Source organism: Eublepharis macularius, chromosome 4 (genome assembly GCF_028583425.1).
Source record: "Eublepharis macularius isolate TG4126 chromosome 4, MPM_Emac_v1.0, whole genome shotgun sequence".
Lineage (NCBI taxonomy): Eukaryota > Metazoa > Chordata > Lepidosauria > Squamata > Eublepharidae > Eublepharis > Eublepharis macularius.
This window is the reverse complement of record NC_072793.1, coordinates 41,452,511-42,021,881: the sequence shown is the minus strand read 5'-3', so window position 1 is coordinate 42,021,881 and position 569,371 is coordinate 41,452,511. Positions and strand designations below refer to the sequence as shown.

The 569,371-nt window shown below is 42.6% G+C and overlaps 5 protein-coding genes across 8 annotated transcripts; 3 read left to right on the top strand and 2 right to left on the bottom strand.

Annotated features, from left to right (window-relative positions):
* Positions 1–19,278: 19,278 nt before the first annotated feature.
* PIK3R5 (phosphoinositide-3-kinase regulatory subunit 5) lies at positions 19,279–114,089 on the bottom strand. 2 transcript variants are annotated; one of them, XM_054978821.1, is made up of 20 exons: positions 113,952–114,089; positions 84,119–84,229; positions 59,522–59,634; positions 49,916–50,016; positions 46,292–46,360; positions 45,497–45,635; positions 40,527–40,596; positions 38,712–38,886; positions 36,744–36,900; positions 36,569–36,652; positions 35,559–36,294; positions 35,046–35,196; positions 33,809–33,934; positions 31,370–31,498; positions 30,634–30,727; positions 28,847–28,923; positions 28,508–28,601; positions 24,769–24,851; positions 24,538–24,650; positions 19,279–21,821 (listed from the first exon to the last, which is right to left on the bottom strand). In XM_054978821.1, exons 3-20 carry the CDS (start codon positions 59,619–59,621, stop codon positions 21,674–21,676), a joined length of 2,646 nt encoding a protein of 881 aa, XP_054834796.1. In that variant the 5' UTR covers positions 59,622–59,634; positions 84,119–84,229; positions 113,952–114,089; the 3' UTR covers positions 19,279–21,673. The 2 variants fall into 2 exon arrangements, with proteins under 2 accessions (XP_054834796.1, XP_054834797.1); XM_054978822.1 differs by lacking the exon at positions 84,119–84,229.
* Positions 114,090–162,410: 48,321 nt separating this feature from the next.
* On the top strand, positions 162,411–357,924 carry NTN1 (netrin 1). Of its 2 annotated transcripts, XM_054977332.1 has the most exons (7): positions 162,411–162,469; positions 164,797–165,858; positions 277,809–277,997; positions 304,651–304,800; positions 308,285–308,338; positions 326,631–326,705; positions 351,438–357,924. In XM_054977332.1, the coding sequence occupies exons 2-7, from the start codon at positions 164,838–164,840 to the stop codon at positions 351,764–351,766; spliced, it is 1,818 nt and encodes a 605-aa protein (XP_054833307.1). In that variant the 5' UTR covers positions 162,411–162,469; positions 164,797–164,837; the 3' UTR covers positions 351,767–357,924. The 2 variants fall into 2 exon arrangements, with proteins under 2 accessions (XP_054833307.1, XP_054833308.1); XM_054977333.1 differs by lacking the exon at positions 304,651–304,800.
* A 2,436-nt stretch (positions 357,925–360,360) lies between these two features.
* On the bottom strand, positions 360,361–472,252 carry STX8 (syntaxin 8). The gene is made up of 8 exons (XM_054975318.1): positions 472,135–472,252; positions 467,684–467,783; positions 460,893–460,987; positions 460,071–460,181; positions 450,821–450,945; positions 448,834–448,926; positions 402,984–403,085; positions 360,361–360,768 (listed from the first exon to the last, which is right to left on the bottom strand). The coding sequence occupies exons 1-8, from the start codon at positions 472,149–472,151 to the stop codon at positions 360,701–360,703; spliced, it is 711 nt and encodes a 236-aa protein (XP_054831293.1). The 5' UTR covers positions 472,152–472,252; the 3' UTR covers positions 360,361–360,700.
* Positions 472,253–485,471: 13,219 nt separating this feature from the next.
* LOC129328341 (TBC1 domain family member 24-like) lies at positions 485,472–501,963 on the top strand. 2 transcript variants are annotated; one of them, XM_054977342.1, is made up of 7 exons: positions 485,472–485,610; positions 491,408–492,437; positions 494,935–495,093; positions 496,390–496,453; positions 497,316–497,411; positions 499,453–499,714; positions 501,511–501,963. In XM_054977342.1, the coding sequence occupies exons 1-7, from the start codon at positions 485,478–485,480 to the stop codon at positions 501,654–501,656; spliced, it is 1,890 nt and encodes a 629-aa protein (XP_054833317.1). In that variant the 5' UTR covers positions 485,472–485,477; the 3' UTR covers positions 501,657–501,963. The 2 variants fall into 2 exon arrangements, with proteins under 2 accessions (XP_054833317.1, XP_054833316.1); XM_054977341.1 differs by having other exon boundaries at positions 485,472–485,652.
* A 7,962-nt stretch (positions 501,964–509,925) lies between these two features.
* CFAP52 (cilia and flagella associated protein 52) lies at positions 509,926–551,825 on the top strand. The gene is made up of 14 exons (XM_054977189.1): positions 509,926–510,019; positions 512,001–512,200; positions 512,923–513,059; positions 514,293–514,421; positions 515,245–515,344; positions 515,616–515,732; positions 524,959–525,059; positions 527,543–527,713; positions 542,380–542,528; positions 542,955–543,100; positions 548,857–549,008; positions 549,815–549,917; positions 550,090–550,201; positions 551,348–551,825. The coding sequence occupies exons 1-14, from the start codon at positions 509,944–509,946 to the stop codon at positions 551,521–551,523; spliced, it is 1,869 nt and encodes a 622-aa protein (XP_054833164.1). The 5' UTR covers positions 509,926–509,943; the 3' UTR covers positions 551,524–551,825.
* The last annotated feature ends 17,546 nt before the right edge of the window (positions 551,826–569,371 follow it).

The window sequence follows — 569,371 nt, the reverse complement described above, 5'->3', positions numbered from 1 at the left end:
GTGATGTTAAGGGCTGCTGAATGCTGATCTGCTTGGATCAGCCACATTTTCATGCAAAGATAGATTCACACAGACCTGATTCAAACATGTTTGAGATATCTGGTGCTGAACCAAACAGATTCAGTAATTGGCTCATATCTGATTGTTACAGGTGAACAGAGGTTTGACTGTCAAAAACGTTCATTTCATAGAATGGAGTACCATTATCCAAAATGTGGGTTCATCTGAACATAAGAGTAAAGTACTTTCTATGTTTCTAGGCAGGTTCAGTCTGGTCATTATTAAGTCTCTGGGAAGCAGAAGGGGTGCAGAAGTCAGCCAGCTTCTGCTCTACAGGACTAATCCTGGGGCTTTGTATATTTTATTGCAGCACTAAAGTGATATCATGGAACCTGCCATACGGAGATGCGATGGAAGCACCAAGCAAGAATCTCAAGATTAAGGAGATGAAGCAAGAATCTCAAGATTAAGTATCCAAGAAGAAACCAGGAGATGATGAAATGCCCAGGAAAGATTGAAGGAAGGGTTTGCCTTAAGCCTTAAAGGACAAAGGATCCTCTAGCTAATGGTGCAATTTGCACAATTTGCACAATTGCCTTTCCCAGTATGAGCCTGCCTGGACACTTAGGGCAACTGCTGAGGCCCTTCTTAGTGTGCTGTGCCTGGTTATGCTAGGCAGGGTTGGTCTCAGTCTTGTGGAACCCACCACAAATGGCTGCCATGAGGAGCTTGGGCCACATGGTATGTATGTCCCAACTAACTCTACCCGGTTATGTGGTCCTTCACCAACCTGACTCTGGAGGCTGGAGAGGAAGCGTTGCAGTCATCCCCTGAGAGTCCCACAACTTCTGCAGACTTCTTGTAGAAACCGTAGCTGGCTTTGACTGAAGGCTCCTTATGTTGGGGAGCTAAGAATAGATTAGACATTCTGTTTGTTTACTGGCTACTTAGTTCCCCAGTGGGCATCCTCTCTGAGTTGGCAGAGGTGCTGGAGTTGGATGTGGTGCTGGAGATACCCAGACTGATTGTTCTGGCTGACTTCAACATTCATGCTCCTCCGCAGAGTCCCGTCGCTCTTAACCACTATACCACACTGGCTCTCAACAAATAACAGTAAGGGTTGCCACTGGTCTTTTTTCGTAGCAGAGTTCTTGCATATTTAATAGTTTCACGACAGAAGGAAACTGAGGTGAACTTCTTCCCCTCCGTGCTGAATCCTTGTTTGCTACCCATCTGATAGGATACATGTGTCTTCTTTGCCAAGAAGAAGTCAAGTTGTCTGTATGACATCTGAGCAAGTCTGATAATCTTAGCTCTGTGGATCAGGTTTCCAGTTGCAGGTAAGTAAACCTGAGACGGCCACTGGTTAGGGAGAGAAGTTCCTTCCTTGAAAGATAATATAAGGATTCCTACCAGGCTCAGATGAAAAGTAACATGAGGAAGGTCGTTTGCTCTGCCCAGGTTAGTTAAAGAAGGGGGAAACCCAAGGAGGAAGAAATTAACTGCTGAACTCCTTGGGAAAGCACCAAGAAGCTTTTAAACACCAAGTTCCAAATCTCAGACTACTACAATACAGGCAGATGGATATAATAGAGCCTTTGATAAATCCATGACTTGCTATGATTAAAGACCTACAAAATGCAGAAGAGCAATTCTACAGTGGCAAGAAGCAGAGCTAGGCAGAAATCTGAACTGGGCTTCTGAAAATGGTTTTAAAAGGGAAAAAACAGAAGCAAAACCTTGTAGTATTCTTTAACATGCACACATGCCAAGTATTAATTTAAAGTATTTTTATCCCAGAATTCTGCTAATACTGGCATCCAAAGCAGCTTACAATGTTATTCCAAGTTTAAAACTAGAAAATCACAATTTAAAATAGTTTCAGCTAGGTAACTGTGTTGGTTTGCAGAAGACAAGTAAGATTTGGGTCCAGGAACACCTTAAAGACCAACTAAATTTCCACAGTATAAGCTTTAGAGACTCAAAGGTCTCTTCATCAGATACAAGGGGAAAAGGTAGAGTCTTTATAATCCAGGTAGAGAATGGAAGGGAAATTACAATTTAGAGTATCAGGAAGCTAGCTATAATAGATGTTGTAATTCGTTTTATAGAGCAGAGGTGTGAAGTGCAGAAAATTAGCATCTGTAGTGCGAGAAAAATGTGATGTCCTGATTCAACCCTCAGGTGGTCCATCATTCTGAATTTGCAAATAAACTCGATTTCAGCAATCTTATGTTGCAATTTCCCTTTGAAGTTTCTGTTCTTGAGAACTGCTATTCTTAAATCAGTGATGGAATGTCCTAGGAGATTAAAATATTCTCCCACTTGTTTTTGAATGTTGTGATTTTTTGATATCAGATTTATGTCCATGCAATAATAGTAGTAACAACAACAGTGTGCTTATATACCACCCTTCTGGACAGATTAGTGCCACACTCAGAGCTTCCCACAATACAGCTGGGGAGTTGGGGCTGAGAGGAGTAGCTTGCCAAGGCCAACTGCAGAATTCATGGCAGAAGTGGGAGTCACACTAGCAGAGTGCTGATTTGCAGCCCAGCTACTTAACTGCAGGAGCTCTCACATAAAAATACATTTTATTTGTTCTCATGACATCTTTTCAATATGAAAGCTTTAAAACAAAAATAGATGAAAAATGAGTGACGAAAAGAAAGCATACAAAGAGGCAAAAAAAAATAGAGATTGAAAAAATGAAGAACAAGTGACTGAGCCTGAGATGGTAGAGCTGGTGTTGTTAGGTCTGGTGATTGTGTTTTTGGAGTGAATTATGGGAGCCAAGTTGGCATCTTGGTTTATTGCAGACCCTTTTCCCAGAGTTTGTGTCCCTGTTGGGAAATTCACTGTTGTGTGAGTTGTTTATGGTTGGGGAGCTGTTCGTGGGCAAGAAAAGTCTTGCTTCTCAATGCCTGTGAGAGAACAGTATCCATGTGTTGAACTTGTTTGAGCTGGGAACTATATGTGACTAACAGCGGTGTTCTGTTGTTCTGTTTGGGCTTGTCTTACAGCAGTTCATCCCTTAGGAACATTCTGGCTTTGTTGATAGTTTGGTGTGTTTGGGATGATGATTGGGAGGCATGTAGATATGTTTGGTAATCAGTAGGTTTTTGGTATAAGGTGCTCCCACCATGTATTTGTACGGTGGTGTCTAGAAAATATACTTCTTGTGTGGATTGATTCATGGTCAGGTTGATGGTAGGGTGGAAGTTGCTGAATGCCTGGTGAGCTTTCCCTGTGCTTCTTTCCTGTGTGTCCAGATGATAAAAATGTCCTCAATGAATCTCAGATACAAGAGGGGTGTTAGCAGGGGGGAACTGAGGAACCATTGTTCCAAGTCAGTCATGAAAATCTGAAGTAGTGAGTGAGGACACACCGACAGACCTCGGTAGCAAGGTCAGCTGTGGTGTTGTCCCATACTACTCTCCATAATTTTTTTTTTAAAATTTATTGGGTTTTTATAATATATAGGGAGGGGTTACAGCAGGCCATAAGCATTTATAAGATTCACATACAAGACACATAATCATCCATCTAGATATAAAAAGCCATTATATATGTAATTAGTGCCCCATATACCTTCAAGATTCCCTTTTATTAATTTCTATATGTTTTAATCCACCTACTCTGTAGCTTATATTTCTAGTAATTTTTTCTTTTGTGCATATTACAGATAGATCACATTTCACCTCTTTTACCTTTTACTCAGGGATCTTAGATCCATAATCGTTCTAGGAGTGGGAGGTGAATGTAGCAAAATATACAATATCAGCAGGACAGTAATATACATCAACATAAAGATAAGAGCAATTTTTATATTAATTTCCTCTCTTTTTTATATCTGTTCTGGCCATGCCTTCCAAACTTGTCTGCTTGTATGTTCATAATAGTAAGGGTATAGAGGCCAAATCAATATTTAGTTTGAAAACAATTTTATATTCTATTTTTTAAAAAAGTGTATGTGTGTGTGTGTGTGTGTATGTATGTGTATATATATATATATATATATATATATATATATATATATATATATATATATATATATATATATATATATATATATATATATATATATCTTTCATCTATTTGGTTCTAGCCAAAACTATTTGCTTGGATTTTTATATTGATAAGACTAGAGTGATCACATAACTATATAGTTAAAACTCAATTTTACCTTTTAAAGATAGTAACTCCTTCATCTATTTTATTTTACCATCTGGACTTATTTACTTGGATTTTCATACTCTTAAGGTTAATAAGAGCAGGTGGTCATTTAGCTTGGCCAGTTTATATTTTGAGAAGGAGTACAGTCTAAGTACTTTTAATAAACTCCAAAGACCCATTAACAAACTATACTGTGCTATATCAAAAAGAGAAAAGAAGGAAAGAAGGGAAAAACTGTTCAGGTAAGAGGTTGAGTCTGCAGTTAATAAGTCCTGATATGCCCCAAGATTCTGATCGTTGTTTTTTCTTCTCTCTTCATGAAAAGTGGTACATCCAGTCCTTAATCCCTTTTTCCTCTTTCAGTATTGGCATGCTTGATTCTTTCCATGCAGATCTGCTTTCTTCTTCTTCTTTCTTCATGAGACATAATACATCCAATCCCTAATTGATCTGGGCCACCAAAGGTAGATTCCCTTGTCTTCCAGCCATTTCTGAAGGAGATCAGTATGGATGTAGTTTCTCCTCCTCTTGTTTTTCTGTTTTTAAGATCCGCTGCATTCTTTTCTCCCCTTTCTGTGTTGGGATGTCTGTTTCTCTCCGTGCAGGTCTGATTCGTGGCCCCGCCTTTTCTTTACTACAGTTTTGTGTCTTGAAGGGGATGTCCTGGTAAGATCATCCATTTTCCAAAGTGTGTCGCAGATTGATTTTCCCCTCAATTGGCTCGATTTTCCTTTCAGTTAAGTCTATCCCTCCAGAAATTTTTTTGTGGATTGTGATCTCTTGTAATCCCTTTATCCTTTTCCAAATATCGCATCAGCTTTAATTAGTAACTCCGTCATTATTTTAGACATTTCTTGCAAACAAGCAAGTATCTCTTCTTGCCAAGAAGCCATTTCAGAAAGTGGTAAAAAGCTTTATTTTGGTTGATTATTCAAAGATCTATAGTATTCCAGCAGTTGCTGAGAGAGTCATTCCTCCCCTCCCCCCTCACCCCCCCCCTGCCGTCTCTGACCCTCCCAGCTTGCTCCAGCAGCCGTGCATAGATGGGCTAAATTGCCCCGTAAAACCATAAATCTGTCCACTTACTTGATGGAAGGCTGTGGGGTCAATTAAGCTGTGTTAGAATTGTTTCTTTTTATCTGTCTTGTTAAGAATCTGCTTGATTTGCTGTAGTTTTATTTTCTGCCTGTTGGACTCCCGGGTTCACAGTTAAGTAGCCATGATGGCTCCTTCTTTGGTCCTCTCTTCGGAACTGGTATCTGGGCTTCAGGAGGCTTGTCAGTCCCCCTAAGCTCTTCCACCTCATTCCAGCCTGCCTCCCCTCTCTGGGGGGAGGGCTTGGGGGTCCGATCTCTCGGCTCCCAAGGAACCAGGAAGGTCACGACAGGGAGCTCATAAAACTCCCCTCTTGTGCTTTCACTGTCTCATTCCGGAAGTCCACTACTCTCCATAATTTTTGCAGTGTTGCCAGAGGAGCTTGGGGGAGAAAGCTGGCCAAAATCCTCACTCAGCTGGCTTGCTGTGCACCTGAGAGATAGAGCCTCTTCCCCAGAAGTGGCAACCGCACCAATGGTTGTCAATTGTCATGGTGGTGGTGGCTTTTCTTTCAGCCTCATTTGTTCTTCTGGACAGCATAGGGAGAAAGAGAGCTGGCAAAAGTCCTCTCCCCAATTTGCAGATTGTCCTTCTGCTACAAAATGCTCTCTCTCTCACACTCGCTCACACACTCACACACGCAGAGACTGATAAAACAACAAAACTTCACAGCCTCAGAGTCCACATTTCAGGTACAAGATGCAAAGGATAATGTTCATGTACCATTTTAAGAACATTTTAGAAGGCTTGTCTTGTGGCTAGGTTAGACAAGACATCCAAATGCACAAAGTCTAATGATCCAGGGTTTTTCATTTGGTAACGAACAAGGATTTCAAAGTGGGGGTTTTAGCTGGTTCATGAACTACATTTGGGGTCTACTGTGATAGCTTGCTGAATAGCACCACTCAGCTGCCTGGCCACAGAGATGGCAGTACAGGGAAGATACTCTCCATTCTTGGAGGCAGAAGAGAAGCAATACCAAGATTTATGCACAGACTAGGATTTGTTACTTACATCTGGTAGACTAACCAGTTTATTGCACGAACCACACAGACAACCATGGTTTATCATGATGTCTGAGGGCATCCTCATGCAACAGTGAGAAAAACTCTTGCCTGTTGAAATCAAAAAGAGTCCAGTAGCACCTTTAAGACTAACCAATTTTATTATAGCATAAGCTTTCGAGAATCAAGTTCTCTTCGTCAGATGCCTGATCAGGCATCTGACGAAGAGAACTTGATTCTCGAAAGCTTATGCTATAATAAAATTGGTTAGTCTTAAAGGTGCTACTGGACTCTTTTTGATTTTGCTACTACAGACTAACACGGCTAACTCCTCTGGATCTATTGCCTGTTGAAGTCATCAGTTCCCCCCACAACTTTAAGGCAAGCTTGCATCCAAGCAACTCATTTTAGAAAGCAAGGACAGTGTTAAATTCTTCATCCCCAAAGACCATCAGCCTACGAATACATAATTGAGATCAAAGAGAATGGAATAAGACCCTCCATGGACCTCCATGTTGACTACTTGAGTGAAAAGCTGTTCCGTTTCCCAAATGCCTCACTCCCAGTCAGCTCAACATTCTGTTCCTGAACTTAGAAAGCGAACACAGCTCTCAAGGACGGACCTTTGCCCACATCTGCCATTGAACTCCTCAGGGGCCTATTTCATTCCAGGCTCTGGTCCAAGAGAGGCTTCAGGTCAGCTATTTCCAGATCAGATCCCCAGCACTGTCTTGATCGAGTGGAAAATGTTTCAGTCATAGTGCAAAATGCAGGAACAACAGAACCCTTATCCAGGATAAGAAAGCGTCGCGGGCTTAGATGTTTACCAGAGGCACTTTCCTGCAGACTCAAGGCAGGAAATCTTTCAAGATTCCCCTTCTAGCGGCATGAGGTTGATTTGCCTTATCTGATCCTTAAAGCTAAGCAAAGATTAAACAGATAATTTAACCGGAAGACTGTCTGGCTACAATGCAAGATGCTGCCTCACGTAGAAGAGCATACAGGGACCATACAGGATCTCATCACATTGATGTGTGTGCACACAACCTATTCATGCCATGGATCTGACCACTATTTTCTAGAGGCATCCCTTGAAGGTTTCTATCCTATGAACTACCAGAGGTTTTCAAAGAAATGGACACAATCCAGCAAAGTCACAGTTAGAACTCTTGAAAATCAACGGGTTTAAGCATATCTACTTTTTCATGGCATTGTGCTGTGAGTTCAGTCATAGCTACATGTCCACTGTATGAGAAGAAGGATATTTGGGCAATGATATCTTGCGCTTTACTTTTTTAGATTCTGACAAGAGATTCATGATAAGAAAGCACATGATTTTCTTGCCTCCTTCCTCACCCATTTATGGCTCTATCAGTCAGGAACATATCCATATCTTTTAAAGAACCAAAATGTAATGTTTGTTTATCACCACATGCCAGCTGAGACTCCCCAGGAAGTAAAGGTGAGGTTGATAACCTACTTGCATTGCTGGGATCACCAGAGGTGAGTAAATGGAAGCTAATTTCTCTAATTTTTGAGAGAAACAGGGTGGTCTGATACATTAGCTGCTGCTGTACAATTCCCCCTTCAACTCATCCACATTTTAAAAGCAGTTGTGGGGAGGGCTGTTTGGCTATGTATTAGTTTGGATCAAGTGCCTATTAAAATTAAATGTTTTAATGTTGTTATCTGCCCTGAGCCTGCTTGCGGGGAGGGCGGAATATAAATATGATAAAATAAATAAAATAAAATAAATAAAACCCCTCTCCTGTCAATGCTTGCTCTTTTTTACTTAATGGAGGCAATTGGGAGCTCTTTGGGTTAGCTAATAGAAGACAAAGTTATAAGGGGAAAAAAGCAAGGATCGTGGCCTTTTGTTTTAACCACCATCTTAAAAAGCACTTATTTTAAAAAGATCGTTAAAATTTTGTCTGATGGCAACGCCTCTTTCATTTTTATGTTAAGGCAGCAAGCTGACCTTATGAGAACCTTTCATCAGAAGACATTCTGTGGGTGGGTGGGGGGACTCCTCTACCCCTGTATTGGTAGACCCCAAAATTGAAGGAAGACACAAAAGAAACACTGGGAAGTTGAGGAATATCAAAGCCTAAACATTTGGCAGTTTGGAGGCAGTAAATCATGGCTGTCCGGAATGCCCTCATATCCTGCTGATACTTGCTAAATTAAAAATTTTAACAAGGCCAGCCTGAACTAGGTAAAGGCAAAGTCGAAGGGAGGAAAGCAGCTCCCTACTTAGTTTATATACTGCCTTTCTCCACAAAACAGCTTACATCATTCTCCTCGCCCCTATATTATCCTCACAACAACCCTGAGAGACAGGTTAGGCTGAGAGTTGTGACTGGATGAAAGTCACCTAGTGAGCTTAATAATAATAATAACATTTGATTTATATACCGCCCTTCAAGACAACTTGATGCCCACTCAGAGCAGTTTACAAAGTATGTCATTATCTCCACAACAATAATTACCCTGTGAGCTGGGTGGGGCTGAGAGAGCTCCTAGAAGCTGTGACTGACCCAAGGTCACTCAGCTGGCTTCCAGTGGAGGAGTGGGGAATCAAACCCGGTTCTCCAGATTAGAGTCCCATGCTCTAACCACTACACCAAACTGGCTCTCACCAAACTGGATTCCACAGCAGACTGATGATTTGAAGCTGGATCTCCCAGATCCTACTCTGATAAACCACGATACCACATTGGCTTTTTTTGAGGGGAGGGGACTGCTGTTGAACAGTAGTAAGCAGCCAGGCTTGAGTGAGACATGCAAGTCATTTACTATCAAGTTACCTGGTGGTCACTGCCTGGCCTGGCCCTAATGAGTTCCCTCTCAAAAGCCAAAACAGCCCTGGAAAGTGCCTTGCCCCCTCCTCTTGTCTTTTACTGACAGAAACCAAGCCTGGAATACTGGCTGAACTCTTATGGTTGTCTAGTAACAGAACACTGAGTGAATCTAGTTAAAACTACAGGCACTCTTTTTATCATTTTGATTTTTTTAAAACCTTCAATGTGTTTTTTTTTAGATTTCAGATTTTTCCGCAAACCTGGTGTATTTTTCAGGTGTGTAAGAAGATCTGTCTAGTCTGTTCATGGCTCCGATCTCCAGATGTAAGTATCCTCTAAAGATGGGCACGAAACGAACCATGAACCAAAATTTTTGACGGAACAGCTGGTTCGTAGGCAAAGAAACACGCGGTTTGTGAGGTCGCATTTTTACGAACCAAACAACTTTTTCCTACTGTTCCTGGGCTGGTTCGGGAAGCTAGGCACTTTGGTGCCATTCAATACATTTCCTAGGCAATGGTGGCCGGTCTTTTGGTTGCCCCCAATCTGAGGCCTCCACGCTTGATTGGCAGCTGTCCCTGCCAACTAGAGAGCTCCTGTTCTGGCCCATCCAGCCAGGAAAAGAGGGGGAGGGTTAGAATCCCTAAGGTGAGGAGATGGGCTTACAGTAGCCATGGCAACACCAATCTCTTCTCCCCAAACCATGTTAGGCAGGTCTTTCTGCCAACCAGAGTGCTCCTGTTTTGCTCAATGTGGGCATTTTATATAAAAGGGAAAGCTCTGTGCCTCATGGTTTCAGTTTCAGCAGAGACGGAGAGGGAGAGGAGGGCTTGCTGGAACTTGGTTTTTGAGAGAGATTGCTTGGTGGGATCTTTGGCCTGCACTTGTTGCTGAAAAAGGGACTGAAAAGTTTGGGCTCTCTGATCGTGAAGGGGCCCGTTCTGGGCTCTGACAAACCACGAACCGGTTTGCAAATGGGGTCAAGTTCAGCAAAGTTCAGTGTTCAGGGTTCGTGAAACTGGACGAACCACGAACCACGTGGTTCATTTTTTCCCCGTTTCATGCCCATGTCTATCCTCAGATCTTTGCCACTTGGCTATTAGTATATAAGATGCAGGCATGCTGTATGGACTCCTGGAATTAGGTTTGCTGTGGCAATCATCCCCAAAGTTCCATCTATCTTTCAGCTTGTGATACAAGCCTTATGCAAATCCAAGTGATTGCCAGTTTATAACCTCTGGAGAGTGAAGTTGAGAGCAGTTCTACATTCCATACTGATTATTCCACACGAAACCTTTAAATTCCACCTGCGTCTGGTCTGTTGAGACAAGATAGTCATGGAAAGGGGTTTTACATTTATCTTACAATTAAGTGCCATATTATTCTTTTAGGGTAGAAAATAAGAATCCTTTAGGTAACATAAAGCTCACACCCTACCAACAAGTTAAATAAAGTGTGTCTCCCCTTTTTACTGATTATGGGTAGCTGAGAGGGGTTTAAACAAATAAAAGGGGAAGCCAGAATGTGGGATTTGGACAGCCATAAGTCCAGAAGGCAGTTACCTCAGAAGTCTCCCTCATTTTTCTCTTCTTCCCCATTCCATATATGCTGCATCACAAATGAAAGTGGTGATAGTGCAGCTGCCACAGTCACCATCCTTTAGGTATGGCCTGGAGTTGTCCCAGAATTACAAGTGATTGGAGATCAGTTCTCCTACGGACTAAAGAGATCAGTTCCCCTGGAGAAAATGGCAGCTTTGGATGGTGGTCCCTGTATTATCACAGCCCTGCTGAGCTTCCTCCCTGCAGGATTGTTTTTCACCAGTTGGACTTTTTGATATTGTAGGTTTCTTTATGAGGAAATTCCATACATTTATTGAATGTAACTTATTGTATTGTATTTATTGTGATATTTATTAATTGGTATGAAATAACTTGGAGCTGTAGTAGATAGTGGATTTTAGGATTATTGTGATGCATTATATACCTTTAATTCTGAGTTTAGCACTTTAGCACATTGCACTTTCTCGATAAAATATATTTAAATTATTTATAAATGTGTGGATACATGTGTTCCACCTCTGACTAATGGTTTTGTTGTTCGGGAACTCTTTTGCACCCGGAGAAGCCCCTTTGGAATTTTTGTGTAACGTCCCCCTGGAGAAAATGGATGGTGGTCCATTTGGACGGTGGTCTCTATATTATCACAGCCTTGCTGAGCTCCCTCCCCAAACATTGCCCTCCCCAGGCTCTCCCTGTAAATCCCCAGGAATTTCCCAATCGACACTTGGCCAATTTATCTGCAATACCGTGGGCAGGGTTGTTGAGAAGAAAGATCACCCAGGGGACCACAGAATCAGGGAAGTCATGCAGTTTGTTTTCATATGATGATTGGGTTGACTCTGGATGGCGTGAAAGGGGAGCCAAAGGTATCTTTATCTGGGGTCTCATATAGCCTAGACTGTGGGCTTCTAAAAATTATACAGACATCAACATGCTACTACCATGAGTATAAAATGGCAGGCTTCTGGGCACGTTTCTGTTCTGCAGGCCTTGTGTTTGATTAAAGTCTCTGTGGTTCTTGGGGCTTGAGCTGGTCATGTGTCAAGATAGTTGCTCCTTTTGTTACACAACGGAAGGAAACTAAATTCCGTTATAGGATAAATCAGATTTCTATAGAAACAAAACAGCTTGTGATGGCATTAAGAAGTCGTGCATGCCTTTCCAATAAACCCTGCTTCATAGTCAGTGGGAAGGTATATTTGTTTACAAGGAACTGATTAGGTGCTCGGCAGGGGATAGTTTGAACAAGCCAATAGGTTTGCTTTCCACCACACACACCACATCTTTTTAAAAAGCTTTCCTTTGAGAATGTCAACAGCAGGGAGGATTTAAAGATTAGACAAGGAACTTTAAATCATTTCCTTAAAGAAAAATAATAACACAGAGATTACTGTATTGGCTCAGCTACAGGAAGAACAGGTCTTCCTGGACATGAGGAAGCATCAGCTGCTAATTAAAGATACTTCAAGATAGATTTTTGTTTTAAAGGCCCCCAAACAAGTGAATCATTTGAAATGGTTGTAGTAACAATATTACAACACGGTAACCCACATGGCCCAAGAAATTTTAGTGACGGAGGCAGAAAATCTAAATGGTGCAACAACAACAAAACAGGTTAAATAACTGCTAGTTTGCTCTCCGTTCATGGCGTCACTGAAACTACCTTGTGAGACAGGTCAGCTAATTCCACCTGAGAGTTCCGGGCCTTGTTTCCTCCACTTCACTATCATTGTCTTGACTTCCTTTTTCCTGTTTTTCAGTTGTACAAGGGCACGTCAGGCAGAAAGCCTGCTTCACCACCCTGTTGCAAGTTAGGCCAGTGTGCAACACCTTTGTCCTCTTGATGAGGTAATATCTGCAATGATGACATCTTTTTTCTTCCAGTTGTTGTATAAATAGCCAGGATAATGTAGTGGAATTTTGGAATGGGAAATTTAACTGTAACTATTTGACCAAAATGGGCACTTAACATCTAGAGGGGGAAGAGGGAGGGAAAGTATGGCAGCAACTTTTAACTGACTAATCAGTCCAGAACGAATGTGCTGTAGTGGTTAGAAGGTTATCCCCAGGTTTGTGGTGGATCAGGTTCAATTCTCTACCCTTCTAAGATGTTCAGTGAGGAAGTCTTGGGCCAATCACTCTCAGCCTAATCTACCTTACAGGGTTGTTGTAGAGATAAAATGGAGGAGAGAGCCTAATAAACTCAGAGCCTCCTTGAAAGACAAGAAACAAACAAAAAACGATTAAAGCATTTTTTACTAAGAAAAAGATGCTCCCCCAATTAGTCATACTTAAAACAGAAGCATTGATAACATGACAGATAACATGAACCATGTTTTAAAAAGACTTGGGTTGGGCATTTGTTTGGTCAAAAATGATTTTGTTAATTCATTGGTCAAATATAGTCAAATGACCAGATATTTCTAAAGCATTCCATTTAGAAAAACAACAACAAATAAAGACACCCAGATCATCTTCAGCAGGTTAGATAACTGCTATTGTGAAATTTTTTTAAAAAAGAAAAAATAAGTAATGAATTCACCCATGCAGTCCTAGGCAGTGAGTGACCTTTGCCTCCAATAACTACTTATATTTTGGTTTGGAGATGCCTACAGTTATAAGTAGGATTAGCTTTGCTGTGCTCCTAGGTTTGCTCTGGAGGTCTTTTGGAGTAGGAGGCCTGCATTCCTCATTCCTGATCTTGCTCATACCCTAGCCAAAGGTTCAAATAAGGTAAGCTGTTGCCCCACTCTTGCTTTGGGATTATAATTGACTGGTGGGTTTGAACAGCCTGAGGCATCCCTGAGAGTCCATTCTTTTTCCTGTATCACAAGAAGGCCTGTTCTAAAATGCTGTCGTCATCATGACACACCTTGTATAATCTCAAAGAAATGTGTACTTCTTGCTTCAGAACTAATGTTGTTGGACATAGTAAGCTAAAACATATGCAATTAATCAGCTAAGATTTCTGTAAAGTCAGGTAACCCCCCTCCTCCCCGATTACACAGAAGACCCCCAAATTCAGGACTTGTACACCTCAGGAAACGTGTTTTTGTCACAATCATAGGCAGCTGCGACTGATCACTTGGAGCTACTCCCAGGGCCGGCGCCAGAGGTTTCAGCGCCTGCGGCGGCGGGCGCGCACGCGCCCCACGGGAGGCGTGATGACGTCATCGCAGACGTCATCACGCACCACAGGGGGGCTGGGCTGCGCGCGGACCGCCGAGCACAGAAGCTGCGGGCTGCTGCTGGAGCAGCGCGTGGAGGCTGATCCGTGCCCTGCCCCAGCAGCAGCTCACAGCTTCTGCGTTCGGCTGGGGCGGAGGAGCGCGCAGCTGAGCTGGCGTGGCTGGCTGCAGCAGTAGCTGTAGCCAGCCAGGCAGCCCCGTGCCGCCGCCGCCACATGCCCCAGCCGAGTGCAGAAGCTGCGGGCTGCTGCTGTAGCGGCGCGCGGAGGCTGCTCCGTGCACCGCCCCAGCAGCAGCTCACGGCTTCTGCGCCCGGCTGGGGCGGAGGAGCGCGCAGCTGAACTGGCGTGGCTGGCTACAGCTGCTGCTGCAGCCAGCCAGCTCCGTGCTGCCGCCGCCGCGCGCCCCAGCTGGGCGCAGAAGCCGCGAGCTGCTGCTCGAACGGCACACAGAGGCTGCGCCCAGCTGAGGTGTGTGGCGGCGGCGGCGGCAGCAAGGGGCTGGCTGGCTGGCTGGCTGGCTGCAGCAGTAGCTACAGGCGGCCCTGCCCCCAACACCCCCTCCAGCGCCCCTCCAGTGCCCGCGCGCCCGAGGCCACCGCCTACCTGGCCTCCATGGGCGCGCCGGCCCTGGCTACTCCAAATACAGCATATTGAGACAACAGAAATGGCAATGAGCCTCTCACAGTGTGCGACTGTAGCTAAGGGAATAAGCAGCAAACAAGCCACACTTTTGAATCCTGCTTCAGCCATCAAGTTATGAGGTGACCTTTCCAGGGAAGAAACATCCCATTGTTGACATATTATCAAGTAGTGACTAAACTTAAAGAACAACTATCCAAAGATGGAGGGCGATTCAGAGAGAAAACAGTGTTTGAACAACTAATCTGTGGAGAGCCAAAACACCTGTTAGGAAAAGTATATAAAATTTTGTTGCAACATGAAACAAAATTATACGATTAAATGGATTCAGAACTTTGGTGAAAATATTTCAGCGAGTCAATGGGAAATTTTATGGACTAAAGAAATTAAATTTACAGATTGCCAAATGTTAAGTGAAAATTGGTATAAAATGTTTTTTAGATGGTATATTACTCCAAAGGATATTGCAAAAACCAGTAAGGATTATAGCGGAAAGTGTTGGAAATGTCAATGTATGATTGCAACTTTCTATCATATATGGTGGACATGTAAGAGAAAGCAAGAAGATATTGATTAAAAATATATGAGGAGATGCAAATGATAAAGGGAGCATAGCAAACTTTTAAATATGTGGTGAAAAGTGAAAATAGTATATGCAACAAAATGGAAGGCAGAATCTTGTCCAGATACAACCGATTGGATGAATAAATTGTATGAATATGCATCAATGGCAAAATTAACTTCTTATATACACAATAGACCAAACCAAGAATTTCAGAAAAAATTGAAAGCTTTTTTTTAAATATGCAGCTGTAAACTAAGGAGAAATAAGTATAATTAATATTAAAATAGATCAATTGCTAAGTTAAATAGTTAAATTAGTAAGCCAATATACTGAACATAATAAGGTTGAATATAATGTTGAATATAAAATGTAAAATATAAACTGTTGAATGTAAAGTATTTTAATTATGTACAGGATAGAGAGGAGAAATATTATGTAATTCCACTACTCTGATTTAAATTTTGTTTTTATCTCTTATGTATTGTTCACTGTCTGTTTAAATAAAAAATATATAACTAAAAAAAAGAGGTCATAACATAAGCATTAAAAACAAAGTTATGAGGTGACCATCACCAAACCACAACTTTTCAGCCTCAGCTTTTCATCTAGAACACAGGCTTATATCCCCAACATCTTTACAGGGTTGTTGTAAGAGTTATGAAGGATAGTACGAGACACTACATTTTTTAAAAAATTGAGGCAAAGTTGCCTTATTTGTTTAAGATTTAGTGCCCAGGAATGAGCTGGAGCGACATTACACAAAAACATTGTTTAAATAAATTATAGTTAGCACAGTTGCTTGAATGCAGGTCACTCCAATAACTATAGCCAAACCACAATCTGAAACCAGTTAATTAACAACTTAGCTGTGGTTTCAAATGGTGTATGAATGCAGACATCTTGGTTTGTTCCCCAGCAATGCCCTCCCAGGCTTTAGAGAAAAAGTAACAAAACTAACATTTGTCAAGGCAAACCAGGATTTGTGCAGTTATCTCTGAGATGAATTCTGGTTTCACAGACTAACCATTGTTTTAAAAAATCCATAGTTTTGTGTGATGTCTGAAGCCGACGTGGTAGTTTCATTAACCATGGTTTTGCACTAAAACTGAACCAAGGCAATATTATTCTACAAGCTTTTTGGCAATAAATGTTCAGCCTTATTTTCTTTTTAATCCCCTCCCCCCTCAACTTAAGTCGCGTGACAAAGTAGCATCATCTTGATTACTGAAGAGGCCTTACAAGAGCATGAGGCCTTACCAGAGTTTAAGGCAAACTTAATCATTACTGAATGCAGCAGACATACAAATAATTTACAAGTCTGCTGAATTTGCAGCAGCGATGTCCAAAGTTCATCCTAATTTTGTATAGAGAAGAAGAGTCTGCCTTGGACACGGGTGGCCGAGGAAGAGAACTCTTCAGCGGTGCCGAATATTAGGTTATTTTCTGCTTTAAAATTTGCACTGTAGTTATTATTGCTTTGGTATATTAATTAGTATTGAAGTATAAACTTATTCAAGGCCAGAAATATGCCAACAATCTTCTTTCCACTTATCTCATTCTCTTCTTGTTAAAAATATTTTGGATCCAACAATGCTAAAGGAAAGAATAACAGGATATACTTTGTCAGCAGAAACTGCAGATTGCTGTGTTAATCCACCGGTGAAAAATCCAACATAGTTGCTAATATCATATTAGGAGTAGACATGGGCACGAACCCAAAAAATGTTACAAACCTGCGGTTTGTGGTTCAGCGCTGCTGCCGAACCCAAACTAATGAACTGAAACGAACATTTCTCACGGATGAACCAGTTCAAGGTTCATGGGTGTCAGAACAGCCCCCGTTGGACTTAGAGAGCCCATATTCCCAGGGGGCGTTTAGCAGGCTCTCCTCCAGCCAGCACCCAAGTTTGTTCAAGATTGCAATGGGGATCTTGGAGATATACCCTCTCCAATCCGAGGCCCCCAGGAAACTCCCATTCGATACAATTAGAGCCACCAGTTGACGTTGGCCCAGTGTACAAGGGGTTGGCCTTCAGAACTGCCTATCAGGGTTTGCAGGGATGAGATTGGAGTGCCCATTGCTACCGAACACCCCCCTCCCCCTCCCTCCCCCCGGGTGTCTTCTCCCATGTAACCAATTAAAAATTGGTTACATTAAAGAACTTAAATATGAAATTGTTGATCTATTAATAAGTATATGTAACTTGTTGCTAAAACCAGCTTCTGTGCAGGATGGCTGGAAAATAGTAACATCACCCCTATTTTAAAAAAGAGATCCAGGGAGTATCCAGGAAATTACAGGCCAGTTAGCCAAACTAGGAGTGTGCAGGGCCAGGTTGCTTCAGGTTTCCCGCTTCAGGTTTACCCAAAGCAGGAAAAGAATCCAGAAATACCTTAATTAAGGTATTATTATCATTATACCTATAATTAAGGTATTTTACTCGCTTCGGTATGCTCCGTAAATATTCGGAGCATACTGAAGTGAGGGGGGGAAACTCCCCCACCCCCACGACCCACCCCCCTGGAGAAACCCCTCCACCCCCACCCACTTACCTAATTACCCAAATTGGGTAATTTACCCAAATTGGAAACCCAAAGCGCACACCCCTAAGCCAAACATCTATTCCCAGTCAATTAGTAGAAACATATTAGAGAGAGGGCATTATTAAGCACATCAAGGAACAATCTGAGGGCAACCAGAATGAGCAGAGAGCTAAAGAACTTCTCCTATGAGGAAAGGCTAGAGAGCCTGGGACTCTTCACTCTAGAAAAAAACATGGCTAAGGGGAGTCATAAGAGAGGCTTGTAAAATTATGCATGGGGTGGGAAAACGGGGCAGAGTGAACTTTTTCTGCCTCTTATGTAATAGCAGAACTTGGGGGCACCCAATGAAATTGTTGGGAAAGTTTCAGATCAGACAGAAGGAAATACTTCTTTACTTAATGAATAATTCAACTGTCGAATTCACTGCCAAGAGAGGTAGTGAAGGCCACAAGCAGAGATATCTTTAAAAAGAGGTTCGATTCCAGGAGGAGAGATCCATTAATGGCTAAGAGACATGGTGACTGAAGGGAGTCTCCATACCCAGAGGCAGCAAAGCTCTGAATACCTGTGCTGGGAGGAGGCAGCAGAGAAGGACCTCAACTTCTATATCCTGTTTGCTCCCCGGGTAACTATTGGCTGCTCTGTGAAGCAGGATGCTGGACTAGATAGACCACTGCTTTGATCCAGCAGGCTGTTCTTACATTCTTATGAAGGGTGGTGGTGAACTGTTCAACACTTAACCCAACTAAAAGCGGCTCCTCTGGACTTCTCTAAGCCCCAGTATTGGGGCTTAGACAACAGAATTGGTATCTGTATTATACCTATCCCCACTCCCCAATTAGGGCTTATAGCAGTTTAGGGAAGAGAGGATATTTTCATTCAAAAAAATAGTCCGAGGGACAGAGTAGAATTAAAACTGCCCACCATCTCTAGCCTTGCAGCTACAATCCATCTCTCCTCCTTCCTGCCTCCACAGGTGTTTTTAGAGACAAACATAGGGAGGGTTCATTCACAGAACTCCAACAGCATATGCAGCTTAGGTTTAAACATGAAAGATTCAGAAGGCTGAGAAGAAAATACAGTCAAGGAAATCACAGCATATTAATCAAGCCATCCCTGGAGTATAGGGAATCTGGGCGACATGCTTCAGGGAGCCCCCCATGTCCCCAAAGTTGCCATTCTTTGGTGCCCACTAGTCCAGTATTGTGGTGACATGGGACTTGAATCACTTGGCTGGTGGGGAGGGGGTGTTTGTGTGGGATGTGCAAGTAGAATAGCCAATCTTTAGGTGGTGCCTGGAGATATCCCATAAGTATGACTGATCTCCAGTTTCTCATAATCTCCAGATATCCCATAAGTACGACTGATCTAGAGGCCAGTTTCCTTGGAGAAAATGATTATTTGGAGGGTGGACTGTATGGCATTATACCTGGCTGAGCTCCTTTCCTTCCACAAATCCCTCCCTCTCCAGGCTCTTTCCCCAATCTCCAGGAATTCCTCAACCCAGAGTTGGCAGCCCTACCTGCAAGTCTTGCAAGAAGTGGAAGTATCACAAGGCTGGGGGAAGAGAAGACGTTTGTCTCAGGCCCCACAAGGATGGCCCTGCGTACGAAGGCATTATGTGTTTTTAAATACGAGTAGGCACATTGTATGAAAATGCCACTTTATTTCAAAAGTTTTACAGTTAATTAAAATATTTCAATATTTTACAAAATTAAGACGCAGGCATTTATACAGTTGCTTATGTACAACTTAATTCTGCCAGGCAGCTTTTGCATTTGGTGAGAGAGGCTCAAGACACACAAAATTTCTCAGTTACAATCAGAACCTTTTTGCATGGAGTTAGATGTGCAAAATAAAGAGAGTGTGCTCTCTCTTTCCCCTTTCAAAAGACAATGGCTATTTAAAATCACAGTGGCTCCTATGCAAAGTAGGGTGTATCAGGTCCAAAGGGAATCTTGAGATAGTAAAGTATTAGATTTTTGACTCTAACCAGAGGCAAACAGTTCTTTTTGCCAAGTAACAAAGTCTGCAGGATTTTTTTCTGCATAGAAAATTCAACACTGTTGTATCACTTACGGTGCCTGTGGTATGAAATTCAAGCCTCCGAGGCAATTTTCCAAGAAGAATTTAAGACTTATCATTGTTCCCTAGTTCCTGATGCCACAGTTTCCTGATAACTGAGCTGAGTAATCTTTGTAGTAACTTGCACTGCTTCCAACTTCCCCCTTCCTGCCCTAGATCTTCCTAAAACTTTTGAAATTTCCCTTTGCCTTTCAAGAGGAACCGATTTTACTACCTGAGTAAAAAGGACGTATGCGCTTTCTCACCAAGTTAACCACCTGCAGAATAAGACATGAAGTGAAAAGACGGACACATTCTGTAAACTAGAAAGTTTTGGTATGGTGGGACTTTCCTTCACTGGGCACAGACACTCCCCAGCCACCAAACATATACATACACATTCAACACAGTCTTGAAGTCACCCCCAATTTCCCTGAGATGCTTGTTCCCTCTTTTTAAAAAGAAATAAAAGTACAGTATAGTTTACTAGGAATAACATACACTTGAAACGCCTTTATTCAGATACAGTGGCTATCTTTAAAAGGCCTCAGTGCTACTTGGCATTTTTCAATTGGGTATAATTTATGTTATTCCAGAAAAACATAAATGATATAGCCTTCCCACCTCCCCTGAAAAACTAAATACAGCTTGTTGGGAGGAGGACTGTTTTCATCAGGGGACCAGAGTAGGAAGAAAGAGTTACAAACTCCTCCCCCTTCACATCGCTTTCCTAATTTTTTTAAAAAAGGAATTTTAAAAAAGGTCTCATTTGTCCGGAACTATGGAGCTAGAGGAACTATAAAGACAGTCTTTATGCAGTTCTGCATCATACCCGCGGCTGCTGTTCCTTCCCAGACTTTGATTGTCTTGTTATGGATCTCTCTACGCTGTTCTGTCCGGCAGCCACAAGTGCCTGCAACACACCAGATTCCCCAGTGCTAACATCGCCCCAGTGACACACGAGTGTTGGTATGAACCCAGCATAAGCAAATACAACCACAGAAAGAGAGTGCCATAACTGAATCGTAATCAGTCCTGTGGCTGCTGAATTTGTCCAGGATTTGCCCCTTTCCACCGGATGTGGGGCTTGTTCGTCATCTGGAGGCTACTACTCAGAAGCAGTGGCAAGGATGAGAGACTGCGTTTAGGTCCAGCTTACACCTATGTAATGGAGGGAGCTGCAAAGGTTGTTTGTTTATATATTTAATCCACAAAGCAAAGTGCTAGATTTGCCTTGACCAGATCCATGCCAAAGCATTCTGTCTTAGACATCCTCTAGCCATGACAACCTAACAAAGCAGTGTAAACTGTGCAATGAAAGCACCTGCCGCCAAGAATCAATCACATTCAACACATACCGTGAAATCCAGATGCATAGAATGTGCTACGTACTGTGTTTGTATAGGGACCCCCTTGCCAGAGGGACAGAGCACCCTGCAACCTGAGTGGGCTCGTGGCAATAGTGTTTTCCATTCCTGTCTTTTCTATCCTGAGAAACATTTTGGCTTGTTTTTGACATATAAATGCCATTTCATTGAGTGCCTTTAGATAAGTTTTCATTCCTCACTCCCAATCTGTCCTTTAGTCCAATTCAGTGCATTTCAGCAGGTAACTGGTAAGAAGCTTGTGGCCACACATTCTGCTTCTCAACTCCAGTTCCCAAAACTTGGCCATCAAGTGATTTTACTTGAGTCAGTCAGGATGCAAAAGGCACTGGCAATTGCACGTTGCAGAACAACCATAGGCACAAAATTCCTATTCAGCTCTTACTTTCTTAAAATGAGACCCCATTATTGTTTCTACAGAAGTACTCCAGTCCCAGGAACAAAAAGTGCTTTCCCCCTCAGATCTCAGGAGAGTCAGCCTGCCATGGGCCGGCTGCAGCTGAATCTTCTAGCCCTGGAAATGGCACCATATTTTCGCCTTGCACAGAAAGGCTGGCAACTTCTGCTTGCTCACAGGGTGCCTGGCAGCAATGCCAAACAGCATTGGGAGATGAAAGCAGGTCATTCAGTTCACCCTTGCTGCCTCCCCTAGGGTTGCGCCCCACTAAAAGTGGCAATAGGCAAGCATAGAAGAGAGCAGAAATCAGAGGATTCTTCGGTAGGAAGAAGAGAAGCGGGCTTTCCTCTAAAGCACAGCTCACTGGCCTTGGGTTTGTAGCATGCGGAGATTTCACACCTGCAAAAAAAATACCAAAACAGAGATCACACCAATGACACTGGTTGATTTGAAGAGGAGAGCATTTTGGTCATCTCTCGCACAAAAAGCTAATAAGGACCCTACAGATTTTCACAGGTTTGTCCTGGGAGAAAGAGTGACTAGCTTTCCCGGAGGTATTTCCAATTATGCACTGTAGCGTCATATCATGAATGCAGGAAGTCAAGCAGTTAGGGTTGCCAACTTCCTGGTGGAGCCTGGAGATCTGGCATGACAACTAATCTCCAGCCAGCAGAGATCAGTTCCCCTGGAGGAAATGGCAGTTTCGGAGGCTGGTCTCTGTGGCATTATACTCCACTGAGGTCCCCTCCTCCCAGGTTCCACCCCCAATCTCCAGGAATTTCCCAGCACAGGCTTGGCAACCCTACCCCACCCCTTGCAGGCTTCATTCAGCCACCAGGATACACCTCTCTGGACTCATTCAAATTGCTGCCAAAGAGAGGCTCGTGCTATACATGAGCTTGTGTAGGTTGTATTCAATGTTCCCTCTAAGCTTTGCAGTGTTGTGAGCTAAAAATCTACTTTGTGAGCTGAAACAACAACTTTCATTAAAGTTTTGAGTGCACCTCCTTTTAAAAAAAAATTACAATCAAATTGTTTTGATTACAATCAAAACAATTTAACAATAAAAGCCATTAGGTGAAAGGGCCACAAAAATCAGAGTATACTTCTGTATGAAAATGGATATGTCCACGCTGATTACAAAGGGGTAGTTGTATTAGTCTGTTGCTGCAAAATAAAGCAGACATGCAATGGCACCTTAAGACTAGCACGTTTATTTCAAGATGAGCTTATATGAGTCAATGCTTACTTCTTCAGCCTCCTTCTGCACCAAGGCCAAGTTAAATGATGCCTTCACCATGGTGGTGGCTGAGACGCTACCTCCTCTCCTCCGCTCTCTGGGGCTGAGGGGATCCTAGCAATTTCAGGCTGCATGGGTCAGGCCAGACCCGATCACTCAGCTCTGCTCTGTTCCCCAGCTAGAGAGCCAGCAGCGGCTGGAGGCGCTCTCTGGCACCCCCCTGGGGGCCAAATCAGCCACAGCCAGGAAGGGAGGAGAGAAGTGGGATGAGGCTCCATCCCTGCTCCTTCCCTATAGGGCCCACCTGCAGATGCTGGCTGAGTGGGAGGGCGGGGCCTCCTGAGGGTTAGTATCTGTGAGCTACATCTGAGAAGCTGTGAGCGGAGGAGTCAGAATCTGTGAGCGATTGCTCACGTGCTCACATTAGCGGGAACACTGGTTGTATTGTCGAAGGCTTTCACGGCCGGAGAACGATGGTTGTTGTGGGTTTTCCGGGCTGTATTGCCATGGTCTTGGCATTGTAGTTCCTGACGTTTCACCAGCAGCTGTGGCTGGCATCTTCAGAGGTATAGCACCAAAAGACAGAGATCTCTCAGTGTCACAGTCACACTGAGAGATCTCGGTCTTTTGGTGCTACACCTCTGAAGATGCCAGCCACAGCTGCTGGCGAAACGTCAGGAACTACAATGCCAAGACCACGGCAATACAGCCCGGAAAACCCACAACAACCATCTTGTGTAGGTTCTTTGACAGGCTGGCCCACCTGCTTTGGAAATGCGTTTACTTACTAACTTCATTTATATGCCGCCTTTCTCCACAGTGGGGACCCAAAATAACCTCCATGTTTCTCCTCTCCTCCATTTAATCCTCACAACAAACCTGTGAGGTAGGTTATGCTGAGTGTGTGTGACTGGCCCAAGGTCACCCAGAAAGGTTCCACGGCAGTGTGGGTCTTCCAAATCCTAGTCAGATACTCTAACCATTACACCATATTGGCTCTTACCATCACACAGCCAAAACTACGACTAGACCTAAGGGGGCTTGAGTCACCCGAATATCAGTAATTTAGGAATACACAAAAGGATTCCCAATCCAGTTGTAACCCCTCGAGAAACGGGTTGGGAATTAAGAACGTGCTGTAGCCCTAGTACTATTCCCTTGACCTGTCTAAAAGTTTCAGCAGAGCTCCAAGACTTTGTAATATCTTATGTAAGTGGCTTTCAAGAGACAGATCAAGATGGGTAGCCGTGTTAGTCTATCTGTAGCAGTGGAAAAGAGCAAGAGTCCAGTAGCACCTATAAGATTAACAAAATTAGTGATAGGCTATGAGCTTTTGTGAGTCACAGCTCACTTCTTCAGATACCGAAGAAGTGAGCTGTGACTCACAGAAGCTTATACCCTACCACAAACTTCGTTAGTCTTATAGGTGCTACTGGACTCTTGCTCTTTTCCACTGTTTCAAGAGACAGCGGGCGTAGACAGCAACGGTAACTTCAAAACACTTTTCCTGCCTGGCTTAGAGCCCCAAATATATTCAGGCTGCCTATTCCCAAAATCCCTTGTTTGGGCCACCATGCTGAGGACAAATGGTCACCATTTGGCCCAGCTCCCTAGAAGTCTAGCTAGTGTCTTGGCCTCCATCAGATCATCCTTAATCCCTGCTTGGACCTAGAGGTAGATCCTACTTACCTTGAAGAAGGGAGGTTTGACTCTTGAAAGCTTATACCCTGAAAATCTTGTTGGTCTCTAAGGTGCCCTGGATTCAAATCCTGCTGTTCCACTCCAGACCAGCAGGGCTGCCTACCTGAAGCTACTACCGACCCTGTCAAAGAGTCTGATGACAGTTGCAGGAGAGGTTACTCTCTCTTGTCCTACCTGGTGACACTCTGCAGAATTTTCCGCTCATCCTGGTCCAGGCACACAGCAAAGGAACAGTTGACCCCCGTGATCTGGGTCTTGTCCACTTTTATCTGAGACACACTGATTTGCTGCAAGAAAAAAATACCACATCACAGATTGGTGGTGGTAGTAAGGGAAATGCATGGGCACAACAACCTCCCCTCCCAGCAAGAGACTGGGATAAATTCAAAGACCAAAACTGGGTACCTGATTGAAGCTCTTCTTGGACTTGGAGCTTTGCCTCTTGATTACTTCTGTCGCAGTGAGTGTCAAGCATTCTGTTTTCGAATCTGGAACACAAACGCAAAAGGATCATAACATGTGAAACCTCTAGAGGAAGAACACACTGCACTAGGTCCTGGCATCTGTGGAGAGCTGGTGTTGAATTAGGATTCAGGAGATCTGGGTTCAAATCCCTCCCCCCAACCATGAATCTCACTGGGTAACTTTGGACAAGTCATCACGGCCTCTTAGGGTTATTCTTAGAATAAAATATGCTGCCCTCTGCGGTCCTGAGCTCTTTGGAGGAAGAGCACAATTAAAATTGCAGACACAGACAATATACAATCTGCACTGTGTTACCCTATTGTTCCCATGGCTGTTTGCGAAAGTTTGAAACATGCAAGGTGGAAGGTTCAACAGTCACTTCCCAAAGCTGCAGTTTCTACCCTGCCTTGGCACTGTTCTCTCCTAGCCTTCCCTGCTCTGCATTACCACCTTCACCAGCCAAGCTACTGCATTCTTACTAAAACACTCCCATTGTGTCTGTCTCCTGAATTCCAAAACTTATCCTGAACACAGAATTTGGGTTAAATCGTATATGCCAAATGCAGCAATTCCTGCCTCGTCCTCACTTTATCAGATGGTCTAGGAACATATAGGGCCGTAGGTATGCAATCTGCCCATTAACTCAGGCCTGGTCACTTATGCAGAATCTTGAGACTTAAAATTTTCATTAAAAAGTAGGGGAGGGGGAAAGGAAGATGGGCAACAAGCTTCTAGTTTTCATGACAGGGAAAGAATTTGGAAGACATGTTTGTAGATTCAGACAGGGCACGTGTGGGAGACTAACAAGGAGATGGGTGTAGCTCTCAGTGGTGAAGAAAACAAATGGGGTTTCTTCACTCAGCATAGTCTTTAGTTATTGCTTCCCATCCTACCCATCCTTCCATCTAATTTTTCTCATGTTCCTTAGCTTTTCTTTCCAACATACTTGTTGCTGTGCTGGACAATAAACAAACTTTTCCACACTGTGACACTGAGAGATCTCTGTCTTTTGGTGCTACACCTCTGAAGATGCCAGCCACAGCTGCTGGCAAAACGTCAGGAACTACAATGCCAAGACCACGGCAATACAGCTCGGAAAACCCACAACAACCATCAATAAACAAACTCATTTTCATTTTTTATATAAGAACCAGCTGTTTCCAAAACACAATCTAGGTTACAGAGCTACCGTCCGCTGAAAAGGGCAATTTAAAAAAAACTAAATAAAAAGCATAATGCTTTAGGATGGTGAAAACAGAATTTCCTTAAGGAATTGGACCAGAGCCAATTCTGAGCCTTGAACAGTGTATGTAAGAGTGGACAGCGTCCCTGGAACTATAAAAGTTCAGGAGCTTGCAACAGTACCACCTAGTGGTCAGCAGTATTATTGCAAGTATCTGGAAAGCCACTCCCAAGCCTGACAAAGGGTGAGGGGATGATTTTACAAAATGAAACATATGGGACTCAAATAATGCAGTTTCTGGTGATGCCTTTGTGTAGCCCTTGCATGGAACAGATATTTGGGCCTGGGTGCCTGGCACAGATATAGCAACTCATTTGCCTGGGGTGGGAAATATTCCTCCTCCCCAACTTGTCGTCTGTTTTGCACATTCTTCCTTAACTGAAATGCAATCAGAATTAGCTGGTCTCTGAGGTCTTTCTACATAGAAAGTAGAATGCCCACCTGCATTTTTATCTTTGATGCACAAGATTCTCAAGCGTTGGGCCAGCCCCAATTTGTTTAGCACATTTCTTTCCCAACTTTCCTTAAGGTGTTCAGGGCTGCATACATAGTTCTCCCCTCCTTCATTTTATCTTCACAGCAACCCCAAGGGGTAGGTCACACTGAGAGAGAATAACTGCCCCAAGGCTACACAGTGAATTGTAATCACAACCCCCCCCTCCAAATCCCCAGGGAAAGAAGCTGTTTTATAGGAATGCTTATGAAATTTTCCCTTTGATGTTCCAAATTTCCCTTTGACGTTCCAAATTTGATGTTCCAAATTTCTAGAATTTTTTAATGGTGCAGCAGCACTAACTCAGAATTCAACACCTCTTCCAGATTTGTGCTTCTGGAGGGTCTGTAAGCATGAATCAATGGATACAGGCAGGAAGGGAGATGCACAAGGCATCCAGCAAATCCTGGGCTTCTGCAGAAAGGGACAAAATATTCAAAAGGAAAACATGGTTTTTGTTCTGCAGAAGTAGGGACTTCATTGTTATTATTTGCTATGTGCTAATGCAGAAAAGCAAAATAAGGAGAAATAGCTGCCTGGGAAATTAGGACTTTTATTCACATTCTGTGTGTTTACTTCAATGCAGGAACACTGAAGCACTCCTGCAGAAACACCATTTTAAAAAAAATTCAATAGGACACATGATGTGATGAGCAATGCGCATGCACAAAGTCCATGATCAATATTCCAACGGTCTTTCCTCGTGCTGGAAAACAACCCAAGTAGAGCGCAAGGCATAATGGGACCACAGTATTATGGGAGAGATTTAGTCATCCATAATGTTTCCCAGTTTTAAAAAGAAAAGAAAAAGATAGACAGAATGCCACAAAGGAGTAGGACAGAGCACATGAGTGCCAAAAAGAATAAAAGAAAAATATCATCATGAAACTCAGAGCCGACCTGCACGTTACACAGGTGATGCATGACCAACATTTCAGACACATGTTTTACTCTTGAATTGCAGGAGGGAGAAATTTGAATCCGGACATGGCATGGGGGGAAATTCAACCAGAGTTCCTTATAGAAATTACTTCCCTTTTCCCATCAGATCTAAAAGCAGCTCAGGGAGAGGAAATAGACCCGTATCGTATCCGTCTTTTTATCAAGAAAATAACACAGGGACAGTCCCAATCCCAGTCAGACCCCCCAGTGGTTTCTTTTTAGAGGATGTACATGAATAATTGGAAAAGCTGATCCTGGATGTCTCTTAACATGGCATTTATTTTGACCCTAAAAGGTCCAGAAAATGGCAGGGCAGGGCTGCCATTTTTATGAGTGTTATAAGCTGAGCAAAGAGGCACACACCCCAGCCAAATGGCGTTATGTAGATAAAAAGGAAAGGTCTCTGAACAGCAGGACATCAGTGTGAGAGGAAGGGGGGGAGAGAAATAATAGCCCCTCTGCTCTTTAGGCATTGTCAGAGTACATAGCAAGTGAAAAGGTTAAATAAGGTTATACATTAAACAGAGATTCACAACATGGCATAAACACAGAGACGGTCATGCTGTCACTTGTGTCCCTGTCTCACTCTTCTATGTGCACTGGTGAAGGATGGGACCAGCAGATCATCTGGTTGCAACTCTTGGGTGCATCTGTCTTCTATTGTTTAGCTAGTGGGGCTAGAAGCTGAGACTGAAGGCACAACCCTTGCACACAACATATGGGGGAGCAACTTGGCATTTCCTTGTGTGTCAGCAGGGTCTATGTGCTTCAGGTGTGCTAGGAACTATCTATCAGTGTACACATGCAAGACAGCAGCTTGTACACACCTTGCACAGCAGAAGTTAAATGAAAAAGCCATATGCCCCTTTTATTTTACATGGATGAGGCCTCTTTATCTTCTTTCCCAGTCTGCTCCATTCACTCCACAAGCAAAAGTAGGATCCTTCTCTTCCCCTGATTTCTCTTTGTATAGAGAAAGCAAAATTGCTGCCTGCACTTACCAAGCTCTTCTTGCCTGTTACAAGCCTTGCTGAGGTTGATGGACGTGCAGACTTTCTCCATGTCGTTCCAGTGGTTCCTTCCACTGACTGTTCTCTAATGGGACCAGAAATGGGTTACTCTCCAGGTAATGATGGGATATGTGCGTGTTTTCATTCCCCTTTCTGAACGAGAGCTTGGAGCATCAGCTCTGCACCAATGCTGCTATAACCCCAAATATCCAAAAGGGCCCCCAAAGCAAGAGAGCTCAACTCTCTAATCACTTTTTCACTCTCTTAAAGAGAATCTCCCTTCCCAGCACAGCAAAACCCTTGGACCCAGGCACTGCACGCTTTGGTTACCTTGCTGTAGGCGATCTGTAGTGTTAGTGGGATTGCTTCTCGGTCTCCATCAATGCCTAGCCGCTTGCTACCTGGACCTGCACGAAAAGAAGGAGGAGGAGGAGATGCCTATTGGCTGCTCAGTTCATGTTTCAAGTCCCTACAAAGTGCAGCCTTATGGGATCTTCCAGGGTAAGAGCATCGGGACCAAAAGAAACTCCGCAAAGAACAGATGGATCTCCATTCATCTGCAAAAAGTAAACTGATCTGCATCAGGGCCAGGCAAGGAAGAGACGGAGAATTTAACCTTTCAGCCCCCACTCAGTTTGCTGGTCATGTCTTTTTTTCCTTTGAAGTGTTAACAAAGTGGGGATGTCAGTGGTTTTGATTAGTGAAACCAAGAAGGGTGAGACTCCCCCTCCATTCTTTGCATAGCCCCAATATGAACACTTGCAGTTTGCCTTTTAAAGACCGATGGAGATCTATGCTCTTCGTGAAATCTATTTTGGCCTCTAAGGTAGAGACAAATGTACCGTGACACATCAAGTGCCTCAGCAATGGAGCCGGCACAGCTTCACAACTGAACTGACATATGCACACCCACGAATCAAACACTGCCCATGCCGGGTCTTTCAGTTCTTCCATCCCACCCCAAGAGTGATGCTTTTCCTGGAATCACCCATCCCATCCACTAACATTACTTCCTGTCTAGCAGAGCCATAGTGAGCCCATTTGCCTATGTTGGTTTAAGTTTCTAAGTTCTTACAGTTCTTACATTTTTTGAACAGCAAGGAGCCATCCTTTCGTAAGATTGCCAGCCAATCAGAGGCACCTTGTAGTCAGCGTTGCTAGGCTGAGAAGGTGTACGTGCAGAGCCCAAACTCCCTTCTCTCTCAAGGACACCCTTCCTAGGCACTAGCTCCAGGTGCAATTAATTACTGAGCTGCACACTCCACTCCTAGGGTGTCAGGCCAAACTGGGCCTGTAAGAACTTAGAAACTTAAACCAATATAGGCAAATGGGCTAACTATGGCTCTGCTAGACACTTCCATTGCCTCTTCCTCTGCCAGCAGGAAAAGCTAACCATGTACTCCACAGTAATGCAGACTATGCACACCCAAGACAAGAAGCCTCCCCCCTGCCTGCAACACTGAGCGAAGGGCGTAAGCCGTGTGTGTCACACATATACCCCATTCCTTCAGTCAGTTGCACGTGGTGGAGGAGGGGATGATCCCCTCATTTCTGCCACTGCAGGGGGCTTTGTTAACTTTCCCCATCTTGAAGAAGTGACGGCAGTTGTAGAAGTGGCAAGGGTGTGCAGGAAAGGAAGTACTTCTGCAGTGGGAGTTGGAGGCAAGACTAACATTTGATTTGCTGGTATAACTGCCAGTCTAGTTGCAAAGCAGAAGCGGCTCTGAGACCACAGTTTATATTGTGTCTCCCTTCACTGTGAGAGTTTCTAAAGTGCCAAATCCCAGCAGTGTATTCATATCATAAATATTAATTCCAAACAGGTCACAGTGCTGTCTTAGACTTGAGATACCTCAATTGCAACTATCCACACTGGAAAGCCTGAAGCTTCAATTGTATTTTAAAATTTTGAAAATCTCCACAGATGAAGTCTGAAAAAAGATGGCACAACAACAAAGAAAATGGTGGAAAGCAAAAGAATGCTAATGATATTACCTGGATTCTCAACTAAAACTGGGTGAACGAGTGATGGCCATACAAGTGAGAATGCATTCCATTAACAGTATGAGAATAAAATGAGAACAGAGAATCTCCTTCACCATGGATCAGGCACCTACCTGAAGCCTTGATGGCCCTTGTGGCTGCTGAGTGACCCATCTCTAGAGAGTGGATAAAGATCTCAGTCCTTGTCTCTCCGCCAATGAACGTGAGCTGTGAGGTTCAGGAAGAAAGTGGTCATTATAGCAACTCCCTGGAATCTGAGACATGCAAAATCTTATGAAGAGCAATATTTCTTAAGAAACCAGTAGTTTCAGGCCCCCCAAAAATGGGGAAATGTGACAGAGAAGTAAAGCTCAGTACTTTAAGGACACAAACTCTTTTCAAGGATTTCTAGTTACAAATAGTATGGCCCGAATTTAGACACAGGGAAGGAAGCCAGCTGCCATTTTGTGTAGGAGTAGCATTTTCTTTCCTTGAACAGGAACCCTGAAGAGAATATTGTACTACCAGGCATCTACACAAAGCCTCAAGTGCCAGTACACATGGGCAAAGGACCACAAGAAATGGCGCAATGATGTGGTAGAGTGTCCTGACAAAAATCTAGGAAACCTAGATTTGAATCCTGAGTCTGTCATGGATGCTTGCTGGATGACCTTGAGCCATTCGCTTTCTTTCAGCCTAACTTACCTCAGAAGGTGAGGATAAAACAAGGAAGGGAGAAACATGTTAGCCACTCTGAACTCCTTGGAGAAAGGGCAGGATATAACATGGTGGTAGATAAAAGAGAGTCCCAGCCCTTTAAGCTGCTAGGCCAGTCCTATGAAGTTCATGACAGGAAGTCACAGATCTTACCTCTGCCTGGTAGACCTGTAGCAGCACAGGGTAGGTGGCAAAGCGACAGTAGTAAAGTATCATGTCTGCAAGGATGGGGAGCTGTTCTGCTGCTTCCTCTAGGAGTTCACTCTCGGGCTTGATGGACTGCTACAGAAAGAGCAAAACGTAAACAGTAATATCAACCCATTTAACACATCAGTAGCACAAAACAGGCAGCCACTGCTGTGGAGTCACAGGCCTGGGTACTCAACTAACCCCAAGCCAGAAACCCTTCTCATCCCCAGCCCCAAAGAGCATTCTCTAAGAGCAAGAGAGTCCCCCTCCCCCAATATCTACTGGTAGTCCCTGGTCCCAGAGAGGCTTGACTGGCCTCAAAAAGGCCAGGGCTTTTTTGGTCCTGGCCCCAACCTGGTGGAACACTCTGTAGATACTTGGACCTGCCAAGATCTTTTAATCCTTCCAGCAGGCCTGCAAGACTGAGGGCCAAGCTACACATGACGAATGACACTTGAACAGCAAGTGTATTTCTCCCTGTTCACTTGCCCTCCACTCAATCCACTTGCCGTTCAAGTGTCATTCGTCATGTGTAGCTTAGCCCTGAGATGTTCTGCAAGGCATACGGTTGAGGCCAGTCTCATATCCATCTGCTAGCCTCCCTACCAGTCTCCTGTTAAGGGGGGAGGCTTGTATAGTTATCTTAACCCCCCCTCCATGAGCAGTCACTGAGTGACCAGAAGAGCTAAAAAAAACCCTCTCCTGTACTGTTCTAGCAGGGGTGAATAGAATGAGCCGCAATTTTGGGAAACTATCGTTTACGTTGGATGATGATGTAGTTTTTATTGTTTTAAATGTATTTATACCCATTGTTTTATGCTTGTTGTGACCTGCCCTGAGCCCGCTTGCAGGGAAGGTGGGCTAAAAGTCAAATCAAATAAATAAATAAATAAATGAATGAATGAATGAATAAATAAATAAATTACACGCCTGTCTGCCCCATGCAAGGCATTCCACATGAAAGCAGAGAATCACAGAACTGCCTTATACGGAATCAAGATTATTGGTATATCAGGTTCAGCCTTGTCTACTTAGACTAGCAGCGATTTGCCCGGGTCTCAGGCAGAGATCCTTCACATCACCAACCCCCTGGCCCTTTTAGCTGGAGATGCCAGGGACTGAATCTTTGCATGCTAAGCAGATGCTCTGCCACTGAGCCATACTCCCCCCCCCCCTCCATTTTATTTATTATTTATTATTTATTTATAGGATTTTTACCCTGCCTTTCTGCCCTCACAAGGCCACCAAGGAGGCAAACAAATTCAAAAGAATAAATTAAACTCTCATCATAAAAGCCATTAAAACTAACACATAAATACATCATTAAAACAATTTAAAACTAGAACTTAAAATATATACAAAAGTAAAAAACAACCGTTAAAACATCGGGGAGGGAGGAGGGATCACTGAGGGAATGCCAAGCAAAACAGAGGTCTTCACCTGCTGGTGGAAGAAACAACAGAAGGGGACAGGTAAATCTCCTTCTGGAGAGAGTTCCAGTATTTTGGTGCACTACTTTGGAAAGCCAGTTTGGTGTAGTGGTTAAGAGCGACGGGATTGTAATCTGGAGAACCGAGTTTGATTCCCCACTCCTCCACTGGAGGCCAGCTGGGTAACCTTGGGTCAGTCACAGCTGTGGAGCCCTCTCAGCCCCACCCACCTCACAGGGTGATTATTGTGGGGATAATAATAACATACTTTGTAAACCACTCTGAATGGGTATTAAGTTGTCCTGAAGGGCGGTATATAAATCAAATATTATTATTATTATTACTAAGAAGGCAGTCTCCAGAGTTGCCACCGACCTAATCTGGGAAGGCAGAGGTACCTGAAGAAGGACCTCCGAAGATGACTGCAGTGGTCAAGCTCATAAGGGAGTAGGTGGTCCTTCAGGTATGTTGGTCCCAAGCCATACAGGACTTTAAAAGTTGGCACCAGCACCTTGAACTGTGCCCAGAAACAGACTGGGAGCCGGTGCAGATGAACCAAGATTGGAATGATATGGACCCTACAACCCACAGCAGCCAACATCCTGGCTGCAGCATTCTGCACCAATTGAGATTTCCAAGCACTTTTCAAGGGCACTCCCACAAACAGCCCATTGTAGTAATGTAACCTAGATGTGGCCAGGGCACGTGCTACAGTGGCCAGCTCTTTCCTACTCAGGAAAGGCTGCAGCTGGCTGATCAGTTGTAGGTGGTAAAAAGCATTTCTGGCCAGAGTTGCCACCTGCTATCCTTGATGTGCCCTTTGGTCTTCATGCACACTATAGCAGTGTTTCATTGTTTAATAATCCACTGGCTATGGAAGACAGGGAGTGAAAATTGTCTCCATGCAGGCACATTGGACCAGGAGGCCTAGTCCTCACCATAGAAAATAGGCAGTACAGAATTAAAGATGTACCTGGCACAGGACATCTGTGGGGAGGTTCATTAGCCCAAGAACATTGCGTTCGTACCATGGATCCAGCATTCCTATATATTGGGAGATATTGTTTGTGCTGCTGTCCATTGCTGCCAAGCCAGGATCCTGAAATTAAAAGAAAGACTCACCATTAATAGCAGATTTGCTGCTGTTGAAGATGCTTAGGCCTAACTGTGTTCTAAACAGTGTAGTAAAACAATATACAAAGCTGTATTTGGAGGTAGAGTCGGGGAAAGAGAATCAGCAAGAGGTATAGCAAAATGGCCATTAAAGTTATCACTTAGTGCCTATGGACCTATTATATTCCAAGTATGCAGTTCAGTTTTCTTCATAATAGGCTGAAATCAGTTGTTTGGAGGATCTGCCTAAACTCCATTAGATGCAAGAAGGAAGGTGACCCAATTGCTCTGGTCCCATTTGCTCTGGTCCCGCCATGCTGTGACAATGCCAGCCTTTTTCTCAAAGTTGAAACACATATCACCTAGGTGCCTGGTACATTTATGCAGGTCTGGCGGTGGGTTTGGGCCGCTGATCGCATGGTCGAGTCCCACACGCAGAGCAAATGGCTCATAATGAGACAGGAGCAGCTGTATAAACCAAGTAGCTGCCAAGCACCCAAAGTTTTCTCAAATATTGCCACTCAGTTTCAATTCTCTAACTATAAAACAAGAATATTAATAACCCAGGAACTTGTGAAACTTACTGAACCCTGCAAATTTGTAATGCATCTTGCATGTATAAAAAAGATGTTACGGAACTCATTTAATTAAATGAACATATGCAGAGCTGCTTTTTGTTTCTTTAGATCACTCTGCCTTTTGAAATATGCCCCCCCGCCCCGCAACCTTCATCCCAAAGTTGTGGGTTCAAAGAAATTGGCTTGGCTGGGACAGGTTTCAGCACGGCTTTCTGCCACATCCATGCTGTTCCTCTTACTTGTGATTTGCAGCCATGAGGCATGAGCAAACAAACTCCATTATTCAAATGCTTATCTACATATGTTGTATTTTGTCTCCATAAGCACCAAGGCTGCTTCCTTACCATATAAAATACCGCAACAGCCATCCATGGCATATACACAAAGAGCACCGCCCATGATTCAAGCAAGAAGGGTCGCCCCACCTGGTCTCAGAAAGCAGGCTCAGCTAGCAGAGCCTGTGCCCCTTGGAAAAGCAAATCATGCCTCTTAGCAGCCCGTCTTGCCCAACATGCATACCACAGATCCTGCAGTGCGGCACTGAGGGTATCCTGGAGAGGGAGGAGGGCAAGTCAGTGAGGATGAGGTAGGTCCGCTCCTCTTTACAGGGACATAGAAAAACTGCAGTTTGAAGTGCCGAGTCAGCCATGGGCAGCTTCTTTCTTGAGATCTGCATTGAAGGAGTAAGAAGGGATAGGTAAGGCAATGGTCAATGGAGCCCAGGCTGCTGCAATGTGCTATCAACAAAGCAAGGGGTATAAAAAGGGATGCAAAAAGGGGTGTAAAAAGGGCTGCAGCACTCCATTTCAGAGACTTCTTGTTGCACATTGCCAGGAAAGGGTAACTGAACATTAGAGAAAGGGAAGCAGGATACGGCATAAGTCCCAGAGTGAACCTCATCATTCACCGTCTAGTCCAAAGTAAAGCAACAGAGAGTCTATGTAGCCTATAGAAACCCTGTATTTCAGCTGTGTAAGGACTCTGGGAAAGAGGGGAGGAATATCAGGGGCAAATGGACATTCTTCCACTCACTTAAGGTTGCTATAAGCCCGAGCTACTTTCCCTGAGATGCGGTCAGAGCCAAACACAACAACACGCAGCGTTGAGATTTTAGCATCCTCATCGCAGCTCAGAAAGGGCCTACGTTGGACACAGACATTTTCTGGGACACGGTGTTGTAAAAGGGCTGAGCTCAGTACATGTTGGGGCAGTGACTGTGCCCTCCGGGAGCGCATAGGAATATGGTGCTTGGCCACAGGGTTGCAGAGGCTCTCTGCTCGGCGAAGTGGCAGTGACAATGAAGCCACCTCAGAAACGTCTCTCAGCTCTTTGCCCAGGAACTGTTGGCTTTTGGTCTTGATCAACTTGTATATCCTGTTGGTTAACCGGTGTCTCCGCCTGGGTGATGCCTTCTCCTCCTTTGGATCCAAACGCCCCATGGATTCAAGAGAACTCTCATCACTGTCCTCCACATAACCACTGTCCATGCAGTCCTTCAAGCTGGAGACAAAAGATTTCAAGGACTTTGTAGAGGCCAATGAGAGCTCAGAGTTGGCATCCTTGGAAATAGCAGAGATAGACACTTGCGAGTCCCGTGAACCATCCCCGGACAAGACTGAATACACAGACTCTTTGGAGATTGATATCAGGGGAGACAACAAAGAACCATTTTGGGAAAAACAGCCATCAATTTCCTCTTCTTCATCATCTTCCAGAACTGTTGGCTTGGGGTAGTCACACTCCTTGTCTAGCACCTCATTCAAGATGTCTGCAACAGGGGTAGAAACACAAGATAGAAAATGAAGGGTACAACAGAAACCCTTACTTAGCGTAAGACACCATCACATTTGAGACTACTTTTACGTGCTGTACTCCACAGCGCTGGACTATTGCAAGTTTCAGGTCTGAAGAAGCAGGACTCTCTAGACCACAATCAAAATTATCAGGACACCCTCCAAAAAAGTTAATGAGTGGTAACCTCATGGCATGAGGACTGCGAAATTTCTCTTAGATTCAAGCTTGTTTACATGTTTTCAGCTTACCAAAATTATCCTGATCCCAAGTGTAGGTATAACAGCGAGAGGCAGGGAGAGGAATAAGGTGGAGCTTATGTGTCTGGGCATCTCCTGGGGAGATAAAATATTCAAGTTCCATTCGAGTTCTATAGAGTAGGCAGCATCAGAGCAAGAATACTAGAAACTGCCTGAGCTTTCCTACCTAGGATTCCAGACATCCCTGCAGCCTTTGCAATCTCCTGCAGAGCAGATTCCAGCTGCTCCCTGGCTGCGGCAGGGTCATCACTGCACACAGCCGCCAACTCCTGGGCTTCCGTGGTGCTGGCAAATATCTCCATGAGTTCTTCCTCAGGCTTTAGCTAAAGAGAGAACACGATCAGCAAAAGAGATGGTTGGCTTTGCAGGACACAATTCCTCCCTCACAGTTTGGCTAGAATGGTACACGACAGAACAAAACTTTTAAAATCACTGTTACTACAATGGCATGATTTCACTTTTTCCAGGAAACCTGGAAATGACATCCTGTCACTCTAAGAATCACCAGACATTTTGTGGTTTTACCATGGAGTTTATGGTCATTCCTAGAATAGGGCTGTCACTTCTGGGTTTTTGCCAGAAGTGTTGTCACACCATCATGTTAACGAAACCCTGCTCCATGTCCACAACTCCTGAGAGGTGCAGGTCATTGGCTGGAAACCCTACTACTTGGATGAAGCATAAAGGATCATATCATTACGAAACAAGTGCCTCAAATGTGGCCACCAATACTATCTTAAGTTTCTCAATGGAAACTTAGAAGTTCAATGAAATAATGACCTGGTGCTGCAAGAAAACAAATGGAGCTCTGGTCATGGGAGCCTTTTGGAGCTAAATACTTAAGGGATGTGTGGAAATCAACCCCAAAGTTCTGCCTATTTCTCCAGGGTTCCAAATCAAACCCGAGAATTCTGCCCCCAAGCAAGCTCTAGAGAATCACCAGCCAATCAGAGTCCCAGGAGCTCCACTGCATGGAAAGGGGAGTAAGACACTTCAGATTAAATAGAGAGAAGTGATGCATTTTTCTTTGGATAGGACTTTAGGTGGCTGTGGGTAACAGCGCAAGATTAGTCCTTGATATTGACTGTACTAATCTCACACTGTGTAATCCGCCTTGAGTCTCAGTGAGAAAGGCGGATTATACATGACATAAACAAACAAACAAACATTTTGGGTTTTGAGATTTTGGGTCAGGGCAGTAGATTAGCTACTTAGTTTTAAAGAAGTAAACAAGCACACTGTGAAGGGCCTGTCCAAAACCTAACTTTCCTGATACTGTTTCTGAAGCCAGCTTCTTTGGAAGTTTAAAACAGTGGCCTAGTACATAAAATAGAACCCTGTCAGCTATGGTAAAGATTCAAATGACCTTTGAATGCTCAGGAGATGTCTCAAGAAAATGCAATATTTTTTCCTCTCAGCATCTGTATTGTAAATTTAGGCTCAGGTTCAACCTAGCGGGCAAAAAGCATCATCTCTTGGGAGTGAAATTATGAGTCAGTTGTACATTGTTGTTCTGTTCCATCTGTGTGCTGTCTGCCCAGTCAAAATAGCTGTGGAAAAGGAGTTTCTAATCACCTCACTGTCAAGTACCACATCATAGGGTCACAAATAAAAGCCCTTTAGGAAACACAAAGCTATTTGCTACCATCCAATTAATAAAAGCTTGTGTCTCCCTTCCTTATCTGTATTGCGGCAGCTAACAGAAGGAAAGGAGGAGTCAGAGTACGGGGCTGGTAGGATAGCATTCAGTCCAAGGAGCCTTTACCTCAGAGTTCTCCTCCTCGGGTCTCCCTCCTTCTCCTTCCCCCATCACATCAGGGCTACATCCCAAATCAGCAGCAGCCCAAGCCAAGCAGTCACAATATACAACAAAACTGGTGATAATCAGATGCTAACCGTGACAGATGTCAATTCTCATTTATAATTTCCCAGAAAATTAATTATTTGGTGATGTTCATTTTCAAACCTTCTGATTAAAGCATCCTCTGGCCACACCAACATCACTTCATTTGCCATAGAAATGGCAGACACTTTGTGTAAGAAAACAGCTGCATCTCAAACAGTCACACAGAGCTATGCATGTTTGCAGCAGAGGCACGACCATAGTCTTATGTGTTGCAAGGGCTCTCCTCACCTTCAGAATTTGATGGAGTCTCCCCAAATCACACTTGGCCCCAAAGTTAGCTTGGTAGATGTGCTCAAGGAGAGTAACCAGTAGCCTGTGCTGGGAGTGCTCTGCGGCGCTAAGCCTTTCAGCAACTGACAGAAACTCGCCATGAACTTCAGAAGGGTTCAGTAACAGGACTGTTCTGGGGGGAAAAATAAAACAAGACAGCAAACAGTGAACAGCCTGGTTGTTGTGGATTTTCCAGGCTGTATAGCCGTGGTCTTGGCATTGTAGTTCCTGATGTTTCGCCAGCAGCTGTGACTGGCATCTTCAGAGGTATAACACCAAAAGGCAGAGATCTCTCAGTATCACAGTGAACAGCCTGATTCAGAAACAGAGGGAGACTATTTGCTGTATATCTGGCATGGGGGTTGTCCAGGATTGCCAACCTCCAGGTGGTGGCTGGAGATCTGGATTTACAACTGATCTCCAGGCCCTGGAGAAAATGGCTGCTTTGGAGGGTGGACTCTATGCATCATACTCCACTGCGGTCCCTCCCCTCTCAAACCTCTGCCCATGCCCCACCCCCAAAATCTCTGCGAATTTCTCCACTTGGAACTGGCAACCCTAGGGTTGTCACTGACAAATGTCATGATCTCGGGGCTACTAACAAAGCAAGCTTTAGATCTTAGAGAAAAATGGAGTTCAATGGCTTAGATTGAAAAATACCACCAGATGGCACTGTCCTTCCACTTTGCTGAGGTCCTTGCTTATTTGGCTTTCCAAGCTTTGAAAGTAACATCAACACTATACAGGCACTGTTCTAATGTGCTGGGTAATCAGAAAAGTGGTGAGAAATGCCACCATCAGCTCCCATAAGACACTACATCACCCTCTCTCCCTGCTGTCAACAGTTAACAGATTTCTTTCAGTGGACTGGTTACAGTCCAAGATTTGGGGGGGGGGCAGGATTTAATGGGTCCAAAACACCAGATTTGTTTAAGTTCAGGCCCATTTCTCTGTGTGAATCACTCCAGATCTCCATCATGGGCTTCCATTGGACCTTAGATGCTCACCTGAGCATGTGTCAGTATCTAGAGCTGTCCCCATTTGATGAAGTTAGGTAGATCAGGTGGGGCCTTTTCTGTGGTCTACCCCAATGGGGCATGCCCTCCCTCAGAAATATACTCACCTTGTACCTGCTCTAGCAGCATTGAGACACTGGATTAAGACATTTTTATTTTCCCAAGCCTTTAGCAATTGATCTGTTTCATGCCTCTCCCTGCTTGGTTTCGTGCTGATGTACTCAAACTCCTTTTCTCTTTACTCACCCCTCCCCCCAATTTTGTTACAGTTATTGGGTTTATTTTATTGTTTCTTGATTTTATAATCAATTTCATCTGTAAGATGTCTTGGGAATTCTGTGACCTGTCAAGCAAGGCTTTTTAAAAAAAGTACACATATGCACACACACACACAAACACACACAAATAAGTGAAATAAATCATCACCGCCATACCCAAGAGAGTGTGTTATTGCTGATTACAGGATGGCAAAACATCAGCACTATTTACATTTGGGGGGGAAGAAGAAAAAGATTGAGGTTCAAGCCTTCCCAGAAACAGCACTCTCTGGTCTGGTGGGGAATCTGCTTTGACTCAGTGTTAAAAGACATATAAGCTGCATCTGCTCAGAGGCCCTTCAAGTTCTCGGGTTGAGCCCTGATGCAAACTACACCTCCCTCCCAAGTAGCGGGGCCTATTGGAAAATTCACAGAACATCCCATAATGCTCCTTTTTAGTGGAAATTAATGGAAGGCAAGTACTGATGTGTGATACTTACACAATAGAGCTCTCTGAGCTCTTTGCAGACAAACCATGCTCCGCCCTCACCAGCCTTTGATAGGAAATCCCTGTAAGGAAATCACATCAGTGGAGCCTTACAACACTGGACAGTTGATTAAATATTTTGTCCTACTTTTTGACATATGTTCCCCAAACAGTTAGTTATAGCGTAATAATTTTTAAAGTGAGGAAAAATCATAAAAGTAAGAAACAGTGCATTCAAAGAAACAAACACCAGGTAACCCAAAACTATACAAAGAAAGTGACAAGAGTAACATCACCCAGCCTAGGTATCGCTCCTCAAGATACTAAAAAAAAGAGAGGCCGCCCTGGAACAAGCCAATGACTAGAAGGGGGTCCCCCCACCCAGAATAGTAATGGCACATTACTGTTCTTACAGCCATTATCAGGGCTCATTTGGAGGCAGAATGCGCCGGAACGGCATTCCGGTAGCTCTGAAAAGCGGTCACGTGGGTTTTGGCCCCGCCCACGTGATTCCTTTTCCTCCTGGCTGTCCTCGTCTTTAGCAACAGGCTCTGCTGCTTTATTTTCATTTATGATTCATGGGAGAGAGGGAGAGAAAATGAGTAAATGAGTGCAAGCCGAGTGGGGCTGGGCTCCAAAGGAAGGTAAGCTGCTTTGAATTCATTATGCTCTGCTTTCTTTATTTTCATTTGTGATTTGTGAGAGAGAGTGCGTGCGTGCATGCATGCAAGCAGGGCTGAATCCACATTACCTCAGCGCGTCCCAGTGTTACACTAAATGTTCGCTAAACACCCGGAAGTATAGCGTCTTTCAAGCGCGATTTCTGAATTGCGCTTGAAAGATGCTATACTTCTGGGTGTTTAGAGAACATTTAGTGCAACACTGGGACGTGTGGAGGTAATGTGGATTCAGCCCAGGGCTGGCTCTGCAAAGAAGGGTAAGCTGCTTTGAGTTCATTCTGCTTTAAGGAAATACTTGGAGATTTTTGGGGAAAGGGGCCTGAGGGGTGGATGGTGCCTTCTGACACACTTCTGGTGATGTCAGGGGGTGTGGCATATGCTAATGAGATATGCTAATGAGTTCCTGCAGTTCTCTTTCTAGGAAATTACCCCTGGCCATTATGAATGTATTCTTATTACATTTATTGAAATGACGTTTTAAAAATATTTATTATGAGAATCTTGTAATGTGATTTGGAATGTCTGTTCATAGGAATGTGTGGGAGCACTTTGAGCACTTTGCACTTTAAATACCATAAAAATCTATAAAAAATCTTTATAAATTTCTAATTGGTTTGAGATATTAGCTTTGATTGTGGTTTAACTATGCAGTAGCCCTGGCTGGGGGTGGGGCTTCTGTTTCTAGGTATCACTCCTCAACAAGCCAACTTTAAGTAAACTCAAATACTTCACAGATGAAAAAGTTCCTTACTACCCCTATAAAGCCAGAAGGGAAAATCCCAGCCATTCCTTATGGAGGAAGCATCCCACAGTCTCAACACCACTATCAATAAGGCCCTCTCACATATCACCCAAAGTTGAACGGTTGTAGCATACAAAGCAAGGCTTCCTCTAGTGATCTCAGCAAGCTGAAAGGCTCAAATTGGGGGTGTGGCAAGTGACTGGTCTGTATGGAAAAGGCAAGAGAGGGACTTCAGCTTGACCGCCACAATGGTCTTTCCTAACAGCAGGACCAGGTGCTAAGGAAGGCCTTCCCACACCCAAGGCCCTGAGGAACTACTGCTGTTCAGAGCAGGTAACACTGAGCTACACAGGCCAATAGTCTGAATTGATAAAGGCTGTTTTCACACGCCTGTAAACCCTCCAGAAAATTGCACAAAACTCATGGCACAATGGCGTCTTCATAGCGCGATTTCCCATCATGATCCCATTTAATGGCATGATTTCTGACGTCATTGCGCCATTAAACAGGATCATGATGGGAAATCGCACTATGAAGATGCCGTCGTGCCATGAGTTTTGTGCAATTTTCTGGAGGGTTTACAGGTGTGTGAAAACAACCATGGAGCAGTTTTGCGTGTTCCTCACTCCCTGGTGATTCTCTTGGAATCCCAGATAATGTTTAAATAGAAACGCTTTAGTATCCAGCCCTTTTCACCAACAGATGTCCACAATCATTCAGAATGTCACAGAAAAAGAACATGCAGTTAACAGGAGGGAGATGGCACAAATCTGCCTCACAAAGCTGTAGAACCAGCCTTGGAGAAGGATGAATTTGTTATTCAAAGCACAGATCTATATAGCGGCAAAGCTTTGCTCTTTCCAGTCACTGAAGTACTTCTCTGTTTATGTACTTAAAAAAAAAAAGACACCATGGTTGATAGTTGAACTTCAACAATGCATGACCAGTGCTCAGGTTCCAGTTAATCTCCACCCCCTTCAAAGTACTCTTTCAGGCTTCACAACCTCTGTCTACAGCAAGATCTTATTTTAATCCCTGTCTTAGAGTTAAAAAGGTATACCATATTTGTGCACGTTCCTTACACTTTACAAGTTCTAATGTAGCTCAAGATAGCATTCATTATTAATTCAACAGCTGACCTTTGTGGCCACACATATGAAATTTGATGGGATAAAACATTTTGCAATGCTCAGGAACCACTATGATTTTCTAGGAGCCAGACTAGAGAAAGGGATCTCATTGGCATATTGGGGTCTGTTTCCTGCTCCTTGTCAACCTTTCTTTCAGGCAGTATTTAGCAGAGAGGGATCAAGGCTCACATCTACCTATACACTTATAACCTCTGACTTGAAAGATCACCCTCACTGGTGAGGGAAAGGCATCATCCTGTGTATGCTCATAAGTGCTCTCCTTATCACTCCTGCCATCAGGAATGCCTCTGCTGGGATCCAAGAGATCTAGGAAAGACCAAAGATGTGGTGGAAGAGGCCAGGCCGCTCAGCCAGAAGCCAAGCTAGTCCAAGTGAGGGAGCTGGGGGAAGAATGAAAAGCAGCCCATGGAAGAAGGAGAAACCTGCTTCCTGCCTTCTTCAGCCACCTGAGTACTAGTTACCAGGCCCAATTTTCCATCCTTTGTTCGCATCCTCAGATACTCACCTTTGCCATTGCTAATAAAAGAAGTAATCCATCTTAAATTTGGTGTATTGTTTTTTAAATTGGATTCAAGCTCAGATAGCAGAATCCAAAGTCAGCAACTTGACCAAGAAACCGGAAAAGCCACACTACGTTTCTTCTCTAATGGTGCAAATGGCTCTTTTTCCAAGGTGGACATGAAATTAAATCTGTTCCTAGGCAACCTGGCACTTGAAGAAAGCTTCTTCATTTAATTAGGGGAACTAATTAATGAGAAGCAACAGAAGGGTGCCTGCCAGCACAGCCTAATTAAGAAGATTCTTCCCCATAAAACAGAAGAAATCTCAGGAGTGGTGCTCATCTATGGTAACCCACCCCAAACTCATTAAGCTGAGAATGCAATACGGTTCACAAGATGAGACTACACGTTCCAATGTATCATAAGGAAATGATCTGACATAGTGACTTAATTCAAAGACCAAAGCCATTTTAATGGATCTGAGTGGATTCTGTTGCATCATTCATCCCCTCTGGCAAAAGGTGAGAATGGGAGAGCAACAGAGAACAATCATATCCACTTTGTCAGGCAAATGGACTTTACGCAACAAAATGTTCTACCCTGGAATGGAAAATCATTAGCCTGCAAAAACAATGCAGTGTAGTGGCTAGGAGTGTCCGCTCTCGATTCTCTGATTCAAATATAGCCTCAGTCGTGAATTCTCTAGGTGGCCTTAGAAAAGCCAGTTTTCTCTCCGCTCCATACTTACACCCCACCTAAAGTATGGAGATAACACTATCCTACCTTACATGTCTATTATAAGGAGTACTGACACTGTGTGTGCCAAGTGCTTTGTACAAAAAGCCAAAGACTTGTAACCAGGGATTTTTTTCTGGGAAAAGAGGTGGTGGAACTCAGTGGGTTGCCTTCGGAGAAAATGGTCACATGGCTGGTGGCCCCGCCCCCTGATCTCCAGACAGAGGGGAGCTTAGATTGTCCTCCGCGCCGCTCGGCAATCTAAACTCCCCTCTGTCTGGAGATCAGGGGGCGGGGCCACCAGCCATGTGACCATTTTCAAGAGGTTCCGGAACTCCGTTCCACCACGTTCCAGCTGAAAAAAAGCCCTGCTTGTAACACCTTAAATATCATAGTGCAAAAATGGAGGCCATCAGAAAGCTCCTCTGGGGCCAGGACTCTGCACAGTGGATGTGACATTTAGAAAATTCTAGCCCATATGCTTGCAGTGTCTGCCCACCTGTGGGATTGCACAGAGGCAGCATGCAGTTTTATATAGGCTTTACACGAGGCATCTTTTAAATATTATGCCTGCCACAAGGTGACACAAGCAAGTTCTTTTTTGGCAGCTTCCACATGCATAGAATAATGTCTGAATCAGCTATCAATGTGAATGTCTGACAATTATTACATTTCTGGCAACATCCTTTGCATGACATATGCAGGCTGCTAGGTTCCATAAATGTACCATGAACATCATTACTGAGCTCACAATTCATAAATATATTGGTGCAGTTTTAGGCATCCCTGTCATCTCTCACCAGGGAGAAAGGTTAGAAGCATTTTTGAGCCAGTTGAACAAGATCTGGGCTGAGATTCTTTTCCTCTTCTATTTAGTCTAACTGGAGTAAGAGACTCCAAGATTTTGGTGCCAGTTGAAGGACAAGAGCCAAAGGATTCATGGTTCTGAGTGAATCCAGAACCAGTCCAGGAGTTGAATTTGTACTGAATATAGTTGGTTTAATCTAAATTGGATGGGTGGGGGATTATAATGTACTTTGATTCCTCAACAGCATAAAAAGTAGGACAAAAATAAATATCAGCACCAAATATCTCTAATTAAAAAGTCAAGTAACTTTCAGTCAGCATTGCAAAGATCAGGGGCTCCATCTGCAACACAGAACTTGGCTTCCTACCTGGAGCTTTGATTTCACTGTCGATAAAGGTCAGTAATTCCCGGCAAATATCACAGTATGGCACAGGCCAAGTAAGGAAACCACGATAGGTTTTCCTGGCTCTCCAAAGCAGGTCGGAATTGGAAGGGAAATGTGAAGTCTGTCAAGAGAACAGAAATGGTCTAAAAATCATACCTGGCCATATTCACAAGAGATTCCTCTGTATGTTCTTTCAAATGTGGAGATTCATAGGGTACAGCCATATACTCCACCTGGCAGCTTGACACCATTGAGACCAAATAGGTTAGGCTTGAACATCGTGAAGGAACCACTGAAGACAAGCAGGAGGGATGAATGCTGATACTACATGAGACAATACCGGACGCACTGAAGGAAACCAGCAGTGAGGACTGGGGCCAGAAGAACAGGACAAGTTAGTGGTTTGCAGCAAGGGGGGCACTAATAGAATCTTGGGCAAGAGTTCCCCTAAGCCTGGAGCCTGTATTGGACCCACTTTACCCCTCCCCATGTACTTCCCTTGGATACAAGAAATGTTTAAGATAGAGCCACGGCATACAGAATTTCCCATCCTCATTTCAGAATTTCTCTGCAAGCTGCAACCATTGAATGGGTTGATGTTCCATAATGTATTTTTAACCCAAATGTTAGTAGGGGACGTTGGGGAGGCACATAAGCTGGTGACAGCCAAGCACCACCCATAACAGATAATGATGCCCCAAGCGCCACTGATTTGGGTTAAACAAAGGAAGTGTCTGCCTGGAGGCTGGACATACCAAATGCAGCATCAGAACTTACACACAGGACAGCTGAACTGAAGAGCAGGGCCAGCGGAGTGAGCAGGTCATAGTCGCATTTCTCTTGGACCTGCAGAAAGGCACAGAAGGGAAATGAGGATTGGTAAGCAGAGAGAGACTTCCACAGCCACAGGGATCCAGAAGTTCTAGAAGATAATAGGGATGGGACTTAGCAGGTCAGCCACTCACTCGTAATAATAACCCCTCGTTCTACCGTACGTGAATGATAAGGGACAGAAGAACTGTAATGGGGTGAACTGGAAGAAGGAAAAGGGAATATACAGTTGGGGAAGAATGAGAGAAAAATAGTATGGGAGTAGGAAATAGAAGAATGGGGAGAAAGCAACAATTTTGTTCCAGTATTAGTAAATAAATGTGTTAAGAGCCTGAGAATTCTTAGCTGTTTAATAGGGATTTTTGGCATGATATAGAAACATAGAAATATCTAACAGTGTCTCTGCCTCTTTCACATATATAAGACAATTTTGGACCATGCAACCTCTGACCCTCCCGCATCTCTTCTGCTTTACACATTTCCTTGACCCAGTGGCACTCCTACTTGATGACTTTTTGAACCAAGCCATACCATCTTGAGTTGTTTGCCCACTTAATCCCCCCCAAGCACGTGGAATGATCCTGAAGTCCCCTGACAGCAAAGACATTCTCCCCAGAGCAAGTTATAATACTGCTAGATAAGAAGAGTCATGACAGAGAGTCACAAGCCTGCCATAGCAATAAAGTAATGACAGGCAGCCTGACCCTGAATTCCAACAATAACTTGCTTTCAGGTCAATTGCACAGGAAACTTTGATTAGAAGTGAAGTGCTCATCCTACTCCATATTTCCCAGCTATAGGATGACACGTCTACTTAATGCCACGATAACTGAACCTATTCTCTTGAAACAGTGGAAAAGAGCAGGAGTTCAGTAGCACCTATAAGACTAACAAAATTAGTGGTAGGGTATGAGCTTTCGTGAGCCACAGCTCACTTCTTCAGATACAGCTCACTTCTTCAGATACAGCTAGAATGTGAGTCCATCTGTCCTTATATCTTGGAGAGTGGAGTGATTACAGAAGCTGAATTATAATAGCCGGTGAATGACAAAGGCAGGTGTGATTGAATAGGGTGGGGTATGCAGGGGGTAGTGAGTGTGGATAAATTAGCATTGGTAATGAGACAGGAAATCTTTTGTCTTGATTCAGTCCAGGTGGATGCATTGTCTTGAGCTTTGTTATCACGCTGCTCTCCAAGATATAAGGACAGATGGACTCACGTTCTAGCTGTATTTGAAGAAGCGAGCTGTGGTTCACAAAAGCTCATACCCTACCACTAATTTTGTTAGTCTTACAGTTGCTACTAGACTCTTGCTCTTTTCCACTGCTATAGACAGACCAACACGGCTACCCATCTTGATTATTCTCTTGAAAACATTGATCCTCCAAACTCAACTAAGTGAATACTTGACTGTTAAGGGGCAGCAGATAACCAGTCTGGCCCCAGGGAAAGAGTTTGGCTGAGAGAATCATAAGGGACAGTACATTATTTGCATCTGGACATTTATTATTCACATTATTAGCAACCATCCAAATGAAAGATGCTGGACCTAAGTTCATCAATTAAAATGGCCCTTATTCAAACAATATTTAGGAGAACAAAGAGGATCTGAAAAGAAAAAGGATGTTGCTATATTGTGTTCCATCTGGTAAAAAAAAGTTTTCAGGAACAAGAACAAGTTCCAGATCAGCAAGTTAAATCAAATGTTTAGAGCCCATGGTAGAATGCACACTGGGTGATCTAGGGGAGAAAGAGGGAAAGGCCCTCACACAATTCCTCTTCGTTAGCATTTGCATTTTTAGTTAGTAGAACCATACACATGGCAAATACACTAGAAGCAGTTTACCGCACGTCCTTCTCATAGGAAATTGTTCTTCCTTTAACCATTGCTAAGGAACAAGCCGACTAATGGTACAGAATCAGCTACTAATAAAATACAACACTAGACTTTTTAATTATTATATGGCACTTTCTGTAGAATGAAGAGCACAGGTTAGTCCCTTGGGGAGGATAGAATCACTGCATACCATTTAAGAACGGGTATGATTTCCCTGCTCTTGAAAGACCCCATAAGACCACAACGCACATTGGCTCTGCAACAGGTGACTCTGTTCTCTTCTCCAAGCAGACTGTCACCTGCTGCTTGCTGCAGATATCTGCACTTTCCAAGCCACAGTTCTATTTTTAGGACACAAAAGATCAGAATAGGCAGGGTAAATAGCAGGAAGTCATACTGCCTGACAGGAATTTAAAAAAAGGAAAACAGGGTCTATCTACCAGGTTCACAGGAAGAGCAGCTCTATTAATCCCCCCACAGCAGCCTGGCTATGACCCCATTTCAGACAGAAGCACAACCAGCTTTCTCAAGTCACAAAGCTGGGGTCTCCCTTCCTGAGTCTCCTCATCACATCACAATAGCTAGCAAACAATGGAGGTAGTGGCCAGATCTGCTGAGCTGCAGCCAGTATATGATGGGAGACAATTGCTCAATAGCAGGGAGGCTTGTGTTTAAGTCAGGAAGTCGGAAACCTCTACTTGACTATCGGGTTGCTAACCCAGGTGCCAAGAACTCAGAGCCAAGCTACAAGTGACACCTGACACAGGTTGGACACTTGTCAGCTTCCCTCAAGTTTTGATGGGAAATGTAGGCGTCCTGGTCTTGCAGCTGTAATGGAGAGCCAAGCTGTAAAACCAGGACGCCTACATTTCCCATCAAAACTTGAGGGAAGCTGACAAGTGTCCAACCTGTGTCAGGTGTCACTTGTAGCTTGGCTCTCACTGTCTTCCTTCACTGCTCTGCTTTCCAACCTGCAGCTCCAATATTGCAGAGCAGGAGCCAGCTGATGCTGAAATGCTCTACTACAGCAAGCTCTTGCCCACCATCCGTGTTGCTAAGCAAGGAACAAAAACTGTTCTGGGATGTTTCGGCACCTTGCAGGGTGGGTGGGGAATCCAAGTGGTGCCTCTTTCGACAGTCAACGCACCACAACACTAATCAAACCAAGTAACTGGCAGTTTCATGTCCTTTAATGATGCTCAAAATCTACTGTCAAAGCCAGGTGATGCTTTCTAAAAGGCAAAGCCAGCTCCAAATAGGACTCAACCCCCCAAGAGGACATGTTAGTTGGGTAAAGGCATTCAAATGGAAAACAGATTTCCTTGCATGTTGGATTCACAGCGTACAGAATGGAATATGGTTCAAACAAACAAATCTGTCTCTCTTTCTTTCTTTTGTTTGCACACTGTTATGAGCCTCAGGGGCCTGAAAATTGGTGGTTTCCTCCATACCATAGTGGGCAGCATTCAGGGGGGAAATCAACTTGATGTAACAACTGTGTTTCCACTCCATTATCGAAGAGAACTGGAGAAGCTGAAGCAAGAACACCTTAAACGGCAAAGATCTGAATAAAATACAAAGCTGAAAATGAGCAAGGGTTTTTCTTTTGGAATGAGGCACAATGCCATCAGCCGCTCTTCTCATTCATATGAAAGATATTCCAGGTTTGAAATGTGCTATGAGAAGGACCATCACGCATGTACTCCTTGCCCCATCTCTACTCTTAATTTACCTCTTGGGTCTTTTGCAGGATTTTCTCCAGAAGGATGAGGTAGTTCCCTGCATCACGGCTAACCAGCTCCTGGAGGCTCCAGCAATTCAGACAAAGCCCAGCTAACAAAGAGAGCAAATAAACAGGGTCAACAAATTACACAGCTGGCATATGTTCAAAAGGGGTCACAGACCTTACCGCCCAAGAGGCCAAGTGTCTGCATCAGAGAGTAAAAAATGATTGCCAAATATACTGCACGTACACTTACACTGTGCCTACCCAGAACATGGGGGCTGTTAATATAGTCCCTTGTTGTTTGGAGGCGGCTGAGTGAGGCTGATCCACAGGGTGATAATCTGTCAAGGTACTGGGAAAGGCAGGAAGAGGCGCCTGTATTTCTATATGCAGCAGAAAGAGCAGTAAGACTGCATGGGGGATTAGGGAGATGCTACTGGTGGTTCATTCTTGTTGCCTACACCTAACTTGTGGGAAAACATCTTCGAAGGGAAAGCAGGCTCTCACTTGCCAGTCAATGGAGGAAATAATTTCTGCTTATCTTCAGCATTTAATCATGTATAACACCTTCACAGTGATCTCTTTGTGTGCAATTGTACCATAGTGTGTAGCTGATTGTTTCCATGATGCACCACCCTTCAGCCAAGCAACTAGAGCTGACATGCCAAGTGAGCAAAACTGCTCTGAAGGTACCCTCCTTTCCCTCTCCCATATCAACCACACATGACTGTGCACAGATGCTTTGCATGCTTAAGGTCACATCGCCCCACAGGTACCAGTGCTAGAAAAGATCATATAAGGCCATGTAGATATTACTGGCTAGATGGACTAGGGTTCTTCTGACCCAGTATATGGCATCTTCACATACTCATTGCCTACTTATACACTGGCCTGATCCAGAAATGGGGTGCATAAGGCTCATGGGTAGTGCTAAAACCGTTAAAGTTTCCCTGCAGTTAAAGTTTCCCTTCAGAAGTTGTTGATTGTAAACTAGGAGCTGCCTTTATTTTAGAGAAGAATTGAGAAAGGAAATGCTAACCATAGAAACTGGCTTAAGGAGGCAGCACCCACTGTAGCAGCAAGCAGTTCTTTGTAAAGGATGAAATGTGATTCTGAGAAAAACACCCAGAACCACATCTGTACAAAGTTGTTTGCGACAATATGGGCCATTGCCACTCAGATGTAAGTGTGATGCTGCTGTGTTTGTTGACATTCTAAGGCTGCATCCAGGCAACAAACTTCCTCTACAGCTGATTCAGTACCATAGTGCAAAACTGAGGCATGGGCAAATGTACCTTAAGGGACAGGTGCCAGGCAGACAGGGGCTCAAGGCTACGGTCCCTTTACCACCCATGCTGATCCTGCTAGTCTACTGTAGGAAACCCTACTATAGGTAACAACTGTAGATAACCCTACAGTAGATACCCAGCATGAAGACATGTGCTTCATAGCAACTGGATTCATCACAAGTAATCACACACACATACTTTTTTTTTTTTTAACAACTCAAACTATTTTCAAAGATTGCAATGACAGCTTCCGGTTTGGGATTCATGGAGGTCTGAAGCAGCTCCATTTGCGGAGCTGACCGGACTGCCGATTTAAGCGGCCGGTGGGGGAAATTTAGCCCGCGGCCGACTGCTCTCAGGCGGAGAGCAGGCAAAGAACGCTCAAGACCCTAGGGTGTGCTAGATCTCGGACGAGGGGGAGCTCTATGCAACGGGTCCCCTCCCGATCCTTGAGGTCCCACCCTGCGACAGGTCGGCTACGATCTCTGCGGCAGTTCTGGGGCCAATTCGTCTGGCATAAGACCTACATACCCAAGCTTCGATTGGGGAAAGAAGTGGAGAGGAGAAGTCAAAATCGAAACAGCGATTACAACCCGAGAAAAGTGAATGAGAAGGTAAAGATCACTATCTTCTGATACGGGACAGATTGGTAAAAGCAGAGAGGAAGAAAAGTAGATTTTCAAACTGCAACAGGCTAATAATAAGGAGGGGAAGACTCGGCAAGAGTTGTATTTGAAAAGAGATTAAGTTTAAAGAAGTTATTAAAGAAATTGGACTATTGTTTTGAATACTTGCGGTTATGGAGCTGTGAGAAAAAGATACCATCGCAAGACCTACTGTGGGAAGTCGGGAGACAGGAAGTACGTAATAACAATAGAGTTGCTGGAGAGAAGCGGCCCTTGCCGGAGGGCAGGAAGAAGGGAATTGCCATCTTTGAAAGGGGAAGGGTCGCGGCTTCAGCGGAAAAGGAAGTAAGCCATCTTGGATTACAAAATCATAGAGGAACCATAGAGAAAAGACGCCCGACATTTTGGACTCTTTAAAAATTAATTTTTGCAAGAAGACCGGGACATTTGAAATAAAAAGACATTTAAATTTTACGCCACGGAGTTAAGGAAGAGAGCGGACTCGTGGGAGCGAGCCAAAGCAAGCCCCACGATGTCGAAAAAAGAGTGGCAATCGGCAATAGAAAACCTGGACAAAAAACTTTTAGATGTGATTAAAGAACTTAAGGACACGAAATTGGAGCTGATAAAAGAGGTTAAAGAGGTCAAACAGACAGTAAAATCGGAGCTGTCAGAAGTTAAAAAGGGTATGGAAACAATACAAAGTGAACTACAAGGAACGCAGCAGAGAGTTAAAACAGTAGAAGACGCGATGGAGAACTTAGCAGACACGCAACAAACAGAGATGAGACTGATGAGGGGAAGAATGGCGGTTGCAGAAACTAAACACATGGAGAAGCAGCTACGGTTTCGTGGTTTGCCAGAAGTGGAAGGAAAGTCCAAATTTCAAAGTCCGCTCTGCTGGAAAGAGTGTGGAAATATAGTAACGTTTAAACATTGCTGGTGGGAATGCCCCCGAATAGAACCTTTTTGGAATGATATATTATGTTATATAAAAGAAATAACGGGCTACAAAATCCCCCTTGATCCAAAGATCATATTCTTGAATGTATGGGATACTTTCGAAATTCCACAAATAAGAAAAGATCTAATTAGCAACCTTTTGGTTGTAGCTAAGAACTTGCTAGCTTTACATTGGAAATCAAAGACGGTTCCCACAGCAGAAAAATGGTTAGAAAAAATATGGGACCACTATATACAAGAAAAAATATATGACGAATTATACCAGAGTGAACACTATTTGAAAGAAACTGATTTTATTGCAAAATGGTTACCATTCATTGAATTCATTTCCAATACAAATCACTCTCCACCTAAGCATTTACTTTTTGTTACTCAGATTTGAAGCAACGACTATCAAATAATTGAAAAAAAAATGCTAGTTGTCTTTGTTTTAACTATATTGGCATGACGTTTATTGTATATAGTTCACTAAGACTTTGTTGTTGTTCTATTTTACTTCTGTACATTGTTTTTGTTTGTTTGTTTGGTTTAAAAAAAAAAAGAAGTGGAAGGAAAGTCAGCGCAAGAACAGATGACTGAGGTGTTAGCTGAATACCTGGGGAAGGAGGAGGAGGAAGTTGTGGCTATCCTAGATGTGGCATACCGTGTAAATTCGAGAATTGCAACCCAGAGGAAACTACCAAGAGACGTGATTGTGCAGTTTACGACACGAAATATGAAAGAGAAGATCGTGACAAAACAGTTTCAAGATCCATTGGAGATTGATGGCAAGACGATTATCATAATGAAGGAATTACCCAGGTCAGTGTTATTAGATCGGAAAAAATATAAAGTGCTAATTCAGATCTTGAAGGACATGAAAATCAGGTACAGATGGGAGTTACCAGAAGGTGTGTCCTTTGAGTTTGGAGGGGCCAAAAAGCGTATCAGATCTGAGCGAGAGATGGAGCGATTTATAAGGGACAATGAAAAGGACTTACCAACAAGATTATGAGTATGGAGTGTAAAGTTTTATCTTGGAATGTAAATGGACTAAACTCACCAAACAAGAGAAAAAGTATTTTCCACTGGCTATTAAAACAAAAATGTGATATTGTTTGCTTGCAAGAAACCCATATTCGAAAGCAGGATGCAAAATATTTAAAAATGGGGAAATTGGGCAATGAATTTGTAGCGGCCTCTAATAAGAAAAAAAGAGGAGTGGTGTTGTACATAAAAGAGGAGCTACAGCCAAAATATGTAATAAAAGATGTGGAAGCCAGATTTATAGCAGTGGAATGTACATGGAACTTAAAAAAAGTGTTGGTAGTCGGAATTTATGCACCTAACGGTGCAAAAGAGAGCTTCTTTGAGGATTTGAGGAAGCAATTAGATGATCTTTCATACGACCAGATAATTCTTGCTGGAGACTTCAATGGAGTGACTAACTTGGAACTAGATAAAAAGACATCAACTGTACAAAAGAAAAGAGGATTGCTACCAAAGCTTTTCTTTGAGCTGATAAAACAGGAGACTTTAGAAGATGTATGGAGAAGAGAAAATCCTAAAAGTAGACAATTTACCTTTTACTCTACAAGGCATTGTACACTATCAAGAATTGATATGATCTTGGCCTCAAAAGACTTAGCGTTATGGACTAAGGAGGTAGAAATAATGCCGAGGGTAGGCTCAGATCATAATCCAATCATGTGGAAATTAGGGAGGAGGAGAAAAAGGAAAGCATGGAGAATAAATGAGGACTTGTTACAGGAAGGAGAGAACATGGAGATGTTGAGAAGAGAGACAAAGTTTTTCATACAATATAACATGAATAAAGAAGTACCAACTGACAAAGTTTGGGATGCCTATAAGGCGGTAATAAGGGGCATACTAATGGACTTAAATGGCAGAGTGAGAAAAAAGAAAGAGGAGAAGAGACAAGAGATTGAGGAGAAAATAAAAGCCAAAGAAATACAGTTAAAAAAGAGACCAGGGAAAAAGAAACTGTACCAGGAAATTAAAATACTTCAAGAACAGCTGACAGCAATGAATAATAAAGAATGGGAGTGGAACCTTAAAAGACTGAATCAGAAAGTGTTTGAAGGAGCAAATAAACCTGGGAAGTATTTGGCATGGCAATTAAAAAAGAGAAGGGAAAAGAAAATAATAAACAAAATATGTGAGGACAATAAAACGTATTTGGAACAGACTACCATTAGTAGAGCCTTTTACAAATTTTACGCTAAGTTATACAATAAGAAAGAGGTGAATAAAGAATCAATAGCGACATATTTGGAGAAAATGAAACTCCCAGTAATTTCGGAAGCTTGGAGGAATAGACTGAATAATGAAGTAACGGATGAGGAAATAAGTAAGGCAATACAATCTGCAAATCTAGGAAAGGCGCCAGGGCCAGACGGACTTACAGCTAAATTCTACAAGACAATGGCCAATGAACTGGCACCATTCCTAAAAGAGGTGATTAATGGAGTTTTAAAGGACCAACGGATTCCAGGTACCTGGAATGAAGCGAATATATCACTGATACCTAAAGAAGGCCAAGACTTGACAAACGTGAAAAATTACAGACCTATATCGTGACTCAATAATGACTATAAAATCTTTGCGAAGATATTGGCGGAGAGACTGAAGGGGTGGCTTTCGGAAGTTATTGAGGAGGAACAAGCAGGCTTTTTGCCAGACAGACAAATCAGAGACAATTTGAGGACAGTGATAAATGCTATTGAATATTATGATAAGCGTTGTGATAAAGAGGTTGGTTTCTTCTTTGTTGATGCTGAAAAGGCGTTTGATAATTTAAACTGGGACTTTATGTTTGCCACTATGGAAAAGCTACAAATGGGAGAAAGATTCATTAGAGCAATTAAGGAAATTTATAGAGACCAGAATGCAGCAATTGTGGTAAATGATGAAGTGACTAAGAAATTAGCTATAAGTAAAGGAACAAGACAAGGTTGCCCGTTGTCTCCGCTGTTGTTCATTTTGGTATTGGAGATCCTGATGATACAAATACGACAAGATGAAGAAATTCGTGGAATAAAAATAAAGGACTATTCTTATAAGGTCAGAGCATTTGCGGACGACATAATGCTAATTGTAGAAGACCCAATGGAGAACATGCCAAAAGTGATAGATAAGATTAAGGAGTTTGGAGATTTGGCAGGTTTTTATATCAATAAAAAGAAATCAAAGGTATTATGCAAAAACATGACTAAGCAAAAACAACAATTGTTAATGGAAATAACGGAATGTGAAGTAACAAATAAGGTGAAATATTTGGGAATTGAACTGACTGCAAAGAACATAGACTTATTTAAAAACAACTATGAAAAATTATGGATTCAGATAGAGAGAGATCTGATCAAATGGAATAGACTGAATTTGTCATGGTTGGGAAGGATTGCAGCAGTTAAGATGAATGTGTTACCAAGAGTAATGTTTTTGCTACAGACAATACCAATCATCAGAGACTCTAAGCAATTCGAAAAATGGCAGAGGAAAATATCAGATTTTGTATGGGCAGGCAAGAAGCCTCGAGTGAAAATGAAAGTTTTACAAGATGCAAAAGAAAGAGGCGGAATGCAACTGCCCAATCTAAGACTTTACCATGACGCAATCTGCCTAGTGTGGTTGAAAGAGTGGATGACGTTAAAGAACAAGAAACTACTAGCCCTAGAGGGATACAAAAAAATATTTGGATGGCACGCATACCTACGGCATGATAAAGTAAAGGCGGACTCGATGTTTCTGCATCACTATATATGGAGAAGTTTATATACAATCTGGAAGAAGTACAGAATCTACTTACAAGAAGGAACCCCTTTGTGGGTAGTTCCATATGAGGTGATAGATCCGAGAGCTGTTGATAATGAGCAACAATGCTTAACTTATAAAGAAATAACTAGAATTGAAGCATCTAAACTCAGAATAAAGACTCAGGAGGAACTATTACCTTACTATGATTGGTTCCAGTATAGACAGATCAGAGATTTATATAACTCGGACTCTGTAAAGGGAGGTATACGAACAGAGAATTCGGAACTAGAGCAGACCCTTCTTAAAGAGGACAAGAAAAGAATATCCAAGGTATACCAAGTACTGTTGAAATGGTATACTGAGGATGAAATAGTTAAAGTACAAATGGTGAAATGGGCCATAAACTTCAACAAAGAAATAACAATGGAGGCATGGGAATACTTGTGGAAGATTACAATGAAGACAACGACATGCACCAGCATTAAAGAGAACATTTACAAAATGATTTATCGTTGGTACATGACACCAAAGAAGATTGCGCTAGGGAATTTGAACACTTCTAATAAATGCTGGAAATGCAGGAAGCATGAGGGCTCCCTCTACCATATTTGGTGGACGTGTGAGGTAGCCAGGCAGTACTGGGGGGAAATAATAAGAGAAATGAGTGAGATTTTACAATTTCAAGTAAATAAGAACCCAGAACTCCTGCTACTAAACTTGGGAATGGAGGGAATTCCAGCCCATCATAGGACGTTGATATTTTACATGACGGTAGCAGCTAGACTTTTGTACGCGCAAAAATGGAAAGTACAAGAAGTGCCAACTATCGAAGATTGTATTTACAAATTGCTGTATATGGCAGAAATGGATAAAATGACAAGAAAACTGAGAAATCTGGACTCAGGACAGTTTAACACAGACTGGGAGAAGCTGAAACAATATTTGGAGAAGAAATGGGAGGTGGGAGGAGAACTGTGGCAGTTTGAGAACTATTGAAGTACATTAAAACGCAGAGGGGGGTGATCTTGCCGGGGGGGAGAAGAGGTATAAGTAAATATCTAAGCAGTTATGTTACTAGATTGATATATATAGAATAATAAATAGAATATTGAGAGAAAACAACTAATCATAAGGGTTAAATATAGGGATTGATTAACTAATATTTTCTTTCTGATTCTGTACAATGTACCAAACTGAATATGTTTATTTGAAGGTATATATGAGTCAAATTGATTGATACCATATATAGATTTATGATTGAAGGAAATAGAAATATTAATGTAAACAAATATAACTAAAACAGAAAGAAGAAGATAGAATGAATAATATATAGAGTATAAGTTAAGCAGGTTGATTTATATGAATGTAGGGTTTACATAGTTTACGTTATACAGAAATATTTGAAAATGGAATTATGGGATAAATTGTTTATCCATTATGGAAAAAGGGACTCATAGTTAGGGTACAGAGTATTAAAAATAGTTAAAGAAGTATTGCTTAGAATAAAGGGAGAATATATATTTGTTAGATAGAGGAATAAATAAAGAGTAAGGGAAAAGGGACAAAGGGTTGGAAAACTGTTGGAAGTCAACAAAAAGGGGGGGGAAAGGGAGGGGGTTAGAAACTGAGAAATGGGAAAATTGACTGTAATGTGTAAATATATGATCCTAACCCAATAAAAAAATTTTCAAAAAAAAAAAAGATTGCAATGACAGGGCTGTGATGGCAGTTTTATGCAAAGGAAGCTTTCCTTACTTTGTGAAAGGAGACAACAGACCACAACAATAAAGAATGCCAAATGCAGAGATTTAAGTGGAAAGGTTAAAAAAAAAGTCAGTCAGTCACTGTAAGATTATATAAAGAAGCTCGATGTAGCCGGTGGCACTGCCACCCCCCCCCCCACCTTCAAGCCCCTCGGGTAGGAATCAGTGAAGTGCACCAAGGAGTACCTACTTCTGGGGTCTGCAAAACGGAATACCTTTGTCCATTCTGGTTGAACCTTAGAAGAGCTTTAGATTGGAGAACTGTGCTCCCTGCAAATTTGGTACCATTGTCTTTTTAAAAAGCTGCACCAGACCCTCAAATTGATTCACACCTCTGGAAATAATGGCCCCAAATTCTAGAAACCTCCCCCCCCCAAACCCACAGATTTGTATCCCAAACCACTACTGCCCTACACAAAAATCAGTAGCAAACGTGCCCTCCTCCAATCCCATATCCAGAATTATAACAAACCTTTTCTCAGAGCACATCCCTAATGTACTATGCTGTACTAATCTGGACAGAATAGAAGTTCCTCATTTAGCAAAAAAGTCAAGAAGTGTGGAGTGGCTGCATTCTCTGAGAGAAAGATGAGGAGAATTAGATACATTTGGAGTTTCTACTCTGATCTCCATATAAGCATTCTTGATTCTTTCCCCTTCAGAACTTTGAAGCTTTGGGATGAGGATTCCAAAATGATGACAAAATGATGAAAGCCACAGTGTGGCACAGCTCAGGCTCCCAGCTCTCTTCTTCAGTTTCTACTTAATGTGTCCCCTTACTGCTATTCGAATTGGGCTTGCCTCCTCCAACCCCTTCTTCCTGTTTTATCCTTTGGAACTGGCCAGTGTTTGATAGATTCAGAGATTCTGAAGCTGATATTTTAGAACATCTGCAATTAAAACTAAACGGCTATGACATCCCCTATGCTCCCTAAGCTCTTGATGAGACACTGCTGCTAGCTGATGATTGGTTGGGCTTCCAAGTGCTTTTACTAGAAAGAAAAATGAGAGCATTTAAGAAAAGCTTGTTGATTAACTATGGATTCCCCCTCCTTCATTTATAGTTTGCACATGTACAAATGCCATTAGTACTAAAAATCCAGGGGTGTGTAGAAATGCCAGGAAAAATAATCCACACGTGTGCCTATTATAGAGCGGGGGGGGGGGGGGGGAAGAGATCATTCCTGCCTAGTCATTGTGGAGATAGTTGCTTACCTGTCCAAGTATTAGCAGAGGTGGTATTTTTGCTGAGGCCATGGAGGCACCTTTCCAATGCGTGGTGGATCCTGTCCTCAGTGCACGTCGTGTGCTGCATCTTAGATCATCTCCTGGACAGAAAAAGTTTAAAAGAGAAACCGTGGAATTAGCCACAGCTGAATGGGAAACCTAAAACAAACCCAGATGAGGAGCTAATCCCCATTTGTGTGTGTGTGCATATACTAGATGCTTTTCTGTGACTTTCTGGGTTTGATCATCTGTCATATAAGAATCCCAGAACTGAACCAATAGGGAAATGGTCACTTTCTTCAGTCTTATTCCTCATATGCCCTGACTTGGATAGCCCAGGTGAGCCTGATCTCATCAGATCTCAGATGCTAAGCAGGGTCAGCCTTGGTTAGTAATTGGATGGGAGCAGGGCCAGTGCCACCATTGAGGCGGGCGCCATGGGCACTGGGGCGCTGGAGGGGGTGCCAGGGGTGGAGGCACATGCCACGGAGCTGGCGTGGCTGGCCCGCAGCTGCTGCAGCCGCCCAGCCCCACACTGCCACCACCGCTACTCACCCCCGGCTGGGCACAGCAGCCGCAGGCCAGGCACAGCAGATGGTGGTGTGTGGAGCACGGGCAGCCTCCGCACGCTGCCCCAGCCACCCAACAGCCAATGGCCCCGGCTTTGCTGAGTGATGTCATCACATGGTGATGTCATCATGCAGTCCGGGGCCGCGCGTGTGCACATGGGAGGTGGCTGCGGGTGCCAGAAACCCTGGCACCAGCGGTGGATGGGAGACCTCCAATGAAGACCAGGGCTGCAGAGGCAGGTAACAGCAAACCACCTCTGTTAGTCTCTTGCAATGAAAACCCCACCAGGAGTTGCCATAAGTCAGCTATGATTTGAGGGCATTCTCTATTACCACCATTCCTCATATAACCTAGAACAAGGTGGCAGGAACAAGAAACTGACCAAGGATCACTTGAAAAAGTGTTGAAAGGAGGAGGATCTGTAGCCAAGCTTCTTCCTTCTGTCCTTTATGATCATCAATGCACCCCTAGTCCTTTCAGCAATAAGGGAGGTATCTTGGTTAAGGCAGCAAGGACTTGGGAAAGTGCCAGTTTGGTGTAGTGGTTAAGAGCGGCAGGACTCTAATCTGGAAAACCAGGTTTGATTCCCCACTCCTCCCCTTGAAGCCATCTTGGGTCAGTCATAGCTCTCCAGAGCTCTCTCAACCCCACCTACCTCACAGGGTGATTGTTGTGGGGATAACAACATACTTTGTAAACCACTTGAGGGGTGTTAAGTTGTCCTGAAGGGTGGTATATAAATCAATTGTTGTTGTTGTTATATGAAAATTCAGACCCATCAGGACATTTTTTAAAAAGTTACAACAGTATTGTAAAATACCCATTTCCTTCCAGCATCTTGCTTGTTCACACCATTCAATATTGAAATAATATAATAATATCAATAGACAAAGTTATTTATTCTCCCCCCCTTCCAATTTAGTGGCATCCCTTTTAAAAAAAACCCAACACTTCTCCATAAACTTATTCTCCATTGGTCTTCCCTGTTTAGAACTAACCTATTGTAACATTTTGCTGATAATTATAAGGTCCCAAACTTACCAAACTCAATCATATTCAAATAAGGGTTCTAGATTCTACCATTGTTGTGTAATGACAAAGCAACTGACATTTTATGAAAATGTGCTGCATCTTCTTCATGCAACTATCCACCTCTTGAGGCTTCCCAATATACTCTGAGTTAGAATGACTAGTTCTGGCATCTTGTCATCAGATAGAATTTATGGAATCAAACTGCAAGGGATTGCATGGTTACCTGCTGAAAGTTCATTCCTCCATTTGATAGCAGGTCCTACCACACCAACACTATTTTTGCCAGCTTGTGATAGGCAAAGACCACTTTCACAGGAGGTTTAGCAAGAGACACACCAAGATGGCTCAGAAGGCTACAAACATACAACAGGGCCACCACCTTTCTGTAAACAAGGCTACCACTCTATGATAGGGATAACACAGGTGAGGTGATATATAGCCAAGGATGGAATCAATAAAAAAATCTTTGCTCAACCGCACCCCATCCCAGGACCTCTTACATTGCAATCCTAAGAAGAGTTTCTCCAGCCTAGGCCCATTGAAATCAATGGGCTTAGACAGGCGTAACTCTGCTTAGGATTTCACCGTTAGTGTCTTAAGCCAAAATTTCTTGGGCAAGTGTCACAAGGAAAGTGGTGACTGAACATGGGGCATGATTCATACCCTCAACGTGGCCCAGAAATAGTCCTCTCTTATGTCAGCTCATCACAGGACGCCACAAACTTTGGTCAGCGGAAAAGGGAGGTTTTCCTTCCCCAATTGGCTTGTGCAGGCAGGAAGTCTGACCCTTACAAATCTTAATTTTGTAATCAAGAGCTGACAGCAGACTTAGAGGAGGAAAGCCATTCCCGTAACTTATAGAAAACCACAGGGTACAGATTTTGCTTGTGTTATCATTTCCTAATAGGACACTGGAGCACACAAAAGACTGCCTTATTACCAGAACTGCTTTTTTTATTATAAGGGGGAAATTAGCTTTAGCAGTCTGTAACTAAAATTAGCGCGGATCTTAACCTATGTTTACGGAGGTCCTGATTCCAGACACTCTAGTGAAAAAGAGGCAGACTACAAATAGTTTCCAAACACGTGTATTTCACTAATAGTGTGGCGTAAGCCTGAACTTGCACATACACACAAGAAAGCATACAAGATCTAGGAGGTACAGAGTATGAAGTATAGAGACTTTCGCATTAGCTGGTTCCCAACGATGGTGGGGAATACTCACAATCCTGGAGCGAAGCAGAGACACAACAGCGAGGTGGCCCAATGCCAGCAATGGGACCACAGACGGACAGCGAGGGGTTCTGGATAGGATGGCACGCGCACCATGCGGTCTGGGAGACCGGCTTAAATACCCCAAAACGTACCCTGGGGCTGGTGCTATACTTGGTGGTTCTCACAGATTAAAACAAAGGTTCTAATGGGTTACTGAATGGCTTGGATGGGCCACTTTGGTAATCTGATTGTGATAAGTGACACCTCAGGAAGAGGGGACAAAAGAGGGAGGGGGAAATCCGAGTGGGCTGAAAGGATGTTCCAGCGGACAGGGCTTGTCCTGATGTCATCAGCTCTGGAATGCGGAGGTTTCTTTGAGATGCATTCTCTAAGTGCTTGGGATGGTCAGCACTTAGTTCCTTCTCCGGGGCGGCTCCTAAGATATGCAGAGCGGGGCGAGGTGCTCTCGCTGCGGATGTGGTGTGCCCGCTTCGCTGAAATGGCTTCTCAAAGCAGTCTTCTTCCCTGGGTCTTCTGGCTGTCTGAGAACATGGATGCCGGCTGGGCATAGCTGGGGCTGGTTTGCAGGCTGCCCGGTAGCGAGGGCAAGCTCGGGGATCGACCTGCGGGAGGCTCCAGGCGGGAACTGACCAGGGAGCGCCTAGCCAGGCTCGCTGGAGGTTTCCCCGGCCGTCTCCCGGCTGCTAACAGCGGCTTGGGCCCATATGAGGCAGGCTTCCATGGAGGCAGGGGTAACAGCACTTAAAACACAGTCCAAAGCAGGGAACAGGCACGGTCCGTGGCAGATGGCAATGCAGGCACGGGGCACACTTGTAACACAGTCCAAACACACACTGGGAAGTCCAGATACAGGTCAGGGCAGGGTTGCCCAGGAAAAGAGTCCTTTGTGCAGTTATCCAAACATGGAGTCAGGGAACTGCACAGTCTATTGCAGCAGCAAGGTAATTAACACGCAGGCAGGAAACTGACACGTGTACTAGAGCACACACGTGCAGGGCAGTCTTTGGTGCAGCAGTAAAACAGCAACACAGGAAACTTTAACACAGTTCATGGCAGGCCTTAAAGCAGGAGAGGGGGCCTACTTGGCATCAGCCTTTACACATACGGAATACAGTTTGTTTAAGTCCATTAGCTGCGTGCTACATACTGAACCTATAAAAATCACCCCTAGCCCTTCTCCACTGTAAACAGTATCAGTCCTGGATCAGATGCCATGCCGACTAAGTATAGGAATGATTGGGACACGGCATCCTTGCAAGGGAGGGGTTCTCTTACACCATTCCTGTTTTTTGTTTTTGTTTTTAAATAACCATTAGCTGGGACTACTTATAATTATTTCAGGAGGAAAAACAGAAATATCACCAGTGGTCAGTACAGGAAGGGCTGGTTCTTATTACCCATGTAGTATGAGTACCATTTACAGCTTGGCTCTCCATTACAGCTGCAAGACCAGGATGCCTACATTTCCCATCAAAACTTGAGGGAAGCTGACAAGTGTCCAACCTGTGTCAGGCGTCACTTGTAGCTTGGCTCTTAGTCACATCTTGCACTTTTCTAGACATTATACAGCAGAAAAGAGCAAGAGTCCAGTAGCACCTATAAGACTAACAACGTTTGTGGTAGGGTATGAGCTTTCATGTATCACAGCATACCTCTTCAGATACCAGCTCAGACAAAGCATGCTTCATACAGAAAGAGTTTATGTATCCCTGGAATGAATGTGGAATAACCTTCTCATCAGAAAAAAAAATGTATTAGCATAGGATATCACCATGTGCAATCTATAGCCACATCACTTGGGTACCTGCAGGCTACACTGTGCCAGCACGGAGCCAATGAGGCATGGTGTCATCATGTCATACTGACACAGGATCTTAAATATTTCACATGACACTGCATCAAAAGATGGCTTTCAGAACCATAGAAGTGTTGGCGGTTGCACAGCAATTGGGTATAAGTTTGCAGATTTGCAGAGTGTGATAATAGCGCGATGGAAATGAGTAGACAGACTTCTGTGATTCTAGCTCTATAAAAATACTTTACTACATAATAGGGTAAAAAGGGTACATTTGGCAGGAAAAACAACAAACAGTTTCTGACTACATCTTTTTTTTTTTAATTTTTATTGGATTAGAAACATATAATAACAATTATAATCACATTCTTTAATTTCTTCTAATTCTAACCCCCTCCCTTTCCCCCCCTATTTGTTGACTTCCAACAGTTTTCCAACCCCCTATCCACTTTCCCTCTACTCCTTTCATACTTATTTTATTTATTTATTATAATATACTTTCAGATTCTTCTAAGCACTATTTCCACTTCCTTTCACATATAGATTGTCATATAAGTTGTCATATAAATAAAAACCTCTTAATCTATCTTCTTCATTAAAACTACTAATAATATTCATTTTGATAACCTGTGTTTTATCTTACTCCTTCTATTCTCTTCAATATGGGACAAACAATTTGCCCCCCTTTATACATCAATTCCAATACTGCTATACACATACTTATACACACTTATTGTCATTTGCTTAGGCTTCTATTCTATATATTGTTCTTTATCTATACATATACCATAAGTCTAACAATTAGACCTATCTTTAAATTTACGTATGTATGTATATATTCACTCTATGTTATACGGTTATCTTTCCAGAAAAATATAGATTAGTCAATTTCTATCCCAATAATTCTCATAGTATCAACACTACTTAATATAATACTTAAAAATCATATAAAGTTGCTTAGAATTTTTCCATTAACTCTCCACCCCCTCGGTATAGTCACTTCTCTCCTCCTATGTACCTCAATAGTTTTCAAACTGCCACAGTTCTCCTCCCACCTCCCATTTTTTCACCAGATATTGTTTCAGCTTTCCCCAGTCCGTGTTAAACTGCCCTGGATCAAGGTCTCTCAGTTTTCTTGTCATTTTGTCCATCTCCGCCATGTACAGCAATTTGTAAATCCAGACCTCAATAGTTGGCACTTCTTGTACTTTCCACTTCTGCGCATACAAAAGTCTGGCTGCTGCCGTCATATAAAATATCAATGTCCTATATTGTGCTGGAATGTCTTCCATTCCCAAGTTCAGTAGCAGGAGTTCTGGGTTCTTATTAACTTGAAATTGTAAAATCTCACTCATTGCTCTTATTATTTCCCCCCAGTACTGCCTAGCTACCTCGCAAGTCCACCACATGTGATACATTGATCCCTCATGTTTTTTACATTTCCAGCATTTATTAGACATATTCGAGTTCCCTAGCGCAATCTTCTTTGGCGTCAGATACCAACGGTAGATCATTTTGTAAATATTCTCTTTAATATTGGTACATGTCGTGATTTTCAATGTATGTTTCCACAAGTATTCCCACGCCTCCATTGTTATTTCTTTGTTAAAGTTTATAGCCCACTTCACCATTTGCACTTTGACTATCTCATCTTCAGTATACCATTTTAACAACACTTTGTAAACCTTGGAAATTTCCTTTTGGTCTTCTTGTAAAATTACTTTCTCTAATTCTGAGTCCTCCATCCTTATCCCTCCCTTCGCACAGTCTGAGTAATAAAGATCTCTAACTTGTCTATATTGAAACCAGTCGTAATTTGGAGACAACTCTTGTTGCGTTCTTATTCTTATTTTAGAAGATTCTATTTGAGTTATCTCCTTGTACGTTAAACACTGTTGTTCATTGTCGACCGTTCTTGGATCTATTACTTCATATGGAACCACCCAGGAGGGAATTCCTTCTTGTAGGTATTCTTTATACTTCTTCCAAATTGTAAAGAGGCTTCTCCGAATGTAGTGATGCAGAAACATAGAATCTGCTTTTACTTTGTCATACCATAGGTATGCATGCCATCCAAATAATTTTTTGTATCCCTCTAAGGCCAGCAGTTTGCGATTTTTCAACGTGATCCAATCCTTCAACCATACCAGACAGTTTGCATCATAATAAAGTCTCAAGTTGGGCAGTTGCATTCCCCCTCTTTCTTTTGCATCCTGTAACACTTTCATTTTCACTCGAGGCTTCCTGCCTGCCCACACAAACTCTGATATTTTCCTCTGCCATTTATCAAATTGCTTGGAGTCCCTAATGATTGGTATCGTCTGTAACAGAAACATAACTCTTGGTAACACGTTCATCTTAATTACTGCAATTCTTCCCAGCCATGACAAGTTCAGTCTATTCCATTTAATCAAATCATGCTCTATTTGAGTCCATAATTTCTCATAATTATTCTTGAATAGATCTATATTTTTTGCAGTCAATTCAATTCCCAAGTACTTCACCTTACTTGTTACCTCACAATCTGTTATTTCCGTTAATAACTGTTGTTTTTGTTTGGTCATATTCTTACATAAAATCTTTGATTTCTTTTTGTTTACATAGAAACCTGCCAAGTCTCCAAACTCTTTAATTTTTTCTATTACCTTAGGCATGTTTTCAATTGGATCTTCCACAATTAACATTATATCATCTGCAAATGCTCTGACCTTATAGGAAAAGTCTTTTATCTTTATACCACGGATTGCATTGTCTTCTCGAATCTGCATCATCAAAATTTCAAGAACCAAAATAAACAACAATGGGGATAGCGGGCAACCTTGTCTTGTACCCTTTCCAATAATCAGTTTTTTAGTCAGCTCGTCATTCACCACAATTGCTGCACTCTGGTCTCTATAAATTTCTCTCACTGCTCTTATGAACCTTTCCCCCATTTGTAGCTGTTCCATGGTGGCAAACATAAAGTCCCAGTTCAAATTGTCAAATGCTTTTTCAGCGTCTACAAAGAAGAAACCAACCTCCTTATCACATCGCCTGTCATAATATTCTATAGCGTTTATAACTGTCCTTAGGTTGTCTCTAATTTGTCTATTTGGTAAAAAGCCTGCTTGTTCTTCTCCAATAACTTCAGCTAGCCATCCCTTTATTCTCTCCGCCAAGATCTTTGCAAAAATCTTATAGTCATTATTGAGTAAAGAGATAGGTCTATAGTTTTTGACATTGGTCAAGTCCTGTCCTTCTTTGGGGATCAATGATATATTTGCTTCACTCCAGGTATCTGGGATCCTTTGGTCCCTCAAAACACCATTGATCACCTCTTTTAAAAACAGTAACAGTTCATTGGCCATTGCCTTGTAAAACTTAGCTGTAAGTCCATCAGGCCCTGGCGCTTTTCCTAAGTTTGTTGACTGTATTGCCTTCCTTATCTCTTCTTCTGTTACTTCGCTGTTTAGTTTAACTCTCCACTTCTCGGAAATTACTGGAAGCTTCATTTTCTCCAAATATGCGGCTAGCGCATCTTTATTCACTTCTTTCTTATCATACAATTTAGCGTAGAATTTATAAAAGGCTCTGCTAATAGCAACCTGTTCCAAGTGTACTTTATTGTCATCACATATTTTATTTATTATCTTTTTCTCCTTTCTTTTCTTCAATTGCCATGCCAAAAATTTCCCAGGTTTATTCGCCCCTTCAAACGACTTTTGATTCAGTCTTTTAAGATTCCATTCCAGTTCTTTATTGTTCATAGCTGTCAACTGCTCCTGAAGGATTTTAATATCCTGATATATTTTCTTTTTCCCTGGTCTTTTCTTCAGCTGTATTTCTTTGGCTTTTATTTTTTCCATAATCTCCTGTCTCTTCTCCTCTTTTTTCCTTCGAAGTCTTCCATTTAAGTCCATTAATACACCTCTGATTACTGCTTTATACGTGTCCCATACCTTATTGGTTGGTACTTCTTGATTCATGTTGTACTGTATGAAGAATTTAGTCTCCCTTCTCAACATTTCCATATTTTCTCCCTCTTGCAACAAATCCTCATTTATTCTCCATCCTTTTCTCTTAATTCTTTTTCCAAACTTCCACATAATTGGGTTATGATCTGAGCCTACCATGGGCATTATTTCTGCTTCCTTAGTCCAAAGTACTAGGTCCTTTGAGGCCCAGATCATATCAATACGCGATAAGGTAGAATGTCTTGCAGAGAAAAAGGTATATTGTCTGCTTATGGGATTCTGCGTTCTCCACACATCTTCCAACGCTTCCTGTTGCATTAATCCAAAAAAAGTCTTTGGTAATAGTCCTCTTTTCTTTTGTGTAGTGGCTGATTTCTTATCCTGTTCCAAATTCGTAACTCCATTAAAGTCTCCTGCAAGTATTATCTGATCATATGAAAGTTCATCTAGTTGCTTCTTTAAATCCTCAAAAAAGCACTCTTTAGCTCCATTAGGTGCATATATTCCAATCACCAACACTTTCTTTAAATTCCAAATACATTCCACTGCTATAAATCTGGCTTCCCCATCTCTAATTATCACCTTTGGCTGCAGCTCTTCTTTTATATATAATACCACTCCCCTTTTTTTCTTTTTTTCAATGCCCAATTTACTTACTTTAAGGTATTTTACGTCCTGATTTCTAATATGAGTCTCTTGTAAGCAAACTATATCACATTTCTGTTTTAATAGCCAGTGGAAAATACTTTTTCGCTTATTAGGTGAGTTGAGTCCATTTACATTCCACGATAAAACTTTGCACTCCATATTCAAAGCCTTGTTGTTGGTAAGTCTTTTTCATTGTCCGTCATGAACCTTTCCATTTCCAATTCAGATCTGATGCGCTTTCTTACTCCTCCAAATTCAAAAGATATCCCTTCCGGTAATTCCCATCTATATCTTACTTTCATGTCTTTCAAAGTCTGGACTAACACTTTGTATTTTTTCTGGTCCAAGAGCACCGATCTGGGTAACTCCTTCATAATGATAATTGTCTTGCCATCAACTATCAGTGGATCTTGAAATTGCTTGGTCACTATCATTTCCCTTACATTCCTTGTCGTAAATTGCACTATCACATCCCTTGGTACCTTTCTCTGGGTCGCAAATCTGGAATTTATTCGGTACACCACATCCAGGAAAGCCACAACCTCCTCCTCCTCCTTTTCCAGGTATTCAGCTAACACTTCAGTCACCTGTTCTTGTGCTGTCTTTCCTTCTACTTCCGGCAAACCTCGAAACCTCAGCTGCTTCTCCATATATTTACTCTCCGCAACTGCCATTCTTCCCCTCATTACTCTCATATCCGTTCGCTGCGTCTCTGTAAGATTGTCCATCGCCTTCTCCACATCGTTAACTTTTTGCTGCGCTGCCTGCAAGTCGGTTTGTATCGTCTCCATTCCCTTTTTAACTTCTGCCAGCTCATTTTTAACTGTCTCTTTGACATCTTTGACTTCTTTCACCAACTCCAATTTTGTTTCTTTAAGCTCCTTTAGCATTTCACAGAATTTTTTGTCCAAGTTCTCTATGGCTGCTTGCCACTCTTTCTTCGACATCGTGGGGCTTGATTTACCTCGCTCCCACGAGTCTGCACGTTTTCTTAGCTCCGTGGCGTCCAAATTGATAATCCTTTCAACTAATTTAAAAGTCCCGGTCCTTTAAATAAACAAAAATCGCTCCGAAAATCCAAAATGTCGGGCGTCTTTTCTCTATGGTTTCTCTGTACCCTTTTGCAATCCAAGATGTCCTACTTCCGCCCTTACTGAAGCCAAAGCCCTTCCCTGTTCAAAAATGGCGATGCCCTTCTTCCTGTCTTCCAGTAGGGGCCGTCTCCTTCTGACGACTCTATCACTATTACGTACTTCCTGTTTCCCGACTCTCCGCTGCAGCTCTCGCGATGGTAGAAATTTTCCCACAGCCTGCTATCGATTCTCAACCACAGGTATGATAAACAAATGTCCCTTTTCTTAAATTACTTCTTTTTACTTAGTCCTTTTTCCAATCTATTTCTTGCCGGGTTTCCCCCTCCTTATAATAAGTCTGTTGCAGTTTAAAAAGTCCTTTTAAAACTTCGTTACTCTTAACAGTCCATCCCAATTCAGGAGATAGTGATTTTTACCTTTTCAAACGTCTTTCTGGGTTGTAATCACTGCTTCAATCTTAAGTTCTCTTTCCGTTTGTTTTCCCCCTGTTGAAGCTTGGGCACAAAGGTCTTATGCCAGCCGCACTGGCCCCGGGTCTGCCGCAGAGATCTATGCTGACCTGTCGAAGGGTGGGACCTCAAGGGTCGAGAGAGAGTCCTTAGCGCAGAACCCCCCCTCGCCCGAGATCGACGCGCCCTGAGGTCTTTGAGCGTTCTTTGCCTGTTCTCCGCCTGAGAGCAGGTGGCCGGGGGCTGTTTGTGCCCCTCCGGCCGCTGAAACGGCAGCCCGGTCAGCTCTGCACTTAGAGCTGCGTTAGACCTCCATGGATCCCAAACCGGAAGTATCCAGTTTCTGACTACATCTTGATAGTCTCAACTAGGTACTAGAGAGAGAAAAACTTAGACTGCATGGTCTAGTGAAGTAGTAGAAGTGTAGTAGCAGACAACTGAACAAAGAGCAATAAAACCTTAGTATATGTTGCTAGCTAATTGCCCCCCAGTAAACTGGCTCATCCAATAGACAATCCTGGATTCCCTCATTAAGACTAAAGACACCCACTTTCTCTGGCGGGAACTTCTCTCGAAGCCTAATTGGTCCTATGCTAACTAGCTATCTGACTAAATAAACAAAATAACAATTTAACTCTTTCATGACTGAGTGTAGGACACTTGCAAAAATTCCAACAAGAAAACATGGTCCAGTTTTGGACATTCCTGCCATCAGCAGAGCAGCAGTTCTGTTGCTGGATTTTAGCTAATTCAGAATTTGCCAGAATCCAACTGCAATTAATGACTTAACATGCTCATCTCACCTATAACCCACCCAGGGGTGATGGAACACCCAAAGAGAAAAGGCCAACAAGCTACCGAACTGGTGCAAAATGGAGAGAAACTGTTACCACTCCATTCTTTCCTAACCCCTAGGGAAGCTCGACGTTTTAAGGACAAGACAGTCATATCTATTCAGATATTCATAACTGATATAAGTCTGCACTCACCTTAATTATTAAAGTCAGGTCACTGAGAATTTACATTTTCCTCTCTGTAATTTTTTAGTAACGTCCTCAAAACTTTTGACAACAACACAATCATAATAAATTAACTACTTTTTCCTTTGCTTCAAGTTTTTCTAAGCAGAAGATTCATTTAGGATAAAGCAGAATATAAATTTAAGAATGTAAGGCAAGTAAGCCACGGAATGGCTTAATGTTGTTTCAAAGGTAGATTTGCTAATTTTCACTCCCCTATGCCTGTGACATTAAGAACTTGCATGTGTCAAAATACCAAATGCCTCAGGCATTTAATTGAAGAGTGCTCTGTCTGAGTTGATATGAAATCTCATCAAGAGAGGAGATCAAATGAGAGCTCAAATAGTATACTTGTTGTTAGCATGCATGACTAAGATCTCAGAAAAAACTTTGGTTCACCCACTACTGTGCCACAAAGCAACTTGGGACCAGTCTTTCAGGACAATCTACCTCATGGTTACTGTGAAGTTAGGAAGGGGAGAGAACCATGTGTGTTACTGTGAACTTCTTGAAGGGCATGATTTTAAAAACCTCAAATATATAGTGAGAGATGTGTAAATCAGCATGAAGTAGAGATGGAACATTTTTTATAAAGACAGTGAAATATACGGCTATAGCTTCAAAACAAACCACAGAGCAGGATCTTGGAGATAAGGGATCTATTTACGGCTCACATATGTATGTTGTTCATAGATGAACAAAAAGACCAGGAAGGTATGAGACCGACTGCAAACCTCAGAAAAGAGTTTATCAGCAGATCCAAAACGACACCAAATTCGACAAACATCCTTTGGCAGTGTGCTCACATGAGACTAACCAATATGACAACACTTTCAGTTGTGAAGATATCCATTAAGAAGACAGGAAGTGACAGGACCAGGCTGCCTGTTTCTTGGAAGCTTTATGCAGTTGGAAGCAATTTCATAAAGCTGCTACCACATACACAAGCAGGAACAAGTTGTCCTACTCAGGTTGCCAGGTCTCTTGCTTCTCAGCAGCCTGATTTGTTGCCCACTAGTGCCCTGAAGCACTGGAAGGAGGCAATAGGGTGGAAATGGGGGCTCTATGGTTTTACCATAGAGTTTTTGCAGATCCTAGAGTGTCCCATGAAGTCACTTCTGGTGTGCCAGTGTGCCACAGCCGCACCAGTCCGTGACCCCTAAATGCTCCCAGGTCACTGAAGTGGACAAAGGTCTAATATTTGTGTAGGCTGGAAGTAGGGTTACAAATTCTCACTTAGGAAATTCCTGAAGACTCGGGGTAGCACAAGGGAGGGTAGAGTTTAGGGAAGAAATGGAGCAGGGATATGATGCCACAGAGCAGCAGAGGACTGGCCATTAAGTTCATTGGGACAATTCCTAGTGGATCTTTGCTCTAAAGGGCTGGTGGCAAGTTTAAAGGGGCCATTGGTCATGACAGCCAACAGAGGCATCTGCAAAGAAACAGAGTGCAAGGAGACAAAAAAAGGCCAACCAAGGCTGGGGGAGGTGGTCCTGCCCTGGATCCTCTTCCACAGTAGATTCCTCCACTGTTTCTCTGGTAACTGAGAGCAGAACCACAAGTGACAAAAGGCACAGATTGGACACTTGTCAGCTTCCCTCAAGTTTTGATGGGAAATGTAGGCAGCTTGGCGGAATGTTGGACGTGACAGTTGAAAAGTCCATTGGACAGCAGTCAGAGAGCCAAGCTGCAAGACTAGGATGCCTACATTTCCCATCAAAACTTGAGGGAAGCTGACAAGTGTCCAATCTGTGCCTTTGTCACTTGTGGTTCTGCTCTCAGCCTAGCCCAGGTTTCTTGGGCAGAAGATTTTTAAGGCAGTTCTAGAGCTGCTATTTCTCTAGTGAGTATGCTGCAGCCAGCACTTGATACATGTTTACTTGGAAGTAGCGCCCACTGAAGTCAATGGACTTTACTTTCTGGTAAGCATACGTAAAATCATCAGAACTACTTTACTTGGGGTGGGGGGAGAAGGCTGAAAGCACATGTTGCACAATGCTGGTTTTAGAGACTATGGTATTATTGCTCAGCTGCAGCATTTGAAATCCTATCTTCCAGTTAGAGATATAATTGGAAGAAGCCAGGAACTGACAAAGGCTTTGTACTTACTCCTGTTGCTGGAAATAAATATTTAACAGCTATGTGGCAGAGAACGTTTCTTGTTCTAAGGGTCAAAACACACGATACTCATGGACAAGTGTTGGATCCCATAATGATCCATTGGAATTGTAGTTTAAAAAACCATCCGCTCAACGTGGTTCTCAGCTGGGGAGGGAGAGGGTAGTTTCAGACACACTCTCTCTCTTTCAAAAATCCTCTGAGAACTTGGGATGGGGTTGGGGTGGGGAAATGATTTAACAAGAGACAGGAAAAAAGCCGAGATGTTTTGCGAGTGAGAGAGAAATCCATCTGAGAGAACTCCGTCCCTCCCATTCTCCTTTCCCAACAGGGTATCACAGCGCAGAGTCCCCCCACCCCACCACGGTCTCTGAGCTGAAGCAAAACCAGCTGATTGGATTTTTGAAAGAGAACCAGTCTCTCTTTGAGAGAATCTCTTTGAAAGACTCTCTCTTCAGTGGAGTGGCTGTTCTTTGCAAGAAAATCCACTTTGCTCAGAGGGAGAGGAGGGGGTGTTAGACTACCATTCCCAGCAGAGATTGTGGGACCAATCAAGTGCCCTTCACATGAAGTTTATCTTGTGTGTTAAGTCCCATAGCATAGAACTTTTAAATCTGTGCATGGATAATGCACTCTAACCTTCCCCCACTCCAAGGGAGGGCAATTAGTTCATTTAAAAGAATCAAAGGGAAACACGATGGGAAGCTAAGAGTCATAATCACATAAATTCAGCTTGAAAAAACTTAAACGGATTCTATACTGTAGATTCACATAATGTTTGCAATCATATACTTGTGAATTTGTACCAATGCAGCGCATAGATATTGTTGACCTGTGAAGCAGCAAACATGCTACATTTTCCTCTGTATTTTAAAGAGCCTGCGTTAATCATTCTGCATGTCTTTGGCCAATAACTGCCAAAGGGAATCTCAACAGCTTGGTAAGAGAAAAATAAAATCAACAAACCAACATCAATGTAACTAAAAGAGCTACATGCTTTGAAAAGAAGATCAGCAACATGTCTGTTGGGTGAACAGTGTAGGAAGACTCTTTTTTTATTTCAGAAAGAGCCCCTCAAGATGGATTTGTAGACCAAAGCCACTGAATAGCAATAAAGTATGAGAAACTAGCTCTATGAAAATGTACACATACTCTCTGCTGACTCTCATCTACACTGGAAAAAATCAATCTAATAATGATTTAATCATACTTGAGAAAAAAACAAAACTATGGTTTATAAGAAGAATAACTACTCAGTTTCTCTTGAGTTGATGTCAATCTTATTGTAGGAAAAAAGGCCAAGAAGGTCTTTTAGCCAACGTTGGATGTCTCAGAAAATAAACAGTTGGCATGAACTTATGCCCATTATATAGAAAGCATTCAGCCTGGAATTTTAATATTCAGGAACATGACTCTTTCTCCTCTCTTAATTCGTAGGCTATATTAATCATTTGGCTGTAACACACCATCTCTCCTGCCCTCACCTAGCAAGGTGTGTTCAGATTTAGCCATGCTGTTGTGGACACATTAGAACATATTAGCACATTAGGAGAGTTGGTCTTTATCCTCAAAAAGACCCATTGAACTGAGCAGACTGATAGAAACAAGGCTTTTGTATTGCCTTGAGAGTGCACTCTCTGTTCTGTTCTTAAATACAAAGAAATGTGTTCATGGTTTCATACCAGTGGTTTATTATCAGAATTACAGTTAAATGTGTACATAGGGAAGACACTTCCCCTCTTGTTGGTCTTCAACTTATGCACTTATTGGGAAGACTCCCATAATTTACAAGACACATTTTGGCTTTGTTGGTAGCAGAGCTATCACCATCTGTTTGTTCCAGTAGTGTGGATTCATTGAATTGGGCCAAGGATAAACAGACTCCTCCTGACACTGTATGTGTCATGGGTTCTGATTCCTCTGAGGATGAAGACTTCGTGGAGGACGACAGGGGACAGAGTAATCCAAACTCCTCAGGAGTCAGGCACGTGGAGGACCAGCAGGGAGTGGGACAGCAGGAACCCTTGCCAGAGCAGGCTGAGGAATCCAGGGCAGAATCAGAGACAGAAGCTGTTCCCTTGCCTGCGCCAGAAGTTGAGACCAGGGCAACATCCCCACCCAGCTCCCCTGAAGCTGATAAGCAGCGTAGGGTGCGACAGCATCTTGTTATACAAAACAGGAGACGAAGTGCGAGGCTTCAGGCACTGAAACAGCGGCGTAGTGACCTTGAGTGCTAGTAGGATGCCGCACTGCCTTGGAGGTGATTGCTTTTAAGCCAAGACGCCCTTTCCCTTGTTGCAGAAGCACCTGTGCAAAGACCTGCCCGGCTCTACTGTGACCCAGCTTGCTGCTCTACCTGTTCTCCCAGCTCTGACCCTTGGTGTTCTGGACTATGTTTTCTTCCTTGTTCCCTGGACAGCTTTGGTATACTTCAGACTCTAGTTAGGTTTGTGTCTGTTTCCTGCCTGTATTCAGCACAGAATGCAAATCAGTCCCAGGATCCAGTTTGAAAGGGGCTTTTTTGAAAACTAGAATAAGCCATGTTAGAGACTGCAGCTGCTTTGGCAAAGATTTGTAGCTGGAAGTTACCATCAGCAAGACTTGTGTTTCATTCATGTACCCTGCACCTTGGATTGTACCCTCTGACTGGCAGGCAGGCAGGCAGGCAAAGGCTTATTCAGTAGAACAAGACAACGAAGACACCAACACTACCTCTTTCAAGATGAAAGTTTAGAATGTGTGCCCCAGACCACACTACCAAAAGCTGGTAGTGTGTACACAGAATTCTCAAAATGTAGGTGTGTCTCACTGATACAGGCTGTGCAGCCTTTGGCAGTGTACGACAGTGTGTGCCTTTGTTGTTGTCAGAGGCAGAACAAGAAGGCTTCCTTTCCAGGGTTCAGAAGGAGCAGTAAAGTCAATCAATTGGCTTGAACTAGCAGCCCACTCTGATAAATTCAACTGGGAGGGGCTTACTTAACTTCTTCATGGCTCTGATATTTGTGGTTTCTACCAAAATCTGAGACTGGATGCCTTGGTTATTTTGGGAGCAGAAGTGGCAACTGTGTTCTGGGCCACAGATTGGCTGACTAAATGCATTTTAAGTACATTTGAATTAAATTGCATTTAAGTTGATAATATATTTCCCAGAATGTCCTGAAAGATCAGCAGCAATTATTCAACAACCTTCTGTGGCTAATTATTGGAAGCAATTGGAAGAGAGCCAGTTTGATGTAGTGGTTAAGAGCATGGGGCTCTAATCTGGAGAGCCGGGTTTGATTCCCTACTCCTCCATTTGAAGCCAGTTGAGTGGCCTTGGGCTAGTCACAGTTCTCTGGAGCTCTCTCAGCCCCTCCCACCTCACAGGGTGTTTTGTTGTGGGGATAATAACGACATACTTTGTAAACCGCTCTGAGCAGGCATTAAGTTGTCCCAAAGGGCGGTGTATCGAATGTTGTTGTTGTTGTTGTTGTTGTTATTGCTGAATCTAGTTTCCGCTTGGAGTATTTCATGGCTTATCAGCCTTATGCTGCAAAGAACAAATCTCATACAAAGGCCTGTGATGTACTCAGGAAAGTCCTACTCTTCACTTGTCGCAACCGTTATGCTCTTTGTTGTTCTGATTTAACTTAATCAGCAGCCTTTGACACTGTGGACCATACCATCTTGTTGAGATGTTTGGACTGGAGATAGATTTAGTTATCAAAAGATGTCTGGACAGATTTAAATAATTGCTTATGGGTCAGACTAATAGGATTGGCATTGAAGAAGACCAGGGTTGATTCCACATGGAGTTTTTTCCCCTCCATTTCAGCAAATGCAGTTATGCATACACCTCTTTTTGTTTCTGCATATCATCCTCCATTCCTACACAAACTGTGACCAGACCATTTTTTTCCACTTAACATTCTGCTATTTTTTAAAACCTGAAAAAAGAACCTGTTCTTTCCCAGAATGGTAATTGTTGGGATGATCATGTATCATCCCATATATCAGGAAGGTGTGCCTTGTGTTTGAATGAATGGAAATGCCCCTTTCCTCTGCATTTTCTCCTCTGGTGGAATTGCTGACACCAAGAAAATTGAGATTTTTTTTTTTAAATTGACAATATAAGCAACAAGGTTTTTTCCCCCTCTACCCTCTCAAATTAGCATTTGAAAAGTACCTGCATTGCTCTCTTCTCATCCCCTAAGCTGTAGGGGGAAATTAGTCCTTTCAATGTAGATAAAAACAACAACAGTGTGTTTATATACTGCTCTTCTAAACAGATTAGTGCCCGCTCAATGGGATACCCAGTACTTTCCAGCAATTAGCATTACCAAGCAATTCAAGTACTGCATTATTCTGGAGCAGCACTATTAAATGCGTGGGGTTTTTTTTAAGGTGTAGTAATGCACTGTTCTTGAGGAGTGCTACGCAAGGATCAAAAAGTGAAAAAGTGGTTAGAGAATTATGATGTTGGCATGACAACAATGGTTGGTGCAATTTGCATCTTGCATAAAGGGGAAACCACAACTAACAAGGGTGAAAAACTGGATTACCCTGTGCCATGCTGAATCTCTTGCAAGGAATCTGCCCACTTACTAGTGGGGTGCCTGTCCTGTCCATGTGGTTCACACGGCTCAGTCCTTTCTCCCATGCTATTCAATCTCTATAGAAACCCCTTAGGAAAAAGTATTTGTGGTTTTGTAGTTGCCTGTAATCAATACACCAACTACACTCAACTTTTTTTTCATTTGATGGGATTCAGCTGACCCTCACTGACTTGGTTATGAGCCTAATGGTTATATTGGGCCTAGTACTATTGCTGGAGGAACAAGTTAATGAAGCGTCAAAATGTTTTCTTCCACCTTCATTTACCCTGGAAGTTGACTTCCTATCTTGACTTGACTTACCTGACATGGTGACTGCAAGGCTAGTCTACTGTAAAATCACTCAGCGTGGATCTACCTGTTAAGACAACTTGGAAACTCCAGTTGGTACAGAACACTGCAGCTCAGCTACTACCAGGAGCTAGGCAGAATTATGCATATTACATCCATTCAGAAGTTACCCATAAGTTACTGGGTTCAGTTTAAGGCACTAGTTACCAGCAAAACCCTTCATGGCCTTGGACCAGCACTATTTGCAGGACCACCTTTCCTGCTACACTCCACTGTGAAAGCTTCACTCATCTGAGCAAAGCCTTCTGAAGATGCTACACTACAGAGGGGTAAGATGAACTGTCCATACATGTGTATTTTGTGTTGTGCCTTCCACCTTGTGAAAGGTAAATTTTGAGGTCAGAAAGGTTTCCATGTTTCTAACATTCCACAGACGATGTAAAACAGAATTGTTCAAGGAAGGCATTTTTACGAAGTAAATAGGGTTGCAGTATAATGGAATGGGGTGAGACCATGGCTCAGTGGTAGGACATCTGCTTGGCATGCAGAAAATCCCAGGTTCAGAGTTGAACTACACGATACAAATGACACGCAGACAGACTGACATTTGTTTCCCTGTTGCTTTCCTGTACACTCGCCAGTGTGGCCAGACTGTGCTTGATCCCATGTCCATACCGGTACGGGTTTCTTCTGTGCTCCTCCAAGATGCAGGAATGGTAACCCATCATGCACCGCCAATTTGCGCATGCTTAAACCATCCCCTGTAACTGCTCCCTGTCCCCTATTATCTTTCTGTGCAGGAAGAGGGAAGCGGAAGCAAAAGAGAATCACCACTCTGCAACCGTGACTCGATGATATGGTCCGCAGACACTCATCAATGTAAACCGCTTTTTTGCTGACATGTGCACAGAGCAGAGCCATGGACACGAGTTCATTGAGCGAAGGTGAGGAAAAAAACCTGAATCTGGCCACACGCATAGACTCATGTAATTTGTCTCATCTAGTTCGGCTCTCAGTCTCCAGATACTAGGATAGTCACTAATGTGAAAGACCTCCACCCGAGATCCAGCTGCCAGTCAAAGCAGACAATACTGACTTCAAAGGACCAAGGTCTGATTCAGTATAAGGCAGTTTCATATGTTCATGAATGGTTCAGGAGAGCACTTTTATAAAATGAACCGTTTTATTGTTTATCACATTCCATTTTCAATAGGGAGAATGGGATTGTGGGTTAAACTACTAATAAGTGTTAATTGTTGCTGTGTGTTTTTGTCTTGCTGGAATACCATTTCTTATATAGTTTAACATGTCATGTTTAATACTTGCTTCAAATTTCTGCAGCCCTAGTCCTGTTACATTTTTTATTAGATGTCTCATCCTGTTGTTTGTACTGATTTACATAATGTCATCCACCCTTGTCTCAATGAAAAAGGTGGACTATAAATAACATAAATAAAATCTTACTTTTACTACATTTCTGCTGCTTTTGTAATTCCATTTCCTGATCTGCTTAAATGTCTTATACCTTTTTTTCCTGCTCTGTTTAAATGTTTTATACCTTTTTTTTTGTTACATTGCTTTCTAATTTTCTAAGCCTATCCTATTGCATTGTTTACTGGATATCTTAGGCTGTCTGATTGCACTGTTTTATATTTTGTAAACTGTCTAGAGTCTCAGCAAAAACATCAGACTATAAATAAATACATAAATAAAATACTAGTTCTATATGGGCATGAATTTTAGCCTTGTTCATTGGAAATTTTTCAACGAAGACTGCCTTTTAATAGATTTCAGTTAATGCCACTGGAAGCTGTTTCCAGATAACAGAAAAAAATATTCTCTTTAATTTTCCTTTTTGAATGGGTGGTAATGGCAATACAGGTGGTATCTGCCACCACACATTTCTATGTCCTGGTTTTAGAAAATCCAAGACACAGATTCATTTTACAGCTTCTGGATGAGTGCACATATTGATCCATTAAATAAATATTTCCAAGATTTTGTTGTCAGATAGTAACAGTCATGCTAATTGCAGCACATTTTGTTTTACCATCTGTCAAAACTGCACAAGTTTTTTCAGCGACCGGCACAATAAATTACAAATTTTATACTGTGGCTATTTTACATTCTGTTATGTAGTTTTATGGAAATGTCAATTGTTTTCCTTTTTTGTGAACGTATGATTCAGTATATATGTATATGTGCACATGTATAATTATATAGCAACCATTGTTCTGAATGTATTTTATGATCCAGATTTTTGCTATGGCTTATTATGGATTTACTTTACCAAGATATATCATGAGCACATATGAAACTGAGAAGGGCGGTGCAAACAATGTTGTGGCTAGCTTAGGAAGGATGAGGGTTGGGAGGGTTTTTCTCAGAAATGTGCTATGCTGAGGCCTACATAGTTCTGATTCTTTCATTTCCTTTGCTCTCTCTTTTGAAGAAAAAGGCTTCTAGCCTTATTATTTCAAGAAAATCTCACTTCAGTCATGGGTATCAATCAAGAAAGGACTGCTGGAAAATTAGTTGGAAATAGGGTTGCCAAATCCAAACTGGGAAATTCCTGGAGATTTGGGGGCTGAGGCTGGGGAGGGGAAGAACCTCAGTTGAGTATACTGCCATAGTGTTCACCCTCCAAATAGCCATTTTCTCCAGGGGAACAGATGTCTGTAGTGCGGAGATCAGTTGTAGCTTCAGATCTCCAAGCTCCACCAGGAGGTTGGTAACCCAAGTTAAGAGGCAGATATTGTAAATAGTTTGGGTACTGGGAGATAAGTCACCCCAAACTCAGAGCTGTCCTAGTTTTCTTCCTCAAATTTACTTTGGTCATCCATTTGGTTTAAAGAGAGTCCTCTAGTTTGTGAACAGTTTATAAAATAGGGTTGCCAGCTCTGGGTTGTGAAATTCCTGGAGATTTTGAGGGTGGTGCCTGGGGAAGAGGCCTTGACAGTTTATATTTCTGTACAGTCCACACCTCCCCACAAAGGACCCATTCTCTACAGGGGAACTGAGATGTGTTATCTAGAGATCAACTGTAATTCTGGGAGATCTCCAGCCACCACCTCAAGGTTGGTAACTCTAAAATCCAACTAGCCTTTGAGCCATAACACAAAACCGAGAGCCCCTTCCTGTCCTTTACATACAATCCAAAATTTCCTTAAATAATTCTGTTCTATTGATACATTCAATCAATATCTTCTATCTTATTTTAGACCTGGCTCCCATCTGTATATCAGTACAATGAAGCCAGTTGCAGACAGAAGAGACCATTTTACAAATCTAGGGACTTTCAAGTTTGCAGAAAAATCCAAAAATTGTTTTAAAAAAAATAGGGAATGTTGACTGAGATGATGGAGGGCATTCTGGAGCTGAGAAGGAAGAAAAAGTAGCACAGGTGCAGGGAAAAGGAGAACAAACAGCAAGTGGAGGTGAAACTAGAGCCAGAGGGAACAGGTAACATTTCCTTTCTGTGTGACTCTTATGGGTCCCCAATTGTAATTCCTGAACTTCACCCGAAGTAGTCTTGAAAAAGGTTGCAGTACCTAAAATTAGATGATTTATTGCCACACCCATTGATATTTCTCCATTTGAGTATACAGATCCTAAGGTCTGAGATAAAGTAACTAAGGAGCTTCAAACGGTCTACTGCTGTCCCCATTTTGTTCCATCTTTCACACATGAATTGCTTTGGAAGGTAGCCTAAGAGTTCTGTTGGCAGGTGATCTCTTATATGATATTCATGGATATACAGGTAAACCCTTCCAAGCAGAACTAATGTTACCTTCTCTGACAATAATATTACCAAACATCAAAAAGAGTCCAGTAGCACCTTTAAGACTAACCAATTTTATTGTAGCATAAGCTTTCGAGAATCAAGTTCTCTTCGTCAGACAAAGAGAACTTGATTCTCGAAAGCTTATGCTACAATAAAATTGGTTAGTCTTAAAGGTGCTACTGGACTCTTTTTGATTTTGCTACTACAGACTAACACGGCTAACTCCTCTGGATCTATTACCAAACATGTAATTGATACCACCACCTCTCCGATGGCAGGTCAAACTAGACAGTCCTTGTGTAAGCAAATCGATAAGAACAAATTCTTTCTAGTCAGGAGATTGTAGTGATAGTATGCAAAATTTCTTCATCTTAACTTTCTTCCCTCAGATAGGAAAGACTCGGTTCCTTCCTTCAAAAACATATTACACTCCAACATGATGTATATTTGGTGGCTGTTTAGTGGCATGACTGTCACTTCTGGGTCACAGACTGTCCATCACTATCCATCCCCTATCAGCAATAAAATATCATAATATTGACCTACTGCATAGGACTGATAAGGAAAGAAGGAATTCAGGTTTGCTGAGGGGGTTCACACTGGACATGGGCATGAACTAAAAAAATTTAATGAACCAGCAATTTGTGGTTCAGTGCTGACAACGAACCTGAACCAGCGGACCGCAATGAACATTTACCACTGACGAACCAGTTCAAGGTTTGTGGGTGTCAGAACGGCCCCCGTTGGACTTAAAGGGCCCATATTCCTAGGGAGTGTTTAGCAGGCTCTCCTCCAGCCAGCACCCAAGTGTGGTCAAGATTGCAATAGGGATCTTGGAGTTATACCCTCTCCAATCCAAGGCCCCCAGGAAACTCCGATTCAATACAATTAGAGCCACCAGTTGACGTTGGCCCAGTGTACAAGGGGTTGGCTGTCAGAGCTGCCTATCAGAGTTTGCAGGGATGAGATTGGAGTGCCCATGGCTACAGAACACCCCCCTTCCCCCTTCCTCCCCCTGGGTGTCTTCTCCCATGTAACCAATTGTAACCAATTTGCAGCTCCATGGTTGGAAGGAAGACCTGCTGATCAAGGTAAGCTGGGCTTTGATTCAGGTTTCCAGGGCGACAGAAGGAGTGCAGACAGAGTTCAGGCATTCCCCCAGCTCCGTTTCCAAGGGAATTGATTGATAGTGCCTGACTGTCTGGCTTCATGAACCGCGGGCGAACGCAACGAACTGGACTTCCAACGAACACTGGTTCCTTGGCCATGGACCCTCACGAACCGCCAGTTCATGAACAGACAATCAGGCGGTTCGTGGGTTTTTTTGGTTCGTAATGCGGTTCGTGCCCATGTCTAGTTCACACACTTAGTATGTTATATGGAAACCAAAATGATCACTGAACATACCTGGATGAAAAGGAAGCTGTGAAAAGACTTGGAAAGAGGAAAATTAAACCATGAGACATTTACAGTGAAATCCTAAACAGAGTTACTCGAATCTAAGCCCATTGATTTCAATGAGCATAGACTGAAGTAATTCTGCTTAGGATTTTACTGTTTGTGGGGTATACTTTTTAATGACTCAGTTCTTCAGCTTTAAACAAGGATAGGAAATCAACTGAGATGGTGTGAAGCTGAGACGAGGATTCAGAGCAATGTGTAGACAAAATAGCACAGGAGATTTCAAATCTGAAGAGTGGGCAGGAAGAAAAAATGAGAAAGATACCAGTAAACTATTTTGTTGAGGTTATATTTAACCCACAAGAGCCACCAGCTGTGGCCAGAACATCCTGCCATTGGTACCTCAGGAGTAATATGTAGACAGGTAGCAAATCATGAAGCTACTAAGTAGGATAAACCAACAGCATAAGCCTACAGGAAGGCAGAGGGGGAAAAAAGATACTTCTGAAACTCTATGCTTAAACGTTTCTAGAGCGTTCACCCTTTTTTTTTTTTTAAGGAAATGACCAAAATAGTTTCTCAGAAAACAGGATGAAAACTTACCTTGACTAAGTGGGGGACTTCTATCTCCTCCCTGGTGTTTTGTTAAAAGGATCCAAGCATCATACTCTCTATTTTGTTTTCAGCCATAAAAAGTAAATTCTGCTCCAGTTTCTGGCAGAAAGGGAACAGAAAGCAGGAGCGGATCACTGCAGCTTAGTGTTTTTATCAGCTTATTTCTTATATAAACATGCCAGGAAAATGGGTTAAGATCATAGCAGTGGAATTGGGCTATAATAATCACCACTGGAAGCTGTTCAATTGTGGGCCAAGAACTTGTGACCCAACAGCCATGCAGATAGCTTTTCTACCAGTTGCAAATTTGTGTTAGATGAAAATGTTTGAGGACTATGAAATATGCATCAGAAAACTGCAGTTCAAAGACGGTTGGAAGTTTTGAGAACACACATCAAATTTTCATGTCATGTGTCACGTATCTCATGTCATGAATGCCAGCATGATGTAGTTGTTAGAGTATCAGGCTAGGATCTGGGAGACCCAGTTCAGCTCCAGCCTCCCCCTCTACCTATCCTCAAAATTCCAAAAGTGCCCCATACTTAATGAGATTGGGGGTCCCTGTCCTAGGGGTTATTAATAGACAAGAGAAGACAGATTTATCACTACCATCCAAGTTAAACAAATTACACAGTCTGGCAGTGCAATTGCCCAAAAAGTTAGACCTTTCTAAGTCCACAGAAAGATTCAACACGGCTCACTGCAACTCTCCATTTTGTCCCACATGAGAGCCAAAGTAGATCATTTACACTAGGACAGGATCTATGCTATTGCTAAGAAATTCATTTCCCTCTTGCATTTCAAGTAGAAGTGGGCATGAACCAGGAAAATCCTGAACCGTGCGGTTCGTGGTTCGTTGCATTTCATAAACCACGAAGTTTCACAAACTTGCCCTGATTCGCGAACCAGTTAGTTTGATTTGTGAAAATGTCACTTCTGGGTCAGCAGAAGGTCTGCAGAGAGCCCATAACACCTCCCCCCCCATTGCCTGGGAAATTGATTGATCAGCACCAGGCCGTCTGCAGTGATGAACCAAAATATGAACCAAACAAACCAGGCTAAAATTCATCACAGTTCGTGTGAGACATGAGCTCCCATGAACTGCTGGTTCACGAACCACGAACCAGCCTGGTTCATGATAAACTTTGGTTCACAATTTGGTTCATGCCCATCTTTAATTTCAAGTATTTCACCAATAGCTCCTTGCATGTAGTAGAAGAGTGACCAAACTGGCAGTGCAACAGCAGAACCATGAGGTATTCTATTCTCAGAACCAAGGCTGCTGTATTGAAAACCATCACACCACTATAGCACGACTCTAGGAGCTGAACTGAACTTCTCCACAATATAATCGCTAGTCCACCCACTTCCCTTTTTTATGTTGCTCTCCTGGCTGCAGCTGTGAAAGCAGATGTTGCTTCTTTTTGGCTTCTGAGTTTAGTCTTTGTCCTCAGCAATCTCTCTTAATTTTTAAGATGCCTGTTATTAACAAATGGTGGTATTAGCTATGGGGCAACTATGGCAGGTGCTCCAGGCCCTATGCTGGGGGATAGTATGTGATGGGTCCTCTGACTGCCAATGCAGCTACCCTGGTTGCCACTGCCCTCTCTGCCTTGACTGTAGAGGGCAACAGCAATGGATGAAGTTGGGGGGAGGTCTCAGTTCCCCCAACTGCCATAAAGCTCTGCCTTGGCTGCCCTTGCCTTTTCTTCAAGTCCCACATATGCACAGCCAGCCACCCGATGCCTGCATGTGCAGGAAGATGGTATATGCATCACATGTGTCATTATTCTCACTCCCACCATGCCCCCAATCTGCGCACCATGGATGGAACCAAGAAGTTAGGAAGGTGGGTAGCCAAAAACTGCTGAGGTGGAGGCAGGAGAGTCTGGAAACTGTGCACGGTAACAACTCACCTCAAGGCATTTTCCAAAAGGGTTATCTATCTGGCATGCCTGAGGACACCAGGCACCCCCATTCTGGCTGAAGCTTTGGGGGCTTTGCTACTGTCTGGGCAGGATACCAGCTGAGGCAAGTCCTTTTCTTTCTTCCATAAACTGGGGGGGGGGGCAGGCAGCCAGAGCTATGCCCTCTGTGCCATTAGGATGTAAGTATCACAGCCAAAAACATAATTCATAAGCTAAATAATTAGCTACATTCTGTTATTTAACAGTCCTCCCAAATCTGCTGCTTGCCACCCCCAAATTAACATTTTGGCTAGCCTAGGCTACATTCTACTCAGTAACCTGCTTTGCCCAGTCTCTGACATTCCATACCATTTGAACAGCCTAGCCCACCACAACCATGCACACAGAAACACACCTGTGACAGATCTGCATCTCTAATGCCAAGTATTAAATGGAGGTACGGCTCTGTGCCTGCCAACATACTATATAATCCTCATGATGTCTATACTGGATGCAGCCCAGGGAAGCACCACCATTCACAAAAAAATTCTTGTTCTACTGTTATTTTATTGTCTATCTTGTATAATTATTACATAGCATTTCAACAATATTTCCCTCTGTTTCTCATGGTAAACATACAGTATTTCAACTTCATTCTGAGTTAAATAGGCTTCTATGAGCTAACCTGGGAACCTAACTACCACCAGTTATATACACCTGTTTGGGAAAATGTGTTCAACATTCCAAACACCTGACGTATAAACTTCTGGGATACAACTCATTTGTAAGTTGAGGGCTTCCAGTATTCTTGAGCAGGGTGGGAATAGGGTAGGGTGGGAATAAAGGGAGTGAACAGGTATCCTTGACTTTTGCCCAGGGCCCTAGAATCTGCTTCACCTGGAAGCTCTAGGAACGTAAACCCAATACACTGGCCTCAGAGACTGCAGCACAAATGTTTCATTAACAGTGCAATCCTTAGCAGAGTTACACCAGTCTAAGCCCATTGAAATCAATGCGCTTAGATTGGAGTAACTTTGCTTAGGATTGCACTGTTAATCACAATGTAGAAGAGAATGCAAATCTACATTCATTCAGCATATGCATTTGCTTCCCTCTATCTCTGGAGATGTAGTGGCAATTTTTCTGAATACGCATAGAGCATGCCACATTTGTCAAATCTTGAGATTTGTTTGGTTGACTCAGGTCAGGCCTGATTCAGATATAGGTGTGCGCACTTTAAAAGCCCTAAGCGTCTGCAAAAATGGCAAAGCAAAACGAACGATATATGAACAATGTAGGTTGCATATGTAACAGATACTAAAAACTCAAATTAAAAAAGAAAAGAAAAGCCCTAAGCGTCTAATTAGCTTTCCTATATCAGATCATTTTAACTCCCAGCAGGTTCACTTCAGTAACATTTTTAGGTTCATTACTGGGTATAGTACACAAGTAAATACTATTACAGAATCTCTGCTTCCATTTGAAGCATTTATTAAAACATAATTGTTCATCAGAGCTGCTTTAGCACAGTGGTTAAGTGGTTTAGCTGTAAATCAGCACTCTACTGGTTCAAATCCCACTACTGTCATGAGCTTAGTAGGTGGCCTTGGGTAAGCCACTGCTCTCAGTCCAGCTCTCCAGCTGTATTGTGGGGATAATAATAACATTAATTTCTTCACCGCTCTGGATGGGGCACTAATCTGTCTAGAAGAGCAGTACATAAGTGCAGTTGTTGTTGTTATAATCAGGGCTTTTTTCTGGTAAAAGAGGTGGTGGAACCCAGTGGTAGAACTCAAGACCACACGATGATATCACTTTGGGTCAGCTGGAACAAGGGGTGGGTTTTTTAAAGTTTAAAGTGCCCTCGGCGAAAATGGTCACATGGGTGATAGCTCTGCCCCCTGGTCTCCAGACAGAGGGGAGTTTAGATTGCCCTCCGTGCTGCTGAGCAGCGCGGAGGGCAATCTAAACTCCCCTCTGTCTGGAGATCAGGGGCGGGGCCACCACCCATGTGACCATTTTTAAGAGGTGCCAGAACTCCATTCCACCGCGTTCCCACTGAAAAACGCCCTGATAATAATAATTATTATTATTAACATTCTCAGCACTAGCTAAATCAACAGAAAATCTTATCATCTATCATAACTACATGGAGCAATTCTATGAGTTCAAGAAAGTATCTTACCAAAACAAGCTGGTCACAGGAAAGGAGCCTTTTCTAAAAAGAATCTCCCAATCAATTCTACTTATCTATGCTTGAAACATCTTATAAAAATATGAAAATTGTTTGATCATTCTTGCTACTTTTTATCTTAACAAAGTCTATGGCCATTTTCACACATCTTTCCTTGCAGAAAATCATGCAAAACTTACAGAATGATGGCAGCTTCATGGCACGATTTCCCATCATGGCTCCATTTTGTGGTGTGATTTATGATGTCAGCATGCCAGGAATGGAGTCATGATGGGAAATCGCACCATGAAGAGACCGTCGTTCCATAAGTTTTGGGTGATTTTCCACAAGAGGGAAAGACATGTGGAAACGGCCTTTGTTAAATTAGTGATTATTAGTTTCTCCTACATATAAATATCTTTTGGCCCTCAACCAGCACACCCATCTTTGAATCATATCTTCCTTTTGTGAAATTAGACATATCTGTCATTCTCAGATGCTTTCTGGACCTGAGCCTTTGATATGAGTTAGATGGCTCTTCTAGTCTCCACAAGGCCATGCAATTGAGTTACTTCTTTGTTTCATGGTCCTCTCCAAGGTTGTTCCGTTCTGGGATTCTAGGCTCCCTTTGTGGCATGTTTAACTGTTGGGCCAGGCTAACCCTGATTATGTATGTAGAAACACTTTCTATGATCTTCTTGCTCAAATCCAGCAACAGTTCCCCTATATTTCTGACTGTATCTGTGAACAGACTGCAGAAAAGTAAAGAATCCAGTAGCACCTTTAAGACTAACCAACTTTATTGTAGCATAAGCTTTCGAGAACCACAGCTCTCTTTGTCAGGTGCTACTGGACCCTTTACAATTTTGCAACTACAGACTAACAGGGCTAACTTCTCTGGATCTAAGACTGCAGAAAGTATCTAGTGAAGGCAGGGTTCCTTTCAAAAGACATGAAGATTTCTTTCTGTTCCTAGATACAGAATGTATTAGATCTCCCATTGTGTGGAATAGATTTGTACAGGGCTTTTTTTCAGGAGGAACGCGGGGGAACAGAGTTCCGGAACCTCTTGAAAATGGTCACATGGCTGGTGGCCCCGCCCCCTGATCTCCAGACAGAGGGGAATTTAGATTGCCCTCCGCACCGCTTGGCACAGAGGGCAATCTAAACTCCCCTCTGTCTGGAGATCAGGGGGCGGGGCCACCAGCCATGTGACCATTCTCTCTGAGGGCAACCCACTGAGTTCCACCACCTCTTTTCCCAGAAAAAAAGCCCTGGATTTGTATATATTTTACAGGCCAGCCTGTTATAGAAAGTAGACATGCATGGGCATAATATTACGTGAATGAGCTATTTGCGTGTACTCAAGACTGTAAATATGAACAGCAGACATTCTTCGCTAAGAAAGGCATAGGCTTCCCAGGTGCCCTCTGGTGCCAGGCAAACTCCCACCGGCCATCAGCAGGACATTGCAAGCCACTCAGCGATCACCTGCCACTGGCAAGCAACCCAGGCAAGCATGCAGCAGGTGCTCTCCCAGCAGAGTGCAATGACATCACTTCCTGAAGAGCCATCATCATGCTTCATGTGGGAGTGCTCCCAAACTTCACAGGGACCGAATAAAACTAGCAGAATAGGCAGAATTTACACAACTACAATTAATACAATTAAATCTGAGTTGATGCCATTGGTAGACAACATATCATGTAGCTGAAAATTAAGAACAATTATCAGTGAAATAGATTCATTATCAAATTTGTAATTAAAATGTTGGATATAAATATATCTTAACATAAGTAAGAATCTCATACAAAGTGTCTTAAGAAATTTAATGAAGGGGATGGTGGGGAGAAATACTTTGTGTTTTATATATTTTGTCATATATAACTATCTCTGATTTACACAACTGTTATACAATCCCTTTTTTTCTTTCGGTATCCCCTCTTACTTTTATTTTGTTTTTCAAAATAAAAATACATTATTTTGCAAAAAAAAAAAAAGTATCATGGAATGTATTTGCTGATGAACATTTTCGATGGTGCCCAGTTATTATTACTTATCTTGGAATATTGATTCCTATTAAGTATATGATTATGCTAAACTTTAACAAGTCGATTCCTGGTATGTCTTTGGATTTGGACAGATTGGCAACTCTAAACTTCATTCATTATGAGGTAAAGCAAATACACTCAACGTGAATATTATACCTAGAATTATAAATGTTTTGTGTGCAGTTCCTTTTCATATATCTGGTCGATATATTAATAAAATTAATACTTTGTTTTGGACATTTATGAGTGGTTCATCACTGCCTCGGATTTCTTTAAAGAGGACACAGCTTTCAGTTTCCTGATTTTAGTTTATATCATCAGATACATTTGTTAGAATTATTTAGCTTGGGCTCTCTTGGAGGCTTCTTGTTTGGAACCACTGATTAAATGGAATACATTAGGGTCTACTTATATTAAAATGGATCCTGTTTCTCCTTCAATTTCTGCAGTTAGAGAAATATGGAACATAATATTATGACAATATCAATTTGACTCATTCTCAGTATGGGCCAAGCCAGATTTAAAAATTGGAAGGAAATCTTTTTTTATATGGAAGGCTTAAACAGAAGGGGGTACTTTTACTTTGGATCAATTGATAGGCTGGGATGACGAGTTTATGTCATTTTCTCAACTGAAGTCTAGATATGATTTGCCAAATTTTGCTGAATGGCAGTATTTACAATTGCAACATTTGCTGGTATTTGAATATAGACTTGCAGCTTTGAGTGTTTCAGAATCTCTCCCACTTCTGGAAACTCTTACTGAATCAACACAAAAAAATGAAACCTACAATATTTGTTTACAAATACTTGATGTTGGTTAATGAATATGATATGTAGAGTCTCAGATATGAATGGAATAGTGAACTAGACCGTCCAATTTTGCCAAAGCAATGGGGCATGGCTTTAAGCCTTACTATACCTGTTGCTTCTATGGATCTTAAGCTGCAACTTCTTCAGCAAAATATTATGTTTAGGTTATATTGGATATCGCAGCACCTTTTTAGTAAAGGATAAGTATAGTGTCCAATTATTAGTTTTGTAACTTACAAGATGTGTCTCTTAAGTATATGCTTTGGACACGTCCAGTTATTTGGTCCTGCTGGATGGAAGTCATTACTCATATTAATTTTGTATTACAATACTCATTTATTTGCCCTTACAGTTGCTAAAAGACTTATGCTACAATATTGGAAAGACAATAGCTGACTTCCTGTAATTCATTGGATTGAGGACCTAATAACCTTATGAAGAGAATGTATTGCATATACAGGACAATTGCACATGGACTTATTTTTAGATATTTGGAGATCTTTTATAGAAGCCTGTGTATAGATCTGCAATAGTTTTGTTTTTCCTTCTTTTTGCTTTGCATAAATAAATAAAAAACATTTTAAAAAAGAAATCTGAGCAAGCCTGGATAGGATCAGGCACTATAGGTTTTGCTTTGTATTTGAAAATATATTTAAAACTCAGACTGCAGAGATGGGCAAAGTTTGTTCATCCACATAAATCTGAAACTGGGAGCAATAGATCGAGATCCAATAGTAATTGGCAAAACGTTGAGGACTCTAACAGAGATTCTCCAAGTTCACTGGGAAATATTCTACCCCACTGTGACTGTACATTTTTTGTATCAGCCTACCAAACATTTGAGGCCATACTGCCTGGGAGAAGAACAAGGCCTCCTCCAAGCCCTTCAATGCCCTTCCAGGCAAAAACTTTTATTTTCTAAATTTATTTCAGCCTAATTACCCTACCCTCCCACCTCATGTTTTTTTCTGGTACAACTTGCAGACACATTGTTATGGTATATGGCCAAAACAAATAGAAAACACCACAGAAACACAATTCATGGCCATTTGGGTGGGCAAGAGTATTGAAGGCAAGAGGGGGATTCAGGTAGCACTTTTTTGTAAAAAAAACACAAACCACCAGGTCCCTTCCAAATCTAGAACGAGAACAGCAACCGTGTCTCTCCCGGGAGGGGTGGTGGTGGAGAGAACAGGGTCAGAACAACATCAACCAAATGATAGTAGATTAAACATTTTACACACCAAGTTCCTCTTTGGGTCTGTACTTCTGTTTTTCACTTCCAGTGCACTCACGCAGAGTGTGTTGACAGCAAAGTTCTCTTTCTCAATTGGTTTCCAAAACATTTCCCATTCATAACTAAAGGCTGCAAGAGTCCCAGATTGAGACGTAGATGTACTAGTTGTATACTAGTTGTGCGGCAAATTTGATCTCTTGCCAGTCTGTGATTTCATTTTTCTTTTTTGGATCCCCTCCCACCACCACCACTCAATCTGCAGAGGGGGATTATTATGACTACTAGCTGTCATTCTGGGCCAGAACGAAGAGGCTGGTTGAGAAAATCTCTGGACTTGGGGGAGGGGGAGAGAAGAGAGGAGTCTGAAGAAGCAAGCTTAATTGTAATTAATCTGAAGATTGCTAGATGGGACTACTACACAAATAACCACAAACCACAACATGCATAGCCAAATCCACCACATACTTCAGCAAAACATTCTCAGAGTACTGCAGACTGAAGGACTTGTTTAATTGCTACTTATCACACCACACTTCAGAAGAATGTAGCTCAAGGCTTGTGTTACAGATGGATCTGACTATTTACTTCCAAACATTGCCGACACGTAAAGCAATGCATCACATGCCAAAGAGTGCTGCAATCAAGCTTTTGGAAACTACATCATATAAAGGTCAAAATCCCATGTGTCAACTGTCTGTATTTACTACTAGTTCCTAGATTTGTATCTGTCGCTAGGGAAACACTGTTTCTATTTTGCTGAGATCCTTGGAATACTTTTCTAAGAGAGTGAAGGTGACTCTGGCAAGACCTGTACCTTCTAATACGGTTGCCAAACTGCACGAAGGAGGTGGTGCACTGAACCATTTTTCTACCATCACATCCTTGAGAAATGTGCTGGTTGTTTGCAGCAATCAGTTCTAAAATGCTAGCACCAAAGAGTTCTGATAACAGTGGAAGTAATTTATGAACAGTCATTTGTCTGCCAGCATAATCCCAAGAAACAGAACACTAACACTTAAATTGACAAACCCGTATTGAGACTTCACAGTTCATAAAAGTATCACTTGCAAGCACTATGTGACAGATGAACTTCTCAGATCTGGATTCCGTACAGATAACTTTTCTGCATAGGCTTTTGATAAGGGACCTAGAACTTTGATTTATTAGACTTAATTTACGTATGATAAGACATGGAAAGAAATTTTAAAAGACATGTTAAGATACGATAAATTACGGTTGTCCTTGTGGGGGAGGGTATCGGTGATTAAGATGAATGTTTTACCTCAGATGCTGTTTTTGTTCCAGACAATACCTGGAACAAACTTCAGAGGCACCATTCAAACAGTGGCAAAAAGATATCTCAAAATTATATGGAAAGGGGGAAAAAAGAGTCATATATATGCAAAGGAGAGAGGTGGCCTAGGTTTACCACATTTGAAGTTGTACTTTGCTGCCTCTTGTCTAATGTGGATGAAGGAATGACTGCTTCTGAGAAATGAAAGGCTTTTGACTTTGGAAGGACATGGCCTGAGATTTGGATGGCATGCTTATTTATGGTATAGTATGTAATAAATATAAATCCTGACTATCTCAGAAGACACCGCTTTAGATTTCAACACAGGAAACATTTTATAGAGGTGAAATGACAGCTAAACAGGGATAGTTGACTTACAGAGATTTATTAGAATTCTCACAAGGAAATTGTAAATTGAAGACAAGGGAAGATCTAATAGCTAAAGGTTACAAATGTCAATTTTTTTATGCACAATTATTAGAAAGGTTTAAATCAGATAAAAAATTATGGGGCTTTGACCACAAAAAGACAGAGTTTGAAAAAGAGCTTTGTACAAATGATGAATATGTTATTTCTAAAATGTATAAACTTCGATATGCATACGATACAGAAGAAGAATGTGTTAAAGACTGTATGATAAAATGGGCTAAAATTTTTGGGTATAATATACACATGGACCAGTGGGAAAATATGTGGGTAAAAGGGCTCAAATTTACTTTGAGTTCCACACTCAAAGAAAACTTTTATCAAATGATGTATCAGTATATGTCTCCAGATAAATTAGCAAAAATGGGTAAACGTATTTAAAATAAATGCTAGAAATGTGAGCAGCCTGAAGGAACATTTTATCATCATTGGTAGACTTGTCAGAAAGCAAAAAAAAATTGGCCACAAATTCATATGATAATACAGAAAATTTTGAAGATCAATATAGCATTTAAAGCAGAAGCCTTTTAGATGGGCCTAATGGGCAACAGTTGAGTGCTTCCTGCAAACACTGTAATTCTATATATGACAATGGCGGCAAGGCTTTTATATGCACACAAATGGAAAAGTACAGCACTGCCTTCAACAGATGACTGGATTGTGAAAACGATGGTGTTAGCTGAGATGGCTAAACTTACAGCTCTGATCAGAAATAAAACTTTGTCTACATTCATAACAAATTGGAAACCCCTTATTGACTTTCTGCATGAAACGGGAAAAGATGAACTGATGATTTGTGGATTTGATTTTTAAGAAGATAAAATTGAAGGAAATTAAATAAAAGGGGGATAATATAGAAAAGGTAAATTTTTGAGGTATTAGGACTACAAGTATAATGTTTGTAAGGATATTATAGGTGTTGCAGAGAAAATTGAAAATGATTTCGTATATATGTATCATTTTTCTCTAGTTTCTGTTCTCTTTTTAATTTTTTTCTTTGTTTTTTCTTTCTTTTTCCTTCCTTTTCCCTTTTTAATGGGATTTTAAATGTATTAATAAAATAAAAATAGCTTTTAAAAAGACTTAATTTAGGTAAAATAGGTATGTCATGTTTTCACATGTAATTTTAATCGTTTTACATATGCCCGTGTTATTTGTGTATATATAATATTCTTGTATCTTATATTCTCATTTTTGTTATTTTAAATAAAGTTGTTAACTAAAACAATGAGAAACTATTGGCTGGGAAAACAAGATTTTCACATTAGGTCTGAAATAACTAAATTCCTGATTTTTCTCTTTGCAGCCAGAAACCTGTGTCCTGTAAGCACTGAATGCCAGAGGGAGCATTCTCACAACACATAGTACTGTGACTTAGTGGTTTGGGTGTGGCTAAAATTCAACCAAAGAGACTTATTACATTTCCATGTGGTTGTTTTGGGAATATCCCCTTACTACTATTCTCCAAGATTAATTGTAAGACAAAATGTTTATTAAACTTCCTTAAATTATTAAATGTTTATGGTCAAGTTTCTTTGCACAGGCTTCAAAAGTAGGGTGTGCTGAGTAAACAGATACAAATTTTAGTATACATAATATAAAGATGATGGGTGTATGTGTGATGTGCGACCTTTGTCACGCAAAGGTGGGGTTTTACCATTACACAGGAGTTTCCTATTTTCATCTGTGAAGTTGTGGAGGATGAAATTTCAGAAATCCATAATTACACAACACATACAAAAACCTGACACATACATTAGGTCTGAGGAAATTAGTCTTGACTGGAATATGAAATGGGCAATAGCAAAATTTATTTAGTACATTTTTATCCTGCTCTTTCTCAAGGCAGTGTGCACTGTTTTCCACTCTATTTATTTTCTCCATACAACAACCATCCTGTGAGGTAAGCTAGGCTGGATAAAGAGAAACTGCCCAAAGTCACCCTGTGAGTTTCACAGTGGAATGGTAATTTGAACCTGGGCTTTCCAGTGCATATTCTAGCACTCTAACCACTATGTGACACTGGCTCACATGGGTGGGGGAAGCAGACATCACATAACTTCTATGATCATAGCTAGGTATAAACTATAGTGAAAAAAATAAAATCAACACTACATTAGGTAGCTCCAACTCTATGCCAAGTAAAAGTGAATTTGTCAACCTGCACAAATCATGCAAATTAAGCAGATCTGCATAATGTACTCCACTTCTGTTAGGCTTAGGCACAAGGAATAACAACAGCTTTTGCTGGGCAATGAGGTCCTACTCCTTTGTCTGTTGGAAAATCTAGCGCTCATATTCACCCACACGTTCATACACTTCTAAAACTCCACTAGGCATTATTGCTTGCCAAATTCCAGGCCTCACTTTACATCTTGACAGCCTCAGGATGCAGTTACCCATTCTGTGCTTATATGGTACAATCATAGAAAATGATTGTACCATAGTGCAAAAGCTTTCAAAGTGCAAACAAGTAGTTTGCCCCAAATGGTTTGCATCCACCAGAGCATTGCCGTGGATGGAAGAGTTTTCGACCCACAGAACAATTTTCTCCCACCCCTCTCCCACTGCAGCTCAAAATGCTCCCTTGAAATGCTGCTTCAGGGGCATTTTGGGCTGCAGTGGGAGAGGGAGGCAAGACAATTGTGCTTTGTGCCTGGAAATCATTCCATCTGCAGGAACAGTCCAATGGGTGAAAGCCAATCCCTATTATTTCAAAGGGTCCAGATGATACTTCTCCAGAAGCGCTGTCATTGCATGGGCTTTTCGTTACGATGCAGCTTTCCTGAAGTGCATCAATAAAGATGCGCACGGGAAAAAATGGCTGCCCCAAATCTGAATTCCCCCCTCGCCCAAAGCAGCCATTACTGCTACCTATCCCAAAACATTGGAGCAAAGCAGGTTTGAGAAAGATTGGAGAAAAGCCAGGGAAGCCCCTGGATGTGCACAAATGCAGCACGATGCTGTGAGGAAACAGGGGCTCAAGCCCTCTTCCTAAAAGTGGCAGATAACTCATGGCAGATAACTCATGTAGAAGACAGCCATGATACGAAATTCCAAAGTTTCAGCTCATACTGAAAAGTTGGTGTTAAATGAGCAGAAGTTGATAGAGCAAGCGCTGGCCTGGCTCTGAAGAGGAAAGAAATAAAACAGAGAGTGAAGTGCTGCTAAAGAGGACTCCAAGTGTAGTCTTGCTATGCTCCGCTCCCTCCACAAACAGGTGCACATACCATATTCCAAAAGGGGAGTATTCCATTAAGACCTGACACTTGTGCATAGGATTGCCAGCTCTGCATTGAGAAATTCCTGGAGATTTGTGGGTAGAACCTGGGAGGGTGGGATTTGGGAAAGCAAAGGACCTCTGATGAATATAAAGCCAGAACGGCCTTTTTTTCCAGGACAACTGATCTCTGTAGTCTAGAGATCTGTTTAACTCCAGGACATTTGCAGGTCCCACTTAAAGGGCTTGTGTGGCTTTAACTTGACTACAGTGGTCCAAGCAATGGTCACCTCTAGGTTGGACTACTGTAACACACTCTACTCTGGGCTTCCCCTAAACCTGTTCTGGCGGTTACAGCTGGTACAGAATGCAGCAGCACAGGTCATCGCTAGAACACCGGTATGGGGGCATATTACACCGGTATTGCACCAGCTGCACTGGTTGCCAGTGGAGTACAGAATCAGGTTCAAGGTTTTGGTACTAACTTATAAAGCCCTATGCAGACTGGGACCGACATATCTGCGGGATCGTCTCTCCCCATATGAGCCCCAGAAGACTCTTCGATCATGTAATAAACATCTATTAAAGATCCCTGGCCCTAGGGAGGCCCGCCTGGCGTTGACCAGGGCCAGAGGTTTTTCGGTCCTGGCCCCAGCCTGGTGGAACATTCTGTCTTATGAGACCAGGGCCCAGCAAGACTTGCTAGTATTTCACTGGGCCTGTAAGATGGAGCTGTTCCGCCAGGCATATGGTTGACGCTAGGTGGTGCCCCCCTAGTCGGGAGGGGGGGGAATAAACCTTATGCCCTCCCATCCAATGTCACCCTCCATCTTTCACATGCTGTTCTGGGAAAAACTGCTTTATAGATCGTCTAAATTGTGTGCTGCTATGTCTCCCTGTTTTGTGTGTGTGTGTGTGTGTATTTATATAGATGTAATTTTAATGATAGTATGTAGTATTTTATAATTTCAATGATAGTTGAAGCATGTAATGTGTTTTGAGTTGTATTGTGATCCGCCCTGAGCCCGCTGTTGTGGGGAGGGTGGAGTATAAATCCAATAAATTAAATTAAATTAAATTAAATTAAATGTATTACTAAGACAAATGGTTCAACACTTGGATTTTCATGAGATTTTACTAACTTTTAAAAGGAGAGGGTGCTTGAAATAACCAATGACAGGGGCCCTTTGTTCCCTGAAAATGCTGACTGCCTATTTTTTGAAAAGCAAGGAAATTTAAAACATCAGCAACAGAATACCATTAAATGTATGATGAAAAAATAGTTACACTCTCTCCCCTGTGATAGAAATCAGGTTCCCAATCTTATTGAAACTATGGGCAGTTTCGAGAATAGGTGGTACATGCCCCAATAAAACAGTTGCCATGGATGTATGTGGGTGTGGCCAATCCTCAGTTGTCTGTCTTGGAGTCCAAACAGGCCCAATCACAAAAGAATGAGATTCTGCACAGAATTAGGATGTTCAAAGCCAACCATCTTCCTACAGTGAAGGCAGTCATTTCCAAATGGATGCTTCCTGCAAACACAGTCTCTTGGGTACCTCACACTTCAATAACTGGAGGAAAGCCAGAATTGGTTCTTGGCTTTGGCGAAGAAGCAGATGGGCACCATGGCACTCGTAGGCATCTTGTTGAGGATCACTGCTCTGATGATATGTGTGTGCGTGTGTGCACATGTGCAAGCAATGTTGTACGTCTTATTGGTAAGTCACAGCACAGAGTACTCAATGAAGGACTGCCTCCCCCTGTACAAATCCCCATGCATGCTCAGGCCCTCAGGTCAGGTTTTCTTATTTTTGTCTTCTACTTTATGGGCCTGGGCATCTTCAGCTCCTTTGAGAGTGTCTTTTGACAGAGCTCTGGTCCAGGCTGTTCTGTTAAATCTCTCTGCTTTTTTTCAGGAGGCAATGCAAGCCTGCCCTTTCCCAAAAGGCTTTTGTTTGTACGATGTAATAATATTTCAACAATTCATGGCTTGAAAGAAGATACGGCTGAGATTATCTGATTTTATCAGGATGTATTTTAATCTTGAAATGTTTGTTAGCTACTTCAAACATACATAGAGTGGGATATAATTTTTTTAAAATCAAAACAAAATGACTGTCAGTTCAATACAATCACTGGAAAGAAGGGATAGTTTAAGTCGAACAGCCAGGTGAAGTTGCATGGTTCCCAACCTCCAGGTGGTAGTTGGAGATCTTCTGGGATTATGACTGATCTCCAGGTGACAGAGATTGGTTCCCCTGGAGAAAAAGGCTGTCTTGGAAGGTGGATTCTATGACATAATACCCAGAGGAGGTGTCTCTTCTCTCCACACCTGCCCTCCCTGGGCTCCACCCTGTGAAATTCCCAGGATTTCCCATCCCGGAGCTGGCAACCCTATGAAGTTGGCACTGTTGGGTTGACAGAGGTGAAAGAAGAGTCCCAGTGGTACAAATAGCTCGTGGCCATGTGTCTCAGTGGCAAAGTTTAGCAGGAGGAGCTTGGCAGGCATTAGTAGGCAGAATCCCAATTTTTGCATGTTACCAAAAAGCAGAGTGAGTCTTTGTTTGAGGCTCGCTGCTAGGACTTTTTGAGCCCATGACTGAGATTTCATATCTGGCTTCTAAACAAGACTTCTTTATCCCCACAGGAATCAGAAAGTGTGTCACTGTTCAAACATCATTGCACAGTTCACGAGGCAGTTGCTTTGCCTTTTTATTACGGACAGGACAAATCCCACAATAATGGTTTACAAGCAGCATCAGATATCTTTAAGTGACAGCTTCAAAAATCTGTCAAATAACCTATCTTGTTGTATGCTTGACTGGCTCGGTGAAGCCTCTTCAGCAGCATTCCCTACTGCTTGCTTTAAAAGCAGGCTTATATTTCTATATTATCTTCATGACCATGGATTCACAGGGTTCAGTGTTTTGAAGTAGCTGGGAATTTCCCTGCCCCCAGACCACTGGAAGAAGTAAGTAATTTCTCTCTCATCCTGCTTAAAATACATTTCAGAGTTTGCCCCAAACAGCAACTCATGTGCCAGGCCAAAATCCCCAGCTCCTGCTTTGCATGGAACATCCTGACTGCATAATCATTTCCCAAAGGGGGAAAAAACTTAACTGAAAGATCTGCATGCAGTGCCTCAATCACATATGCACACTAGCGCTGTACTCAAGATATTGGCTGTGATCTGCAGGGAAAACCCAAAGCGTCCTCTAGCACCTTAAAGATTAATGCCAAAAGTCACACGTGCACTGAAATGCAGCCTTCTGGCATCACCCATCCACCAATTCAGAATTTGGGTGCCAGTGGATTAAAATGGCCTATTTTTTTTAACATGTGTGTATTAACTATAGGAAAGTGGCAGGAAACAGCACTTTGTGACATATATGAACTCAGCCTAATAGATCTGCAGCCCAGTCCCAGCAAGTTTCCTCTAAAATAAGTCCCATGAGTTCGATGGGCCTTAGTTTCAGGAAAGTGTGCATAGGATGTAGTGGAATTGCGGCATAAAGCAACACAGACTAGAACCCATCTCATCAGATATGAACACTGTGTCTGTTGCTGCTAGCAACAACAGAATGCGGTGATGAATCAACCTCAAAAGCAATAAAAGAAGGGCCTGAAACATGGAAACCCAAAACTTGGCAATGGGAAATATTTCAGAAAGCCACAAACAGAGGAAATGTGCAAGTAGCCCAAATATTTGTTGAGAACATTTAGAGGCCCGCCTTACTCCCATGCAAATGGGACAAAGAAATCAAACCGTTTAAAAACATCAAGCAATTTAAAGACAGATGGCCGGCTTTAAAAGACCTTTACTCCTAAGAACCTGCCAAATTATAGTAGAATTGACCCCCACACACTCTCTGAAAATGTTCTTGCTTGCAACCTTCATGAAAGTCTAGCTAAGTTGAAGTCTGTCTTAATTCAAATGGGAGAATCTTCCATGGTGCTAGGCAGCCTCAGAGAAAGCCTGCAAGTCAATAACCCAGTAAACATATGTAGGGACCAAGGGTTAGTAGCCACGTGGGGAAAGGCTATTCTTCTTGTCATATTAAAAAAAAAACCATGAAACTGAAGGTGCTGTTATTCAAGAATGTCTAATTGGTACCAACAACTGTCAAATACATGTATAACAAAGACCACAGCTAAATGAACACGTATAGCAAAACCAAAAGATAAATTAGAAACAATAGGAGGTGGAATAGGAGGCTGCTCCATCTTATCCAGTATGAAGTCTCTTGCCAGATACAATGAGGGTGGCAAAGTCATTTGTGGCCAGGTAGGCATGAATTACACTAATTCATCATTTCCGAGAGTCATCCATTCTACAAGTATAGCCCTCAATCAGTTCTGGAAAGGAACAGTCATGGATAAAAATTACCCAGAGCTGGAGGAGAAGTTCAAGAAGTGTCACGACACAGTCAGATCAGTCTCTGGTCTCTAACATCAAGGATGGTCATCATATAGAACTCATGACCATATGAAGCTGCCTTATAGCAAGTCACACCAGTGGTCCATCTAACTGAATTATCAGTCACAGATTTCTGTTCATGGTAAAGTGAACGTACATACAGTCATTGTATAATGTGCACTTTATTTTTCTTTATATGTGTGTCAAGCAGTTCTCATGTTACACTCAATGTACATACACCTGAATGTTCCACATTTATCCTGATGCTGGTTCCCGTTTTTGTTTGTAACATGGACACGTTGGCTCTTCTTTGCAGTACAATCTCCTGAAGTCATCAGGCTTAGAACGGTGACACTCTGAGTCTACACAAGACTTCTGAGACGTGTTCTTCATGTTTCAAGAGAAGCAATGTTAGCTGGAAAGCATAGTTTTAAATGACAGAGCCGGCAGAGATCACACCAGAGGGGACAGATTCTCTCACAGTTCTCCGCTGCTTCTGCTATGCTAGACAGTCTCCCTTCTGGAGCATTTGCCCTGCCACCCTTGCTACTTAAAACTCTGAATTAACCGAGCCTCGGCAGGGCGAAGGCTCTGGAAGGGGAGACAGTTTGACACATCAGAGGCGGGGGAGGGCTGTAAGAGAATCCATCCCCTCCAGAGTGATCTCCACCGGCTCTGTCATTTAAAACTATGCTTCCTGGCTAGCATTGCATCTCCTGACACATGAAGAACATGAGTCAGAAGTCTTATGTGGACAGACTCTCTTTTTAGATTGCATTGTTAGTTATTTAGGATGCATGGGGATGGAGCACTGGTTGTTACCTTAGTTGTTACCTGTGTTCTTCATATTTTATGGAGTGCTTCCTTCCATGTGACCTTCCTATTTCTGTAGGAGGCAGTGCCCAGCATCCTAGACTTTACAAGCTTGCAAGGGCCATCTTCATTACAGCACATTTAGAACATGGTTTCCTAAATCCAGGTTGGAAATTCCTGAAAATTTGGAAGCGGAGCCTGGGGAAAGTGAGTTATGGGGAGGGGAGGAACTTCTGCAGGGTATGCAATGGGGTTTACCCCACCCCAGCAGTCATTTTCCCTAGAGAAGCTGCTCTCTGAAATCTGGAGATCAGCTGTAATTCCAGGAGATCTCCAGGCCCCATCTGAAGGTTGTCAGTTTATTAAAAGGCGGCTATTCAGAATGGTGTTTTGTACTGAATGAGGACATTTGAAATTTGTTTTTTCCCCCCTAATATTATTTTCCACTTCTTTTTATGTTTTTAGTGACTGTGCTTTAATGTAGTGGAATATAAGTTTAGCTGTGGGGGCAGCCTAGTAGGCATACGCAGCAAAAAAACCAAAGGTATTATTTGAATCAAGGTATCTGGAATATCATAAGTATTCAGTATTCCCGATATTCAGGTCCAAAAACACGGGTATAGTATTTGGAATTCCAAATATATTTGGCTCCACTAATCCCTATGGAGAAATCTTCTGCATTAGTCCCTAGGGGAAGTCTGTCCAGGGGGCTGGAGGGGCCATTTTTCAAGCAAACTACACCAAAATTGCAGGGAACCAGTCCACTAAGGATCCCCCTCCAAATTTTAAGTGAATTGGACCAAAGGGTCCAATTCTACAGGCCCCAAAACAAGCTGCCATCAGCCATTCTTCATTGTTTCCTGTGGAGTTTTCTCCAGGACAAAGGAAGCCTTGCCCAACACACAACATCAACCAGTGACCGAAAGGCTCCTGATGCAAACAGAATCAACAAAGTTCAACAGAACCAACGTCAAACCAGAGAAATCCCACCAGAACCAAATTGAAACAAAGGACACTGTTACAAGCCCAAGAAAGCCAGTGTCACTTAAAGATGCCTGGCAGAACCCGGGGCCAATGCAAGCACAACAGAACCTACATCAAACCAGAGAATTCCACCAGAACCAATGTCAACCAGAGACATTCCAGCATCCAATTTAGCAAGCCAGTAATACTAAGGCAGCAGCTAGACCTGGCAATGTCATATCCAATCAAGCGACACCAACACGAATACACTCACAGTAATGCTGCCCCCCCTTACTCCTGTTGCCTGGGAAGCCTGCAATGGAGGGGAACAAGATGCAGCTATCTTTAAGATGTGATTCCTCCTGGGTATTCCTGAATATATCCAAATAATTTGGTAATGTAAATACCGGTTTATCGGAATACACCAGATATATCCGGATATACCCAAATAATTCCAAATAGTTATTTTTAGGTACTCCTGAGAAAAATCACACACCCCTATTGCTTACTTGACCTTTACCACTTCCAAGTTTTTGGGCCCTTGGCAAGAGACTTGCAGTAACACCACTTCTCCAGACACAATTCTCTTTCCAAACCACCTAAACGCAGTGCTCCTGCTGGTTGAAGAACCTGCCATTAAAATGCATGTACAATCTTTAAAAATCTACAACCTTAAAAATATTGAATCACATCCATCCGTTCTGAATGAAAAGTGAGTGATGAAAAGAGGAAGGCCTGCCACTTGAGTAAGGTGACTGGCTGCTTCCTGACTTGACAGTCGGCCTCTCTCAACCACACTATATATATCACTTTCATTCTCATACCTTAGCAATTATCAGAGTACAGGGCACACACCCTACCATAGTATATGTCTGGTCAAAGGTTTGGGCATTCTACATATCGTGCCCTACCTGTTGCTGCTGTATGACATACCCAGGTGACCATGCTTTACTCTTATAGTCCGCAACCAGACTTCTTGGCTCTTGATCACTGCAGAAGCTCTTAGACTGAACCCAAACAAACTAGTAACTCGTCTTCTGACTCAAGCCTGCTTGCTGGACTGTATCACGTTGAACAGTATTTTCTGAAAAATATGGTGAAACATGAAGTCAATCTACTGATAATGGTTTGATAAAGTTGCCTTTCAGAGAACAAAAACTGACATGAGAGCTAGTTTTGTGTCAGGCTTGATAACAGATTAAAGGTTATCGCTTTGCCCAGTCCTGAAATACACTTTACCACAACTTTGATATCAACTTTTGAGAAAGATTTTAATCTCAACAAGGTCACAGTAATGATTACCAAACATTTTAGTATCTTGTTAGCCTTTCCCATGTGAAATGTCACCCTTATAGAGGACTCCCTGCAATTTCCAACCACAACAAAAACAGATCCCCTTCCTATCATGCTCTAGCTTCCCTTTTTGGCTCCAAATAAGATACAGTCGTCTGCTGTTTTTTTCTGTGATCCACCTATAACACTCTTGTAATCCATGAATTACGATTCTCTGAAATGGAAGAATCTTTTAAGAACAAGGTACTGAACAACTACTGGTCAACTGTGAAGTAATTTCCTGCTCAAGATTTTCCTTACTTAATGCAAACCAAAGCAAATTAAGATAGTGGATGAATGACTGGGCTCTTTGTACCCTTTTCCTTAAAGAATGAAGATCGGTCTTTGCTGGAGCATTGGAGCACTGATCTCACACTGTAGGGGTTGTTCACAAGCCTGTTCAGAAGACTATACAGCCGGCTCTAGGTTGCTTCTGCAGTAAATACATCACCTTCTAAAACCTACCAGAAGTACATATCTTTAAAAGTCACCCAACCCTCTAAAATCACGCTCAGCACAACACAAGCACAAAGCCAGAGCCAGACAGTATATATTATTACATCAAGATGTTAGCATCTTAACAATCTCACTAAATACAAAAGCACTTGGAGACAGTGACATGACCATGGCAGAAAAAGGGGGCCAAGACACTTACATGGCATAATTGCATTTGTTTGTGTCTGCTAGCAAGAGATTTCGAATGTAAAAACAGCAGCTCACTTGAACCATGTATCTGGTCAGGATGGTGTAAAGCATTAAAGCTAATTACAGCCTCTGTCAGTCCAAGAACTGCTACTTAGGGCCATGCTAGAAGTGACGAATTACATTTGAATGGCAAGTGAACAGACTCACATGTATTCCTCCCTGTTCACTTGCGATCGAGTGGAGTGCAAGTGGAGCGCAAGTGAACAGGGAAGAATACATGTGAGTCTGTTCACTTGCCATTCAAGTATAATTCATCACTTCTTGCTTGGCCCTTACTTACATGGATGAATCTCAATTCCCGCCCCACCCCTCACAACAGACATAGGAGTGCATAGAAAGATATTGTGTGGGGTGGGCGGGAGAACTTAAGAAAACAGCCACAAAGTTTCATGACTCCAGATGGCTAAACACAATTGAGGGTGGGGGGGAGGAAATGCCACCTGGAAGGATGACAGCTTGTTTGTGTAAAAGGTTCCAGATCCAGGGTGCAATCTGAGTAGATATAATGCTTATCACTTAGGTGACTTACTCCAAGGAGAAGTATTGTCACAGCAAGTCAGTCAATACTAACCAAAAAGAAAAACATGCCTTTGGTCGAAGACCTTTTTAACAAGTTTAACACATCCAAATTTGAAAAGTAACAAGGGACACAGGATTCTCAAATCCACTAACAGTGAAGTGCTCATGTTTAGTGTTTCTTAATTTATAGTTGCATCTGACGAAGAGAGCTGTGGTTCTCGAAAGCTTTTGCTTCAGTAAAGTTGGTTAGTCTTAAAGGTGCTACTGGACTCTTTGCTATTCTGCTACTGCAGACTAACACAGCTAACTCCTCTGGATCTTAATCTATAGCGTTACTGAGCAACAAGCTCTTGGCAACTTCACACACTGGACAGGAGGAGGCCCAGATTTTCCATTGGTTTGCCTTCCAGGGCTTCCTTTCCCAACTTACCTCAACCTCCCTTTCCTCTCCTGTCCTATCTGTAAGAGAACTGAGACCAACTTTTCAGTTTCAAACTGAACCACCCAATCAGACCGATGGTGATTCAAGGTGTTTGAAATAACCCAGGGGGATTTCTTTTCTTACCCCACAAACTGCTTTTGAAACCCCCTTGGTGATAGAGATGGCTGGCTGAAGAAAAACAAATAGAAGTCTAAAGTCCTCTTGGACTTGTGGAACTAGTTTTATGGCCCTTTGGATCTTGACCCATTACTCTTCAACAAAATCTTGGAAGAGGTTAACAAGAATCAAAATGATATTACAGGATTTCAAGAGGTGTCTCCTTTGGGAGAGCTCAATTCCTTCACAAGCACTAGCTGAAAAGATTTGCAGCAGCCTTTACAGAAAAACACAAATACACACAAACACACACACACCCTCCATGCATGTGTTAATGAGCAGCAAAGCTGCCCCAGGGGGATCAAGGAGGAGGTGTAACCAGTTCCTGATCAGCTGGAGACCGCCTGCTGCGTCAGCCTTCACAGGCTGCATTTTTACAAGTACATATAAAAACAACTGTATACAGTCAACAAATGCAGATTTTAAACCCCTTACACCACACAGAGAGATACATCGAGGAGAGCAAGACTGGCTAGGCTCCTTGCTCTGATGTACTGATCATTCTACAAATCCGCCCTCAGCCATTAAATACACACACACAAGGCCGAACTCTCTTGACAAAGCAGGGACCTTGAATCCCATCAAGGTCTACGAGAAAAGCAAAAGACACAGAACACCCATTAGGCGTCAGTCAGTGAGACTTCTACAAGAACCTGGAAAGGAAGGGGATGTCTGTGCTCAGCAGCAGGGGACTGTTCCGATGAGAAGACACAACCTGGCTTGGATTCACTGCAGCACAAACAGGGACCCCTGGAGCAGCATTTGGGGCACCGACAGAGGAAGAAGGCAAGGAACTTGTGCTCCATGGGCGAAAATCATTCCCTCTGCAGAAATGCTCCAGTGAATCCAAGCCACAGCTTCAGTCATTCTTAAGAAGTCGCTGTTTTCTATTGAAGAAAAAAATGAACAGTCCTGTGGCACCTTAGGGATCATCATCCCCCCCCCACCCCCTAAGCTTCTGTGGACTTGATATAGAAGATATGGGAGAGGGGAGCATAAGTAGTGAGGTCAACGAGCCTGGAAAGGCAGGAAGTGCTGGGCAGAATGTTCTCTTGGAAGATTCCAATCTAATCAAGAAAAGTACAGAGGCAATTCGCTAGTTTTGCTAAGCTACTTAACACCTGTAATAGATGGGATCCCCAGACTTTGTTAAGATAGTTAACACCTAGGAGTGAGCAAGAAATAGACTCTCTCACTATAGAATAATAAGACTCTCTCACTATAGTCGTTTTGTAGCAGAACACTCTGTGTGTATCTTCAAACACAGCAGCTTTGTAATTGTTTCCACATCCTTAAAGACCACGTTTTGGGGGAAAGCTAGAAAAGAAAGTTAACCATAGGACTTAGAGATCCTTCCTATTCTAACAGCAAGAGAGGTACCATGTTTCTCTCCAGGGTTTTTTTTTCTGGGAAAAGAGGTAGCGGAACTCTCAAGAGGGAAAGGAGGAAGAAACACACGGGTTTCTTTGAAATAATATTATTTTCAAGCACTATTGTCAAGTATTTTCAAGAGGTGCTGGAACTCCGTTCCACCACGTTCCCCCTGAGAAAAAGCCCTGTTTCTCTCTCACTTGCCCAACTTCTGGGGGGGGGGGTGGGGGGCTAAACTTGCTTCTGAGAAGATGTTGCACTACTATTTTGCTAGTGGTGTTTGGGGGCGGGGGGAAATGCAGGTGTCTAAAATGTGTGTCTACTTACAACATAAGGAAATAAACACCACTCTTAAATTCGGCCTGCCTGGCTATGCCAACGACACTTTTATTTTACTAACCAAAAACAAAGACAGGGAAGTAATGAAAATCCAACTGCAGGCAGAAACGTAAAGTGTCATCCAGTTATCCATACAAGCACCTTGAAGGGATAAAAGGGACAGGCCGCAGTTACGTGCCCAGGGTATCATACTGCTCTAGAGACTTCAGATTTGTTTGTTTTAGATTTTTATATATAGGGCCAGTGTGCAGGGAGAAGAATGTTTTGAGAGTCACAGTCCTCCTCAAACCTCCTGCACCGATAACAGTGCAATCCTAAACAGGGTTCCATCCTTTTAAACCCACTGACTTCAATGGATTTCGAAGGATGTAACTCTGTTTAGGATTGCTCTGTATGTCATGCAACCCAAGCCAATGCATGTTTGCTCATAAATAAAGCCCCTTTGTCAGATAGGGCTTGCTCCCTTGTAAGGATGTCAAATTCTGCAGCTCAGGGAAAGGCATTAGAAGAGCCAGCAAGCAATGCTAGGAGAGAACTAAATGGGTGGGAAGAACGGGACATGTGCAATCTATGTTATGGCATGGAATAACAACTTCTGCAAAGTTTTTGAGAGGCAAAGTGGTTGAGACAGGGTATCAGTGGGGAAGACAGGTGCCACATAACTCTACAGAACAGGGACATCTGTGATTGGGTCAGGGAAAGAGAGAGTGGCTGCTAGGATCTGGGAATAATCCAAAGAGAACCGAGTTTGATCAATGAAAGCTGCAGGATTTTAAGATTCTCTCACTTAAAACTAACCTTCATACTGCTGCTTTTCAGCATGATATATAAAACTTTAAAGAAAGTGCTGACACTCATTTAAGCTGCATGTCTTATGAAAGCAGCAAGTGCATTTTATTTCTGTTTAACTATTTTTAATGTAATCCATCCTGAGCTGCAAAGCATCCAGCCAAAAAGTTTATTCCAAACACTTGCTCCTGAGATCCTTATACTGGAGATACCTAAGATAGAACCCAGGACCTTCTGCATGAGAAACATATACTCTACCAGTAAGCCAGAGGCCTTCCCTAAGGGTAGGATAGAAAACTAAATGACACCCATACAATACCTTTCATAAATTTATCCAGGTCAGCTCCAAAATGAATGAGGCTTTTGTTCCCGTGACTGTTCCAGGAAGGATATTTGTTAATTTGATTCCCTCAAGAGTTAAGCCTCCTTCTGACCTCAAACTACTTTCATTTAGAGATAGCTGATTATATATATTTATACCCTTGTAGCCCATTCTTTGTCTTACAGGAAAATGTCTATCCTTTCCAAGAGTAAAAAGTATTAAATTCCTGTTTGCATTAAACATGATCTTAAAAGAAATACACAGAATTCACCTATTGATAAACTTCAGTAGTATTCTGGGCATTCCCTATTAGCCGAACAGGAAATAGACAGTAAGAAAATAACATGTTTATCAAGCTTTCAAAAGTGCATTAGAACAACATGGAGGCAAAAATACAGAATTAATGCTTGAAAGGAGCAGTTGGCAGCTGGGGTCTTCCTTTCCATACTGACAGTCTAGAAACACTCTCATTATGAAAGTTGTGCTGCAGAGAGAGGGCCCTCAGAGTTCTCATTTCTTAATGAAAGCTCCTCTTTTAGCCATAACAGAAACTCACGACACCTTCTATAGTACCAAGTTTACCGACATCCCTGCAGTAATTGAAACTAAGGCAGAAATGACAAAAAAATTATCAAAGATTGAATCCGAACACTTCTAATGCACACAGTTTTAGCTTCACAGTCCTGGAGCCTGTGGCAAAACTCTGGTTTTCTAGATGAAATCCCGGATTATGGAATTCAAGTTTTCTTGCAAAACACTCAAACTCAAAAGCTAAAGCTTTTTTCCCGTTAGCGTGAACTTTTGCACTGTACCACTTGAACCGATCACATGTGCTTGTTTAACTTCTAATTACCATATCCAAAGATGCTAAAGAACATGCCATGGATATCATGCTCTCATATTATTAATGAGTTGCAAAGACCAAGTAGACCAGAATAAAGCATGTCCATATGAAGTCAGTTTGAAAGATGTGAACTTGTACCCATCAAAAAAACCGACCTGGTCCTCTGCATATTTACTTAGAACCAAGGCCCACAGAGTTCTCTGCAAATAGCTTCCAAGTCAACTTGTATAGCAGGGCCCCCCAACATGGTGCCCATGGGCACATTTGTACCCAATGACACCTTTTCTGGGGCCCACCAAGTGTTTTTAGAAAGTGGGTGGGGCCAGGCGGGGCTTTTGCAAAAACTGCCTTCTGATTGGCCACTGGAGTATTGATTGGCTGTGCAAATTTTTAAAAACATTGCTTTGGCAGAAACTGCTTTCACAGCACAAGGATCTTCACTGTGTGACTGAAGGTAAGTTGCAGCAGCCATTTTGTGGCTGGCTCTGTCTCCTGTGGCATACGTTTTGTGGCAGCCATATTGTTGCTGCTCCCACCGCACTGTGTCAGAATTCCAAATGTCCCTGCAGGCTCAGAAAGGTTGGGGACCCCAATGTATAGGATTAAACAAGATTTTTGCAGCATCTTAAAACCTTTTTTAAAAAAATTAAAATTATTCCAGCACAAAATTTGGTGGACTAAAACCCAGGGAAGCGATGTAGACCATGAAAAGTCATGATGGAATAAATTTTTTTCACAAGACTCATGTTTATTTTTGCTGCACCAGACCAACACAGTTACCCTGCTAGAATGCATAGGATAGTAGCCTAAGTCAGATTTTGGCATAGTTAAGCAAGCTTCTCTGTCTCATGGTGGATTTCCACACAGATAGCAAGACAGAAGAAGACAGAGGATTGTTTTTTATGGGGAAAGAACCCCGGGGATTTAAGTCTTCATTACATCAAGAGCCTATGCATTTTGGAGCCAGTCAAAATGCAGTTAGGTATACTTCAAAAGAGACCACATTTGAGCCATGGGATGGTGGCAGAAGGAACTGATTCTCATTTATCTCCAAAAGTCTACAGGGAACAGTCGGAGATAATGACTGTAGATCTATGCAAAACACTTGTGAGCAGGGAAAAAGAATGGCCTATGTAGGACTTCACCAACCTCTTACATAAAAGCAAACGCAGCTAGCACTAGCAAAACAGATGGGCCAATGAAAACAAATCAAGGATATTTCTGTTTCTTTATCTGAATGGGGACATTAACAAGGCTGAGTTGCACATGTACCTTTGTTTCACAAGCAAGTTGTCTCAAAGAAAAAAGCTTGCCGTATCTCAGAAGTTCTCCATAAAGATGTATCTATGCATAGTCAAGCAGCCAAAGAGTACGCTAAGATTAAATGCTGTCAAATTAGCTGTGTTGTTTATGCACCATCCTTCTAAAGCTTACATTACATGCTACTTTCTACACCATCACTGAGGTGCCAAAGACCACCATCACCCCCAGCTAGGTAAACAGACAGTTCCAGATTCAGTTTCCAGCCCTCTCGCAAAAAGAATTCTAGATGGCGAGTGATGAAAAAGACCTCTCTCTGCCCAAGACATGGCAGCTCAGAGGAGACCAGACTGAGCTAGACGAACCAATGGCTTGACATGCTATAAGACAGCTTTGTATGTTGGACAGAGATCCAGAGGAGTTAGCCATGTTAGTCTGTAGTAGCAAAATCAAAAAGAGTCCAGTAGCACCTTTAAGACTAACCAATTTTATTATAGCATAAGCTTTCGAGAATCAAGTTCTCTTCGTCAGATGCCTGATCAAAACTGGGCACAGATACAAACAGACATCATCTTTCTTTCTAAATGCAAAAGACTGGAGATGTTTACATTTCCAAGCAAAGGAATGTTTTGATTGCCTCTATGCTAATTGCATTCTGCCTTCTTGTGATTTATGCTCCCCTCCTTCCCTCTCTTTCCCCCTCCTCTTCTGTATCTGCCCAGTTTTGATCAGGCATCTGACGAAGAGAACTTGATTCTCGAAAGCTTATGCTATAATAAAATTGGTTAGTCTTAAAGGTGCTACTGGACTCTTTTTGATTATGTTGGACAGAGTGACTCATCTCTATGGGAGGAAACAGTGGAGCCCTAAATGGCTACGCAACTGGGGCTGGGGAAGGATGGTCTCAACCACTATGGACACCACATGGATCACCTGCCTGACACGTGCAGTGGAAGGGGGAAAAAAAACCCAAAACAGAGTAAGGTTGAGCACGGGGAGGGAAGCGAGATGGCATAGACACCTTTCCCCTGAACCAAGATGTGTCAGAATGTATTTTTTAAAATTTCATTTATGACCCGCCTTCTTCCCCAATGGGGACCCAAAGTGGTTTATGTCATTCTCCCTTCCTTCATTTTTCCCTCACAACAACCTTGTGAGGTAGGTTAGGCTAAGAGTGCCCAAGGACACCAAGAAAGCTTCCATGGCAGAGCGTCACTCTCGCCACTACACCACACCAGCTCTGCATTCCCCACACAGCCTGTGGAACTGCTTGGCAAAACCCTAAACTGAAAGACCGCGGTCACGTGTTCACATTTTAGTATCTGTGCCTATATTTACATGGTTGTTGTGGGTTTTCCGGGCTGTATTGCCGTGGTCTTGGCATTGTAGTTCCTGACGTTTCGCCAGCAGCTGTGGCTGGCATCTTCAGAGGTGTGGCACCAAAAGACAGAGGTCTCTCAGTATCAGCCCACACTGAGAGATCTCGGTCTTTTGGTGCTACACCTCTGAAGATGCCAGCCACAGCTGCTGGCGAAACGTCAGGAACTACAATGCCAAGACCACGGCGATACAGCCCGGAAAACCCCCAACAACCATCATTCTCCGGCCGTGAAAGCCTTCGACAATATATTTACATGCTTTTTGGAAATACACTCCAGGCTGATTTTGCAACACACAAGAATGCTGGAAGAGGAATATAGTAAACACCCTGCAGGGGCTGCAAACTCAATCAGAGGCAAGAGTACAGAATGTGGTAGGAGACGCAAAATTCGACTTGCCCAGAATCTCACTTTACTTTTTGTTTATTTGTTTTTAAGAGCAGGTTTCTAGTCTTCATGGCTATAGCTATACTTAACGGCTCTCCTTAAAAGTTTGTGGGCAACACCAGCTGAAAGCAGAAGCCTCAGAAGCAATTGAGTAAGATCTGCAGGAGCCGCGGGCGGGGCTCCGGGCTCCTCCTGCTGATTAGCAACACGGGATGAAATGAGACGAAATCGTCAGTCGCGCTTAATTGGGCAAAGCGAGGACCATCTGGAAAGCCGATCACTACGCAATACGCATTCGAGGCGCGGGAGCCCGCTTTGCAGAATAGTGCAAATAGCGTTCGATCGCGGCGACTGCCCAGCCCCGATTCTTAGCTCTTATCACTGCCTTCCTCCTTACTGGCAACTTCCCTCCGCCACAGGTCGCCGAGAAAGCAAGCGGGTTCAAAGACAACCGGAGGCGGTTAGAAGCCTGATCAAGTGAGCCGAAACAACTGGGGCTTTAACTGATGCCTCCTTCCTACTAAAGCATCGGCCTGATTCAAGAAATCGCACGTCTTGCCAGGGGCTTGCCCCTGAAGATCCCCGAGTCCAACGCCGTAGCAGCCCACCCCATGCTCCTTTGCCCCCAGCCCTGGAAGGCTCGGCTGTCCGTCGACCTACCTGTCCGGCACCTTCTCCCTGAGTCCCGCACTCCCGGCCCATCCTCGGCAGCGCGGAACCAGCTCAGCAGCCCGCCCGCAACTCCGGTCCGAAATCCGGGCACTCCGATTCGGAACAGGCACAGCCGACAGATTCCATCGCCCCGTCGGCGCTCGGCAGGAGCCAAGCGCTTCGCCAGCTGGGGCAGGGCGGGCCAAAGGGGAGGAGGGGCGGGGCGCAAGCCGCTCCAGGCCACGCCCACCGGCAAGGCTGCGAGTCTGGCGCCCGGCTGCGCCTGAAGCTCCGCGAGTTCGCTGCGTGTTGGGAGCGGAGGGGAGGGAAGGCGTGGAAGACAGGCGCCTGACACCTAGCCATCCGTCCTCCCGCTTCCTTCCAGTGATTGATGCCGGATTTCAGAAACGCAGGGGATGTGCGCTGTAATCGCTTCTTCTCGACAAACCCCGATGATGCAAATAAAAACAGTTGGAACCTGCCGGTGTGTGTTAAGCCAATGCAGGGGACGTTCCTGCCTTGGATCGTCAAATTATGCTCAGAAGTCCAAGGCAGTGGTAAATCATTCTAATAGGGCATTAGAGACGCCTTAAAAAAAATCTTGTGAGTCTTCAAGGTGTCACTGTTGCCTAAAAGCAGTTGAAGATGCTTTTCTTCCCCCTTCCAGGGGAATAGGGACAGCTGCCTCCAAGGCTATTCTAATAACAAATTCCTAAGACTAGCCAAGAGAGCGGGTGATACTTCCTCCAGCAAACTTCCTGGAGTCTCACACACTGCTGTGTAGGTGCCAGTTTCCCATGGTACATAGCCACATATTTTTACTGTATGCTTCAATGTCTCCAAGTCATGGGTGCATGTCTTGCCTCCATGGGTAAGCAGAGATGGAACTTTCTCAGTGGTGGCACCTCACCTTTGCAATGGCCTGCCTCTTAAGGCTCTATCTGGCACATATCCTTACTTTATTTTAGACAACTGGCCATTTTTTTAAGTCAAGCTTTTAACTAAGGGGGTGTCCCATCTTTTAAAGCAGTACTTGTTATCTGCTTTTGCTATGAGAACTGTGTTATTCATATCATTTTAGCCAGCTAAGTGGGGTTTTATGATTTTCTTGTACTGTTTTTACCTTTCAGCTACCATAAGCAGGTCTCTGGAGAGGCAGTATATGCATTATCTACATAAATAAAAATCTGAAGAAATATAAATCCTTTCCCTGAAAGGTTTTAAGATTGCAATGTGTATAGATGCCTTGTCATCTAATATTTAATCACATCTGCAGTGTTTTCTTGTATTATGAGTGACAGCAGAGAAATTCTCCCCTCTCCTTGAAATTTCTCTGCTGGCACTAACCATACAATCCTGCTGCAGTTTTTAACTCCTGGGAAGTTACATGCATGACGAAGCCTTGGAGTGCATGCACAGCATGCTAGCTGCAGCTTTGCATGCTCTGTTCACTATAACTCACAAGTCCTCTCAAGGGAATTACTTTTAGGCAGGTTGCCAGCTCAAGGGGATTACCGAACATGGCCATCAGCTCTAGGGGCTCATGCTGGGAGGAAGGAAGTGTAGAACAAGGAGGAAGGTGGTTTTCCGGGCCACGTGCACTGGCAGGGAGCCTGCAACAATTGTCAGAGACAAGAGTTGTAAACAAGGTGCCATCTATCCTTCAGCTATACTATAGCATCATATCATGTGGATTATATATGCATTTTCCTGGAGAAAGAATAGCTCAGTGACCAAAACAAGACCCATACAAGCATTATTCAAAACAGGCAGAGTAAGTCTGGTAATCTGTCTTCAATCTAGTACTCCCCAGTATCTTTTACTGTTTCTTCAGGTTTCTTCAAATTATCATTTTAGACTTTTTTAAAAAAAGATTTTTCCTTAGTGTCCGGCGCAGCCAGACTCGGCCCCGGGGGCGGGGGTGCCACCCTCCAGCCGGGAGGAGCACCCTCCTCCAGGGCCCCCCGACACCCACCCCCCTACCTGGCCGCCGAAGGCCGGCGGCACGACACCCGCGGCGGTGGCGGCTGGCCGGAGGGCCGTGACGAGGATGCCGGCCGCGAAGAGGGGGCTGGCCGCGGCAACGGAGGAGGCCGCAGCAAAGACGCCGTCTGCGGCAAAGACACCGGCCGCAGCTGTGGGGCGGGCCGCGGCGGCGAGGGGAGCCGCGGCGGCAACGACCGCAGAAGGGAGACCAGTCGCGGCGCGGAAGCCAGCCGCCGCGAAGGGACTGGCTGCGGCGGTGGAGGGGACCGCGGCGAAGACGCTGGCCGCAGCGAGGGAGCCAGCACCGGGGCGGCCGGCACAAATGGCTGCACCTGAGCCCGAGCGGGGGCGGGAACCGGCAGGCGGGGAACTGTTTGAAAGGGTGGGCATGGACTTTGTGGGACCCTTACCCCGCACCGCCCGAGGACCCTGGTATCTGCTGGTCCTCCTCGACTATGCCACCCGATACCCTGAAGCCATCCCGATGCGCGACATGAAGGCCCCGGGGGTAGCAAGAGCGTTGATCCGGTTCTTCGCCCAAGTGGGGTTGCCCCGGGAAATCCTCACCGACTGCGGGAAGCCCTTCACGGCTAAGCTCACGAGTCAGCTGTGTCGTACGCTGCGCATGCGTCACATATTCACCAGCGTGTACCACCCCCAGACGGATGGCTTGGTGGAACGCTTCAACCAAACGTTGAAGGCCATGCTGAAGAGGGTGGCCCATGAGAAGCCCACGCAGTGGGACCTGTTCGTGGACCCCCTGTTATTCGCCATCCGCGATACCCCCCAGGCCTCCCTGGGCTTTTCCCCGTTCGAGCTCCTCTATGGACGGAAGCCGCGGGGGATCCTGGAGCTGGTGGAGGAACAATGGGGCTCCCGGACCCCCACCGAACCACTCCCTGTGCCAGCCTACGTCCGAGACCTCCGGGAGCGGCTGGAGAAGGCCCGCGACAAAGCAGGCTGGAACCTGGAGGCCGCCCAGACTGCCCAGAAGGCTTACTACGACCGGGGCACCCGCCTCCGGACTTTCCAAGAAGGGGACTGGGTCCTCGTGAACCACTGGGTGATGGGGCCCGGCCCTGGTGACCCTGGCAGGGGCCTTTCACAGTGACGCGGACCCTTGGACCCCTGTCGTACGAGGTGCAGTGCAGGTCCCTACGCCATCACCGCAAGCGACTTCATGTGAATGACCTGAAGGCCTGGCACGAGGGCCCGAACACCAGTGGCTGTGCGCTTTCCGAGGAGCTGTTGGAGCTCCCCGAAGGGGAGCTGCCCTGGTGCCTAGAGGGGGAGGCCGCGCCGCTACCCCTGCTGGATGCCGAACTCACGGAACAACAGCGCCAGCAGGTCCTTCAGGTGATCGGGCAACACCCTGGCGTCTTCTCCCAAGGACCCGGGCGCACGGCCGTGCTCACGCACCGAATCGACACCCCGCCAGGAGCCGTGGCCCGGGCCCCCTGGCGGCCCCTGCCCCAAAAGCGCTGGGAGGTAGTGGCCAAGGAAGTTCAGGACATGCTCCAGCTCGGCGTCATCGAGCCCTCCCGGAGTGCCTGGCGCAGCCCCATCGTCCTCGTGCCCAAGCCTGATGGGTCTGTCAGGTTCTGCATAGACTACCGCCAGGTGAATGCCCTGGCCAAGTTTGACGCCTACCCGATGCCCAGGGAGGACCTCTTGATAGACCAGCTGGGCGAGGCCCGCTTTATCTCGGCGCTCGACCTCATGAAGGGCTATTGGCAGGTCCCCATGACCCGGGAGGACAAGGAGAAGACGGCCTTCGCAACCCCCCAAGGGCTCTACCAGTTCCGGGTCATGCCATTCGGCCTGCACGGGGCGGCTGCTACCTTCCAACGACTGGTCGACCAAGCCCTGACCCACTGCCAGCCGTTCACCCGGGCTTACATCGACGACATTATCATCTTCAGCGCCGACTGGCCCTCCCACCTCGACCACCTGGACCAGGTTCTCCGGGCACTGTCCGACGCCGGGCTGAAAGCCAACCCAAAGAAAAGCCGCCTGGGTTTCCACGAGCTCACCTACCTAGGGTACCGGGTGAGGCGGGGAGTGCTCCGGCCCGTGCCTGACAAGGTGACCACCCTGGAACAGACCCCTCGGCCCCGGACCAAGCAGCAGATGAGACGGTTCCTAGGTCTGGTGGGCTACTACGGTAAATTCATCCCCCACTTCGCCACACGAGCCGGCCCGCTCTCTGACTGCTTGAAGAAAGACCAGCCCTCGCAGATCCGATGGACGCCCGAACGGGAGGAGGCCTTCGGGACGCTACGGGAGGCCCTATCCCGGGGCCCCGTGCTCCACAACCCGGACTTCTCACAACCCTTCATAGTCCACACGGACACATCAGCCGTAGGGCTCGGTGCCGTGCTGTCTCAGGAAACGGGGGGACAAGAGCGGCCGGTCCTCTTTATCAGCCGTAAGCTGCAGCCCGCCGAGACCCGGTACGCCACCGTGGAAAAGGAGGCCCTGGCTGTCAAGTGGGCCGTCGGGGCCCTACAGTTCTACCTGGCGCACAACCCCTTCACCCTTGTCACAGACCACGCCCCCCTCCTGTGGATGGCCCGGACGAAGGAGCACAATCCCCGCATCTTACGATGGTATCTCTCACTCCTTCCTTTCAGCTTCACCCTCCGTCACCGACCTGGCCGCCTCCACGGGAATGCGGACTACATGTCCCGAGTGTTCGAGGACCTACCGGCCGACCCGCCGCCAACTTCCTGGGGGGGGGGTGTCTGGCGCAGCCGGACTTGGCCCCGGGGGCGGGGGTGCCACCCTCCAGCCGGGAGGAGCACCCTCCTCCTCCTCCAGGGCCCCCAACCCCCACCCCCTTACCTGGCCGCCGAAGGCCGGCGGCACGACACCCACAGTGGCAGCGGCTGGCTGGAGGGCCGTGACGAGGATGCCGGCCGCGAAGAGGGGGCTGGCCGCGGCAACGGAAGAGGCCGCAGCAAAGACGCCGTCCGCGGCAAAGGCAACGGCCACGGCTGCAGGGCGGGCCGCGGCGGCGAGGGGAGCCGCGGCGGCAGCGACCGCAGCGGGGAGACCAGTCGCGGTGGGGAAGCCAGCCGCCACGAAGGGACTGGCTGCGGCGGTGGAGGGGACCGCGGCGAAGATGCTGGCAGCAGCGAGGGAGCCAGCACTGGGGCGGCCAGCACAAACGGCTGCACCTGAGCCCGAGCGGGGGCAGGAACCGGCAGGCGGGGAGACCCAACGGGATTGGCCCCAGGGGGTGGCAGGCAGGGGGGAGGACGAACCAGGGCTGCTAGGGGGAGCACGGAGGGGTGGGGGATGGCAGGATTGGTGGAGGTGGTGGGGAGGAAGCTACAAGAGGGCAGCTCCCAAGGACGCCGGGGAGGAAGTGGCTTGGGCGACTGGTAGCAAGCAGAGAGAGAGAGAGGGCGAACGTACAAGCCAGAGCTCAGCAGGGAGAGACGGTGGAAGCCGGGTGCCTTAAACCCCCACCGCTCACCCATATCTGAGGCCGAGGGAGCCGCCCTCTACGGGGTAGCTACGGTGGAAGGCGGGAGCGGCGCGGGGACCGGAGAGGGCGCTCACACTTAGTACCAAAGTCATTCTAGGTCTGGGTTTTGCTTTTCCAGTACATCTTTGCATTTGCAAACATAAGCAACACCAGTCCTTCCTATTTCCGAATGAAGGCGGCTAAAATAATGAATTATTAAATTAAACAGCCACAGTCCAGTGTCTGAAGAAGGGAGTTCTAACTCTTGCAAGTTTACATTCTGAAAATCTTGTTGGCCGCTAAGGTGCCACTGGATTCAAATCCTGCTGTTCTACTGTAGACCAACACTGCTACCCACCTAAACCGTCCAGCTAAAGTTAGTCATACCTGAGTCCAGTTGAAATTTTCACACAAATGCTTTTAAAAGGATTTAGTTATGACTAATTTCGGCTTGATGGGGGCCTATAGAGATAAGCCTGGAGTATGGGTTTCAAGCTTTTTGCGTGTAGTTGACCTGACTAGAAAATGGCTTGCTTGAAATGAAAGCTGAAATGTTTGCTCTTGTTACTCTATTCTCTGACTCTTTAAAAACCCTCAGGTATCTTTGAGGGATGTTGCTGCCATTTCATTCAATGTCTGAAGCCAGAGGCACACTATAATAGACCCTGCCCAACTCCAATTATTTGCCAGGAATCAAATAATGTGGACTGTTGATTTCTTCCAGTGATCTCATTCTGCTTTGCACAACAGCCTCTCCCAAACCCTGGAAAGCATTTTTCTGTAGAAATATATTTGCATAACATATCATACTTTTCTAAGCAAATCAGTTCAGGGAAATATGCAAAGGAGACAGCCACATGACAGGCAGAACAAAGGAGCTACAAGCAGTTCTCTGGAAGTGCTATTGAAACTACCTGGATCAAGCAACTGGCAAGCATTAGAGACAATCCTGACATCCAACTGCGTGGCTATTATCTATGCTTTATGTATGACTGTACCACTTCAAAGGACTGTAGAACTTTGCTTGAAAGTGTTCCACATCCAAATCTCCCTGGCAGGGAAAGCATACATTGAGCTTTGGCTCAAATTTCACTTGAGTTTGACCATACATTCAGAACATGGCCTTAATTGACTCTCTGCCTTCTTTGTAATATGATGGTAATCATGCTGCTTGAATTGTATAGTTTTCAGAGATTGCCTCTTTGCCTAAATCTGCTGATGATGTAACCAGGTCAAATGCTGACCTGGCCTTCCCTGTAACCAGGTCAAACACTGAAGGTGGCTGCCCACCACCTTGCAGCCAAACTCCTCCCAAACAAAGCCCAAACCTAAGTATTATCCAGCAGCAATGCAAGATCTCTAAACTCTCTTGTAGGTCATCTATGTATATTGGTGATGATCCCCAAAAGTCATGGAGCCTTCAGTGTACCCCTGTTAATGATGGTTAATTGTATGAGGTCTGGCATTCATTCTTCCATTGCTATGGTAGATGATAGAGAAGACTAACAGTGCAGTCCTAAGCAGTGTTACGCCCTTCTAAGTTCATTGATGTTGTGCCCTGTGTATCTCGTAACCAGCTCAACTCTCTCCCAAGGCCTGTATCATAAACACTGTAAACCAAAAGGAGGAAGCTGATTTCATAACTAAGCGTTCTGTATATTTCCATTAGAGCTTAGATTGGTCTTTCTGCACTTGTTTTTTTTCCCCCCTGTGTGCTGTGTGCATAAGAAATTGTGGAAATAAACCAGAGTCTGCTTGAGCCAGGTTTATTAGGATAAACACAGGGCAGGGGATCCGGACCATCCCGCCAAACTGAAATAGTGTGCAAATTTGAATGTGCTGGCACTTCAGTGAGACAGATCTCACAAATATGCCATAGGCCACATTTACATTACAAGTGACCTAAGGATGTATTTTTATCTTCTGCTTTTGTGAATTTGAGAACATGGCTATTGCAGTTAGGAAACAGCCATTTCAGATTAAAATGGCATAACTGAGATGTGGCTGGATAAAGAAGACAGCTCTGACAATTATGTACTAGTAAGTCCTCAGTATAAAACTAGTCCAGTTTGAATTGTGTTAAATTTTACATAATCTGTCACAATACCATTCCCCTTGCTAGGTTCCCCGTTTGACATAGGATCCACTTTGAGCTCTGAACCTAGTGTTGAGATCTTAGGACAGATTATGGATGTGGTTGAGTACCATCTGCTCCACTACTCATCTTAAATGAATGGAAAAGATCCATAATCTCTGTAATGTGTACTTGAACCTTGGCTAATATGTGAGCTGTATCTCTTCTTGAAGAGGGATGGCTTGGACACAATTGTTCATTCGGTATATAGTAAGCAGGGCTCATTTCGAGGGGGAACATGCAGGAACACAGTTCCAGAAGTTCCCCAAAGAGGTCACATGTCAGGTGGCCATTTTGGGCCCGTTTTGTCCTGGATTGGGGCCAAAACGGCCCAGATCGGGCCTCTGACGGGTAGTGGATCACTCTCCTGTTCAACAGCGGCCCAATCCTGACCTTTTTGGGCCCCTTTTCGGCCATTTTCAGCCCCTTTTTGCCATTTTGGGCCCAATTTTGGTCCTGAATGGCCAGGATTGGGTCCAAAGCAGCCGGGATAGGTGATGTTAGGGGGTGTGGCAAATCAGTTATACTGACACATTTCCTGTGATGTCAAGGGGTGTGGCATATGCTAATGAGTTCCTCCAGCTCTTTTTCTATGAAACGATCCCTGATAGTAAGGTAATGTGTTGTACATGGGGAGACCATTAAACATGTTCAGAAATATCCTGGTGCAAATTGTGGCAGCCAGGTTCTTAAATAATACTGTCAGAAATGAATGAGTCAGCACAGTATTAAAAAAATCTGGTGGCTTCCAGTTAATTTATGCGTCCGATTGAAAGTCCTAAACAGCCTGAGATCTGGACATCTAAAAAATTGCCTGCTCCCACGTAAGCCTGCTGCCACCACTTAAATAAGATCTTCAGGTGAGATCTTTCCTCACATACCCCTGCCTTTTAAAGTGAGCCGGGTCAGGTTGTTGCCAAATAGAGAACCTTCTCTGTGGTAGCATTCAGCCTCAGGAACTCTCTCCCTAGACATGTGCTTCTGGTACCAACTCTGTTAACATTTGGGTACAAGATAAAGTCTGTCCTCTTATTTGTTGTTGTTCTTGCTGAATTTTCAAAATTTGTATCCCGCCTTTCTGCCCGACCAACGTCATCAAGGCAGTTAACTGCTAAAACAAGCATTATAACCACAAATTCTAAAAACAATTGAAACTCATATACACATTTTTTTTAAAAAACCCAGAAAATATGAATTTAAACATAAGCAGGAAAGAGAGACCATTAAGGAAATGCCAAATGAATCAAAAAGATATATACCCACTGGCGGAAGACAAAAACAGAAGTGGACAGACAACCCTGAAGAGAGAGTTGCAGAGTTTTGCTGTCTCCCCTGCAAAGGCCCCCTCGCAGATTGCCACCTGCCTAATCTCAGAAGAAGGATCTTTGAAGGTTATATGGGAGCTTAGTATGGGAGTATGTGGCCCTGCAGGTAAAGCCATGTAGGGCTTTAAAGGTCAACACCAGCACCTTGAACTGGGCCAAGAAATAAACAGAGAGCCAATGTAGATGGCTCAAGGCTGGAGAGATAGGTGCTGTTTTCACACCGCTTACCGGCCGTGGAACATTGTGCTGAGCGCCAGGAAGACGCTGTCATTCCGGGAGCTCAGCACAATGTTCCATGGCTGGTAAGCAGTGTGAAAACAGCCCTGGTCCCTGAAAGCCAATCAACATCTTAGCTGCAGTATTCTGCACCCTGTTAAGTTTCTGAACACTTTTCAAGGACAGCCACACACAAAGCACATCATAGTAATGTAATCTAGATCATACCAGGGCACACATCACAGTGGCCAGATCTTTCCTGCCCGGGAAAGGCCACCGTTGGCTAACCAGTTGAAACTGGTAAAGGCTACAGCTGCCACCTGCTTATCCAACAGTACAACTCCTAAGCTACAGACCTGTGCTTTCAAGGGAAGTGCAACCTCATCCTGAACAGGTGTCAAATACTGAACCAGAACTTCCACCTACTAGTTGCACTTCCATCTGGTCAGAATTAAGCTTTGGTTTATTAAGCCACATCTACCCCAAAACTGCTTCCAGGGTTTGTACTGCCTCTCTGGGATCCATCTCTGGGATCTCTTCCATTGCCCATTGGCACCTCAAAGGTCTGCTGGAGAAAAGTCAGGTGAAAATAAGGAGTGCTGGCACATGACATCAGTTCAGTGAAAACTGGAAGGGACCTCATGACATCAGGGGAAAATCTCTAAGGTTTACCAAAAGTAATATCGTTTAACCATAGAACGTCACCCTGATATCATGACATCACTTCCAGTTTTTCACTAGAAGTGTGTGATGCTGATATGCCTGTTCCTGTCCCGAAATCTTCTTGGGGTGCCAGGCAGTAACCGGGCATCCTTAGATCCAGTAGATGGGCAAGACAGAGTTGAGTATCATCTGCATATTGGTGACAATCTAATCCAAATCTAGGGTTGTGCATGATTTTTTTTTTAGTATTATTTGGATTAGGATATCCAGAATACCATATATATTCAGTATTCCTGATACTGGGTCCAAAAATAACAATTTAGTATTTGGATCCAGGTTTTATTCGGCAATCCAAATATATTCAATTCCATCATTCCCTATGGGAATAGGGCACTTTTTTGTGCAAATGCTACCAAAATCTCAGGGAACCTAGTCTTTCCTGTCCACTGCAGACCTCCCCGCCAAGTATCAAGAAGATTGAGTCCCTGAAGAAGGTGCACCAAGCACAACCCAGTCTCCTTTGTTTCCTATGGGGGGGAGGGGGATTACAAGGCTTTCCAGGGCAAAGAAAACTTAACCAAACACACAGGGGCAACCCCTGGCCAAAAGCCAGTCCCAATGCAAGCTGAACCAAAAAATCCCAAGAGAACCCATGCCAAACCAGAGAATACCAACAAAACAATTATCAAACCAGAGAAAATGAGCAGGACCAAAAATGAAGCAAGGAGCACTGTTGCATACCCAACAGACCCAGTGTAACTCACAGCAGCCAGCAGAATCCAGGGACAGTGAGGTAACACAACAGAACAGAACAGAAGTACCAACACATCAACCACACAGCAGCAGAAACACCAACAAGGTACAAGCAAAGTCCACTAGCAGCAAAACCAATAAACAACAACTGTTAGTGATCCTTTAATACAGGCAATCTCCCCCCAACAGCAATTCTTTTTTTTTTAACACTACACAAGACTATCACAAGGAAAGGAAAAGGATGAAGAGAAAGGGAAGGGGCGGGGAAAAGGGGACATAAAGGGAAGGATAAACTACATTCAACACTACACTTCAATGTTTTCCCTTCATACTGCCATAATAGAAAAAAATAGCTCAATAAAATGATGATGGGGTGGTTAATCATACAGATTACACATTTCAAATTCTAATTAAACTTTCCTCCCCCTTCTGGGTCCCGGACGCAATTCTCTCTGTGCAACCGCAGCTGCAGTGCTCTCCTCCCCCCCCCCCTCAGGCTTCTCCTTTTCTTCATTCTTGGTACACTGGAATTCCGGGTTTTTATCCTCAAAATCCTTTAGTTGATCTTCTGATAGTATCTTATAGGCTTGATCTTTATGTCTAAACCATATTCCTTCCGGAAGTAACCATTTATACTTTATTCCATGGTCCCTCAGAAGAGCTGCGAACTTTTTGTACTTAAAACGTCTTTTCCAGACTAGAAATGGAACGTCCTTTAAAATCTTGACTTTAAGACCCATAAAGTCCAAATCCGCATTGTATGAGTTATATAGGATAGTGTCCCGAATCTTTTTAAATGAAAAGTCAATAATGATCTCGCGAGGCAACTGTTGCTTTGTTGCATATTTTGAAGAAGCCCGACGGACCTCCAAAATGGCGCTTTAAACCTCTTCTTTAGTTGTCCTCGCGGGTGTCTCCAGTAGTTCCGAGACCAAATCCCACAGATCCTCATTTTCCTCCTCTTTCACATTTTGGAGACGCAAAGTTGTCTGCATTCGTTCCACCTGTAGCCCGATCAGCTGGTTCTCCACCAACTTCAGCTCTTTTTTCGTAGCCTTCACAAGTGACGCACTTTCCAGAGCAGACTTCTCTGCCCCCCCCGCTACTTCCTTAATGGTTTTCACTTCGCTTTCAATTGAGCCCACCCTTTGATCAGTTTCGTTCAGCTTGTCAACAAAGGGTTTTATGGCTTCCACCACCGCCCTGCGCACCAACTCTTCGAGCGACTCTCCCTTCTGTAAGGTAGCCGAGATTGACTTACCGAGAGCGGGACTTTGCTTCTTTGCTGCCATTTTGGGGGGGGGCGCCAGCCAGATCCTGGAACTCACCGAAGGGGAAGAGCGAGCCTTCTTCAGATCAACCTCTCCTTCACAAACACTTGTAGAACAGAAGGGATTCGCTTGTTTACAGGCTTCCGCCCGTTTCTTTTATTTGCCGTTTCTCGTTGCCCGGCGGCACTCAAGGCGCCGCGCACGTCTGCCGGCCTCCATAGGGACAAACAGGCAATTCCCCCCCCCCCCCGCATTGATTCCGGGAGGTTCTTCCCGCAGCGTCCCGGACCCTGCCTCCCTAACTGGGAGTCCTGGGGGCTAATCCTTGCAGATCAGCCACCCGGTCAGGGTGCCCGGTCGTTTCCTCCCGGACCTGCCGAGAGGAGCGTCCGGCATGGCTGAGAAAGCGAAACCGAATCCCCCCAACAGCAATTCTTAATATATTAACAACACTCTTTAAATATTTAGGAGAAACATCAAAGAAGCATGGCCTTTGCCTACATTCAGATGGAGGTCACCCACGAAAGCCACCAGAGCTGTCATCATACCATAGCCCTGCCTGAAACCAGACTGAATAGGGTCCAGAGCACAAGAGTCATTTAAGAAGACCAGGAGTTGGTCAGCAACTGCCCACTCAATAAGTTTGCCCAAGGAGGAAGGCATGAATGCCTCTTCGAGTGGACAAGGGAAGGTGTCCTGAGATAGTGACTGATTAATGATAGACATCAATGGCTCATTTATGTGGTCTTGACAAGATTTTAACAGCCAGGATGGGCAAGCATCCAGTGCACAAGTAAGATCCTGGTCTAATAGCACCTTAAAGAACAACTAGATTTCCAAGGAATGAGCTTTCAAGAGTCAAAGCTCCCTTCATCAAATAATGCCACAGATGCCAGGATCTTGTCAACATTCATCACCATAACTGGGTCAAAATGGTTTAGAAGCAGACCAGATGATGTACTCAGCAAGTCAGCATTTCTTCTTCCTCACCTATATTACTGCTATCCTCCAACTCAGAGTATATTCATACTATTCTATCAGCAACCCCACCCCACCCCCACAAAACCTGCAAAGGTGTCACAGCTATTTGTCTGTTCTTGAGCCAGTAAAGATTTAGATTTAGGAGTCAGAAGATGTTGAGATACTAAACAGCATCAAGTGGAGAGGAGACTGCATAATGAAGGCTGCCATCTGCAGGTCCTGGGACATATTTACAACACATTTTTAGAGGATCCTCAAGCCCTTGGGCCAGCCACTCACTCTCAGCATAGCCTGCCTCACAGGTTCTATTGCTATGAGGATAAAAGGGAGGAAGGGAAAGTGATGTTATAAGCTGCTTTGGGTTCATCACCACTTGGGAGAAAAGCAGGATATAAATAAATAAACACATGTCTAACTGAACACTACTAGCAAAGAAGGGTGGTATATAAATTGAATGTTGTTGCTGCTGCTATTAAAACATCTACATGCCAGTTTGGTGTAGTGGTTAAGAGCATGGGACTCTAATCTGGAGAGTCGGGTTTGATTCCCCACTCCTCCACAAAGCCAACTGGGTGACCTTGGGCAAGTCACAGTTCTCTGGAGCTCTCTCAGCCCCACCCATCTCACAGGGTGATTGTTGTGAGGTAATAATAACACTTTGTAAACCGCTCTGAGTGGGCATTAAGTTGTCCTGAAGGGCGGTATATAAATCGAATGTTGTTGTTGTTGTTGTTGTTGTTGTTATTTATAAGTGGGGATTCATAGCTGCGTCTTCCAGATTGTGGCCTGACAATCTTACCACTACATCATATATGAAGGGGAGGGGGGCCCTGCCAATTATGATATCTGCTTTCTGCATCAGTCGCAGCCTGAACACTTCGTGCTTTCTTCATGCTTTCTGCAATGATTGGCTCTCACTGCGTTTTGATAGGGGTGTATATGTTGTATGCCATCAAGTCGCCTCCAACCTAAAGCAACCCTATGAATGAAAGACCTCCAAAACATCCTATCATTAACAGACTTGCTCAGATCCTGCAAACTGGAGGACATGGCTTCTTTTATTAAGCCATCTCGTTTTAGATCTTCCTCTTTTCCTACTGCCTTCCACTTTTCCTAGCATTATTGACTTTTTCAGAGAATGTTGTCTTTTGATGTGACCAAAGTATGATGGCCTCAGTTTTGCCATTTTAGCTTCTAGGGAGAATTCAGGCTTGATTTGATCTTGTACCCACTTATTTGTCTTTTTGGCTGTCCATGGTATCCGCAAAACTTTCCTCCAGCACCACATTTCAAATGAAAATTTTCTTCCTGTCCATGGGGGTGGGGGGGTGGGGGGCGCATTATTTCTATTTTCTATTTTCAACTTTTATTTTCTCCTGTTTCTCAGATGGCAAAAACTAACATATATGTGGCTAGGTAGCATAAGGCCAAAGCAATCTGCATCTCTCATTCTCTCTCTAGTATTGGATATATTTGCCATTTTCTTCAAACTAAACTAAGGCATTTATACTGGTAAATTTTATAAATATTTATTGAAAATATTTCTGTCCTAGTACTCAAATATGCCAATCTGTGTGATTATATATGCAAACAAAGTTTCAATGTTACTAAAGCAATAAAATAAGTTTGTTTGGTAAAATCTTACATAGATTTTAATTTCAGCATAAATTTCCCTCGCTGTCGATTTTTTTCCATACATGAAAAAATTCCCCCGTGGCTTCAAAATTTCTGGAAAATCTACAGCTCCAATTCCACTGTGCCACAGCTAGACACATGAGGCCTTATATCTCCTGAATCCATAGAGTCAGAATGAGAATCCCTCATAAACATTTCTGAGGGAGTAGACTCAGCGTGGAAGGGGTACCTCAGACCTTTTCAAAGAGGAGTCTGGATCAATCTTCCAGCTTCTGTTTTCATAGCTCCGGCTGGGAAAGGCAAATAGAACTATGATGGGATGTTTTCTGTCTGAAAAAAAATCCCTATAAATCTAGAAAGGCTATATATTACATTGTGACCAAACAGGGGTGTGCACAGAAATTTTATTTGGGGTTAGTTTGTTTTATTTTTGTTCCTTGTTTTATTCATTTTTATTTGAATAAACATTTATTATGCTTGTTGTGCTTATGTACCTTATTTTAATTCATTTTTATTTTAATAAACATTTATTATGCTTTATTTATTTCCATTAATGAGAAACACATTTATATTTGTGATGTTCTTGGTTTCCACCCAACTGTGCAGAAGTGCTTAGGGATTGCACTCCTCATGATACTCCATGATACATTTCAGGAAGACAGGAAAACATTCCTCCATTTCAGAGACACATTTCCAGCTGTAACTTTTTTATGTCCCAACCCCTTACCAAAAGAACCTCCCTGGTAAATTTTAGACAGAAAGATAAACATCCCACCTTTTCAGAGGGAATTAAATTTCTTACTCGTATTAAATTTCTCACAGAAAAACTTGAATGGTTGTGTGAGTTTTCTTTCCTGTCCTAGGATTCTCAAGGAGAGGAGTTCTGACTAATCCTTGTCTATCTCCGCCACCATCTTACCTTGTTGAATTCAGCTGATTCCAGAATTTGTTTCCCAGCCTGCTAGCCAGAAGTCAAGCACTGGAGTAAGGCACAAGATTTTGTTCATCTGGCCCCTGCACTCTTTTTGAGAAAACAAATACCACCCCCCCACACACACACACACACACTCACATACACACTTTATGCTCTATCTTTTCCCCATACTGGAGCTAAGAGGAGCTGAGGAGAATTTGTATCAAGTGCAGCTGCTTACTTCTTTTACATCAGTATCACAAGCAGTTATCTTATATACAGCTCGGCCTTCCTCAGCTCTGATCTCTTGTGTTCTGTCTGGTATGGTGTGTGTGTGTGTGCACTTATTAGGGGCATAAAGCATAAGCCTCTGCCTCCATTCCCCTCCCCAAGTGTCTTTGTCCTCACCTGCCTGTTAGTAAGAGCAAAGCACTTGCCTTTGTTGTCTCCTGCACAGACTGCCCATCACTAGCATATGGGAGTATCACAGGTCTTTGCCTCTCAGGTTTCCAGAATCTGTCCTGCCCCATTTGCAAGCAAAGTATCACTGCACACCCATGCCTAGCTACAGCCCCAGATGATGGAGTAGCCCATATTTGTACAGATTCAGAAATATCTCCAAGATGGTGCAATGCTTGATGGAAAGTGGAAATGCGGTGCGCAGAAATGCCAGTTAGGCAATGCTGTTCAGCAAGAACATCATCAGCCTCCTCTGGCTGGAAGATGGCCCTGTCAGGCACGTATCTGCTGAATCATTCTTTCCTCTCTTGCTCAGTTTCTTACGTGGTTTAAATAGAACAGCATCAGCAAGGTACCAGCAAATGATCAGAGTACTAACTACCTTCTCTCATTATTTCTGAATGGTTTTAATTTTCCTCTTCAGATTATAAAAACTGTATTAACAAACTGCTCACATCATATTTGAATTAGATGTTGCCTCAGTATCTAATATATCACCAACAGAAGCTATTCGAATCATAGGTAAATATATCATTGAATAAACTGTCCTTGTACTGTCTGTTTAGGGAGGGGCTGGGGCTCAGTGGAAGAGGCTCTGCTTTGCACGCAGAAGGTCTTCATTCAGTCTCTGCCATCTCCATTTTTAAAAAGACCGGGCAGTATGTGGTGTGAAAGACTTCAGTCTGAGGCCCTGGAGAGCCACGGCCAGTCTGAGTAGTCAATACTGACCTTGATGGATGGATGATCTGATTTCGGATAAGGCAGCTTCCTGTCTGTTCCCGTGTGAGATGCTTCTTGGCAATGAAGAACAGGGGAGCCTCAAAGGTGCTGTCCAGAGTGCTAAAGATTCAGGGCTCCAGTCCACAGAGCAAAGATCTGAGGTAGTTGAATGGCCTTGGGGAACAAAACAGGTTTTATCTCCCAGAGTGAGATACACAGAGAGCAAGGATCCGCTGCAGTCACTGCACCACCAGCCCTCTGTTTTTCCAACTAATGATGTGTTCATACAAGCACTTGGCGTTTAATGCAATGCTTGAAATTGCCATGGCTTCTCATCCATGGCCCGCTAGTCATGTGCTGGTAGTGTTGTGAAGGGAAATAAACTTTCACTTCCACACCTGCCTTCTGCTCAGGGAGCCAATGCACCCGACAATTTGAAGCTTCCATCATGGACCTATTGGCCCTGCATTTTGGCACTAATTCCATTTCCTTGAATCCTCATGAGCTAAGCTAAATAACTTCTCAGTAGTTTCCTGAAGTCAAAGATATGGCATTCGATTCAAGTCAGTGCTTAAACTGACACAGACAGTTATTCTTGGGCTTGTATGGGTATCAGTTTCACACATTGATCTGAAATTGATTTGAATCAATTTCACATTGATTATTAGGCTTCTGGTAAACTGTTTTCCTTTTCTGCTGCTGTCCCACAATCCCTTGTGAACATCATCTCATTGCTCATGTGTCTGTTTCTCTGCAAGAGTGAAGCAAGGAAAAAACAGGACTGTTTAGTAGACAGACATGAGCACATTATCTTTTTTTTGAAAAATTTTTATTGGGTTAGAATCCATTATTTCCACATTTACATTCAATTTTCCCCAATTTTTTCATCTCTAACCCCCTCCCTTTCCCCCCCCCTTTTTGTTGACTTCCAACAGCTTTCCAACCCTTTGTCCCCTTTCCCTTACTTTTATTAGCTTCCTCTATCTAAAACAAATATATATTCTCCATTATTCTAAGCAGTACATCCTTAACTATTTTTAACATTATATGCCCAAACTGTAAGCCTTTGTTTCCATCTTAGATAAACAATTTATCCCAATTTTTCAATTTCAGGTATTTCTATATATCATAAACCATATAGATCATACATTCGTTTATATCAAACAATTTGACTTATTCTCTATATATATTACTCATTCTATCTTTTTATAATAGTTCTATATATCTCTCCTCACGTAGTCAATCAATTTGACCCATCTATATCTTCAGACATTCAGTTTGGTACAAAACTTGTCAGAAAAAAAAGAAAATATTGTTAGTTAATCGCTCCTTATATTTAGTCCTTATAATTAATTATTTTCTCTATGTTCTGTTTGTTAACCTATATATATCTATATATATGTCAATCTATTAATCTGACTGCTTATTAATTCACATTTATCTCTTCTCCCCCCGGTAAAGTCTCCCCCCTCTACTTCAATACTTCAGTAGTTCTCAAACTGCCACAGTTTTCCTCCCACCTCCCATTTCTTCTCCAGGTATTGTTTCAGCTTCTCCCAGTCTGTGTTGAACTGCCCTGAGTCCAGATCTCTCAATTTTCTTGTCATCTTGTCCATTTCAGCCATATACAGCAATTTGTAAGTCCAATCTTCAATAGTTGGCACTTCTTGTACTTTCCATTTTTGCGCATACAAAAGTCTAGCTGCTGCTGTCATGTAAAATATCAACGTCCTGTGTTGGGCTGGAATTCCCTCCATTCCCAAGTTCAGTAGCAGGAGTTCTGGGTTCTTATTAATTTGAAATTGTAAAATTTCACTCATTTCTCTTATTATTTCCCCCCAGTACTGCCTGGCTACCTCACACGACCACCACATATGATAGAGGGAGCCCTCATGCTTCTTACATTTCCAGCATTTATTAGAAGTATTCAAATTCCCTAGCGCAATCTTCTTTGGTGTCATGTACCAACGATAGATCATTTTATAAATGTTCTCTTTGATATTAATACATGTCGTTGTCTTCATTGTAGTTTTCCACAAGTATTCCCATGCCTCCATTGTTATTTCTTTATTAAAGTTTATAGCCCATTTCACCATTTGTGTTTTAACTATCTCATCCTCGGTATACCACTTCAACAGTATACCTTGGATATTCTTTTCTTATCTTCTTTAAGAAGGGTCTGCTCTAGTTCCGAATTCTCTATTCGTATACCTCCCTTTACAGAGTCCGAATTATATAAGTCTCTGATCTGTCTATACTGGAACCAATCGTAGTTAGGTGATAGTTCCTCTTGTGTCTTTATTCTAAGTTTGGATGCTTCAGTTTTAGTTATTTCTTTATACGTTAAACATTGTTGTTCATTATCAACAGCTCTCGGGTCTATCACCTCATATGGAACCACCCACAAAGGGGTTCCTTCTTGTAGATAAATTCTGTACTTCTTCCAGATTATGTATAGACTTCTCCGAACAAAGTGATGCAGGAACATCGAGTTGACCTTTACTTTGTCATGCCATAAATATGCGTGCCATCCAAATATTTTTTTATATCCCTCTAGGGCTAATAGTTTCTTGTTCTTTAATGTCATCCATTCTTTCAACCAAACTAGGCAGATTGCATCATGATAAAGTCTCAGATTGGGCAGTTGCATTCCGCCTCTTTCCTTTGCATCTTGTAAAACTTTCACTTTCACTCGAGGCTTCTTGCCTGCCCAAACAAAATCTGATATTTTCCTCTGCCATTTTTCAAATTGTTTGGAGTCTCTGATGATTGGTATTGTCTGTAGCAAAAACATTACTCTTGGTAACACATTCATCTTAACTGCTGCAATCCTGCCCAACCATGACAAATTCAATCTATTCCATTTAATCAAGTCTCTCTCTATCTGAGTCCATAGTTTTTCATAATTGTTTTTGAATAGATCTATGTTCTTTGCAGTTAATTCGACTCCCAAATATTTCACTTTACTTGTTACTTCACAATCCGTTGTTTCCATTAACAATTGTTGTTTCTGCTTAGTCATATTTTTGCATAATATCTTTGACTTCTTTTTGTTAATGAAGAAACCTGCCAAGTCTCCAAACTCCTTGATCTTATCTATCACTCTTGGCATGTTCTCCAATGGGTCCTCTACAATTAACATTATGTCATCCGCAAATGCTCTGACCTTGTATGAATAGTCCTTTATTTTTAATCCACGAATTTCATCATCTTGACGTATTTGTATCATCAGAATCTCCAATACTAAAATGAACAACAATGGAGATAACGGGCAACCTTGTCTTGTTCCTTTACTTATCGTCAATTTCTTGGTCAATTCATCATTCACCACAATTGCTGCAGTCTGGTCTCTATAAATTTCCTTAATTGCTCTGATGAATCTTTCTCCCAATTGTAGCTTTTCCATAGTGGCAAACATAAAGTCCCAGTTTAAATTGTCAAACGCTTTTTCAGCGTCAACAAAGAAGAAACCAACCTCTTTGTCACAACGCTTGTCATAATATTCAATAGCATTGATCACTGTCCTTAAGTTGTCTCTTATTTGTCTGTCTGGCAAAAAGCCTGCTTGTTCCTCCTCTATGACTTCCGAGAGCCACCCCTTCAATCTCTCCGCCAATATCTTCGCAAAAATTTTATAGTCATTGTTGAGTAGCGATATAGGTCTATAATTTTTCACATTAGTCAGGTCTTGGCCCTCTTTTGGGATCAATGATATATTCGCTTCACTCCAAGTTTCTGGAATCCTTTGATCCCTTAAAACCCCATTCATCACCTCTTTTAGGAATGGTGCCAGTTCATTAGCCATTGTCTTATAGAATTTAGCCGTAAGTCCATCTGGCCCTGGCGCCTTTCCTAGATTTGCAGATTGTATTGCCTTACTTACATGAGCACATTATCAAAAGGAGGAGGATGTGACATCATTAAGGGTGAACATATAAGAGATGTTATCCTTGGAAGGAGATTTTTATGCATAAGAGCTTTTTTTAAAGGAATAAAGTTATAAGTATACTAGTGACAATGTTATACACATCTCATTCTATACCCCACATGACCTATCACTCGTCTGTGGTGACTAAAAACTTGCTGCACTGCTATTTTATAAACTTCCACTAGATGTCAATGTAACCTTAGAATAAAGGGAATGAAAAGCTAGCTGCCCAGATCCCGGCAAGCAAGGACTCAAAACAGTCCCACTGATGGCTGTTTCTGTGGGAGATGGGAGAGGTTAAACAAGCACAAGAACACAAAATATCTTTTGCCTTGAAACAGTAAATGCTGAGATTTATGGTATTCACTCTAATTCCTTCCCTCTCTCCATACTTGGATCTCTTTTATCCAGTTTAAAGTGGCCACGTTTTGGCCATAGTGACTGATTTTTCCACTATATTATGCTTCTTATTTCCTGTAATCTTGTAATGCTAAAAGGATTATATAACTGATATGCTAAAAATATTATATAACTGATAGATATGCATGGTCAGGATTCTACAACCCACCCTACTCGTGACAATAAAGACTGCATTGGCAGGTTTCTCACATTTGTACACTAGTTGTCTGTCCTTGGCTTGTTGGTGGTGCCTGTTGCTTCAACTATCTCTGAGCAGGTGCTCTGTTTGTTACAATGGAAGCAGTGTTACATCTTTCTATAAGCAACCTAAAACAGAGTAAAGGCTTGCCCTTTTCTGTTTTACTTATATTTATTGATTACCTTGATACCCTCCCTTTTGTCCGCCATGGGATTCAAGGCAGCACACACAGGATTCCCCAGGAGATTTCCCGTCTAGGCACCAACCAGGGTGCAGTCTGCTCCTCTCCCAAATGCCCATTGCTGAAGGCTGTGCTCTGCTTGCTTATATGGCATTGTCCTGCATAGCTTTCAAAGTTAAGATTGTGGTTACTCTTTTGGATAAATATACTTGCCTTACAACATGCTATCAACTGTTTTAAAAAGCAGCTGTGACGTGCAAGAGGATAGGCAATGGCATTGCATAGCACTTCAGTGTTCATGTGCACACATTAGACACAAGACACATTTATTTTCCCAGGAGCTAAATGCCTGAAGAATAATAACAAAATTTTAACAAGCCTGAAGAATAATAACAAAATTTTAACAAGCATCCCTCAAAGTAAAAATAGGGGCAATGGTTTAGCAGGAAGAGGAGCCAGGAAACAGGCGCTGTCTCTGGAAAATGGTACATTTTGGAGCATGTTTAAAACCATTGCAGGAGACCTCTGGGACATAAAGGCTTACTCTGATAGCGAATTGCTTGCATTTCAAAGAGTCTGAGGACAAAGCATTAATTCTCAGGAGACAGCAAGTGGAAGCTCACTAACACTGGCTTGCTCTATAGGACCACTTATGGACCTGAAGAACTGGAGGAAGACGTAGTTTTTCAAGTTCCTTCCTTGCTTATTCTCAGCCCAGAACTAGCTTAGGGTCTCAGATCACCCTGGTGTACTGAATTCAAAGGGCAAATTGAGTATTTTGCTGGTGTGCCTTCCCCTGGCTTACCAGTAAAGTCCCTGTCTGAGCTGCTGGAGGTGGTCTTGGGCTTACAGTTGGAGAGTCCCGGAGAGATTGTCCTGGAGTACTTCAGCATCCATGTGGAGGCCCCTTTTTGCATGATGCTCATAACTTTATGGATACCGTTGCTACCATGGATCTGTTCTAGTTTGTTTTGGGGCCAGCATGAAAAAGAATGCTTTTGTACTGAGCAAGTTATTAATGGTCTGAATATTCACAACCCATGCTATGGTCACACCATTATCTGCTGAGTGTATGAGTGAGCATGACTCCCCCTTCCTACAGGGACAGCAGACTAGTTAGTATTGTCTGCCCCTAGAAACACAGGATGCTCTGTGGGAGTTCAGAGCCCAAACCGTAACTCTGTTGAGGCCTCTTTAGTAGCCTGGAATGACAGATTCTTGAAGGCAATAGGCAGGGTTTTCCTTCAGTCTCTCCCATTATCCCAAAGGCTCCCACCACCGTGGTTAATAGTGGACTGAAGAGAGTGGAAACACAGCTAGTGCGCCATTGGCATAAAACTTGGGCCATGTATGACAAAGCATTTAAAGGCCCATGAGGCAGCAATGATAGTAGCAACAAAGGTATCTTCTCCACCCCCCATTACATTGGCAGAATCACATCCAGCACAATTATAGGGTGTTTAAGTATTTGATGACTCCAATGAGAGAGTCCCAAAAGGAGAAGAAATTGGCTAGTAGCTGTGGCGGGTAAAATCTTGATGGGATAGGGTGAAGAAGTCACTCATGAAGATCAAGAATTCTTCTTAGTCCAAGGGGGGCTTTCCAAGGTCTTCAAAGTAGGCTGTCATCTATCCTTTATTAAAGAAGTCCTCTTTAGACAAGAAAGTAGAGGCCATCTGTAGGCCAGCCTAATACTTCCCTTTTTTAAAGGAAAACTGATTAAGAGGGTGGCAGCAGAGCAACTCCAGAGATCTCTGGAAGACACATCTACTCATGACCCTTTTTACTCTTGCTTCAGATCTGGCTTTGAGTCAGAGATCTCTCTGGTTGCTCTGGTCAATAATCTCAATTTACCAGTTTACAAAAGTTATTTGTATTAACACTGCTGGATCTCTCAGAATCCTTCAATAAATTTATTCACTAGATGTTATTGAAGTGCCTAGAAATAGGAATAAGATTAGGGGTAAAATGTTTGAGTGGTTTATTTATTTTCTAGCCGACAGGGTTCAGAGGTTTGTGGTTGATAAGACTGAATCTGCATCATGAGTATTATCTTGCCAAGTTCCATATGGTCCCGTGTTCTTCTCACCCATGCTTTTTTAATCTATCTGAAATCTTAACATGAGATCACTTTATCTAAGCCTCTTTTGGGCTAGTGCTTATCGGCTGTGGTCAAGTTTCTAAGAGGCAAAAGACTGAAGAGAAGATGGAGGTGATGCTGGTTGGCAAAGCCAATGCCCTTGAGGGTACTATGTGTCCAATCTATGATGTGTTTAATTTATCTCAGTTAGACTGTTAAGATTCTTGGGAGATTGTTGGACTCTGCTCTCTTTCTCTTGAGAAACAGCTGGATACTATAGCAAAAAATGTTTGTTTCCAACTGTATCTAGCCTATGCATTAACTTTCTTTTGGTCTTGGCCAACCAAGCCACACTGATCCAAGCTAAATTACTCCCAGGGTTAGACTACTGTAACATGGTCCACAATGGGCTGCCTTTGAAGACAACTCAGAAATTTGGTACAAAATATGACAGCTCATATATTATCCAGAGCAAGGAACTTAACACATATCACACCAGTTTTAAGATCCTTACATTTGTTGCCCACAGGGCTAAAAATTAAAAATTGTCAAGGACCAGTGTTGAAAAGGTGGCTAAAATGGCATCTCCCATCTTCTACTTTATTTAAGTTACTTTCATCCTTAGTTGCCCACTAGCTTCCATGTTCAACTCAAGGTGCGTCTTCTTATCATTTAAGTGCTTAATGCCCTAAGATCCATAAATGCAGGACTGCCTTTCTCCGTATGTCCCCATGCAACACCTCTGCTGAAAATCTACTTTGCATGCCTTCCTGCAGATAAGTTCAGATCATTACTGCTCACAACCAAGGCTTTTTTGTGATGATGCTCACATTAAAGAATACCCTTCATAAGTATGTCATGATTGGTTAAATTTTAGGAAATTATGCAAGGCAGAATCATTTAGAAGAGCTTTTTAACAAATGGCTTTACTTGTGGGAATAGTCTAAATTGTTCTGATGCTGATACTGGTAACATAACTGTGAAGTAAGTATTTATGATTATAATGTATGTTTTTAATTTTGCAGAAAAAGTCGAGATAGAAATGATTAAAATGAATACAAATAAAGTATATACACTAGTGTTTTACGATGTTTTAATTGTAAGTAATGTGTTTAAAATGTTCTTGTAAAAATTTCAAAAACCAAATACAAGATAGAAATTGATAAAAGTAATATAACAATGCCTATATATAGAATAAATAGGGAACAAAATCCTTGCCAAGAAAGAAAGAATTGGGACAACAGCTATAAATTATGGACCACTGATGATCTATAAGGCAGCATAGTCAGCTCTTTGCATTGTGAAAACAAACCTTAACTGAGAAATAAATCTCACAAGCAACATAAATACAAAACAGTAAGTGTATATATCAGGCTTTAACTGATCTATCTTCCCGGCATGCTCAGTGAAGGGCACCAGGTAAATAGAAAGGTATCTGATTTAATTCTTCCCCAGGGACCTTAATTTGGTGTATAATCTTTGCAGCAATTTTTAAAAAACACACATTATCAATCCACTGAAGAATGAAAGGAGGATGGGAGAAATGTCACTTTTTCATCAACTCTAACTTAGCTGCCAGCACTACATATGAAATGAGCATCTTATGTCTTGGGTATCCTACCACAGACATCAAAACATACATTGAATCTGGAGGAATAATGCCTTTCATATGAATGTTCAAATCCAATGTACTATTTCTTATTCCTACCAGATATGGGAAAGAGTACCCTTTTGCTTAGTTAGATGGTTATGTACCATCTGGACAGGATTTTGCAAGACATTTCTTTTACACTGGCACATACTGAAAGAATGTGTAAGGTCTCCTAGATTTTATGCTTTCTACCTTCAAATCCATTTGCCCAGTTCTAACATGGTACACTGTCAGTACAATCCTAAGAAGAGTTACTCCAGTCTAAGCCCATTGAAATCAATGGGTTTAAACTGGAGTAACTATGTTTAGGATTGTGCTGTATGTCCCTTCTATCAGAATGTACTACATATCTGATAGCAATCCCTTGGCTCATGCTAATTTATTCATTGATAAGAATTATTTATATTATTTGTATCCTGTCTTTGTATTTTAAAAAGATCATTCAGAGTGACTTACAAAATAAGAGATAAATCAAAAAATAAAAATACCCATCAATTACACCATAAATCCACAAGATAATGAAAACAAAAAAAGATAAACAGCAGCAGTTAGAATATATCCTGACTGAAGCTCATCCAAATTATTTTAATACACTAATATACTAAACGTATTTTCCTGGTTATCAAGTGATCGGTATTGGTGCCATTTATTTTTGTTGTAGCAATGTTGATTTATTTTTGCAGTTTTACACTTGTATTTTATCACTTTAGAAGGATTTTAATGTCATGCTGTAAGCTGCTTTGTGAAAATATATTTAGTGTGAAAGCAACGAATGCAACCATATTAACAAAAACTGTGCAAGCAGAAAGTACCAGATTGGACGCCCCACCTGAATGTTCCCACAGTTTCAAGAGTACAGTGTGTACACTGTGTCAAAAAGCACTCTGACAAGGGGGTGATTAAGGGTTCTTTGTGTGTTTTCATTTTTTTTTTTGAGGTACAAACAGAAAATGCTTCACTGGAACTGGGAAACAGGTCTCTCCCAATCTCAGACCATTCTGGTCTCCTTATTAGAACAAGTAAATTTTCTGCAAGTAGTTTCTTTCAGTATTCTGATAGCTTGGACTGAACCAAACTTGCCTCACAAGGGAGCATTCCTAAATTCTTCATGCAAGAGGGAAAATGTTCACCAAGGGAGGGATATTGAGGGGGCTACCTTGGAATTTTACTTAGCAAATAGCGCCTCTTTCAGATTACTTTGTTGCTGCGAAGAAGATGGATCAGAGAGGATCTGGTGGTGTCCACCAACATGTAACAAGATGGCAAAGCTGCCGTGTTTATGTATGAGCACTTGGGAAGTGAATAAGGATTATCAAGCAAAGACAAGAATGGAGCTGCCCTTTCCTGGAGCACACACCTAGCACTTTTCCAGGACAAATATGAAGCCTTTGTTCCTACTGCTTGCACAGATCATTTGCTATTGCCCAACCTCTTGATAGTAAGGATTGGCAAAGCTTCCATCACAATAGGAATTAATAAAGCTGATAAAGAGAGGAAGTCCGCCCCTAGATAAGGTTTTTGTTCATTCAAAGATGCTGTCAGGATCAATGGCAGACGGGTGTTAGCAACCCAAATATACAATCAAGTTCACATAGAAAGCTCAACTGCATTTGTCAATTTTGTTCTTCGAAACAGGAAAGTCAGGAGTGGCAGCCTCCTCAAACTGAAGCCACCATCTAACTTCCCTAAGACAAAGTTAAGCCAGGTAATTGTTGCTTGCATACTGAATGGCTCCCAGCATACTTGCTGGACCATGGCTGCGGATCAAGCAATGTTTCTGAGATTCCCTTTTTGCACTCCCTAGCAAGTGAACAGGGCTGGGCTAACCATTGTGCTAAGTATGCTGAAGGGTTCTAAACAGGGCTTTTTTTCAGCTGGAACACGGTGGAATGGAGTTCCGGAACCTCTTGAAAATGGTCACATGGCTGGTGGCCCCACCCCCTGATCTCCAGACAGAGGGGAGTTGAGGGGGCTGAGTGGCGTGGAGGGCAATCTAAACTCCCCTCTGTCCGGAGATCAGGGGGCAGGGCCACCCGCCATGTGACCGTTTTCTCTGCGAGAAACCCACTGAGTTCCACCACCTCTTTTCCCAGAAAAAAAGCCCTGGTTCTAAACAAACTAGGACATCCTAAGCGGAGTTAAAGCCTTCTAAGACCGTTGACTTCAATCAAATCCAACAATTATTTTGTGATGATCGTAAGTCCTTTAGAACCTCCCACAAATCAGGAAGAGAGGACTTCCCTCCATAGTCGTGTGGGAACTGAAAACAATAATGGGCTGCAATGCATAAAGAATGTGCAAATTAGCCAGGAAGGGGGAAGACTTTTTTAAAAAAATGTATATCCCACCTTTTGAAAACAAGACCTTCAAGGTTGGTTTCTTGAATGAGTATAAGAATTAAATTCCCATCAAACAAGTGAGTGCCCCCGAAAGCTATGTTTTATTTTCTATTCTTGAGAGATTGATCCTTTTTAAAAAAACATACCATGTTTTTATACTCATGTCTGTAAACTTCACTATTGTTCTTCTTTGGTATTATTTGTGTAACTGATATGAACCGTAATAATAATAAATGGATACTCCCTTTATCATTTATTATTTTGTTTGTTTGTTTATTGAAAGTATTTGTTAGTCACCTTTCCTCCAAAGGTGCTCAAAGCAGCTTATGTGGTAAAATATAAACATAAACATATCAACAAACAACAGTTGAAACATAGTTAAAAATAGAATTAAAACCAACAGTTAAAACAGAGTTAAAATCCAGCCCGCATTAAAGAAGCTGTCCTAAATAAAACAGTCTTCATCTGCCTCCTGAAGCTGGAGATTGAGAGGGCCACCCACACCTTCCTGGGGAGATGGTTCCACAATCATGGGACTGCCCCCCCAAAAGACCCTCTTCCATGTACCCACCAACTGAGCTTCGTTGCTTGATGGGACAATCAAGAGTGCCTCTCTCTTTGATCTCAACTCCTGGGCAGGATCATATGGGAGAAGACAATTCTTCATATACTGTGGTCCCAAGCCATGTAGGATAGGAGCAACATCTTGAGTTGGGCTTGGAAGTGGATCTATAGTCAACGTAGTTGCTGTAATATCAAGGACACATGTTCCAGAGAGCTGACCCCAACCTGCAGTCTAGCCATAGCATTCTACATTGGCTGCAGCTTCCAAACCATCTTCAAGTGCAGCCCCAAGTAGAGTGCAGTAGAGATGTGGCTAAGGCATAGATCACCGTGACTAGATCTGACTGAACCAGTAATAGATACAGCTGAGCAAATGCACTCTGAACACAGCAGCTTTCTAAGGTGACTACTGGGTCAAGCAGCAGGACTCCTAAGCCGCCAACCTGACTTTTCAGGCAGAGTGTAACCCCATCCAAGGCAAGCGAGATCTCACATTGCTGGTCTGTCTTTCCACTAACCCTAAGAATCTCTGCCTCGTCAGGATTCAGTTCCAGCTTGTTCCCCCTCATCCAACTCATTACTGACTCCAAGCACTGGTTCATTCCTGGAAACCAGTACATATTATTATTGGGCATTATTCTTCTAATTCCAATTGCAGTTTCACTTCTCACCTGCTGGATCTTCAGCCACCGCTGCACAGAGCTGAGAGATTCACTCAGGATCAAGCTCCAGTAGCTTTAATAGTGGCGCAGAAGAAACATCTCAGTAGCAGCAGCTTTTCCTAGGACTGGGACAATATGAATGTGGAGTCTTCCCCCTTCCTCCATTGCTTCTTTGAGCAGATATTTAAAACCTGGGAGCCTTACCCTGCGTTGAATCAGACATCCTTCACAGTCTCCAAACAGCATCTTAAAATAGCAAGTAAATTATATTAAAACCAATAGGACTTACATCCAACTGGGACCAGGTCGTTGAAGCTAGTGAAACTGGCCAACATAGTACATCTAAGCCCTCTTGTTTATATTTGTTCCTTCTATGCTCCTTTCCCAGGAATGCATAACTGCCATTTAAATTATTGGTGCTCTTGTACTAAAAGCTTGCATTTTCCACATTTCAGAGCAGCCCCAAGGCTGGTCAAAGAACAACAGGTTCCCAAGAGCTCATGCAAAATTCACAAGACTCATATATTCTTTTCTACACAGGCCAGCATATTCAGTTGACAGCCTGTGTTCAAAACAGAGGACATCCCTTTGTGTTGCTGTGGACACTGAATGAAACTGCAGCAACTTGGATGCAAAGCTCAGTTTCATATTGATAGCTCTGTTTTATGTAATTTGATTTATACACACTTTTGATCAATGTACACAAGCTGTCCATTTTTCATTTTCTCATCTACATAGGTCTGTATGTTTGGCTTTAAGTCCTTTATCGGCCCCTACCATTTTAGATGAAGGTTATGCAAAACCAGTTCCCAGTCTTACAAATCACTGCACTGTGGTTTCATGTGCCTGCAGTATGAAATCTGCCTTCTCGCACACCACACTTTGCTGCAACCTTGATACCAGTGCTGAAGGCCTTGAATGGTATGGCTGCACTGAACCAATGGTGCCTGCTGCAGTGGCAGAAGGGCATATTTGGATGGCATCCTATGGACTGTTTTTATCTGTACAAGTTGCAGGAGGCAGCACAGAGACACTGTGAGCATCTGCATGTTGAAAAGCCACCTTCCAGCATTCCATCACATTCTAATACAAAAAAGAAAGAAAATCTCAGTTTGTTTTAAAACATGTTTCTATTCCAGCTTTATAAACAAAATCTGGTTTCCCCATGAGAATCCACCTCATTTCTCAAATATGTGTGTGTAGTATGTTAATGAAGCCTACTACTCCGCCTGCCATTGGATGAGCTGCCCTGATTTCACTACGAATCAGCCCCTCTGCTGACATCAGAGCAACTCATCCAATGGCAAGCAGGGTAGGAGGCTTCTTCATTAAACAGAGAAGTTGAGGGAAGGAGGAGTGGGGCAGCAGGCAGGAGGTTCCCATGGGTAGAAGAGATAAATTTGTAGTGACTGAAAGAACAGACAAAAATGGGAGGGGGTGGAGGGAATGGGGCAGATGTTGAAACTCAGAGCATTAAAAGGAATATAAAGGGGTTATGTAGGAAATGAGGAATGAGTGATGGCAGACTGAAACTGAGGCAGAAGAAGCTGGCCTTGAGCACAGAGAGGACATGGCTATAAAGAGGCAGATGATGCCAGAGGAGATTGAGGAAGATAATAGGCAAAGAAGAAATATGCACTTGAATAGCATGTGGAGAGGTAAGGAGCACAAAGGTTCTCATGTCTGTTCAATGTCTCCGGCCTGATCTTCAGTTTAAACACCCCTAATTTAAGTGTATATATCCCATACTGTCTCTGAGGCTCAAGGTAGGAAACTGTATTTTTTTTATTTCAGGCACTTTCATGGCAACTCTGCAGGGCTAGCCGTTATCATCCCCCCTTTAGACCGGGCAATGCAGCAGACAGCCAAGATATAGGCTAATTTTTCCACTACCAGATTTCGTCGCTCAGGAAAAATCGTCCCGTGGAGACCGTCTTAGTTTTCTATGGCCTTCAGAATTTCGTTTTCTTCAGGTGCTGCTGATCTCCGAGGCCTCTTTATCCGGGAGCCAGTCCTGCTGAGTTCGGTGTTGCCGACTCGCCATTGGGAGTTTCGGGTTGCTGTTTAGCAGGTGTCTAAAATAATAAATAGGCAAAGCAAGTGATGTGGCAGTTTGGAGAGTTCTAGTTCCTTTTATTTTTTGATGTGTCTGATAAGAGGATATTTGCCTGAGGGTGATCGGTCCAAGCCACGATACAGTTGGCTTTGATTCACCACTCCACAAGCTGGATGGTCCCCGTTCTGTTCTGGAATGCTTCCTAACCCGAACGGATCCTTCCCACCTGCGCCTTCCTGATCCCAAAGGGCTTCCAGTTCCGCAAAGCGCTGCGCAGTTTGGATCTCATTTGCCTTCTCCGGCGCTCCACCGTGAAGAGGGGGGGATGTGACGAAACCACCTATTGAGCCATGGGGCTGGGCCAGGCAGGATTTGAACTCAGGATTTGCCAGGGTGACAGTTGCTGGAAATTGTTAAGGGGGCAGGCTCCAGATGCCCCACTGCTTGCAAACCCGGGGCGCTTGAGGCTGCTGTCCCCCGAGACTTTCGCCCTCTCCGCCGCCTTCCTTGGCAGGGCCGTCCAGCCGCTCCGGGAAGCTAACATGGAGGCTGGGAGCCTCCCCCTCCCCCTCTAGCCTCTCCAAGGGGAAGGGGAGCGACTGGATCGATGACCCCCCTCGAGGCCCCCTTTTCCCGCGGAGCCATTGCTAAACCCCGCCAGAAGCAGCGCGCCCCGCGCACCTCCAGCGGCCCAGGTAGCGCCGTCCGGGGTGGGATCCGAGAGCCCCGCAGGAAGTTCGACTGGATCGGCGCCACAGGGCGTCCGGCCTGAGGCAGAGCTTCGCAGGGGAGACCTCCCCACCGCCCTGCCTGGGAAAGTAAGTGCTTACGCTCCGCCGGGCTGTGGATGGGAGCGGGCAAGTGCGGGGCCAGCACCGGTTCCTCCGGCACGGCCGGGTGGGCATTGCTTTGGGCTTAGCCCGCTTACCTGGAGCCGCGGGCTACTGGGGCGCTGTGGGGTGGCAGGCAGGGGGTGGGAGAGCGCAGCGGGCGGGCAAAGGCAGAGCCGGCCAAGAATCCTCCCCCTGCCCCAAGACATACGCCCGGTTCTTTATTTCTTGGCAGGACCGAGGAGGGCTGCCCCACTTCCCCGAAGCAGTCCCGCCGGCGCGCTCATTGCGCTTCCGAAGGCTGCGGCGGGCTTGGCTAGCCAGGCCGGCCCAGATGCGGCTCCCTTGCCCTTGAGGCGGCCTTCGGGGCGAATCGGGAGGCAACCGCCGCGGAGCGCGCTTCTGGCCCGCAAAGGGCCCCCTTCCCCTTCCCTTTCTCCCTCTCCCGTCCCCTCCGCCCAGCCGCGCGCCTTCCAGCTCTTCCTCGCCTTGCTCCGGTCCCCGTTGCCTTGATTCAGGCCTTGGTAATTAATTTGGCATTTCAGAAAAGCTCCTGCTTGGGATAAAGCCGCCATTCATCCCCCCAGCCTAATCTGAACACAATCTGGAAGAAAAGCTTTCAGAGAGACAGAAAACGCCTTTCGCTTCCCGTTCAAAAGAGCTGTCACTCCGTCGGAATAAATCGCTTCTGATTATTTCGAACCGGGGCTCCTGCCTCGCCCTTGCGCCACGAACTTTTTACAGTCCTTTGGCAAGAATTGTTTCTTTTCTCGTTCTGTTTCTCTTTCTCTCTTGTCCCCCCACCCCTTAAAGGAAACTTTCAAATCATATTTCATGAGACAATGACGCTTGACTTAGTAGGGGAGGGAAAAGATGTCTTGTTTTCGTGCCGCGAGAGGACCAAAGCGACCGGCGTTTGCAGACCGATCTTGAAAATAAGTGTATTGTTTCAGAAAGAAAGACGTGAAAGATGAAAAGAAAAGCGCAGAGCAATAAGAAGGAATCCCAGTCCCAAATCTGGAGTCCCAACGCACACCACTCGGCTTTAAAGTAGCTTTTAAAACAAATTAAGTTGTGGTTGTGCAGTAGTCAATATAATTCTTTCCCAGTATCGTTTTTAAGCAATAACAAAATCGCTGGGGTTAAATACCAACCCACCCGACGTCTTTGCTTTTAAATGTCCAGCGTATGAGTAATTTCTGCAAAAGGCGACCCTGATTACTGTTTTGCGAGGAAAGGCAGAAAGCCAAAAAAGCCCCATTAGATTCTTGCTCATCCCACTCGGGGGGCACGATCCATGGAAACTGAAGCACCTGCTTACACCTCTCTCGCTGAAACCAATGGTGCTCAAATGTGCCGGATTATGCCCATAGCAGTCTTTTGGTTTTGTTCTGTGCCCCCTCCCCAAATGCCGAGGCTTTTGCCGATAGGAATCCCGCAAGGAGAAGGGAGCTCGGCCTGTCCAACTGACTCCTGCCGTTGACAGTAGCACCTAATGGTGCGATCCCGTTGCACTCTGCAAAGGATTTGGAAGGGCGCGACGTCATTTAGCATTGCGCCGTGAACGCGGGCCGGTTATCCCATTCAGCCTGCTGCCCGCATCCTGCTAAAGGGAGGTCTGATTTCCCCTCCCTTCCATCCGCTGTAGCAAAACCCGAGGAGGCCCGCAGGAGGCCTGACCCGAGATAAGCGTAATCGGAGGAGAAATTGACTGAGCCGGATGAGTGCGCGGGGCTGGCGGGCTGGCTGGCCGATGGGACGGTGGGCGACACACCCGAGTCAAAAGCTGGAGGGTGAATCCCCCAATGAGGCCATCCATAGGTGTGGGTTTCTCTCTCCGCCGGCCCGGATCCCCCCGCCCCAAAGCGCCGCACACGACCAAAGCTGCCCCGTCGCACCTTCGGAATGCGTCCCCTTCCCAAAAGAGAGAGACCAAAAGAAACGACAGAACCCGAAAGGCGACAGCCTGACCCTCGCTCCATTCCTGGAGTCGCCTCCCGCAGTAGAGAGAGCGCGAAACTCCCGGCAAAGTCCGTCCTTCCGAAGTGCTGGGACAGAGCAGACCTCAGTCCGGGAGGGCCAGCAAGTCCACCGGCTCTGGGCGGGAAGTGGCGGGCGGGTCTCTCGGGGGAAACGGGCAACCGGACAAAGAGACGAGCTGGGCCGGGTGTGGGGGAGCTCTGGGTGTTCTGGGAGTCCACTGATATTAAAGAAGGCGCGTGTGTATCGTGAGAAGGCATGCGAAGTGCTAGAGGCAATCCCTGGCCATGCTGCGAATGGCATGAGTGAATATTAACCGAATATTAATTCACGTTCATGAACAATATTGGCAATAGGCATTACGGCGTTGGGCATGTTTGTACGCACTCAGCTGGCACTTCCCTTGGGGATAAAGCCTTCCCTTTTCCCTTGATCGTTCGCAAACGCCAGCAACGAGCCAAGCGAGACGGTCCCACCCCGTTGCCCGCCATCTGCAGCGGGTCTCGGCCTCAGCCAAGCGCCCTTCTTTCGGAGCTGATCCCAGAGAGAGAGTGTGGCAGAATGGGGCGGGGGGGGTGCAGTTAAGGCTAGGTGCGATCTCAGCACCACACATGTATGAAGAAGGGAGACTGGGGTCGATAAATGCACTTGTCTCACCACCATCTTCCTAACATCACAACGCAGGCACACCCTCAGAATTTATAGTCAGCGTCAAAGTTCCATTCTTTAGGATTGCAGGATGGCACCTGCTACTCCAAGCCTTCCAGGTAGCCCCCGCTGGGAGGGTACCGGACCCTGCATTGATCAGTTGAAAGGGGACTTGGGATTTGTATCTCGCTGTCAGGGTGAGCTATCTTAGCAAAAGCTGGGACTCCCTATCCCTGACAGGTGTTATAACTCGCCACAGCTAGTGAATGGTCTTCGCAGTTGTCTTGATTTTAATCCTACGCATATACATTTCACCCTCTTCTTCCTGCCTCTTATGGTCCCTTGACCCTGTTGTTTGTTTCATAATACATACTACATGCCATTATAGGGTAGTGAGGATCTGCACAGTGCATCTGAAGAAGGGGGCTTCAGGGCACAAAAAATTATGCTGAATTTTGTTTTTGTTATTCTTTAAGAAGCCACAAGAGTCCAGTTTATTTTTGCATTTATTACATGACAGCAGATCTGTTTGTGGTGCATGGCCTGTGCTGGTTACCCAGTGATCAAAACAGACATGCATAAGCTCAGTCTAAATATTTTTTTGTCCCAATGTGTGTTTGCTGCTTCCACTAGATTTGGTGGTATAGTTTAAAACGTTTTATTCTAGGTAATCATCTTGATCCTTAACTTCATTGTTTCATGCTTTTGCTTGTTTGGACATTCTTCCTTGATTGTTCCATAGAGGAAAAGAACCTGTATCCAGGCAGCAGTAATAAATCTTGAATTAAGAGTCAGATATGTGGGTAAAGGATTTTGATCCTAAAAGTCCTTGAAATTTCTTTTCTGGTAGAGCTCTGAAATTCAAGCAAAACTGAAATTTCCAGATATTTTCCAAAGCCCTCCATAAATTGATTTTAGACTGGTAACTTCAAGAATAATAAAATCACCAATATTGTTCTTAGCAAGAAAACAGGAACATTAAAAATAACTTGGCTGGATCAGAACAACTGGAACTTAATTTAATTATTCAAAATGTCTTCTTTTCCATCCCCACATTGGGGATGCCCAAAGCAGTGTTAAAAATAAATCAAGAAAAGTAAGTTAAATCAGTAACAGTAAAATAATAAAACAGCAAGAGCTAAACAAAACATAAGAAGCATATAAATGTAAACAATGCATCATATAGATGTAAAACGGCAATCTATTACAGCATTCCATTTCTAGCAGTAGCCAGCCACATGCCTTTATGTATTCAACAAGCAGGCCATGGCAGTGACAGCCATCCACTGGTTTTTTTCTTCCCCACACCTGACAATCAGAGATAGTCTGTATCTGGAAGCTCTATTTAGCTATCATGGCTAATAGTTGTTCAAAAGATGAATTCCCCATTAATTAGTTTCGTTCTTTTAAAAAGTCTCCTGATATAGTAGCCATGCTAAACATGTTCCCCAAGTAGCTCATTTCCATGAAAGGAAAGGAAAGGGTAGGGCCCCATTTTTCCTTCTTCCTAGTCACAGCTGTGTCCTAAACTTTCCAGGTTGTGTTTTAATCTACAATTATATCAGATGATGCCTGCAATAGAAACCATCTACATTGTTTGGAAAACTTCTTTCTAAACTTTCCACAGGCAAATATGTATTTATGTAATCTCTATGTTCCCTTCCAATAACAGAAGAATGTTGTCAAAGAGCCTTTAAAATAGAATCTTTAAACAATACGGACCATAGCATAGAAGCTTCCAAGAATACAGAAAATCATCAAGGCAATCGAAGCCAAGCTGAGGCAGAATCAAAAGCAAAATTGAGGCATCAAAAGAATCATTTCCTTACTGGCATTACTTAAGTGTATGCTCACTCTGCTTTGGAAAGTTAGTGCAGCCCATTCTGCTGAAAAAAACAAAACTAGAAATATGAGACTTCACTGCTTTGGTTCTTTGTCTGTTGTTATATGATGTTCGGTTCCTAGTCTAGAAAAAATTTTTCAGTAGCTTTTACATGAGGATTACAAATGGCAGATCAGGTGCACCCAACATTCCAGGTGTATCTAATACTCCCTTACTATCTCATACATTCCTTGGTGACCTGGGCTTCCTGCCTTCTGCTTTAGGCTGTGCTGTGGTTTCATTTCACCAGAGACTCTAGTCATCTGTTGCAAGAAAGTCAAGATGGGAGAGGTATCTTGTGTCACTGGAAATCGTTGGTGTAGAGGTTGTTCCTTTGTGGTTGTTTCCATCTTAGTTTTCGATGAACTCCAACAGCTGGTCTGAGACAATCTTATGCTACAGCATTCTGGAAGCTAATCAGGTATTGGCTTGATCAGCACCTAGGTTAGGAGACCACTGGGAGCCCCAGCTTGGCGTTTTCTGAAGAATAGGTAAGGATAAAAAGCAATCTCTGTTCCTACAGATCCCACAGTTCAGGGGCAGCTGCCAAAAAGCTTTCACCCAGGTCCCTGAACAAAGCGCCTTTGACAACGCATGACGGCTCCCATAGCAGAGTCTGCTTGGATTGTTTCCAGATACCGGCAGGAATATATGGGTAGAGGAGCTCCTCCAGGTATTTTGTACCAAAGCTGTTAGGACCAATGTTGCGTTTTTTTAAAAAAAAAAACAGCATGTGGGCCTGGAAACATACTGGTACAATGTTAGTTTAATATGCTCTTTGGATAAGCCTCACCCAACATTCTGGCTGCCACATTTTGAACCAATTGAATTTCTGCATGGTTACTGAATCAGCTTTACACAGAATCCACCGAACTTCCCTTTTATCTGGATTAAGTTCCAGTTTGTTCCCCCTCTTCCACTCCTTCACCACCTCCAGACACTAGTTTAGCACACTGATCTGACAAGAATATACTCTTCCATAGGTCCTTAACGCCTTCAAATTTTCACAAGAAACAATTGTATAATAATCTCTCTCACACACACACGTGCACACACACGGAGAGCTAATGAGTTATATGTTTGAGTTATATGATGGAATAATTTAGCATATTTATTCATCCATTTATTTATTTAAATACTTGTATTTATTTATGCATTTATTTATTTAAATACTTGTATACTGCCTTTCTTCACACCTAAGGTGGTTTACATTGATAAATACATCTTAAAACCTCATCTTAAAAAAAATTAGCCATCAGCCTATCAAGTAATCCTAACAAGTCAACTGATTAATTTAAATCAAAAGCTCTTAAATGCTCTTAAAGCTTTACAAATTTTTTTTAAAAAAACAAAGGAATGGTGTGATCCAGACTTCTAAAGCAAAGGCCTTACATCTTTCTTGCTCTTACTGGACTTATCTACAACCTCTGATACAGGAGACGTGCCATTTTAGGCATTTGGAGATGGAAGCAGGTATCAGGGGATATGCTAACTCATTCCTCAGAGCCTGAACTCAAAGCATTGCATCAGAGACCGATTGTTATTAATGTGAGACCTGTCCTGTGTGGTTCCACAGGTGCAGTCCTATCCTCCATTCTATTCAACTTATATGTAAACCTCTTGGGTCAAATCATTCATCATTTAGGTGTTTCTATCATCAATAAACTAACAACTCCCAGCTCTATATCTCCTTAATCAAATCTGCTGGTGGTGAGATAGATCCTGACTCACTGCCCATCTGCTGTAGTTAAATGGCTAAGAGGGAACAAATAGAAATTTAATCCAGACAAGACAGAGGTAATGTTGGATGTGAAGATCTTGAAGAACATTGTGTTTCATACCTTCAATGGATTCATCTGACCTTTACTGACTAAGTCAAGAGCTTAGGGGTTATACTGGATCCAGCATCACTGCTGGAGAAGCAAATTAAATGCCACTGCCAAAAAAAAAAAAGCTTTCTACCAAATTAGTTTAACCTGGAAGACAGCCCTCTATCTTGACTTGGCCAATCTAACCAAGGTAACATCAAGACTAGAGTGTTGCAATGCACTCTAAGTAAGTCTCCCCTCAAAGTCAACTTGGAGACTTCATTGCCGTGGTCTTGGCATCGTAGTTCCTGACGTTTCGCCAGCAGCTGTGGCTGGCATCTTCAGAGGTGTAGCACCAAAAGACAGAGATCTCTCAGTGTCACTGTGACACTGAGAGATCTCTGTCTTTTGGTGCTACACCTCTGAAGATGCCAGCCACAGCTGCTGGCAAAACATCAGGAACTACAATGCCAAGACCATGGCAATACAGCCGGGAAAACCCACAACAACCATCGTTCTCCGGCCGTGAAAGCCTTCGACAATACATTGGAGACTTCAGTTGGTACAGAATGCTGAAGCTCAGTTATTATCTGACTAAGGGAGCTCTGACTCTTGAAAACACACTCCCTGGAAATCTAGTCGGTCTTTAAGGTGCTACTGGACCCTAATCTTGCTCTTCTATTACAGACCAACACCTGAAATTATCAGCAGAGAAGTAGACCATGCATATTACTCCCACATTGCAGTCACTCCATTGACTGTCCATCAGTTACTGGGTTCAATTCAAAGTATTGGCTATCACCTGCAAAGCCCTTCATTGCCTTGGACCCTCATATCTGTGGAACTGCATCTATCCCTATGCTCTTTCATTATAGCTTCACTCATCTGACCTGGGCTTTCTGCAGATGCCACCGAGCAAATGGACAAGATCAACTGCTTGTACATACACATTCTCTGTTGTGTCCCCCACCTTATGGAGTGGCCTGCCTGAAGAAGTCAAGAAGGCTGCCAGTCTCTTGCCTTACCACAAACTATGCAAAACTGAATTATTCAGGAGGGCATTTTTGCAAAAGCAATAGTGTTTATTATAACTGAATTATAGAAGGGACTGTGGGTCAGTGGAAGAGCCTCTGCTTCTCAAGCAGAAGGTCCCTAGTTCAATCCCTGGTCTGAGTAGACAAATATGGACCATGATGGACTGATGGTCTGATTCTGTATAAGACAGCTTTATGCATGTGCTTGTGTGATTAGGGAAGAATGCTTTAATAAAAGGAAAGACTGTGGACTATACTACTGTGATAGTAGGTATGATCTGTTCCTGCATGTATTATTCTATTAAGTAATTTCTGCATGTGCAGTGTTAATACTTATGCTTCATTTACCTGTGTTCCAGATTTTTACTTGGTTTTAATTCCTGCATCCCAATCCTATAACATTACTTATTGGATGCCCCATCTTCTTAACTGTGTTGACTTACACTGTGTGATCTGTCTTGAGTCTCAGCGAGAAGGGCAGACTATAAATAACATAAAATAATAGATTAGCAAATAAATAAACTCTGGGGCAATCACTGAGAATGACCTGGAACAGATGGTTACTGTGCCCTCCTATAGGAAGAGACAGAAAGGTGAGGAGACATAGGCTTTAAAGGGTAAAACCAGCACTTTAAACTACGCCTGGAAACAAATAAGTAGCCAGCGCAAATGCTCCAGAATGGGTGTGATATGCTGGCAGGATTTAGATGACAGGCTGAAGAGTTCTTACCCAGCTATAGTTTCTGGATTGTGTTTAAGGGTAGCCTCATGTACAGTGCACTGCAGTGATCCAGGCTTGAGGGGGCAACAGCATTGGTCAGCATGGCAAGACTAGCTGAGTCTAGATAGGGAGTCAATTTGCGTACCAGATATAAATGAATTAAGGCACTTAATGTCCAAGGCAGGCGTCAGAGAATATCATCTTTTCTACACCAGCCTATGTCTCCGATAAAAGAGCTAAGTCCAACAGAACTGCCAAACTTTTTACCCAGTCCTTAGTCATCTGACCACAAGATCCAGGCAATGGCTTAAAGTAAAAACAGCAGCTCCTGTACATGTGTACATGCATGCACAAGTGTGCATGCGCTTGACATATACATGAAAATTTATTTCTGTAAGAATTTAACAGTGAATTTTGAATCCAAGCACATCGAATTCAAAATTATGAATGGTTGAAAGAGAAGGAAACCAAGAATGCATCTTTATGAATATGTTCCCCATCAGCATCTGTGAAACATATTTCTTCTCTGCTGGACTGAATCCTATTGGTTACAACTTAGAATGAGATCAGTCATACTAGCTGATCTTTGAAGTACGCTCTCAAAGGAGCGCTGCTGTCCCTTGGAAAGAGAGCTCTGAATCTTCTTCAGTGAAAACTCACATTGTTCAGGTGCAGACATGAAGACACTTAAGATGCTTGTTTAAAAGCCGAGTTAAAAGCTTTGACATTAAAATGGGAGGGGGGATGTAGATGGAGTCAAGAAACTCTACTTCATATTGGGATATAAAAGAATTAGATTTCACTGATTTATTTTGGATACTATCTAAGACACTGCAGCAACAGTAAACATTAATTCAGACTGAATAAGAGCAAGATTCAGGTCCAGTAGCACCAACTAGATTTCCAGGGTATGAGCTTTTGAGAGTCAAAACTCCCTTTGTCAATCTTGTAATTATAAAGATGAAAATTGAAAAGTAGGTGACTGGAAAAATCATTTTTCTTTCTTTCTTTCTTTCTTTCTTTCTTTCTTTCTTTCTTTCTTTCTTTCTTTCTTTCTTTCTTGATGGGAAAACTGAGCTGGTGGGAGTGAGAAATTGCTTTTTTTTGTTTACCTCTGTGGCTTGCCTTTCCTCTAAGCTGAGAATCTCAGAGCAGTAGTTTAAATTCAGTAACCATGCAAGTCAGGTTATGCTAAAGTGATCTACCAAAGGCCATCTATTGAGTTTCATCACTGATCAGAGGTTTTAGACCGGCTGTTCTAATATGACTGCAGCATTCAGTCCACTTCTAAGTCCATTGACTCACTAGGGTATAGGACATGCACACAGAGAAAGACACTTCATCAAGTGGAAGAAAGTGCATGTGGACTGGAAAGACAGTCAGGGAGAATCACATGCCTACTTAGACACAGCTCACCTGCGCATCCTAGAACAATGTTGCTTACTTGTATAACTGCTGCCTATGCACCAGTGACTGCACTATAGGCATGGACTGCACAGCTCTATATGTTATAATTAGAAAAATGTAGATTAAGAAGATGATATCATAAAACAAGGACATACATTTGATGGGGGCTGGTTTGCATTCTTCGACATTTTAATTTTCTTTCAACTATGAGTGTAATTCATTTGGATCTATCTGGTTGCATCACATTGCACACAGCCCAGGTCATTCTGAATGTCAGTCCAGTCCTGTCTGCTGTACACATGCAAGTGTCCCTTCTAAAGCACAGCCCTTACTTGAAAGCAGACCCCATTGATTTCAGTGGAAGCGATTTCCATGTCATGCATTTAGCAACAGGGTCGTTCAGATGGTAGCATCTGTTTTAAAAGGAATGCACACATATCTAGTGGGTGGCCTCTGCCCCATGTTTTCAGTCACCAGCCCTTGCCTGATGGTCCAAACCATTATACTTTCTTCCTTCACCTCTGTGCACCCCTGCCACTGCAAGCATTTCAGAGGGTTATTTTTCTTTTTTCCTTTGAAAGGGTAAAATATAGCAAACCATTTGTTATATTGTATCTGTTGACTGCCAGGCTGTTGGGGAAGCATAAGGAAATTCATGGTGTTTTGACAAGACAAACATTGTTTCCTCCCTAAACAAACCTCTCCGGAGGTCAGCCTGGTTCATCCCAGCACTGCAGCCAAAAAGCACGAAGTGTCCAAAAGATGTGAAAATCAGAGCCTTGTAAGGGGGGGAAGAAAAGAAAAACCATCCCCCACTCATGTAAGCAGGCAGGCAGATGGGAAAGCGCGAAGAGGCCTCCCAGTCCTGATGCACCCTTCCCCTATTGTCTCATTCATGACAGCCTGTCTCAGGAATTTAAAGAAATGAATTCCCTTCTTTCCTTAAAGAGATCCAGGTGCTCAGATGGGCGAGAATCAGGGAAATCAGTAGCAGAAGAAACGTTAGCTAAACTGAGTGAGGTGCAGCTGTGCCTGGCTTTTTATGGCATTTGGAGAAATATGGGTGTTTCACACCCTGTCGTTTTTCCTGGGCTTCCCATATGTGACTCTATCACCCCCAAACAATAAGAGCCCTCAGTTCAGTTCAGTGTGCTCACGGCTGCATTAAAATATTTTTCTTTGAATCAGAGAGCAAGGATGGGTGTTCAGAATGCTTCACACAGAGAGCCAGTCTAAGCAGGTCTACCAGGAGCAAGTGCCATTTTATTCAATGGGGCTTACTTTGAAAAGTGATCTTCATATTTCAGACCCCAGATGCACTTAGGCAGTAAGGTCCTTGGTTTCTGTAGTGTCCCAGATGATAGTTCATTCATCCATGATGACAAGCACGGAAGAGAAGGACTTTGCTCTTGAAGAAAGTTACTGCTGAGAGCAACTTGGCAGTTTGAGGCAGTATGGAAGTGATGTCCTTTATGGCTGATGCAAAAAAATGTATCAGAGCATAGGTGCTTAGAACATGGGTGGGGGGAGTCAGTATTGTTCTCATCCCAAATTTTATCAAAGAGGGTGAGGTGGAAAGAAGGTGGCTGCCCTAAAGACATCCACTCTGTTAAATATGCCTTTAACAGAGGTGAGATTTGAACCAGGAAATTCCTGGCTTACAGCTCAGTCCTCTTAGGCACCACAGCACATGAGTTCTCTTTAAAGCCTATATTCTCTTGCCAGCTAGTGTTCAGCATCTGAAGAGAACAAAACTGTCTATATTTCACTCAGTATTTGGTCTGGCAGAAGAATATTTGCATTTAACTAGTTTGAAAAGGGGTTGATGATAGATGGTGGGGCCTCTTTATTCATCTTAGCCTGCATAGCCTTTTGGCACCCAAGTCCAGATAGTTCTTGTTGATTCTTGTTGATTCTGAAAGTGGCAGCATGGACAATTTTGTCTATTGTGGGCACAGAGATGCTGCTTCATTGCTTAGTAGGTTTGATGGGTTTTGTTTGTTTGTCTTAAGATGCTTCACACATGTGTATAACCCATAGCCATGCCTGCCTCAAACCCAGAACTCTTTGTGATGCCCAAGCAGAAGTAGAGTAACATAACACCTCTGTAGATGGTGGATGAAAGGAAATGAGATTTTTTTTGCCTTTAACAATATTTACATCCCCTCCCCCAATATCCCAATTCTAAAAACAATAAGCCATAGAACCATGTCCCATCTAGGAATTCATGGTACCTCTCAGTAAGAAGGGGCAAAGTGGGAGTGAAGGAGATAGGTTCAGCTGGTCTGATGCTGAGGGGTGAGTTGTAGTCCCAAGAAAGTGTCTGAAGAAAGGGGTCCTGAGCTGCTACAATGCATTAACAAAGTCAGGGAAACTGATTCATACAAGGCCTCAAATTGTACTTCTCTCTTCCTGTTATATAACTATGCCATGCTTCAGATTTCCTTTTCCTTTAGGACAGTTTGATGCAGTGCACATTGTTCAGAAATGAACCACACAGTTCATTAAGACTTACAGCATAGGACTGCAGACTTCACTTACGGCTCTTACAGACCCATTGTGATGTGTAGGTCAAAAGTGTGGGATTAGGGCCAGGGAGATCCAGATTCAAATCTCCACTCCACCATCAAAGTGATCCTGAAAGTGACCTCAGGCCAGTCATATTTTATCTTGTTCTGATTTGAGCATGAGAGGTGGGGGGGAAATATGTGTGCCGCCTTCACCTCCTTAGCTCAAGGCCAGTGTGTGCGTGCGCGCGCAATGACAAAATTCCCAGACATATAAATGTTCCTTATTTGCAGATAACTGAAGATATCCTGTTCACAGCACCTCATTGGTGCTAAATGTTGATTGCTGCCACTATAAGCAAGGCAGGCATCAGAGAATATCATCTTTTCTACACCAATATATGTAGATGAATGATGTTGGCAAGAATAAGAAGATTCTTCTTCCTTTTTGCGGCATTGCTGAAATGATCTGTTCAAGATTTTATAGCACACAAGAAGGGGATGGGAAGTTATAGAGGCCCAAAGATCCAGGCAGCATTTGGCCCTTTGGAGGGGGGCAGCCTGCATTAAGAAGGTTGTCCGTTTTGTTGAAAAGTGGATAAAAGTGGTTTTTAAAACATGCTTTTCTTACCTTTTAAAAAGTATGTGCATGTTCAGAATAGCCTATATATTTACACTGCAGTCATAAATAAATAGACTGTAGGTTATTTCTATTGATTTAATCTAGTTTAAAATTAGACAATTTGTAGTTTAAAATTGCACAGTGGGCACACACACACCCTCCAAAGTACAATATGACTCTGATTCCAAACAGGATTATATTATATTTGGTGAACTTGACTTCTAAAAAGACTTTTTTACTATCGGAGTGTCACCAATATCTGGACATCAATATCTGGACGTACAAAATCAGTCCCGAAAATCTGGCAGTGAAGATCTTCTGTAAATTCTAGGCTTCAGTGGTACTGGGACGAAATGAGCATATCTTATAGCGCAATCCAATGCAGGTTTACTCAGAAGTAAATCCCATTTTATTCGGTGGCGTTACTCTGATATACGTGTGCACAGGATTGCACAATTGGTGGAGGGCAGGCCTTCTAATTTCGAGGACGTCCAATTAATTCTACAAGGTCTCAAAGAAAATGATACTTCGAGGATAAGTTACAAAGACAGTGGCTGCTTTCAAGTAATTGCCAGTATTGTAGAAATCCTGGCATTGCCTGAATCAAGAGAGGTACCTCCGATGCACACAGCAATACAGCCGATGTCCTTTTAAAGGGGGCTAATTCAACCCTTCGAAGTCCCGCGGATTCCTGGGGGAGAGAGTTAAACTGTGTACTTCGAAGGAAGTCTGAGAGCTCCCACACAAACAGACATAGAATCGCACACTTCTGTCTTGGTAAATAAATTTAGGCTGCGTTGCAATTTCTCCAAAGACTTCAATAGGATTTCCCGGTACTTTGATTGGATCGAGGCCGCCCTTTCTGCATCTAAGACTAATCCTTCGTAAATTGCAGCGATAAAGGGTTGCCAATAGAGAGGCAGAGAGGATCTCGCATCTGTTGAGCATTAAGACAACCGAGAATCTGTAGGGGGAAACTGTGCTGTAAGGCTTCTTGGATAAAATTTAAAAAACACGAGTCAGGAACTGGGAAACTGTCTAGAAAAGCGACTAGGATCTCCTCGCTGTGGCATCCACTGTATACCCATATGACAAATACTCCTCGGTTGGGTTAGTTCGTTTTAACAAGTGCCTGGGAAGCTCTGGGCTTCCCAGAATATCTGGGCTTCTCTTGAGAAAGTTTCAGATAGAAGTTTGCATTGTAGTTTGTTCTGGTCAATAAAAGCAACCGATTTTAGCCATGGATTTAAAAAAACCCTGCAGCCCCATCGCCGGCGCATTTACTCAAAAAGAAGTCTCCAGAGTTCAATATAACTTGCTCTTTAATAAGCTGGCTCGGCCGTTTAGCAGATCTGCTTTCAAACATGCTGAATAATGGTCTTTCAATCAGTTTTCAGTGCAGTTTGCAACTGCGTTTCACTGTGTGAAATGGGAGAATCCATTTGCAAACGATCGCTAAAGTGGACTGAAACTGCATTATTCAGCGTGTGTGGGAAAAAGGGCTGCTACACTTTTTTTAAAAAAAAAATCGCATTTTTAAATTGGAGGCTCCACCCGCCTGGCCCTCTTGGACTACCGCGAGGACCTCGGACTGGACGGGGAGGCCAGAGCGTCTCTGAGTTTGACCCAGCTCACCCTGACTTTCAGAGGTAGTCGGATCTCGCAGACAAGCAGAGAACCCTCTCACCTTCAGGATGAGCTGAGCCCAGGCCACTGGGGGCTGATTCGGCTGAGCCCGGCGGGTGAGCTGTTCTGAGAGAAGAGGGCAGAGGGCAGCGGAGTTACTGACTCCTTTGGTGTCAACTGCATGTTGTCCGTTTCAAAGGCCTGCGGTCTTTGAGATGACTGTGGAAAACGTATTTTGGTGAATCCCTGCCTTTTCCCCAAGAAAGGAAAACTATACATTCATAAAAGTGGCAGCACGTGAACGGCTAAGCGGTTGAGAAAGCGGTTGACCATTCCTGCACCTGCCCACCCTCACCCTTTAACCCTGCCCATTTAGCAGTCTGAGCCCCTTCTTTGAAGACGCAGGTATGAAGAGTCCATAGGTGAAGAAAGAAGAGAGTGCCTTTCCCCGTGCCACTAAAGAATCTGTCTCTTACACTGTGGAATAAGAAACCAGGCTCCTTTCTTCCCAGGCCCGAAGTCAGAGCTCCCAGGGCTCGCATCTGCTCCCGAGCACTACCCTCCACAGTATTCTGAGAACACAGTCCTAAAGTATAAAGCTCATGGTGTCGTTCCCCTTCTTACTTAGTAACTGGCTGCCGTTCTCCCAGAGCCATTCTGTAATCCGCCCCCCCTGCGCCTCGTGTGTCTGTGTGATGCGTGTGAGAACCCGGAAAGCAGCGAAGCCCCTAAGGCGATCCATTCTGGGACCTCGGTCGGGAGTCGGGTTTCAGCCGGGAGGCGTCCCTGGAGGAACTGGACAGAGACAAGCTCTGAGGTTTCAACAACTTGTTTTGGAACTCTTCAAAAAGCCTCGCCAATTTCTCAATTTCTAAACCGGCAGTTTGTGAATTGAACCCCTCCTCCCCTGCAGGAGGAGATGATCGCTTCATCCAGATCCAGGTTTATCTGAAGAATCTGGGATTCGGTAGGATGATCATGGGGTCTCTGCCTTTGCATGCCTGAGCGCTAAGCCTTCGGTTGACCAATCACTTGTGTCTTTTGAAAGAGATCCCAAACAAGGCGCTGCTGCTGGTGTCCCACTTGTGAACTTCCAATTTTCTGGCAGCCGGTGCAAAATACACCCCCTGGTGGGAAGACGTCTTAGTCCGAGATAGAAGAGCAAGATTCGGGTCCAGGATATGAGCTTTTGACAGTCAAAGCTCATACCTTGGAAATCTAGTTGGTCTTTAAGGTGCTACTGAACCCAGATCTTGCTCTTATGAATGTTGTGTGTCGCGTGAGGCTGAGAAGGACTGGCTGGGCCTCTTTAGGTGAAAATTTGAGATCTTGCCAAGGAAATAGGGGCAGGCTCCTTCTTCAAAGATTTTTAACGGGCACGCAATTGTATGCGTGAGGACACAAAATTATGCACAGCTGGATCTCTTATGTAAAAACTAGATGAACAACCACAGCAACCAGAGAGGTTCCTTTGAGAGCGCATATAACCTGTTGTCAAGATTTGACACCCAGCAGCAAACCAAGAGAACTAGAAAGCGGTTTTAACTATAGAAAGAATAAAGAGAAGGAAAGAAGAGACGGGGAAAAAGAAGGTTCTCTGACAAAAATCTAGATCACGCAGATAAAGCTTTTAATACCCAAGCCTTCGGGTATTTGAACATCTTGCACGAATTTGCACGGTTAATGTTAAGATAAGCAAATGAATATCCCTCCTTTCATTTTAATGTTTAATACGTTTGGGAGGAAGTGAGGGGGGCAGAATGCTCGTGGCCTTGCGGAGTGACTGCGTGTTTTCGTCCGGTCAAGTATTGCAACAAGTAGAGGCAGAAGCGCGCGGGTAAGTCTGTGTGCGAGAACTTGTATGCGAGCAACTACGACCCTACGAGCTTTAGAAAGCTGTTTCGAGGGAGGAATTGGGAAGGGGAAATCTTACTTAACCTGGATTTTTTTTCTGGAGCGGCAGAGACCTGCGTGCCTTAGAGACACTGGAGCACATATATCTTGCCAGATTAGGAAAAGACCCCCGCCCACCCACTTTCTCCCTCCCCGAGTCACACCTTGAATCGGGTCAGCAATCCTTTCGGTCCCCATGAACCGGGTCAGCATCCCCAACAGCCCAGGCTTTCGTTCTGTGGGACACCACAATGACTTCCCTGGGGAGAGGGGGATCTCCCCAGGCCTCCAAAGCCTTTTATTATAGACTGCGCCATCCTGTCGAGGGGCTGCTGCTCTCCTCTTACGTCAAAACTCGGGCCACAATCCTCCCTTCCAGAGCAGATGCAGAAAAGCTCCTCTCTATAGGATCAGCTCGGATCTGACCGACCCTCTGTTCCCCCCTTTTCTTTCTTGCAAGGAAGCGGGCATCGGCAGCTTTCATTGCTCTCCCCAGGCTGACCTTGCCTGCACAGCTTCCAGACCCTCCGCCCTGCGGCGAAGACCCCCAAAGGGTCCGGATCCTGCCGGGTTTGATTCCACCTCCCTCTTGCTGCTGCTGCTGCTGCTCTCCCCGCTGTGGCTCCGCCCTCTCCCGCGAGGAGGCTCTGCAAGTGCTTCGTAGCCGAGCCACCCCTTCTCCTCTCTCCCCCCTGCCCCGCCCACGCCGTGTGTCCTGCTTTCCCGCTAGTGGATGCCGTCGCTGTTTCTTCCCCCGCGCGAGCCCACGGGGTGTCACTCCTCCGGGATGACCTCAACCTCGGCCCGAGCCTGGCGCCTCACTCGCTTCGGGCATCCACGGAGCCCTGCTGCTCGCTGGGGCCGGACGATGGCCACGGACCGGGACCCCTGAGCGATCGCAGCCGCCTGGAGCTGTCCGCGGCGCGGCGAAGGAACCATCCAAGCCACTTCCCTCCCTCCAGCTACTGCCAAGCCAACCAAGGTAGCGCCCGCGGCTCGGGAGGGACAAGGGGGGAAGTTTCCCGGCCAGCACAGCAGCCTCGGGGAAGTGAGGGGAAAGCCAGCGCGGCGCTGCGGCCACCCCAGGAGTGCTGGACGCTTCTGCTCCTGGTGCAAGGGCGGGAGAACTTGGGATGGTGCCCCTCAACGGGAAACTCCTTGGAGGCTGCACGATTTTGCCTGGAGGAGGAGGTCGAAAGGCTCCTCCAAAGGACCTCTCTGAGCCAGGCATGTGGCTCGATCTGGATGTCTCTTGCTGTGCGTTCAGCCTCTGGAGTCCTCCAAGAGGGTTTGTTCGCTCGATTACAGAGACAATCGGACGGGAGCCCAACTTGGTTTTCCGTGCCGGTGGAGGCAGGGAGCTTTTCTTCCCGGGGAAAATTCTGTGCATCTCCAAAGCTTACCTTGGATAATAGGATTGGTCCAATAAACAAACCCTCGTTCTGAACCGTTCGGGATTCCATCACCTGCTCAGTGCTGGTTAGGCGCCATCTCACGCGCTCTCTCGTTTGGTAGCTTACACATATCTGGTCGATTTGGTTCCATGGTGGGTTGCAGGGAGGATGCCATTCGACTTAAATCCCAATCACTTGGAGGAACCTGGCTGTGGATAGGGCTGAGACTCGCACCTGGCCAGCCCTTCCTTTCATTTCCCGCTGGGAGCCAGAAGCATAAACCAGGTAATCCCTTGGGAAAGACTGGAGGCTAATGCTGCACTTCTGTAACGCTTACTCTGGAGTAATCCATTGAAAGCGTGGAAGCATACACAGGTTCAGTTCTGCAGAACTCAAGTTGCAATCCTATGCACACTTCCATGGAACTAAATACGACTGCATTCAGCGGGATTTACCTCCTAATAGGATCGGACTGCCAGTCGCTTACACCGACAGAAGAGAATTTTACTGAAATCAGTTACAGAAAAATATGCAATATGTATTCTAATCTAACTATGGCTGCCTGCGTGCAAGGTAAGAAAGGTGCTTTTTACATCCGGAGATCTCTGGAAATTGTGACTCTGATCCAATCCTCATCATCAGCTCCGACTCTCCCCTCCCCCCTCCCCTTTAGCAAGAAGATTTGGTTTTAAGATTTGGCAAACCTCTTCAGTGCTAGCAACTGTATTTGCGTCGAGGCTCTGGGTTCTCTGATGCCTTTAGGAGTTTAAATACTAGGAAAAGCCTAGCTGATGTCTGTGGAATTTATTTCCAAGCGCTTTAGTGGAAGGTGGGTGGGTTGTGGCTGTCACTCCGAAGTGTTTGCTAGTTCCCAGTTCCTTCCCCACCAGATCAGCCAGTCTCTTCCCGCTGGGCAGCTCAATCGCGAAGGCAGGGCTATTGGATTTCGGACGGTTCAGTCCCATGGAAATCAGAGCCTTCTCCTAAACGCATCGCTGGGAAGTCGGCTCCGCAGAATTCCATGGAACTGACTTGCACGCAGCCGATGGGATCTCAATGGACTTTTATCTCCAGCTCACCTGTTTAAAACGCGGGCACCTGTAGCACTTCCGAAGCCCAGCAAGCCGGGTTTCAGGAACTGCCAGTCTCCAGAGGCGCCCTCTACCTCTTTCCAGGATGCAGTCTTAAACTCCCTCGTAAGAAATGCCATTGAACTTAATTCGAATAAAGCCGTTCGGGTGGAGCCGGCTGGGGCGTCCTCTCGCCCAGCTCAAGCCAAGTTCTGTACAAAGAGACTCCCGCCTCGTTCGTGAGGCCTGCCGCCTTGAGGAGACTCGGCCGCAGCTCAGAAACGCTCTCCTCTTGCTTATCCCCGTGGCAAGAGGGCAGAGGCGGCCACCGAGGCCCGTTGGCGCTGAAGGGCATTCAGTGCGCGGTTTCCCTCCCTCGCCCCAGTTTTCTGAAGGGACCTGGCCCGAGAGCGCCCCGGCGCCCCAAGGTCAGGCAGTCAGCGCTGGAGTTGGAGCGGCGGGCTGCCCTTGGCGCGCAGTTGCTGCCGCTCTCCGCCTCGCTCTGCCCCGCGGGATCCCTGCCCGCGCGCCAAGCGCCGTCCCCCCCTCCGCCCCAGCCTGCTCAGGCCACTTCCCCCTCAGGCAGGCACCGGCTTCTTCCGAGAGCCCCGGCGAGTCGCCTACTACTATTGGAGTAGTAGGCCGGCTGCTTTTGGCGCCCAGGCGCCGGCGCGCTCTGCCTCTCTCTCCCTCACAGGATCCCTTCCCGCGCGCGCCAAGTGCCATTTGCTTCCCCCTCAGGCAGGCACCGCGAGCCAGGGCGAGCCCTACCTCCCCGCCCCGACCCTGGGCTAGCAGGCGGGCCGAGCTCACGCGCGCTTTCTCTCTCTCTCTCTCCTCCACAGGTTGCCCTTCCCGCCCTCCTCGCAGCGCCCCGGCCGCCAGGATGTGGCCGTCGGCTTGGGAGGCGCTGGTGGCGCTGGCGGCGGTGGCGTGCCTGGCGGAGGGCGTGCGCGGCGGCTACGGCCTGAGCATGTTCGCCGTGCAGACGGCGCCGCAGCCGGACCCCTGCTACGACGAGAACGGGCAGCCGCGCCGCTGCATCCCGGACTTCGTCAACGCCGCCTTCGGCAAGGAGGTGAAGGTGTCGAGCACGTGCGGGCGGCCGCAGTCGCGCTACTGCGTGCTGGCCGAGAAGGGCGAGGAGCGCAGCCGCACCTGCCACCTGTGCGACGCCGCCGACCCCAAGCGGGCGCGCCCGGCCGCCTACCTGACCGACCTCAACAACCCGCACAACCTGACGTGCTGGCAGTCGGAGAGCTTCGTGCAGCACCCGCAGAACGTGACGCTGGCGCTGGCGCTGGGCAAGAAGTTCGAGGTGACCTACGTCAGCCTGCAGTTCTGCTCGCCGCGCCCGGAGTCCATGGCCATCTACAAGTCCATGGACGGCGGCAAGGCCTGGGTGCCCTTCCAGTTCTACTCCACGCAGTGCCGCAAGATGTACAACAAGCCCAGCCGCGCCGCCATCACCAAGCAGAACGAGCAGGAGGCCATCTGCACCGACTCGCACACCGACATGCGGCCCCTGGCCGGCGGCCTCATCGCCTTCAGCACCCTCGACGGCCGGCCCTCGGCCCACGACTTCGACAACTCGCCCGTGCTGCAGGACTGGGTCACGGCCACCGACATCAAGGTGGTCTTCAGCCGCCTCCACACCTTCGGCGACGAGAACGAGGACGACTCCGAGCTGGCCCGCGACTCCTACTACTACGCCGTCTCCGACCTGCAGGTGGGCGGCCGCTGCAAGTGCAACGGGCACGCCTCCCGCTGCGTCCGCGACCGCGACGACAACCTGGTCTGCGACTGCAAGCACAACACGGCCGGCCCCGAGTGCGACCGCTGCAAGCCCTTCCACTACGACCGGCCCTGGCAGAGGGCCACCGCTCGCGAGGCCAACGAGTGCGTCGGTGAGTCGGCCGGCGCTGCACACGGGAGGGTGGGAGGGGGCCGGGTTCACACGTGCAGAAGCGTGACGGGGCAGAAGAGAGCGCTGCGCCTCACATTCCTTCAGGTGGCCGGTCATATTTTGGGGGGGAAAGACCCCTTGCAAACAGCATAGCAACAGAAGAAGTAGCACCTTTCTTCCTGTTGTGTGCGCATGGGAGGTGCGTCGTGTGTGAGAGAGTGCTTGTAATGCCACTTGTGCTCTCCTCTGCATTAGAGCTTCTGTTGACGCCTTATTCTCCTGCACCTGCAACATCAGTCTGTTCTAGGCCTGCAACAGAATGAGGACAATACCACTCCAGACACTTTTAAATGTTCCCCTCTATTGAAATCTCCTGGTAAATAGAAATCTAGCACTATGGAAAATGCAATGGGCTTCTCTCCCCTCTTAGGCTCCTTTTCTACTTCTTGGGAAAGCATTCATAAGTCCGTTCTACTATTTCAGCATTTTAACACCAGGGGCACATCAGTCTTAAGTTAACCATATAGACAGGCATTGCTTCCTATCACCACAAGCACAGTGCTTTTCCATGGAGTCAGTTCATACATCAGGGGGCAGTCCAAGAATTCCTACAACCACAGATAGATGGGAGGTACTTATATATTGATTTGGGGTACTTTGCGCGTGCTCAGAGGCATCCTGTCTTTCAGTTGAACACCCATGCCCTGATTTTGAACTTTAGCATTAAAAATAGTGCTGTGCTGGCTTACTCAAATTAATTTGAGTCATTCCCTAAATTTTTTTGCTGATGTCCTGTGACCTGCACTTTAAATACCCATAAGTGTTTTGGGGAAATGAAACACTCCAGCGCTTAGTTGTTTTCAAAATTAAAATTTATTTAGCACCTCAGACAGATGGGGGTTAGCTAAGTTGATGTATTGAGGAAGAAACTGTTCTTTGTATGTGTTCAGAATTACTGTGTTGTCAATCTATCTGTTTGTCTGAGCACTTCATGCTGACTTCCTGTTAAAAAGTATCCTTGCACAGGGGCCAAATACCAGGCTGTCTTGTGACCTGGTTGGAGGAATTGTCTCCTACAGTAAGAGAGGAGAACCACAGTGATGTAAGTTAAGTTGTTAGACGAAGACCCAGCTTCAAATCCTCATACAGGCAGGAAGGTCACGGGGTGAATTTGGGCTCCTTAACTCTCTCCAACAATATAATTGGGAGTGTGGGGGGAGATACTGCCTTGCGCTCCTTGAAGTCAGAACAGGATAAAAATGCTAGCGAGAGGGGAGCTGGCTGTGCCGACTCACTCAGCACATATTCCGGGAGTACTTTTCTGTCTTTCTTCATGTGTGCCAGACTTCCAGTATGAGACCCGGCTGAAACCGAGTCATGAAATAGTCGTAATCATTGTTCCTGTATCTCAAAGAGCGTCTTAAGAGGCAGGCGTTCTTAGATGTCATTTTGCTTAGCATGGAGGACCAGGTTACCTCTCCATCAGTCACGCAGTTTTAGAGGGGGCAGAAGCCTAGCCACTGAAAGGAAGAAAAGGGCCTGCGCCTTGACCCTTGGGGCTAGCTCGAAGATGATGGCCGGGGAGAGACCCGCTTCTCTCGCAGGCTTCTAAGACAGCGATAAAACTGGGAAGCAGGAAAGATGTCGGGGGTTCTTCCCACTATGCAGTTCATTTGTGTCCTTGTTCTCAGCCCACTTGGCCTCAAATAGGCTTCAATCCAAGTATTTCGGCTACTTACATTAAGCCTGGCAGGAAATTAATTTCCCGTCCTTTCCTCCCAAGTTAATGCCCCCCTTCTTCCCTACCCCAATTCAGTGCAGCCCTTTATTTCGAGGAACTAGGGGAGGGAAAACAGGTGAAAGGGGGGGGGTCGGGTTGAGTCTCCTGGATGGATAAAGCGTCCCTCGAGAGGTAGAATGAGCCAGAAGTGGCTTTCCCCTCCCAGCTCTGTTTTACCAGCTCGCTATTATCCCTGCAGTGACTTCCAAGGGCAGGTGGCGGATTGGGGAGCTGCGAAGCAGGCAGCAGGAAGGCTCTTCTTTTCTGAGGACGAGAACTTGCAGAGGATGTCTAGGAAGCGGTGAGGGCTTGGTTGGAGAAATGTAATAATAATAACTCTGCCTGGGTGCTCCACCAGAGATTCCTGCCTTTCCAAAGGGTCACATCCTCTTGTGCTGCTGCGGGCCCTTCAGGCCTCCCGAGACCAATTCCCCAGCTGCTCAGATCAGTAGCCAATCCCCTGGCATTTTTGCCGTCGGCCTGGCCAGATGCTTGTACTGGATTCAGCTGAACCAAGAAGAGACGCCGTCTGCCACTTCCAATGCGTTCTTTTGGCCTGGCAGATTGACACAAGGCTGAGACGGAATTGCAGCGCTTTGCTGCCGGGCGAGAACAAGAATGGGGGGAGAGGGGCAGCGAAAGAGACAGGGAGGGTTGGTGTATTGGAAAGTGTGGGGTGGGGAGCGGGTATGGTGTCTCAGAAGGGATCCCAGGCTAGCGAGACTGCCAAGTTAGATCGGATTTATCCCAGCTGCTGTGCCAGATGTGTAATATGGCCAAACTGTTTTTTAAAAATCATAAACTGCACCTAAAATCACTCAGAAGTGTTCAAGGGAAATGAAACACTCTAGTGGTTACTTGTTTTCAAAACTTAACTTTATTTACTTCTTTAGCACCTCAGTCCTCCTAAACATATCAATTTAAAAGTAGCTTCAGCTGAAACAAAGGCATTCTGTTCTGGACTAGATCCACTAATTTTGGAGGAATTGCTCTTGAACTGCCCCCTCTTAGTCAAACTGGAAGTGTACCTGCATACATTCAAGCTGAGTTTTGAAAATGTACTCCCTAGAAAACATATTTAACACTGCCATTTAACCTCATTTAGCTGGAAGTAAGTACCTCTGAATGCAACATTATGCCGTATGAATGAACGTGGTTGGTACTGGTCTGAAAGAATTATAAATGTATTTAGGTATATCTTGATGATCAGATTACCACTAAAATAATTATGAAGCTAATATTTCTTCACTTTTCATGCAAAAAAATGTTTTGTAAAAAAGTTCTGAAATTGGGAGCTGCAGTTACCTGCAAAGGAACTGGCTTTCTTGGGAAACAGTGTATTCTTAGAAATTACAGCCTAACCCCCCACCCTTTCTTAATAATAATAATTGTTCTCTCAAAGAGGGGGAGGGACAAAGATCATAATACTGCTTTAAATCATTTCTATTTCTCCAAAACAAACAAAAAGGTGTCTCCACCACCTCCTCCCCCCCTACAAAGTTCTAGAATTCTTTTTCCCCAAGTTCTCACATCTTTATACAGCTGGTTGCAAAGAGGTTGTTTCTGTGCTACATGTCCTTGCACCTTGAAATACTGGAGGAGGAGCAGTCTAGTCAGGAGCTGTAAGTAATTATAAGAGATTCACAGATGGAAAAAACTCATTTGCTTCCTCTGCCCACCCCTTCAAACATCATGGAACATACCACCCAGTCCTAAGCTTTGGGCCAACTTCCACCCCATCCTGCAGTAGTTCAGTGTGTGGCACAGCCAGGATCCACTAAACCCCCCCCCCACACACACACACACTTTTCTAGTTTTATCATCGCTGTGTGCCTTGCCCATATGCTTTCACCCCTCTGTGAATAACCAGACAGGCTCTGTCCTTGTTTCCTTCTTCAACATATTTCCCTGCTTCCCACACCTCATTTGAGTTTGTTGAACCACCAAGAGTCATTTAATTTTTTTTCTCTTAATAAAACTCAGCCATGGTTACCTCACAATAAACTCAGATTTCACAGTAGAATTTTGATTAAGAGAATTTATATCCTAATATCCTTTCTCTGCCCAGGCTTTTCACTTGGAGGAGCCTGGCTTAACATTTTAAAAAGTCATTCATGGCAGCTGCCTAAATTCTTTCTTTGGCAGTGTTTCCAAACTCCAAATCATGGACTGTGTCTTTGGGGAAAGAAGATACTCTCACCTGTCTCAGCACTCCAATCTGATGGCAGTAGGAGGTTTAGCATGGTGTTTCCCCCACTGGAAACCTAGCAAGCCTAGAAGCAGGTGTGTTTAAATGCTAGAAAGGTACATCTTAATATCGAATGACTGAAAATACACTAATGAAATTCTTGGTGGAAAGGAAGCAATGAATATAATTGATTGATAACTGACACAGATTTTTAAAAATGGCAGGGATTGTACACTTGAATTCTCATTTCTTGCTGCTGAAACCAAGAAAGATGCAGACCAAGGCAGGAAAGATTAAGGTTGCTCATGAAATAAAATTCTTTTAAAATCAATTTTCTTACCTGAAGGTACTACTTCCATGGCCTGAGCCTCCTCCTCATTAGACAAAATTGTTTTCTACCCACTTGGATTAGTTAATTGCTCTGGAGTGAGATGGGTGAATTCACAAGTCTTTCCCCCCTTAACTGAGTAGATTATTCTTACACTAACAAGTACCTACGGTTCTGTTTATTCCATGGATTTGAGGCATTCCTGCTATGATACATCCTCCTCTGCCCCACTGTCTGTTATAACAGGCAATCTGGTTATTGTGGTGTTATTGTAGTGTTGGAGATAATAATTGCTTTGGGTTCCATGCATCTTGCTTCATGGTAGAAGGCTGCAGGAGATCATCTGTGAAGAATCTCTAAACCTACATTAAGTTGTCAGTTTCTGCAGAAAATTCCAGACTGTGGTCAGCTTGGTCCTGTTATGAGGTTGAATACAGGAAGTACACCAGGCACCAGATTTGGGGAACACAACATGGTTAGTTATTTAATATTTTATTTATCCTGGGATTGAAACTTCTTGGACTTTCCAGCTTTGGAACTGAAATATTTTGGATGGCCCTGAAGATTCAGGAGTCCCTACTGATCCTATTTTGGCTGCTCATCCATGACCTTGGTGAATTTCTTTCCAATTAATACCAGTATGGAAAAGGTCAGAATATGATTTCTTCTCTTCTAAATAAGGCTCATTTACACATATCATATTATTTTGTTTAAGAGACAGTGGGTATTGTTTGCCTTGGCTTTCATTTGTAAGCTAAAGCAGCAGCAGAAATAAAACAGCACATGCAGTTTTATTTGTTCCATTAAATCATAATCAGATGTGACTTTAAAGGGCTTTTTAATTTCTTTGCTCTTGAAAACTAAGAATAATAACAAAGCCAAAGACTGGCAGCACATAGCAGTTGTTTGGGTCACTGTCTTCCTTTAGAAAATGAAAACAGCTAAATATGCTGTGATTTATTCCGAATACAAACATGGACTTTGCAAAATGTTTGCTACATTCTTATTCTGCCAGGATACCAATTCTCACATTGGTCTTTAAGGTACTATAGTTGGTCTTTAAGGTACTACTGGACCTGAATCTTGCTCTTCTATTATACACCATCATGCTCTTCTGTTACACACACAAACATAAAACTGCTTTACATAATCAGTCAGCTTACCTGCATGAATATGTTTTTGTATGAAAAATACAGATTTTAATTGGTGTTTTTAAGTAAATTAAGTGGCATCATTTATTCTTGATATTTCACATAGTATTTAGCTTTTGAATTTACAGATAATAGAGTATAACTTCAGAGGGATTCCTCACTACAACTTCTTTGCATTTTTCAAAGATTCCTTTTCTTTATTCAACTGCAAAGATAATTGAAATGGGAGCTCCACACAGTACTTAAGAGAGTGCTATATTTCTCATAAAAATCCATCCCAATGATTAAGGTCCACGTCTTCTTGAAAGTAAAAAGTCCTTTAGCAATCTTCTCCCTGCAATCCCTTTTTTTGGTCATTGTTTTCAGACTAATTAATTACTTCTGGTTTTCTCTTTCCCCCAGGCACTGATGAATCAAAGGTTAATTATCAGATTTTGTTCAGTTGTTGTGTGCAGTGCCAACGCTGTGCTAATAGTCTGTCTTTCTCACTGAAACTTAAGGTGGATGACTGCAATAATGCAATGATGAAATCATATGTTAAAAGGGCAAACCAGAAAAGAGTGTTGACAATTTCAATGTGCAAAGCAGGCAGTTAATAACATCCCTCCATCAACTCTGATCATTTACACTGGATTCGTGAATGCTAGAGAACAAGAAAGTGATTAATTTAGCTGGAAAGACAAGGAAGGACTGGAAATTTAAAGGGACAGTAGCCCTGAGACGATTCAGTTCCACTTTGACCATCCATATGGGACAGCCTGGTATTGCAACTGTGTTTCAAGGTTTTTTTTAAAATCACAGGTCAGAGCTGAAAGAGACAGAAAGACAGCACAAAAATACTGGTCTGCGGTGGGTTGACTTCAGTGGGATGAAAGGGTGACACCCCCCTGCCACACCCTGCCACGCCATGGTGGGAGCTGTAGGCCCACATGGTGGGGGGGGGCGGATTGCCCCCTTCCCTCTGTGAATATCCTCAGTGGAATCCACTCAGTAACTTTGCAGCTTAATAGCTCTCAGTAATAATTTAATTCAGCTGATATTAGATTTACTGTGCTGCTTGTCAAATGGCATATTCATATCAAGGCCTGTTTGCACATTTGGTTTGTGCATTCTGTTATTGTAGACAAGGTGAAAATGAATAGCAGCAGGGCTTTTTTTTCAGGGGGAACGCGGGGGAACGGAGTTCTGGAACCTCTTAAAAATGGTCACATGGCTGGTGGCCCCGCCCCCTGATCTCCAGACAGAGGGGAGTTGAGATTGCCCTCCGCGCTGCTCCAGCGGCGCAGAGGGCAATCTAAATTCCCCTCTGCCTGGAGATCAGGGGGCGGGGTCACCAGCCATGTGACCATTTTCTCTGAAGGCAACCCACTGAGTTCTACCACCTCTTTTCCCAGAAAAAAAGCCCTGAATAGCAGTGTTATAAAGTCTAAAACCCTGTGCATGTAACCCTGTACAAACATCAAATGGGAAAGTTTCCTTTAATCTGTGTCTCAAAAAGTTATCCATAAAGAGTTCTGACTTGGGGAGATCTATTGAAAAATATTTCCAGGGGTTAGGGCGCTTGTTATGCATGAGACGTAAAGTTTGCTGCTGTTTTAATCCACTCCTGATGAAGAATGTTCTACTTGGGCGTTTTCCTGCTGAAAACACTTAAAATATCTTGCGAGACAGATGTTTGCAATGTTTCCCAAGTTTGAAGCGGGGCTCGAATTTAGGAAAACTAATTCAGAAACCACAGCCAAAGATTTGCAAAAGGCATCTTTTCACAGTTAGTGCTGTGAAAACCAACCCCTTGATACCACTTTGTGTCAGTTATCACACAACGGTAATAAAGCAGAGCAAGTATACTATCTCTCTGAGCCTGTACCCTCTCCCCACCAATCCCTGCACCTTAAGATTAAAGTTTAAATCTCCTGAGCGCATGCATTCATATACAAAAATCCTTAATGACAGTCATTTAGAAGACTATGAGCAACATCTAATGAACAAGGAAGAAGGAACAGAATAAGGTGTGGTACTTTATAATGCTTATTGTACTGGGTGGGGTTTGATAAAGGAATCACTGAAGTATAAGCACTGAAGCACATCTCTGTGTACAATGACAGAGCTAGCATTGGGCTTTGGGGGCCCCTGGGCAGAAAAGCAGCAAGCTTCTTTCCTTCCATCTTCCCCCTCACGCTGCTGCTGTAATGGGGGGGATGGGGTGCCATGGCTCTTTCTTGTGAGGAAACTTGGAGAAGGCTGGCACAGAAGGGGCTAAAAGGAGTGAGAAAGTGTCACTTTGTGATCATTTACTGCCTTTTGGTGCTCCTTCCATTGAGAAATTGTGGAGGGAGGGAGTCAGAGACACCTGCAAGGACTTCTGCTGCAATCTCCTCTTTCCCATTTGAAAAGCAACCATGGATCAAGTGCGAATTCAGCTGTCATCCCCCAAAGTCACTGTGTGCATGAAAGCTACATGCTTGTTCTGAAGAAGGTACAAAGCCTGCTCCCAACCACAGCTTGTATAGACAGTGGCAGCAGACTTCTTAGCAGTTAGTCCCTTTCTCATCTGTAGGCATCCAGATGTGTCCGATCACATTTATTACTGATAATACTGGGCTGCATGGAGACATGCCTGTACTACTCTGCAGGATGATGTCAATGATGGCCAAGCCATCCACCCAGTGTTAGGAATAGAGGGAGGATTTTGACCTCCTTATATTGGCTTCTTCGAGTACAGTTCTTTCCTGTTTCTTTTGTACAAATAATGGCAACCATTTATTAGAACAAAATTGAAGGATGTAGTCAGGCACCTCATTTAAATGGGGGCTAAACCCGTGAGCCCAGTGGCGCAGAGTGGTAAGCTGCAGTACTGCAGCCCAAGCTGTGCCCATGACCTGAGTTTGATCCCGGCGGAAGCTGGGTTCAGGTAGCCGGCTCAAGGTTGACTCAGCCTTCCATCCTTCTGAGGTCGGTAAAATGAGTACCCAGTTTCCTGGGGGTAAAGTGTAGATGACTGGGGGAGGCAATGGCAAACCACCCCATTAAAAGTCTGTCAAGAAAACGTCGTGATGTGACATCCCCCCATGGGTCAGTAATGACTCAGTGCTTGCACCTTTACCTTTACCTAGTCAGGCACCTCTTTTAAATGGGGGCTAAACCTCTTCCTTGCCCCTGGTGACCTCAGTAACCACAGCCTTTAATAATCCATTCATCTCCTATCAGCACAGGATGCCTCTATATCTGCTGAGCCCCATTTGCTTCTTGGTTGTGCTGGAGTGTGACAAAACCTTAGCAACAGTAATATTTGAGCCCAGTAACACTTTAAAGACAAACAAGAACGTCAGAGTATAAGCTTTAGAGACTCAAAGCTGCCTTTGTCATATGCAAGTAGGAAGGGAGTATGTCTTTTTATGTAGCATGTGGTTTTTATGCGGAGAGATAATTTCCTATGGCACTTTTTAACACGCAACTCAGAACTTCTTGATACATTATACTTCAGTGTGTTTGTGGATCTCTTTCTCAGTACTTTCTAATGCATTACTATCACAATACATGACTTGATTTGAGTAACTAACTTACAAAAAATGCCAAGAATGTAATGTGAATGGTACAATAAAAACACAACAGTTATCTGGAGATAACAATTGGTGATAATTTCTACTCCAAACATAAATTGTGTGCTGTCAGAGATTGTTTTCATTTCTATCTGCACTATTGTGGTCATTCAGAATGTGACAAATGTTTATGGAAGGAAGGACAAAAGTAAGGTTATAGCCTCCTTTTCCTTTGCTCCATTTCTGTTTTTCTTCATGCAGCCCTCCTGTATTAGTTACCCTTCATCTCCATCCCTTCTTTCATCTATCCCATTTTCTCCCATTCCTTGTCCTTTCCTTGGCTCCCCAGTGGATCTTATCCAACTTTTTTTCTTTGGCCTTTTCATTTCCTAGGCCCATCCAAATACTCTACCCAACTTCTTTTCATTGTTTCCTCCCCTTATTCTATAGGCTAAACTCTTCCTCACATCTTCCTTCTCTTATTTCTGCCTTATCTGACTTTTGCCTCAGTACCTTTCCTTCTTCCTCTCTTTCCTAATGTCCCATTCATAATGAGCTTCTAGATAACTACAGTTAAAGAGATGGGGCTGGTCTACTAACTGTTGATTCTGTAGAGGAACTCAGTCCTGACTGCTCAGGCAATCTTTCTCTGTCTTTCTCCATTAAGATTCTGAGGAGGAAGGGACTTTTCTCTCGAGGAGGTTCTCAAAACACAGTCTATTATTTCTCTTTTAATTATCTGACCAAATCATCCAAACAATATTAGTCATACATTGGCAAACTTGTTCAGGAAAAAAGGTTGGGCAGATGTGTTCAAGTGACCTGACATCAAATAGGTAGAAATGTGGAATTACATGGGGTAAAAAAATAAGTGTTGATTTGTTGTTTGAATATCTTTTGTCCTCCAAGGGGATGAGACATAGGCCGAATCCACACTTCCCTACCTTCTGCTTTTCATACACAATAATTGCGCTGGGGACTTCCTGTTTGGGATCCATGGAGGTCTAACGCAGCTCCACTTGCGGAGCTGACCGGACTGCCGTTTTAACCGGCCGGCGGGGTGAAAATAGCCCGCGGCCGACTGCTCTCAGGTGGGGAGCAGGCAAAGAACGCTCAAGACCCTAGGGTGAGCTAGATCTCGGACGAGGGGGGGCTCTATACAACGAGTCTCCCCCCGATCCTTGAGGTCCCACCTTACGACGGGTCGGCTATAATCTCTGCGGCAGTTTTGGGGCCAATTCGGCTGGCATAAGACCTACATACCCAAGCATCGATTGGGGGAAGAAGCTGAGAGGAGAACTTAAAATCGAAACAGCGATTACAACCCGAGAAAAGTGAAGAGAAGGTAAAGATCATTATCTTCTGAGACGGGACAGATTGATAAAAACAGAGAGGAAAAAAAAGTAGATTTTTAAACTGCAACAGACTAGTGAAAAGGAGGGGAAGACTCGGCAGGAATTGAATTTAAAAAGAGACTAAGTTTAAAGAAGTTATTAAAGAAATGGGACTATTGTTTTGAATACCTGTGGCTTTGGAGCTGTGAGAAAAAGACACCATCGCGAGATCTGCTGTGGGAAGACGGGAGACAGGAAGTGCGTAATAACAATAGAGTGGCTGGAGAGAAGCGGCCCTTGCTGGAGGGCAGGAAGTAGGGAATCGCCATTTTTGAAAAGGGAAGGGTCGCGGCTTCAGCGGAAGAGGAAGTAGGCCATCTTGGATTACAAAATCATAGAGAAACCATAGAGAAAAGACGCCCGACATTTTGGACTCTTTAAAATTTAATTTCTATAAGAAGACCGGGACATTTAAAATAGAAAAACGTTAAATTTTACGCCACGGAGTTAAGGAAGAGAGCGGATTCGTGGGAGCGAGCTAAAGCAAGCCCCACGATGTCAAAAAAAGAGTGGCAATCGGCAATAGAAAACCTGGATAAAAACCTGGACAAAAAACTTTTAGATATGATTAAAGAACTTAAGGACACGAAATTGGAGCTGATAAAAGAGGTTAAAGAGGTTACACAGACAGTAAAATCGGAGCTGTCAGAAGTGAAAAAAGGTATGGAAACAATACGAAGTGAATTACAAGGAACGCAGCAGAGAGTTAAAACAGTAGAAGACGCGATGGAGAATTTAGCAGACACGCAACAAACAGAGATGAGATTGGTGAAGGGGAGAATGTCAGTTGCAGAAACTAAACATATGGAGAAGCAGCTACGTTTTCGTGGCTTGCCAGAAGTGGAAGGAAAGTCAGCGCAAGAACAGATGACTGAGGTGTTGGCTGAGTACCTGGGGAAGGAGGAGGAGGAAGTTGTGGCTATCCTAGATGTGGCATACCGTGTGAATTCGAGAATAGCAACCCAGAGGAAACTACCAAGAGATGTGATTGTGCAGTTTACAACACGAAATATGAAAGAGAGGATTGTGACAAAACAGTTTCAAGATCCATTGGAGATTGATGGCAAGACGATTATTATAATGAAGGAACTGCCCAGATCAGTGTTACTGGACCGGAAAAAATATAAAGTGCTAATTCAGATTTTGAAGGACATGAAAATCAGGTACAGATGGGAGTTACCGGAAGGAGTGTCCTTTGAGTTTGGAGGGGCCAAAAAACGCATCAGATCTGAGCGAGAGATGGAGCGATTTATTAAGGACAATGAAAAAGACTTACCAACAAGATCATGAGTATGGAGTGTAAAGTATTATCTTGGAATGTAAATGGACTAAACTCACCGAATAAGAGGAAAAATACTTTTCACTGGCTACTAAAACAAAAATGTGACATTGTTTGTTTGCAAGAGACCCATATCAGAAAGCAGGATGTAAAATATTTAAAATCTGGAAAATTGGGCAAAGAATATGTAGCGGCCTCCAACAAGAAAAAAAGAGGAGTGGTGTTGTATATAAAAGAGGAGCTACAGCCAAAATTTGTTATGAGAGATGTGGAAGCTAGATTTGTAGCAGTGGAATGTATTTGGAATTTAAAGAGAGTGTTGGTAGTCGGACTTTATGCACCTAACGGTGCAAAAGAAAGCTTCTTTGAGGATTTAAGGAAGCATTTAGACGATCTTGCATACGACCAGATAATTCTTGCTGGAGACTTCAATGGAGTGACAGACTTGGAACTAGACAAAAAGACTACAACGGCACAAAAGAAAAGAGGACTATTACCAAAGCTTTTTTTTGAGTTGATTCAACAAGAGACTCTTGAAGATGTATGGAGGAGAGAATATCCTAAAAGCAGACAGTTTACTTTTTATTCTGCAAGGCATTCTACATTATCAAGAATTGATATGATCTGGGCCTCAAAAGACTTAGCATTATGGACTAAGGAGGTAGAAATAATGCCTATGGTAGGCTCAGATCACAACCCAATTATGTGGAAATTTGGAAAAAAGAGAAAAAGGAAAGCATGGAGAATAAATGAGGACTTGTTACAGGAAAGAGAGAATATGGAAATACTGAGAAGAGAGACAAAGTTTTTTATACAATACAACGTGAATAAAGAAGTACCAACCAATAAAGTTTGGGATGCTTACAAGGCGGTTGTAAGGGGCATACTAATGGACTTAAATGGTAGAGCAAGAAAGAAGAAAGAGGAGAAAAGACAAGAGATTGAGGAGAAAATAAAAGCCAAAGAAATACAGCTAAAAAAGAGACCAGGGAAAAAGAAGGTATACCAGGAAATTAAAATACTTCAAGAACAGCTAACAGCAATGAGCAATAAAGAATTGGAGTGGAATCTCAAAAGACTGAATCAAAAAGCGTTTGAGGGTGCTAATAAACCTGGGAAGTACCTGGCATGGCAATTGAAGAAGAAAAGGGAAAAGAAGATAATAAATAAAATTTGCGAAGATAACAAAACGTATTTGGAGCAGGCTACCATTAGTAGAGCCTTTTATAAATTTTACGCTAAGCTGTATAATAAAAAAGAAGTAAACAAAGAATCAATAGCGTCATATTTGGAGAAAACCAAACTTCCAGAAATCTCGGAAGCTTGGAGAAATAAGTTGAATAGTGAAGTAACTGACGAGGAAATAAGTAAGGCAATACAATCTGCAAATCTAGGAAAGGCGCCAGGGCCAGATGGACTTACGGTTAAATTCTATAAGACAATGGCTAATGAACTGGCACCATTCCTAAAAGAGGTGATGAATGGGGTTTTAAGGGATCAAAGGATTCCAGAAACTTGGAGTGAAGCGAATATATCATTGATCCCAAAAGAGGGCCAAGACCTGACTAATGTGAAAAATTATAGACCTATATCGCTACTCAACAATGACTATAAAATTTTTGCGAAGATATTGGCGGAGAGATTGAAGGGGTGGCTCTCGGAAGTCATAGAGGAGGAACAAGCAGGCTTTTTGCCAGACAGACAAATAAGAGACAACTTAAGGACAGTGATCAATGCTATTGAATATTATGACAAGCGTTGTGACAAAGAGGTTGGTTTCTTCTTTGTTGACGCTGAAAAAGCGTTTGACAATTTAAACTGGGACTTTATGTTTGCCACTATGGAAAAGCTACAATTGGGAGAAAGATTCATCAGAGCAATTAAGGAAATTTATAGAGACCAGACTGCAGCAATTGTGGTGAATGATGAATTGACCAAGAAATTGACGATAAGTAAAGGAACAAGACAAGGTTGCCCGTTATCTCCATTGTTGTTCATTTTAGTATTGGAGATTCTGATGATACAAATACGTCAAGATGATGAAATTCGTGGAATAAAAATAAAGGACTATTCATATAAGGTCAGAGCATTTGCGGATGACATAATGTTAATTGTAGAGGACCCATTGGAGAACATGCCAAGAGTGATAGATAAGATCAAGGAGTTTGGAGACTTGGCAGGTTTCTTCATTAACAAAAAGAAGTCAAAGATATTATGCAAAAATATGACTAAGCAGAAACAACAATTGTTAATGGAAACAACGGATTGTGAAGTAACAAGTAAAGTGAAATATTTGGGAGTCGAATTAACTGCAAAGAACATAGATCTATTCAAAAACAATTATGAAAAACTATGGACTCAGATAGAGAGAGACTTGATTAAATGGAATAGATTGAATTTGTCATGGTTGGGCAGGATTGCAGCAGTTAAGATGAATGTGTTACCAAGAGTAATGTTTTTGCTACAGACAATACCAATCATCAGAGACTCCAAACAATTTGAAAAATGGCAGAGGAAAATATCAGATTTTGTTTGGGCAGGCAAGAAGCCTCGAGTGAAAGTGAAAGTTTTACAAGATGCAAAGGAAAGAGGCGGAATGCAACTGCCCAATCTGAGACTTTATCATGATGCAATCTGCCTAGTTTGGTTGAAAGAATGGATGACATTAAAGAACAAGAAACTATTAGCCCTAGAGGGATATAAAAAAATATTTGGATGGCATGCATATTTATGGCATGACAAAGTAAAGGTCAACTCGATGTTCCTGCATCACTTTGTTCGGAGAAGTCTATACATAATCTGGAAGAAGTACAGAATTTATCTACAAGAAGGAACCCCTTTGTGGGTGGTTCCATATGAGGTGATAGACCCGAGAGCTGTTGATAATGAACAACAATGTTTAACGTATAAAGAAATAACTAAAACTGAAGCATCCAAACTTAGAATAAAGACACAAGAGGAACTATCACCTAACTACGATTGGTTCCAGTATAGACAGATCAGAGACTTATATAATTCGGACTCTGTAAAGGGAGGTATACGAATAGAGAATTCGGAACTAGAGCAGACCCTTCTTAAAGAAGATAAGAAAAGAATATCCAAGGTATACCAAGTACTGTTGAAGTGGTATACCGAGGATGAGATAGTTAAAACACAAATGGTGAAATGGGCTATAAACTTTAATAAAGAAATAACAATGGAGGCATGGGAATACTTGTGGAAAACTACAATGAAGACAACGACATGTATTAATATCAAAGAGAACATTTATAAAATGATCTATCGTTGGTACATGACACCAAAGAAGATTGCGCTAGGGAATTTGCATACTTCTAATAAATGCTGGAAATGTAAGAAGCATGAGGGCTCCCTCTATCATATGTGGTGGTCGTGTGAGGTAGCCAGGCAGTACTGGGGGGAAATAATAAGAGAAATGAGTGAAATTTTACAATTTCAAATTAATAAGAACCCAGAACTCCTGCTACTGAACTTGGGAATGGAGGGAATTCCAGCCCAACACAGGACGTTGATATTTTATATGACAGCAGCAGCTAGACTTTTGTATGCGCAAAAATGGAAAGTACAAGAAGTGCCAACTATTGAAGATTGGACTTACAAATTGCTGTATATGGCTGAAATGGACAAGATGACAAGAAAATTGAGAGATCTGGACTCAGGGCAGTTCAACACAGACTGGGAGAAGCTGAAACAATACCTGGAGAAGAAATGGGAGGTGGGAGGAAAACTGTGGCAGTTTGAGAACTACTGAAGTATTGAAGTAGAGGGGGGAGACTTTACCGGGGGGAGAAGAGATAAATGTGAATTAATAAGCAGTCAGATTACTAGATTGACATATATATAGATATATATAGGTTAACAAACAGAACATAGAGAAAATAATTAATTATAAGGACTAAATATAAGGAGCGATTAACTAACAATATTTTCTTTTTTTTCTGACAAGTTTTGTACCAAACTGAATGTCTGAAGATATAGATGGGTCAAATTGATTGACTACGTGAGGAGAGATATATAGAACTATTATAAAAAGATAGAATGAGTAATATATATAGAGAATAAGTCAAATTGTTTGATATAAACGAACGTATGATCTATATGGTTTATGATATATAGAAATACCTGAAATTGAAAAATTGGGATAAATTGTTTATCTAAGATGGAAACAAAGGCTTACAGTTTGGGCATATAATGTTAAAAATAGTTAAGGATGTACTGCTTAGAATAATGGAGAATATATATTTGTTTTAGATAGAGGAAGCTAATAAAAGTAAGGGAAAGGGGACAAAGGGTTGGAAAGCTGTTGGAAGTCAACAAAAAGGGGGGGGAAAGGGAGGGGGTTAGAGATGAAAAAATTGGGGAAAATTGAATGTAAATGTGGAAATAATGGATTCTAACCCAATAAAAATTTTTCAAAAAAAAAAACAATAATTGCGCTGGATTCTATCCTGCAATGTCCCAGTCTGTGTTCACATCCCCTCTTTTACTGCGCCAGTGTTGCACTATACTCTGTTCACATCCCTGGGAGAATCGTGTGATACGGGGCGGGTTTAGATCTGCCGTCGCTGATGACAACATCACGTAGCCTTTAAAAAAAAAATAATGCTAGATTTTCGCTATATCGATTTTCTGCTCAATTGCAATGGTAGGGCCACACCCCCGTTGATGCCTGCAATTGGTTAATGTTACTGCTCAACTAATTATAGGATAGCGATTTTTCACTATACTGATAATTTTAATATTTTTAAAAAAAACCCGGAAAGAGTCAACCTTTGCAGGCACAGTCCGCTTAACAGAAATTATCTAGGCTGTCCTTCAGCAGTGAAACATTATCTACTGTAAAAAAATGCCCCCCCCTTGATGCCTCCACAGACTTTTTACAATGCCACTTCCCAAACCGCTTGTGGGTGACATTCATGAATGGGATTGTGCAATAGCACTAGGAATGCCCCCTTTTAAAAAAATAATAAACAGGACGGGGATGCGGGCATGCCTTGGACAGAGATGAGACCATAACAATTGCTTGGCAAAGAGGGACGGTGTTCCGGAAAGGCAAGAAACAAGGAAGTGGGGGTGGTTAATAGGGGGTGGTCTCTTTGGGAACTGCTTCTATTTGTTCACATCCATAGTGAGAACTGCGCAAGAGCAGCGTTTGAAAGCATGACAACCTCGTCTGAAGCGCAGCACAACAGATATGATAGAATGGCAGGACTGAGGTAAGAGTATGTGAACAGCCCTCTGAGAAGCGCATAAATGGCGGGAAAATAGCGGCAAACTTGAGCAGTGTGGATTCGGCCATGGTTGAAATAATTTGAGCCTGGCTTTTGAATCACTAGATAGCACATTGTTTCAGGTAAATCAGTCTGGAAGTCAAATTCTTCCTTAGGATAGAAACAAGATAGTTTTACTGGGGAGTCAGTACTGAACCTTGAGGCTTACATTATGTATCTCTCTACTCTGCCAAGTTTGAAATTTTCCTGCAACCCAGAGAAGACTTTCACTAGTGGAACAGCAAGATTCAAGTTCAGTAGCCTCTTAGAGCCAAAACAGACGTGACGAGTTACCTCAATTCAACCTGGATTTCCTTGCCTCAAGGTTTGATGGGAAGTGTAGGCGTCCTTGCAGGTGCATCGCTGCATTTCTCCTTCCCCTGCTTGCATGGCCCGGAGCTACATAGCCGCATGTGCTCTGCCTCCCCCCCTCATCGCACTGAGTGTCACTTCATCTCCCCCCTCCCTCGTCTGGCCCAGTCCCGGCAGTTCTGGGCTGCATGGCTTCTGGTGGGGGCCGGGTGAGTGAGGGGGAGATGCAGCATGTTCCGGGAGCCTTTCCTCCCGCTCTCCCAGTGCAGCCCGGTGTCGCTCTGTGGGGGCTGGGCCAGGCGAGGGGGGTGGAGTTGCCTCCCCCCGTCGCACTGAGTGTCAATTCATCTCCCCCCCTCGCCTGGCCCAGCCCCCATAGAGTGACACCGGGCTGCACTGGGAGAGCGGAAGGAAAGGCTCCCAAAACATGCTGCATCTCCCCCTCACTCGCCCGGCCCCCACCAGAAGCCGTGCAGCCCAGAACTGCGGGGACTGGGCCAGACGAGGGAGGGGGGGAGATGAAGTGACGCTCAGTGTAATGGGGGGGAGGCAGAACACATGCGGCTATGTTGCTCCGGGCCACGCAAGCAGGGGAAGGAGAAATGCAGCGATGCACCTGCAAGGATACCTACACTTCCTGTCAAACCTTGAGGCAAGAAAACCCAGGTTGAATTGAGGTAACTCGTCACGTCTGTTTCGGGTCTTAGAGATCAACTAGATTTCCAGAGTATGAGCTTTCGAGAGTAGGGGTGTGCAATTTGGGTATATGATACCCGAAAAAAACCCAAAACAACATGTTTCGGGTTGTTTCAGGTTTTCCCGAAACGTTTCAGAAAACCCGAAACGTTTCGGGTAATCCGAAACAGCGATTTCCGAAACGTTTCGGGTTGTTTCGGGTTTCTTTTCGATGGGAAAAATCCTCCCCCAGGCTTCCCGGATGCCTGGGGGAGGCATTTTCCCACCGAATCAAGCCAAAATTGGTGGAGACCTTCCTCTAACTCCCCTCTAACAACCCCCCAAGTTTCAGAAAGATTGGAATTTGGGGAGCCATGTTATGGTTCCCCAAAACAGGTCCCCCTATCCTCACCTAAAAGGGAAGGTTTTTGCTTGCTGCTGCTGATCTCTTAGTTTGTGGATGCTGCTGCTGATCTCCATGATTCCTATGGGGGGGAAATGAAGAGGCAGGCTTGTCTTTCTAGGGGGGGCATTTTGCATGCAAAATGCCCCCAACCCTCAGGGGCCCTTCTCCTACCTTTCCTCCCACCCCCCACCAAAGTTCAGCCTGCTCCCATTTGGGGGGGCATTTCATGGCCTCCCAAAGTAGGTGCTCCCCCCCTTTCTGCACTATTTCCAGCTGGGAAATAACAGAGGCTTGTCTTGCTAGGGGTGGCATTTTGCATGCAAAATGCCTCCAACCCTCAGGGGCCCTTCTCCTACCTTTCCTCCCACCCTCCACCAAGGCTCAGCCCCAAGGCTCAGCCTGCTCCCACTTGGGGGGCGGCATTTCATGGCCTCCCAAAGTAGGTGTTCTCAGCCCCCAAAGTCCACCCCCTACAGCCCCACACATACCCAATTATCCCCCAGCTGCCACACACAGATCCAAATCCCCACAGTAGCTCCTCACAGGCCCAAATCCAGCCCCAGCAGCCCCACACAATCCCAGGAACAGGCTGGCCAGCCTTCTCCCTTTGTTTCCTATGCTGTGAACTATAACACTCTGTTTTCCAGAGCAAATGTGCACAGCCCAGGGATGCCACAATGGTGGACACACTTCTGAGTGCCAGCTTGTCCCTGTGAAAGAGCACCTGAACCACAGACACCCTCCCTCAAATTCCCCCACCACCTACAGAGATGGCTGGCCAGCCAGCCCCATTGTTCTCTATGATGGGAACCAACTGGACAACAAAGAATAAAACACGAACAACACAAAGTTTTTAAAAAAACATTTCTCACTTTCAAAGTACAAGTAGGCAAAGCATTATGACACATTACACCAGCAGTCCCCCACACAGAAAAATAATACGACTCACGTAAGATCAGAGAATCACAAAACCACAATTCCTGTCAAAAACACTTTATTTCTTGAACAGCTTTAGGTTACACAGCAGGGGGGCACACCAAAGGGCATGACTGCAGTATCTTACACAACACAACTCACTTCACATTAAAGAATCACCCCAAAAAATTGCTGTCAAAAGCACTTTATTTCTTTAACTGCTTTAGGTTACACAGTAGGAAGGTACAACAGGGCGTAAAAGCAGTCTACTACACAAAAATAACACAACTCACTTCACATAAGAGAATCACTCAAACACAATTGCTGTCAAAAAAGGTGAAGTGGGCTGTATTATTTTGTGTAGTACACTGCTTTCATGCCCTGTTGTGCCCTCCTACTGTATAACCTAAAACAGTTAAAGAAATAAAGTGTTTTTGAAAGCAATTGTGTTTTTGGGTGATTCTTTAATGTGAAGTGAGTTGTGTGCCCCACTGCTGTGTAACCTAAAGCTGTTCAAGAAATAAAGTGTTTTTAACAGGAATTGTGTTTTTGTGATTCTCTGATGTTAAGTGAGTCGTGTTATTTTTCTGTGTGGGGGACTGCTGGTGTAATGTGTCATAATGCTTTGCCTACTTGTACTTTGAAAGTGAGAAAATAATTTTTTTAAAAATTTATTTTGTGTTGTTCGTGTTTTATTCTTTGATGTGCAGTTGGTTCCCATCATAGGAAACAGTACAGCAGGCTGGCCAGGCTTCTCTGTAGGTGGTGGGGGTGTCAGGGGGTGGTTGTCTGTGTGTCAGGTCAGGTGCTCTTTCCCAGGGACAAGTTGGCACTCAGAAGTTTGCCCACCATTGTGGCACCCCTGGGCTGTGCGGAATTGCCCTGGGAAAGAGAGTTTAGAAGTTCTCAGCGTAGGGAACAAAGGGGGAGGGCTGGCCTTTGCCAGCCTGTTCCTGGGGTTATGGGTGTGGGGCTGCTGGGGGTGGATTTGAGTCTGTGAGGGGCTAATGTGGGGAATCGGGATTTGAGTCTGTGTGTGGCTGCTGTGGGGGAATTGGGTTTGTGTGGGGCTGTGGGGGGTGGACTTTGGGGGCTGAGAGCACCTACTTGGGGAGGCCATGAAATGCCCACCCCCCAAGTGGCAGCAGGCTGAGCCTTGGTGGGGAGTGGGAGTAGAGGTGGGAGAAGGGCCCCAGAGGGTTGGGGGGCATTTTGCATGCAAAATGCCACCCCTGGCAAGACAAGCCTCCCCCAGGTGGAATTGGTGGAGAAAAGAGCACCTAGTTGGGGAGGCCATGAAATGGCCCCCCCAAGTGGGAGCAGGCTGAGCCTTGGTGGAGGGTGGGAGGAAAGGTGGGAGAAGGGCCCCTGAGGGTTGGGGGGCATTTTGCATGCAAAATGCCACCCCTGGCAAGACAAGCCTGCCTCTTCATTTTTCCCCATAGGAAATAATGAAGAAGATTAGCAGCAGCAAGCTAAAAAGACGTTCACGTTTCCCTTTTTTAGGCGAGTATAGGGGGACCTGGTTTGGGGGGCCATAACATGGCCCCCCCAAAGTCCAATCGGTCTGAAACCTGGGGGGTTGTTAGAGAGGAGTTAGAGGAAGGTCCCCACTAATTTTGGCTTGATTCGGTGGGAAAATGCCTCCCCCAGGCATCCGGGAAGACGGAGGCATTTTCCCATCGAAAAGAAACCCAAAACAACCCGAAACGATACCCGAACCACTAAACCCGAAATGGCTTGCTGTTTCGGATTTAGCTGTTGCCGAAACAGATTCTCGTTTCGGGTATACCCAAAACGAGAATCCCGAAACAGTGTGCCTTTGCACACCCCTATAGAGTCAAAGCTCTCTTTGTCAGGCAAATGGAATGGAAAAACTAGGAGTCTTTAAAATCCAGGTAGAAGGTGGGTATTGCAAATTAGATCCTCAGGAAGCTAGCTATACTGCACATTGTAATTAAGTTAATAGACTATAGATGTGATGTGCATAAAATTAGCATCCGTATTGTGAAAAAATGTAGTTCGTACCTTTGTTCTATCAACCTAATTACAACATGTATGATAGCTAGCTTCCTGGCAATCTAATCTACAATACCCCTCCCACCCACTACCTGGATTTAAAAGATTTTTCTACTCCATGTGTCTGATTAAGGGAGCTTTGACTCTCGAAAGCTCACACCTTGGAAATCTAGTTGGTCTCTAAGGTACTGTTGGACCTGAATCTTGCTCTTCTACACCAGACCAACATGGCTACCCACCTGAAACAACCAGTGGAACAGGTTCTGGGCTGGAGGAAGGCTTCCAGCTTGGCTGAGCAAAGTGGTAGTATACAAGTCTGTGCCTTGTAGTCATCCCCTTTAAGTAACAGAATGTGCTAGCAGGATGTGTAAGCTGTACTGAACAGGACTAGATGTGGGATCTTGGTGAGGAAGCAGTGCAAGAGTGAGTCTTTTTAGATAAGGATTTGCATTTGGCATTTACAGTATCTGCAAATATCTCTCTGGAGTTTTCAGTATCCATTGCATCCACAGTGAATGGCAGTAGTTTTATCTTCACATCTGAAAACACTGGATACTCCTTTCCCTCCTGAAGTTCCTTTAATGTGTGATGCTTATCCTGTGACATCTCAAATGCCAAAGGACTCACTTTCTCTGGTTCTTAAAGAGTACTAGCATCTGAGGGGTTAACAGGGGTCACATGATTAGTGATATGGTCTTGGTGGGAAAGGGCATTTTTAATCCCTTGTGGGAAGTCAGTTAAGTGCCCTTTAAATGTGTAAACAATCATCTGTTGTAATTTATCCCCTTTAGCTTGTAGCAGCTGCAGGAAGACACTGCTGGGAATCTCATTAACACCTGGGGGGTCAGCATTGCCTGCTACTGCCTTCCTCCAGTACCCTTTGGGACCACTGCAGTGACCACTATATAAGGTTCATTACGAGAAAGGAACTCCTTCCCTACTATATCCTGGAACATCAAAGAGAGCATTTTAGGAGACAAAACTCTCATCATCTTTGTAACCCTCACTCTTTTCAAACAGATCAAAAAGGCAATATGGCACAGAGCCAAGGATGATCTAGCTAAGCCCAACAGATCCAGCATCTTTTTACACAAGAGTCAATGCATTTTACATCAGTCATTTTTCAATGTAGCTGTCATCACTCTACCATATATTTATATCCAGGAAGGCAGAGATGCCTTAAACTCTGTAAGAATGACTTGGAACTCTGTGACTCTTTTATTATTTGAATTTTGAATGTATAATTTTCAAGGCAAGAACAGTGTAACTATTAAGGTATTAATTATTAAGGTATTGCTAATTTCATTGACATAGCTAATGATCACAGGTAAAACCATACATTCAAAACCCATATACTGAAGAATTATAGACAGGATTCAAATTAGGTGTTCGCTTATCGAGGACTCTTTCTTATCTAGGACTTTCTCTTGTTTATCTAAGTTTCTTGAGTGCAATCCTAAAAAGGTTAATTTAGAATTCTAGTCAAGTCTACTCAGTAAGGCTTATTCCCAGGAAAGTGTTCAAAGGAATCTATACCAAAGAATGAAGGTCAGACTACATAATAAGATCAGAGAAGCACAAAAATAGCATAGGTAAAACCTTGATTTAGTAAGAGATGGAAAATGCTCCTAGGACCAAGATATTGTACACTTTGAATCTTAAGCACAATGACTTGAGAGTAAGCCCTATTGAATGAACTTACAAGTATTCAGAATTTCATCTTTAGTTACCGTATTTCAACAGAAAGTTAAACTTCTTTGATAAGTATGCTTTTGTTCCCTTTAGTTACAGAACAAACAAGCCTCGTGTCTCCTATTGGTTACAACAAGCATAATTCCAAGGAATTATCACTCCAAAGAAACACCACACCTTCCTTTGTTAGAAGGAAGGTTTATAACCAATGGTTCTACAAATATTGAGATTGTTGGTGAAATCGAAAGCATTTTGGTTATATATGAACCTGGGTCAAGTAATGCAGCCTAGTCTTATGAATGTTTACCTTGAAGTAGGTCCACTATGTTCAATGGTGCTTGCATACAGGCAAATGAGTGTATGTTTACAGTCCAGAAATATAAAGATGAATCACTGTAAGGACTGATAGGGTACCTAATAGGGACCATGTGAGAGAATTTCTGCTGAACAATAGTTGAATAAATGTAAAACCCATACAGTATATTAATAGGTAGCCGAGTCTGGCAAATTAAAGCTTTATCTTTGGCTCCAGATAACTTGATGTTATATACATGATTAAGGTACAGAATCAAAGTTAATACAAGGAACAGCACATTATACATTTGCCATTGAGTGGAGAAGAAGAAATGCTCAATTTGAGATAGGATTTCAACATGGGAGGGAAAGTAGGGGGAGGAGTTCTGGAAACCAGGCAGGTCATGTGATTTGTTTTTATATGATGTTTGGTCTAAGCCTGGGTAGTGGTAGTAGAACCAAGGAGGAATCATTCAGAGCACATCCAGAAGCCGTATTGAAATTCAGCTCCTGAACTTCAAAATCAACATTTTGAAGTAGGAATTTATTGTACTAAAAACTGCTCTGAAACTTGAGACTTTCAGTGAGAACTTTCCTTTCGTCTTTACCATTGCTCTTTAAAAAAAATAAAGAGCACACCATCACACATTTAAACCATAGCATCTCTTTGTCTCTCTGGAAAGGATGTAAAATCATCAGCTCAACTGATCCTTAGCTGTTGGAAATACCAATGTTTGGTGTACTGCAGCAGCAAGAAGGAAGAAGAGCCTTCTATGCAGGGGGCAGCAAGGATCACTTAGTTAGGACAGTGAGAGTAGCACCTCTCTTGTTTCCTGGGGGTCATTTCCTTATCTTGTCTCCTATTGGGCTAAACGGCAATATCCTGCTTCTTCTCTCTCCTGCTTCACTTCACTCTCTCTAAGGAACCTCTCTCTCTTCTCTTACCTATCAAGTATGTATTTCCTCAAATAAACTTTTAATCAGCACAGCGTAACTTCACTGCACTATTTTGCACTCAGCTAACAATAGCAACAAGCTGTTGGTTATAAAAATACACTGCATAGGAAAAATGCTTATGGGTCTCAAGATCTAAGATCTTCTCAGTGCCTCTTAACAAACAACTGTCTGATCAAAGTTACTCAGCTTCTCTACAAACCAGATTAACTAAACCAGTGGCAGGTAGAAGGATTGGTACAATTCTTCCTACTATGTCATCACAGTAAATTGGCATGCTTCAAATAAAATATCAGTTCCAGATGCCACCCTTAGGCTTTTGATGTGGTTTCAATATATTTTTTGGTGTTGAACGAGGCCCTTCCCCATGTTCCATGGAAATTAATTTGGGGCAATAAATGAATGTGTGTGAGGTTCTTGTTTGTCTTAAATTACTTGCTTGTTTATTTCATTGTATTCCCCCTCCCCAAGTTTTGTATTTTGGAAAAATATTTTAAAACTTCCATCTTCTTGGAGCATTGAAGCTGGAAGAAGTTTATGTTTTGCCTTCTACTGTTACCTTAACAGCAGTTGTAGTATTTTATTTTGCTAATCTTTTCTTCCTACACCTAGTAAAAAAGTTCCAAGTTGGAAACTGCAGTGGAAAGGCAAGGTGAAGAATATTTGCCTTTTTATTGTCACCTAGAGTACCCTTCAAGACAGGGCAAATGTTTCCCTTCATTTTAAAAGGGTTATAATCCCCTTCCTGATTAACTTCTTTCATTCACAACTTCTTGGTATTTGCCACTCAGCTTTCCCTTTAATTTCCCTTACAATAAAGCTATCCCATATAGTTGTTGTGGGTTTTCCGGGCTGTATTGCCATGGTCTTGGCATTGTAGTTCCTGACGTTTCGCCAGCAGCTGTGGCTGGCATCTTCAGAGGTGTAGCACCAAAAGAGAGATCTCTCAGTGTCACTGTGACACTGAGAGATCTCTCTTTTGGTGCTACACCTCTGAAGATGCCAGCCACAGCTGCTAGTGAAACGTCAGGAACTACAATGCCAAGACCATGGCAATACAGCCCGGAAAACCCACAACAACCATCGTTCTCCAGCCGTGAAAGCCTTCGACAATACATCTATCCCATATACTCTCAATATAATTTTTTGCTCTTTATCACTGGTATTCACTCTCCATATGGAGAGCCACATTCACAATTCCTGTCAGCCAAAACAGCCACATGACCACCGATTACTGCACCACCCCAAAACCACACAAATATATAAGCCTTTTAACAGAATGCTTTTAATCATGGCTGAATCCACACTACTGTCGTTCTCGCGGCAGTTTTTTGCTTCTGCAGGGCCATTCCTTCATCTGTTCACACGCATTGTCTCCGAAGCCGTCATTAATTCGGCATGGCGTGGCCACAGCCCATTTCACTTTCGCCGCGGATTATCTTTTGACGAATAACTGCCCTCCGTTGAATTCTGAGCCTCTTTTGACCTGCCTCCCAATTAAGGAGTAATTCTCCGCCTTTGTCCCCACCCCTTTTTTTAAAAAATAAAAGAGTACCATGTCGATATGGCAGCATCTCATCATATTAATCTCATTTTAAAAAAGCGGGCAGACCTCAAATATCAGAGGAACAATTTCATATGTTAATTCAATGTATATATTTTGGGGGGGGGGGCATCCACATGATACTGAAATCATGGCTCATGTTACGCCATGATTTTTTAAAATATATTAATGGTGTCATTGTACCATTGAATCAGGATGCTTACTTGTCGATATAGCGTCAATTTGACTTTTTAAAAAAAAAAAATAAATAAACCGAGGCTGTTCGGGTTTTTCCCACCCCTGGATGTGTGGGAAAGGGGATGTGATCATCTGATTGCGCAGGAGAAATGCTGTTCCAGGGGTAATGTGGACAAATGAACGAAGACTGCGCAATAACTGATGATGCAATCATTGCACGAGAAAAGCGGGAGCTAAGGTAGTGTGGAATCAGCCCATGTACAGTTGTCTCTCCCCACTTAATGTTGAACCTCAGTTAGCACTTGTGTATCTGGAGGGAGGGGAAGGGATTGCAAATCAGAATTATGATATAAAACTGTATGCAAGCATTTGAGTTCTGCAGAACTCTTTATTAGGCTGAATGTTAAAAAATAAATGTTTATGTTAAAAGTTCCCTTCAAAACCTATTGTAGTTATGCAAGAGAAGGGGCAGTTAGAACCTCTGTCTATGCTAATAGATGCAGAGAAGTTAGCCGTGTTAGTCTGTGGTAGTGATATGTTCTGTTCTACCACATTCAGCTGCATATGTTGTTGACCTAGCCTACATCTACAGAACCTTGACAAGCTGTGCGGTGTTTTAAAATAAAGCTGTTAGTTTTATCTTGGGCCCATACTACTAATAATGAAATTATTCCAATTTCTAAAAAAACTGGTTAGTTTCCTGGAACATGGGGCAGGTTGCCACATTGAGGAACAATGATCAGAAGAGCCACAGACAGCATGTCAAAGAGCCACATGTGGTTCCTGAGCCACCGAGTATAATTGTTCTCTGTATTAATAATCTTGCTTTCCTCCTTTGGAGTTACAGTTTCTGAAATGTTTAAGGGTATTTTGTCATAATCTGTTCTCAGTGTCCATTCAGGGCTTTTAATCTTTTGATCATCTAGCCCATTAAAATTTTTACAAGTTAGGAAAAACCAACAATTAACTCATCTGTCCATGTGGTTACAAGGCCTGGAATGGTTCTTGCTCCCATTGTATAGATGGGTAGATAAGCAAGTTGGCTCATAGTCAGAGAATATGCTGAATACCTGCCTCCCTATTCTTCATGACTGCATTAAGGAAATGCATGTGGGCATTTCTTCATAGTGCACAGGGTCTTTACTGATGTGGAAGAAAATAGATCTGTTTAATATATGAGATGATGGATAAAATGAATTTGTTTGATTTACTTCTAGCTCACTTGATTTGAGAATAGTTTCTTAGAAGCAGGGCTTTTTTCTGGGAAAAGAGGTGGTGGAACTCAGTGGTGGAACTCAGGATTGCACAATGGCATCACTTTGGTTCAGCTGGAACAAGGGGGGAGTTTTTTAAAGTTTAAATTGCCCTCAGTAAAAATGGTCACATGGCTGGTGGCCCCGCCCCCTGATCTCCAGACAGAGGGGAGTTGAAAGTGCCCTCCATGCCAGTGGCACAGAAGGCAATCTCAACTCCCCTCTGTCTGGAGATCAAGGGGCGGGGCCACCGGCCATGTGACCATTTTCAAGAGGTGCCGGAACTCCGCTCCACTGTGTTCCAGCTGAAAAAAAGCCCTGCTTAGAAGCGTATTTTACCATTTATATTATTTTGTGCAAGATTACTATAAAAACACAAGTGCAGCCAGGCTAAATCAGACCAATTGTCAGTCTAGCTCACCACCCTGTTTCATATACTGACAATTAGGTGCCCCAAAAGACCTACATGCAAAGATATAGTGGCCAAGGACTTCCCCAGCTGTTGCATCCTAGCCACTGATTTTCATAGAGATGCTGTTTCTGAACATGGAGGCTCAATTTAGTAATCATAGGTAATAGTCATTGCAGGATCTATCCCCCATGAATTTGTCTAATCCTGTTTTAAAGCCATCTAAGTTAGTGATCATCATTACATCTTGTAGTGGTGAAACCCAAAAGGTATTCACTGAGTAAAGAAGTACTTGGTTTGTTACCACATGAGCTCCCTTTCACGTGTTTCATTAGACACTCACCCAGAACTGTCACCAATTGGAGGGAATTACGCTCAGTGTCAGGCGGAAAACTCTTCCTGCTTCCACAGCCTGGCTAGCTTGAAAAGCTGACATATTGCCAATTATGCATCAGGTTCAAAGTGCCTCTAATAGGCTACCAGTAACCAGAAAACAGCCAGATCTTTGCCGAAGCAAGTTTTATAATTTACTGAGAGGAAATATAAGGGTACAGGAGTTGCAAAGGTACTCAAGTATAAGAACAGTGTGATTGTTGTGTTCAGAGGGACATGCATATGAAGAGGAGCGAAAGTAAAAGAAAACTAGGCCTCTGGCTGAGAGAAAAGTCTGCACCTGGGATCGTCCACAAGGAAAAAAGAAAGATTTTAAAAGGAGAAAGTAGAGTTTCCTGAGGAAATAAGTGAGCAGAGGAGTTTACCTATCCTCAGGTTGCTGAGCTGTGTAGAATATGTTGTTTGCTTTGATGGTCCAGGGATAGAGAAGACAACCTCAGGCAGGGTGTCTAAAGGTCCCAAGGAAAAGGTTGGGCATCCTGGGAGCCAGCAGAGGGGATTAGGCTGCCTGCCTTTGCCTAATTAAATAGCAACAGTTATAGGAGCCCACACAACGTCAAAGAAATAATTGTAACATCTGGGAATTCACGGTGAGTCCTGGGTGTGAGTCTGTACATTTCCCGAATTTGAATGAGCTAGGAGTTTCCCAGAAAGGTAACAAAAGGCGATTGCCTCTAAGCAGAGCGTACAAAAAGGGCTGGCAGGGTGGACGCTTTGCCCTTGCCTGTAGTAGGTTAATAGGAGTTATTCAGACCAGGTGTACAAGTAAGCAAGCCCATCTTGCTGCTTGATAGTAATCAGCTTTTGTGCTCAGGAAATCTTGTCCTTGCAGATGAGATTACATTGATAGAGCTAGGTGGGTACAAGGTCATGTGACAATGGGACAATGTTCCATCAGTGGATCAATCTCCTGCCCAAAGTTATGGCTGCTCATTAGCATACCCTGAGGAGAACCTTGTCCTCCTTACCTTATTGCTAACTCCTAAAATGGCTGCCAAAATGAATTTAGTCAAGATGGAGTTGGAGTAGGCAGCACCCATCTGGGAAGCGGGACCCTAGTAACAAGTTCATGGCTTGACATTGGCACTTAAGTGGTGAAAGGAAGAAGTGTTATTTCACACATACCCCATAGCCTTTAGTATGGTTTTTGTTTAAATAATTTCAGTGAACCTAAAACAAATGATCTATCCTACAGGGAATCCTGACTAGGAACATCTTGGCCCAGCTTGCTGTTCACTTGTGATATACTGTAATCTGTATGACATTGGTTAAGAACTATGTTAATTTATTTTTAAATCTCATTTATAGCCCACCTTTCTCCTCAATGGGGACTCAAGGTGGCTTACATAATTCTCCTCTCCTCCATTTTATCCTGGTAAGAACCCTGTGAGGTAGGTTAGGATGAGAGTGAGTGACTGGCCCAAGGCTACACAGAAAGTTTCCATGGCAGAGTGGGGATATCCTGAAGGGCGGTATAAAAACTGCATGTTGTTGTTGTTGTTATATGAACCTGATTCTCCCAAATCCAAATCCAGTACTTTAACCTCTACTTGCTTCATTGGATCTTCATTAGATAACCTTTGTGTACCCCCAAATTCTAAATATATAATCCTTGGTGAAAATTTTCCCTGTGCTGGTCAATCCTTAGAGTTTGTTATTTCCATTTTTAAAAACAGATACTGTACAATCCTATGCAGAATTATCCTTTTTGAATCCATCAAATCCAATGAGTTTAGAATGGTGTAACTCTTCTTAGGATTGCCCTGTGAATTTGCTAATACTACTTTTAAGGTTTCTTTAACTCACATATAATAATGGATAATGTTACATGGGAACCAGCATTCTACCATTCCTTATCCAGAGAAAGCTTTTTCATAGGCTGTGCTTCTCAGGAAGCTTAAGATTAAACTGATCTTGAATAAAAATGTCATAATACAAAGTGCTGTTAGACTAAAACAAAGCCCTTTCTTGGCATTCCAGTTTGGAGGTCTGCCTTCTCTTTAGCTCATCTGCTGTTAGTCCTTCACCTTTCTTTCTCTGGGCCAAAGAGTGCCATCTTGTTCATCCCATTTACACTCTTTTCTTGAACAAGGACCCATTGGACTTAGCCCCAAGCGAAGGTTATATTGGCAGATAGATGGTTAAGAACCAAATTTAATCCTTCATTTAAGAGAAAAGAAGAATGAAGATATTTTTAATTCCTATCTCGATTCTTGAGTGTGTCAGGAGTGTTGTGCAGGGTCATTAGTTTTATCTTACACTTGGCATGTTCTCTGTGCTCAGATGAGATTTTGTTGCTGAATTCACACTGTCTTGGCCTGTTTTTAAGCCAGAGAAAAAGAACATGCTAAAATTTGGGAGAAAACCAATAAATGCTACAAAGACTCCTGAAATGCTTTAAAATTCTTTACGGTTCCTAAGAGCCAAACTTGTCACTTCATAGTAGACATGTTTAACAAATTTTTAATTTTTTAAAAACATTAAATACAGTCATGGGAGACTGTGAGTAAATGGAGGAATTGCAAGGGGAAGGGAGGAAGAGGCTGTTTAACCCTTTCCTCCAGCTGTCTTTGTACTTAAAAACTTCCCCTCCCAAGCTGGCTTTCTGTGAGAGCAGTTTTCTACCAAACTGCATAGATAAAATAGCCCATCGGAATGGTGTCATGAGCATTGCAGAAAAAAGCATGAAATGATGCCAGAAAGGACAAATAGCATTCCAAAATCCAGTAAAGTAAGCAGTGCCACAGCAGCTCTATTTATGTTTCATAGCAGCGAGTGATCTCCAACAAAAACACTTTCCTAGAAGCCAAAGCCAGCACACTCTGTAGCAAGAACTCCATGTTTAATCAGAGATGATGATCAGGACAGGAAATATTATAAAACAAAATTTTAAGATGAAAGGGAATATTAACTGTAGTTATCATGGCTATACTGCTGAACATCCGCCTAGCTCTTTGAACACGGAGTAAATTTACAGCCCTAGTCCTGAGCTAATTTTTATATGATGAATGCTGCAGACATTACAAAGTGCTTGTCTACGCTGCAATTTACTGCAGCCGCAATCTGTATGGGCACTAGTTCACAAGGCTGGCAGTGATTTTTACATCTGGCGATCTGCTTTTGTAACTGCTACTGAATGATATGTGAATGCTCTCTTTACACAGCACTGGGCCACTGTGTGTGTATATATATAAAAGAAGCTGCTTTTCAAAGGTATAGTGTCTTGTGAGCATTGCTGTTCAACCTGCTGTGCATCATCTCTGGGGCCTGCCAAGCCTAGGACCAGACTACTGGCAAGAGCAATGTGGTTTCTGTTCTGACCCAATCATATCATTAGAACCAGCAGAGCAGCTGCTGTGGCTTTGGCTTCTCTTTTGTATTTCCAGTTATCTCCATCAGGTTGTTTACTCTCCCTTTCCTGCTCAATGACAGTAGAGTCAGTTCTGGGTATTGTTTGAGATTGCATCATGAAATTAAAATAGTTTTGCTTCAAAGGAGTAGATGGGAGGAGCTTGGAAGCATTGCTGGCAGGCTGACGATGGATGAGCGGATATTGAAAACAGGCTTTGCACTTTGCACAATTGAGTCCTGACTGTGTGAAGGCAAATACAAACAGTGGCTTATGTTTGCATATAAGGGCTTTGTGGTCCAGTATCCCAGGCCCTACACTTTACACCCTTGGATATGAGCAGAAAGAGTTGCTGATTTGAGTTTGGCTGGAACTGAGGGTGTATGTGCGGAGGCCGGCTCTGGTGAGCATTTTTAAATGAATTGAACTGTGCAAACATTCCTTTGAAAGGCTCTCAGGGTGATGCCTTGGAACAGATACTCAGCCCCTTGTGACACAACTGCTGAAATTTAAATACCAACTTTCACGCTGGAGCAAGCCTAACAAAAGAGGACAAATAAAATAGACCTGAATGGGTTTTTGTTTGTTTGTTTTTGTAGCTCAGCTAATATTTCAGCAATTGTCCTGGCCAGGAATGTGGGGGGTTTGCTTCAGAATTAATTTGAGAGAAACATGAGGAGGCTCAGAGTTCTTATGTTTGAAAGCCGCCCCCTATTTTAACTCCAGTTCCCACCCCCAAATTTGGATGCATAAACTCTTTAGGCTGTGAAATTGTGTTAGGCGCAGGCATTTGTCCAGTACTTCTGAATTTCTGGACTTAAATTAGTTATAAACCAAGAGTAATCTACCACTTGCAGATCCAGAAAATGGACTCAGAACATGTGGTAAAAATAGAACTGTTAATTTGATTACCACATTTAAACACATTTATTGATTAAATTAAAATAATTTGTGTATTCCTAAACTTTCAGTATAGGTGCCTCTGATATATTTAATAACTTGCAAGTTAATAAACAAAACTGCCATTCATTATTAAACCCAACTTTAATATTTCAGTTTCATTCTTTAGTGTTATGTCAAACAGTATAATTAAAATAGCCTCAAAAATAAAAAAGATGATCTTAACTCTCAGCCTTGGTAATTAAGATCGACCCTCTCAATTAATCAATTAAAGCTTTAGTCTATCTACCCATTAGAATTAGCAATCCTTATTTTTTTAAATGACAGGCTAACATCTGGGTTGGGGCAGATAACTGTAGCAGAAATAAAATTATTGGGAGAAATTTTTATAGCTAAGAAGGCTAGGTGTGTGAGAATCCATTAATAACTTTAAGACTCTATCTCATAAATGAATAGAGTCAGTCTCAATGAAACAGGTGAGATTTGTCTCTGAATAAGCTGTAATTTTGTCCATGGAATGCAATTTTACTTAGTAACTAACTGTATTAAAACTACAGACTGAAGTTTTACTTCACATTGAGTTGATAGGGAAGAATTATAGAAGTGAAGTACTTTACTGCAGATGTTATAATAGGAGTCAGTCACTACTGTCTCTGAGTGAGTTTGTAATATAGACAATACAACTGTTAACTGCTTTGAAGTTGGAATAAAGTACTGCTGTATGAGACCATAGGTCTGAATGCGAACATATTCAGTGTTTCACCCAAAAGTTTCATAAGGAAGTACTTTGGTCTATTGGTGGTAGAGCATGCCCTCAAGTCATAGCTGACTTATGGCAAACCCTGGCAGAGGTTTCATAGCAAGAGACTAACAGAGGTAGTTTGCCATTGCCTACCTCTGCAACCCTGGTCTTTGTTGGAAGTCTCCTATCTAATTACTAACCAAGGTCGATCCTGCTTAGCTTCTGAGATCTAATGAGATCAGGCTCACCTGGGCTATCCAGGTCAGGGAATTTTTGGTATATTTGCAGATAATTAAATTAGAGTGGAAGAATCCAGAAACAGTATGTTTGCATTTCATTTTGTATATTATACAGTGAAAGCTTAAAAGAAAAGCTTACCCAAAGTAGAAAGAAGGAAATATAAATAAGGATGAATGGCATGAATGACATGTTGGAGCAAAAAATAAAGATAATGGGATAAGCTAGCAATGAATATTCAAAGTTGCCTTATACTGATTCATACTACTTATTCCTCAGTATTCTCTGTTCTGACCAGCAGTAGCTCTTCACTGTCTGAGGCAGAAGGCTTTCTCCTCACCTGCTACTTTAACTGGTTATGTTGGAGACTGAATGATGAAGTTCTGGCACCCATGTAGGCAAAGTATATGATCTACCACCACTGTGCGATGTCCTCTCTCCATGGATGCAAGAAGAGTTGGACTACATTTTAATGATACATTATAATGATATCCTCATAAAAGGATTGGCTACAGGCCAGGGAAGAGGCACGTAGGAGGCGTCTTCATCTCAACAAAAAGAGAGCCCTTGAAAGTGGGAATCACCACAGATGACAAGGAGGAAGAAGAGAGTTACCTTAATCACCTCCCCTTCTTTCACTTCAGAGGTTTATGAGGCATCTTTGGGGAGGCACTGGAACACAGCCTCCCCACAGTGCCCTCTGACATTTGGTCAGGTTTCTGTAATTCTGTATGTCAGGGGAAATCAGTTGATTTTCATTACCACTTCATTACCACAAGGAGACCCATAGCAGAACTGGTTTTCTAATAGCTTAATTTTGGGTCATAGGCTAGAAGCTTTACAAGGACCCTGTCCCTGGTCTGAGTCATGGAGAGTTTGTAAGTTCACCACTGGGAAAAAGCTCCTTGTTTTATTTACTTTTTTATTTAAACTATGTCTGCTAATGTGAGGATGGATGTGCATGTCCTGATAAAGCCATAACACTTGTGTATTCAGTGAATAATAGCAGAGGACATTAGTCAGATATATACCGCTCTGTCAAATTATGGGAAAGCATGAGACAGACTTGCAGTGAGAAGGAGAGAAGGTGGAGCTCAACAGGCTGGCACCTTCAGAGTTTTAACCTTTATATTTAGAATCAGGTTTTCTAGAGTACACATCACACTGATGGACAAGGAGAGATTAATAGCAAAAAAAATCATTAAGAGAAAAGCAGAAGCCTCTTTTTCTGCTGCAAGTGAAAGATGCAAGCTCTGTGCAGGTGTTCTTCTAGTGGATAATGTCAATGTATGGTAAAGAGATCAAGATCATGAAAGTCGGCCTATCCTCCATGTGTCGATGGCACAGAGCCTCTGTGCACATAAGCTGTTTATGTGTTGACTCTGTACGTAAGATCATACAGAGCCTACATGTATAACCTTTACCCATGGAAGCTCTATGCACATGATTGGATCAGAAATGGAGGTCAGTGTCAGGGGGCAAAAGAGCCCAGGCCCAGTGCAAATGAGCAAAAATGTGATCAGACCTTGTTCAAATCCACAGTGATCCAGCAGCAGGACTTTCTCCCAGAGGTGAAAAGTGGAGACAGAGAAATTCAGGCAGTAAGTTCTTAAATACAGAAGTAATGTTTATGAAGCTCACACCAAGGAAATCCAAAAGCCGCCTCATCATATTCCACACATACACATTCAATCTCAGGCTGACTTTAGATGCAGCTGATCCAATTCCAATTGGAGAATCCCAACAGGAGGTAAAAGATATTCTGCCCCTCCCTTCCCCTTTGCTAATTTTACACTTCTTTGTGTCTGCAAGATTTGCACCCTCTTCCTTTCTAGGACTGGGGTGGGAATGTCAAATTCAGGTGGGTGGTGCCACAGCTTTCTTATGAGAATGATTTTCTGTTTGGGACAGCCTGTTCTCCTTTCCACATACTTTCTCCCTCCACATACTTATCAGAAGTATGTGGAGAGCTCATTCTGGAGATTTGGTGGGGTCTGATCCAGGGGTATGTTCAGTATCTTGGGCAGAGATTACTTAATGTAATGGCCAATATACTGCTGTAGAAAGGGCTGAAGTGGGGAGGCCACAATGTCCCTTTGAGTTCCATGCAAACAGAAAAAAATACCTTCTGCTTGTGTAGCTTTGTGGAAAACAATGGAACAGGCTCTTCTACTAATAACAACATCATCAACAACATTCGATTTATATACCGCCCTTCAGGACAACTTAATGCCCACTCAGAGCAGTTTACAAATTATGCTATTATCATCCCCACAACAATCACCCTGTGAGTTGGGTGGGGCTGAGAGAGCTCCAGAGAGCCGTGACTAGCCCAAGGCCACCCAGCTGGCTCCAAGTGGAGGAGTGAGGAATCAAACCCGGTTCTCCAGATTAGAGAACTGCGCTCTTAACCACTACACCAAACTGGCACTATAGCTTTTCCTCACATGGCCTTCATGGGGACATAGTCATACCCAGCTGCACTCACTCATGCCTCGAGTTCCATAAATCAAAGATCATCTAAGAAATACTAACATTACAAGTTGGTTATAAGAAAACAAAACTAAATCAAGCATGAACAATCCAAAAAGATATGATTTCTGTAATTCATCGGTTCAAATATCTAGTTTCTCAAGTCAGGGTCAGAGCCAGCAGGTCCTATCTAGGTCCACTCCACTTGTGTTGTTCATACCCACTTTAGGAAAGGGAGTGAGGCTTACTTTGGTGCAGCACCTTAAGAACCCTCTTCTGTCATCCCAGCTCTACTGAAAGAAAATGCAGGAAAAGTTATTTTATCCCCCTTCCCCTCCTCAACGTCGACAACTAACCCATGTGACTCCTTCTTCTTGCAGGCCTCATATCCTTGGAAATCAACTTTCCTGGGGTCAAGAGGGCTATTAAGGTGGAGGGGATAAGAAAGCTTCATAACCATCAGCATCTTCCACTAATGGACTGCTGAATCCAAGTCGTACTGTGAACCCAGAAAAAAATACAAAAGTGACAAATCATCCATTCATTAGAACTCATATCATTAGAACAATTTCCTGCACTGTGCAGAAGGTTGGACTAGATGACCCCAGAGTCACCTTCCAGCCCTTTGATTCTCTCATATACAAACTCATATATGTGATTGATTTAAAGCTGTTTAAAGCTGTTTGCACAAAACATTAATTTGGGGAGTTCTATTATACGTTGCATACTGTGTGGCATAAATGCAAACCAGCTCACAGTGTCTTCCTATGCAGAGCTACTCCAGCCTCTAAGTTCATATAGCAGCCTGATTTGATTCAGGGGCATGCTGTGGGTATGTGCAAAGTAGAGGTGGCTACAAAACAGCTCAGAATGCTAGAGGAAGCAGAAAAACCAATGGATATTCTGTACTGCAGAAGTACTTTTAAAAAGCTCAAAGAAAGACCAAAGAAAGACCTAGTATTAGGAAAAGTCCCAAAAATAGTTTCAAAGAAATCAAAGAAGGGAAGTATTGCATGCTCCATGGCATAAATCTCTGTAATAATGTATGGGGGGGGGAATACAGACAGCGTGGCAAATGTAATTGTTTTGCTAATGAATAAGAGAGAGAGAGAGAATCATAAGGAAAGGTACATTTATATTAGCAGAAACATGAAAATCCACACACAATTCCTATGTTAGTACATTGAATTCTACAGTTTTGTAAGATGAGTACTGTGTGGGTATTCTCATGAATGGACACAGAATAGAATTCACAAGGGCACATGCTAATACATCAAGGATTGCAAACTGAACTGCATCAGCATTCAAATATTAGATTACTATCATAGCCTTGGATTCAACAGAGTGTTTCACCAAACAGAATTATTTCCATCCACTTAGTGTGACTTTCTCTTTTCCCTTTCCTGCGGCAGCCCAAAAGGCTGTCCCTTCTGAACCCTCAGGGAAATAATTAGAGGATCAGGGACTGTCTTTGAAGGGGGGAAAGTGAGAAAGTCATGTTCCATGGGTGAAAATTGTTCCATTCACCGAAGCATTCTGTTGGCTTGGTTCCATACTCTTGGAGAAACATGCTTGCACTTAAGTAAATGTAATCTGAATTGCAATATAAAAAATGGTCACTCAGCTGGAATTCCAGGTAATAGATTTTGATGTTCAAGAAGATACATTATTTCTGTGAACGATGGCTCATTTAAAGAGTTAATTTAATAGAAACAGATCCAGGCAATAAATGTAACATAGAACAGTTAGATATCACAGGTACCATCTGCAATTCATGCACTGCAGTAGGTCCAAGTGGCTATAAGGAATAAAGTTCAATAGGCCTGGTTCATGTGGAAAAGCTCAAGGTGACAGAAGAATCTATAGAAAAGATCAGACTAATGGTTGCCATTGATAAGCATGGTAGACACTGGATAAGAATATGTTTAAACCCAAGATATATGAACAAAGCAATTTTAAGAGAACACTTTTGATGGCCTGCTGTAAAACCACTCTCTGTTGTTCTTGATACCATTAATGGATTTCTGGAAAATTGATCTAACGAGAAATTGAGGGAAATAAATTCTAAGCAGGTGTTAAGATGGGAGCTTATATAAAGGGAAATTAACTTTGCAATAGACCAAAGGAGGTCTAAATTAGCTTAAACAGAAGCCATAGCTGAGCTGCCTAATCCAACCAAAGAACAAGGCTGATCTGCAACATTTTCTAGGAAAGGTCACCTACCTAGAAAAGTTTAAGCATGGCAACAGTGATAGAACCATTAAGACAGCTATTGCTTCAAGAGATCGAGTATTTACTGGAAGCTAGTCCATGAAATTGCGTTCAAGCGCTTGTGCTAAATGGGAAAGAAACACAAGTATACTAGGAGATGTCAGTTCTACAGGATTAGGTGCCATATTCTTGCAGAAAGTGTTTCCAGAGCACTAATACCAACTGCCTAACACAATGATGCTCAAATACCAGGGGGAATGGCAATATAGTGGTATGAATAAGAGTCTACCAACTCGTCTATGGTAAAACTGACCACAAATGATAGGAGGCTAATTTAGAATGCTTTTGGTTTGTTCTACATTGGAATTGCCATAATTCATTCAGTCTTTAAAAAAAAACCCAATCTAGATGAAGTAATGATTATCCCACTGCACTCCATTACTTTCAATTATTCTTTCCCATGCTTTTAAAAAGATAACTTTTGACAAAATGCATTTGCATTGCCAGTCTGCTCCATGTGGACAGTCAGCATGTTATTGAGGTCTTCTGGACGTCTGTCCCTTTTAAAAATTCATTTCCTCTTTCTTCCTGTAGCCTATTTAGATAGCTGTGTTTTTTGCTAGCTGGCCATTTGTCTTCTGGTATATATAAATAAATAGTTAATTATCAGTTTTAATTGCTGAGGACTGTTTTTTAAAAACGTTCGTGTCAAGTTACTGATCTTTTCACCCCCTTGTTTATTATAATTGTTTTATTATCATGTGCTGGTGATGATGCAAAATTATTAACCTTGATTTTGGCTCACTGCTAAGTAAAAAAAATGTATTTGATCCCTCCCACATGAGCTGGTAGTTAACCATTTATTCATAATAAATACAAGCCAGGTGAAAAGTGGAAGTAAATTATGCACAAAACAAAGTAAATATATAGTAAATTTTGGTATATCTGAGTAAATATATAGAAATATATAGAAATTTTCCCCCTTGGGGACTGGCATGTTTTAAAGAGGAATATAGCATTATAGTAAGTGTATTCTTTTGCGCCTCAATACCGAAACAACACACAAAGGTCATTGTGTGGGAACCACATGCATCTTCAAGAATCCAACAATGACATCTAATACTATCAACAAGTTATATGAAGACCAGAGAAAGAGTTAACAATTGGTGATGCTCTGTATAGATCATATTAATGGAACAAGGGCAAGGAATAAGTTCTGAGGAAGCTGAAGATGCTATACGCCTTATGAAGTTTTATTTGCCCATCTCAGAAACAGAGAGGATTTTGAATGGATATTCCAAATCAGGTAGTAGATGATGTGAAAGCACTCAGCCTGAGACCCTGAAGAGCCGCTGCCAGTTTGAGTAGACAAAACTGATCTTGATGGACAAAAAAGTATGATTCTTGTGTTCAAATAATAGAGTTTTGCAGATCCTTTAAAACGTACTGTTTTGTGATGATGGTTAGATAGAAGAATGAACGTTCCAGAAAAATGATAGAATTATAGGGCCACAAGTTTCAGGGAAATGCCAAAAACCATATACTGGTGTCAACTGAGCTATGTAAAATAAAAACTCAAGAAGCTGTCTATTGGCCTGGAATGTTTTCTCAAACTGAAGATTTCATAGGCAGCTGCCCCAGCTGATGGAGCAGCTGCCTATAGGAGGAGGAGAAATCGGCACAGCACTAAACATTATGAACTAATGATGGATGTAATAACTGAGAGCACTGGATGTAGCCACAGGCTAAAGAACAATGAACCTGTTGCACTAAGTTCAAGGGAGCTTAAATAAAGTTTTGCGCAGACTGTGAGAGGCAGATTGATAAGAAAACCAATTAGTTGCAAACCGTAATATTTTCTTTAAAATGGGAGATATACTTTTCTTATTACATCAAGATGGGTAGCCATGTTAGTCTGTCTGTAGCAGTAGAAAAGAGCAAGAGTCCAGTAGTACCTACAAGAGCGCCTATGAGCTTTTCATGACTCACATTTGTGACCCCGAAAACTCATACCCTATCACAAATTTTGTTGGTCTTGTAGATGCTACTGGACTCTTGCAATTTTCTTATTATTTGCATTAAAAGACAACCATTTTCTTTAAAATAAGTATACAAAAATATTTCAGTGTTTAGTTTATTTGACTATTGTTCCAAGCTTATCAGAAAGGTAGACTAGGTCAAACTAGACTGGAGGCATTGATAAATTGATTCTATCATTTTAATTAAAACTAATTTTAGTATTAATCCTATTTAGGTTGTTATTTTTTTCTGGCATGCATTTCTCCTTTTAACAACAGCATGGCAGGCATAAATTCAGCAGGGGAAACTTCCCATTCACGGTCTCTCCAAAAAGGAGAAAGCTCAACCTGAATGCCTGCTGGTCATGCCAGGAAAAAAAGTCACCCTACCCCCCCCCCCCCGCCCACAGATGCAACTTTGTTTTCTATTGACAGCTGTGTTGGAGAGGCTATGATAATTTTGTTATCCTTTCAAATTACTGATTGCTGCTTTGTTTAAATGGACATTTACAGAGTATAATTTTCTTATCGGAGTTCCAACTTTGACAATTTTTGTGCATCAGGTGCATTTTATATGTAGACTTGCCATCTTCTATCAGTCACTCAGTACTTCTAACAGCTACACAGCAAGCAGCAACTTCCCATTACTATATTTCTATGCTGGGAACACTGCACATGTTGAAACGTTACCGTTAATGAAACTGACATAGAACTTATCTCAGGAAAAATGTGACAACGCTAATTTCATGTGAGCAAAGGTATTAGTCTGAGGGGTTTAATTAGCTGGATTTTATTGCTGTGCTTTGGTTTAAATGGATTAGAAGACTCAAGAAATCATACTGGCCAAAATGTTGTGCAAGAGGTGAGAAAATGGAGTCTTAACATTCCATGGCCCTTGTTCTGGAAGTGTATTGTGATACGTTATTTGTTTGCCTATCCAAGATGAAGACAGCTTGATACATAATATCTACACCTGTAGATACAGAGAGCCAGTTTGGTGTAGTGAGTAAGAACATGGACTCTAACCTGGAGAACTGGATTTGATTCCTCACTCCTTCACTTAAAGCCAGCTGGGTGACCTTGGGTTAGTCACAGCTCTCTCAGCCCTACCCACCTCACATGGTGATTGTTGTGAAGATAATGACACACTTTGTAAACTGCTCTGAGCGGGTGTTAAGTTGTCCTGAAGGGTGGTATATAAATCAAATATTATTATATTATTTTATTATTGTAAAAATATTGGAGGAATGACGCAAAATCAACAGCTGCCAATATACATTCTCTGTGATAGCCTCCACCCTATGGAATGGCCTGTCTGAGACCAGGAAAGCGCCCACTCTCCTGGCTTTCCACAAACTATGTAAAACTGAATAATTCAGGAGGGCTTTCTACCCAGATTATAGGGCTGTGCCATAAGAAATAGCTCAGAGAGATGCCTTAGTGGGGACAGGGACTATAGACTATGCTATTGGTTACTGTGTGCTGATGTGGATATGCTCCTATTAGGGAGTTTCCATGTTGCTAAACATGCTGTGTTAATTAGTTACACTTTGTTTCAGAGAGATTTCATCTCTGTGCTCAGCTTTATGCTTGTTTTCAATTTTGCTGCTACCATATTGTATCTGTTCACTGAATGTCATAACTGATGTTCATTATTGTATTTTGCTCAGTGACTGCCCTAGCTGTTGATTATATGGTATTCAATTGCGTTGTGAAATCTGCCTTGGGTCTCTGTGAGAAAGGTGTACTATAAATAAATAAGTCACCATCACACTGGCCATTTCAACACAGGTTATCAGACTTGCTTTTGAGAAATGGTGTTTTTTTTTTCTTGCCTCTCCACAGATTATGGTGTATTCTTTCACCTTTGGGGAGGTTCCCCAGTTTTTCTTTAATCTGTCTCAAACCTGCTTTGTGCCAGAGGAGGGTTGCCAGGTCCCCTTACCCTCCTGGTGGAGGGGGGACCCAGCACTTACCATCTGGATGTCTTTGCATGCATGCAAAGCACATGTGTGCTCCCAGCACAGCACAACAATGCCACATCTGGGAGTGACACCATCATGCAGGCCCTGGGAGTGCTCCCGGGCTTCATGCTGGGCTGATTTGGGCACCAAAATGGGCTGAATCAGCCAGTGTGAAAACTGGGAGGACTCCCAGGGTCTGCACAATGACGTCACTCTGGGAGTGACATCATTGCACCATGCCAGAAGTGTGTCCTGGGAGGCCCATTCCCGTGCCTTTCCCCCTGTGGCCAGGTGAGTAGTGACGGGGGGAGGAGGAGGCTGGGAGTGGGGGGAGTCTCCTGCCCTTACCAGGGGAATGGCAACCCTACTCCAGAGTTTTGGGAAAGATCACAGTAAAGCCTGGATGACTGCTGTGAGAGAGAGAACATTTGGATTTTCCAGCCCACATGGCAAGCATTTTTCCTGACCTTATCCCCAGGGCAGACTTTTACTTCCCTTACCACTTGTAGAGCTTTTAATTTTTAAAAAAGTCTACACTAAAATATTATTATATCGATACACTCTTATAAAAATAGGTGTGGCAGGTTCTCTGAATTCTCAGCTTTTAAAAAAAGTAGTAAGTCTCTAGCTCCTTCCCTTGTGAAGATATAAGGGGAAAAGGCATATCTTCATAAGGAAAGGGGTTACAGAGTTACTTTTTTAAAGAAAGAATGAAAACTGGGAATTCAGAAAACCCTGTTACACTTGTTGTAACAATAAAATTGGGGACCTGCAAGTACTTGTGGGGGACATCTTATTTCCCCTTCCCCTACCATGACCTCTTTCCTTTCCCTGTCCCCATAGTCTCTCCCCCTTTTCCTGCTTCCTTTTCTCCTTCTCACCCACATTTGTCTGCCCCGTTATCACCTTTACCCCTTCCCCCTCTCTGGCAGCTTCTTCCCTATTGCCCAATTGCATGGTACTGGATGACCTGGGCCCTCATCTGCCCCTCATCTTCATCTATATTTATTAATTTACTTCATTAATGTATTTCCTCCTTCCAGAATGGGGACCCAAAGCAACTCACAACCTGAGATGTAGGTTAGGCTGAGTGTGTGACTCGATCAAAGCGCCTCCCCTCCCATTGAATTTCCACTGCATTTGTGATTTGAACCTGAGTCTTCCACATCCTACTCTACATATCCACATCCTACTCTACTTTCTTTCATTTCTTTCTCATTTCTTTCATTTAAAAGATCAAGAACCACTATACTACACTGGCTTTTGGGGTGCCACTGTTGAAAAGTAGCAAGCAGCTGGGCCTGAGTGAATCATGCAAGTCATGTGGTATCAAGTTGTTCAGTGGTTGCTTCTCAGCCTGGCTCCAATAACTCCTCCCTCAAAGGCCAAAACATCCCTGGAAAGGGTCTTGCTCCCTCTGCCTGCCTTTTACTGACAGCAACCAAGCTGTCAGTACTGTGGAATACTGGCTAAATTGTTGTGGTTGCCTAGCAACATCCAGTAAGGGCATTTGGTTAATGTTACTAACGCTTCTTTGTCATTTGAGTTTTTTAAAAAATCCTTTTTTTTAATAATTCAAATTTTAGTACAAACATGGGGCATTTTTCAGGTATGTAGGATGATTTGTCTTGTTCTTTCATGGCTCCAGTCTCTGGATTTAAGTATCCGCAGATGAGAGCCACTTGGCTTTTAGTATATATGATTCTAATGCCATGTTTTTTAAATTGCAAAAGCCCTAGTAGACCAGGGATGGGAAGGTGGCCACTTGTGAGGGACAAGGGCAGAGAAACTAAAGGGAAACTTGCCATGTGGAAGCCCCATTGCTGCTGTGCTTTATCTGCAGTTGCGTATATAACAGAAAAGCCACAAAATCCTGTCATCATGGGGAAGCCACCATTATTTCTTTCATTTAAAAGATCAAGAACAAAACATAAAATTATCTTGTGTTTAAAACTGCTCTCCTTAAATTGTAGGAATGTTCCCATCTAATTACACTGCCTTCTCCTCCTCCCCAATTCTCTTTTCATTCCCCGTAATCCTACAGGGTTCTAATTCTATTAGATTCATTAACGCTCCTTTTCCTGATTTTCGTCCATGCAAGTGGTGGATAGCTCCAGACGGCCTGCTGTTGCCATTTGCCCTTGTAGGGTCATTTACATGTTGGAAAGTGGGAGTAAAATTCCTAATCCCTATTTGAATGTTGGAGAAGCCCTGTTTCAAATGACTGAAGTCAATCTCTTTATATTAATGAATGACATTGCTTTTCCTATCGTGGAGGTAACCCTTGGACAGATTTATTTAATTTCCTGCCCTTTGGGATTTCAAACTTTTAAAAACTCTTAACAGTCAGTGTGGATGTTTGTTTTACAACCCTAGCACACTGTGTCTGTCACTAGGAGTTTTGCTTATTATATATAAAAGCATAGAGAGGTAGTAGGTGGAACTGTATGTTTTTCAGGATAAATGCACAATGCGACTTGTATGGATGAATGGCCGTTAGTGCCCCTGGAGCTGACAATGGGGAGAAAACTGCCTGCACAAAATGAACAGGCTTCCAGGCTTCTCAATGCCTGAGCTATTCTCCTCAGAGTTTAATTTTTGGGAAGCTTTAACATCACAACCTTACCCAGCACTGAAAGAAAGAAAGGTCAGCTAATCCCTCACAACATCTGAATGAATTCAGGCCCAAGTGAGATTACGCAGAAGAGACGGGGAGGATGAGGAAAACTACATGGACACAGGAACCCTTCCCATAACCAGACATACTTTCTAAAGAAATGGAGCTTTTATTTAAATTTTCTTTCCCTGGGAAGAGGAGGAGGGGATGGCTAGCTGGATGCATGAAGTAACAGAAGAGTCCAAACCATCATCTTCTCTTTACTACCAGCAACAAGCCCAGAATCTCAAACACAGACCCTAGCAGGGCTGTATAGAAGGGCATCCAGCACCTCAGCAGAGTATGGGGTCAGCCTGAAGCAAGCAAAAGAACAAGTATAATTGGAGTACTGTATATGTATAGACTTTATTTTAAAATGCTTTGATTCAGTCTTCTTTCCTATCCTTTTGAGTTGAACTACTGGTATTTTTATAGCCTGGCCTATAGAGAGCAGTGTGTTCCACATACGGGTATGGAAGTAAGAGAACAACTAGAAGAAAAATTGACAAAAGTCTGGAGCTAAAAAACCCGCCCAGCTTTGTGTGTTTGGGGTGGGGGCAGCTCAAACAGAAGGTTACCTTTAATGGCACTGCATATGAAGGAGAGGCTTGCCCGGGACACAGAAACTACAAGAAACAAGAAAGCCACCCAGGAGCCAGACCAATATATCTCAATTCATCTGTATAATTAAAGTGCTAAAGTGCTCAAAGTGAACAATGGTGGGAACCACCTAAATATCATAGTCAATCTATAAATACCATAAATATATAAATAAATAATGCAACAATATAAATACAAGCAAATAGCAGCAATACAATATTACTCCATCAAGATACACTACAGAAGTCTTCCAGACCAACTGCTAAGTATAAAACAATATGATAATTAAACCACTACTTGGAAATTCAATAAATATAGAATCCAGAGACTGTAGGTAAGTAAGCATTCATTATGCTTCAAGTGTAAACCATTGTCTTCTTGATATTCTTGCAGGAGAAGCCTTCAAAAGAAATGTTCAAAAGGAGTTGCCTTTCATTCAAAGTTCAATGCCTACAGAAGCCTTCAGTGAATGTCTGCCCAATGGGTTCTGCTAGCATGTCATTGGCCCATTGCACTGAACACTTCCTCAAAGGCACAAATTAATATTCACGCCATTTGATACCAGCGTTCCAGTCTCAAAAACCTAGTTGGTTAGGCAATGACGGTCTGTCCTAGTTGGTCATGGCGAAAGTCTCTGAGGTTCCAAGTGGTGGTTTAATTATCATATTGTTTTATACTTACCAATATAAATATTTATGGTATTTATAGACTGACTGTTTGGTATTTGGGCAGTTCCTGCCATTGTTCACTTTGAACACTTTAGCACTTTAATTATATGGATGAATTGAGATATATGTATTGATGGTGATTGGTTTGGCTCCTGGGAGGATTTCCTGTTTCTTGTAGTACCTTTAATGGTAGGCAACCAACAGTTTCAATTTTTATATTTTCAGAGGTTTATCATATGCATACTAATCTTTGGAAGAGGTGAAAACTGTAGTGGTATCAGCTAGGAATTGTGCTGAATGCTTTCTTATCCATTAATGTCTCCTCTACATGCAGTATACCCTTGTTTCTATTTTATAGATACAAAGCTGAAGGAATGGCACCTATGGCCATTCATTACATCCCTGAATGAACTGGAATTTAAACATCATGTCTATCTATTTTTTCAAGGATCTCAGGGCATTTTATTCTCAGAACAACCCTGTGAGGTAGGTTAAGATGAGAAAGAATAACTGCCTCAAATGAATTTCATGGCAGAGTGTGGAGATTTGAACCTGGGCCTGACAAGCTAACCACCACACTGCCTCTCCAAATTCACCAAATTCAACAGCTGAACACTGATTTTGCAACACATTGTCTACACACTGACACAGGTTATCAACAGACGCTATTTTAAAGCACCCTGTTAAATATAGATTGAACACAGTGGAGAGGTGAGTGGGAGGCAGCTAAGGAACCAGGAGAAGCCAAGTTGGTTGGAATGTCTGTATAAGGGGTTATAAATTATATACTTAGCAGGGAAGGCAGATACCATAGCATACACCAAGGAAGGGAAACTCGTTCCCCATGCAATACACTGTATGAACAACATATGGTCAATAGCACCTCTTTCCCTTGGCCAGAGAAGATGATATTGAACAGGGGGAGGGGGTTGAAAGCCAGGAGAATGCCCCAATGCCGTACAGCCATTAGCAGCCACATCTATTATGCTTTACACCCACACTCTATTGTGAATCCTGAGGTGATGATATGACAGCCCCACTGAGGGCTCTTTTCTTCTACAAATCAAATGTCCTTCTCAGTACTGGAAGGGCTGAGTCAAACTGAATACTGGAGAGAGGCACCCCCCGGGGTGTGGATGCCCAGTGGACGAGCCATGGTAACCTGGCTGCAAGTGTGACAACACAGACACCCAGACCTTGGCTATTCCTACCAGAATCTGAGTCCTCCCCAGATTAGGTATTCAGGCTGGAGGGTTTCTCTCCATTGACCCCAGAATACTGTTCTGCATGGGAGAATTCTCTTTCTTATTCTTTCTCTCTCTCCTCCCACCCCTCACTTAAAAAACCCCGGCAGCACCAAATGTTTACAGCTCAGAACATCCTTAATTTAATTCATCCAGGATGTACTTCTCCCCACAAGAAAGCCTTAATCAGGAATTATCATTGCTAGAATATCAGGAAAGGGGAAATTATTTCAGATTCTTTGGAGTACCTCATAGGTATTCAAGAACATGCTGTTTTTAATACCTATGCATAATTTATAGTTAATGCCAGATAGGTAATGGAGCTCTGGCACTAACAGTTTTAAAGATAATGTAACAATTTACATTTCTGTACATTTCTACCTGCATGTGTGTGTTTGAGGGACCTCCTGCCGACAGCTGCTGGTACTGATGTAGTGATGACTTGTTTAAAAGTATGGAGGATCAGCTAGATGGTCTCAGGTTTACAATCCCCACATTGCTTAGACAATCCCCACATTCTGCCCAGACACAGAAGAACCAATTAAAACAAAAACGGGAAGAAAATCTAGTGTAACCCTAGCCATTAAAAGCTATCCCCAAAAAGAAGTTTTGCAAGGCATCTGGAAAATGCTCAGACCTGGATTGGATGAGTCTATGGTATTATCTGGCATTTAAAAATAAGGAATCATCTATAGAAATCAATCAAAGAATCCTGGTATTTTCGATTAAATTCATCTAGTCCAATCTGATGTCCCGCAGCTGTAGTTCTTATAACCTAAAACTTAAGAGAGAGATGTCCCATCCTTAAAATCTCCATTAAAATAGTCCTTACAATATAGGCAGTTTGCTGTATTATTCAATTGTTTTGCTAGCTGGAATATTTTCCTAACACTTTGCCTACATCTACTTTCTTGTAGCCAAAACGCTTTGAAACAATATCTCCTTGTTCTTGTAAGCTGTGATGGCATGAAGACATGCAAAGACAAAAATTGTACTCACCACCAGTTCAGTCTAAAATTATCCATGTGATATTCATCTTTCATGTTAGAAAGATTATCACATGGATAACATTTAAATAAACATCCGTGGTCTTTGTGAATGCCAGCCATACTAACCAGAGCCAGGCTAAAGGATATAGGAAGGGCTGCACTGAAAATCATTCTGGATTTCCACAACTGAAAACATAACCAGTGTTTTTCTGAATCTCTATGAGAACATGACATCTGGCATTCTATCATGTTAAAAATGAATGGCATAGCAAGCTGTGAAATAACAGCAGCATAAGAAAATAATACAAGTCCCGTCCTGGAACATACCAGTGGTCCATCGAGTTTAGCTTCCTGTTCCAGCCAGATGCTTTTAGGAATCCCACAAGGAGGGCATTTATTTATTTATTTGTTTGTTTGTTTGTTTGTTTGTTTATTTATGTCATTTATAGTCCGCCTTTCTCACTAAGACTCAAGGTGGATTACACAGTACGAGCTTAGTACAATCAGTATCAAGTACATTTCCATACAGTATATCAAGTACATTTCCATACAGTTTCAAGGACATTTCCATAAACAATGCCACATGGTAAATATAAACAAGTTTACAAAGACATACCATTAGCAAGGATCCAATACAGGGTAGAAGAAATGCTGAAACAGAACATCATGGATTCTAGGACTGATAATAGACAACCTGAAGCCAAAACAGAACATAATCAATTCTAGGACTAACATCCGACAACATGAAGCACAGTAGTGCATAGGTGTACATATTTAAAGCAGCAGATAGTATGTAAGGCAGCATGGTAAAGTCTATGGTCCCTAACTCATTAGTGAAGCATCTGAGACTTCATCCCTACAATATATGTAGGCAACAGTCTTCCTCTGAAGTTTGCTTCCCTATTTAGTCACTATACTCATAGTTCTTATAATTTAGAGAGATTACCTTATATTTCTAACAGTGTTACAGATCTGACAGTTTGAGCACTGTCTCTAAGACCACATGACCCTGGTTAGTTCAAGAACAAGGCTTGGAAACTGCTGTACAAAGCTGTTTTAGTGGGTCTCCGTATTTAAGTTGTTTTAAGCCATTCCTCATTCTTGTAGTCTTTCTCTGTGGAACTCATAAAAACGATAATGCCTAATAGCTGTTTATAAACCTCCTACCTTTTAAAACCACCTTAATCAATGATCACCATCATATCTCATGTTAGTGAACTTTTATGTGTTGTGTGAAGAAGTACTTTATTTTGTCTGTCTTAACTCTACAGCCAGCCATTTTATTGGTTTATCCAGAGTCCTAGTACTGTAAGAGAGGGGGAAAGGTTATTTTTATATATCAACGTTCTCCAAATCACACTTGATTGTTTAGGCATTTATTATGTCTTTTTTTGGTTATTATTTAAAAATTAAGAAGTTCCAATTAGTTTAGATTTTCATTCTAGAGTAAGTGTATCCCTTCTGAATCAGACCAAAGGGGCATTTAGTCCAACCATGTATTTCTCTCAATGGCCAACTAGTTGTCTTGAGGAACTCTACATATGTGAAGGTAAACCCTTGATCATTTTAGAGCCAAGCTACAAGTGACGCCTTACACAGGTTGAACACTTGTCAGCGTCCCTCAAGTTTTGATGGGAAATGTAGGCATCCTGGTTTTACAGCTTGGATCTCCATTACAGCTGCAAGACCAGGATGCCTACACTTCCCATCAAAACTTGAGGGAAGCTGACAAGTGTCCAACCTGTGTCAGGTATCACTTGTAGCTTGGCTCCTAGTTGCTCTTTCCTGCACCTCGTTCATCTCTTTGATACTTAAACACTAGAACTGAGCCCTAAACTTGGATTTCACACTGTCATATACTTCCCAAAATGGTTCCATGCTAATATCATAAATTAAGCAGGAAACATCCCCTTTTCATGGATATTCAATGTAACAATTGTCCATTATATTTCATTTCCCTTTTTAGCCCTTTGGGCAGAATATTACATAAACTGTTCACTGTCTGTTTCCTATTCTGCATGTTACAGCTATGATCCCATGAAGGCAGCTTTCAAAGCAAGAGGGTAGCTGAGTTTTCCCTGGACTACATAGGAGGACCTTTGTGCAAAGTGAAGAAATCCCTTCCTATATGGTCTACTGTAGCTTATTAAAACAAGTGTTTGGTGAAAGAAAAGTCATTAGTCCAAGCAGCTCTGGTATTTTCTGATGCATCAACAAGCAGAATTATCTGGAGATTTTATTAGTCTATAAAAATGTCATCAGCTCATGAAACAATGTCATAAAAAGCCTAGTAAACTTTATCACCATTTAATTCAAAATGGGAGTATTTTGGCAAGAGATAAATAAATATCATCACTTCCCCTGACACATTCTTACAATAGTTTTGGGGATGGGGAGTGAAGCATCAAAAAGAACACCCAAGCAGACAAGCTATGTTAAGCTGGCAAACTTGCTGGGCTCTGAAGCTGGGGTTGAGCCAAGGGAAGAAGAATGGGGGGATGAGAATATCCAGCAATCAGCTGAAGGAGCAAATTGCCAGTGAACTACAGTGTTCTCCCACTGGTTTCTGGATGTTGCCATTTTTAATGTCAGATTTGTGTCAGCTCTGCCCTTATATCTACCCAGGAAATACAATTACAGGACCCAATGGCGTCAACTACACTGTCTCTGGCTCTTACAACTGCTCATCCTCCAACGTGATGATATATGCCCTCGTGTGCCAACAATGTCCATCTGCTCTGTACATTGGACAAACCAGCCAACCTCTACGCAAAAGAATAAACGGACACAAATCTGACATTAGAAATGGCAACATCCAGAAACCAGTGGGAGAACACTTCAATCTACCAGGACATTCCATCAAGGACTTAAAGGTCACTGTAGTTCAACAGAAACCTTTCAAAAACAAAATCCAATGGGAAGCTGCTGAATTGGAATTCATATGTAAATTTGACTCAGTCAAGCTGGGATTGAATAGAGACTATGAATGGTTATCTCATTATCAGAAGTAACTGACTTCCTTAACAGAAGCAAACTGATCTCCATATCCGAAGCTACTGTTTGCATCTACTCCGCCCTCCCCTCTCCACCTATATATAGCTGACCAGTTTCTTCTTGCCCTCCATGCATCTGACGAAGAGAACTGTGATTCTTGAAAGCTTATGCTACAATAAAGTTGGTTAGTCTTAAAGGTGCTACTGGACTCTTTTTGATCTTGTTTACACAATGTGTGATAGAGTAAACTAACAAAACAGGGCCACTCCAATGGACTTCAGGAAGTTCTTTAAATAAATGATACTACAGATAACCAGTTCCCCATATATGCTTGCCAATATTTACTGCTGGGTAAATGGTTATCTGTATTCAATGATGAAAACCTTTAGATGGTTCCTTTCTGCCCTTGCAGTGGGGTGCTGCAAGAGATGAGAGAAAAAAGATGAGGGGAAAGTCAGGAATTCTCCTATCAAGAAAAGTTCAAAATTTAGTTCTGGGAATCAGTCATGAGGACCAGGCAGACCATGTTGCTACAAAGCAAATACAAAATCTTTACCATCTAGCTTGGTGGCACATTATATCCATTTGCCTTATTATGCAAAATGCTTGGGTTAAATAGGAACAGCACTCTAGACAGATGATAAACCAGAAGACCTTATTTCCATACATTTTGTATGAGTGATATTGGTGTGAAACTTCTGATTTCTCTGGGATGTTCTCAAAATAGTCAGTTTGCTGGGCTCCCTCTGGTGCCAGCTATTCTTCTCTGCTGCAACTTTTAAGTAGCACAATGTATGAATCTTTCTCTCTGGGGAATGAACCTGTGTGTTATATAAACCACTGCTCAAAAAGGAAGTTACTTGCTATTACTGCAATTTCCTTCTGTGCTCTTAAACTGCCCCTACATTCCCAGCCCTTTACTTACCCAAATGAAGTGCTTAGCAGGGAAAAAGGGAAAAGAACAGCTCCCGGGAGCTAACACATCTGCACCTGGGAAATGTCATGCTTTATTTTGAAGTTTAAATCAGACAAAGTAACAACCACAAGGGCATATGTGCCAGAGGAGTGGTGAAGATTTATAGCTACAGGTCATTGCTGGACTGAGCTAAGTATGACTTGAGTTTTATGAATGAGTTTAATGCAAAAGATTAGAAATATGGTCTTCATTACAATAAGAGACTCCAGAGAGCCTGCAGCAACACAAAATCTGGTGGAATAGAGCTATCTTGTTTCTATTATTTTGATATACAGAGGCATGATAGTCAAACTGAGATTTTCATCCAAGCAGGCTTAATGCCTTATGGTTGAGATAAGTGACAAATAGGGTTTTAAGGTTTTAAAAAGCTGCAGCAAGAAATGCACCAGTGGTGGGAGAAAAACAGAAGCAGACATTAAGCTGTGTATCTTGGGTATAAAAGTTCCTGCTTTGGAACAACAGCACATATCAGTCTTGGCACCTTCATGTGGTTTTCCCCCCATGCTTCCATTTAAATAATATCTTGAGGCCCATTAGAGAGGTTCTGTGAGATTTTTGGACAGCTCTGATGCCCTTCACTTCACTGGGATCTGCAGATTTTTTTCTGTTTCCTCATTGAGTTATTAACTGCCTAGGAAATGATCCCAGCTATTCAGTGTCTAGATTTCACCTCTTATGTGATAAGGTAGCCCAGCCAGTCCAGGTAGCTGCCTGCAAAGGGCAAAGAGTATGTAGGTGCTAAGCTTCCAACTAGCAGCGGACTGAGATGTGTTGTTTGGATTTGGGAAGTGAGGTGGGTAATATTGTGGTAGGGCACTGAAGAAGGGAGAAGGCTTTACAATGGAATATTCCAAGAAAAGTGAGGAAGAATAAAAGAAGAATACATGGTGGAGAGAGCAAATAAACAATGCAATCCAACACAGAGTTATTCCAGTCTAAACCATGAGACCAGTGGCCTTAGTCTGGAGTCACTCTTCATATGATTCTAAAACAGAAGTCCCGTGGCAACTTAAAGACTTACCAAGATTATTCCAGCATAAGCTTTTGTCAGTCAGAACTCACTTCATCATCAGATGCATTAAAAGTCAGCTCTGACTTACAAAAGTTTATGCCAGAATAAACGTTTAGCTTTTAAGGTGCCACCAGTGGCAATCCAAACTCCTGTTTTATTTTGTTGCAGTAGACTAACATGGCTATCTCTCTGGAATTATCTTCATAGGATTGCACTGTAAGTCTTGGATAAAATCACATATGGGATAAACTTTCTTGGATATAAGTATTTTGACAGGAATCTAGCATGTAAAGGGATGCTGGCTTCACATTCATTGCACTGCAGGGTGACCATATTGTGCTTATATTGGATGTTATTTTGTTTATTTATCGTGCTTATACCATGACTTTTACCAATACTGGCACCCAAAGGCAACCTCCAAAGGTGCAGAAACAATTTAAAACAAAACAATTACTTTTTTTAAAAAAAAAAAAGATAAAAACAGGGCTGTGATGATGAGCTCAGGCCACTTCTCTCTGTCTTTGTGGTGTTTCTGGAGGCAGGTGGGCAGACAAAGCTGGCAAAAGTCCACGCCCCAGTTCTCAATGTTTGTACTGCTGTCACAGCTGCTGTTTTTCCTGCAAAAATTGTACAATAGGAACCATATTGCTTGGAAATTTTTTCGATAGGCTTCCAAATTCTGAATGCCTGTAGAGCAATCCACTTTACCCAATATAAAATGGTAATACATTTGATGAACAACCTTGGCGGTGACTATTGGGGGAGGGGAGATCCAAAAGGATGTAGATGTTTTAATAGCAGCAGCAGCAGCAACATTCAATTTATATACCGCCCTTCAGGACAATTTAGCACCCACTCAGAGCAGTTTACAATGTTATTATCCCCACAACAATCAGCCTGTGAGGTGGGTGGGGCTGAGAGAGCTCTGGAAGAGCTGTGACTGATCCAAGATCACCCATCTGGCTTCAAGTGGAGGAGCAGAGAATCAAACCTGGTTCTCCATATTAGAGTCCTGCTGCTCTTAACTACTACACCAAACTGTGGTGCATCCTTCCCTCAATTCTTTACTAATTAATAACAAAGTTATTTTGGGGGTTGTAAGAGGATAAAAATAGTGCTGTTGGTTACAGGCTGGGCACTAAAATAAACTGGTCCATGTTGGAAACTGAACCTATGGAGACAGTAATATATATATATTTTCTTATATGGTTTAGAGAGCTGTTGGCTCAGGCAGGAATTGTCACAATTGTTTAGGAAATAGATAGAAAAAGCTCAAGAAGAACTTGCATGCAGATTAAAGTGCCTGGGGCCAGAATCTTCTGGGACTGTGGAGCTTACCCACCTTGATTTATGAAAAGCAACAGGGCCAAGTATAACCTAAGAAGTTCGAAACAGCAGTTGTGTTTTGAGGAAGGTGGGGGTTCAGTGGCATTTCATGTAGAGTTGCAATGCTACTCTTTCCTAGTTATCCAGCTGTTACCATTATGAACAATTAAGCTGAACTCCTGAGAACCAAAGTTTCGTAGTTCCCTCCATCTTTGCTGCACAATGTGGTATTGAGTCAAACTGCTGCTTCCAAGTAGTGAAAAATAGTATCTTATTACATAAATTGCCAAAGGGAGTATTCAGAGATCTGGTTCCAGTTGTAGCATGTAAATTTCGTTCCGCTGAATCAGGTGGTTGTTGTGTAATAAGTGGCACAAGCTAAACCATGCCCATTAAGCAACACATGATAGTCTCCTGAGCCGATGAATGGGTGGATGTCTTTTATACTATATTTTATTTCTATAATACAGTAATAAGTCATTATTGATTCATGATGTGCCAAGAGTATGCTAATGCACGATGGAAACTGTGGTGAGAATTTAAAAGTTTACTCTGATGAGAAAAGAACTGGATCTGAAGATGCAGAAATGTGTTGCTAGGTTCCTCAAATGCAGCCATGCAACAATTCTGTCCTTACGTTTTTTCACAACAAATTACCATCAACTGCTCATGCAATATTTTTTCTTTTGTCTTAAGGTCATTACTAATTAAGGTCCTCATTACAAATATTACATACTGCATGAAAAAACTGAAGGCAGGAAAAAAATATTTAAATCTTTTTAAAAAATGATCTCTAGGCTACGACTTCTTTGTTAGAGAAGAAGGCTTAGTAAGATGGCATTATGTATGGAATTTTGTGATAACTTTTTTTCACTGGAAGTGGCCTACGAGGCATCCACGTTAGGGGTCACCATTGATGAGGAGGTCGATTAATGTGGTGCCATCCTTTTATCTGGCCTTGTATTGTTGGCATATCTTATACAGTTCTGTTGCTTTTATGTTTTGTGATCTGCCTTGAGTCTCAGGCCATTTCCACACAGCCCATCGTTCCTGCCACTTTTCCGCTTTAGGTGTGTGTTTTGCTGAGTCACTCTGACAACTCATCCTCCACACACACTCCCCACAAGTGCTTACCTTGTGCTGTGAGGTTGTAGGACAACCTCCAAACTGTCCCCTAACAAAAGCAGTTTTGGAGGGGAGGTTGAGCACTTTCATCATTGTAGCCTGAAATGGCCCACCTCCCTTTCATTTTGCAAGGAAGCTTCCACAGCTGAGCTGAAAGGGAAAGAGCTTCAGGGGAGGAACTGGGCAAAGAGGATTCTTCGGAGGGCTTTTAGGAGTTCATATGCCAGAGAATGGAAAAAAGCCACTCTGTCAACCCACGGCAGAAGAAAACACTAGAGAAACTGTGTTCCCAGTAAACATACGGAAAAGGTGATAGTAACACAACAGTATGCATATATTTTGCAAATGTAGATGTGAGGAAGCCTGAGGAAAAGCCACCAGAGTTCCATGGGTGGGCCGTGCCTATAAGGACATGCGGAAACGGCCTCAGTGAGAAGATGGTCTATACATAAAGCAAATAAAAATTTTAAGGGGACAGTTGATCCTCCCACTTTAATTTTGGCAGCAAGTTTCACCCCATACAGAGGGATCACTGTTTGCCATCACTCTTCTCAATGATAATATAATTCATTGACCTTTTTTATGCTGCAGGAAACAGGAAAGCAACAAAATACATTTGTGTAATGTTCAGAAAACTGTCACTGTTGGCAAATAAGGAAATGCTAAGACATTACTCTTCAGGCCATTTGCTTTCATGATATGAGTTGTGAAAATTGGTAATAGTACACAAGAGGTGTACAGAAGGAATGTATTAACTATGAGAAGATGAAAGGCAGGAATATTCCTTCTCAAAATCACATATATGTAACTTTTACAAAAACAAATTCCATTTCAGAAATCTATCATGAACTCAAGGACTACTATTTCAGATTGTTTAGTTGCATGTAATTAGTACTATTTGCCTGTAACATTTAGTGCACTGGTAGTTTACAAATTACCATTAGCAAATACATTTTATTTTTTAGTAGTCTTTTCTGAAACTTACATCATTGGACACACACAGAATTTGACTCAGGAAATACTGACATATTAATTTGTGGGGGAAATTCCAGTTAATATGGGCTGTTTTTATTTTAATTACCTCTGTTGTTTCCAATTTTTAGCACTTTTCCACATCATTTAAAATTCAGTTTTAAACGATCAAAGCTAGAAAGGTACTTTTTTTAAAAAAATCTGGAATTGTCAGAGTTCTAGTAAGTGCTTGTGACACATGTAAAATAATCTTGGAGATAAGTTGCCGGCCTAAAATGTGTGAGAAAAAAACCTAAATAACCTGTAGCCGTTCCAAAAGGGAGGGAGAGTTATCTTCATTGGCCTTTTAATTTTATTTATTTAGCAGTTTATATCCCACTTTTCTCTCCAATGGGAACCCAGAGTCGTTTACATCAGTGTCCCCTATTTCATTTTTTCCTTCAGGCAGGGAACAATAAGGAATCTGGGGACAAGTAGTGAAAGCTAAGAGGTGAAAATCATAACACATTTTCATGCTTTAAAGCTAGGTATGGTAGTTCTCCGTGGAGATTTCCATCCACTGGTCTCTTGTAGAGTTTGTTCATTCAGTTTGTGGAGCATTGTTGTGTGTGGGGGGGGGTCTATTGAAAAAAACAGTTCATGAATGCAGCTGAGGGAAGCTGTCTGAGCTCTTCATGTGCTTGCTAACTGCACACACACACACACACATATATATATACTATTAGTATTTTTATACTACTTTCCTATTACTGTGACAAAAGCCCATTAGCTTATTGAGTGCCTTGAATTTTGTCTTGGCAATTAACTGTTGAGATTAAAAACTGATGATTGTCCATATATTATGGTGTTAGGAGAAGAAGCAGGCTGGACCCACATCCTTGCCTGATGTTGGAGGAAAGGGGATAATAAGGAACTAATTCACCCAGGACAGCTATCTTAGAACAGCGACATAATGACAGATTAGGGCAAGTCCCCAGGATACCATTCAGATGCTTAGGCTTTCTGGGACCAGCACATGCAGACCAGTTCATGCATTAAATGGACTCTTTTATGCTCTTCATCTTCCCATCTGATGGCAACCTTGTGAGAAATCCAAGCTCTTCCCTTCTTCACAAACCAGGCATTTGTGCTAGTGGACTTGTGACAGACTGTCCTTTTATTCACAGGATGGGCTCTCCAGGAACTTTTCCTTATAGTATTGTGATGTCAAGCTTTGTGAATAGTGGCCCGGAAAAGGGTGGCTCCTGGGGTGTGGTAAGGTTTGGGGAAGCCAGAGGCCTATTTAGTGGAAGAATACACTAAGCCAGCAGGTGGGACTTGGTTGCAGTTAATTTGAGCCACTTTTCTCACCAGCATTTTTAATTATCTTTGATAAAGCATGGATTAACTGCCAGAGACTGATATTATTCACTTCTTTTGTGCCCTGTACCATGTTTGAATGAGATAGATATCTTAGCTTTCTGTTCTTTTGCTAACCCAAAACCTCTCTTTCAAGTATTTTCATTCAGTTAATGATGACAAGCAGTTCCCTAGCCACCTGCTGCAATTGACCCTGAATGTATGGATGTTCTAAAACCTCCTGCTGTGGTAGGATTGCCAAGGCCCCTCATGTTCCTGGGGAGGGGAGGGACCTGGCACTCACCTTTTTCTTCCTGTTTGGGCATATGCAAAGTGCACAAATGCACTCCCAGGGCAGGGTGATGACAACACTTCCCAGAACTGGGCCTGTTTGGGGCCCAAATTGGCCTGCTGCAAAGCACGGGAGCGCTCCCAGTCCCTTTGCAATGTTGTCCCCCCACCCCAGGTGTGACATTGTTGCACCGCCCAGGGAAGGTGCTTGGAAGGCCTATTCTTGCACACACACCCTCCGCCGGCCAGGTGAGTGGGGGGTGGTGGAAAGTGGGACCTGGCAGCTCTATACTGTTGGTTTAGACACAAACTGGAGCAAAATCTGCATGTGAAAGCAGATCTCACTTTATCAAATTCATTCACTGAATAAATTCATATTATGGTTGTTGTGGGTTTTCCGGGCTGTATTGCCGTGGTCTTGGCATTGTAGTTCCTGACGTTTCGCCAGCAGCTGTGGCTGGCATCTTCAGAGGTGTAGCACCAAAAGACAGAGATCTCTCAGTGTCTCTTTGGACACTGAGAGATCTCTGTCTTTTGGTGCTACACCTCTGAAGATGCCAGCCACAGCTGCTGGCGAAACGTCAGGAACTACAATGCCAAGACCACGGCAATACAGCCCGGAAAACCCACAACAACCATCGTTCTCCGGCCGTGAAAGCCTTCAACAATACATCAAATTCATATTAGCTGAACAAGGGCTGGTGTACTGGAGTTTTAAAAAGTATTTTTAAACAGTTGCCTTCTACTAAATATACACACCAACACACACAAAGATATAACTCACCAGAACTCAACACATCATCTCAGAAGCGTAGCTAATTGGCTCATTGGTTTTGGTCTATCTTCTTTAAAAAGTATATTTTTTCTGGAGGCAGTGGCAAAAGAACTTATATTTTATGTAACTGAGCAAGATTTGGGTCCAGTAACACCTTAAAAGCCAACTAGATTTCCAGGGTATAATATTTGGAGAGTCCGATCTCCCTTCATCTACCTTGGTCTTTAAGGTACTCCTGGACCTGAATCTTGCTCTTCTACTACAGACCAACAGGGCTACCCACCTGAAACTATGTAACTGTTAACCTAAAATATAAAAAGCCATTAGCTGACCAAGGTAAAAAAAGCTTTACTGATAAAAATGGTGGAAAAGGAGTTCAGAGAATTGAGGAGTTCAGAGAATTGAGGAGAGTGGGAGTGGTTACCAGCGGACAGACCAATCAGCTCCTGATTGAAAAGGAGAAGGAAGGGGGGGGCATGAGAAACAGAACGGGAGTTTCTGATTCTGCACGGACATAACACACGCCAGCAGTCACTGGGCAGCAGCTTAAAAAAAATCACGGAATGTGCACATGGGAAAGAAACCACGAAAAGACGAACAAAAAACGTTTCTGCTTCCCATGACTCCCTTCACAATCAAAGCAGATGCATAAATTCAGCTTGAGTGGAATTGCAATCTGGTGGAATTTTACTGTTTGTTTCTTAACCTTCAGAGAAGTGCTACGATCTCGGCACATAAAAAAAAGAAAGGAAACAAAGAAACCTACTAACCTCTGAACTTTTATACCAACTGCACCAGCTTGAAGCCATTTTCATGCTCTATAAATTTTGGGGTGGGGGTGGGGGATCAGATTCTGTTGTTTCTTTTAAAATTATTTTTTGGGGGGGAAAAAAACCTCCCTCTGTAACATACCATGAAGGCCTTGTTAAAGCACAACTGCTCCTTGTGCAGATCAATTCTCCCAAGCAGGGTGACACACACTAATGATATTTCCAGCAGGGACTGTCCCAGAGGCTTTTGTTGCAGCTGCCTGAAGCCCAAGTACCTCTGAAAAAGACAGCATCTTGGATGGCTGAAGGGTTGCTTTTGGCTGTGCTGTTCGTTTGTAGTGGATAAGTGCCTGCAGGAGCTCAGGCAGCCCGTGTCTCTCAAAGCTGCTTTGGAGGGAGGGCATTTGTGCCTCACTTTCCCGGGACATTAGCGATTGTGGTGGGAAGAGCAGAGACTCATCATTTTATTTTTTTTTAGCTCCAGAGGGGCTTTGTGGTATAGAGTGGGGCCCCCATTCTGATAACTGCTTGGGACCTGACCCTCTTTATCAAATAAACAGCTTAAGTTTCTTGAAAGGATTAAAAAAAACCCACTTTGTTTTGTTAATCTAATAAACTGCTATTCAGCCCCTGCCAAGATTCTAATTTTCTTGGAAAACCACCGGCTATCATGGTATCTGTCCAAAAGAACTGTAGTAATGAACTATCCCCCAGACCGCAATCCAATGGCAAAGTTGTGATGGATGGTGGATCCATCTGCACTTCTGTATTCCCAAAAGGTCATGCAGCTACTTGTCTCTAACTGATGTGCCTGGAACTGGTGGCTGAGAACTCTCCTTTTCTTTCTTTCATCACCTTACACTGTTTTCCCAAAGGGTCAGCCTGGAGGGTTTCCTATATAGTGTGTGAATGCAGGCTCATTTTTGCCATGATTGGTAGGAGCACTCCCATCTCCAAGCCTCATATAATAGCCAAAGAATGTGCCTGGGGGAGGTGCCAGCTATGCAGGGAAGCTGGCTTTGGGACAGTACAGGGAATGTTAAACAACCTGTCTGACTGGCATGGAGCCGGGATATTTAGTGAACCCCAAGTGGGAGCAACAGTTACAGGCTGCTTTGAAATGGAGTGTGAGCAGAGGTGCAGGGAGCGAGGGAGGGACCCTCTGGGATTTAGCATTGGCCTGAGTGCTTAGCAAAATATCTAACACTTAATGTAGACAACATTAGCTTAGTCCAGGGAAGTATGAACTCTATGCCACTTGCAAGCCTGAATGAAATGGAGCTGCGCTGTCCTTTGAGGGTCCTAGGTATTGCAGCCAAGAAATATATGGAGTCTAGGGTACAATGAAGGGAACAGGGGGAAAGGAAATTTGTTGAAAGATGGTTTCCACGTCATGTAAAGGGAATTGTATTTAAACTGGCATGGGGTACTTGTTTTCACTTAAGCAAAACTATGAGTAGACGGCTCATAACTGTCTCCTATGTGAGGTCTTGTTCACTTTGGCCAACACAGCTACAATTTGGGAGGTGGGGGAAGCTGCTGACAGTTTCTATGGATGGTATTTGGGTGGGAGGTGGGTGAGAGAAAAATGCTAGAGCTGGAGGCAAATTACATGGTTTTACTTAGGCTAGATGGGCTGCTTAGGCAGCCAGTGTATAGGGACACAATGACAACAATCCCAAGCAGAATCCTGCTCAGATCTATTCAATGAGGCTTATTCCCAGGATAGCTTTTTTTAAAACCATCTCGAAGAGCAAAAAATGGCAAAAACAAGTATAAGAAGGATTCCCTTGCTTAGGCAGCTATTGTGAAGCTCCACTATACCATAGGCTATTTTACATTAACTGAGAAGTTTGCCTTCTGTTATGAGTCAATTAGCAGCCACTCTGTCCTTTCTTTTTGGTTTGGGTGGTGGGAAAAAAACCCTGCTTTTTAAAACATGCTTGTTAAAAAGCCTTCCTCTGAAGCCTTGTTGAAATTTTGGTCAATTTCTGACCAGGTCTACAGTATCTTATAGCCTAATTTAAACTTTTCCAAATCTCTTTTGGGTTTAACATTGCTGGGGGATATTATAATACATATCTGAGAAGCCACTTATTACTGGAGTAATGCTGAAACTGTCATAAAACATTTTTGTGCACTCGGTGCTTTGTGTGAAGTTATATGATGCAGACACTGTAATACTAAAATACGTAGATAAAATGATGTGGTCCTTTCTCAAACACATGACAATTTGAGAAAGAAACCAGATAGTAATGGGTTGAACCCAAAGTTTGTTTTCTGCAACTACCAAGGGGACAAGAGTTTTCACCAACTCTACCTCACACTCTAGATCTCCACTTGACCCGCACACTGTTCTTTCTGGTCCCCTACCTTCCAGGAACAGCCTTTTGTACAGATCAGTTGGCTGCAATAGGGACAATTTCTGTAGATGTATCTTTAGTTAGAAAGCAATCTTTGATCCAGTAATTTTTACTTGGCTCTGTCCTAACTTTTTTTTGCTATGGACAAGCAAGTTACTTAAGGGTTGGGGGATAAGACAAAAATAAATAAATCCTGTAACTTGTGCACATGAGGTTTCTGCTGTCCTACTGGGCACTTACCTGGCCTAGCTGGCTTCCTCAAGAGTTTCTGCCTTCATCCTCAGTTCACCAGGCAACCGCTTCTTGAGAATGGCGAGCGACTATAAAAAATCACAGATAGATCAGTCCTGTTCTGTTCCTTATTTACAATTCTTCAGGAACTTTCAGTCTTACCATTGATCTCCAGCTTATGATGCTGTCCTGTCTTGGCCTTGATCCAGCAAATCAGAGTCCAAAGAGTTTCCATAAAGCCAAGTAAAAATCCCTATCATTTTCTTCTCATCTCCAAATCTGTAAAGGCTTTGTGATAGTGTTGTATAGCTGGCTTCCATCATGCCGTAACACGTGCCTAAAACCCATTGTTTTCACTGGGACTTAGATAAAAATGGATTCTGAGTTGAAACCTATACGTATTCCAAAGCACTTACGAACCATCCCATGGACATCACTAATAGCACTCTTATCATTATAAGGAGTTAGATTTCCATGTTTGGCCATGTAGATCTTTGCAAGTGATCTGCAAAAATACCTTTCCCCAGTATTTAACTGCACAAGCAGGACTCTTCTGTTCTATGATAATCTGATTCTTCCTTTCCTCTTCAACCTTTTTGCTACACTATAGGCTTTTTTTTGTATCCAAGGTTTGGCTATGTTTCTATGATTAATGATGGTTGAGAAAAAAATAAATATACCATATCAAATAGTTCCCTGCTGCAGAAGTGCAGGGCAGGCAGCCCCTAATGAACTCTTGCGTCAGCCAGTATTCCTTGCTCTCTCTTTGAAACCTCAGGCAATTTTGTGGCTCGCTCCTTACAGCCACAGTTTGGCATGGAACTCACCACAGCATTTGTAAAAACTTTGAGGCGGAGGAAAGAAACATAATTTACTGAGTGTTAACAAAGAGTATGCACTGCATTTCCCAGAGGCCCAGATGTTTGTACATGCAACTCTTGTCACATTTCTATCTTGCACAGCTCAAATGCATCTGTATAGCAACTGTAAGACATCATTATACCAGAAAACAAGAGATTAAATTCCAGACATAACTGCTTAACATATAGCTGAACTGGGAACTAGAAAATTTCAGCAGTCTAAAAAAAAAACCCACTCAGTATTGATTCCAAATACGGGACTTCCGGTTTGGGATTCATGGAGGTCTGAAGCAGCTCCATTCGCGGAGCTGACCGGACTGCCGTTTTAAGTGGCCGGCGGGGGGAAATTTAGCCCGCGGCCGACTGCTCTCAGGCGGAGAGCAGGCAAAGAACGCTCAAGACCTCAGGGCACGTTGATCTCAGGCGAGGGGGGGCTCTGCGCAACAGGCCCCCTCCCGACCCTTGAGGTCCCACCCTGCGACAGGTCGGCTAAGATCTCTGCGGCAGATTCGGGGCCAATGCGGTTGGCATAAGACCTACGTACCCAAGCTTCAAAAGGGGAAAGAAGTGGAGAGGAGAAATTAAGATTGAAACAGCGATTACAACCCAAGGAAAGTGAATGAGAAGGTAAAGATCACTATCTTCTGATACGGGATAGATTGTAAAAAGTAAAGAAGAATTAAAGTAGATTTTCAAACTGCAACAGGCTAGTAAAAAGGAGGGGAAGACTTGGCAAGAGTTGCATAAGAAAAGAGACTAAGGTTAAGGAGTTATTAAAGAAATTGGACTATTGTTTTGAATACTTGCGGTTACGGAGCTGTGAGAAAAATTTACCATCGCGAGAGCTACTGTGGGAAGTCGGGAAACAGGAAGTACGTAATAACAATAGAGTGGCTGGAGAGAAGCGGCCCTTGCCGAAGGGCAGGAAGAAGGGAATCGCCATCTTTGAAAGGGGAAGGGTCGCGGCTTCAGCGGAAGAGGAAGTAAGCCATTTTGGATTACAAAAATCATAGAAAAACCATAGAGAAAAGACGCCCGACATTTTGGACTTTTTAAAAGCCTTTTTTTTTTTTTTTGCAAGAAGATCGGGACATTTGAATTTAAAAAGACATTAAATTTTACGCCACGGAGTTAAGGAAGAGAGCGGACTTGTGGGAGCGAGCTAAAGCAAGCCCCACGATGTCGAAAAAAGAGTGGCAATCGGCAATAGAAAACCTGGATAAAAAACTTTTAGAAGTGATTAAAGAACTTAAGGACACGAAACTGGAGCTGATTAAAGAGGTTAAACAGACAGTGAAAACTGAGCTGTCAGAAGTGAAGAAAGGTATGGAAATAATACAAAACGAATTGCAAGGGACACAGCAGAGAGTCAAAGTAGTGGAAGGTGCGGTGGAGAACTTAGCTGACACGCAACAAACAGAGATGAGACTGATGAGGGGAAGAATGGCGGTTGCGGAAAGTAAACACATGGAGAAGCAGCTGAGATTTCGCGGCTTGCCGGAAGTGGAAGGAAAGACAGCACAAGAACAGATGACTGAGGTGTTAGCTGAATACCTGGGGAAAGAGGAGGAGGAAGTTGTGGCTATCCTTGATGTGGTATATCGTGTAAATTCAAGAATTGCGACCCAGAGGAAATTACCAAGAGACGTGATTGTGCAGTTCACGACTCGAAATATGAAAGAGAAGATTGTGACTAAACAGTTTCAAGATCCATTGGAGATTGATGGCAAGACGATTATCATCATGAAGGAACTACCCAGATCGGTGTTACTAGATCGGAAAAAATACAAAGCACTAATTCAGATTCTGAAGGACATGAAAATCAGGTATAGATGGGAATTACCAGAAGGTGTGTCCTTTGAATTTGGAGGGGCCAAAAAGCGTATCAGATCTGAGCGAGAGATGGAGCGATTCTTAAGGGACAATGAAAAAGACTTACCAGCAACAAGACTATGAATATGGAATGTAAAGTTTTATCTTGGAATGTAAATGGACTAAATTCACCAAACAAGAGAATAAGTATTTTCCACTGGCTATTAAAACAAAAATGTGATATTGTATGTTTGCAAGAGACCCATATTAGAAAACAAGATGTAAAATATTTGAAACTGAAAAAATTGGGTAATGATTTTGCAGCAGCCTCTAATAAGAAAAAAGAGGAGTGGTGTTGTATATAAAAGAGGAGCTGCAGCCAAAATTTGTAATGAAAGATGTGGAAGCCAGATTTATAGCAGTGGAATGTATATGGAATCTAAAGAGAGTGCTGGTAGTCGGAGTTTATGCACCTAACGGAGCAAAAGAAAGCTTCTTTGAGGATTTGAGGAGGCAACTAGATGAACTTTCATATGACCAGATAATTCTTGCTGGAGACTTCAATGGAGTGACAAATTTGGAACTAGACAAAAAATTATCAACGGCACAAAAGAAAAGAGGACTGTTACCAAAGCTCTTTTTTGAATTGATACAACAGGAGACTTTAGAAGATGTATGGAGAAGACAAAACCCCAAAAGTAGACAATTTACGTTATTTTCTGCAAGGCATTCTACACTATCGAGAATCGACATGATCTGGGCCTCAAAAGACTTAGCGTTATGGACTAAGGAGGTGGAAATAATGCCGATGGTAGGCTCAGATCATAATCCAATCATGTGGAAATTGGGGAGAAGGAGAAAAAGGAAAGGATGGAGAATAAATGAGGATTTGTTACAAGAGGGAGAGAACTTGGAAATGTTGAGAAGAGAGACAAAATTCTTCATACAATATAACATGAATAAAGAAGTACCAACCAACAAGGTTTGGGATACCTACAAGGCGGTAATTAGGGGCATACTAATGGACTTAAATGGTAGAGCCAGGAAAAAGAAAGAAGAGAAGAGACAGGAGATTGTGGAAAAAATAAAAGTCAAAGAAACACAGTTAAAGAAGAGACCAGGGAAAAAGAAAATTTATCAGGACATCAAAATACTTCAAGAACAGCTGACAGCAATGAATAACAAAGAATTGGAGTGGAATCTTAAAAGACTGAATCAAAAAGCGTTTGAAGGTGCAAATAAACCTGGGAAATACCTGGCATGGCAACTGAAAAAAAGAAAGGAAAAGAAAACTATAAATAAAATATGTGAAGATAATAAAACATATTTGGAACAGACAGCCATTAGTAGAGCCTTCTACAAATTTTATGCTAAATTGTACAACAAGAAAGAGGTGAACAAAGAATTAATAGCGACATACTTGGATAAAATGAAACTCCCAGTAATTTCGGAAGCTTGGAGAGATAGATTGAATAATGAAGTAACGGATGAGGAAATAAGAAAGGCAATACAGTCAACAAATTTGGGAAAGGCGCCAGGGCCAGATGGACTTACAGCTAAATTCTATAAGGTAATGGCCAATGAACTGGCACCATTCCTAAAAGAGGTGATCAATGGAGTTTTAAAGGATCAACGGACTCCAGATACTTGGAACGAAGCTAACATATCATTGATCCCTAAAGAGGGTCAAGATCTGACTAATGTGAAAAACTACCGACCTATATCGTTACTTAATAATGACTATAAAATTTTTGCGAAGATACTGGCGGAGAGAGTGAAGGGATGGCTTTCGGAAGTTATTGAGGAGGAACAAGCAGGCTTTTTGCCAGATAGACAAATTAGAGACAATTTAAGGACAGTGATTAACGCTATTGAATACTACGACAAGCGTTGTGATAAAGAGGTTGGTTTCTTCTTTGTTGATGCTGAAAAAGCGTTTGACAATTTAAACTGGGACTTTATGTTTGCCACTATGGAAAAGCTACAAATGGGAGAAAGATTCATAAGAGCAATTAAGGAAATTTACAGAGACCAGAATGCAGCAATTGTAGTGAATGACGAGACGACTAAGAAACTGACTATAAGCAAAGGAACAAGACAAGGTTGCCCGTTGTCTCCGCTGTTATTCATTTTGGTATTGGAGATCCTGATGATACAAATACGACAAGACGAAGAAATTCGGGGAATAAAAATAAAGGACTTTTCTTACAAGGTCAGAGCATTTGCGGACGATATAATGTTAATTGTAGAGGACCCAATGGAGAATATGCCAAAAGTGATAGACAAGATCAAGGAGTTTGGAGATTTAGCAGGTTTTTATATTAATAAAAAGAAGTCAAAGATATTATGTAAAAATATGACTAAGCAAAAACAACAATTGCTAATGGAAATAACAGATTGCGAAGTAACAAGTAAGGTGAAATATTTGGGAATTGAACTGACGGCTAAGAACATAGATCTATTCAAAAATAACTATGAAAAATTATGGACTCAGATAGAGCGAGATCTGATTAAATGGAATAGATTGAATTTGTCATGGTTGGGAAGGATTGCAGCAGTTAAGATGAATGTGTTACCAAGAGTAATGTTTTTGCTACAGACAATACCAATTATTCGGGACTCTAAGCAGTTTGAAAAATGGCAGAGGAAAATATCAGATTTTGTCTGGGCAGGCAAGAAGCCTCGAGTGAAAATGAAAGTTTTACAAGATGCAAAAGAAAGAGGCGGAATGCAACTGCCCAATTTAAGACTTTACTACGACGCAATCTGCCTAGTGTGGTTGAAAGATTGGATGACGCTGAAGAATAAGAAATTATTGGCCCTAGAGGGATACAAAAAAATATTTGGATGGCATGCATATCTATGGTATGATAAAGTAAAAGCGAATTCGATGTTCTTACATCATTATATACGGAGAAGCCTATATGCAACCTGGAGGAAGTACAGAGACTATTTACAAGAAGGAACCCCCCTGTGGGTGGTTCCATATGAGGTAATAGATCCGAGAGCTGTCGATACTGAGCAACAGTGTTTAACTTACAAGGAGATAACCCGAATAGAATCTTCTAAACTTAAAATAAAGACACAGGACGAGTTATCACCAAATTATGACTGGTTTCAGTACAGACAGATCAGAGATCTCTACAATTCGGACTCTGCAAAGGGAGGCATAAGAACAGAGAATTCGGAACTAGAGCAGACACTTTTAAAAGATGACAAGAAGGAAATTTCTAAGGTATACCAAGTACTGTTGAAATGGTATACTGAAGATGAAACAGTTAAAGTACAAATGGTGAAGTGGGCCATAAATTTCAATAAAGAAATAACAATGGAGGCATGGGAATACTTGTGGAAGACTACAATGAAGACTACGACGTGTACTAATATCAAAGAGAACATTTACAAAATGATTTATCGTTGGTACATGACACCAAAGAAGATTGCGCTAGGGAATTTGAACACCTCTAACAAATGCTGGAAATGTAAAAAACATGAGGGTTCCCTGTATCATATGTGGTGGACGTGTGAGGTAGCTAGGCAGTACTGGGGGGAAATAATAAGAGTAATAAGTGAGATTTTACAATTTCAAATTAATAAGAACCCAGAACTCCTGCTACTGAACTTGGGAATGGAGGGCACTCCAGCTCAACACAGGACACTGTTATTTTACATGACAGCAGCAGCTAGACTTTTGTATGCGCAAAAATGGAAAGTACAAGAAGTGCCAACTATCGAAGACTGGATTTACAAATTGCTGTATATGGCGGAAATGGACAAAATGACAAGAAAATTGAGAAACCTTGACCCAGGACAGTTCAACACAGACTGGGAGAAGCTGAAACAATATTTGGTGAAGAAATGGGAGGTGGGAGGAGAACTGTGGCAGTTTGAGAACTATTGAAATACAATAAAATGCAGAGGGGGGTGACTTTTCCGGGGGGGGAGAAGAGGTGAATGAAAATTTCTAAGCAGTTATGTTATTAGATTATTATATGTAGAATAATATATAGAATATTGATAGAAAATAATTAACCATAAGGATTAATCATAAGGACTGACTAATTAACATTATTTTTGGTAAAATTTGTATAATGTACCAAACTGAATAAGTTTATCTGAAGATATATATGAGTCAAATTGATTGATATTATATGATGATAGTTATATAGATTTATAATTGAAGGGGAACAAAAACAGTAATGTAATTAAATATAACTAAAGCAGAAAGAAGAAGATATGTAGAATGAGTAACACATAGAGCATAAGTTAAATTGGTTGACTTATATGAATGTATGGTTTATATGGTTTATGATCTATAGAAATATTTGAAATTATGAAAAATGGGATAAATTGTTTATCCAACATGGAAAAAGGGACTCAAAGTTAGGGTACAGAGTATCAAAAATAGTTAAAGAATTATTGCTTAGAATAAAGGGAGAATATATATTTGTTAGATAGAGGAATATAAAAGGAGTAAGGGAAAAGGGACAAAGGGTTGGAAAACTGTTGGAAGTCAACAAAACGGGGGGGAAAGGGAGGGGGTTAGAAATTGGGAAATGGGAGAATTGATTGTAATGTGAAAATAATTGATCCTAACCCAATAAAAAAAATTTCAAAAAAAAAAGTATTGATTCCAAATACTAGGAAACCACTAAAGACGAAAGAGTTTTTCACAAAGGTGTTTTCATTAGTTCTGGCCCCATACTGCTTCAGTTTATCCTATGACTTCCACATGCATTTTTTTTTGTTTTCACTTCACTTTCCAGTTCTTTTGAGATCACTTTTACCCCAATCTTTTTCTGGAGGCCAATTTTTAGTTGATTTCCCCCTCGTGCATAATGTTTCTTTTGATTTTGTTTGTCTCACCCACTCCCACCCTCCTCCAATCCACTTTTTGATGATTGGACATCATTGTCGAATCACTTTCCCCCCCTGCCTTTCTTCCCTCCCAGCTTTGTTTTTGATCTTTAAAAAAATCTTATCCTTCATATTGATATAATACCAGTGTTCATTTTTTTTAAAAGTAAGTTTCTTGCCCCTTTCAGTGCGGAGATACTTACATCTCTGAAAGGGCTAGAGGCTTACTTTTCTTAAAAGAATGCTGGGAATTCAGAGATCTTGCTGCACCTATTATTATAGTAGTACGGCAATATATTGATATAAATTGATGGGCTAGTCCAGGGGAAGGGAGGTGGCAACTTCTGAAACCAGAGAAAGCAAGATAATTTGAAAAGCACATACCCACTGCTGCTTTTAGCTCTGTCTTAACAACGATCAGTTTGTCCCCCTCCCCCCAGTTCTGGCCTCTGCCTCCTGGCTCGGGTCAGCTCAGGTAGAGCTCTCCGGTTTGGACCACAGGGGGAGGCTTAGATATGCGTGACTTTTGGCTTCCCTGTGCAAAGACTGGCAATATGTTTATTTCCTATCTTTTTTTTAAAAAAAAATCCAGCCCTTATATCAATATAGCAATATAAGCATGCACAAAAAATAAAAGGATATATGTACCATGACATCATCAATAATGCCATTTATGACAACAACACTCTTGCTTCTGATTATTTAAGGCACTTAAGGAAGAAAATAATCTCCACAACAGTAAAAATGCAAAGGGAGGGCAGGCGTGCACAAGAACTATACATAAAGTGGTCAATGCGTGTGGATTGACTGCTAAAAAAAACCAGGAATAAGTCAAGTGTGCAGAAAAGCCCCAAGGGAACAAGAGGGTAAGGAGGGCGATTTACTGATCCATGCAGGTCGAAGCATGGTTTGAATACTGAAGTTGTGATCCAAGCAGGCATCCACAAAATGTGACCAGGCTTGGTAGCCAGCTGTTACTGTCTAATTGTCAGCTATAAAATTCAGTCCCACCACAATACAACCTGTAACAATATGGTAACTTTTAGAGTGGCTAGAACTTTCATGAACTGTGTTAACAAAAGAGAAAAAGTTCCTTAAGCAAAAATAATGAAACATTCCAGTGCTTACTATCTTCAGCCTTATCTAAATTAATGAACACAGGAATTTTAAAGTACTAATTGTGTAATTTTGATTTGGTTGCTCTTCCATGTTTAATTTTTTTGTCTGCAAAGCTCAAATACTATATAGCATGCACATTTGGGGGTTTATTCTACTTATAATTTATACACTATACACTTGCTGTTAAGGAGGTATTATAATGCTTAGCTTAAATTCCTTTTCTTGCAAAAGTTGTCTGACAAGTTTTCCAGCAACCTTGAGTTCTGTGTCGCCTTAAAGGCTAACACTTTCTGGTGGTAAGAGTTCAGCATAAAGTCCACTTTTTCAGATTGAGTATCTGTTTACATAGAGAAAGCCCACTTCTTAAGACACTGTTTCCCAGACAGAGAGAGCGGCCACAGCATAATCTAGAAAACATGCAGATCTTCAATTACAAATGCTGATACATCCCAGTAAAAGAATCTCTGGTAGCTGGCTGGAATGTAGCCGAGACTCTGGAATCTGCTACATAATGGTAAACTGAATGGCTGTTTGACTTAATGTAAAGCTGTAGCATAGTGGTTAAGTGGCTGGGCTGTGAGTCAGCACTCTGCTGGTTTGCATCTCACTACTGCTAAGAGCTCAGCAGACAGCCTTGGGTAAGCCACTCTTCGCAGCCCCACCTCCCCAGCTGTATTGTGGTGATGATAATAATAATACTATGTTCACTGCTCTAACTAGGCACTAATCTGTCTAGAAGAGTGGTATATAAGCGCACAGTTGTTATTGCTGCTGCTGTTATTACCTTCATATGTTCAAGGCTATGATTATGTGCTCACCTCCTTGGGAAAAAGCCCCAGTAAATGCACTTGCTTCCAAGTAAATATTCATATGATCAGATTGAACTTCACTGAAATTCCCTGGCTAAGTTTGGAAAAGCTTTTTAATAGAAATCAGTAGTGAATCTGCTTTCAGGTTTTTTTTTTTTAAAAAAAAACTCTTGAATCTCACCTGCTAGATAATCAAAGTTAGGAGCATAACCCCCCCTTTTTTTTTGCATTGATGCTGTACTCCTCCTTGCTGTCTCTTTTAACCATCTCTCCTTTTCTAGCCAAGGTAATAACAGCAGGGAAAAGAAAGCAGGGCAGCCAAACAATTCTTTTAAGACACAGAAAAGCTCTGAATAAAAATGAAAGTTAAAAAAATCAGCAACAAAGCTTCCTTGTGTCGGGAAGGTCTTAAAGGTGCGGTGCCATTTTTTTTTTTTTTGCCTTAGAAGGCATTCATTTAAATGAAAAAGCAGCTATGCAACATGTGGTTTGCATACATTGCAAAATTGTAATTTTGGGAAGGATTCTGTCCTTAGTTATAGAACAAGCAGCAGAGTTAAAAGCAGAAGATTATTTTGTTTCCAGAGTTGGGAAGAAGGAAAAGTCTGGGGGACCAGGTATGTATAGGGTTGCCAACACTGGCTTGGGAAATCCCTGGAGATTTGGGGTGGAGCCGGTGGAGCGTGTGGGTTGGGCAGGAGAGGGACTTTAACAGGTTATAATGCAATAAAGCCTACTCACCAAAGCAGCCATTGTCTCCAGGGAAACACTATATGTCGGGCCAATTCTTAAGGAATCAGCCCTGGCACAATGCATAAGTGCAATCTCACTCCTCATGTGATGACATCACTTCCAGAAATGATGTAATTAGAGTAGGGCACAGAAGTTCACATGTCTGCTTGTCCAACATGCCTACTGGTGGCAGACAATTACTGGGCAGCTTGCCATTTCCCACCAATCACCAGCGATCGGGAGCCTTCAAAATATGGGCAGGATCCAGTGATCTCTCCAAATCTGATCTTAAGTGGGAACACAACCTCATCCAAACAGGTACAACACTGCCTCCCGGCCTGTTGATCCACCCAACCAACAGTACTTCTGCCTTGTCTGGACTGATCTTTGTTTTGTTAGATCTCACCCAGTACATTGCCAACTTCAGACAATGGTTCAACGCTTCTCTGGTCTGACCTGGTTTAGATGAAAAAGAAGTGACACTTTACTCCACCCACTATCTGATAGGATGTCATCCAGTAGTTTCATGTAGATGTGGGGGTGGGGGGAATGGAGCCCTGCGGTATCCTATGCTGCAAATGCAGTAGAGTTAGAACAAAGTCCCTCAGCACCATCTTGTGGAACTACTCTGACAGGCAAGACCTGCAACCAAGTAAGTATAACCAATAATAACCAGTCCAGACAGATAATCCAGAAGGATACCGTGAATGATGGTGCTTAAAGCTGCTGAGGATCCCAATTAATAGGAACACACACCCTGTTATTCTGCCATAGGTCATCCATCAGGTCAACCATGTTACTTTCAGCAACAAAACAGGCAGAGAGCCTGATTGAAATAAGTCTAAGCATGCTGTCCTAGGGCTGTCTTTCCCAGCAGAATGCCATTGGAGAAAGTATATCAATTCATCCATTCTCTAAGTATATTGGACTGCACTCCAGAAGGGGCCTATTTTCCTATACAATATCATCTGTTTTGCTCCAAATTACTAAGAAGCTCTTCATTAAGTCTACATAAGACTAAGTTTCCTTGGTTTCTCTTTATATCAAGGGAGTAGACAGTAGGGCTGAAGAGATCTCCTTCCTTGTGTTGCTTAAGAGCAAGGAGAACAGTGTAGGTGGTCTTATGCTGTTTCTCCATCAAGGAGATTCTGTCTGGCTGCTTGTGGCACAGTTCCAACCCATACGGCCCATCAGCGAAATACAGGAAAGAGTGAGACAGATTCTCTCCCACAACTTCCCTGGCAATACTTTGATCCGCACAATTTTTTTTACGTCCAACTTTCAGTCAGATGAACTTCATGAACCGAATCACTTACATGAAATTGCTGCAGAGAAGAGCAAAAACAAATGTTTGCAAACAAAAGAGAGGGGAGAGAATCATATTGTTCCCGGACCCTTAAAGAAGTAGACATGAAATATCACACAGTAAGCATCTCTTGTTCTGCCAGTGCTAGACTTTGTTTTACTTAGTCACTGAATAATGTGAAAGGCAGTAGAGAAACCAGCTTTTGGTTTGGTTAGTTTACAACCACTTCCTGATCACCTTTTTCAGAGTACCAAAATCTAACTAAATGCAATTTTTTAAAAACTACACCTTAAAGTTTGCCTTTTCTCTGATCATAAGAATGCTACAGAGGATTGTAATTTTGTTTTCAATTTATAAACCAAGCCCATGGCTAGGTCCAGTTTTGGAGGCCCTGAATAAGATGCTGTCTACACATTCACCCACAAAGTTATGCTTTCTTCTGTATTTACATGCTCCTGTAAAACTCGCTGGAGAAAGGAACGTAGTATAACTCTTTCAGACTTTGTATGTTGGAACCAGAAAGCCTAAGATGACCTTAAAAGAATCAGTCTTCATTTCTCTCAGATGCCTCTCCTAGCATGATATGGAAGTTTGTGCAGAATATCTTGCAATATCACAGGATCCTCTGGTGTGGTCTCCTATTTTTGATGGGACCAGATGAGCCAAATATCTCTGGCTAGTGATGGTCCTTCTGCTGGCCCCAGACCTTGGCACTGTAGCAAACTTGATGCCAATACTTAAGCCATACAGTACCCACATTACCAGAATCACCCACCTGGCCTTGTACAAAATTTTAGGCATTTATAATCTGAGTAGGGTTGCCAACATTCAGAATTATAACTGATCTCCCAGACTTCAGACCCTGGACTCCCAGATGCACAATGACTTTTTTTTGTTTGTGACCAAAGCAGGCAGGAAGCAGCAGCTGTAGGATTTGGCAAAGGCAGATATAGGCTTTGCTTATCATCTCTTCTTGTGCCACCAATGGCTGGAAGCAATGGCAGACCTACATTTTTGGGACCTTGAAGCTTGAACTGTTATGGGGGCCCCTTCTCAACCAGCAACAATAGGGCAACATCCAACAAGGTCCAAATGGCTTTGCTCTAAGTCATTATATCCCACTTTATGGCATTATGACTCTATGGCATTATATCTCACTGAGGTCCTTCACCTTTCCAAATCCCAACCCCCCAGGCTCCACCTCCAAATCCCCAGAAATTTACCAGCCCAGAACTGGCAACCCAAATCTAGTGAGACCTAATGTGAATCACTGGATCTATATATCAGCTTTACCCTGAATCTACTTTGTGGTTCTGTACACGTCTTTCACTGTCAGCCTTAACTGCATGTTTGTAAACTCTGAATAATAATGAGATTATTTGAAATCTGTACCATTACTATGTATGGATGTGAAAGTTGGACAATGAAGAAATCTGACAAGAAAATTGATTCATCTGAAATGTGGTACTAGAGGTCATCATGAGAAGACAACACTCACTGGAAAAGTCAATAATGCTAGGAAAGGCGGAAGGTAGTAAGAAAAGAGGAAGACCCAAAATGAGATGACATGACTCAATAAAGGAAGTCACCGCCTCCAGTTTGCAAGATGTGAGAAAGGCTGTCAATGATAGGACATTTTGGAGATCTTTCATTCGTAGGGTCGCCATGTCAGAAACAACTTGACAGCATGTAACACAAACACAATTGTTAAAATAAATGCTGGTAGTAGAAAACCTGAAGTGAAAGATTTTTTAAACATTACATGCTGTGTCTTAATTTTGTGAAGAATAGGACATTATATTATTTCTCAGTCAGGGCTGAAAGTGACTTTCAGAGGACTATAGAAATGATGTATATAAGAGCAAAGAGAGCTGGGTGTGGGATCCATGTGTTTCAAGATAGGTAACTGTGAAATCTTCACTAACAGAGGGTCTCAGATAATTCTCTGGATAATCTAGCAGCTTCACAATTGTAAACGTTTTTCTGCCTTATCCATAATGAGTTATAAACAACTGTACAGAGCTTTTGAAAAGAGACAGGGGAGATTAGTGAGACATCTCTCTAGAGAAGGATGGCTTTTCTTACACCTGAATGAACACAGTTTGCAGTAGAGGTATTTGTAGGTTGGGAAATTGGGGGGAGGAGTCAAAGAGGGCAAGATTAGGAACCTATTGCTATTGTTTCCCCTTAAGAAATGTTGTACTTCAAGGAGCTATGTAGATGTTGCCAAATCAGAGGAAAATTGCTACAAGCTGTATAATACTGATTATCACTAGGGATGTGCACAGGAAAAAAATCAGTACATTTGGGTTTGGTAATACTGAACTGGGGGAAAAAATGGTATTCCCTGAATACTGACTGCATTCTCCAGTTTGGTTCGGTAATACAAAGCAAATTTGGTAAAATTCAGCCATTGTTTGCTCTGGGAAACTCAGTTCAGGTGTATCCTGTGGCCTGGGGAGGCAGGGGGGGGGAGTCATTTTTATTGAATCTCACCAAATTCACCAAGAGGACCTAACTATCCTCTAATGACCGCCCAAGTTTCATAAAGATTGAACCCCAGGGGGGCATTTTATGGCCCTCCCGCAAAAGAAGGTGCTTTCAGTGACCTCCAATATACCTTAAAGGGAAAACTATGGGGCTATCTGGGGGGCGGGGCTGGGGAGGCATTTTGCAAGCAAAATCCACAAAATCTGCAAGGGACCTACTACTGACTGTCTTCTAAAGACCCTCCACGTTTCATGGAGATTGGATCCTGGAGGGCCACTTTATGGGCCTCATAAAAGGCACCTCCAGCCACCTCCAATCTCTATTATTCCCTATGGCGAAAACTATCTGGATGCTATCTAGGGGGCTGAGGGTGTCACTTTGCAATCTACCAGTTTTCAGGGGACATACTCCTGAAAGTACATCCAAACACCACAAAGTAATTTAAGTTAAACTGAACCAAGCACCCAAGTAAACATCCCCACCAAAGAAGAACAACCTTGAACCAACAACAATTGAATATCAAACCAAACTTATGGCAACAGAAAACACCAAGCAAAAACCAGTGAACACTATGAAGAAACAGCATCCCAAGCACCAACAACAGGGGAAAACAGCCCCCCCAAAGAACAACCAGCAAAGAAGTGTATTTAATAAAATTAATTGGAACTATAAAACACCCACAACAGGATAAAACAAAAAAGACCCCACCCCCAGAAGAACAAGAACAGAATGAACAGTAAATATAACCAACTCCAAACCAAAGCCCCGTCACACAGATACAAAAACCCAACCAAAGCTCTCCACACACAGCAAAAAAGCAGTTTTTAAAGTAAAAAGAACTCCCTCCCCAAACCCATCCCTCCCAGACACCAGGCCAACTCCCTCCCCTTAAAGAGAGAAAAACCCCAGTGGATCTACAACTTTCAAACCTGGCAGCAGCAGAAGTTCTCCAGGTGCAGAAGTCCTCCAGGTGGAATATGTCTCAGCAGGCAGCAGTAGGAATCCACTCACTGGGGAGCAGGATCCAGTCACAGTCCAAAGCAGGCCAGACCATAGAGAGAGAGCCAGCAGGCAGTATCTCTCAGTCTCAAGGCCAGAACAAAATGGAGGCTGCTCTGAGGCAAGCCTGCCTATTTAACTTTAAAAAGGCACTCGCCTTCTTGAGAATCCTATTGGCCAGAGTAGAGCTCCTGTAAGAATTGGCCACTCACTCCTCTCCTTTCCACTTTCCCCCTCCCTTCTGCCTCTGCCTTACTTCCCCCTCCCTTTTCCTCCCTTTCATCTGGTTAAAAAAGGCAGAAACCAATGTTTCTTTTCTGTCACTTAGAAAAGGAACAGCAAGGACCAGCTCAGCCACAACTTCCGAACTTTACTGAATTTTACCGAATAAATTCTGTAAACTCTGATTTGGTATTCTCTTTTAAGTTCTCTATTGCCGAATTTTACTGAATCAGGTAACATTTGGTATTTTATCTGAATATCGTACTCGAATTACACAACCCTAATTGCCACCCTTGCAGTATGGTTAGGATATAAACATGTAGAGGTGCCTGGTCCATCTAACTCAGTCATGTCTGTTTTAATGGCAGCGACTGTCCAAGGTCCCAAGCAAAGAAAAGTCTTTCTCAACATGTATTCCTAAGAGTCTTTATTTGGAGACACCAGGAATGGAACCTGCTGTCTCTTCCAAAGTGTGTGCTCTACCACTGAGCCACAGCTCTTTCCCAAGTGCATGCCCATTTTAAAAATATTAGATTTGTCGCTGGTTTATTTGTCTATAATTCTAGACTGAGGATATTGCAAACATCAGAGTCATTACATCAGACATATTAGACCTGTAAGGGACATCCTCAGGCAATTTCTAGTCTGTTCTGTCTGTGTTGAGCAGAGCTTAGAATTTTCCCAATTTGAGGGTGTCCTTTTCTTTGCTTGGGAAAATGCTTTTTCTAAACACACTCCACATCTTTCTGAACTGCTTAAGCTGCCCTGAGGGGGAAGCCTAAGTGATGGATCTAATTGCCTGCAATAAACTAATTAAATGACTCTGATATAAATCTTGTTGGCACACTCCAGGGAATTCAATGGCCGTGACATCATTAAGCAAGAAGATCTCCCTCCAATGCATGCTTCTCTCCCCACTCCTCCCCCAGTTTGTCAACACTATTATAAGGCTGTAGACCTGATCTGCTCTTTCCACTGCCTGCCTTTGTCATTCTTTGTTTCTACTCCCAGTACTTGTTTGTTGTTGACAAGTTTATAGACACACAAGAGTAGAAATTTTGGTTTTGTATACTTCACAGTCTTGACAAGAGATCTCTGATTCCTTTAGGATTATGATACCTTCATCTTCCCCCTTCCTGGAGAATGCAGGTTTAATTTTAAGAAGGATGAACACAGATACATTGAACTGCCAAAGGACATACACAGTCTTCAGTGACTGGCATACTGGATTATTCACTTGTACATCATTCTGTCCACTCTTGCTACTGCCAGGGCCGGATCGAGGGGGGGCAGGGGGGTAGTCTGCCCCCGGCGCTGCCAGGGAGGGTGCGCCGGGAGCAGCTGCCAGCTGCTGGAGCGCACAGGGGGACGGCCGCCCCCTGTTCTGCGGGGCAGGCGCATGGCGCGGGCGGCCTCGCACACACACACCCCCGCGCTGCCTTTTGCCTGCCCTGTAGGACAGGGGGTGCGCGGCAAGCTGGCCGCCCCCTGTCCCGTGGGACAGGCGAAAGGCAGTGCGGGGGGCTGCGAGGCCACCCGCGCCATTCGCCTGTGGAGAAGCGAATGGTGCAGGCGGCTTCCCAGCCCCACAAGCTGCCTCCGGCACCCCGTGTGATGATGTCACCAAAATGACATCATCACACCATGCCAGGAGCACGCGCACACGAGGCCGGACTAGGGTTGCCCCAGGCGCCGGCAACCCTTGATCCGGCCCTGGCTACCGCTATGTTTGCATCATCCATGTATTAAAACACATTAATCACATCCCTCTTTCTGTTGTAATTGTACTGTCAGCAGAAGCTAAGAATTCCATGCCAAAGGTATTTTCATTTTAGATGGACAGATAGATTCCTTGAATAAGCAAGCACACATCAGATAAGTGAGTCATAATCATACAAAACAGTAAAGAGTCCAGTTAGATGCAAGAGAGCTGTGGTTCGCGAAAACTTATGCTATAATAAAGTTGGTTAGTCTTAAATGTGCTACTGGACTCTTTACTATTTTGCAGCTACAGACTAACACGGCTAGCTCCTCTGGCTCTATAGTCATACAAGATTGTGCATGTGTGTGTGTGTGCGTGCACTGCTATTATTTACCATGGATCACTGTTAGAGAATAAAATAGGATAGGTAACCTTGTCAGGAGGCTTGTTCTCTATCTTTCTCACCACGAGCTAGCTATCGTGATCCATGCGATGGTCATCTCCAGATTTGCCTATTGTAACTCACTCTCCGCAGGGCTACCCTTGAGACTGATCCAGAAACTGCAACTGGTACAGAATGCAGCAGCATGGGTCTGTATGGGGATCTCATATAGGGCACATGTTCACAAGGTGCTATGCCAACTGCGCTGGTTACTGATTGAATTCCGGATCAAATTCAAGCTTCTTTTTATGACAATTAAAGCACTAAGTGGACTGGGACCAACATATTTTAGGGACTGGCTCCTCCCTTATATTCCCCCGGAGGGTGTTACATTCCTCTGGCCAACATCTGCTGGTGGTCCCCAGCCCAAAGGATGTCCACCTGTCTTTGGCCAACAACCAGAGCCTTCTCGGTTCTGGCACCGGCCTGATGGAACACTCTTTCAGTTGAGATCTGGGCCCTGAGGGATCTGCTGTTCCACCAGGCTTATGGCTGAGACTGGCAGCCCCTTATTTTTTGGTCTCCCTACTCCTGCCTGGGTGATTCTGGCAGTTTACCTGCCGACCTGTACTGTACAGTTGGTTACAGTTGCTGCATTTTAAGCTAATTAGACCCCATGTCGAGATTTTAATTGTATTTTAATTGTACTTTGATGGTATTTATTGTGTATTGTTTGCTCTGGTTGTAACCCGCCCTGGTCCTGCATGTGGGGAAGACAGGCTAAATATCCAATATAGTAAATAAATTGTAGCATAAAGTCAGCTGAATCTAGCTATCATCAAATGTTTCAGAGACTCTATATTTTCCCTGGAAATATGAAAATGAGGGCTAATAAACTGAAGCTTAATCCCAACAAGATAGAGTTGGTACTAGAGATGGGCACGAACAGCAATACGAACAAAAAAAGCCAGGAACAGCCCAATCTGCTGTTCGCAAACAAACTGTTCGTGAAGCCCCATTTTAAACGAACAGGTGGTCGTTGCAAGCCTCGTTCGTTGCTGTTCGTCAAGCCAAACAGTCTGGCACCTGCAATCAATTCCCTTGGCAACTTAGGCAGGGATTGTCTGAACTCTGTCTGAACTCCTGCTGTTGCCCTGGAAACCCCAATTTAAGTCCAATTTAGCTTGATAGGCAGGTCTTCCTTTAAAGTGTGGAGCTCCAAATTTGTTACAAGGGAGCAAAGAGCAGGGGGGAGGGGGGCTCCCAGCTCTGACTTTGCAGACAGTGGAGAGAGAGTTGCTGTGGGCATTTTGATAGAGTGCATTGGTGCTTGAATTTTCTTTGTGTGTGGTGGGATAGGGATCTACCCCTTCAAGTTCCAGGGCTGCTGCCAGGCTCTGGGCCAAGCTATTATTTATTATTGGTACCTTTTACTGCTACCTGCTGAGGTAAGGTTTCTGGGAGAGGTGCGGTAGGGATCTACCCCTTCAAGTTCCAGGGCTGTTGCCAGGCCCTGGGCCAAGCTATTATTTATTATTGGTACCTTTCCTGCTACCTGCTGAGGTAAGGTTTCTGGAAGTGGTGCAGTAGGGATCTTGACTTGGATGATGGCTGGAGAAGAGCCTGCTGGCCCTCATGAACAGCCAACCACGAACATGTTCGTGAACAGGGCCATGTTCATGGTTGTTTGTGAGTCCCTGTTCATGGATGACAATGAACATCATGTTTGTTTGTTTTTCTGTTCATGCCCATCTCTAGTTGATACTAGAGGGTGGAAGAACTGACCTGGATGTTGAGGTGTCTCCTGTTCTTGAAGGCTCTCAAGCTGGCTTGAGCTAAAAGGAAAGATAGGGTATAAATATTTTAATAAATAATGTGCTTGCACACTTCTCCTAAAGGAGCAGGTTCACATCACAGCTCTGAGTGGGGAGAAGTGTACTGCTGGACCCCTGTGGCTAGGAGCACTTTTCACCAGCTTGATCAGGTGAGCCAGCTGCAGGCTTTCCTGGGTAAAAAAACCTCCTGCCAGTCATGCTGGCAACATCTAGATTAAATTACTGCAATGTGCTATACAAGGGTCTGACCTTGAAGAGTGGCTGGAAGCTACAGATGATACAGAATGCTGCAATGAGAATGATAACTGGAGCAGGTGAAGACCTTTTAGTTTTGTTTGGCATTTCTTTCCTGATTCATTTTCCTGCTTATTTTTAATTGTTTTTAAAATTGTTTTTATTTTTTAAAATCTAAAATCTTCCAAAAATGAAAACTCAGAAGTGATGTCAGTCCATTCTAGGAATCGCTATAAACTTTAGAGTTTACCATAGAGTTTCGGACAATTCCTAGAACAGACTGACATCTGGGTTTTCTTCAGAAGTCATATCACATTATTGCTTGATGGCACCCCCATGCTCCCCACAACCTCCAAGTCTTCCTCTCTCAGGGAACAAGGAGCCCGCTTCTGTCATAGGATAAGATAGAGGCAGGGTGACTGGTGTTTTGGTCTCTAATGGTTCTCCCTATGGCTTACCTTTACAGAAACCAACGTTTAGAAGGGTCAGCAATATTGTTGTGGTTGTCTAGTAGACCTGTGCATTTATTCTGTTATTATTTAAAGTAATTACAAAATGGGATGTTTTGTTATTATAGTTACTAATATGAAAAGATTTTCTTTTGTTTTATCTGAGCAACTTTTGTTTCTCTCTGACCTGCTGTGCTTTCCTAATAAGGGCATAAAGTTATATTCTTTAGGGAGAGGAGGGAGAGAGATCCTCAGGGTCTTCTTGATTGATTGCAAACTGTAGCCACTAAGATTACATATATGTGTGAGCAGGGGTCATTTCGTAGAAAAAGAGCTGGAGAAACTCATTAGCATAACTCATTAGCATAACTCATTAGCATATGCCATGCCCTTGCCATCACCAGAAGTGTGTCATTAGTATAACTGATTTGCATATGCCACACCCCCTGACACCACCTGTTCTGGCTGTTTTTGCCCCAATCCTGGCCATTCAGGGCCGAAATTGGGCCCAAAATGGCAAAAAGGGGCTGAAAATGGCTGAAAAGGGGCCCGAAAATGGTCAGGATCAGGCCGCTGATGAATGGGAGAGTGATCCACCACCCATCAGAGGCCCGATCCGGGCCGTTTTGGCCCCAATCCCTGCCAAAGCGGGCCGAAAATGGCTGAGAGTCAGGTGGGCGGGGCCACCTGACATGTGACCTCTTTGGGGAACTGCCGGAACTGCGTTCCTGTGCGTTCCCCCTCAAAATGAGCCCTATGTGTGAGGTATTCCACTCCTGAAGTATATGAGGTGGGATTTTGAATCATATGAGTTTGTTTCACATTCTTGAGAGGGCCTGCTTAATCAACTCAGAGAGAGATCATTGGCAAGTATTCTTGGGCTGAAGGACAGTGTAGCGGTTTATAATATCATTGTTCTTTTCTTATTTTCTTAGCTTTATTTTTCAACATAGTGTATTCTCCTTTTGTGTGTGCTGTTTGTTGTCTTTTTTGCCAAAGCAATCTACTATTTTTATAATAATAATAATATTCGATTTGTATACCGCCCTTCAGGACAACTTAATGGCCACTCAGAGCAGTTTACAAAGTATGTTATTATCATCCCCACAACAAAACACCCTCTGAGGTGGGTGGGGCTGAGAGAGCCCCACTTGTTTCCCCACCCCCAATTCTCTTTCATTATTATTTGCCTTGACTTATCTTGTTTTCTCCTGCCACTCCTGGCTGTTCGGAGGCCAATTTTTTATTTAATCCTCCCTCAGTTTTATTTGCTTCATTAGTTCTTTGTCAGTGTATGATTGGCTGTGTTGCCCAAGTATGCCTGAGCCTTTTTAATTTTTAATTGTGCACCCCCCAAAAAGCTGCTGTGGATCTCCAGGAATTAAAATTAATTGGAATTTTTCTGTCTTGTGTAACTCAGTCTGTATTGTATGTCAGGGTGTCTCAAGTGTAGCCAAATAACACTGTTGGAAACTCTATGGTAAAACCCTAAAAGTTATGGCAATTCCTAGAGTGGACTGACATCACTTCCAGTTTTATTTGTTTGTTTGTTTACTTATTTGTTTATTTAGTTTATCACACACCATCCAGTAATAAAATCACATACATTTCATACACACTGTACAGTATGTTATCTGATATCTGTGTACAAACACCACACACCATGACTGGCAGGGGATCTTCTGGCTGTATTGGGAAGAATATACAGCATGGTGGAGACAGATCTGGAAGAAGGAGAGGGAGAGGTACGGTTGATTTTGAAAAAGCAGCAGCAGCCAACAGTCAAAGCAATCGACCTGGCACTGGAAGTCATCCCTGCAAGCTCAAGGTGGGGAGCCATGTTGTTCTGCAGAAGGATTTGAGTCCAATGGCACCTTAGAGACCAAGAAGAAGCTTTTGAGAGTCAGAGCTCCGTTCTTTGAGTTGGAACTTACACCGTGAAAATCTTGGTCTGCAAGCACAAGCTACTGTTCTTCAAACAAAGGGTCTGTAGTAGGGTTGCCATGTCCCCTTACCCTCCCCGAGGGAGATGGAGGGACCTGGCATTAACCTTTAGAAATTACTCTCATGCACACAAAGCACACACTTCCGGTGCTGACACAATGACCTCACTTCTGGGAGTGACATCATTGCACAGGCAGTGGGATTATTCCTGCACTTTGTGCCAGGCCAATTCTTAATCGTCCTGTTTGGGGCCGAAATCAGCCAGCACAAAGCGTGCCAGCACTCCTGCAGCCTGTGCAATCATGTCACTGCTGGAAGGGATATCGCTGTGCCACACTGGGAGTGTGCCCTGGGAGGTCCATCCCCACACCTTTCCCCCCTCCCCTGCTGGCCAAGGTGAGTGGTGGTGGAGGGTGGAGGCTGGGAGCAGGAGATTCTCCCACCCCCACCAAGCAACCCTAAGGTGTAGTGCCAGTTCCTCACTTACTGTTTCCTATCATTTCTCCCGTAGACTTTAACGTTAAACATGGACCCTTTTTATTGCCTCAAAAAGGGGGGAAAGTCTATTTTCTAGCAACCCCCAAAATGGCCACTGGGTGTTCAAGGGCATTTTTTCCTTAAAGCTACAGCTATTGTTTCTATTATTTGGGGGAGTTTTAATCCTTCATGTTTTTTAAATTTCAGATTTTTTTTTTGCAAACTTTGGATTTCCTTCAGATTTGTAAGACACCCCCCCTCCCTTTCACCAGCCCTAGCTCTATTGATCCACACTCTGTGGCCCTGATCAGAATTAAAGGTATATGATTTTGGTTGACTTTCTTTAGAATAGTATAACAGCACTGAAGCCTTCTGCCTTCACTCTCCTTTTGCCTCAAATTCATCAACAGGATGCAAGTTTATGATGTATTAGTCTTGTTACTTGTAATTTACAAATCTACAGTAAAATAAATACTTTGGGGGTAACAACACAACAAGCAATCAGTAGGCCCTAACAACAGAAATATGGAGCAGTGCCTGTCTATACTGCTCAGAGTCTTGTTTAAAGACTGGCACCCCCAAACATTTATGTGCAAGGCCTTAAACCCCAGCTTGTTCTTATTTCTGCATTTGCTTTTTCAGTCTTTTTTTCTACACTGTAAATAATTTCAAATCTGTAATTTCAACACATTCCACATGCTCAAAATCTAAGAAACAAATTTGTTTTATTTTGGTTTTTGAACTCTCGCTGCATACTTGCCATCCATATTGAAACTTTTAATTCTGAGTTAAATAGTGCATAGTCAGATTATCACAGAATAAGTGCTCCATGAGCACTAGCTAATAAAAAGCATTTCTTTTGTAATGATTCTGGATGACGACACTTCTCCCAAAAAGTGAACCATGGCAACTGCTAATTAGTGTCGGTTGGTTCATTTGCATGGATTAAAATGTAAAAGTTACCTATAGCCTGTATGCAACTGAGGCTAGTATTTTACTAACAGGAAGACACTAAAACCAAACCCCTAATACTAGGTGGTTCGGCACAGGCCAGGTGGCAGTCTAGCCTTGTGCTGAACACATTGCTGGCTCAGGTGGCTACAGTGAAACATCCAAACAGCTGCAAGGTGTTTGCCCTGACCCAGGGCTTGCCCTGACACCTCCTTGCAATGCTTTTTATGTCCTAGGCCAGTTGGTGATCATTCTGACCAGGGTGTCAGTCAAACAATCCACTGAGTCCCCTTCTCCCTCAGATCTCTCCTGATAAAGCCCCTGGGCATAAATGGACTGTGTTTGTCGAAGGGTCAGCCAACCCACTGTTCACAAAAGAGTGGTCTGTCAACAATCCTCAAGGGGCACTCATATATCTGAGCAAACAGAGTCCAAACAAGTTCTTCACACCTGTTTAATGTTTTGAAAGCAAAGCCTCAGCTTGACAGGCTGGATCCAAGGCTGATACCTTTTTGAAGAAAGCAAACAAAAGGAAAGGAAGGGAAAGGAGGGGCTGCTGAATTTAACACCCCATGTTCCAGAGTCTGGTGACTCCAGCTTTCCCCTTGCATCCATCCATGTTGATTTCTATGGTGCTATTCTGGAGTGGGATATTATCCTGTGTCTTGCTGATTGATCTCTGAGTGTGTTTTTCATTCCATATTCTAGTAACATATCACAGCTCTGCTTAATACTAGATGGAGGGATAGGCAGAACTTGGAGCCCCACATTTCTTTTATAACCTGCGACACTTTCATCCATTTATATTTGCTCAGTTACAGAGACAGCAACACAGATGGGCCTGTTTCTTCTTACGAGTTATATTCCATATACAAATTATTGTCTGTTTTGCTTCTTGTACTACATTGACATCCAAAGTTGTGTCTGCATGTGTCTTGCATAGATATGAGCAAAACTATTCTTCTGCAAATGGGTTGGACATATCATATCTTTATTTATGAAGAGTTTAAAGAGTGGGCAGCACAGAAAATAAGTCACCTCTTCAAAATGGGGAACTCATAGGTAATTATACAATGTCCATCACATTTTTATCCTCCAAGGAGCTCAGAATGGAGTACATAGTTCTCTCTTATGGTTGCCAACTGGTTGGAGGAAAAGCCTTTATGGAAATAGGCAGGTGAAGCTCTTTATAGCATGGAGGGATGTAACATCACCTGATAAATAACATACTATTAAGGCTTTATTGAAAGAACAAGACATTTCTCTCTGGGCCTGTTGACACTACCCTTTTCCATATTTCTTTTTTGTTTAATCCTAAATACATATTTATTTTACACAATGATATATAAAATAGATGGTCTACAAAACTGTAAAATAGGAAGCAACCAGTCTGAATGTAAAGAACACAACACCTCAAAACCTTATAACTAAGAAACAAAATCATTCTGTCTGATAAACTAAATGTCAACTGGAATGGTTTATATTCTATTAAGAACCAGATTCCATAGGATTACCATCTCTTTGACATCCCAAGCTTTCTGCAAGGCAGTTAACTTAAATAACAGAAAAAATATTCTTTTATCTGTTTGTTTATTTATTTATTTAATCACATTTCTAGACCGCCCTCTCCGTCAGACAGGCTCAGGGCAGTTTAACAACAGTTTAAAACACTAAAAACATTCCAAAAACATTAAGACATTATATCATAAACAATTAAAATTGGTGGGTATAAAATATTAAAATATAGCATTTTCCTGCATGGGTGATGGAAGGTCTTCAGTGGTATGGTCGGCAAGAGGACAGCCTAGCCCCCACCAAATGCCTGGTGGAACATCTCCATCTTGCAGGCCCAGTGGAAAGATAACCAATCCTGCCAGGCCCTAGTTTCCTCAGACAGAGAGTTCCACCAGGTTGGAGCCAGGACTGAAAAGGCCCTGGCTCTGGTAGAGGCCAGGCGGACCTCCTTGGGGCAATCTTGTTTTGGGGGAGATGTTGCATTTCTGACATTTTCAAAGATTAATCTTCCTATAGTAATTAGAAACAGAGCAATTTTCCAAAACCTTGAAATTTCCATATTTTCCTTACAAAACCCCGTAAGGCAGGTTATGGAAAGCGAGACAGCGACAGAGAGAGAATGACTGACCCAGTGTCATCCAGTGACTGCCATGAATAACTTCTCAGCTCTTGCCAATGCAGAGGCCGAACAGCTGAACAGATAGCAATGAAAATGGGAGCCTGGAATAGTGAGTTTTACTCATCATGACTGGCAGCCAGTTTTCACTAGAAAGGGAGCCCACATTTCTCCGTGCTTCTGTGCAGAAGGAATAGAAGCATAATGTGACCAGATGAATATTTAAAACAAATTGCTGCAGCTGCAATGTAAAAATGAACTAGTAGCATCTAGCATGTAACCATGATGATCTATACTCAAGGTGCTCTTTGCAATGAGATATCTTGCCACTTGCATATGGCAAAAGAAAGAACTCCAGCATTAGATTTACTATTATCATTTCAAACTATTTTAGTGGGATAATTTATTTAGAGTTTCATGCGTTGGCCAGTTACATGGAAACTGTTGTGCGTCTTGCAAATTTTTTCCACGAAATTAATAATTACAAATAGGACAGGTATTTATACCATGACTTGATGAAAATTAATATTTTTATCAAGCATCTTAATCAAAGGGAGTCATTTGCGAAAGGGACTAATGATTCAGGAAGCACTGTAATTATGAATTTCTTGCAAATTTCCTTTGTAGGATCATAGTAATAAATGCAAAATTGAAAGTCTTCTCTACACAACATGCAGCAATGTAGTCATTCAGTACCCCATGTCTTTCTTTAGTGAATAAATAGCACCATATGATGTTTAGCCAAGTGTATTGTAGAATTGCTGAGCACAGTGTGAATTATTTCCTAAGTTCAGTTTGGTGTATGGTTAAGAGCACGGGACTCTAATCTAGAGAGCCGGGTTTGATTCCCCACTCCTCCACTTGAAGCCAGCTGGGTGACCTTGGGCTAGTCCCAGTTCTCTGGAGCTCTCTCAGCCCCACCCACCTCACAGGGTGATTATTGTTGTGGGGATAATAATAACATACTTTGTAAACCACTCTGAGTGGGCATTAAGTTGTCCTGAAGGGCGGTATATAAATCGAATGTTATTATTATTATATCAAATATTTGAAGGCTGATTTTTGGAATATGGATATTGATATGTATACTTGTATGTAAAATGCCAGACCATTTTAGATTGGTGAACTTGAGGGTTTTTTTCTCTTTCAATTTTGACACCCTGCTCATTTCACAGAAACTTCTTTTTGAAATGGTAATGTTTTATTATTTTTATTTTATTAAAGTTATTTATAGTCATTTTTCTCACTGAGATTCAAGGTAGATTACTCAGTGAATTAGGATTGTGAAAAGTGAAACCAAGTATAAATCTGGAACAAAGCTGAAACAAAACGTAAGTATGAACATAGCATGAACATAGCATACCAAATGATACAGAAATTACATAGGATAATACGCATGTACTATACGCAGTAGTATAGTCCACAGTTCCTTTCCCTTTATTGAAGGATCTTCCTGAACCGTTCCTTTGTAATAAAGCCCTATTACCTTTGTAAAAATATCCGCCTGAATAATTTAGTTTTGTATAGTTCGCAAAATGCCAGGACAGTGGGAACTTTTCTGACCTCCTCCGATAGGCAATTCCATAAGATGGGAGGCCACAACAGAGAATGCATGGGTACAGGCAGTTGATGAACTTGTCCATTTGCAGGGTGGCGCCCACAGGAGGCCCTACTCAGATGAGTGAAGCTGACATGACAGAACATAGGGAGAAAGGTAGTCCTGCAGATATGAGGAACTGAGGCCATGAAAGGCTTTTTATCTTGAATTGAAACTGGTAGCTAATGGGAAGGCAACGGAGTAACTACAGAAAGGTATTTATATGCATGCTCCACGTAGCTCCTGCTAATAACCAAACTGCAGAGTTCTGTATCAAATGGAGTATTCCAGTTGACTTTGAGGGGGACACCTATGTGGCCATCAAGTTGCAGCCAGCTTATGGACTTACTGAAGGGTTTAGGCAAGAGACATTCAAAGGTGGTCTGACAAGGCAAGAGACATTCAGAGGCAGTTTACCATTGACTGTCACTGTATAATGCCCCTGGACTTAGTCTCCCATCCAAAAACTAATCGTGGCTGACTCTGCTTAGTTTCCAAAATCTGAAGAGATCAGGCTAGCTGAGCCAAGAAGAATGCATTATAGTAATCTATTCTAGATGTTATTGTGACATGGATCCAGGTGGTGAGATTGGCTGTGTCAAGGCCAATCTTCTAGGCGAAATTAAGTGGATAGAAAGCATTTTTTTACATTAACTTGCTTCTACCTCAATAATATTGCATCCAGTATAACCCCTAAACTGTTGATCAAGACAGTCAGAGTCAGCTGAACTCCCTCAAAGGTGGTAAGCATAATGTCCTTTGAGATCTCTGCCTTCCCAAACAGCATTACCTCTATTTTTTCAGGATTTAGTGTCAATTTGTTCACTCTTATCCATTTAACTATGGTGGATAGGCAGTGATTCTACCCTATCCCCAGGAGGTGTGGATAGGAGGAGGAGAATACCAATTTGACTGAAAATACCACATCCTTAGACCTGCCTTATGCCTCATATTTTGGAAGTTTAGTGGCAAACCTCCAAGAGACACAGCTGGCTGGCTTGAGGCATCTAGTGTGTTTCATTAAACTAATTTTAGACTTGCAGCATCTCTTGGATTTTGGAACCTTGGCTCCATGTGTTTTATGCTACCCATGTCACACAAGCACAGAACAAACTTTACATATTTTTTTAAAAACACAAGTGACTTTTTTCAAATATGTGGGAAGTGAAATTTGTGGATTTTCAGTGAGGTCAATAGGCTTCAGGAGTCATTTGGGACTCTACACTCTCACTATTGAGGAGATCACAGAATCTTATTTCTTACATTGTCGTATATTGTCCAGCCCACTATTTAAGACGTACTTCACAAGTCCTGATCTCCATACCCCCACCTTCAGAGGTGAGGTGAGTAGCAACCAGAGACAGGGCTTTTTTGGTAGTGGCACGTTGCCTATGGAATGCCCCTCCCTTTGAGGCCCACCTGGTACCTACTTATCTTTTAAGTATCAGGTCAAAACTTTTTTCTTTACCTAGGCTTTTAATTAGGGTTTGATTTTTGAACATAATTTTTATAGAACTTTTATAGTACTTTTAGTACATTTTTATAGTATAATATATAGTACTTTTAGTAGATTTTTATAGTACTTCCGTTACATTCAGTTATGCTGCTCAGTGTTTTTATGGTGTGGCTGGGATTTTAATGCTGGATTTTAATTAATAACTGTTAAGGTTTTATGTTGTTACATTTTATTTTATAAGCTGCCTCAGGCAAGTTCTCTTGAGAGGTGACATAACACTTTTCTAAATAAATAGTACATTTTAAATAAGCAGGCAGTGTGGCCACTTCCTGAAACTTTTAAAATCTCTAACTTGATGAAGAGTTCTGGCAGAACTCGAAAGTTTATATTGTGCAGCTACTTGCAACCTCTGTGTTTATTTGTTTGTTTGTTTATATCCTTCTTTTCTCCTCAGATGGGAAGTCAAAGCAGTTTAGAACTCCATTTCCCCCTCTCAGGCCCTATGATAGGGAGGGTCAGCAGGTGCATCGCACCAGGGCCCAGAGGGGGCCCAAAGAGGCCCAAAGGGGGGCCAAGAATTTCCTGCAGTCCCATAAAATGTTTACATATGAAGACTAGCATTTATATCTTATATTGTTGGCCTACAAGGTCTACAATGTCTCAAGAACATCTTGTGGATTTGGCCAGACTATTGAATCAAACATTGCCAGAACAATTAATTCTGATGCTGTCATTAGAAATTTTTCACCAAAAAAAGGCAAGGAAAGCTCATTTTTAAGTAAAGAGACAGCCTATTTTTTTTTACCTTTTTTGAACTTATGCGTAAAACCATTATGGATTAAAAAACTATGGCTAATGGAGCAGGAAAGAGGCCCTGAAATTTTTTTGCACCACCTCATAAAATTCCTCTCAGAGGCCCTGCCCCGTCTCCATTTCCCCACAACAATGACCCTGTGAAGTAGGCTAGGCTGAGCTGAGTGTATGTGACTGGCCCAAGGTCACCCCTCCAGCTTCCATGGTAGAAGTGAGGATTCTCCATCACTGCTTCCAAGTCCAATTGTTGCATGTCTTCAGTTAGGCTGCATATACTGGGCCAACATACCCCTACCAATTTCCTACTGACCTAATAAGTAAATTCATGGGATAAATGTGTTATCTGTCAGATTGCGACATATCCCTTTCACATTCAAAAGATTGATTGTCAGTAAGTAATTGATTTTTATTGGAGGCAGTTTTAGGCTGATCATTTTACTTTCTAACAATGGTTGGTTTAATCAGTACAGCTTAAATATTGTAGTCCTGCTTAGCCCAATAATATATCCTGCATCATATGACAACAACCAGACAATCCCATAACATAACAGCAAGTAGCTCCATATGATAACAGAAGAACTAACAGTTCTGATTTTAAATTGATTGCCTTAACTACAGTTAATGCTTGGAAGAAAATGTATTTTTAAAAGGTCCATGAAGATGGGGTATGAGTTTCACTTTAGAATGACAAATATTATTACTTTAGAGCTTGCTTTCTATGTTCACTCAGAAGATTCCAGACTCTAGTTCTTCTTTTATCTTATCTAATACTTATCTTATACATAGGATCCCAAAGACAGATAGTTTTTTTTACCATGTGGCTAAGAAGGCTCCATATGTGGATGACATACTCAGTGGCATCAACCACCTCTTGATGAGGTGGGAGACAGGAAACCTGTTATAGTGGGCGTATAGAAAAACACAAACGTTAAGCTTACAGGAGTTACCACAGCATAGTAAATGGCTGGCCCTTTTTCTCTGATAATCAAGTACACTGGACGTCTGTGGGGAAGCATGAAACCCAAATAAAAGTTCTCATTGTTCAATATTCTCCTTGGCTCCTGAGCCTCCCGCCCCATGCACACACTTTCACAGCAGGAGAATCAGCCACTGAATGATCCTTATCCTGGGCAAACAAATTGTCTCCCACCCCCTACCCCAAGCCCCACCTTGGAAACTAAGATCAAGCCTCTTTGGCCAAGCTATACTACAGCAGCACAAACACTTGGTTTTGCTCTGTTGGGCAGAAACAAGCAGCTTAACCTGCCAACTGTTCCTGGAGCCAGCTCTGCCTCTGAGGAAAAACCAGCACTTCCCAAGAGCTGCAATCTGTCAACCCTCTGTTAGCATGTCTGGCACATCAAGCAGCTGAGCGGAGGTTTGTAATTCATTGGCATAGGAAGGAGGACCCTGTAAGTGCTCCCAAAGAGCTCGCTCTGTGCTCCATTTCTCTGGCACGAGGCAGGAGACCAGGCAGAGGGAAATTATCGTTTTACAAAACTGGCTGTGTGGAAAAAGTCAGTTGTGGTGTATTAGTGGACATCTTTGAGCTGACATGAGGGACATTTTCCCACACAGACTGCTGGATTTATCTATCAATGAGAAAATAATAAAAGGCAGGTCAAGTCAACCTTTTTCATTTCTTCCTCTTGAGAGCTGGCAAATACTCAGTCATTGGGATACTTAACCTCTCTGCTTGGAGGTGACTTCTACATTTCAAAGGATCTGAAATTCATGTCACAGACACAAGATCTCATCTATGTATTCCCTGCAAGTTGTTGTGGAATAACTGTGCTTACCGTCACCTATGTGGATTAGGATCCTTCCTTGCCTATAAGCACTGATGACAGCTTAGAAGGAATCCATTCTTCGTCAACTTCAGTTATCCTGATTGTGGATATAGTTGGCAAAACAAACTGGGCAAAATAATAAATCCAGTTATGTGATTGACAGCATGAGAACATATGCAGTTTTATCTCCATCAGTTGTAAATGGGCACACCTTCAAATTAGAGCCAGTTTGGTGTAGTGGTTATGATGAGCGCAGGACTCTAATCTGGAGAGCCGGGTTTGATTCCCCACTCCTCCACTTGAAGCTAGCTGGGTGACCTTGGGCTAGTCAAAGTTCTCTGGAGCTCTCTCAGCCTCACCCACCTCACAGGGTGTTTTGTTGTGGGGATAATAATGGCATACTTTGCAAACCACTCTGAGTGGGCATTAAGTTGTCCTGAAGGGCAGTATATAAATGGAATGTTATTGTTGTGGTTGTTATCATCTAATGGCATGGTCCACACTCTCTAGAAATGGGAGATGCTTTCAGCCACTGTAATCATTGGACACCAGCGTGATTTTGCTCTTGTCTGCACTAGCCATCGCACAACAACATACAGTTGCAAAAAGAGTTAGGTGTCAAATAAAACATTGACTTGTTTAGTTACTGTTGTGCTTGTTTTCTGGCAGATCCATCCAGCTTGAATGACTTTCCTTTTCTGCAGGTTGTTGAATACCCTTGGTCCCATTCCCTCCCCCTCCCTGTGCCTCCGCAATGCCACAAGTCACAAGTATAATGGTTCTCTGTAGACCTCTTTGGGGCACATCTCAAAAGTAAAGTGAAAATAGAAAGCAGACAAATTGTGGGCAACTGTTTTGGTAAAACTGGGGTTTTAAATGTTAGGATAAGGAGTACCTTACGTTCATAATAAAACAGAAGGGGAAAATATAAGGGGAGCTATTTAGCTTGGGATAATGCACAGCTTTTCTTGTGAGATGTTGCAGTCAGTTTAGATAGAATAATTGACTCATGGTATTAACCAATAGCCAGGCAATAACTACAGTTCAAGAATGCTGAGCTCTTTCATTTTTGTTTTCATTCTGTGGTCAAATTGCAGCCCTCACTATGGAACCCTGCAGCAGTTGCAACCAGGGCTCATTTTGAGGGGAAACGCGCTGGAACACAGTTCCGGCAGTTCCCCAAAGAGGTCACATGTCAGGTGGCCCTGCCCACCTGACTCTCAGCCATTTTGGACCCATTTCAGCCTGGATTGGGGCCGAAACGGCCTGGATCAGGCCTCTGACAGGTGGTGGATCACTCTCTCACTCAGCAGCGCCCTGATCCTGACCATTTTGGGCCCCTTTTCAGCCATTTTCAGCCCCTTTTTGCCATTTTGGGTCTAATTTCGGCCCTGAATGGCCAGGATTGGGTCCCAAACAGCCAGGATAGGTGATGTCAGGGGGTGTGACATACGCAAATCAGCTATGCCAATGACACACTTCCGGTGATGGCAAGGGGCATGGCATATTCTAATGAGTTATGCTAATGAGTTATGCTAATGAGTTCCTCCAGCTCTTTTTCTGTGAAATGACCCCTGGTTGCAACTATCCTTCATATGATTTTTAGGTTGAAGATGTTAAATAGTTTGAGGTTCTCTAGAAGCTCTGTGATACTCACCAGAAGGACATAATGCCCCAATTTTGAGTTTCCAGAAAAATCCTGATACAGACGACCATCCTAAAAAAAAAAAGTGCTTTTAAGATTGCATGGACAGTACTTTAGATTTGGTTTCATAAATAAACCATCCTTTGATATACAGCTACAATTATTATATGCACAATGGAAGTGTTTTGTGTAATAGCAAGCCTATGGGAGCTTAATTTTTTTTTTAAATCTAGAACATAAATAAAGCCTGCTGGATCAGACCAGTGGTCCATCTAATCCAACGTTTGGTTTCATGCAATAACCAATGAGTTGCCTGAAGGACCAACAAACAAGGGAACTCAGGCTAAGGCCTTCCCCCCGATACTATGAATAGGAATTCACTGTGAATTGTTAGACTGAATTTTCATAGCTTGTGCTTGTGTTTGTGCTTCTGTAACACAGGCAAGGGAAGGAAGAAGTCTTCTATAGGCCACGAATAAATTGTTTGATTAAACAGGATTTGGTGCCTTTGGTGAAAGCCATTAAGAGGAAAGTGTTTTTTAAGGCAGGACTAACTAACAGCTGAATTTGTTTTTTGCCATAGATATGAATGGCTTCTGCAGATTTCTATGGCAGATGGTGTCCTTCATCAAGTACATTAAGGACATCTCAGAAATGGTAGTGCTCCCTTTATTTTTTTCCATGGAACTCAACATGGGCCATTTATATCAAAATGTCAAATGTTAAGAACATGAAGGAACAAGTCCATAGCCAGAAATTTTGTGGTGGTGGAACCTACAAAACAGAGAAAATAACTCTGAATACAAACAATCTAAAAGGCAAACTTTGTGAACAGAACTTTCTAGTGCTTTTCGAAGGGCTCCCAATTTGGAACAAGGGCATGGTGCACAAGGAGAGTGGCTAAGCCTTTCCCCCCATGGTTTTGCCAATTGAGACATAACCCCCTTCCCAATCTGTTGTTAGCCCTAGAAGGTAAAAAGTCTAGTAACTGTATGCTAGGTGGTTTTGTTTGGGGAAATGGTGCTGCTGGAAAGGTTATACATGTTAAAAAAACATATGTATATATCAAAAGCATCAGGAACAGGACTGATCCCTGTAGGACCCCACAGTGTAACTCCTTTTGGGATGAACTCTCATCCCCAATGACCACCTTCATTGAGCATCCTTGAAGGAAAGAGGCAAACCATTGTAAAGTGGTACCTCTTACCCCCAGTGAGGCTAGGCGGTCAACCAGGACCAAATGGTCAACTGTGTCACGTGCTGCTGACAGGTGGCATTTGCTGTGAGGAGGAGGATCTTCCATGTAATCAGATACAATGCTCTGTGAAAGTTCCGGGAAGAAATGAAATCTTGTAGAACAGTGGTCTTCAATCCATGAACTGGGATTCTGAAATGGGTCATAGAGCTCCAGGTGCAAGATCACAAACCTCTGTACAAAACAATACACACACTTGCTGCTTTTTGGAAGGAATTGTTGCCATAGGGAGGACATTGCACCTCCTGCCACTCTTGATCCTACTAGCACATGAAACACAGCTAAACAGTCATACTTATGTGTGCAGGACAATTAAGATGGGTTCATCTTTCCCACACAGAAAGATAGAAGAAGGAAAACAGCAAGGCAAGGTAATTTGGTTGTAGAGAGGATTCCTCCATGGCTCTAACTGTTGTTTGCTCCTCACTACAGTATACCTCCTAGGGCTCAGTTTGTATTTTTTCCTGGCTGTCTTGGTCAGCTGCCCACTATCCTGGCCTTGATACTGGTGAGTTCATAGCTATGGATTCCCTCCCTCCTGTCATGTGACTGTGAGTCACATGTTTGCTGGTTAGTTGTTCCATGCTGCTTCTGGATTACAGATGGGATCCCAGGTCTGGAAGGAGTGAAGACCACTGTTTTAGAAAACTATTATTTTGTAATTCTGTTGGTGTTACTGATCTGTTTTATATATTATAATATATTATATATTATATATAAACAAAATTTAACCAATATTTGACTGATCAGTTGAGCAAGGGTTTTTTTGTCAAATGTTGAATGTGAAAATTAATAAAATAACATACAATACTTTGCAATAATGAGTATGTATGGAAAATCATTCTCATGTAATATCGACTCTATGGACTCTTTTTTTAGGATGAGTATTTCATATGTAACAATGTTTTATCCATATTGTTTATTATTATGTTAAAATATATTTTAACAAAAAGAAGGCAAGAAACCCCTTTTTAAAACACTATATAATATCTTTAAAAGTGTTGGTAGATACACATTACTCAAAAATACTTCTAAAGGCAATGAGAAACTCTGTGTCTTGACAGGTTTGCAAAAAAGATATGTTGTTCATTATTAAATAAACAGATTTTAAAATAGATTCATCTGGCAATCCTCAAAATGCAATTTAATTGCATGACCTATGTGATTAGCAAGGCCAACAATCAATACTTATAGCTCTACAAAATTTAGGAGATGGGGAAGGTTCTGTGTTCTGCTTTCCCTGTGACCAGTGAAAACTGTAACAGAGATCGGCATCAGATAAAAAGGTGTGACTGCACAGCTTTTAAATGGACAAATAGTTCCCAAGTGGATTCCAATTGAACTCTAAACAAACATTTAACAAGCTCTTAGGTATTTTAACTGGACCTGAAAAAAGGTTTCTCGCATTCAACTTGCATCAGTCCTGGCATCTGTGCTGAGAGTCAGAGATTATAGAACAATTATCTTTCTCGAGCATATCATTAACCTCGGCTTTTAAAACAGCACAGGTTAGACTTCTGCTATGTAAATGAGTATACTGCAGTATACAGAAGACAGCTATCAACAATGTATAGGCAATGGTGAACGGATAATAATCTTTCACATGAGAACAAAGATGTTAGATTCACATTGCTTTTTAAATCTATGAAATGCTGGAGTGTACAAAAGGCTCAGTTAGACAAGGACTGAGAAAACACAGGGTCAAATTTCTACTCCACCTTAAGGCTGTCTGGGGAACCACTCCCTTTCAACCTGATCTGCCTCTCAAAGTTGTTGTGAGATATAGGGTTGCCAGGTCACTATAACCTGGTGGGAGGAGGGAGCCTGGCCCATACTGGGAGTCTCTTTCCCGCAGGCACATGAAGTGCGCACCTTCTCCGGGCACCAACATGATGACATCTCTTCTGGGAAGTGATATCATCATGCCAGCAGTAGGCATGCTCTCATGCTTTGTGCGGGACCAATTCAGCCAAGTGGGGGCCAAAATTGGCCTCTGTGAAGCACAGGAGAATGCCCACCTCCAGGCACGATGATGTCACTTCAGGAAGTGATGTCATGCCCACTGAGAGCATGCCTGCAGCATACTTGCATGGGAGGTTTCTTGCCTCCCAGGCCCATTCTCTCACCTTTTCTCCCTGCTGGCCAGGTAAGCGGTGGCGAGGGGCAGAGGTTAGGAATGGGGGATCCTGCGCCCTCACACAGGAGGATGGGATCCCTATGTGAGGATAAAATGCAGGAGACGAGAAGCTCATTCACTATTCTAGGCTTCTTGGAGGAAGGATAGGATTCAAATGTGTTAAATAGATATGAGCTACAGAATAACCAAATCTTGTGTCAATGCATATAAGCAACCAAGTTAGAAATGTGAATTTCCAGAAAGTATTATGAGAATTGATATTTTTGTGAAAAATTGAAATCTATGCAATACTTTTTTCTTATCAAAACAAAACTTTTTTACTGCCTTAATAACATAAAATGCATAATTTATAACTTAGCTTATATAATTATATTAATTGGTATATTCATGAAAAACAAACCTATAAATGCTTTAGCAGAACAGTCCTCAAGGGGGAAAAAAGATACCTCCCCAATCCCAAAAAATTTTTCCTGTCCCCCCGCCCCAGATTTTCACATCTCTACTGGGCCTTTTGAGCTATACTTTTTGGAGCATAGAAACTGTTAAATGGGAAAAGATTAAGCATGCTTGTGTATGCACACACACACACGCACACACAAACAAACAAACACACAATTTCACTTCCAGTTCTCCCTCCCAATGCTGATTTTCTTAACAACACCAACAAAAGGGCCGTCTCTTCCCCTTGCACCAACAGCAGTCTTCAGGTTGCCACCTGCTGGATGTTCCCCTACTGAAGGTGGCCACATCAACCAGAGCCTGTGCCATTTCTACTGTAACTCTCATTTTGAGGAACAGGCTCCCTGTGGAAGGGAGGGGAGTGCAATCGTTAGAAATCTTCAGGAGGCATTGCAAGGCCAGGGCTTTAAATGGGGTATAGAGTTCATTCATTCATTCATTCATTCATTCATTCATTCAATTTTTATACTGCTTCTCTTCAGTTAAGGTCCCTAAGTGGTTCACAACAAATACAACTGCTAAAAATAGTACACAAATATAATATTCAATAAAATCACAATAAAGCAGCCTAATACACATAAATTTTAAAAAACACTCTTCTCCAAACCTCAGCCTATAAAACTTGGTGAATAACATAAAAATTGCAGGTAGATAAAAATGCCCAGCAATTTGCTCTGCCTCACAAAAGAATATTAGATAGTAAAGGGGCACTGGAATAGTTCTCCCTTACAGAATTTCCAAAACATCAACAGGCCCTGCTGAGCATGAGTGCCTTCCAACAGTGCATTCCAAAGAGAGGGTGCCACAAACCTAAAGGTCCTCTTCCTGGTGGAAGAAAGTCATGACACACTGGGACCAGAAACCACCAGCAAGCCCTGTGAAAATGAATGAAGTAGGCAGGAGGGGGATCATAATGGGAGAGGTGGATCCAAAAGTATGAGGATCCCACACCATGAAGGCTTTAAAGGTGAGGACCAGCACCATTAATTGGATCCAGTGGATAATTCGTAACCAGTGCAGCTGCTTCAAAATTGGTATTATATAAGCTGACTATGGTGACTTGGGGTCAGCATCCTAGCAGCGCATTCTGTACCACCTGAAGTCTCCAGAGCATCTTCAAGGGTAGCCCTACATAGAACGAGTTGCAGTAGTCTAAATGAGAGGTGACTGTCACATGAATCAATGCAGCAAGGTCAAATTGAGATAGATATGGGGGAAATTGTCAGGCCTGGAGAAGATGGAAAACTGCTGTTCTAGTCACCATGGACACTTGTTTGTCTGTGGAAGGCTTAGAATCAAGCCAAAGCCCCAAACTCTTCATGGAGTCCTCAGCAGTAATGGAAGTGACAAATTCCTCACAGCTGAAGTCCTTGCCAGCCACAGGATCTTAGTTTTCAATGATACAACTTCAGCCAGCTACCCCTTAACCACTCCACTACAGCATCCAGGCATTGGTCCAAGGAAGAGATATCTGCTTCTAGTTGCTTATCAAGTGGAAGGTAGAGGACATCATCAGCATACTGGTGGCATCCAACCTCAAACCTCCTAACAACATCTGCTGGAGGGCATATCGTGTGTGTGTGTGATGTGTATATATATATTGAGTGTCCCTAGAAGAAAGTAGAAAAACTCTATAAGGTTGTAGCTCTTACCTCCAGTGAGGCTAGGTGGTCAACCAGAACCAAATGGTCAACTGTGTCAAATGCTACCAACAGAGCTAATAAAATCTGGAATGGATCAAGCGCTGATATAACATTCAAAACCCCTGAAGCTAGTTAGTCACCACCCTCTCAATGACCTTATCCAGGAAAGGCAAATATGACACTGGGCAGTAATGTACTATCACCTCTTTATTGAAGGTTGGTTTTTGAACAGAGGTCTCACTACCATCTCCTTAAGGGAGCTAGAAAATTGGCCTGACATGAGAGAACAGTTAATAACTGCTCGCAAAAGACTTCCCGCAACATCACAGCAAGATTTAATTAACCAAGAGGGGCAGGGGTCCAATGAGCAGGTGCTAGGCCTTACAGCTATCAGGGTTCTGTCAACATCTGCTGGGGTAAGTGGACTGAAGGAATCTAAGAATGGATCCAAACAATGCAGACAGAGCCTCTGGTATGCTACTAGCAACTAGCAACAAACTTGGCAGCTAGTTTGGCATGAAGCACAGAGACTTTATCTGTAAAATAAGTCTCAAATAAGTCACAGCTTAAAATTGAATCATCTACCCCTTTAGACTCCATAGCAATAGTTAACTGCCAAATCAATCTAAACAATTGAGCTGGACATTAACTAGTGGATGCGATGGAGGCGGAGAAGTAATTCCTGTCTGCCACCTTCACCGCCACTTCATAGGCCTTCAGCTGAGCCCCTATAATGTGTTCTCATAGTCTTATCACAACTCTGGTGCCATTTATACTCTAGCTGTCCTAATGACTTCATAACTTCTCTTAGTACCTCATTATACCATGGAGCTGCTGAGAGTAAATGGGGTGTCAGGGAGCAACTCTGTTGATGGCCTCCTGAAGACCCTTATCTTAGGACTTGGTAAGCCCATTGAGCGAGCTGCCAGCGGGCCCAGAGAAATCCTGCAAAGCATTCCGGAGTCCATTAGGATCCATAAGTCTCTGTGGGCGAGCATAAATCAGCTCATTGCTCAAGTGAGAGGGAGCAACTAACTTCAATCTCACCTTAACGAGGAAATGATCTGACAATGAAATCAATTAACAGACAGCCGTGAATTCCAGATCAATCCCTGCACAAAAGATCAAATCTAGTGTGTGGCCAGCTTCATGCATAGGAACCGACACAAACTGAGGGGGAGACCCAATGTCGCCATGGAAGCTATAAAGTCTGAAGCTGCCCCTGACAAGAAAGCCTCTGTATGGCTGCTGAAATCCCCCAGGACCAATGACCTAGGGGACCACAGCACCCAATCAGCAACAGCCTGTGACAGCCTCAGCAGGGTGTCAGCTGGTGAGCTGGGCAGTCAGAACACCAGCAGAACCCCCTGCTCTCCCCAGCTTCCCACACCAGGCCTACACATTCAGTGCCAGTAATCATTGGTGCAGGGACCCCTTGGAAGGGAAAGATATCTCAGAGAAGTATCCCTTCCCCACCCCCCAACCTTCTGTTCAAGGCTGATGAAGGACCAAGTGGTGGTGTTAATTGTGTGAGAGAGACCACATCCTCTCCACTCAGCCAGGTTTCGGCCACATAAACCAGGTAACAATTGTCCCTTCTAATAAGCTCCCGGAGGGTATCAATTTTGTTCTTCACTAACGTGATATTACACAACATGAAACTGGAAGAGGAGGAAACACACTGCGCCTGACCATCATCATTCCAAGGGATGAGACAGAGGTTATAAGGGAGCCAAGCATATCCATATCTCGACCCACTTCTTTGAACTCCGTATCTTTGCCCACCACTATACCCTCCCCCAAATTGCTGTGATACTCTGACCCCAGGAGCACATTCCATCCCGCAGGCCTGAGATGTATAAAGCTAGAATTGAAATCTGGCTGACCAGCAAAGTGAGGCTTACAGCAAGTTAGTACCATTCAAAGCATCTGATCTCTCTCAGCATAGACAGGAGTTCTCCCTCTCTCTCTGGCAGCATAGGCCCCTGGAGGCAGGCACTCTTATAGTGCCCCGGGCACAGAGGAGGGAAGGGCTAAGCAGCTAGCTTCTCTCAGCAGAGGCAGGAATTCATTCGTTCTCCTCTCTGTCTCTCTCCCTCTCTGGCAGAGTTGGGGGGGGGGGTGGTCTTTAGGTTTTTTTCTATTGATTTTAAATAGTAATGTTTTAGCTATGACATAAGCTGTCTTGAGCCACAAGAAAAAGCAGGCTATAGCTATTTTAATTAATAAATAGCCCAAAGGCCCTATTAAGTGTGTTTACATGTAATGTGTAAATAGTCTAATAGTGTAGTAAATAATAGTGTAGTAAATAGTAAATAGTGGAGTAAAATGTTGTTTATGAATCAGCCTTGAGACTAGTTTATCACTCACTATTTTTGTAAACTGGCATGACTGTAAGCAAAGAGCCCCGTGGTGCAGAGTGGTAAGCGGCAGTACTGCAGCCTAAGCTCTGCTCACGACCTGAGTTTGATCCTGGCAGAAGCCAGGGTCAGGTAGCCGGCTCAAGGTTAATTCAGCCTTCCATCCTTCCAAGGTCGGTAAAATGAGTACCCAGTTTCCTGCGGGTAAAGTGTAGATGACTGGGGAAGGCTATGGAAAACCACCCTGTAACAAAAAGTTGGCCAAGAAAACTTTGTGATGTGATGTCCCCCCATGGGTCAGTAACGACTCACTGCTTGCACAGGGGACTACCTTTACCTACCTTATGACTGTATGCAAACAACTCAAAGGCCTATGTTCAAGAGATAGGAGGGAAGTAAACCAGAAAACAGATTCTACTTTTGCAGAAAAATAATGGGGGTTCCAGTAGCTACTATTCTTCCTAACGTGAGTAGTAGTACATGAATACTTTCCTCTGAGCTTATAGATTTGATGAATTGAATAGGAGACAAGTACAACAGCCAGGGCAAGGAACTTCTTAACTATTTTTGCTACCTCTTTCAAGGCCAGGGAACTGTGAATTCCCTTTTTGACACATTGCCTTGGTGCCCATTTCTCTTCCCCCTTATTGCTGCTTCAGGGTGAAGAGGGAGAGAGAAAGCTGAACCCAACCAGAGGGGCAAGAGAAGGATCAGGCTCAAAGAACATGTACTCTGAGCTCATTCTCCCCTTGCAGTGAATCAGGTATTGAGCGGAGAAACGAGACTGAACTGTTGCATGATACAAGCAACATTTGGGAAAGATCTATTGGTGCAGTCCTCTTAGTAGAAAAATCTGCGTGTTAAACTTTTGACTGCTAAACATCCCTGTTGGTTTCATATATGTGAAGTCAGTGTCTTCTTGCCATTTGCTCCCTCTGACTGTCCTCCCTCCTTTTGAATTTCTTGAATTCATCCAGTCAGCCAAGTGTCAGAATAACAGCGATCAGAATGTTTTGGAATATTACTGACAGTTGATAGTGTTTGAATTTGGATTAATCATAATAATAATATTCAATAATAAGGTATTTTCAATACAGGTTTTGATTACTTTAATGCTGTAATACAGAGCCCTACTGCCAAAGGCTAGACTCAAGAGGGAAGATAGGATACCAGACAGGTTGGAGAAAGCACTGCCAGAAGTTCAGGAAATCAGCCAACAATGTTTAACAAGTCTTGATGTTAAGGGAGAAGCCTCTCGTGTTGTTTTCTCACAGGACGCTTTGTACAATTATAAACTATTTTTTGAAAGGTATTCCCCATTTTGATTTTATACAATTCCCAAGGCAGCCATCAACAATCTATATAATTAAATAATACCAACTAAAAGCCAAACAAAACTAAATTATGGAAACATAAAAACAGAATAAGACGCAGGAAAGAACTATAAAAAATGGTGAAAGGTAACAGAAAAATGTTTCACTATCAAGGGCTTTCCTGAAAACAAATCTTTATCTGCTACTGGAACAGCAGTAGAGAGGGGGCAATGCAACCTACCCTTGGGAAGAATTTCCAGAGGACATCCTCTACAGCATAGCTATCCATTGTACATACAGGGTGTATGTGAAGAAGAGTCTCCAAGGAAAACCGTGCAGTGTGGGTAGGTTTGTGTAGGGAGAGGAGGTCTTTTGGGTTTTAGAGTTATGCACCGTTTAGGATTTAAAGATTAAAACTAGCATTTTTAGTTGGGCCTGGCCACAGACTGCCAGCCAATAAAATGTCATAGAATTAGTATAGTATGATCCATGTGCAGGGATCCCAGGTGCTCTGGTGTGGAAAGGGATCATTTGCTCCTACCCCCACCATCATTCACCTGGCTGGTAGGGGGGAAAGGAGAGGGAATAGGCCTCCTGGCTGTACTCCCGGGATGGCATGACAACATCACTCCCAGAAGTGATGTCATCACTGAGGGGCTGGGAGTGCCTGCCTCCAGGAGCCTGTGATGTCATCACGCTGCCTTGGGAGTGTGCGCATGTGCAAAGACGTCCAGAACGGCGAGTGCTGGTCCCCTCTCCCACTGGGAGGCTAAGGAGACCTGGCAACCCTATCCATGTGGCCAACTTCCATTAACATTCTGGCCACCATGTTCAGAATTGTTGTAGCTTCCACTCACTCTTTAAAGGCTGCCCCATGTAGAACACATCATAATAGTCACCACCACTACCCACCTACACTTACAAGATCAAAATTATAGGTTTAAGTCAATCAACTTTGCTGAAGTTAAATAAGGCTGGGTCTGATCACTTCCCTGATAGGAGATCTCTCAGTAGCTTGGAGATCAGTATTCCAGAAGATCTCCAGGCCCCTGCTTGGAGGGTAGCAACCCTTGTTTCAAGCTTCTGTGGTTGTTCGGCCCTTGATCAAAATGTCACATACTCTACAGAAACTTATCTGCACAAGTAGTTATTCAGCAGCCACTGCACAGTTTGCTTTCAAGCAGAATGTTTACTGGCCCCTCAAATCCACCTTCTAAGGAGCAAGGTCAATATTGCCCATCCTTCCATGGGAGCAATGGGATGCAACTGTGCTTCTTCTGGGCCTTAGTCACCCTTTACTTTTCAGTTGTTTTCCTTATTAAACTGCTAGCATCATTCTTTCTTTCTTGGATGTTAATGTAAGAGGGAAATAGTAAGAGTATTTCTTAGCAAAGACAATTCTCCCATCGGGCAACATAAAACACAGCAGGCTAACAAGCATAATTGCCAGTGAGTGCTGGCTGGGAGCCAACAGAGCCTAGTGGCAAGATGTTCAGAGGCTGGTCATTCAGGGACTGGGTGGAAGACAATAGTTTCTAATCCATCCTCCTGCTAATGAAATTAGAGCCTTCAAGGACTGCAGTTTCAATAAATAGTATGGTTTGCAGCTCTCATTTTCTGCAAACAGGTGCATGGTGAAGGCAAGGAATAAATAGTTACATGAGTGTCTGCATTTGATCTAAAGTAGTTAGGAGGTGTTGTAATGTGTGATAGGACAATGGTGGCGCAGCCTCAGACACAACAAAACCCCAGTGAGCTGGCACAGAAAAGTAATTTCCAGTGATTACTTTGGTGATATTGAAGCAGAACACTTTATTGTTATGTCGCTACATTCCAAACCTAGTCCAGGATTAGAATAGAGAAGGGAGGGGGAAAGGGTGATACAGACAGTTTAAGTTTTCTGCCCAGCTGGATAATTGACTGTGCATCTATAGTCAGAAAATCTGTTTCAAATTTGTTGTAATAAACAGTTTTGTGTAGTACAATGGCCTAAGTTTTTGTAATTTTAGGAGCAAAGGAGAGCAAAGGGAAGGAGGAGGTGTCAGGGATGAAAGGAATGCAAAAATGAATCACTGGCCAATCAGTGAAGAGGAAAGCTTGTTTGAGCTGGATCTGAAGTTTTGTTGGAGCTAATAATAGTCCACGTATTCACTAGAGAAAGTCTCCTGGGAAAGGCTGTTTGTCTACATGGTACTTTTATATGAGGTATAACTAAGGTCAGGGAGGATGGAAAAGAAGGAGTGGATCACACTAAAGCATATTTTAAAGAATCCATAGATCTAGCTTAGCTGTTCCTTTCTTCTCAAAAGTGGCCAGTTATTAACTACATGATGCATCCCAGAATTGCAGATACTCTACTGTGGAGGTCTGTGTATCTGGTTGAGCAGTTTCTTCCACCCTCACTGACCCATTGTGTACTCAAGGATAACTAGAAACATCTTTGTTTTAAAAAAGTTATGGGTTCATCTTTCGGATTTCTTTTTCTTATATAAATTCCTTCTGTGGAAATTATGCAAGAAAACACTAAACAAAAATATGTGAGACAGAGCAAGGGTCATGGGCTTTCCACCACAGTAAGAGCCATGGAATTGCTCAAAGACTTCCAGTTTTAAAGGGGCAGCCATTGTTTTATTAAATGTTTGTCTCTTATTTCCAAACACTATATGACCAAAGTTAATTTCCCATGCAAGCAAAGTGATGTTCAAAATTCTACAGCAAAGGTTCTTACTGTATATGGAACGAGAAATGCCAGATGTTCAAGTTAGATTCAGAAAAGGAAGAGGCACTAGAGATCATATTGCAAATTTACAGTGGCTAATGGAACTTATCAGGGAATTTCAGAAGAAAATCAGCCTATGTTTTATAGATTACAGAAAGCTTTTGACTGTGTGCATCATTAAAAGCTATGGATTATGCTAAAAGAAATGGGGGTGCCACAACATCTGATTGTTTTGATGCACAACCTGTATTCTGAACAAGAGGCTATTGTTAGGAGTGAACATGGGGAAACAGAATGGTTTCCAATTGGCAAAGGTGTCAGACAACAATGGCCGTCGTCACACGGGCCCTTATTTCGTCAGTTTTGCACTAGAAATCGTTTCTTCTGTTATCGCTATTAGAACGGATTCTCCCATCTTTTGATGACTGCTTGCACTTCCAGTCAGTCACATTAAAAGGGAAAAGCACAATTTGACGGTCAGTCTAAGTGCCTCCGGAAACGGGGCCCTAAAAATCCCACCCCTTTTAAAAAATTTTTTTCACATATTTGCATTATATCACTCTTCTGTTATACCAATGTTGTGCTGGGCCAACCCAAAAGCCAATCGTGATAGGTAGCAGAGGTTTCCCGCCCATGGCAGAATAGCGCTATAGCGCTATAAGGCTGACATTTAAAAAAAATTACTTAGGTGAGACAGATGATCGGGGACAGTGAGCGTTTTAGTGTTGCAAAGCGTTCATAGTCAATCCAGGGCATTCACATGGAAGTGGATAAAGACGACATAAAGAGTCACAAAGCGTGAATTGGGGAGAATGGTGAAATCACAAGAGAGCTGGAATAAGGTGAGCATTCAGTGGGAGATGGCACTAGTTTGGCACTAAATTTATAGCCATGTGATGGCCATAATATGCCAATGCATATTATGCCAATGCATATTATCTCCCTACCTGTTCAATCTTTGTGCAGAGCACATCAGAAAGAAAGCTGGATTAGATCTAGAAGAAGGTGTAGTGAAAATTGGTGGAAGGAACGTTAACAATTTGAGATATGCAAATATGCACATTGCGGGTAGAAAACACTGAAAACTTGAAACTACTACTGATCAAGATTAAAGGAGAAAGTGCCAAAGCAGGATAACAGCTGAACATCAAGAAGACAAAAGTAATGATTACTGAGGAATTACACAGTTTTAAAGTTGACAATGAGGAAATTGACATTGTTCAAGATTTTCTATTCCTTGGCTCAATGATCAACCAACAGAGGGACTGCAATGAAGAAATCAGAAGAAGATTGAGATTTAGAAGAGCAGCTGTGAGGGAGCTAGGAAAGATCCTTAAAGAGAAAGATGTCTCTCAGGCAACCAAAATAAAGATAATCCAAACTATGGTATTCCCCATTACTATGTATGGATGTGAAAGTTGGACAGTGATAAAAGCTGACAGGAAAAGAATTGATTCATTTGAAATGCGGTGCTGGAGGAGAGTTTTGCGGATACCATGGACGCCCAAAAAGACAAATAAGTGAGTACTACATCAATCAAGCCTGAATTCTCCTTAGAAGCTAAAATGACAAAACTGAGGCCATTGTACTTTAGTCACATCATGAGAAGTCCAGATTCTCTGGAAAAGTCACTAACGCTAGAAAAAGTGGAAGGCAGTTGGAAAAGAGGAAGATCCAAAACAAGATGGCTTGACTCAATAAAAGAAGCCTGTCCTCCAGTTTGCAAGATCTGAGCAAGTCTGTTAATGATGGCCTTGGAGGTCATTCATTCCTAGGGTTGCCGTAGGTTGGAGGCGACTTAACAGCACATAACACACAGAGAGAGTCATGGCCAAGTCTCTTGAATATAAGTTTGTGGCAGTTAACTGAAGAAATGGTCCTTTCAGATAGACTTAACCAATAACTGAGTTTAATTGGATCAGAGCTTACAGCTGTACAGCACTGCATAACTCCACAGTATCCCTTGGCAACAATGTTTTGATCTTGAATGCTACCAGCTGCATATGCATTTTCATGCACTGATTGAGTTTAGGAGGCTGTAAAAGCACACTACGCTTACTGCCTTTTTATGCAAGATTGAGATCTTCAGACCAGAAAGTTTGATTGAGCTGATGAGATAGAAGATGCAGTAGCAGGGTTGCTAAGGAGCTGGAGTGGGAAAATAGCACCGTGAGGCATTAGCAATGCATTGTACTCAACTGGGGAGGGGAGTGACTCATATTTACTCTGGGGCTTATAAATCATCTCTACATCTCTGTGCTGTAGAAATATCAATATTTTTATTGGCCCAATTCTTAACACATCCTCCCCTCCTTTTTTTAGTATGATGAAGGATGTGTGCATTATATATTTTCATCCACATTAATGTACTCATTTAAAAAGAAAAAAGAGTGAAAGACAACCCACTTCTCCTCATGAATGCCTTGCCATGTGAAGAACGTTTTCTTATTTTATTAAATCCACTTCGTATGAGCAGAGTACGTTGCTGTCCAGCACATTTTAAAAAAACTTTCCTTACTTTTAAAGAAATTCCTCTTAGCAATAATATATATCAGTAATCTGCTCTAGTCAACTACATTATCCTGTTGATTTGTATAGTATCAGGGAAAGCGGATGGAATTGGATATTAGAAAACTGAGTGAACAGGTGAACTGCAGTGAGCCACTCCCATTACATGTACATAATTCTCATATCATATGTAAACCTATGCTGGCTTACATGTGATCAGATTGACCAAGTAGCAATAAGGGAAAAGGCATTCCTATTACTCTTCAGAAATGATGTACACAGCCTCTAAAGTTCCTTTGTTATGTCTACATCACCTTTTTTGAAGAGAAATAAAGAAATCCAAAAAGTGCCAAATACAGTCTTTTTTAAAAAATTCAGATTCAAAACACGTGCTCACCTTCACCATTAACATTTTCAGACAGAAGCATAGGAATCCAGATTTCTGTAAACAGATCCTCTCAGTCACTTGCTCTCTTTATGGGGCCAGAAAGTGCTCAGTTTTGCAGACAATCCTCAACAAGAACTCTGCAACCGAGATGGCATGGAGATATTTTCAGAATTAGTTTGAACATTTTTTCCCGTCTGGCAATTATTAAGACCTACCTTTGTTAGTGAAACTCTGCCACTCAGAATCGGGTAGTATTTCCTTACCTAAGGAAGCTGTCCTTTACTTCAGTTGTCTGATTTGCTTCTTTGGGATTGCAGGGCATCTGTTCAAGCCCCAGCAGTGGGTATTAGGACATCCGTAGGGAAGAGATTAGCTGTTCACATTAGTGCTGTGACTACTATTTAAAAAAAAGAGCTATAAAGTATTTTTCAGGCTTGAAATGTGATAAGCAAAGATCATGTTTTTGTCTTCTGCAGGAAACTGCGGAATTATAATATTTCTGTTCTAAAGTAAGGTGGCAAAAGCATGAGCTACAGCAACTTTATGATGAGCCAAGATATCCAGATGTGAATTAGTATTATGGGCATGCATTGTGTGGGGACACAAAGCAAGTAAAAACAAGAGAAAAGAAAATATCTGAAATATGTTGCAATGTACAATACTCCCCTCAGGAAACTTTCTTAATGGTTCCTTGACAATTCTGGGGGAGAAAAGGAACAGCTGATGGTTTGCTAAAAGCAACTTTGTGACATTAAATCAGGCTCACGTGTATTTCGGTAAAGAGTGAGCCTCTACTTGGGGAGTTTTTGGTGTGATTTAACCATGTAGAGTAATTCACAAGATCTTCCTTGAGTTAATGGAAGGAATTTGTTATGGGAGGGGACAGTGTGCCAGGGATATATTGCCTCCCCCATCCCAAACTGGTCCATATCTTGGCAAAGCCACAGATATTTGAATAATTAGAAGTCTTTCTCTTAGACTTTAAAATCCCTTACATCTTCATGTAGACAGCTAGACATAGCTATGGTCTTATATAGAAATTGACCTTAGCCAGTATAGAGAAATGAAGAATACTACCTGCTATTTGTGGTATTGTCTTTAGGAGACAGGTTTTCAATTGAATTTCTGTGCAGCCCAGTGGCTTCTTCTTTTATGTCAGTTGTTTGTGATCCATGACAACTGAAGTAACAATACATGATGCATTTTTGGAACTAGGTCTAGATCAACCTAAATTCAGTTTCCCAGCTCAAGCACAATGTGGAGGCATGCATAAACTTTCCTATATGCATAAGTCTACTCATTTGTTAGCATCTTCATTTGAAATCTTCTGAGTTGAAAAGGGTGCCTACTAGGGACAGAACCTTTTCTGTTGTAGTGCCTCTTCTATGATTCCCTCCAGGTATCTACTTGTCCGAATTTTAGGTAGCAGCAGGTGTAGATGTTTCTGTTCTCACAGATTTCCACCACCACCACCACCCTCATGTTACCTGCTCTGTTTTAGTCCTAGCCTGTTGCTGTTGCTTAGTTTTTCTCTCTCTGCTTTTGTTTTTCAGTTAATGTATTTAATTTCATTTCTATGTATATTATTTGAGCCACCTCACAAACCTAACTACAGGTGGAACAGACATGCCATGTATATGTGATAAGATTACAATCTTATCACATTTTGCAAGTTCTACCACCCTGTCGATATATATTTTTATTTAAATTTTCTTTTCCGTATTCAGTGGGATATGCCATGGCAAGAATGTACTCACAAATATTTTATTTATTTGTTTGTTTGTTTACTGTACTTACAGTCCACCTATCTTGCATGCTGAGATTGCAAAGTAGCGTGTATTCATTTAACTGAATTTGGTTCTAATCAAAATCCAGGTGACTTGGATGACAGTCACCAGTATTTTCTGATGGGAAAGAGAAACGGACCATTATGTGGCATAGTGTTTTTGTCAAAAGTTTGTGGTTTAGAAGGGAGCCAAATGCAACTAACATTTCCAGTGAATCTAATATCTTGTGTTTGCTGTATTTCTGAAAAAGTTCATATCCTTCCTGAGTTGCACTACTTTGCACATTACAGTGCTTTGGTGGATCCTGCCAAACCATCTTTTTTCTAATTTTTGCTCTGATTTTTCTTTCTACTCTGCAATGCTGAATAGCATCCTGCTTTTGAGCACAGAGTACGAGAGTGCCTGTTTAGATATTCTCAGGACTGTTCAGTATGTTCCAGTCATGGTGAACCATTTAAGCCAAAGGTAAACCTACTTAATCTATAAGAACTACCAGTCTCTAACAGCAACATTTCTGCTTCTCTCTTTTCTTTTCAGCTTGCAACTGCAACCTGCATGCCAGAAGGTGCCGTTTTAACATGGAGCTCTACAAATTATCTGGCCGCAAGAGTGGAGGTGTTTGTCTTAATTGCCGGCACAACACAGCAGGGCGTCACTGCCATTACTGCAAGGAAGGCTACTATCGGGACATGACCAAACCAATCACTCACAGAAAAGCATGCAAAGGTATGTGTGCCACGGGAACTACTGCCAGGAAATCACTGACTTACTCATCTATTTTGTCCTCTGACTTTTGTGCTGGGAGTTGTTTTTCTTCTCATAGCTAGATCCTATGCAGGCTGTGCAATTCTAACCCTCACTCCTGCGGAGGTGGCCATCCACCCGCGGATCCTCGATTGCACTTGTTCACTCCCTAAGGAATTTTGGGAGCAAGTTATTCTGGTGTTGCATGTTTGGCCAGGTGCCGTGAGGCCCAGCTAGGAAAGAATGCTCCTTATTGGCCTGACAGCCTCGGCAGCATCTACCAATTGCAGAACGGCTTCAGTTGACAGCCCTATGAGTGGCAGGGAAAGACAAAGCCAATCTGTTGGCTGTGATCATCCCTGCTGCCACCTGTCAATGCTACTCAGGGCACAAAGACCCACATGATTGTGGTCACTGTGCCTCAACAGAGGCACCTGCCTTGAGAGGAGCCTTGCCCTGAAGCAAGGGGGGAGATCATTCCCCCGTGTGTGAAAGGGGCAGCCCTATGGGGATGTGAGATATGAGGGTGAAGCGACTGTCATCTACAGGCAAGCAAACAGACTGGGAGAACGTTGTTGTTTGACAGAGATTTTATTGAACTGCCAAACGTTCAGAGGATGTCTGGACAACTCGCCTGGTATAGGAACTGTGTCTGTGTGTGCAGCAGTTGGAGCTGGGGGAGCCATTTCTCATGCTGCTTTCTCGGGAGCAAGGTTGAGTTACAGGCTGACTGGAGAGCTGCAGTCATGAAGGATTGCCAGAGGATGAGACAGCCATGCTCTTCAACATCCCTGATGGGTTGCAACCTGCCTAGAAAGGAAGAAGAGACATGTGAGGCAAGGATGAGGGGCTAGGCCTTGTACAAGCCACAGCCAGGTCTGCCGCGACCTGGCGGAGTGTCCATGCCTGGGGGTGGTGGCTGCTGCTCCATCATTGCAGGTGCTGCCAGCAAACCAATGATGGGCACCCCTCCAGCAAGAAAGTGCTCCTCAGCTGTATCAGGATGGTCTGCTGCTGTCATGGCTGCATAGAGCTTTGATCCTGTGAGGGAAACCAATGAGGGGCTGCACGGTCACCATTGCAAGGGAGTTACAAGAGTGAGCACCCAATCACCCTGACCCACAGCTGTGCACAGCTCTCTCCTCTGGCTGAGAGAGTCAGAAGGGAGCCCTGACATGGGCTGGTAGCACCCCACCCCCACCCAAGACAGCTATGTTGGCATGGCTCCCCGAGCAACTGCATGTTTGGCAAGCATGAGCCATGGGGTCTTGGGGGCACGGGCCACCTCCCCTGGCCACCAGCCAACCTCAGCCACAGAGGCCAGCATGCTGGCCCATGTGCAAGGGAGGAGTGGCGGTGGGTGCGAATGAGCAAACCAGGGCAGCCAGCTCCTCAGCTCCTTCTTACCTGTTGGTGACTCTGCCCCAAGATGGGACTCATGGCATGGGTTCCCTGAAAGAGAACTTGAGTGAGAGTTGTGTGTCAGACATCTGGGACTTAGCTCTCCTCCTGTGTGTGGGTGCAAAGTCCTCCCCAATTTTTGCAAAGTTCTTCCTGTGCACTCTTGCCCTGCCACCATGTGCACTCTCTCCTGCCTCAGGCTCTAATTCCCCACAGCAGAGGGCTCTTGGGCAGATCCTCCATGTCTCTACTTACGTGGGTTCATGGGTGCCCCACCTAGGGGTTAAATAGGGGGGGGGCTGTGATTGGGTGCCAGTGAGGGGGCTCGGCTGCTGCACCATTGCAAATGGGGGTTTCGAAGGCATAGGTGACAGACCCACCATCCTAACTCCTAGTCAGCTTCCTGAGCACTCCCCTGCCCCTTAGGAATGCACTGACAATTATTTAGAAGGAGGAGGTCTGTGTTCCCCCTCCTTTGATTTCTGAGGTCCGCTTACCAGCTTTCCATGGGTTCTGAAGTTGGGTTGTGCCATGTGAGAGCTGCATCAAGAGCCTGTTTTTACTAAAACTGAAGTGTTGATGTTTTAATCTTATATTATTGTTGTTTTTATATTTTATTGTAACTTTTCAATGTTATCTGCTCTGGGCCTGCTTGCGGGGAGAGCAGATAAATCTAATAATATAAATCTAATAATAATAAAAAATAGAAATAAGTTCCCTTGATTTAAATGAAGTTTATGTCCAGGTAAATATGGATAAGTTTGCAGCCTTCACATGTAACATTCCTACCCAAAGTTACAACTTTGTACAAAGTTACAAAATATCCTTGTCGTTAATCCTTTAACTCCCTTATTTGTAATTGTAATTGTTCATCGATATGGGAAAATTAGAATCAGAACATTTCTCCCCCCCGCTCCCAAAAAATAACCTGAAAAAATATTAGACACCTTAAATAGAGTGTGATCTAATTTATCATACATATTTGATTTGTCTTTTATAAAAACAATTTTTTGGTTTTGGCCCACTGCCAAATTGGCCCACTGCAAAACACACGCATGCTTCCAGGCCTGTGCAATGACGTAACTTCCCAGTGATGTAATCGTGCAGGCCTGGGAGCATGCTCATGCAAAGCATATGCACAAAGAGAACAAGTAAGGGGGGGGGTGCCAGGTCCCCCCTCCCACCAGGACGGTAAGAGGACCTGGCTACCCTACTTGCAACCTATGAAGTTAAAACTCTTGTGTAATAACCACACATCTGGGAGGTGTTCTAGACACAAACCAGTATTGTGTAGGTACAAAATGCTGGCCCAGGAGCTGTGTAAAGCAAAACTAAAGCTTTACAGTGGAGAAGTTCATAAAGAAGTTATTTTTTGAGCCCTAATTTTAAGTGACTCCTACCAGTTCTGTTTTTTGCCAACTCATTTCACAGAGAGGAACAGAAATTGGCTCAAATAGTATGATGGATATAAAAGCAGAAACGTTACTGTTGTTAACATCCTGTTTATTTCTTAGATTTTATCCCAAGCTTAATAACCTTCAAAGTGCTGTTTTTCCTTTTAAAGAAAAGAGTAGCACGGCACCCTTTAAAAACTTTAAGTGCTATACCACTTAGCAAATAATTCTTCAAAGACTTTGGGGGTGAAACTGGCATTATTATGGGCACCGATTGAGTTCAGTGATGGGAACCCCTGACCATAGTACATTTTTATCCTCATGAGAGCTGTCCACTGATACGTTCCTTATGTAGGATTCTACTCTTTAGTTCTTGAAGCAGCGGCAAAATCCCCCTTCTTCCATGCTCTCATCTGCGATCTCCTGTTTCCCCCCATTTTTGTTATGAATTTGGTAGATTTGTAGTAAGTGGGGGAAGAATGGAGGATGTAGTTGAGAGCACAGATGTGAGATAAAAGTTGTTGATGTGAGAATACTGTCAGGTTGGTTGGAACTCTACTCCTGAGGGAAACATACCACCCCTAGTTTACTCTAGTTTTCTTCTACAACATACCCACTTGTGGGAGAGCTGAAGCAGCTCATAGAAATGACTTTTGAGTCTATGGAGACTCCATAACCATGTAGCAATTTCCCACTTTTGAATCTGCTCATTGCACATTCATGAGGCTGGGTGAGCTTGTCCTGCATTTGCCATTGAGGAAGAAGTCTGGGCCTTTTAGTTCTGAAAGCTCTACTTGTCTGGACTATGTGCTGTGTCCAGAAAACCATAATGCTTTCTGTATTTTTAAAAGAAAAAGATCAGAAGTATGTTTTGTTCAACTTGTCACAGCTTATCAGCCTCCTTTCCTCTCCACCTCCCTCCCTTCTACACACATAAGCATAAGCACACATACAGAAATGTTGAATGGCTTTGAGCAGCTATTCAGAACACATGTGACTAGACAAGTAAAAACAAAGACATGGAAAAGTGACCTCAGACATAAGAGAAGAAAGACAAAGGTGTGAATGGATCATTGAGGTTATTCAGATCAGTAAATGGGCCTCTGACATCAAAAACAAAAGCTTCCCTTCCCTCCCCTTCTCACAGGTGTGCATACCAGCAAACAGTGGGCTTTATTCAATAGGGCTGGTATCTGGGAGGACAAAGGGCATTTCTTTTACAAATACACACAGACACAGATCTTCTGTACATCCGCGAGCGTGCACACATGCACACACAGAGTAAAAATATATAATCCATATACAAACAGCTTCACTCTCTGGACAAAGTAATAGCAACAAGAGAAAGCTCTCCCCCAGAATCAGCTATAACTTAGAGAGCCAAGGAAAAGCTCATCTCATGATTTACCTTTTAAAAAGATCCTCATTTTTACAGCATGATTTAAATGCCTTTCAAGTAAAGTATTTTATGCAGTGGTGCATGAATGCTGCACCCAGAGAAGCAACATCCTAACTTAATCTATTGGAAGTGGCAAAAATATTTAAATGTTGTGTTCTATGTGTCACTGAAAATGTGCTATCATGTGCATGTTGCCTGAGAAGGAGTTTTGGGTGACTTGAAAATGTGCATATACACAGGGTAAGGATTCAATTCTAAAAATCACATCTTCTTATCTATTACCCTAGCAAGCAGCAGGGCTTCCACATCTTCAGTAGTATTATGATTGTTGTGAGTTTAGAGGTGGCTAAAACATTGAGATCTGCATTAAGATCCTAAATGTGAAGGTTTTCATTAGAGGAATGATTAAAATAGAATGAAGCATTTGTCTTTGGAGGCTATGAAAATATAAATCGGTGACAAGGAAATAAAGAGGCCCCTCATTCAAAAAATGTTCTCTTATTTTGTCATATCACAGTCCCTAATGGTACTCATTTATTTCCAGTTACACAATCTCTTGTGAACTCCCCTTCTTTCCCCTTGTTTTGTAATTGGTGGAGGCATGTGGCCAAATTTGTAGAAACGTTTTCAGGTTAGCGTGGGCCTCCTTCATATTCCCTTCTTTTAAAATTGCTTTATGTAGGTTGTCTAGGTCTTCTTGCCCTTTTCTTGTAATGCTGTCTCAGATTAATCTACTGTCCTATTGTTCATGGTTGCATTCTTTTCACAGTTTATAGCCATCTTCACTCCTCTCAAATCTTATCCAGCATTTCTTTATTAGATTTCCTTTCTTTTCATCTTCCCTTATACATTCATTTACATTTAAAAGCATCATTTAAAAAAGTTTTATCTTTAATCCATACCTCACATCCATATAGAGGCATGTTCCATATGTATATTTTCATTATGTTATTTTGCAGCATGTCAACAGGAGGAATATTGGGCCGATTACAAAAACTTCAAAAAAATTAATGTTTTTAAGCTAATAAATTAAGCCGTATTCGATGTACTATACATGCACTCTGTTCAGTGTCAGCAGAAGTGGTAATATGTTATATAAGACAGTGCCACCCACACTAAAGTTAAGCTATTCTCTATTCTAACTGCTAAATAATGCAGTAATAGAGGGGGGAAAGGAGGGGATACTGGCAGCCAGGGAGTAGGTGAGGTAAAGCATTTGGGAATGTTTTTTCACAGGGAAACTGTGAAAAGAAACACCAAGAACCTTGCCCACTGGAAGTGCCTCTAAGACCCCCTCTAGACTCAGAGCTTTTAACAGATGTTGCTTTCCCTTCTTAAATGTTATATTTGGAACCATAAGGGCTAGGACTGAAAGCTGAGATGCTCAGGAATATAGAAATAGAAGCCAAATTCTGAGATTCATGGAATAATCACAGCCATGCAAGTGACTCTGTTCATGCTCTCAAAACTCTGTCTTTCAGCTTAAGGCAAGGCCTTGGAGTTCAGTATGTCTGTGGGAGGCAGATGTATTGTATGCCCACCTCATTCATTTGGTAGAAAAGAAACATGCCCAACTAATGTGGCCCACTCAGAACAGCCTGCCCCTTTTGAATAAACTCAGACTTCAGCTGTCGAGAGCAAAGGGTGGGGGGTGGAGGGTGAAACAGCCACACCACTGAATGTGGGTACTAAGGGCGGGTGGGGGCTGAAGATCCTTTGACGTCATTGCTTGGCAGTTTTGGAATCCACAAGAACAGTCCGTTCAGAAAGACCAAAGAAATTCAAGTCTGTGGCAAGTGGGAAGCAACTTTGACACAACAGTTTTAATAGTTTTCAAGCTGCTCAGACAGCCTGAGAGAATGGGCTGAATTTTAAACCAAGATGCAAAAGTTGCAACCAATAAATGGAAAACTGAATATGGTCCCATTCCTAATTAAATAGGGAGGAGGGGAGAGAATGATTCTCTTCACTCTCCTAAGAACTTTTAAAATATTTGTTTACAGCCAACTGTGAGAAGTCCCTCCCCCTCCCTGTCCTTGATTTACATGGGATTACAGTGTTGGAATTTATCATAGAGAGCAATCCTAAACAGATTTATCTGGAAGTAATTCTCATGTTATTCAATGGGCTTACTGCCAGGAAAGTGCCCTTAGGATTGTGGCCTCAGTCTGGAAGGATCTCTATGAAACATAGACAAAATCCCTGGGTATTCTAACAACCTCCCCCACCATCTACCTAATTGTATTCTAAGTAAACGTAATGCCTTTTAATCACTTTAAGTGTTCTTTTTTAACCCTCCCTACATCACATAGATGAATTGGTATGACTGTAGTTGAGGCTGGGGAAGTCCTAATACTTACATTTGGCAGCAAGAAGTTGACTTCAAAAAAGTCTGCATCAAGGAATGTGAGTATTCTGGTCATAGCAATATTGGGGAAAGATGGGTGCTCCTAGGTTTAAATGCTATACTCTCTAGAAACAAGAAGTTCAAATGAAAAGGGATATTCCTTTCCTAAGAAGGCACCAAAGGAATCTTGAGGAAGAAATCTGCATTTTCCCACCAAGTTGACTGGCTTCCTGTGATAAAAGGCCTGGAAATATTCAGATTTTCTATAGCATTGTTGCTCAGGTGTTGCATGCATCTATTATTTGTTAAGGTATCACCATCCTGAGAACTTCAGCTTTTTTATAATAATGCAAATGTTAAATTTCTTGCCCGTGCTGATACAGAGAAAAGCTTGAAAACATAATGAGCATTATCTGGGAAAATCTCAGAAGCCGGAGAGTTGCTGAAAACTTTCTGAGGACAGAATTGAAGCTTCAGCGCCTTGCATATTCTCTTGTCTCTCTCACCTTACAGTTATTATCTGATGTTTTCCTTCTATAGCTCACACATACAGTCTCCTTATCCATCCTTCATTCTCCATATTGTCTGCAAAGCTGGCTCTTGGCTGAGTCTCCAGTCTGATGGACATTGTCAGGTTGCATGCTGGAGCTTTGAGCATGGATAGTTTATCTTATTCTCATGACTGAAAAAAAATTACTATCTTTCACATATTTGAGACGAGTCAGAAGACATGACATACATCAAGGGCTATGCCCGGCTATCTCTAATGTTAATGTATAAGGCACAGGTGAAATCTTAATATTTAAAGTACATACAATTGTCCATCATTTGTGTCCACTTTAATGTTTGTTGTGTAGATGGCTGCTTCATTTTTATCTTTCCTTGATCCCATTTCTCATAAATAGCAGCTGGGGTGGAAAACTTGTGTCTGGGCTGTACCACTTCAGGCTACCAATGAATGAATGTTCCTCCAGGCCAAACTATGTCTTGCGTGTAGAAAACTGAATGTCAAGGAGAGAGTTCCCAATCAATATAACAACTAAGTTTTCCCCCTGTAACTTATTTATCAGAACACTAGAAACAACACCCATTGTGTGAAAAAATACAATGGGATCTAGAAAACGGATTCAGCAGGCCCTCTTCCAGCTGCAAGCAGGGGCTTCGTAGCGCCCTCGAGGCCATAGTTGTTAGCAATGTGCTTGCACGAGGATAGAAAGTGAGTCAGTACCAATATGGCTTCCTTTTTATATAGTAGAATGCCATGAATGTGAGATTATTTTTATTAGTATGATAATTTCAACTGATTATTTTTCTTCCAGATGAACTCTACAAAATTCTATTTTTGGAGTAGCATCTACTTGTAAATCTGAATTTCTATGCAGAGGGGCCACCATTATGGAATACAAACTGTACAGCCATGTACTGCTGTGTAACCAATGGCTAAGGCATAGATAGAGCATTGTCACTCAGTGAAAGTCCTTCTGCCCCAAGGCATTTAACTTCTCTCCTTTATATCTGTTGAAATATTTGGAATATTTTGTAAAAAAAAATGCCACCTATCTGCAAAATACCAAAGTAGCCTCGTTATGAATGGTTCAGATTAAGAAGCTCTTAATTTTGGAATGTGAAAGCAACTCTTGGGCAAATGTTTTTTTTTTCTTTCTGTCTAGCCCTATGGCTCATAACCAACACATCCATTAGAGCAAAGAGATGTAAAGAAAATGAACTTTTAGATTACTGGGCCGATTCCAGACGGCCCTCCCCATTCCGAAACGTCGTGCGTTGTCGTGCGGAAAACGCGATATTTCACGTTTTCCGTGCGACGACGCGCGACGTTTCGGAATGGGGAGGGCCGTCTGGAATCGGCCCTGGTTGGTAACACAATATAAAATATAAATTGTGCTTTTGGGATGGTTTCTATAGTTTAATGCAAACTTACGCTAATGCAACATTTTACACTAGGAGGAATTCTTTGGAGGCACATATTTGTTAAAAACTCCTGTCAAGCTGGGCCCCCCATCTTTTGTGTTTGTTATGTTTTGTAGTAAAAAAAAAGATATGTGAAGAACTACCATCTAAAGATCTCAGCCATTTCTCATAGATAACAATATACATTTTCACTTAAGCAGATAATCTGTCACCAGGCTAGGCTTTCCAGAAATATCAAGTGGCCTGAATGCAAATTAAACTAAGAAATTAACCCACTTATTGCATTTCCATCTACCTTACCTGTAACTTATCTTCCATTTTATAGACAAGACAATGTTTCTCCATAAGACTTGATTCTTTCAACCATTTTGCTCTGATTCATTTGCATTTGCATTTAATACATTGAGACAAATTCATCTAATAAAACATCAGTGCTTTAAGAGAGTAAAAGCAAAGCAACTGCCTGTCAAGCAAGCATGCAGCAAAAGTAATCATTCTTGTAACCTCTATGTTGGCTGGTATGAGTCTGTAACCCCTGCCATTCTGTGAAGAATCTGAGTGGGATGTTTGTATATAACAATGCAATTTCATCCATTTATTCTAACAGACATGCTATGCTAAACTGTTTTTCCTCACCCTTGTGCTTCCCATTTGTCACTCTATCATATCTGGGATAGTATTTCTGAATGAGCAACAGATTTAGTGCTAAGGAAACAGAGAAAGTTTGGGTTACTTGAAGGTATGCTATCAAAGAAAACTTGATTTTAAGAAATGTGTGTTGAGGGCTGGGCTAGCCCAAGCAGAGTAGTCCAAGTCCAGTCCATAGTAAGCAGACTAGTTCAAAGCCAGGGGAGAGTTCAGAATCCAAAAGCCCAATCCAGTTCAAAATCAGAGGACAAATGCAACGCCAGGTGTGTCTCCAGAATCCAAAAAGCCAAGTCCAGTCCGACATCAGTTTCCAATAGCATCAAGTCTAGGTGCAGGCAAGGGCAGGGTACAAGGTTCACAGATGCAGCTGCAGACATTCAACACATTGCTTCCACACCTGGCAGTTCCTCAAGACTGGCTTTTATAGCCAGGCGTGGTTTGCAGCCAGCTGCTGGGGCTCACACCTGATGCTACTCATCCTGGCTCTCCAGCAGCTGTTGTCGGCTCAGAAGGCAAGCATTGCACCATCTCTCCTGCAGCTCTAACCTCTGCTTATGTCTGCAGTGCTCTTTACCTGGTGGGGGTGGATGTCCCTGGCTGAGCTTCCCCTGTGGCATTGGGGCTGGAGAGTGCCAGTGGCCCTGTCTCAGCTGCTGGCTGTGAACTCGGATTAGCCAGCAGCTGTGGTTCCCGATCCCTGGCTTCTGCTCAGTCAGGGCTAAGGCTGGCTACACGAAGCTCCCCTTCTCCTGAGGAGTCATGGCTGACTACAAGAGGCTCCTCTCCTCTGGAGGAGTCCCCACTCTCACTGAGCCCAGACTGGGCTACAACAATGTGTTTGATCCTGAAGTTGTATAAAACATTTCATGTATATATCTGCATGAAGAGTTTTTCTTTCCCTTTTATTTTACAGTGGGCTGTCAACTTTTATCTTCTTAAAGCATGTTAATATTGTGGTGGAATTCCTTCTTAAAGCCTCAAGTAATAGAAACATGGGCCTGGATCCTGCTGAAATTTGTTTTTTGATGGAAGGATTTCTGTCAGTGGAGTGTGATTCGTCCATCTTCTGTCTCCTGTTACATCCCAAAATGGAAACCATTAGGAACAGGATGAGGGGGAGCTGGAGGTCTGCTATGCAAGGCGGAAATCAGTGAAAATCCACCCCACACATATACTTGTTGAATGATTGACAGGATCCAACCTATCAACAGTTCAGTTTTGATCTGCATGATTTATAGCCCACCCTCCCAGCAAGTGGGCTCATGTTGAAGTGGCCTTAACAGAAATTACGTTGGCTGCAGCCCATGCCATGGCATTTACAGCCACTGCCCTCAGAGTCAAGTTACATGAGAGAGTGCCACGGTTTTGTCCCTGTGGCCACTGATTCAATTGTACATGGGAATTGTAGGTTTTAAGCTTTGTAAGGCAGAGCCACATAGACTCACTGGGAGATGGGGGAGGGAAGAGATTGCCCCTCAACCCTTCACCTGGCCACTGCCAGCTGCTCAAACAGCTTCTTCTTTCTTCCATCCCTGCACTCTGGGTTGTGGTGTCTGGGAAGAAAGTGAACCTGCTGCCTGCTTTTTCATGGGTCAGCCCATATCAACTCACTCAAGTCCCACTGACAGTGGTTCTCAAAGGTCTTTCGCAACTCTGCTATCACACATCCTTTTCTATTGGAGATGCCCAAGGCTGAATCAAGCCTTTTGGCCATGCTGCCACCAGCTTCCTCCTGCCCTCACTCCCCCCCCCCAATGCTCTGGGTGGCTGCATGCCTGCACCCCCACATGCACAGCCACCACCATGCTGCATCCCAGAAAGCAGAGGGATTGAGTGCAGGAGGAAGGTGGTGGTGGCGGCATGGAGAAAATGCCTCAGACACCTTCAGCAGAAAAGGACTTGTGGTAGCAGAGCTGGGAATGGGAACAAGGGAATGGGCTCCCCCCTAATATAGCTCAGCGGAACAGTCATTCACAGCAGCCAGGCACTGGGTTCAGCCAACAGGGAAATACTACAGAACAGAACCAAGCAGTGCCCAGCCACAAGCAGAAGGCATTTCCTTGCTTCAGTTTGTTTCTGTTGGGCTAAGTTGCAACAGTGTCCCTTGTTTCAGTTTGGTTTGGGTGGAATGGATGTGATTCTCTAATGTGATGTTGGTTCCCTTGCTTCACTTTGGCTGGGGGGGGGGGGGGTTGGATTCCATTACTGTGCTTCAGTTTGCTTCTTTGGGGATTTCTCTGGGAAGAACTCAGGTTGCATTTGAGAGTATGCCTTAGCCATGGCAGCCTTGCCCCAGTGTGTTTCTGCAGTGGGAATCAACTTTGACTTTTTTCTCATAGGAAACAATGGAGTGGTTGGAGGCACCTTGTTCAGGGGCCCATAGAATTGGCCCTGGGGTCTAATCTTCCTGAAACTTGGAGGGCACTTAGAGGATACCCAGTAGTAGGTTCTCTGAAAATTCTGTGGATTTTTCATGAAAAATTCCACCCCCAACCCCCTGGATAGCCTGCAGATATTTCCCGTTGTTTCCCATAGCAAACAATGGCCAAATTTTTCAGATGTTTGTTTTTTTGTTTATGTCATTTATAGTCCACCTTTCTCACTGAGGCTCAAGGTGGATTATATAATGTGAGATTAGTACAATCAGTATCAAGGACACTTCCATAAACAATGCCATAGGGTAAATAAATACAAGTTTACAAAGACATAGCATTAGCAAGAATCCAATACAGAGTTGAAGAAATGCTGAAACAGAAAATAAGCAATTCTAGGACTGATATTAGTAGAATCATACTTGAAGCACAGGTAGTACATAGGAGAACATACTTAAAGGAACAGATAGGACCTAAGGAAATATAGTGGTGAAGTCTCTGGTCCCTAACTCATTAATGAAGCATCTGAGACCCCCTCCCTACAATACTGCCCTCCTATCTGAATAAAAAGCCCTTTTGAATAATTCAGTTTTGCATCATTTGTGGAAAGCCAGGAGAGAGGGGGCCCTCCTGACCTCCTCAGGCACGCCATTCAGCAGGGTAGGGGCCACCACAGAGAATGCATGTGTATGGCAGTTGTTGATTTCAGAACCAAATTAGATAATCAATTTGTAATTCAGGGAATTCTCAATTTTTTCTCAGATTTACTGAATTTTTGTGTGGTGCACATCCCTATTTCCCTTCTACGCATCTTCATGACGTGTAGAAGGGAATTGTATAATACCTAATGTGTATAGTTTTATTTTAAACAGCAGAAGAGCATAATCACAAAATAAACTATATCGGTGAGACATTTTGTGGTGGTGGTAGAGTGTGCCGTCAACTCAGAGTTGACTTATGGCAACCCCTGGTGGGGTTTTCATGGCAAGAGACTAACAGAGGTGGTTCGCCATTGCCTGCCTCTGCAACCCTGGTCTTCGTTGGAGGTCTCCCATCCAATTATCAATCCAGGCCAATCCTGTTTAGCTTCTGAGATCTGACGAGATCAGGCTCATCTGGGCTATCCAGGTCAGGCTGAGACATGATAAACTTTTAAATAAGCTGAGTTTAAATTTTAATAAATGTTAAAAACAGTGTATTTTTCTTAAGAATCCAAAATGGTGCAAGAAAGGAATAAATGATGGGTTTTGGCTATATAAAATTATGCTTCCTTATCATTAAAATTTTGTTCCTGCTAGCTTTTCATAAAGAAAGTTTTTAGCAGTTGAAAAGGATATCTTCCCCCAGTTCTTTACTACATGGTGAACTCAGTACTGAAACGAATGGAAAACTTTTGCTATGCCAACATACATGATGAGCTCTGAACTGTAATTTGGAAACAAGCCACAAAACAAAATAAAGAGATGACAGATTGAGGAGGGATATCACATGAGGTGGTAAGACTGGGATCATGCCAGTGCCTACTGGTGCATAGCCTGGAAGTGCAAAAGGAGCCAAGCTGCTGTATGTTTGTGGGTGGTCAAATGTTGAAGTGAGATGCTAGTGGTTCAAGAAGGTGTCTTGGTGAGAAAAGAGGAATAGAAATCCTGGTCCTATAACTGAATGAAAGAAAAGGGATCTGTTAGGCATTTGGGGAGGTAGTCATCTGGCAAAATGCTCCTCCAGGTTACTTATCCCCATCCTCTTACTCCTTCCCCACTTTCCATGTCCCATTCTGTCCCAAGCACTGCAGCTATTTGTTAGGTGTATCTGAACATTTGCACATTTTTTTCAATTTCAAGTATTTATCCTGCACTATGAATCCCAACCTACTTACCCAGCTGTTATGTTTCACTTTTTTTTGTATTAGCACTCTTGGATGCTATCCCTGCATTCCTTCCTTTATACTTAGCTGATAGGTGTACTGTTCAGCATAGACAATATTGGGCTAGATGGATGTTAGACAGTGTAAAATGGCTTCATATGACCACTTAATAAGAAAATTGATGTAGCATAGTGGCTCAGAGTGTGAGCTAGAAAATTTTTGGTTCTCATTTCTCCTCAGCTATGAACACAGAAGGTAGCCTTAGTGAATTTTTATTTTAGTGTCAGCCTCCTTCTCCCTCTAATGGCATAATAATACTGAACTCCTTACTGTTGGCAGAATGCCTTTGCAGCAGTCAGGACATCAGACTTTTAAGATTAACAAAAGCTTTATTGATGGTTGTTGGGGGTTTTCCGGGCTGTATTGCCGTGGTCTTGGCATTGTAGTTCCTGACGTTTCGCCAGCAGCTGTGGCTGGCATCTTCAGAGGTGTAGCACCAAAAGACAGAGATCTCTCAGTGTCACAGTGTGGAAAAGATGTAGGTCATTTGTATCTACTCAGGAGGGATGGGGTTGAGCTGAGTCATTCTGTAAGAGTTTCCCAGGGTGTGGAATGCTAATGGCGGGAGGCTTCACTGAGTCATTCTGTAAGAGTTTCCCAGGGTGTGGAATGCTAATGGCGGGAGGCTTCACTGTATCCTGAGGAGGTTCTTTTGCATATGGATTGGTGCTTGATGTGCTAATCTTCTCTGCAGGGCTATTGTCGGGTGTGGAGTGTTTTGTTGGCCTGGTGTTTTTCAGAACTGGAGCCCATGCTCTGTTCATTCTTAAGGTTTCTTCTTTCCTGTTGAAGTTTTGCTTATGCTTGTGAATTTCAATGGCTTCCCTGTGCAGTCTGACAAAGTAGTTGGAAGTGTTGTCCAGTATTTTGGTGTCCTGGAATAAGATACTGTGCCCTGTTTGAGTTAGGCTATGTTCAGCCACTGCTGATTTTTCAGGCTGTCCAAGTCTGCAGTGTCTTTCATGTTCTTTTATTCTTGTCTGGATGCTACGCTTTGTGGTCCCGATGTAAACTTGTCCACAGCTGCAGGGTATACGGTATACTCCTGCAGAGGTGAGGGGGTCTCTGCTGTCTTTTGCTGATCGTAGCATCTGTTGTATTTTTCGGGTGGGTCTGAATACTGCTTGAAGGTTATGCTTTTTCATAAGCTTTCCCATCTGATCAGTAATTCCTTTGATATATGGCAAAAACACTTTTCCTGTAGGTGACTGTTTTTCCTTGGTTGTTTGATTCATCCTGGGTTTGATTGCTCTTCGGATTTCATTTCTGGAGTAGCCATTTGAAAAGCTTTATTATTAGAACTGACAGAACAGGATAGGAAAATAGAGAGAGAAGCCTAGTTGCCTCGCTCGTTTGAGAGAGAGTCTTTGAGTGTGGAGAATTCTAGCAGGACAACCTAAGATTAGCATTCTGCAGTCAAACAAGGAGAAAAGGTCCTTAAGAAAGAATGTACTCTCACTATAGTCTTGTCTATCTAGAGCTTGCTGCTCCCTGCAGGATCTTCTCTTTTTCTTTGTATACTAGACGTTGGCCAAATCCACATTACTTCTTTTTTTCCGCGTTTTCCCCGCATTCTCCCCGCAATCCCGAGTGCTGGTCACATTGGCCAAATCCACATTACCCCTTTTTTTCCGCGTTTTCTCCGCATTCTCCCAGCAATCCCGACCCACGGTCACATTACCTCATTAAACAGACGCATTTCATTCGCATTTCTCCCGAATATGTGGTCACAGTTTTTCAACGGGAGTTTCACGGTGGCCGTGAACAGTCCAATGTGCAATTTACACGGTTTTTTTAAAAACCACCCCCCTTCCTGTCTCTCCGGCCATTCCAAGAGTTCCTATTGGCTGATTCAACTTGCAAGTGCTCCGTAGTCTGCAAAAGACTGTTGACTTCATAGCATTGGATTTATTGATTATGCTGTTTCTGAATCAAATCTGGTAGTTTGAAAAATCATTTTGGGGTGAATCCATCCTCAGAACGGACTCGCGAAACTTCCTTTTTAACTGTTTTTTATTTTTTTATTTTATATTACTGTAATATCGAAATTACAGTGAATCAATCATTCAAAATAAAGAAAACAGTCGCTGCCGAGGGCCGCCCCAGCGGCGGGGCTGGAGGCGCTGGGAAGCTGGCAGGCTCATCACTCGCCTCCCCTCCCGCCTGGGTCAAGAAGGTGCCCGGCAGACCGAGTCGAAGCCCGGGCGCAGCCAACAGACTGGCAAGCACGGGGCTCCTCTTCGCTCCTCAGCGCGAGGACGACATTCCCATAGTCTCTGCTGGAGGCTCCCGGCTCAGAGCGGAGAAGGGACTGGCCGAGGCATCCCCGGCTGAGCCGAACGGCGGGGCTTGCGGGGGCTGCCGGGACAGCAAAGGTGGCTTGGCCCGTGGGCTGGCACGTCCGCGGAGGGGGGCTGAAGACGAACAGGGATTTAAAAAACTGCTGCCGAGGGAAGCGAACGGCGGCGGGCCGGGGATGCCGGCTGAGGAGACAGCCACGTCCCTCCAAGCCTCTCTCTACAGTGAACCAGTGCCGCGCTGCCGGGGGGCAAGGATGCGCTGCGCTGCGAGGCGCGCTCTCCACTGCGGGCGCTCTGGCTCAGGCGCTTGCCACGCACAGGACCGGCTCGCGGGGCGCAGGGGCGCCTGCCCCTGCGAGGTCGCCCATCAGCGCGGCGGTCCGCGGGAGGGGAGGGGGCGCAGCCTTCCCCCCTTGGGGTAAACAGCCCTCTGGCCGCCAAGCCGGCTTGACTCCGCAGGCGCTGCCGCTCCAGTCTTGGAGAGGGGGGAAGGGGGAGCGGACGGCTGGGTGGCGTCTCGGCGCGCTCCACTCGCACAGACATGCAACCCGCACCTTTCAAACCAGGCTTTGTACGGCCCCTCTTCATCCAAAGCGACTGACCGGCCTGAACCCGCCCAAAGCTTGGCTTTGTGAAACTTCAGTAAAATTCAAGCACTGAACTGTCCTGCATAGGAAATGCCTACGAAAGCTTCCCACATGCTTCAAAATTTTCAAAAAAGAAACGGAAGAGCCATCAGTGCTGTCAGTGGGGGAAAGAGAGGCATCATTATCTTCAATGATGTTTCTTTATAACACAAGATCGAAATAACGGAAAAGTGAGCTCAAAAAATTTTTTAAAAAATGGGCGGGGAAAAAAGGTCCCGCCCAAAAAAGCAGTTTTCGAGTGGCTGTGTGACTGGAGGGACGCGCAAGAAAGGCGGATTGGAAGCAGGGATGTGAACGAAGAGGAAAAAATCACGGATTGGAGGCAAACGGAAGATATCCGATAAACATGCGGGTAATGGGTGAATGTGGATTCGACCCTACTCTGCAGATGCAAAAATAGCCACAGGACAAGGAAATGAAATGCCACCACAACAGCTACTGAGCTTCAGGGCAGATGGTGGACAGTGGAACAGATTGAAGATTTGGATCATGGTGATCACACAAGTACCAAATACAGTATGTTTGCCTGTCAAACATGTTCACTACAAAATTTGCAGTGTCCCTGTAGCACAGTGTTTAGGTGGTTGGGTTGTGAGTCAGCATTCTGCTGTTTTGAATCCCTCTGCTGCTGCCATGACCTCAGCAAGTGGTCCTCCTGGGTAAGCCACGCCTCCCAATCCTAGATCCCCAGCTGTATTGTGGGGATAATAATAATGCTGACTTTGTTCACCACTCTGAGTAGAGTAGTAATCTGTCTAGGGGCCAAGCTACAAATGACGAATGACACTACGTGATCGAGTGGAGCACAAGTGAACAGGGAGGAATACACGTGAGCCTGTTCACTTGCCGTTCAAGTGTCATTCGTCACTTGTAGCTTGCCCCTAGAAGAGCCGGTATATAAGCACACTGTGGTTGTTATCCCTAAATGTATGTGAAATGCTTTGAATATCCCCATGTAGTATTTGATTCAAAGTATTAGTAATATAAGGACAACATTAGACATACGTTCACACACTTCCTGTGTGTTTAAACTCCTTATAAGATGATGGCTGGCTTGAGGTATTGCCAAATTAAAAAACATTACTTGGTTCTTATTAAGTGCAAACATTACTCAGTGTTCATCACTCGTGGGTGAAGGAGGGACAGTGATGTCAGAGAAGAGGTAAAATTTCATTGCTCCAGCTGGAGCTCCAGGTACACAGAAAATTGCACATCCCTAACTAGAACAAGTCAAAAGCAGGAAAGCAGTTGTTGACCATCAACACTTCTTGTTCATTGAAAGTAGTGTGATGGTAATGTTAATCAAAGTCAACAGCCTTATTCCTCTGTTCTATCTCTTGGGTTTGGAAGACCACACTCACATGAGCCCTTCTTACGGCCAAATATATTTACATTTACAATTGATTCAGGAATAGCTAAACCTTCAAATGCCAGCCTATTCTGCAGATGTGTACTAGGGAGTAGGACCCCAGCAGACGTTCCTATAAAACAATCCCATAAAAAGGCCAAATGTGTGAAAGTTGTCATAAATACAAAGGGATGTTCCAATGAACTGTGCTGTATCAACAGAGATTTTTCCAGCATATATGTTCAAAGGAACATATGTTCAAAGGAAAGGGACTTGTTTTAAAAGGTAGGTAAAAGGTATGGCCTTTTAATAGGATTGTTTCATACAATACTCTGCTGGATTGCAATTCTGGATTTGAATCTTTTGCAAATGTAGCATTCAGTATTTTCAGCCTTCGGGAAGGTACGATATGAAACACGAGACTCCCTGCCTTTGTTTCCCCCTAAATAGAACTCTGCTTTTATTTTCATTTCCCTATTCTTCAATATCCCTCCTGCATCCCCCTTCTGAAAGAATGAGGTTGATAGGGAAGATCCAAATCACCTTTCTATTGTAAACCCATTCTGTCATGTGTGCTTATATGTAAAGGTGGTTCTGTAAGCCTCTTTGATTAATTTCAACCCTGATATTTGCCAGGCTACTGGTACTAATGTAATTCTGTTGAAACAGAACCCCTCTCGGGTTTTATAGTACTGCTGTAAAACTGTTCTGCACTCTGGGGAACGGATTTCCATGCTTTTGATGAAAAAATGATGAATGATATGAACCATGAATGCACTCATACTCCAGTTGCCAAAGTAAATCGAGTGAGGAGCAGTAGAATTTAACATATGGGAAGGCGGCAAGTTGGCTTAATGCAGGCTAAACTTTTAATTAAGAACGCCAATCTTCCTCCTTGATTTCTGCTCCAAAGATTCTCAGCCAAGTTTTAAAGCTTCAGCAAAGGGCCATTGCTCAGTTTGCTCTCCTTGGAATTGGTAGCTGCTGCCGTTCTGACATGCACAGAGATCTGACTCTTCCTTTGTGAAAGGTTAGAGCAAGGAGTCATCCGATTTTCTGCTAAGCACATCAGCATTTTGTTCTGTAGAAAGCTGACCCTTAACTCAACGTGTGGCTCTCAAATAGTCTGTTTATCTCAGTACACCTCTAAATGACAAGGGGATATTTGCACATCCTTTTGGTATTTGCAGCACAAATATCTAATGGTCATATTTGAAGTTTATTGCCAAAACTCAAATGGCCAAAATTATTCTAAAAGTAAAGCCCATATAATATTTAATACTTATCATTTAAAAGAAAATTAACCAAGTACAAAGGACTTGCAATATTATTTTACATCACCATGACAACAAATAACAATCCTGAAATATCCTATCAGAAGACAAATGCATGCAATCAAATGTATTCATGAACTAAGAACAAGTGTTATAGTGACTTCATGACTTGGAAGCAATGCTTTTCAAACTGGGTTAAAATAATTGTAAAATTATTGTGAAATCAATAATATAGATAATTAAAAATTATTTTAGTTAGAAAAGCTTTGCTTCCAAGTCATGTCATTTTACCTGTTCAGCCCGTCAGAACCACAAACAACAAACTACATTTTCATACTTGTAATCTTTGTTAAGTTAAAGCTTTGTTTTCTTTTTCATCAACAATCTAAACTTTTGTGGATTTGGTCGAACAAATGCCCTTCTCTCTCTCTCTCTCTCTCTCTCCCTCTGGTCATTCCATATTCTACATACAGAGCTGCAATAGCATAGTGGTTAAGTGGCTGGGCTCCCAAGTCAGCACTCTGTGGGTTTGATTCCCACGACTGTCATGAGCTCAGCAGGTGGCCTTGGCTAAGCCACTCCTCTCAGCCCCAGCTCCCCAGCTGTATTGTGGGGATAATAAGCTGACATTGTTCACTGCTCTCAGTGTGGCACTAATCTGTCTAGGGTGGTATATAAGCACACTGGTTCCTCCTCCTCCTCCTCCTCCTCCTCCTCCTCCTCATCATCATCTCCTTTTCAGATATACCACTCTTGGGGTTAAATCTTGATTGCTATACATACACAACTAGCTTTCTTGCCAAGAGGGAACGATAAAATGCACACTACTCAGCTTTCAATATTTTTATTAGTTCTAAAACTATAATTTGTCTGCAAAAACTCATTCCCATGTTGTAATTTTTCTATTTAAATAAAAAGATTACTTTCCAGTTTCCCCAGTCCCCTGCTCTTTCAATACCCATAGAACTTTCATCTATGAAATGGTATTGATTTGCTGATATTTTTAGTAGAAAGAAAGAAAACTTCCTGCCTTGAAAAGCATAAAGTAACATTATGAAAATTGAATAGTTTTGTCATTTGTTGTCTGTCAACTGCTGCAGCAGAAGCCTCATTTCCAGCTCCTTGATATTGAGAATATTAATCCAGTAAACTAAAAGTTTGTCTAGTTTAATGACTGAAACCACAATGAAGTCAAACACCAATGCCAAAAGTCCACTCATGCTGCAGATGTCTTAAAGCTCTAGAGAAGCCAGTGGTTTCATACATTTCCACCCAGATTACATCCAGTATAGATCTGCATCCAAGAAAGGATCGCCAGCCTCTTTCCCTTTAGGCCTTTTATGCTTCAGATGGTGATGTTCTGGAACTTCAGTTCTGGCAGGTGGTCTCTTTTCCCACTTCTTTTCACTCTCAGGCTTCTAGCTTTCTGCTTCTGAGATAATACAAGGCAGTGAATTTGCTCCCAAAGCCTAGTATTGTTCTGGAAGTTTGTTTTACTTAAAGCTGCTTTTCCCAGCACTCCACATCAAAGATTCTGGGACATCCTCTCCTGGATTTTGCAGGACCGTCATATTGTGCTGGCATGTCAAACGTAAAACAAAAAGGGCTTCGGGGAAAAAAAAGGATGGGGCCTTTTCATGATTCTTCAGAAAGGCCAAAAAGACATCTGGATGTAAACAGGACAAAGATTTCTTGGAACCATGTCTGACCTCCGGTGTGATTCCCAGAACATTGTGCTGACATGTCCGCTAGACTTCCCCTGTGACACAGCCAAGTTACAAAGTGGCTGATATATTTTCAGGGGTCCCCCGCTTTGTGATCATATCTCAGCACATGTGCGTACAGCTCCTAGAGTTTAGGGGCTCTACACTTGCACAGATGCTCTCATTTGTCATAACATTGGTATTTGGCTTCAGGAAAGAGATTATTTCACAGCAGAAAATGTAAGCAGGGCCCAAATCAGACACTAATAGAAAATAACCATGGTGGAAAGGGAAAGGATACTAGAATTTTTTGCACTGCATAGATGTGCTGAATTTATACCTTTAGATCTTCAGTTCAGTGCCAGTTGTAAGAAATTTTAAGGAACAGATGTGATTTTTACATCACAGATACAGTTTATTTAGGATTCCTAGGTGAGAAGAATCCATGCTCACAAAATTTAATTGATTCAAATCTTTGATTATATGAGTGCCAAAATTATTGCTGTCATATCTCTGCATGGAATAAAATTATCCAATGAAACAGATGAATAACTGAATAAATGAACTGTTGGAATTTTTGCAAGTGTCCTACGCTCAGTCATGAAAGAGTTAAATTGTTATTTTGTTTGATTAGTCAGATAGCTAGTTAGCATAGGGCCACTTAGGCTTAGAGAGAAGTTCCTGCCAGAGAAAGTGGGGGTCTTTAGTCTTAATGAGAGAAACCAGGATTGTCTATTGGATGAGCCAGTTTACTGGGGGGCAATTAGCTAGCAAGCAACATATACTAAGATTTTATTGCTCTTTGTTCAGTCGTCTGCTACTACAGTCCACTTCTACTACTTCACTAGACCATGCAGTCTATGCTTTTCTCTCTCTAGTACCTAGTTGAGACTATCAAACTGTTTGTTGTTTTTCCTACCAAATGTACCCTTTTTACCCTATTATGTAGTAAAGTATTTTTACAGAGCTAGAATCACAGAAGTCTGTCTACTTATTTCCATTGCACTGTTATCAAACTCTGCAAATTTGTATCTAATTGCTATGCAACTGCTGACACCAGCTACCACACAGCCATAAAGATTCCACCTGGTTGATATCAATCCACAGCAAGGCTATACGATGTAACAATGCATAACACCAAGAACACAATCACAGGAGGACAGAGAAAATCAAGAAAAAAATTCTGGAGGCTTCAAATGATAAACTGTAACACTCACCAAATGGGCTAAGTATTGCTCAGCCCTGTATCTCTTAACTCTATAAGAAAAAAAACCAATAGTTACAGCAATTTTGATTCAGCTTCACCTGCAATTGTTGATTTCCCCCACTGTAAAATCAGGACAAGCTTTAGAAATGCATAAATATTGAACCTTGAATGAGGACAAATAATAACAGAGCTGGAACTGAAGAGAGAATAAAGAGGTAAACAATATGCAGAAATGAAATGTTGCTGTTCATACAACAGCACTGATGTGAAATCTTAGAGACCATGGGGGAGGCTTACAGCATCACAGAGAAACACATAGTTTTTCTCTGCACAAAATACAACACAAAACGCAGGCTTTGTGCAGTATTAAAAACATTATTCAGTGGGAAATAGGCTTCTGTGCAGTTTTGCATATAGAATTTCTCAAAAGAAATAGATGAGAAAAACATAGAAATTAAGAATACTGTTTCCTTTCAATCTTTGTAAATTTATATGTTGTGACACTGGTAATTTAAGTAGTCAAAGCCATTTATTGACTCACTAGCAACCAAGCCTGTTGTATGAAAAATACAACGGTTTCTTAAAAAACTGATTTGGTGGGCCCCCTCCTGGCAGCAAGCGGACGCTTTGCAGTGGCCTCAAGGGCAGAGTTGTCGGCAGTGTGCCTGTGTGAGGATAAAAAGTGAGTCATCACCAATATGGCTTGCCTTTTATATAGTAGGATATTGAACTCAGCTTAAAGTAGTGGTTTGCATCCTACCACTCCACTCAGAAAAGTATGGCACCTTCCTCTGACGGAAGCAGCTTTCCCACAAAAGGAACAGCCACTTCAATAGAAGTAAGGATCCTTAGTCTGGAAGAAGGTTTCAGACTTTGCTAAGTGGAAGGCACAATACAAGCCAGCATACAATCATTACACAACAGTGCAACAGAGTACAAAATAAATGGAGAGAAGGAAAACAAAGTTTGGCAAAACATTGTCTCAAGCATCTACTGTTCTCAGCCATTGAAGGGACTTTTTTATGCTCAGCTGTTCAGCTGAACTTAGCTCTGGTAGCACAGTTATGTCTCTCTCTTCCAGTAGAAATGTTGGCAAGCCGCAAGCTCCTTTCAGCTCTTCATGCAGACTCCTTGACCTTCCTTCTCTAAAACTTTTATCATTTTCTTTCAATTATAACAGCAGATGTGTAGGAATATAGCAGAGTTGGTGCAAAGATTGTGCATTGGAATTAATGAGAATAGACACACACTCCAGTGTAGCTCTGTAAGAATACTTTACTAGAGGATAAAAATAGGGTTACATTTGGAGAAAAATAATAAATTGCTAAGCTGACTACATCTTGCTAGAAAAGTAACTAAGAGAGAGTAGAAAAGCAACTGAACACAACGGATAGAGGCTGAGACAAAGAGCAATAAGACTTCGGTATACAGCATCATTTAATTGCTCCCCAATAAACAAGTTGCCCAATAGAAAATCCTAATTCTACTTCATTATGCTTAGAGACTCCCATTTCTATGATGGGAATCCAAATTCGAACCCTAAGTGGTTACATGCAAATAAGTTTACTAATTAAGTAACACAAACAGTTTAACTCTTTCATGACTGAAATGGAAACACTTGCTAAAATCCCAACAAGATGTCACATGGGACAGGTCTATTTCTATGCCATACTACAATTCCCAGGATTTGGGGGTCTTGTTCCTGTTTGCCAGTATTAATTTTGTACTTCAGTTGTTCTGGAGAAAAAAAATACGCTTTAAAAAAGACATATCTTATGACCTGACTTCTGACTTTTCAGGAAGACTCCCAGCTGGATTCAAGACCTCATGTAGCCCCAGGGGTGGTCTTAGTGATTCTGGGCAAAAATCCAGGACAGGGCTCTAGAATCACTGCCACCACCACCGCCCCACCAGCAGCCAGACAAGAGGTGACTCTCACCCCCTGTGAGGTGGGAGGGAGTCATCCCCAGAAATTGACTGCTGTAGCCTCAGATGGAGTGGACACAAATGACAACTGCTGAACCTGTTGCCCAAGTCCCAGATGTGATGGGTGTAAGTGGCAGCAGCAGGATCTTGCTTCCCCCCCCCCCACTCCTCTATCAAAGGGGCAAGGCCATGAGTGGTCAGGCCTCCCCAGCATGGGGCTTGAGGCAGCAATTCTGTTGTCCAATGGCTAAGACCACCCCTACCTGGGCTCAGCTGACTGCAAGGCTTGCAGATTGAACTATGCAGACCAAGAGACACCAGACAAACTGAAGGGCAGTCAAATGTATATTAATATTACTATTAATAATAGTAATATAACATTGGCTGTTGTGGATTTTCCGGGCTGTATGGCTGTGGTCTTGGCATTGTAGTTCATGACGTTTCGCCGGCAGCTGTGACTGGCATCTTCAGAGGTGTAGCACCAAAAGACAGAGATCTCTCACTGTGACACTGTTGTCACTGTGACACTGAGAGATCTCTATCTTTCCCATCAAAACTTGAGAGAAGCTGACAAGTGTCCAACCTGTGTCAGGCGTCACTTGTAGCTTGGCTCTGAGAAAAAATGCAGTTGCTTGAATGGCTGGTTTTTGGGATCTATGGCAGGCATATCCCAACAAGTAATAACATTGTTCATTGATTGATATTGGGGTTTCTCAATGTAAAACTATTATTAGAGCAATTGTATGCAGACTGCATAGGATTACATTTTAAGCCTCTTACTGACAGAGCAAAAAAGAACTTCAACCTAAGATCTCATTTCTGGACATAGAAATACAAGTAGATGTGTAACATCCTCCGTTGAAATGTCAGTTTTTAACTCATATGTTTGGAATATTGTAAATCTGTTTTGAATATTTTAATTGCAAAATAATGAGGAAAGGTGGAAAGGATGACACCAAGAAAGAAAACACAGAGTTAAAATAGAAAAAAAAGTAAGTAATAAAATCTGCATGATATCGTGGACTTCCATTAATTAATTAATTAATTCAAAGATTTGTATGTTGCCTTTTCAGGGAACCTGCTTGAGGCAGCTTACAAAGTAAAACATAGTAAGACATCATCATATATCATTAAAAGTTAAGAAAAGTCAACATTAAAAACCCACTCAGAGCATAAATAAATAAGCATCTTAAAATATATCTCTTAAAATATTTCTAAGGCTAGATATTCAAAAGATAAAAGAACAAAACCTTAACTATCCAAAATATCCATATACCTAACGAAGAGCACTATATCCGTTAACAATACAGTCACAGATCTTTGGCTGACATGGACTAAGTCAATGGAGACCCACTAGGGTGTTACTAAAGAAATTTTATTAATCCAGATGTATAACAAAGATTCAGTATTCATATGTTTCTATATTTTCTAAATTTAAAAGTAATACAAACATAAATAAATGGAAAATAATCCAGATTATGCACATTCTGATTCAATAAAAAGCTAGTTCTGAATTCTGAATACAGACTCTCAAACATTGGGATGAAGTCTTCATGCATAGTCAGGAGGCAGCTTAGTACAAAAAGTGAAATGAAGAAAGACATCTCAAGAAATGCATCAAAACGCCTTCAGCTAGTTCAGAAAAGATGGGTAAGGGCTTCTCAGAAAATAGATGTAAACTCCTCAACATGAAGTTTCTACTCAATTCAATTAATTGCAGTCCATGGAAACATGCTCCACTGAGTATCTACTAAAAACGTGCCAAAAACTGGTTGGTGTTTGATTAAGATGGGTAGCTGTGTTAGTCTGTCTATAGCAGTAGAAAAGAGCAAGAGTCCAGTAGCACCTATAAAACTAACAAAATTTGTGGTAATGTATGAGCTTTATAAGTCACAGCTCACTTCTTCAGATACAGCTAGAATGTGAGTCCATCTGTCCTTATATCTTGGAGAGTGAAGTGATTTCAGATGCTGAATGACAATAGCAAGTGAATTGTAATAGCGGGCATGATTGGATAGAATGGGGTATGCAGAGGGGTAGTGTGAGTGTGGAGAAATCAGCATTGGTAATGAGAGAGGAAGTCTAGGTCTCGATTCAATCCTGCATTTTAAGGAAATTCCCAACCCAGAGTTGGCACGGCAAGCCTAATTATGTTCCCCTTTTTTTATCTGGACTGAAAAGGCCCACACACTCCAGCCTTTCTTTTTAGTTCCAAACTCTGAACAAGGAATATTTTAAGAACATTTTAAAGGCTGATCTATATTGTAGATATAAACCTCAATTCCACTAAAATTTGTTGTGACTAAATGCCATTGAAATCAATGGAACAAGTAAACTACAACTAAATTAATTCCTATTGTCTCCTGTTGGATTTACTCAGAAATAACTTAAGTTGGATCAGATACATAGATTATCCTTTTAGTGATATAGTGAACCAGGGGGTTAGATGGTAAAGATATGACTTGAAACTTTTAAAATTTATCTTTGGCCACAGTTTTATACTTGGCAAGGGTGCTAAGATGATGAGTGTAGTCACAAAAATACTACACTGACAAGCCACCACTTTCCTTTCAGGTTTCATAAGACAGATTGTTGCATTTCTGATGCACTGATATTAGGATGAAATGTCAGCTGCCCTCAAGGGTGAAGACCACCCCAACACTGGCTGTGCTCATCTCATCCCTGAATCTCTGGTGGAACAATCCTGGCTTCCTTTAGATGCTGTTGCCCGTTAATATTGCATATTCTTTTTGAAAAAAACCTTCTTCCTCCCTCCCTCCCACCTCTGATCCTTTTGTTGTGTGTTCCCCCCACAGCATGTGATTGCCATCCCGTGGGTGCAGCTGGGAAAACCTGTAATCAAACCACAGGGCAATGTCCCTGCAAAGATGGCGTGACGGGCATCACTTGCAATCGATGTGCCAAAGGTTACCAGCAAAGCAGATCTCCTATTGCCCCCTGCATAAGTAGGTGGATGCTCTTTCTGAAGTCTATACCGTAACAGAATTAATTCTGAGTTTGGCCTGTTTACTAACAACTGATTGGATACACTCCTTTACTAATTATTTAGGTAGACTGTGAGCTACTTCACACATTATTTTTTAAATGGGTACATGTTATAATCCCATATTGTTATGCCCACTATAAGTGCATTCCTTTTTGAACATATGCACTTTTTAATCCCTAGCTGATTTACGCAGTGGACCCAACAGCAAGGTGAGAAACAAAGAAGTATAGAATGGCTTAAGTGGGTATCCAGTATGGGACTGCAATGTGTAACCATAACCATTCAAAATATAATGTGTGCAGTGGTGCTGCATGATGTTTGTCTGTTTTGCATGTTTGCATGCATTTATGTATATGAATATATGGATGAATTTTGTGCATCTCATTGGCCACTCTGATTAGGCTATGAGTACAGTTAAATGGCCATCTAAATAAGCGGTTACACCTCCTGAACATTTTCCTTAGGAATTTCAGCAATCAGCTGCTACTGCTTTTTAGTCCTGTACTTGGTAGATTTCTATGTACAAAGTTCTTTTCCTCCTCTGGAAGCCTCAGAATGCCGAAGTTCCACCACTGTCATAGCAGTCCTGCACATTGGCTGTTAAAAGATTGGATGTTCACACAGCTAGATAAAATGTGGCATATCTGACTGGTTTTTAGCTGATTTGTTTAATGTTGGTCCCTTGGGTTAAATTTTTTGTAAAACCGCAAGGGCAGCAAACTATAGGTTTCAGTTCCAAAACACTCCGTCTCTGGGCTGATTCTCACATTATGAAACTACCCAAACTTCATTAGCTACTCAAGTGAGTGGTTTATTTGCATGACCAATGTAACATTGGAGGGGGGCTCATCATGACTACTTCTGCAAGGAAAACATGGTGAAAATGCAGATCTCCCCCCTCCATAAGCTGTGTGGATTTCTCTGAAAAGCTTTCTCCAAAGTAACATTACTGTCATTAATATATGACTCACATGAGAATCAGACAATGCAATCCTAAGAACATTTTCCTGGAAGTAAGTCCCACTGAATAGATCTGAGTAGGATGCTGAGAAGACATGCTTAGGATTGCTCTCAATTTTGATTCCATACATGTTGGATAACGCACTTCCAATCCTCTTTATAGATCATTTGAAACGGATTTTTATGTGTACAGAACAAAAAATCCACCTCAAATGATTGATAAAGTTCATTGAAAGTGCATTATCCAACATGTGTGGAATCAAAATATATTTGCAGAAGCATATGAATCAGCCTTCATGGGAACAATGCGGATAGCAATGCTAAATGGAAAACCAACCCCTGCAAATTCATTTGTCCCATTGTACCTCTTGGGAAGGGCTACTTCTGAGGTTTTTACATTTGAAATTTCCAACCTGACTCATGCCTGACCTTTGAAGCTATTTGATATCATTAGCAAATCTGAAATGAGCCACTGAGAATCTAACCTGTTAGTAGGGAGGATCTTACCATATTCTACCCTCTACTGAGCAAAGTTTAAAGCTTTCCTCCAGTTTAAGTGGATCTCCTGCCAATGGAAGAGCCACCTAAGCTAGAAATCTCTTTTGTTCAGTGGAGTGGTAAGATAGCAGTAAGATCCACCCCTTCTATCTGTATAGCTCTACCTGTTCATCAGCAAATCCCCACCCCGTATTCTGGTTTTGGTCATAACTGGAATCTTGGGAACTGGGTTTAAAGGTATATAAATAGATATTGGTTGTTACTACCAATGATGTCTGATGGTTCCAGAGGCCAGCCTTGAGATGTTGAAAAAAATAATTGAAAAAAATCATATTTCATGTTACAATTGTTGAATGTTTCCTGGTTGCTATAGGATCATAATACATAAACAATTCCTATTCACTTTTTCTGTCCCTATTGCTGCCTGTTGTCACTGCTCTGATTATTTTATGCTATTGTAGATACTAAAATGTGTGAAACAGGCCCTATCTCCATCTGCTTTTAAGAAACCTCAAAGTAAAATCCCTAGCAGCCTTAGAAAGCAAAAAAGGCTGCATCTGGAAGCAAAGAACAGCCACTCTCTGCTCATAATTCGGTTCCCTTGGCGCTAATGCAGAAATTGGACGTTATGGTTGAAAGAATCAAGTCTTTGTGCTCCCAAATCATGCACTCATTATGCATTTCAAATAATCTTGAATAAACATCAGCAAATTTGAAAGTACTCTGAAAGTACTTGTGGTCTGAATGCATATAATGCAGCAATGTTCAAGCTATGCTGGTCTCTTCAGTGCCTGGATGTGAGGTCTATGTATGCCACTTTGAGTTCCACACAAGATGGATGGGACACAAAAGTAACATAGAAATAACTATCATTCACCACCATATCTATTATGGTGCAACTTCAAGATTATGTATGAGGGCCAATTAATGCATAATGTGCTTTCATCATCATTTTGTTCACAGGAAATGGAGGCCAAATCATAATGGGGTTGCTTAGTTTTATTATCATGTATGTTCTTTATATACAGATGTAAACAAAAATTCACCTTTCATCAAATTCTGTACTCTGATTGTCTAACCAGTTAACAGCCTTATCCATATGCTTAAGAACTGGGTACAATTAGTGTATGGAGTGGGGATCAGAATTGAAGTGGCAAGGACGTCCCCCTCTCCATGCATTGATTTATTTATTTTTTGGTGCACAGCGCCCACCACATAGAAGGCTGTATTCACATGTTATGCAAACTCTACTCTGTAAAATACTGGATACAGATTTTCATTTAGTTCATACGCATACAGGTTCTGTATTATGGAATGATCAACATGTGGCTATTGGGAGGAAAACCAGTGTATACCGTTATAATAACACACAACGATTGCACTCAGTTTTAGAATGTCTAAATAGGGCTCCACTAAACACTTTTTTAAAGAAAAAAACTATTGATTGGAGCTGGGACCAACTGCTTATAAATATGGTAAATTGATCATGGTAAATGGTAAATTCTGATGGCAATAGTGGTGAATTCTGAACAAAAAATACTCTAGTATGTAGTGATCCACCAGATATTTCTGACAATTTTTAATGACTGTTCAGGGACATTTTATCCACTAATGTCCTACCCCTGTTGAATTTTACTTCCTGATTTACCATTGACTATATTTTAAAAATAATTCCATCTGTTAATTGGCTATATTTAAGATAATTCCATCCCACAAGGAGATGTAAAGTGATACTAGATATTGTTCCAGGAAACACGTGGCTCTTGTTCTGATGATGTCCTGATGCATCAAAATAAATGGAGTCATTGCTGTTTGTAATGGCATCTACATGGCACTAAGTTCATTAGCACATGGTAGGACTTGCTATGAACCATCTTGTCCTGTGTGAATGTCCATCCAGTATGCTTTCTTAACTGGAGAAAATAACTCTTTTTGCCACTGTTTATTTTTCTCTTTCTCTGCCTACTTTTTCTTCTTCCCCACAGAAATTCCTATTGCACCTCCCACTACTGTGGCCAGCAGCACAGAAGAACCTGCAGGTATGTTATTTTGTTTTTAACCTACTCAACTTTCTGCATAAGACATCTCTTCTGTGACAGAAGAGATTTACTGCCAAAATTATAGCCAATATAAAGTAGAAGTAAATGAGGCTGAAAATGATTCAGAGCTTTTTACCATTCAGGGGTAGAGGGCACAGTCGTATTCTGGAGAAATGTATTCTTTAGTTTAGAATAAAATAAGTAGTATTATACGTGAAGAATTGGTCCTCTCTTAGCAAAAGAAAATCATACTTATATGGTATTTCATAAATATAATATATTACAACATATACTGCTTTCCTAGAATATGTCTCTCTAATAACGGTGTGCACTCAACATGTGTAGCCTAACCTAAGGGATCAGCTGATTCCACAAGTCTTCAGCTCTGCCCAGTCAGGGTTAAAGTCCCCAGTTAGGCTAGGGATGAGAGGTCAGATCTATAACTAGGATCACGTTCAGAAATGTTCAGCTGTGTAGTAACGGATCTCAGAACGGGAGCCCATTTAACCTATATATCCTCTAAACTGTGACCTCTTAAACAGCAAAGACTGTTTGGTTGACTTTGCACATTTGGTTGAATATTTTGTTCAAACTTTGCAAATATGTCACCATCCCTTGAAACTATAATAGTTACCAGCAATACCCAGCTTTTGAATGCTAATAGCAAAATGCCTATCAGGATTATATATGTGGTAAATACAGCAGCCTACAGCATGCCAGGGAAAGACAACACTGCCCCAGGGTAAGAAGCAGCAGGGATCTGGACTTAAGTGTAAATCCCTGCTTGGCAACCTACCTTCTATCACAAATATTTCCTGATAGGGGGAGGGAGTTAGCAATATATTTGTGTGTGATTTACAAGCAGTAATGCATTGCTCCCCCTGTCTGTTGGTCATGATGGAGTATGACAGGGATGTCTTCAGCCCAGATTATCTGCCCTGAGTTCAATGCTTTTGGGAAGCATTTTTTTCTTTCTTGCGTTCCGCAGCCGCATCCTCACACCTCTGGGGTTTCCCCCAGTTTTTCTCCCATCTTTCTCAGACTTGCTTTGCTCTAAAGTTTTGGAAAAGATCGTAGCAAAACCTGGATGGCTGCTGTCTGGATGAAAAATTAAGATTTCCTGCAACCTTTTCTTCACCCGCCTTGAGGGATTTTTTAAAAAATTGGCACTGTAATATTATTATATTGATATACCATTTTAATAATAGGTGTAGCAGGTTCTCTGAATCCTCAGCTTTCATTTATATAAAAAGTAAGTCTCTAGCTCCTTCCATTGTAGAGCTAGAAGCTTTTTTTAAAATAATGAAAACTGGGAATTCAGAAAACCTGCTACACCTGTTGTTACAATGGTATATTATTATAATGATATCCATTCCTAGTGCTGATTTTTTTAAAAAAAAATTCAAAAGTCCTGTTGGTCCAGGGGAGGGGGGGTGGCCACTTCCACGGAACGGGGAAACTTTGGGGAAACCTGCCATGTGAAAGCCCAATTGCTGCTGTGCTTTATCTGCAGACACATAATCAGTAGGGAAACCACAAAATCCCATCCCCTCATGGAAGACACCAAAGAGAGGGGGGAAAGCAACTAGCATTTTATGTAAAATTCTGATAATTATGGTGATGTAGAGGTGATGAAGAGACAGTCCATATAGTGCAAGAAAAGCTGGAGAAAGGTGAAATTCCCCTGCAATTCCCCTACATATGGCAATTCCCTTGCAATTCCACCGGGCCTGCAAGACAGAGATGTCCCAGCAGGCATATGGGGGTTGAGGTGAGTAGGCCGAAAAACTGGCCTCCTACTGAAGGGGGAGTGCTTCCCCGCAGATTGTTGTCATCTGGTAGCTGGCCCCCCTGCCCCACGGATGTGTCATAATGCTTAGTGATGTGTAATATGGGTGCGATGGTCCATTTTAGACTTTACTACACTGACTGATATGTTTTAATCTAATTTATGCTATCTTTTTAATTGTATTTATTACCACCTGTGATCCGCTCTGAGCCCACTTGCAGGGAAAGCGGAATATAAATCAAATAAAATAAAATATGTAGCACAAGCAGATTGTAGCACAAGGTACCTTTTCTTTAAAAACACAAGGAAAGTTCATCAAAACTGAGTGATCTGATTGGCAGTGGCTCCCCAAATGTGTGACATATTTTCAGTGTCAATTTTTATTGGCCTTCTTAAGCACTTAGGGAAGATGGTTTGTCTGTATTTTATTTTTTTATGTGACTGACTGGCTGAAGTATAAACAGATGTGGAATGGTGGTTAGAGGTGTGCAAAACAAAACAAATGAGCTAGATATACAACCAGAAATCACTGGTTCAGTTTGTTAATGCTGCTCCAGAATGGTGAAACAAAGCTGTAATTACTCCCCCCTACTGAAAAGTTCGTGTTTTGGTTCAGGTCTTAGTACACAGCAGCACCGCAGGCAGGCAGGCACGTGGCCAACAGCAGCAGAAGGCAGCATTTGTAGCTGTTTTCCTTAATGGCAACCAACCAATCATATCCCAAGAGGAGAGACTGAGCCCTAGTATAGCATGACTCTATTAATGGGAAGGGGACTGTGCGTATTGAACATGAATGCATTTTTCTTTGGCACTTCCCAGGCATTGGAAGTGGCTCATAGGGATCAATCTGCAAAAGGCTTGCTTTGATCCAGGGATGAGGATGAGCAAGAGATGACATGGCACCATCAAAGTCGCCAATCCCTTTCTGTGCACTTTTATGTACAATGCAAGGAAAGGGTGGCAAGCAAGCAAGAGGGCACATGTAGTTTGAAGAGGGAGGATCTCCTCAAGCCTCCAAGTAATAGGGTGCCACAAAGGCTTATATAATGTAGATTAGGATAAAAATTTGAAATAATAAAGAATTATTAAAGGAGAGCTGCATGAAGGAGGACTCAGGCATATGGACTACGTTCAGCAGCCTTCTACTGCTGTTCTTCGCTTAGATGCCACCACTGTGACCAAAGAAGTCCTCCTAAGATAATGAGTTGAGGAGCACCAGGAAGAACTTCAGCCTGCCCAGAAAGACTTCTGACATTTCTGGGGTCTTCTGATTAAAACTGTTAACCCAAAGTTAAATGACAGTAAGTGCTGTGCACAGTTGCACACATACACCCAAGTCTTTCCAGATCGGTGGAAGGACCAATCTGGTCAGATTTTCAGACAACACATCAATGCAGCCACAGTTCCCTTTGCTACCTCCTATTTAATTCAACTTTGGATTGATGATTTTAGTAGGAAAGGGAGATGGGATGACCTGTCCAGTCTCGCACTTTTGCTAGTAAAAAATAGAGAAAGAGGGCCATCCCTCTACTTCCCATGAACAAGATCCCCCACCCATTTCTCCCTTTGAGATCTGACTCCCATTGATGGCACCTGTATGTCAATGGGCTCTATCACATTTAGGGTATGACATGAAATAGAACATTATGACCCTGTCATAAAGTCAAGAGGAGATCGAGGGCCCAGTGCAAAGAATCATGGTATGAAAAATTGTGGTCTCTTCTTTCATCAAAAAATGTGATATTAGAAGAACTCAGTCACAGAGCGCATCAAGTTTAGTGCCAGTCACTTCTTTCTGCAGGTCTGTCTGACTGGTCCAGTGTGACACGTAGTGATAATGATGCAAATAAGGCCTTTGGATGAACTACACTTCACTTTCAATTATATCAAGCCCAGAAAGAGTTCTCCTCTTTCAGGGCTTTTTGGTTGTGAAGTTCCAAGAAAGATCAAAGTTCAGAACTGAGAGGTTGAAGCCGAGTCTGATCCCACTGTCTCCTTCCTCTTCTTCCACTCGTGAATTAACTTAAAAAATAAAACAGAAATGGGATAATCCTCCAGTATGTTGGAAATAGCAATGTCTGGTGTACTGCAGCAGCAAGAAGGAAGAAGAGCCTACCATGCAGGGGGCAGCAAGGATCACTTAGTTAGGACAGTGAGAGCAGCACCTCTCTTGTTTCCTGGTGGTCATTTCCTTGTCTTGTCTCCTATTGGGCTAAACAGGGCAATATCCTGCTTCTTCTCTCTCCTGCCACACTTCTCTCTCTCTGCAAGATGTAGTCAGATAGCAAGGATCTCTCTCTCGCTCTTTCCTATCAAGTATGTAATTTCCTCAAATAAAACTTTTTGCCTCTCTAATCAGCACAGCGTAATTCCGCAGCGTTATTTACACTCACTCTATCACAGTAGGAGTCCAAAGGATCATTTATGCAAATGAAGGGGAATTGTAGCATGAAAATAATATAGGGAAAAGTTTGGTCTGGAAGGTCTCCTTGAGTGAAGATGCAGATTGGCCAAAGAACTACACCACTCCAGCAGCAACACAGCACTGATCTATCTCCCTCACCCCCCTTCAGGACACTTGGACACAATGGACAGCTGGTCACTGTGAAGAAAAAGTTGGTTTAGCATGATTTTTAGGTTGGTTTAGCATGATTTTTAGCATGATTTTTAGTAGCATTATGGATTTTGTACACCAGTACCTTTTGCGGGAAGGGGAGAGAATAGCATATATAAATTTTAAGTACTTTTTTATGGTCAAGAACCAATATTGCCCCAGTTCAAATAGACAGGGATTATGAGATGGGGAATTTATGGCATTTTTGGCTTTTTCTGTAGCTTGTGGTGGGTTGCTTTTGTTGTGCAAGCCATCTTAATTTGGTTGTTGTGTAAGCACTGTTCTGTAGTCCATCTATTCTTTATATCTGTGGCATATTGTATTTAGGATTGAGAAGTATTTCTCTGGGTAGGTGGGTGGATAGTCCCACCTTCCAGCAGTGGATTGTATAGCGCTTTACAGCTCTGTAATGGATTATTTCAGATAAACAGCAGCAGTAAAGTAAATGGATTATTCCATGTGATGAGCCTTGTGTACAAAGCCATGTTATGAATCCAACATGGCCTTCCTCTTTCCTGATATACCTGAATTCCACCTTGCAGGTTTCCCCCGACAGCTACTATTAATGACAAATTCTTTCCTGGTGTGTGAAACTGCTGCTGCTGAAAAGATCTGTCTGCATGTTCTGGTCAGATACCAGAAATGCTAGCTGAAACACTTTGCTATATTGTAGGGCCTGGATTTCCTATAGAGCTTATGGTCCTAACATTTCTCACAAAATTTAGAAGCAGAACGGTGTCAAACATAAGCCATTCTATCTCAGACCACCACTAGGTTTTCATTTGTAACATCTGTGATACAATGCAATTACGCAAATGCCTGGACTGATCAGAGCTAGGCAGGACAACATCCCAGAGGCTAGGCTGTAGGGAACATTCTTTCCCTGTCCTTGGAGATGGATTACATCTGGCCTTTCTATTTTCTAGTTTCATGATTCTATATACGCAATCTGATGGGGCAGGGTGGAGACGGAAAGAATTCTGGTAATTTGCCTGGTAATTAGGAAAAATTCTATGATGGCTGTCTTGATTAACATTGTCACCAACAATATGATACTCTGGAAAACACAAAATCATCTCCCCAACACACTGGTGAGCAGATAGTTTGAGTTCATTTCAGACGCTATGAAATTAGCCAAAATATTAGCCCAATCCTGTGCATGCTTACTTGGAAGTAAGTTCTTTTTTTTAAGTTTCAAAATTTTAATTTTATTAATAAGATTAAAAGCCCAGTAAAAAGGGCAGAGAAATAGAAGAAAAAAGTAAAGAAAAAAGAATACAAAGAGAGAAAAAAGAAGAAAAACTGAAAATAACGAAGAAAAATAATACGTTTCCTTTCCCATTTATCTCTATAACACCCATCATATTTTAACAAACATTATACCTTTAGTTTTAATATCTCAAAAATTTACCTTTTCAGTACTGCCCCCCTTCTATTTATTTTTCCAAATTTATCTTCTTAAAAATCAAAATCACAGATCATCAGTTCAGTTTTCCTTGTCTCATTCAGAAAGTCAATAAGGGGTTACTTGGAAGTAAGTTCTACCCATAGAACTGGGGACCCAGTTTGGTGTAGTGGTTAAGAGCTCGGGACTCTAATCTGGAGAGCCAGGTTTGATTCCTCACTCCTCCACTTGAAGCCAACTGGGTGACCCTTGGGCTAGTCACAGCTCTCTGGAGCTCTCTCAGCCCCACCTACCTTACAGGATGTTTTGTTGTGGGGATAATAATGACATACTTTGTAAACCACTCTGAGTGAGCATTAAGTTGTCCTGAAGGGTGGTATATAAATCGAATGTTGTTGTTGTTGTTGTTATAGAAGACATTTAGTTGTACCACAGGCTTATATAAAAAGGTTATTCCAAGCTCTGAGCTTAATTTCCTATAGGTTATGACTAGACATAGGCACGAACCAAAAATTTTTAACGAATCTGCGGTTCGTGGTTCGGTGCCGATGATGATCCCGAAGTTGCGAACCGCAATGGACATTTCCTGTTGCTGAACCGGTTCGCGGTTCGTGGTGCTCAGAACGGCCCCTGTTGCACTTAGAGAGCCCATATTCACAGGGAGTGTGTAGCAGGCTCTCTTCCAGCCAGTATCCAAGTTTGGTCAAGATTGCAATAGGGATCTTGGAGTTATACCCTCTCCAATCTGAGGCCCCCAGGAAACTCCCACAAAAATCCAAGCTCAATTATACTCTCTCTGTCTCTCCCCAAAGGCTAGCAAGTAGCAAGCAACAGCTCTCACTCTACACTGCTCGCTGAAAGTGAAAGCCAGCCTAGGAGCGCAGTGCTTTTTATAAGCTGAGGTCCCATAGAGCAACGCAGGAGGTCTGTGTTTGGCCGCCAGAGCTGCCTATCAGGGTTTGCAGGGATGAGATTGGAGTGCCCGTGGCTACAGAACACCCCTCCCCCAGGTGTCTTCTCCCAACTTGTAACCACTTTGCAGCTCCATGGTTGGAAGGAATACCTGCCGATCAAGGTAAGCTGGGCTTCGATTTGGGTTTCCAGGGTGACAGAATGAGCACAGAGTTCAGGCATTCCCCTGGCTCCATTTCCAGGGGAACTGATTGATGGCGCCTGACTGTCTGGCTTCCCGAACCGTGGCCAAACACACCGAACCAGGTTTCTTCCGAATGCTGGTTCGTTTGCCGTGACCAATAACAAACCGCTGGATCGCGATCGTGTGATCGCCAATTTCGTGGGTTTTTGAAGTTCGTAATGTGGTTTGTGCCCATGTCTAGTTATGACCTTTGAAGGCAGCATTGCCAAGAAACTCAGGGGATTCTGAGCATGTTTGCAATGGTACATATTCGTGGCTGACGACCTATACCAGATTGCAACTCTGAGGGAGATGAAATAAGAGATTCATGGAGAAGACTGCTGCACCCATCAGATTGCTGAAGTCTGCAAGCACGTGTCATTTTTCTTTTCTGAGATGCAGAGTATCTTGTGATTATCCTGACATGGTGAAGTAACAGTAACGAAAGATGTTTAAACAACCAGAGTGGGTTAACTTTGATATGCTGATGCTTGATAGCTCCTGTCCCATATAGAGAGAAACACAAAATGACCAACAGCTTCTTGCCCCCTGCCTCTTTTTTGATGGGAGAGAGCCCCAAACTGGATTCATCACATTTAACACTGCTTCTCTGCTTTCTACTAGAATATTTCACAATGGAGCCCCCTTACAATGAATGAAGCCAAAGGTCATGCCAGGGGTTAGAAGGCACCCACCAGGGGCTATGACTCGCTGTAAAAAAAAAAAAGCAATGTTGTTTGTATCCTGAACCCCACAGTTTGAGCCTTTTCATTCTGTTTTGGTTTAATGGGTGGGCATGGTTACTTTGCAACAATTGGACATCTTGATAGGAGCTGGAAGGCAAGGAAACAGGTGTGGATGGCCTTGACAGCTGCATTCCATTCTCCTTCAAAACACTTTGCTGTAGTAGGAATTCTGATCTTCTTGTTGGAATGGAAATAGCATGAGGTAGACTCTGTCCTGAACAGCACAAAGGAGACCCCAACATATGGAGGATGAACAAATTTCCCTTATTAAATCCAAATGTTAATTTTCCAGTCTAGATTAGTTACATTATTTCATATATTTAGTTCAGATTGGGATTGCGCATATGAATGTACACCTTGATATGTGTATTGGCCTTACATTTTATTTCTTGGAAATACTAAGCAGGCAAACTTTGCATTTCATTAGCTGGAAAAGGAGTGGGTGATTATTCTGTGAAACTGGAACAGAGGAATGACTGCATGTTGGTGACAACTGCCTCCCTGCAAAAATATGTCTTATAATGAAGCACCTTTGCTCAGCTACAATCCAGCCAAGAGAGGAGGGGTAACTGGAAGGGGATAGAGCTCATCGACAGCCTACAGACACCACCCAGGATCTCTAAGTGCATGGGACTGACCATTGTCCCTCCAAAATGCAACCAATTTTCTGGCCTATTAGCAAAGTTCTTGGAGATCCCTAGCAACCCTTAGAAAAGTCTGACTGGATTTCCTGAGTTCACCAGTGCACCTTGTTTCCTCTTCAGACCACATATTACTTTTATGTCCATCCTTGAGCAAGACAGGAGCTTGGTTATATCTTTTCATAGGTTAACTTCTTGCACAACTAAGACTATCAGGGGGATACTGAATACACCATACTGGGAAATTGCAAGATTATTTAAGTCCATTTGGTAGTAATCTGGACCCCTGGTCAGTTATTGTTTGGAGGTGATGTGGGGAATCCATACTACACTACAGGTTGTCCTGATTGACATCTTTTCCAGCTCCATCACTTTTTTATTCTGAAAGATTCGACTCACTTCTTACTAGACATTTTCAACTTGCTCCTGTTTTTCTTCTACGCATAGGTCATGAACAGTAGGCATAACAGATAATCTTCTGTGTGTTCAAGCAGAGAAAGAAATCTTATCAAAGCTGGTAATTTATAGTGGAATATGTTGCTGTTGTTGAGGACAGATGGTTTCCTATTCATGTATTTAATCAGGCAGATTGGAGTTCTGGACAAGTCTGTATCCTTCAGGGCAGCTGTAACCAAGAACTGTGCAGTATGCCCAGCAGTCTGCTGTTCATCATGAGTACCGTCTCATGAACTGGCATTTGACAATCTGTGAGTAGGAAGGAAACATGAATGTTTATAGTGACGTGGTGGCCAAGAGTGCCTTCTCTTGGGATGTAAGATTACAGGGACAAGGAACGGCCATGGGTGGGTTTATTAATGGCGCCTCAGCTGCCACAGAAGCTTGCCCAAGTCTTGATTTCCATCCTGGCAGCCTCAAGTGAGAGGCTTTAATCTAATTTCATGCTTTATTTGCACCAATTTGTTTTTCAATCAATCTTGCTCAGCATGAAGAAAGGGGGCTCATTTGTTCTGTCTTGTTCCAAGGGTGAGGTTAATAGCAGTTATGGCTGCAGGGGGCTTTTAGAGTTTTACTTGTTCCCTTTAGCTCCCTCTTTGCATTAGGCACTTCGCTCTGTGCCCTAACTTTACATTCAAATCCCTCTGAGCAGCAGGACCCTGGCCTCAGCAGCACCTTTGCTCTAAGACACTTGTCTTGCAATAGCAGAAAGCACTATGAAGCAGCTAAAGCTTGTACAAGGTAGAGGCGTCTCTACACAGATCCTCTAGATATTCTCTAGAAGTGAGGTGTGAGGAGGCACAGCAAGTCCTGCTTTATCTTCATAAATACATTCCCTCTCCATGGAAAGATGTACTCATACTGTGGGAAATATGGCTGGAAATTTAACTCTCTCACTAATTGTGGGTGTATTCAGAAAGCATGGAAAGAGGAAGTGTGAATTTCATGTCTCTCTCCACTTATTTAGAATGTCCATAACGGGTTAAACATTGCTGGTATTGGTGAGTTAAGGATTGTCAGCAGTCAAGGGTTAACCCACCTTAACTTTTAAAAACCCGCATACACATTAGCTGACAATGATAAACATATGAGTGTTGCTGCATAATGGAATTTATTGTGTACATATAACATTGAGCTGGTTCACACATTACAGTGCCCTCATTCCGACCCATTTATTTAAAGCATCCATATCCCACCTTTCTACCCAAGGGGGAGTACAACAGACATTAAAACAATATTTAATATGTATATATAAATATTTAACAATAAAATAAAAACATACAGAAACAACCAGAGAAGAGGGCTGATAAGAGTTTACTTGAAGTATTGATACAGAACCGATACACTAATCGATACAAAAAAAGTCTTCTCCCATGGGTTAAAGATAATGCCTGAGTAAGACAGACAAATCTCCCTGGTGGGGAGCCAACCATATAAACAGATAATCCCCATGCTGTCTGAATAACAGTCAGATCCATCATACTACGGAGGTGGGTCTTCATAATCGATCCCCCACTCCTGCGAAGTCTCTTGGTACCTCTGTAAGTCTAAACCCCAGCAAGTAGTAGTGATCTGTCCATGAGAAGCAGGCCATCTTTAATCCCCCACCTTTAGATCATCTTCATCCAGCCCAGAACAAAGCACCAGATCAAGAGAGTGACCTGCATGGTGCGGGGGGTGGGGGGGCTGTTATTACCTGAGACATTGTTCCTGACCTGGAAGGAGGCTTTCCTCTACCCCTGCAATGATTTCAGCCTTTTCTGTTCTTAAAGAGAGGTGTGAGGAAATGATAAACAGATTCCAGAAGCAGAGAGAAATAAATATTTGGAGCATGCTTAGTGTATCGTCCTGTCTATTAGTGCTGCTTAATACATGTAGGATTATCAGTGATGATTCAGGTAGGTGTTTCCTATGTAACTTTACCTGGATCTTAACTTCTGTGGAGGTAGTCATCTTTTGTAAAGTAGTCATAAGAAGAGCTCTGCTGAATCAGGCCAGTGGTTCTTCTAGTCCAATATCCTCTGCAATATCTAGTCCTGTGCGACAGTCAGCTTTCTGAAATATTCCCCTTTTGTGCTAATGTATGGTTCCAAGGCAGGACCATTGCATAGGAGCCCAAATCCCACCCTTTCTGTTCACCGTCACCTTTAAGGTAGCAAATATGAAAGCAGGGTCAGTCCATAAAGGGCTAAAAGCAGAACATTTGGAGGCAACTGCCATTATTTGGCACAGAAAGCAGACACTGGCTGTGTGAAAATATTTTTACAGTCACCCATGGAACTATTTGCTGCTCTGAAGTTGATCTTGAAGTTATTAAAACTAATAAACTCACTCCAAGGACAGAGTAGCCAGAACATAGAATCATAGGGTTGGTGGGACCAGAATGTCATCAAGTTCAACTGCTTGCATAACAAGGCTGGAATAATCCCTAATGGATTAACCTGTATTATTTAGATTATACTATACCATAAGGAGAGACTGAAAGACTGTCAGTTTAGGGGAAAAAATCTCTGTCTGCCTGCCACATATCTCCCAAGGTAGCTAATAAAGAGATGAACCAGTCATCATAAAAAAAAGATTAGTCCATTAAAACACAAACTAACAGCGATTAAGATGCAACTATACAGTACAGTAAAATTGAGTACCAGCGGTACTGCCCGATGTATGGCTGTGGGAAGGAAATTCTACAATCCAGTTGCTACTGCAACTGAGAAGGCGCTATTTCTGGTAGCCATCCATCTCACATCTGAAGTTGCAGGGAACAGGTATACAAATTGGTCATTGATGAATGCGCTTAACTGATAAAGATGCATTTATGTCTGAGATGGTTCGCGTACTGGCCCCGTTGCAGCTTTCCTCTTCAGCCCTGGGCCTTTTATTTATTTATTTATATTTCAATTTATATACTGCCCATCCCCAGGGGCTCTGGGCGGTGACTTTGGGTTTTGTTTGTTTGTTGTGCTTCTGAAAAATGGCCACTCCTTGTAATTTATTTGGGGCAGGATAAAGCCTGAAGTTGGTTCCTCTGAGTCTTTCTTTAATAGCTCACGGATCTGATCAACTATGGAGAATGGATAATCATTACTTGTTTAATATATCTGTCCCTGTAATCCCCACTTTTCCTTCTCTACAAAGCAGGAGTTATTTCGGTCCCATATGCAACAACACCCTTTCCCTTCCTTGCATTATCCCCCACATTCTTCATGCTGAAGCTGTGGGGTCAAGCACTTTCTAATAAAGGGGTTAATAAAGGGGTTTGGAGACTTGGCTCCACAGCTGGAGAACAAAGCAGATGGAGTATACAGTTCCATGGAGACAGGAACAGGAATAACTTGAAGTGTTGTGTGTCTGTTGAGATGTTTGTCAACTTGATCAATATGGAGCACACTAGCTACCCAAGAGAATTATCCCAAATTTACTGAATGTGGTGACTATTGGCATAGTCCCTTCCTGTCCTTTCCTTCCTGTCCTTTCTCTTCACCTCTTCAACCTTTCCTAGAGATAACTGCTTCCTACACACAGCAAAAGCAGCACTGGTTGGGCAGCAATGGGATCTATATGCTAGCTGTTGCTTAAATAGACTCAGAGTTTTGATTCAGGGGGTTGGTTCTGTCCAGTTGCAGGACTGGAGCCAACTTCAAGATTAAATCTGAAGGCCTTATTAGGTAACTTTTTCTAACATAAAGATTATCTTTAGCTCTTCATGTCCTGCTTTGCATGAACTGAAAGCACATTGCAAGCAGGGATGCTGTGATCCTCACAAAACGTAGTCAAAATTAAGCACACCCTGTTCAAAATGCCCAATTTCTCATGAGTCAAACACACCATATAGGAAGCATTTTGAGTGTATTTGCACTTGAGCAGTTCATAGTATTCATCATCATTTAGGCAGCTGTCCGGTACCTAACAATTGCACATAATTCTAATAACACCATTCGATTTATGTACCGCCCTTCAGGACAACTTATAAAATAATAATAATGATGATGACGATGACAATAACATTAACAACAACAACAACAATTTGATTTATATACTGCCATTCAGGACAACTTAATGTCTACTCAGAGCAGTTTACAAAGTATGTTATCATTATCCCCACAACAAAACACCCTGTGAGGTGGGTGGGGCTGAGAGAGCTCCAGATTGCTGTGACTAGCCCAAAGTCACCCAGCTGGCTTCAAGTGGAGGAGTGAGGAATCAAACCCAGTTCTCCAGATTAGAGCCCAGTGCTCTTAACTTAACTTATGGGCAGGTAGTATTTATTTGCATGTGTGCATACATATTTACATATTTTTGAGTATTCAGTTGGGATTCTCACAAAAATTCATCTAATTTCTGGTCAAGCATAGAGTGTTCACACATCAGTACTTGGAAAAACTGTTGACATCATGCTACTATGCTTAAAATGTTACTAGTTTGAAGACTGATTTTTTTTTTGCATGTAAGCCCCTTCAAACCCGTCAAATTAACCATGGAAAAATATTAGAATTTCAAATCAAAATTTAACATTTGAAAAGACTGAAATTTGCCCTTTTTGCTTGATTGACTGAATTAAATTAATACAAAATTTATAAATTCTGTTGTAAGCCCACTGTCAAATACTGGTGGTTACTGTACATCTGCTGTCAGTTGAGTACTGATTGCTGTATGTCATCTGTCAAAATTGTGTAAAATATTCAGTAATTCTTATACTGCTAATTATTATTACATGTAGATGGTTACATTCTTATCTTATAAAATATTGTTAAATATTGACTGCTACAGCATACCATCTGCCAGATACTCTCTAATGTTGTACAAATTTTTGTATGCAAACTTTAAACTCAGAATTCAAAACATGGAAGATCAAGTTGAGAAAAAAATGCTTCCAAATCCTTTTCTGAGGATTCTTTTCCACAGCTATACAATTCAGAATAAACTTTATAAAACTTATTTGAAGTTTATAGTGGAGGCAGTGTATATCACATTCCTCTCATCCTTGATCAAAGGAATATAATTCTTATTCTTTTGCTGTCCTTAGACAATGTGCTATAATTCTACCTGATCACTCACCACTTTCTCAATATAACTGGCACAAACAAGTTAAAGCATACTCTACTTTTACAGACAGTATGCAATTTTACCTTATATTTAACCTTTTGCAGGTCCCAAAAATGATCTGGTGTAGGAGATACAGCAAAGTGACTTAATAAATATTTCAACTTATTTTTCAGTGTTGTTTCTTCCCATACTCTGAGCTTCTTTTTGTGAGAGGCACATTGTTGGGTTTTGCAAGTGTCAGTCATGAAAGAGTTAAGCTGAAGTTTCTGTGGGCCAATGATAGCAAGTTTAGCATAGAGCCAATTAGTTTGTAGAGTAGGCGTTTCCTTCCAAAAGAGGTGAAGCTTTGGGGGAAACTTCCAGTTTCTTCTTCTTAGAGAGCAGCAGAGACAAAGAGGGAGAAGAAAGAAGCAAGATAGAGTTTAGTTAGGCGGTTGTTTTATTTTCCATGTAACCCTTTCCCTTTATTCTAGAAGTAAACTTTTTTCTTAGAAGCTAAACACACATGTGTCTGAGCTGCATTATTCTGCTGTGCTTTATTCACTCTGCTAAACATTTCCAACACATGCAGTAATTCGTCCTCTAAAGAAAGCTTTAGAAGCATCCCATTCCATAGCACCGTACTAGTTATGCCTTGGCAAGTATTAAACTACTCTGATAATTCAGTCATTACTTGAGTTTTAAAAGTTTCATCATTAAGAAGAGAGGCATTAAATGCCATATACCAGGAGGTCTAACCCAATCTGATAGCAAATTCTGAAGAAGTGTGCTGTGAGTGACTCACAAAAGCTCATACCCTACTACAAATTTTGTTAGTGTTTAGGTGCTGCTGGACTCGCTTTTTTCTAACCCTATCTGGAAACTGAAGGGTTAATGAAATGGGTGTATGATCAAAAAATAACAACATATATGCCACAGACTATAATCTGGGGCATCAAAGAAGATGAGAGAATAAAATAGTCTAATATACCTACAGTACTGTTCGTGTTGTTTAACCTAGAAAGGCATTCTGTGCCCCTCATTTATAACCACTAATACAGCTTAATACAGATAACTGTTCACGTAAAGGGTGGTGGGAGGGGGAAATCACCCTTTTGCTTCTTTGCTAGATCCTTGGAAAATATTAACTTGACTGTTCATAATATTAACAAAGGTTTGCTGTTCTACTATTAAGTATGTTTTAACTTGCCACAACTTGAAAATAAGATTGGGGGACTTGCCTTGCTTCCATGCTGGATTGGTTGATTGGCTTAACAGCATCTCAGGAGAGGCACCCATTTACCTTAGCCTCACCATAGGAAAGCATCTATCCTCTGATGACTTCTGCCTCAGCTTCAATGCCCTTAGGAAGCAGGTTCCCCTCCCCCTTCTTCTCCACAGCATCGTGGTGCATTTCTGCACCTCCCTGGGTTTTGCTGGCTTTTCTTCAGTCTTTCTCAAACCTGCTTTGCTTCAAAGTTTTGGGAGAGTTCACAGTAAAGTGTGGATGGCTTCTGGGTGGGTGAGAAAATTAAGATTTTCCCCACCCATATGACAGCCTTTTGCGCTGAGATTGTTCCCACAGCAGCCATTTCTGCCCCCTGTCACAAGAGGCTTTGAAATTTTTAATTGGCACTAGAATATCATTATACTGGCATAATGTTACAACAGAAAGTGTACCTGGTTCTCTGAATCCCAGATTTCATTTTTTAAAAAGGTGAGTCTCCAGTGCCTTCCATTGTGAAGATATAAGGGGAAAGGCATATAATCTCCATGATGAAAAGGGGCAAAGACTTACTTTTTTCAGAGAACTTGGTACAGATAGGCCCTTGGAATTTTGTTCCCCTGTCCCTCCTGTTGGTAGCCCTATCAGGCTGAAGCAGCCCTAAAACATAGGCCTGTAATGTTTTGATCTTTTCAATTCATACAATTTCATTCTTAGTAGCAAGACAAGATTCCTTCAGACCCTATATAAACTATTATCCAACACTGATTAAATCAAGAAATATATCAAAGGCAGCAATGAAAGCTAAAGAAGGCATATCTTTTAGATCTCATTGTATTGATTAGGACAATTTCTGAAGCACATACAAAAAGAATACACTTAATTTCTTGAAGGATTTTGAAGGACTGAAATCATTGAGAGGGAAAACTCCCCAAACATCCATCTTTAGGACGACTTAATTAAACACTGTGTCGGCATTTAGGTCACTGCTCTCCTTCACCTGTAACAAAAGGAACAGCAGAATGATAAAGTGTGTTCCTGTTTAAATGGAAACTACATAGTGTTGACCATGTTCACAGCTATTTCATAGATATCACACTTAAACCAAAGGGCATCGTAAACAACCAGATGACTGGCGTAGTTCACATTGGATATTCACAGTAGGGCATCTAAAGCAGCTTTAAAGTATAGGAAACCCCAAGATACTGCAGCAGAGCTCTGCTGTGTTGCATTAGGAAATCACTGCAGCAGCTTAGTGCTTCACGCTGCAGTTGCTGTGTGTATGCTGGCTGCTCTACAGTTTAATGTACACAAGTCAGTGCTGGAGTTGGCACATCAATGCAGTGGAACATGCCAACACTCTGGAGGTTTGGTGTCTGTTATGTGAACAGGGTTATGGAGCAGGATCATCCTAAAATGAAGGGCATCAATTGTGTTTTCAAGCTGTGTGGCAAGCTTACATAAAAAGGCAGCAAATAAAAGCAAGAAGAGAGGTGAACACCAGGTAGAAGGCTTAAAGGGGAGGGGGAGAGAAGATTTGATTAACAGATAAAGAAAGCATCCTTTCTCAGTACAAAGGGATGGCACTTAAACGGTCCCATCAGACCCCAAGTAAAATTATTTCTGAAAACTACTTGCATTTACTGTTTATTTAGACCATTTGGGGGGAAATGATAAAGAATAGGCATTTTAATTTTCCTTCTCTTTTCATTAATTAAAGGTACATGAAAAGAATGTGGCTTCCATTTCTTTGGCAGTCACAATTTTTCCATCAGGAGAACCCTTTTGGTCATCTGATCATGAAGACATAATATGTGAATGTATATGTATGAACTTCCCTGCATATTATCAAATCCATTATCCAATAAATGTGGTTCCATCCCTTACTCAGCCCATAGGGATGGCCTCTTGTAATAACTAGGAAGATGCAGAATAGGACCTGAGAAGTGTGAGCATGGGGGTTGTAGAGGGGTGGTGGAACTGAGAGAAGGGCTAGAATTCTCTTCCTCTTTACTGCCAATCAAATTTGGTGAGCCTTTCCCTGGTTGCCCTTATAGTTCTGTTTTAGGGTTCCACACTCTCTATGAACTGGATTACAGTGCCTCTGGTTCTTCTGGAGCATACTGGTTTTTGAGATGGCATAGATATGATCATACCTTGATAGAAAACTACTTTGAGCCCCAATCTAAGGTTGTTGTTGTTATTCTTAACTGTTGGTGCTTAACATTGGTAGAGAAACAAGGTCACACCTTTGACATAGTATGTTTTCCATACTGTAAGATATAACATCTCAGCTGAGCTGATATTGTTGTAGATTCATTCCCTTCCACCAAATCCAGATGGTGACAATGTCAACAGAGCATACCCATGCAGCTCCGCTCATCTCGCCCCTGCCAAATACTAAAGAGAGAGTAGAAATGACAGCAAAGTACAGCTTTTGATGAAGAGAGCACACTGCACATGCAGTCTTCCGAATGACATGAAACAGCTCCGGCACAGCCAAAGCACGAAACAGTGCCAAAGCCGGCATTGCCGGCTGCATCGCATTAGTAACACTAGAACACAAGATGATGTTCAGAAGGAGTAAAACCATCGTATCACAGCAGTAGGGCCCATTAGAAATGGAGCGGTCCCACTGGGGCATTTTATTTGCACACTCCAGTAGAGTGGACGCCAAAGGCTTTGCTAATGCTTCATGGGCTGCTAATTTCCTCTCTGACCCCTTTTGTTGAGGTGTGACCCCAGCCAGAATCTCTCTGCAATGAATGCCAAAGCCTGACACAGGTCTGGGTTAGGGGTGACAAAGAAGCCTCTGTGGGCTTTAATCAGGCTCCAGTTTGCAGTTTAAGAACTGGGGTGGGGGGCTGTGGCACTCTAAAGATCTGGGTGGCACAATAAGGGAGGCCCCAGGGTCTCCCATGGAGGCAGCCCGCAGAAGACAGCTTAAAGAATTCGTCAGGCAGGGAGAGGAGAGGGGGAGGGGAGGGAAAGAGAGAGGAGGATGGCTTCTTTTGTGAAAAGGTTTCTTTAGAAAGGAAGGTTTTTTCACTGAATGCCCCCATTAGATGACCCAATCAGGTCCTGGCAGATGGATATCACAGGCATGTTGCTTATTCATTGCAAACTGCAGCCTTTTCTGCTCTGTCACCCCCACTCCACCCCACCCCACCCCTCCCGTATTCCCTCAAGCCTTTCATTCATTTTAAGGCTAATTTGTTTTGTTAATGTTTTCTTCTTTCTCTTTCTTCTACCCCTGAAGACTGTGATTCGTATTGCAAGGCATCCAAAGGGAAGCTGAAGATCAACATGAAGAAGTATTGCAAGAAAGACTACGGTGAGCTACTGCCTCCCTCCCCAAAATGGTGCTGTATAGTGCGTGTGTATGCAAAGGTTTATGTCTCATTTCTTTTCTGAAGTACAACCAGTATTGTTTTGTTTATACATGACATTCAAGTGTTGACCAAAAAAACCTTATGCTTGTATGGTCTAGATTCCTACAAGGCACAGTGGCTGCAAATAGTGCAAGCAAGGGGAGTCAGTGTGGCAAGGGTGGTTTTGTCCTGTGAAACTCAGGTTCAAATCTCTGCTCAGTATGAAACGTCTTGTGTGTCTTTTGATATTTTACCATCAGTCAGTCTCACTTGATTAGACTGTGAAGTTAGCTCTGTATGTGTGTGTGTGTGCGCACGTGTGTTGGGGCAATACCAGGGAGTGCCAGTGATCTCCTTACTGATGAGAATTCACTGCTCATCAGTGGGTTGCCTAGAGAATAGCAAGGATGCCAGAGAGGGCAGAAGAATCATGAAGATGCTTTTGGATGCGTGTAGGTTGCATGTTTATTTCTCCTGGCACAGCTGAACAAGGGAAAGTGAGAGTTGCTGCTTTTTAGTTATACATACGTGTGTGAGCACACACACACAGAGAAAAAACGCATGCATTTGCCTCATCTTCCTTGACTCCTCCCATGACAAAAGTGGCTTATCTACCGTCATCTGAAAGGGAGAGCAGAAAGAGGAAGCTATCCTTGTGTAGTTCTACTTCCTTCCAAGTGAACAGTGCCTGCACTAGGGAAGGGGAGGGGGTCAGAATTTCTTTTTGGACAAGGATAGAACTCTGCCTGGATTCAGGAATTTCAGCATGATTACTCTTTTCTGCTTAGACTGGTCAAATAACTGGCAAAGATGCACAGAGGAAAATACAGTGTACACTGTACAGCATGCTTATAGTAGCTTCACTGTAGCTGCCCAGAGGGTTAAAGCTCCCTTTGTCAGATACAAGTAGGAATGGAGAACCCTGAGCCTTTATATCCCACTCCAGAGGACAGAGGGGTATAGCAAAGAAAGGAACCAGGATGCAAAGAGTGGTACAATGCAGCTTGACTAGCTCAGAAATTAGCATCTGTAGTGAGATGAAAATCCTGTATCTCTGTTCAGCTGGGGGTGGGGTGCGGCTTGTTCCAAATAGAGACATAGGATTCTTACCTCACTACAGATTTCTGCTCTCATCAAGCTGCATTATACCTTTGCATCCTGACTTCCTGCTTCGCTACACCCCTCCCATCTTCTGACTGGGATATGAAGTCTCGGGGATCTCCATTCCTACTTATATCTGATGAAGGGAACTTTGACTCTTGAAAGCTTATTCTTGGGAAATCTTGTTTGTTTTTAAATCTTGTTTGTCTTGAAAGCTTATACCTGGGAAATCTTGTTTGTCTTGCTACTGGACTCAAATCTGACTTGTCTACTGCAGACCAACACAGTTACCCACATGAAACTATTAACATGGCCTGTTTCTCAGTAACATGAGTTGCTAAGGAGAAGCTGCAGCATCACAAGTGCAGTAATGTAAAGGATAATACTGAATTTGCAGGTTGTAAAGATTACTCAGATTATAAAAATTATGGGTGAGATGAAACAGGGGTGCCTTTTGTGAACATTTTCACCTCTGGAAAACACCCTTTTCCTTCTGTGATCTTTTTGAGGTCAAGGCTAAAGGGAGTCACCAGAAGCATTCACACATTGTGCAAGGGTGTGTGCTGAGCGGGACTGGAGGAAGGAGTGCTTTCCTATTACCAAGGCAACCAGGAAGATGCTATGTGTCTCCTTTTGCTGTGCCATTCTGTACTCCGGCAGTGGGGACAGGCAGTCAGCTCACTGCAGCGCAGCACAGCAAAAAACAACTGTCAGCGATCTTTCTTGGCAAGTGTATTTCTTGCCTTGCCATCCCACTTGCTTTCAAGGATAATGTGGCTTCATTTGCTGTTAGTGACACAGCTACATAGCCAAATCTTATGAACTTTCTGGCTCTATGATTTCACTATGCTCACTAAGGATTGGTGGTGATCACTTGGGGAAACAAAGGAAGGAAAACACCATGTCAAAGGTGCAGCAAAGTAGTGATAAAAGGTAGGATTGATGGTCTTTGGGGAGGGGGGGGGCTCCCAAAGCACCAATTTTACCCTCCAGGTGCTCCTGGCCAAACATTTGCTATTATTCCTTTACAGTAATTTTTGTAAGGACAAAGTTACACAGTACAGCAGGGTTCTGTGAATTTTTGGAATAAGAGGCTGTGTGTATGGCACATCCCCAAATATAATATTACTTGCTTTTGCCACAATTACTCCATTTATTTTATTTAAAGAAAATTTTTCAGTATGTCTTTTCTCCCGAAGCATATGAGCATTTAAAGGTACAGCAACATATTTTGGAATGCGTGAAGCAAATGTTAATGTTGCTGTGGTGATGCACACCCTGCCTGCAGAAATATCATTTTATGGGCACCAGGCCAGCATCCATCTCTGTATTCTCTCTGGAGTTATAATATGGGCTTCAATGAATACGTAGCGCATCCTGTTCTCCACTCTGAAGTGATTTCAGAATCTGCTTCTCAAAAACCTAAGTGGCTAACCAGAGCTCCAGTGCCTTCTGTTTAATGTTAACAGTCTCATAACTGGAGTAGAGAATGTTTGTTAATATTGAAAAGGACAAGCAAAACAGAAAAGTGTGCCACGAGCAAACCCCAACTTTAGAAAACTGAATTTCTTGCTAGGTTGAAAAGATGTTTTGATAGGTTTGAATGATATTATTTTGCAGGTTTCTCCCTAAAGCGATCTCTCAGTATATGACAAAACGAAGACCAGTTATATTATTCCATGAAAGTACTCTGTTCTACTTTAAAAACATAGAATTGACTACTGATAAGTAAACGGAAAATGCTCATTTTGTCATGAGAAGAGATATCCAATCCTGCACAGACTCATAGAAAGGCATTATTGGGGTCTAACAGGATATCCTATACCTAAAACATTTTAACTAGTTGGTGCCTCCATGTTTTCTTGAGATTTTCTAAGGAAGAAGCTCTCACAACTTTCCAATGGTTCTATTGCTGAACCTCAAGTTAGAATTTCCCCTTTCCACGTGATCAGTTTTGTCGTGCAGTAAGGAGCCTTCCTTGCTTGTGCAAGGCAACTTCTTCCACAATTTTGCTTTTGTTTGGGGGATTTCACATGTCATTAACATAATTTTTATAGCAAGGAGATTTTTATACCACTTCCCCCAAATGGCATCATCATTGTTATTGAGCTTGCTGTATGGAATGACGTTGTGCTAATGTCATCATGATTATTGTGATGATGGACGTCTTCCTACTGCCAAAATTATACAGTTATCCAGAACTTAAGTGTTTCGTCATCATTGTTTCTGTGCAGTCCATGTGGGAATACCCATATGCAGGCCAGCTGTGGATGTTCAAAAGCTACTAAAGGTGTGAGATGTTCACCCAACCATTTTCACACACTTCCCCCCCCCCACATGCCCTTATAAAAGTGCCAGGTGAATGGCTCCCTCCTTCAGCTCTTATTTTGCTGTCGCTGAAGAAATGTTCTCTTCTCTCTTTGGATCCATTCCTCCTTTGCTGAATGCACTGGGCGGCCTTCGACTCCATGGCATCGAAGGCACTCTTCAAGTAATGTTCCTGGTGTGGAACAATGATGGCCCAATCCTACGGCCGTTGTTTGGTTTGGGTGAAGAACGTTACACCCTGCAGTGTCCCGTGTGTAAACAATTTATGCTGAAAGCACACCCCATGAAAGGGCATCACAGCTCAAGGCTGCACTTTGGAGTCGGTCCTCAAATATTCCGCTCCAACAGTTCCAACGGCCACTGACAAGGAACCAAAGAGCTCTGAGCATGTCTGTTTTATTCCACCTCTGGCTCCAGTGACAAAGACAGGTTCTAAAGAGGCACCACTCCTTCATTGTCTTCCTTGGATCCATCTCAAAGTCAGTCTGAACCACCAGCCAAAAAGACAAAAATGAAAGCTAAACATCTTGAGAAACCTCTTCCCTTGGCTTCAATGTCATTACTGAGGGCTTTCATCACTGATGCTGTCTGGGAGTGAGAGACAGTGTCCTCAGAAACATAGCAGGAGCCAGCTTTTCTGTTAGAGCCCTTCCAAAGAGACTTCCCCCGGCATGTCTCCATAGTGCTGTCCACTCTAGCCCAGTTAGGCCTCTAGATCAACATGGATAAATCCTCTCTTACAGAGAGTATAACCTTTATAAGCGCAGTTCTAGACTCAAATCAGGGCATAGCCTACCCCACTCAGGACAGGGTTTCAAGACTCCTCCTCTCATTGAACAAGGAATGCAAGTATAGATACCAAAGGGCAAAAGACATTCAAAGACTGCTAGGTTTTATGGCTTCCCTGATTCTGATCATTCCTTTCACCAGGCAGAATCTGGTTTGTCCGGGTTGTCTCTCCCCAACATTACAACCCATACAAGTGGTTGTCAGTACTCAGTTCAATTCTAAAGTCTCTCCAGCGGAGATCAAGCAGAATCTCCTGATGGGCATAACTTTTGGCTCCATACCAGTACACATTTCTCTTCACACCGATGCATCCCTGACAGGATTGCGAGCTTATTGTAGAAGCCCTCAGGTAAAAGACCCCTGCAAGAGTCTTCCCTACACACCAATGTCCTTGAGTTCTGGGCCATTAGGTACTCCTTAAAGGCATGTCTTCCCCTCATTCAGGGCAAGAAAATTCAAATTTGCACAGACAACACTACTGTGGTCCATTATTTGAACAAGCAGGGAGGCACTGTTCCCAGGACACTATGTATAGAATCATCATCCCACATATGGGGATGGGTGATTCTGCATTGTGCGGGTTTATGAAAATAGAAAAGAGTCCAGTAGCACCTTTAAGACCAACCAGCGTTACTGTATTCTCCGTGCATCTGACAAAGAGAACCATAAAGTTCCTTCTCCTGGTCTTCTGAGCCTGGGGATAATGAATAGATCTATTTGCTAATCATTCAAACACAGGGCTGGATCTAGGGTTCCCGGCACCAAGGACAACCCAAGTCTGGCCGTGTGTGCGCACTCCCGGCACTGCGTGATGACATCACTTCGCGACATCATCATGCAGGGCTGGCGTGCTGCCAGCGGAGCAGCGGCGGTACTGGGAGGCCGCCCACACCACTCACCTGCCACACTGAGGGGGCGGCCGGCTTGCTGTGTGCTCCCTGTCCTGCTGGGCAGGCGAATGGTGCAGGCGGCCTCCCAGCCCTCCGTGCCACTCGCTTGACCAGCAGGACAGGGAGTGCGTGGCAAGCTGGCCGCCCCCTCAGAGGGGCAGGCGAATGGTGCAGGCAGCCTCCCAGCCCTCTCTGCCATTCACCTGCCCGGCTGAGGGGGCAGCCAGCTTGCCATGCACTCCCTGTCCTGCTGGGCAGGCAAATGGTGCGGCCAGCCGCTCAGCTGCCCGCACTGCCATCAGCACGCTCCCGGCGGCTGGCAGTTCTGCCTGGTGCCTCCTCTTTGATGGCGCCGGGGGCAGACTACCCTCCCTGCCCCCCCTCGATTCGGCCCTGTTCAAACAAGAGATGTGCATGGTTTTGTTCAAGGACTAGGCAGGAAAGGTCTTCCCTAGGGGATGCATTCCAAATTCCATGGAAAGACTGCCTTTTTTGTGCATTTCCCCCCTTCCCTTGCTCATTTCCACTCTGAGCAAAATGATCAGGGACAGGACCTCAGACATAGTTGTAGCCCCTTACTCGCCAAGACGATCTTGGTTTGCCATGCTTTTTCACATTGCACAGGGCAGGATGATATCTTTCCCCTGAGATCCATCATGGAGACACCCTCCACCATGATTTCCAGTCTCTGAAGCTCACAACTTGCCTGGTCACCCCTCTCAGTTAACATTTTCTTCTCCAGTCCAAAGGATCCTTTTAGAAGACAGTAAACCACCTACAAGAAAATTATATCCATCTAAATGAAATAGGTTCTCATCCTGGTTTTCCTTTCTTCTTCCACTAATATATATTTAATGAGCATATTTGCATGCCACAACCATATGGGAGGAAAACCCTGTTTGTCGCAACCAGAATGTAGTTCTTTCCTTAGGGGGTCTGGCTAATTTAGCTTCCCCATCTGCTTTCTGTTGTGAGGCTCCTTTCTCACCGGCGCCCCCATCTGTCTGTCGGCCATCCTGTCCGATTCCCAAGAAAGGTGTCAGTTCTCAGATGGGCAGGGAAAGGGACTGCACCCCTTTGTTCCTTCTCCTGCCCAGGAAGTGATAGCACACCCCAGCTGCTTCTTGTGCTTCCTCCTTGGCCCTTATCAAGATCATCATAAACTTTATTGCATTAGTTCTTCACCTTAGCAAAAAGCGAAGAGGAAATAATAATAGAGTTTCAATACCAGTTAAAACCCATAAAATGGCCATTAAAATACATGATAATAATTAAAAATAATAGCAAGAGATAGTGACCAGGGGCTTCTGCTTGCCCTGTCCAGGCTGCCAATGACTTCCTGTGAGCCTGGCTGGGGTTTCTCCTGCTGTGCTACTGCAGGAGAAAGGTGGCTGTGTGGCTGGGGGTTGTTGCCCATGGTTGGGCATGGGCATTGGCAGCTGCTGTTCCGATAGGGTAGGTGGCCCAGGGCTCTGTGGAGGAGGCTGCAGCTGAGGCACTGATGGAGGAGATGCTGCAGGGCCTGGGGATGGTGCCTGCTGCTGCAGGGCTGGTGAGAGGAGCGGAAAGAAGGATGGCATTGCAGGACACCTGTCTTGGACATCTTCAAGGTGGCCATGGGGTCAAATCCTACAACATTTATCAAGCATTTATGCAATTGATGTTGACTCCAGTCAAAATGCTGCAGTGGATAGAACCAATCTCAAGACCCTTTTTTTCCTGAAGAGCTTCACACCCTCCTCAGCTTGTTAATCTCCAATGTGGGACTACACAGAAGCCACAATGAAAATAAGGTTGTATGTAAGTGTAACTGTTGTTCATTGAGGAGTCGTCTGTGCAGCCACACATCCCTCCTTCCAATCCCACCGTGAGCTCTTCTAAATTCCTTCTACAGCAGCAATCTCAGAACTGAGGAAGGGAGCCACTCAGCTATCCCTTTTGTAGGTGCGCAGGGGGGAAGCACATGAAAATGGTCAGGTGAACATCTTGCACCTTTGGGAGCTTTTGAATGTCTGCAGCTGGTCTGCTCATGAGCAGTTCCCGTATGTACCTGCACATACCACTTGATGAACAAGAGTTACAGGCAAGTGCAGCCTTGTTTTGTGCATTTCTCCATGATGCTATTCTTGTGTTAGAATGCTCAATCAGTGTTTTTTAAAAAGTAACACAAAGCAGCAATGCTATGCACATTACATGTTTTGCCCTTTAAAATATTTGCCATTTAAAAACTCTTAAGGGATGTTTATAAAAATTAAACATATGAAAGCTTTGTGCTCTCGCTCATTGCATTTTCCACAAATGCTATGGTCATCCCATTTCTTATTATTTATAGAAAGTCCTATGTAGGACTCCCTTGTTTACCTATCTGAGGCTGTTCCGTAGCACTTCATCACTCTGGGTGCTTCCATTTTGCATACACTGTGCCGTTTATCTTAAAGTCAGCTAGTGAATTTTGCTCCAAAGGGTTGGTATGAGATTAATTTTGCTGTTTCTTGAAAAAGGAAAAAAAATATTCTCAGGCAATAGTTTGGGTGGAAACGGTAAGTTGTATCTGTCCTGATGATGCAGGGTGAGAAGGTTTCTTGTCCGTGTGGTGGTCTCTTGTGGGGGTGGATTACTTTAAATAGTCACATGAAGATTAAAACCTCTTTGGCTAAATTAAAGCAATGCATTAACCAATATATCATTGTGCTGACTGATCCCCGAAGGCTCCCTTAAAGCATCCAGGGTTTGCAGGGCACAGCCATCAGACTCAAAGGTAGAAACTGAGGTTTATTTATTTGTTCTGGATTCAAAGTGAAAACCCTGTATTTCCCAGACAACAAACAGTCAATGTATTAATTAAAACTTTTACTGTAAAATAAACGGATAACTCTAAATATGATTACATAAACATTATTAAATAGATACATAGAATACTGGCATACCCCTTTGTCATCAATTTTAGATAAGCTTACCCGTCATTTCTATTCTACCTATATTGATCTTAAGAATAAAAAAAATTCCAATATTCTTATTCAGAACTTTGCCAAAAAGGAGGACAGCAGATTTCACTGAATTCCAGATCTGAGACATTTAGGGGTTGTAACCCCCGGATGTGGCCAGTTCATATAGATCATATTGCATAGGCCAACTCATGACTTAGCTGAAACTTCTGATTTGTGTTCTTTAAAGGCATGATATGATGCTCATCTGAGCATGCCGGATAGACAGTTTTCCCAATGCTTTCTGGGCATTGGACCAACTCAGTGGCATTGTTCTTTGTGCCGACAGCTAGTCTGGCAGGAGATCAACTTTTCATAACTCAAACGAACAATAAACAAAACATCTCCTCAGTCTGGCCTGCTTGTTCAAGGCTGAAGAAAGGAGCTATGAGATTGTAACTTCTACAAGAAACTTGAAAAAATCTAAAAGCCAGATGCAATCAAGCCTTGCATGTCAAACACATTTCATATATTAACTACATAGCATACATGATTAATGCTACATTCCATCACAGCCTCTCCTTTACTTCATGGAACAGATGTCATTATTCTAGTGTTCAGAATCTGCAGACTGTTTCCGCTCTTAGACTGTGGTGCACGTTGCTGCTTTTCTGATTGCTTTGTGTTTAATTTTGATGTTTAAGCAAGAGATGTGAATGGTCAGGTGGCTCTTGCCATTGTTCATCTGCTGAAGGTTAGAAGGTAGTTGGGATTTTTTGCTTTTTGCTTTAGAATTCCATCAAACCTATATTCATAAAATCTATCTACGTTGGGTATGGGACATTCTTCCTTAACAGTGTAGCAGGTCAGGTGACCTTTGGGTCTTTCCTAGCTTCATGGTAACCTGTCCTTCAGGTAGAAAGGTAGGCCTAGCAAATTTTTAAAATTTCATTCATACCCCATTGACATTCTTCACTAGAGCTAATTCACAAACAGCGGAACTATGTCCTTGCCAGATTTACCGAGATGCTCAAGTATCTTGTATAGGAAAGACCTTTATAGACTCCATTATGACTGACATCATTCTTCTTGCATGGTGTCTAGCCAAATGGGGTAGTTTTCTTAGCATTGCATAATCAATAGAAGCAGAGTTGATAGTACATAGGATATTATTCTCAATTATCCCTTCCCCTCGTGATAATTTAATATGGAACTTTTTATCCTTGAAATTCTGTGGAACAGTTGAGTAGCAGGAATATTTTCTACACGTCTCTATGTAAGCACAGTGTGAACATCACCTTAGGATATATAATTCTTGTTGCTCAGAAGCAAGAAACAAAGGAATGAACTAGAACCCAATACTACTAAGGAGCAAGAATGAGTCAGGCAGCAGGTCATGGAGGGAGTAAATGAGAAATCCAGTGGACCCAGGAATGAAACATGAAGCTAAAGCCCAGGCTCACAGGGAAGATAGCTGTAGAAATGGGAGGTGGTGAGAGGGAGATGGTTTAATTGGGCATCAACAGTCTACAGGCTCAGGCAAGATGAAGGCCGTTTCCACACGTCCTTAAAGAGACAGCCCACTCACTGAACGAGCCCACTCACCGAACATGGGCGGCTTTTCCACTTCCAGACGTCTACGTTTTCAAAATGGTTGCAGGCTGTTTGGCTTCTGTTTTTTCAGCAACTTTTCTAGCACTGTGGGAAAGTGCGGTTCCAGAAAAGGCACCAAAAAACCAAAACCCAAACAGCCTGCAACCATTTTGAAAACATAGATGTCTGAAGTGAAACACTTCAAACATGTCTGAAGTGAAGTGGAAAAGCTGCCTGCGTTTGGTGAGTAGGCAGTCCCTTTAAGGATGTGCGGAAACAGCCAAAGACAGGACGCTGGATGAAGCTCCAGAATCTCACTCAAGAAGGGATTTGTCTGCTGAGGGAACCAGAATTCCTCAATTACTTCCTGTATCCACATCAGTGACTAGGCTATAAATGTTATATAACATTCTTTGGATACTACTGCCTTCTACTAAAAACAATGGATGAGCAGTATTAACTGGTTATTTAGTTTCTCACTGGCTGTTAACTCCCGATACAGTAAAGGCATGGAGTCTATACCTCTTTTTAATAACCATTATGTGTATTTGAGAAGTCTGACTCTCTCAGTCTTTATCATCAATGTTTTTCATGCATCTCCAGCTGCATGTGTGAATGAAACATTTGCCCTTAAATTAAGGTTTGCCCATTGACAGTGCTTCTGCCCAGACTGAAAATATCCTGTTTGGATTTTGTATCTTTTTTCACTCATTATTCCTCTAGCTTCTACATCTCTGGTGGCAAAAATCCCTTGGAAAGACAAGAAAGCCAATCCTGGTCAAGTTATGTCCGACGAGAATACAGATTTTAAATTGCTGATATGTCTATAGGCATATGCAATATAATGTCTGCATCAGGCCTAGATGAACTAAACTGATTGCTGGAGGGATGTCAGGGGGCTACCCCAAGGCTGGCTCAGAGTTTCTGGCTTGAAGTTTCCAACACTAGCACCTTCTGTTCATTTGAAAAACAAGACACATCCTGAAAATGTTTGCAAACGCTGAACTAATTTCCAGGTAACACCCCTTTGCAACATCTTCTTTACGCAAGAGAAATCCTGGCAGCAGCTGAAATGGTGCTGTTCAATGAGTGTGCTGATTTCATTTTGTATTTGGACAGCTTATTGAGAATTCATGGGAGCAAGATTGTACAGAAGAAAAGGCAAACAACAAAAAGGCCCCCTCCATGTACACAAATCTCCTCCCACTCCACCATGCCATGGCCACCTGCCCACTCTGGCAAAACAAAATTCCAGCTTGCATTTGTAGAGATAAACCCTGAATACTTTATCACCCTTTTCCCATAGAAGGACAGCATGCAAACTATACATAAGTGTGTGTGTCAGAGTTAGTGAAAAAGTACTGTAGTTAGTTTCCTTGTCAGTCCTCATTATAAGGGTCAAATATAAAAGCTTGCTTTTTAGACGTTGTACAGAAAGGCAAATGTGTCTGCCGTCTTAAATGAGAAATGCTCCTCCTCCCTTTCTTATACAAAAAAAAGCATAACCAGGGCTATATAGAAGATTTGTATATCTGTGAGCAAAAATGAATCGGGGTCTGCTAGCCATCTTGCACAGAAACACCCCTCCAACATACATACCTGAGAGTTCAGTTTTTATCTAGGCTGCAGCAATCTTGTACTTCTTTTCACTTTCCTCTGTAGCATGAAGCTGTCATGTGTGCAGCATGAAGATGTATCTGAATACACTATATCTTAGAGTCCCCCACTACAGTTGAACGAATGCCAGAAACTGTCCCTTAAAACTTCAGGTGTCAGCACATTTTCTTCTATGCAATAGGTGAAAGGTTGAAAAAGCAGTGTTGTTGTAGCCCTAACGAAAGTTCTTTAGGCTGGGGATGGAGGCCATTGTAGACAAGCATGCAACATTCAGTTAAATACAGTTCCATTATTCCCACTTTCCCTTCTCAGTAGGCATGCCCAGGATTACAATTTATTATTTAGAGAATGCAGCCCTCAAATATCTTGCTTGCATATCTACCATACTGAAACTTAAACTATTCACTTGTTCATTTATCATCTTTCTGTCATTTAACTTGATACTGATACTCAAAGGACAAATAGTATAGGGGAATTACTAGAAACTAATTTTTATTCTACCACTAGCAAAATTTGGTTAACCCCCCCCCCCAATCTTACAGAGCTGATTCACCTGCTGTAGCCCCAGGAATTATCACCCTGTGCTGGCTGCCACCTGCCGAGTTGGTTACTGTGTGCCTGCATTGCCACAGCTGAATCAGCTATGAATTTGGTTTCTAGCCTGGCATAGCAAACCATCCTAAATATGGATTAGTGATGGCACATCAAAAGCTGAATCTGGGCAGGACTCCGTTTGTGGCAGGTGGTGCATGCACACGACCAACTCAGCATGGGCTGAAGCAGATGGTCAGCACAGGCAGGTGTTCTTCTGCAGCAATCATACACTGAGATGGTCATGTGAGCTGGCCCTTCACTTCATACACATATGGTCAGGATCACAGCTTTAGGAGGCAATTAGCGGTCCTCCTGACATATTGAAAGCATGGTAAAAGCAGCAGATAAGGTAACCAAGATTAAGTGGCATCTATTCTGAAGGATTACACATTGATGTGTTGTATCCCAAAACATTATACAAAGAGCAGAAATGGGCAGGCATCAAGTAGGATGAGTTTTAGAATCTCGGTCATGTGAAACTATAGCAAGTTAACGAATTTAAAACCAAAACATGAAACCCTACAAGACTTATAGACTTGTCCTCAGATAACGGGTAAGATTTGTTGGCTAGTACCATAGCACTTTCTTGCAACCCTGCCTTTAGATGAGGGCAGTGCAGTGTTCAAAATAGTCCAGCTGGGAGGAAAGTGCAGAGTAGGTTACACAGAAGGACAATAAAGACTTTTTTATGGACTCCTCAGCAGGAAGCCAATTAGACGACTGTTTTCCTCAACTTTACAGGATGATAGCAGCTCAGAATATCCTAAAAGGCCCTAATTAGATTGAGCATGGTTACTTCCCTCGTGAGCTAAATTGGGGTGCTATCATCTGGACAACCAACCTCTATAGAGCTTTTATCACCCTTTTTAATTTGCTGACTCAAAAGGGGAAAAGGTCTTTAAAAAAACCAAAAAAATCTCTCATACTTTATTAATGCCTTTAAAAACAGATTCAAAAGCAAATTATGTTCTGTTCAAATATTTAGAGCTGAAAAATGCCGGTGGGGATATAATTTCAACAACCTTTCTTTTGGCTCTCACCAAAATTCTTTTTTTTACTTTCAGTTAGCTTCTAAGTTGAATTAGTTAATGACTTTGCTTAATTCTAGCAGGGGGAAATGAGCTGGTAGATTTGGAGCGCATATAAGGTGTTCCATGTTCAGAACACCTAAGAGTGGGAACCCACCCCTCACACACCCCTCCACTTTTAGTCTGGTCTCCCACTCTTCCTCTCTGCAGGGACCCAAGCGAAACTCTCAGGAGGGGAATCTTGTACATGCATGCATTCACGCACACAATTTGCTTTCTTGTCCCCTTCCCCACCACTCTGGCCTCCTGCTCACCCCCCTCTGCATCATTGTGCTTTCCCTCCTGCCTGCTCCTCTGCAGTACTGCCTGCCCATCCCATTTCCCACTGCTCTGGCCTCCCAGTTGTCTGCCTCCCTGACAGTCTGCCCATTCTCCACCTTCTCCCAGAACTGTTAATAAGTACCCAGAGATGGGGCAGTGTTAACTATTAAAACATATTGACAAGAGGAGGACCCACATGGACTAGTGGGAGAGGGGGTACCTCATTTTACCTGTATCCTCCCCCACCCCTCCATTCCTGCTCCTGGCAGCTCCCAAGTCCTCCTTTGCCTGCTTCTCAGTTCAGGGGTGGACTGAGAAGCAAAAATAGCCTGGAATGAGCCCTGGCCCCTAACCTGACCCCGAAAATCAGGGAGGGAAAAGGAGCATCAGAAGGTTCTCTCATTCATACACCTTTCTCCACAATGGGGACCCAAAGCAGCTTACATTTATCCTCATCACAACCCTGAGAGGCAGATTAGGCTGAGAACCTGTAACTGGTCCAAATTCACCCAGTGAGTTTCCATGGCAGAATAGAGATTTAAACTTGGGTCTCCCTGATCCTAGTCTGAAACACTAACCATTACACTACACTGCCTTTCATATGGTGGCTGCTGCTGAACAATAGCAAGAAGCCAGTCCTGTGCAAGTCATGTGGTATCAAGTTGCTTCATGCTTCTTGCCAGGCCTGACTATTTCTTTAGGAAGATTCTCTGCAGCTCAGCTATACAAACTAAAGTCAAAAGTATGAGACTACAGAACCTCAAGGTTAAATACAGAGCCCTGATTTCATTCCCTAATGTAGCTAAACTGAATAAAAATATGTATCCTTGCAAAGAATTTAGAAACTGCGCTTATGAGGGAAGCTATTAGATGCAAGCTGACCAGAGAATTTAGACTAAGGGTGCTTAAATTGCTCCCCCACCTGCATTTCTCTCTAGATTTTGGAGTTCTGATGATATTTTGCTACAATTTTTCATTTGTATCTGTTACATGAGGGCATATGTGTACTTAATTAAAATTCTATATAAATTTGAGTAATACACTCACTGCATCTTCATTATCATCTGAATTCATTATCATCTGAATTTTATAAAAACACCTAATGTACAGGTGTATTCTATAGGACAGACTCGAAATCTAAATAATTCCTTTTTTAATAGTGTTTTTTTATCACTTGCATTCATGTCCATCAAAAGCCTGCAAAGGAAAAAAAAAGACATAACTGAAAATTGTGGCAAACTATATGTGCATATTTTATACATTCGCTGAGTCAAACTGGAAGACAGGTGGAGCAAAATGGAACAGAAAATATGTACTTATGACTAGTTTGCTTTTCTTTCTTGTAGTGGGCATATCCAATGTCTGGCTCAGCTTAAGAGAGAGGTGGGCAAATCCATAGTTAGAAGAAAAAGGTAAAAACAGCAGTAACATGATTGGGTTAAGTGTTGAAGAATGTGGCACTCCCAGGAAAGCACTGCTTTCTGGTCCAGTGAGATGTCGTTATGCATCCAAAGGAAAGAAAGGTCACCTACCCCATAGTGTGCTTGTGCAGCACCACACCTGGACTGAGAAAGTCAAGAAAAGGTTTCAATTTCCTGGGCTGTTAATCTCTTAATTCTTATGGTCATGTGTGTTACTTAACTCCACTCCTTCCCCTCCCACTCCCACATTCCTCTTCAGATACAAATTGCACAACAGTACTTCAGGCAAACAGGCAGTTTGAGTCATTTCACTTTCATACCCCTGTAAAAGAAACGCGGTCTTTCCCCAGGATGCCTGATAAATAAACGTCTTTGCTTCAAGTTCTGACCCATGAGTCCTGCTAACAAAATTATTCTGGACTGTTTTTTTTTGAGTTTTGAAAAGAGGCAGCCAAATAGGATTTGCCTTTGACGCTCGGATTGCCAGTGGTATCCTGGCAAGGTAATTGCCTTCTCACCAGTCCCTTCTCATTTTCATTAAGAAACAGGGATTTTGGTGGGGAGGGGGTTGAACCAAGGGGCTCTTATTCCAAAAGGTGAGATCACGCAGCCTTCATCATTGGAAAATTCTTTCTTTCTTGGAGACTATCGTTAGTTATCATCTTCGTTGAAAGGCTCATTGGCTGCCTGAAGCATATAGAAAAATGTTTTTTTTATTAAAAAAGTATTTCTTATAAAAGCCTAAAGCTTCTCAGGATAGATCTGAAGAGGGAAAGAAAAGATATCTGTCTCTAACAGCTAGTCTTCTGAACATATTAATAAGGCAAAATATTTCAGAGCTTTGGGAAAATTTCCTGGGAATGGCAGTAAATAGTTACACAATCCTGGCTATAACTGCATCCATATGTAATAGGTGGGTATGTTATGTGACAAAAGGAGGCTCTGAAGAAATGTGCCCTGCCAAGGTGGCCATAAAACTGGTTGGGGGAAAACGAATTAAACCCTGTAAAAAGGAAAGTGACTGGATGGGTCACACCCTTTGTGAAAAGCCAAGATTAAACCTCATAAATCTTAAATATTAAACTAGAACAAAACAGGTGAACCCAATAAGCCCCCTAGCCCTACATCAAAAATTAGATTTTAATAACAATGACAAACTTCACTCCAGAGAGGGACCTGACCTAGGCTTAGTTTAGGGAAAAAACCCCACAAATATATTTGTTCTGGGCCTGTAAACATCTGGAAAGGATGAGATGGGCGGGAATTCCCAGCAACTGTTTCCAAGGTTCTCATTTGGCTTGATGATAACCTCCTAGAATATTTTGGATTCTTGTAGTTAAAACTTGTGGTTAAACATTTAAGATTACGTAGTTTGCATTCCCACAACGATCTTCCTAAATTTGTAAAGTGTTTTGTTACCTCTTTAAAAATTTTCACAGTGGGTAAAATTTTCACTGGCATGTTAAAATAGGGTATAATTAAGCTCTTTAAAGGATCTATTTAAACTTGCTTAATATGCTGCGTTGTTGAGGAGATGCACCAGATTCAAAATGTAATTCACCTGCCCTCAGATGCTAATCCATGCCACAATTTGTCAGCTGCCTAAAGTACCATATTGCCATCTGGTGGTTGGTTAATATTACACAGAAGATACAGCCTGAGCTTCAGCTTCCATTTTGTTTTCAAAGGACACATAAGCTAACCTTACTCAACAGTTTTGTAGGGAGAATGACAGGAAAGATAATGGTTACCAAATTTTATTTTGCCTATTCTTCAACTGATACAAATCATTCTGTGGAGATCTGTTTCCAACATCATAAACATTCTTGGGTATAATGAGCTTTATTCTCATTCCTCAACTAATCAATGGCCCATTTCCTCAAAGTCAGTGGGCCTGAGGAAGTTAGAGAGGCCACAATTGAAGATGACTATGACAACAACAACAAAACATCTCCTTGAAGGATGACTCCTTGTTTCTAATAAGGGTATAAGAGGAGAGTTTACAAACATTAGGGCTGCTGGTTATTTTAATTGCAGCAGTAAGAACAACAATTGGATGACATTGTGGAGACCCTTGCCCTTTTTTGCTGCAGACTCCAGGCTGTGCATGCTTCAGATATTTTTAGCCAGGAGCTGGACACACGCCACACGATGTCGGAAACTGGTGTCATCTGGGGCCCAGGCAATAACATGCTTAATGTGAAAGCTGTGACTCATTTCACTTTGTTCTCCCCCTCAGGGGGCACATTGCTAGGACTCAGCAGGCCTGCATTGCTGCTTATGGGGCACCTGCTGCTTGCTTCATCCATTTGCCCCCTGGTTACCAATCTGAACAATTTTGCCCATCATGTTTTTCCTGGTGCCAGGGCTCAGGCTAATCCACTTTGCTTGTGATCAGTTGACCGGGAGGGGGGCTTTGTGGCGCACAGCACAAGCTCAGCAATGAATGGACTAGAGATGCTGCTTCTGGTGGAATTTTCCCTTCTTCCCTGCTGTGAGAGGTTACCAACCCTGTTAACCAGCTGGCTTGTCAGTTCTCTCCTCTAGCCAAATGCTGATTTGATCTCTTATTAGTCTGGCAAGCAATGGAAGGATGTGGCAGCAATTGTGGGGTTGTCTTTGTTGCTTCCCCAAGCAGAATAGTAGAGCAGGAACAAAAATACAGTCTTGCTTAGAGAACACTGTATTCTAACAAGAGACAAACTGTCTCTCTCACACTATTTTAAAATTCAGCAGAAAATCCGTGCTCCTAAACATGGCAATAGCAGTCTGCTGTATTTTGTGTGAAATATTTGCTGAGGCATGATTGGTTTGTGTGTGCATGTGTGTGATAGGAGGACAAGAGGCAAAAAAAAAGTTGTTGATGAAATAGTTAAAATGGCTTGCCAGGAGGAGAGAAAGTGGGAAAGGGAATACAGGGGAAAGTGAGGTACCCCTCACAAGTCCTTGTGGGTTCCCCTCCAGTGGCCAGCACCACACAACTGGGCCATAGTTTTCCTGGGTAGAGGTTGCCAGGGGAAGAAAAGGAGGGAAAACTGAAGATGGGAGGAAGGGGGCTGATAAAAGTAGGTTGGTGGGCAGATGGGTTGGCGGATGGGAAAGAGAGAAGGAAGTAGGAAAAGGAAGGAGGCTAGGAGGGCTTTCAGAGAAGAAAAAGAGAAAATAGTAGAGGAGGGGAAAATGAGATGTGGTATGACTGTTGGACTAGGATCTGGGAGAACAAGGTTTGAATCTCACTCTGCCATGGAAGCTCACTCAGTGACCTTGGGCCAGTCACTCCCTCTCAGACTTTACCTCACAGGATTGTTGTGAGGATAAAATGGAGGGGAGGAGAATGATGTAAACCACCTTGGTTCCCCATTAGGGAGAAAGGTGGGATATAAATGAAGTTAATAAACAGACTAATGTAATTTGCTGCTACACATTATTATAGGCAGGGACAATCAATTACTGACCAGAGCACCATTCAAGTTAAAAGACCTGCAAATTGGTCTAATGTAAGAGCATTTAATGGACTCTTGCATGGCTCTCAGATCTTGAAAAATGCTTAACTCGCTAGTCAGATTCATATAGGTCTTGCTGATATTTGCTGGCGGGAGAAGTAGAAGCCTCACTAAATGGGATTTCCCCTCTAATTTCCCTCTTCAATCACTTTGAATAGTGGCATCAGTGGAATAATGAACAAAATTACACTCAGCTTCTGGGCCAGTCAGTTTTATTGCTAAAGAAACAACAGGCCTTAAGCTCAAAAGGCGGGAGAGCCATATTCACCAGTCACTCTATGTCCAGAGCTGTGCCCATCAGTTGTGGGAGGAATGGATCAAGTGGAGGATGGTAAAGGCTGTGGCCCCCTCCCAAGCATTCTCAAATGCATAGTTTACATTATGTAAATTTCCCCTTTATGTTTGAGCCACAAATGATAATTTGATTTCTTCCCCAAAAGCTAGGATTCCTCACTCCACACAAAAATGATCCAGCTTGAGTACTGTTCTCCCTCTACCGATAGGGGGTGGGGTGGGTGGTGAGTAGGGTTGCTAGCCTCCAGGTAGTGGCTGGAGATCTCCCGGAATTACAACTGGTCTCCAGGCCACAGAGATCAGATCACCTGGAGAAAATGGCTACTTTGGGGAGTGGATTCTATGGAATTATGCCATCCCAAGATCCTTTCCCTCCCCAAACCCCACTTTCTCCAGGTTTCTCCAGGTTTCACCCCCCAGATCTCCAGGAATTTCCCAACTTGGAGCTGGCAACGTAGTGGGGAGCATGCTCTTTTTAAAGAAAAATTGAGCAAACAATAAAATCTTCAATGGGACATGTTATTAAGCAACAGGAATGTCATAGTCATTATGCATTCAATGTCTGTGACACATGCATCTGTTGCATCAATGCTGCTGGCGTTGCTCAGAAAAAAATTGCATCTTTTTCTACAAAGTACTTGAAGCACTACAGAAACCTGCAAAGTGATTTGAATGGAGGGTAGAAAAGATGACCATATGTAACAATTACAGGAATAATAGCTTTCCACATCTCCGAAAAGGTATCATCTATAGACTTTAGGTATTAACACTGTTAATATAAACGTTAAGTGTTAAACCACAACATTAAAAATGGTTAATTTTTCCAGGCCCCATAATGGAAAGAGAAATGGAGGCTTCTTTCCATGCTTAATATAGGACTGAAATCCTCATCTGTACATTCATAAGGGAAAAAGAGGGGTTGGGGTGTACTATCTTACCAGTTCTCATGCCGCTAGTTACATAAAATCATGACTAGAAGGGGTTGGATCCAGTGCATCACTTCTGTGGGCAGAAATAATTCCACCTATGGAAGTGGTGCAGTGGCTCCAATCCATTATGGAGGATATTTAGGATCAGATCTCAGATGCCTTTAATTTTATTTAAAAGCAGCAGCAAAGCCCCCCCCCCCCCGTTGTGACTGGGGCTATAAAAATCCTACCTCCTCGAGTTTGCAGTTAGTCCTAGTAAGGGGGGAAATACAGGCAACCCATCTTTTTACCTACCAGTGTTAATTTTAGTTCTAGTGGGTGTGGTGCAATTTCTACTTAGGAAATGTCATGCATGGGGCAAAAGATTAAATCACCACAGTCTTGATCCAAACTGGAGGCCCCTGTAGCTGCTTTTAAATAAAACTAAAGATGCCATAAAACCTCATCACAAACCTTTCACATCTTCCGTTTGCACCCAGCTGTGGGGGCTTCCCTCCCACCTTTCTGATTATGAAGGGATAATCACTAAATTATACTGTCATACTGATGGGAAAATAGTAGAGTCTAGTAGCACCTTTAAGACTAACCAACTTTACTGTAGCATAAGTTTTCAAGAACCACAGCGGGTTTTCAAGAACTGTGGTTCTCGAAAGCTTATGCTACAGTAAAGTTGGTTAGTCTTAAAGGTGCTACTAGACTCTTTACTATTTTGCTGCTACAGACTAACACGGCTAACTCCTCTGGATACTGACTGGAGACAGCCCTGTTGGAGGCACCACTTCTTTACAGAGATGACAATTCCAGAGAAGCAATTATAATGGTAGGTGAAAGGAGGGATTATAAACCTGTCACTAAACACACAGCTGTGCTGATGCCTACTAAATTTCTACCAAAGCTTCCAGTAGTCCTGTTCACAAATTACAGTGAATGCACATACATAGCGTATACTTGATTTTTCTTTATATGTGCGTGGAGTAATTCTCATTATATGTTCAATATATGTACAGCTATCTGAGTGTGTGATTTAAAGTAACCCACACATTCATCCATGTTCTGGTCCCCCGTCCCATTTGTCAAGTGAATGTGTGTTAGCTGTTTCTTACCGACAGGGGTTTGCATGTCACGCAGTGTGTATGTGTGTTCGCTGTAACTTGTGAACAGGACTAGTCTCATTTTACTAATAAATATAAGAGAAGACTTAGGTACTGCACTGTAGCACTGGAGTTAAGTGGTTCAACTGCGAATCAGCACTCTACTGGTTCGAATCCCTCTACTGCCATGAGCTCAGTAGGTGGCCTTGGGTAAGCCACTTCTCTCAGCCCCAGCTCCCCAGCTGCATTGTAGGGATAATAACACTAACTTGTTCACCGCTCTAGGTGGGGCACTAATCTGTCTAGAAGAGCGGTATATAAGTGCAGTTGTTGTTGTTATTATTATCATTAGGTACCACCAACCTGAAGGAATGTGTATTTTATAAACCAAGTGTCCTCTAATTCCCCTCTCCCGTCAGGAGTTTCCATATTGGACTGGAGCAAGTGAAAGGTTTAATGTTTGCTTAGTAAAGGGTTTTATTTCCCAAACCATGAAACTGACTCATCTTCACCTTTACTCTCACATTCATTGGGGAAATATGTGGTCAGAACCCAACTTTTAAAGAAAGCATCTGGTGGTCCTGAAATACTCATATTTGTACATTTCCTTATTTTAAAATATTATTTATGGGGTGCAATATAATAGGTATGTTTTCTTCACACTCACTCCTGTCTTCAATAATGTTACTTATGTTGCCTCAAATGCAAACGTTTTGGACCTGATAAAGCTAACCTCTTCTTCAGTTAATCTGCATTCTGTATCTGGATAAGAGTTCATAAGAGATTCTAACATTTGGTGACCAAGAGGCACTGTGTCTTGGCAGCTTGCAATTTTTCTTAGGCTAGGTAAGTCAGCAAGAAAGTTGGAAAGAATCAGAAAAGGAATAATCAGAACTATTGAAACAGCCACTCAAGGGGTATATCAGCCAAACGATTTCCTTCTTCAGCTTTGTACCTTAGGGTAAAACAAAACTCTCCTTCCTATTATGTGATTAGTATTTGATTAGAATTCCTATTAAGTAATTAGTATTTGATTAGTACGTGATTAGTGATTAGTATTTGTCATGGGGAGACGATCACAGAATCAACTAGGCAGTCATAGTGGACCTTCATACAGGAATTATAAAGCATCTTCTTTCTGAAGTATCTATTGCCTCAGATAGTTTACCATGCAAACAGATGCCATGGCATGAACAGCCTTCATCCTACTATGACTAGCTTTCAGGAATATAGATCAGGCATAGAACCTCTATCTATGATCTCGTAAATCTACGTGATAAACTAATTTGAGCATTCCATATATGTATTTCTCCCAGGAGATACTACTTTTAGCAGCATTCCTGGGAAAAGAATAATGATACACAATTATGTCTATCTATGAATCAGCACTCTGCTGATTCGAATCTCACTACTGCCATAAGCTCAGCAGGTGGCCTTGGGTAAGTCACTCCTCCTGGCCCCAGCTCCCCAGCTGTATTGAGGGGATGATAACAACACTGACTTAGTTCATTTCATTGAGTGGGGCATTAATCTGTCTAGAAGAACAGTATATAAGGGCAGTTATTATCTTCTGGATGATAAAGTCTGCATGTGCTTGAGGCTTCTAGAATTTAAATAATGTAAAAAAAAATCTGACCCATGAGATGAAAGACTCTCAGAATCCCAAGCAATTTATTCATTTGAATTTAATAATTCCTGTTTATCAATATATCTAATTCTTATTGTAGCCAAATCTATGGATATGTAAATCCAGAGACTGGGGCCATGGTCAGACAAAACATTATCTTCCTACAAACCTGAGAAAAGCCCTAGGTTTGCAGAAAAATCTGTAATCTTAAAAAAAAAGGGGTTAAAACTTCCCAAAAATGATGTAAGGAGTGCCTGAAGAAACAAATACCCAGTAGCTGTTGCTAGGCAACTAAAACAGTATTGTGAAACTTTATGCCTTGGTTTCTGTGAGTAAAGGGTAAGGGAGGGAGAAGGATCATTTCTAGGGCTGTTTTGGGTGAGGCCCAGCAGCAACCACAAGGTGAGTTGCTACCATGTGACTTGCATGACTTACCCAGGACTGGCTGATTCTCCGACCCAGGTTCAGATCCTCATTCTGCCATGGTGCTCACGGAGTGACCTTGGGCCCGTCACACATTCTCAGCCTAACCTACCTCTCAAGGTCGTTGTGAGAATAAATAATAAATATAGCTGAAGATGGGGGGGTAGATAAGAGGTTGGTTTGTTGTTGGATGGGAAGGAGGAAAAGAAGCAGGGAAAGGTGAGGATATGGGGGTGCCAAGATGAGAGAAAGAAGAGTTGGGGAGGGAATTCAGGGGAAAGTCAGCCTCCTCAACTCCATGCAGGTTCCCCATTGCAGAACTGGGCTCAGCCTAGCTGGCAGCACCCAACTCAGCCAATTTTTCTGGGGACTGACAAACAAAATTGGCCGTTCCTGTACCAAGCTGTCAAATACAGAGGGAAACCACACCCACAGGAAACAGGTTAACAATTAGTAGAAAATTTGTAATTATTAAGTTCAATTGAAAGTGCAAAGTGCTACTAATTCATAAATACTTCCATAAATCCATTCATAAATACAGGAGACAATAGTACATTCTTAACAGTCATACAAAAAGACCTTATCAAATAACTAATTCCGGGTACCTAGCAGTCTTTATACAAATACCTCCATTCATCAAACCAATTCCAATACATTAATGCAGAAGTCTTCTATTTTTTTCAGTCCTTTTTTCAGTCAAACATGTGCCACTCAATCAAAACATTGGAAAACTCCCGCCTACCTTGTTGCCTTTCTACCTTCATTGTCTTAGCGTCATTGTTTAATCTTGACTATCCTCAGCCACTTTGTCATTGGGGATGTGAAACTTCATCACAGGAGTACCTGCCTGCTCACGTGCTGTCCTTTATATCTTTTAGTGGGATGCTCTTCTCTTCTTCATTTCCACTTTAAAAGACAAGTTTTGTGTTGTACTATTGCCTAGGCACCTATCCTTCTATGATTATGTGTACAGAAGCTGTTTTCAAACATCTAGGTTCCCAAGAGCCTTCAAGGCCACACAAACCGAGGTTCCAGGAGGGGTTCCAGGTAGCCTTGGCCAGGAGGGGTCCTAGCCAAGGCTACATGGAGACCCAAGCTTCAAATCCAGGTAATGGTAAGGGAGTGATAGAGGGAAGCTGAACAAAGGTTATTCAAAGTATGCAGCACAGCAGGGCCTCAAGACCAGCTTTTTAAGCAGAGGACATAAAGCTTACTCAGGGAGATGCAAGAGGACTGCACTACTTTGAGCAGAGTCTTTGCAGCTTCTTCCCAAATGTTCACTGCAGTTCTATGTGAAACTGAGAATATGAAGGGTTTCAACTTGGTACTATTCATGTGGGATGTTAGTCCTTGTTCAGGTTGTTTTTCTTCCAAGAATATCTTCAATCTAACAACATTTTTCTGGGGTGTATTTTTTTTCTAATACAGTGTGTTTTTCTAATACAATGGAGTTCCTCCAAGGAGCTCAAGAAAGCATACACAGTTTCCCTTTCCATTTTATCCTAACAACAATCCTGTGAGGTAAATTAGGCTGCAAGTGAGTGGGAGTGGCCCAAGACCTCCCAGTGAGGGGGTATGGACAACACCCTCCTTTTAAACACACTTTTCAGTGATAAGAAGTAAAGCTTACATTAAAGTGATCTCTGAATTTAGAGCAAGGCCTACTTTTTTCTCTTAAAAGTTAGCTCTATAAGAAGTTCTATATGACAAGCAATCTAGTAGCCTGAATGCAGCTGCAGTTAGCTATTCTCATCTAAGACACCTTGCAGTTTAGGAACTCATTCTTATGTATTAGCAGCTGGTATCATCTGCAAATTAGTTAAGTACATTTTACCCTTTTATCCCAATTTTACCATTTTATTGAAGACTAGATGCCCTCACCTAATACTCTGACAATGACCCATTATCATTGAGCATGATGTTTCAGTAGAAGACTCAATACATAGTACATTAAAATGTTTATCCTATCCAGATAATCTTTATTTTGCTTGATGGTAACAAAAAAGGTAATTTTTGGAACAAGTCTGTTTGTGGATCTTTGCCATAACCTGAGAACCTGGAATCTAAAACCATCACTACCCGGCTAGGTACTACATGTGCACTTCTAACCTATCTTCAGTTAACTACTGATATTTATTCAGGAAGGGTGTAAATTGTACTGTATCACCTTGGGGAGAAAAAGGATTAAAATGATTGTTCCCATCTTGGCTTTCTATTCCCAGCTGTCCAGATCCACATCCTGAAGGCAGACAAGGCAGGAGAATGGTGGAAGTTCACAGTAAATATCATCTCTGTGTACAAGCAAGGGACAAACCGCATCCGGCGTGGTGACCAGATCCTCTGGATACGCTCCAAGGACATTGCCTGCAAGTGCCCCAAAATCAAACCCATGAAGAAATATTTGCTGCTGGGCCACGATGAGGACTCTCCTGACCAGAATGGCATCGTAGCAGACAAAAGCAGCCTTGTGATACAGTGGAGGGACACATGGGCCAGGAGGCTGAGGAAATTCCAGCAACGGGAAAAGAAGGGAAAGTGCAAGAAAGCCTAGAGGGCAAGATAGAGATGTGAAAAGGGACTGCACACGCTGCTTGCGTAGAACTCGGAGCAGGTGGGGTGGGGTTAGGAACATTGGCAAGAAACTCACTTTGCAGTATGTAAGAGACTGGGGTGGGAGGCTGAAGGAGGGATTAACAACTTCTGTGAGACGTGCCAGTTTTGGACTTCATACTCCAGAATCACACATACCCTCGCCGCCCCCCATTATTGGAGAGAGAAAACAAGTTTAGAGAAGGAGGGCTATCTGAAACCGTACTCAACACAGTAGCAAATGTTACGTCAGTTACTAGTTCCCATCATTCCCTTTGATTTTCCTTCTCTCTCCCCCCCTCCCCCTGATCAGAGGAATGACCAACTGCCTTAATTTCGCTAACATCAACTAGTTCCAAAAGCCAGACACAAGAACAACCCAAACTGTCTATGAAACACAACTATAAACAAAAATTATGCTGGAAATACATTTTTCAAGATATTAAATCTGATTGTTATTGCTAGGTAGAATGGTGGATAGGATGGTTGACTTGAAACAGATTACTGGAGATCAGCTTTTCAAGGCAGCCTGAGTTGCTCTTCCATTACCCATCACAAGTGTCTTACAAGCCATAAGAAATGACATCCCACTCTTAACCTAAATGTCAGGTGGTCACTGGAAGGCAACTGAGGAATGCACTTTCCTGGAAATGAAGCCCTCAGCTAAGGTCTCATTGCCTGATTCAAGGAAGGCAATCTGTTAGGAAAGACAGCTGAGTACAACAGAGAGCTGTGAAAAGGGAGAAGGATATGGAGATTATATCTGTGAAGTATATTCACTTACTTCCAGTGTCTGGAAACACTACCCATCTAGTGGGAGACCCACTAGCAGGCCTGCATTTGTGAATATGACCTCTCCTCAAGACCACTGGATATTTTTTTAAACGTATTCACCAATACATGAAGTAACTGCAATGTTAATAGCTGCTCTTCAAACCCCAACTAGACTGGACCTTTTACAATAATCTGCACCTATAAAAAGCAAATGTGATATTGGCGAGATCCTATGGAGACTTTTCACCCAAGACACCATTCAAGAACTCCATCATCCATACCTCAGAGGAATACAGTCTAAACACATCAAGGAAAGATTATCATGGCAGAGAGATGATTTGCCAGTCCTGCATTTTTGTGCAGTGGCTAATATTACTTCAACACAAGAACCACACTCAGTGCTTCCTCCTGCACTGGTAAGATATCAGGATGGAGACATGCTTACATGCTGGTTCTTTCTGGAGTAATTGATGTGTCCAAGAGGTGCATCTTGGCTGCTGCAAAGGGGAAAAGAAATTAGAACAAAAATCTACCAATTCTTACACAGAACAGAGATTTACATCTGCTCATATAAACCCTCTGTTTAACAGCCTGCTGTAGCTTTGGGTTTCATGCTAATAAATGTAGGGATTAATAGTTTACTTCCATGAAGAAGTCACCCCTCCCCTGCAGCAGCACTACCCTTCTTGAAGCCAGATGGTGGGTTCTCAGTTCCATTTTAGATTCATGAGAGGTGAAGGAGATTTTTGTACCTATTCATGCAAATCCCCAACCGGACCAATTGTCTACAAACTAGCAAAGCGGGAAGACTGTCTGGGCAGGCAGTTCACACGTGAGCTCAGGGATGCCTGCCCATCAAAATTCAAACTTCCCAGAGATGTTTCCTGTTAGGAAACTTGGAAACATCTTTTTAATGACATTTTCCAATGGTTTTGACTTGTTTTATAGCAATTGACAATATTTATATAATGACATAAACTATCATAAAACAAACTGCAGCACAAATAGGTGTAAAGTGGCTGAATGCCAGGGAAGTGGATTGGGGGGGGGCGGCGGTTTGAGGAGTTGGGATCCCTGGCTAGGGCCAAGAAGTGCTCTGACTCAACAGCTCTGTGTACTGCAGAGAGTTTCAAGGCTTTCACTTTTTTTTACATACTTAGTTGCTACTGAAAGAAAAATTTTCACAGCATTGCCTAGGCTGAGGAGCAACTAACAACACAGCTGATTTGAAATCTCATATGAGACCTAGTGGCACAGAAGGACCTAGTTCAAGTAATGGAAAGGAGCAAAAAGGGTGAATATGACCATTATTCAGTGCCAAGTAGCATCACAACCGTTTTATTTTGGAGGACTCCCGTGTCAGTCACACAACATGCTGATCCTCATGCAGTACAGAATGAAGTAGAGCAAAATGCAAATATACCCCACTTCAGACTATAGATGGGGATTTCACATAATTGAATATTTCCCTGCATAAAATACTCCCTGTAATTAGACTAATACAGCAGGAAGCTGACCAGGCTACCATCTCTCTCCCCGACATGCTAGGGAACTTGTACTTTTTGTACTTGTAGGGAACCTTTTCACTTGCAGTCTGAAGTGGAATAGTCCATGTACTAAAGATTTTAACATCTTCTTCTGCTGCATGAGTAGTCCAGGCTCTCTTTACTTTGACAGTCTCTCTCCGTGTCAGTGGTTTTCAAGCCTTTTATGTATGGGGAATCAATTTTATAATGATTTGTCTGTTAAAGAATCCTATGATAAGGCATTCTGGAGTCCAGCACAGGATATATAAACTTGATATGGAATGTCAGCCAAGAATGCTGGGTCCACTAGAACATCATTGTACTCTAGAGAAAGACTATCAGTCATTGCTGGTTTTATTTTCAAGGAGCCCCAGAAAGAGAATTACTGTATGAGAATGAAAGTACATTCTTCAAAGTCCTACAACCTTCTTACTACAGCAACACGTGGAGAAATACTGTACGAAAAAAGCTTCAATGTCACTACTTTCAATGTTCACAAAAACAAACCAAAGCTTTAAAAGAACAACTAAAGATAGGATCAGTTTCAATACTGCAAATACAAACCAGACGAAGGATGTGACTGTGGCGTTACGGCCACTACAACAGGCAACAAAATGTCCTAAATTGCTCACATCTTCGTAGAAAACTGCAAACTATGACCAACAACCAAGGGCATTTGAAGTTAGTCCATGAGGTTACACAGGTCACCCTGAGACGAAGGAGAAAAAAAGAAGCTAATAGTTTTACAGAGGCAATAATAACTTCAAGAATCGGTGGTTGTTCTTTGATGGAAACTTGGGTCCAGTTAAAAGCTGTTCCCCCCCGCCCCCTACATTTTGTGACACATCAAGTGTTGTCTGTCGACAGAATATTTTTTTTCATGATTAGCATCAGAAAGCACTATCACCCTTTTCAGATAGCTATTGCCCATGTGAGAAATTCAGTCTAGTCTCTAGCACCTCCACCTCAGTGGCACTGCCCAGAGAAAATTAGGCAAGAAATTAACCTTTTAATTAATCTTTAAGCACCTTAAGAGGGGGAATCTAGCAGAGTTCATTAGCTTGCTCCTAAGCTGCCCCATGCAACCAAACCAGTAAGAACCAATACGGAGGCAGAGGACCTTTGCTCTGTCACAAAGAATAGACATCCTGCTGTTCACGTACAGCTCAGCACTGGGCTATCCATAGGTTGACCTGTGAGCCATTCAGCACAACGCTAATTTCTTCCATGTTGGTAGGAAAGGAGACAAATGAGCAGGACTTAAGAACCGGTTCTCTTCAAGATTTTGCCAAGGGGTAGCTTCATTACAATCCTCATGCTGACCCTGTATTAATCAGAGTCAATGGGACAATTTTCACAATGTCCTAGAAAAGGCTCTCAGAAAGCTCTAGGCTTAAAAGTTGTAAAAGCCTTCTGAAGAAAAGGAAAATTATTCAGGGTTAATATGAATGTATAGAATGTTTCTAAGGAATCAGAGCATCCACACTGACTCCACACTAAGACAGATCATGGGCATAAATGACTTTGGTGAGACAGCTGCTCCCCGATGGAACATTGTGGCCATTGAAGCACCTGGCTGTAAAGTTGAGCCAAAACCATCAGTTCACATTCATTTTCACTACTGACGAACAACTCTTTTTGGGATGTCTGTTCAAAATTTCATCTGTTTTTGTTTTGTTTTGTTTTTAGGGGGGGGGTCCCAAGCCCCCACTAATGATGGTACAAAGAGAGCAAAAGCCACTAAAGGCTAATTTCTAAGGTTTTGCAGCCCTTCAGCAAGGCCACAAGGCTGTTATCAGTCAAATGTGCTACATGAAAGACTTATAAGTATAAAAGAGTGTGCTTAACAGATTGCCGCTAACACAAGCTCAAGGATTGTACAGCTGGCTTGTCCCTAGGGCTTGGGAGCTCCCTTAAACTTTGGTCTAGGTTCAGAGGCTGCATCTCTTTCTGAGTCTTGGAAATAATTCTTTGGGAGCTTTTCTAAAACTAATGCATGAACTGTCACTGGCCTGCAAGCCTTAGATGTCAAATAGAAAAACAGTTCAGACTTTTGTGCAATTTGCTGAACTAAAGGCTTCCCAACCCTTGAGCACTGAAAATTTAATCCAAAAATCAAAATGCATGAACTTCAGCCCTATTTTGTTCTCCTTAACATAAACCTGCTCAGATTTCCCAGTAAGTGGGATGCTTTAGCTACCAAAAGCCTGCTCTGAATCCAAATCCTGGTGCAATATTGCTTTCCCTTGACAGTGCCTTTGCTCTCAAATCCAGTATCCTACCTATGAGCACCACAAAGAGTTGCAGATCTGTGTGAAAATTCAGGAGGCATTTTCTATGTTTGGTTTTTGGACTTAGTATCAATAACCACTATCTAACCACTCGAGCATGTTTACATAACAGATATCCTCATAGTTCCCAATTCCCTTTATGACAGGCAGAAAATGGCCTGTCCATCCATAATGGACTAATATCCTATAAACAGCTGTGAAGTGGGGCAGGACACCAGGCAAGAAATGGAAAATACACTACACAGAAAAAGAAGAACATTGGAAAGTTAATACAGAAGGTAAGGTAGGTTAGAGCTCAGAAACTGTATATTGACCAGAAACATAATATAGATTATTTTAAAACGATCTTTCTCTCTTAGACTAATGAAAACAAACATAACTTTCATTTGCAAACCATTCATCATGGCAGGCTTAATGGCTTGTTTTGCACTTTCCACATCTAACAAATATACCTCCCTAGGTACCTTGCAATGGGTATATGTAAACAGACAATTTCAGCATCTATCAAGAAAGCAGAATGACACAAAATAAAATTATATCATTCCAAGGCTGTTTTATTTCTGACAACGCTTCTCCTTTCTTTCTTAATAACAGAAATGTGCCAAGGCACATTTACCTTACCTACTTCAGGTTGCTTCTTAGAAAAGCTTTGCTATACTAGGAAGTGTACTTAGGATAGCGTGAATGGCCATGTCATTTAAGGATGGGTTTTTAAATCTGAAGACCTGTATTAGTAAGTCAATTGGGAAGGGAAGAAACATCAATATTTTCATGCCCAAAGTACGGGCCTAGAACTGGGCAAGCAAAGGTGATAGGTCAGGCAGCAGGATGGCTGGCTGTTTTTTCTGAGCTTTCCCTAAGAACACCATACCCTTGGAATTTATAGAAAACATCTATTTTTCCAGTTAAGTAAAAAAAAAAAAAGGAGACCACAAATCTGTATTTAATGAATGTCACATGAAATCTGTTCCTTGCAACTGTTCTACAAGTGTCACATAGCGATGGATTGTCAAAACCAGAAGTATAATGCAAAAAGCCTGAAGTCCTCTTTAAAAAAACCCTAACACAGAACTTGTAACAAGGTAAGAGGGCAATACAAAAACAATTACGACTCAAGAGCAGCATTGAAGAAGAGCTCCCCTACCTTCTGCGTTTGTTTTTGCTGGTTGATTGTACGTTCATTCCCCAACCACCTTTGCCTTTTCCTGTTACATAAACCTGTTGGAGAAACCTGGATTTTTATTATTCCTGTTAATATCATGAATTGTAAATGTTGTTTAGTTATGACTATAGCATATAGTTTTGGGACAATGTTTCTTTACAATGCATACTAATATATTATGGTTATTATATATGAATATATTTAATGACGTGAAAAAAGTTGTGGATTTTCTTATTCCCCTTCCCTTCATTTCCTTCTGTTTGTTAGATGGGCTGATAATTGAACCAGGAGGAATGTGTAATTGTGCAGAATCTGCTTGATAGGACTAAATCCAACCGTCTGTTGAATAAACTCTTATAAAGTTCTACTCATCTCATGCAAGCCTTTTCTATTACATCAGGATGAAAAAAAGGGTATTTCAAGCTTGGGGAATAAATGCTCATTCACTGAAAGCATTTAACCACAAAGGTTGTTTTGCGACTGTCTGGCTGGAAAACAAAATAAAAAGATTAAGTAGATGAGAAGTGGAATATTTATTAACTATAACATCAATCTAACCTACATTTAATGTGCAATTTTCTAGTTCCTGGATAACTTCAGTATTAATATAGTTCTTTAGCATTTAGATCCATAGTTCCACTGGGATTCAAGTGTTCCCAATATGTCCCCAACGGACAATACCACACGAGTCCTCTAATCATGACATATCTGTATACAGGATCAATGCATCCCATGCTCACATCAACACTGCCCCTCCTGCATGAGCTTGCTGAAACTGGGCACAATACCTGCACAAGTCTAAATCCTAATTACTATGGCAGTCTAAACTGTTTGGGCATATACACGGGTCTGGTTGAATGCATTTCACCCAGAAAACCTGACAAGCTTAGTTTTTCCTTGTCTTTTCTCCATCTGCTTGTCTCCCTCTCACTAAACTTAGGAGGAGAAAACTTCCATCCATGGCATCAGAGCGCTTTGGTGTCCACATCTCTTGCAGCTCACCAACATGTGTCTTTTTGCATTACTTGAGACCAAGCATAGCATCGTAGCCAAGAGTACAAGCCAAGAATGAGGACTCCCCCAGTTCAAATTTCAACTCAGCTGAATTCTCTTAGCAAGTCACTGAGATCAGCAATTTAGATACAGAACTACTAACCAAATTGTAAAGATTAATAAGATCATGAAAGCGAGATTGGAATGGTGCTATATCAAGATCATTATGTAAAATAATGAATCTAGCACATTAGCAATAAGGTTCACTAATTCTTTTCAATGTATCAGGGTAAGTCAGCAGAGATGGAAGGCTTTGAAAATGTCTTCAGTGAGCAGGTCCGCATTCCTTAGGAAAAAAATATTTTAACTGAAGTGTATGGGAAACCTGTTTATTTAGTACTAAGTTTTAATTAGGTGTTACTGAGTATTTTCAGATGCCCATTACACTGGTGAAAATTTGTGACCGCCCCAGCTGCCTTCTGAACAAACAGCAATCAGGACCCATAAGGTCTCCTAGAGAGAGGGCATTTTTATCAACCACCACTACATACTACAGAGATCCTGTTTCCTCAGCTGCTCCTGAAGGGAAAAGGCCAATGAGCCACACGTTAGAATAGTTTCAGCCTATCCTCCAGCAACAAGGTGCAAATCTTTGAAGGAAGGGTGAAGATCTTCTGAGAAACATTCCGAAGGAAATGAAGCTGCCTTTGACAACTGAAGCAGATAGCTCCCAATCCTCCCAGTACTACCACATAAGCTTGTGCACTCATTGACTTGTTATGTGATGTGGTAGTTGTGTAGCCATCTGAATAGCCAAAAACAAAGAAGGCAACTTTGGCGTCAGAGAAAAACTGATTTTTAGATCACCAACTGTTACTCTCTGTGTAGGCTTTTCCAGAGGACACTGATGATGATGAAAAACAGTTTAGAGGGTTGAACAAGAGGATCTTTGATTGCACTCTTCATTTCCTTCCAAAGGATCATGCGCCGAGTGTCTTGGTTTAATCTAGACCCACATTTTAGCATTATGCCACCCATCCTCAAACACAGGAGTTTCATCTGTACTGACTAAGCGACATGGTCTGAAAACTGAAGTAACCGAGCAAAAGGGTTTATATGTGGAGGTGGATCATACGGTTTCTCTCTTAAGCACAGTTTCCAAAATTTGAATGGCCAGCTTATTAACATTAGCTGGGCTTAGAAAACCATTAGTTGCAGGGGCCAAAGTAACCTGGAGGAAACTTTAACGTTCCCCAGGATTTACAATTCCACGTGTAATGGCAGAAAAGGAAAATCAAGATATGCCTATGAATAATAGTGTAGAAATGAAGTGGCTTTTATTGAATCTTGTTATTGTGCTATTGATCAAGTTGGCACATATATAGCAAAAAGAAAGATTACTGCAGAAGAATGAACACTAAACATAGGTTTTTTTTTTGCATATTATTAATATTTTTTCATCTATTTTTAGAACACAGAAAAGACAAACTTTAGAGCTTTAGGTACCTACAGTACTCATGTCATTAGAGAAAAGACCAAAGTGTATAACATAATACAAATCACTCTATTTCTGGACAGAGATGTTATCTTTCTTTCCAAGCAATATCATTTGCTACTGTCTATGTAGATCAGCAGCAATAATTAATCCTAGTTTCCAGCTAAAGACGATTTCTGTGTACTTGAATGGCACCTGCAAACTCTCCTGCCCTTAGTTCACTCAATCACTCCCAGATCTACTGGCATGGCACTCAGCATGAAAACAGTTAACTCTTAGCTCCAAGGAACTACGTGATAGAGGGGAAAAAATGAACCAGGCACACTACAGAACAGCAGCAAGGTCCTTCTTGCGCCCCAAGTAGGGATTGCTAGATAGACAGCACTTCAATAATGACTGCTTCTTTGGAATTAATTGTATTAATCCTTCGATGTTCATAAGGAGAACAATGTTCTTCTAGTCACTTTTGTGAAAATACAAAGTCCAACAAGATAGATGTGTGTAAAAGGAAATCCTCCACCTGACATGGGCATCTGTCAGTGTACCCACAATGGGGTAGATGCAGTCAAGCCCACAGAAATTGACCACGATGAGACGGAGCAGTCCTTGCTTTAGATGCTGTTGGTATGCAGCTGCCAACTGATATCTCCACAGGCTACTTGGTAGGCCACACAGCAACAACGACAATTGCAATCAGCAGCAACACGATCACCACCAGCATCCCTGAAAGAAACAAAAAAAAATCTAATTATCTTGTGCAATTTGCTTGGAGGAGTATCCATTACTGATGAATGATTTCATTTCTAAAGAGTGCTCTCCAATTCTCAGTCATGGCAACTCAGTTTTGCCCTTCAGCATAGCAACTGTAGACATATTTCAACAACTGAAGTTGTTTTAAGGGAGGGGAGATGAATAAACGTTATCAAAGACACCTTTGATTTCTTCTTTGACTCAAGTTAAATATAAATGGGGAGGTATGAAGACTATGGCTTCCTTCGAACACTCTATGCCACTGCTAGGACCAAATGGATCAAGTGTATGGCCCCCTTCTTATGTTGCGCTTGTAGTGTGGGAGCTGCTGGAGCATGGCTCCTTCCCATGCTCCTGCAGTAATGTAAGACGGGGACCTATGTGCATTCAACTGTTTTCAGCCAAGGACTTTGCCAAGCAACACTCACTCAGAGGCCCTATTTCTCAATCCATGAAATGGAAACAATGGTTCACCTGTAAATGTAAGTCTAGTAAACAGCTATAGTTGATTTCTATATGAAAAATGCAATTTTGCAGCAATTAAAAATGAATGCAAGAACTCATCTTGGTTCTTGAATAGTCTGACTGCCTGTACCACTATTAGTTTTCCTCTGCCCCTTTGCCCACTATATAGACCAAATGAGAAGTAACTGAATTGTTCATTTGGAATTGGAGGAACAGAAAAAAACAGGTTTTACTTACCATAACTGTTGTTCATCTAGGTCTTCCGTGCAGGCACACATGGGACTGCGCACGCGCAGGCCTGCCGATACCGGAGATTTTAATAGCTAAACACCACCAGGGGGCGCTCCCGCCTCTCAGCGCGCATGCGCGGCCGCTTTCCCGCCGAAACGGCCCTTAAGAGGCGGAGCGCCCCTCACATACCCTCAGTTCCTCTTTCGCCGCCCCCTGCAAGGTAAGTACCAAGAGAGTCAGCGGGGAAGGAGGGAGGGCATGTGTGCCTGCACGGAAGACCTAGATGAACAACAGTTATGGTAAGTAAAACCTGTTTTTCATCTACGGTCTTCCTGTGCAGTCCCACATGGGAAGATTCCAAAGCTAAATACCTGGGTGGAGGTGACGCCAAAGCATCACTCAAAGATGGAGTGCAGAACAGCTGTGCCCACCGCTGTCTCCTTTCTATCTAGGATGTCCAGCGCATAATGCTTCACAAAGGTATCCGCCGAGGCCCACGTCGCCGCCCTGCAGATGTCCTGGAGTGGAACACCCCTGAAGAGAGCCGCTGACGACGCCTGGGACCTGGTGGAGTGGGCATGCACTTCCAAAGGACAAGGTAAGTTAGCAGCAGAATAACAAGTCAGTATAGCCTGGACCACCCATCTAGAGATAGTCTGAGCCGAAGCCCAGTTACCCTTATGCTGTCCAGCAAAACAAACAAATAAATTAGAGTCAATCCTAAACGGTTTCACCCTATCCAAATAAAATAAAATGGCCCTGCGAACATCCAAAGAATGAAGGGCCGCCTCTGCCTCAGAAGCCGGAGTCGGAAAGAAAACCGGCAGAACCAATTCCTGAGACAAATGAAAACGGGATACCACTTTAGGTAAAAACTCGACCTTTGTACGAAGAACGACCTTCTCAGGGTGGAATTTCAAATAAGGGGGCTCGCAAGATAACGCTGCTAGCTCCCCAACCCTCCTGGCTGAAGTAGCCGCAACCAAAAAGGCCACTTTCATGGACAAAAAACGGAGTGGACAGGAAGCCAAGGGTTCAAACGGCTTAGACATCAAACGAGTCAGAACCAGGGGCAACGACCACTGAGGGACCAAAGCCCGCACAGGGGGAAACAAATTATTCAACCCCCTCAAAAATAATTTAGCAGAATAGTGGGAAAAAACAGATTTTCTATCCACTGGAGGGTGAAAAGCAGAGATGGCTGCCAGATAAACCTTGACTGAGGAGTTGGCCAAACCCTCCTGTTTCACCTCCCACAAAAAGTCCAAAATATCAGAAAGGGTGGACTCAAAAGGATCCAAACCCCTGCGACTACACCACACAGAAAATTTGTCCCACTTAAGGGCATAAGACTGCCTGGTAGACAAACGTCTAGCATTTAAGAGAACATTAGTCACAGCCTCGGAGAAGGCAGCCCCGGCCTGATCAACCACGCTGTGAGTTTGAGTCTCCTGATGTCGTGGTGAAGAACCCCCCCGCAGGTCAGGAGATCGGGAACCACCGGGAGACGGATTGATTGAGTCTGCAGACTCAGAAGGGAGTGAAACCAGGGCTGCCTCGGCCAATACGGAGTCACCAGGATGACGGACGCCCTGTCCCTCTGGATCTTGCCGAGGACCCGTGCCAGAAGCGGGAATGGAGGAAAGGCATAACACAGGGGACTTGACCAACTTAACTGAAACGCGTCCCCACTTGATTCTGGGCCTACTCCTCCTCTGGAACAATAAGCTAGGACCTTGCGATTTTCCACTGTCGCAAAGAGGTCCAACTCTGGAGTCCCCCATTCCGAGAAGATAGGGGCAAGATACTTGTCCTGGAGGGACCACTCGTAGAAGGCAGCCCCTTCTGTGGAGTCTGCTCAGGTGGTCCGCCATGGAATTCTGTACCCCCGGGATGTGAACTGCATGCAGCCAGACAGCATGATCTATGGCCCACTTCCAGAGTCTCATCGCCTCTGTGCAGAGAGCCACAGACGCCGTGCCACCTTGCTTGTTGATGTAAAACATTGCCGTCGTGTTGTCTGTCAGGACTTGAACGGACTTGTTCCGCACGACATCTGAAAAGGAGATCAATGCATATAAAATTGCCCGTAACTCAAGAACATTAATATGTTCCTCACGTTCAGACTCAGACCATAACCCATGGGCATAAAGGCCAGCACAGTGAGCCCCCCAACCGAAAAGGGAAGCATCTGAAGTAACTGACAGATGAGTTTGGTGAAAACCAAACTCCATCCCTTTAAATAAATTAGCATCATCCAGCCACCACTCCAGGGAGGACAGCACCCCTCTAGGGACGGAAAGCCTCCTATTTTGAGAATCACGGGCCGGTGAGAAAACTGAATTGAACCACAATTGGAAGGGTCGCATAAATAACCTGGCCAGTGGAACCACAGCCGTAGTAGAAGCCATGCAACCCAAAAGGGTCTGGATAAAGCGAACAGATTGGAAACGACACCTCTGAAGGGTCGAAATAAGCCTCTTAATTTTCAAAGCATGCTCTGTAGGTAAGAAGCCTGCATCCCTAATACCATCCAAAACCACTCCAATAAATTGGATGGAGCGCACAGGGATCAACTTGGACTTCTTCTGATTAACAAAAAGACCCAAGCGTAAACATAAATTTAAGGTGAGATACACCTGATTAGACACAGAGTCAGCAGAATCACCAACCAAGAGCCAGTCATCCAGATAAGGAAAGATTTGGCAGCCCTGGAGGCGTAAATGAGCCACCACCACTGCCACACACTTGGTGAACACTCTAGGTGCAGTGGCCAACCCAAAGGGTAAAACATTGTATTGAAAAACACGTTGACCATAGACAAATCGTAAAAACTTCCTGTGTTCAGGGAAAATTGAAATATGAAAATACGCATCCTTCAGATCCAGGACTGCAAACCACGACTGTTGGGGCAACAAAGTCAAAACCATTTGTAAAGTAACCATTTTGAATTTACAAACACGTATAAATTTATTTAAACCCCTAAGATCCAGGATAGGCCGAAGCCCACCATCCTTCTTCTCCACTAGAAACAGGTTGGAATAGAATCCCAAACCAGCTGAAGCAACCGGAACCTCCTCTATAGCCCCTTTCTGCAATAGGGCTGAGAGCTCTCCCAGGATCTCTGAACGAGGGGGGTCAGAAGAAAACACAGGGAGACGTAGGTAAGGTAAACCAAGAAATTCAACTTTATAACCAAACTGGATAATAGACAAAACCCAAACATCGGAACAAATTGAACACCATGCATCCAAAAAAGCATTAAGCCTGTCCCCAAATGTGGGGTCAGGTCCCTGTGATTGTCAGAATTGCTTATGCAATTGGTCCTGGTCCTTGGCCTGATGCTGTTGGGAACCAGGCTTGGGACGTTGGCCCTGCCTCCGTCTGGGAAAGGCAGACTGTGGGCTCTGATAGTTCCTGCGCTGCTGGTAAGCATACCCTTGATAGGGCTGATAGCGGTGTTGTCTGCCACGCTGGAAGGAACGATAGTATGGGCGAGAAGGCTGCTGCGACGGCTGGTGTAGAACCCCATACGAGCGGGCTGTCAGACGGTCGGTCCTCTTCTTAGAGAGGAACTCGTCAGTTTTCTCTGAAAACAGGGTGGTGCCCTCGAACGGCAGGTCCTCAACCCTGTTCCTTGTCTCAACTGGCAGGGCGGTCGTGCGAAGCCATGCGTACCTGCGCAGTACCACCGAGGAGAGAAGTGATCTAGACGCAGTGTCAGCCATACTTCGCCCAACATTAATTTGGTGTCTGGACAGGCGAACAGCCTCCTCCTGAATGACCCGAAGCAGAGTGCGCTGGTCTTCGGGAATCTTAGGAAGAAAAGACGCCACCTTCTTCCATAAAAACAGCTGATAGGCCGCCATCATTGCGGCATAATTCGCCACTTTGATGCCAAACGTAGCTGAAGTATACAACTTCCTGCCCAAGGCATCGATCTTTCTACTATCCTTGTCAGTTGGAGCCGACAGCGAGCCCTGGCGAGGCCGAGCTTGCATCTCCTCAGTGACAAGTGAGGATGGAGGAGGGTGAACGGCCAGGAACGGATGAGCATCATCTTTGGTTCTGTACAAGCTCTCCACTTTCCGATTAGTGGCGGTAGCAGACGCAGGTCGAGACTGCAGCTTTTTCCAAAGATCAGCAAACCCCTCAATAAGGGGAAAGGCAATCGAGGGAGTAGATCCCGAATAGATATGTTGCAATATCTTATCAGTAAATTTAGATTCAGTGGAAGTCACTTCAAGGTCCAAGGCTTTCGCCATTCTTTGTAGCAACTCGTTGTAGGCCCGAAAATCATCAGTGGGCGAAGCCTCATCAGATGGCCCAATTTCCTTTTCAGGTGACTCCGACAGAGGAGAAACACTGTAGCGGGCCCGGGGCCGCGGAGAGACCCGATCCGACGGGAGGCGGGACGGGTCATAGCCAACATCGGAACTGACTCGAAATGAGGGAGACAACGAAGCACCTCTATAATGCCGGTCAGAGTAGTATGAACTCTCTCTACTAAAGCAACGAGGGACAGGATCATCTCGACGTCGACTCTCCCTGGATCGGCTCCGGTAGGACCGTGGCGGGCTCCGACAGCTAGAGCGACGGGTAGACCGACTCTGTCGACTCCGAGCCGACCGAATAGAACCTGATTCGTACGAGGCCGATCGGGCCCGACCTGAAGGGGTAAGAGGCTTCTCGAGGAGAATGACGTCGTCCTCCTGAGCCTCCCGGTCCGGAGGAGTCTTGGACTGCGGACGATCACTCGCCTCTGCCTGCTGCTCCACTAGGACAGGAGCGGAGTCGACCGGAACCGACGGGGAAGAGGTGAGTAAGCCTTCCAACACTGCCTTATCATGCTTACTGGAATGCTTATGCTTTTTCTTTTTCTTTTCAGGAACGGTCTTCGATCTTACAGAGGGATCCGAAGTCATCGGAACCGTAGAGGTGGTATGAGTTGGAGGAGTCGACCTCGGAACCGACGGAGTCGAACTTCTATGGGCTCCACGAGCAGGTGAAGCCAAGACAGCCGACGAGATCGAAGGAGGTCGACTTGCTAGATGTCTCGGAACCGAAGCGGTCGGTTCCGACAAACTCCGACCCGAAGGGATCCTCTCGGACCTCGACTCCGAGCGACTCGGAGACGGTTGTGAACGAGGAGTCTTGGAACCCGACGCTACAGGAGGACGAGAGGACGCAGACGGAGCAGACGAAGACTTCGGTGGAGGGTCCTCGACCGACATCGCACGCTGCCAGAGGAAGGCATGCAAACGATCCGCCCGTTCCGCCCTGGCCTTGGAGGTAAACGCGCGGCAATGCTTGCACGCCTGAGTGTTGTGAGTTTCCCCAAGGCAATATAAGCAAATGGAATGGCCATCCGACCTTGTCATTTTACGATTGCAGGTCTCGCAACGCTTAAACAAGGCCTTCTCAGACATCGCGAACGAAGAAAGCTGTAAACCTCAACGATCGGCGGCGAAAGAGAAACTGAGGGTATGTGAGGGGCGCTCCGCCTCTTAAGGGCCGTTTCGGCGGGAAAGCGGCCGCGCATGCGCGCTGAGAGGCGGGAGCGCCCCCTGGTGGTGTTTAGCTATTAAAATCTCCGGTATCGGCAGGCCTGCGCGTGCGCAGTCCCATGTGGGACTGCACAGGAAGACCGTAGATGAACTTAGCAAGTTGCTATACAAGCAGCTCGGAACACCCAAACTCCTGCCACCGAACGATTAGAAACAAATAAAGAGAAGCCAGAGTGCATGTCCCAAAATGTTTTGCAATCCCTTGCAGGATGAATATAAAAACTGCCTTACGACTTCAGAAGTTTCAGGGAGAAAACAGGTTTTGTTTAACTGAAACAAAAGCCTTGAATCCTGCAAAAAGAGCAGATTACAGAAGCCTAGGCAATAAGCCTTGCTGCCTACCCAAACCTTTCAGAATAGACACCTGGTAGAGCCTCACCAATCAGTCTCCTTTCAAATATTTGCAAGGGCAGTGCTGAGCAAGTTAAAAAGTATTTAAATTAACACATACCTATCTATTCTATGCTAGAAAAGGATATTGGACATTATCCTTCACAAATGTCATGCTTTCTGAACAGACACTATTCCAAGACCAACGGTCCCTTTTTTTCCTAGCAACATATCCTAGCTAGAAGTCTATGTAATCCTCCTTGAGTTTCACCTAGAAAGGTGGACTATAAAGTAAATAAATAAATATCACACTCTTAGAGCTGTCAAGCTATGAAAAACAGCAAAGCAAATAGCATTCAGTTCTGAGAAATGGGATTCCCCCTCCCCTCAGGTACCTTGGGGGGTCCTCACTTGTAACTGAATTTTTCTGTGCAGAGTTAGGGATTTCCAGTATCAGAGCAGAATTAGTTATTCTTGCACATTTTTGGAGTGGCTCAGCAGTTAATTGAGATCCTGGGGTATATTTAATACTCAGAAAAATAAATAATGCCAAATGTAGAAATTGATTAAAAAGCATTACCCAGCAGCCACCTTCCTTGATAAAGGCTGGTGACACTTTAACAGGTTATTTTTTTCTGATGCAGCGCTTGTTAATTGATCTACGTTATAAACTGTACTTTTTAGTTCTGAGAACATCCTCAGATGACACATTAATTGATCTATTTAGAAAAATTTTATGCCTCCTCTTCAAAGTAGTTACTCAAGGCAGCTTACAAAATAAAACATAATAAAAACATAAAAGTTGTTAATGAACAAGTCAGTATTAAAAACTCAGCTAGGGCATAAAAACAAAGTAAGACACAGAGCAGCTTAAAAATAGTCTCATAAAACAGTTCTCAGGTTAAAAGCAGACTATAATAACCATGATAAAAGATCGGGCCTTTAATTAAAAGCCTAGCTAAAGAGAAATATTTTGGCCTGGTGCCTAAAGGAAAGTAAAATAGGTGCCAGGTGAGCTTCAAAGAGAAGGGCATTCCACAGACTAGCCCTGTGTATGGTTGCCACTCCCCTCCCCTCTGAAGGTGGGGGGACTTACAGAGGGGAAGATCGTTGTAGGCAGACTGGACAGTAGTATCCTAGCTCCAAACTGTTTAGGGTCTTCAAAGTAAGAATCAGCACTTTGAACTGTGCTCACAAACAGATAAGGAACTGGTGCAGATATTTCAGCACCAAGATTGCTTTATTGTGTTCTTGACCATCGTTTGGCTGCTGTGTTTTGGACCAGCTGAAGTTTCTAGACAGTTTCCAAAGTGTTAGTGCCTAGCAAATAATTGTACTTGCAGTGTTTACATAACTTATATTTATTTAATGTAGAGTGGTTTAGGTTTGACAAGCCTGCCTCCTTCTAGTGGGGATGGCTTGACAGTGCTAACTTCAAGTACATGCAGTCATAAGATTGACTTTGCAGTTATGTGGTTTGTTCATTATTTTGATTTGCTTTGGGGATAAAGATCTCTAGAAATACTGCTGCAGTTTTTTAAAACTTTGGTCTGCAGTTGTAAGGTCCACAAAACTTTTATTTTTAAAAACAATTAAATTGGGATTTTCAGGATTCTAATGTCATCTCAGGTGCTATGGCCCATATTTGCATCCGCTTGTGTTATATAAGCACAACTGCATGAACCCTGAATGCTGCATTGTATTCTAATTTTATCACATAGTTGACACATTATGATCTTGGAGGCCTAGCAGCCAAGCTTGTGTCCCAAATTCCCGTTCTTCCAGTGTCCCATATGTAAAATGTAAAATAATCTACCTGTTGGGAGGTAAAATCCACTAAGAAGCCCTTTGGCATGAGCCTCATTGAAATTCACGGGCCCAAGAACATTGATTGGTTTGAAAACTTTTTCCAGGGTGAACTGAACTTGGGGTTCTTTTAAAGATAATTGAATAAAGAAACATCTGTTTCCTACCCCAACCCTTGGGAATTGGGCAGGAGACAACTTTAGGAAGTAAGAACACAAGACATAATTCTGTAGGAACTGAGCTTCATCAGCCTTTAGTACTAACCAAATAATTCTGAGTTCACAGCAGCAGCTGTCCCCAGCCTGCCCTTGCCTTCTGAGTGTGGTTTCCACAGCTCTTGGTATCAAAGCTGAGAGACACACGTTAACTCCAAGATTTTCGGGTCATACCAGTGAAGGACAGAGTCAACATTAAGAATGAATGTGTGGGTTTTTTTGCAGAGGGCATATGGGCAATTGAAAAGTATTACTGTGACACAACACAGAAGTGAAAGCCAGGCTGCCACAGAACTGATTCATGATCAATCTCTGGAGGGGCAAGTGTAGTACCAGGAGCATATATGCACATGACCTGCCTTGAGAGCATGGGTTTGAGGCTCAACTGGCTCTTAATGCTGTAAAAATGGGATGCCTAGTCACACTTCCCTGCAGGAATGAATGACAAGGAAGAGGGTTTTATGGCTGTACGGAGGGAGAGTGCCTTCTTAAGGACAAGAGCGTGTGTATGATTTGCAGTTGGAGTTTGACTTAGAAATTCAGCTTAGTCCATTCTCTGATGGCTATAGGTCCTATTATTTAATCTGAGCTTGTCCTGAAAGTCTGCAACTACCATTTTTTAAAAACAAAATAACACTCCCCCTTTGCTTAACCACTGTGATCAAGTATCTTGTTCAAACAGAAGGGACTTGCACTGTTTCTGAAATGTACTCCAGCTAGTGCTGTGGCAAACTCCCATCTGTACCGCTGTATTTTATAACAGGGTTCTGTCCAGCAACACTGGCCCTTTATAAAAGGACAAATTGATCTAATAGACTCATATCCACTCCTCTAGTCCCAAGTGAAATGCTGCCATGCAGTGTTAGCCTACTGACTCTTTGTGACTGGAATCTGCCAGGTTATTTCTTATTCAGAGAGGAAGTAATATTAAGATGTATGCAGTAGGTACATGAACAGTCTGTGATAGAATTACTGAATCTAATAGACCTGCTGAATTGCCTGTCCTACCATATCTGCTGCTTTGAGCAGGCAGGGAGGAGGATAGGCGAGCAGAATACAGCACTTCCATGCGGAGGGGTACTAAAACGTCTGTAGAATCTTTTCAAAGATAACTCAGACTGAACTCCCAAGTTCTTTATGTAGGATATTTATGTACCATTCATTCAACTGTGTACATGGAAATGTGCATAATTTTTTGGTGACAGTGGAGACATATGAGGATCTTGATATTTCATCAATCTCATTTCTGCCACCACCATTTAGATGTAAGTGTTAATATATATTTTGAATATTTTCTTTCTGGTAGTCAGGAGCAGGGAGCTTTTTTTAACCAATAAAGATCTATTTCTCAGATAGATCCTCTGGATCTGTTTCTCAGATATATACTCCTGCGTGGAGAATATTGAGATAGTGTACTTTGCTGCATACTGCTGCACATTCTTCATCCTTTGCTTCATGAAAATGACTTGTTTAGGGCATTTCTATCAGGTGCTGAAAAAAACACCAAGAAAGCTCTCTGGGACTTGGAAACCTGGAGGTGAAGGAAAGAGTGCCATCATTGTGCTATCCTTCTGTGTTGTATATCTGAGTGACGCATCTCAGGAGTATGCTTATCTTTACTTTTGCCATGCACAATTTTGCAGGTTTTCTTTGCAGACCTCATTTCAGTTGCCATCTCTGTTTTTATATTGCTTTCTTTCATCTGTGCTAGTGTCCTTTCCTTCTAGATTTCATTCTTGGCTCTCTTTCCTGTTCATCCTCTTGTTACATGTTAGCAATCCTGTCTCTAATAAAGACGTTTGCTTTGGTCTGGTTTGAGAGTTTTTAGAACAGAATTAGACATCATAAATTTCCATTGTGTTCTGTGTCTTTCATTCTCCAAGAATCTTATCTCAGTTGTTTAATTACTGCACATTAGTTTACAGACTCCAGCAATAAAGCTACAGATTTTCTCCCTGAAGAAGCAGAGAAGAAGAAACATATTGACAAAGCCTAGGCACAGATTGGGGTTCACATGATTGCATCCTCTCCATATTCCTCACCCCATTTTTTAAAAAAAAATCCAGCATATATAAAGTTGTGAAGCTTGAATCTTCCCTAACCCGTGAGTTTTATTTGTCAAGGAAACAGAGAGTTGTACCATGTTGCAAAAATGCTGGATTTTAAGTTTGAGTTACTGCACGGATTAATTTGGCCAAATGTACCCTTATCCCTTCTTAAATTTGAGGAGGGGGGCATCTTTGTAGGGTCCTCCCATGTCTTGAGATAAAATCCATGTGTGGGAACATTACAGTATGTGAGAAATTCCACTGCTTCCTCTGACCCCTCTCGTTGCCCCTTCCCACCGATGGCACACATCTCCCTGTTCCGTCTCTAAGGCCTGGTTTTCACAGTTAGTGGAATGAAGCTGGATTGAAACATGATGCTGGTAAGCCAAAAGGACCTCTCGGTGTTGCTTTCCATTCATCCAGTATCTTGTTCAAACCGGGCTGCTGGCCATGCAGAGAAGCTGCATGTGCCTAGTTAGCGCACAATTCTATAAACTGTGCTGATGTGCAAACTTTGCATGCATAACTGCTCTACACAGGTAGCAGCCCTGCTGGAATGAGATACTGACCGTCTGGACAGGCCCACAGTCTCCAGTATCACAATGAAATCCTATCTCAGACCTGAACGCATAGAATGAACTGTAGTACTTCGGACAGTAGCTGAGGGCTCATATTTTTGAATATTCACATAGATTATTCTCTATTAAGTACAAAATAGTATAGCAGTGGGAGAGTTGGCCTTAAAGGGCCTTCTTCTCTGGTAAGGACCGGTGGCCCACCTCGGACCCTCTCTTAGCTCTCTTCTGGCTGTACCCACTCTCACTTAATTAGACTGACTACTCAGCACAGCAACAGCTGGGCCTCCAGGTTTTTGGCATGGCGTTTGACCTTGTCCCTGTCAGTGGCCTTGTAAGTATTTGTCTTCCCCTCCCATCCTCCTGCTTTTTGCATGCCTGTCTGCATCTGGAGAACAGTTCACTGCACGTGTGCAATAAACAGTGGTCTGGTTTGATTTTTTTAAAAAAACATACACACCCCTTTTGGTTTTCAGATCCCCCCCCCTTGCAGATCTGGGGGATCCCGCAAGCATGCAGAACTATGTTTTTTTTGTCAGCATGGTCCCAATCCACAGATCAGGGCTACTGGACTGTATATGATGTCCATCAGGTATGAACTGCTAGTCCTTTCCTTCTTAATGACATTATGACAAATGTGCAAAATTACTGCCTCCAACCTGAGATACCACATGACGTTAATCTACGGTGCCCATCAATGCCTCTGTGCTAAGCACTATATAGAGGCAACTTAAGTGGTTTAAGAACCTGAACCAAAAATCTTTCACAGATTTAATGTAAATGAGAAAGTCGTCTCCTTTAACAAAAGTTATTCAGTTTGTTTTGTAAATATACTCCTGATCTACATTCTGGCTGAATAAAATGAGTTTTCATTACATGTGCAGATCCAGTGGCAACTTCAAAATTTCCACAAGTGCAAGGGGAAAAAACCCTATTCTTTCTTCTTCATATCCACAGAGCCTATTAAAGCATGTATAAGAAGGGGAAATTTAAAAAAAGTAGAACTATCCACAAGAATACATCCATGTCAAATTGTCAGAAAAGTGTGCAGAGCATTTTGGTCCAAAATGTTTATTGCCTCTGTGATGAAATAATCCCTAGAGTTTACAGTCCTAAACCACATGCACAATCCACATGCATGAGAGGAAATGAGATAAGTGTTTCCCTTCATCTATCATTGTTAGGCCTCAATTTCTGGTTCTTTATTTTCTTTTTAAAATCTATTGCTACTTTTCTAAAACAGAACTCGATGCCAGGTAATTTACTTGGTTATTTCCAAGTGGAGTTTCAAAGACTCTTCACACTTTTTCCAGAAAGCAAAGTTGTTACAACGGAGTCCATTTCTGAGAAGGTCAGAGAACTGCTTGCTTAGAGCACATTTCGAAATACTTCCATCCATGCTCTGAGCCAGTACAAGATATTCTGTCTACTCTGTCTCTCTGTTTTAATATAGAGATTTTCCAATCTCATTTTTACTTTGCAAATGCCCTGGTGCAATTTTTGTGTAGCACAGAGCTGGTGTGCATGGGATTACCATACAACAGCACCCTGCAATGTTTAACAACAAAGACAAAAAATCACATAGACATAAAAACAAGGCTAAGCAAAGTGTTATCTTACACATACCCAACATACAAATGGGCATGCAGACACTGCCCCAAAAAGAAAAGGAAATATCTACTAGTGCCATTACATCATCTCACTACAACAAAATAATTATTTGGGGGAAATACACAAAATAAGGCAACTGGAAGAATTAAATAGGCTACATCACAATAGATGACGAAGAAGGGAGAGAGTGTCTCTAGATCTGTATAGGCCTTATGGATCCTGGAACACTTTTGCATTCTTGATGAGGACATGTCAATGAAAGTGATTTCTCTTTAATGCTCTGTTGTATTATTGCCATATTAAAATATATCCTTCCAGCCTGGAGCTGCTCTGCTTTCTTTTGCCAAGACACATCTTCAACCAAATATGCTGCATTTCAAAGAGAGCAATAAACATTTCCGTGTGGGCTGCCCAGTCCCCTGGCTCATATTCTTTGTTTCCAACGTAGCCCTGTTATCAGGCATAAGACTTAGCTGCAGTGCCATCATAAATCACCTTTCAAGAAACTAAGCATGAAAAATTGCCGCTAGAAATACGTGTGGGCTTCCTATTGAATCAGAAACTAGGAAATGGAAGATAAGGCAGTTAAGCACATCGGTTTACAACCCCATGCAAAGGTTTAGGGGCTGGGGCTTAGTGGTAGGATCAGATGGCGGGTGTGATGGGAAAAGCCTCTATCTAAAACCCTGGAGAGCTGCTGCCAGTCTGAATAGACAGCACTGACTTTGATGGACCAAGGGTCTGATTCAATATGGCAGCTTCATGTGCCTCTTATTACAATGTCCACACGGTCCTTAATATTCAGAAACAAGGCGGCTTTCAAGAACCAAAAATATTTAAGGAACGTATTTACAAATATCATGATTTCACAGCAACAGCAGGGCTTTGGTGGCTGAAAAAACTAAGATGAAGTTTTCACACTTCAGAACATTCTGTTTGCTATATGCTGTTGCTGAATTGTGAGATATGAACCTCCCTCTGGAGCAGGTTTTGAGGAGGCAGTATACAAATTTTGTAAATAAAATAGCCACCTTATAGAAAGGGTGGACTGGCATGTTCTCCATCCATGTAAAACTCTACTTCTTTTTCCCACACAGATATAATTTTCAATGGCATGCTTGTTAGTTTATATGATGCAGAATGATTGGCTTATTGGTCACCAGAATGTATTGTGTGCATGTGCGGGAGGGTTCTGTGGGGGGGAAAAGTGGAATTTTGAATGGTGGGTTATGCGCATATCCACTTAATTGGAAAAGCAAATGTTGCTGAACAACATATTAAGAGTCAGTTCTACTATCAGAATCAGTACCTGGCCTGACAATCAGCACTCAGTCATCCTAAAGGAGAAAAAATGTGTGCATGGTACTTACATTCTGTTGCTTAGTACTTTCAGTATATCTAATTCTCAATATGGTCCCATCTGTGGATTGGAACCATGTAGAAAGAAAGGAGATTTTTCTACAAATGTCATGGAACACCCAGGTTTGTAGAAAAATCCAAAAAGTTTGTAAAAATTGAGGGTGGGGTTAAACCCACCCTCCCAAAAGAGGAGCTGGGCTCAGTCTCATTGGTGGAGGACCATTCCTGACAGATGCTGCCACCGCTGCAGGATGGCAAAGGAGGGTGGGAGAGGAAGAGCAGGCCCCTCCCAGCTTGAAAGTTGTGGAGGCAATGGTAATTGCAGGTAGGCAGGTAAGAGCAGAGGAGCAGGAGGTTCCACCCCCATGCCATTGCGTCAGCCATGGAGGAGCAGCAATGCAGAGGGGCAGGCACAGGAGCCACCATTCACGACAATGTGAGTGGTTGAGGGGCAGCAATGCAGGTGGGCAGAGAAAGAGAGTGGGGGATAGGAAGTAATAGAAATGGTGCCTGTAGCTTTAAGAAATCAGTGGCCTCAGATTGCACTGTCCATTCGGGGGTTGTCTTGTAGTGGTCACCACACAACTTACCTGAGTGATTTGCTACCATACGAATTTTGCTACTTATCAGACTTCTCCCATTGAGAGGCTGCCAGGGGGAGGGAAGGAGAGAAAGCTGAGATCCAGTGCAGTATAGTTGTTAGAACCAGGTTCAAATCCCCACTCTGCCATGAAGTTCTCTAGGTGACCTTAGGCCAGTCACACATTCTCAGCGCCATTAACCTCACAGGACTCTTTCCCAGGATAACATGGGAAAGGAGATCCATGATAATCCTATGAAGGGTTACTCCAGTCTAAACCCATTGATTGCACTGAAAATGAACTAAATAGTCAGGTATCCGAGTGCAAGTCCGTCATCACCCACATGAGGATGATGCAAGAAGGAGAATGAAATTTTCATCTCTAATTACTAAATATTAACTCTCTTTCCATGAGAGGTGTACAGTCTGGGATGCAACTTTTTCCAGATCACAAAAGAGAGGTTTGCTGAGGTATCCAAGCTGATTTGTTTCAAGCCACATTCCTTCTCTTCTCATTTCATCACATCTCAAAGAATGTACAGATCATGCCAACTTGGCTTTAAGAGCCAAGGAAATAAATAGAGCCAATATGAACTCATACCTTATCATTATTGAGTTTTAATTGCATTAGGAGTCATTGCTATTTCATTTCTGTACCATAAAACCAATGGGGTGGGGCCAGTTCTCTCCCTTTCTGTACAATTTCCCCTATTTGCAACTTGTAACACTATCACAACCTCACACTTGCACGTGGAAAACTTCAACCCTCTTTAAAACAAATTATTCACTAAATTTCATCAATACAGGGCTAACTTGCTAATGTGAAATTACGTAAGCAACTTCTGCTGCACTGTCTTCAGTAGTACTTGCTAGAAATCTGGCAATGTACCCACAACCCTCCTATCATTTAGTCATCAAACCACTATTTAGAAATCACACAAATTATGTAACAGTACAATTAGGAGGAATCTGGTACTTGAAAAACACATCACAATTTTTGTTAGGATACATGTGATACAAAAGATTAACCAAGCCTGATTTGTTCACATTATTCATTTAAGCTTTTAAATTTTATTTCACTTGCCTAACGACTTTGTAGCAGCTGTTACAAGTCTACTGACAGATCTGCTTCACAGTTGCATTTCACACCTGAACACCTTGTCTTGAAATAATTTCCCTTAAAGTGCCTTTTATATGGTATCTAAAATAATCCAAGCCAATTGTAGCCATGTGCACTACCAATATGGCCCAAGGTGGAAAAACAGTGATGCTTTAAGCCCTTATGTTCCACGTGAAATTTAGAGTCATCAAGCAAATGTATCAGTTTGATTCCATGCAGGCTCTTAAACACACTGAATACATCTTCAGCCATTCCTCTCATGACATTTACCATCCAGATCTTGGAAGAAAGAATACAAAGTGATTGGTTAGTGGTCATTCTAAACTCAAATGAACAGCGCCCAGCTTAAAACGCTGAGTGTGACAGCACAATCTAGCGCAACAAATCAAATCTATCATTTACTGCTGTCAAAGACCAGCAGCGTAAAACATACATTAACAGAATAGTTATGGAAAAATTGTGGTGAAATAGGTAGTTTTGATCACTGTTGGTGGAAATGTAAATATATAGAAAAATTCTGGAAGGAGGTTCTTAATGAAATACACCAAACTTTCATATTCCATTGTTGCCAGAACTCATTTTTTTAGATCATTGGGACAACTGTCAAGTTAGTATACCAGCAATAAGGAAAGATCTCATTGAAACTCTGCTAGTGGCTGCTAAGAGTACAATTGCCGGACTTTGGAAGTCAAACACCAACCCTTCAATCAATAGTTGGTATATGAAAATCTGGGATCACTTCATTTCAGAGAAATTACATGACAAAATCCTTCAGATGGAGCACTTCCCAAGAACCACCAATTTTTTAGAAAAGTGGCTTCCCTTCCTTGATTATCTTGAAATTAATAGACCCCATCCAGGCTTAAAACAGCTTTATTTACATACATATTTGTAAATTACTTTTATGTTTCTTTACTAATGTTAAGTGTTTTTATGCATGTTGGTGTGTATCATAGAATTCATTCGCCTTCTGACGCTCACAAGCAATTGTTATAATTTATTACTTTTTATTGTACAGTATTTTAATCTAGAATTTTCTGTAAATGACAAACTACAATCTTTATCTGTATTTGAATTCAATAAAACTATTTTTTTTTAAAAGTTTAAAAAAGAAAATAACAAATATTTCATTAAATGGGCACTGTACCTTGTCAGACTTTGGCAGTTGCGCAGAATCTAGCAACACTATCTGAGGTTCCAAGCTCAAACTCTGCTAGTAGAAAGGAGGTATACCATCTCCCTTCCTAGTTTTTGGAGGACAGCTGTGATAAATATATATCTAAGGTCATCATATATATATCTAAGGTCATCATAAAAAGGGCAATGCAACAGCACATGTCCAATCGGTTCAACTTCCTCGGTAGCACAAAGGCATAAACCTTCATGAAGCTGCAGACCACAGGATCTTCCTTCTAATAAAATGGAAGAACATTAAGACAGGCCAGAGTAAAAACTGTCCTGTGTATGGAAATTAATAAATTAGCTAAGTGATTTTACAACGTCAGTTTCTTGATTGTAGGGTGATTGTATTTTGCAGCTATATTTAAATAGTATTGAATTTCAATGTCCCAAATCCTTCGTTTGGTTTCAGATTTAGCGTTTGAATAATTCAAGGCTATTAAAGCTTCCAAAAGAATATTCAATGGATCATAATTTCTCTGAAAGGGACCTTTTCCATTTTGACTGAAAGGTTAATATTAAAGGTGCAAAGCTCACAGGAGAGAAAACAAGCGTCAACCAGTAGTTAATCCTGTGTATCCATGCATGAGCTTCCAGATAACCACCCATCACCTTGATTCTGAACTTTCTTGCCCTCTTTGACGCATCTCCGTATTAAAATCATTTATCATTTATCATTTATGCTAAAGTGGTTAAAATTTATTTGAATAGTGTTTCCAAAATGAGGAAGTTCAGTCCTGAAAACTACTGAACAGTTAGCCAAGTTTCTTTTTCAGAAAGGGAAAACCTACGTTAGAGCCCACTTTCTCACCCCTAACCCCACCTCCCATACATATCCTGATCCCTGACTCTTAAATGTCAGCACACAACACCCAGTTATCTTGGTTTTAGAAAACTACTCTGTCCTTTGTGCTGTGTAACTAATTGTCTTTTAGAACATGGCCTTAAATATTCTCGCAGTGTAAAATTTATGAAGCTGCTGTGCAAGAGGGCCTGTCTTAGTTTGGAAAAATGAACTGCAGAATAATGTCACAGAGGCATTTCATCACTATACTTTCTGAAGTTTATGTGTTCATGGCACTCACCCTCCCACTCTTGCCTTTCTACATGGCAATCAGCAGCTGTCCTAGCAGCAGCACTCCGTGTCTTTAAAGGAAATAAAGGAATAATTGCATTAACAACAAAAACCTGAACAAAAAACTTGCTGCGTGACATGAATGACATAATGCTGAACTCTGATGTCCTTAAATAAACTTAATGAACCATTCACTTTGATTGATGTAGGTCAACCTCATATTGCTAAAACATAAGAGACCTTAGCTCAGGACCAAACAGGTAATAAAATAAAAATTAAAACCAAATAAAACAAACCTATAAAAACACACATGGAGAAGCTTCACACAGTTAGAAGCTGTTCTCATGACACAGAAGGTGTGCAACAAGAGCCACAGGTATGAAAGGAACATGTAAATTAAAATATGTTCCTACTTTACAGAGAGAAAAGAATCATATACCAAAGTGAAAAATTTGCCTGTCTTGCTGCTGTACTGACTATTTCAGCTGTGAAGTTCAGTGTAATAATTTCCAACTCACTTCCCTCTTGCTCTCAGTGTGTTGGGGTGGTATGGAGATTAAGGAGTTTGACTAGTATCTCTGAGACCCAGGTTCAAATTGCTGCTTTGATCATCTTGGAGGAAGGGTGGGGTAAAAATGTGCTAGACAGAAAAAACACTTGTGGCCGGAGTTTGGGACAGAAACAGCCTCGATCCCCCTAACTGATCATCTTTGCCAAAACAACGGAGGGGTGCGTTCCTGTTAAATCTCCTCGATCTTTCTACAGTATTCAATACCACCAACCACGGTATCTTTCTAGAGAGGCTGACTGAGTTGGGAGTGAGGAGTACATGCTTCAGTAGTTCCACTCTTACTTCACCAGCCAGTTCCAGAAGGTGGTGCTAGGGGACTGCTGCTTAGACCCTGGCACTTACATTATCCAGTCCTGCAGGGTTCCATCTTGTCCCGCACGCTGTTTAACATCTACATGAAACCAGTGGGAGAGATTATTGGGAGATTTGTGGCCAAGTACCACCAACATGCAGATGACATTGAACTCTACTTCTTAACAGCTGAATAAATTGAGGCTGTGGAAGTCCTTAACAGGTGCCCGGAAATGGTAATGAGGGCCAATAAACTGAAGCTCAACCCAGACAAGACTGACGTGCAGTTAGTCAATGGAGAAGTTGCTCAAGGACTTCAGACTCAGCCTGTCCTGGAGGGGTTACACCCCCCCAAAGGAGTAGGTTCACAGCTTGGGGATATTGCTGGATATCCTGGCCTACAGCTGGAGGTCCAGGTATCCTCTGTGGCACACAGTGCCTTTTATTAGGTTTGACTGATACACCAGCTACGTTGCTCCTTGAAATGTATGATCTGGCCATGGTGATCCATTATCTGATTAAATCCAAATTAGATTACTGTAAAGCACTCTATATGGGGCTGCCTTTGAAAATAGTGCAGAAATTTTCACTCATCCAAAATGCAGCATCCAGGCTTCTGTCAGGAGCAAGATACAGAGATCATATAAATCCCAGTGCTGAAAGTTTTGTACTGACTGACCATTTGTTGTGATTCTTTCTTTTCAAGGCCTAAATGAGGCCAGGGTTCTTCAAGGACTGCCCTTTACGAAACACAAAGCTACATACCACCATCCAGTTAATAAAATCTTGTGTCTCCTCTTTTTACTATTATTGTCACAGCTGGGGTTAAAACAGAAGGAAAGGAGATACCAGAGTACAGGGTATAACAGACCCCCCCCCCCTTCTCCAACTCTGAGGCAGATTTTTCCGCCAAAATCCAAGTTTGCCTGCTTTGGCTGAGCAGCCCCAAGTAGCATGTCTCTATTTGTGGTTTTAAAGTTCGTTTTGTGTCCCACCCTGATAAGCAATTATAGTTTTGGCTTTTATAAGCCCAGCCCAGAAACTTGATGGGGGGAAAGCAGAAGCCCTCTTCCTCTGTGTTTGGAAATGGCACTGGAGACTGTATAATGTTCAAAACAAACAACTTTATTGAACAGGCAGAGATGGAATAAAGGCAGTCAGAGAATGAAAGAGCTGAGATAAAACTTGTTGGTAGAACAGAATACTCTTTAAGTAACAGGCAAAATAATTTCCTTGAAGTTTAGTTTTTATGTTCCTAATCCTTTACAGTAAGAGTGTTTTGTTTAACACTTTGGCTACAGCAACAATGTTTCTTCACAGTTCCCTTGGACAACTCAGGTTTCCTGATGTTTGTTCAAAACTGTTTTCCCTTTACATCAGACCTGGGGTCCTCCTGAGAGCCAAAACCCCTTTAGACACTGAGCAGGAATTAATCTTCTTCTCCTAAGAAGAACTAACCATCTTCACTTGGTTCGAATGGGAATCTCCACTTACTACCCAATCACTCTTTGCCAAAAACACACCCTCAGTTCTATCATGGCTGAGTAAACGGGTTTCAGCTTTAGTTGGCTTTTATACTTGGAATTCCCAACTAGAATTCCTCCTCAAAGATGTTACAGTAAGGGCAAAGGATTTATTTTCCCTAACTCCAGAAGGGAACCTGTCTGACTTTCCCTGTCAGACTCTCAAACACACTCTCCCTAAAACCCTGTCAGCAACCAACTCTTATCTTGAAGGCTGGTTCTGACTGGCCAATCAGATAGGAGGAAGCCTGTCAATCAAGCTCTCATTCCAGGCAATTATTAATTCCTTCCCTTCCAGCTCTCTGAGTGCTGCACTTAGGAAAACTTCTTTAAATTACATTCCCTCACAGCATTCAATCCAGGAAGCCTGTAGCTCAGAGCTCTCCTGTCAGCTCTCCCTCCTGCCATATCAGAGTTGCACACAAATAAAATCAGTGGCAGTCTGACACATACAGTCACAATATACAATAAAACTGGTGACCACCAGACACTGTCACAGAGACTATTCCTAACTTCCTTCACTGTGCATAATATGGTGGGTGGACTGCCCCACACTTGCAACTCAGAATGAAAATTTACATTAAGTGGCCATTTTTTTCTTTATCTGGTGTTGAAGATCTCTTTAAATTGGGTGAGGAGGCAAAATGGCAAATAAAGTTTGATGTTGCTAAGCATAAGGTGATGCACTTGGAACAAAAAATCCTAACTTCAACATATGCTGACACCAAGGTTGAAAGAAATCCTGGTATTATAGCGGATAGCTTGGGGGTTGGAGCACCTTTCCTAGGAGGAAAGGCTGAAGAATCTGGGACTTTTAGCTTAGAAAAAAGACAGCTAATGGAAGGACATGATAGAGACATATAAAATTATGCATGGGGTGGAGAAACAGAAGGGAGAGCTTTTTCTATCTCTCCCATAATACTAGAACTTAAGGGAAGTCAATTAAGTTTATAAGATATAAGATAAGGACAGACAAAAGGAAATATTTCTTTACTCAATAAGTAGTAAGTTGCAGAAATCACTGCCAGTGGACATGGTGATGATGACCACAAGCTTAGATAGCTTTAAAAGAGAGTTAGACAGATTCATGGAGGATAAGTCCATCAACAGCTACTAGTAATAGTGACTAAAGGGAGCCTCCACACTCAGAGGCACTAAACATCTGAAATCCAGAACTAGGAGACAACATTAGGGTATGACCTTGCCCTCTATGCCCTATTTGTAGGCCCTACAGGTTGCTCTTCTCCCAATTGATCACAAACCCATATGCTTGTAGGCAACTATCACAGCCCACTACATTCCTGTAGTCTGCTGAAAGGAAAATCTCAACAACTTGAAATAAGAGGTGGACCACCAGAGGCACTGACATTATTGTGAATACCATAGGCACTGAATGGTTGTGCAGGGCATTGGGAATAATGCCCTGCACACTTGAGTTTTGAGAATCTCTAATGTGATCATCTGATTAGTATGCAGAGATTTATCTTGTACAAGTCAACGGAATCCTCTTTTGGGGCCAGATTACTGACTGGAAAGTCTCTGTACAGAATTGAGTTTTCTTCATCCTGTAATTCAGTCAGCTTGAGATCAGGGATGCATCTCCTCAATTTTTCTACGTGCCCATGATCAAAGTTGCTATTCTGGGACAAGTTTGATGGCCCAATATTTTGGGCGGGGCAATGGCGGGGAGGGGGAATGAGCGTATCGTGAGGAACAAATTTGAACTCCAAGGCATAGCTTTGGAGATTGCCTCCAGCAGATCTCTTAGAGATGGACTTCTACCAGGCTACACAGAACTGCTGGAGATGGCAGTAGGACAATCTGGCTACATTCTTGTTTGGATTTCTTTCCTTCTTTGTGGGAAGAAGAGGCTGCTACTTTTGATCACACTGAGGATGTAGTCTAAGACCTGTCTGCCACCAAGGTTTGAAGAGTCTGAAACTGCTGGAGTGAAAAGAGGATCTAGAGCCTCAAAAGGAACGAGATTTGCTTGAAGAAATCTGTCTTTCCTAAGAGTGGGTTCTTTTAAATTTTGTCTCTATCAGAAGAGGCTCAAAGGAGTACCAAATAATTCCCCCCACAAGGAGGGGAAGTTAGTCAAATGGGTCAGGTATTCAGGGTCTATCTCCCTAGAGCAGAGCCAGGTATTCCTGCATGCTTCCATCTGAGATGCCATGGCTTTAATCTCCAACTGGATGGAAAGGATGAGATGAGTTGACGACAAAGGCAGCTGCTAGCATCATCCTTCTCCAGACATCCTTTGCCATCATTGGCAGGTTAACCTCTGAGATCTCTAGACTGTTGGACCAGAGATGATATCTCTAGTTAAGAGAAAACCAAGCATAGAAGCTCTCAGTACACCAATGGTGGCTTCAAAATTCTTCCCCAGGGCTGACTTTGTGCTTATCAGAACGATCCCTGGAGAAACCATCTGATTCTGCAGGAGATCTGCTAGCACAACAAACAGGGATGTCTTCAACTTACTCATAGCCTCGGAAGAAAGATAGTAAAGCTGTGAGGCAAATCTGAGAGAAAACCCGCAACATGTGGGGGCAAACCATTCTACTTCCACAGTCTTATAATGGGGCTCTAGGGAAGGTACTGAAATGGGCCTGTGAGATAGACAAGGAAAGACCTTTTTGGAGCTGCCATCTTCCTCCCCTAGGTGATCAGATGCACCCTGAGCATCTTGGGGGAAAACTTTGGGTGGAAGCATGCACATTGTCTCCACTACAGCCTCTAGCTCCTCCTCTGAAATCTCCCCTTCTTCATGAGGCGAATCTTTGCAATTTGAGTTTCTCTTGCTGCCACTGCTGGCCATATGAAAGGTCCATAAGTAATGAGTGCCTCACCCCATAAACACTAAAAAATCTAGCTGGTTGCTTTGCAAAGAAACTGGCATCACAACTCACACTCTGGAGTTAGCTATCCCCCTTCATTTAAACATCACCTATTCCCAACACAATTCCTCTGCTAGTCACCAATTTTATTCTTAAGACTTTGCCACCTTTGACACAGTTGCCTATATTATCTTCCTACTTTCCACCTTATGACTAGGGGTGTGCAACCCAAAAAGATTCGGGTTTCCCACTTCGGGTTTACCCGAAAAAGATCCAGAAATCCTCGAAATTGGGGATTTGGGTTTCTGCCGTCGTGGCTGGCTGGCAGAGAGGGCCTTCCTTCCTGCCGCCACCACGGCCAGTTGGCAGAGAGGGCCAGCCTTCCCCTCTGCCGGTGCCAGGTAAGTAGGGTGGGGAGGAAAGGGTGGGAGGGAATGGTTAGGTTTAAAGGGCCCTGCTGCTTGATAAAGGGCCCCTTAAACCTAACCCCTCACCAGGTCCCCCGAAGCTTCCCAAAGCATTCCGAATGCTTCGAGAAGCTTTGCTTCGGGATTTCCAAATCTGGCCCTGATTTGGAAATCCCGAAGCTTTCCAGATCGGGTCCAATTTGGGTATTTTACCCAAATCGGATTCCCGAAGCACACACCCCTACTTATGACACCATTTTCTTTCCCACTGTCTGCAGGAACTCTGATATACACATGCTCCAAAAGTCTTGCTATTGTGCAGCCCCAACACAGAACAAGTAGGAAATGAGCCAGTGTGGCTGAATAGGCATATGAGCTTTAAAGGCAGTGATTTACGCAAGCAGAGCAACGAGAAAAAACGGACAGCATGCTTAAGTGAATTGCAATTAGGAACTGGTCTGTCACTGAAGTCCTGGCAGCCAATTCATTACTTCATCCATTGGACCACTCTTTATGGAGGATGTTAGTATGTATATGATGTTCTCCTAATCTCTTTTCTAATTACATCTTCCTTTTTTTATCCCTCCTTTGCTTTTCTCGTATCCTTCACTCATACCAGCTCATGTGCTATTACCCTCCTATGAGTTTCCTGATAACATTTACTCTATCAAACTTTATATGCCCCTTTGGCCTTTCTTCTGCCCCTCTGACTGATTATACAGCCCTCTTAGCACAGTCTTGTGTTCCACACAGCTTGTAGCTAGGGTTGCCAGCTCTAAGTTGGGAAATTCCTGGAGATCTGGGAGGTGAAACCTGGAAAAACCTTGAGAAAGTGGGATTTGGGGAGGAAAGGACCTTGGCATGGCATAATTCCATAGCGTCTACCTCCCAAAGTACCCATTTTCTCCAAGTGAACTGATCTCTGTGGCCTGGAGACCAGTTGTAATTCCGGGAGATCTCCAGCCACTACCTAGAGACTGGTAACCCTACTTGTAGCACACTGCTAATTTTAAATATTCAGTTGAGGAAGTTAGGCCTACTGGTCTGCCTGTGTGCATATTTTTAAATAAAAAGTACTAAAACCAAAAGGGCTGAAGTTTGGCATGAGGTGATCTATTCCCATTATATGGTGCTCCATTTCACCCAATGCTGATCACTATCATATTTGATTGAATACTTGTAATTTGTTTAGAAAGTAATTTTTTAAAAAGGCTTCTCATTTCTCTGAGTGTTACACTGACATCAGAAAGAAGTTAGATATAAAAACCATCTCATAGTGAATTTACTTACAAATCAAGATGAAACTCTCACCCTTCTGTTCTTGCAAATTCACGGGTTTTAGAACTTGAAGTACATTTTAACTCTCCGTGGAAGAACGATCACTGCACTTAAATGAAGGATGCTTTTCAAGCTCTCTTCCTCACATACCCAGTGAACATGGGAAACCATGCGTTCAAGCTACCACAATTAACTCTCAGCTTCCCCTTCAAAGGCTTATAGATTCTGGAGCTACTTATCATGCAAACAACCTTGGAGTCCCAGTCTCATTGCAAGGCAAAAGAAGGGCAAAACTACTGAGTTAAGTAGATTATTGGGGAAGGAGTCACACTCAGCTGCCCTATGAGATGATTAGACCCTGGGAACTGCATACTCCAAATCCTAGCTCCTGATGGTTAACATTCATCAATTGCATTGGGATAATATGTAATCAAGAACATTTACAGAAGCTTCCAATTTCCCCTTTTTAATGAAATGGTAGATAGAAAGGAACATCAGTTCAATTTTGCAATAACAAAGTTTTGCCAACCGGAAATTGCAAAGACAGCTTTTTTTCTGCATCTTTGTCTAAATCAAAATACATGAAACACCACAGTAAAAGAAAGATTTCCAGAATCAGAAAGAGGGAAATCCTCTTTCTTACACAAATCACGCATACCTGCAAAAAACCCAGAGTTCATTAACAGGAGGATCTCACAAACCCTATGGATTTATCAGGACACACACATTAGACGCTGCTTTGGGATGCCCCATCTTTCTCACACACCCTTCCTCTCCTTCATTAGCTGAGCCCTACAAATGGGGTGCAACTTTAGGTTCCACTGCTGTCATGAGACTGGCTGCTAGTAAAAAATGGATCTTTTTTCAAGGAGGCTTGTTTTGTAGAAATAACTGCTAAGGGAGGCTCAACAGGTCTGCCACACTGGAGTTTTTAGGGGACCAGTTAATTTTTTCCCCTTCTGTCATTTTGAGTGTCAGTTAAACAGGTTTTACTAGGATCTTTGCAGAATTCTTCTGTTCTGATCAATATTTTTAAAGGCAGGTAACTAATACACCTGAGCAGTCCCACTCAAATTCTTCCAGCAAACTCTTGAAAAAAGACTCAAGTCTAAAAGCAGTTTGTGGTTCCAGTGCATAGCTGCAGAGGAAATGGTATGAGCAAATCTGTACAGGAACTACATTCATTTTATTAGATCACATCAATTAAAATAATTTGCAAGAATTATTATTTCACAGTGATGCTCCAGCGCAGGGCCATCCAAATTTCCCCAAGTGCTCTGACTGATATTCTTGATTATTTCCCATTACACTTCCCAACATATTCTACTACAAATAATAACTCAAATATTCCCCTCTCTCTCTTCTATACTTTAAGAGTCCCCACCAAAACTACTGTCCAGTGTAGACAAATTTCTTTTCTAGAGTGTTATGGTGCATTGGATTTATCTACTGTTGAGTACCTGATGAGTTTCCCTGTAAGATCACACAAACAGGAGCCGGAGGCACCAAGCAGTACAAAATGAATGTGGAAAAAGAGTCTGTCACTTGAGTGTTATTCACCAGATACTGTTTACAGGAAAAAGGGTTCAATGTCTTTTACAAGTTTATCCATGAGAAAGAAGATATGAGTGAGCAGTGTTCAGATAAAGATACTGAGAGGAAGCCTAAACCAACCAACCATAATCAAGTTCTTCACCCCTCTGTGCAAATAATTGCATCTGAAGCAGAGATACCACTGCTTTCTCTCTTTTGGGTTGTTCTGAACAAGCACTGACGTGGATCCAAAAAATATGGGCTCTCCTGAGTGAAAAGAAAACTGCAAAGCTTAAAGAAGTAGATCAGAATTTCATGACAGCAGTCACAAAAAGCATAAACCAGAGATCTCCAACCATGTTGAGTCTGCAAGCACATTTGGAATTAAGAGAAGGTTTTGGGCATCACCACAGGGTGCCTATCATGGGTGCTGGGCAAAGTAGAGCCAATCATATAGCATTAGGAGGTTCCAAGCCCATTGGAACGCCCTGTAGCCAAAAGAGGGATACCTCCTATGCTCTTATAAAAAGAACCTCCTGCTCCAGGGAGGTAGAAGATTTATTTTATTTTTTTTGCTTTGAGGAAGAAATGCCATTTGGTTTCAGGTTCCAAAGAAACAGGAACTTCTGTTTTAATCCCAGCTATGACAATAATAGTAAAAAGAGGAGAGAGATTTGCTCTGTGCAGCCACAAGAGAAGCTGCCAAGTCTGGAAACCCAAGATAATCTGTCTATGGTCACGATGAGGACACAGGGCTGTGATGCCCACGCTCAGAACAGAAGCATGGTGTACCTGCTTTGAGTCCCCACTGGGGAGAAAAGTAGGGTATATTTCCTCTGCAATCCCAGTAGTGACTAAGGAAAGAACCAAGAGGCAGAGAGCTTTCACTGTGAGTTTCTGAATTAAACAAAAATTCTTGGGACACAAACCATCCCTGCCAGCTCATTCTCCAAGGATGGCATAGCAAACCAGGGTTCTGACTCTCTCCTGAAATCATTCCTGAAGATTCTGTAATCACAGGTGTTTTTTTAAAATTTATTTTAGGAAATTGCATGGCAAGTTCAATTACAGATGTCACCTACTATTTGGGTTCTAGTCCAAACCACCACCCATTAACAAGAGCCCCTGCCTAATGCAGTTTTCTTCTTCCAATACTGCAAATGGTTATCGGTTTTAGGTAACTAGGCAAAGTCAAGATTTTCTCCTTCCTATGCATCCCAGCAAAGAGAGTTAAAGGCAACGGCAACTTGCCGTTTTCAAAGCACCTTTTGGTTGTCTGTACATGGCTTACAAAGTCAGGTCTCAGAGGTTAGCTGATTTTATAGGGTACGGAATGGAAGGATTTTGGCATCGGGAACAGCAAGAAACTTCCTTATTGGTTAATAATTCTAGATAGAGCTCAGCAGTTGGGAATAGGCCTGGAAAAACTTTTAAAGCTGCTCACAGAAATACCAAATACCAGTGTCACACGATACCTGAACTTCTGATATTCAACTGAAAACCACCCTTGGCAATTGCAGTCTATGAATGCATGCTGGAATCCTTAGCATTAGAAAACACTGGAATACTATAATAACTGCATTAGCACCATACTTTCTTGGTGCCACTCAACTAATTAGAATTAGGGATGTGCAATTCAAGTTTGGTAAAAAAAAAAAAACACCAAATTTTACCTAATTTGGTAAAATTCAGTATTACCAAACTTAAAATCTGTATTACCTAATAAATTCAATGATAAATAAATAAATAAATATCAAATTTAAGTTTGCTGAATAAATTAGGTAAACTTCAGAACCACAATGGGGCTGTTCTTTGCTGTTCCTTTGCTAAGGAACAGTAAAAACACTGGTTCCTGCCTTTTTTAACCAGATGGAAGGGAGGGGGGAGTGAGGCAGAGGCAGAAGGGGAAAGAGAGAATGGAGGGTGGAGTGTGAGTGGCCAATCCTTGCAGCAGCTCTCCTTCTTTGGCCAATGTGATTCTCAAGGAGAGTGCTGCAAGGAGTTAAATTAAGAGACTTGCCTCAGTCAGCCTCCATTTTGCTCTGGTCTGGAGACTGAGAGAGATGCTGCTGCTGCTGGCTTGGCTCTCTGTCTTTGTGGTCTGGGCTGGGACTTTGGCTGGCCTGCTTTGGACTGTGGCTGCCTGGATCCTAGAGTGAGTGACTCCTGCTACTGAGACCTGCACTTGGAGGACTTCTGCTTCTGCACCTGAGGAGTGCACTGCACCTGGGGAACTGGTTTGAGAGTCATTAGACTCACTGGGTTTTTTTCTCCTGGGGGGGGAGGGGGTTGGGTGAAGGGAAGGGAAAAGGGTTTTTTTTCAGTTTGCATTTTAAAAAGTGCTTTTTTGTTATGTGTGGGGGAGCTTTGGTTTCTGGTTTTTATATTTACTGTTAATTTTGCTATTTGTTCTTCTGGGGGAAATCTTTTGATTTATCCTGTTGTGGGTGATTGGTTGTTTAGTGTTTTATAGTTCCTGTTCATTTTATTAAATTCACTTCTTTCCCTTTTAATAGGTTTCTGTAGGGAATTAAGAAGAATTCAGGTTCTACTCAGATTCTATAGATAAATAGGTTGCCAGTTAGTGCATATAACTAGGTTTTCCCTGCCCACCTCGGGTTTAAGGGTAGCTTCATTTCTGAAGAGGAATTAATCTGCTTGTTAGTGTATTGCCACCACATACCTAAATAGGGCCTTTAAAAAAAGAGATTTGTGTGTCTATCACCAGGTTTAGACCCACAAAAAACAAGTTAGTTAGGTTTTAAAAGAAACTCTCATTTTTGGCTACCTGCTTTGGGTGGGTTGGTAATTTAACTGTTTAATAAGGTTAGTTACTAGTTAAGAGTACATTTCAGGGGGCAGAATAAAGAGTGACAGGAGACCAGAGAGGGACCTAGGGGAAAGGCAAGGGCTAAGACTAGAGAGGTGGAGGGAAGGAGAAGGGCTGCAGCTCTCCTCCCACCTGAGTGGAGGAGGCTCACCCCAGCACAGCTGTTGTTCATCAGTCTGGTTTCTGATGACGGCAAGAGGGTTCTCAAGGGCCTCTTTCTTGAGGCAGCTACAGGAGCACCCCACCACCCCAGGTACCTGAGGCAGGAGCTGGCACTGGGCACCTGGCTACTGAGGCTCCACTTCCTCCAGCTGTTGAGACCCACCATGAGGAGTCTTTTGGGATGGGCTTGGGGGACATGAGTTTTCCATCCCTCGTGGTCACTCCAGAGACCCAGAAGATGTTGAAGGTTTCCAACGGCTGCTCTCTACTTGCTCCAGCTGCTGTCTCCTTGCTACATGTCCCCTGCTCACACAATGCTGAGCAGGACTGCGGTGCCCTCCTTTTTCAGGGCTGCCAAGGAGCACATGAAGGCAGAGTTGTCTCACGCCATCAGGAGAACTGTGCACTTCATGTTGGATATCTGGACCTGCACTCAGTTGCAGCATGTGTATCTCTTACTTACTGTGCACTGGTGGCAACCTCATGACCCATCAGGTTGGGGGTGGGATGACCAGTGTCAAGCATGGCCAGATGGGAGACTGCCAGACCAGCTACTACAAGGCTTTACTCTACGCTGAGATTTTCAATGAGACACACACTGCAGAGAACATCGCTGCCACCATGAGGAGGAAATTAGTGGACTGGGTAGGTGAGGGCATTGTCATCATGTTGACTGATGGTAGCACAAACATGAAGAAAGCCGCTTCAAAAGTGGGCCTCAAGCACATTTACTGTGTGGCCCACAAGCTTCATCTCATGGAGAAGGACATGCTTGTTCTGGGTTCCTCTGAGGAACCTACTGAGGACCTTGCAACTCATGAGATTCAATGTCTCCTCCAGAAATGCTGGCAAGTCACTTCTCACACAGCATGAAAGCAACTCACCAAGTATACCAGAAGCAGGCCAGAACAAGCATGCCAGAGCACCACCTGATCGCTGATGTTGCCACTCACTGGAACTCCATTTGTGCCATGCTTGAACATTTGGTGGAGCAGCAGGCCACCCTCATGGCATGAGTCTTGGCTAGCGACACTGGGAGAGGGGAGAAAGAGTTCAGCTGAGAGGACTGGCTCACTATCTCCCAGACAGTAGAGGTACTCAGGCCCTTCAAGGAATTCACTGTCGTGGATTTGTTTGACATGGTGACCCTGAGTCTGGTCATTCTTATGGAGCAGACGCTTCAAAGGGCTATGGCCTCCTTGTACCCAGACACAAGATGTGTAGACCTGGTTCCAGGAATGCACACACTCATGAGAAAGCTGCAACAGGGCATTGCGTCCCAGCTGCAGCCTCTCACTAAGGAGGAATCATATATGTTGGCAACCATGTGTGACCTGCGCATCAAGGGCACCTTTCCAAGCAGGTCAACCACCTCACCAGCGTGAGAAATGCCCTCACTATGCTGGTGCGGTATATCCAGGCCAGAGGGATCTCCTGCCAGTAGAGGGGGGGCCAGCTCTGCAGGTCCTCCTCCCACCCCTTCTCAGCAGGCTCCCCATATGGCCAGAGCCAGGATGTCCATGGAGATGGTAGATACTCTGGCATGCCTTTGGCCTCTCTGAGAACATGAGGCACATGAGCCAGGATTCAGCGGACACAATATTCAGGGACTAACTTGCATAGCCCTATGAGTTGCTTTCCACCAATCTGCTGAGCTACTGGGCCAAGGAAGAGGCAGTCTCACTGGACCTCTCTCTCATGGCTCAGAAGCGCCTCTCATGCCCTCCAATGAGTGTGGAGAGCAAGCACATCTTTTCCCATGAGGGCGACATTGTTGGCTTGTATCACACTCGCCAGCTCCCCTGAAGAATTGAGCAGCTGGTCTTCCTGACGCCAACATGCTGCTCTTCTAAACTGTGGACTTCCAGAGTGAATGAAGTGAGCCTACCTTGTAGCCTGCATCCTCTGGGAGTCTGTGAGGTGGGGGAAAATGCTCTTCCCAAGGCTTAAGAGTTAGGCAGAAAACCAGCAGGAGAAGGACAGTTGATTCAGTTGGCACAACCAATGCACGATGCAATTTGGACCTCCTCCACCACCCCCCCGCACCACAAAACCACTAGCCTGTGTTAGCACAAATTTCTGCAGATAATTGAGAAACGGGGCCCCAGAAACGTTCTTCTCTTGTCACTGGGATGGGAAGAGTCAGAGAGAGATGTTAGGGAAAGCAGAGAACAAGACACATCATGTGTCACAGAAACACCCAAATGAAGCTAACGTTAACTAAACTTAAGTTTCCTCGTTGCAAGGGTGGAAGGGATGGCTGATGATGAAGGCTGCTGCAGAGAGAGAATTACTTGGGTTTTCCAAGAGGTGCAGAGTGGCACAGAGTGGTAAGCTGCAGTACTGCAGTCCAAGCTCTGCTCACAACCTGAGTTCGATCCCGGCGGAAGCTGGGTTCAGGTAGCCGGCTCCAGGTTGACTCAGCCTTCCATCCTTCTGAGGTCGGTAAAATGAGTTCCCAGTTTCTGGGGGTAAAGTGTAGATGACTGGGGAAGGCAATGGCAAACCACCCCGTAAAAAGTCTGCCAAGAAAATGTCATGATGTGACATCCCCCCATGGGTCAGTAATGACTCAGTGCTTGCGCAGGGGACTATCTTTACCTTTACCTAGTACCCCTCACAGCCAGTTTCAACCTGATCCCATTCCCAGTGGGTGGGAATGGGATCCATCTTACAAAACATTGTCTTGTGCTTGTGGCTGGGTACTGCTTGGTTCTGTTCTGTGGTATTCCCCCACTGGTTGAACCCAGTGCCTGGCTGCTGTGAATGACACTGGTTCTGTTGGGCTACGTTGCAAGAGTGTCCATTGGTTCAGTTTGGTTTGGGTAGAACAAATGTGATTTTCTGGTGTAGGCTAAGTTGCAGGAGTGTCCCTTGCTTCAGTTTGGTTCTGGTGTGTTTGCGGGGTGGTGGTGGTGTCCATTCTCTTGCTTCAGTTTGCTTCTAATTGCAAGACTGCCTCTTACTTCACTTTGGTTCAGTTGATCCTCTGGTCTGATGTTGATCCTCATAGAGAACAATAGAGAGTGGCTGGTCAGCCTGCTCAGGAGGGGCTGTGGTTTTTTGAGGGGGAGTCAGATTGGTTCTGTTGGGCTTCCCCAGGGATGCGCTTGCATTTAGGAGCACACCTTGGCTGTGGCATCCTTGCCCCATGTACATGTGCCCTTAGGAAAGAACTTATAAAAGTTCTCATTATCAGGAACAATGGAGAGCAGCTAGTAAGCCTCGTCAGGGGGTGCTTGGTTTTGGGGGGGCGAGGTCATTTTGGTTCTGTTGGACTATCTGGTGTGGGGCTTGTATTCTGGAGTGTGCCTCTGGTCATGGCAGCCTTGGTCCATGTGTTTCTTCAATGGGAGTCAGCTTCATGTTTTCCCCCCACAACAGAAACAAATGGAGTGAGTGGGAGCACCTTTTTCAGGGTTCCACAGAATTGGAACCCAGGGTCCAATCTCTCTGAAACTTGGGGAGGGGGAGTGGTTCTTTAGAAAACAGTGGGGAGTATGCCCCCTGCAAATTTGGTAGATTTTGCTTGCAAAATGCCACCCCTAGCCTCCTGGATAGCCCTCATAGTTTTCCCCATAGAGAATAATGGAGATTGCAGTTGGCTTGGGGGTACTTTATTTGAGGGGATATAAAATGGCCCATGGGGTCCAATATTTATGAAACTAGAGGGGTAATTAGAGGACAGTTAGGAGTAGGTATCCTGTAAATTTTATGAAATTCGGTCCACAAATGACAACCCCCCACCCCCACCCCAGGCCACCGGATATTTCCAAATCGAGTTTCACTTCGGAAACAATGGCTGCATTTTACAAAATTTGCTCTGTATTACTGAACCAAACTGGAGAATGAATTCAGTATTAGGGACAACCAATTTTTTTTCCAGTTCGGTATTACTGAACCCAAATCAACCGAGTTTTTTTCCTGTGCATACCCCTAATTAGAATACTTAGTCCATATTTCAGTAAATGACCATTAGGGTTGCTAAATATGAATCATGCCCCCTCCCACCAGTCCTTATTTCCAGGAAAAGTTACAGCCAACATCAGTGTAACTAAAAAAGTACTCTTGGGCAGCATCAGTTATCTTTACATCCAGGAATATTTCTAGGTTGGGTATCTAAATTTTGTAAGATTGAACATGCAATCTCACATCCTTTGAATTGTATGGGTTTGTCTGGTCTAAATTCAATGCATAATTTATTCAGTCTCATTCGTCCCACAACAGATTTCAGACTCCAGTTCAAGAAGTGGTCTACTGTTCTTAGAGCTGACATTAAACATACACACACACAGAGATGGATAGCGTATTGATAACACCTTACCCAAACACCTAGACAATCTTTCCCAAGATGTTAATTAGAATAGGTGACAAAATTCCAAGATGGAGAAAAATTCCATGATGCAGAATAGTGGTTGCTTACCACTACTCTCTGATACCAATCAGAGCAGAAGAAACATAATCTGAAACCCCCACCAAATCCCAAATATGGTTTAGAAAAAGGTTATGATGGTTTATAGTGCTAAATTCTCTCCAAAAGCAACAACATTTCAATTTGACGATGACAACAACATTCCATTTATATACTGCCCTTCAGGACAACTTAATGCCCACTCAGAGCGGTTTGCAAAGTATGCCATTATTATCCCCACAACAAAACACCCTGTGAGGTGGGTGAGGCTGAGAGAGCTCCAGAGAACTGTGTCTAGCCCAAAGTCACCCAGCTGGCTTCAAGTGGAGGAGTGGGGAATCAAACCCAGCTCTTCAGATTAGTGTCCCGTGCTCTTGACCAAACTGGCTCTCTACACCAAAATGTGATTATCCATCACGGCCAGAGAAGCCTTAGTCCCAAATCCTGGTCTAAAGCCAGAGTGAAACAGGTCTAGAAAATCAGCCTTGCCCCAGAATGCACAAATTGGCCTTCAACCATTTACTATTAGGCCCATGAATGTAAAATTATGAGAGAGGCCTAAGATCTTTCTGACACTGTAGTTTTTTTTAAGTACAGGCCTCAGCACCACTTCCCATGATCATGTCCACATCCTTAAAATGCTTTCACACATTTAGGTTTCTCTTTCTGAAATTTAGGATCACAGTCCCACAGCCAAGATAACTGTTTTGCCACCACCGCTGAGGCCACAAACTCATGTACATGGATACATAAGCTATAAGACAACTCAATAGTGTACCAGGGGGCCTATGCCTCTGTTTCAAATTAAAGACCTCTGCCTCTCCCCGTGGTGTTCAAATTTTAGCTCATTTGAGCAACTCTCTCTCAGCCATGGTCCTTCAACTGAAGAACCAAAATGATGACCATTTTAATACAATTTTGTATTTTGAATAATATATAAGTGACAGCAACATTTATCTGATCCCTATACAGAACAATACCAGTAATAGTTAACATCTGGGTATGAATTTTCATGCATTTCCCAACACAGAAATGGACACAAAGTGTTCTGTCGTTGAGGAAAAGTGTTTGCCCTTTGTGGTTTACCCTATGACCCTTCATTAAGGCTCAATAATCAGCTTGTGGAAAGTGTTACAAAACCTCTTCTACCACCCACTGGCTTTTTGTTTACACATATATACACATGAACAGAAAGGTTGGTTATTTCTCAGTTCCTAAGAAAGGCTCCCTCCAACTACACCCGCTTTCTCTCAGGGATGTGGGCTCACTTCTACACAAGGGGATGACCTTCAGCAACATGGAGCCTGCACTTGCTACTGTTTTCAGTTTGGCAACCCAACACAAAGGCAGTGGGCATGTATATACAATTTTGGGGCTGAGGCTCCTATTCACGTAATGGGCTCCCCAAGAGACAAAGCCTGCAAGATTCTTAATTAAGGCTAAGTGAAAGACAGGCTAACTGCATCCCACTCACATCTTCAACATACCTTCTTTCTAGACTTCAAACATCCCCAGAACGCTGCCCATCAAGCACGCTGTGGCATTCACAGCCAGCAACAAACAATTTTTTTCCCTTTTAAAATATAGAAAGCCTAGCCTTCAGCAGTGCCTCTTCAGCCTGCTCTCATTTTGTCGCTGATTTTAGACATGTCTCTGGTTTGTAAAACAGGAAACAAAGGGTCTTCTTGTATGTTAGGAGCCCTCCAGAGGGTCTGCATTTCATTCCTCCCTCTCCAAGCAGTGTCTGGAGAGCTCTTTAGCCCATTTCGTCTCATTAACATTTCCATGAGGGATCAAAGAATATATTAAAAAAATATCTAAGTACAAGTCTTGCTAGGGATACAGAATACATAGAGACGTTTACGGAACTTGACCAAATTCCTTTCCCTGACCCATTTCTTTATTAGATAATTGTTTCTTCATTAAAAAAAAACAGCTTTTATTTCAATTGAACTGCCTTCCTATAAATCCTGTGAAAATCTTGATAATACATTCCAATGTACACCCCCCTCCTTCCCAAAACCCGCAAACAATTTCTGTTTTCCAAGCTTTGCTGTGATAATGTCCCTTGAAAACAGAAACCAATTATTCCCTAGCAGTAAGTCACTAGCGGTATGAATTGCTGTAATTTTGCCCCTTTTAGCAGCTGCTCAGGGTGGGCTGAGAGGTGGCCGTGGTAATGAAGCAAGGATGAATACTAAAGAAGCACTGAGGCATGGCATCCTGTGGAGAAGCAGTGTTGAAGAAAAATTAAAGTACTTTCTTGCTCCAGGAAGCAAATCAATGAGATTTACGTATCAGAATGGGAGCTTTCTACTGTATATTTGCATTCACAACCCCAACCAGAATACGAATTTCTATGCACCTGACTAGCTTGTAAAAAACTTTCACCTTGTGTTTAAAAAGTTCTAACACACACACACACACCCTCCCCCCTTTCCCCTCTGCAATTCTTTGCTTTCTCATTAGAAATGCCCAGCAACATCCACCAGACAAAGCCACTGCAAACAAAGTGTATGGAAAAAGAGAGAGAGGGGGAAAAAATTAGAGAGCAAGAAGAAAAAAAAAGACAGACGTGCAGAGGAATTCCTTTTGCACTGATCTGTGGAATACATTAATATCCTAAACTGTTGGCATAGACTCGAATGCTCAGACGGGCGACAATGCAAGCAATGGCTCTAAGTCTGGGATCTTCAAATAAACCTCCCCTGCTGTCATGGCCACCGGGAAAGAGACCGAGGGCAATATTAGCTGACCTTCATCTCGTTGTTTCACCAGACCTAACTGCTAGACCTTTGTTTGCCTGTTACTAGGAGTCTCTCTTTCAAAAATGTCAGCATTTCCTAGACAGTACAAGAGCCAGTTTATTAGGTAAATAAACTCATCCTAAAACATACTCCTCTGCTTTATGGTAAGAATCTACGAGGAGCAGAGACAAGAAGCAAATCTCAGTCCTAAGATTCCTAAAATGAAAAAGCTAGCAGTGCTTAGGCATATTTTAAAGGAGTCAGCAAGAAGATAAATGTTGTATCAGTCAAGGAAAAATGTCAGGCACCATGAAAACGGCAACAGGGATCTTTGCTCCCCGTTTCTATCTTGAATTATTTTCATGCGATACAAAAAAAGCACTGGGAATTAGTTTATATGAAATACTGATGAGGACAAATGTTTGAGTTTTCTATACGCTGTGTATTTTTTAAAATATGTTAAAAAAATGCTCCATTGTTTCCAAATACTACTGTCCCATGGAAGTCTAAAGGACAGACAAGAGAGATTCAAATTGTCAAATTTGAAATTCAGAGTTGGTAATATTAATTTACCTGCAGTTATCTTTCTCAGGCAGAAGCTGGGTGACATCTATTTCATTTCCACTTGTCCTCCCTCCCCCCAATCAGGACCCAAGGGAAGTTACAGGATCAACAAAACAAGATGACCAACAAAACAGCCAAATCTACAACATACTACCACCACCACCATAATAGTACTGATTAAAAAAATTACATCACTTCAAACGCTTTAAAAATGCCTCCCCACTCCTTTGAAAAACAGCCAAAGAAAGAAACCCCGACCATACAATCAGAGGCAAAAGTAAAGCAACATGCAACAGAAGACGTGTAAGCCCTCTGCCACACAGATAGCCTGCTTGAACCAGGCTGCCTGTGTGATTAGCTGATCACTCAGAGATCTATTTTTACAAATCTTCCACAGTTTTTTTGATGGGCAAGAATTGTGCAATTCAAGCCTCAGCAACACTCATGCAGAAAGTGGAGCTCTCACTGGGATATCTGCAAGGTGGAGGAGCAGACTGCATGTTGGTCCTTCACCGTATGCCATTGTAGTGCTGTTTCAGGGTTGAACGGAGCCTCTCAAGCCTCCCAATTTCGTTTGACATGAAAGGAAAATACTGCATGGGGGCGGGGGTAAGCAGGAGAACTGTAGCTCTTTAAAGCATGAGGTGAAGTTTTTTGAAAATCAGGTTTGGGGAAAGCTCAGATTATTTCAACATAAAATCATGACTTTTTTCTTGCTGAAGAGGTTTAAAGATGAATGCTCTCTTCAAATATATATGACCTTCCTGAAGTGGAAAAGAAATCTGGATAACTGCGTCTATGCGGATGCCAAGGAATTCTCATTGCACTAGTGCAAGGTCACCACTGATATAGCACTTCAAAAAATGGCTTACTGAAAGGGTTAACTGAGAGGAAACAAGACCGGGATGGACATCCTGGTGGACTCTGCTCCACTTTCTTAGGTATGTGAGAGCTTCACAGTCATATTAAGCTGAATTATGATAAAGCGTTTTTGAAGACAGCACTATCATTTGGTTCTGGTTATTAACCAGAGTCCAGCATTATTACAAGGCTCACAATTCCTGCAAGTTCAACTACTGGAAATCCAAAATTATAATTATTTCAATGCATAGACTAGTAGGATGGGTATGTGCCTTTCATGTGGAGCAGGGTGTCTCCAGTCCTTATATGGCAAAGAAATCCTAAGTCTCGGCCTGAATATCCTCACCTGTAGGAATGAGATGGAATGCAGGCTTTAAGTTTGTGTGTACATTTGAGAGGCTTGTAGGATGGGAGGGTTCTTGGACTGGACATGCACCTTGTTTCCACTATCCTTCAAGTCTGCAAACTCATCTGTAGTTTAGTGATTTCTAAGATTGTTTTCAAATACCCAGCTTTCTGGAAAAGGAGGGGATTTTCTCCCTTCAGAATATATGCACATTTCATAATCCAATAGAGGGGGCAGAAGGCAATACAGATCTTCGATCTCCCACAAATTCAACCTAATTTCAGTTACAATCTCGATAAAACCTTAATAAAGAAAAAGTCTGAATAATCACCTGAAACCACAACAAAATTCCCACAGACACATAAGCTATCCTAGGAAATAAAGGCAGGCATCAAATTCTGATTATCGCATTTCAGCACTGTTTCCAGAAATATCAAGAAGTAAATTAACTCTGTGACAGGTATCCTTGGAAACCAAACTATAAGCGGTTGCCCTTGGATTTTTCTCACAATGCCAGGTTTTTCCTCTTTGTATTCAAATATAACTAATTACTTGGCCTTTGAAATGATAGATGGTGGAGGGGTGTTGTGGGACTTAATATGTCCTCCAATGGCAGAGCCAGACTGCAGGGGCTGACAACAGCTGTTCCAAATCCCCCCATGAGGTGAGACACTATTTGAACAGCTGCATATGCAAATGTAATTAACTAGGTGTTGCTGGCCTTTTCGCTCACCCAGTCCTCCCAGGCTCTTACTTAAGTGGGAAAAAGTAGTATTTTTTTCTCCTACTAGATGTGCCAAAGCATCCTTAGAGCATAAAAAAGAAAGGGTATGATCTATGGCAACCAACAAACCCCAGTCTCCCTTCCAGTAGAGCCAGATTCTGGGTTTATCACACTCTTGACTTTCAGCAAATTGAGACAAAAGTTTTACAGCACTGAGAATTACTGGGAGGAGGTACAGACTGGGTTTCTTGTCAGGGCCATTTCTTTTTGGATGCTCTTACCACAGGCCTGACAAAGAAGTTGTTCTGTGATTAAAGTGGGGTGGGGGAGAATAAAATTCCAGGGATAATGGATTTAATGATAGCTCTGCCATGAACTTTTTGGGTGGCCTTGACAAGTTAAATAACTTTGCCCTTATTCCTTCCTGAAGGGAGAAACAGAAAAGAAAGCAATGGACGGTGTGGGCTGGCAAGAGTGGTGGTATGTAACCAGTGCTTGTGATGGCCTTAACAATGTATGGAAGAAAGAAAGAAATGCCATTGTCATATACATTTTCTCTGCTACTGAGGCTCTTACACTCAATGGATCATAATATCACACACTAGGCAACATTACCTGAACGACAAAAATTATTAACATGATAAGCAGCTGCAGACTTCAAATGCATAAGGAATGCGACAGGCACAGGCACGGGAGGTTCTCTCAGTACAGCAATTTGGAAGCCTGAAATAGAAGGCCCCTCAGCAGTTACAGGGTCTTAGTTCAGCGAAAAGACCCTTCTTCTAGTCAAATTCTCTCCGTGTCCCAATTTCATTTGCATTCAGGTGACAAAAACACTGTATCTCATAGGGGAAAGGAAACTACTATATGTGTGCACTCTTCTCCAAACCTTGTCTGAAAGTCTGAGAGACCTAGCTGGCATGCCATTTATTTGAGCCACAAAAATGATTTTCCTAATAGTTTAGACGGGCATGCACTGAAAGCAGAATGGTAGAAACACCACTATGGAAAGTAAGCTAGGACATCCAGACAACTAGATGCTGGGAGCATGAAAGGAGGTAAAGGAGAAAATGAAACAGCTCATAAAACAGGGAAAATTTCTTCAGGAGAATCATCTTTTGGTTTGGAGCCAATGCAATTGTCCGTGCAGTTTTTGGAAGGACCACTGGCATAATCTTCTGGCTAAAAGACCACAGGAAAGGCTGACTTCATGTCACAGTAGACTAAGCTTTCCATTGTATTAAAAATAAAATGAATAGAGATTTGCTCATCAAAACATATATAAGTCTATAACAGATGAGCAAACCTGAGGACCTGTGATCCTTAATTTATAAAGCCAAGAAACATTCTGGCAAAAATAGCCACAGAAGAAGGGAAACCCATAGGCATGAGGAACAAGGCAAGAGCCTGTGTGCAGCATTAATTTTGGAGGCAGGGACGGACGGACCATCTGGATTAAATAAATCTACAGCAAATGTAAAATGAACTCAGCAAAGTTTGGAGAATACATTAAGCATGAACATTCATATGACATGGTAACAGAGTGAAGTATGTATTGAGCTGACATGATTTTGGCTCTCCACAAATTGCTCTATCAAAATTATAAGAGAGAGCATGCCCATTTCTCCCATTAGTGATGTCCTAAGGAAAAGGCTTCTGAGCTGTAGCACCACCATGTGGAATAGGAGAAAACGGGAAATTTTACAGAGAAGTGATGAACCAAGGCTGTGTCATCATGACATCAATGTGGTAGTGGAAGAATTGCCACTATGGGGAAGAACAAGCAGGTAGGATGGGCAACGTAGTCTTCAAATCATATTGGATGGAGGTTCATTTTGTGTCACCTGGAGCCAGATAACAAAAGTCAGGTCAGCAGTGAAATTAGTCCAACCTACAGTGACCTTTTATGATTTCGGGTGGAGGAGGAAAAAAGAGAAAAATGGAACCCGCCTACAATATCATTCGATATGTTTACTTCCTACTTGCTTCCAAATTTAAAGCTTAAATAGACAGAAATCCATCAAAGGTGCAGACCTCACATTTGACATTAATAATGGTGTCAGAAGATATACAGTATGCCTGTAAATTTTTCTTCAATAATAAGGACGATCATATATATCTTAGCATAACATCATAACACACATATATTTTGTATTATCATTGCTTTTCTCCCACCCCCTTTTTAAGATTTAAAAGCCATGCTTGTTTGTATTTTTTCCTAGAACAGAAACCGAGGTTCAAGACTGTATGATAAATTTTGTTGACATTCTGTTGTGTGTACAAAACCAAATAAGCAATTTTCATGTGAACAAGGGTTTTTTAAGTCCAAAGCCTAGTGAAATTTAGCATGTACACTTAACAAGTTTCGCTCGGAAGCATGAAATTATAATAGATAAACATTCAATAGCATTTTACCAGTCACAACACAATTGCATGCTTCTTTTTACCTACCTGACACTATTTCATTTCCAGATAGCCTATATCTGTTGCTAGTCAATGAAAAAAAATATTTTTCCTTGTAATATTTCTATTGCTTAATTGGCAGGATATGAGTTGACAGTATGGAAACATAGCATCAAATTGCAAGATAGGTGGTCTGCCTATAAGAGAATACTCTGCTTTGTATCATTCCTGTGGCACTAAACAAATCTGAAATACCTGATCCAGAAAAATCCTTTTCCCTAGGGGAATATACTACTTTAATAATTCTTCTCCCTTCATATTTGCATTCTTTCCCCCATCTTGTCTCCCAAATGCAGTAGTTACTTTAATATGGGCTTTATCAAATTGCTGCACTCTGAACTATTATCAAAGAGTGAAAGATTGAGTGAAAAGGGAATCTTGTTAGACACATCTTGACTGCTTCAAGACAGGTATTAGAATTTACAAAATGACATTTTAAAGCAAAGAGGAGAACTTTAAGTTAAGCCATATCTCACCACAGGAAGTTGACTTTTTGTCGACCATCTTCACACGTCTGGTTTGGCTGCGCAGCTTGTCATCAGTATTTTCTACCAAGTTGGCAAGATCATCAACAATTTCTAAGAAAAATCACATGAAACACTATTAAGCTTTAATCTTCCCTTCATCCTCCACTTAGTTACAAATAGGACGTTTGCTGCTATTTTTATGGAATCTTTTCAGAACACCAAGTGCCTTCTTATTTGAACCAACGTATCCTCACGACAAGTCCTCGAGATACGTTAGACCTTAAATGCGATGGCAACCACATGGAGGCCACTGAAAAGAATTGACCGTGTAGGTACTGCACACAGCTAGTGTGATGCATTAGGCAATGCAGAATCTGCCTGCCAGGATGGTTGACAAGTACTCATTTTTAACAACCTTATTTACAGGAAAAGTAGATTCTGTTTGGCTTCTATTTAATTCCTTCCAACATTCCACTCTTCAGTGGAAACTAAGGCAGCAGGAATATTAGCAAGCTCTAGTTGCATTTAATACTCCAAATTAAAAGCATTGTCAGTGATTGCTAATTGGCTTTGGGGTAAAATTCAAAGGGCTGGTATTTGGAGCCTTGAAGGCACCATAAAGAGCATTTGCCCTACAGTGGAGCCTCACTCCAAGTCCCTTCCTTGAATGATTTCAGTCTGCTTTTTGCTAGGGGCTGGGCCTTCTCAGCAGTGGCACCCGAATTACAGGACACTCTTCTCTTGAAGACCTTTGTGGATTCCAGCCAGCTGGCCTTTGAGATAGTAGATTTTTCTATGTTTACAGGGTGGTTTCATTCTTTGGCATAATAAGTATGCTGTATTGATTTTAAATATATATATATGCTTACATTCTTTAATATTTTAGTGATTGTTATGGCTATAAGATGCCCTGGATGGCAGGTGAAAAGATGACATAATAATAAGTAGAATAGAGGATATTGGAGAAAGGAAGACATTTAGAGGAGGTTTGCCACCTGATTTGAAAGTTTATAACTTTTCAGTTACTCGGAAATTGTAGATAAATCACTCGGACAATCTCTCTGTTTCCACTTTATGCTCACTGCCAGATGAATGCAACGTCCCCAAAACACAAATGCCGAAAATCTGTGTCAACAGAAAGTATTAAACTGAAAGGTCTTTGTATGGGTGAATAGTTCACATAATAAATTAAAAACATTCAAAATTATGGCCTCAAAACCTTCATAGAACTAGGCCAAACTGGCACTCCCTTCACAAATGATGGTTTGACTCTCATGGCCATCAGAGATTCGTTTCATTAGATCTCTTTAACTAGAGATGTTGGTTATGCATCTGGACTCTCTTGCATACTGAAACTTCCCACATCTTCATTTAAAGAGATTTCAAGTGGAAGGGCTGGTAAAGGCAGGCCCTGAAGAGCCACTGCCAGCTATGTAAAACTACATGAATTATTGGCAACTTAGTATAAGGCATCTCCTTCTATAATGGCTGGTTTTCATTGCAAAGCTTGTAGTGAATTAAGAGTGGGGAAAAATGAGTAAAATTAAATAGTACAAATTAGCAAAGGGCAAGCTGCCAAAATAGGGTTGCAACTTGCAAGCTCCTGGTTGGGAAATTCCTGGAGATTTGGGGAGTGGAGCCTGGAGAAGATGCAGTTTAGGGAAGGGAGGCAGCTCAGGAGGGTATAATGCCATAGAATCTCCTCTCTAAAGCCGCCACTTTCTCCAGGGGAACTGATGTCTGTCGGCTGAAGATCAATTGTAATTCTGGGAGATATCCAGCTGCCACCTGGAGGCTGGCAACGCTGTGCCAAAACCAGAGTAAAGTTCAACACATTGTCTTCAGGATATTAATTTCTTGCTTCTCACCATTGATCAATGTCTTAGTCAAGTCTATCTTGTATTTCTATAGATATGTCCACCACCAGGGGTAATGTCAATTGACAGGTGGTACGTGATGAAGTTTGCCTACATCTGCACTGCAAGACTGAATCAGCAGAATATAGGCTGATCCTCAGTTCCTTTCTACTACCCCTACCCCAGATCACAGGGCTCACTTTTCACAAACGAGAATGAAATCTGTGTAATTATTTATTAGGACAAACCAAAATGATACAAAATATTGTGCATACTTCCAAGCTCATCAGAAATCTTTGTCAGGTTGGATGCTACATTTAAAAAAAAAAGAAAAGAAGGACAGAGATTGTTTTAGACCTGTATTTTTTAAATTTTCTAACATCCAGGCAGATGGACAGTCTTGGTAAGTTTGAAACCTTGCACAATGTTTTATGTTAATTCAGTTGGCCCTAGTAGAGGTATTACAAAGATTTTATTCTTGTTTCTGAATTTTGCAGGGACCAATATGGCTGTTCACAACTTTTTCCTCAACCTCTAGAACTTTAAATGGTACAACAAAAATACATTATTTATCCCAATCTGGCTGAAAAACAGAACATAAATACATCAAAATAAGAAAGAAGGCTATCCCCACAGCAGAATGAGATACATCAAAACTAACACTAGAATGGTACAAATGTAGGAAGGGAAAATAAACTGTTTGCAAAGTGACATGAACAAGGCAATCAAGCTTTGTTGGCCAGCTACTATTGACGTATGGCTGATGCCTAAATAATATAGCGAAGGTTGCAAGGCTGTGCTTGCCTCTGTTTGCATGAAAGTAGTGTGTGTAGGGGCACATATGCATCTGGTTTCCATGACTGCTGAGAGTCTTGCATATTGTTGCACATCTGGCAACTGCTGAAATCACGTTACCAGGCACTTCCACACAAACACGAGCTTGAGGACATCCATGTGTAGGATAGTGACAATCAGCACCATATGCATGAACTAGCCTTTCGATAGCTAGTTTTAAAAGCAAAGAAGTGGCCAGAACATGAAGAGAAACGGCATCATTTGCCCAAAGCAATTTTTTTTTCATTTTTGCCATTAAGTGTAAATTTGGCAGTGAGCTGAAAACTTCCACACCACTGTTGCCAAAGACAGAACTCCAAAGACACTATGAAAATAAAACACTTTCCTTCATATTCCAGTACTGGATAAGCCCTCCTTGGAAACATCCTCCACAGTAAGTCAACATTAAATAAAAACCAGAACCACCAAGTGGATTCTGACTCTTGATTCTAGAGCTACCTTTCTTCTACACACAACTTTTGTTATTTTGGCAGAAGTCCATTTGAAAATATTTTGTAGGACAGAATGTTTAACCAGAGATCCTTTTCAAATTAGTGATTCCTCATCAGCCAATGCCATCGAAGATCAAGTGCTGGGAATTTATTTGAACGAAATATGGCACGTGTGAGACCTTAGTATTTAAGAAATGTATTTCCATCATGGACTCTTGTGGTAGGATGTTAAACAGAGTTCTCAGAATACACTGTAAGTATGTACTTTGCATATGCATGTACTTTTATGCACAGTGTACACAAGACAATTTGTCCCTGCTACATCTGACATAGTAAACAAAACTGTGGTTCTCAAAAGCTTATGCTACAGTAAAGTTGGTTAGTCTTAAAGGTACTACTGGACTCTTCTATTTTGCTACTACAAACTAACATGGCTAACTCCTCTGAGTCTGGCTAGTTACACCCATCTACCAAGAAGCTTAGACTTCCTCATCCTCTGACTCCACCCCTCCAGCTATGCTCCCAGATGAGTCTTAAAGCCCGCCCCAACCAAAGTGCTGCTTACCCTCACTTCGGCCCCGCCGATCCAAGGGCACTCCTCCTCCTGTGAGTGCTGCCCCCACAAACACAAGCCAACCCTGGCGAGAAGTCATAGTGCCTGGGGAAACGCTGCCTACAAAGTGTTCCTGCGCAGGTCTTAACTCCCAATGACCATCAAAATGTGCCCAGGTGGGTGGCCCCCTCTCCATCATTTGAGCCTGGGCAGCTTCCTTTGGCCCCGTGTTGAGCCACTCCCGGTCAAAACAGCATTGGCTAAAAAGTCTGGGCCATGAGGAGGGGCAGCTGCTGTCCATTCAGAGATTTCAACAATCTTAAGGGCTAGAAACTTGCTTTCAAAAAAGGACTCTAACATTGTCAAAAAATTTTGCTCCATTAATCGTACATCAGATTGGAGAAGATTAGCTGGGTTTTAGGTGTCTGTATCATTTTCTAACTATAAAAAAATAATATCACAACTTCTGAGGTCATGGAAACTGAAAAACTTCTAGGAAACTGGGACTTGGTCAGTTCAGACAAAAAAAGTTGACTGATTTTTCCTACAATATATTATGCAACTGTGGCTTTTCCTTGCTGCATATACTCACAATGCAAGAATAATGAGGCTGAAGTTATTTGCCAAATCTGAATAAGGCCTTTACATATTTTAAATAAATCAGAAAATCAATTAGTATAAAGATGGGGGTTTCTACAGCAAGTGGCCTGCTTTCCATCTGAGTGCTGGAGGAGTTCCATCAGTCTTGGAGCTCTGTGTGTGGTTCAGAAGTATAACAACCCTCAAACCTCTGGAGAGAGGGCACACCTGAGTAACATACAGACAGAACTATGATTCAGGATGGGGTGTAACAAAAAGTAAACCAAATAAATTCTCTTCCTCCTCCTGTGGAGGAGGAGAGAAGGAACACTTTACTTCCTGCAGAATAAAAATGTTGTTTTCTTAAACCTAAACGGGTTTCTGTTCTCCTTCTTGCTCATTGCCCATCCGCTCCTCATCTCACAGAGTTCTCTTTCCCTCTCTGCCTACCTCCCCCCCCCCCACCTCCAAATTCTTTCCTGGTGAATTCATTTATAAAGAAGAGTGATGGAAAGGAAGGCTTGTTTATTTTCTTTTATTTCATAACATTTTGTAATGTTCCAGGCTTCTTATTGGTGCCTCACACAGACTGAATATTTGGGCTCAAGATTAGGGACTTCCAGACTTGGCCTACCTGGAAACCTCAGTGGCACCCTGCCATGCATGACAGCTTTCTAGTGAAGCTGTACAAAATAAAAGCTGCCCACCAACATACTTGCTTAGACCAGTAGGTCACAGCTGCCCAGGAATATTTTCCCCCTAGCTGTAGGATGCTCCAGTGGCAAGGTCTGTACATTTCCTAGGAGGTTATTGCTTTCCAAGCAGAAGTCTTGAAGCAGGAGAGAGCCTTTGAAATTACACCCTCTGTCTTTTTTCACCAATATAATGCTAGAGGGTCAGGCAAGGTATGCAGATAGTACATTTCAGGTGTTGGGTGTACCTTCATGATCTCAGAAACCCTTCCTTCACTTCCTTGAAAAGTAAGCCAGTATTATTAACCCCAGGGCTTTTTTTCTGGAACCTCTTGAAAATGGTCACATGGCTGGTGGCCCCTTCCCCTGATCTCCAGACAGAGGGGAGTTTAGATTGCCCTCCGTGCCAGCCTTTGAAATTACACCCTCTGTCAGCGGCACGGAGGGCAATCTAAACTCCCCTCGGTCTGGAGATCAGGGGGTGGGGCCACCAGCCATGTGACCATTTTCTCTAAGGGCAACCCACTGAGTTCCACCACCTCTTTTCCCAGAAAAGAAGCCCTGATTAACCCCATATTATAAGCAGCAGAGCAAGAGCTGAGAGAACAATAGCATGCCTTCATATGGTGCTGCTTTTATAGAAACTTGCTGATTGGGAGGTTTAATGTGTTGGATGGTAGTATGCATGCATGCGTGTGTGTACATGCAATATCTTTTTTGTGTGTGTGTGAACCACCGTGAGTACCCTTATCTGGGCAGAAAAGTAGTAATAGAAATAAAATAATCTTTCCTAAGACAGCCCAGTGAACTTGTGAATTCTCTTCTCTTGATGAAGAGAACTGTGGTTCTCGAAAGCTTATGTTACAGTAAAGTTGGTTAGTCTTAAAGGTGCTACTGGACTCTTTACTATTTTACTAGCCAGACTGCACCCTTTAATAAAGGTTGTCATATTCCAGGCTCCTGTGTGTGTTTGGAGAATACAGAACGGAGGTACATCAAAAGCCTAGCCTATTGCAAAACCTCATATTGCTGGCACTGCAGATGAGTTCTCCTCCAACAAACACCCATTTGGGGGCCACAGCCATACATCATGTACCTCTCACATGGTCACCCCTTGTCCTCCACCACCTTTACATTATCACAATGAATACATTTGCATGTTCTTTATTATCCTTAGTAAATCTGTGATCCAGATTTGGTTTTCAGTCTGAAGGAAGCATAGAATATTAACAACTCAGCCTGTAGCTAGGCATACTCAGACATTTCAAGCCAAATTCTACAAGAAGATGATGTTGCAGCAGCAGTGGTGGTGGTGGCAGCCACGGCAGCATGAGGCTGCACGGTCTGGAGCCAGTCGGCTCCTCTGCTGCTGCACCACCTCCTGAGCCTGCAGGGTGGTAGGGAAGGCCGGAGCTGCCACCTCCAGCCCTTGCTGCCCCTCAAATGGCCGTGGCACCACGGCGTCCATTTGAGGGGCAGGAAGGGCTTTCTCCGCCTCCTCCGCTGCTCCGCGGGTGCCGGGGAGGGCCAGAGCCACCGCTGCTGACGACGCTGCAAAGGTAAGTGGGGGTGGTGGGCTGGGACTGGGCTGATGTTTAAAGGGCCCCCCGCTGCTGCTTGCAAGCAGCGGCAGGGCCCTTTAAACTCAGCCCCAAAGCTTTCTGAAGCATTACGAATGCTTCGGAAAGCTTTGATTTGGGATTTCCAATTTGGAAATCCCGAATCTTTATGGATCGGGTCCGATTCGGGCATTTTTTCTGAATCGGATTCCCGAACTGCACATGCCTACTTCGCAATCAAACTGGCCCATCTGTGTGCAGAGCTAGAATTCTAGCGCATGGTTACTCTATACATGGACCAACTGACATGACAAGTACATTTATACATGAACTGTGTGGTGTGCTTAGACAGACAAGCACTTTAGCCATTGCTGCTGTCACATCTGGTCATGTTAGTGGAGAGCTAGGTTAAGTTTATTCTAGAAGTATATCAGGCAGAAGACTGGCTTCTCCTGAAGTAGATCAATCAATCAAGTAATGTATATCTGTATAATATACACCACTGAGTGAGTCATGAGATATAGCATCTCTCTATATACCAGAGTCAGATTTAAGAAAAACATTAAAAAGCTGAAGGCCAGAACATTTTATATTGTACCAACATTTAAACTAGACAAACGAAGCCTGGAAGCAACCCAATTCCATCCAAAAGACCACCCTAGAGCAAGATGCCAAGGAAATGAATCACACAAAGTGCCAGGCTGCACACATCAAAATAACACAATGCTATATTTACTAGAAAAAAGAAAAAGTGCATCAGTCCAGTGATAAAAAGACTACAGAAAATGTATGTATAGCAAGTACAGGACTTAAGTACTGTGCACCATCTGGACTCTGAAAGCTCAAAAAGAAGAGAGAAACAAAGCAACTAAGTGCCAAGTCTTCTCTTATATCCTCAGTTAAGTTAATAGCACCTAATTCTTAAAAGTCTCAAACATGGGGGGGGGGGGGGTACTCAGCAAACTACTCTCAGGACACCTTTTCTACATTTGAAGCAGCCACACCATGCAGAGTTTGAGGGTATGCTAACATTAGCATGTCAACTGTTTTCAGTGCTTTGGTGTTTTCTTGAATTTATACATTATAAGGGGAATGTGTGTTAAAGCAACAGCAAGTCAAGCTGACTCATGGCGACCCCGTATGGTTTTCAAGGCAAGAGACAACAGAGATGGTTTGCCATTGCCTGCCTCTGTGTAGTGACCCTGGAGTTCCTTGGTGGTTTCCCATTAAAATACTAACCGAGGCCGATCCTGCTTAACTTCTGAGATCTGATGAGATGAAGCTAGCCTGGGACATCCAGATCAGGACGTAAGGGAATATATACTATTAATACAGCTAATTCTCAATGTGGCCAAATCTGTGGATCAGATCCATGGGTAGGCAAGACAGACCTTTCTACAAACCTGAGAAATACCCCAGGTTTGCAGACAAAATTGAAATCTATCTCTGTGCATGCATTTGTGCATGCGTTCACACACACACACACTAAAATTTCCCCCAAATGACAGAAGCAGCACTTGTAGCTTTAAGAAACAAATGCCCACAGTGGTCATTGGTAGGCAACCACAACCAAATTTCCATTCTTTAAGCATCGATTTTTGTCAGGAAGAGGCTTCATGAACGATAGCACCCTTTTCAGGGCTGTTATGGCCTTTGAGGCAGGGTACATTGGGGCCAAGCCTACTAGCAACCACCAGGAAACTTGCTAACATGCAACCTGCATGACTCACTCAGGCCTGGGTACTTGCTACAGTTCAATAGCAGCCACCTTACAAAAGCCAGTGTGGTACAGTGGTTAGAGTTTCAGACTAAGATCTGGTAGAACAGGTTCAAATCCCAACTCTGCTGTGGAAGCTCACAGGGTCACCTTAGGCCAGTCACACAGTCTTAGTATAACCTACCTCAGAGGGTCATTGCAAGGAAAAAACAGAGGAGGGAACAACGATAAAAGTTGCTTTGAATCCCCCCCGGGGCGGGGGGGGGGGGGGAGAAGCAGGGCATAAATGAAGTATGTAGTAGCATGGAGAGGGAAATACAGGAGAAAGTGAGGTGCCCCACTACAAATTCTTGCAGGTTCCCCACCATGTAACTAAGCCTAGCCCATGGTACATTTCTGGGGCCAGCCCATCAGTAGGGTTCCCAGGTGCCCACCAGTGGTGGGCAAATTCTGGGGACTTGCCCCCTCATCTGCCGATCTCCCAGAGATTGGCAGGAAGGAGCAAGATCCCAGAGGTTACCAGCAGGCACCTCAGAAGCATACCCAGAGGAGTGTTCCCATGCTTCGTTTGGGGGTGATTTGGGCCCCAAAACAGGCCAAATTAGCCCTGTGCAGAGCGCAGGAGCACTTGCACAGCCAGCATAATGACACCAATTCTGGAAGTAATGTCATTGCATTGCCTGCGGGAGTGTTCCTGCGCTTTGGGGCCAATTTGAGCCCCAAACGGGCCAAATCGGCCCTGTGCAGAGCATAGGAGCACTTGCGTGGCCAGCATGGTGACATCACTTCTGGAAGTGCCATCATCACACCGGCTCCAGGATGCACACACAAAAGAGGACCTCGTGTAGCACACAAGGTAAGTGCCAGGGACTCCACCCTCCTGACAGGAGGTGAGGGGTACCTGGCAACCCTACTCATCAGCCATGACTGCCACACATCTAGGCCCAGTGGCAACAGTTGGAACTGTGTGACTGGGCCCAGACAGGTGGCTGGCACTCAAAGTATTCTCAGTGAAAAACTACCAGAGGAGAGAAGAAGGGAAAACTGAAGACATGGGGTCAGATAAAGGTAGGTCAACTGGTGGGTGGAAAGAAGTGAAAGCAGCAGTTAAAGGAGAGAGTTTATAGGAGCTTTTAGGGAAGAGAAAAAGAAAATAGTGGGGGAAGTGAAATGAGATTCTATCCACAAGTCTTTGGGGGTCAATATATCTATCACACAACATGGTTAAATCTTGGATTCTTAAATCTGGAAACTGGACCTTTGAACAGACAAGACCGATCTTTCTACAAACCTGAGAAATGCCACAGGTTTACAGAAATATCTGAAATCTAAAAAAAAAATTGAGGGGCTAAAAGCCCCCAAAATAATAGAAGCAGCACCTATATGTTTAAGAAATGAATGCCCTCAAGTAGCTGTTGTTGGGCATCTACAAATAATTATAATGATAATAATATAATAATATTAATTTACATACCGCCCTTCAGGACAACTTAACGCCCACTCAGAGTGGTTTACAAAGTATGTTATTATCATCCCCACAACAATAATCACCCTGTGAAGTAGGTGGGGCTGAGAGAGCTCCTAGAAGCTGTGACTGACCCAAGGTCACCCAGCTGGCTTCAAGTGGAGGAGTAGGGAATCAAACCCAGTTCTCTAGATTAGAGTTCCGTGCTCTTAACCACTACACCAAACTGGCTCTCAAATTGCCAGCCCTCAAGCCTTGGTTTCTGGAAGTAAAAGAGAGGAGCGGGGCCTTTTTAAAGGCTGTTTTGGCCTTTCAGTGAGGAGGCTGGGGCATTCTGGGAGTGAAAAATGGCCCTGGAAAAAGCCCTACTCCCAGCCTACCACACAAAGACAAGAGGAAGAAAGGAAGAGGCAATCTGCCTGTCCGACCCTGCACAGGGTCTTGGGTGGGCCAGATGCCATCTCAAATGGAGACCCGGACATGGAGTTCAAGAGGACAGATGAAGCCCTTCTGCTCCATAGCTGGCCCTTCCCAGGTGCGGGGAGGTTGTCAGCCCACTAATAGGTGTCCTGGTACCTATAATGACCAATTTGCTCCTGAAAGAGGAATCGTGGCCAGGAACGGCAGCAACCACTGGGTGACTTGCTACTATGCAACTTGCATGACTCACCCAGGCCTGGCTCCTGACTATTGTTCAACAGCAGCCACTCCACAAAAGCCAGTGTGGTATAGTAGTTAGACTTCCAGACTAGGTTCTGGGAGACCCAGGCTCAAATTCCTACTCTGCTACGGAAGCTCACTGGGTGATTTTGGGCCAGTTACACATTCTCAGCCAAACTTACATCATGGGGGGGGGGGGGTTGTGAAGATAAAATGCGGGAGAGGAGAATGATGTAAGCGGCTTTGGATCTCCCTGGTGGAGAAAGGTGGAATATAAATGAAATAAATAATATCGCTGAAGATTCGGGGGGGGGGGGTTGTTGGATGGAAAGGAGAAAAGGAGGCAGGGAAAGGTAGGGATATTGGAGCAGGAAGAAAGAGTAAATTGTATGGGAAGTGGGATACAGGGGAAAGTGAGGTGCCTACAAGTCCTTATGAGTTCTCCATTGCACGACTGGGCCCTGCCTGGCAGCCAGCACCACACCAAGTTTTCCTTTGAGAGGCTGCCAGCAGAAGAGAAGGAGGGGAAGTTGAAAACTGGAGGGCAGATAAAGGTAGGTCGGCCGGTGGGTGGGTGGGAAGGAGAAAAGGCAGCAGGAACAGGAGAGAGGCTATGGTGTCTTTCAGGAAAGGGAAAGAAGAAATAGTGGGGGGCAAGGGGAATGAGATGCTCCCCACAAGTCCTTGCAGGTCTCCCATTTGTGCTGTTCTTAGTTCTCTGAAGGTATTATTCTAATCAACTTCCACATAAAGCCTTACATTTTTCTGAAGATTTCATTTAAACTGCATTAATATTTTTCCCTATCAAGTCAGTTCAAGTATTAGCTGCTAGTGGGACATAAAATGAACATGGGATCCTTTTAAACAGATGCCAAAACAAATGTGCCATATCAGCTCACTCTACTTTTAGAACTTCAGACATTGTCCCATAAAAATCCATAACCTTTTTTTGGAATTTTTTTTTCCAAGTCATATTTTCCCAGAAACCTGCTTCACTGTTGTGGAGAGGAAGGCTTAGAACAAAACATGAGAACTTTAGTTGTGCTCATATTACCGTGTTGAAGTTGGTGTGGAATTGATAGAAATGCAATATTACGACTTTTCTTCTTAACAGAAAAAACAATCATGCCACACCAATACACTGAAGTGGGCTATTAAAACTCCTTAATAGCTTTACTACAGTTCCAATGCTACCATGTCATTTCTTCCCCCAAATCCGGGATTCTCCAGCTCATGATGCTAGTTAGCTTATCTTTGCCCCTCAAAACTATCTTAAAGCCAGCCTTGTATACACCATCTACATCCTAACTTCTGGCTGACATTATCCTCAGAATTTGGGCTGATGAGATCCTCAAAAGCAATAGGAGCCATTTACATCATTTTGGGCTTTCCCTTTGCCCTCAATCCTAGGGCCCAAGTTCCTTATCCCATTCTATAAATGACTGGGTATGGAAAAACCGGCATCAGAGCAGAGGAAAAAGCCAAAACTCTACTATCCTATAGTCCAAACACAGCAACTGAAGTCATTATGTTTGCAAAAATGCATAAAGAATGGATGAGAATAGCCATAAGCCATCAGCGATACCCATATTCATCACTTGGAATTAGTACTTGTACAAAAAAAAGGAGGGGGGGGGGAAGAACCCTGAGCTCAGAATCCATGAATATTAACTGTAGCCCTTACTCCTCACATGCACCAGGGATTTTCTTTTCCAGCTGCTTATTTTGCTTCATTCAAACAAAACACACAAGCATTAATTTTAGTTGTATTTAATTGAATAATTTCCCAGGAGAATAGTTCAGGAGAGTTTTAGAGCAGCTTGTTTCCAAAATCCATTACTGACTGGCATATACCACAGCATCTGTGTGCCAACCAAAATAGGATGCTTTAATGTTACTGGAACTGCTCTCGGTCCAGATGTGTTGAGAACTCTTGGTGATATAATGCAGGCAATAGCTATATTTACACAAGGTAGTATTCTGAATATCCTTTGCCAGTTATTTGGGATAAGATAACAGCCCCCTTAATTGGAAGCATTTGAATATAAAAGCGAGGTCACTAGTTTCTCCCCCTCATTCTTTTTTGCTTGCTTTGCTTTTGATTAAAATGGCATGTGATACAGCCCTACGGTTAGCAAAGCAACGGATTATGAAAACAGGAACATCTGCAATCCAAAGGGCTTTTATAAGAATTAGGAAACAACTCATTTTTACCAAACTCAGGGGGGAAATGTTGTGGTAACTTCTTTGTTATGTAACTGCTCAAAACAAAACATGAAGATGTAAGGTAGCAGCACAATTAGGAGTGCAATTCTTCACACGGTAGATTCAAGCAAGGCAAAAACTGAGGGTTCTTCAATCACGCTGAATGCTGCTCAAAGTGGCTTTTCATCATACCAAGACATCTGCAGGTTTTCAAACATGAGATGGAGCTAAACCAATCTCATCTGAATTCTAGCTCTAAGCAGGAATATGCCAAAGTGACTAAAGTAAGTATTTCCACATATAAACTTTTGCATCCGTGTAAACATCCATGTATTTTCATACATCCATGTATTTATACTCGAAATGCACATGATATAGCTCCACACGTTCACATCACATCATAACATACTGGAAGATGTTGCAAGTTAAGTTACCATAAAAACTATTGTTTGCCTTGCCAGTTAAAGAACTTGCTCTTATTGGTTATCTGAAGTTGTGTAATATTCTCTATATAGACCAACTTTTAAAAATAATTCTGTAAGTTTTAATGGGAGCAGCTGTTGCCCCTAAAGTTACAATATATGTATGCTTCCTAAACTGAAGAAATATGGAAGAATTCTTTCTGCCGTAGAGATCCGATCCAAGGCCTGATGCATAGGTGCTGGACAACACAGGTCTACAGGCAGCACAAAACGGGTTGGACAAGAGTAAGACTGACCTGCTTAACTCGGATCAGTCCTCAAAGGAGTATTTGAAAAAAATAGTGGGCAACTACTTTGTTCAGAGTGCATCTTGTCCTGCTATGTTTCTGTAGGGGAAGGGCTGTGGCTCAGCAGAAAAGTCTCTGCTTTGCATACACAAGGTCCCAGGTTCAATCCTTGGCATCTCCCCTTAAAGGGACCAGGCAGTAGGTGATGTGAAATTTCTTCACCTGAGACCCTGGAGAGCTGCTGCCAGTCTGAATAGACAATACAGACCTTGATGGGCCAATGGTTTGATTCATGTGTTATGAGGCTTTGACTCAAGAACAGGCAAAGTAAGCAGAAGAGATTAGCAAAAAAATGCTGGAGGAAGGCCTTCTTAAGGCACATTGATAACACTCAAGCACACAAATAGGCCATAGTGAAAACCATAGCTGTATGTCTCTGTCTGTCCTCGGCCTCACTCAACAACCAGACTAGGAACTATCACTATCTAACTTCTGCCATGCCAAATTTGCAATCCACAGAGCAGGAATCCTGTAGTAATACAAAGACGTGATTATATTAGAACCCAGTAAGAGCATCCCAAAACCTAGCAAGCGGTAGAGTTATAACCAGCTGTCCTAAGTCTGCAGGCCATTTTCTTCCCAGCTGTGTATTAGTCGCTCTCTCTTGCCTGTTCTCCTCTCCATTCTGCTCCCTCTCTGGACGCAAAGAAAAACACAGAGCCACACACACAGCAGCTGCAACAAATGCAACTTAGGTTAGCTTATTCAAAAGAGCCAAAGGGATTTTGCTGCTCAAATCCCATTAAATCTCAAATGGGATGTGGATGTCTTAACTTTGACTACACTGCCTCAAGCATCACTCTCCCAAAACTGGTACATGAAATCCACTTTGATGAAAAACAAATTTGACATCGTTAATTCAAATTCTTCACCAAAGGTGCCAAGGCATAATGGTAGAATAGATGCAACAACTTATATTTTCCTTCGTTTCTTAAAGGACCCAGACAAGAGTCTAGGAAAAAAGCAGTATTTGGTAACACACCATCCTTTAAAAAATCCTTAACATCCTAGTGGCAGAAGGAAACTTGAATTTATGTTCATGCCAGTGGGTCAGAAAACAAAATGGATCTGAGGTTGTTTTCCAGTAGTTATATCTTCTGCATATTTTTGCCCCATACCCTAATTCCACCTACACATTGAGACTTTGCACTGAAACAGAAAATCCATATTCTGAAAAACCTGATTTTGCACATGCATTAAATCTGACTAATTGATTCAATTTAGGCAAATGTATCTCAGTCTCCTTTATTCAGAACACATTGTTTGGATTGCTCATTGCAGAACTATAGATCTTGGTAAACAGATATGTCTTTCAGTCGATGAGCCATTCAATCAATCATGAAATCATATTGTCTGCCTGCTGGATAGCTCTCCAGGAAATGTGGAAGGGGTTGGCCCCAAAGCCAATACATAAACTTCAGTGGGTGATCAGAAAGCCAGCCAAATAAATCCTCTTCAGTTCTAAGCTGCTGGCCTCTCTGGTAATATATCACCAGTGAAAGGACCATTAGAAAGCACTTGCTGGTCAAGCAGGACACAGATGTGAACTCCTGTTTGACCTGCCATGACATTGAGTGATGGCCGCTACACACTGATTTCAGAGGCTGTAATCCTGTTTTACAAAGACACATGGGAGCGCAGCAACAGCATCCTAAACACCTTGCAAGCACTTTGGTTTGTCCAGCCCTGAAAGCATCGATAGTTCTACAGAAGGCAGCATAGTCATTGATCAGAGTGTTAATACTACTTTCTCCCTCAAGGAATTATTAACGGGACAACTGCTTATGCCTGAAGACAAGTCATATTTAATACTTTTATATTCAAACCAAAGACTAGGATGTCCTGAATTATGAAAAGACTGAATTCAAGAAGAACACTTCCAGAGACAGACACTCCTACCTAACAGGATGTTCCTCTTGAAGGCCCCTCTGATATTTGGGAGCAGGAGATGTGAGGACTGCTTCTAAATTATCTTTGTGTTCAGACAACTTTAAAAGGCAAATTTGCTGTAATATGCCTATACTCTCTTTGTACCAACATGCACATTTGTGAGCATTTTTGCTCAGATGTTCAAAACTTTTATTTTTGCACTGGAACGTTCACCAGCTGCAACAAAGAAGATCGTCATGATCACTATCTTTATTCTGTTATTAATCAAATTCATACAAGTAACGGTACTGTATTGTTTTTAAATAAATATAGGCATTAACCACAGCTCTTAAGTTTGTCTTCTTTTTCTTCAATCTAGCACTTAGAACCAGGATGCATTCCTTTCAAAGTTAACTGCTAAGAATTTAAAATTAACTGATAACAACCCTAATAACGAGAAGACTTCCAATCACATTGAAGTCTTTAAAAAAAAGTCACGCGTACTCATTTAATCCTTCATTTTCTATTCCGGGGGGAAAAAAGATCTGGCATCTGGACTGACGATCTGCATTCCAAAGCATCAGCCCATCACAAATTGAAACAGCTGAGTTATAAATCTTGAGGAGGAGGAGAAGGAGGAGATCTGGTCACGGAAAATAGCAAACATGTACTTAAACAAGGCCAGCTTGGCTAGAAGATAAAACCCAAAAAACATCTAGCCTTTCCTGGGACATCCTCTGTAAAAACTTGAGGAAATAAATCTCGCTCCTAGAAGTAAGTCATGCCCCTGACATCAGTAAAACTACATCTGATCTCATGGTAGCTTGTTACCTTACTAATTTTCAGTCACAACATTTCGTAATAGAGAGCCAGTGTGGCGTAGTGGTTAGTGTTGGACTAGGATCACTAGGTTTGAGTGACTGGGCCAGTCACACACTCAGCCTAATCTATCTCACAGTGTTGCTGTTAGGATAACATGGAAGAGAACAATGTGTGCCGTTTTGGGTTCCCACTGGGGAAAAAGGCAAGGTAAAAATGAAGTAAATAAAATAAGATAAAATAAAACAAAAGGGTCAGGAACCTTTCCGCTAATGAATGAACTACTCTCCCTCATCTCATATTACACATATGAAGCTGGTTTTCAAACAGCCATACCCAAATTATTTTTACAGCATGGAGTCCAATCATGTCTACTAATACTGCACGAGAATGGTTCAACTACATCAGTACGAATACAGAAACACATGGATTCTTCTGACAAGAAATCCCTTGAGAAAAGGAGCATCTTGATAACAGAGTAACCATTTTGTGCGACTATACTGACATCAGAGGGAATGGTTAAGAGTACCCCTCTGAAAAACTGTTACATTGGTATACAACATTGGAATGCCTGAAGTTGTGTTGTTGTCTCCCACAACAACAGGGCATTCAAGTGTCTCAAAAATGCTTGTGCCAGGATCTTGAGAACAGCCTCTCTACCAGAATCTCAGTTTCAGGGGCATGTGGAAACCAGCAGCCCCCAAAGCAGAATGGCTTTGCCAATGTCAGAAAAATATAGGGAAAAGTCTAATACTTTGCAATAATAGCATGTTATCCAAGTGTATCTCTGCTAATACAATTTTTTAAAAATGTTATTGGGATGCTTTAAAAAAATATGCACCATTTATCCAAACTTTATATATACAGCTTTTCTGATAAAAATAATAATAATAATGCTTTTTTATGGTATTAACTTTTTATTGCCTTTGGGGAGAAGAGAGCTATTTGCAGTTCATTTCTGATTTATTAATTTAGCTGTTCTATGGCTCGTATTGTATAGAAGACAACACACTACTTGTTAGGGCTTCTTTTTATGGAGAAGAAATACACGCCCAAAGTTTGAATAATGGATAAATTCTGAATATTCTGTCTAGAATGCAACTCTCCGAAGATTAATACGAAAAAAACAGACTGCAGAAACAATATGCAAATTAAGGAGTGATCTCATCTGGCTGTTAGCCCAACGAAGAAGCAAGATCATCCTATGCAACAAGATGTGCTGGTTAAATACTGTTGACTGGTCTTTGAATGGTGGTCACATTAACAGAATATAAATGCAATCCTTATTACAAGGCAGAACATGGTGCACAGACTTCAGCCTTCTGAAAATAGTTCAATGACTCTGACAAATGACATTTTAAATTAGAAACATTTTCCAGTTTATGCTATAAGACTTGCTGTCACGCTACTAGAAACACTGTATTTTTAATTAAAACAACAGAAGCCTTGGAAGGGGGAGGGGGCACTACTGAAAGAGAAGGGGAGGTAGAGGGGACACATTAACGCTCAGCTCAACTCAACATTTTGGCTATAATTTCTGAAACCATACCAGAAATGTCCATTCTTCTTTGTTGCTGTGAAGAGAACAATATGCTTTGATGCTACTGAAGCTTCTATTTTACTCTGCTTCTGGTTCGACGCCAGGACTATTTATTTACTAGCTGGTGATAGAATTCACCAGTTTTGCTCTGAAGACTGCAGAAGACCCCAGACTAATCACACACACTCCTTCCCCATTTCCATCTGGTTTTAACATTAAGCTACACCGACAGCCAGCTTTATGATTTACTCTACAAACTCAGTTTGTCGCATTATTTTAGAAGGCATATAGCAGCACAATCCGGAGTCTGAAAGTGCACAGGAAGCTAACTATACACTAGCATATCCTGAGATATGCCAGCAGAAGGCCCAGGCAGCATTAGGCTCCAGCCAGGTCCCAACTTGTGAACATCGTGGGATAATGCTCACACAAATTTCTGCGCCAGCAAGGAAACAGGCAGATACAAGGGCATGGAAGAAGTTAGCTCCCTTAATCGCCCAGGAACACACACACACACCACCAGAGAAAAGTTACACTAACAAAAGCGACAGCATAGCCCCATAGGCACCATGCAATGGAAAAAGCCAAGCCCCCACCCCCATCACATCAGTCCCACCCAAAAGCTCTAGAGGAGCACAGGATGCTGACTACAGCCACAACCAATCACTGCCTCCCCAGTTGTGCCCCAATCCCTTTCCTTAGATCCCAGTAACACTCCCCCCCACTCCACAGTACATAAACCCCAGCCAGGATGTCCACAGTATAGGTGCCTTTTCCCTATGGCCTAGAGAGGCAGCCTCTCAGCCCACATGCCTCTGTTGGGGTTGCACTGTTGCTTGGTCTTTCTTCCCTGTTTGCTGGCTTTCTTTGGGGGGAATGCCATCGGGAGACAGTGGCTGGATCAGCAGCCAGTGACTGGCTATGCCTGCATGTGCTGCTCACAGATGCGTCATCAGCTGCCATTGCCTGGTGGGGTTATGACGGACTCTAGCACACTTGCGATGCCATCTGTGTTTCTGGAGGGGCGTGCACTGCTGTTTCCCTCTGAGGAATGTCCACATGGAATGACCCAACAGAGCTGCTTTTGCATCAGCAGCCAGCCACCTCTGGTGTGGCAGTTCTCAGGATTGCACTGCTCACCATTTCCCCTTTCCCACATAGTAGGAACAATGCCTGATCCAGGCTATGCCGTGTTTATTTGCAGTCCCCCATCTCTACAACCAAAACCAGTCATTTTTTTTTCTTATACTGGGTTAAGAGCAGGTATCTCCTTTGGACTTTTTGTCCCTCTCTCATATCATAGTGTTGGCATCACCACCATTCCACAGATAGTGTTTAAAAAATGCTCTAGAAGCTGATGAGTGTATTGCTTTTTAAAATACATAATGTAAGGCCTCTTTTACATTTCATGTTAATTCTGTCTGAGTTCTGTAAGAGTTAATGAAATAAAAGCTAATATCTCAGCATTTCTAGTCTAATGCCCAGGTGAAAACTGACATGCATTTAACTGTTTTGAAAGAGAACTGATTTTGAGATCCAGGATCTATGAAACTTCATATGCTGGTGACATTTAGTGAGCCAGATATCAACTATGGCACAACATTTTCCCCAAATATATGAGAGAACGTGAAAGCTTCAACAGACTGGAAAGGCTAGTTACCAGATAACATGAGATCAGCACTGCCTCAGTTCAGGCAGAACACTATGGTCCCTAAGCAGTGCTAATAAGAATGAGCTCTTTCCTAGGCAGTCATCAGGTTATCCTCTTGGCTCCGTGGCCTGGCAGTCTGCAGTACACTCCACTAGACAGCTCTATTCGAGGTACTTATAGCAGGGCCTAGACACGTTAACAGTAGCTCGCCATGGTGTATCTGTAAGTAGACCAAATTGTCCTAGATTTCTTTCAGCCACAGTCTTTGATTCAACCTAGGTGAGCATAAACAGTTCTTCTAGCAGTCAATATGCTCCATGACAAAGAAAAGCTTGCCAATGATTTAAGCTCATTATGTTTGATCATTTGCGGGGGGTGGGGGGGAATGCAACCATACCTACAAACTTTGGTTTCAAAACTTCTCCACTGGAAAAGAAGAGGAATACACAATGACAAAATATATTACACAAGCAAAAAAATGTCCTCTCTTCTTTCCTGTTTCTCATATTTTAACATGGCACTAATTCTCAATTTAGATTAGAAATTAAATTTTCCATAGACAATTCTGAATGTCAGAATGTATATCAGGAGCTCAGATAGGATCTTCTCTTGTCACTGGCCATCATGCAGGCTGCTCACTTCTATACCTCATGTCTTCCATCACTAAAAAGATTCTGTTCACCTGTTTTACAAAACAACTTGTTTGCAAACATTCAGGAAAAACATCATTCTAACAGGTGGACCAAGTGATACCTTGAGCCTCCTGCCAATAAACAGATATGGTTAACAGCCACACTGCTTCATTTTACTGAGTTCTGATCGCTTGTTTCTTTGGCATACATTACTGCAGTTCTCACAGAGCTGTTCCCAGCACTCAGCAGACTATTCTTAGCAGCTGTTAAGTGAAAATTTAATGAGTGTAATTTCAATAAAATAAGAGAGATTTTACCTTCTGTGTCAGAAATGAGAAAAAGTTTTCAATGAGTTCCTGCTGGGACCAGGACGCTGCTGTTAAACCAATGTTAATGGGATGGTTACGAGAGAGCAACTATTACACATGTGGACCATGTGGAGAGGACCACTGTACCACAACCAAAAGCACCAGGGTTCCCACAACACAACAAATGGGCAGCCGGTCTCCCTCTACACTCTGGTCGTATGCATGGAACACCAGGTGATGCTAAATAAGTTAGACTGCTTATACCAAACACAAATGGGAAAAGCAAAGCTGTGCTTTGAAGCCCCACTGAATTTTTCAGAAAAAAAAGTACACAGAGCTGGATCCCACCCAACTTTCCACCAGTGGAAGTGGCATTCCCCATCTTCCTTCCCACAGCAACACTCTGAGACCTCTGAAAAACTGGTGTGTGGGAGGTAGAGATGGTCGCTGACTCCTCATGGAAAAAAAAACAATAAGGGTCAAGGGACTGAGATGAGGAGGGAAAGCAGGTGAGTGGAACATCAGATGGACAAACCCACTGATGGTATATTATGGCAGAAAATGAAGACTCACCCACCCTTCCCCAAAGCAGCATATCTCAGATATTTCATCACAATATTAGTATAATCAAAGGCAATATTTCTGAACCAGGATGGAATCACATTTCAGGTTGAAGGATGTGGCTTCAAACTGGCAGAAACAACAATGGGTGTTGACGAACAAGTCTTCCTATTGGCTATACCTATTAGAGAACATATAGATATGATGAAAACCTCTTATTACTAAGCACCTGGCACCATCTACAAAGACAGTTCTGGCTAAGCTTCCTAACTTAGCTTCTAGTTCTGGGCACAAATTCCACTTTCTCCTTAGAATACTGGAAGAGTCTCACAAGAACAAACATGAGAACAAAGAATTTCAGGAGCTCCTTCCTCTATCTTATCTCTTGCAGTAGAAGCATCTAACAGAGAAAGAATTATAGGCTTGCACCCAAAGTTCTATAAACATTTTCTCATTGAAAAATCTTGATAAACAGTTCTACATCTAATTGGTTGCCATAATTTACCCCCCCCCTCCTCCCATTACAATAGTAACTGGCTTTTTTCACCTTTCTATGGTGGGCAGCAAGAGCACCTAAGCAGGAGAAATCCAAAATTAATAGAACGTAAGAAAGTGTATGCAATACCATAGAGTGTTGAGTAAAAATGGAATACAAACTTTGGATATGCATCCCAGCAACTGTGGGTTGAGTTTCTGAGTTCGTAACTCCTAGACACTGTGCCTGCTGCTGCTGACCCTGCACCCTCTCCCATGACTTTCCCCAGACCCTGACAACATGTTTTACATTTTACAAATACAAGAAATGTAATTGGGGTCGCTCTTTACTGCAGAATTTGGAATTATACACTTTGCACTAAGTCTGGGCACAGCCTCCAAATTTACCCAGGGAACTGAAGAGCTTGGGATGTGCGAGTGAGGTTATTTCACTCTTCAAGAATCGTCACTATAATGGAGGGTTCTACATTCATGTTCCATCCAGCACTGGAACAGATGCATCAGTAGGGTCTGTAATAAATAGACTGAGCAGGCGGCAAGATGAAAGAGCCCACACCCTTGATTCTGGCAAGCGTAAAAGCAATTTCTCCATATGCTGGATGCTCTTTTAAGTACTTCTGCATATTCAGACTAATTGGCATGCTTCCTGATCAACCTGGAGATACGATTAAAGTCTGCACAATGCATTCAGCATGCAATTGAAGTGATTACAACGAGAAAACTGCCAATATGTGCTACCAGGACAAGACATGCTGTGACTGTTTCTCCTTCCAGTCCACACAGACCTAATTTAGTGTTGTGGATGAAAGATTCTTTTAAATGATCATGTTTCTAATCATCATCCACATTTCACAGGACAAATCACCATCAGAAAAGGTACCAAAAACCTCTAGTAGAACACTCAGGATTATTTGAGATGAATGTTGTTTTATGTGATCCATGGCAAATCTCGTTAAATCCTTTTACAGATGCAAATACAAAAATGCATTTAGCAATTTTACAATACAAGAGGCACAGGTCAAACACTCCATTTGAGTGTACAAAGCATAATTCTTATTTGAAAATGAATTTAAAATAGTGTACGCTTAGAAATTCACCACATTCATAGCGGGAGGGGGGGTGAAAAGAGGGCAGTGGTCTTAATTCATTAAGACAGATTAATGCACCCACAACCTCACCCGCCAAATTGCATAAATGCAATTATTACTTTCCTTGATTGGCTGCCAACATGATATAAGTCTAAGAGAAACGAATATTTTCTATCGAGACAGAACAATAAATGGGTTTCCTTGAATACAGTGGTTCAGGAATCCAAGTTCCTGACCCCAAATGTTTTACTAGTAGTGCTCCATGCAGTGGGGAACAATCCAAATGACATCTGCTGAAATGCGGGTGATTTACGATATAATTGGTTCTGCATATGTGCCAAGAGTAAAACTTCTAAACCCCACAAAAATCAAGATTAATTACCGATTAACATACCAAAAGGGAACAGTGCGGTACAGGTGGCGCAACAAGCTCTCTCCCCTTTGCAAACTTGTGATTAAGCAAGTTAGTTCTGAGGTCATGTTGAGCCTGATGCATCTTCCAAGACACTCTCCCTGGGAAAAAGGGAGAAGTGCTACTCAACATTTTCACTACAGACTTTAGACTTCCATAAACAAATGCTAGACAGGCTAGGGGGGCGGGGGGGGGGGGGAGACACATTAAGGAAAGTGCTGTAGAGCCCAGTTTTGACAGCAGAGACTACCTGTGTTATGTGGATAAAGAATTACTGATTATTCATCCCAGACCTTGTACAAATGAAAAGTGAAGTCTTAAAAGCTGCTTTTATCCACATCAGGCCAGATTAGGTCAATCAGTTTTCACTCTTCTCCCAAAACAAGGGAGATAGACATTTACACAGCTGCATTCATGCTATGCAATACACATTAGGAAACATTTAGAACAGAATTTGGTAGCATTTGTACCCCCCACCCCACAAAATCAGTCTTTATGGTTATTATATGGGGGGGGGGGGCGGAAATGCCAGATGTAGTTAAACCAGAAGTGTCATGTAATCTCTGGATTCTATCATCATCTCTTCTCCTTCAACAGGACCCAAAGCTGTATTCTCAGCCACTCAAAAAATGTTTAAATTCTGGCACATAAACCCATATATTCTACAAAATTAATTTACCTGCCTATGCTTATTTAGCTAAAAAATTCGGGTTCTTCTGAAATGGAAGTTTAGTGCAGAAATCAACACATTATATCAGAGTTCCCAACTTCATTTTTCATTTCTATCTGTACTTTTTCTAATGTGACTGAGAGATGCTACACAATGAGTTTCCAATTCCATAATAAGGAAAGCATTCCTTAACACAACAGGGAAGGAGCACAGTGTTTTCTCTGTGGATGGAGGTTAATGTGACCAAGGAATCCCTGATCCATAATCACAGCTCTCATCTAGCTTGGTGCCAAGAGTCAGGGATTAGGAGGGTTCAGAACAAGTTAAGAGCCTGTGCATATATTCCCTTTCCAGTAAAGTTTTCAGATTCCATTTTTCATCCTCTTTCTTGTTTGGTTAGAAAGTCTTCCATACAAGACGAGGTACCTCAGTGCGCCCTACATACCAGGTAGCCTTGAAAGAACATTCAGCTACATTCAAGAGTGAAGCTCTTCTTGCAATTAGTCCTGTTTGTGCTCAACAATTCCTGATGGTTGCATGCATCCATACAGGATTTTCGACTGCTGCTTCGGAAGGCAATACAGAGAGAAACTGGCCTGCTCACTAACTATGAATGCAAGATGGCATTATCTTTACACTCACTGCCCCCACCCACCAGATTCACAGTTCTAGACAGCAGTGTTCAGAGTCCTGTTTACCCTTAACTACGAGCAGAAGAAACACTTGTCTACAGAACTGAAACCTGAAGAAAGGACTATTTGAGAAAAAGGATTGCGTTAATGGTAAGAAGAAATGAGATGCTGATAACACCTAATATATTATTTACTTTATTTATACCCCACCCTTCTCCCAAAGGGGACCCAAAACAACTCGCGTCGTTCTCCTCTCCTCCATTTTCTCACCAACAACCCTGTGAGGTAGGTTAGGCTGAGAGTGTGAGACTGGGCCAAGGTCACCCAGCAAGCTTTCATGGCAGAGTAGGGATTTGAACCTGGGCCTCCCAGATCGTAGTCAAACAAAAATTATCTCTGGGTATCTCACGTTTTGACCTTTATCATATTTAGTAAAGAACTTCAAGCAGCAAGTGACTTCAGTAATTCTGATAACTGTTAGAAAATATGACCAGAATTTCTAATTATATATAAGATTTTTAAAAACTTTTCATTTTTGCAAGACAAAAAACTTACTTTGAACCCATCTGGCTTTTCCAGTATTTACAAGAGTTTCCCTGAGAAATTTTGAGTTTAAAACTACATAAAGAAAAGTTGATAGATTTTCAAAAATCAGTAGTCAGCTTTTGTGTCTAATGGTATCTTTTCTCCCCAGAATGTTTGCAATGCAACTACTTTAGAAGAAAGGGATACCAGTTATAAATTTAAATGGAAAAGGGATTTGAAAATGAAGTTTTCAGAACATCACGGCTATTATATTTAGAGGACATTCTAGATGTTGGTTCTGAAGACTTAAAAAGAAATATTGTACATGTACAGAGGGTGTTCTGCTTTGAGAATGATGGAGAAAATATAGAATGTGCATGATTTACGCTGGAAATTCACATATGTTAATGGGACCTTTCTCAATATATACTAAAGTGCAAAACTACTTAAAAGCAATATTCTTATTTGTTAATAGGGTAATCAAATATCCAGATTAAACAGTAACAGTCTGTAAAAGCTGAACACGGATACTCAACAGCAAGTATTAATATAAATACTATTGACTAAGCAAACTTTATTACCAGTGACAGAATTACAAAAACATACAATGAAGGATGTTATGCCATGGATAAACTGACTTTTTCAGTCTAGGAAAAGTTTCTTGCAGTGTGAAGTTGAACAGGGCAATGCCAATGGAAAATTTAACTGATCTAGAGTATTTATGATTGTGACAGTTTAGTCTAGTCTCCATTTACGTTCTGTTTAATTTTTTGCATCCCTGTATTCTTCTTAATAAAATTAAAATGAAATTTTAAAAGAAAAGAACATTGGGAGACATGTGAACCCCCAGTAAACTTCCACTCCATTATTCTTAATGTAGACTACACATATTACTGGCTGACCTTGTTTCCAAAAATAACAATATGACAATACTTCCCTAGGTGGCATTAAGTCTGAATTGCTCCAAAACAAAAAGTAGGAAAAGCTTTCAGAGATGAGATCATTTTAAGGGAGCTCTCTGTTACAGCTCCCAAAAGTATACAGTTTAACACAATAGATATTCAAATCCTTTGTGTGTTAAGGGTTTAAGATTACACCACATATGCTTCATAGTACACCTATTCTACTTGATGTTTACTCTCTGGGACTTAAAAGTTTGTTTATAAACCTACACACATAAGCTATATCAATGCAACCTGCACATGTCATTGTGCAAAATATGGTACGCATATAGTGTGTGTGTGTGTGAGAGAGAGAGACCGGGGGGGCGGGGGTGAAGAGAAGTGGTCAGGAGAGAATTTAGAAAAACATTAAGTCCAAAAAAGTTAAGTGAAATCACCACTGGAATGGACCAGTACAGTCCCAGTCAATTAGTGCATGTAAGATTTAAATGTCAGCATAAGACTTCTTACCTTTTATGTACTCACTCCAGGACAAGAGAAGATCATATATTTATTACACCTCAACATCTGATTAGCTAGCAGGATTTGTTTGGTTCAATTCTTTATGATTATTTAGGAAGGATGTTCACATTAGGATGGAAAAAGGTATTTCTTTTAGAAAACTTTTTTTGTTTGTTTGATAGGATTTTTGACAGTAACACAAGAAAAAATCCCTTGACCATACTCTAAATCATGTTCATCTCTAATCTTCCAAATCATAAGCAGAAAGCCATCAATAAAAGGCAAACAACGCTAGTGTGGCAAACAAAACTAGTATATCCATTTATATTCTTAAAATTCCCCAGCACATTCTTGAATTCAATTGGATACACATGGGAATTTTGTTACTGGTTCCCTATAGCTTTGAAGAAAGAGGGTATGGGATCCATCCAAAGTTTCAGCAGATAATTATCTGACCATGACATTGGTCTTAATTTCATCCTACTAACAAGACTGTCAGAACTCCACTGGGCACGATACAGAAAACCTAGGACAAACCTAGTGTGTCCTTTATAGTGTGCCCAACACAGCCTTGGCCAGCCTATAGATGTTGTGGTGCCCATGAAATCATGAGCTGATCTGACAAGGCAGCCTATGAATGGTTACTGCAGTTTCCCAGAACACAAACCAAGTTCAACCCAATTTTCTGCCACGTCAGCCAGGACCTCCACCAGTTAACTAGGTAAAGCAGGAAAAGACCTAACGTGGTGCAAGATGCATTCAATAAGAACTGGCTGCTTTTAGCATCAGGAATCTATGGAAAGAGAGACTCGTAGATCCAGTCCAATATGGTCAGGTTTAAACATCCTCTATTAATTAATAAGTTACCTGCTTTTCCTAGCGGTGCTTGGCTAATGAAGCATGTTCGGTTACCTAAGTGTCAGTCTCACAACATTTTCATCCATCAAGCGCTCTCCTATTTCTCAGTCCCAACCTGAAGGTAATCAGACACAACTTTCGAGTACAACCATGTTGTCCAAAGCTAGATAAAGGACTCAACTGCTAGAATTTTGTTTCAATCTATGAGTTCTAATCATTCATGGGGGAAGCAAATACCACATACAATTGATGATGCTGTACTGAATCCCACCATGGGCAACCCAGAAACCTACTTACAGTTCTCATGTCCCTGACCTATGATTTGTGAATAATTTTAAGTAGGCCAGGAGTCCAACAGAATGTGTGGAAGGACCAAAACAGTAGGGTTATAGTATTTCAACTTCTCTCAAACAGTATTTCAGCTATTCCAGCAGTGACAGACATTAATTGGAAGCAGCTGCAGGGTGAAAATAACTACCTCTTGCAAAATGATTCATTCTTTCATAGATAATTGCATATACTTAGGTGAATCATTAATTTGGGCAATTTCATAATTTTTTAAAAACTTCTAGGATGAAGCAAGTCAAGCCAGGCATCATGCCTTTAAGTATAAAATGGCAATCTGGTCCTGTTATGAAAGGTAACATTTTTTAAAAAAACAGGAAGACACATTGACAATGGCAAGAGAACACACAAATAAACGAATTTGGTAAAAGAGAACAGCCAGCAACTGAACCCATTTTCACCAGATCTATACCACCACATTCAAACAAGTGTCTACCACCACCTATTGTTACAAGTTCCTTTCAAATATAAAATGGAAGAAAACATTCTGAAGCATTTCACAGAAACACAGAGTTGGAAGAGGCCATACAGACCTTCTAGTCGAACCCGCTGCACAATGCAGGATGAACCTAAAGCATTTAAATTGTAATATTCTGAAACCCAACATTTTGTTTTTATTTCAGAACTTTTTAAAGTGTTTTGATTTTTAAAAGGAAGATAATAATTCCCAAAAGGGAAATTTTTGCCCTCATAGATATTATCACACAATGGCCTCATATACAAATGCTTGAACTGCTTAACCATGATGCTCAATGGAGGTTTTTGAACAGCAATTTTTATGTCAATTTGCATTTGCCTTTTTATCTGGATTAAGTGGTTTTAATGTTTTTATTGTATTTATTGAAATATTTTTGGAAGCCTCCCTGAACCCGCTTGCAGGAAGGTAGGGGAAATAAGTCAAATAAATAAATAAATAAATAAATCATCACCAATAAATGCTTGTTATATAAATTTATAGTATGGACACTGCTAGTTCAGTTAGAACAAGGGCTGTGCACTTCGGGATCTGCTTCGGGTAAAAAAATCCGAAGCGGACCTGATCCGGAAAGCTTCGGAATACCGAAGCAAAGCTTTCCAAAGCATTCGGAAATGCTTCAGAAAGCTTTGGGGCTTGTTTAAAGGGCCCCACCACTGCTTGCAAGCAGTGGCGGTGCCCTTTAAACATCAACACCCCCCCCAAACTACCTTGTGGTGGCTCCAGGGGTGGGGGGTGAGGACCAATCAGGCCGCATATGCAAATGACCTTTGCATTCCACCTGTCTCTGGGGGGAGGGAATGATGTGTGGAATGTTGTGAGCCCCAATCAGCCTGCATATGCAAATGACCTTGAAAGGCTGGCCCAATCAGGGAACAGTGGCAAAGCTGGCAGTGGATGGGAACACAAGCAGGCAGTAGCCTGCCAGCCACACAGGGAAGATGGATCCCTTTGGGAAAACACATTTTACCCCCTCAGGGAGCAAATTTCTTAAAATCCCTTCTTAGCGGGTGTTTACATCATGAAAGTAATGTTCTCCCCAAATGTCATGGTTCTAGGTCCAAGAGTTTGATGAGTCAGTCAGGACACTTGTCTTTATATATATAGATTCCAAAAATCCTAAGAGAATTAATGAACTTCAACATTGATAGGTAAGACAGACAGGAGGACTAGTTCCAGCTCTGCCTCTCCCTTGGAACAGCCAATGAGATCTTGTGGAATGCCAGCTCTGACGACAGTTGAGATCCATTAAGGCAGTTAGGAAGAGGGAGAGAAGATTTTGGAAGCTACTGAAGAGAGGCAGCAGAGATAATAGCTGGCAGTTTACTCCCGTTAAAACATATTATAAACTTTCAGTGTTATAAGAGTGTGGGTTATACATGTACTTCTTAAGACCAATATATATGTTTAACTAATTCATTCCTGGATTATAAATCTTGTAAATAAAAGTTATTCTTGTTTCTGTTTTCACCCTGGCTGGCTCAAAGTTGTTGGCTGAGGGAAAATAAACAGTCAAACACCAAGCATTCTGGTCACAACAACTGGACCTGATTTATTAAATGGTGGCAGTGTATAGAGGGAGTAAACACTGAGCTCTCTTTCCCCAATAGCCCTGGGCAGTAGCTGCGGGAGGGAAAGTAAATATAGGGAATGGGCTACCTGTCTGGTGGAGCCTCTGGAAAGAAGAGAGAGAGGACCCAGTGTGGATTTGGGTCAAGGCTCGTTGTTAACGCCTTTAACTGCCTGTGAAACCCCAAACTTATATAGGGAGGTTTATGGCAGGTGGCAGTGTGAAAGGGTATCACAACGATCTTCATGAAATGGGTGTTAAGAGTTCAAGGACCTCCTATATTCCATGTTTGGTACCAAAAATGCACTGCTTTTGCAGACTTACTAAATAAAAGAGAATTTAAGTTCTCCATCCATATACACCATGAGGCTCTGAGAGGGAGCCATCTCCTAGAGGGTTCAGTACCCTCTTCTTGCTGAGGTTAAGAGAACAGACCATTTGTGGCTCCCCTTCCCAGATTACAGGAACAAGCAGGATCCTTGTGATCATGGTCCCATAAGATGTTTTCTGTGTAGATATTCAGGGAGCGCTGACACTATCCGCTTGCATAGGAGCTAAGCACAGAACTTCCTCAAAATGCAAGTCTACACTATAGGAAGTATTAATATAACCTGCTTAAGGAATGCTGGTTGAAATCTAGCATAAAATTAATGTATTATTCTCTACTGCTTTCCAGCATATGTAGCCATCTTTCTTGAACTGTAATACACACATTCTCTAATAGACAGTGGGCACTTATAGTAAATACTTCAATTTTTTCACGTCCTTTTTTCCCTGGGGAAAAAAGGGTTTCCATGCTGCTAACATTTCCAGAAAGTTTACATCTCTTACTCCAGGAACTAAAAGCTGAATATGTAAACTGGGAAAAGGGGACAGTATGAGGTCTGTCATTCATTTTTCATCTTCTAACAAATGAGCCCCATGCACGTGGCATGGATGGATAAAAAGTACTGAAACATCTGTTTGAAAGTATAGCATATTCTTTCCGTCTTCACATCTTCACACACACCCTTCTCCATTCTAATCCCTGTTGCAGAAATGAATCTAATTCATATCCTAAACACTGGAAAATGAACTTTTGATGTCTCCTTCCCCCTACTTTCCACCCACCCAACTCCAAATTATTTTTATTTTTAGCCCCAATAACACCAATTGTTTATGTAAGTGGAGAAGAGACAGGCCCTCTTCTTCCCAAGTGATTTAAAATACTCCAGTGCTAAAAGTAAAACAGAGAGAACAAAGACATTAAAATATTAATCATCTTGTGCAGCATCCACTGGGAGTAACTGAAAAATGCAGTGCTTTGCAATGTGCTGGCCTCATTTCCTTGCTATTCCTTGCTATGCACAAAGAGACTCCCTTTCCTGCACATATGGAGAAAACTAGAGAAAGAATTTACTTAGGGGCCATTTTCATCCATTCAGTCTCCCATCTGCAATTATTACACTGTCTATTCCAGAGAGTTGGTACTTCTTCCAGAATGTCCAAAATGAGCTTCACAAAATACACCCCTCAGATACAGCAATTTTCCTAACCCACAGAAGCAACTAAACTTACTGGATTAGAAATACAATGCTGCAAGAAGCTACAGTTCTACTTGCTCAGGAAGTTTACACAAAGAGATAGAAACCTCATAAGCAGGCACCAAGGGTCTAGTGTATGAGATAGTAGTTTTCAAAAAACTACATTCCAAGGACTACTTACAACTCTTACAGTGCAATCCTAAGGAGGGTTACTCCAGCGTAAGACCAGTGAAACCAATGGGCTTAGACTGGAGTATTTCTCCTTAGCATTGCAGAGTTAGACAATACTAGCTCCTAGAACCCAAGGAAGCTCTCAGCATCAACTGGCAGGTATAGCACATTTATGGCCAATTTAAAAGAGAGAGAGTTCAATAGCTTCTACAGGTCTTTGATTAGGTAAAGGCAGTCCCCTGTGCAAGCACCGAGTCATTACTGACCCATGGGAGGACGTCGCATCACGACGTTTTCTTGGCAGACTTTTTACGGGGTGGTTTGCCATTGCCTCCCCCAGTCATCTACACTTTACCCCCAGGAACCTGGGTACTCATTTTACCAACCTTGGAAGGATGGAAGGCTGAGTCAACCTTGAGCCAGCTACCTGAACCCGGCTTCCACCAGGATCGAACTCAGGTCATGAGCAGAGCTTGGGCTGCCAGTACTGCAGCTTAGCACATAATGAAGAATCCACACAAAAGGTAATGCAAATGAAAAGTGGAAAAGAGGTTTTTGCTTTTGTATCATATTCTAAAGGTCAGTTAATCAAGCATTAGCTTTCAATCTGCAGATGACAGCAATCAAACGTAATGTACTCCCTAGCGCCAAATGAAGTTGCATATATACATTTTCCTATCATGCCAGTAGGTAAAAAGACTGGCAACTATTTTCCAGAAATGCCAGTTGGCCAAAGCTAAAGTTTACACAAACAACAATTAAAATGAGCTGGTAAACAATGCATTCTATATAACAAGGCTGGCTTTTCAAACTTTTCTTTGAACTAACATTCTCCTCCTTAGTCATCCCCAATGCTCAGTTGGCCATGGAGCTTTTAAAGGAAATGGAAACAAAGGAGTCTTGTACAGCTGAAAATGACAGGATAATAGATTTGACAAATCAACAGCTTTGGTCAATATGACATCCTCGTTCCAAAGTGAGCCTATAAAACAGAAGATAAATAATTTATGAAGAATATAAAAAGCAAGGAAAATAAAAAAGGTCTCCTCCTCAAAGCATTTTATTCCAAATAACGTCCACTAATTAAGGGAAAAGATGAAGGATTATATGGGGAGGGTAGGTGGTGACCAACAAATTAAGTTTGCATGAAACGGCTGTTCACTCAACACAACTATTTCTATTTCTAATATAAATCACAGGGAATTCCTGGTTGCACTGCAAAAACAGGGTCCCTTTTTTGCTTACTTATATTGGTAGTATATGGGCAACTTCAACAAGATCCTAGATGACATTTTATAAGAAATCATCACGGGTTATAGTTCAGTATCAGCCCAAAACTGTGACCAGCCTAATAAAAGTTAGCAACCAGATTGGTAAAATTATCTTTTCCAGTTAATTGTCAGGAGCAATTAATTAGCATTCACTCACACTGAGTATGCCCCTGGAGAATAAAATAACCTGGTGGTGCCTGCTGAGGTTTCCTACCTATCCTGTGGCTCATTCACACCATTACCATTTCTGAACAGATGCACATCTTGTGTACATTTTGTTGTTGGGAAAGGATCGTGTACAGCAAGACACATGAACACCATCTCTAGCACAATCTGTATGCTCTCAGGGGGGTGGATCTCAGTAATGGAAGGAATCTACTGCCTTATTATTAAACCACTAAGACAAAGATGGATTCATTTGAAATGCAGTGACGGAGAAGAGTTTTATGGATACCGTGGACTGCCAAAAAGACAAATAAGTGGGTTCAAGAACAAATTTTTTTTTTTTTGGTGCTACACCTCTGAAGATGCCAACCACAGCTGCTGGCGAAACGTCAGGAACTACAATGACAAGACAATGGCAATACAGCCCGGAAAACCCACAACAACCATCGTTCCCCGGCCATGAAAGCCTTCGACAATACAAATCAAGCCTGCATTTCCCCTTCCAACCTAAAGTAACTAAACTGAGGCTATGTACATTGGTCACATTGTAAGAAGACAAGGTTCCCTGGAAAAGACAATAATGCTATAAAAAGTTGAAAGCAGCAGGAAAAGAGGAAGAACCAACATGAAACAGATTGACTCAATAAAGGAGGCCACAGTTTCTAGTTTGCAAGACCTGCGCGAAGGCTGTTAATGATAGGATATTTTGGAGGCTGTTAATTCATAGGGTCACTATAAGTTAGAAGGGACTTGATGGCAAATAACTCACAAGACTTAGGTGTTTATTGCCTGGTTGACTCTTTGCATGAAACTGATCACATCTTCAATGGAGCAAATCTGCTCTTCATTCCACTACACCTAAAGATAGGTGTATCCAGCTTGTCAATATAGTATATGGTACAGCTCAAGAATTTACTTTGCAAGGCTGACCTGCCCCAAAACGGGTTAAATTCAGAGAACTGAGATGTTTACGTGTCTTAAGCACGACACTATTACAAATTACTGTTTATTATTTCTAAAGTGCTGATGATCCACTGTCATATTTTCCTTCAACTTACTCTGTTGGCAGAATGGGAGATGATTAAACTAACCAGTGACAATTTTGTTGTATCATTGCCATCTTTTTAGACATAGGCAGAGAGTTCTTTCTTACTGGGGCTGTCTGCGGCTCACCCTTCACCATTCAGTTAAAAGCTAAAATTCTTGAACTGCTTATATAGCCAAACTGAGACTTCTCCAAACTGGGGAAGCACATATTGGAGAAGATACATACTTTGTCCCTTGAACCTGCTCCTCTCTCTTGTATTTTGGGCAATGTATTTTGACTGTGGGATTGGAAATTAGCTTCTTCTTCCCCACCCATTGTTCTACTCACTGTGAGGAAAAGATTTTTAACTAGACCAGTATACTGTGTGTGTGTGTGCATGTGTGCGTGTGTGTGCCGTGAAGTTGCAGTCGACTTATGGTGACCCCAGCAAGGGACTTTCAAGGCAAGTGAGAAGCAGTAGTAGTTTGCCATTGCCTTCCTCTGCAGAGTCTTCCTCAGTGGTTACCCATCCAAGTAACGACTCTGCTAAGCTTCCAAGATCTACATATTGTCGAAGGCTTTCATGGCCGGAGAACAATGGTTGTTGTGGATTTTCCGGGCTGTAAAGCCATGGTCTTGGCATTGTAGTTCCTGACGTTTCGCCAGCAGCTGTGGCTGGCATCTTCAGAGGTGTAGCACCGAAAGACAGAGATCTCTCAGTGTCAAACTGTGGAGAAGATGTTAGCAGGTAATTTATATCTACTCAGGAAGGTGGGTTTGGGTTGCATCGTCCTGTAAGAGTTTCCCAGGATGTGGAATGCTAATGGAATGCTAATGCTTCACTGTATCATGAGGAGGTTCTTTTGCATATGGATTGGTGTTTGATATACTAATCTTATATGCAGGGCTATTGTAAGATGAAGAGTATTTTGTTAGCCTGGTGTTTTTCAGGACTGGAAACCATGCTTATGAATTTCAATGGCTTCCCTGTGCAATCTGACAAAGTAGTTGGAAGTATTGTACAGTATTTTAGTGCCCTGGATACTGTATTCTGTTTGAGTTAGGCTATGTTCAGCCACTGCTGATTTTTCAGGTTGGCCAAGTCTGCAGTGTCTTTCATGTTCTTTTATTCTTGTCTGGATGCTACGCTGTGTGGTCCCAATGTAAACTTGTCCTCAGCTGCAGGGTATGCGGCATACTCCTGCAGATGTGAGGGGGTCTCTACTGTCTTTTGCTGATTGTAGCATCTGTTGTATTTTTCTGGTGGGTCTGAATACTGTTTGTAGGCTGTGTTTTTTCATAAGCTTTCCCATGTGATCAGTGATTCCTTTGATATATGGCAAAAACACTTTTCCTGTGGGAGACTGTTTTTCCTTAGTTGTTTGATGTATCCTTGGTTTACTCGCTCTTCTGATTTCATTTCTGGAGTAGCCATTTGCTTGAAGTGCATGGTTTAGATGATTAATTTCCTCGTTGAGAAAGTGCGGTTCACATATCCATCTTGCATGGTCTACTAATGTTTTTATTACGCCTCTTTTCTGTCGAGGGTGGTGATTGGAGTTTCTGTGTAAGTACCGATCCGGGTGAGTTGGTAACTGAAAGTTTGCTTTGCGGATGACCAAGGTATCTAGAAATGGGAGTTTACCCTCTTTGAGGTGGTTTAAAAACTCCATCAATTCTTCCTCACCATGGCTCCAAATGATAAAGGTATCATCCAAGAACCGGAACCAGACTGTAGGTTTGTGGGGTGCTGATTCTAGAGCTGTTTTTTCAAAATGTTCCATGTAGAAGTTTGCTATAACTGAGCTGAGAGGGCTTCCCATGGCCACCCCATCCATCTGTTCATAGAATTCGTTATCCCATTGGAAGTAACTGGTTGTCAGACAATGGTGGAATAAGGCTGTTACATCCTCTGGAAAAATCTGATTAATAAGTACGATGGTGTCTTTTACCGGAACCTTAGTAAACAGGAATACAACATCAAAACGGATGAGTATGTCCTGTGGATTGAGTTTCAGAGAACTGATTTTGTTGATGAAATGTGCTGAATCTTTGATGTAAGATGTGGTTTTTCCAATGTGGTCCTGTAGAAAATTGGCCAGATGTTTAGCTAATTCATATGTCGGTGAACCAATGGCACTCACGATGGGTTGAAGTGGAACTGAATCCTTATGAATTTTAGGGAGTCCATATAGTCGTGGTGGCTGTGCTTCTGTCTTGCATAGTTTTCTGTGCAAGTCGGGATGACTTCTGAGATCTGATGAGATTGGGCTAGACTATGCTGCCTTCTCTCCAAACCCGTATTACATATGTTGATTTGACAACATGGAACAATACAAATGTTATCCCTAGAACAATTCTGTGTGGTGGAGAGTGCCGTCAAGTCATACCTGACTTACCTGTGATCTGATGAGATCAGGCTTGCCTGGGCTATCCAGGTGAGGGCACAGTTCTGTAAGGCAGGCCAATACTGTCACCCCCACATTAGAGATGAGGAGACAGAGGCTGAAAGCAGCTCATCCAAGGCCACATAGTAAATTTCTAGATGAAATGAGACTTGAACCAGGGACTTCTCAGCTCTTTCTATTTACTACACTACACTTTCTCTAATACAAAAACTTGTATTTGACAACCAGTGGACTTACTAGAATCGTATTTTTATTTTTTAAAAAATAGAATATTACAGCATGGCTTTCTTAAACATTAGTAGGATCTCGTCAGATCTCAGAAGCTAAGCAGGGTCGACTTTGGTTAGTAATTGGATGGGAGACCTCCAAAGAAGACCAGGGTTACAGAGGCAGGCAATGGAAAACCACCTCTGTTAGTCTCCTGCCTTGAAAACCCCACCAGGGGTGGCCATAAATCAGCTATGACTTGAGGGCACTCTCCACCACCACCAGGAAGTTTAAAACCAAAAGTTACCACCTTGCCTTGGAAAACACATTCACTATTAGAAGACAGCTTAACCTTATGGCCTAAATCTAGAAGAGGTTACTCACTACAATATAACGTACACTAGATGTTTTTAACAGTGGATTAAAATCTAAATGAAAGGCTCCATTTAAAGATCTGCAATCAAACAATTAATTCTAAGTAGAATTTCTAACTGATGCTTTTAGCCCTGGCAAACACATACAACAAAACATCATGGCAGCACCTTGACTGAATTTGTTGCAAGGAAACTGGTTTTTTTCCTTTTTACAGTGACTAACTTTCCTTTCCCTCTGTAATTACTATTAACAGGAACCATTCAAAGCTTTCCTCTACTTCCAAAAACAAATCTCTCGCTAATGTCAATAACCATAGTTGCTATATAAAGCATTTTACAGGATGCAGCTGAGGAATAATTATTTTTCCCTTATTGAACGTGTTTTTGGTAGGAAGAGGCCATAGAGTACTGATGAATTTAAACCAGCAACTTGTTTTGAACCCCCGTTTAGAGCATTCAATTTTATTTGGGCCTGATTAAAATATCAGAATTCTTTAAATATACTCTAAGAAATGTTTAGGTCCACAGAAACTCAAATGTAAAAGCTTGGATTCAGCCAGCTTTTTCACTCAATCTCACCTAATTCCCCTCTTTACACCAGCCAATTACACCTGCCTTTCATCTGTGCAGATCCCATGATCCCAAGCACATCCTTTCCAGTAGTCAAATGGATCCCTCTTCTCCCCTTTTCACCAGCAGAAAAACAGGTTGGATCCAACCCAATGTTATTCTAAATCTTCTCTGTTAGCTCGGGGGGGGGGGGGGGAGAGACAGGGACAGTAACACCTGGACAGCCACAGTTCAGAAACACGGAATAGCATTCATGGCTCAACCAAGTTATAAGAGTTTAAAATCCAAACTAATCCTTTCCCCTAGTGTTACAAATTCCCCAATCTAAACTATGTGATGGGCTGGGTTTATTGCTAAGTCATAAAGAATACCCAATGCCTTCATCTAATCTGAAAACCAGATACTTCAAGCTCATCTCAGTCTCAAAGTCCAGCTGTCTGAGTTTGTGGAAGTTTATGCGTATTCTTAAAAATAAGACACTGGGTAGGTATCACAAGCAGGGTTTTTTTTCAGGGGGAACGCGGGGGAACAGAGTTCCGGAACCTCTTGAAAATGGTCACATGGCTGGTGGCCCCTCCCCCTGATCTCCAGACAGAGGGGAGTTTAGAGGGCCATCTAAACCCCCCTCTGTCTGGAGATCAGGGGGCGGGGCCACCAGCCATGTGACCATTTTCTCTGAGGGCAACCCACTGAGTTCCACCACCTCTTTTCCCAGAAAAAAAGCCCTGATCACAAGTGTTCCACAAAATAGCTTGCACAAACAGATCTTGCCACAAAGAAGCAACTCAATCTGCTTTTTCAAGTAACAACTGGCAAGCATCAGTAGATTGCCTTCCAAACTGCTTGCCTGCCACTCTTGGGGCACCTAGCTCGGGAAGCAAAATTGTGCACGAGGAAAGCATCTTTACCCTCCTGAATCCAATGGAAACCTGGAATCCTGCCACACCTCCACGATACCACTTCCAGAATCTACTCTTGTTGACGTACCAGCACATTACCTTGAGTATTTGTTTTCAATTCCTTTTGCACAAGGATTGATCATGTGGGACAAGAATCAGCAACATTTGTCTTTCATCCTGGGAAAAACTTTGTTGGCCTGTACGCAGCCCAACACGGCGACTGATGTTCACTCCAAGCAATCCAGTCTATCCATCCATCTATTACTCCAGACAGCTCCAGACTTTAGTACCTTTAGTCAGAACTCTTCTATTCGGGGTAGGGAAGCAGTAATCCATTTAACAGAAGGGAAAATACCAAGTGAATGCTAAAATAATAAAGATTTGCAGAAGAAATAAGTAACCCTACAAATCAACCTTGTAAGAAATTAGCCGCCCCCTAAGGAGAAATGACATTTTAGAAACACTGGGCAACAGCAGTAAAGACTCTTTGGGCACAAGATTAATACCAGCAACCAATGATGTCTCAGACACCGGAATATGCATTATCCAAAGTATTTCCTATTACAAAATACATACTACAATTTAAGAGTGTCCAACTTGAGGTTTTACTTCTTAGATATTACATTCAAACATCTTTACCATCCTGAATTACTGTAAGTGACAGAGTGTAACCTAATGACTCACGGCTTTTGTGGTTGCTGAAGTCCAAGTACCCAAATAGTTCCAGTAACACCTCATGGCACAAGGCTGCCCAAGGATGCAAGCTTCCCTCATTGTCTGTGTTGCAATTGCCCAGGTTGGGATTTGGTTACACATCCTCTTGGAAAAAGCACTCAGAATGGTCAAAAGCCACTTCAATGAGATCACAAGGATGCAACTCCACAGCTCTCAACACATCGTAAACTCTTAGCCTTTGACATGCAAGTTAAGATACAGGCACAAAAGAGCTGACATTTGCACAGTTCCTTTGTGGGGGGAAACCCCCAGCAGAGGGATAATTAACAAATTAATTAAGGAATGTCAGTTTAAAAAAGAGGCACCTCTGTCTTGCCATTTGCAACTATGCATTAGCTCTGCAACGAGCAGACATTCCCCAAGAGCACATGTATATTGTGAAATGCCACAGAAAGTACGTTAGCCTTTTGCTTTCACAGCCACAGTTTCATAAAAACAGGCAACATACATCTCAATGAGCACTTACGGCATTTCCCTTGCCACCTTCACAAATTCGTAACAGAAGTCTTAACTAAACTACACTACCTATTTCCTTCATACTAGTTCCTTACCATCAATATTGTGTAAACATGAGATGTTGCTGTCCGTGCCCCCAGTCATCTCTGCTGCAGGCCTTGCTTCTTCATACATTCCCTTGAACAGTGCTGGATGTTTTGAATGTGCTTAACGGAACAGATTCCCAGTCTGTGCGATCGCTTTGTTTTGGTGCTCACTTCCACAAGCCAAAAGGGGCAGAGGTAAATCAGGGAGGGGAGAGGTAGCACATGAATATCTAATCTCTACCCCACTGAACTTCAGGAGGGGAGGGGAGTCCAAACAGCCCTACTACACTCAACAAAGGCCCTAACTAGTTGTTACCGCTGTATAACCTGCCTCAACACACAGGTCTTGCCACACAGCTGTAAAGCGAAGGAGCAGTGGGCAGCAGAGGGGTGCCAAGTCCCTACTCCTGTTGTGCTTGTTCCCGAAACAACCCATCAACTTGTTTCTCTTAGGCGCTGAAAAAAACCTAGCGAGTGAGAGAGGCAAGGGAGAAAGAAGCAGTGTCTTGATCAAAAGTGGCAGGGGGAGAACAGTCCGACACTGTTCTCTTGCCCACTGCTCCTCCATTTTAAATCACTTGCACATCTCACCCACTTCAAAGATGCTCACGAAGTCCCCCATCTAACGGCCACAATCACATCTAAGATGGGATATACCACAGACAAGCAGAACAACCGTCTTCTATCTGGCTGTACCACAAAGTCAGCGGACCAAAATTAACAGACAAGCGTGTAATGAACAGGAAGCCCAGTTTCCCCTATCAACTAGAAACTGCCCCCATGAACACAGGTAGCAAGGAACTAGAAACTCTGGATCTGCAGAACATTCCCCAGTAGTAGTATGAGTTTTGCCCTTCTAAATATGTGTTCACATCCTAAACACGGTCTGTTCTGCATTTAGTGAACGCTAAACAGTTATAGTGTTACTTTTAGCAGCAGCAATTTTACAAAAAGCTCCGCATCTTGCTTGTGCCTGATCAGAAGACTATAAATTAAGAAGAGGAGTCAGTCTGAATGCTGCAAGTGCGGCTCACCTTTATTTACCTCTTTTTTCACCTGAAGCTGAATCATGGAGAAAGTGAACTCTAACTAGGTATTTCCATTTGCTGAAGCTGTACCCTACATACACCTTAAGAGGAAACTGCTTTTGTATAGTATTTGAGAGCTACGTAAGATTGTTTATGGCCACTTGGTAAAACACTATTCAGAGACTCCAATTACACATAGATGTTCCCCTGTAAAGTCCTGCACAGTTTTGCAGTGAATAAGTGCCCATGAGACAATACATAAATAAAGCATTGGGAGGTTAGACTCTGTAAAGAGAAACCAGTAATTAAAGCTTTCTATGCAATTTTCTGTATGTCCCTTTCTGTTTTTTTTGAAAATCTATCAAGATAAAAACTGGGGCGGGGGGGGGGGGGATCCTAATATTTCCCCACCCCTTTGGCTTTCTTTTTTATAAAACAGACTTTTGTAATCTCAAAACAGATATTTAAAACCTGGATTTTGTAAGCTCTACCTTTTAAAAAGTGGTTTCTAAAACTCACCTTGCTAGTGAAACTTTTGAAAGGGGCTTGTAACTTTTGCGGAGTTATTTGCAAGACTAAATACACACATTGGAAATAGGGAAAAACTGCCTTGGGGTGGGAAAGGAGAAGACTCCATAAAATCTGTCCAACTGCTGGTAGGCAACGGCAGTTCTTAAAACTTGCTCAGGCAAGAGGCATGTTTCAGGCTTTCTTGCTGGCAAGTATAAAAGCTCCTGTCTTCTCAGCAGCTAGATATTCATGCAGCCCCTCTTCCGTAACACACCAGAGGGGCCAAATCTCTGTACAGGCCACACAGCTGGCAGCACTTCAAAGTTCTCACTTTGGCCTTCCATACAGTAAGAAACAAAAAAGCTGGAAAAGCTACAGATTGCTCCCACAGGGTTATTTCATCAATTAAGTGAGTAATACAACATGCTTCACCAAATCTATCCATCAGTGTGATTCAGGGTTTTTAAAAAGCGTTTTCAGACACCATTAATACAAAATCAAATTACAGTGCAATCCTATATGAAGAGTCACTCCAGGCAAAGACAACTGGTTTCAATGGGCTCAGACTGGAGCAACGCTTCACAGGAATGTGCTGCTGGTTAAATTAAAATCGTTTGCTGCAAATGAAACAAAATGCTTGCCTTCTGATCACAAGCTGCAGAGGTGATCATTCAAACTACAAAGGAAAGGTGACATATACTGACAGAAGAAGACGAGCGAAAGCCCAATATGAACAATTCTAAAAACTACGCCAAGTCAAAAGTTGTGTTTCAAGGAGGAGTATGCACTTGAAATTTTGCATGTTAATTTTGGGGGCCCGTTTTGGGGAGGGCATGCTTTTTGTGATCCCAAAGGTTCCAGGCCTTTGTTACCATTTCAGGATTTGGGGAGATACTTTTGGGAGGTCCCAAAAATTCAAGATCATTTTTGCCACCCATCCACCCCCCAAGGCAGCAGGAGCAGGGAGGGGAGGAAGCTGGCTTCACCAAACAGCTGTTATTTAACATCTCCCATTCTTTTATATTTTAAAGGAACTAGAAGCCCCACCTAACAGATGATGGGCAGGTGATCAGAGGCCAGGTCTACCTGCTATTGGCAATAATACCATTATTCGCTATAAATCAGCCTGGCCCCTCTAGCAGCCATAGGAAATAATGGCCCCATTAGTTCTAATGGAGGTAGATCTGGCCTCCCATCTATGGGACTACTAGCTGTTAGTATCAGCTGTTAAGAGTACCTTGAAAATCCTTGTTAAGAGTCCCTGTTTGGCAAGCCACCTTCCTCTCTCTCTGCCCTACTCTACACCTCCCTGAAACTAAAGCATTTCAGAAATTCCAGGAGATAAGTTTTCATTACTCCCAGAATTTCAGGAGCATTTGGGGTTATTTCGGATATTCCTAAACTGATCCAAAACAGCTTGGGTATATTCAAATACATTCCAGGGTTACATACCTAAGGGGAAGGTACTGGGAAATCAGTTACTTCATGGGAAAAGGTAAGTGAATAAAAATGGAATGGGTAAAAAAAAATGATCTCAGACAAGCTGGGGCAGGGGGTCAGAAGAAAAGTTAGAGAGGGCGTTATTGGTATCTCCCTGCTCCATGAAGAAAGAAGGAAAAGCTTCCCTGATGCTCATCCATTAAGCAATGAAGAAACCCTGGAGTGCTAAGCATTCTTTGCTGTCCTCTGCTGCCACCTTGCAGAACACCAGTTATCCCTGTATTGACTCAGTAAAAGTGTCTGTTAAAATGCTGAGTTATCTATATGTGGTGTTCACAGGCCACACACCTATTCCCTATGCTCTTTGTTTTGTATGTAAAGCACAGAGGGGAGAGAGACTTACAGGCCTGTGTTGTAAGGAAACGGCGGCTCAGCCCCAGTCTCCTCTGAGCTGAGGCACTATCAGAACACCTGCCTCCAGGAGCCTGTTGTTGCCAGAAGGAAAAGAGACGTCCACCCGGTGCAGACAGGGACCGCTTGTGGCTCTGATTGAGCCAGCCTGGCACATCCAGGACCATCCCAAGCTGTTGTTAGTTGTATTTTTACCAGTTTATTAAAATATTTTTTTCTTTTTTGTAATATATTTTTTATTTTATTAAAGCAAAAAGAGAGTACAGAAAAGAAAGAGGGGGAAAGGGGACAGCAAGGTAAATATAAAGCTGTGTGCTACAAGGATTGTTAAAATACAGAGTACAAAAATCATAAACTTTATAGATAGTATAGATATCTATTCTTTATAATAGATATCTATAATTATATCTTTATGGATATTAGAATAGTAATAGTAATTGGAATAATAATTAATCCTGTTTAGTATATATTTTTCCAAATAAACAATACATGCAAAATTCAAACCTATTTCTACTTGTTATTTTAGTAAAAAAATAGAATAAAAAACTTATTTTGTTATTGCTCCATTTTATCCTTTCCTTTTCTTAACAATAACAATTATTAACAATAATTATTAACAATAATAATTACTTAATGTAACTAATTGTCATAACCTTTAAGAGTATTAAGATAAAGTGCTATAGAAGATTCTAACCTATTTCTACTCCTCTTCTTAAAAACATGAAAAAAAAATCCTTATTTCCCTTATATTTAACGTAGGCATCACGTTGGGGAATCCTGGCTTAGAGGTTTAACTGAATCCAATATTACTACTGGAGAAGCAAGTTAATGCAGCTGCAGAAAACACTTTCTTCCAACTCAGTCTAGCTCAGAAGATGGTCCTTCCACCTTCACACGGCTGATCTGGCCAGCTGAATCCATTATCCACATTAGCATCAAGACTACACTACTGTAACTCACTCTATACAGGTCTCTCCTTGAATTCAACTCAGAGACTCCAGCTGGGGCAGAATGGCACTGCTCAGTTATTATCAGGATCTAGGCAGACTGCATTTATGTATGTATGTATGTATGTATGTATGTATGTATGTATGTATGTATGTATGTATGTATGTGATTTCTAACAGCCCTCCCCACAAGTGGGCTCAGGGCAGATTACATCACTCAAAACACAATAAACATAATTACACACAATTATCCATAAAAATAAATTAAAACACTATAAAAGTTCTTAATCCGTTTATAACAACAACAGATATTATTCTAATTCTGCAGTCACTTCTCCCAGCTGTCCATCCATTACCTGGCTCAATTCAAGTTATTAGGCCTTCACGGCCTTGTTCCCTCATCTCTGCAGGACTGCCTCTCTCCCTACACTCCACACAGCAGCTTCACTCATCTGAACAGAGGCTTCTCAGGTACCACCCTGCAAACAGGCAAAATCAACAAGTGCCCATACATCCACACTCTCTGTGGTCACCCTAACCTTATGGAACTGCCTGCTTGGTGAGGCTGGAAAGGTTCCCACTCTTTTGGAATCCCACAAACGATGCAAAACCGAATTGTTCAGGAGGACTTTTTTATATTGGGAACAGGGCCGTAATGAAAAAAATGGTTCAAAAAGAGGTAGGGACTGTGGACTATACAATTCTGTACAGCATGTACTGTCTGTTGCTGTAAGTATGATCCTATTATGTGACTTCTGCACCATTTAAAATGTCATTCCAACAAGGACATATTAATGCGAACTTTTTTTCCTCAACAACTATCCCTTGATGATAAGCAGCATTCTACCCTCTCTTTGGAGAGTGTTACCCAAACAGGGAGACCCAGTTCCACTGAGTTCCTCTGGAGTTTCTGAACACTGCTCCTGCTAACCTGACTCAGAAGGGAGCTTTATGGAAGGGTTGCCAGACAGAGAGGAAAGAGCCAAGAAGGCCATCATATGTTGGAAGGGAAGAAAGCTGGGAAGGATTGAGAAATGGTCACAGGTTAAGTGGAGGAGCAAAGAAAAGAAGCTAGGGGGCAGAAATGGGGTTCCTTACTAAGCATGTGATGAAAGGCAGAAGATAAAAGAGCTTTCCCATCTTGATAAGTAGCTTAAGCAGATTTGTCTGTCTCTGTGTGTGTGCGCATGTATATTTCTATTAAAAGCCCATAGGGTTTTCAATGCAAGAGACTAACAGAGGCGGTTCGCCACTGCCTTCCTCCACATAGCAACCCTGGACTTTCTCAGTGGTCTCTCATCCCAAGAACTAACCAGGGCTGATCTTGCTTAGAATACTGGGCACAAATTGCCGGAAAAGCTAAGGGAAGAGGTTCTTTGCTGTCCTCTGCTGCCATCTATTGGTTTGTAAGGGAATAAGAAAACCATATAATAGCAATTCGCCACTACAGTTGCTGCTTGAATCTCCACCTTCGCTTAGAAAAGGTCTTTTGGTAAGGACAAGGTCCCTCCACTTTCACCCATACAGTTGCCTCCTTGAATGAAAAGGACAATATATGTATAGCAGGTGCTTGAAGTACTGCTGCCAAGCAGCTTACCATTTATACTTCACATTCTAAAAGTGAAAGGCAGCACTCCACAGTGGCACAGATGCTAGACTTTATTCTGGAAGTCAATTGTGGATCCGGCTTTCTGTTTTCCTCCCTCTTGATAATCCCTGTCAGAGTAACATGGGTTGTTTTTTTAATAAATGGAGACAAGGATGGCTATAGGAAGCACAGAGAACTTACAGTGGATTGACATCCAGGCCATTTTATTGAGTCATATGCTAATACATATTGAGTTGGATCCAAAGGTAAATTTCTGCTAACAGAATGGAAAGGGGAGGGATTTTTAGCTCACAGGGAGAGGAGAAAGCGAGCTGCCAGAAATCTCTTCAATCAGCAGCAATTATTGTTGAATCCGAAACTATGAGGGGGTGGAGATGAGCAACAAAACAATTTTCTTCCTTTTTTGCTGGCAGGATTTCACATTCTCTGTGGTTGGTCTCTTAGTGACCTGAAAGTCATTTCCCTTTTCCAGTGTTTTCCTAGACTCTATGGCTAGGACAAGAATGAATTCTGACAGTGAATTCATCGTTATCTTGGTTCAGTTAAAACTGGAGTGGCCCACTTACAGCTTTCTTGAGTTAGGAAGACTTGCTCTGATAAGCTTTACACTGGAGTACTTTATTATTTATGTTACTTCATTCACAGTCCATTTTTCTCAAGAAGATTTAAGTATCTGGTAAACATATCACAGACATAAAAGCACTAAAACTCTTAATAAAAGACATTTACTCACAGTTCTAACTTGGTATTTCCTAAATAACTGTTGCATGCTTCTGTTTTTTTTCCAATGAAGTCAACATGTAAGATTTATTCCTCTACTGGACTTACCATTCTGTTCCTCCAATTCATTCCCAATCTCCTGCCCCATCTGTTTTTGTCGAGACAAGATTGACGAGAGAGCATCAAGACCGGCATCCTGCTCTAGACAGAAACAAACAGAAAATATTAATCAATCAAATCCCATCCTTAATACTATCCCAGAAAGCATCCCACATAGTGTCAGGGCAGAAAGAATACCCCACATAAGCTGAGCAAAAGTATAAGGCCTGCATTCAAAGTGGCAAAATGTATTGATCCCAGGGATAATGAATTCCATACAGTCCCATTCTAAGAAGCCAGGACAAATGCAGAATGGGTAGCGCTGGGTAGTTTCTTTCTGAGAAACTTTCGTTAAGTCCCAAACCCTTCAGAAACTGAAAGTACAGCTGATCCTCAATCCTAAAGCGCTGGGTTTTCTGGCACGCTCAGCCATCCCTGATTAAGCCTTTTGATTTTCTAAGGAAGGTTTTACATGACTAAGAGACAAATAGGTGATGCAAGCACCAAGGAATCCAAAGTGTTTCAAGCCAAGTGCAAATGTGGCATTCATGGAAGAGATAATCCAACTCTTGGCAGAGGGAGTTACAAGTAAACACAGCAACAATATAAATCTCTCCCTAGGTCTACAAAATATCCTCTACTGCAATCTAGAGCACATGGCATTACCACACCTGTAGTCTCTCAACATTGACTGAAATACACTTTACAGCTCTCTTTGAACAGGAACATTGTCCTGTACAAATGTAGAGGGTTTTTATCCCCCTAATGGTATTGTATCTACTACTCTGGATTGCATTTGCCAATGGGTAAAAATCCTTCAGAAGGGCAGGAAGAAAGGGACATGTGCCAATCGCTGTTGAAGCAAGGAAGGCAAAAAAAATAATATGGCTGGCTGACAGCTGAACAGAACTCTGGGCGGAGGTCTTTCTCGCATGCATGTGACTGTGGTTTTCTAGTACACACACACATCGAACAATATGTCTTTGATACATACCATGTCTCTTAAAAAGACCTAAAATATTTATGGGGAAAGCTAGCTTATTAGAATTGTGGCTTTAAACATTATTTCAGATATGAAAGTGAGGAATATTTTGTTCCTTTGTACATTCTGTTTTCAGGAGGTTTGTTACAATCAGTGATAAGGAAATGATGTTTATTCCAGCAAAAGGACTTCAGAATCACTGGCACAATATTAAGGGCAAAGAAAACGTGGAGCTTGGGAGAAAGGAGGGATTACAACAGCAGCAGTAGTGAGAAGAGAAAACGTGTACGCTGCAATTGATCTGATTCTGTTATTTGCGACAGGAGGGTAGTTCTAGTGGCCTGTCATACACGGTATATGGGCTGCATTCTGGTTGGTGAGCCATAAGCTAATAATGATGTAGCAATCAGGACCAGGTACTTGGAGGAGCAAATACTATTGATTGTTTTGGAGTAATAGTGGGCTACAAGATCTTGTGGCCCAATAAGATTTTTTATCCTAATTCCACAAGGCTGAATCAGAACAACATTTCCTTGTGAAAATGGTAATAGATCAGCTTGATTATTTCCAGAAAAACATTCTGCCAGTGACCCAAAGATGCAGAACTCTGATGCTTTCAACGGGACCAAGAGGAGTCAGGCACTGAAATCCCAGTGGTACTTGGATTGAGCTCAGTACGTAATTACTTGAAGCCTTTTAAGTTATTCCCTAGCTGCCCACAAACATATAGGCAAATATCAATTTTAAACACAAAAACTACCCCAGAGTCAAAACAAATATTCATTCAATGCTCAAATGTTTTGGATAATTAGGAAAAAACTAAGTTGAATACAGGGAATTGATACCTCCAAGCATTATAGAAGAAGCGTTACCAAATAAACTCCATGACAAAAGATTTTCTTATCCAGGTTGCTTTCTCAGAAATATGTTATCAACGACCCATGGTATCAGTCAAGAGTTCCATGCAGCCACTGCGAGAGGACTGAAAAGACCAAAAAGAAAAGGAGATTTTACCTTCTATAATTCTCTGTTGCTGCTGCTGGATATCGGCAAAGCCCAGGCCTCTCGTTTCCTCAGGCTCTTCCACAAGCCATGGGTTTGTTGTATCTTGTTTGACCCCTCCTGTCATTAGGCTAGACCTAAAAACATTTGGGGGGGGGGAATATTATTTTAAGATATAATTTTAAAGTGTTAAGAAGTTTAGCTCACATCTGTTTGTCACATCATTGTGCGACACCAAACAAACCGCATACTCCATGGATTTCTATGCAAATTCTGAAGTCAGTCACACACACGAGATTCTGAATGGCCACCTGGAACTTGACATGAGTCTCTCAGAACCTGGAAATACCAAGGAGATCCAAAAGGTGGACACAAAGGAAATCACAACCCCACAGACATTTTTCACAATACTCACAAGACAAAACTGAAATGACACGGTTCTCTTCATCTTTTTGCACATGTGCTTATGACGGAATAACTCTGCTTATCTTAATGAAGATGGCTTTGTAGTACTCACAAGGCACACATGAATATAATTTACCCAATGTGAGACATTAACACTAGTATACACCAAGAGCACATTTACAGACACCAGCTTCCCCAGCAATGAGAGACATAAACTTAAAAGCTATACCGAAAACGCCACAGAAAAAGCACCTATTATTTACAAGGTTTAGTGTAACCATCTCTGGCTTTGTGTGACAGCTGCTGTTCCTATTATGGCCATCCTGCTGGCAGCACCTTTTGACTGACTGCAGAGAGTATGGGGATAGGTATGGTGATTATTTCGCACGTGGGGATCCAGAGCACTACGATCCTTGAAAAAAGACATCTGGAAAAGCTCATAGCCCCAAACCATTCATTTTTGATGATGTGAGCTTTGACTCACAAAAGCTTATACCCTGGAAAATTTGGTTGGTCTTTAAGGTGCTACTGCACTCAAAATTTTGTTCTATCACTAGTATAGAATAACATGGCTACTGACCAGAAATGGTCTAAGTTATGCACATCATGCATTTGATGAAGCAGGCTCTTGTCTATAAATGAATTAATCATGGTTTAATGCCACAGAACTTCCTTGTCTGTTGAACTATTAGACAAACAATGCCTCTTCTGAACGCTGAATTATTTTGGGCTCTTTGGCAAGTAAAACAAATGCTTAAATTCCTCAAAATTCTCTACAGGTAATTATCAGGCATCTAAAACGTAATCACTCCAAGCAGATATTTTAAAGCCAACATTATTAAAGTTCCCCATTCAGTTGATCAGCTTTTTAGAGTAACAGACTTTGCAGAGATAGAAAGAATCTGAAGGTCATTTCATCCTCCACTGAGAAACAATCTTCTCCATTTCAAATACTCAGAAAAGATTAGCACATATTATTCAAATTGTTTTATTTATGTTTTTGTAGTCAGTCTTTCTCACTGAGACTCAAGGTGTATTACATAATGTGAGTCAATGCAACCAACAGGATGAGACATCGAATAAGCAATGTAACAGGACTAGGATTACAGAAATCTGAAACAGCGTGCCAAAAGGTACACCATGTTACAGGACAATGTGAAAAAATATTTAACAAAACAAATCCAAATGGCTTAAGATAGTGAAATGTAAAAACACCAAACCCCGACTCTACAGTGTTTTAAAAACCACTCATAAATCTTTTCAAAGGGAAGTTTCTCAACACTAATATAACAAATCTTCAAAATGAAAAGAGAAACTGCTAACAGGGCTTTTCAAGAGAAATCTTTCCAGCCTAAGTCCTCTGCTCTACAATCTGAAGTTGCAGCTCTCTAAACTTTCAAAGAAAGAAAACACCAAAGTCTTAAAGGAAACAGCACCTTTGTCACTTCCAAACATGTTTAGTGGCATAAGTTCCTCCCCCCACTCCTAATTATAGTTTCTAATTATGGTTGTGACAAGTGACCTACTGATAGCAAAAACCTTTCTGACATGTCTGGAGGCTACCTTCTCACCCAACATACACTCCAACTTCCCTCTTTCCTCCGTCTTACTTTGGTGGTGTGAAGATTAAAGCTTATCCAATTAGCCACCCACTGCCTTTGCCAAGTTAATCACTTCAATCTTTGAAATCGTCACAGCACAGTGGAGTGTGCAGATAGCTTTTGATTATAGGAGCAGATTTAACTAATTAAAAGGCTTAGCAATGTGCCCAAATATAAAAGATGCTGGGGGTTATAATCAAGGGTTGTGCCACTGCTTAACAAACAGCACCTTTTCTTTCCAAATGCATTGTTTCACTGGAAATCCTTATAAAACTTCCCAACTCAGATTAGTCAACCAGATCTTACCATAAACCATGACCACACAGGCCTTTCAAGCTTTCAAACAATCAGAAGCCACAGCTATTTTTAACAAAACCCAGGTCACACAATACCGGGCTGTGTGATTAATCACATTTTCCCCCTAATGGATACCAACAATAGTAATGATATTTGAAGTGTTTTGAGCACCTCTATTTAAATCAGCAAAAATGATCAAATAAGATTAAGCGTTTAAGGCACTGGTGCAAGCATCTGTACATGTGCATGGCAAAGACAGCATTTTCAAGTCTACTGCTGCTGTAATGTTGATACAAGAGAATACATTCACTGTATTAAAAGCTGTAGATTGCCACGTCTCAAAAAAAGCCGAGGATAAGGATTTCACACATTTAGTGCTTTCATACTTGCGCTATATACATCGCACACAAAAATATAAGCGTTCACACATGCAAAAGAAAATGTAAAACAGATGAAAACAAAGGAGAAATTAACAGTGCAATCTTATGCACTGCTGTAGCGCACACAGCAGCACAGTGGTTAAGTGGTTCGGCTGCAAATCAGCACTCTAGTGGTTCGAATCCCGCTACTGCCATGAACTCAATAGGTGGCCTTGGATAAGCCACTCCTCTCAGCCCCAGCTCCCCAGCTGTATTGTGGGGATAATAGTAACACTAACTTGTTCACCAATCTGGGTGAGGCATTAATCTGTCTAGAAGAGTGGTCTATAAGCACAGTTATGATGATGATGATGATGATGCACAGTTTCTACAGTCCAAGCCGATTAAAACCAGTACTACCTGCAGCCAGACGAGTACCTGACATCGAAATTCAGTTGATGATCAGCTCTGAGGCTTCAGTGGAAGACAGATACATAAAATCATCATTGAAGCACATTATAATGTTTGGAGGTCCTGCTTCAGGTGACCCCACCAGATGAGGATAGACAGGTGGTAACCCTAGAAAGGACATTCTTGCTCATGGCACTCAAACTTTGGAACTCCCTTCCAAGGGTGATTCCATCATAGTCTTCCACCAGCTGGTGAGGACTTCATTTTGTTTTGTTTGGCATTCCCCCACTAACTGTTATGGACTCTCCTCCCAGTTTCTGTTCTTGTAAGTTTTGTTGAGTTGTTTTAATATTGTGTATGTATACTTTATGTTGTAGGTAAAGGTAAAGGTAGTCCCCTGTGCAAGCACCAAGTCATTACTGACCCACGGGGGGATGTCGCATCACGACGTTTTCTTGGCAGACTTTTTACGGGGTGGTTTGCCATTGCCTTCCCCAGTCATTTACACTTTACCCCCAGGAAACTGGGCACTCATTTTACCGACCTTGGAAGGATGGAAGGCTGAGTCAACCTTGAGCCGGCTAGCTGAACCCGGCTTCCGCCAGGATCGAACTCAGGTCGCGAGCAGAGCTCGGACTGCAGTACTGCTGCTTACCACTCTGTGCCACGAGGCTCTCTACTTTATGTTGTATATATACTTTATTGTATATATGCTTTATGTTGAAATTTTTTGATGTTCACCATGTTGGGGACCCTACTTGGGTGGAAAGATGACATAGAAAATATTTTAAATAAATAAAATATGCTCTTCGTTTCTACCTAGTATTCTAGTTTTCTGCTGACATACAAGACTGAAGGGGAGAAAAAGGGACGGACATGTCTTAAAACATGCTGGACTCAAGTCCAACTCTAGATATCCAAATCCCTTTAAATCTGACACACAGCAACTTCAAAACATCAAAAGAAACAGGATATGGATGGGGACTGGTGGTTTTACCCAGAGGTTCTGTGAACAAGGGAAGCTTTCTGGCAGACTGTAGTAGCACAGATCAGCTTGTCCGGATTAGAAAAATAACCGGTTCCTGTAAGAGGCATAATCTGCTCCTCGTATCTGATGAAGGCAGCTTTGACTCTCGAAAGCTCATACCTTGGTAATCTGGTTGTTCTTTAAGGAGCTGCTGGACCCGAATCTTGCTCTCATATTACCACCATGTATTTTCCACTTTCACTCTCCATGCAAGGAAGGTGCAGGTAAAATTCTTCCTCATAATACAAAGGAAACCATGTACTGTCTCACTGCCATTACTACTAAACTCTCTCATCTCTAACTCCTCAATTTTTGATTAGAATGAGAACATGATTCACAACTGGAAGAAAAGAGGCTTTACTGTCTTACACAACATCCCCATTCATGTGACTAGAATAGGATTCAAGAGCAGAAGTACAGAAACTTAGGCAGCAGCTTAGAAATCTCTCCATGCTTTCTAGGTTGCCTGTAGCACTACCTGTTCTGACTGCTGCTTCAAACAGCTCAATATGAGGCCTTAGGGTAATGGATAACAGCAAACTGAAAGCCCAGCTACACAACAGCACTCTTGCCTTTAGCCTTTAGGTCTAACACTCTACTGAGCTGTTTTATATTTATTTATATAGTACTGAGTACCATTTACTTGACATGTTAGTTATCTGCCTTCAGTATTTGTTTAGAATAGAATGATGGCCTATAAATCCTTTTAAAACAATAATAGTCACACAGCTATAGCAATGTACAGATTAAGCAATTTTACAGCTTTTCTGAAAATGAGCCAGCAAAGGATTTGTCTCCTTATCTGACACCACGGATAACGTTGTGCACAACTGAAGTCTCACCTAATTTGCAGAACCTCAGTTTTGCAACCACAAAAAATCTTGTTGACACAGTCAACGTTCCGTGTGCATAGTCATGTGTTCTGGATTCCTCCATAGCAGAAAAACTGCAATGGAAGCCCCTTGGAAATTGCATGGTTAACTGAAAAGCAATTGAAGAAAAATGTTTTAAGCTCAGCAAAATAATCATGGTTCAAGAAGGCATGCAAACAGCACAGCTCTTCTGGATACTGAGATCTGTATCCTAATTAAGGCTGACAACACCGGAAAGTAAACTACTTTGGTGCTACACAAAACAATGCCCTGATCTGCATTCTGGCCCAAGATGTCACTTAAAATAAGAATGAGGAGAACTAAGACCACTGTACCACACCAAGAGAACTCACATTAAAGCACATTTCAAAGGACGTCAATTACCAAATGGTGACCAAACATAAACACATTAATTTTGAGAAGGCCTTCACGATTTCTTCACACCATGAAGACAAGACATGTGATCATTGATGCAAGAAGGTTAATGAAAGGGGCGACAACTGGAGGGCAGTTTAAAAGGCTTCTGAAAATGGGGGGTGTACTTTCAGGATAGATTAGGTAAAGAAAAGTAGTACCCACATAGAGGAAGAAAGATAGGAAATGACTGTTCATGTATTCAAAATAAATCAATACAACTACATCATCACCATACATACAAACACACACACAAATATCAGGCCCACAAGGTTTTGATATTCCAAGAAAGGAATTGTAGAAATATGTAGAGTCATGATTGGCTGTAGGAAACCAAGATTTAATTTATATTACAGAACATATAATAATGGCAAAGTCCAAAATCTGAAGTATCTTCTAATCTGAAGTGTCTTCTAAAAATTTCTAGACTTTCCAAGGGACAGGCTATTGCTAAATGACAAGCACAGTCAGAAGGAAAAGGGATATGATATAAATACTTAAGAACAAGGTAAAATAGCTTTATACTGTGTGTGCATTCTGAAATAAACATTTCTCAACCGGCCCAAAGTAGGCCACAGCCACTATCCTTTCAACAAAGAACGCCAGCACCTCGCATCCTCTAGCGATCATACCACCCTTGTTTTTTAATGTGCCTGGCCTAGTGTTTAGCTTACTTTTGGTTCAGGAGAGCAAATGGAAGAGGGGCAATTGTAAGACTTTTAACTCAAGGTATCTTGTTTAAGGGATGGTTTTTGATCTCCGAGTTCAGGAACAGAGGCATATGCCTGAACAGGTGTACTCCCTCTGGTGGCGGATCCTCGCAATCTCCCAGAGTGAAGCAGCTTCCCAAGGAAATATTTCAGTTTGTGTTCTTGCTGGTGCACACACTAAATAGTTCCTCAGCCCAGATAATCTCCACCTACATGGAAGCTACTGCCTGACTGATTTTCCACGCTCAGTTAAACTGGCTGAATGCAAAATCCAGCACACAGGAGAGTTGGAAGGATTTGCAGAGCTCACCAGGGGATTACAAGTCCATAAAACAATGAATGGATTAGATGCTCTTCTGCAGTTCTGCTCCTGGCAACTCATTTTCTTTCCTAAAATGTCTAAGTTACGTATATATCATTAACTATTTCTACCTTCTGTGCAGGATAAGCAAAAAGAGACCAGGATTGCTTAGCAAAATCCAAACAGACAGCAACATTAAAAAATTTATGTTCCTTCAAACTCTTTTCACTCAGAGGAAGCAACCATCTTAAAATGCAGATTGAAACATTTAGCATAAATCATTTTAAATTGCTACAATACGTGACAGCGATGTGAAAATACGCACCAATTTGCCTGAGCGTTGCTATATTTGCTCACAATTCTTTCCAATACTCTGTTACTATTAGCGCTCCAACAGGGGTGGACTGCAAATCCAAAAGAGCCATTCAAAACGGCATCTCAGTGGCTCTCCTGCTCTCATACCTTCCCCAAAAAGGATCCATGCCCTATGCCAAAACCACCCTTCCTGGAGTTGTGACAGGATAAAGTAGCCATCAGAATAATTTAGAGATTCCCAGCCCAAAATCACCATACCCTGGAACGAGGGAGGGAAGCTGGTACAGGAGCCATGTGCTGGTGGCCCGGCTGGCTTCACAACTCACTCCTTCCGCCACTGGCTGGAAGGAAGCCACCACTGCCTGCCCCATCCAGGGGCGAGCTGCCAGGCCTTGTGCAATAGCGGCTGCCACCCCTGTGCCCTTCTACCCTCCGCAGGCCGCAAAAGAGCCCACAGGTAAGTCTGTGGCCATTGCTTATCTCTGTATATTTGATTGTTTTAAGACTGATTTTTAATAAAAGTCGTAGAGGCAATATTGAGCAATTATTGGTTGGAAACGCTTTATATCTGGAATAAACAAACTTCTGACTCCTCCCAATCAGAAGGCTGTTAACCTGTAAAAGATATGCAGTGGGAGAGAACAGCTATCTTAAATACAGTGTTTTAGTGGTTAGAGCTTTGCTTTAAAGTAGGCAAAGAGACACTTTTGTTTCCATGTGTCTATTTTGAATGTCATGCTCCCCGTGCAGTAGAGAATGTTTAGCCTCAAAGTACTACACAGTTACAGTTCCTGCGCCCATCTCTGACTCAGCTGTGCTAAATTCTTCCTTATTCTAAGTATCCTGTGAGGTAGGTTAGGTTGACTGAATGCAACTAGTTCAATGTTATCTGGTAAGCTTCAAGGCTGAGCAAAGATTTGAAATCAGGTCTCACCAGTTTTAGTCTTACACTCTTAATACTATAGCACACTGGCTCTGGTGAGCTGACCAAGTAGTAATTTTAGGCCTTTCATTATGATTGGCTTTAATGTAACCTTTAAGTTTTGAATCATCTCAACAACATCCACCTGAACATACAATTCACAATGGAGAAAGAAATCGAGGGAAAACTCCCATTCCTGGATACCTTGGTCATCCGCAAAGCAAACTTTCAGTTAGGTCACAAGGTCTACAGGAAACCAACTCACACTGATCGGTACTTACACAAAAACTCCAATCACCACCCCCGACAGAAAAGAGGCATAATGAAAACATTAGTGGATCGTGCAAGACGGATATGTGAGCCGCACTTTCTCAATGAGGAAATTAATCATCTAAACCACACACTTCAGGCAAATGGCTACTCCAGAAATGAAATCCGAAGAGCAATCAAACCCAGGATGAACCAAACAACCAAGGAAAAACAGTCTCCTACAGGAAAAGTGTTTTTGCCATATATCAAAGGAATTACTGATCAGATGGGAAAGCTTATGAAAAAGCATAACCTTCAAGCAGTATTCAGACCCACCCGAAAAATACAACAGATGCTACGATCAGCAAAAGACAGTAGAGACCCCCTCACCTCTGCAGGAGTATACCGTATACCCTGCAGCTGTGGACAAGTTTACATCGGGACCACAAAGCGTAGCATCCAGACAAGAATAAAAGAACATGAAAGACACTGCAGACTTGGACAACCTGAAAAATCAGCAGTGGCTGAACATAGCCTAACTCAAACAGGGCACAGTATCTTATTCCAGGACACCAAAAGACTGGACAACACTTCCAACTACTTTGTCAGACTGCACAGGGAAGCCATTGAAATTCACAAGCATAAGCAAAACTTCAACAGGAAAGAAGAAACCTTAAGAATGAACAGAGCATGGTTTCCAGTTCTGAAAAACACCAGGCTAACAAAACATTCTATCCCCGACAATAGCCCTGCAGAGAAGATTAGCACATCAAGTACCAATCCATATGCAAAAGAACCTCCTCAGGATACAGTGAAGCCTTCCGCCATTAGCATTCCACACCCTGGGAAACTCTTACAGGATGACTCAGCTCAACCCCACCCCTCCTGAGTAGATACAAATGACCTACATCTTTTCCACACTGTGACACTGAGAGATCTCTGTCTTTTGGTGCTACACCTCTGAAGATGCCAGCCACAGCTGCTGGCGAAACGTCAGGAACTACAATGCCAAGACCACGGCAATACAGCCCGGAAAACCCACAACAACCATCTTTAAGTTTTTGCTTACGGTAAAGGTACTCAGTCTGGCATTATCGCAATATAAGAACTAATAGCAATGACTGTACAGGTACAATAATATGGTATAGTATGTTAAAAAGGCATAAGGATTCTGCTAGAATCCTCAGCAGTGTCCAACACTGAAGTAGATAAGATACTTACAGAAATATGAAAATAATGGTCATGATGACGAGTGAAACCAATCATACGAAAGATCATGTCAATTAAACAAGAAGAGTCTGTGCAGAGAGGCACTTTGGAGGCGTTCTGAAAAACAGCTCCTCTCACACACTGCTTATTTAAAAGTGGCAATACCATACCTTATCACATCAGGTTCTGTGTCTTCATTTCTGAAAGATGCCTGAAGTCGTCCATGTCTTGTGAGAAGGTCGTCCACTAAATTCTGCCGTCTATCTCCTTCATGTTGGGTTCTACAAGAACTGCATTAAGGTTGATTCTCAGAAGTAAATGTGAAAATATCTACAACTCACATTTTCAGTATTAAAATAAGCAATCAAGTCAGGAAGAGCCACACGCACATTCACGTGTCAGCACAGCAGGTACTATGCTGGACTTGGGAGTCATGAGCAACAATACCTAAGTTTTATGATGATTACGTAACTTATTTCCTTATTTAATCATCGCAAAAGTTTTCTCCTCTAAGCACTAAATTGCAGACAGCTACCAAATTAAGGACAGCTGCTATTGTTTCAACAGCAGCATATTTCTGTGTGCACAATTTTTCACAACTCCAGCCTCATTTTATCAATCTATATGCCAAGTCTAATAGATATTATAGAACAAGGTCTTAACTGAGACCTTCTCTATACATGTCTACAAATTACCTGGGCACATCTTCTAAGCTGACACCCACTTCAGGGGCTATATGAATGAAATGGGAACTAGCTGGATTCATACTAGTCCATTTGTAAATAACACTAGTACCAGCTCAATTAGTTAAGAATGCTACAGCATAACGTACAGGCCAAGAACACGAAATAAAATTAAAATTACAAGCATTTCAATATTTGACGGCAATCTTAAAAGAAGGAAGAAAGAAAAAGAGCCCAGTTGCCTTCCTAATGCTGCAGCCAGTCTTGCAACACTAGGAAGGCCAGAAAGACAACCGTTTACAGGGATACACTTGACGTGTTGATACAGAACGAAACAGTAGGTCCTTCAGACGATCGGTCTTTTCTTTCAGATTTTGCAGTAGTGACCTGATGGTAACACTAAGCTAAGGGAGACAAAAGAGAAATAAGTGAACACAGTTTTTATCAGAATTATAACGATAAGTCCATCCAAAATACATGGAAACAGTATAACTTCTTTGTCCCAAAATTGGTAATAGTCGCCTGATGTCTAATACAACTCATGTCTATCTCTATGGCGATAAAATTTCCTAAACCTTTCAAAAACAATGTGTGTTTGAGAAAAGAAGCCAGCCATACCCCAGGAAGTTGGAAAAGGCCTCTCAGTTAATATTTCCTATTTTGGATCCAACCACAAATGCAATCAAGTCTAATCAAAGAGCAACAGTCTGCCCTTATAATGATATTGCAGCACCATGGAGACCAGTGTGGAAAGCTGTTGTCCTGGAATCAGAACACAACTGCAAGGGGGCTGCCTCTGGCCCATTACAGACTGTAAGGTTGTGTGGAGTTTTGTGCTAAATAACTTGTAGACCACCTGAATCTGAGTCAGGGTTTTATATACTTGCAAACTGAGCAAAGGATAAATTGACAGCCCAGTTAACATGCTGGAATTCCCTTACCGAGGGGCTCCAAATAGGGTTGCCAACCTACAGGCAGGACCTGGAGAGCTCCTGGAATTACAACTGATCTCTACATGACCGAAATGAATTCCCCGGAGAAAATCACTACTGTAGATGGTGGATTCTGTGCCTTTATATCCTGCTGTGGTTCCTTTTCTCCCCAAACGAGGAAAGGCTGAGGGCCTTGGGAATGTTTAGTTTGGAGAAGAGGCGATTCAGGGGGGACATGATTGCTCTCTTTAAATATTTGAAAGGCTGTCATTTGGAGGAGGGCAAGGAGCTGTTCCAGTTGGCAGCAGAGGATAGGACTCAAGCAACGAGCTTAAATTACATGCAGAAAGGTACTGGCTGGATATTAGGAAAAACTTTTTCATGGTCAGATTAGTTCAAAGGTGGAATCAGCTGCCTAGGGAGGTGGTGAGCTCCCCCTCACGCAGTTTTCAAGAAGAGGCTGGATGGATATCTGTCAGAGATGCTTTAGGCTCATCCTGCATTGGGCAGGGGGGTTAGGACTAGAAGGTCTGTACGGCCCCTTCCAATTCTGTGATTCTGTGAAACCCTGTCCTCTCGAAGGTCCACCCCAAAATCTTCAGGCATTTTCCCCATCCAGAGCTGGTAACCCTACCCCAAAATCTCAGGTCACTATAATCTATGAAGCAATGCTATCTACCCACAAGACCTTTCCCAGGCTACAATTCCTTCTGAGCCAATTGCTCCTGTGACCGTTTTGCATCCTGTAGCTGAACCATACAAATGAGAAGCTTGAGTTATGCATACATTTGATTTAAAAGAAAAATGAGGTATGACAGATTACCCTCAACCTCTCAGTGCCAAAGAAGAATCAGCTACTTTTTTGTCTCAAGTACACAAAAGTGACATAATACTACAAAAACAAGATATTGCCGACATTTTCCCTACTTGGCAAATATAGACGAAGGACATTTTTCTCCATTAAAACTCTTCCCGGCCACAGATAACATGACTGATCTGCTTTTTTAACATCAGCCCATAACATGAGTTGTTATGGCAATAAATATTGCCATTGTGGGAAGTCTGTTTACACTGGACTCAAATGTTCCCACTTGCACACGGAGCAAATGCCTCCAAGTCTACTCACATGCAAAACATGGAAAATTTTCTTCATAGGACCATTCATCAACTGAGCAATGTGTTTCATAACATAAACCACAATCCATAGAGGACAGGGAGAGTGCGGGGGAGTAGTAGGTGCTTCTGATGCAACGCAAGCACCTTGCAGTCGTTCCAGATTCCTTCTTACATGATCAGGCACTCAAAGTACTTGACACTTTCAGGGAGAGTGAGGGAAACAAAAAAGCCCTTGAGAAATAATTAACCTGCTTTGTAACAGTACACTGGCAAAAGAATGGAGGTACAGGCAACAAAGAAATGGATGATAAACCAGCAGTCCCAGTTCCAGAGGCCTAGATCAGAAGGCAGGTTTACGCTCTACAAAGCCAGTATGTTCACTGTATATATGTTTGCCAGAGTTTCCTGCAGCAAGCACATAAATGATAGATATACATCTTTGTATGTTTGCATAAACCCATCAGGAAGCACTATCCCAACTGGATATCTCAAGGCATACATGGACAGGTACCAAAGAACATGCATTGATCATTTGCTCTGAGGGTAATGGCCACAAATGAAAAGAGTGGGAAATTTTTTTAGGAGAACTCCTTGTGGCTAGCTGCACTGCGAGGGGGCAGGGGAGAAGGCAGGTATCTAAGAGTCAAGCTACAAGTGACGCTGACTCGAGGAGAACACGTGTCACATTCCTGAAAGTTTTCACGAAAAGTGTAGGCATCTGACTGACAAGCTCTCAGAACTGTGCGGGGAGCAGAGGGTGTTTAACTCTCCAGAGCTGGACTGCAGCATGCAGGTGGTGGCTAGCCGGCCCTGCTCCCTTGCACTCTGTTGGGATGAAAGGTTCTTCCGCCTCCAATGAAGCTTCAAACCCTCCCACCTTCCAGGCCCTGCCCACCCTCCCCCCGGGTGAGCCGGGGTAGCGCAGGCTGGGAGGCCAGCCGGGAGACGGGACTATTGCCTGTGCTCCGGCTGGGCCTTGCGCCTGCTCTGTGGCCTTCTGGTCGGGCACCAAAACAGCAAAGCAGCAGGTTACAGCCCAGCTGGAGCCACGCACACCCGGCCCCACTCCCTGCATGCTTGCCCCAACAGTAAAGCCAGCAGTTGCAGCGCCAGCCGGATCCCTGCGCCATGCCGCCTGGGAAAGCCGGGGATGGGTCCACAACATCCTGGTCCGCGAGACCCAGCCAGACCAGGCCTGCCACCACACCTGGCCATCCCCCGCACCAGCACCGGGGAAAGATGCATGGCTGAGCACCGAGGCAACAAGAGGGCAGGCCACAGCTCAGATGGAGTCTCGTGAGTCTGCCAGGATGCCCCCTCCTCCCCGCACAGTTCTGAGAGCTTCTCAGTCAAACAGACACCTACACGTCCCATGAAAACTTTCAGGAAACTGACACGTGTTCTCCTCGTATGAAGCGTCACTTGTAGCTTGACTCTCAGAGAAGGCACTGCTGAAGAAGAGAATTGTTAGTGTAGAAAGAAAGAAAGAAAGAAAGAAAGAAAGAAAGAAAGAAAGAAAGAAAGAAAGAAAGAAAGAAAGAAAGAAAGAAAGAAAGAAAGAAAGAAAGAAAGAAAGAAAGAAAGAAAGAAAGAAAGAAAGAAAGAAAGAAAGAAAGAAAGAAAGAAAGAAAGAAAGAAAGAAAAGTATACAGTAATCCAAGGCAGAATCCTAAGACACTGCTCTCCCTGTCAAGGCAGGAACAAAACTGAAGGGAAGAGTGACACCTAATGGAAGACAGGAAGTCCAAATTAGTTCTGCGTCCCTGAATAGAGGGTGGGAACCACCCATCTCAAGGTGTCCTCCACCTCAGAGGGAGAAGCTAAGGTACCCACCCCAAAAGTAACTGCAAGGTGTAACATGAAGCACTCCTAAGTCATGAGGGCTTCTCACCTTGCTTTTCCTAGTAATGAAGTGAAAGTATATATGGCTTTACTGTCATAACTAAAACCATTTCAATCAGAGTTATAAAAGATTTTTTGGACTGAGCAGAAACTTTGTAGCAGAAACTCAACTTCTCCATTTGAGGATTTAATACCACAGAATTTAGAAGCTTTTTTCTGTCCCAGCCGCGATTTTGTGCTGCTGTTGCTATCTCTTGTCTTTGCGATGGTAGAGCCCCAAACACTAACAGAACTGCAGAGGAACAAAAACCTACAGCGGTAAATTTAAGGACACAGTACCAGTTCTGAGAGCATATAATGTACAAAGGCTTAATAATGGTATATGAGTGACACACAACAATGCCCAACACAGTTCACAAAACTCCAAAAGTTCAAAGTAAATGGAAACTCTTCCGTAAGTCTCTGAATGGATTCCAAAAAACAGGTAAGCAAGGAAACAGCTCCCTGAAGGTGAATCCCATGGAGATGCTCGCTGTGCTGTAGAAAGGACCCAGCTATCAACAACTTAACAGGTCGCGCTGGACTCCTGTTTCGGTGTTGCTTTTTCAAGAGTGTTGACAACCAGCAAACATAATCATAATTTAATTTCCAAGGCAAAACAGTTCTCCTCAGAGAACTGTGTTCTGACTGTTTTGTCTCCAGCTCTCACTCGGCTCCCAGCCCCTCAGCGCGAAGGCACACCCCAGCTGCCACCACCTTGTCCCTCTCACCGCCACCAGTGTGCTCAGTTTCCAAATGTATTTAGGGAAGCAAAGGGCACAATTGGAAGCAGCCAGCACTACTTCCGAGCTCAGCTGAGCTGCAGCCACCACTTCCCTTTCTCCGCTTCGAGCCACTGAGGCCACGCCAGAGGGGCTCAGCTGGCAGAGGTTCTCACTACACTTCCTGTGTGCAGGAAACTGATGAGTGTCCTCCATGCGTCAGGCGTCTCGTCTGTTATGGCTCTAAGACATAGCATTAGACCAATACAGAGTTGAAGAAATGCTGAAAGAACATAAGCTATTCTAGGGCTGACATTAGACAACGTGAAGCACAGGTATCTCATAAGAGCACATATGTAAAACAACAGATAGTACATAAGGCAAAATAGTGGTGAAGTCTATGATCCCTAACTCATTAGCGAAGCATCTGAGACCCCCTCCCTACAATATAAAAGCCTTTTTTTGAATAATTCAGTTTTGCATCGTTTTTGGAAAGCTAGGAGAGTGGGGGCTCTCCTGACCTCCTCAGGCAGGCTGTTCCACAGAATAGGGGCCACAACAGAGAAAGCCCATGTATGGTCTGCTGTTGATTTTGCCCATGAGCAGGATCAGCTCTAGCAGTTCTTGGAAGAGACTGATTTTTCAATCTGGATTGAGGCCAGGATTTAGAACAGAAGCTGCATTCGTCGCATTGGTTTATTACCTCTACCAAGAACTAGATGGGGGAGTCTGACTCCGCTAGTCCTGTAGCCTTTGATACCATTGACTATGGTTTCCTTCTGAGCCACCTCTTGACATTTTACAATGGTTCAAGCCTATCTGGGGCATCAGTCTCAGAAGGTGGTACTGAGGGACTCCTGCTCTATTCCATGGCCATTGAACTATGGAGCCCCACAGAGTTATTTAATATTTACATGGAGTCACTGGGAGAAGCCAACAGGCGGTTTGGACTGTGGTGTCACCAATATGCAGATGATACCCAGCTCTACTTTTCTTTTCAATCTAATTTGAAGGATGTTGTTGATGTTCTGAACCAGCACTTGAGTCAGGAATGGGTTGGATGGGGGTGAACAAGCTGAAATTGAATCCTTACAAGATAAAGGTTCTTGGGGTGAATAGCAAGGCTGATCAGCAATGTGAGCTTTCCCCTATCTTGGATGAGCTTACACACACACCCTGAAAACTCAGGTTCACAGCTTGACACAGTGATCACCTTAGAAAGCCAGGTGGCTGTGGTGGCTCAGAGCACATTTGCCCAGCTTCAGCTGGTGTGTCAGCTGCATCCATTCCTAGTTCAGTCACATTGAGCCACAGTGACCCATGCCTTAGTTACATCTCCACTGGACTACTTGGGGCTACCCTTGAAGATGGCTCAGAAGCTGCAACTAGTGCAGAATGCTGCAGCTAGACTGCTGGTTGGGGCCCTGATATGTGACCCCGGTATCACAGCAACTGGCTATCAATCTGCTCCTGAGCCCAATTAATGGTGCTGATTGTATCCTTTGAAGCCTGGCTTGGGACCAGGATAGCTGAAGGACTATCTTCTCCCATGTGTTCCTGCCCAGGACTTGAGATCACAAGGAGAGGCCCTCCTGACTGTCCCACCAACCAAAGAAGCTTGGTAGGTGGGTATACAGAATACGGCCTCTTCGGTGACAGCCCCATGACCATGGAACAATCTCCCCAGGGAAGTGTATCTGGTCTCACTCTCTAGCTTGAGGAGGCAGCTAAAGGCTGTTCTATTTAGGGCAGCTTTTAAATGTATTTTAACTGTGTTTTAACTCTATTTTTAACTGCTGTTTTTTGATATTTTATATTACAAGCTGCCTTGAGCACCTTTGGAGGAAAGGCAGCTAATAATATTCAAGAAAAAGGAAAGGAAAGGAAAGGAAAGGAAAGGAAAGGAAAGGAAAGGAAAGGAAAGGAAAGGAAAGGAAAGGAAAGGAAAGGAAAGGAACGGAACGGAAAGGAACGGAAAGGAACGGAAAGGAAAGGAAAGGAAAGGAAAGGAAAGGAAAGGAAAGGAAACAAGGTGTATCAAAAAGCACCTGAATTCTTTTTCCAGGACTTTATCCCTGGACAATCGCTCTCAAATAATGATGCAAAACACCCTATTTTCCAAAACATTCATTTCAATTCTTACTCCTCTCCATCCTTAGGGAGCAAAACAGATTTTTCAAGAACCAAATCAAGTGCTGAAATTAATTTATTCCTGTACAACTCTAATTACTAAAACCCCAGTGTCTTAGACCACTTCAAAAACACTCCAGCTTTCACAATTTCTACAGTACAAGAGTTTCATAGTCACCACTCTAGATTTCCTCTTCCAGAGGCATTCTAGCACCCAATCTAGCATCCAAATGGTACAACCAAGAGAATGCTCTTGCCTAATCTTAAAGACGATAGAATGTAAGGAAAGGGAGAAGATATGCTTAAAGGTATGCTGTACCTTAGCTGTACTTTCACCATTCCTCTGACATCTGTTGCGTTCCTGAATTTTTTCAGCAATTTCTTGGGCGATTTGGTAAGTGGAATCATACATCGACAACCTAAAATGTACATACATATATATGTATAAGATACTGATTCATATACTTGCCATCTATGTTTTCATCTCTGCGAATCACAAAAACATTACTTAATCTCAATCTCTGCTACTGGCTCATAGCCACATAAAGAAGTCTACTTCAAAGACAGCATTTTTAGAGCACAGCTCAGGAAGTCACCAGAGCATGCGATCCTTACAGAATCCAAGACTTCAGTTGTGATACATTGTACACTACAAGGCATGCAACACAGAAACACTTCTACCTGTTTCCAGATTTCTTGCATACTGTCATAATTTCTAAGCAACAAGCAACAGCAAGAGGAAACAACCTTGTCAAACATGCAGGAACATGAGAAACAAACAACAACTGACTGTAGCTCCTTTACAGCTTGTTTTGTGTAGTGGATAGAGTGTCATACTAGGATCTAAAAGACCCAAGTCCAAAAGCCCAGTCTATCATGGAAGCTTGCTGAGAGTCCTTTAGCCAGTCACCTAGTCGCACCTTAACCTACCTCACAGGGATGCTTTGAGGATAAACTGGAGATGAGAATTTTGTAAGCCTCTTTGGGCCACTGCTGGGGAGAAAAGTGGAGTATAAATGGAAATAATTAGATGTATGTTGTGTATGGAAGCATGCATCACTCCTTCACAATTTACACATTCCTCACAAGGAACATCAGGATAAAATGTGATCAGCCACTCTGTCATCGTGAACAGGATTCCTAGAAAACTAAAATTCCTGATCATTGGGAAAGTCCTTATCTGTGTACAGTTTGTACACATCTCAGTCCCATGTTCACATTCTGGAGAATGCATGTATCCTCAGGCCAGCATACATGCTCTTGGCTCCCCCTCCATGAGAATTATGTTGTTAGTAGATGTGCCATCTCTACAAGGCTTCTTCTCCTCATTAACACAGGGAACTTATAACAATAATAATAGTAATATTCGATTTATATACCACCCTTCAGGATGACTTAACACCCACTCAGAGCGGGTTACAAAGTATGTTACTATTATCCCCACAACAACAAACACCCTGTGAGGTGGGTGGGGCTGAGAGAGCTCCTAGAAGCTGTGGCTGACCCAAGGCCACCCAGCTGGCTTCAAGTGGAGGAGTGGGGAATCAAACCCGGTTTTCCAGATTAGAGTCCCGCGCTCTTAACCACTACACCAAATGTACACAGTCAACCAAGCACTGCAAACCAGTTCACAATGTATTGAGAGCACCAGAAAACTTTCTAATTCATACTTATTTGGAAAAACCACATCACTGCTCTACATACCCATGGAACACCCCAAGCATGCAGGAAAACATTATTTTGTAAATGAACCTAAAAGGAAAAAAATCTTTGACCACCAGCCTGATGGTAACTGAAAATGCTCCCCAAACGAAGGAATGTTGAGAATACAGGAACATCAATTGGAAGGTGAGGAGATAAATCATCCTGGGCTGCAAGATTTTGTGGGGAGGACTCAAGTGGGATTTCAAAATTCCCACCAGGCCCTCAACTTGTATCAACTTCACCATCGATCACCTGTCTTGTTTTCCAACACTGCAACTGGGCTCTGCAAGCAAAGGCAGAACTCTGCTTGTCAAATTTAAGTTGCGTTATCTGATCACAAGAGACTCCTATATCAGCAACGCATTTCTTTCATCTCACCTTCCAACTGTGCCACAAAAAACAGCTTGACAAATAGCCACACAGCAGACCATAATCCCACCCTTATCTATCAGCAAAGAAACAGGAACGTGAACTTGAATGCACATTATGTTGAAGCTTCAAGAGGAACTTTATTTGTGCCATATACTTTTACTTCTACAAATAAAACATTTCAAAAACAACACAGAAACTGGTATCGACTACACACATTATAAAGCATACATATGTAAAGTACAATGAACTTATTAAACTTGTTACTTCTTTTTTATATTATTTACTCAACATCCAAATGTAGCAGCTGCAGACTGTTCACCTTTCTTTGTCCCATCTTTTAAAAATGACCCTTTAAGATAAATTGTAGACATACACATACTTTGTTGCCATTTTAGAATAGAACATCTTGCCATTATTTGTCCTGTGATGTAATTTTTGCCAAAGATCTATAGTATTAATCAGTTCATTAAGCTGAATGCTTTTTCATTCACAATTCAGTTTAAGACATATATGAATGCCCACTTGGGCAAAATCTCATATCCTGTTTTGAATTCTAGAGCTAATGCCAGGAAGATATGTGGTCAATATGCCCATCAGTTCTTGCAAAGTACCTCATCCACCTGCCCAGCCCAAAGATCTCTGGTGGGCACTTGGGAAAAGAGTGAATTTAATGCAAACCTTTCCGCCTTTGCAGCAGACACCATGTCACTCTCCAGTCTCCTGCTGCCAACCCCCACAGCAACAAGCAAGACAGAAAGGACCTGCGGTGGCTAACAGCAAGGGCAAGAAAGAGCATATAATCAGTTGATCCAAACTGCTGCTGGTGATAGACTCATCTGAGGCACACGTGCAGGCATTGATAGGTAGACGGCCCCCACTGCAGCCCTCTTGCGCAAGAATCTCAATTCACATCACATTTGTTTTAAAGTTACTCTATTAATCTAAGGAACTGTCTCACGGTCCAACTGTCACAGCGCTCACATACCTAAGTTGCAAAGAACTCGTGCACAATACTAAGCAATCACATTTAGATCCAAAAGTCCAATAAAATCAATGTGAATACCTAAAACACTAGACATTTTAATGAGCATTTCACCCATATGAGATGAAGCGTAAAATCAGCATGTTGTGAAATGTTCAATATGTCATTACCAGAATTACAACAGATTTATTTACTCCTGAATATTACCTGCACTGTGTGCGAGCCTCGCTATCCACAACTGTTGAATGACAGTGGGCATCAGAAGCCTACAACTTCCATAATAAGCATATATATAAACAGTATACCAACTGCCCAACATGTCACATAACGGCCCCAAAGCCTGGTTCCTTTTAGCTAGTGTGTGTAGTAGTTAGAGCACTGGACTAGGCTCTGGGAGATACAAGTTTGAAGTCCACTGTGCCATGAAGATTCACAGTAAGACACTGGACCAAAGACTAACTCTCAGTCTAAAAATAGAGGAGGTGATAATGTTCTAAGCCTCTTTAGCAAAGAGTCCAGTAGCACCTTTAAGACTAACCAACTATTGTACAAACTATTGTAAGCGTAAGTTTTCGAGAGCCACAGCTCTCTTCATCAGATGCATCGAGAGCTGTGGCTCTAAAAAATTTAAGCTACAATAAAGTTGGTTGGTCTTAAAGGTGCGACTGGACTCTTTACTATTTTGCTGCTACAGACTAACACGGCTAACTCCTCTGGATCTAAGCCTTTTTGGATACCCCACTGGGATCCGACAGTACAAATAAATTAAAACAGCCAAGAACCAACACTTATGAATAGAGAAACTTTGTAAAAACCTACTGCAGGTCCACAAGCATGAGTTGAACAGAATAATGCAAAATTACCAATCATGTTCATGATAAAGAACTTAGAAGACCCTTTTGCAGACGCATAGTGCAACTCAGCCAGGCAAGAAATGATGAGTGAACAATTGTGTGAGGTGGCATCAATTTTTTTATTGAACTATCATGAATGCTACAAAACACACAGTAAGCAAAGCATGTCCAGTGCACATGCCTTTTTATTTTCAATTTTTAAAATCTATTTTATCCAAATGACTCAGAGTAGAACACAGTGAGGGTACACATATTTGTGCATCTGCCTTCAAAAAGGCACACAATCTAATATTTTCGCTAAATTAGTATGTTCTACTGGAAAGAAAACTTCTTCTGCATGCCAAGAGACTGTTATTTTGCTCTGTGTAGCAATGGGAGCAAGCTGCAAAGTAAGAGAGGGGCCATGTTATATTGGCTGCATCAGAGACGGAACGTTGGCAGGTCCAGCTTGCCATGCAAGGTGTACACAGCCATTACACGGTACCGGACAGGAGATCTGCCTTCCTTTGCAGTTGGACACGACCTGCGCAGTTCTTCCTAACAGGATGGAACTAAGTATCCAGTCTGCACTACAGTGACTTCGCCTTGGGCGACGAGGCAGGATAATGGTGCAGTGACGCGGTGCCAGAATACAATCCCGTCCTCCCACCACCACCACACCACCACCACCACCACGGGCAGCAAAAAATGGGAGGGGGGATAAGGGGGGGGCGTGTGGAGCTTTAGACTTGCGGCCGTCCTTTGCTCGATCAGGCCAGGGCCGGATCAAAGCACAACTTCCTTGCTCTCGTCCCCAGCCCCTCCAAAGGCAAAGGTCATGTCCGACCCGCCCGAGGACCTCTTGCTCCGCTCACTCACCAAGGGTCCGGAGCCATCCCCGCACCAGGGAACAGTTCCTGCTCAGATCACCTGACTACGGCATCCACAGAGGCTCATGTAACTCAGGCGGAGGGGCGGAGGGGACGAGCGTCGTTGGAGTCGGCGCGACGCAACCGAAGTGAAAGGGAGGGGCCTGCGCCGGTCCAGTGAACTGCAAATGCGCGTGCGCGTGCTTGTTCCGTCATTGTCGCTTGGCGCGGAAGTTCAAGAAGAGGTAACAATGGCGGTCTAAACCTCGATCGCGTTAGCTGTTGGGACCTAAGCAGGGGTGGCTTTGATTAGTCATTGGACGGGAGACCTGCAAGGAAGACCAAGGCCGCTCTGCAGAGTCCCTTGCCTTCAAAACCCCAGCAGGGCCTTCATAACTATACACCAATTGTGGAATGGGGGGAAGGCGTTGTGAGCGCGGAAAGTTTGGGCTCGAAGCAAATGTACATGTTTCTTTCTACCCCGCCCAAGGTACTACCTTCAGTGTGAGCCTTGTTTGATGGAGAATTCTGTGGAATCGGAAGCTTGCACATATTGGCATAACTAATAGTATTATTAGTTACTCCAGCAGGCTGGCGTAATTTATAGGACAGTCTTTGTACACTTTTGTGTGGTTAAGCAAATCTGCTCAGAAACCTACTGAAGTCTAATTAATAGGATTTACTCCGTAGCATTGCACTATAAATTACTCCAGTGTCAGGGCCAGCGGCCAGTTGGTCTATCGTCCTATCCTATATAATGAAATGGGCTCTAGTCCATGAATGCTTCTGCTAGAATAACAACTGACTTAACATAGCTGCCCTTCTGGAATTGTTCGATGAAACTGGTTGTTTAATTGGTCGTTGCTGTTTCCATAGTGATCATCAGGGATGATTGCATACTTAATTATGAAACAACAAGTATAGCAGTCATTTCATGTAAGATGTTCATTATTAAATTTCCCTTTAGACTCATGTTTCATATACCCTGCTTAAAGTAATCTTTAAACACATTTCTTACACATAATGCTTAAGGAAAATGTAACTTATAATAGGTGAAAGTTTCTGAGTGGAATTGTTAGTCAATGTTCATGTTTTCCCAAAAAAATCGGGATTCAAAAGAATATACGTACTATTCAGAGAGACATAAATCCTTCTTGCGTATTGATATAGTATGGGTAACAAGAAATTTAGCAACAAAAATTTCAAAAGTAGAGAGATTACCGAAAACTTTTTCAGATCATAACCCTGTAAAAGTGAACTTTAGGAGTAAAGTGAATACATTTAGGTGGAGACTAGATGCAACTATACTATAGAAAGTGTTCTTAGGCACACTGGCCAGGATAGAAGCAAGTGCTTGATGTTGGCTGGGGTGGGATCCTGCTCTACTGAAGGAATCCCTAGTAATGCCACCAATAGGCAGGAATAGCAGAGGCAGGGAGATACGGAGGCAGGAAATTAAGTCTGAAAGGTGGTCAGAGCCCGAGCTGAGTCCACTGGTGTCGGAGTCTGAAGGGGCTACTGAAGCGCAAATACAGGAGTGAATGCTTGCTGCCCAGATGGAAGCTCCTCAGAGTCAGGGCTGGAGGATTGTCAGCTCAGCCAATTGGATCCAGCAGCAAGAAACCCAAAGGGTGCTTCCCCAGGGGATTGCCAAGCATGTTAAGGACAGAGCTCGGCTGGGCTGCAGCATCCGAATCCTGGTTTCTCCATGGCCTCTCCAACCCTGACAGGGTGAGAGACTGCAGTCCAAGGCATAGGTCATTAGTGTCTGGGAGGCCACGCAGAGACTCCTGCGCAGAAGGTGGGGAAAGTATCCTGCTTGCTGATGATCCCACAGAGTCCTGGAAGTCGGGTAGCAGTTCCCTTCTCTCTCTTATGACTGGTGTTGTGCAGACTCCACTGAAGCTGAATTATCCAGAATGGTGTTAATTCGTCGGAAAATATCTGCATTGCTGCATGTAGTCAAGTCAGGAACATTCGCGTTGTCCCAGCAGCCTTTTGTGGCCCTTCCAATACCGTCCTTCTGGGATAGAAAGGCCATCTCGAGCAACGCCTCTGGCAGCCCTGGTTCCCAGTTCTTTAGTCACCAGTCCTGTGACAAATACAGATGATACTGAAAGAGCTCGATACCTCAAAATGAACTTTGGTCCACCACAAAAGATGTATCTCCAGATTTGGAAGCTTCTGCCCTGCGAAGGAACCCAAGCTGTTTTTCAGTCCAAAGCCTGGTTTTAGCACAACCTCTCCAAATCAAGAGGCACCAAGGGAAAAAGTTAGGGATGGACAATATTTTGGAATGCTGTTGTATGTTAAAACTCCAGGCAAATTTGAAAAAAAACCCAGCATAGCAAGCAGAGAGAGGCAGCAGACCCATTCCCATTGCTGTGATAGTAAAGGAACATTCAAAGATAGAATCCATCACCTGTAGTCCGAAGTGGTATAATCCATTCTACTACCTCAAGGCTCTTACACCTCATTCTCTTGCATATGTGGTCCAGACCTAATTTAATTGTCCTCCTCAAAGCACCAAGTGCACAGTATAATTTCAGAGCCAAACTACAAGTGATGCCTGACACAGGTTGGACACTTGTCAGCTTCTCTCAAGTTTTGATGGGAAATGTAGGAATCCTGGTCTTGCAGCTTGGCTCTCTGACTGCTGTCCAATGGACTTTTCAACTGTCACTTGTCCAGCATTCCACCAAGCTGCATACATTTCCCATCAAAACTTGAGGGAAGCTGACAAGTGTCCAACTAGTGTCGGGCATCACTTGTAGTTTGGCCCTCAGACTTGTCCTTGACTGAGCATTTACTACTTTCCACAGAACGTAAGCCAGATCTATCTCAAGATGAACCTATGTGATCCAATAGCCATACTGTTCTCATTCTGAGTCAATAGCGTTTGGGCACAGGACAGAATTTGTCAACCGCCCAATACAGTTTCTGACTGTAACTTGCTTCATTTCCTAGTTTAATGGTATCTTTTATGGGATAAAGCCAATGGGTCAAGTTAGCAGGACTTGGCAACCCTAGCTCCAATTTTTGAAAGGTTATGCGTAAATAAATTCATTCGTCTTTAAAGTACCACAAGACTTATTGTTATCAGTATCTCCTGTTTTTGGACTTTTTAGTAACAATCCATTCCAGATGCAACTTTTGAGGATACTGCAAACTCAGTACTTTTCTGTTAAGGGTTTCTGAAACAATGGAGTATTTATAACCCAAACATTGCAAGTAAACAATCAGTTAAATTGTTACCAGTCATTTATTTTAAATGTTATGTAATCATTGCACCCTGACGAATTTGGTAGTCATGTACAAATGATTATCCCTGGGTCATGAGACACAAGGGTTGCTTTCTTCTTCAGTTGGATTATTGCTAATTATTTTTAAATTACAAATTGGGACCAACTAATAAGAGTTACCTGGTCTTGTTCCTCAATTTTTACAGAAAATTAGTAGGTGAAGCTCTTCTTGATATGGCAGAAGAGGATGGATGTCCTGCCAAACAAAAGGGGCACTCTGCAAATTGCATCTGAAATCATGAAGACTTCAAGCTATACCTCAGTAGTAATTACGAGTTGAAAACTATCATAGCGATTGTTAATTTTGAAAACTTGTGTGTGCAATGAAAACCTAAATATTAACACACTGTTCTTGCCAAAAGAATTGCTTTATTGCTATCACTGATGCTAACCCACTCAGTATGTTGTTAAGTTTCTTGTGCTATTTTAGTAAAGAAAACATATTATTGATGTTGCTGATGTGGATAGTGGGGAAAAGGCAGCACAGAAAAGAGAAGCTTGAAAAATACAGTAAGTAGGGTATCTATGTTAGCCTGTTGCAGCCAAAACGAAAGAGTAATCTTTTGATACCTTGGTTAGATTCATGAAGTGAAATCTCAGTCAGCAAGATTTTTATACGCATAAAGAAGAAAGAAAAAACAGTGAGTTAAGAAGCATTGCTATGGAAAACTCATAAGGAAACAAAGCACATTGATGGGTCACAACTTTTGCAGAGGAATATAAGAAAGTAGGGCTTTTAACATATTATTCATAGTTTTTTCCCCCTTCTCTGTGTATACAAATATTTCTGACAGAATTCACTTCATGAATCTGACTAGCTGGGTTAAAGGCTATAAAAGCTTATACTACAATAAATGTTTTAGTCTCTAAGGTACCCCAAGACTCTTATTTTGTCTTCCCTGTGTAGGGGACTGAAAAATTGACATGGTAAAAAGAAATGATCAGATGTATTGTCATGATCAGACTTCAGTTAGGGAATAGCTGGAAGAATCTGATTAACTTGTACCATACCAAGCAACATGATGGGTAAGAGAAGAAAGGACAAGTTGGAGTTAAATTGGTAGTTGCAGATAAGAGAAAAGGCTAACTACCAGGTTTGCCACCTTGTACACTTGTCCCTATAACTGTCCCTTTAATATCCATTTGATCTGCAAGCCGTCCTCAGGTGATGCTCTTTACCTTCATGCCATGAAAAGCTTAAGCTGACCATTTCCACTTATTAGATTGCTATTAAGGGGACAGAAAAAAAACCAAAAATCCAGTGGCACCTAAAAGACTTACAACATTTTTTTCATTATGATCATCTGTGAGTCACAGGTCACTTCTTCAGATATGTAAATGGAAAAGTACATTTTCTCCTGTCCGTTTGACAGTCTTAATTACCACTTTTTTAAAAAAAAGTCATCCATGCTCCTGTATCTTCAACCATTGCCTGACAGAGAGAAATTTAGCACATACAACTATTCTGGTTACTTTAGTGGCCAGAGATTCTACACATCTGCTGTTAAATGGAAAAGAGGACCAGTTGTTTAGGTGGGCAAAGCTATGGAGAAAAGAAGTGCTTACGAAGAATATTTCCATGGCATAAGCTAAAAGAAAAGGACACAGATGTATCTTTTTCAAGCATCAGCAAAATGTTCTGAAAGTTTTTTGTTAACAGTGGCTGACACCCTGCATAGGAAGGATTCACACAACTTTATTTTATCCGTGGTGATAGTAATTAACATCTCCCAGTCTGGTCAGCTGAGGCATCAATCATATCTTGACTACCTTTAGCATAGTGCTTTCAACACAGGCAGAGAACAGCCATCAATGGCAGAAATGTAGCAGAGGAAGTGCATTGTGGCATTGCTGAGCACGGTGCTCAAAAAGACTCCCTGCGGCTTTGTTAGACATGGTTTCCACATCCGCTTTGTCCTTGGCATTCGGCCTCCTTAGCATCAGCAATCCTGATCATATCTGACACACCACGTGACGGTCTGTTTGAGTACATTCATTCTCTAGAACTGATAATCAAGATGTTAATAATCATTAATAGGATGGCTTGGCTTCACTCCAGCGATTGAAAGCAATAGGTCAACTGGCTTTTAACAGCTGAAGTGCTTGCAGAAGGGCACTGTATCCTCAATGTCATCTTTTGCACCCCTCAAAGGGTCCCTTCCTCCTCCTCTTTGCCACATAAACCCACAAACTTCTCATACAATATATCTTTGATATTCACTATCATTTCTAAGATACTCCAGGGTGTATAAAGTACTTTAGACACTTTCTGATTTATCCTTACAACTCCTGGGAGGCAAGTTAGACAATGACTTACCTAAGGCAGGAAGCGGAGCAAGGTTATTTGAATAGAGATCTCCCATTCGGACAATCTAAGCTACCTGGAATGATAATCCAAGCCATTTAATCAATCCGCTACAGCAGCCAGGCCCTCTCCCATCTTGGCCACCAGGTGTATTGCTTTTGCTGAATCACTGATCCCTTCCTATATGTATTCATAAAGAGCCATTTATTTCTAGAGACATATTTCATAACAGCGTCTTGAATGTCTCCATGCAAGATTATTGTCCTGCAGGTTTTGTGAAAAACTCTTTCCTGTTAATTCTATTTTTGGAGTTCCTGTGTCTTTTATTGACAACCAATGTTTTTACTTGGCACTCACACCCTGGGATTGTAAAACATTTGAAGATTCACCTTTATATTCACTGTATGGTAATTCTGATGCCTTCTGGTAAAAGGAGAAGGACAGAGAGGGCTGCTCATCATCAATTTCCTCAGATGTTTGGCTGATTGTTCTGTTACTGTTGTGTTTTTTCTTCCTTTCTCTCTGTCCCTCCCCAGCACCCCTCATCCTTGGAGAAGTACCACTTACTCTGTTTATTTGTTTTAATTGCTGAGTGGTTTTTCATGTGCCTCTAGGTATTTTGTTTCTAAATTTTGTGATTTCTGATGTTCTTGTTGTTTGCTGCTCTGGGAGTTGTAGCTGTAGATCTCCCAGGTGGTGGCTGGAGATCTTCCGAAACTACAACTGATCTCCAGGCCATAGAGATCAGTTCCCCTGGAGAAAATGTCTGCTTTACCTGCTGAGGTCCCTCCCCTCCCCTCCCCAAACATCGCCTCCAGGATCCACCCCCGTCCCCAAATCTCCAGGAATTTCCCAACTTGGAGCTGGCAATCCTATGGGGCAGCACATAAATTCTTTACATAATCAAAATAAATAGATAAGCAAGCATCACCTGAAGGGGGACACAGATCAGTCCCTGACAAGCTGCTTGCTCACTTAGTACTAACAATCAATTGGAAACCTAAATCATCCAATTAATGATTTTATATAACACCAGGACATGTGTAGAATATAAGTCCCAAATTGCACATGATATTGGAGTTCTGTGATTAGAACTCCCTTCTTGGGGTTTCTCCCTAAAAACTAGTCTTGAGTATTGCAATAAGGATTGGAGCCATGTGCCATTAACCCATTCCAAAATTTCCCCTAGGTAAAAAACCCAGGAATAATCTGAGTACCTGCCTTTCTCCCTATCAGGGCTAAAAGCAACAGGGGGATTGGGGGGTGGGATTATGAGATGGGGGAGAGTTAATCCCCTCCCAACACCACAACTCTGATACATATTAGGAGCCCCTGCGGCTTTTAGGATTCCAAACATGTGAGTTCCAGTTTTGGAACTCCAATGTAACATGCAGTTTAACACACACACCCAGATCTAATGGTCTATTATATCACAGGAGCTCTTGTCCCAAACCAATAGCAAAATTCTATGCATAGTTACATAGGAATTCCATTGAATTCAATAGGACTTCCTTTCACTTAAAATGTGCATAGGCAAGCACACTGCCTGGATTTCCTCTTCAGGAAACCTGTGCCTAATCAGTGAAGAAAAATACCTCAATCAGTGCTGCTCCTTTTCCTCTAGGGTGATTTATTTGCATAAATGTTGGGTGCCCAGACATCTGGATTATTCCAGGTATTAGTTATTTCTTCAAAAGATTTCTTTAAGAGATTTCAGGAACTGTCAGAAATTTAATTTGTAAAGCTTTGCCTCACTCAAGATGCAGCAAAACAGGAAAGCATGACCTGGTGCATTTCTGTCTGTTGTCCTACTGTTCATGAGGCATGAGCCCCGCCAGAACAAAAAGGCTGAAATCCTGTTGCTGTTCAAAATATTACTTCACAGCTTTCAAGCTGCTGAGCCCCATGTGATACAGTAATTTGCTATTTACCTTATACGCCACCCTTTCTCTGTGATGCTCGGAACGTCTTACTCTCAGTGTCCCTCTCTTGTAGGAAGCTTTGGGGACCAGACTTTCCCAGTCTTCTAGCTTGCCAAGTTTAGTGCAGTTCATTGGCCCAAGAATGCAAGGACAATGTGTATTTGCTGGCTTAAAAAAAAAAAAAACTGGGTTCCATGCCTTTAAACAGCAACTTGCTCTGAAGCCGTTATTACATAATCAGACTTCTCTCCTTGCCACAAAAGCGTCACCAGCTAATATCTGAAAAAACAAAGTACTCTTAAAGGCATAGGAGGGGGCAAGATTCTTTTTCTGGTCTTTTTTCTTAGCATAGTTATGATTGTAGCTGAATTATTCTATCAAGTTCCCCCTTCATTATGAGTAGTGTAGTACACTTGATGTTCTTCTTTAATAACAACAACAACATTCGATTTATATACTGCCCTTCAGGACAACTTAATGCCCACTCAGAGCAGTTTACAAAGTATGTCATTATTATCCCCACAACAACAAAACACCCTGTGAGGTGGGGGGGGACTGAGAGGGCTCCAGAGAACTGTGACTAGCTCAAGGTCACCCAGCTGGCTTCAAGTGGAGGAGTGGGGAATCAAACCCGGCTCTCCAGATTAGAGTCCCGCGCTCTTAACCGCAACACCAAACGCTCTCCTAGCACTTTCAAGTACAGGGCATTCTGGAGTAGCCAACACTGATTAACTGATGCTAGCCATAGCAGCTGTTGCTCTCTGTCCCGTTACAAGGCTGGTCTCCCCAGATTGTGCTTCCTAGTGTCCTGTTGTGACACTTCTCTGAACCCTTTTACAAATGGGATTAAGAGGATGTTGGGCTCTGTTCTTCTCTTTGCACATTTGACATGAACTGATCATGAAACATTCATTATATTCAGCTGGGTTGCTCATCTGGAGGGAATGGGGCCTCTGCATATTTCATTTCTTCCCCATTAAAATCTCATGAAAGAGCGATCCCTTTTTCACAGTTCCTTAATTAGTTCCTTTTATCCACCTCCATTTGGCTTATATTCATCTGGAAGAGCACGAGGAAGCTTCTCCACATCGCTACATATCAGGGATGTACAAGAAGGAATATTTGGCAATCCTATTTGGCCCATTTGGTTACTGCCAGTTACTTCTGGGTGTACAAGCATAGACTCAAGCTGCAAATATCCTGCTGATGCAAAATTAGGAGGAGGTTGCAACAGCTGTCAAAACAGAGAGTGGAAATGATTTGGAGAGTTTGGAGGGCAGGGTTTGGTAAGGGGTGTCTGCCGGATAGCATTTTGAGCCCCCCTCCCAACTTTAAGACCAGTTTGATCTGCAGATGTTGGCAGGTTAACCCTTATATCTACACTGTGAAAAGCATTACCTTTCTAAGGCCTAATACACTTGAATGTAATTGGGAAGATAAAAGATGGAGGTTGGCTGCTGAGAAGCCGATTTCAGCCTGTGCTGGGCCAGGGTTGTACTTACCTTACAGACCAGATATATGGATTGGGATACCATGGATGTTCACATTATATTATGGTTATCAACCGGCCCTGTGCCTTTAACCGAGGCTATATTGGATGTTATTTACTTCCATGCCATTACAAGTTTTCCCTGCACATGTCTACACATTTATTTATTTATTTAATTTATAATCCGTTCTCCCTGCAAGTGGGCTCAGAGTGGATTTACATCAGAAATTTAATTTAAAACCTTGATTGCAACCATAAAATACAGCACTTGAGCATAAACAAGGCGGCTCCTATTTGCACCCTACGTAGCACCTCAGGCCCCCAGGGCAGGGCAGTTAAACTCAGCCAGTGTAGAATTAGCCCATATCCCACCCCCCACTCACACTGAGAGGGGGCGGTTGGGTGGTTCATAAGAACATAAGAACATAAGCAAAGCCATGTTGGATCAGGCCAGTGGCCCATCCAGTCCAACATTCTGTCACACACAGTGGCTAGAAATCCAGTGCCATCTAAAGGACTGTCAGTGAGGCCAGGACACCAGAAGCCCTCCCACTGCCTTCCTTCCAGCACCAAGACAACATCTCTGTCTTACAGACCCAGAGAAATGATAGCAGATCTTGTTGAGACCGGACCTTGTTGAGACCGGACCTCCACAGACAGCGCGTTCCACCAGGCAGGTGCCAGGACTAAAAAAAGCCCTGGCCCTGGTTGAGGCAAGGTTCAGGGATCACGGTAGTTGCCTGTCTGCTAACTGAAGCCGCCTCCGTAGGATATAGGGTGAGAGGCGGTCCCACAGGTATGTCGGTCTCTGTCCACTAAGGGCCTTAAAAGTTAAAACTCCCAACCCAGAACTGGTAACCTAGTAGAAAAGCAGAATAGAAATATTTTTTTATTTAAACCTGTATATTGCACCTCTCATAGTCGTTCAAGATGGCTTACACAAATAACAAATAATAAGCAAGAATTAAAACACATTAAGGCAACAAACCAACCCAGTTAAAACGTCTTACAGCCATTTCAGTCAACTATACTTCAGAAAAAAATAGAGCCATAAAATCAGTAATTATTTTTAATCAAATGACCTATAGTTAAATTGGACAGGTTTATGTGCCCACTTAAGACAGTAATGAAGGAACAGTTAAAACATCTTTTGGCATTCTGTTCTAAAAAGCAGGCGCCATCTGAGTCTACACGCTTACAGAAGTCAGTCACAGTTGCACAAGAGATTTGCTGACTGACCAAGTTGATGAGATAAAATATATAGGGAGAGATGTTCTGTAGGCCCAAGACAGTGATGACTAAATAATACATGTTTGCAGCTTGCGATGCTTAAAGGCCAAGGAGCTGCTGGCCGGATGTTTCCTGGTACTATTGCTAGCCTTTCGGGAATTGGAATATATACTAATGAAGAAAATGCCTTGGGGGTTCTTTGTAGTACTAAAGAATGGATCATTTTTGGATCATCATGGTTTAGGGTTGCCAGCTCCAAGTTGGGAAATTCCTGGACATCTGGAGGGTGAAACCTGGAGAAAGTGGGGTTTGGGGAGGGAAAGGACTTCGGCATGCCATAATTCCATAGAGTCCACCCCCCCAAAGTAGCCATTTTCTCCAGGTGAACTGATCTTTGTGGCCTGGAGACCCGTTGTAATTCCGGGAGATCTCCAGCCACTACCTGGAGGCTTGAACCAGGGGCATAAAGCCTCAGAACCCAAGGAAACACTACACGGTGTTAAATTACATACAAACTCTATTCAGTGCAGTCAAAAATATACAATGAATTACAGTGAATCAAATAAATATATCTGTCAAAGCAATATCATAGATCGTCCATTTGTTCTGTAACATGTGCAGTCCTAATAGAAAGTACAATCCTGGTAGGCAAACCTCCAATGAATGCCAGGTCAATATCCAAAATCCAATAGTTGGTGTGGCAACTGAATTGATGCACAATGACATCAAAAGCTGAGATGTGGCCTGAATGTCCAACCAGAAGATTGGCCAGGAGATTGGCAACGAGCCTGCCAGCTATTACTTCTGCTCGTTTCGGCACTTCTTCTTCATAGCCAATTACCAACAAGGCCAGATCATATGATATCATGAACCATAATAGGATGCCATAAATCCTTCTCAGGACCGTTACATATGCCCCTGGTTCATGTCTGTTTGGTTCTGGAACCCTACCGCTTGTTTTTGGTTCTGGTACTACCTGGAGGCTGGCAACCCCAGCATAGTTTCAAAAAAAGGCAAATTGTGTGTTCTTAGGGGTTTTTTTGTTATGTAACCCTTGACACATTTAAACTACACTGTCATCTCTGCCTTAGGCTTGGAACACTGATTGCATTGGCCCCAGCCTGGTCACCGAAAATAACACCCCCGCCCCCCATGATAATATCTAAAACTACATACTGTGTGTATTGCCCAACACCATGCTGTGTGCCTTCGTGCAAGCAAAGCACCAGAAGGCCAAGTCAGTAGGATGCAATAACATGCCTTACCAGAAGGAGATGTTAATGCCTGTTTTTTTAAAAATTCCCCTAAAGATTTACAAAACATGTGGGGGAATTTTTCATTAAACACTCTATTGCACCTTATTGGTGTAAGATGTTATCACTCATAAATATGCTGCAGGTCTTTTTACGTAAACAGAGAATAACTTTATTCAGAGCAAACGGTATAAAACAAAGAAAACAGAAAAAGGACCAATGCTAAGGTTGCCAGGACCACACTAGTAGGACCACACTGACAACTGGTGAGAGGTGGAGGAGGAGAGAAATGACTGAACGGCCACAGCCTTTGTAGTTATTGTCCCTGTACCGTGGTATCATTTCCGGTGTGATCTGAAAGTGACGGTGTTACATAGGATTGCCAGGTCCCTAAAGTTTTCCGGCGGGGGGGGGGGGGCTTACTCACTGGGAACAGCATCTCTGCGCACGAGCTCCCAAACCTGACGCAATGGTGTCTCTTCAGGAAGTGAGGCTATCTGCCGACCCACTTCCAGGCACCCCAGGCTGGCCGGCCGGCCACTGCTGGATGGCACCGGGCAGCCACAGGAAACTGGCCACTCCTAGGCAGCACTGCACAGCTGCAGGAGGCCAGCTGGACACCAGGGCTGGCAGGCCACTTCCTGGTCTGGCTGTTCACCATGCGGCCTCAGGAGACTGGCCAGGCACCCGGCTGGCAGGCCACTTCCCTGGCCTGGTGGAAGCACCACACATCCACAGTCCAGTGAAGTGTCGCTTCCTATGTTGCAGCACAGGCAGGGCCCTTTCAGATAAAATGCAAATGTTCAGACCATATAAGACTCTTCTGGAAATGAAAAATATGAGAAGCAACTGTTTTTTAGAATTTTTGTGCTTTTAATAATATGCGTTTTAAAAATTCTGTGCACTTTCTAATCTGTAATCAATGCATTTTTGTTTATTTTAAATTTGTGCATTTTTTTAATCTTGTTAATTAGACTGTTGTGTTTTGTGTCCTGGCAGTCTGATATTGCATTGTTAGTCACCTTGAGGCTAAGGTGAGATACAAATGTTTTAAATGAATAAATAAATAATAATTGCAGTGATCTGAAGCAACATAAAGCTCGGTTTATATTCCCAACTTCAAATGCAACTTGCTTTCCCTAGTTAGACTTGAAATGCTAGCCATGTGCTTGCTTCCAAAATGTTGCTTGACATGAACTCAACTTATCATGATTCCTAAGCACATGACTTATTAACCAAAAGAACCTCTGCAGCCCAAACATCTCGTAAGTTTATAGCAGTGCAGCCCGTTGTTTTTACACCCATCAAATTGCACGGCTTTGTCTGTTAAACACTTTACATTCACTGTTCACATGATTCTATTTCTGTCTTCAAGTAGAAACAAGGATCCAGCAGGAAGCAGTTTGAGAGCCAGCCTCTGTGTTTACGTTCATCTGTTCAAGGACGTGTTGATTATCAGAAGGACAGAAATCAAGCCCCACCCTCCAGCCAGACATTGAAACTTCCCCTCTTCCACGTTTCTGTGTTTTGCCTTATTGGTATGCATGACACTCATTTTCTTGTGACGTTGCAAGAGGATACAGGTAAATAAAGTTTACCCTTGGAAAAACAAATGAACCTTTTTAATGGGTCCTATTGATGTTTTGATCAGTATCTTGATTATTTACATCCCGCTTGTCAAAGAAGCATATGGCGGGCATGGGTGAGCGAGTAGGTGGAAGAATGTTTTACCACTGTTTACACCAAATAGATATCTACTTTGGGGAGGCGCTGGCTAGAAAGGAGACTTCAGGCCCAATAAATTAAACACAGGTACAGAGCTTTGCTGAGGTCATTCAAGCAAGGACAAGGGATGCTAAAGGTTGGGCTGAATTATATCAGCCCTGCTGTGGGCCCCACTACCAATTTGGATACAACAGGGACAAGGACAAGAGCAAATTCTGTGATGGATGATTTAGAGGAAGGCGTCCTGGGAGCCACACAAGGTAAGATATCTCCGAAGAGGCCACATCTACAGGGACAAACAGGTAAATAAAGCCTGGCATGTAAGGAAAAAGACCTGTGCCATCACTTAAGATTTTTGCTGCTTATGAGCCCAGCACATACTGATGGGCCAAAGCATGACTCAGATTATACATCTAGGGTGCGAGTTGCTTGGAAGGAATGGTTACCTTTGGTGGGTAATTGTAATTGTTTAGAGGATGCAATGGCTAGAAGTCTGAGTTTGGCTGGAGGAGACCCAGGATCCAGTCTCTTCTTATAAAGGCCAAGTCACAGGTTGTTACGTGGCGGGTACATATTTGCTGCCGTATGTGTGCGTTGCAGGGAGCTGCAGCCCACACGTTCACTCCCCCTCCCATCCCATACCTGTGCTGCACAGTCCCAACCGTTTGTAAAATACTGTTTATTTTATAAAATGTTCTGCACACATGCTATAAAATAAATTCTAAATAAAATAGATAGCAGGTGTATGGGGGAAAGAAAGAGATGAGTAATATCAGTTATTGAACGGAGGGTCATATTAACTGGCAGTTTAAACTGAGTTATTCTGTGCTGTCGATCCCTCATTAGAGTCTGACAAAGAAAAAAAACACAAAATGAAAGGTTCGTTCACACAGGTTACTAGCCACAAGCTAAGAATCCATTATAACTTTTAGAATGCTTCTAAAATAAATCTAGATTTGGGGGGGAAATATTCCCCATCTTTCCATGCAGTTATAGCAGTTTCTTGTCTTAAATGAAACATAATTTGGGGAGGGAGGTCCCGTTTCTGCTTCTGTATGAGATGGCCCCTGCCACGAGTCTACCATAATCACATCCTTCTACAGGTGAACACTCCATTCACTGCACAAATGGGACAGGTGGCTGCAGTTTAACACCACCAGGAGTTCCCGACCAGAACGCATGAATGTTATAGGTGGGGCAACAAAGCAGACAGAAACTTACAGAATATTTCTCTTCTAGCACTTCACACAACTGCTGTTATCTAATTCAATATGGTTACTCTGCAGTTAGAAAAAGAGCACAGCAGTTCTAACTGTTCTAGCAAGTCTTTCCTGAATGCAGGCAAAGGGAATAAATGAGAACAAAGGGCGTCATCATGTAAGCTTCCTGTCCAAACATGGTCTGGAAAAGCAAATCCAGAAGTGCATGTGCAGCAGAACTTAATGGTTTGATAAAATTCTATCAACTCCAACCCTAAAGTACAGCTTAGGAAAGGCTGTAACATTGGTAGCCCTGATGAGGGCAGAAAGGCAGGGTATAACGCTTGTAAATAAAAAAATACCTGTACAAGGAATTATTTTCAGCAATAGCACAAAATTTCCACCAGAGGGCATGCAAGTTCAACTGTCAGTTTGAAGAAACCAGCTCTATGCTATTTTACCTTTTTTTATTTCTTGACTTTATTAAATGCCATTTCCCCTCCTTTAATAAAATACAACATTAACAACAACGTTCACTTTATTGGGCCAGGGGAAGACAGAGAGTTGAATGTGGTCGTGTAGGGAGATGGTGGCCTTTTTAAAATGCAGTGTTCGCAGGAGCCCATGGGCAGATTTCCACTAGAGCTTACGCAAGACTGTAAAGATGTCAAATACTCACAAATGCACACAGAACTACGGAGTGGTCTGGCAGCAATTTATGCTCGCCTTTCTTGACCCAATTTACCCTCCTCAGATTTATGGGAAGGACAGAGCCTCCTAGCTTGCCTTGCCTCCCAGCACACTTTGGTTAACTTATGCTCTGAGCAGAGGACTGTTTTATTCCCAAGTGGTACTGCTTATCCCCGTAGCATAGAACCACACACCAGCAATCTAGGTCTCCGTCGCCCCAGCCCTCTGCCTCTTGCATTTCCCGGTATCACTTATTTTGATATATAAAAACAAAAGTCACACAATCAAATTGACACAATATATCATGTAAGCTGTCAAGTTCTCCAGAATTCTTCATCAGGCTGAATGTTTAAAGCGGGGTGGATGGGGAAGAGATGTCTCAAGCAATGATCTTGACTTTTTAAGCCATAGTCTTGTAAGCATTATGGGGGTAATACTGAGCAGGTATGCAGATTTTTAAATGGTGCTGGAGCATCTGGTTGGACCCTTGGCCTTCTGAGAGGAAGAAACAAAAAAGGTCATGTAATTAGAAGAAACAAGAAAAGGAGTGTTTTGTATTTTCCGTGAGATGACTCCAGTACTTTGCTGTTACTCATATATAAGGTTGCACTGATTCCGCCCCCCTCCCCACCAAGTACTGGTACTCAGAGCAGAACCACAAGTGACAAAAGGCACAGATTGGACACTTGTCAGCTTCCCTCAAGTTTTGATGGGAAATGTAGGCATCCTGGTCTTGCAGCTTCGCTCTCTGACTGCTGTCCAATGGACTTTTCAACTGTCACTTGTCCAACATTCCGCCAAGCTGCCTACATTTCCCATCAAAACTTGAGGGAAGCTGGCAAGTGTCCAATCTGTGCCTTTTGTCACTTGTGGTTCTGCTCTCAGTATCAGTGAGTACTGCCATAAAAAAGCCCTGCATGCTTTCATTGTTTGCTTTTCCCCTCCCAAAGGCCAAGAGTGCAACCTGGCACCAGCACCATGCTTTCAAGACAAGGCCTTAAGGTCATGTCTAGACATCTCCCCCTCCCCTTTTAAAAACATCCCATGTGATTAAGAGTTCTGAAGAACTCAAAAGCTTGCACGTTGTTTCATAGCATTTTGGTTGCTCTTAAGTGACTTTCGTTTTTCAGTGTGGATTTGGACTTGTGTAGTTCCTTGCAATCTCTTTGATATCTAAGTTTCAGTTAATTGATTTCCATGTTTGTGCATGCTCCCAACTTCTGAGGAGGAAGAATTTCCAGGCACAATGTTACAGAGCTTAATTTCCTTTAGATAAGAAAGAACCGCAGTCTTACAGATTTGAGATTTGGGTTTTTTTAAAGTAATATTTGCTTTATTTACAAACAAGCAAGACATATTCTAAATTCAAAACTACTGAATTTCTCCAAATTCTTTCTCTGCCTCCTCTCTCTAGCTGAATGGTTTTACTTCCTTAAATACTGGTGCCTACTACATTCCAAGACTCGGATCACATTCCCTGCTATCAAGGAACATTAACAATCGTTACATCCCTGATGCAGATGTTTAAAAATTACAGGGAAAGGAGCAAGATCATGCCCACTGGTCTTGCCCCCAATGTCTATGCATCCAAGGATATGTGTGGAGTTTCTTCTTCAGAATTACGACTGCTGCAAAAATGCAGGGTCCAGATCACATTGAAATGGCTAGGTGCATATGAGTGTAAGACTCGCTGTAGATGATCCACTGACCACTTGGACATCAGACACGGGGTTTGGACGCACCCTGTATGCACCTACATTAGTATGTGCTTTTAAACATCTGCACAGCTGTAATTATAGATCTATTCACAGTAATCAAGACCACCAAATTCACAACAGCATCCTCAACACAGAGCAAAACAACAACTTCCAGATGGTTTTCGCCTGAGATTGTCACTTGCTACTCTTTATTTTCAGCACTGAGCCACTGCAGCTGACACCCGTAGATGTGTTCTGGCATTTCTATTTCTGTAGCATCTCTGCAGTACAAATTAATAATATAACAATGCTATAAATTGCTTGGCGACAGGTGCTAAGTGAATGCTAAACGTTAGCACAATGTAACTTGCAGCGACTCTGAGGAATTCTGGGAAAACAGTTCAAAACTCTTATCAGCTCCGAACCTACAACAGCAAGCTTGTGCTGAGCTGTTATTTCTCCCACCTGCAGCACGGTGCACAAACTGCAGCGGTATCTGATGCCACACTCACTGTGTGACAGTCCCAGCCTTAACTATTTGGCCTCTATTGTAATTCAGTAATTATTTCTTTGTGATGGTATTTTCGGAATCTTCAGCAGAGAAAAATAGGATTTAGGCTCAGGTAACCGGAGATTTTTTTTTTCAGAATGTGCTTTGCAATGAAGATTTACATTTTTGGGGTAAAAACTTGCCAGCTGTTCTTACATGCATCACATAGAGTTAGAGTGTGGTGCAACATACCCAATACTCTGAAAGAAACATAATTTGTTTAATGACAACGCATGGACCCTTCCCATCCTTAGTTGCCTCAGTTTCAATTCTCCAGTTTTTCAATCTTTTTGCCTATTGACCTTGAAGTCATCCTTCTTTGAACCCTTGTGCAGCTTACCAGCATCTTCAGAAGTTCTATACACTCTGCTGGTGAGTTGCCAGTTCCAGTCCATGTAATCCGAATGGATGTGCGTTCATACTCAAGAGGGTTCTTAATAGAATACACTGTACCTCTGTCCTTGCCAGGTGAATCAAGGTAACATAATGGCCACACCATATAAGAAGACTAAGCAAGCCTGTTTTTATGGTCCAGGTGAGACATGTTCCCACCCAGCTGATAAACCTACTGTTGGAATCATAATGAATAATGGTAATTAGGGCAAGGCATCAGGAGAGCCGAGACAGAATGGGTCAGATTTAATGATACATCCGTGAATCTGTTTCAATAGAACAAATGATAGACAAATGGAACATTTCGTTAGAACAAAATGATAAAGTAAAAACCTCTTCTCTATAGAAATATATAAGGATTTGATTAGATATTAAAAGCAACAGTATGAATATGAGATATAATTACTGGATTCTAACATCTGTTCAGTGCGGCGTTCTGAACTGTTGATCATATTGTACTTTTGCTCTGTGAATGTCTGAGCTATTGATTATATTGTATTCACTTGCAGTATGTAATCTGCCTTGGATCTCAGTGAGAAAGGCGGACTATAAATCAACAACAACAACAACTTGGCAGTGTAATCTAAGTCCATTTAACTCACTTAGAAGGATTTAACTGTACTTTAGGATTGCACCACGAGCTTATGTTCTGCATCTGTCTGACTGAGTCAAGTATTCCCAGGAAGTGATGGTGTAAATGTGTGTGTTTTCCACGCATCTGCCATTTAAATGATACTTCACCCTGTAAGTGAAGCAGGGAAGCTACTTGCCTAGCTTGCGTGAATGTATTATTCATGCCTTTTCACAAAGCTGTCTCTAAGACATTGATTGGTCTGTGTCACCAGGGAGGCAGACCCTCTTCCAATTCTTGCCACATTTAATTATTCAGTGGCTAGACTTTAATTCTCTGCAGATCCAGTTTTTAGATCTAGAGTGAGTTGGAGCTCACTGATGGAGACTGTGGCTGTTGGGTAGTTTCCTGGGTAGTTTCTCTTACAAAATATGTACTTTGGCATAACAAGGGCTGCTGGCCATGCTTTGGGGTCCTAGATACTACTGTGAACTATGTAAGTTTTTACTCTTAGAATTCTGCAACTATGCACATATGTGTTTACTTTACATGCCATATTGGAGCATGCAAGATGACACAACCACTCAGGAATCTGCTGAGGGTCTTCCTAAATAAGCAAAGTATAACTTTATTTTTAAAAAGAAAGAAAGAAAGAAAGAAAGAAAGAAAGAAAGAAAGAAAGAAAGAAAGAAAGAAAGAAAGAAAGAAAGAAAGAAAGAAAGAAAGAAAGAAAGAAAGAAAGGAGCACAAGGCCTACCATAGTCCTTCATATCAGTTTTCCTGATGAGCTTTCCTACAGTCTATAGTAAAACCTGGCCTGCAACTCCTGCAGATTTTGGTACCCTGGAACTATAATAACATATGGAATGGATTTCTAAATTTTATAGAGGATATTTTTAAAATTGCATATGTCAGCTGGTAAGATAAATAACCGGAAAATTTGTCTTTGTTTTATAGAAACAACCAATCCGCTTATTTTGGAAATCCCTCCCGAGACTGAGACGTGGGTCAATGATGCAATCTCCTGCACTGGAATCAGTGAATTTGTCGACCACAACAAGATTCCCAAGTTGGATGAGCAGCAAGATGCTCATGAACCGCTCATTGGCAAGTCTACTAAAGAGCTAAAGAAGTTGGCAAGGGAGGGGCATTGGGCTAGAAGTCACGTCCTAAGGGCACAGGCTTACCAGCACATTATCCAGGACATACCATGTCGACTCATGACCCCTGATGCCCCAGTCTACAGAGATGTTGCTGGCAAGCTGTTTGAAAACCAGAGCGAGAACTTTCACCCTCTGCCTGAATTCCTAGCAGGGAGCCTCATGCCTGAATACTGCCTCACTACAGAAGGAGTAACTGCTATGAAAAAGATACTCATCTGCATTGCCAACATGTCTCCGGACATCACCTACTGCCCTTTGCTGCCAGTGGTGGTTGCCCTGCTCCTTCATTACAACCAAGAGGAAGCCCAGTGCTTTGAGAATACCTGCCGACTCCTCTATTGCAACGCTTCCCATACCTCCTACATAGACTACTCCTTCCTCAGTCACAAGGCCTCCTGCATGACCTTTGGGGACTTAGCCAACAAGCATTGCCCTGCCGCCCATCGACTCCTAGCCAGCTCAGCAGACAACATTTTTGAGGTGTATTCTGAGTGGCTGGTATGGCTGTTTGATGACCTTCCGTTTGATTATGTCATCCGTATATTTGATGTGTATCTTCTGGAGGGGCAGAAAGTCCTCTACCGGATTGCTCTGGCCTTGCTGAAGCAGTACCAGGTCTCAGTAAGTTCTAAAGGGCTGGATGTGGCTGATGTCAAGGGGAGCTTGCAGGCTTTTATGTGGGAGATCCGTGAGCACATGACTGCAGAAAAACTTTTAGAGAAGGCGTTTGGCATCCGGCTGTTCTCTCGCAAAGAAATCTGGCTCCTTCAAATGGCTAACAGGAAGGCCCTGGTGGAGAAAGGAGTAACCATGGTGCAGCACAGGTACAAGAGCCTCCTCTTTAGACACATTCCATTCCCTGCTAACAAACAGTCTTCAGTTAAATTTACGTCAACAGATTATTCTTCCAGCGAATACAGTTAACAAGATGAGTCTGAATGCGTCATATCAGTTCACTGGTATCAGAATCTGGAATCTGAATCCAGTCCTTTGCCCTGAAGCCCAAGGGCATGTGTGTGCTGTAAAAATAATTCACTCTAGTCTGGTTCTTCATCCACTCACCTGTTATAAAAGTGAGAAACCTATCACTAAAGAAATGACATTCCCTGGCCATAAAACACAGGTAGCTACAGAGTGATGAGGTCTCTGTAGCCATAAATTATGGATATTCTTTTGCCTGTCGTTTTATATATACTATACCAACCTGTTTTGGATTAATAAAAATAAACGGTTAATTATGTAGTTATGTTCATGAGGTTGTTCCTGCTGTATTGGTACTTCGTGCAAAAGCACAATATTTATTTTTTAAAAAATTTAAAATATAAGATACAAGCCTCATATTGAATAGAAAAAAACGATGACAACGATGGAAGAAGGTCTGCACATACACCTGTTTAAAAGGTTTCCAAATATCTAAAAAAAAAAGTCCATAAGCAATTGTTGTCTATATGCCATACACTGATCAAGTTGTCAGGTCTTCAGTCCATTGAATTAAAGGAAGTGGGCATTTGACTTTCCAATGTTGTACTGTCTTTGTAGCTACAGTAAGGGCACAGAGGGGCCATTTTTGTTGGCCATCAGTTAGCCGCCTGCTAAATAACTTAGAAGTACCTAAACATCCTCAAAAATCAATGAACATTCTAATACAAAATTAATATGAGTAATATTTTCCTTCCAAAAGACCAAATAACTAGACATACACACAGTGTATGTTTAAGAAACATGTCCTGTAAGTTTCAGTGCCAGCAATTAGACTCTTTATTTAATCCTTTAGTAAAAAGGTGGTGTGGTGTTCATTATACCCCAAACATGATTTTATTGATGAGTAAGTCACAGCTTAAGATCCAGGGTCGGCACGTCCCCATAACAGCAAATGAGGGGATGGGGTGTGGTGGAGTACCCACCGCCTGCGCACTCCAGCATTGCTAGAAAATGACATCACTTCAAGCATGACATGGAAGTGATGGGTCATGCCAGGGCCAAGTCTCTGAAACTTTGTCAAAAATACGTTTTGAGCCAAATTTCAAAGACTCAGCCCGGGCCTGATCTGTCACTCCCATATGGAGCCAGAAATTACATCATTTTGTGGCAACAGAGGAGCACATGCAATAAGGTTGGCAGGACTTTTCACCCTCCTGGTTGGAGGGGAGGACCCAGTACTTACCTTATTGATTCCCTTGTATGCACGCACTTCTGGCATAACACGATGACATCACTTCCAGCAGTGACATCATTGTGCATGCCCCAGGAGCGCGCCGTGCTTTGCACTGGGCCAATTTGCGCCCCAAATGAGGCCAATTCAGCACATTTGGGGCCCAAATTAGCCTGGTGCAATGCGTGGGAGCGCTCCCAGGATGTGCACAATGATATCACTCCTGGGAATGACATCATCGTGCCATGCTGGGAGCGCATACAGGAGGCCTGTTCCCCTGCTTTTTCCTCCACTGGCCAAGTGAGAGGTGCCGGGGGTGGAGGGTGAGACCGGGAAATCCCTTGCCCCCACCAAGAGACCTGGCAGCCCTAGCACGCACCCATTTGGGCCATGTGCCTCCCAGTCAGAGTGCAGGTGGTCAAGCCAGTCCTCCACACCTTTTCTCCCTTCTACTCAGGTAGAGATGGCTGGGGATGGAGGATTTCCTGCTCACAGCAGGGGGCTGGCAACCCTTTGAGATCATATAGACGACAGATATAAAGTTTAAGGCCATATTTGATTGCTTCAGCAAAATTGAGCATCTAGCTCCTTATTCCGTTCATTCCTGGGACTCTGCATGTCATATTTATTATTAATCAACAACCAAATATCGGTTTTATTTTCTGCATTGACTGAATGAGAATTTCCAGGAGTGAGGGAGACTGTGCAAAAGCATATATAAGGGCACGATTTCATCATCACTTCTTGCATCTGAAGAAGTGGATTCTAGTCTACAAAAACGTATGCTGGAATAAATTTTTGTTAGTCTTTAGGGTGCTGAAAGACTCCAGTTTAGGACTGCCCCGGTGATTATACAATTAAAAAATCACAACAGCACATGATGGTAAGGTCTTACAGTATTTGTTTTTCTTAGCTGACTAGCTTTCTTTTGATTAATGAAGCGTAAGATTATGTGGGTTATTGCATTGTTTTACATCTCATTCTCTGAAACCAATACAATAGGCTGCACTTAAAGATCTAAAGATCAAGGCATATAACTTTCCAAGAATTGATTATATATTCTGCTGCTATTATGTTTGCAGGAAGGGTGCTCGCTGTCCTAAAAATTAGGATCTATGGAAACTTTTGCAATATGGGATTCTTAACTTTTCTTTTCCTCTGTTGCACAGGCAATCATTCCACCTTACTGTGAACACTCTTAATTTCACTTCTGCTATTGTCACTGCTCAGGAGATGCGCATTGTATGGTCCTGGATCCCTGAACGATTCTCTTTGTTTTCACCTGTTCTGTTATTCTCAACTTCTGAAGATGGGTACAGCTTGAAAAGGTAAGGCAGGATTTGAAAAATCAATTTAAAGTCATAATTTCAGCCAGATAACAAGTTGAATTAAATGGGGCTATATTGGTTTAAGTCAGCTAAAGAACTGGCCCAGTATGTTGAAAGGGGAAAGAGAAATCCCGAGGTTGTCAGTAATAGAACTAACCATTTGAGGAGAGAGGTGGATGGATTAAACACTTCACTGTTTCATACACAGAATAGCTGTGCTCATGTGGGTTGCCCATAAAACCAGATCACATTATGCATGGATGTCCTATATGGCATGTTGCCTCCACATCACCCACATCAACTTCAGAGCAGGGCTTTTTTTCAGCTGGAATGTGGTGGAACAGAGTTCCGGCACCTCTTGAAAATGGTCACATGGCTGGTGGCCCCGCCCCCTGATCTCCAGACAGAGGGGAGTTGAGATTGCTCTCCGTGCCATGCGGTGCGGATAATGGAGAATATGAAGGGGTGGGGTCAGAAGTGTAACATGAATATGGGATCCATGTCTTTCAAAGCCTCCCCCCACCCCCACACACATGATCTCTACACTTAATACTGTATCTCATGCTAGCACCTGGCCACCCTGAAATTGTAAACAGTTAATGAGTCTCCTTCTGTCCAATTCTCTATGAAAATTTTCACAATTAAAAAAGGTAAATAAATGGCATGTATACTGGTGATATCATTATTATTATCAATAATAAGAGCAGCAGCAAATACTATTGAAAACATTCCTGAGGGTGAACTGGTGGGAGAAATATGAACCCCGATCCTGGTACTTCATAAGATACATATTAGAATCTTGTCTAAAGAGCTATTTCAAAATAAATGGCAGATGGCATCTAATATTTAAGGCACTCCTATATCCAACCAACACACCTTCACAATCACAGTAATGCTGTCATATTATAGACCTGGGAATCTATGCCAAGATTCTGCATGTGCTGCTGAGATAATGTTATGTCAAGGTTTGATAAGCACAATTACTCTTCAGTGAGCAAAAGTTATGGCTTCCTCACATAGCATGATAGCTTTACCAGTCATTACATAACCCTAAACAATGGAGTGGTTTTATGCCTTTTATGGGTCTGCATTGGTGGCATGTTCAGCTTAACCATAGTTTCTACCCAAAGGTTGCCAACGATCATTTACAAGGTACTGTTCCTCCGAGTATTTTAAACCAAACCCCAAATAAGAGATAACCAGATTGATTTATCTGTGATGCAAGATGGCTCAAGTGCCACCTGTGTTTTGCAGAGGCTTTGTTGGCCATCCCATTTCCTTCTTTGTTTCCTGCAGGCTTTATTCCTGCTGTGAAGGCTACGAACCAACAGTACTGCTGTTAAAAACCACAGTGGGGGAAGTAAGTGTTTCCTAAGTATCCAAGAGAAATGTGGATGGGGCACTACTTTGAGGTTCCGGGATAAAGAGGTATCTGGCACGTGCCTCATGCAAAAGTTGCATGTATTCTAGGCTAAGAACAAATTCTAAATCCTGATCTTCTGGAAGCTCACTCCCAGGGTAAACAAACTTGCATTCATTTACTCTGAGAACAATGTTCAATATTTACATACGGAACTAACTTTGATGTATGTATAGTGATGTTTACCCAATCAGAAAAGTTATTTAAAGAGATGGAAAGGATTGAAGGACATACGGAGACATGGCTCAAAATTACTAGGTTAAAAAGCCTAGGGTAGGAGATAGATCTCCAAAGATACGAAGAATGACAGAAAAAAGGGCAGAAAATTCTCTGGTCAACAAGGGTTCTTCCATGTGGCAACCATTCTGTTCTTTAGGGATAATTAAAAGGTCTTTATTAACTAACTCCCCAAGACAGATAGCCAGGGAAGAGGGAAAAAAAACTCTGTGGTTATTACAAAAGAGTGAGTGAATTAATTCACCATTAGCAATTTAAAAGAGCTCATATACAGAAGAGATGTTGAACTCTTGTCTTTACATCTTGACCCTAATTATTTGTACCTGTTTATCAGCATATGATGCTATCATAAAAGAGATAATACTATATATTTTGTGACATAGTGCTGGTTTATCTTATGGCATGTAGCTCCATCCCATTAAGAATGGGTTGTTGGATTCAGAAAGTTTTTCAAAAATTCTACCAAGCCTTTGTGAAAATACATTTTCTTGCCACTGTAGCTCTTTCTCATAGCTAGTAACCATAAATTATGAAACTTCTTATTTTCTCTCTCTCTCATATGCAGGTGTGTGGCGCATTTCTCTCCTCAGACTGGAGTGAAAGGAAAAAAAGCGGGGGAGGATCAAGCTTCTTCGGTACAGGAGAATGTTTTGTTTTCACAGTGAGTTAAAAATTACTTACCACCCAGGAGAATTGGTTGCTTTTATATTTATCTATTTTTAATACTTTTATCTATCATTTCTGTTGGTCTTAATGAGCAATATATTTCTGGGTGTAACTGCCCCACACATATTTGGGATGGAATTCTCAGGAGCTGTACTCTTCATCCAGGTCTGAAAATACATAGGCATTTCAATAGGCAATTGAGAGAGTAACCTTAAGCAGGTCTACTCAGAATCCTACACTGGTCTATTTAGTGGGGCTTAGTCCCAGGAAACTGTTCTTAGAATTACATCCTAAAATTCAAGCATGCTAAGCAGGCACAAGATGTATGAGGCTATTGAGTGTGAGAACTGTTCTTTCTGGTCCCAGGATCCTTAAATATGGGGTAAAAGATGGAATTGGAGTATGCGGGTGAGGAGAGCTAAACCTTGTTCCACCGCAAGGACATTGCTACCCACCTTCAATCCTTCCTTCCTTCAGCATTTTCCTTCCAGTTTGGCCGACTTTCCATGACAGAGCCCTATCTGGAGAAAATAGGTTTCTAACAATTGCGGGGCGGGGGGGGGGGGAGCAAACTAAAGTAAAATGTCCACGGTTGCCATCAACCCGGGAAAAAAATATCCTGCCCCTTTAATAGAGATTAAAATGTGTGGAAATGGACAGCAGGAGCTCTTCATGGCATGAGATGTCACCTGATAAATAACATCCCATTAAATGTCTGTTAAAGGGATGGGTACTTTTTCTTTTGGCCATTGGCAGCTCTAGGAAGTAGGGAGTTAGCTATACTCATGCATGCACTGCAGTTCTGTTTAAAAACTTTCACAGGCTTTACACACAAATAGGTGGACTTGTGCATATCTAGTCCCCCATAGCTGAAGTGCTTTTAAATAAAAATGTCCAAGAAATCTCAGATCCTGGACCAGTAGTTCTCTCTTACACGGAGAGATTACCTAATTCACATGGAGAGATTACCTAATTCTTTGTCATCACGGATCTCTCTCACATGTCCTAAGTGTGCAGGTCTATGGCCAGAAATGTTAGGGTGAGTACACTGAGTGGGGTCCCCATTATCCTAAACCTTGTGACTCACTGGGTGGGACTTGATGATGTCATGTGAGGGGACCTGGCGATGTCACATTGAATAGTGATATTAATAGTATAACTTCCGCACATCACTAACTATGATCCAGATGGTATCTCTATGTAGTCACAATAACATGGCTTTGAATAGAAAGATATTTGCCAAATTTAAACAAACAAAACAACATGGAAAATAACTGTCTTTTGCTCAAATTTATCTATATCTCCCAGAGACCTTGTTTCTCAGTAGTGAGATGGAGTTTGACTACCTGAATATTATGCTCCCTCTGCCCTCTGTAGTTAGGTGTTCTAGAGTCTCTTTCTGTAGTGAGAGGTTCTGGAGTTTAAACCAGGCTCTTCAGCACTTTACTGTATTCCCAGATTTGGGGCTGGTGAGGATAGAATTATTCACTGCTAATTAAGAGGCACTTTGCACATGCTCAAGCACTTTACACAAGGTAGTTTGCAATAATGATTAAAACCCGATATCAGGCTGAATAAAAATTGGAGTTCATTTTTCTGTTTCTGCTATACCTACACCTGGGGCAAATGTCCCACTGTAAACAGAGGAGACAATTCCCAAAGCAGTACAAGTTTCTTTCCAGTTTTCTGCTATGTTCTTGCTTGTCTCTGTGGACATTAGCCATTTTCACACATCTTACCAGCTCTGGTACATTGCGCAAAGCTCCCACAAGGGCAGCGTCTTCCTTGCGCGATTTCGCGTGAGAACCGGGAAATCACTCCAGGAAGACGCTGTCCTTGCGGGAGCTTTGCGCGATGTAACAGAGCCGGTAAGACATGTGAAAACAGCCATTAAGAAGGAGAGAAACCAACATGAGTTTACCTATTTTTTAGCCTTCTCTTCCAGATGTGGTCTTGTTGTACAGCCTAATTGTCCTAGTCAGGTGCTGCCCTAACAAAGCATACAGGACCTGACGTGTGTTGTCTTTGTTTGAAAGGTGCGCCCTGAAATGGAACGATATGAATGGGTGTTCATCAAGAAGCCAGAACAGGCCAAAGCCATGCCTCGTTCTCCACGTCAACGTTCTCCATCTCCGTTCTCTCCTGAAGGTCGCACAACCACCTCGAACCACCTCACTGTACCAAAGTTAGATATGATTAAATACCGCCTCTCTCCTTTCCTGGCGACTAGACACTTCAAGTTGCCTTCCAAAACAGCCTCTATGTTCATGTCCGGGACTCGGGAAGGAATTATCATCGGTAATTATTCTACTGTAACATTTATCTGCCAGAGATGACAATGGTACTTCTGATACTCCAGGCCCCAATTTCTCCTCAAATTTATCACATGATCCTCCACTTATTCTCATGTGGGCATCAAGATTCTAACCTCAGCCATTTAAGTGGCAAGAAATCTTGTTTCACTAGTCTTGTCTTTACAGACATCTGCAACAGTGTGTGTCCTGTACCAGGTGCTCTTTACAATATATAAGAAACATAGTTCTTAAAAAAGGAGTTCTGACTTTAAATGCCGCAAACTTGACCAATTTACCTGAGTACTGCAACTAATAACCACACTGTACTACATACCTAAACATAATAAAACACCAAGTTTATAAAAAATACGGAAGAACAAGTTAGTAAAGGAATAAAATTACACAGAGAACAAAACATGAGCACAGTCTGTACGTGTATTTCTAAATTAAGGATGCTGCAGCTGCCTTCAGTGTAACCAACCTGTTGTGGGCTGGGGTCTTTCTTTCATAAGGTACCCACTGAGGTATTTGTATTCTAGTTAAGTAACTACAAATCTTCCACCTTTAGCAGACAATTAATAATCCCTCCTCCCTGGTTACCTCTTCCATGGTTTGGCCTCCTTCCCACCTGATATGGAGTTGTCCAACTCTGCCCCACCAATGCCATCTTGCCTAATAAAAGCAAAGCCGTCACCCTTTCCTAGGCATGCCTCTTCCTCCCGCTCGGAAAGGAAAGGAAGCTTCACATATAGAAAGTTCATCTTAATACAGCCACAGCTCAGCTGCGTTGATTCCTTTACCTATAAATGTTTAATGGTGATGAGGAGCCCAATTTGCAGCATATGGCATTACAAAAGGGAAAAGTACAAAGGTGCCCACCTCAAGGTCTTAGAAAAAAAGTCTGAAGACGGGAGATAAATGGCCATAAAGCTGCCAGATGTTTTTTATAAGGCCACTAAGTGACATTAAACTCTATTTAAATAGCAGGCATATCCTTGTGTATGTTAAGATAGCATGAAGAAAATGACTCAGACATAGTGATGGAATAACAAGCCTCTGGCTGCTGTCATATAGCAACATACCTACTGACTATACTGTATGCATGAAGAGTACATCTCTGATCTAAACTGAGGTCTGAGATTGCTATGCTCATATAGAATGCAGTAGAGTTGTGCAGCTAATGAATTCTCTAAAGGCATACGTAGCTATAGAGTCATTTGTTGCTGACAGGAGCCACAAGGAGGCAGCAGTACACGTTAGCACAAAAAATACCCAAAATTCATTTGCACATGGGACCAACTCTCTCGATCTAAAAAGCATATTTAAGATTTTCTGTTTCTTGCAAGCAATGTTGCCATTTAGGTCAGGGTTGGTCTTTCTAAATGCTAGACTGATTCTTTCACTGTCTTTCACCAGTACAATTATTTAGATGGAACCATTTGGGTAGTAATTACTACTGCTAGGTATTGCCAGTTGCTATTCTCACAAATCGGGGCAAGGACATCTGAAGGCAAATAACGGGACAGGACAGGAATAGACAAAGTAACAGTTTAGGTGATTTATTATGAAAAGGAGACACTTGGAAGCCAGGCTTGCAAGATACCAAAGAGGAGCTACATCTTTCCCCCCTCCCCCATCTTGCGTTGCATGTGTTGTTCAGCTGTAAGCAGAGCCAGAGACCATATAAGAAATATAAGTGCTAGAAAAAGAGATCATTCAACAATATCTAGACATGTATCCCATAAACGATCTAGTGAGCAAGAGTCCTCACCTCAAGTAATCTATGCTGTTGTTTCCCAGGTGGTGGAGGAGGCCAGGCTCTGTTCATTGATGCTGACCTGCACCATGGGAGAACAGAACATTGTGAAACGTTTGATAACCCTCCTCTCTGCCAAGAAAACTTTCAGGTGCAGCTCTTAGAAGTCTGGGGGTTTCAAAATTCCTGATGATACTCTCTATGCCATCAGAAGAGAGAGCCTATTTCAGATCCTTCTGAAGAGATACAGCATTTCAGACTGAGTTTCCTCTCCACAGCACTGGGCATTACAGCGGCAATGAAATAAAAGACGTCAGATGAGATACTTGGATTTTGAACGATGCCCCTACAGGACACCTGAGATTTCATTTGATGCCGTGTGTCCTACTGGCGATCTCTAGTTTGCTTTTGTGTTATTATGTACAATGTATAAAAGTGGAAATGGGGGGAGGGGGGAAACACCTGAAAACAACTAAAGGAATAGACTTTACTTGCAACTTAAATCAAAATGCTTCTCATAGCTACTTTATTATATTCCTGTATTTTGTCTCTTTACAAACTTTGCAGGATTCTTTCCCTAGCCAAAACCAGTCCTTGTATATAAACTTTATTATGATAATTGAAAGTTTACAGTATCTCTCATCTTTTCAGCCCTCCAAAGTTATGGTCCTTGGTAGCAGACCCACTAGTATCTTTAAAATCATCATATGCTACCAGAAACAGCACACATTCTTCTTCTTATAACGTCCGAGTGGCTTTGAAGCATGGCTGCTTTTGCCAGCAGAGAAAGTTGCTAGAAAGCTAGCAATACTATTTCCTTGGCGATGCATTTTTGCACCTTTTACAAAGTGTTACACTGGAAAATAAAATGCAGCGTGTGTAGAATTCTGCCTTCAATAGTGTACCTGTGGAGCTCTGCATCTGCACTAGACGCTCTGGCAGACAAGCCGGCCCCGATGGTCAAAGCAAAACTTCAGAATGCCCTTGAGCCACCATGGACCTTCTCAAGAAAAAGGCAGCCGACATCTGCTGACGGGGGTTATTTCTAGACAACATGCTTTTTACAGGTTGTACAATTCCTCCAGGCATCTTGTTCTTTTCTGTAAAATAAAATTAAGAAATGTCAGTAAAAGATTTGCCATTAAAAGTAATGTCCCTTCCCACAGAGTGTTTTTAGACCAGGGATGGGAACTGAAAAGCCGGCTTCCCATGAAGATTAAGGAAAATTGTCTTTGGTATTCAAGGCTACCAAGTATTCCACATGCCAGTATTATTCCAGCCGGCACGAATGAATAAAAATAGTATTCTCTTAATGTTAAAGAACATAGCCTATGTTAATAGAATTAAGAAACATGATTCCTAATGCATTTTCAGAGCGTAATCTTTTGAGAGTCAGAGCTCCCTTCTTCTGATATAGAACATGGAATTAGACTCGTGTCTGAACTGATTCTTGACAGCTTATCCTCTGAAAATCTTGTCGGTCTCTAAGGTGCCATTGGATTCAAATCCTGCATTTCTACTGCAGATCAACATGGCTACCCACCTAAAATTATGGCGCCCAATATGTTTTTAACTTGCATTAAAACTGAGTTTCTTGAGATAACTAACATGTTCAGTGTGCCTAAACATATATTTCCCCCAATTGTAGCTCTTTTCCCCTCACGGCTTTTATGCTTTCAAACACAGAACTGATTAATCCATCACAAGGTAACCTTCTCATAGAAGGAGAAAACGAAAAACAGGATACATAAAGGAACCAGTGATGTGCATTGGATATAACTAAGGAAACTGCCAAGATTGTGGTCCAGTGGCAAAATGAGTAGATTGCTACCAACCCCATGCAACCAAACACAGTGTAGATAGTAGAAAAAAGTTCCAGTGCAGCAGTTAACCAGAGAAAAAGGAGCAGGTCTTGAAATCAATGTGGGTGGCATTGAAAGTCTCTCACAAACATATGCCAAAATAAAGAGTTTAAAAGTAAGTTAGAGGCAAAGCCATTAAAATATTGGTGGGCAGGAACAAACAGTTTATATCGGATGAAGCCAAAACAGAGTAATGAAGTTTGACATGATCATCATGTTTATTGTAGCCACCTCAGGCACCTGTTGAGAGATTTTGTTTTGTAATGATATATTGGTAGACTTTATTGCATTCTCATGAAAATAGTATCTAAATGGCTTCATGTGGCCTCTGGTTGTTTTGGATGTAGCTGTTGTTCATACGGATCTCAGCCTTTTGGCTACGATCAGATATGTAGGATTTCCCAAGTGTACAGTTTCATATGCAGCCATATGATGTGGCCATTCTAGCATGTTTCAAAAATAATTAAAAAGAAACAAAACACATGAGTTATAAGGAATTAATAAGGACTAAAGTTTATAAAGAGGTTTCGTGAACACCTAGGAGTTGGTGAGTCCCAGTTCATACTCTAGAGGAAAAATGAAGTAACAGCAGAACAGACTAGCGGCAGAACTGGCATTCCCTGACCCTTACTGGATGCCCCAACCACAAGACTGAAAAGGCCACAAGAGACTCAACTGCCCTGTATGAGATTAGTGTTATTTCACCAAGCAAAGCATTAGTAAACCTGTTCCCCCTGGCTAGGGTTGCCAAGTCCAGGTTGGGAAATTCCTGGAGATCTTGGGGATGGATCCTGGAAAGAGTGGAGTTTTGGGGAGGGAGGGGCCTCAGTGGGGTATAATGCCATTGAGTCCCCCCCCCCCCAAAGCAGCCATTTTCTCTAGGGGAACTGATATCTGTGGCCTGGAGACCAGTTGTAATTCCGGGAGATCTCCAGCCACTACCTGGAGGCTGGCAACACTATGCCCTGGCCCCTTATATGTTGATATTCAAAACTATCAAGTGTCAAATATGCCCTGACATAAATTCAAGGGAATTCTCTTTCAGATTTACTTACTGCAGTCCACTTCTTCCACTACCCTTTCATGTAAGGATCTTCAAACGTGCATGCATATTTTTGCAATCACTTCAGGATGTGTCTGTTCACCAGTCTCTGCTGCTCTGGCAGTTGGCACAACATTGGGAGTGAGGAAAGTGCCCTTGGAAAAGACAGGTACCTTTTCTCCCAGGACACCTCACCTACATCGCGAAGCTGATTTTGCATACTCCAGTTGTTGTGAATCTTGTAGTTATCCCCATCAGCCACAGCATTAGCTTAGCAGAAAGAATTAGCACCTGTGATCTCCAGGGATCAAGTGTGCTGAATAAGTCCAGCCATTGACCTAAGTCAGTCATAGCAAGTTCTTTAGGGCTAGACGTGGGTTTCATGTACTGCAGTAAAATTTCAGAAGCTAGGGCAGACAAAACCGAACCTGTGAGAGAATAATCCTTAAAACGAAGATCCTAAGTCAGAAAAACACTTGGTAAGTAGTTAGGATTTTACAAAGACAATTAAAAAGAGATGGAATAAGATAGAAATTAATTAAAATGGACACTGGTTTGGAGAGTTGCTCCTCAAGAAAGACACTTAAACAATCCATGCTCTGAAAAGCACTAGTGGTATATGGTAGCTTGATTGATGGTTTGGATGTGGAAAATGCAGATTCAAATCCCTGCTCAGTTATGAATACAAATTCAGACTCTTGACTCACCACAGGCAAGTCACGGTCTCCAAGCCTAAGCCACCTCAGGCTACATCTATACATCACAAATTCTTCAAGTTTGTTGGGGAGCAACATGAGGACTTTGTATCCCATGTGCAATCGGAGGTTTTTGGCACCCAGATTTATAGAAAAAAGGGAGTCCATTAATTTTACTAAACGTTCTTTTTATTTACTACATTTACATCCTCTGCTTTCTCTGTGCTCAAAACTGCCTCCATGTGGTGGTTTGCAGACACAAAAACAGCACGAGGTCAGGAAGGTACAGCCACTTCTTCCTGTGTGCAACTTGCAAACTGAAAAGAGCTGCCTATTTTAATTTAATTAATTTAATTTAATTTATTACATTTATATTCCGCCCTCCCCGCTTTCGCAGGCTCAGGGCGGATAACAAATATTGTCACCCGCAGGCTCAGGGCGGGTAACAAATATTTTAATTGTCTTTGTAAATTTCTACCTGTGATACTCATGCAACTGATGGCACACAATATAAATTGATGCAAAATCCTGGGAGGGTAGGAAGGATTTAGACTGTCCAAAGAACCTTATGCTTCTCCACTGCTTTGTGAATGTGTTAAGGGATTCTTCTGAGGACCCCTCTCCTAAAATCCTATGTGAGTATTATTTAAACTGGACACCTACACAAGAGGCAAATTTGCCTTGGCAGGCAGATTCTTTCAATTTAGAGATTACACTGCAGGTCACGGTCTTACAGTGAAGTAAGAAAATTCCCTTCAGTTGTAAACATTTTCTCTTGTTTTCATTCCATAACTAAGATTTTAGCCTGGGAAGAGCAGTTTCCCAGAGAAGACTCAAACCCATAACAAAAGTGTGGCTCCAAGCATTTAAGATGTTTATATTACAGTGCGATCTGACTGTCCTGTCAATCAGGCTTGTTGGGTGCCATGTATCCTGGGAAATGTAATTCTGAAGGGATGTTTGTATTAACCTTTTTGATCTTTTATTCTGTAAACAATTAGCAATTATTCTGTAAACAACTAGCACTAAAAGTATATAAGATTCTCTGTTGCAACTGGTCTTTATGCATATGTTCCAGAGAGAGGCAATATGCACCTGGGCTTTATTTGAAACACAATAAACCCATATTTCCTTGTATCACTGTGTTTAGTGTCATGAAATATATTTGCGTAAGTGGTAGTAGGGGAGTTTATAATTGGCAGCAGGGTACTATTTAAAAAAAAATCCCCTATCAGAATGCAAAATACCAGTACTGCACTGATGTAAAGGTATTTCTAGTTGCTTCCTAACAGTACAGTCCAAAGCAATAACACCCTTCTAAGTTAATTTACTTCAATGGACTTAGAAGGTAACTCTGCTTAGGAGTGTACTGTAAAAGAATCACCTTAATAAGGGATAGCAAGTACGCGGTACATCACATCAAATACAAATAATATATTCCTACTACAGCCTACTGTTTGCCTGCACTTATGATTGCCTATTATCTTCTGCTACCACCAGCTACTAATTCTTGTTTTTATACAGTTTGTCAACTCTGAAAAACAAAATTTGGACGAAACTAACAATCTTTTTGTCAGCTCTGGATATAAGCATTGCTTTTCAAAACTGTATTCTCTAAGGTAAGATTCATTGTTCCTATCTTGCATATATGGAAGCAGAAGCAGAGAAATAAGGCTTGCCCACTTCTCTCAGGCATTGAGCAACACATCAACAAGGCTTAGAATGCAGAGTGGGAGTGGGAGGGGGCGGATAAAGACTGTTCAACCTCCACAAAACATGCAGACATTCTTGATGAGAAAATGTTCCTTTCATTGGAACAGATACAGATGCCCCATAAAGTAGGGCATGCACACCAGTACTTGCCAAAGATAGCATAATTGGCTGCCTGTCCTACCTTAGGAAAAGCAAAAAGTGGCAGCTTGCCTGAAAGTAGGACAGTCCCTATCAAAAGCAGGATTCTCTCTCCATTGTAGTTAGAAGGAAGGGAGACAGGTCAACTGGAAAAAACAGAAGGGAAGACAGAGTTATTCTAGACATTTTACTTAATTATAATGACTGCTTTGCTCCATGTGACAGGAAAAGTGCCCAGAATGTACTCTTGACAATGAACCACTGGATCCAGCTAAGAGCCCCACCATGCTTTGGGCTCCCTTTAAGTGACACTTTGGGTGAATTTGTTAGCAGTCTTTCTATAAATATTTGATCCTGGCATTACTTTCACGAGAATCCTTAAAAGATGGCAAAAGAAGCAGCCTGAATATTTTTTTCCCCATTTGCAGCTTCAATGGCATGGCAAGCCCAATGAAGTACAGAGGTCCCAAAATACCTTGCTGAGGCCCAGGGACATTGATGTTCTCGCCAGAGGGCTGCCTGACATTACATGTTTCTAACCTTATGATTGAATCACGTATCCTTCTACATTCGTCATCAAAATGAAGAGCTTGCTGTCTCTCATGTGTCAGCTTGGGAAAATAGATTTTAGGCAGGATTCAGTCTTCTTGGGTTTTAGGTTCATATTGTCCATGTAGCACTCACCCATCTCTTTAGTTCTTTTTTTCTTTCTGTTACAATAGTGGAAGGCATATTGGTGCATGTGTGTTCTACGGATTACACACTAAGGAACTTGTGATACCTATAGATATTAAAAACTGATGCACCTGTTAAGACGACATCTGGAATCTACATTCCCTGATGACACAATGGAAGCCAACCTCTCCTGGATCCTGTGACTTGGGAGATCTTTGCAAACACCAGTATGGTGTAGCAGCTATGGTTGTTGGAGTAGGATCTGTTCAAATCCCGACTCTGCCATGGAAACTTGCTGGGTGACCTTGAGCCAGTCCCACACTCTCAGCCTAATCTACCTCTCAGGGTTGTTGTGAGGATGAAATGGAGGAGAGCAGAATGATGTAAGCCACTTTGTGTCTCAATTAGGGAGAAAACAAATAAACAAAAATAAAATAAAAACCTCTCTGCCAAATTTCTTACTCCATTTCAGAGCTAACAACAGACAATTTAAACAGTAAACAAAAGATGATGTTTTCTTCCATCCCTAGCCCCTTTTCCAGAAAGAAACAGCTTGGCCTTGAGTGATGGCTAACCAACCTCTAACAGCTGCCAATATCAGAGATGGGTTTTTATCAGTACAAGCAGGGAGTGGGGTATGTACATGAGGAAGTGCAATTAGGAGGGGGCAAGTTAAGACTCCTGCTCACTCCAAAACATCCCTAGCCAGGATTCTTCAGCTCATAGGAGCTTGAGCAAGCTATCTCCCCCTGCCACCTTTCCTCTTTATCTGACTCTCAATCATTTATATCCCTGGGAACATATTCAGCCCTAATTGGGCTACTTGGTGGGGGGGGTTGTCTTCTGACTCTTTTAGTTAACATTAAAAGTCACGTTTTTCTCTCTCTACAGGTGGGAGCCCTTCAGCTATGTAACAAACCCTGCTTTTTCTGTTGGTGACCCAGTTTGGCGAAGGATAACCTTCCTTCCAATGAGACGTGAAATGGCACCCCCGGGGGTTAGATGGGTTATTATCTCCTCCCACAAAAGCTCACAAGTATGCCGGCTTTATATGCCTATACTAATACAAGAAAAACCCTCTCCAGAGGAAACACAAGAATAGATTCTCTAATAGTATTGTTCTTTTTCTTTATACACAGTGCTAAAGTGTTATATAAATATGAAGAAATACAACAAGAAATGTTACAATAAATATCTGTACAATATATAAACCCTTCCTGTCATAACAAGTAATATAATACATAATATAATACATAAGGGTGTACAATTCCTATTTGGCACATCGTCCAAAGATCCAATTGGTGAAAAGTGTCCTTAAAGGTTTTTACTGAGGTAAGTAACCATTGTTCATTCTGTTCATTATTTTAATTGCTGTTCCTTCTTTTTTGCAGATCACTATTCAAATGTCAAGAGTGGATTCTTCAAGAGGAAGGATATTCCTATTGCAGTCTACTGTTTTTCTGTTGTAGGGCGGAGCCTAACGGGCATTGCCAGCTTTGCCCTACAACAGGAAAACAGTAGACAGCAATAAAGGAAAACCTTTAAGGACACTTTTCACCAATTGGATCTTTGGACTTTGTGCCAAATAGGAATTGTGCATCCTTATGTATTATATTATGTATTATATTACTTGTTATGATAGAAAGGGTTTATATATTGTATAGATATTTATTGAAATATTTATTGTAGTATTTATTGATATTTCTATAACACTTTAGCATTGTGCACTTTAAGAAATAGAAAAAAGTATAAAGAAAAATAATAATACTATTAGAGAATCTATACTTATGTTTCCTCCAGAGAGGGTTTTTCTTGTATTAGTATTGGCATCAGTCCCGGAGGAGCCCTTGCGTTGTTTGTTTTCAGTGGCTTTCTACGCCTGTCTTGTGATCTACTACGAAGGATTCAATGCTATGCGCTCTCTACAGCCCCATATTTGGCACGCCAGTATTAGGAGAATTATCATTTCGTTCAGCAACAGCAAACAAGCATTCATGATTAAAGAAATAACAAGGTTTGTTACACAGCTGAAGAGCTCTCAGTTCTACACTGAGAAAAACGTGATTTTTAATGTTAACTAAACGAGGCAGAAGACGCCCCCCCCCCGGCACCGACCCCACGAACACCCGACGCGTGCGCATCTCACATTATTACAAACCCCAACACTCCTCTTCCTTACACTCAAGCCCCGCCCTGCGAGAAAAGAACGCGACTAGTCAGGTCACGCCCACTCCGTCCCAGTTCCTACGCACGCGCTTGTTTGGAGCCGATGGGGAGCCGGTGCGCCTGCGCGGTTTCCATAGCGACTAGCATACACAGCGGCGGAGCGCGGTGTAAAGGGAGGAAGGTGTTATGGCGACTGGGGATGCTGAGTCCTTCACGGACGAGCTGAATGGACTCCATCTGGAGGCGGTCATCGGCTTCAATGGTATCGGGCCCGAGAGCGAGAGCGAGGGCAGGAGGCGGCTGGGTCCAAATCTCCACCCAGCCATGAAATGAATACGTGGGCCAGCCACGCTGTCCCTCAGCCTAACCTCCCACACAGAGTTGCTGTGAAGATGGTGATGGGGGAGGGATGAAACTCAGGTGCCGCCCTAAAGTTCCCTGGAGAGGTATAGAAGAGTAACAGATGAATGAAAAGAAAAAGAGGGCCAGGGCTGCCTGGGAAGCCGACCTCAGTTGTCTCTGGTTGCTCGATATGCAACAGCCACAATCTGCACATGTCCAGGAACACCCTCTTTATTTGTCATAGGTTTTCAGCAGGTTAGGTTCTGGCTTAAGGTCCAGTGAGATTTTAAATTTTGGGCTTTGTAGGCCATGAGAGTTTGATGGTGATTTGGAGAGTTGAGAAGTTGCTGGGTTCTTCATGGAGGCATATTGAAGTGTCACTGAAACCATTTGCCTTAAATCTTTCGTTTCTGTTAAGGTGGGACTCGAGTTCTGTTCAGGCTTCCTCTGTGGGGACTTGTAGCGTTTGGTAGGTAATGGAGTCATCTTCATGGAAAGCAGATCATGGAAAATGAGTATGGGGTGGATGTTTCTTCAGCTGTACAAATAGCAAGAGATAAACTAATACCAACAGAAAATGCCAAGATAAAATGAATAAATTAGAGTGCTCCCAATGAAGCACAGCCTTTTAGAGTCCACTCGCTCAAGCCGCAATGTTTCTTCAGCAAAGTATATAGTAACATTTTGAAGAGGAAAATGAGCAAAAAAAAAAGATTAGTTTATAAAAGTCAAAGGGGTTTGAGAGTTTTGATTTGAGGTGTATATGGGGTTGGGGGAAAAGTTGTGGGTGTCTACATTGGATTCTTCAACAGTCCAATTGTGATTCATGTTCTTTCTACATTCTTAAAAAAGCCACAGTTGTCTTCTAGTCAAGAGCATTCTGGCTAAATAGTTAAAATGGTTCATAACAAATTCCTTCTCTCACAGATCTTTGAACATAGAGTGATCAATATGTATATGTCTTATTTATTTATGTCATTTATAGTCCACCTTTCTCACTGAGACTCAAGGCAGATTATACAGTATGAGATTAGTACAATCCGTATCAAGTACATTTCCATACAGTATCAAGGACATTTTAATAAACAATGCTATAGGATAAATAGATACAAGTTTAAAAAGACATAGCATTAGCAAGAATCCAATACAAAGTAGACAAAAATACTGAAACAGAACATCAAAAAAGGGTCTGAGCACTGATCTAAAACTACAGACTAGATCAAATTCAACATTCATTTGGCATATTTATTAAAGTATTTATACCCTGCCTTTTCCTTGTAACTTGTGGTGGCTTACAATTCTAAATTAAAACAATCTGTAATACAACAAAACCCCATTAATACCCCCCCCATAATGCCTGCAGCTCATAGCCCATTAAAAGCAAATAAAATAGCCTTCAGTGCTTCAGGGAATCTGTTCCACAAGATGAGAGTCACTATTGAAAAAGCATGGGCTCTAATAGATGCCAAGTAAGCAGCTTTAGGTGGAGGAACAGCCAGAAGGTGACTGCTAGAAAATTGTAATTTGCAAATGGGGACATATGGACAGAAATGGTCCTTCAAACACATGAGTCCTAAGCCATGAAGAACTTGAATGGTCATAATGATCATAAATAGCACCTTGAACTGAAATAAGAAACAACCTGCCAACAAATGCAACTGTTTTAAAATAGGCAGGATGTGCTCCTGTTGGCTAGCTGCCTCATTCTGAACCAGTGCAGTTTCTGAGTTTGTCTTCAAAGTCAGTCTGTCCCCATGCAGAGCATGTTACAGCAGTCCAACCACAAGGTTATAAAAGCATGGATCATCCCACCACAAAACTGCAAGTAACTCAAGTCCAGAGCGCCTCACATTTTTTCCTCAACACCATGATCCTCTTACCTGCTCCTGTTTGCTTTTCAGGGCATGTTCCTTCTGGTCTCATCTGCCATCCAGATCGGGAGCACCTCATCTATCCCCTGGGTTGTACAGTTATAGTACAAGGCATAAACATTCGCACTCAGGATTTCTTACATGGTCACACCAATAATGTCTCCTGTGTCACGGTTTCTTCAAGCGGATCTTATGTGGCTTCTGGTCAAATCACATTCATGGGTTTCAAGGTACATGAGGGGCCCTTTTTAAAAAAAAACTGATTTTTCAGAGTAGCTATGATGATCTTGTACCTTTATACCTGTGATCTGCAATTGTAGAGGTAACCTTTTAAAATTTATCTATGGTTGGACTAATTGATAGGGCTAGGTCTGTGTTGTTTTTTGATGGAAATTTTGTCTGAGCAAAAATATAAACGTTCCCTTTTCAGGGTGAGAGGGAAAGAGAGCATAAACACTAAATTACAGTGGATTATTTTTAAAAGTCACACAAGGTAGACATCAATGCTGTGTTTTTGAATTGCCTAATAGTATAATGTGTATGTGACTTGACTTCTTTTCTATAGAAGCCAATGATACTTAACTTTCCATTCTTTGCACACAAGACAGAAAGCTGGCGGTTATTTTAGACTTTAGAAAGTGGATCATGTCTAATCATTCACTTTTTAGAGCTCTTCTTGGTCTGTTCTTGATGCTGCCATTTGTCTGTGAAATGGAATGCACCTGTCAGACTTGTGAAATCTTCTTCCGTTCAGGAAAGTGACACAACCAGCCTTTTCTGTCTCACGGAGGCTGTAAATGATAGAAAGGGTGGCCATACTGATAGATTGTTTTAAACGGCTTATTTGTGGCTCTTTAAATTTATTTTTTTGGCTCTAAATATCTTTAACATCCCAACTTCAGTGCTGTCCAAAGTACCGTTGATGCTGATCCTTTTTTTTTTCCTGCCCCAGGCAGACATCATTTTATGGGACTACCAAAAAAGAGAAATGTTGGCTCGGTTGTCTCTTCACAAGGGCAAAATTGAAAATCTTGCATTCTCTCCAAATGACCTTTACCTTGTGTCTCTGGGCGGTCAGGATGATGGAAGGTAACAGTCATTAAATTAGTGAATTCCCCTCTCCTTTTATGCCAGGGACTGCCATTGCCCAGTTGGGTACTGAGAGAGTGGGCTGTCACCATTCTTAATAGTTGTGTCCTTCCAATATTAGTTTTCCTTACTCATGTGTTTTCCAAAAATATAATGAGAGAGAAGATAGCTGAAGAAGTGAGGCTTTGTGCTGCTGGAATGATTGTGTACAAGTCGGGCACACACAGCTGACAAAGCGTTCAGAGGTAGCAGGATGAAAGACTTATTAGGATAGAAAAGATAAGGACCACATTCAAACTGTACAAGTAGGCCTGCACAACTTGTGATCCACCAAGCTGAATCCATCTCACCAGCCATCATTGGGTGCTTGATGGCATCTCCATTTTGCTGTATGCTTGGGACTGAAAAAATGAAGATTGTTAAGCACTTGGCGGGCCACAGCACAGGTAGTATGCTGCATTCATTCATTTATTTAAGGATTTATACCCTGATTTTCCCCCTGGAAGGACCCAAAGCATCTTACAATAGATTAGAAGCCAGTCCTCAGCAAAGATGGTAAACATCTGGTAAAATAATCCACCTACACCTTTCCTTCCTGCAGGGACTTAGACGGTCACAAGTTTTGCAGGCCTGGTGGAAGCAATTATTTTGCCTGAAGTGCTCCTTTTGATAAGCTGTTATACCATGATATACAAAGCATATTTATGCAAGATGCTACATACTCTCCTGAGTCAGCAAAACACTACTGAGCACACTGCATTTGATAGTACCAGACTTATGCTTACAGTTGAGTAAAAATGGATTAGACAAGCATGTGTCTGTTGGCTTAGATTTTATTACTGGCAGCATGTACCTCAATATTTGGACCAATGTATCTTCTTGCCAAACCTGAACATATTTGTGTCATCATTTTTCTGACATGGCACTGCTGCCATCAATACAATCCATTGTTAGCTAGCATAGCTAGTCTTAGAGCTGGGCTGTACTTTTATGATAACAATTGTATTGCAATATGACATGCCTGGGATTAAGTATTAGAAATTTATTCACACCCTACCATTTTATGACAATAGGCTTTACCTTGGGAAGACCGTTGTGCTTTGTTTCAGTGTGCATATATTGTATTTCTAAGATCATAAACTTACATGGGCTTGAATTCAGTGAGATTTGCTTCTGAATAAACATGTGTGGAAGTTAAATAAATCAACCCAAATCCTCTCCCTTTTCTGGCAGCATGGTGGTGTGGAGCGTCCTAAAGAAAGAAGCCATTTGCGGCAGTCCTGCATCTGCTCGTAGTGCTGGGAATCCGACCACACTTATATATTCAAACTGCAGGGATGAGATGTTTATTAGTGCTGGAAAGTATGGCTTTGTTCTTCTGGGGAAAGTCTCCATTCTGTTTTGAAATCTAAAATCTCTTTCATTGTGCATGTGCTATTTACTTAAATAGCAAAGATGCTGAAAAAGTAAGAGTGGTTATTTTTGTGTTTCTGGATTTGTTGTGGAATAGTTTCTGATTACCCACCAACATTCTTTCTTGACATCGCTACACCTTTTACACCTAACAGTGTATTTATTAAACAGTGCACAAGAGCTGAATCCTTAAATTCTATGATTAACGAGTAGAGTTATACACCAGATTCCTCCAGTAAAATTTACAGTGTTTCCATACAAAGGTCTGCAAAAGGCAGGGCATTGTAAGATTGTTCTGCGCTGTGCCCTTTAATAATGAAAGAAAGGGTTTTTTTGGAAAATTTTAGTTTGTTCCTTTCTGTCATCACAATCATCCGCTTTAATGGATGGTGAGAGAGAGGAATCAGTCACCTACACTTTCCTTGGGACTTTTTCTATCTCGGATGATTACTACTTACATTTAGCAAATTGCAGGCAGCTTCAATGGAAAATAATGTGGTTTGAGCATGTTTGGTGCAGTGGCAGGACATATCTGAATCTTCCCTGAAATAACCTAAAAATCCAATCCACCCACCCCCAAAGTTAATAATGGGAGGCATTTCAATCCCTAATATGCCACGGTAACGGTGCAGGAAATTACTATACACTTCTTTTGATATTGGTAGGCTGGAAAGAAAATAGTAAATGCATCTTTGAATACTGCGCTATTGAAAAGATTTATGTGACATTGATCTCTTTGAAACTGATTTTGAAATATGTTGTTTGGCTGCAGCGGAACTATTCGCGTATGGGAACTGGATTTACCCAACAGAAAAATCCGACCTACTGAGTGTCAAACAGGGCAGCTGAAAAGAATAGGTAATTGTGCTATGGTAAGTTGTCTACCGAACTGCCATTTAAAAAATAAAGGCAAGTTAAGCTCCAAGCCAAAAAGAGCAATTTGAAGCAGTGCCAGTTATCACAGAAAGTTTAAGATTTTCATACTTGTGGTTCTTTTATATGAGATGGTGCTCAATCTTTACCCATATCACTCAAAAGAAAAACTGCAATGAATTTCTGATGTGCTAGTTCAAAGCTATTCACTCATCACAGTGAAGGGTGTGATATATGCTCTTAACCTTTTCCCTCCTCATTCTTCTCCAGATGACGGAGGATGACAGTTATTTCTATATTGGCACGTCCACTGGTGATGTCCTGAAACTCAATACAAAAAGCACACTGATGAGTGATTACGGCCCAATAAAAGAGAAGTTCAGCCTGGTAAGTGGCTGCTCTGCTCTGCCTCTTGCTAGCAGAAGTGTAATCAAGTGAATTGTGTGCTGATATGTAAGGCTTCGGAGGCTTTGGCAGTGGGATCCAGGCATCTGACTCTTTGCGCCTAGTTTGCCAGGGAGAGCTGCCTGTTTGCTTTGCACCACATTCCAGTGACACTACTGTGGATGGTCTGTGAGTGATACTGCACTAAGAGCTTAGCAGGAGACAGATGACGGGGCCAATAGGGTTCCTTTTGTATAAAGACTCTGACCAATGTGTTCCGTGGGTACAAGTTGAGCTGCTCTCTGACAGATAACGCCTACTTACCCACATGATTGGTTATGTATTTAGTACAGTTTTGTCCTGACCTTCCTCCAAGGAGCTCAGTGTGGTATGCAAGATTATCCTCCATTTTTATCTTCAAAACAACCCTGTGAGGTGAGGTAGGCTGAAGGCATGCTTGTAAAAGGTCACTGAACAAGCTTCATGGCAAAGTGGGAATTTGAAGCTGGGTCTCCCAGATGCCGGTCTTACACTCTAACCGCAATGCACTTCTGTCTGCCTTCTGAGGAGCTTCACTACTTGGTTAGTGCTTTCTTTTATCCAGTCTGCCAGCCCTAATAGAAAAGCACAGACACAGGAGACCTGTGAGCATATGCCTGTTAACTTTGGTATGTCCAAGTATTTTTGGACAAGACACTGAACCTTAGATTTACACAGTAAAATGGGATTATTAGTAACAACTGTTGTAAGGGGTAAATTATATAATAATTGCAAAGTGTTCTGACTAGCACAAATAGTCATTAACAATGTCTGTTAATCAAATAAGTTGTGTTTCCCCTAGCTATTCTGTTTCTTTCAGATCTTACATGGAGACATTTTCTATTCTGCCAAGGGTCTTTTCACCATATTGATTCAGAAACTGTGTTCTTGGCTCCTCACAAATGAGGAAGCTGGCCTGGAATTCAGAAATTGAATTTGCAGGCTCTGTTCCTTTTGGCTCAGTCTTATATGCTCATGTATACCATTGGCTGTTGTCCCACTGGGCGGACTCTCTCCACCATCAATAAAAGAAGTTATTATAGTAGACTGATTAGGGTAATTAATATGCAGACATTCCCATATCTGTTGTGGACTGAAAAAACTGAGGCTTTTCAACCAACAAACAAGAAAATCAGTCAGGATCTTTAGTCTAGGTAACACAAGAAGATTTGACTTCATTGCTAAATATACCATTTACTGTTTGTTAGGTAATATTGGGCCACACGGATTTGGTACAGTTATTTTCATTGAGACTTGATTGGCTCATATTTCAAGTTGTTAGCAGCAATTTCCCCTCTACCTACTTGACTGAATGGGAGCATCTGTGTGAGGTCAATTAAGAATGTCTCATATAAACTGAGCTCCCTTTCTCAGCACTATAACTGTGACACCTTTCTCTTTAAGTTTATACACAGGCATGTTTTGTACTAACATTAAAGTTCTAGTCTGTAGTTCAGAAGCTCTGTAGTTCAGAAGCATTCTTTCCTACTGCTGTGTTCTATCCCTTCTTTCTTTTTAATGTGAACAGTACAATAGCAATAGCAGATACTATACACAGTACAATCAATTGGTCAACAAGATCCAGCTATTTAAAAGCAATGATGCTCTATTGCCCAGATTGGTCCCTGTGTCAGGTCTGTCTATGGAGAGCATCTTCTGCATATGTAGAACTATATATGTGTTCTGTAGCAAATTGAGACTATCCATTCTGTTGTATACAAGGTTCCAATACTCCTGCTTACTAAGAAGAGACTGAGGGGGGAAACATTTAGTAGCCTTTATTCCATATCAAACTTTTATTTCCCTAATATGGAATAGCAAGCAAAATTTGACAATGTTGCAACATGACAGTTGTATATATTAGGCAAATAAGCTGTGTGTATTTGAATGGTCCTAATTATGTTGCTTGGAGCTATTGCCTATGTTATGGAAGTCTGTGGGGAAGCTCAAAGCAGGAGGGGGTGTCATGCTTTGCTTACTGAAGAGAAGAGTCTAGTATTAGGTCCCTGGGCAAGGGAGGCTGGTCTGGGAACAGAGCCAACTACTAGGAGGGCTTCCTGTGATCTCAGCTGTGGAAGAGGTCCAATGGCAGTGCCAATTACTGTGACTGCAGCAGTGGCAAAAGTCTGGGAACAAAACCAACCGCAAAAGCCAGGGCTTTAGGATATCCTTTTTATACCTATGTTTTAGTGTGCGGGAGGTTATGTTATTGGCCAAATGTAGCCCCATGTTATCTTTATTCAAACAGAGAAGTACTGTGCTATATTTGTTAATATGCTATTAATATAGCTGCCTCCTATTTTATTTGCTCCCTAAACATTTTCTTCTTAAGTGATCTTGTAATGAGAAACAAAATTTGGATGCAAGTGGATTCTTCTGATAGTTTATTACAAAATTTTCATAACAAAAAGCTACTGTGGGCTTGAAATATTTATAATTATTGAGCCCTGTACTGATTCTCTGTCTGGGAAACTAATAGCAAAAGAAGGAAGCTAGAGAACATAAATGTTTTGTGATGGTCCAAATGACTGATGGATTGGCTTGGTTCCAGACTAATGTTTCTGCTGGTGCAAGGATTTCCACCTGCAAAGTGCAACTTTCTAGCGTCAGCCTGTAATGCCCCTTAGAATCCCGTTCCTAGACAGGAGAACTCCAGGAACAAGGTTTCTGGGAGTGTTTGGGGCTGCTGCAGAAGGAGAAGAAATCACACTCCTCGGGCAGAAATCCTAGTGCCTTTGGAAATGCTACTTTGGATCCAAGACAGTGTCTCCATAATCTTGGGCATAGTACCTTTGTACAGCATATTCATGTGTGAGATTGATTTAATATACCATAATAGAAATTTAGAACTGGAAGGCAAGAGAATGAGCGTCACAATCTAACCCACTATGATTAGACACCCTAATTCCAAACACACACCCTTGAGGTGTATCAACAAAGGTATAACACCCAAATCACAGAATGTCATTGTCCCACAAATTGGAACGGGTTCAGAGGAGAGCAACCAAGATGATCAGGGGTCTGGAGACCAAGCCCTACAGGGAGAGACTGAGGGACCTGGGAATGTTCACTTTGGAGAAGAGGAGGTTGAAAAGAGACATGATTACTCTCTTTTAAGTATTTTAAAGGCTAGCACTTAGAGGAGGGAAGGAAGCTGTTCCTGTTGGCAACAGAGGCTAGGACTCAAAACAATGATTTTAAACTACAGGAGGGAAAGTTTTAAACTACAGGAGGGAGCTGTTCCTGTTGGCAACAGAGGATAGGACTCAAAACAATGGTTATATACAGGAAAATACTGGCAGGATGTTAGGAAAAACTTCTTCACGTTGAGGGTAATCCAGCCATGAAATTGACTGCCTAAGGATGTGGTGGGTTCCCTCTCATTGGCAGTCTTCAAGGAGCAGCTGGACAAATACTTGTTGTGGATGCTTTAGGAAGTTCCTGAATTGGGCAGAGATCAGACTAGATGGTCTGTAAAGCCCCTTCCAACTCTATGATTCTATGAATATTTGTTTAAATATTTCTTGCCCACCATTCTCTAGATTATTCACTTAAGGCAACTAGCCCATATCATGCAGAAGGCAGGAGGAGTTTTGAGTTGCCGACAGGTCAGGGAATTAGTTTTTTAAGATAGAAACAACCCAACTGTGTGATAACATGTTTTTACTGACATTATTCCCATAAAAATAGCAAATGTCATTTAGGGAGAGCCATATGTTGACTTCTGGGGTTTTTACATGTTTTTGTCTCATCACTGTTAACCAATTATTTTTAAAAAGAACAAAGTGCAGTTCAGCTATTGAAACGAAAGCGTATAAACAAATAATAAATCACTGGAAAAGCAAATGATAATAAAAAAGCAAATAATCCATAAACAAAAATTAACAAACCACTTTAGATTGTTGAGCCATAGTATTTATCCCATTGTTGCCACACACTGCGGCCAGTCCAACATCATTGATTTGTATAATTGACATTAATGGAAGTGTGCTGCACTCTTGTCTTTTGAGACCCATGCAACAATGATCACCTCCATTGAGACATCAATGCCATATAAGTCAGGAAGTGACACCTTTTTCAAGTACCTTCTTAGTGTCAGTTGATTGATAAAAATGTACTGAAGTCAAGGTAAAGGGGAAAAAAGCATTGCTGCCTCAAATGTCAAGTAGAAAGAGGGTTATGCCTTAAAATGCTGGGGTGTTTACATTTTGAGAGACCTGTAAACCACCTGAGTAAAAGCAATTAAAATATGGTGAAGAGCATCGTCTCCCTGCAGTGGGGAAAAGGCGAGCTTCCTTTGCCTTGGGAGTTATCTTTTATAATCAGGATTTGTCAGGGCTGTGTGATTTCTTTGTGTAGTAAGTAAATAATAAAAGAAGTGTTAATCCCCCCAGTGTCCTGTCTGTTGTGTTCACAAGGGAAATAGCAAGGAGTAAAGCTCAGTACTGCATCATTAATACCAACTGCTCAGCATCATAAATGATGTGTAGGTTGTAAATCTGTCACAGTGATTCAAAAGACACCCTTGACAGAAAAGAAACAGGCCTGAAATTCATCCGTAGTGCTGTTGAGAAATCTCTGTCTGAATAATGTGATGCTCTAAAAACTTCTTGTTCTAGCAGTTGGTGGTATCAGGTTTAATTTAGGCTGATTAAGAACTGAGATGCAGTTGACTGAATTTACTTTCAAGTAAGCATGTTTAACATTGGAAGTGGTATTATCACTCTATCCTGGCACATTATGACTGTCAAATGAGTGCATTAATGTTCCAAATATGTGAGCAAGGTAGTCAGAAAGCTACCATCATGTAACTTAGAATTAGGAGCATTTATTTGTAATCCTGCCACCTGTCATATATCCAAACCCAAGGGGTGTTTAGAATCAAGTACTCTTTTAGGAAGTACCATTCAGCAGTAAAGTTCAAAGGCAGAGCTGATGGGTATTTGATAGCTGGGGACTTGTAAATTGCTGCTGCTGTGTTAGAAAGCTGTGTGTTTAGAAATAATCCTGCATCTGGAAAAAAGTTTCTGGAGAGGAGGAGTACCTGTCATTTTGCTAATTATATTTGCATGAAAAGAGACTGCCACGATGTTTATTCCACCCAAATCAGTCATAAAAATCTGTTCATCTCACAAGGGCATTTCCACATTTGGTTGCATTATTAATGGTGCTGTTAACTACAGCGCAATTCATACTTGCAGACAACTTGTAGGGGCCACTTACAACACAATTGTATGTATGGAATTTGACATAGCAAGTAGTTGAAGTGAGCAACTACCCACACATCGGGTTGGATCCTGTGGAAGCACAAGCAGAAGGAAACCACGGAGAAGTGGATCTCCCCTACCCTTTCTCAGCAGCTCTGTGCAAGCGCTGAAAATCCTCTGCTGAGGATTAGGAAACCCTCACAAACAAAATATACCACGGTATGAGATGTTACAGTGAGAAGGGAACAGCAGGTAAAATTGTCCCCACACCCTTCTCCCCTCAACTGCCAGCAGAGGAACAAGCTCTCTGCCAATGGAAAAGGCTGAGAAGGCCATTTTGCTGATTCTTCTCATTTACAGCCCCCAAGGCCAAAGTGCCTTTTGTTTATTAGAGTTCCCTGACCCTTAGTAGAAGATTTCCAGGGCATGCAGGGGGCTGCTGGGAGAATGAGAAAGCAGGGGGAGATCTGTTTCCATGAACTCCTTTCATGCCAGGTTCTAACCTATGAGGGGCTGTGCTTGTATGTGTGAAACATATCCCAACATGAAAATCATTCATATAGTTTGTGGGCACTCACTGATGGGGTTACAGTAAAAGTGGTCAAACACACATAAAGAAGATCTAAGGTAATCATAGATACCATCGTTTTTTGTTGTATGTCTTTGACTCTGTGTTTGACTCTGGAAAAATTGAAATGATCAGGAACCAGTCTATGCTTTGACATAGGCCAAATTAAGATATCTTGGAAGGAAACAAAATACTGGACTGGGTGGACTAATTAAGTAATTTAAGGTAGTTATTATGTGAAGGAATCAGAAACAGCACACTGTTTTCATATAATATTAATGTTGGCTCCTGATATAATCCTCCCTTTACCTTCCTTTGAAGATCAAACCAGACATGTGCTTGAAGTTCTAGGTCTGGAGCTCCCAGTGTTGTTTTTTTTAAAAAACCCAATTTTCAGGCATATGGGACCCAAACATGAAACCATGTTGCGCAAGGAGGGGGGTGTTAAGCCTTCCCAGTCCTCTGCGTTTACACCAGCATGGCAAACAGCAACTCCCAGGTCTCTTTTAGGTCAAGAAAATGGTAAAGGGGAGGGGGGAGCTTAAACCCCTTGACCCTGAATACCATTTTGCACTGAACCATGCATGACTGAAAATGGAGTTTAAAAATCGCTGGGAATTCTGGACATGAAACTCCCAGTGCATATCTGGTTTGCCCACAATGGTTCTTTTGCATTACCATCTGGTCTTCATACCTTGCTCATTTACTTCCAAAAGCTGAAAATTTTGTTCTGTTACTATCCAACTCCTAGTTTTAATGGCTTTTAAAAAGATATCCAGCTAGCCAAAGTAGAAAACAAGACATCTAGATTGTTGGAAAGCTTTGCCTGATAAGTGTACAAAACCCAGTTCACAATTTGGGCTGTCCAGACTGCAACTTCCGTTTTCTCTTTCTAGTTGGCAGAAAATTGCCTTTTCTGTAATTGCCTAATGTCATTTCAGCCCTTCTGGGGATAATGAAAGGAGCATTATTTCGTCAAATTGAGGGAAAGGAAGATTTCCCTTTGATCAGCAGTTTGTGCATTTAACTGAGCTCCTTTAAAAGTGAAACTATCATTTATAAATAAGTTAAACAAAGAGAAGCTAAAATATATCCTTGCTTCACTCCTTTCTTTACAGGGGTGTTGTTTGATAAGCAGCATGTGGGAGCAGAATGAATCCATAATAACTCTTTCCGGAATGTCAATGTTTAACCAATAGAAGCAATATACTATCCAGATTAATTCTGGAGAGTTTCTCCTATAACAGTTCTCTGATTACCATATTAGAAACTGCTTTAATTCTCACAAAGTCTGCATAGATCAGATCCTTGTTTTTTTTCATGTTGATATACTTACGGATAAAACGAGCTAAACAAAACAATTATCCGTGATCAAGCAGCCAGTTTTAAATCCCACTTGTTTATCAATAAATATCTTATTTGTAAAGGCCCAGTCTTCCAATTTACATCAAAGATACCTGGCATATAGTTTTAACATGATAACAAGCACAGTGGAGCTGCTGCTACCTGTGGCTCTCTGACACATGTCCACAGTACATTTGGAGGTGCGTGCCTGCCCTTCATACTTCCTGTTCACGCCCAGAACCAGGGCTTTTTTTCAGCTGGAACACAGTGGAACGGAGTTCCGGAACCTCTTGAAAATGGTCACGTGGTTGGTGTCCCCGCCCCCTGATCTCCAGACAGGGGAGTTTAGATTGCCCTCCGCACCGCTGAGCGGCATGGAGGGCAATCTACACTCCCCTCTGTCTGGAGATCAGGGGGCGGGGACACCAGCTATGTGATGATTTTCTCCAAGGGCAACCCAATGAGTTCCCCCACCTCTTTTCCTGAAAAAAAGCCCTGGCCCAATACTAATGAATACTGGTGTTTTGCTATGTAAAGTGTGAAGTGGTTCTTCTGGTGGCTGTCATATATACATTTGGGAGCTTTCCCTATAGTGCTTTCCACGATATAGACAGGTGCACATATATAGGAGACTATCAGCCAGAAGCTTCTTCATAACATACCTCAAAAAGCGGCACTGATTGAAAAGTAGCACAGTCCTCTGTGTGATGCGGGAAAAGGAATACATATGAAAAACACTCTTATGGGTAATTAAATGTTAAATGCATCAAATTAGTGAGGAACCTAAGTACTGAGGATTAAATTCCTTAGGAACACAGGAACTTTGTGGCCAAATGCCTCTGGATGCTTTTGCATTAGATAATGTTTCTTATTCTGTTGACAGAGTTTCATATTCTATATGGTGCTGATCAGTTTTTGTCACTTTTTTGCAACAAAAGATGAATCCCCAAATAGATCCAGAGGAGTTAGCCATGTGAGTCTGTAGTAGCAAAATAGTAAAGAGTCCAGTAGCACCTCTAAGACTAACCAACTTTATTGTAGCATAAGCTTTCGAGAGCCACAGCTCCCTTCGTCAGATGCATGGAGGATATGAAGAAACTGGCCAGAGATATATAGGTGGTGAGTGGAGGGGGTGCAGGGAGTGAGGGTCACTATTCACATTTACATGGCCCTCACTCCCTGCACCCTCTCCCCCCTCCCCTCCCCACCTATATATCTCTGGCCAGTTTCTTCATATCCTCCATGCATCTGACGAAGGGAGCTGTGGCTCTCGAAAGCTTATGCTACAATAAAGTTGGTTAGTCTTAAAGGTGCTACTGGACTCTTTCCTATTTCCACGAATAGAGTATGACTATGTTCAACAGAGACAGGGCTTGGGATAGAAATATTATATCAGGACATGCAGCCAGTGATGTGGATTTGCAAAATTGCTTTGTAAAAAAAAAATCCTGTCATTACAAAAAGTAATTATTCTCCTGATTTGGTATAAGAGCACAAATTTGCTCTCACAAATACAGATTGTTTGTTACATGTCCACATTTTACAATGCACAGATCATTATCTCTTGCTCTGCCATGCTACCCCAGTTTATGTGTATGCATACCTTCTATCATTGTGTCTGCTTATCCATCAAATGAAGTACACTGTTGCTTATGGAAGCATATCCTACATCAAGGTCATTTAGCTTTTAAGGTGCCATAAACTAATATGGCTGCTACAGTCTAGTACAACTACTGCCTTGGTGCTTGCCACCTCCAGAGCACCCTTAGGGAGATGAATTAGGATACCAGTTGTGCATGGGTGGGAAGCTGTATTTCGTTGGTGATGATAATGATTTGGGGTAAGAACTCCGCTCATTCTATCTCTCTGTAGTCTCTTTTCTAGCTATTTTCACACTGTGAGCTGATAATGCCTCCTGTGTGGTTTGAAAGTAACTTACTGATAAAGCAGTAGTCTTATATGTGTACACACCACCTCAGGAAGAAAGACAAATACTCTGTTAGGCTATTCTGTCAACCTGCTCAAGTGCAATGATTAAACTAAAACACAAGTGTCTTGTTTTTTTTTCTAGGGAGTCACAGCTTTGCTTTTGTTGAAGACGGGTGACTTAGTCATTGGAACTGGAGCTGGAATTGTAGCTCACTGTTCAGGATCCAACTATAAAACCATCAAGTAAGTTTCTGAACATTCAGAGGCAAGGACATTGTTGTTCAGTGAAGCAATTATGAAAATAGTAGTATAACAGCATTTTTTTCCTATATGAGTATCATTAGACTGAATTATACTTCAGGTTATGGATCTGATTTTTCAGGACAGGTGCTTTATAAGTAAATGTCATAACCAGTCCTGTGCATATTAATTTGGAAGTAAATCCCACTGAGTGGAATGGAAATTATTCACATTGCACTGTATATGTTAATATTTAGGGGGCAATGCTACATAGCACTGACCTGAGCAGCACAGGTAAGCCCAGTCTCATCAGATTTTGGAAGCTAAGCAGGGTCGGCCTTGCTTAGTAATTGGATGGGAGACCTCCAAAGAAGACCAGGGTTGCAGATGGTAATGGCAAACCACCTCTATTAGCCTCTTGCCTTGAAACCCAACAGGAGTTTCCATAAGTCAGCTGGGACTTGAGTGCACTTCCCATCATCCCCAATGCTACATTATGTCACCTGCCACTGGATCTAGAATAAGAGGGATGCGCTGTCCTTCAGAAGCAACTTTGCAAGCAGAGCAACCAAAATGCAAAGTTTTGACAAGTTGAGAACTTTTGATTGACAAATGTAACTGGAAGATGCAGTTTTGTCAAGAAAATGTCAATTCTGTGTTGTCCAGAGGTTCTGAGTGCCACCACAGGCCCCCAGATTTCCTCTGTCCCCCCACCCCAACTATTCAGGTGACCCACCCAAATATTATATGAAATTGAATCGTAACTTTCCAAGCTGTATGAGCCCCAGGGTGACCAGGGACCTTATTGCATTTTGAACCCCATAGTCCCACTCTGACATTACTCAGTGTGAATTTTCACCAAAGGTTGATAATTTAATTTGACGCCATTTCATTCACAAAACTCCATTTTAAAGTATAGCTTTGTTAAATCATATCGATGCCAATATGTGTAAATAGTGATCCAACTACAGTTTTCAGAATTTCCAAACAGGAAGGAAAGATAAACTAGCAATCAATTGCAAAACAAGAACTGGGAGGGAAGGGTGGTAAGGATTACACATGAGCACGAACCAAATAAATTTAACGAACCAGCGGTTTGTGATTCGGTGCTGACAACGATCCTGAGATCGCGAGCCGCAACGAACTTTTTCCATTGCCGAACCTGTTCACGGTTTGCGGTTTGTGGGGCGCGGAACGGCCCCCATGGCACTTTGAGAGCCCATATTCCCAGGGAGTCTTTTGCAGGCTCTCCTGCAAAAGTTTGGACAAGTTTGGACAAGATTGCAAAATGGATCTTGGAGTTATACCCTCTCCAATCCAAGGCCCCCCGGAAACTCCCACAAAAATCCCAAGTTCAGTTATACTCTGTCTCTCTCCCCAAAGGCTAACAAGTGGCAAGCAAGAGCTCTGTCCCACTCCACTGCTCGCTGAAAGTGAAACCCAGCCTGGGAACCCACAGCTATTTATAAGCACGTCCCATTGAGCAACGCAGGAGGTCTGTGTCTGGCGGTCAGAGCTGCCTATCAGGATTTGCAGGGATGAGATTGGAGTGCCTATGGCTACAGAACACCCCCTTCCCCCTCCCTCCCCTGGGTGTCTTCTCCCAACTTGTAACCGCTTTGCAGCTCCATGGTTGGAAGGAAGACCTTCCAACCATGGGTCCGTTACGCGTGTTGCTCTCTGGGTGATGAGAAATATGTTTATGAGTACAGGGGGTCCACCAGCCCCTGAGGAAGTCATCAAGACGAAATTTGCCGCTTATCCGGTTGCAGTTAGGGCTGCTTTTTGGTTGGAAACCATAAATAATATCTGGGAAGACACCAGTATGAAAAGAAGAGAAGAAAAGATACAAAACACACTAAGGATCATAAGTGATTCATACTTTCCACCTCTTCTACCCACGGAGTACTTGCCTTGTTCCAAATTGGATCGGAGCAGGGCATGGAGTTCCCTGCATGTATTGGACTGTGAGAAAAGGACATTCTTAGAAATAATTTAAGTATATGAATGCACTGTTTGCACACTGTATGAATTTTCCATGCATATTTGATATAGTGATTGTCCTTTTGCTAGGAAATAATAATAGAATATTTTTCTTAATCTCTGGGTGATTCTTCATTGTGTACATTTTGTTCTATACCGGGTATTGCCTTGTTGTATTGCAGATCAAGGTAAGCTGGGCTTCCATTTGGGTTTCCAGGGCGACAGAAGGAGCACAGACAGAGTTCAGGCATTCCCCCGGCACCATTGTCAGGGGAATTGATTGCTGGTGCCTGAGTGTCTGGCTTCCCGAACCGCGGCCAAACGCACCAAACCAAGCCTCTTCCGAACGCTGTTTCATTGGCCGTGGACAATCACGAACCACCAGATTGCGATCGCGCGATCGCCAATTTCGTGGGTTTTTGAAGTTCGTAATGCAGTTTGTGCCCATCTCTAATCAGGATAAAACTTAATATTTAATACAAAACGTTTCTTTGGCTTTACAGAAAAGTTCAGTTGCAAGGTGCCATTACATCTATCACGCCACGAGGGCAGGGCCACCAGTTTTTTGTGGGCACCAATGAGGCGCAAATTTATCGCTTCTCATTTTCGGACTTCAGGGAAGAGCTCATAGCCACCTGCCACAGCGAAGCCATCCATGATATCATTTTCCCATTGTAAGTGTGATGCAAAGAGTCTTCTTATCTTTTTAAAGAGGAACATTACAAGTCTAGTATACAGCAGTCATTTAATACTTTTTACAAAAGTTTATTTTACTAACCTTATCCACTAATTTACAGAGCAAGCATTTACTTGTAGCATCATCAGCTATCAAACTGCAGCCATTTCTGTGCTTTCATTCACAGGAAATTAACAGAGCAATCCTAAGCAGAGTTACGCCATTCTAAATCTGTTGAGTTCAATGGATTTAGAAGGGTGTAAGTCTGTATAGGAAGTCCTAGTATTATTTGAGTTCAGTGTGATTTATTTGTGAGTAAATCTATTTAGGATTACCCTGTAAAAAGTCACCACAGGAGCAGTGGAATTTACTCTTATTGCCTTGTCTTTTTTATGGGGCTCTCTCTTGCCCTACCATAACTCTATCATTTCCTCCATACATACATATGTCATGCCTTGGAATTTTGGTGGGATGTTCAGTGCAGAATTGATACGGAGATTTACTGCAGCACTTCTTCAGATAATAATGTTAAAGACATCAGCATACAACAAACCAATGTATTAAGCTGCAAGCCAAAAAAAGTAAAAATCTTTTCCCTGGGAGGACATGAGACATTATAAAGGTAATGCTGGAAGCAGCTTTCATTTAAGGAAAATGGTTCTGTTTCTTCTCCATTCCTGGCAAAGGATCTTTTATACATTGTCCCAAGCAAAGTGGGAGTCATTTTTCCTCAAGAGGATCGCATTTGGCTTGGGACTGCATCTCAGTGATTCAGTGAGGTAGATGGGGCTATACGAGTCCGGTGGTAAAGAACCTGTCATGCTCTGCTACATACTTCTTAATCATTGCCTCCAGTGTGCCATTAAAACACTCCGTGACCCCTCTGAAATCATGACAATAAGCAGCAGACATGAGGTGCTTCACCCCCAACAGTCCCAGAATTTTCTGAAAGTGCTGAAGACAAATGTTATCCTTAAATCCATCAAGACTTCCTACTGTATTCCTAGCCTTGAAAAGATGGTGATGAGAGTGTCTGTTAGTCCTTGATAGTGGCTGTTCATCAAGGAACCTTGTGGCATGATCCACCGGAACCAGGATATATCGATTTCCTCTCTCGTTGGGCTTCTTAATGGGTTTGAGAGACTATCTAAACCTACTCTTTCTCAGGGCCCCCCAGTAACGGGGAGGTTTTGCAGTGGGGCTTTCATCCTGTCAGTGATCTTTCCCACCTCCTGACAAACAAGGCAGGATCAACAGTATTGCTGTGTGTCTTTCCTGACCCCCTACCCGGAAGAAGTTCTGAGCTATTCTGTCCTTAGTTTTGTGCATCCCAAAGTGATCACTCAACACTGCATCATGTGCTAACTCCAGGATCATTTGTCAGTGCACTTTGGGGACCAGCAGCTGGTAGCTTGGACTCTCCCCCCCCCCAACTGTTTCGTGGAGAGAAACTTTCTATTTAAGAGTCCATTTTTAACTATAAAACACGATAGCCTCTTTTTGCACACCAAGGGCAGTTGTTGGACTTCTTCCCGTGCCTCTCTCATGCTGGAGTTTCTCCCTTGCTGCATTTGGAGGTCAGGAGAGATGGTTAAAAATTGCACTCTGTCAGATTCCTTCGGGCTCACCTTGCCTTCCTTTCCCCCATTTCCACTCAAAATCACACAGTGGCTTCCTTGTGGGGGAGATTTGGTCTCCCTTCTCAACTCAGACATTGTTCTACAAACTTTCAGCTCACTAGTTGGCAGGAGATTATGCCAGGGAGGCGCAGTGCTTGGGCTTGCCATAGCCGGCTTTCCCTCTGCTCCCATACTGGCAGCCTTCCCTTTCACTGGTTGTCCTCTTGTAATTGGTGCCATGTGGACCACTTGAGAACATAAATCTGCCCCAGTTATAAATTCTGTTGGGTGACTGTTGTGCACAAGAATGCCCATTGTCTGTAACTGGTCACGGTAGACAACTTCCAGTTTGGCTTATGCAATGTTAACAAGAGGACTCTTACGGGGTTGCAGCACAGCAAATTCATTTTGCAATCCCTGTTCAAGATGCAGTAAACTGGCATGCACAGAACACATTTTGGCTCCAGAATCAAAGATGGCCCTCACAGTTTTTCCTGCCACCTGGATAGACTCACCCTACTCCAGCAGTGTCTCTCACATTGCCCCCAAGCTTCAATACACTCTGCATGCATACGGGAGTGGGTGTTTTGCAGTTTCTCAAGCTTGTCTTGCAGGGTACGGCAGTCCTTGTGCAGGCATCTGTCAGAATTACAGTTATAGCAACAGTGTGTGGACACTTTTTTCTGCATTCGCTCTGGGCTGATTGGAGCGCATTGGGGAGTAGAAGGTACCTTGGTCCCACTGGGGTGAGTGGCTGTGGAGAGGGCTCCCTTCTCTCCTCCTCCTTTATCCCCACCTTGGTGGTCTAGCAAACCCGCAGCCTGAGATGCTGAGCTGGATTTTGCAATTCCTCTCTATCCTTCAGATGCTTAGGGAGCACATCAAACAACTTCTCCCTCACCAACAGTTCAAGAAGATGTGACACTGTAAGGACTTTCTCCCCTTCTATCCAGCTATTCAAAGTATGGTGGCCATGTAGATCTCTGTGAGACCAACTTTCCCTGGTTCCTGGTGCAGGGTTCAAAACTTCAGAAAGTTTCCCAGACACCTGGGATGCAAAAGCCCGCAAGTGCTCAGCTTCAGGGAACTCCTTGTACGTGTCACCACAGCTACTGGGTCACATTCTTCCTCACCCCAGCATCCACAGAGAGACCCTTTCTCTCACTGGTACGCAGCCTGGAAAGCTGAGGTTGGGAAGTGTGTGCTCTATTCCCTTCAATATCCTTGCAAGATAGGTGCCAGAGTCTCTCTGTGTACCGTACTGCCAACCCTGATATTTGCCCCCCTTATCTAGAAACCTCCCCTTGTGCTAGAGCTGCCCAGGAGTACAACTGCCCCAAGGGGTATGCAGTAGTACTGAACAGCATTTGGGGCATGCGAGACGAATCAGTGCACTGATCCTTAACTAAAATAACTTTTACTACAAAGTACAACTCGTTGATAATACCCGTACAGGCTAATGAAAATTAAGAACTGAGAATAGTCACTAGCTAAGAGGAACTTACAGCTTCTTCACACCAGCTCTAATGTGAAAGCTGGCAGGTGAGTGCATGGCAGCCAACCTGCCGGTTGCACACAAAGCCAAAGGAACAGTACCTTTTGAGAGTCCAGCCCATATGGGTTCTAAAGTAAATGACCAAATCTGTGTATCAGGTGCTGGAGCTCAAAATCCCACCAATTTCCTGGTCCAGTAAAAGGTGTTTCCAGATTAAAGAGGTGGGAATATTTCCACATTGGGCTGTAATGAGTAGCCATCGGGAATTGCTGGTGGTTTCCCAGGCTCTATGTAGACTGATGGACTTCTTCTGGGTCCTCAGTCACCCTATCTATCCACGCTATCTCCCCCAAGATGGTCTTGCCCTCCCTCATTTCATGGCAGAGGCACATGGTCAGCCCCAACCACAGTAATGAGTCAGTTGTAGCCAACAGTTGTGTAAGACCCATTCACAGAAAAATGATTTCCCCACAGCTGAGACTATTTAAGGAATACCATAGTTGAATGATGTTGTGCTTGCAGATGTGGCTCTTTCCCCCTCTAAAGCCATGAACATTATTTAATTTAAGCCTGATATTGCCTTCAGAAGTGACCTTCCATATAATTGGTAGTGCTCTGAATGACAAGAAGATTTGGTTCTGCTAGATTGCTGGTAGGCCCTATGCAATGCTCTCTGCTCTGGTTCATCGTCTGTTTACAGTCTCCTAATGAACAAAGCAGGTGAATTACCATTACTGTCAGTACTGAGATCTTGACATTTCTTAAAGATGACGGTTCAGTTGCTGTCTTCTGAAAATGGAGCCTGGCAGCTTGAGACAGAAGGCCACGATGGGTTCTGTAGACCACAGCTGACTCCCCTGCCCTACCTTTCCTGCAGTGTCAAACATCTTACTGAGTTACATCAAAATGAATGTTAGAACAACTGCAGGTTGCCCTTGTCATCACGCACCAGCAGATGTATTTCCCATTTAATGAGACGGTCCTTTGAGAATGGTAGTAATCCAGTGCCTATCTGCAATTCATGCGTCCTTTATGAGCAAGATGGCATAGCTATTTGTTTAGGTCTCCTTTGGAGTCCTTATCTGATAGCTACTGTCTGCAGAATGCAGTGCAACCATTGAACCATTCTCTGTTGTCTGTGCAACCTTTGAACCCATCTAAGTTCTTCTTTGTCTTGACATTTTGAAACACTTCAAAGTGCTGGTGCTGCTCTACTGGGTACAGTCCATAGGATGCTTGAATCAAAAGGGGAGGGGAGGACTTCGGCCAGTCTTTCTTTGTTTTCTCTCTTCTGGTTATTCTTCCTGGGCTGTGTTGAATAAAAGACAGTACAATTTTCTCCTTTACTACTCAGTTATCGGATTATTTTCCGATGTCATTCCTGTAGCACCCTATTGGCTAACAAGTGTTTAGTGTTTTAATGCTTTAGAAAGGCTCCCTATTCACTGGCATAGCTTCGTTTCAAAGCCTCTTTCCTGTGCAATCTAGACACCCAGTCCCCAAATTCAGTACTGTCAAGGAGCTGATCTGCTGTAGCTACAGAGGCAAAGCTGTTTTTTGAAAGAGCATTCAAATGTTTTTGGATGCAATAGACTCTGAAACAGAACCTTATGATATTCAGTAGAACAACTCAGTAACTATTCCTTTCCTATGTCCTCCCCCATACTTTCTCATGGTAAATATTAAGCACCTAGAGGCTTTAAAAAAAAAATAGTAAACCAGTGATGTTCAAGAAATCATTCCAGTTCCTCACCTACTCTCTAGGAGCAGCAGGGAAGGATCGGCCTTTCACGAATGCAGTGTTGCCCAAACAGGGTTCAGCAGAACGATGGGGTTTCCCAGGACATCATCACGGGTTCCGTGGGAACCTCTTCTCCCTCCCCTCATAGCTGCTTTCCCTCCCCTCTTCGCTTGCAAGAATTTCAGCGCTCCCCCCCACTCCCCATGCAGTTCTGGAGGCAAGACTGGGCTGCAGGCATACTGCTCAGCTTGCTTAGATTCAAGGAAAGCAGTAACCTGCTGAACTGCCTGACTCCCAGTGTCCTCCTGCACCAACTTGCCACAGAACTCCAGTGAGCAAAATCCTCTGAAAATCTGTCTACGGAGTTCATGTTTGGGAAATGAGGCTGAGAGTTTTGTGTCTTTGTGTGTGTGTTTGAATGAGTGAGAGACAGAAAGAGAGGACTGATCAAAAATGGCAGAGAAAATATTCAGGACTTCTTACAGTTGTCATCAGCCCTCCTGCCCAGGAAACTCGACCCCACACACTCCTCCCCATGATTCCAGCTCTGGGTCCCCACAGCAAGAAATCATGGAAGCAGCAGAGAGGCTCAGTTTGTCTCTGTGTGGGGTGGAAACAGCTGTAAAGCTGCTCTCAAAGCTGAGCCTTTGGTAACTTATCACAGCCCCCATGGTTGTATAAATCTCTAGATTCCTCCCTTTCCCTCTGTGTGTGTGTGTGTGTCTGCTTGCCTTGCTTCATTAGATCTTTGGCTTCAGCTTCACAGTAAAGAGGGGGGGGCGGGAACCAGGCAATCACGGTATTTTAAAACATTGGCATTTGGGATTATAAGGTTTAGTTTGGTTGATTTAAAAAATTCTCAGGATTGCCATCCTCCAGGTGGGGCCTGGAGATCTCTTGGAATTACAACTAATCTCCAGACAACAGAGATCCACTGCCCTGGAGAAAATGGTTGTTGTGGAGGGTGGAGACTATAGCATTATACCTAGTGAAGTCTCTCCGCTTTCCAAACCTCTCCCTCTCCAGGCTCCATTCCTCCGTCTCCAGGACTTTCCCAACTCAGATTTGGTAACCCTATTCTCCATGCAGCCATAATTGTACCTTACATGGCTGTGGAGAGGAGACAAGTTTTGGTATTTTTTCTCCCCTTAGGGGTAGTAGTGTGTAGGGATGTGCGTTTCGGCATTCAGAATGCCGAAAGAATGCCGAAACAAAAGTGTTTCGGCTTCTTTCGGGGAATGCCGAAACGTTTCGGGGAATGCCGAAACGTTTCGGGTAGCCGAAAGAAAAAAGCCGAAACGTTTCGGGATTCTTTCGGCTTTCTTTCGGCTTTTCAATGGGAAAATGCCTCCGTCTTCCCGGACGTCTGGGGGAGGCATTTTCCCACCGAATAAGCCCAAAATTGGTTGGGACCTTCCTCTAACCCTTCTCTAACAACCACCCAAGTTTCAGACAGATTGGACTTTGGGGGGCCATGTTATGGCCCCCCAAAGCAGGTCCCCCCATCCTCCCATAAGAAAGCGAAGGAGCAGCATATTGTTAGCATGCTGCTACTCATCTTCTTCATTATTTCCTATGGGGAAAAAATGAAGAAGCAGGCTTCCTTTGCCAGGGGTGGCATTTTGCATGCAAAATGCCCCCTCACCCTCAGGGGCCCTTCTCCCACCCCTCCTCCCACCCCCCACCAAGGCTCAGCCTGCTCCCACTTGGGGGGGCCATTTCATGGCCTCCCCAAGTAGGTGCTCTAATCTCTACCACTGACAGCTGGGGGAGGCTTGTGTTGCCAGGGGTGGCATTTTGCATGCAAAATGCCCCCCAACCCTCAGGGGCCCTTCTCCCACCCTTCCCCCCACCCCCCACCCAGGCTCAGACTGCTCCCACTTGGGGGGGGGCATTTCATGGCCTCCCCAAGTAGGTGCTCTTTTCTCTACCACTGACAGCTGGGGAAGGCTTGTCTTGCCAGGGGTGGCATTTTGCATGCAAAATGCCCCCCAGCCCTCTGGGGCCCTTCTCCCACCCTTCCTCCCACCCCCCACCAAGGATCAGACTGCTCCCACTTGGGGGGGCATTTCATGGCCTCCCCAAGTAGGTCCTCTCAGCCCCTAAAGTCCACCCCTTACAGCCCCACACAAACCCAATTCCCCCCCAGCTGCCACACACAGACCCAAATCCCCACATTAGCCCCTCACAGACCCAAATCCACCCCCACCTGCCCCACACCCATAACCCCAGGAACAGGCTGGCAAAGGCCAGCCCTCTCCCTTTGTTCCCTATGCTGGGAACTTCTAAACTCTCTTTCCCTGGGCAATTCTGCACAGCCCAGGGGTGCCACAATGGTGGGCACACTTCTGAGTGCCAGCTGGTCCCTGTGAAAGAGCACCTGAACCACAGACACCCTCCCTCAAATTCCCCCACCACCTACAGAGATGGCTGGCCAGCCAGCCCCATTGTTCCCTATGATGGGAACCAACTGCACAACAAAGAATAAAACAAGAACAACACAAAATAAAGTTTTACATTTTTTTTCTCCCTTCCAAAGTACAAGTAGGCAAAGCATTATGACACATTACACCAGCAGTCCCCCACACAGAAAAATAACACAACTCACTTAACATCAGAGAATCACAAAGCATGATTCCTGTCAAAAACACTTTATTTCTTGAACAGCTTTAGGTTACACAGCAGGGGGGAACACCAAAGGGCATGGCAGCACTATCTTACACAAAAATAACACAACTCACTTAACATCAGAGAATCACAAAAGCACAATTCCTGGCAAAAACACTTTATTTCTTGAACAGCTTTAGGTTACACAGTAGGAGGGCACAACAGGGCATGATAGCAATGTACTACAAAAAATAATACAACCCACTTCACCGTTTTTGACAGCAATTGTGTTTGTGTGATTCTCTGATGTGAAGTGAGTTGTGTTATTTTTGTGTAGTACACTGCTTTCCTGCTCTGTGGTGCCTTCCTACTGTGTAACCTAAAGCAGTTACAGAAATAAAGTGCTTTTGACAGCAATTTTTTGGGGTGATTCTTTAATGTGAAGTGAGTTGTGTTATTTTTGTGTAAGATACTGCTTCCATGCCCTTTGGTGTTCCCCCCTGCTGTGTAACCTAAAGCTGTTCAAGAAATAAAGTGTTTTTGACAGGAATCGTGTTTTGTGATTCTCTGATGTTAAGTGAGTTGTGTTATTTTTCTGTGTGGGGGACTGCTGGTGTAATGTGTCATAATGCTTTGCCTACTTGTACTTTGGAAGGGAGAAAAAAATTGTAAAACTTTATTTTGTGTTGTTCTTGTTTTATTCTTTGTTGTGCAGTTGGTTCCCATCATAGGGAACAATGGGGCTGGCTGGCCAGCCATCTCTGTAGGTGGTGGGGGAATTTGAGGGAGGGTGTCTGTGGTTCAGGTGCTCTTTCACAGGGACCAGCTGGCACTCAGAAGTGTGCCCACCATTGTGGCACCCCTGGGCTGTGCAGAATTGCCCAGGGAAAGAGAGTTTAGAAGTTCCCAGCATAGGGAACAAAGGGAGAGGGCTGGCCTTTGCCAGCCTGTTCCTGGGGTTATGGGTGTGGGGCAGGTGGGGGTGGATTTGGGTCTGTGAGGGGCTAATGTGGGGATTTGGGTCTGTGTGTGGCAGCTGGGGGGGAATTGGGTTTGTGTGGGGCTGTAAGGGGTGGACTTTAGGGGCTGAGAGGACCTACTTGGGGAGGCCATGAAATGGCCCCCCCAAGTGGGAGCAGTCTGAGCCTTGGTGGGGGGTGGGAGGAAGGGTGGGAGAAGGGCCCCAGAGGGCTGGGGGGCATTTTGCATGCAAAATGCCACCCCTGGCAAGACAAGCCTCCCCCAGCTGTCAGTGGTAGAGATGAGAGCAGAGCACCTACTTGGGGAGGCCATGAAATGGCCCCCCCAAGTGGGAGCAGGCTGAGCCTTGGTGGGGGGTGGGAGGAGGGGTGGAAGAAGGGCCCCAGAGGGTTGGGGGGCATTTTGCATGCAAAATGCCACCCCTGGCAACACAAGCCTCCCCCAGCTGTCAGTGGTAGAGATTAGAGCACCTACTTGGGGAGGCCATGAAATGGCCCCCCCAAGTGGGAGCAGGCTGTGCCTTGGTGGGGGGTGGGAGAAGGGCCCCTGAGGGTAAGGGGGCATTTTGCATGCAAAATGCCACCCCTGGCAAAGGAAGCCTGCCTCTTCATTTTTTCCCCATAGGAAATAATGAAGAAAGATGAGCAGCAGCATGCTAACAATATGCTGCTCCTTCGCTTTCTTATGGGAGGATGGGGGGACCTGCTTTGGGGGGCCATAACATGGGCCCCCAAAGTTCAATCTGTCTGAAACTTGGGTGGTTGTTAGAGAAGGGTTAGAGGAAGGTCCCCACCAATTTTGGGCTTATTCGGTGGGAAAATGCCTCCTCCAGGCGTCCTGGAAGACGGAGGCATTTTCCCATAGAAAAAAGCCGAAAGAATGCCGAAAGAATGCCGGAAGAATCCCGAAAGCCGAAAGCCGAAAGAGATTCTTGTTTCGGCTTTCGGCTTTAACGATAGAGAATCTTCTTTCGGCTTTCTACTTTCGGCTATAGCCGAAAATTTTTGGCTTGCACACCCCTAGTAGTGTGTGTTTAATTGCATTTTACCCTTGGTGTGATTATCCTGTAAAGGCTGTACTACAAGTGGCATAACAAGTCTTCATGAAGCCTGGTCCATTTGTGTTCAAGATCCCTGAGGGGATAGATGTCCATAACATTTTTAAAAAGACAAAGGTCCATAAAATTAAAGATCCTCAAAGAACTAAATTTTTTTAGTCAGTTGTTTTAAATATTTATACTTCACCTTTTCTTGCGTTAAGTAAAGTGACTGGCATGAAGTTACCCAGCGTGCTTTGCGGCTGAATGTAACTTTGCATCTGAATCTTCCCAGTCCTTGTCTGGTATTTTACCCACAACTTAAGGCCGTAAGTTTAAGAATGGTGGGGATAGTCTGACAGCACTTCTGTTGCATTCAGAATAATGCACATTTTTGCCTGGGGGTCAGGAAGCAAAGACAGAGAAAATGCTTCTCTGTTTTTTCTTACTATGTAAACTGACCGGTAATTTAGCAGTAATTGAACTGTGCTCCCTGCGATCAACTTTTTCTGACCTGTACACAGTTTCATAGGTAAGGGTTCCTCAGGATTTGAAAAGTTAATTTAGGGGTTCTTCCATTGAAAAATGATTGGGAAACACTGCACTAATGATCGATAATGGTAGGTGAAAGATCACTTGGGAGTGATTTAGTCACTCTTCATTCCAAGCAGTAAAAAGTAACTTTCTGCCCTTCTTCCAATGCTGTTATCTTATCCTTCCCTTTCAGATTACTCTAGTAACTTCTCTTTCATGTGTAGGAGGAGGTGCACATGTGCGCGTGCTCACACATACTCACACACACACAACTTTGCTCTGTACAGGAAGACAACAGCACAAGCACACTTTCACATCTGCCGCTCTTCTTCCTTCTTTCTCCACATTCATCCTTGCTCTGGACAGGAAACGAACATGCTATTGACCCTTTCCCTGCTGTATCAAAGCTGCTATTATCCTCTTTCAGGAAAAACACAGAAGTAACAATATTTTCACCTGCAGAGCAAGTTACAATTTGGCACAGTGGTGGTGGTTTTCTTTGGGAAAACAGCAGTGGAAATTTATTTAGGAGATTTTTATGCCACCTCTCCAGAGTCCTACTAGAGGTGGCTTACAGTTAAAATAATAAATTATCAGTATAAAAACAAACAAGCCATTAAAGCAAGCCTAGGGACATAAAACAGCATAAAACTATCCATAAAACAGATCTCAGGTCTGAAAGACACCATAAAATAGCTGGAAAGATAAAAGCCTCAGTAGAATGAAATGTTTTGGCCTGGTGCCTAAAAAGCACCTGGTGAGTGTCAAGGGGAAAGGTGATATAACACTATAGAAAGTGCTACATCTCTAATCACTGCTGTGGCAGCAACAATCATGAGAATGTGGGGAGCTGAAGTAGGGTTGCCAGGTGTCTGGTTTTCGGCCGGACCGTACGGTAATTTCTTGGACTGTCTGAGAAAACGTCAGAGAAAATAATGGACATTTAAATGTCTGGTGTTTTTGCATGGTGGAGGACAAGGAACGGCCGAGGTAAGCAAGATGAACAGTGGCACCAGGTGCTGCTGTGCCAGGACATGCAAGAATTTTTGCAGGTGGCAAGTGGCACCAGCAGGTTTCTAGGGCTGTTGATATGCTACATGGCTGGCTGGTGTTTCAGCATCTGGTAGGAGGGGAAGGCAAGTGCAGGCTGTTACTGAGGACAGCAGGGCTCAGGTGTGGGCTCCACCTCCCTGCCTCCTCCCTTTTCCCCACTGTGCTTCCACCCAGCAGCCAATCTGCTGCTGGAGGGCACAAAAGCACAGGCTTTTGCCAAGGAGAGCAAAGCTCAGGTTCTGTTTTCTTGCCTCCACCCCCTTCTGCTTCCATCCATCAGCCAATTGACTACCCAGTCACCTCAGCCAGCATCACATTTTCTGTCTCAAGGTGGTAGCACACCTACTCATATTTCTCATGCAATCCCTTCCCTCTTGCAATCATCCTCTTTTTCAAGTTAATGGCCAGAGCAAGCAATGTAGTCTGCCTGAGCTGAAAAATTGACTGCCGTAGGATGGGGAAGTATGTTGATATCCTTCATCTCTTACTTTTATCCTTATCCCGACACAGGAAGATTCAGGCAGGCTCCCTGCCCCATCTCAGTATGGAAGAATGATTAAATGTTCAAAACACACACACACACACACCTTTCCCAAAGGCATTTTCAGGATCCTTTGACAAAAAAGAGCATTTAAACTCCGTTGTCCTCTTCTAAGAAAGTTGTACCGCTTGCATTGCCAGTGTCCCCACATTATTCTTGGGCTTGAGGGAAGCAAAGGAAGTGGGAGAGCCCAAGAGCTGAAGTACCCCCCTCAAGTCCTTGCAGGTTCCCCACCTGCAGGTAGGCCCAGCTCAGCCACCCAGAACCACTCAACTGGGCCATAGAGGAGAGGCTGCTGGAGGGGGGGAGGTGAAGGCGTGGGAGACAAAGGTAGATGGGAAGGAGAGAAGGAAGCAGGAAAAGGGTGAGAAGGGAAAGAGGACATGGTGGGGGGGCGGAAATGAGATGTGCCCCGTAAGGCCTTGCAGGTCCCCAGCTTGTCCTAACTAAAAGGCAAAATGAAAAGCCTAACTAAGATGATACCCTTATCCAGGGCAGCACACCCCCAATAACAGTTACTGGTCCTCCTCTCTGTACTTTGTGTTGTATGTTTGCATGTGCTGAATTGTTTTTATACTTTTAAAAATGTAGTTTTAAATTTTTCAGTGTTTTAATGTTGATTGTCTAGAGGACCTTGGGTAGAAAGGTAGCATACAAATATTTTTTAAAAATTCCCACTCTGAGGGGAAAATATCTATTTTTCCTTCTCAACTAGTGGAGTTCTGGGGGCTTTTCTATACAGGTATGTACAGAGTCAGTTTGGTGTAGTGGTTAAAAGCGTGGGACTCTAATCTGGAGAGCCGAGTTTGATTCCCTACTCCTCCACTTGAAGCCAGTTGAGTGACCTTGGGCTAGTCACAGCTCTCTGGAGTTCTCTCGGCCCCACCCACCTCACAGGGTGTTTTGTTGTGGGGATAATAATGACATACTTTGTAAACCACTTTGAGTGGGCATTAAGTTGTCCTGAAGGGCGGTATATAAATTGAATGTTATTAGTATTGTTATTATTATTTTCCCTTCTCAACCAATGGAGTTCTGGGGGCTTTTCTATACAGGTGTGTAGTAGTGGTAGCCAGGGCTTTTTTTCTGGGAAAAGAGGTGGTGGAACTCAGTGGGTTGCCCTTGGAGAAAATCATCACATGGCTGGTGTCCCCACCCCCTGATCTCCAGACAGAGGGGAGTGTAGATTGTCCTCCACACCGCTCAGCGGCACGGAGGGCAATCTCAACTTCCCTCTGTCTGGAGATCAGGGAGCGGGGCCACCAGCCATGTGATGATTTTCAAGAGGTTCCGAAACTCCGTTCCCCCGCGTTCCAGCTGAAAAAAAGCCCTGGTGGTAGTGGTAGTGGTAGTAGTAGTGGTAATAATAAAAATAAAAGGGAAAAGACAGAGACATTATGGTTTCCCTAGTGTTGCTGCTACCTGTGGTTCTGAGGAGAGGGTGGATTTCTCTCAAGAAATTGGCATGAAGGGAAGAGTTCATCCCCCTCTACCCCAGCATTGTGGCTTCAGTCCAGATTGCATGCCCACATCATGTCTACTTTGTAAAGAATACAACAAGGAGGTCCAGTCCCTGACCACCCACTTAATATGTAGTTTGGCCCTTCAAACACCCAAACTCCTTTCCTGATGACCAGTTTGCAAAGATACATCAACAAATGTTACTCATTTAGAAGAGCCAGACTTCTTTCATCAAAGTATTATTTCTGTTGTAGGAAGACTATCACATTTTCCCAGTACAGTAGTCATAATATTTACCCTGCAGTCAATGTAATGATCTGCAAAGCCAGTGTGGATGCTGTTTTTGCATTGTTCTTGTACAACATGCATGGTGTGAATGTTACAAGAAGCTACTAAGTAATGCCAGTGACATCACTAGTGACAAAAGACTATTTATGCCAGTGGCCTCTGCAGCAAGGTGACCGTTCATGCCTTATGTAGGGATGGGGAATCAAACTACTGGTGCTGGCTATTTATTTATTTGTTCAATTTATAGTCCACTCTCCCCGCACGCAGGTAAAGTTTTTTGCTCTTGAGAAAGGGCCCTGGGAATTGTGAGTGGGCAGGGGCTAAAGGTTTGGAATATTGGCTGGGGAGAGTAAGAGCTGAGAGGGAGGAGCTAGCGAGGAGGGGGTGAGGTCAGAAAGTAGAGAAATGCAAGGTGACATTTCTTGGCAAAGCTCAGTTGCATACAAGTCACTGCTCGAGTAACACGTGATAATGTCATCTTCCTATATGTGCTAAACTAATTTAATAGCTGCTTGGTTTACTTAGTTAGTAAAATGATAGGTATCCATTATGTTTATGGAATGCGATAACATCAAACTTCCCAATCATTTCTAGTTCAGGGGTTTCTCACTGTCTGAAATTCTTTTATTAGAAAAGATGACTTTCAGGTCAGCAGCTGATGGTAAACCAAAATGTTCTTCCACTGGTTTCTGAATGTTGTCGTTTTCAATATCAGATATGTGTCCATTTATTCTTTTGCTTAGAAGCTGACTTCTTTGTCATATGTAGAAAGCCAAAGAGCATTGTTTGCAGATGATTGTGTATATCACATTGGAGGATGAGCAAGTGAATGAGCCCCTGATGGTATGGCTATTATTAGGTCTTGTAATAGTTTTTCCTGAGTGGATATGCAATGTTTTCTGGTGCACTGCACGACACACATTTACTTTCTTTTTTCCCTGGGCAGGTCTCCAAATCTGTGACATCAGAACTTTCATTTATTTTCTGTGTTATCTGAAAAGCAAGTTTTGGCCCAGAGATACATTTAAAGCACTTAGTGGCCAAGTTTCATTTCTCAGTATTGGTTATTTAATTATCACTGTGGGGCCTTCCTTCGAACCTGTTTATTACATTCACTTTTGAACTGAAGCCAAGTTTGGCGAAGGGAGGTTTTATCGGGAAATTCTGAACAAGAAACAGACTTCAGGGGGGTTTATGGCTTAGCCCTAGCATCTGCTACTCGACATCAGGTTGTTCTCTAGTCAAAACCTAGTAGGAAGTCTGTTTGTTGTTCAGACTGTCCCAAACCTGATTCTCTGCCATCCATAGTGGTACATCTGATTTATTTGCCACCTGTTCCAAGAGTGACATCCGAGTGTGGTATACGCCTGAAAACAGGGAGCTGCTACGAATAACAATTCCCAACATGACCTGCCATGCAATAGACTTCATGAGAGATGGCAAGAGCATCATTTCAGGTAAATGCCTTTTGGATTTGTCTTGTTGACCGTACGCTAGTTGGTCTCTGCTTGAAATTGACAAATGGACCACTATGTTCTGCCCAATGCTTGTAAAGGTAGAAATGATGCAGTTGCATTATGGTAAAGTTACAGGACTTGAGTGGGCATTCAGAGGAAGCAGTGATTCTCCATTAAATCATTTTAAGTCTTGGCAGAGATATAGGCCATGTTGAGAAATCCACACTGGCTTAAACTTCGCAGCTATTAGAACCACTGATGTCTACATGCTGAAAAGAGGTGCAATATGGTCCATCCGTCATCTTTTTGACATTTTTCTTAGTGGAAGTACATGATCAAAGCTACATGTTTTAGGTATTGGTGAGTTCTGTCATGCTGGTAGGGGAGATACTTTGACCTCAAGAAGCTGTTTCTATATTGCTTTAGCTTGGAATGATGGGAAAATCCGCGCCTTCACCCCGGAGACTGGACGGCTGATGTATGTGATTGAACATGCTCACAGCATGGGTGTGACAGCTCTGGCTACCACAAGTGATTGCAAAAGAATCATCAGTGGAGGAGGTGAAGGCCAGGTAGTGTATAACTGAAATGACTGTTTTGTTTTGGCTACCTTTGGAAGTGACGGAAGACCCTATTTGGAACTGTTCTTTCTCCAGAGTTGGATTCAGATGTCATCTGTGATGTTCTGCCAGTGATGGGAGGTAGCGGCAGGATATGCTGTCTCTGTTTTTCCATCCTCGCTCTTAAAGTCTAAAAGAGAAGCCAAGTAAAGCAAAGCAAATTGTCTTCTCTCAGGGTCTAAACTAAACTAAATTCACCTTGAGTTTAACATAAAACCACCTTCACCTTCAGAATGGTTTGCGGGAAGGGGAAAAGGCTCCTGTCCATGTGTGCAGAAGCAGGATAGGCTTTGTCTGTTTCCCCTCTCCAGTCAGCGTGTTTTTGCAGATAGAAAAGAGCCATGGGGGTGGGGGCGGGGGGGAAGGCTCTTTCTCTTACTGCTCATTCTGTGTGTCTCCCAGGCAAACATGAGGAAAAAAGAGAAAGAGAATTATGGCTTGTAATGTCACAATATCAATTTGACCCATTTTCACATAGTAGATGTGGGCCAATCTCGATCTAAAAATTGGGAAGAGATCTTTTTTATGGCAGTTTTGGAGAGCAAGAGGGATTTTTACTTTGGACCAACTGGTAGGCTATGATGATGAATTTTTGTCATTTTATCAGCTGAGGACTAGATATGATTTGTCAGCTTCTGCTGAATGTCAATATTTACAGCTGCAATGTCTGTTGGTATCTAAATACGGCCCTGTAGCATTAAGTGTTTTTCTCCCTTATTCCTAAAAATTCTTGTGGAATCAATGCAGAAAATGAAATCTACAATATTTGCTTATAAATGTTTGACGCTGATTAATAATATAATATGCAGAGTCTCGGGAATGAATGGAATTAGGAGCTAGATGCCCAGTTTTGCCAAAGCAATGGGATACAGCTTTAAACTTCATAGCTGTTGTTTCTATGGATCTCAAGCTGTAAATTATTCAACAACAAAAAAGGTTTAGGATATATTGGACATTATAGCATGTTTTTAGTAAAGAGCTAAGTATCTATGTGCTTCTGTTGTAACTTAGAAGATGTGTCTCTTAAATGTATGCTTTGGGGAGTGTCCACTTATTTAGTCTTTTGAGGGAGGGAGTCAATGCTCATAGCAATTTTGTGTTAGAATGTTCATTGATTTTTGAGGATGTTTACATACTTCTAAACTATTTGCCTATTTCTTGGAGGCTAACTTACGGTAAATGAAAATGGACCCTCTGTGCCAAATGACTTACATTACAATAATGGAGAGATAAAAGCCATTTTCACACATCTTTACTGTTGCGCAAAATAGCACAAAACACACAGAATGACGGCGTCTTCATGGCACGATTTCCCATAATGAATCCTTTTCCATGCCGTGATGATGTCAGAAATCGCACCATGAAGACGCTGTTGTTCCTTGAGTTTTGCGTGATTTTGCACAACAGTAAAGATGTGTGAAAATGGCCAAATATCTTTCCAAATTCAGTTGATCAATGACATCACAACCTTATCAATGTATGGCATATGGATGACAATTGCATATGGACTTATTTTTAAACATTTGGAAACCTTTTATAGATGTTTATGTGGAGAGCTGCCATTAATGTTGTATTTCTATTTTGTATGAGGTTTGTTTTAATTTTTACAATACATTTTTGATTTAAAAAAATGAAAGCAGGTAATTCAGACTACCAGCTACAACTGCTGTTACAACAACATATCAATATAACAATGGTCTAGTGCCATTTAAAAAAAAAAAAAAGCCCTTCTGTTGGGAAGGAGAGGAAATGGCTGCAGCGGGTACAGGGTTGCGGGAAACGGCAGCCATGTGGGCCAGAAAATCCGAATTTTCCCACTCACACAGCAGCCGTCCAGGTTTTACTGCAATCTTTCCCAAAACTTTGGAGCGTTGAGAAAGACTGGAGAAAAGCCGAGGAAACTTCAGAGGGGCACAAATGCACCACAATGGTATGAGGAAGCAGGAAAAAACCGTGTTATCTAAAGCATTGAACTCAGTGCAGATAACCTGTGTGGAAGTCATCTGTTTCCCTCATGTTTCTGGCCCACATTGTTGCAGACAATATGAAACTGGAGCTGGCAATACTAAGATGGGGATGCAGGAGGGATCACCAATATCATATGTTCATAACTGGTTCTTACAAAATAAGATCGGATCGGTGTGTACTTGGAAAGTGTTCTGCTCTTAATACTATTTTTATCAGAGAGTCAATATGTCTGAATAGTAATAATAAGGGTATAGAACTTTGTCACACAAGGCAGGCTCCATGTTTCTCTGCGAAGAGGTTTCAGCTATTTTCCTGTCATCTGAAATACCTGAATTCTTTGAATTGCTTTGAGAACTGCAGACTGGATCACCTCAACATTGAAATCAGTGCTGGTTTGGGATGCTAAATCCTCAGTAAAGGTTTCACATCTGCAAATTATACAGCCATTGGGTTTAAGCTACAGATTTCTAAGCTCTGATATCTCTTTATGCACATTTTTAAAAATACTGATTTCTCGTAAATTAGGCAAGAACCAAATTAAAAGTGTGCACAAAAATGTTATTTGTTTTCAGTACATTAGTAGGTTTAATTTTTGTTTATAATTTTTCTTTTTTACTGTCTGTAATTAAATGAAAGTGAACAATTCACAACATTGTGCAGAATCACATAAGTTAGAATTCCTATACTCCATAAATTAAAATAAAATTAGTTATTATAGGAGGGAAGGGGGAAAGACCTCAATGGATAAATTTGTTAAATTCAATTTTCTTTATTATAGCTGTTCTATATCTTCCTTTTCTTTATTCTGTTATTTATTTCCATTGGTTTCATTTTCAGCTGTAACCTCCCCCCGTCCAAATCTGCAAGATAAAAATATCAGGAATTGCACCCTCCCATCAAACAATCCTCCCTGCTAAGTCTCAGGGTCCCTGTTTTGTAGACAATTAAAATTCACAGTTGCACAGCAGGCCCAGGCAGACCTTTGGCAATGTAAGAGGGCAGGTAGCAGGCACTAGTAATATTGAATAGAGCGCTCATATATGGGGAGACCCATTCATGTATAAAGCAAGAGGGGAGAACCTTCCTTTCTTCTCTGACCTTGGTGCTCACCAGTGCAAAACATTTTCCCCCTTGAGTCTGGCTGTTATACCAGGAAAGACTTGGGTTGCTTCCACACAGGGTAGAAATCTTTTCCCACTAATTGCCGTTGCCAATGCAAAGGCATTCACAGCAGCAAAGAAGCTTTCCCAGTTTCCCCTTTCACCCACCATTCCCCCACCATCACTTGTTGGCTTTTTGCCACTTCAAAAACAAATTATCAGTAGTCAAGATATCACTATAGAAATTGCTCTATCAGCATCCTGACTACCTGTAAAAAAAACACAGCAAAAAGCTGGCTAGTGGTGGGGGCAAACAGCACCAGGTGTAGGTGGGAAGGTGCAAAAATCCACACTTTTTCTTCCATGGTTTCCATGGTTTCTGGCTGTGTTTTAAGAAAGCTCATACCAAAGCACTTTGAAGAAAAGTCACAGCTGAGCCAGAAGGGGGACCTCCGGACAATGACGTCATGTGGGAGTCCATATAAGAACCACTACACATTGGAAGGCAGGGTAGTGCAAAAGCTCTTTATTGAAGCAACGTTAGACTGGAAGAAAAGCGGTGAGAGTAATGGAGGTCAGTGAAATAGAACCTGGGGGAAACAAGGCTTAATTCCTCCTTAACTCACCCCGCAATTTTGTTACAGTTGCCTTTTCCCATAAGTTCTAATAGCAGTGGGGAAAGGCTGTCCTCAGGGAAACAGTGCAGCTTCTTTTAACTGAAACGCACCAAGAAATCTCAGGTTCATCTTTAGCACTGATCTTTTTCATTTTATTTGATTAAGTCATGGTTTGAGTGTCGCTGTGTTACTGGTTGTAGTGTACACACACTGAATTGGCACAGCAGTCTCTGTATTTATTACTGGGAGAGGGGGCTAGTATTCATTTGCTCCCCCCCCCCCCGATTGTTTGCCTGCTAGCTAACATATGCCAGCAAAATGCCTTCTCCTGTGCAGGTGCAGCTCAAATAGAACTTGCAACCGCAAGCAAGCAGTAGCACTTGTGCTTATATAGCTTTCAACATCAAGGAAACATAAGCATAAAATGTGTAGCATTCCAGAAGAAACAAGAAAATGCCCTAGATATCTGCTAGAGGGGGAAGGCTAATGGCGGAATCACACGTGTATAGATTCATCAATTCCTCCGATTAAGTGGGCTAGGCTGAGTGGTAGAGCACCTGGTTGGCATGCATTAGGGCCGGAGATCAATCACTGGCATCTCCATTTGAAAGGACCAGGTAGTAGGTGATGCAAAAGAACCCTGCCTGTGACCTGTACTGCTGCCAGTCAGAGTAGATAGGACTGACCTAGATAGATTGGTGGTATGATTTACTATAAGGCAGTTTTAATCCCTTGATTTTTGCTTTTTTGTTGTGTGAATGAACCATCACAGATTAATAATTGTAAATAGATGTTTCATATGACTTGGTATCTGCTAAAACCTTATTCTGTTCAATGAATAACAACATCAACATTTGATTTATATACTGCCCTTCAAGACAACGTAATGCCACACTCCGAGCTATTTATAAAATGTGTTATTATTATCCTCACGACAATCACCCTGTGAAGTGGGTGGGGCTTAGAGAGCTCCAAGAAGCTGTGACTGATCCAAGGTCACCCAGCTGGCTTCAAGTGGAGGAGTGGAGAATCAAACCCCGTTCTCCAGAGTCCTGCCGCTCTTAACCACTACACCAAACTGAGTGACAGTTCATACATTCAGCTGCATATCTTCAAATGCTGAAGAATCAAGGGATTTGAAATTAGGGTATGTACATTAATATCGGCAGCATCCTGCTGAACATACGGATGGTAGGTCTCCGGTTCAAGTTTAATCTTGGCCATCAACATTTTCAGTGGCTTTCAGAAAGCTGCTACACTTGTAATATGGGGATAGCGATACTAGTTATTGTTAACAAAAATAAACAAGAGTCTCATGGCATCTTAAAGACGAACAGCATTCTGTTCCAGCCTTAGCTTTTGGGCACGAGAACCCACTTCTTCAAATGCAATGAGTGGATCCTTTTATTGCAATCATTTCCTGTAGGGGTATGAAGAGCAAAATCTGCAGCAGGGCAAAGGAGCAATGAAATGCAGGAAATGCAGAATGAACTATAATATAAAATTTAAAACTAATTTTAAAAAATAAAGACCCTTCACTAGTTAAGCTAATGCCTATAATGGTTGAAGTGTTCTAGGTTTTAGTAAGATAGTTAGCACCTGTAATGAATGAGAAATTCTAAATCTTGTGTTGAGGTGGGGGTAGTATGAAACCTTTTGATGAATCTCAGTTTCACAGGTTCATGTTCCAATCTGTTTTTGAAGTTTGTTTCTTGAAGAATGGTGACGTTCAGTTGAGAAGCAGAGTGTCTGGGGAGAGTGTTATGTTCTCCCATTGGTTTCAGAGTACTGTGATTTTTGATGTCATGTTTGTGTTTTTAATGTCATTCGTTTTTTACATGGACACAAGAGGGCTAACATGGTTACCCCTCTGGAATTATTATTGTAAAGATTAGTAATATGTGAAGTACTTTAAACACTTAGACATGCTAACCCCATACGATTGCTAGTTTGCATTGTATTTGCTTTTTGCAAGTGCAGTGTTGCCATTTGTGTTTTAGCTGGTTCTGCTCTTGGGTTGCAGGTGAGAGTGTGGGAGATTAGCAAGAGCACCCGCAAACTGGAAGAGGTCATGAAAGAGCATATCTCTTCTATTTCGTGCATCAAGATCAAGAAGAACAATAAGGAATGTGTCACTGCCAGCATCGATGGAACATGCATTATCTGGGATCTTGTGTATGGTCACTATTGAGGAAGCCACACAGCACTGCATTCCTTCCTTCCTTCCTCTGCGCAGGCTGTTCCACCCAGAAGTTTTTCTCTGCTTTGGCAGACAAATGGAAGTGCTTGTCTTTTGGCACATCCACACAACACCATGCTCCATTTATCTTTTCCCTGTCCTCAGTAGACTATTTCCCAAACTTGCTTTGTTACGGTCTTTTGGGAAAGAGTACAGTCCAATCACGTTACCATGCCATTTGAATAGGGCGTGCGTTTTCAAAGGCCCTGCTCACACGGGCACCATTTTAGTTCCCTCAAGCCTTCAAGGCGACGGTTTTTCTGATGGCACCACAAGGCGACTTTAAAAAACTTGGCAGTTGCTATAGCACTAAAATGATATTGTGCTATAAACCTATACTTAATCTATCATTTACTGATTTTAAATATATATATATCAGTGGTGTGGCAGGAAACAGTGCAAGGAAAATTGTGGCACAGAAAACTGCCATGGGGAAGCTCCATTGCCAGCACACATGCCTCTGCGTTCACAGTGGTGGTGAATGCAAAATGGAGATACAGCCAGGGAAACCCAACAGAAAGGTCTGAACTTGAGGCTTGGCTAAGTAGGCCAAACTACTGGGAAATAGTGAGGTACTTCAATACTGGAATGGCTCTTTTCACCTAGTAGCAGAGAGCCACATCCTCAATTCCAAATCAGTAGATAAGTGCCTGAAAAGCAGAACCTACTGGTGAAAGGGAGTCTGGCTAGATCTGATAATAAATACATGACTTCTGAAGCTGAGGATTTTGTTTTTTTCTAGTCGTTTCATGAGACGTCAGATGATCCTGGCCAACACTTTATTCAAGTGTGTGTGTTATCATCCAGATGAGCACCAGCTTATCACAAGTGGCACAGACAGGAAGGTGAGTGACTATGTGGAAGCAAAGGGGAGCACGTTCAAAAAGGTCCAACCAGTCTGATCGCTGCCTCACATTCAGGCAGTACAAAGTGAAAGCTTATGAAACAGGTTCATCATTGCTCTCTGGAGAGAAACCTTAGACAGCTTTTCTATATCTAATTTCCTCTGGCTTCTAGATTGGTTACTGGGAAGTGTTTGATGGATCTCCAATCAGAGATTTAGAAGGCTCCCTGTCTGGTTCCATCAATGGGATGGATATCACAGCTGATGGAACTTTTTTTGTTACTGGTAAGTTGAATGAATGAACAAGTGGCCCTGGGCTTCCCTTGTGTCACAGATACTCCTCTTTCCCTTAACATATGGACCCCCTCCTCCCTCTTTCACTCCTGCAAGCCGGCAAGATTTAGGTTTATGAATCTTAAATTAGAGACTAATGCTGAAACTAAACAGTCCTGGGAGACCTGAGATCTATGTCTCAACTTTTTCAAAATTTACATTTTTCTTATTCCATTGTGTCCATGTGTGTTACTGTAGGCTGGGAATATGGTCACAGCAGTGGCATGTGGGAGGAGTGTTTTGCCTTTTCACTATACTCCCTTTCTGTTTTTCAAACAATATGGGGGGAAATATAGATCCACATATATTTTTTTCTGCAGGTGGAAAGTGGCAGCTGGGAGAAGGTATTTTGAATGCAAAAGCAGCCCAAAGGGAAATAGTTAAGCAACCTCTCCCCTAGTTCCACTGATAAAATCAAATGTTCATCTTCTTTCCTTCAAGCTTGTAGTTCACTTTAAAAAAAAAATTAAAAAGCAAGTCAGGAGCCTGACAACAGACAGATCTTCTGGTATAGTTTCTGCCAAACATTCAGACATCCTCTGAAAAGAGAATGAAGAAAGATTTCCCTTGAATATGAAAGACAGACACCGGGAAAGTGAAAGAACAAGAATAGTCTCTGGAACAAGAATAGTCTCTGAAAAGGGAAAATTTGAAATATGACTCTGTGTCTGCTTTTGAAGGTCCCAGCTGAAACAATTGGCAGTTTGAGTGACTGCTCCTCATCACCCAACTGCGCCAAGCTACAAGTGATGCCTGACACAGGTTGGACACTTGTCAGCTTCCCTCAAGTTTTGATGGGAAATGTAGGCATCCTGGTCTTGCAGCTGTAATGGAGAGCCAAGCTGTAAAACCAGGACGCCTACATTTCCCATCAAAACTTGAGGTAAGCTGACAAGTGTCCAACCTGTGTCAGGCGTCACTTGTAGCTTGGCTCTCAGTCGTGCCTCCCAAACCTGTTCCCATCCCCATTCATTTTAGTTAACCACCATTTTCATCTGGTTTCCATTTCAATTCTCAAACCGCTCTCAGTTTGCTCCTTGAACAGAATACTTGCAGTCTTCCATTGCATCTAACACATATCCCTCGTTTCCGCCACAGGAGGTGATGACCACCTGGTGAAAGTATGGGATTATAATGAGGGTGAAGTGACTTTTGTTGGGGTCGGCCACAGCGGCAACATCACCCGCCTGAAGATCTGCCCTAACAACAAGTACATCGTGAGTGTAAGCGCTGATGGCGCCATCCTTCGCTGGAAGTACCCTCATGCCAACTGATGAGTCAGAAAAGCAACAGTTACTGCTGAACTTTGTTTTTAAAAAACCCTGGTTTAAAATATTCTTTTTAAGTTGACACTGTTTTTAAAGCGTAGCAACCCTTGCTACTCCTTGGGGAGATGCTGGAGAGATTGGTGGTTTCATAAAAAGAATGATTCTGAAATAGTCAGACCTTCCATAGTTCAAGTGCTTGCTGTTCATACTGGTTTCAGTTGATGTTCATTCCCTCGACGCTGTGAACCCTAGAACTGCAAATACGTATTTATGTTTGTAATTTATTCTGTTTGAAATATCAGTAAAGATTCTTTGTCACGTCCTGCTCTTTCGTAATGAATCCTGTGTTGTGTAAATCCAGTCTTCTGTGTGCATCTTTAATTCTCTTCTACTACAAAGACAAAAGGCTTAGAATCAAAGTAGTAATTCTACATTTGGAAGGGCTCTCACTAATTACCATATCTGATGATGCAGTCCTGCAATGAATGCTAACCTCCAGCTGTGTCTGACAAGAAACTTATCCAGCTTCTTCCCCAAAACCACTGCAGAAGACAAGCCCGAAGGTTCTTTCTAAAACTTACTTTGTTTGCTAATTATTATGCAGTGCACAAATTGTAATTTTTTTTACTGCTAATTCTCCCCCGCAAAAAAATGGGGAGACTAGGCAAGAAGAGTGTTCGTGAATGGGGCCAAACTGCAGCATATCCTTATTTAAAACAGGGAAGGCATTATAATGTCTTTCTACTCAAGAGACAAGTATCCTCTGAGATGCAAGCGGATGGATCCAGTTGCATCCCTTCTGCTGTATCTAGGGTATTGGTTTCTCCATTTGGTATGGTTGGTGCCTGTGATGAGCACCTAAACCCATTTCACACGCTCCTGCATAGCTCTTCTAAGGATTTACTCTACCTGTCAGCCTCACTGTTGACAGGAAAGGCATCTGTGGAAGGATTCTTGCTTGCTGAGCATTTCCTACTTTTGAAGGGCCATCCATCTCACTGCAGTATGTTTCATGATAGTTCTTATGCACAACCTGCCTTTCTGTATTGCAGCATATGCATAACCATAGTGGGGGCTGAGTCACTGTTTGGTTTCAGAACTGCATGTGAACAGCTTTGATCCAGTTAGTGATAGTACAAACCTCTCCTTTGTCCCCAACAACACTGACTAAAAAAGAAAAAGGACTTCTGGATAACAAGGGATGGTTTGTGCTTTTGGCAGAAACTCATGAGATACCAGCTGTATCTTCTTTGTTTTATGTGTCTGCTTGTGACAGCTCCAGCTACATCTTCACTAATCTCTCCTTGAGAGTCTATGGCACTCAGCTGGGATAGTTCTTCTGTAGGTTACTACTACCCTATGCGTTTCCTCAAAGCAGAGAGGATGAGCATTGTATGAGAGACCAGAGTGGGCTGTCAAACCAGTTAGCAAACCAAATAAGAACATAGCTTAGTATTCGCAAACAGCAGCTGAGATGGTAAACCTGGTCTGGAGTGTACCATTTATTGCTGCAACAGGGAGCTCAAATACTTGACTGCCCTTCCTCCCCACCCTCCCACAGAAGTACAGAGAAGAATTCTAGACTAGGCTAACTTTTCATGTGTAGTATAGCAATGCTGTCACCTCTTTCCCATAGGAATGTTTATGAGAAATAGGATATAACTGATCAGGGAATTCACCCAACTCCTGATCAATTAGAGAATATGGCCTTTTCATGACCCGAAACAGTCTGCCTGGAGTGGCAAATTTCAGAATGGATGCCATTTTCCTGTCTCTAATCTTCATCTCTGTGTGATATTTGAAAGCTGAGTACCAGGCAGGCTATCGGACTTTATGCTTCAGGTGCAAAAGTATTTAAAACTGGACTTATCCACAAGTAGTGTCTATATTAAAGGACCCCCACTACTGATTGTGGGTGAAAGGATGAGTTCACAGTCCATGTTGTTATTTGATGACTGCTCTCTCAAATGATGACTTGCATGCCTGAAACAACCATTGCACATCAAGTATACAGACACAGGTTTTATGTCATCTCACATCACTTCAAAGGCACAGTTTCCGTAGAAGTTCCCACACCGCAGCAAGTTATCAACTGTTGTTTCTACATGTGAGAATCAGCACCTAATGTTCTTGTTTGGGGCTTTGTGTTTGTTACCTACCCGTTTGCTGCATTTGTAGGAACCATTTCCTGCCTCGTCTATCATATGCCTTATATCACAGCATATCCAGCAAATGGAATTTGCACTTCACATGCGGGCCCAAAATGACCTTTTTTCAATGTTCTTCCTTCCAGGCTCAAGGTTAACTTCCAACTCTGATTTTAAGGACAATTGGTTCAGTGAAGCCAGTGGTTAAGAGCTGTCATTCATTTTAAAAAAGATTCCTGGCTTTTGCTGCTAGACTTTCTGCAGAAAAGTGTGTTTGATTAATGTTGCATTGAACGCTATTTTGTAGTAGACAAACAGGGTGCAAATCTTCTTAATAAAAAGAGGAAATGAACAATTTGATCATATGATCCAACATGAAGTGCAATATTCTAACTCCCATAACAGCTCAGCTTTTTTTGTTGTTGTACCTGCAACATTGAGGTGCTTTTTATCTGTAAACCCAGTTTTTAGGATTGGACCCTGAGTGAATGAAAGGTATTGCCATTTATGGTACTAGCTAATCTACCCACTAGAGGGCAGGCAAATGCTTCTCTACTGCACCTGGAAAAAAGTTTGGATTAGGTCGTCCATCTTTAATTTTGCTCTACAATATCAATTTTTCTATGGGAGACCCTGGAAACATTATTTGTAGTATAAGCTAGACAGTCAACAGATCTCTTCAGTTGGATACACCTCTTAGGTCAGGGTTTAATTTTTTTACTATTTAGCCTTAGCATTTGTAATCAAAAAGTCTTTTACAATCTCTATTTTAGTCATCTGCGTCACTCTTGCTTAGGACATTATTATTCCCATTTTACAGATGAAAAACTGAGGCTGCAAGCTAGTAGAGTGTTCAGGTCTTGCGGTTGGTGCTGAGCTTTAAGTACTGTTTCTGCTAATGCCTAAACTGAGCTCTGACTCCTGAAAGCTTAGGCTAGAATAAATATTGGACTCTTGCTTTTCTTTTTCTGCTATAGCCTAACATAGCTACCCCTATGTGATTAGCTTTAACACAGTGATTCTTGAAGAGTTAAGGTCCCCACAGAGGTGCAAACAGTTTAAAAGGGATGCATACATTAATACTCTTTTCCTAGGGCAAGTTTTTTATATATTTTATTTAATTGGACTGAATGGCAGATTGCAGATTTTCATTACCCACCCATGCCTGTCAATTCCAGTAGCATGTTGAAGACTGACAAGAGTTTCCAGGGTATATATTTTTGAGAGAGAAACTGCCTTGCCTTTTGGTTGGCTGTTAGTATGATGTAAGCTACTAAGCTTGGTGTGCTTCATTCAATGCAGACTAGTGAAACAATGAAATCAGTGAATCTTTGTAGGGCTTTTATTTCCTTGGGTGGGTCTCATGGAAGATTTCAAGAAATGTCCTCGTCCCCATTGATTTGTTTTACCCTATGCATCAAATAAGAGTAAACCCCTGGCAAATTATGTTTGTTGGGACTTTAGACCAGTTCAGATTATGGTAGCCAACGACACAGAAGACAGGGCACTTGCACTGTTGATATTTGTATAGAAGAAAGAAATCTAGGAGGAACCTTTCCTATGCCAAGGGCTAAGAAAATTGTACATCATGTTGACATTTCCTGTGCAATAGCTAAAAGTGCAGGAGCCTTTTCCTGTTCTGCATCTGACCAGCCTTGTCCAGTGTTCCCCAATTTTAGTTTAGTGCAGAAAATGAATTACATTAGCAAGGCTGAAAAAGGCGTCAAGCAAAAGCAGGCACTGTTTTCTTGCTGTTTTTAATGCTAGTTCACAGCATGGCTCCTGCTTTAGAGACTGCATTGTCCAGGCTGATCCTACTAGCAGTGAAAACCATTATATTGAAAGTAAAGGCCAGCACGGAATGGAGTAAGTTAAAGGATGGCTATGGAAATTGGCTGTGCAATGGACACCGGCTGTCCATTGCCCTTCAAAGCCATGATTCAGATGTAGGCTTGGTCGTATTTGGGGAAGCTCAAACTGTTGCGAGGGGGGAGCTGCTGCTTCAAATTTGCATTTTCGTTCTCTCCCCCTCCCCACCTGTGGCTCACACTACATCACCTCATACATGGATCCTGGCTTCTGAAGGAATGAGCACGGTACTAAGCTAGGAAATGCATGCTCTCTGGAGCTGAACAGCTGGGGCCCATACATATTCATCACAGGCAGAATGAAATCGCAGCGAACATAGTGCATAAGTTACCGCAGCAGAGGGGTAACTGAGCTAGCAGCTGACCTTTCATGTTGGAAATCAATGGAGCATGTCTAGGGCCCTTCTTTGGTTGATGAGAGCTCCCCGAGAAAGCAGCACTCGCCCGTCTCTCTGCCACTCAGACTTGCACCCCGTCCATCTTTTAATACAATTACTAACTAGCCTCCCTTTTATGTATAATTTAGCTGCCATTGAACCTTTTAAGAGAAAGGGAAGAGATTTAACTGTGCTGAAAACTGTTAAGAGAAAGGAAGGAGAGCTCGCTTTTCATTTCAGGCAATTCTTCCCCACTCAGAGATGTGGTTGGATTATTAGCAGGCTGGAGCAAGCCAGACGACTGCCTTTGGGCCAACAAGTCTCTTGAGAATGCACTGAATATAGAAAGTCTTAACATTCCATTTACACATACAAGTAACACTGACCATGACTCTTGCATAGCTATTTCAGACATTATCTATTCCGCTACGTTCCTTTCCTTCTGCATTCCTGACCTGAACAAAGACACAGTGGTTAATCCCGTTAGAGACGCACACTTTCAGAGATGAAATTCTTTGCTGACCTGCATGCTTAAGTGGGAAATCCTACTGAACTGAAGGGCACTAAGAAACCATTGGAAGAGTTGGGATTAAAATTGAATTGCCAAAGGTTGTCACAACCATTGTAAGAGCACTGCTAATGGGACACATAAAATTCTCTCTCTTTGAGAGCTGAGGGGTCAGTTTTCAGTTCTGGGGGTGCTAAAGATCAGCTATCCTTAATAACGTTCCCAAATCCTGCCGTATTTGCTGTGAAAAATAAGGATTTAAAAATATGTAAAGTAACTTCTGATACATGTTTAAATTTTAATGCTTGAAGATACATTTTTAAGATGGCCATAATAAAGGGTTACCTCTTGGTGAACATGAAGCTGTCTTATATTGAGTCAGACCATTGGATCAGCACTTTCTACTTCAATAGGCAGCCACTTTCCAAGATGTCAGGCTGAGAAGGTATTTCCTGTATTGTCGAAGGCTTTCACGGCCGGAGAACGATGGTTGTTGTGGGTTTTCCGGGCTGTATTGCCGTGGTCTTGGCATTGTAGTTCCTGACGTTTCGCCAGCAGCTGTGGCTGGCATCTTCAGAGGTGTAGCACCAAAAGACAGAGATCTCTGTCTTTTGGTGCTACACCTCTGAAGATGCCAGCCACAGCTGCTGGCGAAACGTCAGGAACTACAATGCCAAGACCACGGCAATACAGCCCGGAAAACCCACAACAACCAAGGTATTTCCTACTCAGGCTTCCTACGGTCCTTTAACTGGTGTTGTTCGTGATTTAACCTTAGACATTCTGCAAGCAATTCATGTTCTGCCACAGAGCCATAGCCCTTCCCAGACTGGCTCTGTCTCTTGGATGGGCGCTAGATAGTTGGTAGCTTCATCTATGGAATCATGAGCAGGGCTTTTTTTCAGCAGGAACGTGGGGGAACGGAGTTCCGGAACCTCTTGAAAATGGTCACATGGCTGGTGACCATTTTCTCCGAGAGTTCCACCACCTCTTTTCCCAGAAAAAAAGCCCTGATCATGAGAGAATTGGAACTTGGGACAAACCAAGCAACTTATGTTTGAGAGACCAAGTAAGATCAAGAGCAAAACTGTAGTCACGGTTTGGAATTGCATTAACCATGTTGAAAGCAAATATTGAATTAATTGTAAAGTTACAAACAATACATTTGCAAGTAGGATTTAGCAAGCTGTGACCTTTAAGACAGCTAATTTAGACCTGCATTTAACATTTGAAACCATCCAGTGAAGTGGAACATTTATATTATGAACAATATATTATCATATTTTTATCCCTCCCTTCCTCCCAAGGACCAGGGTAGCCATACTGTTAGGCCAATAGAGAGAGACTGGCCCTGAGCTTTTTGATTGACAACATTTGAACTCGAGTCGCCCCAGTCAGCACTTTTCCCGCTATACCACAATGGCACTCTAAACACTATAGCAAAGTAACCTCTGCTTTTCTAATCCCATGGACACATTTTGAATTTTGAGAGAGGGCTGTAGTCACCCCCAGCCAATCACTAACTGAATGCCATGACAATCACAAAGTGGCCACAAAGAGTGGTTGTTGCCAAGCCCAGAGACATCAGTGTTTATGGCCAAGTTGAGGGACCAAGGATGAGCTCAGCACATTGCTTATCATTCAACAATAGAGAGCCACCCAGATCTCCCCCCCCCCCCACACACACACCATGTTTCATCAAGAAAGAACCTTTGGATTTTATCTCCAAGAGTCAAAAGCAAGCAGGCACCATGAAACATGCTGGCAGGCAGGGCTTTTTTTCTGGGAAAAAAAGTGGTGGAACTCAAGACTGCACAATGATGTCACTTTGGGTCAGCTGGAACAAGGGGGGAGTTTTTAAACGTTTAAATTGCCCTCAGCGAAAACGGTCACATGGCCTGAGGGCAATCTAAACTCCCCTCTGTCCGGAGATCAGGGGGCGGGGCCACCGGCCATGTGACCATTTTCAAGAGGTGCCGGAACTCCATTCCACAGCGTTCCTGCTAAAAAAAAAGCCCCGCTGGCAGGTGAATAGGGATCTCTGCACAATAAATGTCAATATTTGATCCCACTGAGCTTTGAAAATGTTAAAGCAAAGTCTTAGAAACTGAAAGATTAAGTTTTTAGAGTTCAGATTTTAGCATTGTATGAAAAAAGGAGACAAATCTCGTATTGAAAATCTCTTGAACTTCATATTTTATTTGGAATCTCAGATTTAAAAATCTGAATTTCGTTTTAGTTTCTTAACATTCAAGAATGATAATAAAACATATCAATATGGAGTGCTTGTAAATTTTGTTGATGAAAATGCTTGGGAGATTTTTGACAGACCTTAATATTGACCTGTATCTAGGAAGATATTAGTATGCATCTAACAGGAACTTCTAGAGGAGACAGACATAATTTAATGCTACATATAAAATCCATATGTCCCCCTTGCTGACTAATGAAGTCCAAGCTTTAACATTCCAGCTGGCTCTTTGCCCACAGGCATAGAGAGATGCTGTCAAGGTAGAAATCTGGGTGAAGCTTAAAGTAGCTGTCCGGTTTATGCTACTACCCTGAAGATTAAAAATACACATCTCAGATTTAATAACTTCATAACTGGATAGGCTTCATTAAATTCCATTTAATTTCTGCATTTCACTCTACTGGGACATGGATATTTTAGCCAGAAGGGTTTGGCGCCAGGTGACAGCCTCACCATCCTTCAAAAAGTTTTGTTTTTAAAAAGCCTTTCATCTCTTACACAAAACTTCTGTATATATGATCTTAAGGTTTCTTAATATGAGCTATACTTTTTCTTTACTTTTCATATTATTATAACTAAATATTGTCATTAGGAACCACAATACTTTGTAGAACACGATAAGGGCCCTGCTGCATCACTCAAAGGACTCATCTAATCCAGTTCTATGTTTCTAAATGCCAGATCTGTTAGCCAGATGCCTATAGAAAGCATAACACAGGGAATGAAAAGAGCAGTCCTCCCAATTATACATACCTACGATCTGATATTAAGAACTTCCCTTGAGCTGTCAAGGGCAATAGCCATTAGTAATCATATTGTCTAAGCTTCTCGAATCTTGTAAAAAGGTTTAAGCCACCAGCCATCTTGTAGCACTGAGTTCTACAGCACCCTAACTACCACACAGATATGCACTGAGACACTGTAAGCCAGGCTGGTTCTAGGCTTTGGGGAGCCCTGGACAGAGAGCACTCAGGGCCCCCTCCCTACTGCCTCCTCTGAAATTTCACCCCTTTCAACACATCTGTTCACCCATGCCCAATCTCATGTCCTTACCCCGTGAGCCTTTCCAACACCTGTGCTCCCAGCTATGTGCATCATCTGCATTCCCTCTCCATCCCACATGGTGCTGGGCAGGATGTGCAGCCAGGTGGCAGGAGAGACACATGGACAAGGAGGGCAGTGACATTGGGTTCTGCTGGAAGGTCAGGGCTTTGGCAGCTGCCCCGTTGTAAGGTATGCTGGCACCCCACCTGCTAGGAAGTATCATTTTGTCTGGCTATGTTGCTTACCATACTGAGGCTTAAGATGGGATGGTAATACCATGGTTTTATCCACCCACCCCACCTTGGATCTATACCATGATTAGTGAAATCTTAAGGTGCTAACAATCTATGTCTTTGATTGTTACTGGTAGTATACAGTAGTAAATGTTACCTATGTTTCAGGTGTTTTAACAGCTGAAGAAATTACAATTAGTAAACTCCTAGAGTTCTTGAAAAGGATTAGATGACTCAAAGTGTCCTCCTAGGTGAGTCACACCTTGATGACTTCAATGGGTAGAATTCTGTTTAGGATAGCAGTATCGATCTCATGGAGGATGGGGGAGGCAAAGACTGAGGTTATGCATGAAGCGTGTAAGCAGATTTGGCCGAAAGTATGTTAAGGTAAGGTTAGTTACAGTATTTGGGAGTACAGGCAGAGAAGGGAAAAACTACAAACAGGAAAAGAAGAATTAGCTCAAACTTATGTGAAGAAAATATGTAAAAAAACAGGACTTTAAATGAGAGGGAAATATTGCAAACTTGCTGTAGTATGGAGTTCCAGGTTAAAAGTCAATGTATTGGGGAGGGACAAATGTTTTTCCTGTCAAAAGAAATGGCTCCTGGAGAAGGACTGAATAATGAACACCTTTATATGCCTGTGATGACATTTCCTGGTATTCCACATAAACATTTGCTTTATCTAGAAGGCATTCTCGGTAGTGTCCATACTGGCTCTCATATAGCTGCAAATGAGGAAAGTAACTCCTCCCACCATGCACATTATTCTAAGATTGCATTTTAATGTTGCTCTTATTCCCATTAATAAACAGAGAAGGGGTACAAGGGGTTAACACTGCAAGTTAAGCATATCTGGAAGACTATCTCAAGTGACAGGGAGGGGAAGAGTCTGTCCATCGCAACTCAGTTCTCTGAGGGTCAATGCAAACATTACATTCCACACATTACATTCTGACATGTTTATCCCATACAGATGGGTTCTTTTCCATGAACTGCAGGTTCACATGAACAGAAAAAATTATACATTAAGAAACATAATGGTAATGTAGGTTTAACTGTAAGTTACAGCCTATAGTTCTCAGATGCTTGAAGGCTGAGGGAAGAAATGTTTGTATGAATGAAACTGAATAACAGTGGAGGAGATTTGAAAAAGCAATATAATAAATATTAAACCCAAAGAAGTCCTAATTGCCCAGATTACAATTTAACAACACCTCAGAGAAGAAATGGGAAATGTTTAACCATATGGATTGGAGGGGAAAATCCTGTAAGACTTGTTCTAAACAGAAACCCTTGTTCACCTTTGCCCCTCCCAGCTCCCTAGCATTTATGTGAAGGACTTGGTTTTCCTTTAACTTGACATTAACAAAGGGCCCTTTTAGTCATCAAATTCCAGTCATGATTGGGCTTTCAGTAGCTTAACATTTCAACTTCCTTCTTTGGTTTCCAGGTCTTGTTGATTGTTGCTGTGCGGGATCTCCAGTGTCGCAAGGGCCAATGGATGAGGGAAGGGGAAGTCTACCTGCTTTAACTGAAATGAGGCACAAGTCTGGGAACATGTGGCGCTTCTGCTGCTTCAGTATAATTTGCCTAACTTGAGCAGTTGGGAAACGTTTGACGATCCATCTCCATAATCACTTAGTGGTTGGTTACCTTACTTAATGTTCTTAAGAAACATGGAAGTTTTGTTTCTGCTTTTTTAGTGTGATCTCAGAATCAGACTTCTCCCATTCAAAATACAAGACTGAAATTACCTTAGGTGTAGACTACCAGCCTTGAAATAGAATTTGAAAATTTGTATTTTAAAAGCACTAATTTATAGACGACGTTATCCAAGCCTAGAGAGTGAAGAGGTTTCTGTCTAGGAAGATCTGAGTCCAGATCCCCACGCAGCCCTGCAACTCAAGACGGTTGCACAAACAGTGGCCATTTCCACACATCTTTTTTGCCCCTGGATGTGCTCTGGGAAGCAGTTTCCCCTCCTGCTTTCCCACAGCATTCTGGTGCATTCATTCTCCTCCTTGAGTGCCATCAGCTTTTCCTAATTTATTCCAAGCTTGGTTTGCTGTGAAGTTTCAGGAAAGAGGATATGCTCATGTTTTTACGCTGATGTAAAATGTGAAGTATGGCTATAATGCATGCATGTATGCAGGTGTTTAAAGATGCCTCTGGTCAGGGATCATTTTGTAGAAAAAGAGCTGAAGGAACTCATTAGCATAACTTATTAGCATATGCCATGCCCCCTGCCATAACCGGAAGTGTGTCATTAGCATAACTGATTTGCATAAGCCACACCCCCTGGCATCACCTATCCTGGCTGTTTTGGACCCAATCCTGGCCATTCAGGGCCAAAATTGGGCCCAAAATGGCAAAAAGGGGCTCGAAATGGCCGAAAAGGGGCCCAAAAAGGTCAGGATTGGGCCGCCGCTGAGCGGGAGAGTGATCCACCACCCATCAGAGGCCCAATCCGGGCCGTTTCAGCACCAATCCAGGCCAAAATGGGCCCAAAAAGGCTGAGAGTCAGGTGAGCAGGGCCCCCTGTTATGTGACCTCTTTGGGGAACTGCCGGAACTGCATTCCTGCACATTCCCCCTCAAAATGAGCCCTACGTCTGGTAACTCTGAAGGGGCAAGGGTCCCCAGACAGAAGTTCATGTGTTTTTAAAGACATCATACATTAAATGCATAATGCCCAAATATTATGTTATTCTGTGTAAGCTTCTGGTTAAACCCATTTATACCACCTGAATTCTTTGAAGGAGTGGCTAGAGACACATGAGACAGAGAGGGGCTAAATTCAGCTTTCTCACTGAAACAACGTTTAATGACATGTGCATGAACCCATGCATGTCTCCAATCCTTTGGCCTTCTTACATGAAGGATCCTGGTTAGAATCAAAGTCCAGGAATCTGTGATTTAAAAATGCATGCATATGGGTTAATGGTGGTGACACAACTACCTTTGGTTAACCAGCACACTTGCCAGTATATATTAATTAGTTTCTACCAAGGTTCGTTCTTTTTATCACCTGCAAGAAAGAAAGGGGTAATGATGGAGGACTAATTCATGCATGTAAACCCAGCAATAAGATGGGTTCATGCATGTTGGTTAAATGTGATATCTGAATGTAGCCAAAGATAACCACCCCACTCCAATCATTTGAAATGACAGAAACAGCCCTGAAAGGGACATTACTAGTTTCTCTAGATTATGATGGGATATGGAAATGTTGTTTTAAAAAGCAACCATGCAAACTCTTAAAATGTTTCTGTTAAACTTTAAAACGTCGCTTACAAATAGCCTTGGGGCTAAGCTACAAGTGACGAATGACATAGGTTGGACACTTGTCAGCTTCCCTCAAGTTTTGATGGGAAATGTAGGCGTCCTGGTCTTGCAGCTTGGCTCAACTGTCGCTTGTCCAACATTCCGCCAAGCTGCCGACATTTCCCATCAAAACTTGAGGGAAGCTGACAAGTGTCCAACCCATCACTTGTAGCTTGACCCTCAGACACATTCCCTCTAGGCTGTCAATAACAGACTCCCCAATCAACATTGGCTAAAATGTTTATTAATTAATTAATTATTTACAACATTTGTTCAGGAACTCAAGGTGGCTTACAATATGAATAACATAATCATAAAATAAATAAAAACACAGTTTGGGACTTGAAACAAACATAAAACAAAGTTAATTAAAAGCAGTCCTAAATAAAAATGTCTTCAGCTACCTCCTAAAGTTTGGCAGTGTGGGGGCCAGGCATGCCTTCTTGGGGATGCTGTTCCATAATTCCTAGGGCTGCCATGAAAAAGGCCCTCTCTTGTGTACCCACCAGGTGAGCTTCTTTAGCTGATGGAGCAGTCAAGAAGAACTCTCCCTGTGATCTTAATTCCCTGGCAGAAACATATGGGGGAAGATGGTCCTTCAGACTCTGTGGTCCCAAGCCACGTAGGGCTTTAAAGGCCAAACTCAACACCTTGAATTGCGCGCAGGAGCAGATTCGTAGACAGTATAATTGCTGTAATATCAGGGCCCCGATAGCTGGGTCTGACCAGCAGTCTAGCCGCAGCATTCTACACTAGCTGCAGCATCTGAACACTTCAAGGGCAGCCCCAAATAGAGCACACTGCAGTAGTCCAATCTAGATGTAAGTAAGGCATGGATCACTGTGGCTACATCTGACTGAGCCAGGAATGGGCAGAGCTGACACACTAACCAAAGGTGGGCAAAAACACTGCAAAGCACTACAGCAACCTGATTTTCTAACGTGACTGCTGTGTCAAGCAGCACTCCAAAGCTGCGAACCTGGCTTTGAAAGAGAAATATAACCCAGTCCAAGATAGGAGATATCTCAAGATTCTGTTCTGCCATTCTACTAACCCAGAGAACCTATGTCTTGTCAGGATTTAGTTTCAGCTTGTTTGCCCTATCTAATCCACTACTGACCCCAAGCACTGGTTACAGAAATATATATCCTTATTGTTTAGTCATTTAAACATTTTATAATTTACATCCTTAATCATAATTTACATCCCTAACCATGATCTGCTGTAGGGCAGAACAGCCATGCTATATATTTCAGGTATTTTTCTTGCCTGTCTTTTAAAAGTGTCACAGAACAATGTAAATGCCTACTTGTTGTAGTTTCAAAGCTGTGCTAGCAGAAATCTTAATGAAAGGAGAAAGGAACAATCCTGGGAACTACAGGCCAGTCAGGCTGACCTCTGTCCCAGGGAAGATACTGGAGCAGATATTAAAGGCATCAATGTACAAGCATCTGATGGACAACATGGTGAAGTCAGCATGGATTTGTCCCATCAGGTCCTGTCAGATCAACTTCATCTCCTTCTGTGACTGAGTGACAGGCTTGCTGGATCATCATGAGAATGCTATTAATGTAGTTTATCTGAATTTTGGTAAAGCTTTTGACAAAGTTCCTCATGATGTTCTGATGGGTAAACTGGAGGACTAGGAACTGGACTCTAGAATGGAGAGATGGATAGGGAATTGGCTGGATAATGGCACCCAAAGAGCAGTTGTCAGTGGCATCACATCTGATTGGAGAGGTGTACAGTGGAGTGCCACAGGGCTCGGTTCTGGCCCCAGCGCTTTTCAATATTTTTATAGGTGATCTGGAGAGGGGTGCGAAGGGATTACTCATTAAATCTGCAGATGATACCGAACCGGGGGTGGGGGTAGTGAATACTCTTGAAGATAGCGATAGAATGAGATTTGTACAGACTGGGAAAGTGAGCAGATTTGAATAAGATAAAACTTTATCATGGATAAGTGCTGGGTTCTCCACCTGGATAAGAAAAATGCAAAGTATGCATACTGGATGAGGGATGCACTTCTGGGTATCAGTATGGATGAGCAAGATCTTAGGATACAGGTGGATGGGAAGCTAAATATGAGAAGTCAGTGTGATGCAGCAGCAAAAAAGGCGAATATAGTATTGGGGTATGTCAGCAAAGGCGTAACATCCAAATGACAGGATGTCATTGTCCCACTATATACTGTGCTGGTCAGGCTCCACCTGGAGTATTTTTTAAAATAATTTTATTAATTTTTCACACACACGCACAAAAGAAGAAACCCACCATCTAACCCACATACATGACATACAATATTGCATATAATACAACAACAAAAAAGATTAAATAGGAAATGGAAGAAAAATGAAAGAGAAAGAAAAAAAGATGAAAAAGAAACCAGGCAATGTTGAATTGAACTGTTAATGGGTTTTTTTTTCAAATTTATCTTGCACAATATAAAACATAGGAAAATTTTAATGGCATATGGGAGGTTTTTTAAAAATTCTATATATACTATGAATCTAATCTCTTTTCCATAACTTGAGGAAGGGTTCAGATAAATGCTGGTATTCAGTACTGTTCTGATTAGTATATGAAATGAAGCCTTACCATGTGTGATAAGCCCCACCTAGAGTATTGTGTGCAGTTCTGGAGGCTTCATTTCAAAAAAAGGTGTGGAAAATTGAAACGGGTGCAGAGGAGAGCAACCAGGATGATCAGGGGCTGAGAGGCCAAGCCCTAGGAGGAAAGACAGGGGTACTTGGGAATGTGCAGTTTGGAGAAGAGGAGGATGTAGGGTTACCAGCCTCCAGGTAGTGGCTGGAGATCTCCCGGAATTACAACTGGTCTCCAGGCCACAGATATCAGTTCACCTGGAGAAAATGGCTACTTTGGGGGGTGGACTCTATGGAATTATGCCATGCCAAGGTCCTTTCCCTCCCCAAACCCCACTTTCTCCAGGTTTCTCCAGGTTTCACCCACCCAGATGTCCAGGAATTTCCCAACTTGAATCTGGCAACCCTAGGAGGATGAGGGGAGACATGATTGCTCTCTTTAACTATTTAAAAGGCTGCCACTTAAGAGGGGGGAGTGGGCTGTTCCTGTTGGCAACAGAGGACAGGACTTGAAACAATGGGTTTAAACAACAGGAGGAAAGGTACTGGCTGGACATTAGGAAAAGCTTCTTCATGTTAAGAGTAATCCAGCAATGGAACCGGCTCTACTAGGGGGTGGGTTCCCCCTCATTAATAGTCTTCAAGGAGCGGCTGGATGAATACTTGTCGGGGATACTTTAGGCTGTTCCTGCATTGGGCAGGGGGTTGGACTAGGTTGTCTGTAAGGCCCCTTCCAACTTTATATTATGATATGCCGGCTTAGGAATTTGAAGTAATTCCCTTCATTGTCATAACAATTCTACAAAAATGATCAAAAGTCAATTCAGTTTCCAATTCAAATCCTACTTTGAAACTAAATTGAATCAGAAAAATCCACAAATGTCAGAGCAGTGGTGGTTTTAAAACCACAGTAGTGGTTTTAAAAAATGAAATATCTTTATTAGGGCCACCCTGCGTTGATAAGAATGCATTGGGAAGGTAAGTTGGCCATAAAAATATATTTCAACAATCCCTATTGTGTTCTGCCTGGGGGGAGGAAAACTCCTAGGTGCTAATTTGCATATGATAATCCCACTTTATGCAATTTTTAAAAATTCAGTTTACCAAATCATTATAATGGTCATGAAGATGTTATAACAAACAAATAAACCCCCCAATGTCCCTTTCAAACTAGATAGTTGGAGAGACTTGAGGGACTTATTGGTAAGCCAATAAGCGAATTGTGTGCGGGACTGGCAGACAGGTCACTCTTTCTCCTACAGTGACACAGGATAAGGCAAGCCAAAGCCAAGCGAATAGCCAAAAGCACAGCTAAGAGGAGAATCCACAGTTGCAAAGGACATCATGAAATACCAGGCTGTCTGCCTGAGCCTCTTCTTTTTTCTCTCAGGCACCCCCTGGCATCTACAATTGACCCCTGGTAATAAATCTTTTTGCAGCCAGCAGAAAGGACAAGGGATGAACAGCTGGCCTGAGTTAAGTTTTCATGGCTCGAGGGTAGCTTGCCACAAGAGAAGTGAGGACATTTTCAGGACGTGTAAAACCTCTGTCTGACACAACCTATCCAAGCCCTGGCTAGGAGAAACATCCTTAGTTGCCCCTAACAATGCCACCCACTCTAGTTGCAGTCAAATTTATATGGTGGGGGAGAGATTAAGCTCCTTTATCGTGCCATCCTGAGGAGAGTTACACCCTTCAAAATGCCTCAAACTCAATGAGCTAGTTAGAAGGATGAAACTCTGTTTAGGACTGCACTGTGAGTGTGGGAACTGAATATATTCTGAAATAGCTGTGAAGAGTCATTGGCCCAAAACCACGGTCACGCACTCAGAAAGAGCGAGTGATGCTTCTTCGAGAAAGCCAGGCAGTCACAGCCCCATATCCCTCCCCCAAAGACACTGATCCAAATCTGAAAGCTGCATACTGTAGGAGGCAAACGTTTATCTGCATGACTGATGGGACTCACTGGATGATTTTCAAGCATGAACCAAAATGTTGCCCTCCTGCTTCATCCAGCCCTGCATTATCCCTTGCTAGGGCTGCCAGCTCCAAGTTGGGAAATTCCTGGAGATCTGAGGCGTGAAACCTGGAGAAACCTGGAGAATGTGGGATTTGGGGAGGGAAAGGACTTGGCATAGCATAATTCCATAGAGCCCACCCCCAAAAGTAGCCATTTTCTCCCGGTGAACTGATTTCTGTGGCTTGGAGACCAGTTGTAATTCCGGGAGATCTCCAGCCACTACCTGGAGGCTGGCAACTCTATCCCTTGCATTTAGATATAGTGGCATATAAGACAAGGAAAGCACTACCTTCACTTTCATAGCTGCTTTGTTTTAAAGGACAATTTGCCTAGATATGTAACTGCTATTGTTATTGTTATTACAGGCAGCGGATGCTCAAGGGCCTGTGGGGTTATTTTAATCCCCCTTGCAGGGCTTTTTTTCTGGGAAAAGAGGTGGTGGAACTCAGTGGGTTGCCCTCAGAGAAAATGGTCACATGGCTGGTGGCCCTGCCCCCTGGTCTCCAAGCAGAGGGGAGTTTAGATTCTAATCTGGAGATCAGGGGGCAGGGCCACCAGACATGTGACCATTTTCAAGAGGTTCCAGAACTCCGTTCCCCCACGTTCCCCCTGAAAAAAAGCCCTGCCCCCTTGTATCCCTTTCCCACTATTTCCTTTTGCCCTTCCCTGGAAGCCCCCAAGGCCTTTCCTCTTTTCCTGCTTTCTTCTCTCCTTCCCACCTATCAGCCAACCTACTTTATCTGCCCGTCTTCAGATTTTCCACCTTCTGTCCCAGGAAAAGTCTAGATGAATTGCATGATGGCCGCCACCACCAGGACAGGCCTCCTTGTGTGGTGACTGCCACTAAGGAGGGCTATGCCCAGTTGTGTGGTAAAAAAGTCATTTTTAAGATAGTTGTCCCTTGGTACAGGGAAACAGCTTCACAATATATAGTGGTAATATCATAAAGGTTATGTGGTGCCCTCAAGTCATAGCTGACTTATGGTGACCCCTGGCAGCGTTTTCATGGCAAGAGACTATCAGAGGTGGTTTGCCATTGCCTGCTTCTGCAACCCTGGTCTTCACTGGAGATCTCCCATTCAATTACTAACCAAGGCCAATCCTGCTTAGGTTCTGAGATCTGACGAGATCGGGCTCACCTGGGCTATCCAGGTCAGGCCATATCATAAGACAATCAAATATTTCCTAACATCAGAAATGGAATCTGTTCTGCAGGGTCTGTGACATCCTTGGATAATGTTCCATTGCCAAGATGATTATTGGCTAAGAATAAAAGAGCAGCCATGCTGGACGTGACCCAGGGTCCAACATTCTGTTTTATACGGCAGCCAACCAAATGTCCTTGGAAAACATACAAGTAGGGCATAGACAACAAAGCTTCCTCCCATAGTTGCCCCTAACACTAGTATTTAAAAGATTCTTGCCTCTGAACTCAGATGTTCCATTTAGTCACCGAAGGACTAAGAATCTCTCTACC

Excerpts from the sequence above, each read along its gene's own strand:
- PIK3R5 (XM_054978821.1), bottom strand. The coding sequence starts at position 59,621 with ATGCAGCACACGACGTGCACTGAGGACAGGATCCACCACGCATTGGAA. Across the intron at positions 50,017-59,521 it reads CTCTGCTAATACTTGGACAG|CTGGGCTTTGTCTGAATTGC; the intron begins GTAAGCAACTAT and ends TCTCTTTGTTAG. Across the intron at positions 35,197-35,558 it reads CGGGCTTATAGCAACCTTAA|ATCTCAAGAAAGAAGCTGCC; the intron begins GTGAGTGGAAGA and ends CCTTCAATGCAG.
- LOC129328341 (XM_054977341.1), top strand. The coding sequence starts at position 485,478 with ATGCTAAAGGTTGGGCTGAATTATATCAGCCCTGCTGTGGGCCCCACT. Across the intron at positions 496,454-497,315 it reads TAAAAACCACAGTGGGGGAA|GTGTGTGGCGCATTTCTCTC; the intron begins GTAAGTGTTTCC and ends TCTCATATGCAG. Across the intron at positions 497,412-499,452 it reads GAGAATGTTTTGTTTTCACA|GTGCGCCCTGAAATGGAACG; the intron begins GTGAGTTAAAAA and ends TTTGTTTGAAAG.
- NTN1 (XM_054977332.1), top strand. The coding sequence starts at position 164,838 with ATGTGGCCGTCGGCTTGGGAGGCGCTGGTGGCGCTGGCGGCGGTGGCG. Across the intron at positions 165,859-277,808 it reads CGAGGCCAACGAGTGCGTCG|CTTGCAACTGCAACCTGCAT; the intron begins GTGAGTCGGCCG and ends TTTTCTTTTCAG. Across the intron at positions 304,801-308,284 it reads TCCTATTGCCCCCTGCATAA|AAATTCCTATTGCACCTCCC; the intron begins GTAGGTGGATGC and ends TCTTCCCCACAG.
- STX8 (XM_054975318.1), bottom strand. Across the intron at positions 460,182-460,892 it reads TCTGTATCAACACGTCAAGT|AACCCAACATGAAGGAGATA; the intron begins GTATCCCTGTAA and ends CAGTTCTTGTAG. Across the intron at positions 450,946-460,070 it reads ACAGAACCTGATGTGATAAG|GTCTAGCCTAATGACAGGAG; the intron begins GTATGGTATTGC and ends AAATGTTTTTAG.
- CFAP52 (XM_054977189.1), top strand. The coding sequence starts at position 509,944 with ATGGCGACTGGGGATGCTGAGTCCTTCACGGACGAGCTGAATGGACTC. Across the intron at positions 525,060-527,542 it reads TCCAACTATAAAACCATCAA|AAAAGTTCAGTTGCAAGGTG; the intron begins GTAAGTTTCTGA and ends TTGGCTTTACAG. Across the intron at positions 549,918-550,089 it reads CAAGTGGCACAGACAGGAAG|ATTGGTTACTGGGAAGTGTT; the intron begins GTGAGTGACTAT and ends TCTGGCTTCTAG.